General features: G+C 46.9%; 5 protein-coding genes, 1 long non-coding RNA gene and 1 other non-coding gene across 9 annotated transcripts; 4 read left to right on the forward strand and 3 right to left on the reverse strand.

The window, feature by feature from the left end:
* The first annotated feature begins 2,558 nt into the window (after positions 1-2,558).
* Positions 2,559-343,028, forward strand: MSRA (methionine sulfoxide reductase A). 3 transcript variants are annotated; one of them, XM_053578475.1, is made up of 6 exons: positions 2,574-3,013; positions 144,738-144,806; positions 178,818-178,937; positions 231,918-232,022; positions 252,618-252,724; positions 342,810-343,028. In XM_053578475.1, exons 1-6 carry the CDS (start codon positions 2,878-2,880, stop codon positions 342,972-342,974), a joined length of 702 nt encoding a protein of 233 aa, XP_053434450.1. In that variant the 5' UTR covers positions 2,574-2,877; the 3' UTR covers positions 342,975-343,028. The 3 variants fall into 3 exon arrangements, with proteins under 3 accessions (XP_053434451.1, XP_053434450.1, XP_053434452.1); XM_053578477.1 differs by lacking the exon at positions 2,574-3,013 and adding an exon at positions 122,258-122,262 and having other exon boundaries at positions 144,737-144,806; XM_053578476.1 differs by lacking the exon at positions 144,738-144,806 and having other exon boundaries at positions 2,559-3,013.
* On the forward strand, positions 157,019-157,124 carry LOC128576645 (U6 spliceosomal RNA). Its single transcript, XR_008377474.1, has one exon. It is a non-coding gene; the product is annotated as a U6 spliceosomal RNA (small nuclear RNA).
* Positions 343,029-381,437: 38,409 nt separating the features above from the next.
* LOC128576407 (serine protease 55) lies at positions 381,438-392,326 on the forward strand. Its single transcript, XM_053578540.1, has 4 exons — positions 381,438-381,502; positions 385,395-387,118; positions 388,351-388,493; positions 391,993-392,326. Exons 2-4 carry the CDS (start codon positions 386,809-386,811, stop codon positions 392,308-392,310), a joined length of 771 nt encoding a protein of 256 aa, XP_053434515.1. The 5' UTR covers positions 381,438-381,502; positions 385,395-386,808; the 3' UTR covers positions 392,311-392,326.
* Positions 392,327-426,307: 33,981 nt separating this feature from the next.
* Positions 426,308-446,929, reverse strand: RP1L1 (RP1 like 1). The gene is made up of 8 exons (XM_053578362.1): positions 446,321-446,929; positions 444,397-444,538; positions 438,245-443,022; positions 438,004-438,152; positions 428,997-429,095; positions 428,333-428,558; positions 427,660-427,791; positions 426,308-426,754 (listed from the first exon to the last, which is right to left on the reverse strand). The coding sequence occupies exons 1-8, from the start codon at positions 446,927-446,929 to the stop codon at positions 426,308-426,310; spliced, it is 6,582 nt and encodes a 2,193-aa protein (XP_053434337.1).
* A 28,735-nt stretch (positions 446,930-475,664) lies between these two features.
* On the forward strand, positions 475,665-491,015 carry C24H8orf74 (chromosome 24 C8orf74 homolog). Its single transcript, XM_053578816.1, has 4 exons — positions 475,665-475,733; positions 476,908-477,100; positions 488,033-488,436; positions 490,634-491,015. The coding sequence occupies exons 1-4, from the start codon at positions 475,686-475,688 to the stop codon at positions 490,868-490,870; spliced, it is 882 nt and encodes a 293-aa protein (XP_053434791.1). The 5' UTR covers positions 475,665-475,685; the 3' UTR covers positions 490,871-491,015.
* On the reverse strand, positions 479,507-482,805 carry LOC128576569 (uncharacterized). Its single transcript, XR_008377431.1, has 3 exons — positions 482,424-482,805; positions 482,164-482,316; positions 479,507-481,711 (listed from the first exon to the last, which is right to left on the reverse strand). It is a non-coding gene; the product is annotated as an uncharacterized LOC128576569 (long non-coding RNA).
* A 16,505-nt stretch (positions 491,016-507,520) lies between the features above and the next one.
* SOX7 (SRY-box transcription factor 7) lies at positions 507,521-514,505 on the reverse strand. The gene is made up of 2 exons (XM_053578467.1): positions 514,195-514,505; positions 507,521-510,482 (listed from the first exon to the last, which is right to left on the reverse strand). Exons 1-2 carry the CDS (start codon positions 514,430-514,432, stop codon positions 509,560-509,562), a joined length of 1,161 nt encoding a protein of 386 aa, XP_053434442.1. The 5' UTR covers positions 514,433-514,505; the 3' UTR covers positions 507,521-509,559.
* Positions 514,506-524,510: the final 10,005 nt, after the last annotated feature.

Here is a 524,510-nt window from a genome sequence, read left to right on the forward strand (position 1 = left end):
GTTTCCACATTTGCCTTCACAAAATTAAAAAGCCTTAACATTTAATAACAATAACAATGTTTAAGATAAGGACTAGAAACAAAAACCTCATAAAGAATGAATGAAGATAAATACATTCCGAAAAGAAATCAGATTGCTGCAATAAATATTGAGCAATAATAATGCAAAAAAATTAACATGCACATTGTCAGATAAGAGTATGTCTACCATAGAATGCTTTGACTCTGAGGTTCAGTTAACTTCTTCTTATTTTTTTCCCAAAGTCTCAAAAAATAGACAACTAATATTTATAAATAAAAATAAAAGATAATTTCAAAAAACAGATCATGCCAAATCTTATAGACAATAGAAAAAGAAGAAATACTTCAAAATCATTCTACTTCATCTGGATACACCTGATATTAAAATTGGAAAAAATATAAAGGGAAATTACAAACATATTTCACTTATAAATGAGGATGCAATATCCTAAACAACATATTAACAAGTTGAATTAAAAATTAATGTTCAAGTAATATACTTTGGTCAAGATTAAATCCAATTTATGTGAGAACTAGTATTTTCTTTTTTTTGTTTTCCTTTCTCTCACTCCTTCCCTCCTTCTCTCTCTGTCTGCTCTTCCCTTCCCCCATGCCCCACCGTGTCCTTAATTGTTCTTAATTGTCTTCATATCAAAGTTGAATACATAGGATTCATGCTTTTCCATTCCTGTGATGCTTCACTAAGAATAGTGTGTTCCACTTCCATCCAGGTTAATACAAACGTAGCAAAATCTCCATTTTTTAATGGCTGAATAGTATTCCATGGTATACATATACCACAGTTTGCTAACCCATTCCTGGGTTGAGGGGCATTTAGGCTGTTCCACATTTTAGCGATTGCAAATTGAGCTGCGATAAACAGTGTAGTACAATCCCATACATAATGGGGAAGAGAGATGAACAGAACCTTCCATAAAGAAGACAGATGAGGGCATCATCTCTGGCTCAAAGGAGTAGGGTGCCGGTCCCATATGCCGGAGGTGGCAGGTTCAAACCCAGCCCCAGCCAGAAACTGAAAAGAAAAAAAAAAAAAGACAGACTAATGGCTAGCAAACACACGAAAAAATGCTCATCATCCCCAATTATCAGAGAAATGCCCAATTTCTCTGGTTTTAATCCCCAATTAAAACCACCCTGAGATATCATCTAACCCCAGCAAGAATGGCCCATATCACAAAATCTCAAAACTGCAGATGCTGGTACGGATGTGGAGAGCAAGGAACACTTTTACACTGCTGGTGGGACTGCAAACTAATACAACCTTTTTGGAAGGAAGTATGGAGAAACCTTAAAGAACTCAACCTAGACCCCCCGTTTGATCCTGCAATTCCATTACTAGGCATTTATCCAGAAGGAAAAAAAACTTTTATTTTTTTTCTTCCCTTTTTTTTTTTTTTTTTAGCTCTGGCACAGAGATGGTTTTATGAACGAAAATTAACTGATTAAATAACTTGGGACTGAAGTTTCTAAGTTTACAGAAAGCATTCTGTAACTCACTTGGCTAATTTAATCAGTGATGCATACAGTGTACTGTTATCATGGAGATTAGAAATGGAGGCACCTCTTTCTGCTCTCCTCTGCCTTCAGAATCTCCCCATCTATGTGGACGTTTGTAAGCATCCATCCCTAGGTTCATCCCAGGGTGGGAGGAAGGCTGTACACACACGGCCTTCCCTCTCATTCCTTAAGTCATGTCCTTTGCCCTATCTAGTCTCCCTGTAGTGAGGTGGCTGGGGACATTGTGTGGTTAGTAAAGCTAAGATGGGACAAAGAGATGGAGCCTGAAGGAGAAAGAGCAAAAGCTACTTGTTGAAGGCTGATCTCTGCAAAACAAGAGGTAGTAACGGGTGGGTGAGGGAGAAAGGGGCTCAAGCTGATGGAATGTCCGATGCCATCCTGTACACACCTCTGTGATTCCCACTCTGGGGGTTTCAAGGGCCAGCAGAAGTTGGCCAAATGTTTTGGAAACAAGCAGAAAGTGTTTAAATTTCTACTTTGCCAAATAAGGAATACAGGTTATTCCTTCCCTCATCTGAGGCTATCCACCTATTTTGGAACATTCTCGTAAAACCAAAATCTCACATATATAACTTCTAAGTCAGTCGTCTGGCTCACCTCACATTTAGTTGGAAAATTCAGGAACATATGTGATCTCAGAATTTGAGAAACAAGAATGATGGATGGCACCATTAAGCTCACCTGCGCTACATTAATGGTGATGATTAGTGCCTCGCTCCCTCATTTTCCCTCCTGCAAAATGGGTTTAAAATATGCAGTATTTATGTGTTTGTGTGTATGTATACGTATAACGTGAAATTGAACACATCTTCCCCATTCTAGGCTGAGACCTGGGCTTAGTTTCACTTTGGATCAATAGGAAGGAATGCTTTTGATGTTTGTCATTATAAAGGCTCCAATGGAAAGTGACATCCACTTCCTAGCTATGCTCAGAGCAGGTCCTCTGGTGTTTTCCCGGGCGTGCTGAACCACAGCTAAGGAGGTGGCGAAGCGGGACGAACTTTAAGATCAAACCCTGCACCCCAGGCTCGGCACCATGTTTTTGGCCTCTGCCGCTTCACGTATCTGACACGGCAATTAGCGCGCTTGCTCCCGCCGGGGAGAACTTTGTCCGGTGCGGAGAGCCTCAACTCCCCGGGCAGCCACGTTGGTCCGCGCGCCCCACGGGGACAGGACACGCCCTCGGCGACAGCCCGCGGGCCCCAGCCTTGGGCAACCTCGGATCCGGGCGGCCCGGCCCGGACTCTGCAGGCGGCGGCTCCGCTCCCGGCCGCACCTTCCCGCCCCACCCCGGACGCCCCTCGGCCGGCGCCCGCACATGCTCTCGGCCACCAGGAGGGCCCGCCAGCTCCTGCACAGCTTCCTTCCCGTCTCCAGGATGGGAGAGTCGGCCTCAAGGATCGTCAGCCCCGAGGAGGCCCTGCCGGGGCGGGAGGAGCCGATCTCGGTAGTGGGTAAGGACGGGGCGCAGGGGGGGCGCGCGGAGGGCGCGGGCGGCGTCAGTGCGCATGCGCGTCCCCGCTTGCCGGGAAGGGAGCGTCCGGCTGGCCCGGGGCGGGTCGGAGGCCTGGGGTGTGCGCAGGCGCCGGGGGCTGGGTTGGCGGGTGTCCGCGGCCCCGGCGTGGGACGGGTGTCTTTCTTTGTTTAATTTCTCACTTCCTGTATCAAAACTGAGCGTGCTGAAGGAATCTCGCCGGTGGGTGTAGCTCACCCGGTGGCCTGAGTTTTGAGCTGGGAAGGCGGGGTCTGGCTGTCCGTCCTTGGCCGGCCGTGTGTCCCCCTCTCCTGTCGGCCTAGCAACAGCCGCTCGGGCTCCAGCCACCTGCAGCGGTCGTGCCGTGGGGGTGGTTTCAGGAAGTTCCGGAATGAGACCCAACCCGGAAAACCTCAGTTTTGAAATTGCGCCTCAGGCCAGTGTTGTGGCTGCGAGAATCACCCGCGGCCTCCAGCTGTCCTCTGGACTCCCGCTGTCCCCGCCTCGCCAGGGCCGCTGTCTGCGTGGCCAGTCGTGTAGAGGAGCCCTTTAAGAGCAGTGCCTCTCAAACTCCCAAGACGTTTTAGTCTTAGACCGATACTTTGGGAAAATACAATAAAAGTGGGATACTAGAAAAATGGTCACGTGCTTGGATGCCTCTTAATGTTAGACTGTTAACAAGTTTTCAAAAGTTTACTCTCAATTTTTGTCGCGCTCAGCACGGGTCCACCAGTAGAAGAACCATAGGTTTGAGCGTAGCATTCATCTGCCCCACCTCCTAGCACCAGCACCTGGGGATGCCCTCACCCCAGACCTCTGAGTAGGAGACTGGGGGTGGAGCCCAGCAATCCGTCTTTCCTGGTGATTTTGATGTGGGTTATAGTTTTTAAACCCCTTTTTAGAGCTTTTGGACGATTAAGTGTTGTTTAATATTTCACATATGGCTCAATGCCAAAGAAATCCATCATTTTAAAATTTCGTAAGAATTCTATTTTTTTTCCCTTAAACTATTGTATAACGGAGGGTTTGTCATGTCATAGAATACTTGGTATGGGAGTAGAGAAGGTAGAGGTTTTTTGGACTAGAGGTAATTTGAAAACCATGTGACTTGTTTCTTACCTAGTTAACAGTTTCTATCCCCAGTGTTCCCCATGATTCCACCTCCAACTCATCTCCAGCCTTAGAAGTTTATTTTTGACTCAAATTCGGAGATTGAGTTTTGAAAAAAGGTCCAGATTATCTTTGGTTAATTTTTTTTTAAGAGTTATTTATGTATTTTTTGTTGTTATTGCAGTTTGGCCCCAGCGGGTTCAAACCCACCACCCTTGGTATATGGGGCTGGCACCCTACTCACTGAGCCACAGGTGCTGCAGCTTTGAAAATGTGTAATATGGATAGCCGGAGTATAACCAGGTTGTCTAAAGCTATACATTTATCTTAAAAATTCTCTTTCACAGTCTGGTATCTGTAAATGGACATTTAGAAGCAGTGCTTTCTAAATGCTGAACTTCCTTGGCTTGTACTATGTGTAATTCCTTTGCACAAACTACCATGTCTTCTATATGCCCTTCCATACACCAAAAAAACAAAGAATCCCAAAACTCTTGATCATATTTCCAAACTGGTTCAAGATGGAGATTGACTAAAATGTAGTTGGGCTTCAGCGTAAGCAAAAGTCTTCGAACCAGTTTCCCAGGATATAAATGATATTTTTGGTAAAAGATTAACATTTCAGAAATGAACCAACAATTTATTTTTCATATTCACATGATTATTTTAACTGCAAAACCTCAGGACCTGGTTCCTTTCCAGGCTCTTCTGTCTTGTCATAGAGCTGTGTTTTTCATACACCGACACATCTCTGTATTTGGGCCAGTAAACTGCTTTTTTGCTTTGGTGTAGGGCCAAGCCTGCAATACACGTCCTTATTGTTCATCTGTTATAACTTTTTCCACCCAAAGTATTTAAATTTTAGATTGTGGCTGTTCCAGTCTCCACTCCAGGGAGTATTTCTGTCTTGACAGGTTGCTGAAAGTTCAGATTCGCCCCAGAAATGGGCCGTGTTTTCTCTTCTGTGGGTTTTGGTGGCTGTAAACTTGAAACTTACGGTCTTGATATTACTGTTTAATAGCTCTTCAGGTCTCTATATTACCTCTGTCTTTGTTGTTATGATATTTCCACACTGACTCTCGAAAGCTCTGTGACAAAAGTGTCACCTTTTGACTTTAGAAGATAGTGCCTTTTGCTTGACCTGGCATCACGTGTGCATTATTACCAAATACTGTGAGTAATAAGGGTTATCACTTTAGTTTTTCTCCTATTGATTTTGTATTCTTAAGGGATATCTCACACTTTTATAAACTGTGGCCTAGTAATAGACTTTCATTTTGCAAGAAGGGAAGAGTCAAACTTTCAAACTTTTAAAATGCTTAATTTCTCCCAGCCTACCTAAAATTGATCAAAACACCAGTAGGCCTACTTTGGTGATTGGTTAAAAACTGACAGTGCTGTGGACTGCCTCATTTACAGCCTGCTCTGTTGCTGTCGGGGTGGCTTCTGGGTAGTGCTGGCTGGCTGATAGGACACACAGCAGCATATCTGGCCTTGGATGTAGTGTCATTCTGTATCAGTGCCTGACTATGAAGCAATACTCTGAAAACTGGGACTTAGGAAAAGGGAATTCGTATATGTTGAACTGCATTGCAAAACAATTGTTAAGAGATAGACTGGAGGTGGAAGGCTTATAATTAAAACCTCAGAGGGCCTGCTATGTTGTTAATATGTGAGTTCATTATAGTAAGATCTGAAATCTTACTTGCAGTGAATTAATAATTGTAAAAGCCCAGCTTTTACTTTATATGGAACCCTTTTATTTGCATATTGGAAACATTGCTAATCTGTGTTTTGGATTGAATATTTTTACAAAGTTTAAATGGGATCAGGTAGCTTGGGGTTTGGAGATATAAAACAACTTTGACAAGTCTAATTCCATCTCTCTTTTATATCCTTAGATAGTGTTCACTGTATTTTTTTGTTGCAATACTTTTTTGGGGGGTAGAAACAGGCAGAACACCATCTGAAGGTATCTTCTTTTAAGAATTTTAAATATAAATAGAAAAGTAGTAGAACGATGTATTACATGCAACCGAAAAGGTGGCTCTTTATTAAAAAAAAAAAAACTGAACTGCAGCAATAAAATTTATAGATGTTTAGTCAATTCAAGAAAAAAAGGAAAAAGTACAGATACAAAAAATAACTGAGAAGGGGACAGAGACATAAAATTTAAAGAATCGTTGGAGACTACTCAACTTTTTGAAAACAAATTTTAAAGCTTGGGTGAAAATGATAATTTTTAGTAAAATTTAATTTATCCAAACTGACCTCAGAAGAGGTAGAAAATTTAAACAGCTTAGTTTTTCACAGAAGAAATAAAGTTGTCTGAGAGTTACCGCCCCATAAAGCACGTTCAGATGGTTTTACGGAGAACATCTATCAAATATTTAAAGAGCAGATAATTCCAGTGCTATTTAAACTGAGATAAAAATCCAGATTCTTTTTAAGAAGCTACTATCACATTGAAACCAAACCTGAGAGACGTTGCACGATAAAGAAAATTATAGGGCTTAAAACTACGTAGACTTAATAAAAGAACAGTAGAGATTCTACTCGTGTTCAGATTGAGATGAGGATGTGGGCTCAGCCTAGCGCTAATACCAAGTATGCACTGTTAACCGGGTACTTTGAGTGTTACCATCTTTGTTTTTATCCTGCCTTTAGAAGGAAATCCTACCTCTTGGTTTCTTAAGGAAACTTCCACCTCTTTATTGATCGCAACCTAGAAGTTGTTTTATACTTTGTAAGAAGGTACGATTCAAGCCTTTAAACTTTTTTTCATGATATATATATATATTTTAAATTAAATCATAGCTGTGTACATTAAACCTTTAAACTTTTTAACATTTAATTTCTCCCAGGCTACCTAAATTGGATCATAAAATGAATCGGCCTACTTTGAGCGCTTGGTTATTGTTTTACGTTATTTCACATTGTATTGGGAGGTACTAGCCAATGTGGTCAGATGAGATAGGGCAATAAGAAATATAGAAAAGAGGAAAAGCTTTAGAAGTTCATAAATAGGCTGGGCAAGGTGGCTCACGCCTATAATCCTAGCACTTGGGAGGCCAAGATGGGTGGATTGCCTGATCTCATGGGTTTGAGACTAGCCTGAGCCAGAGAGAGACCTGTCTCTGAAAAAATAGCTAGGGATTGTGGCGGGTGCCTGTAGTCCCTGCTACTCAGGAGGCTGAGGCAAGAGAATTGCTTGAGCCCAAGAGTTAGAGGTTGCTGTGAACTATGACACCATGGTACTCTACCAAGGGCAACAAAGTGAAACTCTGTCTCAAAAGAAAAAAGGTCATAAATACATATGGGAATGTAGATATGATAAAGGTGAAATATCAGTGGGGAAAAAGAAGAAATATTCAATAAATTGTGTTGGGACAATGGGGGGGAGCCATGTGGGAGAAAAATGTGGATCTGTACTTCACACCTTAAGCCAGGATAAATTCCAATATTTGAGGGAATAAATTCCAGATATATGATAATACTATTTTACACTTAACTGAGTGTAGTATATGCCAGGTTCTGTAGTGTTTTGCTAACATATATAATCCTCACAATACCCTGATGAGGTGGTTAACTCTTATCATTTCCATTTGTGGATGCGGAAACGGAGGTATTTAGTGTGGCAAAACTCACCATAAGCGAAGTCAAAAGACCAACTAGGATAAATATTTGCAACTCATATCATAGGTGAAGGACTAATCTCCTTAATATATAAGAAATTATATTAATAGAAATTCTAGAAATCAAAACACTCAACATCCATAGGAAAAATAGGCAAAGATTATGAGCAATTTATCAAAAAGGGACTGCATTGGCTTGTAAGCTCAACTTCACTTATGAGGAGAAGGCAAATACCATTTTTCATTTTTCAAACTGGCAAAAATCCAGAACTTTGATTATATACCATGTAGGGAAGTTCTCAAGGAAAAGGGCAATCCTTTTTTTTTTCTTTTATTGTTAAATCATAGCTGTGTACATTAGTGCAATCGAGGGGTACAATGTGCTGGTTTCATATACAATCTGAAATATTCTCATCAAACTGTTCAACGTAGCCTTCATGGCATTTTCTGAGTTAATTGTATGTAGACATTTGTATTCTGCCTTTAGTAAGTTTCGCCTGTACCCATTCTAAGATGCACAGTAGGTGTGGCCCCACCCATTACCCTCCCTCCCCCCTAACCTCCCCCCTCCCTTCCCCTTCCTTGGCCCTTTCCTCATAGTCTTGTGCTATAGTTGGGTTATAGCCTTCATGTGAAAGCTATAATTTAGCTTCATAGTAGGGCTGAGTACATTGGATACTTTTCCTTCCATTCCTGAGATACTTTGCTAAGAAGAATATGTTCCAGCTCCATCCATGTAAACATGAAAGAGGTAAAGTCTCCATCTTTCTTTAAGGCTGCATAATATTCCATGGTATACATGTACCACAATTTACTAGTCCATTCGTGGGTCGATGGGCACTTGGGCTTCTTCCATGACTTAGCAATTGTGAATTGGGCTGCAATAAACATTCTGGTACAGATGCCTTTGTAATATTGTGATTTTTGGTCTTCTGGGTATAAACCTAGTAAAGGAATTATAGGATCAAATGGCAGGTCTATTTTTAGGTCTCTAAGTATTCTCCAAAAATCCTTCCAGAAGGAACGTATTAGTGTGCATTCCCACCAGCAGTGTAGAAGTGTGCCCTTTCCTCCACATCCATGCCAACATCTCTGGTTTTGGGATTTTGTTATGTGGGCTACTCTTACTGGGTTTAGGTGATATCTCAAAGTAGTTTTGATTTGCATTTCTCGGATGATTAAGGATGATGAGCTTTTTTTCATGTGTTTGTAGATCGTGCATCTGTCTTCTTTAGAGAAGTTTCTCTTCAAGTCCCTTGCCCACCCTGAGATGGGGTCACGTGTTCTTTTCATGCTAATACGTTTGAGTTCTCTGTGGATTCTGGTTATTAGATCCTTATCAGAGGTATAACCTGCAAATATTTTCTCCCATTCTGAGGGCTGTCTGCTTGCTTTACTTACTATGTTCTTGGCTGTGCAGAAGCTTTTTAGTTTGATCAGGTCCCAGTAGTGTATTTTTGATGCTGCTTCAATTGTCTGAGGAGTCCTCCTCATAAAATATTCACCCAGGCCGATTCCTTCAAGAGTTCTCCCTGCACTTTCTTCAAGTATTTTTATAGTTTCATGTCTTAAGTTTAAATCCTTTATCCAGTGAGAGTCTATCTTAGTTAATGGTGAAAGGTGTGGGTCCAGTTTCAATCTTCTACAGATCGCCAGCCAGTTCATCCAGCACCATTTGTTAAATAGGGAATCTTTTCCCCACTGAATGTTTTTAATTGGCTTGTCAAAGATCAAATAACGGTAAGTAGCTGGATTCATCTCTTGGTTCTCTATTCTGTTCCAGACATCTACTTCTCTGTTTTTGTGCCAATACCATGCTGTTTTGGTCACTATTGAGTTATAGTATAGTCTCAGGTCTGGTAGCGTGATTCCTCCTGCTTTGTTTTTATTGCTGAGTAATGTTTTGGCTACTTGAGGTTTTTTCTGATTCCATTTAAAACAAAGTATTATTTTTTCAAGATCTTTAAACTATGACAATGGAGTTTTAATAGGAATTGCATTAAAATTATATATTGCTGGGCGGCACCAGTGGCTCAAAGGGGTAGGGCTCTGGTCCCATATGCCAGAGGTGGCGGGTTCAAACCCAGCCCTGGAGGGAAAAAAAAAAAAAAATATATATATATATGTATGTGTATATATATATGTATATATATATGAAAATAAAAAATAAAAATAAATAAAAAAATTATATATTGCTTTGGGTAGTATAGACATTTTGACCATGTTGATTCTTCCCAGCCATGAGCATGGTATGTTTTTCCATTTGTTAACATCTTCAGCTATTTCTTTTCTTAAAGTTTCACAGTTCTCTTTGTAGAGATCTTTCATGTCCTTTGTTAGGTATACTCCCAAATATTTCATCTTCTTTGGCCCTGCTGTGAAAGGAATAGAGTCTTTGACTGTTTTTTCGGCTTGGTTATTGTTGGTATATATAAAGGCTACAGATTTATGGGTGTTGATTTTGTACCCTGAGACATTGCTGTATTCCTTGATCACTTCTAGAAGTTTTGTAGTAGAATCCCTAGTGTTTTCCAGATATATGATCATATCATCTGTGAAGAGTGAAAGTTTGATCTCTTCCGACCATATGTGGATACCCTTGATCGCCTTTTCTTCCCTAATTGCAGTGGCTAAAACTTCCATTACAATGTTAAAGAGCAATGGAGACAATGGGCAACCTTGCCTGGTTCCTGATCTAAGTGGAAAGGATTTCAGTTTAACTCCATTCAATATGATATTGGCTGTGGGTTTGCTGTAGATGGCCTCTATTAGTTTAAGAAATGTCCCTTCTATACCAATTTTATTAAGTGTTCTGTTCATGAAGGGATGCTGGATATTATCAAAAGCTTTTTCTGCATCAATTGAAAGAATCATATGGTCCTTATTTTTTAGTTTGTTTATGTGCTGAATTACATTTATAGATTTACGTATATTGAACCAGCCTTGAGACCCTGGGATAAATCTCACTTGGTCATGGTGTATAATTTTTTTGATGTGTTGCTGGATTTTGTTTGTTAGGATCTTATTGAGTATTTTAGCATCAGTATTCATTAGTGATATTGGTCTATACTTTTCTTTTCTTGTTGGGTCTTTCCCTGGTTTGGGGATCAAGGTGGTGTTTGCTTCGTAGAATGTGTTGGGTAATATTCCTTCTTTTTCTATATTTTGGAAGAGGTGTAGTAATGTAGGTACTAGTTCTTCTTTAAAGGTTTGGTAGAATTCTGACGTAAAGCCATCTGGTCCTGGGCTTTTCTTTTTAGGGAGATTTTGTATAGTTGATGCTGTTTCAGAACTTGATATAGGCCTGTTCAACATTTCCACTTCATTCTGGCTAAGTCTTGGTAGGTGGCATACTTCCAGGTATTGGCCGATTTCTTTCAGATTTTCATATTTCTGAGAGTAGAGTTTCTTGCAGTATTCGTTAAGGATGTTTTGAATTTCTGAGGGGTCTGTTGTTATTTCATCGTTACTATTTCTGATTGATGAAATTAGAGATTTTACTCTTTTTTTCCTGGTTAGGTTGGCCAAAGGTTTATCTATTTTATTGATCTTTTCAAAAAACCAACTTTTGGATTTATTGATCTGTTGTATAACTCTTTTGTTTTCAATTTCATTTAGTTCTGCTCTGATTTTGGTTATTTCTTTTCTTCTGCTGCATTTGGGGTTGGAGTGTTCTTTCTTCTCCAGTTGCTTGAGATGTCCCATTAAGTTATTGACTTCCTCTCTGTTTTCTTGAGGAAGGCTTGCAGTGCTATAAATTTACCTCTTAGGACTGCCTTTGCAGTATCCCAGAGGTTCTGGTAATTCATGTCTTGATTGTTGTTTTGTTCCAAAAATTTGGTGATTTCCTTCTTAATCTCGTCTATAACCCATCTATCGTTCAGCATAAGGTTGTTTAGCTTCCATGTTTTTGTATGGGTATGCAGGTTCCTGTTGTTATTGAGTTCAACTTTTATTCCATGATGGTCTGAGAAGATGCAAGGAATAATTTCTATTTTTTTAAATTTGCTGAGGTTAGATTTGTGGCCTAGGATGTGGTCGATTTTGGAGTATGTTATGTGGGCTGATGAGAAGAATGTGTATTCAGTTTTGTTGGGATGAAATGTTCTGTAGATGTCTGTTAAGTCCAGATGTTGAATGGTTGAGTTTAAATCTAAAATTTCTTTGCTTAGCTTCTTTTTAGAGCATCTATCCAGCACTGCTAAAGGGGTGTTAAAATCTCCAACTACTATGGAATTTGAGGAAATCAAGTTGCTCATGTCTGTAGAATTTCTCTTATAATTTGAGGTGCGTTCTGGTTGGGTGCCTAAATATTAATAATTGAAATCTCATCATATTGAGTATTACACTTAACAAATATGAAGTGTCCATTCTTATCCATCCTTATTTTGGTTGGTTTAAAGCCTATTGCATCTGTGAATAGGATTGCAACACCTGCTTTTTTCTGCTTTCCATTTGCCTGGAGTATAGATGACCATCCCTTCACCTTAAGTCTATATTTGTCTTTTAATGTAAGATGCAATTCTTGTATGCAGCAGATATCTGGCTTGAGTTTTTGTATCCAGTAAGCCAACCTGTGCCTCTTTAGAGGACAATTTAAACCGTTCACATTAATTGAGAATATTGATAAGCCTTTTGAGAGTCCAGTGGACATTTTTAATCCTTTTGCGACTGTGGAAGTTGGAATTTGATCAAAATGTGCTGGGTGGGTTTACTTTTGTGGTGGAGGATTACGCTGGTCTTTATGGAGGATAGGTCTGAGAATATCCTGGAGAGCTGGTTTAGTTATGGCATATTTCTTCAACATGTGAATGTCATTGAAGTATTTAATTTCTCTGTCATAAATGAAACTCAGTTTAGCTGGGTACAGGAAATAACTTTCCTGGGTTGAAAGTTATTTTGTTTTAGGAGATTAAAAGTCGATGACCATCCTCTTTTAGCTTGAAAGGTTGTAGCAGAGAGATCTGCAGTTATTCTAATATTCTTCCCCTTGTAGGTAATGGTTTTCTTTCGTCTGGCAGCTTTCAGAATTTTTTCCTTCATATTAACTTTAGTGAAATTGATTATGATGTGTCTGGGGGATGTCTTATTTGGGTTGAATCCTGCTGGAGTTCTGAAACTGTCTGCTATCTGAATTTCAGAATCTCTTGGCATGTCTGGAAAGTTCTCCTTCATAATCTCATGGAGAAGAGACTTTGTGCCTTGTGAAGCCACTTAGTCGCTTTTGGGGATCCCTATAAGACGAATATTGGTTTTCTTCGAATTATCCCAGAGCTCTCTGAGAGAGTGATCTGTTTTTGCCCTCCATTTCTCTTCCTCTTTGAGAGTTTGGGAGCGTTTGAAAGCTTTGTCTTCAATGTCAGAAATCCTTTCTTCTGCTTGCTCCATTCTGTTACTGAGGGATTGTACTGTGTTTCTCAGATCTTTGAGGGCTGCAACTTTTTGTCTCAATGTGTCAAAGTCTTTGGTCATTTGGTCTTTGAATCCGTTGAATTCTTGAGATATCTTTTGGGTTACTACTTGGAATTCTAATTCGATCTTATTTGCTATCCAGATTCTGAATTCGATTTCTGACATCTCAACTATTTGTTTGTGGATGGGATCTTGTGCTGTGTCTGCCCCACTGATCCTTGGGGGAGTTGATCTACTCTGATTATTCATATTGCCAGAGTTTTTCTGTTGATTTCACCTCATGATTGTTTTTCACCGTTGCGTCCTCAGAGTTGGGGAGGTGTCGCTCCAAGATTAGACCCCAGCGGGATCACTTTATTGTTGCTGGATCTTTGTAGGGAGTGACCCTGTGTAGTTCCTCTGGGGCTGCCCCAGCCAGGGAGTTCTGGTTGTGGAAGCAGCTCCGGAGTGTGACACACCCGGATCCAGCAACAGGGCGGGAGGTGGTGCGCATGGTTCTTGGAGTGCCTGGCACACAGTGACTTTGGCACAGAGAGCCCAAGGCTCCAGCACTCTCTGGCAAGGAGAAGGGCTCTGCACAGAGGTAGGGAGGTCTCCGGAGGGCATTGGCTACCAGTGTCCCTGGCCAGTTGAGCGGGCCGGTGTGGAGGCAGGGAGGTACAGGAGGGAGGGTGCAGGGTTGCGCGGCTCCCGCAGTTCCTGGTCACGGTATGCGGAGGCCTCGCGGGCGCAGCTCTTATGGAGGTGTGGGCGGTGCCAAGCCCAGGAGTTTGAGGTTGCTATGAGCTGTGACACCACGGTACTCTACCCAGGGCAACAGCCCGAGGGTCTAGTGTGCCAAAACCAGTCTCACTCTGCCCCTGAGGTTTAAGGCTGTAAGGCAGCTCAGTTCCCGCCTTTGGGCTGCTCAGTCACTAGGTTACTGGCTTCTGTCTGATCCTTGCTCTGCGACCCTGAGGGTGGAGCTTGCCGGGGCAGTTCTCTCACAATGGCTCCCTGCGGCCCACAGCTGAACACTATTAGCTCCGTCCGGCTCAGTGGCTCAGTCTGCAGCCCTAGACAATGCCCAAAGTTCTCCACACTCCTGCTCAAGCTCTCCCCAAGGCAGTTCAACTGAGTGCCAAGTCCCAAAACACTGAAGCAGTTCCCAGGTAAGGCCTTTACGGTTTGCAGTCTCACTGCTGCTTGTACTTATGGCTGCCGGCAGGAGCAACTACTTGCCAGTTTTCCACTGTTTTTGTCCTCCTGTTGGGGTCCAGAAGTCCCTTGCTAACTGCCTGTATCCTCAACGGGATGATTATAGGCAGATCCCACCAGCCATTGGTGTTTGGAGTCTTATCTCCCCAGCCTAACCATGCCCAGTTGCAGGGAAGCTGTTTCTTGGCTGACATCTTGCTCCACCTTGGAAAAAGGCAGTCTTGTACATTGCAGGCAAGAGTATGAATTGGCTTAACTCTTATGGAAGGCAATTTGGCAATATCTATCAAAAATTTAAATGCATATACCTTTTGACCCAGGAATTCAATTTCTGGGAATTTATCCTAAGGATACACTTGCAAGCTTGCCGGCTGATGACTGTACCAGGTTATTCATTGCAGCTTTATTTGCAATGGCTCAAGATTGGAAACAACCCAAATACCCACGAGTAGGGGCTGGTTAAGTAAATTGTGGTTCATTGTCACAATGGAATAGGCAGCTGTAAAAAATAATGTGGAACATCTGTATGAACAGGTGTAGAGAGCTTGCCAAGATATAATGTTAAGTGAAAAAAAGCAAGGTCAGAATACTATATATAATATGCTAGTTTGTGTATAGATGGGGAGGAAGGTAGTAACATGTATGTATAAAGAAACTTTGAAAGGATAGCTAAGAAACTAATAGTTGGGGAGAAGGCGACACAGCAAGGTGACAGATGGGACACATAGACGTTTTCACTTCATGCTTTTTTTTAAGAACAAATTTTCATTTTTGTGATATGACTGCATTATTGAATTAAATAGCTCCACTCTGAAGATGATCTCTCTCTGCTGTTTTTAGTGTAATTGACCATCTTTTTATCTTTTGTCATACCTATTTCAAGTTTTTTTTTTAATTTTGCTCTTTTTCTTGTCAAGTGCATCTATTTTTTTTCAACTTGCTTTTGTAATCAAAATCTACATTTTGGCATGATTTAAAAATCTAAATTTAGAGGGTGAAATTGGAATAAGCTAATCCAAGTCATTTTACATTTCATAAATATTCATTTTTATTGAAGCATCAATTGTGGTGGCATCATTTATACAAAGAACAGATCTTTGGGGACACATTCCTTTCCACTATTATGAAGAAAGCATTGTGTGTATTTCTTTTATTGCGAATGATGTACATAGATTTTTTTTAAAAGAAAATGATGGAAAACAGTATTCTTTTTAGAAAAATTTTCCCCAGTGTGTGATTAATTTCTAACTTGTGGGACTCAGACTATTGTTTCTCCTTTTTGCACTCTGCCCACAGCTCTTTGATTATTTTACCTGTTTCACAATTTTTGGTGTTTCCCCGAAGTGCCTGGGACAGAGATCTTCCATTTCTCCCGCAATCTGAGCCTTCCCTCCCTTCCTGGCCTCTTCTGCCCCTGTGCCCCTTAGAAATCAGCCTTCTGCCTTCCGTGTTTCACCGTTTCCCCTCTCTGCTTGCTCACGTGTTTATACTCACGTGGATTGTGCACTCTGATCTTTTAATTTATTCGTTCATTTAATGTCTACGAAATGCCTGCATGGGGAAGGTACTGTGCTGTCTGTATAACCTTCCCTTATTCCTTCCTCCAAATTTGCCCTGCTCTGGTTCCATTTCTCCCATAAATCTGTATCTTTTCTCGCCAACTTTAGTCATCCCTTTCTTCTCTACTGGACAGATAACTGTGTGCTCATTGACGAATCCTTGCTGTCTGATCGCCCATTGCTAATGAGAAGTTTTGTTGCCTGCATCCCGCCCAATCTGTCTTCTCTCCCCACATGACGTTGGGCTCCCTGGAGGGCAAGGGCTATGTCTGATGCTTACTTTGTCCTTTGGTCTATAGCGCTTCACCAAGGGTGCTGCCCCCATCAGGCAGTCAGTATGGTTTATGGACATTGGGCAAACTACGATTTAGTTTAATGCTTGAGCATGAAGACCAAAAAGTGGTCTTTTTGTGTGCCCATCATGTGCCCAGTGTAACACAGGGAAGTTCACACAGCTGACCTTGTGTACACACGGGTCATGTTCTCTTGATTATTTTTCCAATATAGCCTTCTCTTATTTCTTCCTCCAATGACAGATTTGTGCTGACCTCTTCAGACTTTGCCTCCGGGTACTCTTGTGACCCGTGGTAAGCTCTTCTTGCCAGAATAAAGGCAGTAGAACCCTCTCATCTTCCACCTCTGGGCACAGACTTGGGAGGCACCTGCGGCAGCGGTGAGGAAAAGGTGCCAGGCTCATGCAATCCACGTGGGGTCTTGGCCTGGGACCCTCAGGCTTGGGAGTCACTTTGCCTCAGACAGAGGAGGATGGAGAATAGGACAGCAGAGGGAAGGAATGTGGTGCCGATTGGGGTAGGAGACCTCAGCTTTGCGAGTGGGCGTGAGGGAGCAAGCAGCAGGCCCTCGGCGTGGACTAGAGCGTGGGCCTCATTGCTGAGCTCGGCCTGGCCCCTGCCTGGGTCCCAGCAGTCTTACGGTGACCTGCCCATCTGCCTTGGCAGACCCCTTCCTATGCGGCAGTCCCTGGCTGGTCTTGCCATCCTGTGCCAGCTAAAATCGCTGAACCTCTGGTGACATATGAAGAACTTAATTCTGTAAGAAATGACTTCAGGGTGTCAATATTGAGAAATGAAAATTGTGGATCTTCTATCTGCTACTCTTTCATCTCTTTGATACCATCAAGTCCAAGCTTGAGCTGGGCACGGTGGCTGACGCCTAATCCCAGCACCGGAGGCTGAGGCAGGTGGATTGCCTGAGCTCATGGGTTCCAGAATAGCCTGAGCTCCAGCGAGACCCTGTCTCTAAAAAAAAAATAGCTGGGCGTTTTGGCAGGCACCCCTAGCCCAGCTACTCAGGAGGCTGAGGCAAGAGGATCACTTGAACCTAAGGCTTCGAGGTTGCTGTGAGCTAAGACGCCATGGCACTCTACCAAGGGTGACCAAGTGAGACTGTCTCAAAAAAAAAAAAAAAATTCTAAGCTTGAAAGAATCACAGCATTCAATGTTTTATGAATATGTGAACTACCCGGGGGCAGGAATTGTCTTACTCTCTGTGCCTGGAACACAGTAGGTTGTTGGTGAATGCTTTTTGACCGACGGTAGCGTGTTACCTCGGGAGTTCTCCCTGCGCAGTAGCGTGCGTAACAGACACGCGCATTACGCACGATGGCACAGAATAGCCCGCACGTGTTGGAATGAGTGACAGAGAGGAGCATAGTGTGCCGAAGAATCCGGGAAGGGTAGGGGTTTGGGGCTCGGGCTTGTCATTGTTTTCTGGTTTCCATGTAATCAGTTTTTCCTGTCGCATCAGGAAACATTATCTGCAGCCAAATGGACGTGTATGTGATAGGAGTGGCCCGCATCACTCTGCCCTGTGACAGGAGAGCTGTCTCTTTTCTTGCCAATTCTCTTCTTCCTGGGATCAGAGAGCTGCCCAGGCTGGGCTGCACAGGGCTGAGTTTTGGCCACACTGCCAAAACTTTAGCTACCTCGAGAGTTCTAGGGAACCGTTGGGTCTCCATCGGATAGCAATCCTATCATTTGAGCTTGTGTCTGTCTCCTTATGTTTTAAGCAAAAACAGAGTAAGTGGTCGGGAGTGTTTGGCACCTGCCGGTTCCCCTGGCCTCCCACAGTCTGATCCTTACCTCCCTGGCTCGCTCGATGGCTGTCGTCTTCCTGCCTTCTTCTGGATGCTTCATTTGTTCTCTCACACCTTCTCCTCTGTGGTTGAGCTCATGAAATCTACATCTCCTCTTGCAAAAGTTCTGCATTCCCATTGCCAAATACATAGGGGATGTACATAGGTCTTGCTGTAACTCAAACTCAGTTTTAAAACCAGCCCTACCCTTTCCCTTTCAAAAAAACTGGCTGCATATGTTAATTACCCCTATTCTGTTGATGGCACTGCTGTCCTCTTGAAGTCCCCACACCTCAGTCCCATCATCTCTGACCTTTGTCTCTGTGTTTAAGATGTCCTTCTCCTGTGAGTCTTGGTAGTTCCTGGCCTGGGGTCTTCATCCCAGTGTTAGACACTTAAAGGTCTCTGCTTCCGTACCTGAGACCGACTCCTGCCTTAGCTCCTTCCTCCCAGGTTGCTGTGGTCTGAATGCTTTATGTCCTCCCACCAAATTTATGTGTTGAAATTCTAACCCCCAAGGTGGTCGTGTTAGGAGGTGGGGCCATTGGGAGGTCATGAGGGTGGAGCCCCCACAAATGGGATTAGTGCCTTTAGAAAAGAGAGCCCATAGAGCTGGCTAGTCCCTTCCACCATGTGAGTACACAGGGAGAAGGCTCTGTCTGTGAACCAGGTATTGGGCCCTCACCAGACACTGAAGCTGCTGCCAGCACTTTGATCTTGGACTTCCAGTCTCTACAACTGTGAGAAAGACATTTCTGTTGTTTGTAAGCCACCTGGGTTATGGCATTTTGTTATGGCAGCCTGGTGGGCTAAGAAAGGGGATTTTCTTTTCTTTTTTTTTTTTTTATTGTTGGGGATTCATTGAGGGTACAATAAGCCAGTTACACTGGTTGCAATTGTTAGGTAAAGTCCCTCTTGCAATCATGTCTTGCCCCCATAAAGTGTGAAGGAAAGGGGATTTTCTTTCTTCCTCAAAGCTGCCTAGGTCATTCTGGGTCTTTCAAGGCTAAAACTCAGCTTCCACTTCCAAACTGCCTCTTGGGACCATTTCAACTTAGATTTCTCTCAGAGTTGGAGGTGGAGCTGGTGTCCTGGGGCCTTGATTTGTGCTTTCCTTCTGATTCTGTCTGGGGAGATAAAGGCATAATCCCTCTCATGTTTTTGGTGCTCAGTGATGGCTGTTTTTTTTTTTTTTCTCTCTTGTGTTTTCTGAACTCTTATCCTGCTGGTGTGACCAGAGTTCTTAGATTTCAGCTGCTAACTTCCTCCTGGGTGTCCTGTCAAATTCTCTGCCCATGTAGTGAGATACTGGGCTACTTTGATTTCTTAACTTTTTCTTGACCAGAATCTCCATATCCTTTGGGTCAGCTGAAACCTTTTCTGTAACCTTGGCCTCTTAAGAAAGGGGACATAAGACTATTGCTCAACATAGTTCCTTATATTTCTGTAGGACTTTTGTATCATTTTGTGTGGTTGCGCCTCTGGTGTTTCTCAGCAGGGTATATTGCAGATCCACAAGGTTGTTGAATAAGTGTATTAAATTTGTGTTATAATTTAGCAAAGAGTGGTAACAGTAAAACAGGAAGAAATGCTCTGGCAATATGTTTTAATGAATATATTTTCATCCCATTAAAAAAAAATGAAGAATAAAACTTAAGAGCATTGAATGTCTTCCCAGAACATGTGTATAAAATGAATTCTTTTGAAAATGTTACCATGGCAAAATAATGTTAGTGTTGAATTTTCCTTCGTAAATTTGTCCTATTTTTACTTTAAAAAAATGTTTTTTTAGTTTACTGTTAGGTAATTTATAGTTTTCTTAGGTCAAATGCAATGCGAAAAATTAAAAAGCGTTGTTCAGATGAGGCCATAAATTATTCTTCAGCCTGATTGAAAAGAACCTGATCTTTTAACAGATAGTACCCAAAAGAGAAGAGTCATGAAAATGAAATACTTTGAGAGAATTCATAGCTTTCCAGCTGGAGAAATGAAGTAAAAGAATCTCAACTATGTTATCATTAGCAGATGAAAAGAAAACCACGTTAGAGTTGAATGAAGACGGCCGGCTGTCAGATAGAGCCTGGTGGAAAACGCTGCACTCCTTATCTCTTCTTTTATTTCAGATTAATATGAGAGCACAAATGATTATACCTGCATGTGTTTGAATGAGTGACAGAGAGGAGCATAGTGTGTTGAAGAATCTGGGAAGGGTAGGGGTTTGGTGCTGCACTCATCTCTTCCTAGAACCAGTTTGTGAAGAGCTATGTCATCTTGCAGCCAGGCCTCTGCAGGAGCTGCTGCTGTCCCTGGAGTGTGCAGCTGACCACTCAGTGTTCCTCAGATGTGTGCCCGGGCCGAAGAAGCCCTGCCCGGGGACTGCAGTGGGCCTGAGGGCAGGGGAGCTCAGGCAGTCTGTCCCTGACAGCCCCACGTGCTTGCTGGGAAACTGTGGAACACCATAGGAACAGGCTTCACCCTGTGGCCAGCCCACTGCAGATAACTTCTTAAAAAAATAGTCTTCTTCTTCTGGATTATGCTCTAAGAAGCTGTATGGATTAATTTCAATATATGTAATAATTATTTTCTGGTGAAGGGTAGGCGTTGAATGAATAGGAATAGGTAGGTCTGTTTCGGGGAAGCACACACCTGATTTAAGGAGGAAGCTATGTCAATATACATTTCCACGTGTGGATGTCAGCCAAAGGATTTCTGTTAATATAATGCTGGAACTCAAGCCCTAACTATTTTCGTTTATTACAAACCAGACGGTTATAAATTTTTTTTTTCAGAATAAAAAGATTTATTACAGAGCTGCAGCTCAGACTTTATTTTATATATGTGGGTTACTATGAAGGTTTTGAGACAGACCATGTTATGGTCCATGATTTCACTTCCAAGAAATACAGCCCGCAGCGTCCCTTCGGATTCACTGGTGCAAGTTTCAACTCACTCAGCTGACCAGTTTCTGTGGATTTTACACTTCTTTTTTTTTGTAGAGACAGAGTCTCACTTTATGGCCCTTGGTAGAGTGCCATGGCATCACACAGCTCACAGCAACCTCCAACTCCTGGGCTTAAGCGATTCTCTTGCCTCAGCCTCCCGAGTAGCTGGGACTACAGGCGCCTGCCACAGCGCCCAGCTATTTTTCGGTTGCAGTTCAGCTGGGGCCGGGTTTGAACCCGCCACCCTCAGTATATGGGACCGGCGCCTTACCAACTGAGCCACAGGCGCCGCCCGATTTTACACTTCTTGGTTTTTGTGTATCCAACAGCTTTTGTAACGACCGGTGTATAAATTTGTTTCAGGACATGTAGCAAATTGATACAGTTTTAGCAATGAGGACTTATTATTGTTTACTCTGTATGGTTACATTAAACTAATTAGGAAGGAAATCAGGTGGTTCCTGCTGTCTCTGGCGCCTCCTCCCTGTGGCTCTGGGAATATCCCCTCCTCCTGCCACGCGGCACCTGCTCCCACCTGGCCTGTGCTGAGATGCACCTTCTTGCCTCGGGACCTTTATTACCAAATCTTCCATTTTGTTTATATTTTTGCCTAAAGTTTGATTTTTAAGTTTTGAATTGTTTTTAATCTTCTCCCCACTTCCCGACTTATGTTCAGAGCCAAGAGATCATTCTTGAAAACCTTTCTCCAAGCTCATCTCCTGGGTGTGGGACACAACAACAGGGACCTTACCTGACAAACACAAATAATGTCACCTAATCATTTGTACCCTCATATTAATCTGAAATAAAAAAACATGCAAAACAAAAACAAGAGAGATTATAGCTATGGAGAAAGTATAATTACCTATAGGGGTCTTATGAAAAGAATTCAGGTATGATAAATACACGGAACAAGTGAATAGGGTCCTTCAATAAGCAGGCTGACGGAAAACTAAGATCTCTACGTTTTATGAGTCGACAATCAGCATTTTTCAAACTGAAATGTTTCAACAAATTCTGTTAATAACATGAACCTTAAGGGAACCTTAATTACTTACCAAACAAAACAAAATGAAATGTTTCTCCACATTCATAAAATCACACCCATGGGCCAGGCGCAGGGTCTCACGCCTGTAATCCTAATACTCTGGGAGGCCGAGGTGGGTGGATTGCCTGAGTTCATGAGTTTGAGACCAGCCTGAGCTAGAGCGAGACCTCGTCTCTAAAAAAATAGCCAGGTGTTGTGGCTGGTGCCTGTAGTCCCAGCTACTCGGAGGCTGAGGCAAGAGGATCACTGGAGCCCAAGATTTGAAGTTGCCATGAGCTGTGACACCACAGCACTCCAGCAAGGACAAAGTGAGACTCTGTCAAAAAAAAAAAAAACCCCAAAAAACCACCCCAAATCTAACGTACACACAAGGATGTTTTTTGTTGGTGTTTTATAAAAATGATCAGATTATATTCTTCTCATCTTGCTGTTCTTAATAGGTGCAGCATGAAAACATCTCCATGGCAGCTGGCATATCTTTAATGTTCTTTTATTTTGGGTTTTTTTGAGGAGTTTTAGGTTCACAGAAAAATTGAGTGCAAAGTACAGGGAGTTGCTATGCAGCCCCACAATCCACGTTTCCCCTGTTACTGACATCTTGTTTTAGTGGGTGCATTTGTTATAGCTGATGAGCCAAAGTGGGTATGTTATAGTAACTTAAAGTCCATAGGTTACATACTTGCTATCATACAGGCTGTGGGTTTTGACAAACGCGTGATGGCATATGTCTACCATTGCAACATCACTCAGAATAGCTTCATGCCATGAAAACCCTCGGTGCTTCATCCGTTTGTCCACCCTCCCCTCCTGAGCATCCCTTGCAGCCACTGAACATTTTTATCATTTCTGCAGTTCTGCCTTTTCCAGAATGTCATATTTTTGGAATTATACGGTATCCAGGAGTTCAGCCTGTGGCCCCATACGGATTATTTGAGGACATTTTTGCTTTTCTTCGGCACTGGATATCATGAAAAACACGCATGGACCTTTGCTTTTGCTCATCAGCTTTCGTTAGTCTTTGTGTATTTAATGTGTGTCCAAGACAACTTTTGTTCTTTTAATGGTAGCAGAGAAGAAAAAAGGGTTGGACACCCCTGTGGTCTTTCAGACTGGTGGCTTCTTTCCCTTAGCAATATGATTTAAGGATCTTCTACATCTTTCCCCGGCGTGGTAGCTGAGTAATACTTGTTACTTCTTTTTGTGGCTAGGCTACAGTTTGTTTATACATTCACCTATTGAATGGATATGAGGATCACTTATAGGGAGGTCTATAATTCTACGTTATTCCTTTGGCAATTATGAATAAGGCTTTTGTTAGTATTTTTGTGCACGTTTTGTGTGGACGTGAGTTTTTAATCCATTTGGGTAAATGCCAAAGAGTGTGATTTTTGGGTCATATGTTATGAGGATGTTTAGTTTTATAAGAACCAAACTGTCTTTTAAAGTAGCCGAGCCATTTCGTATTCCCGCCAGCAATAAAGGGGATGCCTGTTGCTCCACATCCTTACCAGCACTTGGTGTTAATCGGTGCTTTGGATTTTAGCTATTCCATAGAGGTAGCTGATTGTTTTAATTGATGAATTGCTGGCATTACACATACTTTGTGGTGGAAATCTTCTTTCCTGACCCGATTCTCTTACCATTGTTTGCTTTGCTGTGTTTCCGAACGTTCGCATGATGGAATGAGATGGGGCTTAAGTGATCTGCGCAGGATCTAGGGGATGTGATGACTTTAATTTGTAGTTGCATGTTCACATTTTGTTTTCTCTAAGGAAGTTTTAAAGTGTTTAGCTTCAACAAGTTTTTTTTTTTTTTTATTGTTGGGGATTCATTGAGGGTACAATAAGCCAGGTTACACTGATTGCAATTGTTAAGTAAAGTCCCTCTTGCATTCATGTCTTGCCCCCATAAAGTGTGACACACACCAAGGCCCATCCCCCTCCCTCCATCCCTCTTTCTGCTTCCCCCCCCATAACCTTAATTGTCATTAATTGTCCTCATATCAAAATTGAGTACATAGGATTCATGCTTCTCCATTCTTTCGACCAGTTTTTTTACTTTGCTGAAAATTAGCAGGTGGAGAGATAAATAATGACTTGAGTCCTTAGGTTAGGAAATAAGTGAATATGCTCCTTTGATCACTGGAAGGTAAACTATTGTGGTTTTGTGTTTTGATTATTAGTTGGGAGAGATACTACAGTCTGCATCTCTGTGGACATCTTTTATTCCGGAACATGGCTCTTGTTGATATTACCCATCTTTCTTTGCAAACTTCTTACCCATCACTTCCTCCTCCCTTGGCGAGGCCTTCAGACTCTTTCTGCCTTAACCCATTTTGACTGTGCTCCCCTGCGGATTCCTAAGGCTTACTTTCATTACCACTCACTTGGTATGCAGTCGTATTGTTTGAAGACTTCACATATTGCCTTTTTATTGTTTAAGTCCATCATAGTGATTTAACTTTAATGTATGTGTATATTTTTTCTGTAATGGTGTTGTGAGCTAGGTGAGGGCTCACTTACTTATTCAGATCCCCCTCACCTAGGCATGTTTATGTTACACAATAACTATTGGTTAAATGGATGAATGAATGATTGAGCTTATACTCAGTGTAATATTATGTTTGGAAGTTGTCTGTTCAATAAAATCCTTTTAGTATACTGCAGGTCAATAGATATTAATATTAATGAATCTCAATACATGGATGCTATGTTTTTAACTTACCTTCCAGGCGAAACCATCCATCTTTAGCAATTTGATTATGACTGCTGTATATGCCCAGTGGCTGACTTTCCAAATAGTTAGAAGACAGGAGCTGAGTTCTTAGAATCTGCATTACAATCTGTGTTCAATATTTATGGAAGAGAAATCTTTCTACAAATATGTAAGTCTATTGGTGAGTGAAGGAAATGGCTCCCAGTATGACAGAAGAAAATATCTTAAAAAGGTCCACCATTGGCTCAACGCCCATAGTGTAGTGGTTACAGCGTCAGCCACATACACGGAGGGTGGTGGGTTCGAACCTGGCCCAGGCCAGCTAGACAACAATGACAGCTATGACAAAAAATAGCCAGGTGTTGTGGCGGGAGCCTGTAGTCCCAGCTACTTGGACCCTGAGGCAAGAGAATTGCTTAAGCCCAAGGGTTTGAGGTTGCTGTGAGCCGTGATGCCACGGTACTCTACCCAGGGTGACAGCTTGAGACTCTGTCTCAAAAAAAAAAAAAAAAAAAAAATCCACCATTATCTTCAGTTTCTCCCAGGTTGTGTTTACATAAAAAAAAATTTGTTTTATGTTCTAGAATGGGAAGATGATTTTATGATCTAACAAGTTCCATGAAGAACTTCCTTTCCGTTATCAGTCCTGGTATAACCTCTACAGAGATCACATAGCAATAGTCATCTCTGGGTTTATTGAGGTTGCTGTGTTCCTTTAGCATCATTCATATTTTTCTCCCCAGGGTACCACTTTCCTCTCTTTTCTTAATACCAAGATATGGAAACTCATTTATGCCGTGGTGTGCGATGCCAGGAAACGGAGGCTTGTTTATAACCTCTCTCTGCAGGACCTTTCCCGACCACAGGTAGACGTTTGCTGCCTCCGTACAAATAGGCAGCCTTCAGAAGAGCATTCTCTCCAGAAGGAGCAGTTGGTTGGGTGGATTGACACTCAGGTTTGGACAGTGAGTCTGAAGCACACTTTATGTGCTTAACAGCTGCATGACTTTGGATGAATTTGCCTCAGTTTTCTTCATTTGTACAAAACAGACATCAGCTGTTACTTCACATGGGTACTTCTGGGAGTAGATAACACGGGGATGTAGCCTGGAGTGGCATCTGGCTCCTTGCAGTGCGGTGTATTCAGTGGGGACATTTACGGCACAACTTATTGCCATGCGGTTGTCCTGTTTCGTACCAGTAGCTGATGGCCCTGTCCCATCACCTCACTCCCTGGAAGAGCGCAGTGTGGGGCCGGGAGGCAGCCAGACCTTAGTTGCTCACTGACTTTGACCCAACATGAGTTCCAGCCTTCCTTTTGGATGGACTGGCCCTGGATCTACCCCAGAGGCAGGGAGGTTGATTAATACTTAAACCTGTACTCCTCCCATTCTCCCATCTTTTGGGAAAAGAGAGTCTCTCAGACGACTTTTGGTGGCCGACATGTGTGTGCAGGGATGCAGCCTCCACTACCTGCACTTCCTGGAGCTGGGGCCCTTCTTCACTGCCCACGCCAGCTGCTCACATGTGCTTTGCTCTGTGGGCCAGTGAGCTCCCGTCAGTAGAAGAGACCAGGCCACAGCTAGGAGGTTCCCTTCTGCATGGCCAAGGCAGCAATGGTCAGCCCCAAGGCGCCTCGCTTCCCTGGCCCATTTTCCCAGAGTCCACATCTTTCCCAGGGCATCTGCATGTGGCCCCGAGAGGGCGCACAGAAGGCCCAGGGATGGTGTGGGTTCCCAATGTTTAAGACTAGAGTGTGAGGCACCTCTAAGGACATACATGGGAATAGTCTTTAGAAAAGCAAAGGAGTGTTCCAGAAATTGAGAGAGGAGAGAATATCGAGAGGAAAGGGATAGTGAGCCACAACCATTGGGTTTGGCAACAGGGATGGGTGAGGAGGGGGCAGAGCCAGTGGCCGTGGCTGGTGGGGAGCAGTGGGGGGGAAGTGGGGAGGAGCAGCCCGATCCCTCTTCTCTTTCAACAGGTTGGCTGGAAAGGAAAGGAAATAGGGCAACAGTCACTTAAGTTCAAAAGGGATGTAGTTTTTAAAGATGGGAGAGACCGCCTGTGATCCTAGCACTCTGGGGAGGCCAAGCCGGGTGGATTGCTTGAGCTCACAGGTTCGAGAGTAGCCTGAGCAAGAATGAGACCCCATCTCTACTAAAAATAGACAGGGAGAGTTGAGTACATGGAAGATGTCTCTACCGTTTCAAGACTTCATTTTTCGTCCTTCCTCTTTCCCTCCTTCCTTCGCTAGTTTGCTGCAGAGGATAAAAACCGTGTTGGAGGCAAGGCTGGAAGTTGGAATTTGGGAGCTCCCTGGGGACCCCATCCCCAAGCCAGACTGGTCACTGGGAGTCTGCCCTCCACCCCTGCTGACCCCCGTGGGGACCTGGCCCTGCCTGGGCTGTGCCTCCTTCTCGGGGCTGTGTGCTTCAGTGGGGATGGGAGCTACTGTCCGTGACCCTCTGGGCTGGCGGCAGCTGTGGTCTTCACCCTGAGAAGGTCTGAGGCGCCTGCAGAAGGCAGCAGTAGCTGGTCCTGGTTGCCTTCCCAGCTCCCACCTGTCCGCTCCTAAGAGCTGACTTCACTCCTGCCCTTCCTATAGCCCCGTTCTTCTGCATTTTCTGGGATACTTCGATGAAAAACCATGTCTCCGTTTCTCTTTCTCTCTTTTTGGTTAAGCCATTTTAACTTGGATTTTTTTCTCTTGTAGCTAAACTAATATAGGTGCCCTCCTTGTCCTTGACTCAAGGTTTGTCTTGGATGGAAAGTGAACCAGAACCACCAGTTTTAAAGCAGCCGTCCCGAGCCAGCTTGACCGAGAGCAAAGGTCCTGCCGTGCGGCTCCTGCCTGTGCAGCCCGTGGGAAGCCTGGGGTTGGCTTCTCCTTTCGTATCCCTCCCCCCGCCCCCACCAACAGGGGTAGATTTCAGGAACCAGGTGAACGGTAGTACCTGGCTCAGCATATGATTCATGCTTCTGTTTTTTCTAGAAAAATAGACCTTTCCATTAAGGTGTCACCACCATTATTCATTTCCCACTAGAAGCAATAGCATTTTCCTATGTATGAACTAGTTGCTTTGTTGTTAAACTCAACTACTGCTAAGTGTTGCATCATAGAAGTTTTGGTCCCTGTACTCCTGCCCCCAACTTTAAAGAAAACCTTTTTTAGTCTTCCATGTTTGGTGCTTCAGAGCTGATAACCGCAGGATTCTCGGCCCATCCAAAGTCGATAAAGCCACTTAAAGCCTTCCCTTCAGGGCCACACTTGCTCTCCTGCGGCCCTGTGGAATGACCCCTGAGGGCGGACTCAGGAGCTCTGGGTTTTGGTGCTGCTACTAATTTGCTGTGCAGCTTTGAGCAATTTACTTACCTTCTCTGGTCACACAGTCACTTACCTATAAAAAGTGCTTGTGAGCAAAATTCCTGAAGGTTCTTTTTCCATTCCCACCGACCTACAGCGCTTTTAAGTGCTTTGTTTTATACTTAGCACTTCCTCTATTCCCTTCAGAATAAATCTCCTTCCCTCAGAAGTTCATGAATTGCAGCTCTGAGCCCTGCGTCTTTCTTGCATGGTCTCACTTGCTTTTTTCCCCTTTGTCTTTCTTTCTGTTCTTTTTTTTTCCTCTGGAGGCAAAGCCAGAGAAAGGAAGAAAGTGGAGGCTTGTGCCTGGCAGCTAGACCGTTCCTGACAGTCTCTTAATCTGCAGGAAGTTACTTTGGCAACCGTGAACCCATATCCCTGCCTCTGAACTAACTTCATCCTTCCTTATTATTATTTCATTTTGATGGGATGGCTTCTTACAGATTTTTTAAAAACTCTAGTTTTCTTTCTGAAATTTCTTAAAGAGACCAAGCATATTTTCCCCATCTGAATGCTCGAAGCAGACTTCACAGAGGAGGAGGGGCCGAGAGGTAGTGTCCTCAGGGAGCAGCGGTGGGCTGTGCGTGGACCTTGCTCTTGGCCGGAGGTTGGTTGTGTGCCAGCCTGCAGCTGTGTCTTGAGTGTGACGTGGATTAGCAGCTTTCCCTTCCAAAGACTAGTCTCCTTGGTCTCCCAGACTGCAGAAGGCTGTGCAGGGAGGCATAGTCCTGAGACACTGTCGGTTTGACAGAGAGGTAGTGAACAGAAGGCAGAGTCAGGCCAAGTTTGGATGTCAGGACACAGATTGAAGCCAAGGGAAGGGGAGAGCCAAGCAAATCCAGCTGAGGGTAGTCATAGGACGGCATCAGGAAGGGTTCGACCACAGGGGAGTGAGGGCAAAACGGGCTGCTCTGGATGGCTCCCCGTGGAGGCCTGGGCCCCTGTGGGGGTCTGCGCCTGGTATCCTCTAGCTGACTTCGGCCATCTGTTTGTCATTTGGAGCCCCCTGCTCATCGGTTCAAACCCAATTCTTTACTACAAACTCTCCATGAGGTTTCCCTAAACGTGTGTGTGTTCACGTCATCACAGTTGCTTCCACCCCTGCGTTTCTGCGTCCCCGGCTACTGTTGCTTTCACGCTGAATTGATCCCTTTAGCATTTTCTACCAAAACCTCCCCCGTAACACATGAGGATGTCCAGACTTCGCTTAAAATCTGGGCTGTGTTGATGTGACACAGAAAGCGAGGACCTTGTCTGGGCCATCCTGCCCCCCGCGCCTGGGCTTCTCTCTGGCCCTCCACAGTTTGCAGGGCGTAGCCACCCAACCACTCCTCCCAGCCCTCCTTTCTTTCTCCCTCCTTTTAAGAGAATGTAAATCTTTTCTCCCATGAAACTGGTGGAGCATTTCTATTTGCTGTGGGGCCTAGTGAACATCCGTATTCTGAAGGGCTCACCTTCGACTTCAAAATCCTGAGGAGGAACCTTCTCAAACCAAGACAGTGGGCTTTGTACACGTTGACCTTGGGGCTTCAACTGAGCACCAAGTTAGGTAGAAAAGAGCTGGGGGAGGGGATGGTGAGGAGCAACAGGACTTGGGGGGGCCCTTCCTACGGTCACCTGTGAAGGCAAGGACTGTGTCAGCTTCACCATTTGAGCCTGGGAGCACATACCAAAGTGCCTTGAACAGAGTGGAAATTCTGTCAATGTTTACTGAACACAAAGATGTGGTCAGCATGGTGCTAACAGATAATTAAAAAAGTTAATAACTTTTGGGCGGCGCCTGTGGCTCAAGGAGTAGGGTGCTGGTCCCATATGCCGGAGGTGGCGGGTTCAAACCCAGCCCCTGCCAAAAAAAAAAAAAAAAAAGTTAATAACTTTTAATAGTTAACAGCTAATAGTTAACTTTAAAGTTAACTTTAGTAGTTAACAGTTAATAAATCGCTGCTCTTAAGGAGTTTATAATCTAGTCAGGAAGACAAAAATAACGCAGATGAGAATAATTAAGCCTTGAATCTAGTGGTGCTGATGGGGGAAGGGGTGCATTTACCAAGAATTTGGAAGTGCTTAACCATATTTACATTCTTTGTTGTATATTTAGCATTTAAATAAAATCGTGACTCCTATCCAAGTTATCACTTATTTAGATACAGTTTTTTCCATTTTAAAATTAAAAATGTAAAGCCATATTTTCAAGATTTTTAAAGGGCATGGAGGATTATGAATTTCATTGTGGCATTGACAAATGACAATCTCGTTTTAACAAGTTACTTTGAATTTAGTAAAATCTAAAACTTTAGTTTTGTTTTCTGGCTAATATTTTAAAGGAGAGATATTTCCATGGGGGTATTAGGATAAAATACTGTTTTTGGATATGTGACACATTTCCTTGTATTTTTAAAATCTCCTGGGTATTTTAAGGGAAATTTAATCCATCTGATTTTGATCCAAATATAATTTACTCACAATAATGGAGAAATATTTGATATCCAGAGCTATCTATTGATGCTCTTAAAGCTCTTCTCCTGGGAAATAAGAAATCACATTTTTCCAAGAGTGAATCACAAACGTATAATATCTAATTTTTCTGCTTATTTAACAAAGCCTGAGTTAAGTATGAAATTGCACAATTCCAGATCAGTTATTTTTAATTTTTTGAGTCTTTCTTTTAAACCATGCAAAGGAAATTTTCTTCAAAGAGATTTTCTTTTTCTTATCCTGACAATTTTATCTCCTATCCTGTTTTTTTTTTCACCCCAAACAATGATTTTGGATGATTTAAGATAATAACACAATTTTGATGTCTGTGGATTAATGGTGTCGGTATTCAAGAAGTTTCAGACCTGTCAGAAGCTTGGAAATAGCATTTAAATGTGTTGCTTAATTTTAATTTTAAAACACTTTCTCTGAGAATTAGATACCAGTCCTAAGAGAGTATTTTGAGTTTGAAACAGAGGGTTTAGGGCAAGTTACACATTTTTCATTCTTGTAAGACCTGAAATCCATTTACAAATAAAATAGAGGTCTGTATAGCAGTATTAGATTTTGAAAGTGAAATGCCAAGAAGTTTGGCATTGTCACCTTGTAAGAGGTCTTGGGCCAGCTGGGAATGGGGGGGTGGGGCAGGAGTTTGCAGGTTCCCCTTGTAGCCAGGCGGGGGCCCCGCTTGGCTCTGCGGCCCTCTGCTGCCCCCTGCTGCTCGCAGGAACTGGCAGTGACACCCCCACCCCAGGCCCCTCTGGCCCCTCCGGCCCCTCCGGCCCCTCTGTCCCCTCTGTCTCTGGGATCTGATGCTGGAGCATTGCAGAGCCTTCTGTCTATCTACCCTTCCTTTAGTTCCTCAGACAAACTTAGGCAGACAGATCTTCCTAAATATCATTTCCCCTGAGAAACAACTCAGTTGTTGTGGTTGGGTGCACAGACTGCCTGGGTTCAGCCCCCCATTTCTTAACTGTATGACTGTGGTCAACCTAGTTAAGTTCTCTGTGCCTCAGTTTCCTAGCCTGACAATGGGGTTGGTAATTCCCCTAAGAGGTAGGTATTATCATCAGGAAGAGTAAACGAAATAATAAGTGTTGAGAACAGTGTGTGGCAGGCAGCAAGGGCTAAGGAAGCAGTGGTTATTGTTTCATTTATCACCTCCTGGGTTTTAGGATTTGCTATAACCAGCATTTCCTAAAGCAGGACTGACTAATCACCCAAGAGGATGTTAGATGGTTCAAGGGCATGGCTTCAACGACCTCTAAGCCACAGTGAGGAACAATTCCTCTTCTCAGCCTTCTTTTCAGCTCTTCTGACTCCATCAAGGTGAAAGTGTCTATCTGGTACTAGAATGTTTTTTACCTTTCTCCAATACTTGCTAACCTCCTGCCTTTGGGTTTTTTCTCAACGCCCTTCCCGTTCCATAGTGTTGACTGTCATTCCTTGCAAGGCCTCGTTTGAAACTAACATCATCTTATTAACCTGAAAAAAACAAAATAACATCACATGTGAGGCCTCCCCACTCCTCACTCTAGGCGTCTCTCCTTCCCCCAGACTCTCTTGTGTGTATCACCATTTCCATTTATTGGAGTGCCATTTCTTAGTTTATGATATCTATAATTAAAAAAAATTAATGCTAATTATGAATTGGGCTTCAATAAACATTCTGATACATGAAAAAAAAATAAACACTAAAGCAGAAATTCTGAGGACATGTTGGCTGTCACTGGGTGGTCTGGCTAAAACAGAGGCCTGCTGGGAGTGTACAGAAAGGTTCTGTGGCCAGCTGAGGGCCTTTGCTCAGCATTATTATTATTATTATTATTTTTTGCAGTTTTTTTGGCCAGGGCTGGGTTTGAACCTGCCACCTCTGGCACATGGGGCCAGCGCCCTACTCTGTTGAGCCACAGACAGCATTTTTTTAAAATTATTTATTTATTTTTGAGTGCTAGGAAAGTTTTATTTTTTTATTTATTTTTATTTATTTATTTTTTATTAAATCATAGCTGTGTACATTGATATGATCATGGGGCATCATACACTAGTTTCATAGACTGTTTGACACATTATTATCACAATGGTTGACATAGCCTTCCTGGCATTTTCTTAATTATTGTGCTAAGACATTTACATTCCACATTTACTAAGTTCCGCATATACCCTTGTAAGATGCCCCACCAGCATTTTTTTTTTGTAGAGACAGAGTCTCACTTTACCGCCCTTGGTAGAGTGCCATGACGTCACAGGACTCACAGCAACCTCTAACTCTTGGGCTTCCGCGATTCTCCTGCCTCAGCCTCCCGAGCAGCTGGGACTACAGGCGCCCGCCACAACGCCCGGCTATTTTTTGGTTGCAGTTCAGCTGGGGCCGGGTTTGAACCCGCCACCCTCGGTATATGGGGCTGTCACCCTACTCACTGAGCCACAGGCGCCAAAGGTTCATCTGTGTTGTAGAGTTTGTACCTCATTGCTTTTCATTGTTGAGCAATACTCCCTTGTGTGCATAGACTACATTTTATCTATTCATCAGCTGATGGACCTTTGGATTTTTGCCTTTGGCTGTTATAAGCAATACTGCTTGAAACATTTGTGTATAATTTTTTGTGTAGATCTATCTTTTAAGCTGACTTCCCTTAACACAGGGTGTCTGTACAAGTCCACATGCAATTTACAACTTAAAACTATTTTAAATAGCACAAGAGCTTTTTTTTTGAGACAGAGCCTCAAGCTGTCGCCCTGGGTACAGTGCCGTGGCATCACAGCTCACAGCAACCTCCAACCTGCCTTTGGATTAAGCGATTCTCTTGCCTCAGCCTCCCAAGTAGCTGGGACTACAGGCGCCCGCCACAACGCCCGGCTATTTTTTTGGTTGTAGTTGTCATTGTTGTTTGGCAGGCCCGGGCTGGATTCAAACCCGCCAGCCCTGGTGTACGTGGCTGGCGTCTTAGCCACCTGAGCTACAGGTGCCGAGTCAGCACAAGAACTTTTATGGACACCCTGTATAATGTACTCTAGGTTCTTCCACGTCTTTGCAAGTGACATTTCCTTCCTTTTAAATCATATTCCATGTGTATGGATACCATAGTTTCTTTATCCATTTTTCTATTGATCTGTTTCCTTGCTGTTCTTGTCTGTAGTTGTTCTAGCTCTTGCTGAATGAAGGGTTTTGGTCTCCAACTATTATTATTGAGTTTTCTTATCTCTCTCTTTAACTATTTCAGTTTTCACTTGATTTATTTTGGGGCTCTCTTGTTAAACTGACCCTTTTCTCATTATAACATGTCCTTCTTTAGCTCTCGTAACAAGTTTTATCTCAAAGTCTGTTTTGTCTATTATAATAGGGTAACCACTCCAGCTATCTTTTGGTTATTGTTTGCATGACATATTTTCCCCATCCTTTTACTTTGAACCTATTTGTGTCTTTGAATCTAAAATGCAACTCTTATAGATAGTATATAATTGGATCATGTTTTAAAATTTTAATCCATCCTACCCATCTATGTCTTTTAATTGGAGTGTTTAATTCATTTAAGTTTAATGTAATTACTGATGAGATAGGGATTACTTCTTCTATTTTAATATATTCTATATCTCTTTATAATTTTTGTTCTCTGTTATTCCATTACTGCTTCCTTTTGTGCTAAATAGTTTCTGGAGTAACATTTTAATTACCTTGTCTATATATTTTTGAGTTATTTTTCTTAGCAGTTGCCCTGGGGAAGATAGTTAACATCTTAATTTATAGCAGAGTAATTAAGATTAATACATGGGAATGTAAATTAGTACAACCACTATGGAAAATAGTAAGGAGGGTCCTCAGGAATTCAGATTAATTCCTCCTGGCCCGCAGAGGACAGAAAAAAAAAGGGGGGGGGGGAGAAAAGAAACAAATTGATTTCAATAGTATACCAAAACTTTGTTCCTATAGAAATAGTTCTGTTCTGTTTCTCCTTTACCGTCTGTTATTTCTCACATATTACATCTTTATATATTTGTATGCTTATCAACATAGATTTATAAAAACAGCTTTATGCTGTTGTCATTGGAGAAAAACAGCACATTTAAACCACTTCTAATATTCACTTCTGCAGTTACCTTTGTTTGTACTTTGTTCATATAGATTTGACCGACTGTCTAGTGTCTTCTCATTTCAGCCCAGAGGAGAAGTTCCCTCGTTATTTTTTACAGGGCAGGTCTGCTAATGAACTCTGTATGTTTTTTTTTTTTTTTAAGGAGCATTGTAATGTCTCCCTCATTTTCAAAGAACAGTTTTGCTGATGGAGAATTTTTGGGTGGCAGTCCCTTCCCCCTACACTTTGAATATGTTATCCCACTGCCTTCTGGCCTCCATGGTTTTCAGTGAGAAATCAGCTGTTATTCTTCCTGCCTAGTCACTCCTCCCACGCTGTTTTCAAGATCCTCTCTCTGTATCTGGCCATCAATAGGCTGATTGTGAATTACAAATCCCCTGTTATTCTGCGCATATTTCATTGTCCCTATTTGGAAGAATGGCATGGAGCATTCTTGCTAATGCTTTAATTCCACCCTTATGACATCTCTGTAGCATTTCCTATCAACTTTGGGATTTAGTCATATGTGATTTTATTTTTCGTTATCATATTTCTTGGTTTATAGAACTTCAGAGTGGCATTTATGAGATCCATTCTTACTACTCACTCACTCAGTAGATTTGTTGAATACTTGCACATGGAATGGTCTGTGTAAGGCAGGCTTCCCATTTTTTTAGCTAAGTGACACATGGTGCTGTGAGGATGACACTTGTGCTTGGTAGAGCACACATACTCAAAATTAACTACTGTGCAGTTAGGATGAAGGTATGCTTTCTGGATAAACAGTATTTTTGGACAGAGTAGAAATTCACTGATTTTCAGTTTGGTGGATGAGCAACTGAGTATTAGATAGATTAAGCCATTTGAGGGCTTGAGGTTACCCTAAATTAGAAAGTGACAGAACCAAGAACTAGAGCTCACTGTTCTGGGTTCTTTCTGTGAAGCCACGGTGATTCTAGAGTCTTCCTATTTTCTATTTCCAAGCATCATGCAAAAACTGATTTCTTAAGCCACATAAATGTGCGAAGCATAGACTGGCCTTTTTGCTTCCAAATGTGCGCATGCTATAAATTATTTAAAAATAAACACCATTCATTTACGCTTATTAGATGGCACTAGTATGAATTTAGTAAGCAAATGACTATGTTGGACCTGGACGTGTCAAAATATAAAAAGATACTTAATTTTATGAAATTCCCTCTAGATTATTTTTTCCCTCTTTTTATTGATATGTCTCTTATGCAAAGAGCCCTTCCAGTAAAATTTTACATAGGTGAAGCTGATGTTAGAGTCTCCTTAAAAATAACAGTTCCTGATCAATCAGAACCATATTCATTCCCCATAGGAGAAAGCCTGACTTTTTTGGGCATACAGTTTTAATTTTAATCTGCCTGCTTCCTTTCCTCTTCTCCCATGATTCTTTGCAGCAGGACAAGGAAAAGCAAATCTTATAAAAAGAAATACAGTATGTGGTGCTTATTAAAGTTACATACATCTCTTCTCACAGGAGAATTTTGATTCACTGCAGGTTGTGTATATGTTGCATATGGACATTTCTAGGGAGCAGATTCCTTATCGCCGAGCAGTGAATGGCTTGTAGTTCTCCATTACCGCTCCAGGAACACGTTAGTCATGACTGTGAAAGGTAGGATGCCATGAAATCTGTAAGGTGATTTGGCAGAAGTCGATGCTGTTGGTGCCAGGATTTGGGTACCGTACCACAGCTTCCTGTGTTCAAATGTATTAATTGATCCGCAAAGGACATCTTTTGGAGACAAGAATTCAGACAGACTGGCACAGCCTGGACCTCGGCCAAGACTGCTCGGAAGGTTGCCATACTGGGAGCAAAAGAGTGAGAGAGAGAAAGAGGGAGAGAGAGAGAGAGGCAGAGGGAGAGCTGAGGAAAGAAAAAAAAGGCAAGACTTGGCACAGCTCAGTCAAATCAGCTTCTTTTGTCTGCTTTCTCGGCTCGAGCTTCAGGAAAGAAAACCGTCCTGGGGTACAGAAAAACTCAGAACTTTTTGGTTTTCAAACTTAGAAGGCTTTTTAAGTCTCTTGGGCTATTTGAAAGTGTTGGTACATACAATGACGTTTAGTCACCAGTATTAAGGGAAATAAAAGCCTTTTTCAAAATGAAGCTTCCACAGTGTCCATGCATTTGGGAAATACTGTATTTGATTTTTTTATTTTTGTTTTTTTTTTTTTGCATGTATGATTATACCATGAGAGACAGGATTAACATAGAAGATGGCCAAGGCAAATTTCTAAATAGAGTACTAATTTTCTACAAAAATAAAGTTTGTTCATCAGTACAAAACCTGCTTTCAAATCCAATCAGACATCCTTCGGAATGTGTTCAGAACGTAAGTTTTTTAGATTTTATTTTTTTTTGTTCTTTTCCCATTTGTAGACATTCCCTTTTCCAGGAGCCTTTCTAAGATTGTGTGCAGCCCAGCCAGGAAGTCAGAGTCAAAGTTGTTTTATCCATGTGTTTAAGAAAACGTTTTCTCAAAGGCACAGCATTTAGTTCTGCTGCTTCCTGCTGTCCTAACTGCATCCCCCCAGCAATTAGTGACAACACGGAAGACCAGAAAGGCAAGCTGAAGACACCAGACTTCGCTTGAAGGGCAAACAAGAAATGTGAGCTCGGTCATTATTTTTTGTGTGTGTCTTTGCTCTGAACCATTTTTGGGAGGTGGGTGGGGAGGTGTCTGTGTCTAAGAGATGTATCCGATTAGTGAATTCTCATTGTGAGAAGGAAATGATGAAAGGTAATTTTTATGATGTTGGCAGAAATGGCTGGGGATGGTAGAGAATAGAAATTTAAATCTTTTGGATAAGAAGTGGTGAGCTGCGTCTGAAATACTTGTAGAAAGATGCCATTATTTACTTGATTAGATTTTGTAATTAAACGATTACTAGAGATTGGCTCTCTCAAAATGTTTTAAGTAGAAGGGAAATCTAGAAAGTTCACCGATTTTCTTTATAATACTACCAGGTGTTTTACTTAGATAGATACTTCATATCTGATTTCCTAACAATAAATAACTTCCTGTTAGCCCTGGTTATGGTTGGATTGTGACAGTTCTGCTCTTAAAAAAAAAAAAATCAGCATTATTGTAGGAGAGGTTAACTGTAAGGCATGAGTTTTTATGGACCACCCTCATCGTCAGTAAGTGTTCTGTTTCTAAGGAAGAGAGTTTGAGTTGTAGGATTAGGTTTTAACCTAATCATGCCTTTTCCTTTTATTTTATATACTGAAAGAATACAGGAAAATGGTATATATTCGTATAAGTGGTAATCATTTTGGGCAGTATAAAAGACTGCTCCAGGATCTATGCTTTTGTTTTGAGTATGTAATCACTGGTTTTGTTAATCCTTTGACCAAAAAAACAAACAGCCCCCCCACCCCCACTAAACAAAACCCCTGTCTCTTGCTTTCTGTTATTGCGTACCTTAAAGGATCAGTTGTTTAAGATTTTATAAAATTAGAGAGAGACATCAGGATGCCATTTCAGGATGGCATTTAATGTACAAATACGATTTTAAAATGTTAAAAAATCCGATACAGGTGTTTGAATACTTAAGCTTAAGTGGTTTTCTTCCACTTTTTTTTTTTTTTTTTTATTTTTAACTAATCAACGTTTCGATCTTCCATGAAATGAAGTCACTTAGTGTTTATGTGGGTTGCCAACACGACAACCTTTGTTTTACAAGCTCCTTTAGACACTACCTCGCTGATACTCCTAAAATGGACGCCAGGAGATGAAAGGCAAGCTGATGGGCACTGGGGAGGAGATGTTTGCACAACCGCAGCCTTCCTTTTTATATTGATTACAGGATCATTCATGCCTCTACTAAAAACAACAATATATGAAACAAAAAGGAAGTTTGATAAATAAGTTTAAATTAGAGCTCCATTTTAATACCGACCGTCCTTATTACCGATTTGTGTTCACTTCTATTTATGTCTTAAACATTTGATAAAACCTCTTATCACTTAGGTTTGCTATATATATATATATATATATATCTATCTAACTTATTTAGTTTATTTCAGACCACTTTTTTCCTTAAAGTTAAAAGAATTATTGGCTAGTTTATGTTTTAACTTCTTTGCAGCGAACTCACTGAGGACAAACTTTACATTCAGGCTATTGTATGTCCAATTATTTTTTAACGGTGTGATGAAAGGTAGGTGAATTAAACAAATATGCCGGAATATACCTAAAGAAATACTAAATTTTTGATACTGGTAAAACTACATTGTATGGTGTGTATTAGGCTTAAGATTTGCCAAGTATTAGCTGTTCGACTCAATACATTTTCTAATACATTCTCGCCGGCCTACTTGTTACATTTAAAATGAAAAAAGTTCCCCACGAAGATGCTCCTTATTAACTGGGTGTAACAGATACTTGTTTGTGGAACCTTTTTTCAAAGGTAGAATTTTGATTACACTTTCAGAAACAGACATGTGGGTGTAACATAACGTGTGTTTCTTTTATACCTTTTATACCAAACACACATCCACGTTTAGGTTCTTAACTATTTCCGTATTAGTACTAATACCGCAAATCTTATTTTAAAGTGTATAAATACGAGTGGTCTGATTGTAAATGAACTCTACTCAGCACATAGTTATTGTGGTTTGAACTGAATAACATTTCGAAGTAGAATTATTAAGACAGAAATAAGATTTACCTGCTACTTCGTGCCTATTTATGAAGTTCCATATTGATGTATATACCTGAACATACAGAGACCTTCTTTCATAAACTAGCGTGCACCTTTCAGAGAGCCTTAGTTTATGATGATTCCCTCATTCATTCATTTACCCAACAAATGTTTATTGAGAACCCTCTTAAATGTGCTAATATTTTATTGACAGTTATTTTGGGTTCCAGGGAAAGAAAGCACACGTGTGGACGGAAGAGGGAATAGATGTAAAATAAAACGCAGGAGTCCAGGTAGAAAATGGTAGCCCCGTAATGAGATTAATTTCACTAGACTAAAGTCTGTTCGCTTTCATTGCACAGTGTCTGTATTCCAGAGTCAGTACGTATCAACAGTCGGGAGAGTAGTTGTAGTCCATGTAGCTCTGAGAATTCTGTTTCATCACTATTGTGGTCGCTGCATCTTTTTGCCAAAAAGCTTGAGTTGCTCAGGTCTTCTGACATATCTAAGATAAGCAATGCAGATCCAGGGAGGAAGAAAGTAAACAGGGCAGAGTGAACCGCTGCTTGCAGGCTGGACCCACGCAGGTCAGAGCGGGTGTCACTGAGTCTCGGAAGATGTGGTAACATACGTTCACAACGGCGGCCCGTTTCTGAGGAATGTTTTTCTTTCCTTTGTTTTCAGTCTCAAGACACAGGAGGAAGAGGCCAATCCCCCAGTTTAAGCCAGCATGGCCCTTTGAAAGAAAGTTTGCATTCTAAACGGGCCCATCGGCCCACTCTCTGTATTCTCTTGTAGTTTTGTGTGCGCGCGTGTGTGCATGTGTGTTAGTGTATGCCTGAGCGCCTTCCTTTATTCTGTGTGGGTGATCTCTCATATAACAAGGGGGTAGAGGTCCATCTTCTGAGAAAGAGGTAAAAGTCACGTGAGTCAGGGAGATGGGTTTAGAGGCTGCTGGGACAGGCCAGGCCCACGTCCGGCTGGTGGACAATGGGATAGAGAGGAGAAGCTTTCAGATGGAGTGTGCACCCTGCACCTGCAGAAGGGATACCCTTGTACAGGTATTCCTCGAGGGCCTCCTGTGGGCCAGGTGGAGGATGGACTTGCCACCCACAAAGAATCCCCAAGAGTGACCAATGAGCATAGATCTATACTTTTACCCCTTCCCCTGTTTGATCCCAGCACTGTGCCACCGAGTAAGTATTCACTGATGGAGTAAACCAGTTGTGAGCTGGATTATTTTCTTCTTGAGTCGGATATGATTAAGGGAATTTTTGACCACATGTTGAAAAACAAAAATTGCTTGGCTGTGTGTTGCTGGTTATGGCTTCGTAGGGGTAAGGGTGGAGCATAGGGCCGAGTTCTTTGTGCCCATGTTAGACACTCCCCCCCCCCCCCCCAGGTGGCCACAGGAGGTAAGTCTAAAGTGAGGACTTGACCGGTGTGGGTGGCCTGAGCACCCAGTCCCCTCCAGCCACTTTCCATTGTCTTCCACCTTCCCTGTCCTATTTTCCCAGAGGTTCCCATACCGTACTGCAGGTCGGGGCAGTGTGGCAAGGCATGGAGTGGGCCACATGGATTGCCTGGGGAGCTCGAAGTATTTCTTATGACTGAGGGATGAAGGTGAGGGCATTGAGGGAGAGAAGGTGGTGAGGGAAAATCACGGAGATCTGAGGGTTCTGTCCAACCCAGCGTCAGTCCCGCGTGGCAAAGTGAAGGCCAGGCCCCTGGGGGCTGGGGGTGGGGCCTTGGATTAGACTGGACCGTCAGAACGGCCAGTGTCAAGTGAGGATGGGGTGCTACTGGGGGAGAGAAGGGCGCATAAAGGGTTGCTGAGTCTGGTTCATGTTGAACAGCATCTTTCTAGGTCTTTCTCCATGGGTGTTTGAAGGTTTGGGAGAGGGAAGTCCAGAGTCAAGACCATTGTGCACAGCTGTGTGCCCCAGGTGGGTGGGGCTGAGACTCAGCCCCTGCTTTCCAGCACAAGCAGGAAGGTGCCAAGTGGAAGTGGGGATGGCCCTGGAGGTGAATCCAGGCCCTGGACATGGAATGGGAGGAAATGAAGAAGGTCGAAGGCTCTGGGGCAGGAGAGGGCAGCATGTACTGGAAATTGGCCGTGGAGTCTGAGTCTTGGTGGGATAGGAGATGTGGTCGGAATTGTTCTAGGGAATGTGGTGAAGTAGGGAAAGATGAGTGAGTGGAAATATAGGTCAAGTGAAAAAAAAAAGGTTCAGAGAGTCCTCAAGTTAGGAGTTCATTGTGAGACCCAACAGTTTGTGAAAAATAGCACCAACTCTTGGAGGTTCAGCTTAGAAGTCTGGCTGTGGGTTGTGCATGAGTTATTTAGTTTCTCTAAGAGCAAGTGGAAAGGAAAATAGAAAAAGAAAAGAGTCACCCATGTATATTTTATATTCCATATTGTAAGACAGAGGAGATGATCATTTTTTCCATCTTCTAGTTAGGAATCTCTTGAACCTATATGCCATAATTTTAATTAGAGAATACCCCTACTGTTTGGGGGTATTTGTGGAACCTTTTGAAGAATTAGACCCTCTGGCCTGATGCCTTCATTTCCCCCTTCTGTTAATGACATCTTTATCTCTTTTCCCATTCACCCTTTTAAGTTATTGTCCCATACCTGACAAGATCCAATAGTTCTCAGAGACCCATGAGTACTTTACACCAGGTGTCCTTATTGAAAGTTGCCTCTGAAACAAATAGTCCTTTAATGTCACAGGTTAGGGAGAGAGTCCCTCAGAGTCTCGCCTATGTGAGTTTGAGTTATGACTCTATTTTTTAGTTGTAGGGCTTTGGCCAACTTACATACACCCAGTTTCTTCATCTGTAAGACAGGAATCGTGAGCTTCCTCAAAGGTTTTGGGAGGAGACATAAGCTCTTAGCATACTGTCTGATATATGTAATCATAAGTAAATGGTCGATTTTTAAAATTTACCATTCTTTTGATTTTTAAAAATTGTGGTAAAACATTTGTACGGGTAACACAGAATTGACCATTTTAATCACTTTTAAGCCTGTAGTTTGGTGGCATTAAGTGCATTCGCATTGTTGTGCTACTGTCCCTGTCACCTAGCCCCAGAAATCTTTTCGTCTTGCAAAACTGAAGCCCTGTGTGCCTGTAACTCTCCATTCCTCCAGAGGAGCGGCCCCCCCTGGAAACCCTATCCCATTTCCTATCTCTATGTATTTGCCTTCTCTAGGGACCTCATACATAGTGGAATCACACAGTGTTTTGCCCTTTTGTGACTGACTTGTGTGAACACAATATCCTCTGGATTCATCTGTGTTATAGTGCATGGCAGAATTTCCTTACTTTTTTTTTTTTTTTCAGTTTTTATTGGCTGGGGCCAGGCTTGAACCCCCCACCTCCGGCATATGGGGCCAGCGCCCTACTCCTTTGAGTCACAGGTGCTGCCCCGAATTTCTTTACTTTTTAAAGCTGAATAATATTCCATTGTGTATACATACCACATTTTCTTTATCCATTCATCTGCTGATGGACATGTGGGTTGCTTCCACCTTTTGGCTGTTGTGAAAAATGCTGCTATGAACATGAGTGTACAGATACCTCTTTGAGTCCCTGTTTTCTTTTTTTTTTTTTTGTTGAGACAGGGTCCCACCCTATGCCCCTGAGCAGAGTGCAGTGGGCGTGGTAGCTCACCACAACCTCAGACTCGGGCTGTGGGCACCCCGGTGCCTCAGCCTCCGGAAGCCGCTGGGATTACAGGTGCTCGCCGCGGTGCCCAGATGGGTTTTTCCCTTTTTTTAGGAGTTGGGGTCTCACTCTCGCTCAGACGAGTCTTGAACTCCTGAGCTCAAGCAATTCTCCCTCCTCAGCCTCCCACAGTGCTGGGATTGCAGGCGTGAGCCACTGCGCCCGGCTGAGTCCCTGTTTTCAATTCTTCTGGGTATATCCCCAGGAGTGGAATTGCTGGATCAATAGGCAATTGTAGCAGTCATAGCAGGTTACATTTTTAGAAAACTTGTAATCTGAAAAGACGTAAGTTGAATTTGACTTCCTTGCATAGATAATGGTATACTAGGAGGTTATAGATTTAACTGAGAGAGCTCATGATGTCTAGTTTTTTTCTTTTTTTCTTTCTTTCTTTCTTTCATTCATTCATTCTTTTTTTTTTTTTTTTTTGTGGAAATAAGTCCAGTACCACACTGAGTCATCTCTAAATTATTTTATGGTGTAGAGTTTTGCATGGGTGTTAATTAGGGTAATACTCTAATCACATAAACTAGTATTTATTCATTATTCTAGAATATAATAGCCATATTTCATTTCTAATATAAAATATTTCTTATGCATTTTTACCACTTTTAGAGAACTTCCTTTAGCCATTGTTGATTTTCCCTTTCAATTCTGAAGGATATTCTTGTTGGGTATAGAATTCTGGGTCGACAGTTTCTTTCTCCTGTCTTCATGATTTCTGAGGAGGAATCTGCTGTCATTTGAATTCTTTTGCTCTTCTGGGTAAGATGTCATTCTTCTCTCACTATTTTCAAAATCTTTGTCTTTAATTTTTAAGGAGTGCAATTATGATGTGTCTTGTCAGGTAGTTCTTTTTTTCTTTTCATGTTCCAATAAAACTTTATTGAGAAAAACAAGTAGCAGGCCAGATTTGCACTGAGGTCCATAGCTTACCAACCCTTGAATTCGGGTCATCCTTGCAACTTTGTCATGGATTTCTTTAGGTTTCTTCTGTTTAGGGGTTCATTTACTTTCTTGAAAATGTTGGTTTATATGTTTTGCTAAATGTGGGATTTTTCTAGGCTTTTCCCTCTAGGACTCGGAGGACATGAATGTGAAAGCTTTTGTAATCATCCTATGAGTGTAATCATTTTGTTAAAGTCTGTTTTTTCTTTATTATTCGTATTGGGTAATTTCTATTGTTTTTTATCTTTGGATTCACTGATTATGTCCTCTGTCATCTTCATTCTGCTGTCGAGCTTACCTAGTGAGTTTTAATTTCAGTTATTGTGCTATTTTATCTGCTATTTTTTTTTTTTACTGAAACTTCCTGGGTTTTAAAATTTGTTTTATATGTGTTGGTAATTGTTTGTTAAAATATTTTTATGATGGCTTCTTTATAATCCTAGACAGATTGTCTTTTCTCATTTAAGTTGAGATTCTCCTCGTTCTTGGTATGAAAAGTTTTTTTTTTTTTTATTATTATTATATCTAGACATTTTGGGTATTATAAGACTCTGGATTTTGTTTAAGCCTTCTGTTTTAACCTCTGACACTGTGCCATTAGGTGAAGGAGGTACTCTCTTTTTCCTATAAGGTGGGGATAGAAGACTAGTTCCTTAGTGGGTCTTTATCTACCACCCGAGGGTGGGAGGTGCTTTATTACTGCTGGGTAGGGGTGAAATTCGGGCTTCCCTTCAATGGTATTATAATTTTTATTGTTAGTTTTGTACTTGGTGCAATAACCTGGACAATGTCTGAGCTGTGTATTCCTTGGTTTCCTTTATTTAGTTTAGGTTTTTGGCATTATCATAGCTTATTTGATGATAGCTAAAATTCTCAAATTAAGAACCAAGCCCTCTTTAATCACTAGCTTCCTTGAGATTAGTATGTGTTTATCATTAGAACATTGAATAAAAGATTTTAAGAAATGAAATTATAGTTTCTACTTTATTAACTTTGAGGATTTGTTTTTAAAAGGAGAGAAAAGCCTCCTTAGGTAAGATTTCCGTTTCCTTTGTTATTAACATGCTATGTTTTATCAGACTTTTTTTTTTTTTTTGTAGAGACAGAGTCTCACTGTACCACCCTTGGGTAGAGTGCCGTGGCATCACACGGCTCACAGCAACCTCTAACTCTTGGGCTTATGTGATTCTCCTGCCTCAGCCTCCCGAGCAGCTGGGACTACAGGCGCCTGCCACAACTCCCAGCTATTTTTTTGTTGCAGTTTGGCCGGGGCTGGGTTTGAACCCGCCACCCTCGGCATATGGGGCCGGCGCCCTACTCACTGAGCCACAGGCACTGCCCTTATCAGACTTTTTAAACTTATGTTTCAGAGAGGTCAATGTATTAGAAATAGAAGAAATGGATTTTGATTAGAGGCTTTAAAAACTTCGAGATAAAGTGTTCCATTTCATTTGCTAACTTACCCGTGTGGTTTCAGGTTGATGACACAGATCTTAAAGATAGTACAAATGTCTTTGGAATAATAAATTTTCAAGTTCTTCCTTGTCATCTGTGCTGTAGTAATGACAGTATGGGATCCCAGTAACTGAGACCACTTGCTAATTGGGTGATCTTGGGTAAATCTTCAGAACACTAAAGATTGATTTTTCCTATCGGTAAAATGGCTGTCATAATACCTATATCGAAGCATCGTCAAGAATATTAAATGAGGTTCACGCTTGTAATCCTGGCACTCTGGGAGGCTGAAGTGGGTTGATTGCTTGAGCTAAGGAGTTTGAGACCAGCCTGAGCAAGAGGGAGACCCTGTATCTAAAAACAGCCAGTGTTGTGGTGAATGCCTACAGTCCCAGCTATCAGGAGGCTGAGACAAGAGGATTGCTTGAGCCCAAGAGTTTGAGGTTGCCGTGAGCTGTGACTCTATGGCACTCTACCAAGGGTGACAGAATGAGGCTCTGTCTCAAAAACAAACAAAAATAATATTAAATGAGATAATGTGCCCGAACGCACTTTAGCAGATAGATATCACATACGAGAGATAATTGTCTAGTTTAGCTACTCCAAGCACATAATGGTGATGGAGAAAAACAGTGTACCTAATTCTATATGCTTTTTAGCTGTGCCTCCCAATAGGCTATGAGTTATATGTATATATTTTAAAAATGTTTTGAAATATTTAATTATGAAAAACTTTCAAACACATAGCAAAATAGAGTGGAACCTCCAGAGTCAGCCACCTCTGTACACGGATCACCTCCTTAAATTGACCTAATTTTCATAGACCAGACAGGCACCACATGTACATATCAGTACAGTAGGCCCTGTTTGTTACAGTCCTTGGGGTGGTCGACTTACAGAGGTTCTACTGGATTAAATAAAACAGAATGAATACCCATATACCTTTTATCCAGAGTTAGCAAATACCATATTTATTTGCCTCAGATTTTTTTTTTTAATTAAAGAAAATGAAAAATTTATTTAGGGGTGTAACTAAAGCCTTATTCTGTTATCTCTGAAGTTGATATAGAACATTGCCATGTACATTTTGGTGGTGTTACTAAATATATATGTAGCCATAAAAATATAAGTATTATTTTATTTGTTTCAAAACTCACATAAAATGGTTTTGTGCTGTTATATCCTTTTGCAGATGAGATTAGATATCTTTGAGCTTTACCTCTGTTGGAGGTCTCGTGCTGTGACGTATTTACGTCCTGGCTGTTCTTTCTGTGGCTGGACGGTCAGAGTTCTGCCTTGTACTCACCAGGCTATTATGGCCTCCGAGTCCTGCACATTTGTGTGATCTCTAGGAGAGGACCTAGGAAGGGAGCTCTACTCAGTAATGCCAAGTTAGTCTTCCAAGCATTTGGAGCAGTAGACAGTCCTATAGAAGGGTGTCACATCACCACATCTTCACCCACATTTAGACTTAAAAACTTTTGTCAGTCTAATAGGCAAGTAATATTTCACCATTATTTATATTTGCAGACCTGATACTTATCAGGATTGGGCGTCTTTTTATATTGGCAATTTAGATTTCCTTTTTCTGTGTATTCTTTGTTCATACCCTTTGCACAATGTTCCCTTGAGTTGTTTTATTCCTATCAATTTGTAGTACTTTTTTTTGAGATAGAATCTTGCTCTGTTGCCCAGGCTAGAGTGCTATGGCCTTAGCTTCTCTCACAGCCACCTCAAACTCTTGGGCTCAAGTGATCCTCCTGCCCCAGCTTCCTGCGGAGATAGGACTACAAGTGCCTGCCACAATGCCTAGCTAATTTTTCTGTTTTTGGTAGAGACAGGGGTCTCTCTCTTGCTCAAGTTGGTCTCAAACTCCTCAACTCAAGGGAATCCTCCTGCCTTGTCCCCCCAGAGTGCTGGGATTATAGGCATGAGCCACTGTATTCAGCCCAATTTGTAGTACATTTTATATACTAATCCTTTATTATATGCGTTTAAAATATCTTCTCCATCTTTGGGTTGTTACTTTCATTTTCCTAATGGTGACTTTTGAAATAAACTATGATATATGTTAGGAAATTGGAATGCTTTCATTTTCAAAAATGATTTTAGTGATAATACATACTTACAATCCATGCTTCTGAATGTGTCAGGACTAATGGGACTGATTTCTTAGAATGCACCAGGACTTTTCCCTCTTAATAACTAGAGGACAAAGTTTCTTATTTTCTATAGATGTTTTGATCAACTCAAAATCCTGGGCAGGTTCCTAGTTCCCAGGCTCCAATCATTGAATTAAGGACTGTTGAGAAGTTCTGTTATTTGCAGAGGCTTGTACAGCACACCGAGAACACAGGCGAATTCCCATCACATCCACGTCACCAAATAGGAGTTCTCAGGTCGTTAGAAAGAACGTTGTGTTGATCTGATTACAGGATTTCTATACAGTGAATAATCTCGGTGCAGTAAGCACTTTCTCCTTCCCCTAACCAGTAGCCTTGCTAACAAAATAACTTAATTGAGAAATCCACTCTGTTGGGGCAAGTTGTGGCTGAGGCTCCTTGTGTATCTTTTGTTGTGCAATCAAGTAGCACTTATTCCCCAGCTCTGCGCACTCTGTGGCCCAAACAAAACCCACCTAATCTCCCAAATCACTTTGCAAAACAAAACAGCGCACGGAAGGTACTGAAACCAGGAGGACAGGGCAGATGTTGGATGCTTTACACGGCACTTCCTCTCCTTTCCTTGTTAATCACTATTTATATGAAACTAGTAATTATAATTACTATGATTCATATAACATAGAACCTCTGTAAGGTGACCACCCAAGGGACTGTGACTAACTGGTCCACATCCAGAGGTGGTCGACATAAGGAACTTGGCCTACTGTACTGATACGTACACGTGGTGCATGTCCCATCTGTGAAAATTTGGTCAACTTAAGGAGATGGTCCTTGTAGGATGGTGGTCAACTATGGAGGTTCTGCTGTCTGTGTTTTAAAATTCGATTGGGAAAGTATACTATCTTTACTTTCCTGATAGGGACCCTTACTGGTTGTTGAGGACGTTTGGCAACACTTGGTGATGGTTTGCCCTAGCCGTCGATAAAGTTCTACTTAGAAATTAACAATGGGCTTGTGAGCCCAAACCTCTAAGGCAGTGGTTCTCAACCTTCCTAATGCCGCGGCCCTTTAATACAGTTCCTGTGGGTTGCAACCCACAGGTTGAGAACCGCTGCTCTAAGGTGACAGTCCCGAGGTCTGGATCTTTTGCAGACTTGCCATTCTCAAGGGTGGTGGCCATGTGCTTTGCTAGTGCCTGTTGGCCAAGGAGCCAGGGGAGGGGCGTCTCGCTGTCTAACTTTGACATTTCTGTCTTCGTCTACTTAGTGAATTCTTGGCTGGAATCAGTGTTTAGCAACAGTCACCACCTCTGTACCATTCCTCCACTGTTTCAAGTTTTATGGAAAACCTTAATAAAGAATGTATAAATAATGACCATTGTCTATTTAGTTACAAAGCCTGTTTTCTCTGTGCTATCTAAGTTACTGCAACTCTGTGAGATACTCACACACACACTTCAGGTGACAACACTGAGGCCCAGAGAAGTGTCTCCCCTGGCCTCCTTAGTGGCAGCACTGCGGCTCAGATCCAGCTGTCTGCTTCTAGATGCCTTGTCCTTTCCCTTGTTACTCATTTGTTCAGTCTGTGATGAGGTCACCAAGAGGATATCAAGTTGCTATGTCTGTAGCAGTGCCTCCCTACAACCTTGGGACAATGTCCTCAGGTCAGTCTTTCTGTCCTCCACCCATCAGTCCAGTCAGCGCTTCATGCAGGCAACCTCTGAGTCCGTTAGGGCTGAGTGATGAGGCTGTGCTGCGCACAGAACACATGCCACCTGCCTTCCTGGAGCTGACAGCACAGTGGTGCAGAGGGACCCCAAACCAGTAACTGTGACCGAGTGTCATTGGCCTTATGACAGGAGAAGACGGTCCTGGTGTGCAAACCCTGCTTTCCTTCAGCCTCCTTTTCCCCTTCCACTCAGAGGGAGAGTAAAGACCTGTGTATTTTACAGCACATGGATTCTCAGTATGACACTTTCCTGTTTTATTTTTTTTTAATTTAACATTGAGTATAAAGCTAAAAAAAAAAAAATAAAGACTCTGGAATTTTAGGATTTTAGAGGTCATTTAGTTTGCCTCCTGGTAGCCAAACCGGTGAGAATCTCCCCAGAAGCAGGTCCCAGGCTCCTGGGACACACAGTGCCTGGCAGAGGGGTGCCGCACTCTGAGCGCCTTTCACGCTGAACCTTCTCCACGCTTCATCTTCCACCGGATTCCTTTAACGCTTGGGAATAACAGGTCAGTGGAGATGAGTTTTGTTTGGCTATTTTAAAATACAGGTGGTAAACAGCAACAACAACAACAAAAAGAAAACAAAAAAAAAAAAAAAGAAAAGGAAAAAAAAATCACAGAAACCCAATGCGCTGTTTGAATAAAGAAAAATGAGTTTTACTTTCAAGAGAGCTTTTACCATTTCCTTAATGCTTATTCTCCTTCTGAGAGCTCATTACGGAACAGAGGGTGACTGTGGTAAGCGTGTCTCGTCTGGGCCGGGGGATGGATTAAAGCCTTGATAAAGGCCAGAGGAACGGGCCTAAATTGCCCCGGATCGTTGCCAAGCTAGTCTATGTTTTTAAAGACGTCCTGAGACCATCTCTAATCTCCTTTCAGTTTGCCTTCTCAGTGTTTAATAACCTTTGCTGTCAGGAAATTCCTCCTCCTGTTTAACCCGGTTTTCCCCTGCCACAGACCAATCCCATTTCTCTTGTTGTCCTTGGTGGTGACAGAAGAGGGGTCACTATCTTCTTGACACTATCCTTTAGTGATCTTGAAGGGCATCAAGAAGGCTTCCCTCAGGCTGCTCTTCCTCAAGCGAGATAAACATATTCATTTTCTCTCTCCTTTTTGGAAATGTAATCTCTGACATTTTGCGTTGAAGGCCCTGATCCAGATACTCACATCAGGCCTGTCTTGAGTTATTGGCTCCATTTTTACTCAAACAGCAAGATCCTTTCATTGTTCCTCTTCGTTTTGATTCATTCAGTTTAATGGCTGTTTCTGAGCTTTCCTGGGGCGGGGTGTGAGGTGCCATCCTGATAGCTGCAGGGGTGAGGGGAGCAGTGACTGCCTCCAACTTACCCCTTGGGAGAGGAACCCAAATGTCCCTTGCCAGCTATTGCCTTTCTGATAGTCCATAGATTAGAATTGCTGGTTTCTCTTCTCCACAAAACACGTGGTGTTTTCCCCCCCTTATTTACATTTTGATACATTTAGAATTTGCATCAACTTCATCCTCTGAAACTTAGCACTGTCACATAATCTGCGCCCTCCTTACTCTCGACTTATTTCATAAATGCCACGAGGGAAACTCTGCTCTGCAAACAACTGGTCAACCTCTTCGTTTTCCATTAGATTCTGTACGTTCCTCAAGAGGGGTGTGATTGATCTTTGTGTCTCTCCAGCACTTATCAGAAATGCCTGGCACGTTTTAAACAAACTTAATGACTGTTGGTTGGCTGTCAAATGAGTTGTTGGGAAATTTGCTTTCTTTCCCTCCCGAGTTCTCCGTCTCTCCACTCCTTTCACCTCAACATAAAAGCAGCCCAGAGCTTCTGCCGGGCTGCCAGGGTAGGCAGCCCTCCCACCTCGGCTGCCAAGCTTTTAGCAGATGAAATAAAAATCTATTTATAACCGGTCTCTGATGGATTCCCTCCCTACCTGTGGTAGTGCTCCATCGGCAGGTGTACTGAACAGATGGAGAAGGGTTTTAATTTTTTCAGTTCAATTAGATCAACTCTCCAGGTTCAGGCCCATGCCTTCCCGTTCTCTCTCAGTTTCTTCCTCTTGGTATTAAAGTTGTCGAGCAAAGCAAAACACAAATTAAGTCCAGGAGATAAAATGCATATAGCGTCTGCCTTTAAAATAAGCACCTTGGCAAAGGAACTGTATTTGACATCAGTTTTAACCCTTTCCTCTTTTATGTTTAATTTTAATGTGATTTAAATCAATATTAGGAGTCCTAAATTGCTAAAGAGCATAAAGACCTTCTTTTTTCTTACGGTTTATTTTTAGTGATTGAACATATACATTTTGAAACTATATCATACTGTTTTTGGGCAACTTCGTCTCTGATAGTAATTCAGTGTATATGATGAGGAATTTTAATGAGGAGGGAAAGTCATTAATTTCATGAAGTTCATTTGACATCCTTTTTTCATGGACTGTTGAATTATTCAGGATAGTGATCAAATGGTACCATGCCATCCAAAGCCAGTCTGAATGTGGCCGTACCCAGCTCTAGGCTTTAACAGCACTAGTCCATGAAAGATGGGTTGCCATAATTTTTGGCTTCTTGCATATATGAAGATATAATTACAACTTTTGCTCTTGGTAGGGTGTATCTGTTGCTCCCAAGATCGTAGATTTCAGTTAGTCCCTGGCTCTCAGACAGGAGGCCAGGTCTGGTTGCAGCCCCCTGGTTCATGCATCCCATAGACCTTCACTGAGCCCCAGGCTGGTGTTAACACTGTAGCCTTCAATGCAATTCTTTGTTCCCTCTCCTACCTTTAAATTTATTTAGTTAACGTCTTCTTAACACTAGTTTTGAAACAGGAAAGGTGTGGCTTTTTTCGGTGTATTTTTTTATTCAGATTGTAGTAGAAACAAGTATTTATTTTACTCAGTGCTTAATTATTTCTAGATGGTTTTTTCAGAAGTGTAGATAATCCCAACGTGTGGCTTGCCCTCTGGCTTGTCTCCCATTCTATCCCCCGCCCCCGAGATATATATTAGGGGATTCCGGGAGCCCAGAGAGGTTTGACTGAGTCAGTTTCACTGCTGGCTGCAAGTGGGGTGAACAGTTTGGTAGGAGAAAGGGCGCAAATGGGAACCAACACTTTGTGTTCACAGCATCGTCTGGCAAGTGCATTTGGAGATTCTCTGTGGCTGTTTCTTATACTTTTTCACAGACTCTCATATTTGGAGGATAATTTAAATTTTATGTAACAAAATCACCTCTCTGCTCCTCCTGTCTCCTGTGCAGGATCCGTGGTAAGTGGCTGTCTTGATTTACACAATGGAGATCTCACTTTTCCACAGGCTGACTGCCCCGTGCTGTCCCTGGGAAGTTACTCAGTTGAGTTTGTGATGCTGTGATTTTTTTCCCCTGTTCCTTTCATTTGTGGACCCTCCTTTTGGGTTCCTATAGCACAAACTTGAATGCTGACATGTGGCAGCCTTTCACTGTTTACAAAACGACCCTTCTGTGTTCTAGCATTTGCATATGGCCTGGTGCAGTTATCTTTCCTCTACTCCTGCTGCAGTTTAGTTGCCTCTTTATTATATGTGCAAAAGAAGGGAAGGGAACATCTTTATCTGGGTTCAGTCTGACAGATGCCGTACCTTCACTGACCTGGTTAAAGGTGCAGCCAGTCTGAGAACTTCCTGTTTGTTGGATTTGAACTAGGGGAGCATCTTATTCCCCCAGTAGGTTAACAGTTTCTTTTGTGTCCAGGGATAGGATGGATTAACTTTGATCATTTGGACCTGGGTCTGGTCTGGTCTTGGTACCCACATGGCCATGTGTTCACGGTGCACAAGTGGGGGGAGAACGATGTCCAGTGAGGGCTTCGTGACTGGTTTGGGCCTCTGCAGCTTGTACAGCCCCAAACATGAATCATTCCATCCAATCACACCTCAGCCCTCAGCCCTCCCTCACTGTGCCGCACCACGGCTTGTGTCTCTCTCTCGGGGCCACTTCATCTTGTCTTCTTTTTAAGAGCCCAAACCACAGGATGCTAGGTTCTTAGGCGGGTGAAATAGATTCCCAGGTTAACTCCATGTGTGGTTCATCCTTCCCTTCTCCCGTCCACTCCCGCAGCAAGTGGAATCATCTCAGGGAGGGGTCATCAAACAGGGTTGGGGGGGGGGTTTCTTTTTTAGCATTAACATACCATAGCTCATTTCCAAGAGGAGGTTGCGTGATTGGGGTGGAAGCATCTGAGTGTGGGAAAGCTCATTTTGGGAGCAGTATCTGGTACCGCATTGGGAGATACTCAAGAAATGCTTGTTGAATGAATGAATGAGCCAGAAGCTTTTGTTTTACATCGTTGCCACCATTGTTTCCAAAGACATTGTGTTATAAGAGTGGCGGAGTGTCCTTGCCTGGCCTCTGACTAGATCCCTACTGGACAGCTACACTTGGGTAGCTGTGGTGTAAGAGGCTGTCAAATCCCTGTTGATGTGTTAGAGTTCCAAGCTGTCTTAGAGCTTTCTCTTTCTCTCTCTCTCTGGCAAATAGTTGCCTCCTGTAGATTCAGCCATTCTTAATTTTACTTCACACAATATTCACTGAACCGATAGTATTTGAGGATTTCCCATGTTGCAGGTGCGTTGCTAAGGGCTGGGCATAACACAGTCCTCTTTCCTCAGGATAGTGGGTGAATAAACAGTGATCAGATACACACATGTATTGTGTGTGCGCAGAGTATCCCTGGAGATCACTGTGAGAGCTATGAGGGAGCTGCGCCATGTGCCAGGCATTTTGCCAAGTACCAGAATTAGCCCGAACAAGGGTGTTTGGAGGGAGAGAAGTGTGTTTAGATATAGTCTGTCATCAGAGAACTCAAAACTAGTGGCAGAGAAACTAAATAAACAATTATGATGCGATTTGAGAAGGTCAGTGGCGAGCAAAGAGTTACCTAACAGACGCATGTTAGGAGTGGAAATTCTTTTGCTCTGCAATTAAACTGACATCTGAGTTGGATCTTGGGTGGTAAGTAGAGTTGTATCTGGTATAGAAAGTGGAAAGAACCAAGCAGGTCGGAGAAAAATACGAGCAAAGACACAGAGTCTTAAAATGGCCTAGGTATGTGGCTCCAGCACAGATTGGTACAGAGACAGTGCGGGCAGGTGGCGGAAGACTCTGCTGTAGAAGGTTGGCTTCCTTGCTGCCTGGGCAGCTTTAGAAGTAGAGAACACAATGTTATAATTTGGATCTTAGGTTGATGGATTTTCTAAGACAGTGGTTCTCTCAACCTGTGGGTTGCGACATTAGGATGGTTGAGAACCACTGTTCTAAGAAAATAAAAAGTTCCAAAATTGCCTTGAAAATAGGTGGGAGAACACAAATAGATCAAGAATAAGGAAAGAAGTTGAGAAAGCTATTAAAAAAAAACTAGGATCCAAAGCGCCAGTGGGATCATGTGGGTTTAAAAGCAAAATTTATGAGCAGAGAATGCCTAGGTTCTTCCAACTGTTCAGATACGGAGGAAGAATGAAAATGGCCCTGTCCATATTATTAAACTAGTATAGCCTGATAAGGACAATCAAAAGAAAGACGAGAATGTCACAGGATGACCCTGGGACTTATGTGGGGACCGGCTGGGTCTCGCTGAAGGTGTAGCCTCTCATTCCGAACGTTGCATTTTCATGGCCGCTCTCGGTCAGATTTGCTAGACGTCTGTCTTCTTTACTATTCTCCTCAAAGACTCCATTCTTTAACATACAGGGAGTTGAGGACATGTTTGTCTTTGAATGACATCATGTTCTGGGAGTGAATGGGAAGAGGCAGGTTGGAGGTTTGAGCAAAGTAGGTGATGAAATGTGTACTGGTCCTTAAGCAGGAAAAGGGAGAGAGAGAGAAGGTAGTGGGGCACCCAGTTAAAGGTGAAAGACCAAAACTTGACAGTGGCTCCAATCTGTGAGTTTAGGAGATTCTCCTTAGAAGCACTCAGAAGCCCAGGTATATTCATATTTTAAAAAATATACATATATTTTATTTATTGAGATACAGTCCACATACTATACTATACCGTTCTCTGTTTAATACAGTTCAGTGGTTTTTATTTTATTTTATTATCATTGTTTTTTATTGTTCTTGCAGTTTGGCCAGGGCTGGGTTCGAACCCGCCACCTTGAGTATATGGGGCCAGGGCGCTACCCACTGCGCCACAGGCACCGCCCCAAGTTCAGTGGTATTTAGTAGCCATCACCACTATCTAATGAACATTTTCATTATCTTGCCCCAAACTCCATCCCCTTTAGCACACCTTGCTCCTCCTCCCCTCCCCTCAGCCCTTGGCAACCACGAATCCACTTTCTGTAACTCTGGTCTTGTCCGTTCTGGACCTTTCTTATCGACAGAATCATGTCTAGGTGGTCTTTGGTCTCCGGCTTCTTTAGCTTAGCGCGATGCTTTCAGGTTCGTTCATGTTGCAGCGTGTATCAGTATTTCACCTTTTTATGGCTGAATCATATTCCATTTTGTAGATACAGCAATTTCGTGTATTTTGTTCGTTGACTGATGGACATTTGGGTTGTTTCCACGGTTTGGCTATCACGAGTAATGCCGCCATGAATATTTGTGGGTAAGTTTTTGCATGGACATGCGTTTTCCGTTATCTTGAGGCTCTACCTAAGAGTGGAATTGCTGGGCCATAGGAAAACCTATGCGTTCTTTTTTGAAGGAAAGGAAAATTGTTTTCCACAGCGGCCGCCCCATTTTATATCCCCACTAGTAATGTAGGAGGGTTGTAGTTTCTCCGCATCCTTGCCCGTTCCTGTTCCTGTCTGTTTTTTGGATTATGGCCATCCCAGTGGTGTCTCCTTCCACGTGTGTGCATGTTGAAGATGAGCACTTAGATAGATTCGTGGTAGGGATTTTACTAGAAAGTTCCATGACAGAAGAGGAGTCTTACGCCTCGAGGTGGATGGCATGTGAATGGTCAAAGTGATGGGTCAGGGAATGAATTAAGGAAATGTGTAGAACCCATCAGGAAGAAACTGCAAAACTTTACTAAACAGCAAGAAGGAAGCCTTAAATCAACAAAAGACTCCATAATGTCAAAATTCCAATTCTCTGAAAATCTCATACGAAAATGCAATGTAATTCCAGCAGAAATCCCAATGAAAGCTTTTTGAACAATTTGCTAAAATGATTATTAAGTTCAGCTAGAATGATAAATGCATGAGAATGTTTGAAGTATATTTTGGGGAAAAGAAACAATAAAAACGTTAGGGCCTTATTTACCAGGTAGCGAAACATGCTGTAAAGTGAGTGATTAAATAGTATAGTTGTAGCAATGGAATAAGCCAATAGATTGGATGGAATAGAAGAGACTCGCGTTCATTTGAAAATTTATTATAAGGCAAAGATGACATCGCATCATCCGTTTAATCATGTTGGGGCAACTGGCTAATTGTACGGAAAATGCACAGGTATGTCTCCATCTCACATCTGATGGTGAAATGAATTTGAAATGAATTAAGCATTTATGAGGAAACGTATTCATAGAACATTGGCGGGAGACTTGGGCAGTCATATGGGGGTTAGGTTTTATGGAATGGTAGGGAAGTCAAACACGCAGGGACCAGGCCACTGAGAGCAGAGGCAGAGCCTGGAGTGATGCAGCCACCAGCCAGCAATGCCACGGATTGCTGGGGGCCACTTTAGAAATTAGGCCAAGAGTGGTGGCTCACCCCTGTGAGCCTAACACTCTGGGAGGCTGGGAGGAACGCTTGAGACCAGGAGTTTGAGACTAGTCTGAGCAAGAGCAAAACCCCATCTCTACAAGAAATAGAAAAATTAGCCAGGTCAGTTGTGGTGTGTGCCTGTAGTCCCAGCTACTGTGGTACTGAGGCAGGAGGATCACTGGGAGCCCAGGAGTGTGAGTTTGCTGTGAGCTAGGCTGATGCCTCTGTATTCTAGCCTGGGCAGTAGAGTGAGACTGTCTAAAAAAAAAACAAGAACATAAATATGAAAGCCAGGAAGGAGCAAGGAAGCATTCTTCCCTAGAGCCTTCAGAGGGAGCAGGGCCCTGCAGAAACCTTGATTTTGGACTCCTGACCTCTGGAACTGTGAGGGAATCAATTTGTATGGTTAAGCCACCACATTTGTGATGACTTGTTACCACGGCCCTAGGAAGCAAATGCAGTGACTGATGAGATGCAGACTTAATAGAATAGTCGGAAACATTACTGAGCTTCCTAAAAGGCTGATACCAGGGCTGTGTTTATTCAGTTCTTGGGTAGACGAGCGATTTAATTCATGATTAAGGCGGTCCCACGGATCTGCGTGATGACTTTGAGGAATCTGGGCTGACCTCGTGGGGGCAAGGACTTTGTCTTAGTCACTCCCAGAACCAGAACAGTGAGGCAGAACATGGTTCACACTCAGTTACTCTTTAATGACTTAATAAATACACAAGAACGTGAACAGTGTCAGTTTTAAACAATGAGGCATCAACTTTTTATTTTATTTATTTTATTATTTTTTGTTTTTTTGCAGTTTTGGCCGGGGCTGGGTCTGAAGCCGCCACCTCCGGCATATGGGGCCGGCGCCTTACTTCTTTGAGCCACAGGTGCCGCCCGGAGGCATTAACTTTTAAATGAAACCAGGCTCTGGTAGGGCCAGAATAGTTGTTCTCTTCACTCCTGCCTCACTCACTCAGTCCACGGCTGCAGCCACTGCCCTGACTTGGAGCTGCGGACACAGTGACCTGGCCCTCTGCCCTCCTGGTGCACAGCTTCCAGCTGTGTGTCAAAGCAGGGACCAGCCATCCTTGCAACTAACTTCCTAAACCTCAAGCTAAATTATCGTGTTAATGCATCATTAATACTATAGTTCATTAATTTCATTAATAGTCTTTTGGGAATGGAGGAAGATATGGCTATATCTAAATTTAAGTTTCTACCTTTGGGGTACTTGAATGAATCTTTGTTGTTGGGAATCATATCTTTTACTAATTGAATAAAGTATCTTGCATACATGGATAATAATCTTGTGGTACTGGTGTGAAAAAAACAATGCGTGGGTTTGTCCATTCACATATGATCAAGCAAATACTTTTCAGGTTCCCTTTTTGTGATTGCCGTGAATGGTACATGCGAGTATGAAAATATTTTAATTTTCAAAAACTTGGACTCTGTTGGCGCTGATGAACAAGTTGGGAAATGCCGTCAGGGAAAATCTAAATTCACCCTCATTTTCAGTCATGAATGAATGAATCTCTGATTGGAAGAAAAATCCCGGGTCTCTCCTTCCTTCCCTGAATTAATGAAAATATAACATTCCATTTTGATCAGGAGACACCAGAGGTTGAACATAAACAAAAACTTAAGAAGCTCTTCATCACTCTGAGGCGATGTTCCATTTTCATCAGTCAGGAAGATACAGACATAAAATCAAAGGTGTTTACAGGATTGTAGTGTAGTTTTATGTTCATTGGGTTGTAACTGTCCCTGGGGCTAATGTCAGTTGGCAGTGGTGGTGGATCTTGGTCATAAGCTGTGGCTTTTCTGATTCCTCAGTCCTATGCTGGAGGAGGGTTTTCACTTCATTGCCTTGGCAGGTGGAATCAATCACCAGGGTGCGTCCTCGATGGTAGGAAAGACCAGAGTCCTCTTGCTGGTTTCTTGTCCTCCAAAGCCCCTTCTCTCAGCTCAGGCTGGTAGGTTTGTGGTACGCCTGTTCTCCTTTGCTGGAAGCTCTCTTACTTAGCAGGAGGGAGGAGGGGTCCCCAGAGAGTGCTTTTGTGTCCTTGTGGGAGGCGGGTGGCTGCACTGCCACCCTGTCACTTAGCTATCCTCCTGCATTGTCCTGTCCCCCTGTGGTTGTCACAGTCCAACCTTAATAAAGTTTAGTCACTTAAGAGAATGACATTGAGTTGGGTACATATAAGATGGCCGCTTATCCCTAGAACCTGGCAGTGAGGATGGTCTTGACAAAGATGTCTGTTGATGGTAGGCAAGACATTAAGGCTGTACCATTTTATGGTTTCTAGATTTTTCTGGGAGGTAAGAGTGAATAAATAGTGAGATGAGAATGTGAGAGCTCAAGGAGCCTGGAGAAAGTTTCAAACAGATGCCATGAGGTGTGGGAGAGGGAGCAGGGACTGCGGAAGGACTTCTGGGCAGCCCTGCCTGTCTGCCTGAGGCTGGAGATAGATGATGACTTTGTCATGACACCAACCCACACGGCTATGTAACTTCTTCTTGAGGTCCCAGCAGGCTGGTAGAAATGCAAGAATAGATGCTTGGACTGATCCGGGGTTGGGATTTTATAAGGAAAGGTGTGGTGGGACTTTAAAGGGAAAAGAGTTGGTGGTGGGGCAAGAGTGATTTAAAAGTGACTTAAGCCTTTTGGCCAGAATTGCCATCTTCCAGTAATTTGTAAAAATGATGAACACAAAGGGAGAGAGAAGAGGAATCAGGTAATCTAGGCCTTTTAGAAAATGTGGAGTTGTGCCTTGGGCCACCACTCACGTGAATCTACAGAGAGGTGGTACCGTGGACTCCCAGGGAAGGGCACTGTTGAAATGGGAGCACCCCTGTCAGTGGCCATGGCCAAGCTGCAGGAGGCCCCCAGCATGCTGCGCTGGGGGCTGCACCTTTGCAAGCAGACAAGAGAAACATCTTGCCTGGAGAACTCACACGCATATGGAGCATCTTTAGCGTTCTAAGTGCCGAGACAGCCTCTTGAAGCTCGTGAAGGACAATGATCAGAAAAAGAAGGAAGGGCGGTGCCTGTGGCTCAGTTGGTAAGGCGCCGGCCCCATATACCGAGGGTGGCAGGTTCAAACCCGGCCCTGGCCAAACTGCAACCAAAAAATAGCCGGGCGTTGTGGCGGGCGCCTGTAGTCCCAGCTACTTGGGAGGCTGAGGCAAGAGAATCGCTTAAGCCCAGGAGTTGGAGGTTGCTGTGAGCTGTGTGAGGCCATGGCACTCTACCGAGGGCCATAAAGTGAGACTCTGTCTCTACAAAAAAAAAAAAAAAAAGAAAAAGAAGGAAGCCGGAGAGGAAGATAACTGGGCTGGACAGGTCCAGACAAGCACACTCTGTGAGGACGAGGGGAGGAGCCTGCCTGCCTGAGCCCACCCCCTTCCATGTTGTGGCATAATAGTTTTGAGGAAAAAGTAAAAGACATCTGGATTCTTAAAAACAAACGAACAAACATGATTTAAGTGAGAATTGTGCTGAGTAGTGTGCTCAGGATTGTAAGTGGGTCCGGAGAACAGTGGGAATGGAAGTGTTGATGGGGTCAGAGTCGTGGTGAGGAGGTGAAAGTCCTGAGGCCATCGGCCTTGGGATCTCAGGGCTGGAGGGATTTCTGACGTGGGTGTGACTGTGGCTGTGGGTGGTGTAAGCAAAGTGGTGGTAAAGACCGTGGGATCAGGCGACCTTGAGGAACATGGGGGCTTTCAAGGGGTTTCAAGGCCTTCTTTGGGGACATCGAGATCACTCCAGGCAGTGCCAGGATCTGGGATGGGCAGGTGGGTAGAGAGACAAGTGGCCAGGGCATTGCCAAGTGTGGTGGGGCAGGTGAGGGGAACGCTGAGTGGAGCGTGTTGTGATGGTGCCAGCCTCTCGGGGCATCCTCGGAGAGGGGAGTAGTGATTTGCCCCCTTATGATCTCTCGGGGGCAAACCCGATCTCTTTGTCTGTAAGGGCAACATTCATGCTTTAATTGGAAAAGGCGTCTGCTCCCATTTGAAGGGGCACTGCCTGCTACATGTATGAATCCTGTGGAAAATCTAAAAGTAATTTAGGTTCTATAATTGGAGCGAGGACTTACTTCCTACTCCCGTGATTCTACTTTGATATTAAGTAAGTTTTCCTTTATGAGACATCAGTCAGTAAATAGAACAGAATGTATGGTTAAATAGTTAAAATTATTTTCATCATCATTGCAATTATAACATGCCTTGCCATTTCAAACGAAATATCCACTTATCTATCCTGAAATTTTGCAAGAAATCTATTATCCGAGGATGCAGAGATGATTTTTTTTTTTTGGTTCAGTTAAACATTTTTATGGATTAGATGTGAATTCAGTAAAAATAATTGAATTAAATTGGATGACATGAATAATTCATGATACGTAATTTCACATCAGTTGTAGCATAAAAATAAAGCTATTGGTTTATATGCTGGGGAAAAATGTATTTTATTATTGAGAAAGGTAGTCGACATTATTTTGGAAGATAATTCACTTTATGATTAAATAGTGATATTAAATTATAAGATTGAAAGAAAGTATAAAATTGAAACCAGGAGAGTCTGGTGCAATTCACTGCTTTCATCTACTTGATGAAGCGCTAGCTGCTAACGTGTCATTCATTCCAGAAGGTGTCTGGTGGTGGCCTTCCAGGTCTTGATACATCCAGTAATTGGGCCAGAGAGTTCTAGGGAATGTGAAGGGAGCTAGGTGCTTCCTTTGTGGGGCAGAGGACAACGTTCTGGCTAGGTCATTCTTTCAAAAAATATGTACTGTCTGCCTCCTGTGTGTGTAGTTTATACGTGTAGCCCGGGATCCTGCGACATCTGGATGAATGAGGCTTGTGGAGTTTCTCTCAAGGTGGCATGTGGTGCAGACCAGAGTTTTCATAGAAAAGCGAACCTGGGTAGTTAACGGCTTGACATGAGCCCAGAGTGGGTGTTAGCGACACAGAAGGGGAGGAGAGAGAACGGGAGCATCTGGGAATGGGCAGCGCCCGTGAGGTGGTCTTAAGGCCAGAGGGATCAGTTTAGACCCCTGGGCTGTCCCTGGAGGGAGCACAGGTGGTGTGGCGAGGGATGAGGCTGAGAATGTGCAGAGCCAGGCTCATCCAGCAGGCTGAGGATCTTGAACATGGTCCCGAAGGCAAAGGGGGAACCAGCAAGCAGTGCGGAGGGACCCAGACGTTCTCTGCTGGAAAGTCTTGAAGGAAAGTTCTTCCTCTTACACATTTGGTTGTTCACAATATCCCTTGGTCCATGAACGTGTAGCCTAAGAGATGACGCAATACCTTAACCTCTGTTGTCACTTAACAATGACCAGAAGTTCGTTCACAGGACTGGACACCAGTAAGTGTTACTATTGACAACACGCATGGTCTTCTATGAAGTTACTACTTCCTCTTGGTGATTTTATAGTCAGACAAAACCTTCGCTTCTTCAGAAGGCCTTGCCCACAGCTTCTGTGGTCAGAGATTAATCAAAGGCACTGAGGTCAAAGTTCCCCGCAGAACTGAGCCACCTTTTGTAGTAAAGCCCTGCATTTATCTTTAGAAGGAAAGAAAGGAAAGCCCTGGAAATCATGCTGCTTTCATTCTGTTCTTGGGACACTAGAGTTCAAGGTTCTTATAACTAATAAATTATAGTTAATAAATTAATAAATGTTGGCTGGCAAGAGGAGTTGTGTCTCAGGTCAAAGCTGTTGAAGGCACTGGAGGAAGACAACAGGCAAAACCGACTGCTTTCAATCATCTTTTCTTCTTTGAATACTGTTATGGTTTTGCTAAAAGGTACAGTTCTACTATGAATGAAGCCAGATGATATCCTAAGTGCAAAGGAAGTTAAGACTCACTCCAAAAATTCCTTCTCTAAAGCAGGGGTGGGCAACCTATGGCCTCCTGTGTCCTTGAGGGCAGCCTTTTGACTGAATCCAAATTTTACAGAACGGATCCTTTTAATTTAATTAATAGATTTTTGTTTCTTTTATACTTTTATTTTTAAAATGAATTTATTTATTTATTTATTTTTTGAGACAGAGTCTCACCGTGTCACCCTCGGTAGAGTGCCGTGGCATCACAGCTCAGAGCAACCTCACACTCCGGGGCTTACGCGATTCTCTTGCCTCAGCCTCCCAAGTAGCTGGGATCACAGGTGCCCACCACAACGCCCAGCTATTTCTTTGTTGCAGTTGTCATTTTTGTTCAGCAGGCCCAGGCCGAACCTGCCAGCTATGGTATATGTGGCTTGTGCTATAACCACTGAGCTACAGGCGCCGAGCCAAAATGAATGTATTTAAAATACCCAACAAAACAGAACAAAAAAAAGCCACCAAAGGATAAAGTAAGTTTCAATGAAATAATTCTTGCAGACTGACCAGCACAATTAGAGCATTAGCCGTAAGGGCTAAATGGACAGCTGCTACGCTCACGATTCAGTTCTAGCGTCCCCCACCTGCCTGCCACCACTACCGCATGGAACAGGTCGGCGAGAGTTTACGGTGGGGCGAGTACACTGGTCTGTCATCAGCTTTCGACAGCGGTGCACTGTGTTTCTTTCTGAAGTGGAATTTGTGAATAGTTGCACAGTTCAACAGTGTTTTTCATTCTGTCCGCCTAACAGCCCCCCGTGTCAAACAAGACCCAGAGAGCCCTGAAGGAGCAGTTCTGCGCGTTCTTTCAATGCACCCTTCAAGCGATCTTTAAAACATTTCTATTTAAATGCCGGGGATGATAAAACACAAACACATTCAAGATCGTGTGGCATCGCTGGGTTTGGCGTTTTCGATCTTGCCTATCTCTGTGAGGTCTGAATTTCCGCAACTCTTACGTTAATTTGCAGTTCTCATGAAGCATGAAATTTGAGGCTGATGTGGTTCACTTAGCTGGTGGCCCAGCCTAGAGAATAAGGATTTGGCACACACCTTTCAGCTGGGCCGTTGTTTTTGTGCATTGTATGAGGGAAATTCCACCCATGGATGTGGGTGAGAGTCCAGGATGGGCAGGGGATAGTATCTTATCTAGTGCTAAAGACCTGCTGTTCCTTCTGCTGAACTCTTCTTCCTCAACGTTGCCCCTCGTTACCTTGTTACCTCATTCATTCAACAAATATTTAGTATACCAAGGACATGTCATGATGAATCGTCAAAAGCTTGCTATAGTATTTAATTTATTTATTTTTTTTAATTTGGAGGACAGGAGTTTAGAAACACATTTAATCTCCTTGGTTACCTTCCAAATGCCTTTACTGTCAGCCCTGCTTAAGCCTTAACACTGTATAACGTGCAATTTCTCTAAGTCTTAATTTTCTCACCAGTTTGCAAGCCCCTAGAGAGGGGAAGATGGCATCTTAACACTTCTCAGTTCTGTTTTACACAAATAGAGGCTGCTGGTGGCTAATTGATTCCATCAGCCAGAACAACCCATCCTTCTAGCTTCAGGCTGACCGAGGCTGCAGCTTTTAACAGACAATGAGAAATTTGCTGTAGGTGCTTCCTATCCGGGACGCCCCCTGGCATTGTTGTAATTCTCATTATTATTCTCAGTGGTAATGGCTGTGGCAGGTATTGCAGAGGCCAAGGCGCAAAGAGAAGTGAGCACAGGCTTTGGAGTCAAAACGATTGGGTTCCCCTACTTGCAAGATGTACTTGACCTTAGCAATGAGAATCAAAGTACACATCTCTTGGGGATGTTGAGAATTTTAAATAAAATATGTATAAACGGATGAAGTGAAGCAATCGCTTGAAACGAGGATTTTCCTCAGTTTACCCTTGAGAGCGAATCCTGTCCCCTCACCCCATAGCCTTGGGTTCAGGGAAACCCAGGGCACCAAGCAGGATCTTGAGGTACAGAAGGGGAGGGCCCAGCCGAGGGAGGGAAGCGGAGTCTAGCCAGAATCAGCTCAGCGTTCCCTGGTGGGAGGGTGCGGATAAGAAGCATGGCAATGCTGTACATTGCAGAGTCACCTTTTCTCTTTCCGTTTTCCTATCCTTAAGCCACTGGAGGTTCAAAAAAGCAAAGATACCCTTGTTAGAAAAAACAAACACTCTGTGTTTGCAGATGTTTGAGTTGAGTCTGTGTCCAAACCTGCGTGTTACACTGTGAAAGCTCTGTATGTCTGCCTGGCAAACACCAGCTTCATTCCTCCTGTTCCCCCCACCCCTGTATATATGCTGTAACATCACGGTTGGAGAATTAAATGCACAAACTCGTCCTAGAAAAAGCACTATATAGCTCAATGCTGAATATCCCTATGGTCACCTTCAAAGTACTCCCCTTGGCCCATCCTGATATTCAGCAATGAGGAATGTAGTGCTTTTTCTAGGACGAGTTTGTGGATTTAATTGTCCAGCCTCTTATAATATGTAGTAGCAATTTGGATTTGAAAGCGTGCATGTGCGTGTCCCCGTCTGGCCATATACCAGCAGTACCGGCCTCCCTTGGGAGTAACTGGTTAACTGGAAGTGTGTGGGGGGCATGTCTGGCAGCCACCATGGCTGGGGAGTGCTACTGGCATTATCAGGGATGCTGAAGAGTCACAGAGTGTAGGACAGTCTGTGTCCTCCACCAAGAGAGAGTGTCCTGCCCCTGGTGCTGGTAGCATCTCCATTGAGAAACGCTGTATAGTCACGGTGTGGAATATTCCTCCGCAACTTAGTAAATCAGAGACTGTTTATGACGCTGTCAGGAAAGGATAATAATGTTTCAGTGGAAGTTAGAGAGCCTCTCCCCTGACTAATGGCATCACCCGGTGAAAATGTAGGCCGTGTCTTGACCCCACTGTGAGATTCTAGATGTTAAGTTCTAGCGTGTCTGTTAATGTTCCTTCGGGTTTCAGAGCCCCGCTACCATTGTTCTCTTTCTATTTCTGTGGTTGAAGTGAGGGTTGTTGCTGTGTGGATGTTTCTTCCCAGACGGTCTTTCATTGGGAAGCTATTAGATAAAAATTGGGTTAGCTTTGTGGACATTTCGCCAGGAAAAAAAATAATCTTAGCGTCACCACACATGCACACACCCTGAGATCGCACACACACAAAGAAACTTTGGAGGGCTCTTTTGTCATTACACAGGGAAGCCAGCAGGGCCAATAATAGCACGGGGCTGTATCTCTCACGGCGCTTTTGAAGGCATAGAAAGCAAACGACAATTCCAGCGGTAGCTAAGATGTATTTTGCAGGGGCTGGAGAGGCACTGGCATTCTTAGGAGTCCAGCAAATTGTCTTTGAGCCTTTGAAGGCACACAGAAAGCTAATGACACCTCCGAGGAATAGCCTTCTCAGGCTTTAGATGCCACAGATGCTGAAGCCGGGATGTAAAACCTTTCTTCGAGGGCCCGTAAGCATCCTCCGTGTGCGTTTATTAGCAGGCTGAGCGTGTATATGGAAATGTTAATGGTCTGTGGAGCAAGCTCAGCTTGTTTTTGCAAACTCCAGAACTATAAAAGTTATCAGAAAGAACACACACGCTCTTCCTTTGTTTCTTTGTTCCTCATCTATTTCCTTCTCTACAGAATAATAGGGCACCGGTTGTGTGTGCCAGGACCTGTGCCCACAAAAGTGACCCGAGGCAGCTTCTCCCCTCCAGTTCTGTAGCTCTCGCGCCCTCCAGCGTGGGAGGAACGTGTGCGTTCATGTCCACAAGGTGACTGCGATGCAAATAAGGCACAGATTAAAGGGAAATTTAGCTACAGAAGAAATTACTTCTGGCTGATAGGATCAAAGAAAGCTACGCAGAGAGAAGAGTGGAAATGGTATTTAACTGTTTTCAAGAACATGTAGGACTTGGGCAGGTAGCAATTAGCATTGAGGGGAGAAAGATGTATTGTGGGGGAGGGCCCTCCACGTGGGGAATAGCGTCCGCCAAGGTCACCACAGGAGTGGCATAAGCTGGGACAACTGAGGGTAGCGGGCTCCTGGCATGTACTCATGACCTTTCAGAGAAAGAACCTGGATTTACTGATCTTTCCTTAACGGCTCGGAATTATGGTGCTCCTGCCGCTGTCCCTCTCTGCCTGTGGCCAGCGTCCCCCTAGCAGCCAGCCACTGGGCCTCTGTGGCTATGTGCTCCCGAGCTGGGATGTCAGGAACAGGCCGGAAGGAGATGGTGATCACTTTTTTAAGAAGTAAAAAATCCCCAAATCTCCTCTTAAGCCACTACAATAACATCTCATATTTTATTTAATTTCCTTTTAATGGAAAAACCAGTTATACCAAAGAAAAGCAAATGAGTGGTAAAGAAGATCTGAACAATGTTTATAAGCCTTTTATGATGTTTTATTGAATCGCTTGGTCTCCTAATTGATTAATAAAGGGAAGACTGATATGTGTTATCTTCTGTCATGATGCAGACAGAGTGAAATTGCTCCCACCTGGCCAGTGAAATTCTCCAGGTTGATTGCTGTTTTTAATGTACCCAGGCTGTGCTTTTCAATGAGGTGACAGTGGTCCTGATCATTCTGAAACAGGGAATTTCCCCCAAGGAAGTGAAGTCTCTCCCTTCACAAAACACATTCCGACATATTGATGGCTTCCTGGACATGAGCAATGTCAAATCCGGGTTCTGCCAGAGCCCTGCGGAGCTACCTTCTAATACTGTACTCGTTGGATCCTCTGAAGCACCTTTGGTCCTATTTGAACCTCCCATCCCCAGGCCTGGGGTCTGGCTACAGTGGTATCTTGTCAGTTCAGCTACTCTAGCAGAATACCATAGATGGTGTGGCTTAAACAACAGAAATTTATTTTCTTATAATTCTAGAGGCTGGAAAAGTGCAAGGCCGGGACACTGGCAGGTTTGGTGTCTGGTGAGGGCCCACTTCCCGGTTTACAGATGGCCACCTTCTCACTGACAGAGGAGAGAGCAGCAAGCATTTTTCGTACAAGGACACTACTTCCATTTGTGGGGACTCCACCCTCACAACCTGAACCTAGGCCCCACCTCTTGGGACTAGCACACCAGGGATTTAGGCTTCAGCAGATGAATCTGGAGGGATACAAATGTTTAGAGCCTGGAAAGGGTACAACCCGCACACGTACAAAGTGCGTTCCACCAACCAGTGAGTCCCAGAGTTATTTCTGAAACATTAAGGGCTATTTTCCAATAGCTTTACTTAGAAAATGTGGATGTACTTCCTGGCACCTTTAAAAGCCCAACAGCAATACTGTAAGCCATGTAGTAGCAGCAAGGTACCAATTACTGTTTACCAGATGCCTACTGTATGCCAGCAACTGTGCTGGGCTCAGAAAGGTTACAGAATTTACCCAAAGTCATCAGGGAGACAGTTGCAGGTGAGCAAACAAAGATAACTTTTGCCTTTCAGTCTGGCTAGATCCCACACTTGAGGGGAACCGGGCCTGGGCCATTTGTATATCGCCACCTGGGCTGGGAGGTCGGAAGGCTCTACAATAGGCCCGGCCTTGTGGAAATTGCATTGTAAGTTAACAAGCACCATATGGGACAGCACCATATGGGACAAAATCTCAGGGAAGGAGAGCCACGTCAAGGGTGGATTCTTTGGAAAGACGTCTGCGGTCCCTAGATTCGCTGTCAGTGAGATGGACCTTTTGAATCATGTTTTTCCATGGGCTGTGGGCGGTGGTGGTGGGAACTGGAGGGGCACAGGGGACTGCTTTGGTGGAGCGCTGGCCCCGCGGCACTGAGTGCAGTGCCAGTGCGTTCCAGCTCACAGAATCGTCATGGGCACTCATGAGACGCATATTACTGATGTGTCTTAGGAAGAGGATGGTCCGCAGGGCTCCCAGGCTCCCCAGCCAGGAAGGTGTTCCGTCCAGCCCAGGCCCCGCCGGGCTCCCGATTCAGGCACAAATACATCTTATGTCTCTTCCCTCAGGACTGGGTTCAAATTAAGGCTTTGTTGCCCAACAACTGTGAGGTCCCTTAGGTCTGAACCTATTTAAACTCAAGTTTCAGCATCCCTACCAGTGGGAAAAACACCTGCGTGCAGGATTATAGTTAGGCTCATGTGAGAAGTCGGGCGTGAAGTACTACACGTGTAGCCTGGCACATGATAGGCGCTTAAGAAATGGTTCCGACTGTCATAACTGTGATTCTTTGAGGCTGAACCTTAGGATGCATCTCCTGACCCTTCAGTCCACCTCTTTAAATCCTACCTTATGCTTCTCCCATGCCCCCTGGCTTCCCCAGTTCACCCTTCCACTCTCTCTACCTTTCTGCTGTTGCAATAGATGTGAACGCACAGTATTCCACATACAAGCCAGTTGCTCTTACCAGCTAAGAAAACAAGAAGGTTAGCTTTCCACTCTGTGCATTTACCAGTTGGAAACACAACCCGACGCTTAACATTCTCAGGACTGAGAGCGTAGAAACCCGCAGATGGACTGCGGATCAATCCTTCTCTTGCCCCACCAGTTGGAACCAGATAGGAGGTTTAATTTATATCTGTGTGTGTGTTGTTCTCCAGTGTGGAGATGCTATGACACACCCATGCCTACCTGTCACACACACCAAGGCAGAGTCAACATTGGCTCTGGCTTGAGGGATCTTTGGTGGAGATTCATCCTCTCCTGCAGGTTCTGGTCTAAGTTTATCCGTGGCCTGTTGTCATTTTGTGGATAGCAGACCAGGTGTGACCTCACATCTCATGCCAGAGTTCTGAAGCCTGCAGTGACAGAAAATTGCCCAACTGCTTGCAAGAGGTATTAGTACCATGTTTAGGAGGGCGTCTTTGCCTGTGGCAGAACACAGCAACTAGACCAAATGTTCGGTTGAAATGTCTCTGATAACCCCTCACCCCCTTAATTCTTTGTTTTAAAAATGTTGTTATATTTTGTTGTTGCTGTTTCAATGTTGTTTTACAAGCTGTGTTCTGACGGCAGCGAAGGCTTTCTCAGAAATCAGTCCCAGAGAACTCTTGCTTTGGAGTATTCTGTGTCCTTGGTAGGCGAGAAGAGTTAGAGCTGTTGCTGAGGGAACCAACTGAGGAACTTAAATGTATGAATCGCACCACGACATTTAAATTTTGTGGAACATCTGACCTCAGCTTTGCTTTAAGATGAGGAGGAAAATGGAATAAGAATTATGTGAGTCAAAGATTAATGAAATATATATACCCTCGTTTCAGGACTTAACACTTTGCTATCGGTGTTTATACTTTGCTCTTTTTATACCCAGTTCTCCTTTTCTTTTTCAAAAGTCCTGGGTGAGCCATACCTGCATGCCCTTGGTAAAGGCTGTGTCCATCCCGGGGGATGGTTACTTCAGAGAGAGGCCCAGTGAGGAGGGAGAAGACATTGTTCTGTGTTTCAACCATTCAAACCTGAACTTCTAAGGGGACAAAAGAAACTCTGTGGTTTGCTTGGTGTGATAGGGGCCTGCAAGTTCCATTCTTCCTAAAATGCTTTTCCTTCCTCTGTTGTAAATTAGGTGGAAGAAGTACTTGTCCTGTGCCGAAAACAGTAGAATTAAGATTACTGAATGGTCATGTTAATGACTTCAGTTTGTGATACTGGGATCAGACTTATGGCATTGAGTATACATTAAAATTTGTGCCAGGTAACACACTAAAATTTGTGCCAGGTAACACAAAGTATGGTTTATGCTCCCAAGTGTCTAAAATGCAGGGCAACTGGATATAATAAGGTCACAGCAGCGTGCCACCCATTTGTGTGTCCCTATGCTAAATATATTCAGGTTGAACCATAGGCACTTGCCATTTTTGTGAGTAAAGAGATATTGGCAGTTTCAGGTGATTCAACCCAGGTCAGTATATCTGTCAACCGACCTGGCAGGTGTTGTTCTGGGATTTCACTGGGACACCCTGACACAGGCCTGAAGGCACAGGGGACTTTCCACAAAGGCACAACTAACTGTGAGGAAAGAAAATTCTCAAGTGTTTTCTCCAACAATCACAGAACCAGAGAGCCAGAAGGATCCTTAGGGGGGTGGGGTTGGTGGCACTGCCTTGTTTTATAGAAGCAAGGTGGCGGGAGGAGAGGGGACCTACCTATGGTCATGGGGTAAGTCCGCACTGTGTAGGAGGCTGGGACAAAGGCCTGCATGGCTTCCAGAACACCGTATTCCGCTTTTCCCTATCCATCTTGGATTTTAGGCCTTTAAGACCACTAATGCATGTGACGTTTGTAACTTAGAAGCAGCCCAACCCGTGAAGTCCTGCAGGCACACTGGGTGCTGGATTGTAGACAACAGAAAGTTCTGTGGTATAGGGAGGAGCTAGAGTGGAAACAGCCTGAGGCTCCGCCCAGAGGGAGGAGCTGGGGCGTGGAGACAGCCTGAGGCTCCGCCCAGAGGGAGGAGCTGGGACGGAGACAGCCTGAGGCTACACCCAGAGGGAGGAGCTGGGGCGTGGAGACAGCCTGAGGCTCCACCCAGAGGGAGGAGCTGGAGTGGAAACAGCCTGAGGCTCCGCCCAGAGGGAGGAGTTGGGGGTGGAGACAGCCTGAAGCTACACCCAGAGGGAGGAGCTGGGGGTGGAGACAGCCTGAGGCTCCATCCAGAGTGGGGACAGAGGCGTCCTCACCCATCTCCCCTTGCTCCAGTGATTGGGCTGCGGGGAAAATGCCTGGTGTTCAGGGGCTAACGTTTCCTTGCCTCTCAGCAGGGCCCCTGGACTCCTTACATACATGCACCCTTTCAGCTCCTAGTAGCTACTGTCCCTCTGTCTCGCACACAGGAATGAAGTCCACCTCGTTAGCCCACGACATTAAGGTGTGCAGGCAGTAAGTAGCCACGTAGAACTTAGACTGGGGCCGTGGCTTGTGATTTTTATTAAAGTGCTATAAATTTAAAAATGGGGACAAGAATAAACCTGTACATTATAGGAGCATATTTCATTTTACACAGTAGAAACCAGTGCTCACGGCATAGAGAGGCCACACCGTGCTGGGAGTACCCGCAGCCGCAGCATCACAGACGCTCTGAGGCGACCTTTGGGGTTTCACATCGAACCCCTCTTCGGGGGACACACCGGATTACCTTGGGGAGTTTCACCTGTATCTTTTCCTCTCTCCTTTCCCATTCAATGTGTATCTTTCTCAAAAGTAGAAATTGTCTGTTCCTCCCTCTCTCCTTCCCCCACTGAATTTGCACCCCATTGCCTGTCTACTGCAGAAGGGACCACTCTAGTTATCCTCCCATGGGCCTGAAAAGGCTGTTTTTCTTTTCTTCTTCTTTTTTTAATTTCAGTAAATTTAAGGGGCACAAGAGGTGGATTGATTGTATAGTGGTGAAGTCAGGGCTTTCAGTGTATCTGTCACCCGAATGGTGTGCCTTTTACCTAATAGGTGATTTTCCATCCCTCATCCCTCCCCATTTGGAGTCGGCCCTGCATACCCACAGCTGCACTCCCACTTAGAAGTGGGAACATGCAGTATTTGGTTTTCTGTTCCTAAATTACTTCACTTAGGATAATGGCCTGCAGTCCATCCAAGCTGCTGCAAATGACATCATTTCATTCTTTATTATTGCTGAGTCGTAAGTATTCCATGGTATATATCTCACATTTTATTTATCCACTCATTGGTTTATGAGGATAGGTTAATTCCATATCTTTGCAATTGTGAATTGTGCTGCGGTAAGCATAGGAGTGCAGGTGTCTTTTTGATTTAACGATTTATTTTCCTTGGAGTAGATCCCAGTAGTGGGATTGTAGGATGGAAGGACACATCTACATTTACTTCTTTGTGCAATCTCCGTACTGTTTTCCGCAGAGGTTGATCTAATTTATATTCCCACCAACAGAGTGTAAGTGTTCCCTTCTCACTGCATCTGAGCCAAAATTTATTACTATTTTATTTTTAAATCATGGCCACTCAAACTGGTGTAAGATGCTATCTCCTTGTGGTTTTAATTTGCATTTCCCTGATGATTAGTGATGTTGAGTATTTTTTATGTATTCTTGGCCATTTTGTATCTCTTCTTTTGAAAAAATGTCTGTTTTTGTCATCTGCCCACTTTTTAATGGGGTTATTTGTTTTTTTCTTGCCGATTTATTCGCGTATCTGGACATTAGTCCTGTGTTAGATGTATGTTTGCAAATATTTCCTCCCATTCTGTAGGTTGTTACTTCTCTGTTTTTTCTTCTGCTGTGCAGATGCTTTTTAGTTAAGTCCCGTTTATCTCTGCTTGTTTTTGTTGCATTTGCTTTGAAAGACTGTTTGCTCCTTTACTCTATAGATAGATCAAATATATATTCCTGTCAAATTCTGTAGTAACCTGTGACATGTGTTGGCCTGAGACAAACATTTGCTTCCATTTTCCATCTCAAATCTTGGGTTATACTGAAGAGGGCGCACATTTAGCAAAACAAAACTCGGCCTCTTTGCTGGGATTGTGGGATTGCTTTAGCTTGCTCAGTAAATCATCTTTGGTGCTTCTTTCTTTTGATACCAGCTTTCAAAAATAGTGCTTCTGCTTTTATTGCCCAACTTAAAAGTATACTTTTAAAAATCAGTTTTATGCCTTTGTGTAATCGTGTGGAGGAATTATTCTGTGGTTTTGTTTAATTTAGGAACTTTGTGGCACCTGCCACTTTTCACAGCAATTGTGTGAAAGATTCTTTCAACAGTCAGAAGTTACTAACTTCTTTCTTTGAGAGAAAAATGGTCTGCCTCAAACATACACCTGGAATCAGTATTTATTTTATTATTCTATGCATGTTTCATTCTAAGAAGATTGTAGTATAACGGGCAATAAAATAGCGAAAAATCCTTTTATAATAAATGAGCTAACCCATTACAAAGAATTGACCATGAACTTAGTAGGAATCAGCCATGTGATGTTAGAGGTAAAACGGTTAATGATGTGGTTTTCAAACTGTTCTATAGTGGGAGGACCTGTTTCTCAGTGGAAATCTCACTTGGAATCCTATGCATAAAATGGTCGGTGGAAACGAGGAGGTATGAGGAGCCCAGAGTTCGGACGGCACGTCCTGCCTTGTGTGCTCTTTTTTGGGAGGTGGCCTCCTGCACAGAAATCTGGAAAACATTCTGTCAATACGTTAATGGTATGGTTATAGTAATCCCTTAAGTAGACATGAAGTTTCATAATTTTAGAGGTATGTTTTACCTCTAAAACATTATTTCACCCTGAGAAAGAGGGAGCAAGTGTCATCATTGTCCAGGGAAACCAAGGATCAGAGAGGTTAGTAACGTGTCCAAGACCACACAGCTAATAATAGGTAAGGCAGCAGGGCCTGGAATGTAGTTCTTCTAAGTTTAGTAAGATCGTAGGATGGTACATGGATGAAATAAAAGCCTGGGCTTCTTTGAACTGATCTGGCTATTTCTGGAATGTTTTGTTCAGTGGTGGGTGGTAAATTGGAAGGCTTTCAGAGGTGGGTGACTAGAGTATTACCCTGTGCAGTACAGATAGAGGTAAGAGATTTTAAAGTGGAAGTATTTTTGAGAGGTAATTCATGGGCATGTGCTGGCTTTGTACAGGTGCTTTCTAAAGAAGTTCTTGAAGACAGGAAGGCTTGGGAGCTTCAGGAAAGGATGTGATGTCATGGTGAAGGGAGAGGAGACGGAAGGGAGGCTTGGGACAGAAACTCCCTACAACTTCATGATAGCGGTCTGGCCCATGGGACCATGTGCCCTCCCGCCCCCCAATTTTCAAAATATGGCCTTTGTTCCTTTTCCAGAATAAGGAATTAGAAAGCTGCTTTGATGTCTCCGCCACTCACATATGTCACTTTACTTAATGACATTCTTTTATTCAATATAGTGGGAAATCTGAATCGTCAGAACACTCTGCGTTTTCCTATGGGACTAAACTAAGCTATTTGCATTTTGAATGAAATAAAAGGTTCTAAACATATTTCCCCCTTCCTCAGTCATCCTTGGATTCACTATTGATTTATTTCATGATTTTATCTGGGTCAAAGCTGCTTTCAAAAACCTCACATATAATTATGCCAGCATACAACTAACCCCAAAGGGTGGGGAATTCAGCGAGAGAGATTTGGATTCACTTTCAAGATAACAGGAGTCACAACATCAGCACAGCTGGTCACCAGGAGCAGGTGGGCCTAGAGGGTCCCTGACTGCTGGTCCCTAGAAAGGTGCAGGTAGAGGCAGCATCTAGGCCTGGGCCTTGAGGAACAGGTTTCTAAGCTGAGTGACGTGTTAGACCACTCTATCCTTTTGGGATCCAGGATTCTGTTATTTTAAAGGTTTTCATGACTCTAACATTAGAAGAAGTAATTTGAATTCCTTGTAGTTGAGTAGAAAATGCCAATGAATACTTAGGTTTGAATTTCTTATGTTTTGTGTTTTTCTCACTGTTGATATTTCATCAGAAAGAATCTGAGAATGTTGTGATGTTAATCAGGCCAGATTTGCTAATAGACTATTTTAAGAACGTGTAATCTGTGAATAAAAGAACTTATTTGAATATCATGTGATCCAAAAATATTCTTAATTTTTAAAATACTTCTTATTTTAAAAAACGGCATTTTTGAGTCTTGTATGAGACAGGTGTTGATAAATGTATCTCCAGTATAAAAGGTAGAGAGGGGTTGTATTCCCAAACATTGGGTATAAAGAGCCTGTATTTTCCATTTATTTGTGTAGGGGAGAGAAGATTTCTTTTCTCACCTAGGTTCATGGCTGAGGCACCTATAATAAAAGGCAGATTAATAGGAGAAAAGTATACACATGTATTTCATATAAGTTTTCCATGACATGGGAGCCTTCAGAAGAGAAGACTCAAGGAGACAGAGAAGGCTGTGTGTATTTATAATTAAGTTTGATGAAGAGTAGACAGTATAGGGTAGTATGATTGGACAAAGGGGGTGTGATCTCTTGGGGGGACTCAGCAAGTCCTGGTATTCAGATTCTTTTTTTTTCGAGACAGAGTCTCACTCTGTCACCCTGGGTGGAGTGCCGTGGCATCATAGCTCACAGTGACCTCCAACTCTTGGGCTCAAGTGATCCTCTTGCCTCAGTCTCCCGAGTAGCTGAGACTACAGGTACCCACCACAATGCCCGACTATTTTTTAGAGACAGGGTCTCACTCTTGCTCAGACTGGTCTTGAACTCCTAAGCTCAGGTGATCCACCTGTCTCAGCCTCCCAGAGTGCCAGGATTACAGGCGTGAGCCACCGTGCCGGCCTTCAGATTCTTCTCTGTGTTTCTCCCTGTGTGTTCAGAGATGAGAATGTTCCTTTCCTCTGGGCATAGAGAGGAAACCTCTCAAATGAGAGTCTTGTGACCTCATTGTGACCGCTTTAAGGGAGAAGGGTGGGAAAAGGTCAGAGTGACCTTCCTGATTCTGCCGATTTTTTAAATGCTGAGGTGCCATATTTTGGTGTAACATGTCCTGACTCCCATCATTTGCCTCGTTTAAGGTTTTCTGTTTTGTTTTTTTTTTTGATTCATTTTCAGATTTCAGGCATTTCCCCTAAATGCTTAGCATTACCTTGATCTATCTGCTTTAGTATGTGATAACATGTTTCAGTGTTCTAAGGCCCTGATAGTGCAAACAAAACAAATGAACAAACAACTCCTACGTGAAGTGTTTTGCAATACTCATAATGTCCCAATTTTTCTGTTTTCTAATTTGGATTTTTCTGCTGCAGGGATAGAGAGCACCTTTTCTAGCAAAAGTCACCACCAGTGCATAGGAAAAAATGAATCGAGGTCTGCTAAGTAAAAAAAAAAAACCAATTTCTGTTGGAGAAAAATGTATTCTACTTCTTTGCTTTTAAAAATTAGAATAGGGAACCTGAAACTATTTAATAAAGCTAAAAATAGAAATTGAAAGTGGTTGAGGATGAACATAAAGAGGAGGAAAGAGAAAGATCATAGAAACAGACCCACACTTAGACTTAACACGAATAAAGGCAAAAAAGAAAAAAATCATCAAAGACAGAATAAGAGACAGAGACAAAGTGAACCAGACTCCCAAAGATGAATATACAGGGACATGTACAAGGCTGGCCAAGGGAAATCTTTTTGGAGGCCAGGCAGGTAATGATGGGACACAGGAAGGGGAGCTGGGCAAATGCTGTGAATCCTGGAGGGCCTGTCTGTCTGAAGGTACTCGATCCACAATGCTCCCTGGATCAAAGGACATCTATCTGCTGCCCACTGGCCACCTGGCTAGACCCCCGGCTTCCGAGTACCCACAGAAGAGCTGACAGTTACTGAGCACTTCCTGTGTGCCAGGCCTGGTTCTGTGCACGTTACCCTTTAATAACCAATGACCTCAAGAGGCCCAGGCGACTGCTGTTCTCCCATTTCAGAGGTGAGGAAACTGAGACACGGAGAAGTTTCTGTGACTTGTACAATATCACACAACTGGTCAGGGCTGAGCTGAGATTTGAACCCAAGGCACAAAAAGGGAAAATCCACAAAAATGCATGAGACCTAAATGCCATCTCCCCTCGTCCCTGCACCCGACCACAGAGAAGTGCAGGGGTCATTACCTCAGAGACAAAGAAAACATACTTAGGGAACACATGGGAACCTTAGATGGCAGGGGTAGGGTGTCCAGCCTTTCCCTCCCCCCCGCCCTTGGGTGCAGGTTGGAAGAAAAAGAGTTGCCTTGGGCCACCCATTACATATATAAACACTTGATGAAGCTAATTAGCCAAAAGAGGGTCCAGTGCATACTTTTCATGATATCCAACACCACAGATGAACTAAAAAAAAGTCCTCGCAAAATCATTATTTTTTGTGAGGGCCACAGGTTGGACACCCCTGCCTTCGTGCTAAGCTTGCTGTGACTTTCGTTGTGCACGTAATTTGTATCACAATTTTAAAGCAGTGCACACTGTTGTAAACCTCTGAAAAATAGATATACAGATAAATGGGGCCAGAGTGAAGGAATCCACCCTGTGACAAATACCTGGTTTTTAAAAAAAATTTGTTTTCTTCTTTTGGCCTGGAGTAAAGTGCCAAGAAGAATTTGCTGGAGACAACAAAAACTTGGTGGCAGTTTTTTTGCAAGACAGAAACAGTGTTCCAGGATCATCCTGGTTGTGCCGCTCCTAGTAGGCACTCAGTAGGTGTCGAATAATTGAATCACAAGATGTAGCCTTTGTTTAACAGTAAGTACCTTCACAATTTTCAGACCCCTTTTGGGTGCAGCGTTTTACCATTCATCTCAGAAAGCTGGCTAGGCGAGCAAGGTAGGCGTGATGATTCCCATTTCTTAGATAAGGAAACCAAGACCTGGGGGTTAAATGTCTGCACAGAGATTTTATGGCCGGAGACGACACCCGAGAGTTTCTGCCTCTGAATTTAGATTCTTTTCACTTGGCTGCGCTACCCTTCAGGGATCAAAACCGACAGCCATGCCTTCATCTTGAGGGACACGTGCTTTGCAGAGCGGTCGTATTCCTAACAAATGTGAAGCTCTGATTTTTTTCTTTTCCTATCTTGGAAGGAGGAATATTCAATATCTGCAGTGTTTAGTTTCTGTAACCCCTATTCTGATCTTTAGCCCCTCTCAAAGGATACTCAGGACTGTGATTTTTCTGTTTGTTTCTAATGTCTTACTTTATATTCATCTGCAGTGAGAGAGGACATTGAATATGATGGTTAAATGCAGCAGATTTTTCCCTGGACTATTGGATACAATCTATTCTGTAAAAGTTCACCGCTGAAGTCAGTGGGATAATAGCCCTGATAGTTTTAAAGTGATGTTTACCAACGCGGTTTCACTTACTGCCTAGTTTTTGAAATTTCTTTGAGTAAACGTTGGAAAGCCACATTATTTTAGATCCATGTTCATATTTTTTAAAATCCTAATTAAAGGGCGGCGCCTGTGGCTTAAGGAGTAGGGCGCTGGTCCCATATGCCGGAGGTGGCGGGTTCATATCCAGCCCCTGCCAAAAAAAAAAAAAAAAAAAAAAAAAAATCCTAATTAAAAATTAAACATCCTTGGGAACAAAGGAAACGCCTTCCCTTTCCCAGTCCCCACTTTGATCTTTTATTTTGCTCCTTTTTTTTTTTTTAACCCCAAATCCAGAGAACTTTGTTAGCAGGAGTGAGAAATAGAATATTTCACTGGGGCTCACTTAGACTTCCCCAGTTTCCTCGATCAAGGAATTAAGCATGATTTTATCAAAAGAATGATGTGAAAGGAAGGTTCCCTTTACTGTAATTTTGTTTTGTCCCCTTTCAGGGAAAAGAGGAGCTGAAATGTGCTTAATGGTTCGCTGCATTTCCTGGGTGTACATATTTATCCCTCATATTATCTGAGAGCAACTGAAGAGGGAATGGTTAGAAAAGAAGAGAGGAAAGCTAATACCAGTTGAAAGTAAGAAGCTCGAATCTTAATTTTTAGAGAACACAGAAAGCCAAATGCTTTCAGAAGAGGCCCCTTCATGGAGTAATTTGCCTGGTATGGCATCCCAGTTTGTTGTATAATTTCAGCCCTGTTACTATGGCAACCTGCTTTCGTGTAGCCGCGATTGTTAATCAGGGTTTGTCGTTATTCCCCTTTCATCACGAGGCCCTATATCCTTATGGATTAAATCACAGTTCTCATTGACAATGGCATAGATTAAACATTATTGCCAGACATAAAACCCCGGGTCGCTCCCTGCCACTTCCCCCTTATTACCAGAAGCAGCAAATGGAAGCTGAAGTCTAACTTTTACAAGGAAATCAGGACTGCTCCCAGCTCCTCCGAAACCGCCCTCCTGACAGAATCCCAAGCAGGGGAGTAAGAGGGCCACTGTAGTTTAAAAGCACTCTGTGCCCATGGCCCAGGCGAGCTTCATTTCATGCATTTGCAAACCTGGCTCTGCAGATACAAATCCAGGCTAAAAGTTGTTTTAGAATGACCTCTAATTTCTTCTTCAAGGCTTTTTATCTGTGTTTCAAAGCCAGGCGTTTAACTGAATTCTCATGCTTGGAGCGGCCCACTTTTCCTCTCCTTCCCATTGATTTTCTGGACTCCTGTCTGCTGCTTTTCTATGGGAGACTGGGTCAAGCAGTGGGAGTGGGGGATGAGATGCCCTCCCAGTTGCTGAGGCTGTTCCACTGTGAGTCACAGAGAGCCCTGTGAGGTTTGCTCTTCCCAGTTTGCAAATACCTGGGCAGGGAGCTTAACAGCCCTGAAGCAGAGTGGCTGGATTTAGCAGTGCCACATCGCCATCATTTTTAGGAAAATTGCTTAGAGGAACCAGGAACGGTGACGGTCTTGTGACACAGCCCTGTAGGTTAAGGGCCCCTCCCCAGCCGTGGCCTGCCTTTTTTTCAGAAGCTAGAACCTCTCAATCGGGCTGGTCAGCAGCCTCTGGCGCCAGTCCGCCTCGGTTCAAGGTTTGGCTCTGCCACTTTTTAGCTGTGTGACCTTGGCAAAGCTATGAACCCCTCTGAGCTTCAGTATGTAAAACGAGGCTAATAAGAGTACCTACCTCAGAGTCATGAGGATTACATAAGGTGGTATTTGGGAAGTGCTTAGACTGGTGACTAGCACATCGTGAGTGTCGCATAGGTGTTTGTAAATAAATGGAAAAGAAACAACACTGCATGTACGCACGCTCAAAATATATTCAGGATTGAATTATCCAAATACCATGAAGGTGTTGAAAACAGCGTCCCCCTCCCCCACCTCCCTCCCCTCCTCTCCTCTCCTCTGCTTTCTATCCTGGAGCTCTGCAATGTGCCCAACCCCCAAGTATAATTCTGATTGGCTAAATTAATTCTGCAGCATCCTGCTGTGAATAATTATGTTGATCCAGTGTGTATTCTGATGCCTTTTTTCCCCCCTTTGCCTAAATTATAATGTGACAATTGCGGCTCACAGCTGGCTCATCAGAGGTGAGCAGTTTGGGAATTGGCACATCTGAATGTGCTTCTCTGTTAACTCTCTGCCTTGATTGCTTAAGACAAGACATATGTAAACCCCATGATTATTGCCATTTTTTTGGACTTTGCAAAGACTCTGCCTTCAAACATAAAGCTGCTGGGCTTGTTTTGGGGGAGGGGGCATGTAGGAGTCCCCTCGCCCCTCCCCCCGCCGCCTCCCCTCTTTTCCTTTCAGACAATAAATAGCTGTCAGGCTTATGTCAAGGATGAAATTATAGGTGCACATGAGGCCTTGATTACATTGTTTTGGAGAGATTGCGATTAGCATACTGAAATGAAGTCTAATTTTTCACTGACGGAGCTGAGTCAAACTCAAGCGACGAGGCAGGGCATGCAGAGCCACGGGAGGACCGTCAGATCCCAGCACCTGTTCTGTCGGGACCGGCTTTTCCTTATTTAAAACAAACAATAGAAATAAAATAATTCATGCGAAGAATAGCTTCGCATTGGGAAAAAAATACCCAAGTGATAAAAAGGATGGAAAAAGACGTGTAGGTTAGATAAGGCTCTTCGTCAAATTACCGTGTATGATTTTCAAGCATATTTAATCCACTTTGAGGCAGCATCTTCTAGGTTACGGGTGTAGCCTGTGTTTCAGCTGAAGCCTGTACTGTCTGATTTCTTACTTCTCTCCCTGACTGCACGATCCCTTTAACGCTGCCCTGTTGCCCTCGCAGGCATCCTCTGAGGAGGCTGGCTTGCAATCACTCCATCCCCAGGGCAGACAGCCTTCTCCCTGGCCGTTTGTACATTCTGATGCTGCAAACATTTGTCCTGTGGGCTTTCAAAACCCTTCATTACACAAACAAACAAAAAATTCTTTGCATATGGGTTCCCCGAAATGTTTTCAGGAATGGTGCCTCCCATATAATGGCAGATTAAATAATTGTATGTGTCTTATTATTAACAGTCCTTGCTTACTGTGATGGAAATTTAAAAATTATATACCTACACGTACAAACATATGTACACACCTGTGTCTATGTGCAGGTGTGTGCGTGTATGTGTAAAGATCTTGGCATTGTAATAATTTCACTATCGTTATTATTAAGGAAAAAACTGGGGATTTAGTTTGAGAGGAAGGCTGAAGAGTTTTCTCTCTCTCTCTCTCTGTTTTTTTTTTTTTTTTTTTTTTGTTAAACAGGCCCAGCCGTGTTTGAACCCACCACCCCTGGTGTACAGGGCTGGTGCTCTAACCACTGAGCTATGGGTACCCAGCCGTGAAGAGTCCTTTTTTTTTTTTTTTTTTTTTTGCTGAGAAGTGGAATATGTTGCTTTTAAAATTAAGGATAAAAATTTAGTTGTATTTAAAAAGTAATGAGTTCTGGATACTTACTTGATTCTAACTTGCTACATTGAAGAGAGGTAATTAAAGACCAACAGAGAAGCGAGAGCCCAGCAGCCAAAGGACCGGCAGTCCAGTCCACGGTCTGTGTTGGTGGCAAATTACTGCCCACGCAGCTCCCCTCCTGCCTGTCCTCCTGGCCCCAGGTCTCTGTGCTTTTCACAGCAACATTAACACTTGCTCTTTTCCGTTTTTTAGGGAAGGCATAAACTTGGTAGGCATAAATTTGTGGATTAAAATAAAATCTTGAGCTCCCTACTCCCCAGCTGTCTGAATGGACCCCTCTTGATCAAGGGGACCCCTTCCCCCGATAAAAACCCACATAAAGCTGAGTTACCAGCCATGAGAGAAGGAAGGTCAGACACAGTTACGCCCTGTCCCTTTTGGAGTTTTTTGTAACATTAAGATACAAAATCATTAACAAGCCTAAAAGCTCTGTGAGACAAAGCTTAAACCACACATGCAGGTCCTCAGTTTACTTAACAGATCCCTTGAGTCTATGTATATCTCTGGTTTGTGTCCCACAGCTTGTCTGTGATTGTCAGACTTCCCGATCTTAACTTAAAATGTTTCAAGCTATCAGATCAAGCTTCATTTCTTTAACCAATGCAAATTAAAGAGTCTTTAAATCCACCTATATCTTGTAATCCTCTGGTTTGAGATATCCCGCCTTTTCAGGACAGACCAATGGACGCCTTCCACGTATTCATTTATGACTTTACATCCAATTCCTGTTTGCCTAAAATGTATAAAACCAACCCGTAAGCCAGCCATGGCGAGACCACTTGCTCAAGGCATCTCAGGCATGGCTCTTGGGCCTTGGTCACACACATTTGGCTCAGAAGAAACCTCTTTAAATGATTTTACAGAGTTTGAGTTCTTGTCCGTTGAGAGTTTTAATAACACCATGTAGTTTTTCACTGTATTTATGACATGTGATCTTCTGTCTGTGGACAGTGTACTGGTTTTCTGTCTATAGTGGTGGCGGTGTGGGGGTTCTTGTTGGAAAAGAAATGCATATACATTTAAGTAGAATCAATATTGTTAAATGTTCATACTTCCCAAAGTGATTTACAAAGATTCAGTGCAATACCCATCAAAATAGCAATGTCATATTTCATAGATATAAAAAAATTAATCCTGTGTTTTTTTTTGGAACTAGAAAAGAGTCCAAGTAGCCAAAGCAATTCTAAGCAAAAGGAACAAATCTAGAGGCATCATATTATCAGACTTCAAACTATACTACAAGGCTATAGTAACCAAAACAGCATGGTATTGGTACAAAAATACAGACATAGACCAAAGAAACAGAATAGAAAACCCAAATATAAAACCATCCATCCACCTATAGCCAACTGATCTTTGACAAATCAGACACAAGTGCACACTGGGGAAAGGAAGCCCTGTTTAATAAATGGTGCTGGGAAACCTGGATGGCCACATGTAGAATTAAATAGGACTCTTATATCATCAGTCACAAAAATTAATTCAAGATGGATAAGAGACTGAAACATAAGGGATGAAATCCTAAGAATTCTAGAAGGAAATATAGAACAAAGTCTCCAAATAGAAGGCAAAAAATGGCAATCACAGCAACGACAAAAATAAATAAATGGGATTTGATTAAACTAAAAAAGCTCCTAGATAGCCAAGGAAATAGGATTATTGGTCTCTGTTGATACAGAGCAAATAGACAACCTACAGAATGGGAGAAAATATTTGCAAACTATACATTTGATAAAGGACAAAGAACTCAAGCAACTCAACAAGATAAAAAAAAAAACATTCCCATTAAAAAGTGGGCAAAAAACATGAAGAGAAGGTTTTCAAAAGAAAAAAGACAAATGGCCAATAAATATATGAAAAAATGCTCAGTGTCACTATCATCAGGAAAATGCACATTAAACACACAGTGAGATTCACTTTATCCCAGTTAGAATGGCTTTTATTACAAAGTCTAAAAACAACAGATGCTGGCATGGATGCAGATTATATATTGTTGGTGGGACTGCAAATTCATATAACCTCTATGGAAAATAGTATGGCGAGTCCTCGAAGAAATAAAAGTAGACCTACCTTTTTGATTTAGCAATCCCGCTACTGGGTATCTACCCACAGGAAAAAAAAAGTCATTTTATAAAAAATGTAAAAACTACTCTCAAGTGTTTCTTGAAAATCCGGAATTGCAAAGATGTGGAATCAACCCAGGTGTCCGTCAGTTCACGAGTGGATGAACAGGATATGGTGTGTAGATACCGTGGAGGAGTACTACTCAGCCATGGAAAAGGATGACTGGGTGCCGTTAGCAGAAACAATTTTGGTGGAATCAGAGACCATTATCCTAATGAAGTATCTCAAGAATGGAAAACAAACATTGCATGTACTCGCTATTTTTTTTTTTTTTTTGAGACAAGAGTCTTATTATGCCATCTTCAGTAGAGTGCCGTGGCTTTAGCTCACAGCAACCTTCAACTCTTGGGCTTAAGCGAATCTCTTGCCTCAGCCTCCCAAGTAGCTGGGACTACGGGTGCCCACCACAATGCCCCACTATTTTTTGGTTGTGGTTTTCATTGTTGTTTGGCAGGCCCGGGCTGGATTCGAACCCGCCAGCTCCGTTGTATGTGGCCGGCGCCCTAGCCACTGAGCTACAGGCGCTAAGCCTGTACTCCCTATTAAACTGGAGCTAAGCGATGAGCACATGTGTACACAGAGTGTGCAAAACTCTGGAAATCAAGCAAGGGAGGAGCGGGCTGGAGGGGGGCAAAGCCCTACATAATGGGTACAGTGAACGCTACCTGGGTGATAGGCACACTCGTAGCTGTGACTTAAGCATTACCAAAGCAATCCACATAACAAAAAGCACTTGTACCCCTTCAATACTTTGGAATTAAAAACCCCCAAATAAATAAATAAATTTTGAATTTTTTCAATAAAGAATGTTTTCCATGAAAGATACTATGTAATAATAGGGCAGCTGGCAGAAAGCCATGAAGGTGGTCTGGAAATGACTAATATTTGAGAAGCATACTTTATGGCATGTTCATCTAGTCAGCAAATGATGGGGTGCTGTAGGAAACGGTCCTCTGAGCTGTCCGTGGTGCTGGAGTGGGGCTGTCATATCTCAGGTGGGTGGCTACTGGCTGATCTTATTCGTCCTCAGTTTCCACAGCTCAAAATTGAGATGACAACAGATATTCTCTCTCCTTCACAGGAATATCACGAGGCCCAAATGAGATAATGTTTGTGTAGGTCGCATCACTTAAGGCTGCTAACCTGTCCTACCAAATTGGGTTTCCAAACTAAAAAAAAAAATTGGGTTTCTCTATATGCAAGATGACTATTAGAACAACCTATGTTACGTTTCTGTACAATTTTGGAAAATATTAAAAACTACATTTTAGAATAAGAGCCAACAAACTGTATTTTAGTTTTAACTTCTTGCTTGTCATATGATATTATGGACCTCCAGGCCTGACGGCTTTTACATAGACATTAGGAAGGAGTTACAGACACCTCCACCTTTTCTGTGGCTCACTTTGCATTCTGGTCCAAAGTTTTCCCCTTCCCGCCTTTTCTAAGTTTATTAAACTAGGAATTCACTCATGTTTGCTCACTTGTTTTGTTCTGACCTTGTGGGTAAGGTGAGCCCTGGATTCAGCTCTGTGATGGTGTGTTGGGTGTTGATGCCCAGGGAGCAGGCCACGCCTTCCTCTGCTGTGGGTGGCAGCAGGCACTGGAGCCACCACCCCGTGCCCAGATGTGGGAGGTGGAGGCAGAGAGAAGGTCAAGAGTGGAGGGCAGGGGCAGTGTCTTGGGAGCACCTGGGCACCCTCAGGGAGGTCCAGGAGGGGCCTCTTCACCACCATGAGGCCGGGAGCTCGGGGCTACTGTGTTCACCTGTCCTGCCCTGGCTGGGATGTACTGTGAATATTTCTACCACCAGCTGGGAGACAGGGCCCCAGGATGAGGAGGAAGCCTGGGTTTGTAACACGGCAATTTTGGTGATGGACAAATAGGCAGAATTTTAAAAACACAATCTGTAACGTTCCTGTTGATTTCTCATGAGTAAGGGACTTTTTGTTTTTCCTTTTGTTAGGAGAGCAGGTTTAACACACTGAGGTTGTTGCCAGTTTATCTATGAATTTACAAATAGTTTAAGGTCGATGCTGTTTCCACTAGGTTTAGCTAAATCTGATGGCAGGTTTTTCACATCGGGATTGTGAGTGCTCTGTTGGGCTGGGGCAAAAACACCCTAATGATACAGGGACATTTTAATAAAAAGGTTTGGTTGAAACCGCTGGGATGCGGAGCGCAGACTAAGTGAGTAATCTGCAAAGGGAAGAATGGCATGCTGTGTGGCTTTTGGGATGTCCTTTGTCCCTTGGCTTTGAAGGAAGTGGTTGAGACAGAGGTTGCTAATTACATCTATGAGGAAAGTGACACGGTGAACCCTCTCAAAGCTGAGACCAGCACAACTCGAGAGAGAAAATCCGTCTGTCATATTTGTACAAATATGTGCACTTCCATGATAATTACCGTAGTCATTGTTTACTATTGCTACTTTATATTAATTATCTATTCAATGATAATTAAATACATAACTCTAAACAGCATCCCCAAACAAATTACCTTTTATCAATCGAAACAAACCAATTAAAAATTTCAAAACACAACCATGTAATCAACGGCTTAATACATGATAATTATGACCAAAATGCCAATTAATGTGTTAATATATGACCTCGACTCTCCAGAAACACACAAAAAAAGCAGCCTCACATAGCAATTATGGCCTACTGTGATTGACAGATATCTGTGAGTTGTTTCTTTTCCGTTGTTGTCTGACTTGGTAATTTGACTTATATCAAAAAAAAAAAAAAAGATAGCCAGCCCCTGTATACACTCTCTTCCATTCTGAAACCACCGTACAAAAAGTCACAGGGCTTGAAAACACAAGGCTGTTCTTTTCAGCCCCTGCAGTCTCTTCCCCGCACTGCCCTGACTGCTGCCTGCGTCCCTTCCCTGTGTTGTTTCTGCTGTCCTTTGAACCTGTGGGGTTGGGAACACAACAGTGGTCCCTGCTTTCACAGGTGGGTAGGGTGTGGCATGGACAGAGTCCTGTGGCTGCCTGAACACAGCTGGTGGTGGTTGTATGGAGCCCGAGCTAGTGGGTGCGCAAGCGTGTTTAGAGTGGGGTGGGGGGGTAGAAGTGGCTGAGGGAGGGTGAGGGATGACAATAATTAGTAACATACCCTTTGTTCCAGTTGGGAGCCCTGTTGAGGTTAGGGGAGGGAGGAATCGTGCCTGCTTGTGGGGTCATCCAGAAGGATTGAGGAAAGGCTCGAGACAGGACGAGACTGGGAGTGGAGAACATTCTAGCCGAAGAAAGGGATTAGTGTGCTTGGGTTGGGTCAGGGCACAAGTTTGGTTAAAATTTAGAATTGTTGGAGAAAAGCAATGGTGACATGAGGTAGATTGGAAGACAACTCTATCCGTCGTATTTCTGTTCTGCCTGTACCACTTGCGGAGAAGGATGAGTTGTTTAAAAGACGACCCGGCCTCTCGGACTGTCTTGATATGTTTAGCACAATTTTGCAGCCTCGGTGTCCCATTACCCGACCTCTATTTCTTTGATTTTTAATGGCCAATTTGTTGTGCGACTATATTTTTATTCAAAAGGAAACTGGGGGTGTTTCTCAAATAATTCTTCTAATCTGTACACACCTCCACTCTGAAACGTGGCTCACTTAACTGTACTGGCAACTATCTTGCGTGGTTAACTTGTGAGCATCTTTTTTTTGTAGATTGAAGTGGAAAATCCCCTTGAAAATTCAGCAAATTGGATTTGAGCTTGAGAAATAGAATAGAGCTGTGTATATAAGTGTATGTATGTGTGTGTTTCTAAAAAATAGGTATTCAACTGCATCCACATAGGTGTATACATATGTACATATAAATAAAGTAAAATTGGTCTGAGTCATGAAAGTATAAACATGTCCAGTGTAAAATCCACTAGGGAAGGAGTTTGTTTTTATGACTCAGGAGGGAGGTAGAACAAAGTGGTGTTTTGAAGGTCAAGAACTAATGTGTGTCAATTTCTTTTTGCCCAATTCCTCATCTCCTTCACCGGAAGATGAGTCACTGGATGTGAATCATAGGACTGTAAAGAATCCCAGGGCAGACTTATTTTGGGGCTGGATATTTAGAAACATTGCCTAAATCAGTGATTGGTTGTCTAGAAGAACTGGGGAATTGGCAAAACAAATATTTCTCAAGTTTTTAGATTCAGTAGATATCCTGCTCAGTACGTAAATACTTTTCTTTTTTAAAAGAAAAAATTTATATTAAGAAAAAAGGGTTGGGCATTTTGGAAGACCAAGGCTGGAGGATCACTTGAGCGAACTTGAGACCAGCCTGAACAACATAGTGAGACTATGTCTATACCAAAGAATTTTAAAAAGTTGTAGCTGGGTGGTACATGCCTTGAGTCCCCGTTACTCAGTAGGCTGAGGCAGGAGGGTCACTTGAGCCCAGTAGTTCCAGGCTGCAGTGGAGCTATGATCGTGCCACCGCATTCCAGCCTTGGTGACTCTGTCTCGAAAGTAAAACGAAGGAGTTTTGCACATTCTAAAGGAGTTTGTTAAAAATGAGTGAAGCAAATTGGTGTTGGCAGCAGCATTATTTGCAATAGCCAACAGGTGGAGGCAGCCCAAGTGTCCATGGGCAAATGAATGGATAAACAGAATGTGATCTAAACATACAGTGTTACAGTATTCAGCCTTAACAAGGAAGGGAATTCTGACCCATGCTACAACTTGGATGAACCTGGAGGACGTTATAGTGAGTGAAATAAGCCAGTCTAGTCACACAAGGACAAATCCTGTGTCACGCTACTTTAGATGAGGCTCTTGGAGGAGTCAGATTCATGGAAGCAGAAGGCAGACAGGTGATTACCTAGCCCCGGCAAGGAGTGGAGAGGGAGCCGTTGTCTAATGGGGACAAGAGTTTCAGATTTGCAAGATGAAAAAGTGCTGGCGACGGACTCCACGACAGTGTGAAACCACCACTGCACGGTACACAAAATGGTTCAGACTCTGTTTGTGTTTCACCACAATTTAAAAAGTGAAATGAGGGTCCGTGTTCATAGCACAGTGGTTATAGTGCCAGACACATACACCGAGGGTGGCAGGTTCGAATCCAGCCCGGGCCTGCTAAACAATACAAAAACACAACAAAAAATAGCTGGGCTTTGTGGCGGACAAAGTAGTCCCCGCTAGTTGGGAGGCTGAGGAAGAGAATCACTTAAGCCCAAGAGTTTGAGGTTGCTGTGAGCTGTGACATGGTGGCATTCTACAGAGGGTGACATTGTGAGACTCTGTCTCAAAAAAAAAAAAAAGTGAAATGAGTGACACATGTGATTCAGGACATCAGAATGTCCCAGGAAGTTGAGAAGTTGGCATGGCCAGACTGCTGCGTGGTATGATGAGAGGTGAGGGACGAGGGTACTTTCTTCCAATAAAACTGGACTTGGGCCTTCCTCCTTCATTTCCCTACTGAGTGCTCATCCTATCTCTCTCTCTCTCTCTCTCGTGGGCCCCGGATATTTTGTTCACTAGACTATTTTCATTCCCTGACATTTAGGCTTCCTTTACCCCAGGAGAAGGCTGACACCAGCGTGTGTATATATAGATACAGGCACACATGTACATACATACACACACACACACACATGAGGGCTGTCTGGAAAATATCTGGCCATGTACTATGAAAAATAGAGACATACGTGGCCAGACCCTTTCTGACAGCGCTACACATACACAGTGTATGTATAGTAGAAGTTAGGGATATTGATGTCTGTCACTCCCCAGAGCTACAGCAGCCGCAGCCCAGCCAGCCGAGGGTGTTACCCGCCGTCCAGCAGCCCAGAGGCCGGTCAAGGGAACCGGCTGTTCCCCCTGGTTGCTGCTTTCACAGTGAAGACGGTGCTATTATGTTACTAACCGTGCTTCTGGAAGGAGCAAGGGAAACCAAATTCTAGAAATAGAACATGAAATCGGTTTTAAATCTTGTGTTCTCAATTTCAGTCTTTTTATTTAGGATCCAGGTTCTAGGATGTCTCTTTCTGATATCGCTCATTGAAAATTAAACAGATGTTTAACATCATCCAGAAAGAAATATAGCAATGGGGTCTTTGATGCAGTTCAACAGGTTTCTTTGTTTTTGCAGTTTTTGGCCAGGGGTGGGCTTGAAGCCGCCACCTCTGGCATATGGGGCCGGAGCCCCACTCCTTTGAGCCACAGGTGCCGCCCATCAATAGGTTTCTTTTTTTCTTTCTTTTTTTTTTTTTGAGACAGAGCCTCAAGCTATTGCCCTTGGTAGAGTGCTGTGGCATCACAGCTCACAGCAACCTCCAGCTCCTGGGCTTAAGTGATTCTCTTGCTTTAGCCTCCCAAGTAGCTGGGACTACAGGCGCCTGCTACAACGCCTGGCTATTTTTTGGTTGTAGTTGTCATTGTTGTTTGGCAGGCCTGGGCTGGATTCAAAACCGCCAGCTCAGGTGTATGTGGCTGGTGCCTTAGCCACTTGAGTTACAGGCACGGAGCCAGTTCAACAGTTTTCATGTGGATATTCAATGCCTAATAGTCAAAATTTAAATTGAAACCACTGAGTCTTGGGTTAAGGAATCTATAGTTTTATAGATAGTCATGGAGAAGAGGAAATAGTGGTCTGGAATCCTTGTCCATAATGTAGGTTTTGATTGTTTAAAGTAGAATGCAAGGAGGAATAAGGCCTGATCTTGAGGGGTGAGAGAAGGTCAAAAGTACTCCCTAAATCTGCTTGAGTGGGGATAATGCTTGAGAACCTTGCAGAAGAGCAGCCGTCAAAATGCTTATAATTCTCACCAGGATCACAGTTGTAAAGCACTATAGCTAACACGATAGTACCCAGATCTGCTTCTGTGAAATGGGAGCCTCAGGGTGGCATTTGTGGCTCAAAGGAGTGGGGCGCTGGCCCCATATACCGGAGGTGGCCGGTTCAAGCCCAGCCTTGGCCAAAAACTGCAAAAAAATAAAAAAATAAAAAAAATAAGGGAGCCTCAAGGCCATATTCATGCTTTATAGGAAAAATGAAATTCCAGTTTAAATGGAACAATTTTACTTATTTCTTGTGAAATACCATTAATGTATGGTTCAAACATACTGTTTGAAGGTCATTTAAAGCAAATTACTTACGTATTGAAAAAGATTTTAATATTTTTCTTGGAAATAGTCATCTATTGTTTCTATGGAAATAGGAAACAGTCTTTAAATGTTCTCTAATGTTGATTCACAGAAGCTTAACATGATGTGTTTAAATACCACAGGGACTGTAAAATTTAGCATGAAGACTACTGTTTGTAGAGTTTGATTCTCATATATATGCATATATTGGTTTTATCTCGCATTCACATTTTAAGGGCACAAGCTTATTTTATGATCAACAGAATCATTTAATCCTTTTATTGTAAGCTTACCAAAGAGTCCCGTATTTGAAAAATTATACCCATACTGCAGGTAGTCTAATGTCAAAAGTTAAGTATAAAGAAACATTGAACTTATTTTTGGTAAGCTTGTGTTGGTAGGGAGATCATGAGAAAATTCTGAAACTATTTTATGTCCATATAGAGGAAACCAAATGAGCAAATGAGTAAATTGATGTGTTGGAAACTAAAATTTTCAAGGTAGAAAAAGGAAGGACATAAATATGGAAAAGAGGGAGTGTGAGGTAATTGAGTTTCAGTAGAAAGTATCCGTATGAGCTCATGTTAAAGTAACATGCCTGCATCCGTATTCCCTGGGTGTATCAGCTGAAGGAGCCTGGAGGCCACGCCATGGCAGCAGGTGGGGGCATCTCTGATGTCCAGATCTGGGTTTTTAAATTCCATTCTTCACTAAAAGAAACCATGGGAAGAATGGTGCGGCTGAGATATTTTTTGTGCCCAAAGCAATGAAGTGCTGAAAGACTAATGAGGTCACGTCAACAGGTCAGCTAAAAAGGTCTTTCACTAGCAAAACTTGGGACAGTTGGAGCATCAAAAAGAAAACTGATGATTGCAAGCTATAAATAATTTTTTTTTTTTAATTGTTACAGTTTGGCCAGGGTTGGGTTTGAACTCACCACCCTCAGTATATGGGGCCAGCACCCTACTCACTGAGCCACAGGCACCACCCGATTAATAAATTTTTAACACCGTCATGAGTCGGCAGTGCTGAGAGCTGGGCAGTAAGCGGGGGGGAAGGGGAAACTCTACTTTATAGGAAAATGCCAGATAACGAATATAAGAGGATTTAGAGTGTTAAAAAACCGTCCTATTGTAATTGTAATGCAATCAAGTGATTCCAGATGGATATGAAAATTATTGGCTGAAAGGTTGTTCATGTCCACAGAATATTCTCTTGTTCCTAAGGTATCACCTACATACTACTTTAGAGAAAAATGTGCCTTTGCAATGGAGGGCTTGGTCATGACCTTCCCAAGTGGTCAAGCCTGGCCATGATAACGGTGGGAGTTGTGACGGATTGGAGTTGGGGGCACATGGCGTCCACAGGAGAACTGGCCTGGACACCTTAGGGGATTAATGTTGTGAAGTTCAGAGGCAGTGCAGGAACTGTTTCAGATTGGGGGAGACTGAGCAGAAATAACAGCCGATTGCAATGAATGAAACTTGGTCATATTCCAGATCAAAACACACAAGATAGCTATAAACAGCATTTTGAGGCAATTGGAACATGAACTACATGTTGAATGATGCTATTAAATTAATGTTTACTTTTTTAAAAGGTGTGGTTAGATAAGAGAATGTCTTTTTTTCTTGAGAAAGGTGCACGTTGAAGTATTTACAGGGAAATTTCGTGATGTCCTAAGCTCACTTTTGGATAATTTGGTCAAAGGAAAGTATGTAAGAGAGGAAGAGAAAGGTTTGGCAAGATGTTCACCACCCGTGAGTCTAGGTGCCGACTGTATCAGTGTTCAAGTGCTCTATTGTTCCAGCATTTCTGTAGGTTTGGAATTTTTCAAAATAAAAGATAAATGGAAAGCAAGTGAAATAAGAAGTGAATTTCGTCTTTTCATATGGAAACACAGAGGTAGGGTGCTAGGGCAGTCTCTGCAAAATAGCTCCCATGAGACAGGCATATTCTTTCTCCTTACCCCTTGTCATAGAAATGTGAATGATGATTTATTTCTGTTGATCACTGGAGATGGAGTGGAATTTTCCAGCAGTGATGTTGTACTTATTGAGTTCTAGTTTTATCTTCATTCCTTACAAATTCTTTACGTAAGAGATCATATGGATTTTACATGGTAAGAAAAGTAACAAGGAATTAATAGCAAAACCTACCATTGACTGGACACCTACTGTGTTCTTCGCACTGTGCTGTAACTTTTAAATTTGTCCCCATTCTTCCTCATCTCTGATACTCCCAGGATGAGACAGGCTCAGTTTGTTGGATGGCCCTCACAGGGTCACATGGTGAATAAGTTACAGATTTGAGATTGAACCCCAATTTTGTCTGACTCTGGTGTGTTTTACCTACTCATCCTACATCACCAGGCTGCCCGTATCTGAATGTAAACCATTTTAAATACAGTAGAACCTCTGTAAGTTGATCACCCAAGGGATTGTAACAAACCGGTCAACGTATGGAGATAGTCAATGTAAGGAACAAGGTCTCCTGTACTGATACCGTATACGTGGTTCATGCTGCTCTATGAAAATTAGGCCAACTTAAGGAGGTGGTCATTGTAGGGAGAAGGTCAACTACAGTTTCCTGTGTGATCACATTTTTTGAGGACATTCATGATGGTAAAGATCTAGTTATTACTCCTCTGAATATACGATATTTAAGTGTAAAGAGGAGACAATGGCAGTGGAATTGTACTAGGATTCAGGAGTCTGGGGCTCTGGTTCTATTTTCACTGTCTAATGGTGTGATTTGGGGGGCCTTAAGTATAATCTTGGTTGATCAAGTTGGTATCTCAGTTAATCTGAGGAATTACATGATCATATTTACCCTAGATTGATCAAGGATGAAGGATTTCATCGTTTCACCCGCAGGATACTTTCAAAGAATTTTTTAAAAGGTCGTATGGCAAGAACAGATTCTTGAGATGAGTGTGTGTGTGCGGGCTTGGGGACATGGAGGTGGCAGTGAGGGAGGGAGGAGTAGAGTTGTTAGAGATCCGTCAGTGACGTTGTGGAGTTACAACTTAATTATAAGGGCAAAAGAAAGTTCTTATTTTTTCTTTCCTCCAAATACAGTTGAACCTTCATAGTTGGCCACCTCCCTACATGAACCACTTGCAGAGATTGTACTACGTATAATAATAATTCCTTACTAATATCAAATATGAGAGTCAGAGTCAAATTTCCCTCATTTCTACTTTATTCAAATCAAAACCCAAAGAAAGTCCACACATTTGCAACCAATGTCGATAGCTTCTCTCTCTCCTGGCCTCCCCTCTCCTCTTCCTCACTCTCTCTCCATCTCTCCATGTCTCCTTCCTTTTCTCTCTCCATCCCTCTTTCTTTTATGAAACTCTTTTTTTTTTTTTTCTTTTTTCTTTTTTCTAGTTTTTGGCCGGGGCTGGGTTTGAACTTCTGGCATATGGGGCTGGTGCCATACAACTTTGAGCCACAGGCGCCACCCCCCTCTTTCTTTGAATAACAGGTCTATTGAGATATAATTCATGTACCATACAATACACCAATTTAGGGTGTATAATTCAATGATATCTTAGTCCATTTGGCTGTTATAACAAAATACCACGCACTGGGTGGGTTATAAACAGCAGAGATTTGTTTCTTACAGTTGAGGAGGCAGGAAGTCCAAGATTAAGGTACTGGCACATTCCACGTCTGGTGGGGGTTCCCTTCCTGGTTCATAGATGGTGCCTTCTCCCTGGCAGAAGAGTAAGGAGACTCTCTGCAGATTCTTTAACAAGGGCACTAATCCCATTCATTAGGGCCCCACCTTTGACTAACCACCTCCCATCGGCCCCACCTCCTCATGCCATTGCATTGGGGGGTGAGGATTTTAACATAGGAATTTGGGGCAACACATTCAGACTATAGCAAATGCATTTTAGTGTAGTCACACAGTTGTGCAACCATCACCACAGCCCTGTTCCTGGTAGTGGTCACTCCTCATTTCCTCCCAACCCTTCCGCAGCACTGGGCATACTAATCTACTTTCTCTCTCTACGGATTTGTGTAGTTTGGATATTTCATGTAAGTGGAATCAGGTAACATGTGGTCTTTGGCATTTTTGACTAGTGTGAATTTTCAGGGCTTATCCACCTAAAAGCGTGCAGCGGGGCTTCATCCCTTTCTGTTGCTGGATTACATCCCATTGTGTGGATATACTGAACTTTGTTTATCCACTCATCAGATGATGGGCGGTCGGGTTGTTTTGACTGTTTGGCTGTCATCAATCATGCTACAAACTATCATGTGCAAGTTTTTGTGTTTTCACTTCTCTTGGAGTTTATGCCTAGAATTGTTGGATCACACGGTAACTCTACGTTTAACTTTTTGAAGAACTTCCAGACTATTTTGCAAAGTAGGTATGCTATTTTATAATCTTATTAGCTGAGTGCTCCAGTAGCAGAGGGTTTCTTCACATCTTCCCCAATATTTAGTATCTTTTTGATGATAGAGCCATCCTGGTGGATGGGACAGGCTATCTCATTGCAATTTTGCTTTGCATTTCTTCCATAGCCCTTGGATTTTAGAAAGATCACTCTTACTATCTAGAAGTTTAGAGTGGGTGTAGATGTAAAAGTAAGCAACCCTCAGGCAGAAGCTAACTAGAGGGGCTCGTAACCACAGGTAAGAACCGGCTTCCCTTGGCATGTCAGCTTTCTAGGTGACCTTACATTAACTTTGGCTAATTATAATATCATTTACATGGTGGTTTTAAAATTTCTCCACCTTCGAAATCCCCATGACAGTTCTAAGACAACCATACAAAGTATGAAAATAGGAGGGAACCAAATTCTAGGAGTTACTACCCGAATTCTTTGTAAAGCCAACCCCACTTGAATATTCCTCCCCTCAATTAGCAAGACTTCAAAAGACCAAAACCCACTTCCTCATGGTACTGGCTGCTCTTTTTGAGCCTGTAATTCTTCTGCTCTTGAAGCAATGTACTTTCACTTTCAGTCTTGGGAGGAAAAGCTCTTAACTTTGACTTGGGTGATGTGTCCTGTCACTAATACCGCTTCTGTGGCAAGTCCGAGGCGGCACGTCAGTCTGGCATGGGGTCAGGCTGGCCCAGGTGACCTCTGAGACCTCTCCAGGTCTCAAAAGCAACAATTAATTGGTCTGGGTCTCAAAACCCCCTGCCCTGGGGCTGGGGTGGATGGAGGGAGCTTAACTCTTATTTCTGGCATTTTGTAAATTTTTCCCCCTTTTAATAAAATGCATAGAAGTACTATTCTTTCCCAGGATAGAATACAGCTAGAGAACCACATTTCCCTCCATTTATAAAATTTTGTTACAGGATAACATCTCTGTCAAAGCACTTCACAGAGCTTTTTTGATGATAGAGCCATCCTGGCGGATGGGACAGGCTATCTCTAGTGAGTTTTTTGTGTGTCTTGGTGGGTAGAGAGGGGCTGCCTCTTGTAAGGCAGAATTTGATTGGCATTTTCTCTTAAGTCTTCATTTCCAGCAAAAATCTTAACCTGCTGTTTGTATTGAAGTGATGGGTTGAAGAGGTGCATTGATAGGAAACTGCCTCTAAATATCTAACCCATTCAGTGTTTCCTACAAGGTTTTTTAAAAAAATGAGATCCATTTGTAGTTTGTGAACATTAATTCTTACTGGACTTTTGACTGTTAAATATGGAGGCAAATGCTTACAATTGTTTCCTTTGGTTTTTCCTCGGGAAGATGCTTTTATGATTTGAAGTCTTTCGAACCCGTTAGGAGAGTTGTCGGCGTATTCTTAGCAGGGTGTTGAAATCAAGTCCTTTTCTTCTTTTCATTCTTTGTACCTCGTCAATTGAAAATGTGCAAAGAAGTCCATTTGAAATTTTCTTTGGGCCAGTTAATTCAGCTCCATTACAGTGGGAGTGGGTTAAAAATAGTATCATAAAAACCCAACAAGTCGATAGAAATATAGTTTGGATGAATCCACGGCTCATCTTTAAAATGATTTTATTTTTCCATTTCATGAAATTTGCAGGAGCAAAAACTCCAGACAACCTTTTTACTCTAGGGTGACTTAGAAAGGACTGGCAAATAGACTTGTTTTTTTTTTTAAATGTGAATCCAGGGAGTCAATTGAATTCCAAATAAATACATTTATAAATTCACTTATGTTTTAGAATAAATGGAAGTAATTATGACTGCATTAGTGCAGCATTAATTAACATTGCTAATTCTTTGTATGTAATTATGCCAAATAATAACACTAATAAAATGTAAATATCAAATGACGAAGGGCCTCCCCTTCTCTTCTTAAAGCCACCATATTACGGCATCAGATTATAAACACGCAGTATCATCAAGCTTCCAGACACTCACTTTCTAAACACAGGCTGTATGAATTCTAATGAAAACACGAAGTCTGTGGTGTAAATCTCCTTTGCTGCCTGGTTTAATAGGGGCTGCCCAGCAAGCCAATAATTCCATTCCTCAGAGCATTGCTGGGAATATTTATATAATTAAATATCATCTGTTTCCCCGTTTAATTCCTGGTGGCTTCCCCCCCCACCCCCCGGCTGTTCTTGCTATTTCCTTGGGCACGAATTGCCCAATAAAGTTGCCGCAGCTCTGATAGATTATCTTCATTAGGTACCGGGGTGCTGCGTCCCCCAGTAACGCTGAATTTGATTTACCACGTGCAACAGCCAAGCCTTCCGCAGAAACTCTAAGTAGGGCAGGTTTTATGCAGCTTTAAAGTTGTTGGTTTGAAGAAGAGAGAAAAAAAAAAGTTCTTTTAGGAAACAATTTTGGGAAACACTTTGGTCTCCTAGGAGAGCCTCCTTTTACACGATGTTAACACACTGGTGATGTTGAAAGTCTTTGCTAAAGCAGAGGTGTATGGAGAAGGCCCACTGTGTGCTGGACAGAATGCAGGAGGCTGGGCTGCATTTGAACTTCCCGGGTACCAGTGTCCATCTGGGCAGCAAGTGGACTGCATCGTGCTTCTCCCAGGCCCCTTCAGCTTTGGAGAGGACAGACCTGGGTTGCATCTCCTGCCCCCATAGCCCTGGGTACTGGGCAAGTCACCTGATCTCTCTCGGCCTCAGGCACTTTATCTTTAAAAAAAAACGGGAACCCATCCTGTCTTTTCCCCAAATACTTTAAATACATCATCTCATTTAATTCTCACAACTCTTTAGACCAGTGATTTTTCAATTGGTGCACCACAAAAATGTTTAAAGATCATTATTTCCAAAAGTTCAAAGCATGGTAAGTATGTTCTTTTTTTTTGAATCAACATAATAAAAAAACCCATAATGTAAGTGTGCCATAGAAGTTTAACAATAGGTTCAAGTGTGCTGTGAGATAAAAAAAGGTTAAAAAACACTGTTCTAGACACTCCTATCCTTCTCATTTATAGGTAGGGAAACTGAGGCTTAGGGAGATGAAGTGGCTTGCCTGAGGTCACGTAGGACAGACAGGGGAACTGATGGGAGCCCACCTCCTCTCAGCCCCCACAGCATGGTGTGTAACTGCAGTTCACGTGTCATTGTGGTGCCTGCTACCAACTGAATGTGTGTGTGTCACCCTTAAAATTCACAGGTGGGGATTTAGGAGGTGATTGCCTCATGAGGGTGGAGCCCTTGTAAATAGGATTAGTGCCTTTATAAAGGGGACCCAGGCGAGTTTTCTCTTTGCACCACCTAAGGACACAGCAGAAGCTTGTCCACCTGCAGCCATGTTGGCACCCTGTGCTGGGACACGCAGCCCCTGGAACTGTGAGGAAGACTGTTCTGTTGCTCAGAGGCCACCCAGTGTATGGCAGCTTGTTAGAGCAGCCTTGGAATCTGGAGAGGGCGTACTGAGGACCCTGGGCAGGTCCTTCTCTGGGACAGTCGCCTTCCAGCATCCTCTCAGCTTTCTGCCTGTGAACAGTCCTCACCTTACAGGGCTGTGGTGAGAAGGAAGAGAGGCTGGCGTGTCCAGTCCAGCCTCTGCAGCTGTTGGCCGGGTTTCGAGCGATGGCTTTCCTACCTCTGCTTGGGGCGAGGGTGTCATGCCTCATGGACTTGTGGAGAAAAATTCCTATTTTGGTGCCACACGGGAAAAGCAGGTAAAGCCAGCGTGTATCTGGAAATTGGAAGATGAAGAGTGAAATCAGTATAGCGTTGCATAGAAACAATTCTTACATGGTAGCAGTGGCCAAGATCAAGGGACCAGTGTCGTGTCAATGATTGAAACCTAAGAGGTTCGCACTGGATTCAGATAGATGGAGAAAAACCGAGGAGCTGCAGGTAGCTGTGACATGTCCTTTATTCAACTTGTGGCGGCCAGCAAGCCGGCATGGTGACAATCGCCTTTGTCCAGCTTGTGGGGGCAGGAGAATTAGTATAAGCAGCTTTCCCCCCAGAGGAAGCCTGGGAGGTCCACCCTGAGAAGTCCCCACAGGTGCAAAGCCTCAGCCTCACACAGGGGCCAGAACAGGGGCTCCAAACTGAGCACTAATGATGATTATTTAAGGTAACACGGCCTCTGCCAGCTTAGTCCTCGTTATTCAAAATAATCTGGTACCTGCTGGCCTTCAGGTACCAGATTCACTTATCTTCCCCACAACCATCTATTAATTGATAAAGTGAGGCAGGAGGAAGGATAATGTAGGAGCCAGAAATGGGAAGGTGAGTTGGGTGGGGACCTACGGGGGGTGCTATAGACCCTGCATGGGGGAACACTGGACGTCCACCAGATGGCCCATTGGGCACAGACCTTCTGCCATTCACAGTTTGATGGAAGACTGTTCTTGTCCTACCCTACTCATTTCTTGAATAAAATATTCCTGTTAGATCTCCTGTAAATCCTTCCTGGATGCAAAGCCCTCTGTGGGCTGTGCATAGCCAGGCGCTGCTTGTGCATTCCGCCACGAAGCCCCATCCCTGAGTGGCTGGCCAGTTTTCTCTAGGCCAGTGCTGACCAGTGCAGTCAAGAAGTGGCCTCTCATTGGCTTCTGGAGTATTCTTGAAGTTTTGTGCTGGCCTTGACCCCTCCCTTCATCTCTAGGACTCCCCAGCAGGCCAAAGAAAAAATTAAACATTAATAAGCAACCCAGTATCACAAAGAATGGTAAACCTCATGAGATTACCTACTGTGGCCAAATTCTAATAGAAATTTCATTCCTAAAGTCAATAATACAGTATATTTGAAAACAGAGCATTATGCCTGGGATGTAGATGGACTTTAACAAATTTTAGTTTCCCTTCTCTTTACCATAGTCATTCTCAACCTAGGCTGAGAATGACTATAAAAATTGCCCAGGAACTTAAAAAAAAGAAAAAAAGAAAAGTGCTGGGGCTCTGTCCTGTTCCAATTTAATCAGAATCTTAGAGGGTGAGTTCTAGGTGTTAATATTTTTAAAAGGCTCCCCAGGTAATTCTAATGGGCAGCCTAGGCTGAGAAGGCCAACTGGCCTTTATACTTCTCAAGCTGCTGGCTTCTAATTAGATGTAATAGCATTGCAGTATAATGCATTTGTTTTGCATTAAACTTAATGAGCACTAACAGCCCTCTCTCCAACAATATATCCACTTTCTCTGGCTTACACACACTTTTTTTAGAAAAACTGGGTTTCTAATTAAAAACCCAAGCTCACCATAGAACAGAACATTTGAACTGTGTTCAAACAAAATTTCAGGCCATGCATTTCTGATGGTTTCCTGGTGAACCCAGCTGAAGATAGGCAAGGGGCAAGACCAGGGTGGTGGGGCAGGGGACAGCAGAGTTCACACCTGGACCGACTGCCAGGAAATGAGTGGCAGTTTTTGCACAGATGGCTTTGATTTCCTAATGATACTTAACAAAGCTGTTTACGTCTTGGTAGGCTGAGTCTGTGTCCTAACCCCCTTGTCAGGACGCTCAGTTTATAAGTGAGGGAGTATTCATGAGGACGTCGCAGGCAGAGTCTGAACCCCACTTTCCTCACCTGTACATTGCAGGCGTTGAGGAGTCTCCTTCACAGGGACGGTGACATCATTGCTGACAAGCACGAGGTTACTGTGCGCCAAACACCATCCCATGTTTTACAAAATGTATCAAATAGCTCTGTGGGCAGGGACCGTTGCCATCTCTCTTTTACAGAGGAAGAACCCAAAGCGGAGAAGCCAAACAGCCAGCCGGAGGTTCAGGTTGGTCTGTGAATTCCAACCTGCGCAGTGATTCCAGGGTCTGGGCATGTGGGTACAGGACAGGCCCCCAGGCCATGGATGAACCTGGGGCTGATGCAGTCAGATGTGTGTGAGTATAGGTGACCCCGCCTCCACTTGAAATAGCCAGCAGTTAGGTGTATGTGTCAGGGTGGTGGTGGTGACAGGCTTTTCCAGGTTTGGGGGGTTTGGTTACCCAAGTAGCAGGCGAGAATGAACTCAGAAAGGTATTAATCAATGAAACTGTGTAAGGGAGAAATGTTCAGAAGGTGCATTTTGGTGTGATGTGTATCTATGTGCATGCGTGTGTGTGTTTGATATACGCACATGTATGTGTATGCAGCTGTGTGAGTGTGTGTTTGTGTGTTGGAGACCTGCATGGCAGTGACCCTGCTGCATTCTTAAGCTTTGCATCTTCTGGGCTGCGATCTGTGTTTTATCCTCTGGCATTTTGTATTGCCCAAGTCCAATTTTTCACTTGATAGTACTTTCAGGGCAGGGTGGCATTGTCACTGTCTCAGCTGGGCCCTTGGTCATTCCCAGGTGGGGTGAATAGCCCTGCCCATTAGCAGTGTGGCCTGCCTGGCTCTTGTGAGTCAGCAGAGCCTGGGTGTGTCATCCGGAACTGGTGCCCGGGTTGCTTCCACTTTCTCTGCCCTGCCCTGCCCTGCCCTGGAGGCCCACCTGCTACTCCCCTAATTAAATCAGGACCTCTGCTCAGGGGCCAGGACGGACTCCTGTATTCACCCATCCATGAGCGAAGCGCAGGGGACAAGGAGGCCTCCGTCCTGCAGTAGCTGGAGAAATGCGGTGGGGCCGAACACTTGAGCTCTGGGTTAATTGTGCCTTTCCATCCTCCCTCTCCTTCTCCCCCCACATCCTCTTTCAATACTGCCTGTCCCCTCCCACCCTCTACCCCCCTCTCCCACCAGGAATTAAAATGTTTTGTCTGGAAACAAGTGGACTTGACAAACACACGGGGCTCCGCTGTCAGTGATGTGAGCTTAAACATGGAGATTGGTGTCCAGAGGCACCGATATTGCTGTGTCCGTTCCCGTTGTACCGAAAATCACGTGGAAACCAATCACATCGTGATCTCGGCAGTGACATATTCAACGCGCAATGTTATTAACATGTAAAAGACTTATGGGCAAATCACTTTTAAGTATGACAAGCCTTTAAAATGTGTCTGGTTCGAGCATAGGGAGGAAGATTTTGGGGGGTTGTTTATCAGCAGCACCATGAGGGAGGCTTATTTCTTCCCTTTAAATCTGGCTGAATATGCATGTGTGCGCCGCATGATAATAACAGTCAACCAGCCAGGAGATTAGCTGAGCTTTTGCTCCAGTAATTCCAGCATGCAAATTCAGAGGCCCGCGGGGGAGGCGGGGGGAGTGTGTGCCCTACACTCTCACCTCTGTGCTGTGTCTTAGGTACGTGTCAGGGACCACTGAACACGGAATGTCATAAGCTCAGAAGCCTGGGCAGTTGGGGCCTTGGGTAGATGCTGACCCACCTCTTACTGTGAGATGTACAGATAGAAGAGTCCACACAGCCTGATGAGTAATTACAGACACCCATGTAGCTACTCCTGTCCTCAAGGAAAGGAGCATCTCCAGTGCCACCGAAGGGTCTTCTGTGCACCCTGATGTTACTTACGAAACTGGGCATGTGGAGCAGGTACACGCGGCCAGGAGCAGGGAGAGCACTGGTAGGACTTGGACATGGCACTTCATGACCAATCTTGACCTTTATTGGGCAGTAGGGATTCTGGAGCCTGAGAGTTGGCTAAAATCTCATCTTTCTTATAGATTAGCTTTGTGACCTTATGCAAATCCCTAAGCTCCTTATCCCTTAGTGTTCTTATGTCGTAGGGTTGTCAAGATGTAGCAAGGGTGTTAGTACGGGTAAAATGCTTAAAACAGCACCAGGCACACACACGTTAGCTACTACTACTTTTATTATCCACCTGGGTTCTATGTTTGCATTATTTTATGTGTGGAGTTCCCAGTCTGGCAAATAATATCGATACATACAGATTTCTGGTCTTCCACTTTACAAAGGTGACATCATTCCTCACCAGCTCAGGGATGATGGGTGTCACTGGACGGGTCCCCAGCGTGGGAATCATTTCTCCTTCCAATCCCACATGGAAACATTGCCGCATGGCACACACATAATTTTTGAGAGAATTCTAGGGTGTGAACTAGGTTGCTGGAAGGTAGGGAGGAAGGAAGTAGCAGTGATTTAATATCTAAACAGTGTGGGGTTTGGTGTGGTGGCTCACACCTGAACTTTGCCAGGCCCAGGTGGGAGGGCCTCTAAAAAAAAAAAAATTTAAGAAAAAAACAAACAGTACCATTTAACCCTAGGGGAAAACCCTGTATGATAAAGTACTTTTAGTCTCTTTTACAGAACAAGAAAATGAGGTTCAGAGAAGAGAAGCAGCTGGCCCAGGGTCACATAGCTAGTAAGTGGCTCAGCTGGGCCTCGAACACACTTCTGTTTTCAAACTGTTCACTGAACTCGTGCCTACCACTTGAAGCCCTTTAAGCTCACGTAGTCTGGCCTCCCACCTATGCAGGGATCCTCTCTCCCACATTCCCGAAAAGTAATAACTCAGCCTTTGCTTGAATGCTTCATAAATTTGGGAGACCATGACATGCTAAATAGGTATCAATATATCTATTGATAGAATATGCTAAATAGGTATCAATATATCTGATTTGTTGCTTCTGGTTACAAATAATGTTAATTGACTTCAAGGAATGTGTAGATAGTCATGGAAAACTGGCAAAAACCTTAGTGTCCTTACCAATCTGCATTATTACAGGAATAAGCACAACTCTGCCTCAACCAAGGGAAGTTGGCAGAAAGGGTTATTTAGCTATGTGTACGCTCCCATTTCTCCATTTCCCGTGTTATTGCCACTTTATTACTGTTTGCTTATTTTGAACGACTTACCTTGTACCTATATGAAATTAACCTCCTAAGAAGTATAAACATAACCGTAAAACATAAAACCATCAAACTTCCTGAAGAAAACATTGGAGAAAAATCATGACCCTGAGTTAGGCATATCATTCTTGGATAGGTCACAAAACCCAGAAACCATAAGAGGGGAAAAAAAAGAATAGTCTGGACTTCCTAAAAATAAAAAAGTGCTACTCAAAAGGTACTGTGAAGGAAAAGAAAAGGCAAATCTTGAGTGTGGTTCATTCCCAAGCATTTCATTTTGTTTGATGCTATTATAACTTAAAGAACTTAAAAAAATTTATTCATCATTAATACATAAAATTCATTTGATTTTTTTTTATGTTGATCTTCTATCCTGAGACCTATTAAACTCACTTTTTTATTCTAGTCACTCCCCCCAACCCCATTCCTTGATATTTTCTATTTAGATTGAAGGTTTGTCTCCCTTCTTACTTCTAAATGTAGACACCTAACCCCGTGTGATGGTTAGGTGGTTTTGGGAGGTGGTTAGGTCATGAGGGTGAAGCCCTCAGGAATGGTATTAGTGGCCTTATAAAAATACCCCAGAGAGGACCTTGGTTTCCTTCTGTGATGTGACAACACCGAAGACTATTGTCTATGAACCAGGAAGGGGCCCTCACCAGGCGCCGAATCTGCTGGTGCCTTAGTGTTGGACTTCCCAGCCTCCAGAACTGTAAGAAATAAGTTATAATGATCAAGAACCAATCTGCCACAGATCCTGAGGAACAGCTGTAGACCCAGTCTGTGGTCTTTTCTATAAGCCCAAGTGGACTAAGACATAGAGGGTCATGTCTTTTGTGAATGATGATAGTTTTATTCCTTCCTTTGCAATCAAATGAATTTTATTTTTTTCTTACCTTTCTGTGCTAGCTGGGACCAGCGTGATGTGCCGTAGGAACGTTGCGAGTAACGTCCTCTCTTGTTCTTGAGCTGAGGGGAAGAGCTTCCAGTCTTTCCCCGTGAAGAATGGCGCTGGCTGTGGGTTTTTGGGAGTACTGCTGTTCAGTTTTACTTTTGGCACGTGGATGGGAAAGCCAATGCCCACAGCTGACTCTCCCTGTATCATTAACATTTCACTGAAGGGTAGAGTGAGGGGGGCTGGGCCGGATGTAGTCTGGTTAGAGAAAGCTGTTAGTTGGGAGTCAGTTTTAATTCATTTTAGAAATATTTGGTCTTTCTCTCCTATGGGCCATCCTCCTCGTTTGTCCTTGTTCTTTTCTCCCTGAGCTCTCTAGCCCTGGAAAAAGTGTCAGAGCTCACATTTTGAGAGCATTATCCCAATTTCAACCTTACTTTTTAAAAATAGAACTGTAAGAAAATGAATCACTCTTTACGTTTTCCTCCATTTGTCATGGGAGTTCTTATCAAAGTTTTGCCCTTTAGTTTCTATAGGGCCCTATATCTTTGTTGATAAGACATCGAGTAACTGTTCTTAATGAGCAAAACTGTATGGAGAAATATACTTTCTAATTTGTCTGTGTTGCTTTTCCCCCAGTGACCCAGATGCTGCATATTTGATGGCACAGGCGGCCACAGCCCAACTACTGATATGGAATCACCCAGTTAATTACATAAAAATTATATGACTGGAAAAAGCTAAATCATCAACTCAAGCATGTGAAAACACTTTGAAAATCATCTTAAAAATGTCTTTGCAATTTGTTTGGCTGGTAGTGGAATTTGTGCAAAGTTATCAATCATTATAATAGCATTCCCATTCTGTTAGCAGCTACTCAAAATCAGAAAGTATTATATCTATTGTTTAGATTCGCCAAAGCATTTCTTGTATAATGTCATAAGCTTTTATATGTTGCTTATTATAATAGAAGACAGAATGGGCTCAGAGGAGTAGGGTGCCAGCCCCATATGCCAGAGGTGGCGGGTTCAAACCCAGCCCCGGCCAAAAACTGCAAAAAAATAAAAAAAATAATAATAGAAGACAGAAAGTGGTGTCTGAAGTTCAAAGTATCTGAAGTAGGCAGTGGAACCAGAGGAATTGAGGTTATGGGCCATTGGTATACAGGTAACATCCCCTCTAGTATAGTAATGAGAACAACAGTAATAATACTTAAAAACTAACACTCCAAGATTTCCGTGAGGACTAGGAGGACCCTCCACTGGGGCTGGGGTCAGAGGAATGGAAGTGTGCAGAGCTGTGGACACATGTTTCTTCTATGCCAGTGTCTGGAAGGCAGGTGACGGGGCAAAGGCAGTGGATCTGGGCAAGGGCGTGGCCAGCGTGTGTCACCCTGCATGGGAGCTGGTGCCAGGCTGCTGAAGGAGCTTATGAGTTCCAGAACAGCAGAGGAATGCCATTTAGGAGGACCCAGGCAGTGGCGACCGAGCCTGGAAGGGTGGTAGAGCAAGGGCACATGGGGCTGGTCGCAGGCCTGTGCCACTGGGCCGTTGTCTGGTGCTGTCTCTGCAGCCTGAGCAGAGGAGCCCAGCTGAGGTCGGTTGAGGAGCACGGTGGGGGGGGGGGTGGAGGCAGGAAAAGAGGGCGCCGGCTTCTAGCCTCGAGCTGGCCGATGGCAAGGTGTTCACAGAGGGGCCAAGCATAGGGAATGTGCCCTTGCAGAGCCAGTGGTGGAGGGAATATTACCTTTGACATAAAAACAGAAGATGGATTTAAAACTCAGGCTAAGGGGCAAAAGAAACAGCTCTACTTGGTGCTGGGGATGGAAGTTGGGGTGAATTTCCAAGCGAGGACAGGGCCCTATGTCCTCTCACCTGGGAGGGGAAAGAGACCAAGTCCTCAAACAGTATGGGCCCCAGCTGCCTGAGTGTCCGTCCATCTATGGACCACACACGTCAGAGCCCATCTTGTGCCAGGCATGGGTACTGCGTTGCCAAGATGGATGTAAGAGTCTCAAAGAGGTGGCATGTGAAAAGGGTCCACGCTGAACTGGCCATTCTCAACGTGACACCAAGTGGAAAGGACCACAGGGAGATAGGAGCCAAGTGAGCTGGCATTTGAATTGGGTCTCTAAAGAGTTTGGAAGGTGAAGAGGGGAGAGGAGGCTCATTCTAGTTGGAGAGAAAGCTTATGTAACAGCCGGTTAAAATAGCACGCTTCTGGAGGGCTACTTTTTTCTCACAGCAATCTCTGTCTCTTGCAAGCCCTTTTTCTGTTCAAAGTCTTCCCCCAATACAAACTGTTTTATTTAAAATCTCAGTGCCTTTGGTTCAGATATGTGGTTTTTATTAATAGCTTTCAGAGAGAAGGCAGTTAAATGCCGGAGCCCCTGTGGGCTCTCTGTATTTGCAGGCTTTGTTCTCTGCCTTGTGAGAGATTAGAAATGCTATCAGCAATATCACACCCAGTTATTGTGAAATCGAGAAATCACTGTGGTGCGGGATCTGAGGGTATAGACCAGGCGAGTGGAAAGGGCCTAGTCTCATGTTTTCACTTTGTCCAGAAGTTAGAGCAGTCACGTTTCAGCAGTCGGGTCCACCTGGCTTCTATACTCTGCCGAGGCTTCTCTCTCCAACTCCAGAACCTTGAAAGTATCAGGCACCCCACCCCTCACCCCCCGGCTGCTTCCAGGCCTTGCCCACAAATGGGGGCTGCAACTGCGCTCCAGGCGGCTCCCTGACACCTCCAGCATGTGCCGAGTGCGCCTTGGGCCCCCTGCCCAGCCATCTTTCCGCTTGTCTCTTTTCCGGGCTCACAGCCAGGCTCAACTTTTCAAGATGTTGTCTTCCAAATCCTGCCTTGATTAACTCAATCTGCAGCCCCTTCTCTTTGTCACTGTTTTCTTGTCACTCTTTTGGTTTTTCCTACAGTCATCTGTGTTCCTAGTCTGTCCCATCCCAGGCATTTGCATTTGCCCATGCCGACATTTACATTTAACTCACACAGGGGAGCTTCTGTCACCTGGATGCACCTAGATCTGAGGCCCTGGGCGGTCCCAGAGTGCTGCGCTCAGCATTCAGACCAAGGGGATTGGCCTGGGCAGGTTCCTGGGGCAAGACAAGATGGGAGGACTCTCATCCACATGGCTAAGAAAGGTTTTGAGGAAGGGAGTTAGGAGCCGCCTTAGCTTTCTGCACATTCCACTAAGGGAGCCGAGTACTGGCTGGCTGGATTAGTGAGGGTGTGGAGAGGTGGCAGCGGGGAGCCTGTACCCAGCTTTGTGAAGCAGAGTGGATATGAGGGACACAGATGGAAGAGCTGATGGTGGCAACTAGAACGGAGGATGTGGGTGGAGGACATGGCAAGCCAAGGAGTGGCTGGGAGTGGACCCAGGGTGGAGGAAACCCGGAGCTGCCCAGGAGCATGTCTCTGTGTTTGGTGTCACTTTTGTCCCCTGTGCCATAGCTCACTCTTGGACTTGTGGCTCTGTCCAGGTTCTTCTCCTGCCCCGCTGGCTCACCCTTCTGCACCTTCCCTCCCTCAGCTCTGTCCCCTGGAGCTCAGGCCCCAGCTCACTGTCCTGCACCTTCCCTCCCTCAGCTCTGTCCCCTGGTGCCCAGTCTCCCTCTTCGTCTCCGTGACAACAGCCTCCCCGGTCTGCACCTGTAGTCTCGCCTGCTCCTTCAGCTCCTGTCCCTCACTGCCAGCTGGACACGTCTGCTGGCTGTGCACCGTCACCTGCACCCTTTGCACTGTACTCGGACATCCACCCGGACCTGTCCAACAATCTGACCTCTAAGATTGCTGTCCATGCTGAGTTTCTATGGCTAATGTCAGAAACCAAACTCATCCTCTTCACCTGTTTGAATGGCATCTTCCACCTTCTAGTTTCTGTCTGTACAGCTCATCTTGCCGCACCAGCCACCGTCCGCTGTCCTGCTGCTGCTCTGTCGGGCTTACTGTGCCCTTCTTCCTGCCCAGTACCACGCTGAACTCCATTCTTACAACTTCTGACCTCTGGCTCAGCCATCGTCCGTGATCCGCCTTGCATGTGGCACCCTCAGAGGTGGCACCCTTCAGTGCTGCCCACCTTCGTGTGTCTGGTCCCACCCTTCCTGTTTAGCCCTTTCTCTTCAATGTCTCCCCACTCACCTTCCTCTGCTCTGGCCAGGCTGGTCTTTCCCACATCTAAGGAGAGGCCCTGATGGTCACACTCCACTTCTGCCCTGGAACCTTTCCAGCCTGTCTTGGTCATTCTGTTTTTTTCTTTGACTTCTTCCAGAACCGAGGATTTCTACGACACAATTCTTATGTAAACTCAGTGTTCCCTGTTTCAAGACTACTAGTCTTACATTTCTGATTCAAATACTGTTAACAAATCACAGTATGATTGTTATTCTTATGTTTTCCCAGACATCAAGAATGTAACATAGGATTGATGAATGTTGACTAATTGATAACTAGGATTCTGGATTAAAAAAAAAAATTTTAGTCTAATGAACTTAAAACTGATTATGCTGGGTGGAAAGTGCCCTCAGTCTGGGTATGTTTGAAATGACTATCTTGAGTCTTTCATTAAGGGAATAGTGTTGCATTAACATTTATATTACCAGCACCTAGCATGGTGACTGACCCACTGGCTAGTTTGTTGAATGAATACCTAAATAACTTATTTTTAAGCTTTTCACTTTGAAAATGTTTGGTACCATTTAGATCTGGTCCTTCTGCATAGGTAAGCATTGTAACTGATGAGTGAAAGTTCTTCGAAATGCCCGGGAGGCATTTTACTTTCTGCTTTTATCTAGGTAGCCACAACTCTATTTAATATTTTAAATATTTATATTTGGACTTACCGCTCACCCCATCAAGTTTATTTATTTTTGATTCATTCCTTATAATAGATGTAGCAGAATGGGATGAGGCAGCATCGTTTTCGCCCATTCCATTTTATCTTTTATCAGCATTTAGGGCTCATGTGTAGCTTTTCCTGAGTCATCAGTATTGGGCTAATGGACTGGAACTACCCACGTTGAAGGGTAATTACTTACTCTGTTGCTGATAGCCTAGATGAGAATAGGACTTATTAGATCTGTAATAATGGAAATCTGTGTTTAATGCAGATCTTCTAAGCGGTTTGAAACGATCTCAAATTCATCTCTCTTTGCCATATGTTAAAATGTCACAGTATGGTTTTAAAATTCAGGATGAGAACTGAAGTTTCAGGAGAGCCTGCCTGTGGAAAAGTTTTCAGATCTGTCCTTTTAAAAATCAGATGCATTTGTTCATCTCAAATCAGGCCTCCCAGAGGAGGCGGCCCTGTCTGAGGAGCATTCTGTGGGCAGGGTGGTACCAGGAAGAACAGGGTCTCTGGTCACTAGGATCTAGAGGTGGCGCCTGGGTGGTGCTGGGAGGCTTCCCTGAGGCCTGGGTCTTGGACTGAGTGGACGTGTCCAAGTCAAGGGCTCCTGTGTCTGTCTTCAAGGTGGGCTTCAGAAATGAATGCTCAGATATGCATGTCAGGAGCTCATCTCTACACGATGGGAGACTTCAGTTTTTCCAGACATACCGATTTCTTTTTCTCTCTTTTCATGTGGAGAATAAAGATAGAGGAAACCTGACTCAAGAGGCTTCTGCAGAAAGGGCACACTCTTCGTATTCCAGACGCATAGCCTGGGCTGGTGGAGTTAAATGGCTTACAAGAGGTTAATGCTGCAATGGGCATGGGAGGCGGATCTTGTCCCTACCCAGGGGTCTGGCCTTCGCTGTCAGAGTATGTTCCACTGGGGACTTCCGATCAGCTTGCTAGCTGTGTTTTCAAATTATTTTTTATTAATCCGTATCCTCCTCCTTGTCTGCAAAACAGCCCTAAATAATTTAGCTTCCTCCTGGTATAGCGTCTTGTGTGCAGACTGACTAATGGAGGTTCCTGCCGTGCTCGGTTTCCTAATTGAAGCAGGGTCACAGCGGAGCTCTCATTCCTCAGAGGAGACCTCAGGGCAGAGCGCTTGTTCCTCAGTGGAAACTTCAGGGTGGAGTTCTTGTTCCTCAGTGGAGACTTCAGGTGGAGTTCTTGTTCCTCAGTGGAGACTTCAGGTGGAGTTCTTGTTCCTTAGTGGAGACTTCAGGGTGGAGCTCTCGTCCCTCAGTGGAGACTTCAGGTGGAGTTCTTGTTCCTCAGTGGAGACTTCAGGGTGGAGCGCTCGTCCCTCAGTGGAGACTTCAGGTGGAGTTCTTGTTCCTTAGTGGAGACTTCAGGGTGGAGCTCTCGTCCCTCAGTGGAGACTTCAGGTGGAGCTCTTGTTCCTCAGTGGAGACTTCAGGGTGGAGCTCTCGTCCCTCAGTGGAGACTTCAGGTGGAGTTCTTGTTCCTTAGTGGAGACTTCAGGGTGGAGCTCTCGTCCCTCAGTGGAGACTTCAGGTGGAGTTCTTGTTCCTCAGTGGAGACCTCAGGTGGAGCTCTCGTCCCTCAGTGGAGACTTCAGGTGGAGTTCTTGTTCCTTAGTGGAGACTTCAGGGTGGAGCTCTCGTCCCTCAGTGGAAACTTCAGGTGGAGTGCTTGTTCCTCAATGGAGACCTCAGGGTGGAGCGCTTGTCCCTCAGTGGAGACTTCAGGGTGGAGCGCTTGTCCCTCAGTGGAGACCTCAGGGTGGAGCGCTTGTCCCTCAGTGGAGACTTCAGGGTGGAGCGCTTGTCCCTCAGTGGAGACCTCAGGGTGGAGCGCTCGTCCCTCAGTGGAGACTTCAGGGTGGAGCGCTTGTCCCTCAGTGGAGACCTCAGGGTGCAGCACTTGTCCCTCAGTGGAGACCTCAGGGTGGAGCGCTTGTCCCTCAGTGGAGACCTCAGGGTGGAGCGCTTGTCCCTCAGTGGAGACCTCAGGGTGGAGCGCTTGTCCCTCAGTGGAGACCTCAGGGTGGAGCGCTTGTCCCTCAGTGGAGACCTCAGGGTGGAGCGCTTGTCCCTCAGTGGAGATCTCAGGGTGGAGCGCTTGTCCCTCAGTGGAGATCTCAGGGTGGAGCGCTTGTCCCTCAGTGGAGACCTCAGGGTGGAGCGCTTGTCCCTCAGTGGAGATCTCAGGGTGGAGCGCTTGTCCCTCAGTGGAGATCTCAGGGTGGAGCGCTTGTCCCTCAGTGGAGACCTCAGGGTGCAGCACTTGTCCCTCAGTGGAGACCTCAGGGTGCAGCGCTTGTCCCTCAGTGGAGACCTCAGGGTGGAGCGCTTGTCCCTCAGTGGAGACCTCAGGGTGCAGCACTTGTCCCTCAGTGGAGACCTCAGGGTGCAGCGCTTGTCCCTCAGTGGAGACCTCAGGGTGGAGCGCTTGTCCCTCGGTGAAGACCTCAGGGTGGAGCGCTTGTCCCTCGGTGAAGACCTCAGGGTGGAGCGCTTGTCCCTCAGTGGAGACCTCAGGGTGCAGTTCTCATTCCTCAGTGGGGACCTCAGGGTAGAGTGCTCATTTCTCAGTGGAGACCTCAGGGCGGAGCTCTTGTCCCTCAGTGGAGACCTCAGGGTGCAGCGCTCATTCCTCAGTGGCGACCTCAGCGTGACCTCAGGGTGGAGCGCTCATTCCTCAGTGGAGACCTCAGCGTGAGCAGCGCTTCTGCAGATCGTTCCGTTTATCACCTGCTGCTCTTCTCTTTGGCTCAGTAAGTCTCCCATGTCTCCACAAATGGCAGATGTCTTGAGGGGCGACATTATGGTGTTGAAGAACTTGGTCCTGGGGAAATGTACCACGATTGTCCCTCTTGTGGCTTCCCAAAATTCAAGGCAGGTTGATGCTGGTTCATTGATGAGGGATTGGTTTGTATCTCACAACTCTAAATCATTATTCTCTTTACTGATTCAATGAACATAATTGTACCAGCAAGGCACTCTGACCGAAGGGTGGGAGATAAAAACATGCTTCTCTGAATCAAGATGCTTACACTGTATTTGCTTGCCTGTTCCTTTTGTACAAAACTTCTAAGCTTTGATACTTTCTGTTGGTACATTTTCTTCGAGTTCAGTGAGCTTGCTTGGCGGCCTGATGCCTCACCAATGTGTTATGATTGACCCTGACTTGGGGGAGGAAACAGTCACTTTTTTTTTTTTTTTTGTGGTTTTTGGCCGGGGCTGGGTTTGAACCTGCCACCTCCGGCATATGGGACCGGCGCCCTACTCCATGAGCCACAGGCGCCACCCGGAAACAGTCACATTTTGTTACACTAACAGCTGGAGAAATAACTATTTCATGTGCTATCTCAGCATTGACTTAAAAGTTGCATATAGGCATTTACTGTGTGTTTTGGTGCTGTGTGTTAGTGAAATTTAAGATCTGTTTTTATTTTTATTTATTTATTTATTTTTTAGGACACATTAAAATTTGCTTTAATACTTCTTTGGGGGGGAAAAACACACTTGTAGTGAATGAACAAGAAACATTTTTATGCTATTATTTGTATCTACCATGCCATGAATTCATAGGGGAAGAGGTTCCAGCAGCTCAGGGAGGCACCTTGCCATTTAATGTGACAAAGTGTTGATTGACGTTTGAATTCGTGGGAAATAGGTCCCAGCACCTTGTATCACTGTTACATGGGGACTATTGGTTATCCTGTGTGCCTCTGCTGTACACGTATTATGTCATGAGCTCATGGGGAATAAATAGGTTCTTGCTCCTAAAAACATGGGTCTTACTAGTACTCCTGTGTGCTATGTTATATGCTTATTATGCCATGAATTCATAGGGAATGGGTTCCAGGAGCTCAGGCTCCTTTGCGTTAGTTCTCACAAAGTGGGCTTCTCTGGGTGGAGCAGGCTGGCGCTTCAGTTGAACCCAGGTACCTTTCTCTTTGGCTTCCTTCTTTTTCTGATCATTTTCCTTCACACGTTTCAGGAAGCTATCTTGGCTCTTAGAGTGCTTAATATGCTCAATACGAACATTAATCCTCTTCGCGAGGATCTTGCCCTTAACGTGTTTGTTTACAACAATGCCAACAGCATGCTGGGTGACACTGTAGACTCTTCCAGTTTTGCCATGGTAACATTGGTGTGGCATGCCTTTTTGAACAGTACCCATTCCCTTGATGTCTACAATATGACCTTTCTTGTAGATTCGCATATATGTGGCCAAAGGAACAGCTCCATGTTTTCTAAAAGGCCTAGAGAACACGGATTGGGGGCCTCTCCTCTTTCCCTTTGTGTTTGTCATTTTGGTGAATTACTGGAAGATGGCGTCTCCGGACGAAAGGAAGCTAAGATCTTTTTTTTTTTTTAAATAAGTAAGTCCCTAGCTTGTATCTGGTGTTTGTTGATGTTTTAGTTATTAGTGAACATTTTCTAGCAGTAGATCTGGGGACATCCCTGAAATGTCTTAAAAACCAGTCTTAGAGTAAAAGCTGTGAATTCCTGGTTGGAAGTTCATATTACCTGCAAAGTATCTGTTTTATTTAAGGATAAGCCTATCGATAGTGAGGTAGATGAAGATTTTACGAAGTGTGTGTGTGTGTGGTGGCTGACACCTGTAATTCCAGCACTTGGGAGGCCGAGGCAGGTGGATTGCCTGAATTCACAAGTTTGAGACCAACCTGAGCCAGAGCGAGACCCTGCTTCTAAAAATAGCTGGGCATTGTGGTTGGCACCTGTAGTCCCAGCTGCTTGGGAGGCTAAGGCAAGAGAATTGCTTGGACCCAAGAGTTTGAAGTTGCTGTGAGCTGTGACATCACGGCACCCTACCGAGGGTGACAAAGTAAGACTCTGTCTCCAAAAAAAAAAAAGAAAAAAGAAAGTAGTGGGGGCAATCTTCTCAATCCCAAGTGGAGAAAACAGATATAAAGAGGTAAAGTGACTTCTCCAAAATCACTTAAAAGTAGGTCAAGAGCCTGGTCACCTCACCTTTAGACGTGTGTCCTTCCCACCACTTTACCCATTTCTTTTATTCTGGAAACATGAACAAATATTTTACATCGGTCACTTCCTAATGAGTACATCTATTCCCAAGACTGACAAATTTTGTGGTTCTATCAGAGCAAGAAATCTTACTTGTAAAGAGGCTGCCTAATTATCCATGACATTTTAAATGTCTGCATTGTCCTTGAGCGATTGGAAGACCCAGGGGTCCATATTCTTCCTGAGAGATTTTGCTTAGTTCAACATGCTCTGACACAGTAAAAAAGAAATCAAATGAATCTTAGCTTTCCAACAATAATAACATTCCAAGCAGGAAAGTAATTTAAAAAACCTGTTAACTGAAAGAAATATCATTAAGTTTGTGTCCCAGAAACTACCACAAAGTTCTGAGTGTAGAGATGAAGATATGATAGGCATATTTTGCCTAAGAAAAATGAATATTCACCTTCACCAATGAGAAGCAGACATGTACTTTGCATAGACACCAGTGCCAGGAACGAGCATTGCAGTAACTCAGGATTCCTTTCTTCAGCTGAAATTCCAAGTAACTCAGGTTGGTAAGCAGGCCATGATGTCAAAGGATTAGAACAGGCGTCCTCAAACTTTTTTTTTTTTGTAGAGACAGAGTCTCACTTTTTGGCCCTTGGTAGAGTGCCATGGCATCACACAGCTCACAGCAACCTCCAACTCCTGGGCTTAAGCGATTCTCTTGCCTCAGCCTCCCGAGCAGCTGGGACTACAGGCGCCTGCCACAACGCCCGGCTATTTTTTGGTTGCAGTTTGGCCGGGGCCGAGTTTGAACTCGCCACCCTCGGTATATGGGGCTGGCGCCTTACCAACTGAGCCACAAGGAGCCAATTCACTGTCCCTCAGACCGTTGGAGGGCCGGACTATCGTTAAAAAACAAAACAAAACTATGAACAAATTCCTATGCACACTGCACATATCTTATTTTGAAGTAAAAAAACAAAACGGGAACAAATACAAGCACACCACCTCATGTGGCCCGCAGGCTGTAGTTTTGAGGACCCCTGGATTAGAAGCTCTCGGTTTTATCAAGGGTTGTAACTTAGTTGCAATGCTATGGAATGTTTTACTGGATGAAGAGGCAGAGATAGAACCTGTCTGTGACTTGAGAAGAACAGACAGGGTGGCACTGGCATCTGGACTTACTGGGCAGACCTGCTGCTCAATGAAAAACTTCCTTCATTAAGACTTTTCTTGGTTAGTCTCTTGGTAACTTTGTTGTTGTTGTTTTTTTCTTTTTTTGAGACAGAGTTTCACTATGTTGCCCTCGGTAGAGTGTCATGGCCTCACACAGCTCACAGCAACCTCAAACTCCTGGGCTTAAGCCATTCTCTTGCCTCAGCCTCCCGAGTAGCTGGGACTACAGGCGCCCGCCACAATGCCCGGCTATTTTTTGGTTGCAGTTTGGCCAGGGCCGGGTTTGAACCCACCACCCTCGGTATATGAGGCCGGCGCCTTACCGACTGAGCCACAGGTGCCGCCCTATTTTGTTGGCTTTTTAATCTTTACTTGGGGAACGTGACTCTTAAGACTCGTGCCTGGTTGTGAGTTTCTGGATGCCCTGTTGATTTGGGGACATTAGAATTAAAACTCCCCTTTTATCATAATCTCTCCCTTGGAAGTATTAAGTTCACTATGACATCTACAGTGAGTCAGTGCCCTGCCTATGTCATGGCTGCCCTGGAGGTCAGTGTTATCTTTTAATAATTGAATTATTTTTGCCTCTATAGTAATGTGGCGATAAGACAGGATCATAACCTATTTTTAAAAAATATAGCAAGTTTCTTATAGAAACTGTAAACGTTTGAATCTGCATGCTGAATAGATCCCCAGGACAGAAGACAGGGGGTCCATCTTTTCCCTCTAGCAGTGGGACTCTGAGCTCTGAGAGTTGGCCTCTTCGTCTTTCCCAGAACAGGGTGTGACCGAACAGTCTCCATGGTTACCTTCAGCTCTCAGAGCCTGTCATTTATAATTATAATGCATGCTGCATTTGTGTATTTCAGTCATTCTGAAAAGAAAGGTGTCTGTGTTGGCGAGGTTTTGTCTCGGAAGGGCGTGTTTATTTCTGTTGAATGGATGCTTTCTGGCTGACATCTGGCAAGGGCTTGTCTTGCTTTCTTCTGTGTGGGCCATTCCTGGTTTCTGCTCCAGGCCTGAATACACCACCCAGCTGATCGAGCCTATCTGACAGGACCACAGGCTAAGGAGTTGAATAGACTGGGGTTCTAGTCCCGGTTCCAAATCCCAGTTGAGCTAGCGTCATCATGTGTGACGTGGAGACAAGACTGGCTTGGCCCACCTGAGATTTTTAAAGAGATACCAAAGCTGCCAGCACAGGGCCTGCCCATCCTGGTTGGTTCCCTGCAGCCTTCCCACCCTCCAAGTAAAGTTTTCACATGCAGAAAAGTTAGAAGTTCTCTTCTCTTAGAAGTTGTTCTTGGGAAAAACTGTTCCCTCTACACTCATAAAACACGTCTGATACCACATGCCTAGATTTCTCTCTGAGCAGTTCTCCTGTTCTCTGTGAACACCAACCAGATGTCCAGTGATTCAATTCCTGCACTAACTACCCGGAGTTGGCGTCAAAACAACCAGGTTAAGGGGCTCCATCCCACAGGACACCCCACCCTCTTCGTTCTATGCTAGTTGGAAGCCCCAGGTTGTCACCTGTCCTTCTGAGTTGGCTGTCAATCAGGGTTCCCACGACCCCCTCCCCAGGTCTGATAATTTGCTAGAACAGCTCCCAGAACTCAGGAAGACAATTGGCTTATGTTTACTGGCTTGTCATGAAGGAGCAGCCAGAGGGAAGAAATGCGTAGGGCAGGGTGTGAGGAAGGGCAGGGGCACCTCCTCCTAGCACCTTGATGTGTTCACCCCAAACCCATCTTATAGGGTTTTTATGGGGGCTTCATTAGGTGGGCATAACTGATTAAATCACTAGCCTCTTCCTTCCCCAGGGTCTGGAGTGGGGCTGAAAGTTGTGATGCCTTATCACCAAGAGTCAGTCACCTTGTTAGCATAAACCTTGATAAAGTTGGAAGGGGCTCCTTGTGAATAACAAAAGATGTATGTACCTCTTACCCCTGACACTTAGAAATTCCAGGGGTTTTAGGAACTCCTGCCAGGAACCAGGGACAGAGACCAAATATATATTTCTTCTAACGCCATAGTTGTAGATATTTGTTTAGAACCAGACACTGTTGGGAATTGTGTTTCCGTTTCCTTCAGTTGAATGTATTAAAGAGCTGTAAAGGAAACCAGATGTTTCTGGGAGACAGTGGATTAAGATCTGTGTTAAAATGCTCTACCTGCTTCACTACTTTCAAATATTGCAGTTTTGAAACCTACACATCCCTTCTCTTACCTGACTTGTTGGGCTTAGCCTCTTGCCTGTGACCTCTACCTTGATAAATTCCAACTCCTGTCTTCCTCTCTGGGCTTCCCTTTTGAATGCACAGTTACTTGTTGGACACCAGGCACTGCCCTCGGTGCTGGGGGTGGGTGGGTGTCTACACCCCCACTGAGCTTGTGTGTGGTGGGGGAAGGGGACAGGACATTGCCAGTGAGCACAAACATAATTTCAAACAGTGCCAAAAACTGACAAAGCAGACTACAAGCAGGAGAAGGGGCGGGAGGGGATGCCACTGTACCAAGGCCGGCCAGGGAGGCCTCTCTCTGGCACTCGCATTTGAGCAGACACCTGAGTAAAATCAGAACGTGGATCACGCAGATACCTGTGGAAGAATGTTCTAGGCAGTGGGATGCAAGTGCGCAGAACTTGTGGGGTGTAACAATCTTGACATGTTCACAAGGCAACAGGTAGTGTGGCTGGGGTGTGAGGGACTGGGAGAGGGGCTGCAGCTGGAAACCAGTCAGGGACAGATGCCGAGGGCCTTCAGGCCAAGGTCATGGCTGTGGGATGTGCCCTGAGTATGGCAGAGAGCTGCAGGGAACTGGAAGCTGGGGGTGGTAGGGTTGTATTTACATTTAAGACAATTGCTGAGGCTTCTCAGTGTTAATAGGTGGGGACAGAAGGGAGCCCAGAGACAGGGAGAGAGTGGAGTCCAGAAAGGTTTTACTGGTGAGGAAACCAGATGAACTAACTGGGTAGGGATGGAGCTGATGAGGGATGGCTGGAACCCACGGAGGGGATGAAGGGGGAGCTGGTAGGACTTCTTGGTGTCAGGCAGAAGCAGTCTCACAGGAGCACAAGAGCCCTGGGGCCTCCCTTCTGCCCTGTGGATTGTACCCCTTCCTTTAAGCCCCCATGCCTTGGCCTGACTCAGTGACTGGGTGGGGGGTGAGTAGGGTGATTGAGAAAATATTCTGCTCAAAACGTAGACATGCAGGTGAAGTGGCAAGGTTGGGGTGCAGAGAGGAGAGGCCATTCTCTTGGCATGTGACCCCCATCTACAACACCTTTCTTAGCTCAGATCCCCCAACTCTTGAGGCTGGAGAATAGGCAGGTGATGGATGGAGGGGCTTCCGCGACTCCCCTGGTTTGTCCTTTGGGACCTAGAATCTAGGTGGTGGCCGCTGGGTCCCGACCACAATTCCAGATGATTCTTCGTTTGACTTTCAGAATGGCTAAGAACATCCGCAGTGAGGGAAACAGGGATGTAGACAAAGCTGCGTGTATTATAATGCCCCAACTGACAAATCAACACTCAGCACCCTGAAACAACACGTACCCACTGTCTCACAGTCGCTGTGGGTCAGGAATCTGCACACAGCTCAGCTGGGTCCTTGGCTTCAGCATCTCTCAGAAGGCCCCACTCCACATGGCAGCCTTGCTCATCTGCAGGCTCAACCTGGGAAGTGTCTTCCCCCAGGCTCATGCGTGATTGTCGGCAGCATCCAATTTCTCAACAGTGCTGGGCTGAGGGCCTCATTTCCTTGCTTACCTGAAGGCCACCCTCAGTTCTTCACCATAAGGGTCTTTCCAACAGGACAACTTGCTTTAGTGAAGCATGTGAGAGAGTCTACTAGCAAGAAGGAAATCACAGTCTTCTGTGACTTAAACATATAAGTGACCCCTCCTCAATGTTACCATATTCTACTCATTAGAAGCAAGTTAGTCAAGAACGGGTTATCCAAGGCTCTCAATACTGGGAGGTCAGGATGTCTGGGGGCTGTCCCAGAAGCTGCCCACCACAGCTGAGCATCATGGGTTTGTTTATAGAATGTCAGGGCAAAAATGACCTGAGGGATCACCTTGGGCACCCCTATTTTTCACAGATGAGGAACCTGAAACTCAAAGAGGTGGAGTGACTTACCCAAAGCCACAGCCCCTGGGAGGCGGAGCTGGGACTTCTGACTTTTGACCCAGTGGACTATCTCCAGCTTGCCCCAAGCTGGCAGGTTGTGATTTTTAAGTCTGCAGTTTCAGCCAGGAGTTCTGATTATCTGCATGCTTTACACACACTGCCGTTGTGGTAATCCCAGGCCTGGGTGTAAACGGGGTATGAACGTTCCATCTTGGCCTTTGTTTGAGGTTCTGCCTGAGCTTATCCTGTGAAATCTTGTGTTGTCTGGTTTTTAATCCTTTATATCAACATGTGTTTGAAGCAGAGGAAGAAGTCTTTAAAACAACACACTTGGCTTGGCGCCTGTAGCTCAGCAGCTAGGGTGCCAGCCACATACACCTGGGCAGGCGGGTTCGAACCTGGCCCGGGCCTGCCAAACAACAATGACAACTGCAACAAAAAAATAGCTAGGTGTTGTGGCTGACGCCTGTAGTCCCAGCTACTTGGGAGGCTGAGGCAAGAGAATCGCTTGAGCCCAGGAGTTGGAGGTTGCTCTGAGCTGTGACAGCATGGGACTGTAACGAGGGTGACATAGTGAGACTCTGTCTTGGGAAAAAAAAAATTAAAACAACACACTTTGTGAGCCTACCAGCCATCTCGCCTGTCTCTGACATTTTCCTTCCTAGCCGCCTCTCATGCTGTAGACCATCATGCTGATTTTAGAGTTTAGCTTCTCGTGGATCTAGTTGTCTGCTCTTGGCTTTCCAGACTGGACGCTCCCTTTGCTCCGTCAGTCCTGGCCATGGTGTGTCATTTTCAGCTCTTGCACTCTAGGATGTAGGAGGTGAGAAAGATAGTGCCCAGGACCAGCCCTGTGTGAGAACTAACGAGACAGACCGTCAAGTGTCACCTGGTACTTTCCACCTCCGTTTGTCAGGGGCCGAGTGTGATAATGAGTCAGGAGAAGAAAGGCTTACCGTGTGGCTGGGATGCAATCTCGCCTGGGGACCTGCTGTCAGAGCCTGGCAGGCTCCTACAGTGAAGTAGGCGACACAGCAGTGCTTGGGAGGCCATCGCAGCCACCGTCAAGGGCATACCAAGAATCTGGAGGCTTGGAACAGTGGTGGTCAAGATGAAAATGGTTGTGCTGAATGTGAGACTAGTGAGCAGAGAGCAGGAGGCAGGCTGAACTGTAGTTAGGCTATTTGTCCCCAGATTTTTTTTTTTTTTTTTTTTTTTTTGAGACAGAGTCTCATTCTGTTCCCTGGGGTTGAGTGCCATGGTGTCTTCCTAGCTCACAGCAACCACAAACTCTTAGGGATTAAGCAATCCTCATGCCCCAGCCTCCCCACTAGCTGGGACTACAGGTGCCTACCGCAACACAATGCTGGCTAATTTTTCCTATTATTATTATTATTATTATTTTCTTTTTTCAGTAGAAATGGGGTCTTGTTCCTGCTCAGGCTGGTCTCCAACTCCTGAGCTCAAGCAATCTGCTTGTCTTGGCCTCCTGGACAGGTGTGATTCACCGCACCCAGTCTGTCCCTACATTATTTTTTTATTTTTTTCTTCTTTTGCCTGGAAGCCCAGGCAGACACATAGAGGTGTGTGTCCTTTCTGCTAGCTGGAGAGGACAGTGTTGCCTGAGAGGCAGGCTGATCTGGTGGTCTCGGTAGTGGTGGTGACCTTGGCGGTGGAGTTCCGTTCCCTCACTCCTCTCTTACCTAGAAGGCCTCCAAGTCGTTCTCATTCCCGCCCTCTGAGTTCTCCACTGGGTATTTGTAGACTCTAAACCTCTTTCAAAGAGGAAGGAGGAATCAGTTTCCTGTCCCTGGGAGCTGTGAACCTTGACAACTACTTCCCTGTCAACAGAGAAGGCTGTCGATTAGGTTAAGCTCAGTGAAAATAGCAGAAAATCTTTCCCTTTCCAGACTGGGATTAAATGACTTGGTCTATACTGGATTCTAGGGTTATTGTTATTTTTATTTTATTTATTTATTTTTTGCAGTTTTTGGCCGGGGCTGGGTTTGAACCCGCCACCTCCGGCGTATGGGACCGGTGCCCTACTCCTTTGAGCCACAGGCACCACCGTTATTGTTATTTTTTAGATACTTCCCTGACCAGTTATTTTATAAACAGCAAGGCATTTTTAAAGTTGAAAAAACATTTAAAACAGTCCTAAGGATTCCTTAGATGAGTCTGATGCTTTAAACATACCGCGTTTATCTTCCCATTTGTTTTCACCTGATCCATGTAACAACCCTAGAGGCAGGTAGGGCAGCAGGACCCAAATTTGATCGCTGTGGAGACCTAGATTCAGAAAAGGGGGTTGATGTGTGAAAGGACACATAGGCGTAGGTCACGCAAATGAGATCTGTGTACAACCAGGATTCAGACCTCCAAGTCCAGTGCTCAGATTGAACCCAAAGCAGCCTGATTTTATTACCTCGCCTGTGAAAGAAAGAAGGGAAATCAAGGGTGAACAAAGGGAAAGAAAGAAAGAGAGAGAGAGAGAGAGAGAGAGAGAGAGAGAGAGAAAGAAAGAAAAAGGGAAAGAAAGAAAGAAAAGAAAAGAAAGAAAGAAAGAAAGTGAATGATGTTGAATGAAACATGAGAGTGGATAGTTTACATGCAGAGCCTGGCGGTCTTTACTGCAGGGCTGAGACCCCATTCCTCACTCTTCCTCCCTCCGGCCCTGTGCTTATGGGAAATATTCCCAACATCTACCTCGAGAGCCTCCATCTCCGTCCCTCCCGCAGGGCCCATGCTATGTTATCTCCAGAGGTGGCTATACCCCTAGTGCTCGCCAATCCCCCTGTGGACGCCTGGTGATTGAGGGGACAGCTGGCTGCAAGGGGCAGTTCATCAGTATGCACCGTGGCTGGGGCCTGGCAGTCATTAGAATGCATTATAAATTACTGGGAGTCCCAGGAATCTCATTTAGTTCTTACCCAGCAGCTGGAAGATGCAACCAGCTGTGAAGCTAGGGGGTCCCTGAAGATCTTGCCTAAGCACAGGGGCAAATAGGTCAAACGAGCTGATGATGAGTGGGTAGGCTCAGGGAGAGAATCCTTTTCTACCTCCGGATATATTGCTCTGGAGATGCTTTTGGGTTGGAGATCAATTAGGGACGTGGACAGAGTTTGGCCCTGAGTGCCTCTGGTGGGGGGGATTGAGGAACATGCCAGGGTGTGTTCATGAGTCACTGGGAAGGGGGTCAGGGACAGAGAAGGGGAAGAAATAGCTAAAGGGAGAGGAAAGGGAAAGAGAGGTGTGTGAGATCCCTTGTGACATCATGGTCTGGCCTTCATGGCCTTTTTTTTTTTTATTATTTTTTATTATTAAATCAAAGCTGTGTACATTAATGCGATCATGGGGCACCATACACTGGTTTTATAGACCGTTTGACACATTTTCATCACACTGGTCAACATAGCCTTCCTGGCATTTTCTTAGTTATTGCGTTAAGACATTTATATTCTACATTTACTAAGTTTCACATGCACTCTTGTAAGATGCACCGCAGGTGTAATCCCACCAATCACCCTCCCTCCACCCATCCTCCCCCTCCCTCCACTTCCTCCTCCCCTTCCCCCTATTCTTAGGTTATAACTGGGTTATAGCTTTCATGTGAAAGCTATAATTTAGCTTCATAGTAGGGCTGAGTACATTGGATACTTTTTCTTCCATTCTTGAGATACTTTACTAAGAAGAATATGTTCCAGCTCCATCCATGTAAACATGAAAGAGGTAAAGTCTCCATCTTTCTTTAAGGCTGCATAATATTCCATGGTGTACATATACCACAATTTATTAATCCATTCGTGGATCGAAGGGCACTTGGGCTTTTTCCATGACTTAGCAATTATGAATTGGGCTGCAATAAACATTCTGGTACAAATATCTTTGTTATAATGTGTTTTTGGTCTTCTAGGTATATACCTAGTAGAGGAATTATAGGATTAAATGGCAGATCTATTTTTAGGTCTCTAAGTGTTCTCCAAACATCTTTCCAAAAGGAATGTATGAATTTGCATTCCCACCAGCAGTGTAGAAGTGTTCCCTTTTCTCCACATCCATGCCAACATCTCTGGTCTTGAGATTTTGTGATCTGGGCTAATCTTACTGGAGTTAGATGATATCTCAAAGTAGTTTTGATTTGCATTTCTCTGATGATTAAGGATGATGAGCATTTTTTCATATGTCTGTAGGCCGTGCACCTGTCTTCTTCAGAGAAGTTTCTCTTCAAGTCCCTTGCCAGCCTGTGATGGGATCACTTGTTCTTTTCTTGCTAATACGTTTGAGTTCTCTATGGATTCTGGTTATTAAACCTTTGTCGGAGACATAACCTGCAAATATCTTCTCCCATTCTGAGGGCTGTTTGCTTGTTTTACTTACTGTGTTCTTGGCTGTGCAGAAGCTTTTTAGTTTGATCAGGTCCCAGTAGTGTATTTTTGAAGCTGCTTCAATTGCCCGGGGGATCCTCCTCATAAAATACTCGCCCAGACTGATTTCTTCAAGGGTTTTCCCCTCACTCTCTTCTAGTATTTTTATAGTTGCATTCTTAAGTTTAAATCTTTAATCCAGTGAAAGTCTATCTTAGTTAATGGTGAAAGGTGTGGGTCCAGTTTCTGTCTTCTACAGGTTGTCAGCCAGTTCACCCAGCACCATTTGTTAAATAGGGAATCTTTTCCCCACTGAATGTTTTTAATTGGCTTGTCAAAGATCAAATAACGGTAAGTAGCTGGGTTCATGTTTTGGTTCTCTATTCTGTTCCAGACATCTACTTCTCTGTTTTTGTGCCAGTACCATGCTGTTCTGATCACTATCAATTTATTCTGTAGTCTGAGGTCTGGTAGCATGATTCCTCCTGCTTTGTTTTTATTTCTGAGTAATGTCTTGGCTATTCGAGGTTTTTTCTGATTCCATATAAAACGAAGTATTATTTTTTCAAGATCTTTAAAGTATGACAATGGAGCTTTAATAGGGATTGCATTAAAATTATGCTTTGGATAGTATGGACATTTTAACAATGTTGATTCTTCCCAGCCTCATGGCCTTTTTGGCTTTGGCTACTGTGACACCTTTTATGAACCCTAGAAGATGGTCTGAACTGACCATTCACTTTATCCTCTGGACCCTCGAACCCTGAGTTCAAGGCTCAGCCCTAGCAGTAGGACCAAATGCTGCAGGTGACGTCCGCTTACAGTTCTCACCGTGGCTCTGGAAGATGGATATTATTTCTAATCATATTATTCAGAGGAGGAAAGTGAAGCTCTAAGGGGTATGTGACTCATGAAAGGCAAAGTTCTGGTGCGAGTAGAACCCACCAGAGCTGCCTGCTTAGTTCTTTGGCCCCCGATGTTGGCTCTTTCTATCTCACACCAACTGGCAGTTTCCCCGTGTGCCCTCACCCATGATGCATTGCTGTACTGGGCCTGGACACAGTGGCCGGGTCAACCAGGTCTGACCTCCAGCCCTTTGGTCTTTTTTTGTGCAGCCTTGTTCCTGTCGTGTGTTTACCTCTTTCCTCAAGGAGAGGCTTTCCCCCCCACCTGACATTCTCATCCCTGTTCTAGGATGGGGCTGGCAAACATTTTCCATGAAGGGCCAGATGGTAAATATTTTAGGCTTTGTGAGCCATATGGTCCCTGTCACGACTTCTCAGCTCCGCCATTGTAGAGCGAAGGCAGCCACAGACAATGTATAAATGAACGAGTGTGGCTGTGTTCCAATAAAACTTTATTTAATGACACTCAAATTTGAATCTCATAGAATTTGCATGTGCATGAAATATTTTTCTCCTAATTGTTTTTCAGCCATTAAAAACCATGTAAAGCCACTGTTAGCACTTGGGCCATCCATACAAAAACAAGATTTGGCTAGCAGGCCATAGTTTTACCCCTCTTGTATAACTGGTTGGATAGTAATAATGTACCTTTGGGTAAAATTTTCACTGTGTTCCTTCGGCTGGAGGGACATGCAATTTAATCCTTTAACTGCAGGTGAAAGGCTTTGTCACCTCCTAGAGGGATTTGGGCAGCGGAGGCTGTGATGGGTGGGTGAGGAGGGGTCATATCAGGCGGTGGCTGGCTCTGCCTGACATAAGGTCAGTCCTGCTGAGCTATTATTGTCTCTTCAGTGAAAATGTTAGATTTAAATCCTATATGCCATTTGCCTTTGAGCTCTGTATGGAGAAAAAGGTCTTGCTTTGGTTCTTTAAAAAAAATGCAAGGCTTAGATCTTTTTGTGTGAGCTGTCATCGGCCATTCTGATTGTTGATCTTGTAAATTCATGCTTTTCATTGTTGGCAGAGGGATTGCTTTTGTTTCTGAACAATATCAAGAAGTGTTTCTTCAGTTGGGACTTACATTGAGTTTCAACTTTAGCTGTACTATTCATCACAAGTAGATTTTAAAGGCACAGCTACCTGCCGCGATAGTCCAGAGGACTGCTTTCGACGCCGTCCTCAGTGTGAGGGCTTTGGCAGAGTGGGTGGGCAGCCCCAGCTATGGGCCCCGAAGACTGCACATTTGGGCCCCCTTCCACATATGGTCCCCAGTTGATTTGCAGGGACCAGGCATTGCCTGAAACTTGGCTGGTGACCCCTGGAGAATCTCGAAGAGTTTGCTTTTTACCCACTTTGGGCTACATTCTAGAGTAAAACCTTTCATAAAATGTTATGCCTATTTGCAGTGTTTGGAAGGCGGCATAGGAAAGGGAATGGGGACTTAATAAGGAACTCAGTTTTCACTAGTACCCACTATCTTCCATTTCCAAACTCCTGTCACTAAGGTTAGGAACCTTACCAGGAATGCAGTGGCTATGATGTCATGTAGCTGTTTGACTTATAAAGTCACCTTTCCAAAAAGCCATCCCACGGCCTGAAGGAGCATTCCTTTAGTATATTTCTTTGCAAACTAGGGTCTGGTGATCTGAGAATTAAATATTTAGGTAGATTATCCATTGTCATAACAAGATAATAACTTCTTTGTCTATATTTCTTCCCCAAATATTTTGATTATACAAAAGTGTTACTAGTAAGCAGTACCTGCTTTGCTATTATTTTTTTTTTTTTATTTTTTTATTTTTTTTTTTATTGTTGGGGATTCATTGAGGGTACAATAAGCCAGGTTACACTGATTGCAATTGTTAGGTAAAGTCCCTCTTGCAATCATGTCTTGCCCCCATAAAGTGTGACACACACCAAGGCCCCACCCACCTCCCTCCGTCCCTCTTTCTGTTTCCCCCCCATAACCTTAATTGTCATTAATTGTCCTCATATCAAAATTGAGTACATAGGATTCATGCTTCTCCATTCTTGTGATGCTTTACTAAGAATAATATCTTCCACGTCCATCCAGGTTAATACGAAGGATGTAAAGTCTCCATTTTTTTTAATGGCTGAATAGTATTCCATGGTATACATATACCACAGCATGCTTTGCTATTATTGTTTATAAATTAAGCTTACAAGGTCCTTCAACTGTATTAAATATCCACATTACCTGCTGGAATGGATTTATACTCTTTTGTACTAAAGAAATAGAACTATCAATTTCCCAATTCTTTGAAAGGATTTATACACGTAGACTACAAATTCACGGCATTTAATTTAAACGAACAGGTTAGTATGCTGAATCTTTGAAATTTATGTTCTGGGAAGGAAAACCTTAACTGGCTTTATAAGCTTTCAGTATTTGTAAGTTGACATTTCAAAAACTTAGAAAATATTTCTCACAAGATTAAAAAAATGCTTTTTTTGGGGGGGGGGGCAGCGCCTGTGGCTCCAAGGAGTAGGGTGCCAGCCCCATATACTAGAGGTGGCTGGTTCAAACCCGGCCCCGGCCAAAACAAACAAACTTTTTTTTTTTTTCAAATAGTTGAAGACCCATAAGAAGTTGCAAAAAGAGTACAGAGTTCCAATGTGCCTTTATATCAGCCTCCCTCCTTGATAACATCTTGTGTAATCACAGTATGTTGTCAAAGCCAGGACATTCACATTGGAATAATACTCTGAACTCAAATATAGACGTTCTTTGGATTTCATCAGTTAGTGCCTGCACCTTTTTTGAGGGGAGTAGTTCTCTGAAATTGTACCACAAATCTATAGAACTGTTCACCCTTCCAGAGAAACTCCTTCATGTTCTTCTCATAAGGTTGTATTCAGACTGCTTCGTTAGGGCATAAAAATGGCAATAAAAGCAGTAGATTTTGAGAAAGCATTTAGTTTTCAGTTGATTTCTGAAGTTGCACGTTCCAAGCAAATGAGATGGAGAACCACGTTCCGGTTGTGAGCACTTTCACATTTTACATCTACGATCCATTTCAACACCTAACTGTGTTGGGTGTGAAGTAAGAGGTGAGGTTTAGTTTGTCCCATTTAGCTATCAAGTAGTTTCAGCACCATTCATTGAAAAGACTAACCTTTCCTGATTGAATTATCTCAAGCACCTTTGTCAAAGTTAAATTCTGTGCTCTATTCTGTTCTACCTATAGGACTTTCCTTGTGCCAGCACCACAAATTCTTGATTACTATAACCTTACAGTGAGTCTTGAAATAAGGCATCTTATTTCCTCCTATTTATATCAAAATTGTTTTTGCCATCTTAGGTCTTTTGATTTTTCATGTACGCTTTAGAAGCAACTCGTAGATACCTACAAAAAACTTCGGGAGTTTTCATCAGCATCTTGTTGAACAACAAGATTAATTTGTAGAGAATTGACACCTTACAGATACTGAGTCTTCCAATCCATGAACATAGTCTATCTTTCCATTTATTTAGATCTCATTTAATTTCTCTCAATAATATTTTATAGTTTTCAGGGTGCAGTTCTTACGCATATTTTCTTAAAAATCTCCCTGAGTATCTCATTTTTTGTGATGCCACTGTAATTGTACTTCATTTAAAAAGAAATTTAAATTTCATTTATTTGTTGCTACTATGTAGAAATATAGTTTATTTTCATATTTTGGCTTAGTATTCTGAGATCTTGATAAACTTATCAGTACAAAGAGCTTTCATCTTTTGGACTTTTTCTTACCTGATTATGTTGTTTGCATATAAAAGATTTTCTTCTTTTCTTTTTCTATGACTTTCATTTCTTTTTCTTGCCTTTTTTTTTTTTAATTCACTAGAACCTCCACTGCAAGGTCAAATAGAAGTAGAGTGTACACTCTTGCTTTGTGTTTAATTTAAGGCTGAAAACATTCCGTCTAGTATCATTAAGTTTGAGGTTAGCTGTAGGTTTCTTTTGTAGATAATCCTTTATTAGGTTTTCTTCCTAGTTTATCAAGAATTTAAAAAAAATTAATTATGAATAGGTGCTGAATTATATCAAATGCTTTTCTTAAGCATCTGTTGAGATGATCTTTTTTTTTTCTTTTATAGTCTGTGAATATGGCAAATCACATTTATTGAGTTTTTTCTTTTTGGCCGGGGCTGGGTTTGAACCCGCCACCTTCGGCATATGGGACCGGCGCTCTACCCCTTTGAGCCACAGGTGCCGCCCATTATTGAGTTTTTTCAATGTTAAAATAACTTGAATTCCTTGGACGAATCCCACTTGGCCACGACTATTATACTTTTTATCTATTTATGAATTCAATATTATTAAAGGATTTTTATGTCTATGTTCATAAAGGAGATTTGGCTGTGGTTTTATTGTATCTTTAGTTCTGACATCAGGGTAATGTGGAAAAGTTCTCTTTATAAGGAAAAGTTCTCTCTTTTATTTATTTATTTATTTGGTTGCAGCCATCATTGTCGTTTGGCTGGCCCGGGCTGGATTCAAACCCGCCAGTTCAGGTGTATGTGGCTGGCGCCTTAGCCGCTTGAGCCACAGGTACCGAGCCCTCTCCTTTATTTTTTAAAGGAGTTTATGTAGGATTGGTATTATCTCTTCTTTGGATGTATTTGGAATTTCTCAGTGAAAATATGTGAGCCTGAAGTTTTCTATTTCAGATTTCCTATTTTTTTGTGCTAGTAATTTGGTAATTTGTATCTTTTGAGGTGTGTCAGTGATTTGTTGCCTCTCAGCTCCAAATACACCTTTCTGTATAAGCTCTGTGATAAACACAGGAACTTGGTATTTCTCATTTAACATGAGCACAACAGTAAGCATTCTCCATAGAGAACACTGAGGCGGGGGGTGGTGGTGGGGAGCTGGGGGGGGCGTTGCTGGAGGAAGTCTCTGCATCATTTCTGGGTTGAGCCTGCCCCAGCCATAGGCCCAGGATGCAATCACACTGTGACCTCACAGCCTGGTGGTAACTTTTCCTCAACCCTCTCCAGGGAACCAGAACCTCTGGGATGTTTTTGCATATGCTCTGCAGGCCTCCTGCCTCTGTCGGGGCTGGTTTCTGGCCATCTGTGTTCCAGAGGGCAGCTGATGCTCATCCTGTGTCTCCAGCCTGGACAAACCAGCAAACTTTACTGCTTCCCAGTGGCTCCCCCACACTTTCTCAGCAGGTCTGTCTTCTTGAGTACGCTCCTTCAGCCCTGTCATTAATGGTTAGTATTCTTTATATTAGACTTTACCTTTAAACTACCAGGTAGTTTCTGTCTCCTGGTGGGACCCAGAGTATCACACAAGAATTTCTTGTAAGCACTATCTGAGCTGCGACTTTTGTGACCTGTGGTTTTTGTCCTCATTTTCAAGAAGAGTAGGAGACATTGCTGTGTATTCAACAGGTAGTTTTTCTCCTTCCTTCACTACCTTCACTTCACTTTCTCTCACCCTCTTACGTGTTTTTTGCCTGGAGATGTACCCAAAATGAGTACAAAAACCCAGAGAATGGTGAATGATATTTCTGCAAGAAATGAGGTTCAGCCATCAATAAACCACGAAAAGGGTTCCAGCATCACTGAAATGGTCAGTTCTGGCTTTCTTCTCCCAGAGTTTCATGGCATTTAGCTTATTTAGAATTTCTTAAGCTACTGTGATCACAGGATCCTTTTCTTTTGCTGTGTATAATAGAGGTACTATGACTTTAGGCTGCAGCTGAAGTATCTAGGCTGATAAATAACCTAGCTTAATATCAGCAATAATTGTAATTTTTAGATTTTATTTTTATTCTCATAGAAAAGGGAGAAAAACTATATTTTTTACAGGTATCACTGTGAATAGAAATAGCGCAACCACCTTTTTACATACAGCTAGTCAAAGCAAAAAGCCCCCAAACTCAACTAACCAGCCAATGAACCAAACAAAACTTTGCCGAAATACAGATTCTCTCCATTGCAGTTAGGCCTTTGGCATGAATTTAAATTTGGCCTTCCTGGGAATTTTGGGAAAACATTTTTCTTCATTGTTTTTGTAAGCCCTGTGAGGCAGAGATATAACTTCCCCAAACAAAACAGCAGGAAAAGCAGCTAACAATCCCCTGGATAATGCAAATGAATAAGAATTGCCAGAATTATTGCAAAAGTGCTAAAAGCCCTACTTTGATATTTTACATACCATTCCTAGACTTTAGTGGTTCAGAAATTCCTGTTTTAGCAATGCCAGCACACTAGGGAACAAAGTTTGTAGAGAAAGTAAATTACATAGAGTTAGTCTCCAACTTAGAAGTGGGTCATGTTCCAGGGGTTGATTTGTAAATCGGACTGGAAATATATTTTTCCTGTGGAAATTACCTTTATAAAAGGTGGTTTGATTTTCTGGCTTATGTTATCAGTTTTGCTTTGCAAACGAATTCTATTATTTTCTTTTTACTAAACTATATTAGTGTACTAATTTTCTATTGCTTTGTAATTCATTATTCCAAAATTCAGGTTAAGATAATAATCATTTGTTATCCCATAGTTTTCTTGGGTTGGGAATCTGGGCACGGCTCAGCTGGGTGCCCCAGGATTGGGGTCCTTCAGGAGGCTGCAACCCCGGCATTGCATTTTCCGAGGTTCACTCACAAGGCTGTTGGCAGGCCTCTGTGTCTTACCACCTGGGTCTCTTCACAGGGTCACCTCTCAATAGGGTAGCTGGTTTCCCTGAAGAGAGCGACCCAAGAGAGAACAGAGGGCACCCAGTATAGAAGTAACAGTCTCTAATCTACTCTCAGAATTGACCTCCCGTCTGTCCTGTTGTGTTCTGGTCTGTAGAAGTCAATCACTAAGTGAATCACTAAGTCTAGACCACACTCAAGGGGAAAGGAATTAAGTTCCTCATCTTGACAGAAGAGTGTCAGAGGATTTGTGGCTACATATGTAGAACTGGGGGGAGGGTCTGCTCTCAAGTTTATTGAGCCCTGCCAAGATGATGTTAAGAACAGACCCTCCCCCACTGAGCCTTCAGATGAGGCTACAGCCCAGTTACCACCTTGGTTTTAGCATTGTGGGAGACCTAGAACAACTCAGCGCTATTTTCTAATATGAAATTAGACCTCCGAACTTAGAATTTACCTTGCAAGTGGTTATCGTGCAACAAGGGATTTCCTTTTCTCCTTGGGAGGAAAACTGTTTCACAATGATGACTAGTACAAGGTGGAGATTTGCCGTGTGCAGTCAGGCTAGTATCTGGGCCCCTACCCTCAGCCCCCACACCTTGACCGCTGTGAAAAGGTGTGTTGTAGGGTAGAAATCAGAATATATTTTCTCAGTTGAGATTGTATTCCAGAAATAGTGGTTAGAATCTTGGGAAAGAGCTATGTCTGAGACTGATTGTGGCTTGAGTAGGCCTTTGTGGGCCTGTTAATGCCATTAATAATAGCATGTTCGTGGTAAAATGAGTTCTATGTCATTCTGTTGTCTCAGATGTCCACCTCATACACATGCTTGACAAATGTGACCTTTTTTTTTGCATTTTTTGTCCTGGGTTGGGTTTGAACCCTCCACCTCTGGCGTATGGGGCTGGCACCCTACTCCTTTGAGCCATAGGCACCACCCCAAATGTGACTAATTTTTTTTTTGGCCGGGGCTGGGTTTGAACCCACCACCTCCGGCATATGGAACCAGCGCCCTACTCCTTGAGCCACAGGCGCTGCCGAAATGTGACTAATTTTTAAGGTGGGGGCTTCTTATGTAACATTAGGTCCTCCCCCGAAATCTTCTCACTGTGAGCTATCAGCCTTTTGAGAAGAAAAAGTGACAGAGAAAAGAGATTAATGCACTCTTTTTTATTTATTTATTTTTGATTAATTTACTCTTAGCACTAAGAGCCTGGCAGACCTATTAAGACATAATTCTACTCAAAATCAGATTTTCCACAGGGCCTATGCCAAAGTCCCTTTATAGCTGAGGAATGCCGGTTACAGTTGACTCCTTCATTTCTAGAATTCTGTGGTCTTAATCAGGAGCTTCCAAAGACACTCATTTAGATTTAGCACATGAGAAGCCTTTTTGGCCGGCCTTAGACCCACTTCAGCCCACATGGTTACGGAAGCCGATGGCCTTCCTGCCCATGAGAGGTACCATTCAGGCCCCGGGTGGGTTCTGCACAAGGGTGCCTGCCTTCGCTCTCCCAGGAGTGATGTTTTCAGACATGATTCTCATTTTATTCAGTCGTGCTCCTGTCAGTCATTAGGGAATCCATCCAGGAAGCAGCCCGTTGTTTTAATCTCTAAGTATTTGCTTGAGCTTGTATTCAGGAAGATAACAGGACACACTAACACTGCCATCTCTCACCTTTGTCCCTTTGTGAAGTCGGGCATCCAGAAGCGTCACCTCCATCTCCACTGACCTTCCTGAGTCCTGCTGTTCTGTTTGGTATCCCTGTTTCACAGAAAGACGACTATGAAAAACATCCTAAAGTGCCTTTCCATGCCATTTGTAGAACCAGAGTTGAAGATTTTGTTCATTATTTTTAACATGAGGATGTATGGGGTTATCTAACTTCCCTTAATTAGCCGTGAGACCCAGCCTGCTATCTCAGAGTGACAGGTCCTTAGAAGGAATTTTTGGAGCAGCTGATTTACATGTACTGTATCTCTAGTAAGAGCCAAATTAAAAAAAAAAAAAATCCCACCACCGTATTGAAAATCAATTGAAGACTTCATAGTAAAAACATGATTTTTTAAAAAGGGAAATATAAAATTGCTGTTAGAATTAGAAATGGTGAACACCTAAAATAGATTGTAAAATATCCTTAGCTTTTGTTCTGGAAGAACAAGGGGAGAGAAGAAGGAAGGGTGAGAAGCCAGAACAGAAAAAATTCAAATCATACCAGAAAGGCAAAGGCAAAATGCTGATGTTTTAGTCTCAATCTCCTTCTCTTTCTCTCCTCTAAAATAAAAAAAAAAAAAGGGGTAAATCCAGAAACAACTCTTATTTTTGAGTAAATAATCTGTTAAATTCTAAGATTTGGAATAGCTGATCCTCTTAAAATGCTTTCCCTCTTAGAAAGAGAACAGTTAACACCTCACTCTGGGGACAGCAGATCAGTTTGAGAGAGGAAACGGACTCAGATCTCTATCTGGGGGCCTTGTAGGGTATTCTAAATTACTTGGGATTTTAAAGCAGGGTTGCAGTTTAGCTGCCTTATGATGCGAATGGAACCGCTTAGACATTTGCCCTGGGACTGATGGCATTGGAGCACCAGGCTGGTCAGAGCTCATGGCTGCTTGCCCAAGGCCACCTCCTCTCCCGCATGTCAGCGGGGCCTCTGCCCTGGGAAGAGGCTCCTGGGCGTATTCATCTAGGTAGCAATGACTGGGGACGTTTAAAATGTTTTTAAATTTCTGTTTTTGAAAAAGTAATACATCGGGCAGCAAGAGTGACTTTTTAAAACAAATCGTAGAATGTGATGTACATTCTCCTGCAGCCTGATCCCCCACTCCCCATTAACAGTACATCTTGTAGATATTATAGCTCCTTATCTGTAACCACAGAGTTACCTCATTCTTTATAAAGGTGCATATTGTTCCCCAGTGTAGACTGTTTAGTGAAAAACATTGGTGCCGGTCTTTTTATAAACTATCCTCTGATATTTGTACATGAGCAAAACCTACATCGTGGAAGCTAATCCGTGATGAGCCCTGTTAATGTTCCAGGTTCGTGTTCTCCTTATATTTTATTCCCCTGAGATTCTTTTGTCTTCTTCTGAGCCCCAACAACAGACAACAGTTTCATATATTGGAAGGCTGTTTTTTTTTTTTTTTTTTTTTTTTCCAGTTTTTGGCAGGGGCTGGGTTTTTTTTTTTTTTTTTTTGGTAGAGACAGAGTCTCACTTTATGGCCCTCGGTAGAGTGCCGTGGCCTCACCCAGCTCACAGCAACCTCCAACTCCTGGGCCTAAGCGATTCTCTTGCCTCAGCCTCCCGAGTAGCTCGGACTACAGGCGCCCGCTACAACGCCCGGCTATTTTTTGGTTGCAGTTTGGCCGGGGCCGGGTTTGAACCCGCCACCCTCGGTATATGGGGCCGGCGCCTTACCTTATTTTTAATGGTGACCAGCCAGCATGAGCAAAATCAACACCTGCAATGATTCCTCTTTCTTTCTCCTTAAAGTCACATAATTTAGCTATCTCTTTATTTCTAATGTAAAAAGAGAACCCAGACAAGTTTGTCATAAGGTCTCTAACAAGATTGTTCCATGTTCCATTTTTGATTTGGAGTTTCCATGAAGAAATAAAGTCAGAAGTCCTTTTCATGAACAAACAGCAAGAAAGCCAACACACTTGACCTTCCCCTGCTGCAGGCTGGCTTCGTAATGCTGAGCGGCCACTCGGGGGAGAGGCTGGTGTTGGTCTGAGCAGATTGCCAGGAGGTCTGGGGCTGGGCAGGCTCAACTGAGCGTTAGGCCGGATCATTTATCACTGTCTGGGCGTGGGTGTGTGGAGGGAGGGGGCGCTCCCGGTGCACTCCAGCTCAGCTGCTGACTGACAGCTGACAGCACCTCTTGCAACCTCTTGGCAGATAATGTCCCATCAGGGAACAATGTGCTACCTGCTTAAGGCTGCTGACACGTTCACAAGGGAAGAACAAAAGGTCTGCCTTATGCCATGGAGCTTTACTGGAACCAGGTGTCACCTCTTCTCTGGGGCATTGTATAGATCTGCTTGTAAAAGCAGATTTAATGTTTAGAGGTGCACAGATAGGCTCCTGAGTGATGGTAGGAGCTGGAGGAGAAGATACCTGGTGGGCCTCCTGTCTTTATTACACCCAGAGGACCCGGATACTCTTCCCAACACTGATTTATATTTATTTATTTATTTATTTATTTGAGACAGAGCCTCAAGCTGTTGCCCTAGGTAGAGTGCTGTGGCATCCCAGCTCACAGCAACCTCCAACTCCTGGGCTCAAGTGATTCTCCTGCCTCCACCTCCCAAGTAGCTGGGACTACAGGCACCCGCCACAACACCCAGCTATTCTTTGGTTGCAGCTGTCATTGTTGTTTGGTGGGCCCGGGCTGGATTCGAACCCGCCAGCTCAGGTGTATGTGGTTGGCGCCTTAGCTGCTTGAGCCATAGGCGCCGAGCCTTTATTTTTATTTTTTATCGCACTGATTATTTTATCGTGGAAGAACTTCCATGACTAAATGCTGGGGAGAAGGCAAAGGACTTTGCTTCCTCTGTGTGTGGGGAAGTCAGGCCCTGATAGGTCTTTGGAGGGCACCGTTTTTTAGAACAAGAACAAAGAGTATGATTTTGGTGTGGTTCTTATGGGTGTGTTTAACATTCATCTTACAAACCTAAAATTGGTTTTAGAATCAAGAATTACATTCCTTGGGTTTCTTTTTTTAATTTATTTTTTATTGTTAAATTATAGCTGTGTACATTAGTGCAATCAAGGGGTACAATGTGCTGGTTTCATAAACAATCTGAAATATTCTCATCAAACTGTTCAACGTAGCCTTCATGGCATTTTCTTAGTTATTGTATGTAGACATTTGTATTCTGCCTTTAGTAAGTTTCGCCTGTACCCATTCTAAGAAGGAATTACATTCCTTGGTATAAAAGAACCCATTGTGGTTTGCAGCTATCTGTTTTGGTGTACCCATATTTCTTTCTTTCTTTTTTTTTTAGAGACAGAGTCTAACTTTGTCACCCTCGGGAGAGTGCCATGAGGTCACAGCTCACAGCAACCTCCAGCTCTTGGGCTTAGGCGATTCTCTTGCCTCAGCCTCCCAAGTAACTTGGACTATAGGCGCCCGCCACAATGCCTAGCTATTTTTATGTTGCAGTTTGGCTGGAGCTGGGTTCGAACCCACCACCCTTGGTATATGGGGCCAGCACCATTCCCACTGAGCCACAGACGCCACCCCGTGTACCTATATTTCACAATTGTTACTCAAGAGAATGTCCCATGCACCAGGCTGCGATACAGATTTTAATCCTTAAGATAGCCTCGTTTTAATCGTAATTTCTAGTCTCAAGATTATCTAATTTTGGTAGTCATTAGGAATTGCTTGTGTTGAGGGGGGATTTCATTAATTGATGGAAATCGTCCATTAGTTAATATAATATTATATACTTGTTGGAGACACCTAAGTTAGACATAGCTCTTAAATGTGGTAATTAAAAGTATTAAAAAAGTGAAAACAGAATTCTTCTAAAAAGTAAATTAACGATGGTGGAGTGCTTTGGCTGGGGTAATGTATGAACTGGGGCGTCTAATCACGGCAGAGTGCTCTGAGAGCTGTAGGCAGTGCTGGTGACACAGAAGCCTGTGTCCCCATGTCTGCTCAGCAGCTCCAAGCGGTGGGGCGAGCACTGCAGGTTGGGGAAGGCTGAAGAGAGGACAGGTTTTATATTTTCCTTTTTGCGTCACTGACAGTAAGGACAGTGTCTGAGCATGATGTGTTCTGGTCAGGATGTGGCTCCTGGGGCAGAGATGCACCCCAGTCCCCATGTCACCCTTCCTGAGTCCTTCCCTCACACGCACAGCTGCCAATTGTTAAGCTCACTCAGGAGCCTGACCCTGGGCAGGGGCAATGGCATGGCCCTCATCAGAAAGGATTTAATAGACCAGCACATGGCTGGTTCGCGAGTTGCTCTGGAAGTCCCTGGGCAACTCAGCTGCTCATCACTCGGGCAGTTTCTTAGGTAGCAAAAGCTGAGAGAGTTCAAGGTTTTCTTCCTAAGAACCCTGGAAAGAAAAAGGCCCTCTGATGAGCCTTTATGTGACATGGCAGGAAATAAGCGGGTGGTTGGTTATTCCCATTGAAGAGAGGTTGGCTGCTTTCTCTTTTTCTTTCTACTCAAAACCAAAGAATGGTGCTCGGAGGAGCACGCTTAGATCTTTACAGCTTGAAAATAGACCTGACAGGCCAGCTTGCCTCTTCCCAAGGGCTGCTTTTTAGTTTCTTTTTGTCCTTCTTCCTTTTACAGTTTACTTGATAATCAAAGAAATATTTGCTTAAGAAAAACTTGGGAGCACATCAAAGCATAAAGGAAGAAAAATCACCCATAAATCTACATATAGCAGGAGCCATTTTTACACTTTTACCATGTTTCCTTCTTGTCATTTTTCTGTGACTTTGTTCTTTGCTTAATTGACTAGGGTACTTTTTTAGTATCTTGCTTCCTGCCACCCCCCACTCAACTCTATCATTACTATTTCCTGACGATTTTTTCCTGGAAAAAAGTATTTATGGTCATATTTTACAAATGACTATATGATATTCCATTTAGAACTGCACAGCGATTTACTGTTTTCCTTTGGTTGGGCCACTTAGGTTGATTGCCATTTTTCGCTGTTATAAACAATTCAGTTGTAAATGTCTTTGGAGACGTTTATCTCAATTCTGCTGATTTCCAAAAGCAGGTCTTTATCATTGGAGAGACCAGGCGAAAGGGTTGAAATGCTTCTGATGTTCTCGATGCCTGTGACCAGGTCACTTTCCAAACAGACTACGGCTCTTCATGTTCCCAAGCAGCGCATCCTGGTCTCACTGCACCTTCATGTTTTTTTTAAGTTTTGCTATTTGTGTGAATTAAAACCAGTATCTGGTAGGATTCAGCATCGATTTGTATATTTACTTATTTCTATATTTAACTGTTCTTCTGTATAATATCTGTTCTTATGTTTTCTATGGCGATGGAATCTTGGAATCTGTCTTGTATAGGGTCATGGGAGTCTGCAGAGACAATCTCCACACCAGTTTCTAGGGCCTCTGGCTTCCTTCTGCACCAAATGGACATCAGGAAATACCACAGGCAGGACATTAAAAATAAAAATGTGCTGTGTTTGCAGAATGCTTTCTTCTCATCTTCATTTGCTCATGTTTTTGGCTAGAAATCTGTCTTCCCTAGGATTTCTCTGAACAAGTTTTGTTGGTTAAATGAGCATCCTTGAATAGAGGGTCTACAAAATTTATTTGTACCCCCACAACATGAGTACCTGGCATGTACTCAGTGCTGAGAAAATCCTTGCTAGTGAGCACAGAGGTGACACAGCCTCAAGTGTCACTGTGGGCCTCACCGAGATGTGCCACTGTGCAGGCTGGGGTTTCGGCCTGGCCTTGACCTACTTGTCCTGCTTGGTATCTTCTGCACAGAGACGACAGGAGGCATGGGGGCTGCCCGAACAGTCTGAGCAGCACCTTCCCTGGCCAGGAGGCTTGTTGCTCTGGGAGCAGATGGAGGGAGGCGTCTGGTAGCAGTGGACGGAGTTCACTGGAGGGAGGCCAGCAGTCAGAGCGCAAGAAGAAAGTGCTGAATGATACATGAGTTGTTTTCAGTGATGGATCTCACCCTGTTCTCACCTGATCATCCTCTGTTTATCCCTAAAGCCTTTTGTTTTGAGGGCAGCCCCGGCTTGCATGCAATTGCTGGTCATCATGCATGGAGGAGTGGGGGCTGCCTCGCCCTCCTCCTAGAGCTTTGAAAGTGGAGTTTGCCTTCCACATCTGCAGCAGGTGAAAATATTTGTCCCATTCCCACCATGGCCATTGTGGAAGGTTCCCTATCTAGTCTCTCGTTATCACAAACCAGTTCCAGCTGCCTATTGCACTCACTTTGGTAAGGAGCATTGGGACTTCTTGAGACACAGGACTTGGAGGGAGGGAGGTTGACTCCAGGGCTGAGCAGCCCCACCCAGAAACTCACCCACCACCATGTCCATCCCTATTGTCCCCTCTTGAGCATGCTATTGAGGCAAAACCCACCCTTGGTTAACTTTCACTTTGAAACGCCGTGGCGTCAAATTGTAGGAATTGTAAGGGATAAAAACAACATGGACAATGAAGCCTGGTGCCTCTGCCCTCCCCGTGCCCCCATTCCAGATCTGAATGAGTGACAATCAGACCATCTCTAGCTTGCTGAAGAGGTTGCTTTGGGTGGGTTCAGGGTGCTTACTCAGTGTCCCCAAGGGTCCTACTGCTGGACACAGGAGGGGCTGGTCCAAGGCAGGCTGTGGGCCACACAGGGACTCTACTTAGTTCCATCTGACATGTCCTTTGAGACACCATGACTTCGTGACCTTGAGAAAGAACCTCAGAGAAACAGATAATAGGAGCAACAGTGAGACCATATTTTGCTTTGGGGTTGATGAACCTTTATGGCCATATTAGTGAGATCAGTGTGCTTTGCTTCAGCCCCGCTAGGGCCTTGCTCTCCACTGATCGGTGTAGTGATGGCTTGAATGATTAGAGGTGACATACGGTAAGTCAGTCCAGACAGCTCAGTGGTGTGATGTGTGGGTTGGGCTGTCCTAGGATTAATAACACAACTGGGAGGGGTGCACACTTCTTGCGGCCCAGCAGCTCTGTGGGTGTAGTCTGATCCAAGGCTCTTCCAGTCCTGGGTTGATTTCGGTTGGTCAGTGACTGATCAGGACTCTTAGAACAGTAGCTGCTGTTTCTGGAATCTCCAATTAGGTAGTTTCTCCTCAGTCACCCAGTCAGAGGAAACTGGACCTACACCCTTGAATGCTGAGAGTCTGGGGATGCATCTTCCTGTCCCCCCACTTACCTGTCATTTATCACCTGATCCCCTACCTTCTCGCCCTAAAAGATAATGAATTTTAGCTTTCCTAGTCTGAGCACAGGACAGGGAGTTCAGCCCTTGCTGGGAGGAATATTCCCTCGAATTTGAGTTATTGTAGGTTCATTATTATTGAGCAGTTTTATTGCATCTTTTTTAAGGAAGAAAGCAGCCATAAAATTTGAAATGCATTAGACATTTTCAAAATAAAAAGCAATATCAGTATCACCTTCTAGAGCCTTTGAGCATGTCCCCCAGATCCCCTTCAAAATCTCTACAAAAGTTGACTGTGACCCAGTCTAATTAACCTGTGTGCTCCTCAAGCACTTGGCTTTCAAGATAAATGAAAATATATTCCTCGTCCTCATATACCCTTGGCAGAGGACAAGTCATTGCCATCAGCAGAGGTTGTCCTCCTGGGGCATGTGGCTTTGGAACGTGCCCCCATGGAGCAGAGAGAGGAGCAGGCACTTGCGGCCAGCCAGCCAGATTGGAGGTGTCACCCTGCTGTGGCCAGGCAGCAGATGTCCCTGTCAGAGGCCTCCTGTCTCCACTGCACACTCAGCTGGTAATCAGTTGCCTGGACCTCGCCTCTGAATGAGTTTTCTGTTTTGTGAGTTTATTGCTGCAGTAAAATGTTCTGTTAATTTTAAAACAAAAATTAAAAAATGCTGATTTAACTTCCCAGGTTATTCCACTCTTCCCCCCAATTTTATTTAACCCATATAAAGAGTTTAAAAGCTCTCTAGTTCTTTGGCCCCCCAATACTTGCCTTAGCAGAGTTTGAATGGGAAAATGCCTTTAGAAACTTCCCTGTGGTTTCCAGGAAAAGAATGCCATTGCTTGATTTTAAAGAGCATTCTGTTTTCTCATTATGAAATGGAAAGTAGCTCTCATATCCCCCCCACTCCACCCCATTCTCTTTCAAGCTGTTTATAGAGTTTGGAAGATTTTCAGAGGGGTTTTATTGCAATGTATCAAATAGAAATGAGGAAAATGGCTTCTTCCCTTGGGCTGTATTTCTATTTTATTCACTCAGACCAGGAATGGCAAGATGATTTAATCACACATGCTGCCTTCAAGCAGTAAGAAGCTCACTGTGTAGGGTCTTGTGTTGGGAAAGGATTCTGTTGACATTTGGGGATCATGGAAGTGTGCTGTGATTGATTAGTGATGTCTGCCATGGATGTGGAAATGGAGCATATGCAGATATGTGTCATGAAATACTGTGAGAAATGAAGTTCACCCGTAGGTGATAATACTAGTCTAACAAGTACATGGTATTTGCTATGTACTCGACACTATTCTAAATGCTTTTCACATTTATTTAATTCTCAAAACAACACATCAGGTGTGTACAAAGGAAGACATGCAGGAATGAACATGTACAAAGGAAGACATGTCTTCCATGTACAAAGGAAGACAATGAGAAAACAGCAGCATAGAGAGGTTAACTGACTAAACCAAAGTCAAATGACTAGGAAGGGGGAGGGCTGAGAGTCGCAGGCTGGCTGTCTTGTTCCAGAGCCCATGTTCTTAGCCCTGGGTTGTGTGCTGTCTCTTACTGCGAGTGCTGTGTCTGCCGTCCACAGGACTCAGCCGTATGTCAGAAGGAAAGGGCAGAATGAAGTTTACAGAACCTGTTATCCTTGGGCCTCAGGTTCTGCAGTAAAAGACAAGAAAGGGCCCACAGGAACCTCTTCAGTGAGCAGGGAGCAGCTGACAAACTTCATCCATCTTCTCTAGTGCACGGGGCGTTTCTGTTCCGTCTCCCGCAGCACTACCAGCTTCAGATGGGAGTGGGCCAATGGGAAAGGGATGCCGGGTGGACGTTGTAGGAGCAAACCAGAGGGGCTCCTGCTAGCCAGGGCACCTGGCGGGGGAACTATTTCTCAACGGCCATTTTCAATGATTATTTTTATATAAGGGACACATGTACATATTACATAAAAGTGTATTACAGTCATGTGACATACCATGTCTTGGCCAACAGGGGATGGCCTATATGACAGTGGTCTGTAGCCTTCACTAGTGCTGCAGAAGCTGCCAGGGTCCCCATGAGTTTGCGTGGGTGCTTGAGATCTTCTACCACCCGGTCCCAGTCGAAATCCATCCTTAATTACTGTTGCTTCTGAACATAATGCCTCTACTCCACCCAGGCTAGACTGTTGTCGGGCCCAGGAAGATGCCTCTGACCCTCACCCTTGCCTTAGCAGACCCTGCCTGTCCTTGAACACTGCCGAGTGTCAGTTCCTCTGTGTAGCAGGCCCTGACTTCCCACCTTGCCCTCCCTCTGCCAACTCTGCAGGTGCCCCCACTCCCCATTTCAGGACTTAGCATATAATTATGAGGGAGAGAAGGCGCTCTCTTCAAGGGCAGGACCCATGTCATCCTTCCCTAGACCCCGTAAGGCCTGGCTTTAGTGCTGAGGTCACGTTGGGTCAATCCAAATCACAACGTAAGAGCTCAATGCTGCAGTGTGGAAGCCTGTTTGCTATCTTTTTTTGTATGTATTTTCTATGCAAATGTTCATATTCAAAGCTTGGTGAGGATATTATTAAAATACTCACAGGTAGGGCGTACTCGGATGTTCTCTGTCGGTCATAGTTTGGGGGTTATGAGAACAAGCGAATGCTGGAAGATCACAGCCTGGTCACTTACCACTTTCAAGTCCTGGAAGTACAGGAGGGTGGGCAGATAATTGACTGGGAGGACCAGGGGCACAAAGAACAGTACATTTCTGGAATGTCTCTCTGGCCTCTAAGAAGGCAGGTGTCCTTGGCCGCTGGGAACAGAGGTTGGACTGCTGTGAGATGGCGTGTGTTGCTGTCCTCTTTCTTGAAACATTGGTCCCAGGGTTTCTCTCTTTTTAAATACTGATTGCATCTCTGTTTATATTGTTAAGAGTCTTCAGGAAAAAGCCACTCCCAGTTCAGCCTGAAACCAAGAGCTTCCCTTGTTCTCCAGGGGATGGCTTGGCAGGGGGGCTCTGGCCAGGAGTCGGGAGTGTTCAGGCTGGGTTGACCCAGTTGTCACTGACTGTCTGGCTCTATACAAACCCTTGGTACATGCCTTTGTAAAACAACACACTTGACCTTGATGATCTTTAGGCCCTTCTGTTACTGAGATCGAAAACAAAATAATCAAAACTCAGGGGTAAGGTTTGGTGCATTTCTAACTAATAAATGAGAAGTAAATTCATTGACACATTCAATGATATGTGTTAGTATGTGCGTAGAACTTTACACTTAAACTTGCATTTCTTTCTTTCTTTTTCCTTTTTTTTTTTTTTTAGCCAAACATCATGTCAATGGCAACAGAACAGTGGAACCTTTCCCAGAGGGAACGCAGATGGCTGTTTTTGGTAAGATATCAACTCTGAAAGAAAACCCAAATTGCGTGCAAAGACTACTGCCAAATTTCTTAGTTTTAGCAAGTATCCTCAGGGCTTCAAAAATCTGGGCTCTTCTAGATACTTACAAGTTGTTACAGCCAAGAAATCTACCAAGTTCTTCATAATTTCTGTGATCAGAAAAAGCTTATTCTATAGAATTTAGTCTGCTTTCTTTTCTCACTTTGACAACCCAAATATCAAACTCTGAGTATTTGCTATTTCTTATGTCCACACTGTGAATTAACCCTGCTAATTTAGGGTTTGAGTTTCTCTTTAGTAGGAGGTATTTTTTTTCCCCTACATGGATATATAACTTTGTTCAAGGCTGGGATTCAAGTAGTTTTGACTTGTTACTCCACAAAAATCAATCTGACTGAATGATCTCTTTCTTTACCCATCCCAAATTGAGCACATTCTTTAAGAGAAGACATTAATTAGAAATGTTTTCAGCAGAATAAAGTCCAATCCATGAGTGCACACCTACAATATACAGATGTGTGGTTGCACCGAACTTCCCTGTTAAATTCCAGACCATTCGGCAAAGAGGTTTTTAATCCCCGTTTTTTCACCTGTCTATCTACTGTTGACTTCCCTTCCTTTCCAGTGTCTCTGCTCTGGGGCTTTATTTGGCTGTCTTCCTTTCTCTCTCCTTCTCTCTCCCTCCCTTCTCTTCCTTACTTGCCTGCCTTTGTACCTCCAGTGCCACCTTCCCTCCCTGCCCTCCAACGATGCCCTGAGGCCCATCCCCGTGTCAGCTGCTAGGGGGGACCGTGTCCATCCCCCTGCACGTCAGCTTCATATTGAACTGTCTCCCCTGGTTCCTTTCCCTCAGCCCATAGACAGGTTCTTTGATGTCTTCATTCCTAAACTACGTGAGGTTCCCCGACTGTCTGTGCCTCTGGCAGCTTCTGTCCTGCTCCGGTCTTGACCGTCTCCTATGAGGGTACAAAATTGCTTTGAAGCATCGAAGTGTGTTTGAACTGGAAATTAGACTCAGAACAGCCTGGTCTGTAAATGAGCACGTTCGAGATAGAACGTTCCCTTAATCCCAGAGACAGAACCAGAATTAGTAATCAGCGAGGATCAGCAGTTGGAGAATTATGAAACAGGGACCGAATTCTTCCTGACCATTGGTAAGTCTTGCTCTGAGTGGGCTATTCCGTTTTAAAACACACTCATTAATGATTAGAAATTGTGCTCAGAAGTTAATGTGGAGCATTTGATTTTTGTAGAAGAATATAAAGGGCACTCTAAAATGTAGGCTAAAATGTTTGATTTGGGTGGTGTCTGTGGCTCAAAGGAGTAGGGTGCTGGTCCCATATGCCGGAGGTGGTGGGTTCAAACCCAGTCCCAGCCAAAACTGCAGAAAAAAAAAAAGTTTGATTTGCTGACCTTCCCATCCCAGCACTTCCCATCCCAGCATGATGTCAGTTACCATGGGACTGCAAGTGCCTATATAATGTTCACAGGGTCCCTTTGATGATTTTTATTTCAGTCGCTCAGATTTGCCACCCCTACACATATTAGATACTGGGCCCTGCATCATGTATCATATTGGGAAGTCTAAAATGACCTTGACCTGTCTTGGTCTTTCTCCTTTGTGATGATATTGGAGGAAAACTTTTCCGAATGGCAGACCCTGTACCAGACAGGCTGACAACATTGACTATAGCATTAGAAATATCAGGGAATAAGGCTCTGTGGCAATTTTTTTTTTCTGGTCACAGGTTTATAGGGTTTACTAAAAATCCTAACCCAAGGCCTTCATTGTTTGATTTTGAGCAAACAACTCCCCCCGACTTCAAGCCTCAGTTTTGCAGCGAGAGGGCCCATGGGGTCAGCTTTGAGATGCCTTTGCAGCTCTGGGCCTGTAGCTTCTGCCTCCGACGTGTTCAGGACTGAAGGCTCTTCTGGCTGTGGACAGCCCCTGGGAAGTCCACCGTGAACGGCCACGTGTGCTTTTGAAAGAGATGAATCATGTGCATAATTTCTCCCAGCTAACGACATATGAAAGGCAAAATTATACAGATCATAAAATGGAATACGTTTGACATCTAAGAATTCTTACTTTAGAACTTCAGTTTGGCTCTTCCAGATACTGAAATTAAAGCCCTATTTTGGTTAAGTGTATGCAAGCGTATCATATTAATGTCTTCAGAACTGTCCTCTCTCTCTGTCACTTGTCCACCTGGCCTACAGTGCAGAGAGATTTTAGAGGTGCAGGGGTGGGCTTCTGCCATGCTGGGTTGTTTAGCTCTGTGCTCCCAGGGTCAGACCCAGCACAACGCTTGACTCTTGGGGATATATTGGACAGGCCATCATGCCAGCATCATGCATATTTCCAGGATTGTACAATAATCCTCCTTGCAGCGAGCTCTCAGACTCATCCAGAGCACCCTGGCCAGTGAGGTGGCAGGTGGAGCCCAGGTCTAATTGACCCTGAATCTGCGTCTCTTTCAGGGTGTCCCCTGATTCTCTCTGCACTGGTTGACAGTGCCCTGGGAGGGCCTGGTAGATTGATTGAGATGCCTTTCAACTGGACCCACACACAAAAGCATAATCAATTTAGCCAAGCCAATTTAGCAGATTGATTCGTAAACTTCTATGCATTCCCAGAGTGCTCTGAAGGGTTCTTGAGATGCAGCCCTTGCCGGGAAAATGCTGCTTGGGGCGGTATCTCCTACTGTTCTCATTTTTTTTCCCCATTTGATTTTAGTAGCATGTATAAATGAACAGAAGAGCGTCTTCCCTCTACTTGACCGCGAGTTAACCAAAACAATGGTGACACTTTGCAATTGTCCAAACCCATACTTCAGCCTTGCGGGTCTTAATATTTTATGCCAAAATAGTATCACCCATTACAGTTTTGTTAATCATTTGAATGGACCTTGCAGAATGCTGTCTACCTAGGTATTTTGAAATTTATCTCCTCTGCGAGTGACCATTGAACTGCCATTAGGCTTTTAGCTTAGGATAGTGAGAACATGGGATAGCACATTCTAGTGTGAAAAATTATGAACATATTCTATCAAGGGATCAGAGGGCTCCCTAAAAACTGTTCCTGGCACACCGTCTTTACAGGTAAGTTTTGAATCAAGACACCTGTGTTTTCAGAGTTTCTTTTGTGAGTCCATCGGTGAGTGCCTTTCCCAGTCTTGTCTTTTGATCCCCACAGTTCTTAGGCTCCTGTGCGTTCCCTGCCCTTTGCACTTTTGGACAATGACAGTAGGGAAATGGGCTCTGTCCGCCGGGGAGCTGCTTCTGTCTGCGGGTGACTCTCTCTTTCAAGTCAGCGGGAGCCCTTGTCTCTCACAGGCTGGAAAAGTGGCACTAAAGATCTCTCTCTTTCTTTCTCTCTTTGTTCCTGGTGGCTGGGGGTTCCTGATGGCTCCCCCCACGTTCATTCTTGAACGTGAAGTGTGGCCCTGTGAAGTGGGCAGTACCATGCACTTGTGCAGGCCGGTAGACTGAGGCGCTCATAGATCAAAGGGAATGCTTTCTCGGGTAGGAGAACGTCTCTGTTGCCAACATGATGTGCCTGCCTCAGAGAGGTTTTCTCTGGTTTTCAGCATCTTTTTCATTTTTAATTTATTTTTGTTATTTATTTATTAATTTATTTCAGTTTTCAGTGTCTTAGTGAAAGTGGAGCCCTGTTCCTTGGGGCCAATCCATCTACACAGAGGGCCAGGCTCTAGCCTCTGCACAAAGGTGGTTTTGCAGCACAGAGGAGCTTGTAGTAAATAAAAATACTCTATAGTCAGGCTCAGTGCCTGTAGCTTAAGTGGCTAAGCCGCTAGCCACATATACTGGAGCTGACAGGTTCAAATCCAGCCCAGGCCTGCCAAACAACAATGACAACTACAACCAAAAAAATACTCCACAGTCAACAAGATCAGTCATTTCAAAATAAAATAAAAGCTTACTAGTTGAGAAGGGTGGAAGATGATGGAAGGCAGGAGATTCCAGTCTTCATTTGTGGCGATTTTTAGTATAATTTAAAAAATACTTAAAACTTTATAATCCTTGAATTAAATTTGTCACCCAAACTAATTGGTATACACATGGAGGGCTTCAGGCAACAGGGATATAATGTCACCCTATAATGAGATTGTATGTTCTAAAATACTGCACCAAGAATAATAAATACACACTGAGTTAAGTAGAAATTGAAAAATAAGGAACTTACATATGTATAAGGAAGCGAATGAATGAAAAAAATTGCAATGCTGTTGTCTTAGATCACGTATAAGATAGCATCAATCCTAGAAGTTATGTTAATTTTGAAGATTTTACTCAGTAAAGATCCTCGTATTCTTTCTGAGTGACCTCAAGTTAAAAGTTAATTCATATTCATAAAACCTGCTTCCAGAAGAGGAGGGGCATTGATCTGATTACACATTTATAACTTTACATTGTACTAATGCTGTCCAGTGCTGTCGCGTCCTGAGCTCTCCCTCACTTGAGGTATTCAAAACATAGAGGGATCATCCCTTATCAGTTAGGAGGTGGGACACATAGCCTTTAAGATCCTTTTCTCTTCATTAAGGAGAACTACTTTTAGAATGTTAAAATGCTTTTTTAAAAATTACAACTCAAAATTCTTTGGCCCTACCATTTAGAGATGCACATCTAGAATGTTTGGTACAAGATAAGATTCTGCAGTAAGAAACCTTAATGTTCAGAAATCGTTTGGGCTCCTGTGAGTTTTTAGGGTCCCAGTAGCCTGACAGTAACGTCTCTGTGACCTCAAACCACTGCAAAGCATGTTTTCTGCGTCAGATTCTCTTAGGCTCTTCAAACAAAAGTCAGCCCAAGACATCAGGAAAATGTTTTGATGGCTCGTTACACATCTCCGTTGATAGCCAAGGTGCTGAACGTTCGCTGACTTTTTCTTGAACATCTGTGTGGGAAGACTGACCCCAAGGGAGGTGGCTCCCTGAGGTCAGGAGATGGACCCCACTCCGGGGCGGTCACCTTTCATCCCCCAGAGGAGAATGAGATCAATGTCTGTGAGATGAACCAATCACAAGAAATTTTTTTCCCCTTGACTTCAATGGGAGGTGATTTTTGAAACATCCTCAGTTATTTGTCTGCCGGCCAAGAAAACAGCATTGGAAGCAGCAGGCAATATGTCAGCCTTCAAAGGGAAATATATTGGTGTCTCATCGGCCTGTGTCCAACTTGCTGTTGGTAAATAACCGAGTTCTGGTGTATTTCTCCCTGAACCTTGACCGAAAACTACTGAAGCCCATTCTGTGAGCTGTGGTGTGGCAGTCATTCATTCCAGGAAAAAGGCCAGAAAGAATGACTTTGAAATATGTTTATAATTAACTGAACCATCTCGATTTACAAGACGGTGAGAACAGCAGTCTGCTAATGGGCGCAAACTTCTTAAATGGGGCCGCACTCGGGGAAACAAAGTTCTCCTTCCTCAGTTAATCTGAAGCCCCTTCACGGGGTGATAATGGTTCACTGGAGATGTTTTAGGACACATTTTATCTATCTTTTTCCTTGTGCCTGATGATCTCAACTTTCTTTTTTTTTTTCAAACATGGAGAGGTGAGATAATATTTGGAAGGAGAAAGAGCCCTTTGCAAACCTGTGTTGCAAACGTCTTCTGCTTTGTAAGGTGTCACCTGGGATGGTACAGCCACGTTGTCCTGGTGCAGAAAAGAACAAGCACAGAGTCGGAGAAGGTGACAATGACATGTGTAGAGATGCTGTGCTTGGAGGGTGGACCTGAACCCACTGTCGAGAGAAGTCAAGGAAATAAGGCTTAACACAGAAACATGTCACTTGTTTAGAGATCACTTTTCCATCAACCTCAGCCATTCGGGATGTACGTCAGAACCAGAAAGTAAGCCCCACCCCCACCCTGCAAAAAAAATTGTGACATTGTCTATAAGAATTCAGGATGCCCAGAGGTAACTGGAGTTGGGTAAGCCTTGTAGACTCTAGACAAGTTTCTTACCCCTCTAAGCCCTGTTTTTGGTCTGTAAAATGAGGGGAAGACTGTTCGCTTGACAGGGTTGTTGTCAGAGCATCCTGAGATGATACAGCAGGAACTTCACGCAGGCATGATGAGACATGTGCCCCGAAATCACAGGCCTCCGGGGAGGTGCTCCTTGGTGGGCCACCTGTCTCTGCAGTCAGGGCGAGCTGTGGTCGAGGCCCCAGGAGAGTCACCCCAGCATCAGTAGGTTTCCCATCATCTCTCCTTCACACTACGAGGATGAGCCCTATGACTCAGGGAGTTTGAAGGGTAACACACGGCATTAGGTGAGAGCCAGTCTAGTGTTGGTTGAGTACGGAACAGCCCACATGATTTAAACTTCCTTTCGGGCCCTCTTTATGTCTGGTCTGAACGAGACTGTTTGCTTTCTTCTGTCTCAGTACAGAGCTTTCAGAAAATACTAGTATTTCTCTTTTGGTCTTAATTATGAAGTCCATCAATTGTGGCTAATTTTCTCACCATTGACAGAGTCTCACTTTATCACCCATGGTAGACTGCCATGGTGTCATAGCTTACATCAGCCTCAAATCTTGGGCTCAAGTGATCTTCTTGCCTCAGCCTCCCCAGTAGCTGGGATTCGAGCCATGTGATGTTGGTAAATAACCAAATCCCGGTGTGGAAAATTTCTCCCTGAACCTTGACTGAGAACTATTTTTGGCTAGTTTTAGAGACAGAGTCTCACTCTTGCTCGGGCTGGTCTCGAACTCCTGACAGAATAGGCAATCTACCTGCCTCAGCCTCCCAGAGTGCTAGAATTATAGGCATGAGCCACTGCGCCTGGCGATTTTTCCACCATTTTCACTAGTGTACAGGGGCCACCCACTTGACCAACATTTTTTCCCTTAATCTTTGAATATTGGAAACAGATTTATTTAATGTATTTTAGAAATACAGAAGAAATTTCTTAAATTTCTGAAGAGAAAATACACTCAGCAGGGCAGGAGAAACAATTGTATTTCAGTTACTTTCTCTGTTAACTGTTTTCAGGAGAGAGACATTGCTATGAAGAACAACAAAAACTAAAAAAGTTATTCATTATTTGATTCAACCTTACTAGCATTTAAAAGAAAAATACTGAGTAATCATGAATTGAATGTAGATAGTATGGAGTGTATACTCTTTTACTTCTTTTCACTCTCTCCAACCATTTATCTTGGGCCTTGTTATAAAATAGGTTAAAGGAAAATTAGAACATATACAAAGCACAGCAAAATATAACATACATTAAAATTAGGTACCTATTAGGCCAAAGGAAAAAAAGTGAATGAAAGATAAAAAGAGCGTATGTCATACTCTTACTATAAGTTATGGAAATTGGCCACAAATTTGGCTCTGTGATTCCTCGCAGCAGCATGGAGAAAGATCAGTTGGTTGTACGACTGTATGTATTATTTTTTAAAAAATTATGAGAAAATTGGGCAGTGCCTGTGGCTTAGTGGGTAGGGCGCTGACCCCCTATACTGAGGGTGGTGGGTTTGAACCCGGCCCCTGCCAAATGCAACAAAAAAATTGGCCGGGCTTCTGGTGGGCGCCTGTAATCCCAGCTACTCGAGAGACTGAGGTAAGAGAATCGCCTAAGCCCAGGAGTTGGAGGTTGCTGTGAGTTGTGATGCCATGGCGTTTTATCGAGGGCAATAAAGTGAGACTCTGTCTCTTTAAAAAAAAAAAAAAGAGAGAAAATAAGCATAATGTACAATTCACCCTTTTAACCATTTTTAAACATACAGTTCAGTAGTATGAAGCACATTCGTGTTGTTGTATATTAGCCATCACCACTGTTAATGTCCAGGACTTTTTGGTATCTTCCCAAACTGAAAGTCTATACCTATTAGACACTAACGTTCTACTTCCCTCCCCCAGCCCCTAAAAACCCCCTTCTTATGGCTTTGACCACTCCAAGTGCCTCGTAGAGGTGGAATCATTCAATATGAGCAACTGGTTATTTTACTTAAGGTAATGTCTTCAAAGTTCATCCATGTGGTAGTATGTGTTAGAATTTCCTTCTTTTCAAAGGCTAGGTAAAACTTCACTTGTAGATTCTGTTCCACATTTTGTTTATCCATTCATCTGTCCGTGGACTCGTGGGTGCTTCCACCTCTTGGCCGTTATGAAGAATGCCGCCATGGCTGTGACTGAATATACCCAGACGTGAAATGCCAGGGCATGTGATAACTCTGTTTAACTCAAGGAACTGCCAGACCACTTTCCACAATGGCTGTGCTTCTGTGTTCGCACCAGCAAAGCACGAGGCTCCCAGTTTCTCCTTATCCTTGATGGCGTTTCTTTATTTTTTTAAAGATTATAGCAACCCTAATGGGTGTGATGGGGTGATTGGTTTCGGTTTTACTCACCGATCCTGAAAATGTACATGCTTGGGGGAATCCTAAAGATTGCCGATTCTAGAATCAAGAAGAAATGTCTTTCAGGGGGAGATAGGAGGAAGACACCACATACTGCAAGGCCGTTAACCCCCTGCTGACAGTGTCCTTGGAGTGAGGGGGTCCCGTGAGCTGTTGTCACGCTGCTCTTCCCTTTGGGCTCAGGACACGCCCCAGCCCCGGCATGACTGGGCCCATGTATCCTGCAGGTGCTTCTCTGGCTTACTCACAAGTTAGTCGCGTTGTATCTAAACCAATTGAGGAACGAGGTATCTTTTAGGGAATCTTCTGTCACTGTTTCTTTCATTTGAGTTTTAAAAATATTGTTTACTTATGAAAAATTTCAAACATGTAGAAAATCAGAATGAAGCCTCAGTTGCGAGTGCCATAGGGTCCCCGTGACGACATCATGTCCCTCACCCGTGCTCCCAAGCACTCCCTGGCCTCTGCCTCAGGTGGTTATAAGCACCTTTCAGTATCGGCTCATCCTGATACACCTCAACATTTTGGTGTATGTCTCTAAAGATGCCTCTAAAAGCTAAGAATGATTTTTTATTGTACCTAAAAAAATACTTTGTTAGCATCAAATATCCAATGAGTCTCATAAATATTTATTGTGTCATAAATATTTTTTAAAACCATTTGTTTGAATCATGACCCACAGTCCGTGTGTTGCAATTGATTGATCCATTTAGTCTCTTTTAATCTGTAAGCTCACCTCTCTGTCTCTCTTTTCCTTCCTATTTAATTTATCCTATCCTATTTCCTTTGTTCTGGATTGAATGATGACATTTGTTTTTCCACAAATTGGGAGTTAAAGTCCTGATCAGAATCTCTAAGTGGTGGTGTGTAAGTCATTTAATAACTGTTTTGTCCTCTTTTTTCTTTGATTTTTTTTGAGACAGAGTCTCACTGTGTCACCCTTGGTAGAGTGCTGTGGTGTCACAGCAACCTCGAAGTCTTGGGCTCAAGCCATTCTCTTACCTCAGCCTCCCAAGTGGCTGGGACTACAGGCGCCTGCCACAATGCCTGGCTATTTTTGATGTTGTTGGGCAGGCTTGGGCTGGGTTTGAACCCTCCATCCCTGGTGTATGCGGCTGGTGCCCTAACTGCTGAGCTACAGGTGCTGGGCCTGTTTTGTCCTCTTTTGGTGGTGAAGTCAGCAGCCTTTTGCTGATCGTTGCCTCAATTTATTATTTTATCAGAGGTTGCAAGATATCCTAGCATTTTCCTATATGTATGAGCTGGAATCTTTCTATAAAATGAAACTTTCCTTTATGAACAGTTTGGTGATTGTGATCCAGTTTGATCGGGCAGGAAAGATAGACACTGAGTTCTCACGGCTCTCATTTCTCTCCACATATCCAAGTGTTGGCTGGATGTATATTCGTGAGTCAGAAGCATAGTTGCAGATAGTTGTTTAAGTCAAAAGCCATTTAACAAGTGATGGAAACTCCTTTAATTTGACTGAATGACCATTTTCACTTGGGCATTTAACCAAATGATTGAAATGTGTAACCGTTTGGTGGAATACTTGAAAATATAATCACAGCAGACAGATTGCCTCCCCAGACTTGGGAGAAGCAAGAAATGGGCACCAAGTCGGGTGGCAGAAGGTGGTTTCTCAGGCAAAGCTATATCTAAGGAGCAGTGATCTCGCTTGTTCTTGCCCAGATCTTGTGACCAGGGCACATGTTACTGTGCAGGTTTGAGTCTTGGCAGCCCAGGATTAAAAAAACCAACTCTGCAGAGGGGCTGAGGGCTGGCGGAGGTGCTGTTTCTTGATATTCAGTGCTTTAAAAATATTGAAATGGTGGAAATGGATAAGCAGTCAAGAAATTACAAACCCTGCTCCGGAAAGCTGCCCATAGCGGAGATTAACAGCTTGGCCATTTCACCTGGAGGGCTTTTTCATACTTTGGCTTAATATTGTGAATGAGTTTGAGAGTAGCAGAAGTCATATATATCAGAGTGCATTTTCTTTACTTCCAGTTTTCACAGACTAGGTGAAACTATCCACGGTTATCACTACCTAATACTTTTGGATTCAAGAAGGGGAGATATTTACTAACCCACTTACTTTTTAATCTCAGACATACCTCGTGTATGTATTTTTATATGTGGTCTCAAAATCTTTAGGAATGATGCTGGGTATAAATAAATAAACATAAAATAATTCTCACGAATGAAATATCTTAGATCCAGTACAATGCACATTTTATTTGAAGGCAATCAGAATCAAATAGTGCCAGTTCCATTTTCCCAGCATTAACTAGGAGATTTACCACTGAAATCCCAGGAAGTCGGGTGCAGTTGAAATAACAGGTTTGAACCAAATAAGAAATAGACATCTAGCTTGGCATCCCTTAGCCCCAAATAGTGTGAACAACGATCAAAGAACCTGTGAAATTTCCCTAAATTCTTATGTACAGAGGATCAGCAAAAACCCATAATCTGTGTTATATGTCTATAATTACTAGGTGCTATTATGTAAAATAATTTTCATCTTCTGGTGGCATTTGTATCCCCAGACTTGGAAGAAGGATTGTGGTTGGCCCAGGCCATGTTTCTATGTTGAGCCTACTGATGTTGGGAGCAACCACAGTTCTTGCTAGTGGATGTTTTCTGCTGTGGATCCAACGGTGTATCCTCCCAGGTCTCAGCTGGGATTTTAAGATTCATGATACTGAAAGAATCAATGGTATAGGTCATGAGAGGTCTTATCATCAACAAACTCAGAAAGATACTTAAAAAATATGCTTTGCGTAAAGTGAGTGAAAACATCCTCTGATGTGGCCTGCCAGAACCAAGCTTACTCACAGATCAGCACCATTTCTTTAATGGGAAAATAAATTTTATGTTTTTGTCCACATCTCTGGTCTCCCCTAAAAACCCTTAAACAATCTTTTGAGTCTCAAGTCTGATGAGCCTTTTCCAGTTTCCTAATTCCCACCCTGTCTTTCTCTTTTAAGAATTTAAATAGCCCTTTTATATGACACATTAGGTTGGCTTTGATCAAAAAGTGGAGAGATGACAGGTGTTGGTGATGATCGTCACTGCTGGGGGGTGTGCACATTGGTGGTCATTATGGAAAATGGTATGGAGGGTCTTCAAGAAACTAAAAATAGAACTGCATATGATCTAGTAATTCTACTTCTGGGTAATACCCAACAGAAATGAAATCGTCGTCTTTACGTGATACTTGCACTCCCATGTTGATTGCAGCACTGTTTGTGACAGCCAATGTATGGAACCAACCTCAAGTGTCCACCAGTGGATGGGTAGATTTAAAAAATGTGGTATTATATTACACAATGGAATAGTATTAAGACTTGAAAAAGAAGGAAATTCTGTCATTTGTGACAACATAGATGAACCTGGAGGACATTATGTGCTAAATGAAATAAGCCAATTACAAAAGCAAATCCTGCGTGATCTCACTTGTATATGGATCAACAGAGCTGAACTCATGGAAGCAAAGAATAGAATGGTGGTTACCAGAGACTGAGAGGTGCTGGTCAGAGGGTAGAGCATTTCAGTTAGACTCAAAGAGTGAGCTCTGAAGGTCTGTGGTGCAGCATAGTAGTTCATAATAATACACCCTTGAAAATTGCTAAGAGTAGATTTTAAATATTCTCACCACACACACACACAAAATGTATGTGAAGTTATGGGTCTGTTGCTTGCCTTGGTTTAATCATTGTACTATATATATATATAGAGATCACACTGTACACCATAAATACTCAATTTTTACTTGTCAGTCAAAATTTGTAGAACAATGACACAGTGTGCCCACTTTGGTAGCACCTAAACTAAAACTGGAATGATCTAGAGAAGATGAGCATGGCCCCTGCATGAGATGACCCCCCAATCTGCGAAGCGTTCCAGTAAAAAAAAAAGACACAAATGGATACAGATCTTTTGTAGAGTATTTATGTGTTAATGGCTCTACTTTCAAATCAGTATTGTGTGTTTCTATAGAATGGTGAATCAAACCGTTGAGTGGAGAAGCACTTCAGGTAGCACTTCCTCTGTCCCCCAAGTGTGGAATGGGGCACAGGTTGAAGGAATGTTGTGATGTGATTTAAAATATGAGATCAGCCCTCCCAGACCTCCGTAAGAGCTGCGCCACCAGGACCTCCATAAGAGCTGCGCCGCCCAGACATCCATAAAAACTTCCCTGACTGTGATCGGCGCCCACCCAGACCTCCGTAAGAGCTGTGCCACAACCTGTGACCCGCACCTGCCGGGCCTCTGCACGCCCTGACCAGGAACTGTGGGAGCTGTGCAACCCTGCGTCCTCCCTCCTGTACCCTGTCTGCCTCCACACCGGCCGCTCGCCTGGCCAGGGACTTTGGTAGCCGCGTGCCCACTGGAGCCCACCCTGCCTCTGCATGGAGCCCTTCTCCTGGTCAGAGTCTGCTGGAGCCTTGGGCTCTCTGTGCCAAAGTCATTGAGCGCCAGGCACTCCCAGAACTGTGTGCACCACCCCCCGCCCTGTTGCTAGATCTGGGTGTGTCACACTCCGGAGCTGCTTCCACAACCAGAACTCCCTGGCTGGGGCAGCTCCAGAGGAACTACACAGGGTCACTCCCTAAAAAGATCCAGCAACAATAGAGTGATCCCGCTGGGGTCTAATCTTGGAAAGACACCTCCCCAATTCTGAGGATGGCCAGAGGCAACGGTGAAAAACAATCAGGAAGCAAAATCAACAGAAAAACTCTGGCAATATGAATAATCAGAGTAGATCAACTCCCCCAAGGATCAGTGGGGCAGACACAGCACAAGATCCCATGCACAAACAAATAGCTGAGATGTCAGAAATCGAATTCAGAATCTGGATAGCAAATAAGATCAAATTAAGAGTTCCAAGTAGTAACCCAAAAGATGTCTCAAGAATTCAACAAATTCAAAGACCAAATGACCAAAGATTTTGACATATTGAGACAAGAAGTTGCAGCCCTCAAAGATCTGAGAAACACAGTACAATCCCTCAGTAACAGAATGGAGCAAGCAGAAGAAAGGATTTCTGACATTGAAGACAAAGCTTTCAAACGCTCCCAAACTCTCAAAGAGGAAGAGAAATGGAGGGCAAAAACAGATCACTCTCTCAGAGAGCTCTGGGATAATTCGAAGAAAACTAATATTCGTCTTACAGGGATCCCTGAAAGCGACGAAGCGGCTTCACAAGGCACAGAGTCTCTTCTCCATGAGATTATGAAGGACAACTTTTCAGACATGCCAAGATATTCTGAAATCCAGATAGCAGACAGTTTCAGAACTCCAGCAGGACTCAACCCAAATAAGACATCCCCCAGACACATCATAATCAATTTCACTAAAGTTAATATGAAGGAGAAAATTCTGAAAGCACCCAGATGAAAGAAAACCATCACCTACAAGGGCAAGAATATTAGAATAACTGCAGATCTCTCTGCTGAAACTTTTCAAGCTAGAAGAGGATGATCATCAACTTTTAATCTCCTAAAACAAAATAACTTTCAACCCAGGATCCTGTACCCAGCTAAACTGAGTTTCCTTTATGATGGAGAAATTAAATACTTCAATGACATTCACATGTTGAAGAAATTTGCCATAACTAAACCAGCTCTCCAGGATATTCTCAGAACTATCCTCCATAAAGACCAGCTTAATCCTCCACCACAAAAGTAAACCCACCCAGAAAATTTGGATCAAATTCTAATTTCCACAGTTGCAAAAGGATTAAAAATGTCCACTGGACTCTTGAAAGGCTTATCAATATTCTCAATTAATGTGAATGGTTTAAATTCCATTAACACATTCTACAAAGCAAACATCACCTTGATCCCCAAACCAGGGAAAGACCCAACAAGAAAAGAAAATTATAGACCAATATCACTAATGAATATTGATGCAAAAATACTCAATAAGATCCTGATGAACAGAATCCAACAACACATCAAAAAAATTATACACCACGACCAAGTGGGATTTATCCCAGGGTCTCAAGGCTGGTTCAATATACATAAATCTATAAATCTATAAATGTAATTCAGCACATAAACAAACTAAAAAATGAAGACCATACAATTCTCTCAATTGACACAGAAAAAGCTTTTGATAATATCCAGCATCCCTTCATGATCAGAACACTTAAGAAAGTTGGTATAGAAGGGACATTTCTTAAACTAATAGTGGCCATCTATAGCAAACCCACAGCCAATATCGTACTGAATGGAGTTAAATTGAAATCATTTCCACTTAGATCAGGAACCAGGCAAGGTTGCCCATTGTCTCCATTGCTCTTTAACATTGTAATGGAAGTTTTAGCTGTTGCCATTAGAGAAGAAAAGGCGATCGAGGGTATCCACATAGGGTCAGAAGAGATCAAACTTTCACTCTTCGCAGATGATATGATCGTATATCTGGAAAACACTAGGGATTCTACTACAAAACTTTTAGAAGTGATCAAGGAATACAGCAATGTCTCAGGCTACAAAATCAACACCCAGAAATCTGTGGCCTTTATGTATACGAACAATAACCAAGCCGAAAAAATAGTCAAAGACTCTATTCCTTTCACAGCAGTGCCAAAGAAGATGAAATATTTGGGAGTATACCTAACAAAGGACGTGAAAGATCTCTACAAAGAGAACTATGAAACTTTAAGAAAAGAAATAGCTGAAGAGTTAACAAATGGAAAACACCATACCGTGCTCATGGCTGGGAAGAATCAACATTGTTAAAATGTGTATACTACCCAAAGCAATATATAATTTTAATGCAATTCCTATTAAAACTCCATTGTCTTATTTTAAAGATCTTGAAAAAATAATACTTCGTTTTAAATGGAATCAGAAAAAACCTCAAATAGCCAAGACATTACTCAGAAATAAAAACACAGCAGGAGGAATCACGCTACCAGACCTAAGACTGTACTATAAATCAATAGTGATCAAAACAGCATGGTACTGGCACAAAAACAGAGAAGTAGATGTCTGGAACAGAATAGAGAACCAAGAGATGAATGTAGCTACTTACCGTTATTTGATCTTTGACAAGCCAATTAAAACATTCAGTGGGGAAAAGATTCCCTATATAACAAATGGTGCTGGGCGAACTGGCTGGCAACCTGTAGAAGATTGAAACTGGACCCACACCTTTCACCATTAACTAAGATAGACTCTCACTGGATAAAAGCTTTAAACTTAAGACATGAAACTATAAAAATACTTGAAGAAAGTGCAGGGAAAACTCTTGAAGAAATCGGCCTGGGTGAATATTTTATGAGGAGGACTCCCCAGGCAATTGAAGCAGTATCAAAAATACACTACTGGGACCTGATCAAACTAAAAAGCTTCTGCACAGCCAAGAACATAGTAAGTAAAGCAAGCAGACAGCCCTCAGAATGGGAGAAAATATTTGCAGGTTATACTTCTGATAAAGGTCTAATATAACCAGAATCCACAGAGAATTCAAACGTATTAGCAAGAAAAGAACAAGTGATCCCATCTCAGGGTGGGCAAGTAACTTGAAGAGAAGCTTCTCTAAAGAAGACAGACGCATGATCTACAAACACATGAAAAAAAGCTCATCATCCTTAATGATCAGAGAAATGCAAATCAAATCTACTTTGAGATATCACCTAACCCCAGTAAGAGTAGCCCACATAACAAAATCCCCAAACCAGAGATGTTGGCGTGGATGTGGAGGAAAGGGCACACTTCTACACTACTGGTGGGAATGCACACTAAATACGTTCCTTCTGGAAGGATGTTTGGAGAATACTTAGAGACCTAAAAATAGACCTGCCATTCGATCCTATAATTCCTTTTCTAGGTTTATACCCAGAAGACCAAAAATCACAATATTACAAAGGCATCTGTACCAGAATGTTTATTGCAGCCCAATTCACAATTGCTAAGTCATGGAAGAAACCCAAGTGCCCATCAACCCACGTATGGACTAGCAAATTGTGGTACATGTATACCAAGGAATATTATGCAGCCTTAAAGAAAGATGGAGACTTTACCTCTTTCATGTTTACATGGATGGAGCTGGAACATATTCTTCTTAGCAAAGTATCTCAGGAATGGAAGGAAAAGTATCCAATGTACTCAGCCCTACTATGAAGCTAAATTATAGCTTTCACATGAAGGCTATAACCCAACTATAGCACAAGACTATGAGGAAAGGACCAAGGAAGGGGAAGGGAGGGGGGAGGCTATCATGGAGGGAGAGTAATGGGTAGGGCCACACCTATGGTGCATCTTAGAATGGGTACAGGCGAAACTTACTAAATGCAGAATATAAATGTCTACATACAATAACTAAGAAAATGAACAGTTGAGAATATTTCAGATTGTGTATGAAGCCAGCACATTGTACCCCTTGATTGCATGAATGTACACAGCTAAAAATAAAATAAAATGGAAATGAAGGCTATAGTGAAAAAGAAAATAAATAAAATATGAGGTGAGCGCTTCAAATAAGATTAAAATTCATCAGTGAAGTTCATCAGCATTCACATGCATCTTCTGACTCTTCCAACTTCACAAACCATCAGGACAGAAGGTCAGATATTTGTTATCAGCCAAACTAGGGTTTCAGTTGCAACTCAGGGAGTTCTGAAGTTAAATAAGGTTTCTGAACCTCCTGCTGATAGGAATTAGGAATTTTGCCTGTGGACAAAATATTTTAAATATTTTCCGTTGGATGATGGAACTAGAACGCAGCTGAGTACTGCTCTCAGGGCAGAACCTGCAGGGAACCTATTCCTTCGAAGAAGGGAGGAATCTGGTGAGAACCACCTTAGCCAGTTTGTTCCTTCAGGGAACTTCCCATTTCCTGTTGCTTATAAAAAAACAAGAGTGCCAATAGAAAGTGGCTCTAGGCTGAAGAGACAGAGGTTGAACTGCGGGGCTCTTGGAGCAGATGGAAGTCAATGAGAACTTTCTAGAAGGAAGGACAGATAGCCCCCCAAATCTCTGAATAAATCCCCCTGAAATCCGTGGGTGACTCTTTATATCTCTCCATGAAATTCCAAGGAAGCCAGTAGCTACTGAAAGGCTGAGATTCCTGTAGCTACTTGGTTCTGAGAGAGTTCAAGTCCTGGTAAGTTACAAGGACTTGTAAAAACATTAGTCTTTTCTTTGAAACTCTGAGAGGGCCATGCCTTAGGAGTAAGCCCAGCAACATGTGTAAATCTTGTCCTTTCATTGTTTTTTATTTATTTATTTATTTATTTTGCAGTTTTTGGCCGGGGCTGGGTTTGAACCCACCACCTCCGGCATATGGGGTCAGCACTCTACTCCTTGGAGCTACGGGCGCCGCCCCTGTTGTTGTTTTTTAAGTACTACTTCTCACCCAAACTATGTTCTGGAAGGAAGGACATAAACTATGCTTATGGCTTCCTCCCATGATTGTGACCACTTTGCACCTTCCCATAGATTGACCAGAAACTCTGCTTATCCTTCCAGTCTCAGCGACTCTCCGTCTAGTTCTCCTCCCTCCACCCTTCTCTGTGCCTTTGTTCACCAGATTAAGTTGATCATCTTGCATTATGGTCAGATAATGATCTTTTCCCTCTGCCCGCCCTTCAAGCTTTTTGGTGATAGAGACTGGGTCTTATGTTACCAGGGCCTAGTCTCAAATATACACACCCTTAAGCTAAACATTTTATTCAATAAATGAATGGACAGTATTCTTCACATTGGTGACAGACGTGGGAGAAAATTGTTTATATTCAGTTATTTACACCTAGTTGTGCAAGAAATAATTTTAAAAGTTTAGCGTAAGGTAAAGGTGGTTTGAATAGAGGAGAAGGAAGACGTGGGGAGTTTCAGAGGGAGTCCCAAAGGAACTTCTGAGGACTTTAGTGGTTGACGGGCCCATACTCTTTACGGTGACAGCTCTTGTTTGTGGTGTAGGCGTCCCCCCAGCCTAGCTTTCTGGATGCTTGTTGGACGAGTGACATTCAGGGGTTCAGAAAGGAGGGAAGCAGGAAGCAGGTGTGAGAGAAAGGGAAGTAGCATTTATTGACCATCTACTGGATGCCAAGCAATGGTGAAGGAAGGGGATCGCAGGAGAGAGAATGGTTTAGAGGTAAGTAAGTGAAGGGGGAAGTCTCGTATCTATGCCAGAAAGAGGTGAAGTGTAGATGCCTGTGTAGCATAGCATAGGAAAAATGAGATGTCTTCAATTCCTCCGATTCACTGGATGACAGCCTTGACCCTGTGATGCCAGTCAAGTTATCCTATTGCTTCTGGAACCCCAGGAAGACCCTGTGATGCTGGTCAAGTTATCTTGTTGCTTCTGGAACCCCAGGATTCTGCCACGAAGTGGGGTAAGCTGGTGGTAGAGACCCACAGCTTCTGGTGTTTCTTTGTCTTCACCTCTGTTCCTACAGCAAAAAGATGCCTGATCAGATCATCAAGGTCAAGGATTAAGTAGCCAGAAGCATCTCAGTTCAGAAGAACCAACACTAACATCTCAAACCAGCTGTCTCATCTGGCCTCCATCCTGGCAGAGTGTAGGGTTTGGCTTTTCCCTCACAGCATTCCCAGCTCTGTGGCTGCTTCTGCGGGAAAGGGAAGTGACCCAGGCTGACCCACTCACGTTTGACCGATTCTCAAGAAAGCCAAGAAGAGGGTCACACTGAGGCTGCAGCTTGCTTTGGGGACCTTTCAGGAAGATTTCTCCATCGGGGCTTCTTTCCCACATCCATATGTCTTGCATTTTCTTCTAGGATCGAGCTGGAACTGAAATCATTCTACTGTGTTCATCAAAACCCCCTGCAAAAGTCATGGTCGTTTGTTCCTTGAAATTCCATAGATCTCCTACCCATTGAGAAGGGAGAATCAAATTCTGGATGCTTCTTTGGCAAACTAATTCCCCCCCAACCCCACAGGCTTTCTTTTCTTTGCTCTAGGCCAGCCATTGGATGTCTTTGTCTGGTCCTGTTGAAGTTCCACAGCTCACTCTCAGCCTGCCTGCTGTCCAGCCTGGCTCTCATGGCCTCAGGAGGAGTTTGGTTCTTTTGAATTGAGATGCTTCTGGCTACTTAATCCTTAGTTATTGCCTAGTCCGACAGCAGCCTGGAGAACTGTGCTGTGTCCAGTGAGCTGGCTTTGGGAAGCTGGGCCTTTCATATGCAGTGGTGATCCTGTTTGGGGTATCTATGGTTCATCTCTGGGGCAGTCGTGGTTCCACTGTCCTTCAGAGATACACACATGGCATGTTCCCAGGAGGGCACATGGTGAGCTGACCCAAAGCTGTGTTTGAGGAGGAACAGATGAAGGAGCTTATTGCATTCAGCTTAGAGGAGGTCCAGGGAGTGACAGAGTTTTCAAATGTTCAGAAAGTTCAGAATGAGCAGGTTGTTAGGAGGAAGAAGAGCTAAATTTGTTCTTTGTGACCTCAAGGGAGAGGATTACATCAGTGAAGGAGGGAATGTTCCAGGGTTTTTGTTCAATGTGTGAAGGGCTTTCTAGATCTGCAGTGGAGCATGGGAGGTGGGTTGCTTTAAGAGACCGAGCATGATCTGAACTTTGGGTGGCTGTGATGCTAAAGAGGCTTTGACTATTTGCAGGGCATTTAAGCTGGACAAAAAGGAAGGTCCTTTCCAGCCTTGGAATTCTGGCCCATAACCCCTCTGGGTTGGTGCAGGCCTGATGCTCTTTAGAAAATATGCCCAGGGTCAAGGCTGAAATACAGCAACGCGTGTGAGAAGCGTGGGGTTGCGCTGATCTCGGCACAGAGGTGCCGCAGTGCGTGTGTGCTAAGAGCACGCTTTAAATTAGAGGAGAGACTGAAAAGGATAATTAATCGAATTAAAGCAGCATTAGGACCTGATGTGGACAGAAGGTAATTACTTGTCATCGAGTACTGAAAGAATCAATCAGACTCTAATTGCTGTGAGTTTTTTCAGCAGAAGGTATTTTAAAATTTTGTGGTTTTCAAGCAAGAGTGGTGATGAGGACGGTGTTCTGCTGAATTATTTAATGGGTATAGGTTTTTGGAAAACAAAATCTAGTACAGGAGATAAATTGAAGCCTTTACATTTTTGCCCCGTGTTCATCCTCCTTGGGAGCATATCCGAGCATCTTAGAGCTGAGATCCATCTTTAAATCCCCCTCCTCCTGTCCCCTCTGGGCAGCTGACCAGCTGGACTGGCCTGTGGCCCCACAGTTGGGGTCTGGAGTGTGTGTCTGTGGCTCCTTCTCATCTCAGTCACTTGGGACTGTGTGTAGAGTTAAGCTGTGGACATTCTCATCTTTGCCTAGGTTCCCCTTCCTATAAAGGGCTCACATCTGCCTAGCTGCGGCTGAACCTGGATTGCTCAGCATTCTTCTGGTCAGAGCTCTCAGTGCTATGAGGGTGCTCTGTTCCAAATATCCACACGATCTGAGTTTTATTTCTCAGGTGCCACTAAATTCTCTGTAATAAGCTGATACCACAGCACCATCCTTCTGACCCTCACCTGTAGGAGGGGGCGGCTCTTGACGGCAGGTGTCCATAGCTTCCCACAAAGACCCAGATTCTGAAACTGCAGGAGGCACCTTGGAAAGAACATTTTCTTTGAATTCCAGATGCGCGGCGCACTCGGGATCCCGGTCTGCCCTGGTTCTGTGTCTTTGAACAAGTGACCAGACTTATTTGAGTCTCTGTTTTCTCATCCTTAAAGTGGGGCTACTAAAGAGGTCAGGGGGTGCCATGTGTAAGAGACACCAGTGCAATGTGTTCTCATGGCCGGCCTCTGGTAGAAACCCTAACCCTAACCTAACCCTAACCCCTAAACCCTAACCCTAACCCCTAACCCTAACCCTAACCCCTAACCCTAACCCTAACCCCTAACCCTAACCCACCTTTACTCCTTTCCCTTCACTTCCTTTTTCTTCTTGTCATATAAGGAAAAGGATATCAGGTTACTTATGATTTGTAGGAAAACTTTTATTCGCCCACTGATCACAATGATAAAGTCACAGTTAAAGTTGAGAAAAGAGGAAGAGAGATGTCAGTTCTCTTGAAATTCATGCCACAGAGCCATCAGAGCATTCAGTAATCAAGTTGCATGTCAGAAATAATGTAGTTAGAAACAACTTTCCAGCTGACAGATTCAGCCAGTGCTCTTGGTTGGGACTTGTGCTCAGGTTTGCGGTGACAAGACCTGGATGGTGACATTGAGTAGGAGGCAGTGAGAAGGCAGATATGTGAAGAAATGTTTAACTTTCAAAAGGTTATGGGTTCAGAAGCAGTGGTTAGAGAAGGGACTCCTGAGTCAGGTGGTAACCCGAGAGTTCCATGCTCCAGAAACAGAGAAATTGGCTTCGAGAAGCTCTGGAGGCAGAATCCAGAGGGGCTGCAGTGTGGTCTGTGACATCCGAGGGCTGAGAGTTGGCTCTGGGGCTCTGCCAAGGATGCCGAGACATCTGAAACCACCGGGACGTGAGGGCTGGCAGACAGCGGGAGGGCGGAGGGGGAGCGAGCAGGGAGAAGAAGAGAATGGAAGCCGCAGCTTCCCGAGTAACCAAGATACAAAATTCTTTCAATAAATCCGCGAATAACCATCTTTCTCCTTAGTTTTCAGAGGAGGACAGCAAGGTTAAGACAGTATGGGGACTTGCCTGAGGCCACATAGGTAGTAAGTGTTTTAGCACCTAAGTCTGATCAAAATATGCCCTATCCAGTTCTTCTGAATCCAAGTCTACAACAACCCAGGAATTTGGAACAGGAAAGGGAAAGGTGAGATGAGAACTACTTTCCTTTCTGTGTTCCTCTCTACATTTCCTATACAGTCATTGGGTTTCTACCTTGAAACCCTCCAAGGAAGTGTTGAGTTCTCTAGTCACCGGCATTTCAGTTTTCAGAATCCTTTACTATGCACTCCATTACATATATTTGTCATTACATTGATAAAGATGTCCTGGTAAATTTTCAAAGAATTTCATTTCAACTCAACAGATTCCTTCCTCACCTTTACCCCCCACCCTAGAGCCTCGTGTATGTGAGTGCCAGGCCAAGTGACAGAAGGCAGATCAGCATTTATTGGTATTGAATATTTACGTGGTTTCACATTTTTGTCATTGTAAACGCTGTTAGAAACGTTTCTGAAAATCAGCGTTTGCCTATTAAAAAATATTTCCTAGGAGCTGTTTCTTTGACAGAAGGTATTATTACTTTTAAGATTCTTGCTTATTAATTATTGGTGGTTTTAGAGAAGGAAAATGACGTGTCTCAAAGTGCGAGGGTTGGAGACCAACCCGGAAGGAAGAAGAAAGATGGTTACAGCCAGGGAAGCCAGCAGGGAGGAAGAGGAGGCTGCTGCCGTCCACCTGGGAGAGGAAAGGAGAAAGAATTTGAGAGATGAGGAAACTGTTCAGGTTGGGACAAGTAAGGGGGAAGAAGACGCGAGGCGACTCCCAGCTTTCTTATTAAAGGTCTAGGGAAATGGTGGTGCAGTGGTAACAAACGGGGACATCGGAAGAAGATGCTGGCAGGTCGTCAGTTTGGCATTGGCCACATTGAGTCAGGTGTCGGCATTCTGGGGGGACGTCCCCTGCAGGGTGTTGGAAATGCCTGCCTTTCTGAAGTTCTCTTAGGTGAGCGGTCGGGGTTAGGCCTCTTAATTTAATAGTCCCTTTCAGATGGATGATGTGTGGTTTGAACTATACAGAAAAAGGCTGCTTTGAAAGTATAAGAAGGGAAGTGTCAAGTGTGTACTGTACAGCAAGCAAAAATAGATGAAGCCAACCTCAGACTCCCAGCAACCCTGGAGAAAGTGGGAAAAAGTACGCAGCCTCGGAGGGGAAGGCTGGGCCCCTCTGTCTCCGAGGTCTAACTTGGTAGAACCCCAGAGGTGGAGGCAGCCCTGGAGATTGCTGTGAACCGTGTAGTGTTCTGCGTGAACTTCGAAAGTGGGGGAAGAGCTGGAAGAGAGGGAGCATTTGGATGAGACGCTGGAGGGACATGTGGTGACTGCTCATGGTCTGATGGGAGCCCGGCTTCCCTGTTGGTTTCACTCTGAGAGGACAGACCTGCTCTTCCTACCCTACCTGTTGTCTGAGGGTTTGTTGTTCAGTGATACCCTTAGCAGGAAGACTTGGAGAATGGGGAAAGCTAGTTAACGAGGAAATAGGGTCTGCTGGTTAGCAGAGAACTGGCTATACTAGTTAGCAGAACTTGCCCCTACCAATTTTTGTAGGGAACTCATTAGGACATAGCAGATCTGGAAGGCTGCCTTTTGAGAGTGCCAGTGCTGTAGTTGTCACCCTCTCATTTATTTATTTATTTTTTGCAGTTTTTGGCCGGGGCTGGGTTTGAACCCGCCACCTCCGGCATATGGGGCTGGCACCCTACTCCTTTGAGCCACAGGCACCGCCCCCTCTCACTTATTTTTAGAAAATAGCATTTTAATAATCACAGATCTTTATGAGTCAGGTAAAAAATGTTGTGTGTCCGGGTGTTTTGGAAAAGGGCTTTATGAAAATTCAAACTTTGTTTAAAATTCTTTCTGAATATTTCCTATCATAATTCTTAAAGGAAAATAAAATAATTCCCACAAACATTAAAAAATCCCCATAGGCACTGATTTTGGTGAGAGATGACAGATAAAAACTTTGACTAGAAATGCAGGAGCCTAAGGGTAATTCTAAATAAAAAAAAAAAAATCCAGTGGGACTTTTGATAAGTTCTTATCAAGTAATAAGTTTTTAATTGTGCCAAAAATATAAATCTGATAGAGTGACCATTGTAATTTTGATATGTTCTGTAAGTCTCTGAGTGCTTGAATCATGATGTAAGTTTGAACATTTGTTTCCCCATCAATTCAAAACTTTATTCCTACATGATATAGATGATTTTTAGAAGTTCCTGGAGGTGGGTAGGAGGAGTGGTGGTAGTGACAAGTAAATTTATTGCATCTGTGACCTCCAAAGGCTAGTTCCCAGAGCATTGTCAATAGTATCACCATGGGATAAAATATTCAAGTTTCCTAGGGATCACTAATCTGGGGTTGCAGCCACTGCTGCAACAAGTAACCCTTGGAGCTTTGGTTGCCTCCCCGTAGTTTCAACTTGAAAGTACTTTGTGTCTCCTGTCTTCTCCATAAGGTGACACACCCCTGCGTGTGCATTGGCTAAAGATAAACCTGAAAACCCAAATTCCAAAGCATGTGAATAATCTAATACTATGAAAGAAATCAACAATGTCAATAAATGAAATATAAATTTACTCATGGAGTTAATTTTGGGGGACAAACCAAAAAAACACTTTTAAATGTACATGTTTGGGATATTCAAAGAGATAAATGAAGAAAAAACAAGAAAGTATGACAGAAAATAGGCAACAAGAAAGTACCAATTAGAAAACTTGGAATTTCATGAAGAAGACTGCCATGGCAATTGCAACAACAACAAAAATAAACAAATGGGACTTCATTAAACTGAAAAGCTTCTGTACAGCTAAGGAGACAATAACCAAAGCAAAGAGACAACCCACACAATGGGAAAGGATATTTGCATATTTCCAATCAGACAAAAGCTTGATAACCAGGATCTATAGAGAACTCAAATTAATCCACATGAAAAAAGCCAACAATCCCTTATATCAATGGGCAAGAGACATGAATAGAACTTTCTCTAAAGACGACAGACAAATGGCTAACAAACACATGAAAAAATGTTCATCATCTCTATATATTAGAGAAATGCAAATCAAAACATCCCTGAGATATCATCTAACCCCAGTGAGAATGGCCCACATCACAAAATCTCAAAACTACAGATGCTGGCGTGGATGTGGAGAGAAGGGAACACTTTTACACTGCTGGTGGGACTGCAAACTAGTACAACCCTTCTGGAAGGAAGTATGGAGAAACCTCAAAGCACTCAACCTAGACCTCCCATTCGATCCTGCAATCCCATTACTGGGCATCTACCCAGAAGGAAAAAAATCCTTTTATCATAAGGACACTTGTACTAGACTGTTTATTGCAGCTCAATTTACAATTGCCAAAATCTGGAAAGAGCCTAAATGCCCACCAACCCAGGAATGGATTAACAAGCTGTGGTATATGTATACCATGGAATACTATTCAGCCATTAAAAAAAATGGAGACTTTACATCCTTCGTATTAACCTGGATGGAAGTGGAAGACATTATTCTTAGTAAAGCATCACAAGAATGGAGAAGCATGAATCCTATGTACTCAATCTTGATATGAGGACAATTAATGACAATTAAGGTTATTGGGGGGGAGCAGAAAGAGGGATGGAGGGAGGGGGGTGGGTGGGGCCTTGGTGTGTGTCACACTTTATGGGGGCAAGACATGATTGCAAGAGGGACTTTACCTAACAATTGTAATCAGTGTAACTGGCTTATTGTACCCTCAATGAATCCCCAACAATAAAAAAAAAAAAAAAAAAGAAATGTCCAATTTCCAATCAGAAATTTGGGAAAAAAAAAAAAAAAAAAAAGAAAACTTGGAATTTAAGAAATAGCTATTGAGGGCGGCGCCCGTGGCTCAGTCGGTAAGGTGCCGGCCCCATATACCGAGGGTGGCTGGTTCAAACCCAGCCCCGGCCAAACTGCAACCAAAAGAAATAGCTATTGAAATAATTCCATAGGTGGAACTTTTAGATTGAACTCAAATGATGAAGCACTTAGTTAATAGTGCTAGTGAATAGTTCCCTGTGGGAGCAGGGAAAAGAGGAATTAATCATCAGTCAGTTGGCAGTTAATTGGTAGGAGGAATTCCAGAGAAGTAGGATGGAAGAAATGTTGGGAAACAATATTTGAGAATGTAGGAGCTGAGGATTTTCTAGGACTGAAGAAAAACATGAATCATCATATCAAAAGTAAGCCCTAAGTAAGATAAATATAATTCATTGACTCTTAGATATATGTCAGAATTAAACTCCATAATATTAAGAATAATGAAAACAACCTTATAAACTACAGGAAAAGACGATTGCCTAGAAAGGAATAAGTGTTAGACTGACAGCAACTTATCAGTGCCAGTGAATGTGAGAAGACAATGGAGTAATATCTTCAATGTACTGACCATGTCTGGCTGAATTATAGCAAAAAAATAAAGTGCTGATGAAATCTTGAAATTTATACCCAGCTAAACCTTTCACTTGTATGAAGGACGAAATAGAAATATTTCAGACATGAAAAGACTTATGAGATTTCACAACTCACAGACATTTACCAGAAGAATAAAAGACATTTACTAAAAGACTATTTAAAGAAATACTTAAGCAAGGCAGATAATTAATGTAAAGGTAAAACATATGGCATAAGAAACAATAATATAAAAATGATTAAAAATGGTGACCATTGAATCACTTATCAAAAAAATGAAGGATTGTTCTGTGTGAGGGTCCTTGAATTTGGGAGGACGGTAGAAATACTGAGTAATTTCAGACTTGGTTAGGAAAACATGATAGTAAAACATAGTAAAGATAAACCCTTTAAAAGAAAAAAATACCTTTTTTACCTCGAAATTGCCAGTCGGGAGGAGGGTGGGAGAAATCAGGAAACAGAAGAATAACAGAAGATAGGAAATGAGGCGAATAAAATCAAAGCACAAGAGGATGGTAAGTATAAAACACAACATTAGGTTGTGGAAAGAAGTTTAAATGTATAAATAATCATTAAATATGTTAAAATAACTAATGAGTTTTGAGAGATGGTTGAATTGGTCACATACAAAAATTCTGTTTTATGCTGTTTACAAGAAACATACCTAAAACAAACACACATGGAAATAATACACATTAAAAATGAATAATGGGAGAAAATATTCCAGACATATATACAATGGAAGGTAATGTAGGGGATTTTAATATTAGAAAAACAGATTTAAGAACAAAAGGCTTTAATAGCTTCAGAAAGATGAGGTACTAATAAAAGGAACAATACCAACAAGATAAAACAATACATTTGCATATGCTAAGAGCATAGCATAGAACTCTATGGAACAAAACCTAACAGAGCTAAAAGAGAAATCGAAGAAGTCACAATCATTGGCTTGGTGCCCATAGCTCAGTGGTTACTAAGCCAGCCACATGCACTGAGGCTGGTGGGTTCATACCAAGCAGGACCTGCTAAACAACAACGACAACTACAACAACAAAAAAAATAGTCGGGTGTTGTGGCGGGCGCCTGTAGTCCTAGCTATAGGGGAGGTGGAGGCAAGAGAATCGCTTAAGCCCAACAGTTTGAGGTTGCTGTGAGCTGTGATGCCACAGCACTCTACTGAGGGTGACAAAATGAGACTCTGTCTCAAAAAAAAAAAAGTCACAATCATTGAAGGAAATTTTAATTAATTCTTCCTGAATCAACCTTACTTAATGTGCCAGAAAATTAAGATGATTTCAATAATGAACTGAAAAACTTGTGTATAAAGGTCTGTGAAATCCTGTGTGCAAGAAATATAGACAGAAATTTTATACTCAAGTACACATGGAATATTTATAAAAATCAACCATGTTGTAGGTTATAACATAATTCTCAACAAAATTCAAAAGAATAAGGTAAAAATTTTATTTTCTAACATAATATAATAAAATTAGAAATTAAAATGAAAAAACAAATAATAAAATGAAAAAAATCATAATAGGTCAGATGCTTGAAAACAAGACAATTTACCCTTCAATAGTTCATGGGTTAAGAAAGAAGTAAAATGGAAGTTATTAATGTATTAGAAAAGAATAGCAATGAAAGTACTGCATATCTAAATGTGTTGGGTATATCTAAAACAAACCTTAGAGGTAAATGTGTAAACTTAAATGCATGTGTCAGAAAATAACACTGGAGGGCGCCGGTCCCATATGCCAGAGGTGGCGGGTTCAACACTAGCCCCGGCCAAAAACCAAAAAAAAAAAAAAAAAAAAAAAGAAAATAACACTGGAAAATAAATAAGCCAATAATTTATATCTAGAGTGGAAACAGACTAAAAGTAAATCACAAAACAAGATCATAGTGAAAAAAGAGCAGATATAGAAAACAAAAGGATGGGCAGGTGCTATGGCTCATGCCTGTAATCCTGGCATTCTGGGAAGCCAAGAGGGAGGATCTCTTGAGCTCCGGAGTTCAAGACCAGCCTGAGTAAGAGCAAGGCACCATCTTTACGAAAAAAAAAAAATAGGAGAATTATCCTGGCATGGTGGTGCATGCCTGTCATCCCAGCTATTTGGGAGGCTGAGATAGGAGGATCGCTGGAGCCCAGGAGTTTGAGGTTGCAGTGAACTAAAGTGGTCAGGGTGACAGAGCGTAAAAAAAGGAAGAAGCAAAAAGATAATAAAGAGGAACAATGAACCCCCATGTTTGTTCTGCAATGAAAACCCCCCCAAAACAAAAATAGAAATAGAAAAATATAAGTAAATAACAACAAACAAAACCTCCTCTAATTCCTCTCTAAAGATACAAGGTCCAGGAGGCTCAGGAAATTTTCTTGTAACTCGTTGCAATGTTTCAGAGGGGGCAAAAGAAGAAACGTTAGTCAGTCTGTGTTATAAGGCCAACATAACCTTGATACCATTTTTGGACAAGGGCAGTGCCAGAATCTAAGATTCTAACAAATCTTTTTTATGAACACAAACGAGAAACTTTAAAATAAAAGAGCACAAGTAATTCAGTGTTAAAATGAATTATGAGTAAGGTTTATTGAAGGATGGTTCAGAAAAAAATCTATTAATGTAATAGACAATTTTAAGAGATTAAAGGAAGAGACCCTATGATAATCTGAAAAGAATGCAGACGTTGCTAGTATTCAAAACTCATGCATGATAAAAAGCTCTTCAAACTAAGAAGGGAAGGAAACTTCCTTGAGTTTGTAAAGGATATCTTCCAAAACCCCACAGAAACCTGCATACTTATTAGAGCCTTCTCACTAATATTAAGATGAGACAGGGATTCCCACCATCACTCTTATTATTCAGCATTGTATGGAAGGTTCTAGGCCAATGCAATAAAATGAGATAAAGGAGGAAAAATAATATTGGATACAGAGATATAAAACTGTCATTTGTAGGAAATATGGTTTTTTACATAGGAAATGAAAGAGAAGCTGGAGACAAATCATTAGAAATCCTGAGAAAATTTTCTATATTTTCTGGCTGTATTGAAAGCACAATAAAATCAATGGTGTTTTTATACATCAACAGTAAACAATAAAGTATCGATATATTAGAAAAAATAGTATTTATAACAATACCATAAATCTTAGGGTATGTAGAACTATAATAAAAATGTGTGGGATCTTTTTGGAGAAAATTATAATGTGATATTGGAGGATATCCGAGAATACTTGGATAAATGGAGAGCTATGTTGTTTATTGATAAGAGGATTCAATATTGTTAATATGACACAAACGTATCTTCAAATTAATCTGTAAGTTTAATTCTAATTAAAATTTTGAAAAGGTATTTTATGGAATTTGGTAAGCTGATACTAAATTTGGAATAGTAATAGGTCCAGAACAGCAAGGAAAATTCTGAAGAAAAGGTAAGAAGACTTACTAGGTATTATTGACCCATGAAAACTAGAGTTATCACAAGCCCTGGCCTTCTGTAATTATGCTTCATCTACCATGTTCTACACTCAAGCCAGTGGTTTTAGACCTTAATCTTAACCCTCTCTTTCTTTCAAATCTTGCGTCCAATCTGTCAGGAAATTCTTTTGGCTCTGTCCTCAAATACAGTGTGTCCATACAGTTCATGTGCAATTTATAGCTAATTTTAGATCGCACACGAACTTTATGGACGCCCTGTATATCCGGAATGTGATTGCGAGATTCGTAATTTCTCTGCACCGCTTGGTCTACACCACCATTGTTGCTCTCCTGGATCGCAGCTGTGGTTTCCTGACCATTCCCTCCTTCTGCGACTGTTTCACTCTAGTCTGTCCTCAGCTGAGGACAGCCAGAGCGGTCTTGTAAAACTTAAGTTTTGTCTGGTGTGTGCCACACCTTTTGGGGGCAAGACACGATTGCAAGAGGGACTTTGCCTAACAAATGCAATCAGTGTAACCTGGTTTCTTGTACCCTCAATGAATCCCCGACAATAAAAAAATAAATTAACAAAAAAAAAAAAACTTAAGTTTTGTTGTCTTCACTCCTTCTCCAAACTCAACAAACTCAACTTTCGCACAGAGTAAAATCTAACATCCTTCACGATCCTGCAATCCGGCTTAGCCGATTTGGGTCCCCCTGCTTTGTCCTTGATCACTCGAGTTACTCAAATTACACTGCCTCCCTTCCTACCCACTGATGTAGCCGGCACCTTCTTGGGGCCTGTGTGAGTCTGTTGCCTCTGCCCTTTACCCAGATGTCTGAACTCACATATGCGACGGAAGTTGGCTGCAATCCTGAAGGCAGGGACAGATTCATCCCGGGAGTCTGTGACCTTCACTGTGAGAATACTCCACTGGCCCTTTCAGCATGGAAGGGCCCAGTGTTACCCTCAGGCCACCTCGTAGTTGGTTGTTTCCCTCGAGGAGTAGTGCCATGTAAGGCACGTGGTAATGGTCTCCGTTGCTGGCAGGTTGGACATTTGGTGGTGACTGTAGCAAGCTGAGCCTCAGTGAGTGGGAGTCCAGGCTTTTGGGTCCACGTATAACCTTTGTGTTGGTCATACTGGTCACTTTTTTTACTCCGTTCTTCATCCTGGTACTGGGGGGGCCAACGAAAGAGGCGTGCTGACATCCATCTCCCAGCTCCTTCCTCTACTTTGTTGAGGAAGGCCTCTGTCACGGACAATGTCCCCCAGCCACCATGAGCAGGGGGTACGAAGACCTTCATACTGCACACTTGCTCTGTGCACCTGTCTGTCCATGTGCCTCTACCTCAGACTTCCTTGTTCCTGATCTTCTAGTCCTTTTTGCTTTTGACCTCTGACTAGCTGCCCAAGCCTCTTGCTGCCGGCCATATGAGCCCACGTGTGTTCTGCACTTGGGCTGCTGCTTTTACATGAGTGCACAGCCATGTGCTGCCTGAAGGAACTGGCCGGGAGGAGGATTTGCCCTAACCACTATCTTCCCTGGCCACTCCTGAGAGATGCCACAGCATGGCCACTGCACATTTATGGCGTGGATCCACATAATGAACCAACCATCCACAAACCCAAACCTGGCCTTTGCCTTGTCCCCCTGCTTGTACAGAGTCCCCATACAGCCTCAGGGCAGAGTGTGGAGGGTGTGGGGCAGCCCTGGTGGGTGCTGTGGGAGTCTGGCTGCCCATTCACTGGTTTGCTTCTGCCCCATATCCTGCTAGCTGTGATCCTGGAAGTACAACTATTTTATGATGGGTTGGGGGTGCACCCCCCCACCTTGTGATTTGGTGCGTCTGGCAGGACTTGGCTTTTGATGGGAAACTTCACCCATATGGTTGAGCACTCTGCAGTAAGCTTCACTAGTACCAAGGTCAGGTCTTGAGATGCCTTTTCATGTTCAAAAAAGCCAGGACTGTTGGAGAAATGGTTGATTCTGGGCCTGGAGTAGGAAATGTACAAGACGAGCCTGGAGCACACTGTCAAATCGGAGGCCAAATAAGCTCCTGCCTGCCCTTGTGGCCATTTGCATTCAGTGAAGCTGCTCAGCTCACCTCCTCCCTGTCCTCCAGAGAGTGCCTGTCATCAGTCTCTGAACCCAGGGAATGCAACGAAGCAAAAATTAGCAGTGAATCCTTTTGCTAGAGACCTGGGGATACTTAATTTTTATAGATACTAAATATTTATTTATATTCACTAGTAGCAAACAGTTCCCTTGTAAACAGGAAAAATGGTATAGCAGGGTATAACTCAAATGATACATATGCTTATGTCTTTGAAGTTTAAAGCAAAAATTTTACATTTTCAAAGTAATAGGAATCTATTACAGGAAAATTTGAACACTAAAAAAAAAAAAATCCTAAATTCCCACCACTATTAGTACAACCATAGTAATAACATTAGTATATTTCCTTCCAGTCTATTTTGGTGTGAATTTCTTTTATAGTTATAATGTGTATATAGTGTTTTTTCCCCTTTTCCTTTAGCTTTAGATAATCGTGGCGTAATTGTATACATATTTCTATGTTGCATATAACCACAACGGTAATTTTTTTACTGCAGTTTTATTATTTGGCTCTATCTTATTCCTTAAATGTTGATCTATTTTTGTTTAGTAAGTTTCCCTTTGTATTCTAGAAAATAAAATATTTTTGTACAACTTCATTGCTTTGGGGGGTTTTGTTATTGCTTTGAGTTTTTAATGTAGGATATTAACCAGTGTCAAGAAATTCAGTAAACTGATTTTTCTTTTATCTCTGTCCATTGAATCTAGCAAATCTAGTGATTGTAGGGGTCAAAGCCATGTATTAATTTACCAACTGTTGTTCCACCCAAGATCTCAGTTATATGCGCTTTCATAATGCCCATCAAACTCGAGGCAGTAATCTTGCTTATATCTATGGTGGGACTGCAGAAAAGTAGTTGTGCTGGTCAATTTAGAAACTTACAATAGAAAGTGGGGGTTCTTTATTTGGAGCTCAAGGAATTGCAATACAACATTTATGATATGTGTGAGTATGTCCATTCTTGGGAGATGGGCCTTGATTTTTACCATGTATTCAAAGGGATCCAATAACTACTGGTATAAACACAATGACTGCTGGTTGAAGCTACGCTATTTTTGTGAGTTTGATGTTATTCCCTCCTTCCATGTCTCCCCCCCACACGCATCCACTCTCACTCATTGTTTTCAGAAATAGAACTTGGAAAAATATGCTTCTGAGTGAGCAGTGATTTATTACATGCAAGTCTATACTGATTTTAAAAAATTTTTAAAAACTAGGTTAGGTGCGGTAGCTCATAGTAATCCTAGCACTCTGCGAGGCTGAGGTGGGTGGATCCCTTGAGCTCAGGAGTTCAAGACCAGCCTGAGCAAGAGTGAGACCCCATCTCTACTAAAAATAATAGAAAAAACTAGCTGGGCATTATGGGGATTGCCTGTTGTCCCAGCTACTTGGGAGGCTAAGGCAAGAGGATTGCTTAAGCCCAAGAGTTTGAGGTGGCTGTGAGCTGTGATGATGCCATGGCACTCTACGCAGGGCGACAGAGTGAGACTCTGTCTCAAAAAATAAAAACATCTTTTTTAAACCAAATACATATGTGAGATTGTTAATTGGAAATATTGGATCAATCAGTATTGATTTTACAAATTTTCCGATTAAAATCAGTAATTTAGTAATATAATTCTTTGTTAAAATATGTTTTTAAAAAGCATGACCAGAAAGCTGATCATTAAGTAAATTTCTACTAATTTAAGATTTGAGTGTTGAAATTATTCACAAAATACAATTATTCATTTACTATGTTATTGGGAGAGATTTAGATGTACTAACTCCATTAAATTTGAGGCCAAGTTTTTGTGTATTTCTATGCAAATGGCTTACATACAATTATTTACCAATGTTAAAAACTCTCCTTCTTTAAAAGAAAGTCTTAGTCATTTTTGATTATCAAATGACAGAAGAAACTTCTCTTTTCTAGTCGAACAGGTGATGTGCAATGACCATCTTGTTTTGGATAAATGATTAATCACTATCTTTTTTTCCCCCTTAGGAATGGGCTGTTTCTGGGGAGCTGAAAGGAAATTCTGGGTCTTGAAAGGAGTGTATTCAACTCAAGTCGGTTTTGCAGGAGGCTATACTTCCAATCCTACTTATAAAGAAGTCTGCTCAGGTAGGAAGATTTTGCTTTGCCTTGTTAGTAGGAGAAACAAGGGAGTCTTATCCCTGCTGTTGGGGGACAGGCTCTTTAAGATGCAAATACAATTGTTTTATGTTTCCCAAGTCTTTACCATTTCTGTAAATATACTTATTGGCCTCTCACTTTATATTTCTAGAAGATGATAAACTTCCTATGGAAAGTATCATTTAGCTTTGGCTGCAGAACAGCCACCCTAAAACTTAGTGGCTCAAAACAATCATTTTATTAGCTTATGATCCCAGTGAGTTGAAAATTAGGCTGTGCTCAGTTTGACGTTTCTTCTGCTAGTTACCCTGCCTCACTCCTGTGGCTAAGGTCAACTGGGGACTAGCTAGCCCAGGCTGACTTCATTCAGGTGTCTGACAGTTGGTGCTGGCTGCCAGTCAGTGCTGATTCTCACCCGAGACAATGTGATGACAGACCCTATGTCTCCAGCAGCTGGACTGTGGTCATTCACAGGGTGGTGGATGCAGAGAGCCCAGGAGAGGCAAAAGAAGATGAGCCCGTTCTCTGTGTCACATTTACTATTATCCCATTGACCAAAGCAAGCTGATGTGGGATGGGCTCCCCTAGGAGGCAGGGATACAATGAGATAGTGGGGTGTGAAGAGATCCGGGCCTTTACTGCAACAGTCTACACATCAGACAGATACAACATGGACCAGATGTGGTTCCTGGAGGGAAAGTACTAAAAGCCAAGCTGTCACACACGGATCAGCAAACCATGAGCCATAGGCCAAATCCTGCTTGCAGCCTGTCTGTATAAACAAATTTTTGTTGAAACATGGCCATGCCCATCATTATTATTTTTTTCTTACATATTATCTATGAGTGTATTTATGCCACAATGGCAGAATTGAGTGGTTGCAGCAGACTCTATGGTATGCAAAGCCTAAAATATTTATTATCTGGCCTTTTATGGGAAACCATGCATGATATGTGCTCCAGGCTAAAAGGAGAGGCAGATTCTCCTGTGGCAAATCCCAGCTTGATGACCGGATTACCCCTCTGCACTTGTTTCTGTCTCTCAAACGATTTCCTTTTACTTCCCTGCCAGCTCAGGTAGCATTTAAAACAGTGTTTTAAAAGAATATTTTATTCATCATCCTAAGAGTTCTTGACAGGGAGGGTTTATCAAGATCTGTAGTCCACCATATTGACAGAAATGAGATTTTAAAAATAGGCAAACAGTTTTATCTTTTTAAAGTAAAGCCTCGAAGTGGGGTCAGCTCTCTGGTGGGAGGGCTGTGGGATGGGGGCCTGTGAAATGATGAGCGTGTTGATTTGTTTGCTACAATATGAATTCTGATGTCGAAATGAGATTTGAGCTGTACAACAATGAAAATCTTATAAAAATATGCATTTGTTTCTTTTTTCTTACCTCTAGAGAAGAATTGAAATATTCTGATTAGTGTCGAGAATGTAGAATATTGAATACATTTTTTAATGGTTAATCTATTTATTTTTTTGCTTATCTTTCAAAATTAAACAAATGCTTAGGTAGATTTATAAATAGTCAGATGAACACTGGAGATCGCCCAGATGTATCCTCTCAAGTCTAAGGAATGGAAATGAATAGATTCCTTCCTGTAATTCCAGACGTGACTTAATGGCCTAATAGAAAAAGGTTGCTTAAAAAATACCCCCAAATATCTACTGTTATACTTATTATCAATTAGAATATTGTGATTGCTTGTTTGCTAGACTAGACTCTTTCTAGTTCAAGTCTTTAACGGTAGCAAGGTGGTAATTGCCATGTGTCGAATTCCTATGGTAATGTCAGACGTTTTAATAAGCACTTTTTCTATCTTTGCTTTTTTCCAAACAGTTCCATGAAGTGTCTTAGTTTCTGTCTTGTACAGAGGGAGTGTAGAGGCTCCGAGAGGATTAGTAACTTACCCGAGGTCGTGCATGGCAGGAATCCCTACCTCATTAGCTCTCAGCTCAAAGTTTATGCCATTGACTAAGGCGTAATCACCCAGCTGTTCTTATAGCCCATTTATTGTCCATTCATCTGTTTTCACTCCCTCCACCAAGTCACACATTCTCCTTGTCTGTGCCTCTGCTATACTTTTGAATATATTGGTGTGCTTTTTAATAACTGCTATAAGGAAAAAGCCAAGGAATTTTTTTTTTTTTTGTCTTTCTGATATTTAGAAGGGAAAAGGGCAAAACCCTTTTAAGATGCAGTTCATGCAAACAGCTGGTATGTTAGAGGCCCGTAGAAATGGTGAAGTACAGAAACCATAGAGGTTGGTAAAGAACTCTCTATTTAATAGGAACACTACCTGCTAAGTTAGCTATAACATGGGGAAGCATGGTTGTCATGGAAACTTGTTCCTGATTGGAAAGAGAGTTACAGGGTCTTACCCAGACACAGAAGGAGAGATGATTTCTTTCCCTAGGCCTTTTTGTTGTTGTTGTTGTTCTGATCATAAAAGGGAAAAACGAAAAGGCGAAGAGAAGCTATGATAGAAAGGTCCCTTTGGCACAGAAGTGGTAGAGCCTTCAGATCCCTGGGAATAGCAGGGAAGGAGAACAAATAAGGTCCCTAGCTAGAGTAATTATGATAACCAGCTAATTAAAGATTTTTGACCAAGGAGAGGGGTAGGGGAAAGAGAAAGCAGGTTTTACTGGTGGGTCTCCCCTCTGAAGCCTCTGGTGTGCAAAGCCTTGCTGAGCAAGCTTGCCCTGGAGGGGTCTGAGTTGAAAGAAAACAAAACAAAACAAAACAATGCTCTCATAAGATGCGTAGTAATTGCTGCGGTTCAGTGTGGCAGAAATACTAGTCCATACTCGAGTATTTGCATTCATTTCCAAATTGCTTACGCTTGTGTTTGTAATTCATTTTGATCACAACCCATGAATATTTTGTAATGGTTTTAATTTAGTTTTACTTTTTCAAGGACCTGGCCTCACATGGCAGTATTCTTGAATCTAGCTGCACCATTTGGTTTCCTGGGACAGGTGCCGGAAGTGTAGGGAGGGGTTTACCAGAAGCCACAGGGTGAACTTTACCACCACCGCCCTGACTGCGACCTATAGGGTGATGATGCACATCAGAGCAACACGCGTGGTCTTGGCACACTGAGCGACGACCACAGCCCAGCGCCTTGGCCTTGAGTTTGCCGCACCCAGCCGGCTAGTGAGCATGCGCAGCCTCCGCAGGGGCGGAGCGAGCCGGCGCGTGTGGGAGGTGGAGCCGCCATGCGCGTCTGTCCGTCTGTCCGGAGGGGATGTGGGCTTCTGTCTCTGTGGCATCTCCATGTGGAGTTTGATACGTGGTTTCCACTGACTTTGGAACCTGAGCTGGAGTTGAGGTTAGGCATGTGGAAGAGACGCAGCTTGTGATGACAACTGAGAGAGGAGATGTCCTGGCAGAGACCTGCGGCTAGAGGTCTAAGCAAAATGTCCCTGAAAAGGCCTGTTCTGGACAGGCCATCCCCAGCTTTTGGTGTGGCTGGAGCCTGACCCATGGAGAGGATGCGAGGGCACAGCAGCTCCTTAGGAATTAGGAATAAGATTGCCCATTAGGAATGGCAGTATAAAATAAGCCTCTACTCAATCAGGGCAGAGACAGGCAGTCACTTAGAGAGAGCTTGGTTTCCTGATCTGTGGGACTTAAAGAGGAACCTGATGGAATGCTCTGAATACATAAAAGGAATATTTGGGCCTCAGCAAGAGATTGAGCAAGCCCAGGAGGCAGGAGAGGATGGAGGGGGCCGCCTGGTGGCATTCTCTGGAGTGCTGTGGGAAGACCCATGGAGCCTAACACCATGGCACTTTTAAGTAGGGTCACCAACCGCTTCTGATCCATGCTCTGTAGAACCTTCTAATCTCTTGGTCTACTGTGGAGATTACTTAGACAAAGAAAATGCAATAAAGACCAGGTTGGTCAGGCAGACAGTTCTAATTCTCATTTCAACGTAAATAAAATGTCACTGTGAGATGTATATCTCAGTCTATTGTGAGTTTAGTCTGCATAAGTCATTCTCTGCAAATGGAACTAACCTTATGTTGAAGTAAATGGCAAAAGGAATTTTGGCCTTCAAAGAAAGCTGAGAGCTAGACTCCAGACCTCTATGGCTTTCCAGAGGCTGAAGTTGCCTCTTTGTGTCCCCCTGGTGATTCCTATCCTTTGCATGTGTTCCTGATATCATTTAAACCTTGTTTTCAAAGTGAACATCCTCCTGTAATTGTCCCCTCCTCACATTCATCAATTAACCTTAGTGGAAAGGCTGAAAACTTTTCCTCTCCCAGATGTTTTCGGCCGGAATCCATACCCCTGTGAGAGCCACTCACCACCAGCTTCTATACCAGGCCCCCTATCTCTGCTTGGATATGGGGCAGCAGCTCACACGGCCAGCGACCTCTGCTGGGCCACTTCTTATTCTTATCTTCTTTTTCTTTTTTTTTTTTTTTTATTAAATCATAGCTGTGTACATTAATGCAATTATGGGGTGCAATGTGTTGGGCCACTTCTAATGTGCTTCTGATCTGTCTCCAAGGCATACTGAGAAGTAATGGTAAGTCTTGGTGGCCAATGATTTCCGAGGCCTCATCCATTCATTTTTGTTTTTATAAGCTTGATGTCTCTAGCACCCGAGAACCCAGAATCTGGGCTGGAATAGCCACGAGGAGCCTACATTTCATGTAGGTCTTCTCGAATGAATTAAATATGCCATTTATTGGGAACGTACCACATGCAAGATGTCATACCAGGTACAAGGGGAAGGTTGTTTTTGATGTGAAGTCAAATCATCCTGCTCCTCCTCTTCCAGATTTCTTTTCTCTGTAGTCACATGAAAGCTTGATCTTTCACATTTGCTTCAAAGAGTTGGGCTGACACTGGTTTTCTCGTTACACAGGCGCACATGCACCACACTCCCTCAAACAGTTGTTATGCAAACCAGCTGATTAACTGGCATGTTGTTGCTTTACTACATTGATTTTAGAAGTAATTGAGCTATTCAGATGCCTGAATACTCTGATAGAGAATTATTCTTACATTTTATAATAACGACCATACAGATGAAAATATGAAAAGACATTCTGCAATGGATAAGCATTCTGGGTTAATTTCAGTGCATTAGCCTAATATACAAAATACCCCATTTCTGGCAAGAAAACCCAGGATGTTCATTCACTGGGTAATATCTTTTCATATTTTGCTTACAGATGTTCAGAACAATTCCATGTTTATTAGTCTATTCAAAAGCTTGTAGAAATCTGCACAGCCAAGTGGCACAGAAACCAGAGGCATGAAAGGGACGGCACAACTTTTTCTCATGAGGGAATGTGAGGCCCAGACACTTTATTTTTCAACAGAATACCCTGGTGGGTTGTCAGGCAGACTGTTCAACCCAGGTTCCGAGCAGGAGCCTGGGTCGGGAGCAGCAGAGCATGGGAGTCCTCGTGTGACCTTCCAAGGGTCATTTTACTGCCTCAGTTTCCTCTTTCTGCTTTTGGAAGCCAGTTGAGTTGTGGTTGGGTTTTTATTTGAAAATGAAATGGTTTGAAATGGGAAGTATTCTAGAAAGTCTAGTACTTACACTTGTATCACTCTCACTTTGAGGCACATTAAAGGTGAAAGTGATGGGTTATGAATTAGCTGCTTTTCAGGGGCTGGGGTGAGCCTGTGACATGTGCATGGCGCAGCTCGAGGGATTCACTCTCTTCCTCATCTGCGATCTTAGGGGGTCGTATCCACCCCCGCCCAAGCGGATATTGCTATTTCTTTGACGCTTCAGAGCTCTAAGCATCGGATCGTAATTTCCCCACTGATACAGAGCATCTCAGCATACTTATTTTTTAGTTTGACTGACTTTCTGAAGTGTTTGGGTGGAAGTACATCTCTACGTATTTTACATGAGATTAATGATCCCATTCTTCAAAGTCAGGATGAGTTCTGTTATTAGCAGGTTTTATCCAGCAATGTAAAACTCATTCGAAATTCCTCACAGACTGCATTAAAGCTCTCTTCAGCGCCTAGTCGGTCTTATTGTACTTACTTCAATGTCAGTCAAGGTAAATTACTAAGTTATTGACATAGCCCCGAAAATAGAAGAATTCTGGTGTTCAGTTCTTGCCACAAGCAATCTGATCGCTTTTTGTTCCTCTTATTTTAGACATAAAATTGGACTTTGAACTTTCGTAGCAAGCAGGTTAAAATGCTTCTCTCTCCAAAACTCACAGGCACAAAGCAAGCTTCAAGGCAGGGGCCTTTGACTGATTGGTTATAACCCAAATACAGCTGCTCCACACATGGCTGTCTCCCCACCACCCCCTCCATGTTGCTGTTTGAGGCACATTAGTTCAATGAATGGACTCATTGCCTGAATGGAAAAAATATATAGGTAATAGGAAAACTGCTGGTTCTTCTAAACCTCAGTCACCAGAAAGAGCAAGCTTGGTGGCTAGACAAGTGACATTTCTGTGAAGGATGGAAGTCAGAAGCTGAGGCATAGGTCATGGGGAGGTTAAGGCATTTCAGACCGGGAAGGGACTTGAACCATCTTCCATCCTGTGGCTTTCAAACTGCATGACCGTGGGACCCTCGAGCTCCAGGAGAGAGCTCCGGGGGTTCCACAAGTAATGAGGTATTTGAACTAAATTACAAAGAATTTAGGCTGCTTCGAGAGCCCAGACACAGCATTTAACTGTACTATCCATTGGGGTCCTGATGAATATTTCATTTTTTTTTTTGAGACAGAGTCTTACTCTGTCACCCTCGGTAGAGTGCTGTGGCATCACAGCTCACAGCAACCTCCAATTCTTGGGCTTAAGTGATTCCCTTGCCTCAGCCTCCCGAGTAGCTAGGACTACAGGTGCCCGCCACACCTGGCTGTTTTTTGTTGCAGTTGCCACTGCCGTTTTAGCTGGCTGGGGCCCGGTTCGAACCTGCCACCCTCTGTATGTGGGGCCGGCGCCCTACCCACTAAGCCACAGGTGCCGCCCTAAATATTTCATTTCTAAAAGTTTTAAAAAATGTTAGAAAAGTACTGATTCTACTTTTTTTTTTTGTCAGTTAAAGAAACTGAGGCAGAGAAAGAGAGTAAGTGATTTCCCAGAAAGATATGAGTGGAAGGTTTGGAAATTTACTTGTCTTCCCAGACCACAGTGTGGCTAGAATCCTAAAAGGAATTTCAAGTCATCCGTCCGTCCTACCCTCTGAGGGGAGGTTGGCAATGAAGGATTCAGAGTGGGATGGCTTTTGAGTTTGAAATGTTAAGATTCCAAGTGATCAATATTTTTGTCATTTAGTTCCTGCTTATTTCTGTTAGGCTGGATTTTTTCCCCCCTTAATTGAGTACTGGGGTTTTCTCATACAAAGGTCCTGCGTCTCTAGATGCTTTAGGTGCTGGCTGACGAGGATGTGACGTTGCAGAGAGCCTGCAGGAGCCAGGACAGACAGACGGAGAAAGGAAATCACGGAGCGGGGAGTGCTTTCTTTGCTTGCTCACCTCTGTCTTTCAAAGCACATACAACACGCCCACACAAGAGAAAAACTCAATTTAATCCAAGTTGAGGGAAAGGAGGAGAAGGGGGAGGGAGAGGAAGAGGAAGAGGGGGGCCTTGGCACACTCTCGCCTCATGGGCACAGTGTAAGGGTATATGGTACCTCCTGGGTGAGGGGCCCAACTGCAACAGGGTCTTTGCCTAACAAAGGCAAACGTTGTAATCTAATCGTTTGTACCTTCATATTAATCTGAAATAATAAAACAAAAGCAAGGCATAGGCTTCCCAGGCTGGGGAATGGACCCTGAGAGCCTTCAGAGTTAGGGCAAATAGTCTGCAAATTGATTTGTGTACCACACGTGGTCTGCAGGCTTTATACATCATAAGTATCTACTTCAGTTTTCAGTATACAGGGAGATGACATCGTGTTCAGTAAAATAATGCCTTTGCTTGGCATTACTGCATTCAGAGCAGCTTGTTCTCAGGTAGGTTCTTCACCCAGAGATTCTAAAATTAGAGCAACTCTAGGGGGGCTTGGAGAAAATCACACGGTCCCTCATACTCACATAGGTTTGGAACCTGTATGCTCACAGGAAGTTCAAAGTTCTCAAAGTTGAAAGCAAATAGACATGGGCACACTTGCCAGAGATATTTGAATCTCTAGAAAATACTGAAATGTAACATTAGACATCAGAGAGGGTGAAGATTTTTCTGTAGCTTCAAAGACCCCAAGGCTGGCAACTGCCAACCCGGGAGGCATGAAGAGACTGCCGCCCCCTGGTGGTAGACAGGACGGTCAGTGTCTTTCCCTCCTCATCAGGTTCATTGGCCAAAGACTCTAGTTATGTCAGGTTCTGTTCTTTGTCATTTAAGGGTGGGGTGAGCGAATTTTGACAGCTTATAGATTCTCTGAAGACCATTACATGTGTCTGTATGTCCTTCACATGACCTTGATGTTTTCATATTCACTAGCTTACTTGGCTGTTGGATCCACCTTTCTCCTTGAACAGCTTATATCACTGCTGGGGACCAGGTGCAATGGTCAAAGGTCAACAGGCTCCTAGATATTAAGGAGTTCAATCTGTCAATATTTTAGCACGTCTAAATGTGAAATTCGAATGGTGAGATTTGGTGGTGAAATTTGAATCGGCCATGTAAATGAAAAGTAAATTAAAGGGAAAGGAACAATAGTAAACACATGCTTTATACCCATTCCAAACTAAAAATAGGTTATTCTTTCATTGTTTCGGGATTATGTTCTCAAAGATTTAGAAGGGAGATTAAGAGGAATTTGCTATAGCAAGCAGTTTTTACAACATAATTGCAAAAGCAATTGATGAATGTGCCTACACTGATATTTTCAAATCACAGATAATGGAGCCATAATGTAATATGAGAAAATAACCTTAATAACCTTACGGGGGCGTTGAGCTTCTCTAGGAATTTTATGTGATGTGCTGGGTCTTAATTACTTCATAATGACTGACGGTTTTTAGAGCCCTAGAATAAGGTTTCCTTTTTTTTTTTTCCTAAGTAACATTAAAAATAAATATCTGGGTCAATTACTGCCCCATCTGTCAAGTGAAAATTGCAGCAACAGGGACTCATACGAAAACACAGTCTCCTGTCGTGGGAGCGAAGCCCCCCAGACGTGAGCAGAGCAGCTTGGGCAGAGGTCACGGCCGTTGGCTGGGGCTGCACCTCCGACTTGCCTGCACCTCAGCAGCCCGGGAGTCATTTACAAACCACCCGGGTCCCTCAGCTACGAGATGAGCTTTGCTTAATAAATCCTGGTCTCTGGAGCGTGGAACTGTGGAGTCTCTCAGGGAAGGCCAGGGGACAGAAGTGACATCAGCTCCGTGTCCCTGAGGCAGAGGCATTCTGATGAGGGAGCCGCTTCCCACAACCCGGCTGCTGTTTCCTTCTTCCCTCTGTGCCCACATTTCCTCTCCCTTTTCCTTCCCTTTCCTCTTTCTCTCCTTGTTTCCTCTTGTTAAGGATAAGTAGGGTTTTCCACTCTGGCTTGTTACTATAGTGCAGAAAAAAAAAATCACAGGAACTGGTGACTTTGTAGATAGCAGACATGTTGGGCTTAGGAGAACAGTTTATAACATAGTGCTCTCAACAGATGTTACAGTAGCAGTGTATATTAATCCTGAATTTGTAATCTACAAAACATCATTTCCATGATGGCCGAGTGGGGAGGTGAGCCTGCCAGCGTGCCTAATTTGAAGATGGACAAACTGAGGCACAGTGGGATTCTTACCTGCCTAAACTTTTGTAATTAGTAAGCAGCAGAGCTGGAATTTACACACTGACAGTCTTTGTCCAGAATCCTTCATAGGCACAGTGAAAAGAACTCAGTTGTCAGTAAGACGCACAGCAGCCTCCCCAAATGACAAAAGCAAATATTCAACTATTGGGAAGCAGGGTCCCCTGCCTGATAGAGTATATTTTCCTTCAGGGGTAAGGTCCATATGTTTTCATCTCTCTGCTCTCTTAACACCTAGAGTGGGGCCTTGTACCCAGCAGGTGCCCAGTCAATGCTGCTTGCATCATCTATTAAGTGAGGCCAAAGTGCAGGGAAGGCCCTGGGAAAATACCAGGAGAAGAATCTAAAGACCTTACAAGTTCCAACCCTTCTCAGAGGTGGCAACTCTTTCTTGATGGTTAAAGAATAGAGGTTTAGATGACACCAGGCTTTGCCAGTTATCTAAGAAACTTAAAAAAAAAATCCTCTATACATGTTCATCTGTTGCGTTTGACCCTGTCAGGTCTAGTGAGGTTCTCAGTGCCCTGGAAATAAATGGGTTTAGATCTATGGCCTCTTACTGATAAAAATGAGTGAATTGTACAACTTTCAGCATCTGTTGTGCCGTGGCAAGGTGACAGGATCGAGCACAGATCGTTTCTGGAGCGCTCCATAAACTATATAAGTACAGTTTTATAGTTTGCAGAGTACTCCTTCAAACTTGGAGCCTATATAACAGAATCCAGTTACAGGAAGAAGAGTTAATTCACAGACTGGTGAGAGGAATGTTATTCCTAATCAGAGTCAGGTGGTAAAGGGTCGCCTTCACCGTGAGACCAGGTGGTCAGGGGCTCGTCCTCTCCCTTACTGCCTTCCCGTATCTGTTGAGTATTTAGGAGATGAAAAGTGTTCCTCTGGGAATTTGGACAAGTTCAGAAAATAATATATTTCCCATTCTCCTCCAGGAATGCGGGGCAGGAGGCAGGTGGTCTGGGAGGGGAGAGTCAGGGGGTGTCGTTTTCTCCCTTTCCTCGACTCTTACCTTCCACATCCCCAACCACACATGTTGTGACTGCTGCTCTCCTGGGCTTCGGATTTGTAACGTTACTCTGCTGACAGCGCCCCTGACTTGGGCTCTCCCTGCCTCTCCCTGGCCGGTGGGCCCTGTTGTTAGGTGGTTCTGTTTCTCCTGGTCCTGGTCTGGTTCATGCCCTCTCGTACCCCAACACTAAGTGCCAGAGGAGGATTCTGGGCCTTTCTTCTGAGGACACATCACATACAGCTGTTCCAGAAAAGAAAAACAAGCACATTATTTAGGTTTGTTTCCCAATCTGGGCTGGAAATAAACACTACCAAGACGAAATGGATTCCCAATAACCCAAGTGATCTGTCGGCATTGACGGCAAAGAGATGGAAGCTGCGAGCGGCCGTGTCAGGTGAGGCATGTATGAAGAAGGCTCATACACCCTGTGATGTGGACCAGTTGCAGCAGAAGAAAAGATCCACTTCTAGATGAGGGGTCACAGGAGACAAGAAAGACTATTTAATGTGACCACGCCTGGGCCAGTGGTACAGGGCACAGAATTCTGGTTAGTAATGAAAGTGAAGTGAAAAAGCTGCAGTTGCCCAAGATGAATGGAACAGAGAAAGAGCAGATAGAATAAGAGACAGGTGGTGGGGGTGGGGTGGGGACAGGAGAACCTCCCGCACCTCCAGGGTACCCCAGTGAGGCAGAGCCCAGGGTCAGCAAGCACAGACGGGCTGGTCACATAGCCCGGAGTTGGGGCAACAGGTGGACAATTTATTGCATAAATTGGCTGCCCAGGGACCACAAATGCCTGCTACGAAATCCAAGGATGTATCAGGCTGACCTAATGACAGCATCCCCGGGCGGGGGTAGAGACAGGTAGGCAAATAAAATCCAGCAAGGGAATGAAGGACATTTCATTGTGTGTGTGTATTTCTTATGAAATGTCTTTTGTTAAGAGTACTCGTCATCTTTAATCCATCTTTGTAAGACCCGACTTTAAAGATGTTCCTTCTGAATGTTGTAGTATGACGTTCAGAGCACTGAGAGAGGAAGTATCATTTAGATATTTGACAGATATCCAAAGTATACCCGAAATAAATCTGCCTAACACTGAATTTTTACTTTATGTATTAAGTATAAAATCATAACTTTCTTGAAATAGGTAATTATAGAATGTGGTTCAGTTTTCACAAACTAGAGTGTAAAATACAAGATGGAATTGTCATTTAAAAACCACTGTATTAAAGTAAAACAACAATCGTTTTCTCTGGCTATATTTAGGTCATCGTCATAGCGCACATAAAAGCTACCGTCTGCTCTGACGGTATTGGCAACCTTTTTATTTGATGGTAAAGTAGATGAACTGGCCTGTCTTTAAGTTGCTACTTACTCAAAATTTTATATAGATTTAGTATACGTACACATTCCTGTTCTCTTTTGAAAGCCTTTAAAAACGCATCACCTGCTGTTTGACAGTGACTGTCTGGGAGTCACGTGCAGTGGTGAGCAAGGCACACTTGTTTCTGTCTTCCTGAAGGTATATATCTATTGCTTTTTAAAAACATAATAGACTTTATTTTTAGAGCAATTTTAGGGTTATAGGAAAATGAGGCAGGACCTACACAGAGGTCTCCAGTTCCCGCCTCACTCCCTTACATACACATTTCCTGTGTTAGTAACACCTCACGTTAGTGTGGTACGTTTATCTCTGATGAGCCAATATTGATGTATTAACCAACGCCCCCAGTTTACATTAGAGTTCATTCTTGGTGCAGTATGATCCGTGGGTTTTGACAAATGTCTGACACATGTATTTCTCATGTATTTACCATGCTCTGAGCATCACACAGAGCAGTTTCGTGCCCTACACGTCCTCCGTGCTTGGCCTCTTCATCCCTTTATTTTTCCTCTTCCAGCGTGTGACACAGTTGCACGGTTGCGAAGTGTACTTGGATTCATACAGTATGGAGCCCTTTCGGATGGGCATTTTCCCCTTAGCCATAGCACTTAAGGTGGCTGCGTTTTACCACTGAATAGTAATCCACTGTGTAGATGGACCACGGGTCGCGTGCCGTTGATCCCACTTTGGGGGCAAACAAATCTGCTGTAAACATCCACATACACGTTTTTGGTGCACGTTAAGTTTTTAACTAATTTGGATAAATATTTAAGAAAGTAGTTGCTGGATGATATGGTAAGACTATGTTTAACTTTCTAAGAAACTGCCAGCCTGCCTTCTGAAGTGGCTGTACTGTTTTGCCACCGACCGTGAGCGAGAGTTCCTCTTTCCCTCCATCCTGTCCCAGCAGTTGGCGTTTTCAGTGTGTCTTGGTTTGGGGCCGTTCTGACAGGTGTGTAGAGGTGTCTTGTCTCTTGATTGTTTTCATCTGCGTTTCCTCCGCGGCAGATGATGTACCGTGGCTTTCCATGGGCTTATTTGCTATTTGTGTATCTTCTTTGGTGAGATGTCCATTCAGATACCCTGCCCATTTTTTCTTTGGGTGGTTGTTTTCTTGTTGAATTTTCACACCGTTTTGTCCTTTATCAGGTGTGTGACTTGAAGATATGTCTCCTAGACTGTGCCTTGTCTTTCTGTTCTCTGAATAGTTTCATTCACCGCGCATCTGTCATTTGTTTACTGCTGGGGTCAGGCCCAGGGTGGAGCAGAGTGGCTCTGGGAAGGTGAATTGCGGCCTTCCGGGCAGGTTCTGTTAGCCCAGATATTCTCCTAGAGCGTCACTCGGGACTGTCCCACACCTGAATTGTGACACTCACACCTTCCTTGTTCTCTTGCTTCTGTTGACCTTGACACTGAGTTATACCCGTGGTTTCGGCTTCTCATGTTTTGCTTCCTGGTCATTTTGTGCTGGTGACTCTGGCTGTGGACCCCTGGCTTTGTGTGCATCTGGCCACCTGGCTGTGGCCGTCCACCTGCCCGTTGGCTTTGTCAGTGGCAGTTTATCTCCACCCCCACCCTGAGGCCTGCTGCCTAAAAAATTGTTGTATTTTCACGGATAGATTAAAAAACCTGTTTTAAGTTGGGTATTTATCACCTTCCATGGGTACACTCAGACTCTTTATTACTCTTGCCCCCAAATTAAATTCCCTTTATAACTTTCTCATTTCTTTTCTTTTCTTTTCTTTTTTTTTTTTTTGCAGTTTTTGGCCAGGGCTGGGTTCGAACCCGCCACTTCCGGCATTTGGGGCCGGCGCCCTACCCCTTTGAGCCACAGGCACCGCCCTCTTGTTTCTTTTCTTAATGGCCTCACCGTTCTCCCAGTAATCCAGCCTGTCAGTCATGTTGATTTACCATTTGCCTCCATCACATGCAGACGGTCAGTGGCCCTGTTCTCAGACCTGAAGGCTTCACTGCCCACCGTTCGCCCTGTGGAGGGCAGGGGCCCCACCTCGGTGGGCGCCAAAGCCGCGTCCCCCCACCAGCAGGTGTTTACGCAGGTCCCCATGTTCCATTAGTTCTGCGCGCATTTTAATGAACTCCGCATCTCCCTGTATGACAATCTCTGTGAGCCTTTCTGGTGCTAAAATCTGAACGATTCTTTGACTTTTTAAAAAGCAAATCACTGAAACACTTCTCCTGTCTTTTCTCCCTTTTATTCCAGCTGCCACCGGTAGGGAACTGGCTCTGGCCTCGTGCCTGGCTTGTGGGTGTCAGACTGCTGCTTTGAGTCTTTCTGAAGGGCAGCCTTCTGGGGGCAAAAATGGGGAAGGCGACGAAGAGAACCAGAGAACTTTTCAACCCATCTTGGAGTCAGATCTTCACAGCGTGATTTTGTTATTCTACTAGAAATGCATTCTAGAAAAGCTGATGGTTTTAGAAATCAAATATGGATACAAAACACAGAACAACACTAAACTTTAGTCATTTTAAAAGCTTTGTCCTTTGCTATTCATTCCCTAGTTTCCTCCTTTCCACTCAGGAAAATAATGATTTGACCATGTTTTTCTTTCCTTTAAACAATTTCTTTCTCTGCACAAACTTCAGGTCTGTGGGCCTGCGTGAAATGAAAAGTATATTTAATTTTAATAAGCTAATGCTTGATTGCAGTAGAGGAATCAAAACCCTCTAAGTTTATATTATGGGATAACTTCACAAACTTCAAAGCTTTGACTGGAGACTGCTCTTCTAAAACGCAGGGGAATTTGAGATCTCCTTCTTACGCTGTACCTGTGTGTCATTAGTCACTGCTGAAATGGTCTTCCTCTCATTTCCAATTGTTTATGGGAACTCCAGCTGCTAGCACACAGCATTTCACCTCATATAATATCATGCCATTCCCTTAACTGCCCAGGACAATCTTCTCATTAGGTGATGCTATTATAAACTACATGCACATAGTTTAAAACAATTGCAAGATATATTTGATTCTGTGTTTCTTTCAGAAGCTTAGTGTTGAATCTTTTTCAGAGTTTTCTATTCTGTAAGTTTTCTACATGTGTTTCAACTTGCTTGTTGGCCTGTGGCCACCTGCCTAGGCTGGCACTGGTGTCCCCGGGAAAAGCTGTTCCTGGCTAGGCCCAGGTGGGCGCACGAGGGGGCTGGATGTCAGGTGGGGCCTGAGCTGCTTGGGTCGGCAGGATGAGCAGGTGGGGATGAGGAAGAGCACAGCTGGGAGGTCCATGGTGCAAAGGGAAGGGGCAGATGGGCTGGAAGGGCTTCTGGTGTCTGTGATTGTTAAGGTTAGAGACCAGTGAGTGAGGCATCTTTAGTCTTGATGACCAGTCCTGGGTGTCAAACCCAAGGAACTAACCCAGGGGTGCATGCGGAAGCCAGCGCCGAGGGCACTGGAAAGTTGGCCAAGTAGAAAGATGGGGCATGGAGCTGGGTTGTTAAAGAGACTGAGCAAGAACCAAATGGGGGAAGTGGAGACCAGGTTGTCTCATGGCCCTCTATGAGATGGAAGCTTAAAACCCTGAGTACGTATGGCCATGGGAGCTGGAATGTGGGGAAGAGGCCCCTGGAAACAGAGGCAGAGATTGGAATGATGCAGCCACCAGCCAGGAGTGCCAAGGATTGCTGGAGCTACTTGGGAAGTTGGGAAGGGGGCCAAGTATGGTGGCTCACGCCTGTAATCCTATCCTTCTGCGAGGCTGAGGTGGGAGGATCACTTCAGGCCAGGACTTCAAGGCCAGTCTGAGCAAGAGTGAGATCCCATCTCTACCAAAATAGAAATCATTAGCCAGCTGGGTGTCTGTAGTCCTGGCTACTTGGGAGCCTGAGGCAGGAGGATTGCTTAAACCCAGGAGTTGGAGCTACCGTGAGCGAAGATGATGCCACTGCATTCTGGCCCAGGAAACACAGGCGAGACCCTGTCTCAGAAAACTAAAACGTGTGCTCTTATCTATGACAGTTATACCTCAAGAGAACTGTTTCTAAAGAATAAATATCACGAGAAGGCCTGGGTTCTAATCTGGTCTTTGCGGTAGGCCATATGCTGGGCAATGGTGAGCCACATGCCTTGGCGAGCTTCCATTTCTCGCCCTGCCAAGGCGCCTTTCACGCGACTTCCCTGCTTTGAGGTTCATCCTTGGTCTCTCGTTGTATCAATAGTTCATAGTTTGTGTTGCCCAGTACTGTATGGACATCACATCCACTCCCCTGTTGGTAAACATTAGGGTCTTTTTTAGTTTGGGGCTGTTGTAAATGATGCTATCGTAAATAGTCAAGTACGCGTCTTTGTGTGAATACTTCTACTTCTCTTAGAGATGATACGGCTGGAAATGTGCTAGGTGCATATTTGACTTTTTAAGAAATTGCCAGACTGTTTTCCCAAGTGGTTGTGCCATTCTGCGCCCCCTCAGCCGGGTGGGGGAGGCTGGGTCCCCTCGCCTGCTCACTAGCGCCCCCTCAGCCGGGTGGGGGAGGCTGGGTCCCCTCGCCTGCTCACTAGCGCCCCCTCAGCCGGGTGGGGGAGGCTGGGTCCCCTCGCCTGCTCACTAGCGCCCCCTCAGCCGGTTGGGGGAGGCTGGGTCCCCTCGCCTGCTCACTAGCGCCCCCTCAGCCTAGTGGGGGAGGCTGGGTCCCTTCCCTGCTCACTAGCGCCCCCTCAGCCGGGTGGGGGAGGCTGGGTCCCTTCCCTGCTCACTAGCGCCCCCTCAGCCGGGTGGGTGAGGCTGGGTCCCCTCGCCTGCTCACTAGCGCCCCCTCAGCCGGGTGGGGGAGGCTGGGTCCCCTCGCCTGCTCACTAGCGCCCCCTCAGCCGGGTGGGGGAGGCTGGGTCCCCTCGCCTGCTCACTAGCGCCCCCTCAGCCGGGTGGGAGAGGCTGGGTCCCCTCGCCTGCTCACTAGCGCCCCCTCAGCCTGGTGGGGGAGGCTGGGTCCCCTCGCCTGCTCACTAGCGCCCCCTCAGCCGGGTGGGGGAGGCTGGGTCCCCTCACCTGCTCACTAGCGCCCCCTCAGCCGGGTGGGGGAGGCTGGGTCCCCTCACCTGCTCACTAGCGCCCCCTCAGCCGGGTGGGGGAGGCTGGGTCCCCTCGCCTGCTCACTGGCGCCCCCTCAGCCGGGTGGGGGAGGCTGGGTCCCCTCGCCTGCTCACTAGCGCCCCCTCAGCCCAGTGGGGGAGGCTGGGTCCCCTCACCTGCTCACTAGCGCCCCCTCAGCCCGGTGGGGGAGGCTGGGTCCCCTCACCTGCTCACTAGCGCCCCCTCAGCCGGTTGGGGGAGGCTGGGTCCTCACTTGCTCACTAGCACCCCGTGTGGCCGGTCTCCCCGCTCTTGGCGATTCTAGCAAGGTGTCTGCTGGCCTTGCTCTACATTTTCACCTGAATTTCCCCAATGGCTACGTGACCCTGAGTGTTTTCTTCATGTACCTACTTGCCATCTGTAAATCTTCCTCCATAAATTGTTTAAATCTGTTGTTCATTTTTTATTGGGTTGATAATTTTCTTATTCCAGAGTGTTGAGAACTTTTTGGTATTTCCTGGATATAAGTCGTTGATCAGGAATATGATTTGCAGGTATCTTCTTCGAGTCTATAGCTCGTCTCTGCATTCTTTTAAGTGTTTTTCAAGGAGTAGAAGTTTTAACATTTGATGAGATCTGATCTCTCGGTTTATTCTTTGATGGATCATACTTTTGTGTCAAATCTGAGAAATCTTGGTGCAACCCACGTTCACGAAGATTTCGCTCCCATTTTTCCCAGAGGTTTTAGAGTTAAAATGTACATTCGGACCTATTTTGAAATAACTTTTATATAGGGTATAAGACTTTAGATGCACATGCCCTATAGCAAAGGGGGTGTGGCCTCTTTATCCACAGAGATAGGGGTCCTCCACCAACACTATCATATTGAAATGCAAAGGTCAACCATACATTATATATATAGGTGTATCACTCAAAAAACTCACTAAAATACATTGCCCAGTTTCATAATTCACTTAATGAAAGAATAATGTTATTGAGGGCAATCAGTTTGTTACCTTCTTGATTGTCTTCTTGATTATAGTTTGTTGCGTTTCTTGCTGTGAACATGGATGCAGTAAGATGGATGCCTCCCTCTTCAGTGCAGACCAGCATCGTCCAGGACTCCAGTTTAAAGCCTTGTCAACAGCAGTGATTGCGCATTGTTTACCCCCCACCTCCTCCTGGTTGTGGTAATTACGGTACTTTAGATTTCCTGGAGAGGACGCAGAGCTTAATCTTGTAATTATGTCTCTGGCCGGCTGTCCCAGAAAATGCCGGGCACTCGCTCTGCCATTCACGAGAACAGCCCAAAGAGAAGTTTGTTTGGGTTCCTTTTGTGAAGACACAGTGGGAGGGGAGCTGCAGGCTGGAAGAGAGCAGCTTATGGACAGGGAAGGATTTTGGAAAGACCAGATAGGGCAGGGCAGGGATAGCTTTTTTTTTTTTTCCTTTTTCTTTCTGTGCTTGTCCTTGTAATGATTAGAAGAGGAGCTTTAAGCCCCTTCCCCTGACCGTAGTGTGCCGCTGAGGTTCTACACCTGTTATCCAGGATGGGTCAGTGCCCCACCAGAAGGTGTGTGGGTCCCAGCACTCAGCCTTCCAGCGTGTTCTGGCTCCAGAAATGTGTTTGCTTTCCGAGCATCAGTAGCTAATATCAAGGAGCGCTGGCACTGGGGTCAGCACATGGGTGTGTTTGCGTTTTGACTGTCCCTTACACTTGCTGGGGGAGCAGGAATGAGTCACTTAGGTTCTCCCAACGCTAATTTCCTCCTGTGCCAAACAAGGAGAAGAGTGTCTCTGGAGCGTGCTCCCTGTGATCACCGTTTCTCATAATGGGCCCAAGGCCAGGCTTTGGCTCATCATTTTATGCAGAAGAAATGACTTGCACGTGTCCTTCGGGAGGCACTGTGAGAACTGGCTTTGCTCCTTCCCCAGCCCCGGGCTGGTCAGCTTTTCCTGTATCCTCATGTGTCTCCACAGTGATGATTTTCCTTGCTGCCTAAAGTAGGCATTTCTTCAGGTCCCAGGCCTCTAATTTATCTTTACAACCCCAGTGCCATCTAATAAATGTCTGATGAATAAACGGCTAAATAGATAACTAGGGCAGTCCTCTGCTAAAGGGATTTATGGCCAAACCGAGTAGACGGACGCATATGTGAGTAATCACAGCACACCACCCTAGCTATAACAAGCAATTCATTTATTCATTTTTCGGCAAAATGGGAACACTTCATTCTCATCTAATAAAGTTGCTTCTATTGGCACCCCAGACATTTGAGTGGAAAGTATCATAAGTTGCTGAAAACTTATTTCTAAGATGAGTAGAAGAGACGGGGAGAGACTTGACTCCCTGATCCCAGCTGTTGCTCAGCGTAGTCCCCGCTTTTCACCGTCCTGCACCTCTGCTCCCGGGGTGACCGTTGTTCCCTCATCCTGTGTTTTCACAGCACTATCCTTCTTTTTTCTGACACTCTCTCCATCCTCTCTAGAGGAAGTGCCTGCCATATTGTAAGATCTCAGAAATTGCTGCCCGAATGGTTAAGTATTTGATCAAACAAGTCTGTACCAGAAGAATTAAAAAAAAAAAACAAAAAACAACAACTCTGGCTTCAAATACAGTATTTGTCTGTCATGAGTTCTTCTTTTAATGTCATGAGTTCTTCTTTTACCCTCATGGGATTTTAATATGGCTCTGTGGCCATTTAACTATTCCTTTTGAGAAAGACCACAGACAGATTTTCTCAACAGGCCACATTCAGCCATTAAACAGGTCTCTGTCTGCCTAGCAGAGGTAACCTATTGAACAGAGTCATCTCATTCTCCTGGAATTCAGGTATGAATTAACTCCTGGCCATTAAAACACAACTTTATAGCAGTAACCTTTCCCTACCTCTGGGGACCCTTACTTTTAGTTTTCTGGAAAAGATGCAGATTGGAACACAATGAGTACTGACAGATAATGTGCGCCCCACAGACCCGCTCACAGGCTCTCCCTGCGCCTCCTCCCCTGGTCATTTTTCTCTGGGTCTGAATGCTTCTCCAGAGCCTTTATGGGCTGTTGAAAATAGAGTTCTAGCCAACATAGACGCATTGTTACCACCAAATGCAATTTGCTGCCGCACGTCGTGTTCAGATAATGGGCAAAAGTAGAATTCGTCCAAACAATTGTGCTTCCACAATCGCGTTCAAAGAAGCCATACCACAGAGTGAGGCATTCCCGGTTTTCTGAATCATTTAAATGGCTTCATTGTAGGATATCCTTTTGTCGACTGTTCTTCCCTGGGAAAATAAAGGCTTAAAGGAATTTCTTTTCTTAAAGAAATAGAACTTACAGCAGAATCAGAAACTGTCTTGATGTAGACCTATTTGTGGGGGGAAAAAAGCCACCCCGTGTTACCATTGATTACTGGATCACTTTTGTAGGGTTGGGACAACACTATGAGTTCTTTTGAGTTTTCTGGATACATCAGGCATAGACTTGTGCGGAAAACAGTGAAGTGTCACCTACAGGGAGTCAGCAGGGCACAGTGACAAAAATAGATTCAGTGACAGGAAATTTGGGTATCAGCCTTGCCACTGCCGCGTGCTGACCGCGTGCTGACCGCGTGACTGTGGGGATTGTTACCAGTGTCAGAGAAGAGGATGTACCTGAAGGGCAATGTTTGAACAGTGAGGGAAAAACATTTTTTTAATTGCTATTGAATAAATATATTCTTACGTGAACAGAGAAACTTATTCAAGTTTTATATGGGAGATTTGGTCTTTCCTCAGTGCAACATTATCAGAAAAATTTATTTTCTTATGTGTCTGTCTTTGAAAGTTTGACCTCTGTACCAGATCCTATTACCAGTAATAGAAAAGTTCTGCGTCTCCGTAGCTTTGTTTTTTGTTTGTTTCAAGTTAATGCGCAGAGCTGCAGAACTCCATATTAAAGACTTTTGGTTGAGGGCCCCATCTGTGTTCATTTTCCTTAGAAATTATAAGTGTGTTGTCTTTTGAAGAAACATGTAGGAAAAAAAATCTATAACCTACTAGTTGCCTTAATTAAGTAATAGAAAATTTAATCCAAGTTTAATTGAAGAAGAAGTAAAGGGAATTTTGCAGAGTAGAGACTGTGGCAGCTTGCTGCAGGTCATACGTCAGATCCTCGTGTGGACTGTCAGGAGGACAGGGCAGTCACCCGGAGCCAGCATAAGGCCCGTGAAACCATGTCCCAACCTCTGCGGTTCTGCACGTTGACTGGGGATGCTGGGCAGGAGGAACCAGGCATCCTACAGGTAGGTGTACCCGGCTTCTTCTCATCTCTGGGTATTTACACTGGGACAAGTCCAATCATTAGCTCATTCGTGCAGGATCCTATGAAAAATTTAGGAAAGATTGGACTCTGTGATCTTGGGGTTTTTCTTCAAAAGCAGAGAGTTGTCACGCCAGGCTGGAGCATCGCAGTGTGGGATCTGCGTGGCGGGAGAGGGGCCTCCAGACGCCGGCGGGCGGGGGGCGGGCAGGAGCCTCTCCCACAGCTTGGCTTTGCCACTGCAGAAACGCTGAGTTGGCAGGAAGTGCATTTCGGCCCTGGAAGAGAGCTTTATTTTATTTTAAACCCTCAGCTGCCTGGTGCACATTTTTGTTCTGGCATTAAATAACTTTAAGCTCATTTATGCTTTCTCTCCCTCTCTTTTTTAATATTCTGTACAAGAAGAATAAAAGTTTTTATATGGAGAACTCTCAAAACTCAGTAATGAGGACACAAACATCTTTTAAAAAGTGGGCAAAAGATTCGAATGCACATGTCACCAAAGATTTGAGAGGGCGTGTAGCATCCAGTTTACAGGAGATAAAGGAACAGAGAGACACATTACATGCTCTATAGACCGTGCCAGCAAGCAGGTGTCTAGACCAGGGGTCCTCAAATTGCGGCCCGCGGGCCACAAGAGGCGGTGTGATTGTATTTGTTCCCATTTTGTTTTTTTAATTCAAAATAAGATATGTGCAGTGTGCACAGGAATTTGTTCATACTTTTTTTTTTTTTAAACTATAGTCTGGCCCTCCACCGGTCTGAGGGACAGTGAATTGGCCACCTGTTTAAAAGTTTGAGGACGCCTGGTCTAGACTGTCAGATACATTAAAGGCAGCTGACCTGGTTTCTTAAGTGAGTGAGTTGTTAAGAAAACCGGGCAGTGTGGTCTTACACAACATGTAAGGGACATAACACCCAAATGCCATGTGTGGCCCAAGGGATAGCATTGATTGGGAGAAACGAATATTTTTTTTTTTTTTTTCAGTTTTTATGGCTGGGGCTGGGTTTGAACCTGCCACCTTTGGCATATGGGGCTGGCGCCCTACTACTTTGAGCCACAGGCACCACCAGGGGAGAAACTAATTTTAAAATATGTTTTTAGTTTTTGGTACTAGTCAGAGAAATTTGAGTATGGTCTGGGAATTAGAAGGTGCTAAAGAGTAACTGTCACTTTTGTTGGGTGAGATAATGGTTTTACAGTTACATATGAAAATCTCCTGACTTTTTTAGCAGTTATGGGGTAAAATGTTGTAAAATGTTGAGGGGTAAAAAGACGGTGAGAGATTTGCTTTAAAATGCTATTCTACAAAATGAAGGAAAAAGGAAAAAAGGAGAAAAGGGATTGATGAAACACAGATGTTTAAATGTTGGTAATTGTTGCCTCTGGAGGGTGAGTAGGTAAGTGGGGCTTATTTTTCTATTATTTTTGCTTCTATGTATGTTTGAAAACTTTCATGGTAAAAATTCTTTATAACTGTCTCTCTAGGAATTATGCAGACTATAAAATACAAGTAAATAGTCACGTAATTTTATACACAGTTTACTGTGCATTTTTCTAGCAAGAAACACCTGCCCATAAATTCAATTAAAAATGGTTTTATCTCTGTGAAAAATTCAGATTTATCAGACAGTCCATTTGCATTACAAAGGGAACTGTTTCTTTTACAAAATAGTTTACCACTGAATTTCATTAAATGATTTATTTAATTTCCATGAGTTTTTTTTTTCTAAATCCTCCAATTTCACTTCCTGCCACCCTCCCCCCCCTTTAGTCTATTCTGTCCTTAATGAAGTTTGCTGGGTTCTGTTATGTGTCCCAAACCTGATGGAATTATTTCCTTCACTTTGCAAACACTTATTATATTAGTCAGTATTCTTTTGAGAAGCCAAACCAGCAAGATAATATTGATACACACACACACACACACACACACACACAGTGCCAAAAAAATGTATATAGATTTTAAGAAAGGAAAAAACTGTATTTCAATTGTAAAACTAGGGTGGCACCTGTGCCTCAGTGAGTAGGGTGCTAGCCCCATATATGAAGGGTGGTGGGTTCAAACCTGGCCTGACCAAATTGCAACAAGAAATAGCCGGGCGTTGTGGCAGGTGCCTGTGGTCCCAGCGACTCAGGAGGCTGAGGCAAGAGAATCGCCTAAGCCCAGGAGTTGGAGGTTGCTGTGAGCTGTGATGCCACAGCCCTCTACCGAGGGTGACAAAGTGAGACTCTGTCTCTAAAAAAAAAGGAATAAAATTGTAAACCTAAATATATATACTGATAACAGGAGAGGAACACAAGTCATGTCAAGTGCCTCTCGTCATTACAGAAGTCAAACATGACTTGAGTATTACAACTTTAATACAGTTTTTTCCTTTTTAAAAATGTGTATATATATATTTTTGGCACCCTCTCTATATAAGAAAAATTATACACATTTAAATAAGGTAAAAAACTGTATTAAAATTGTGATATTCAATATATCCTGAGGACAAAAGGTGAATACAAGTCACGTCGAGCACCTCTTGCAATTGCAGAGGTCAAGTGTGACATAGGTTTATTATGAGGAACTGGCTCCCGTGACTGTGGAGGGCGCCTCTGAGAGCTAAGCTGGAGAGCAGGGGAGCTGATGGTGCAGCTCGGCCAGCAGCTGCCAGATCCAGGAAGAGCCGAAGTTTTAGATAGAGTTGAAAGGTGGGAAAAAAAAATCAGTGTCCCCACCAAATCCATCAGGTAGGAGTCCCTCTTCTTTGTTCTGTTCAGGCCTTGGACTTTCTGTGTTTTCTTTCTTTTTTTTTTTTTTTGTTGCAGTTTGGTCGGGGCTGGGTTTGAACCCGCCACCCTCGGCATGTGGGGCCGGCGCCCTACTCACTGAGCCACAGGTGCCTCCCAGGCCTTGGATTTTCTAAATAGGGACCACCCACACCAGGGAGGGCCGTATACTTTACTGAGTCCACTGAGTGAAATGCTAACCCACCGACGCACTGAAGGTCGTATTTGACCGACTGGCCCTGACAAGGTGACACACAAAGCTCACCATTTCTCTTATTCCTGCGTTAAGATCAACCTCAAATAGAAATTCTACGGTAAAGCCTCCAAATGTCTACACGCTATAGATTTACATTTCTGTTTTTTATTGTGGGCTGTCAATTTCTTGATGCAGCGGTTTCTGTCTCATTCTCCTTTCAGTGACTGGAGCCTAGACAGGGCCCGGCACTGAACAGGTATCAAACAAATGTTGAGTGAATAAATGAATGGGTGGTGACTGCATTTGCAATAAATTTAGGAGAAACTCTAAAAGTTAGAAAATATCATGTATTAATTTCCCAAATTTAAATATGACCGTAGCAGAGGAGGAATTTCAGGATTGAGGTAAGTCACCATGAAGGATGATGGTCTATTAAAAAGTAGATTCGGATGGGTGTCCATAGCTCAGTGGTTAGGGTGCTGGCCCCATACATCAAGGCAGGAGGGTTTGAACCCAGCCGGGGCCTGCCAAACTACAATGACAACTGCAATGACAATAACAAAAAAATAGCCGGCGGTGTGGTGGGCGCCAGTAGTCCCAGCCACTTGGGAGGCTGAGGCAAGAGAATCGCTTAAGCCCAAGAGTTTGAGGTTACTGTGAGCTGTGATAGCATGGCACTCCACCAAGGGCGACATAGTGAGACTGTCTCAAAAAAAAAAAAAATTAATTCATTAAATAAATAAATAAAAAGTAGACTCCATAAAAGCAAAATAGTTGTCAAGTTCATTCTTAAAAACAATTCATGTGGAAGTTTGAGATTATAGCCATGATCAAGTTAGCACACAATACAATCTGTTTGAACTTTTAGTCTAAGTTGTGGCAAATTAATTATTTTATCAAACTTCCCAGGCACATGTTTAAAAATCACTTAGCGGGCGGCGCCTGTGGCTCAGTTGATAGGGCGCCAGCCCCATATACCGAGGGTGACGGGTTCAAGCCCGGCCGCGGCCAAACTGCAACCAAAAAATAAAAAATAGCCGGGTGTTGTGGCGGGCGCCTGTAGTCCCAGCTACTTGGGAGGCTGAGGCAAGAGAATTGCTTAAGCCCAGGAGTTGGAGGTTGCTGTGAGCTGTGTGAGGCCACGGCACTCTACCCAGGGCCATAAAGTGAGACTCTGTCTCTACAAAAAAAAAATCACTTAGCATTTAACATAAAACACTATTCCTCTTCCTTATTCTATACTACCTTTAAAACGTCTCCTTGGAAGTCTACTTTATTTAATTTGCTTCTTCCATTCTTAACATCCATATCCTGAAACAATACATTTCTACCTCTATTCCTCAGTTTACCCATTTCAGACATTAATGACTCTCACCCCTCAATAGTTGTATACAACATGGGTAAGTTATTTGATTTTGCTCTGCCCAAAGAGCAAAAGATTTTGCATTTAATCTTTTGTAAAATGAGAAAAATAATATTATTCTGTCCCACAATATTCTTGTAAGGAGAGAATGAGTTACTATACGTAAAGTGCCTGGAATTTAATAAAAGTCATGTAAGTTTTATAGTAATAGTTAACATTATGATCCTCAGTGATAGACGTTAGCTTTCTTAGGCCACCTCTCACCATCTGGTCTCCTCTCATCATTCCTGTGTAACGCATCAAAAATTTTCAATAAATCAACGATGTTTATATTATTATGACTAGGTCAGTGTGTTCTCCACTGAAGTAGATACATGTACTGTATCTGTGGGGTTATTTTGCAGATAACACAAGGTATTCAAATTACTTTAAGCAGAACCTGAAAAAACAAATCGGAGGCTTGAGGGATGACCCTGGCGCCCAGAGTGGGTTAGACAGTCCCTTTCCTCCTGTGTTTCCCTCCAGCACCCTCTACTGCCAAATGTTAGCATTGTCATCTAGCGAGGGAAACTTATTTGCAAGGCCCATCTGCATTATCACCGAGCAGGGAAAGAAGGGTAGGCTTGCAGCTCAGAGGCTAGGAATTTAAATTCAAAAGGCTTGTAACATCCTATCATAGTCGAATTCCAGATTCTAGGTCAAAGACTTGGGTATGGATGGTGGGTAAGGGGGAACGTGACAGTTGTTTGCAAATATTTGAAGAACAGCTGCTGGAGGGTTATTCAGAGGGAACAAGGCTGAGGACAGGTATAGGGAGACAGGTGTTGGCAGACCATGAGGAATTTGGATGTGCATTTCCAGATGCTGCCATTATCCTGACACTGAGAGCGACGGAGCAGAGACTCTGGTGATGCTCCGCCAAGTTGTGGGAGTTCACCTGGGCTCTCCCAAGCTAAGCTGGCTGATCCCAGTCCCCTCCAATCTGGAGAAGTTCTGGAGTTTTCAGGCACCCTTCTGTTACCTAGAGTGATGTGTACCTGTATGTCTAAAGGTCAAAGCCTTCATTTATCTGTTCATGTATTATCCATACACCTTTCCATCTGTCTTCCTTCCATCCACCCATCCTTCCATCCATCCATCCATCCTCTTTTGAGTTGCTTTAAAATGCAGCAAAGTTATTTTGTTCAGTTAAAACTTACATTATTTGGACTAGTATTTATTGGTTGGCTTCCAAGGACTATGTATGACATTGATATTGGAATTAATCAAAGATATTACATACAAATGCAGTATCTTTATTAAGTTTAAATATTGGAAATATGAAAATTATTCCAATATTTAAACTTAATAAAGATACTGCCTTTCTGCCTTGTATATTGCAGGCATTGTTTGTTTTTTTTCTAAGACTGTATCATCATATGCTAAACAAGATAGGAGTAATATCAGCAAAGAAACCAAATAAAACCACATTAGACCAAAGCATTAAAATGAGAAAACACAAGACATTGTGCAACTCTGTGTGACTCTAAAGTAATTCCACACCTAGTCAAGCCAGAAGGAGCTGTCCCGCGGGAGAGCTGAGATGAATATCTAGGTCTCTCCCGACTCCCTGTGTTCTGCGTTCTTAGTTCAAGCCTTGTCTGAGGGTTAATGGTGTGGCTTTACTGTTTTCCTGGGTGTGTTTTCTTTTCTGACACATGGAAATTTTATAGAATCGGAGTTCCACCACAGAAATGGAGCTGTGAAAAGCATTTCCTCTGGGGGGCCTCAGTGTTCAGGGGTGAACTGAGTAGTGATCATGGTGCTGGGCACAGTGAGCAGGTCCAGGGCCTGCACTGCTCTGCCCCGGCATCTCCAACAGACCAGAAAATGTAGGAAGTGTGAAGGGATGCTTGGGAAACGTGCGGTTGGTCAACACTGTCACTTCCAGGGGGTGTGACACAAAGCTGGAAACCTTGGTTCAAGAAAGTGGGCTCAGAAGATAACTTGCACGCCCAACATCACACAAAGTGTTACACATCTGCGGTAGAAATTCGTTCTCTTGAGTCGCAGCCTGGAACTTGTTTATTTTTTTAACCTCCTTTTTTTTTGTTGTTGTATAGAAAATCATGAAGATAATTTGTCCTAAAAATAAAAAATATCTCACTGCTACAAAACTATCCTTTGATACCTGGGGTTTAATTCCCCTCTGTTGGTTAAATGCTGACCCGTCTGGGCACAGAGCTGCCTGGTGGTCAGCGCGGCCACCATCCCTGTCAGGGACGACAGGTGGCACTGGTAAGGTGCCCCCCGGGGTGGTGGTTATAGGCTTTTTTTCTCGTGGGTATCCCAGAGCAGTGGTTTCGTGACCACACTTCCTCCAGCAGCTGTTTGGGGCTCAGGGGCCCAGCACACAGTCGAAGAAAGTGTGTGCCGCCCCATCCCGACAGCGAGAGTTGGTTAATCACATATAATCCACCCGACAGTGGGCTGCCTTGTAATTGTTACAGGGCCCTTTCAATTTCTTACATTTTCTTTTGTCTCAGCAGTTTTGGTTGCATCCTGAAAACTGTCAGGCTTCCTTGTTTCTGTAAGGACCTGACAATTCTGGCCTCACAATGCAGCTTAAATTAGACCAGCTGCTGCCTCAATGGAGCAGTCTGCCCATCTCCAAGGCATTAAGCCCAAAATTATTTCGAAAATTGAAGCCTTTGACTTGCTCTGGATTAATGTGATTAAGCAGGGCTTGCTTTAATTTGTAGCCATCTCGTCCTTTATTAATAATGTCTCATCAGTCGGAGCAGCGCCCATATCTGCGAGGCGGCAGAAAGTTACGTTGATTGCAGTTTGTCTGTAAGAGAAGTCTGCAGTGTTTCAGGAGCAACTAATACGAGGCTTTAGTTGTGGGCAGATTGAGCTCTGCTTGTTATTCTTAATTTTTTTATGGAAACCTAATAAGCAAATGAGTTCCCCCTCTTTCTCTGTCCCCACCCCCCTGAGGTCTCTATGTGATTTACAGCTCCCTTTAAGTAATAAAGAAAGGATCTTTATTTAAATCGGCATTCTATCAGCAGGTGAAATCTGGAAGAAATATTCTTCAGAATTAAGAGAGGGAGAATTAAAAGGGATTTGAGTTTTTTCCTCTGTGTAATTGGATGTGTATAACCTTTATGCTGATTATAAATAATCTATTAGCGTTTCTAAATAAGAAAGCATATACCTGATTACTTGAGACCTAGACATTTTTTTAGTAACAGCGGCGGATTATAGCGGAAGAAATTAGGGCAATGTTTTATACATGCCCTGCATAATTTTTGAAACTCAATGAAATTATTCTTATAAAAATTTCCTGGCACATTTCAGACGGTAATAATTCTAATCATTTGTTCTCCTTACTGTCATTTAGCTAATGAAGGTGCGTGTCCAGGTATTTTTCTGAAGTTCAGTCTTGTGTTCCTTCTGTATCAAGAGCCAAGGAGCACAGGTCTGGCGGGCGGCAGACCTGAGGTCTTTCTACTTTATTCACAGCAAAGAGCTGTGTCTTCTCAGAAAGGTTCACTCAACCTCTTTGTGTCTGTTTCCTTATCTCCCAAATTAGGAAATTACAAAGGAAACTTTCTAAAACCCCACTTAGTGCTGTTACTCCGTAGTACCAACGTCCAGGGTCTCTTATCCCATTTAAAAAGCGTGGCTCACTGGTCTGGTTCCAAAGCAGTCGTCTTCCTTTACCCTGCGTGAAGGGGACAGCGACCCTGACAATATTTACTGGTATTTGGGTCAAATCTGCAATTTCTGGAAGTCAAAGAGCCTCAGATAACTCAGTATCATCATAGTTTTAATTGCTCCTCATCTTTCTCAAAAATAAACAGCCCTTTATAAAAGAATTTATAGTTCTTTGGCTAATTATTGGCATTATTTTTTTTTTCATTAAGAGCTCTTTGTAATAAGTGTGGGAGGTAATGCATATACTAATTAGCTTGATTTAGCCATTCCTCAGGTATATATATATATATATATATATATATATTTCAAAACATCCCATTGTAAACCACAAATATATGCAATTTTTATTTGTTGATTAAAATAAAAAGTGCCAGGCATGGTGGCTCAGACATGTATTCCCTCAGGAGGCTGAGGCAGGAGAATTGCTTGACCTCAGGAGTTCGAGGCTGCAGTGAGCTATGATTGTACCACTGACTCCAGCCTGGGTGACAAAGCAAGATCTCATCTTTAAAAAAAAAGAAAAAAGGCATTTTTTTTGGCCAGGGCTGGGTTTGAGCCCACCACCTCCAGTATATGGGGCCGGTGCCCTACTCCTTTGAGCCACAGGTGCCGCCCAAAAAAGCATTCTTTATATAGGCAAACCTTGTTCACTTCACCCTTCCATTTTGCCCCATATTTTGATGTCTTTTATAACTCTGATGTTTACTGTCTTGTTGAATGCTTTTTATCAGTTGAGTCATTCATTTGTTCTTCTTCATTTTATTTTTTGACTTTATTGAGAGGCAGAGTCTCACTCTAACCCCAGTCTGGAGCACAGGGTGGGATCATACCTCACTGCAGCTTGGAGCCCCATGGATCTTGCTCAGCCTCTCAAGGAGCTGGGGTTACAGGCGGGCACTACCACATCTGCCTGGGGTCTTGCCACGTTGCCCAGGCTGGTCTTGAACTCCTGGGCTCAAGCTATCCTCCCACCTCAGCCTTCCAGAGTGCTGGGCACTTACTAATTCTTTAGATCTCATTAATGATTTGCTGTAGTTCTCCTGGACTGGGAAGAGTCTGGGCCTGAGAAGCAGGGGCTGCCGCTTGGTCTGAGTCAGAAGGACTTGGAGTTCCTTTCTGGCTCTGTCTGTGGCAGCTGTTCCATGAATCACTTTCCTGCATGGGGGCAGAGCATCTGCCCTATGCAGATGGGGCTGGACTACCTGCTGTAACAAATAGACCCAACACAAATCTTCTGGCTCAAACAGGATTACTCAAAAAGTAATATGGGTTGACTTCTTCTTCTTGTAACAACCAAATGCTCATTTTCCCAGTCACTGGGCAGCTTTCCTCATCAGGCTGTTCAGGATCAGAGAGCTTCCATTTTGCGGTTCTGTTCTGTCCCATGACCCCACTGACCTCTGTGTCCAGCTTGTCAGATGGATAGGGAGAGGACAGGGTGGGTGTACCTGCCACTTGAAGGCCTTGGCTCAGCAGCGGTGCACAGCACTTCTGCTCACATTCGGGATAGAACTCAATCACCTGTCCTCAGTAACTGCAGGAAACGCGATGACGCTGATCTTCCAAAGATGAGGAAGTAGTTTTGGGGTGAAGAGCCAGTGGAATCTGCTGCAATCTCTAAGTCCTTTTTCCTTTTCAACTCTGCCCACCTGTGATTGTGCGGTAACTCCTCGAAGAAGGTGCCGAAACAGTTATCCCTTGTGAGCGTGGTCCTTTACAGAACTTGGGAGTTCCAGATGGTCCTTTAAAATTAATTTCAAAGGACCTTAGGCATCTCCAAACTCTCTGTACACTTATTCGACTTCTGGTTTGGTCTTTTGAAGTGCCTCGGAGCTGCCAGTTGAATTGGCACTATCTGCCCAATCACGGTAGTCTTGCTGACTATGCTTAACAGCCAGAAGGGGCATTTGCCTTACAGTAGAATTAAAATTGTTTTTTCCTTTGGTGGTTGGGTTATTTTTATAAATGGAATTCAGGTCATTGACTGTATAGGGATCATTCTATGCTGTTGTTTCCTTTTGATTTCCTACCATGATTTTTACCAGGCTCTGCTACCAAATGGCTATGTCATCCTGGGTTCCTGAGCCTGTCTCTTCCTTAGTAAAAGGAAGGATAATAATTCTTACCTTGATTGATGGGGTGATGATGAAAGCATGGATTGCATGTTTTTGTGTAGCTACTCAACGTTAAGTCTGCTAAGGGAATTATTAGTAATTAATATAAAATAGCCGGCTTTCTAGACACATGTGTTGGGTGAGCATAGGGGAAGTGTGAACACCCACTTTAGAAACACACTTCTCAGGGGTTTAGGAAATCTGCAGTATTAAAGCTGATCCTTCTGGTAACTCAACTGAAGCATTTCCTCTTTTGGGTGACCTTTCCTGACCCCACAAGCTTGGGTCCAATGATCACCTGTGAAGAACCCCCGCTTTGTATTTTATAGGGGCTGGAGTTGCATCTCCAACTCTCCCATTAGATCTAATACTTCTTTACTTGATGCATCCTCAGGCCTGGCAAGGGTGAAAGGCACAAGATTGCCATTTTTGTAGTAAAAAAAATGGTTGAGCGTTTCGTAGGGTTTCGTAGGGTTGAACTGAATACCTAGAGGCATGAGATATTTGTTGGCTATTCAGTAACATTTGGTACCCAATTTTGGGATCTATGCCACTCTTCTTTTGAGTCTCACTCTGTTTAACATCTGTTGTGCCATTGTTGACATCATATATGCTGATGCGTGATGTAATCCTGTGTATTGTGCCATTGTTGACATCATATATGCTGATGTGTGATGTAATCCTGAGTGTGTAGTGTGCCATTGTTGACATCATATATGCTGATGTGTGATGTAATCCTGAGTGTGTAGTGTGCCATTGTTGACATCATATATGCTGATGTGTGATGTAATCCTGATGTATTGTGCCGTTGTTGACATCATATATGCTGATGTATGATGTAATCCTGTGTATTGTGCCATTGTTGACATCATATATGCTAATTTGTGATGTAATCCTGAGTGTGTATTGTGCCATTGTTGACATCATATATGCTGATGTGTGATGTAATACTGATGTATTGTACCATTGTTGACATCATATATGCTGATGTGTGATGTAATCCTGAGTGTGTAGTGTGCCATTGTTGACATCATATATACTGATGTGTGATGTAATCCTGATGTATTGTGCCGTTGTTGACATCATATATGCTGATGTGTGATGTAATCCTGTGTATTGTGCCATTGTTGACATCATATATGCTAATTTGTGATGTAATCCTGAGTGTGTATTGTGCCATTGTTGACATCATATATGCTAATGTGTGATGTAATCCTGAGTGTTTTGTGACATTGTTGACATCATATATGCTGATGTGTGATGTCATCTTGAATGTGCTACTGCAGCTATTTCAAGAATCTATGACTCAGATCTTAGATGAACAAATTCTGAAGGACAAGCTGGTATCTGGTCTGTCGTGTGTCTCCCACAAGGCCAAGTAGTTGTGGACAAGTGGTGGGCACTTAGTATTTTCGGATGTGTGTCTTGAATTCTCTTGTTTTAAATTATAGATGAAGACTATGAGTCTCCTAATTGAGAAATGTTAAGTGATTCAACCGTAATCACAGGCTCTTTGACAGAACTAGCACTTGTACTCAGCGGCTAGTCTGTTTTGATGATGGCACGGTTGCCATCGATGTGTTAAGGGTGTCAGTAAGATTTGACAGTTCGTTCTTTTGCTCTGGATTGTGCGTGTATGTCATCGGGTTTCATTGGGAGAAACACCAAATTTAGAATCAGACCCAGTTTCAGATCCAGCTATGCCATTTACAGGCTTGTGACCTTGGCACAGCCATTTAACTTTTTGCTATTTCATTTGCTTCATTTTACAAAAAATTAAAAAGCCAGCTTCACACCACTGATGTGACGATTTAATGAGGTTCAACATGTAGGTTATTTAGAATACTTTTGGCTGCAAGTAACAGAAATCTCAAGCAAAGCTGGCTTAAGAATAGGAACATGTACTTTTTTTTACATAATTAGAAGTCAAGAAGTTTCAGGGTAGTTAATTCAGTAGCTCAAATAAAAAAAATCATCAAGAATTTAGGTTCTTCCTCTCTTTCTGCTCTGCCCTTCCCAGCCCTGGTGTGTCTCCTACTGACCCTGAATGGCTGTTATGTTGAAGGCATCAAGTCTTCAACATTCAGTATCCGTTGTCAAGGAAAGGGGGTTCGTGGTTTATTTTTGTTTCCTTCTTGTAAGAAGGAGAAGAGTTCTGGAAGTCCCCCTGGCAGGCATCCTTATATATCTTAATCTTTCATATGCTGGTGTCCAAACTAATTACTGAAAAAGGGAATAAAAGGCCCTTGAAGAGTTAGAACAGTCACGACGTGCCCTGGTGCATCAGCAGGACCCAGCCTGCCCTGAACTACCAACTGCCTCACTCCTGAACCAAACTCCTGTTCTAGAAACAAGGAAAACATGGAGGGCAGGCTCTTTCTCTCCTGTCTGCTTTTTCTCTGGAGAGGTTGGAGAGAGAGTGGAGAAAGCAGACTGTGAAGATGTCCTCCTCAGAGCTCCCGGTGTGAAGGAGGAAGCCCACTGTGGGAAAAGCGGTTGGGTCATTCTCAGAAGGCCTTGAACTCCCATCTCAAGTTCAACTTTTTAGTTGATCCAGTCGTCCCATGAGGGCATTGCCTATGGTTTATTTTCCTGCTTCATTTTAGAGTTTGCAGCAGAAGGTAGTTACGTTTACCTTTCTGGCAGAGACCTTCCACGAGCCACTGAACAGCATTTAAGTCACATTTTAGACTTTATGTGATTTACAAGACTTCTAAAGGGTCAATTTTAATAAAAGAGAGAGAGTAAAAAAAGGTTTGTTTCATGGCCTCTGTGATGAAAATGATCATTTTCAGTTCTAGACTGGTGTGGTGTAACTTAAACTTTGTAGGCTGGTAATTAACTTGTGTATTTGTATATATAATTACAGTTAAATGCACAGGTGAGGTGTTAGGAATAACTTGCTCTTAAAAGGAAGGATAAGGTTAGTACTCACGGTTTCTTTTGGTGAGAATAGATATAAGACTGATAGTCGAGGGAAATAATAGGTGTTCATTTTTAAAGAAAATTAGATATTTGATTCATGAAAGGGATTATATAAAGTGAATTTAAATTGCAGAACTTTCCTTCTATACCTGAGTTCCGAGGAGAATAAATTAATGGCAAAGTCTAATAAAAATGAACCCGTCACTCAACTTAAGAACCAGAACCTCTGGCCTAATGGTGGGGCGGTGTCCACTCTCTGAATGTGGTATTTACTGTGTCCCTTTGGTTTTCCTTGTAAGTTTGGCCCCAGGTTTGTGTATCCCGAAGCAATGCGTTATTTAATTTTGCCTGTTTGGGTCATTTTGTAAGTGGTGCCATACTGTACATAGTCTCACATACATTGTTTTTCTCACTCAACAGTTTTTCCTGAGAGTCATCTCTATGGATCTATATGAAACGGTTCTTTCCCTCTTTTGTTTTTCTGCTGATGGACTGTTATTAAATTACAGCCAAACTTCAGTTTGTTTTTTGTTGTCCCCTGGGTGGACAGCAAGTCGTTCCCATTTTCTTCTGTTATCAACAATCCTTGCGTATATATCTGGGCACCCATGTGCCAATGTGTTGAGGCTCTGTCTGGGTTTGGGAGTTGTAGGGTATCTCAGCTTTCAGATTTCCAAGGTGGCATGTTCCTGTTTTAGGGTGTAATTTTTTTGCCAATTTTATGACAAGAAAATTTGTATTTTCTTGATTACTGAGACAGAAATAATGTTCATATATTTTCTTGGCCGTTTGTATTTCTCTTCTATGAAATACGTATGGACATCTTTTACTAATCATTTTATTGAGATTTTTGTCCTTCTTGATTTAAAGAGTTCTTTATATATTCTGGATGTTGATCCTATGACAGTTATATGGGTGACAAGTATTGTTCTCATCTTTGGTGAATTTCCTTTTAAAAATTCTTTTGATGACCAGAAGTTCTTAATTTTACTGTGGTTAAATGTATTAATCTTTTTCTTTGTAGTTTGTGTATTTTATATATTGCCCAGAAATATTTCTCTAACCCAGTACCATAAATATAGTCTCTTTTGTTGGTTTCTAAAAGACAAAAGGAGTTTTACTTTTTACATTAAAAATTTTAATATATATAGAATGGATTTTTACTTATTATGTGGAGATCTAATTTTGCTTTTGTCTCTATGAATAATCAGTTTTTCCAAGGGTCTACCATGTAGCCTCTGTCATGTATGTGGGTCATTACAAAAGTTTTGAGATACACAGTAATCAGGAAATGCAGAATCTGCGTGGATGGAAATAAATGAAGCCCTCCTGGTAACGCTGATAAGCTGAGCAACTTTTAGGGCTAAATCAGAAAGGACTTGGTTGACTGTGTTTCTTGAAAGTGAAATAATGGACCATAACAGTCTGTTTCAAAACGTTTGTAGTGACCCACATACTAAATTCTCACTCATGCACAAGCCTCTTTCTGGGCTCCTTGTTTTGTTCCTTAGTTATATTCAACTATCACCATATCCCTGCACTGTCTGACCGGTTCATTATGTACTTGAGAAGACAAATTATTTCAACGAGTTTGTGGGAGAACATTGGCTGTTCTTATAGTCCTTTGCTGGGGTTGTGTATTTTAGAATTAGCTTTTCAACTCCAATGAAAAATTTCTTGTCACGATTTTATTTACATCTGGGGGGATAAACCCAAGCTGCATGAAGTTTTAGCTTTGAAATACATTGAAATGGCGGGGCGGTGTCCACTGTCTTGAATCCATTTACTGCTTTCAGTTTGTGATTAATTTTGGTTTGGAATTTTCAGTTTGCTCTTTTTTTGAGACAAAGTCTCACTTTGTCACCCTTGGTAGAGCGCCCTGGCATCATAGCTCACCACGACCTCAAACTCTTGGGTTCAAGCAATTCTCTTGCCTCAGCCTCCTAAGTAGCTGGGACTACAGGCATCTGACACAACGCCGGCTATTTCTTTCAGAGACGGGGTCTCGCTCTTGCTCAGGCTGGTCTTGAACCGGTGAGCTCAGGCAACCCACCTGCCTCCAGAGTGCTGGGATTACGAGTGTGAACCACTGCACCTGGCTCAATTTACTCTTTAATGAGATTAGCCTGTAATTTTCCCTTTTTGCACTGCTCTTGTCTGATTTTAGTATTAAGTTGTACTGGTCTCATAGAACGTGTTGGGAGTGTAATCCCTTTTTCCTATCATTTTGAAGAGTTTATATAAGATGTGGCTAATTTGTTTCTTGAATGTTCTATAGAATTCACCTTTAAAGCCAATCAGAGCAGACTTTTGGAAAGTGTGTTTCGTTTGTTAAATAGCGATCCAATTTTAAAGTAGTTATTAAAGATAATTCAGGGTGGGCACAGTAGTCTGTAATCCTAGCACTTTGGGAGGAAACAACCTAAGTGTACATGGACTTGTGAATGGGTAAATACGTTTAAAATATAGCATCTACGTGTGATGGAATGAATTACTAATATGTGGTACACCCTGGATGACACTGAAGACCATGTGAAAGGATCCAGTCACAAAAGACCATGTAGCATAAAAGTCTATTCACTTGATGTGCCCAGAATAGGGAAGTCTGTGAAGACAGAAATGAGACAGATTAGTCCCTGCCTTGGGCTGGGAGGTGAAGGGTTAGGGAAGGTAGCTAAAGTATGGAGTTTCTTGTGGACGGATGATAGTGCTTTAAAATCGATTGTGGTGATGGCTGCCCAATCGTGTGCATACACTAAAAACCATCGAATTGTACACAATTGGATGAATTGTATTGAACGTGAATTTTATTTTAGTGAAGCCATTTTTGCCAAATAGAAAGTATTTTCTACTGAAATCACCAGTGATAACAGCTCGGAACTACTTACTTTAAATCTGCATGTGCCGATTCTTATCCTCTCTCCTCCTCCTCCTTCCTCTCTCTGAGACCCCTCCCCACCACCGGAAATGTTGAATCACAAAGTTTACGTATCGAAAACGATTGTGATGGCTGTGTTACTTGGTTCAATGCACGCATCTCACATTGTATATCTAAGCAGTATCCTGCACCCCATAAATGCATCAATGTACACAGTTGTGACTTAATACAAAATAATTAAAAAATTTAAAAAAAAGAAGAAAATGATTGATTTAATGATAATGAATGGGGAAGACTGACATGAACTTAATTTTCCAGTTCCCCTCCTCATAGGGAACCATCTACACACGGCCTGGGATGACGTGACCTTGACGGGGTGGCTGTGCGTACACTGACTAGCACGCGTGGCTTCCGTGGTCGGGTTTTGTGAAAGCAGATTCCTGAAATAATGCAAGTGTGAGGACCACAGGAGCGAGCCCACCTTATCAAACCCACCTTGGAAAAATGCTGCAGTTAAGAATTGGTCTTTAAGAGATGATTTCTGGCACGTGCTGGGGGGGTGGAAATGGTATCAAACCCACACAATGGCGGGGTTCTGTTGAGAGGCTTCTCTGTGGGGAATTTCACTTTATTCTCTGTGCCAGAAACCTTGACCCCACCCTGTCTGTGAAGTAGCAGCCTGCTTTGCAGAGGGCACCAAGCAAGGCGATGGCTATTATGGAGCTGAGATCCCAACATCTGAAGCTCATCACCAAGCACAATAGTGCTGGCTTCTTAGCCACGTTTCTAATTATAGTTTTTCCCTTGCTTTTTAGATTAAGGGACAAAGAAATATGGGACTGACTTTTCAGGTTTTTCAGGCTGCTCTGAAGTGTTCTTTTTGAGGTGGAGGGATATAGTTTTGTACAATAGCGGTGCTGTGAACAGGGTGTGTTCTTCCGGACTTGGTTTCTGCCTATAATAGCACATAGGTGTTAGAGACACCTCAGGAGCCGATGCAATTCATTTGTCTTTTCTAATGAATAGTAACAATTTATAATTCGTCCTAATCAGAAACCTTTCATCCACAAAAACTAACAAGTCTTTACGAGCATTATCCTCTTGCCCATCTCTGCAGCGAGGGGCTGGCAAGTACAATTGTTTGTGATTTGCAAAAAGGTCAAGAGAGGGAACACAGCACAGAAATCTTTACTGATGTATCCGCAGCTTGAAGTTCATATTTTGAAAGTCACTTTGAATATGTTTCCATCAGCTGTTTTGGTCAACAGGAGTATGATGTAGACTGACCTCCACGGTGGATATCTGCCAAGATGAAAATTACAGAATTCGTTTATCCAGATGTTTTGTGGTATCAGCAAACCCAGGGAAGCTTGTATAGACCAGCATCATTGCTATTTGGGGGACAGTGGTCCATCCTCTGCCCCCTTGGTGTCCAGCCCCATTGTCCCCACAGCCCCAGGTAGCAGAAGCAGCCACAGTGTTGCTGTGTTTGATGCAGACCCTTCAGCACCTTCTAGGCCGTCCCCTGGTCAGCGAGTGATGGGGGCGCCCCCTGAGGAGTGCAGATGGTCAGCGTCCCCACCCCAGACTCTTATCACCACCCAAACGCTCCTGTGTGATGCTAAGTTGATCTTGAAATAATATAGCTGTCAATTCACTTTCTTACCACCAGATCTGTACTCTAGATCCGGGAATTCAGGATTCTCCATCAAAACCATGGAAAGACAGGTTGCTTCTGTATCTCTTTCTTTCTTTTTCTTTTTTTTTGCAGTTTTTGGCCAGGGCTGGGTTTGAACCCGCCACCTGTGGCATATGGGACCAGTGCCCTCCTCCTTTGAGCCACAGGCGCCGCCCCAGCTTCTGTGTCTCTTATCAGTTCTCCTTCTATAGTACATTGAAGAAAAGACTCACATGTAACGTAAGTGACCTTCCCTCGCCGCCTCCAAAAAATAAACAACCGACTAGAGACTAGTACTGATTCTTAGAAAATGCACAGGATTGCAGGGTACCTTTGAAGAGAAAAGGGAAGAAAATCTCATTCTTAGCTTTAGGAGCTTCCTTAAACCTGCCCCTTTAACTGCTGTTTTTGCTTCTGTAATAATGCTTGCTTGCCCCCAGAAAAGTTTTGCCCTATAAAAACCAGAGGCACAGACAACCTGGGGCTGCTCTCAGAAACCCCATGTTGGGACACTGAGGCAGTCGTCAGCTGGCTCTTCAATAAAAGGACTCCTCTTTAAATTCAACTTGTCTAGTGGTGTGGTCTTTGAGAGACTCCTGGGCATAACATTAGCAGATCCATCACTTCAGACGTTTATCATTGTTTCTTGCTGGGAACATGCACAATCTGCTTTTCTATGACCTTTACTTGGGAGCCTGAGGTGAGAAGATTGCTGGAGCCTAGGAGTTCGAGGCCAAACTGGGCAACATAGTAAGACCCCACTCAAAAAAAAATAACTCTTCCAGCTATTTGAAAATATAGAGTGAAGTTTTGTTTTGTTAATTATGCCTTTTCTTCGGTGTTTTAGTACTCTAGGACATATTCTTCCCGTCCAGCTCTACTTTTTTATCTGTTAGCCACTTTCTCCCTCTCCCCCAAGCCTTAGCCTCTAGCAGCCACTACTCTACTTCCTACTTGTATAACATCAACTTTTTTTTAGCTCCACCAAAGGGTGGGGTAATTGGCTATCCGTGCCCGGCTTGTTTCTCTTCATGTAATGTCCTCTAAGCTCATCCACGTTGTCATCGTGAGTGACAGAATTTGGTTGTTTTTAAAAACATCATTAAAAATTAATTTTTAATACAGACAGAGCTCTCTTTTTTTCACGTTTATTTCTTCTGTATCTGATATCTAGTTAAATTTTCTACTTATAAGATAAAGTACAGTTGGTCCAAGCAAGTCTGGGAGCAAACGCAGCTACCGTGGGAAGTGGTGGCAGCAGAATTGTGCGGGCGACCAGAGCGAGCTCCTCGACGTGGGTCACCGTGTTTGCTAGAAGGAATGGCGTGGTTTGGTTCCTCGGAGCTATCTGTCCTTTCTGGGGTCTTCTTCCTCTGTGTCCTGGTGCTTGTTGTTTTCAACATCCGAAACGCCCTCACCCCCATCCTTGTGTCTAAATCCCACCCATCGTTCAATAGCTATCGTTAGTTACAACCTTTCTATGAAACTGTCTCTGCTCTCTTCCCTTCCAGACTCCTGAAGCACTTCCCTGTGCCTCTCTTAATGCTTTCTATCTCGCCTTGTCTGTGTTTGAGTGGGTTTCCCGAGAGCAGGCTCTGGAGGTCAGATGTCTTTGGATTTCGTGTTATTGGTTAAGTGCTGTGCATGGAGCTGAGACGCAAGGCTCACTGTTATTGAATTCCTGCCTTGTCAGGCTGGGATAGAGACCATGGGCAGAGAAGCTAAGCGTGCGAGCCCTTCACAGTAAACAGACCTCTGTGTGCGCGCAGGTGTGCACATGGGAACAACGTGATCCTTACAGCGTGCCTTTTTGTCCACTGCTGTGTGGATGAGGAACCTGGGACTCAGAGAAGTTAAGTCATTCATCCACCTCAAATATTCTGACTGCCATGCCACTGCCCTTGGCACAGTTTCCAGCACTTCCTTTTTGGATCCTTTGATGTATTCCTCAGGGCACGGGCTTTGGGCTCTTATGTTAATTACTAGCTGTCATCAAAGACCTGCTAATCAAGGGTAAAAGATTCCCAATATCCATCACATTACAGCAGAATTTGGATCTATGGAAATACATTGGTAGCAACAATTTAATACTTCCCCACAACTCCCATGTATGGGAAGAGAGCATGAGATTATGGAATCAAACCCATTGACTCACCTGAATTAAACAAATAATTTGACCTCATTGAGGCCTGGTTTTCTCATCTGCAAAATGGACGTAAGAGTACATGGAGTTCCCGTGAAGATTTAATAGATGATTAATGCACATAAAAGCATTTTGTGACCCATAAAAGCACCCATCTAAAGTGTTTTCATCAACATCACCCCACATTTTTCACTAATTTCAAGACAGAAAAAGTCCAGGGCCAGAGTTTGGGTTTCCAAGAACAAGGTACTTTAGGTCCAAGCTGGGCCTCTAGTGTTGGGTACTGTGGGAGTCCCTTTGAGACACACGTTGTTCTCATGTGATGAGCTCAGTATCACTGCCCTGGTCTGGAAAATTTTTGCTCAGGGCCTTGTTTCTTTCCTAAGTTATAATAACTATAGGCAGAAGCATGTGGACTGCTTGGATATTCTACCACCGTGAAGTAGCCAAGAATGAGGGGACCCAGGGCTCAGGGGCGGCTGTGGCAGTGCTTGGTGTTAAGAGCAGTGGAGTCACCTTTCCTCTGAGAAGTCCTCCCTGATGCCACAGGCTCTGGGCTCTGGGCTCAGTGGGGAGCACCGCTCCTAAGTGTTCCCACTTGCCTTCCCTCTGCCCTCCTGGACCGGGACATCCATGAGGCCAGGGACTGTCGTACTCATTGCTGTGTTATCCCCAAAGAATGTCAAGAGCTTGTTCCAGGCACTCAGTGAGTCCCTGTTGTGTGACTCTCTCCTGTGGTGGTGATGTTGTATCCCAAGCCCCATACGGAAGAGAACACGAGGCCGGAGTTATGGCTGGTGGTGATGCCAGTTTGACTGTACTAATGTATTAACTGAATCAGGTAGACTAGTGTTCACTTTTAAAAAATTATATCTACCCTGAGATGGCCTTTGTAGACATTTCTAATTGTCTTCCCCTGCTCCTTTCCATTAAATTTAATGCCACAGACAAACTATATATCAGGTATAACACAGATATACTATATACTGTGACCCTTTGGAGGGCCACAGCCATTTAATACGTCAGATAGTTTTGTCTCCCAAGAACCATTTTTTTCCCTCTGTCGGAGTGATATCACCCTCATTGAGGATGCCCAGATGAGACCATATTTGGCTAAATTTGTAGAATCAGCTGATTCGGCCCTGTCCAGATATTCTAAAGAGTTTCTACTTATTATTTACATACTCATAAAATTGTTAAGCCTCTCTTGTTTGACTTGTTGGCATGATTTCAAGATAAGCCTGTTGGATTGATTTTTTTTTTCTGGTATAAAATAGGTGTTTTTGGAAGTAAATAAGGGAAGCCAAGACTTTCCCCAGATCACTAACAGTATTAGTGATCAAAAGTATTTAGACTAAACTTGTACTTACACTTATTGTTAATGAATTTAGACATCTGAATAAGGCATAGTCATGCTTCCCGCATGGTCCTGCTGCATCAGTTCTGTGTGGAGTGTTTATAAATAATATGCCACACGAGTTGGGAGAGAATGCTGCTACCACATAACTCCAAAAAGCAATTGATGTGCGAAAGAATAGGCAGGTTTCTTTATCTTTTTTTTTTTTTGGCCAGGGCTGGGTTCGAACCTGCCACCTCTGGCATATGGAGCCAGCGCCTTACTCCTTTGAGCCCAGTTCTCTTTATCTTTGAGTGGCTTAAAGAAGCTCTTCTGGCAGCAATGTGAAAGCAGCCACAGTATTCGCAATGGTGGGCATCGGGAGGGCTGTCTTTTCCCATCCCCGTTATTAAGAGTTGAGAAAAGTTTTTAAAGAACATGAAAGAATATTGGTTTAAAAAACCCCTTCTGTTACTGTGATCGCAGGGGGCCTCGAGGTATCTTTTAACTCTAATCTGGAACACAGGTACTTTTAGGAAAACCCACCCTTGGCAGCTTACCCAGAGAAACCCACCTTTGTTTGGAGAGTGGTCCGTGTCATTCTGTTTGTATTAACCCAGACCCTTCAATCATATTGAAAATATGACGTGGCTCATCATTGTTAGTATATGGAGATGGGAAGACAAGTAATAATATTATGGATTTAATTACTACCGGTGAGTTCCCAAAGCACTTTCCCTTTGTGTCTGTTCTTGAATATTCTCGGCCATTTGTGGGACAGGTATTAGTATTAGTATCCCCATTTTACAGATGAGCAACTTGAGGCCAAGGGAAGTTCAGTGAGTCATCTGGGAGGTTATGCTCAGGAATGCAGGTCTTCTAACTCCTAAGGCAATGTCCATTTAACTGTGCCAAAAGGCGCCAGGCCATCAGCTCCTTTCAGTGCCATTGTCAAGAGTGAATAGACCTCAGAGGCACTCCCGGGACCAGTGAGCAGAAGGAGGCAGTTTCTGACTCAGTATAAGCAGAGATTTCCAGCAATCGGGACTTTCCAACAGTGGCATGGACTACTTTATAAAGCAGTATATGCCTGCCTCGAGATGGTCACCTGGAGGTTGTAGTAGGGGTAAAACGCAACATGGCAGTTGGCTAGATGACCTTTCGGGTCCCTTCCAATTCTGATACTTTGTTTAAAAAAAATCTTCTGTCTGTTTCTTCTCCCTTGGTAGAGCCACACACATAAATGCCTGAGTTCATGGTTGCCTTCCCCAGCGTTGCATCAGAAGCCCCCACGGAGCTTTGTAAGAATGTATATATACACCCGGGCCTGGCCACAGATCTCCTTGTCAGGATCCCAGTGGGGAGAGGGCATGTTCCAAAAAGTGCCACAAGGAATTATAAGGCATAGGGAATATGAACCTGTCTTCTGTGTAGCCCACGGATAACAAGATGCACACAGGCCTCATCTTAAACTTGGTGTATAATTCAGTAGCATCAAGGAGCCATGGTTTCTCAGTGTTAATTTTTGTCAGGCCATCAAATATAACTGTGTTTGTCATCTTGGCTGCAAGAGGACCACAATCCCTACTGAACAGATTGGTTTTGCTAAGAACTCATAATGCCTCTGTCCTTCAGGGAGGGGTGGGAGGTGGTGCCAGGGTAGGAAGGGCACTAATCAGGCCCACACACATGGGTCTTTTCACAGATTTTGGGAAAACCAGCTCAAGGGTTAGCACTGGGTGTGGGGCCAACCTCAAGCATCAGCAGGTGGCACACAGAATCTAGTGAGCAGCTCACTGCTATCCTAGTTACCTGCTTTTACCCGCAAGTTACCCTTGTAGCAGTAAGAAACGGCTAGGGACATACAGAACTCATGGTTATCCTTGACTGCTTTCTTGAGGTCTTTTCTTGATTAAGTGTTCAACGGTGTTTACAGCACTCCTCTGAGAGCATAATCTCTGAAGGATGTGTCCATGTAAAATACACACCAAAGGATTATAAATTCCCCATCATCCCTCCCCATCAGGAACCTCCGAAACCTCACCAGGGCTCCAACAGTATTTTTTCCTACTTTTCAATCAATAGGATGTTTTTTTAAAGCTTATGTTTCTCGTTGGACACTTTAAGTGACGGATGAGACAAAAGAAAAAGAGCCAAGATAAAATGACAGTATAGACACTCCTCGAATCCTATAATGAACTCCACAGGGCCTCCAATTTTGATGTATTAGGACTTTTTTTTATAATGAGTACATTGTTGGAAATCACATTTTCTAACTGCAGGAGCTGGAGATGAAACTGAGCTGACATCTTACCTCTTTGTAGTTAATTAGCAAGAGAAAAGTAGTGTTTTGAATCTTGTATGGGAAAAGGGGAGGTGTTTTTCACCCACCATCTCCCCTTTTTCCCTTCAAATACCTGGATCTCTTTGTGCACTCTTCGATTTGGTTTAACTGTTTGGATGACTCTGGTTGACAGTGAAAGAATTAGGGGAGTTGAAGAATGGTTATTATTTAATGAAAAAAATCACTGTGGCTCACTTATCCCTCCATCATTCCTGTCAGATAAATAAAATAGACTGTGTCTTTTTAATTTAAACTGTAGTTCCTTACCTGGACTCAGAGTATAGACAATGCCCACTTCTGAAACTTATGACAGGACCAATGTGTGCGGCCTGATTAGTGCCCATCGTACCCTGGCACCGAAACCAAGTTTCATGGCTCAGAACTTGCTTGTTGTCACCATATTAATTAACATTTGTCACCAGGGGGCCCTCAACACTGAGCACAGTGCATGGAACCTAGCAGTCATTCTATAAATATTTTTTAATAAATAAATGTAACACTGTGTTGGCCCGTACAGGAAAGTTTTATAGTTGGGTTAACTGCATCCAGGATCTTTCCTGGGTGGTAGTCATGCCTGATTTAGGAGAAATAGTGAGGTGTATGTAGAACGAGGTCGTCAGGGACAGAGGATTAGAGCAGAATGACGCCATCTAGGGACTGCCCAGTAGGCAGGGGAGTGGTAGGATTCACATGGACACCTGTTGGGATGAAGGCTAAGTGCTGGGAAAACCTACTGTGAGCAATCTTCTGCCCTCTGTGTATTTCTTAAGGTCATATCATGCGCCCAGTACTGGGGACAGCCCAGAAGAGCATTGTCCTGGTTGCTTTTTGTCATGGAGCAAGCTGTTTGTGTGAGAAGCCTGAGCAAGCACTTGTAAACAACAAGCACACTCAAGTTTTGCACTGCAGGGACTGACCCTATGTGGAGAAAGAACCCAGGGGAGGCCAGACCAGTGGAGAGAAACATCATTGTCTGGATCCCCCTGTGTGCCGCTCCTGGACCCTGCTTGCTGACGCTGTTGGGATCCAGGTCAAGGACTGGTTGCTCAAGGAACCCATGGGGGTCTCACTCAGTGGGTTTCAAACTTCCATTACTGTTGAAGTCACCAAGGGAATCTTGTAAAAATGCAGAATCTCAGACTCACAAAATCATGAACAATGATAATATAACAATATTAGGAATGCTCTTATTAATAAAGCTACTATTGGTGAAATTTTATGTGTGTGATGGGCCAGACTCTGCTAACGCCTCCCACAGGTGATTGAACTCATCACAGTAGTCCCCTGAAGGAGGTGCTATTAATATACCCATTTTGCAGATATAGAAGCTAAAGCCTAGAGAGGAAAGAACTTTGTCAAGGCCACAGAGCCAGTAAGTGACCAGGCACCCACCGGACAGAGGTGGCCTTGTGTTCTAAAGCCAGCTCAGGTGACGGTGGGAGCTTCCACTCAGGTTCAGCCCTGGTGCCCCTGTGGTCTCCTGGGTCTCACATAGATACGAGGTAGGAGAAAATGTCAACGTGGCACTTCCTCTCTAGGGAGGCAGGATTCCAGCCTCAGCTTTGCCCCTGGAGCCCTGCTTCAGATGTCTGTTTTTGCCTGGGTAAAACACTTGCTCATTAAACCCAGCTGCTGCTTTCTGATCCCACAGTGGGTGATCACGCTTGAGGAATACAATCATCTCCCTGCCCTTCACTGGAAGAGTGAGAATCTGGCCCTTCCAGGGTGTGGGTGAAGTCCATCAGAGCCTGGGTGTGTCCCCAGGGTCATCCAGGGACCTCCACACCCAGCTCTGCAGTTAGACACACTCCATAGATACTTTTAGAATGGACCTATGAAGGAATGAAGGAACGGAAGCCGAGTTGGACACAGAGATACAATTTAGTTTAATGGGTGGAGGGGCCCTGGTATCCTGTGTGTTCTCCGGGGTCATGTCCTGTGTTTCCATTGTAAGGAAGCACCAAGGGTCCTAACAGTAGAAACCTCCCATTTGTGCACAGAGAGCTGTATTCATTTCAAATGCTTTTCCATATATGACCTTACTTCATCTTTCTTTTATCACAGAAGTTATTTTCATTCCCATCTATAAAAGTAGGACATCCAGGATCACAGTCAAAAAAGTATGAAACCCGGTGGCACCTGTGGCTCAGTGAGTAGGGCGCTGGCCCCATATGCCGAGGGTGGCGGGTTCAAACCTAACCCCAGCCAAACTGCAACAAAAAAATAGCCGGGCTTTGTGGCGGGCGCCTGTCGTCCCAGCTGCTCGGGAGGCTGAGGCAAGAGAATCGCGTAAGCCCAAGAGTTAGAGGTTGCTGTGAGCCGTGTGACACCACGGCACTCTACCCGAGGGCGGTACAGTGAGACTCTGTCTCTACCAAAAAAAAAAAAGTATGAAACCGGGTGTTGGAATGATGGTCCGAGCTACCCGGTGACGTCTCTTCCAGTCTTTCTCCATATCATTACAGCTGACTTGAGAATAATTATAATAATATTTGGAATAACAAGATGTAGAGACTTAGATAGACTTGTGTCCCATATGACAGGTGCCAATCCTCCACTTTGCAGGTGAAGAAACTGAGGCACAGAATTGGTTCGGAAGATTAAGGGCCTCCAAGCATGGCTCCCTCACCAGGGAGCTGTGGTTTGAACCAGCTCTGCTCTCCCTGGTCTTGCCAAGGTCACTCAGCAGGTGGCAGGGCCAGAAGGCCAGCAAACGATACTGTCCCTCTATGCCACCTGCCCAGGGTTTCACTGGAGCTCTGCGGCTGTCTCTTCTGTTCTCATCTCTGGGGAGACCAGCTTCCTGCTCACTCCCCTTCTCACCAGCCTCACAGTAGCAGAATCTAATCACACTAACCTAGAAGAACTGAAGGTATCATTCCCCTCTACCCCCAAGGTATCATTCCCCTCTACCCCCCACCCAGGGATGGGAAGCTGTGCTGCAGGACTGTAAAAACCCACCAATTTGTATTGGGGTTCTCTTTAAAAACACCTGGTTCCATGGATGACTTGGCTTCATAGCTCGATTAGCACAGAATGCCTGTATTTCTTCTCTCAGAACACGCCCATTTATCTTGCCTTGGAAGAAACGGCTGTCCATAATCGACCCCTCTGTGTTCATTTTCTTTCCTCTGGGGCTGCAGGGTAAGGCACCAGAGGGAACCGCTCAGAGAGACCTTCATTCTTTCTACTTCTTCTTTCAAGATATTTTTGCACAGCGGTGTTAAAGCAGCTGTAATGCTGCTGCGAATTGTTAACGAGCGTGTTTGCACATCACATCTATCATGCTATTTGCACGATGTTAAGTGAAGACACAGCTTGAAGTATTTTTAAGATATGGCCTTTTATCTCCGGAAACACAAGAAAGTATTTGCAGCTTGGTCGCTGGAATGAAATTAGCCCAGCACACCGGCTAGTCTCCGTAAAGTGAAGGCATCTCTGCAAGAGGTTCTGAGTCCCTTAATCCTTTTGATCATTTGCACTGTGTATTTTTACATCGCTTCTTTTACTTTGGAGAAATAAAGTAAAGAAACTTAAAAGGTGAGTTTGGCAAGGGCATCTCTGCCCTGTTTGTCAATGCAAATGGGTCTTGCATTTGGATGGTAGTATTTTCTCTTAAACAATCCAGCTTCTTCTCCACAAATGGTATCAGTGCCAGAGTTTGTCTGGAAGAGTGTGCTTGGAGAGTGGGCCCATCTACTCTCATGGAAGAACGGTGTAATCCTGAGCGTCAGTTACCCCACTGCTATTTGTGTGATGTGTCATCTGGGCCACAGTCCGCATGGCATTTGCTGTCCCTTGGTGGCTTCAGGCGTCTCCGTTCACCCTGGCTCAGGCTCAACAGCATGAACTTGAGCTTCACCTCTGATTAAAACCTGGTTGGCTGGGCGGCGCCTGTGGCTCAAGGAGTAGGGCGCCGGTCCCATATGCCGGAGGTGGCAGGTTCAAACCCAGCCCCGGCCAAAAACCACAAAAAACAAAACAAACAAAAAAAAAACCTGGTTGGCTCATAACTGGATCCTGCCACTTCTGACTATGGAATGTTGTTTGTGAAAAACTTGTGCGGAGACTTTGGTTTCCTCATGTGTGAGATGGGGACTATATCTCTCTTGCAAAATTGTTGAGTAATACCTATTTGTATGTCCATGTTTATAGCAGCATTATTCACACTAGCTAGAAGGCAGAGGCAACCCAAGTATCCGTTGCTGGTGAATGGGTAAACAGAAGGTAATACACACACACACAGGAATATCATATCATTCAGCCTTGCCTGTGGCTCAAGGAGTAGGGTGCCAGCCCCATATACTGGAGGTGGTGGGTTCGAGTCCAGCCCCAGCCAAAACTGCAAAAAAAAAAAAAAAAGGAGGGAAATTTGGACACATGCCACCACATGGGTGAACCTTGAGGACATTATGCCAAGTGAAATATGATGGTCACAAAAAAGACAAATACTGTATAATTCCACTTATATGAGATCCCTAGAGTAATCAAATTCATGGAGACCGAAAGTAGAATGTCATTGTTAGGGACTGGAGGTGGGTGGGGAGTGGGAAGTTGGTGAGTGATGGATACAGGGTTTCAGATGATGACAAAGTTCTGGGGATGGATGGTGGTGACGGTTGCACAACAATGTCGATGTACTTGTACCATTGAACTATACACTTTAAAGTGGTTAAGATGGCAAATTTTACGTTATGTACATTTTATCACAATAGAAAAAAAAATCAGAAAAATGGTGAGCCATTCGGGGGCATCAAGGCAGTACAGTGAGTGCATGTTGCTGTCCACTAAATAGTAACAGCTTTCACTCTGGTTGGGACGTGGTATTTTAAGGGCTCCATCATATTTCGTCATGTGGCCGTGCCATAACTTGTTTCTTTTTTGTTTGATGTTTGTATTTCTTCACAGTACTCCACCACTGTAATAGTGACGGAGGGAATGTTTGCATATCTTTTTCTTTATTTGTGGTTAGATTTCCTGTATCACTTAATCAAAGTGAAGGAGCATCTTTGTGCCTCTTAATACATATGCCGTCAGTGTTTCAAACCAAATTTATTTAATAGTAATCTTACTCCCTCACTAGCCAAGTAAGGGCACATTTCACCGCATCCTCCCCAGCACTGGGGCATTTGTAAGCAGTTTTATAAGATGTAATAAGAGGTGGTATGTTAATGTTTTAGCCTGCATTTACTTTCTCTTGTTGACATTTCGAGCGTCTCAACTTAACATTTATTTCTTCCTATGTGAATAGCCTGTTGACATGTTTTGCTTGTATTTCTAGTGTGATTTTAATGCTTTGCATGCCAATTACATATGACATGTATGAAATATTTTTGCTATTTTTATTAGAGAGATTTATTGCTTGGGTAGTTGAATCACTTATTTCCTATTATAAAATAATAAGATGTTAAAGTAGATCAAAGGTGATTTTCAGTAACACGGTTGTAATACTTTATGTTCTTTCCAAACTCTCTACTCTTGTTCTTTTCATATCTGTTTAGATGCTAACTTGAGTGACCATAGTCACTGTGTGGACTAATCAATTAATAATAACAGATAAGCATAATCAATTAATAGCCCAATATAAAAAGGACATGACAAAAAAGAAACAAAGAAGAAATTAAAATTACTAGCAACCATGAAATGTATTTTTTACCTCACTAATGATTTATTGTAAATAAAACAACAGGATACTATCTTACAGCTGTTAATTACTAAGGATTAAAAATACTGGTGACTGAGACTTGCCCCCAAATATGCTGCCAATGGGGAGAGAACATTAGGCCAACTTTACTGAAAAGTTTGGAACTTGCATTGAGAAATTTAAAAGTGTTCATAAGCATTGATTTAGAAATCTCCATTATATAACTATGGCTTGAGGCAGCCTCAGAAGGAAGGAAAAATATTTACATTCATGGATAAAAATATGTTTCCATGTGCTTTTGAAAGGGGATGACTGAGTAAGTAGCTGGACAGCCATCTGATGCAGTGTTATGTGGACATTATAGACGGTGTTTTCTAAAAATTTCGGTGACATACGCACAATATCCTGGTAATTGGGAAAAGCATGCCGTAACGATGATAATGGAACAAATTGTTTGTGTGCGTCTGGAATGCGTCCAGAAAGAGATGTGTAAAAACCATTGATAACGCGTTTGCGGCAGGAGTACAGGTGATTTTCATTTTCTTTTTAATACTTCCTTGCATTTTCTAAGCTTCAGAGTATTTGCAAACTTTTTTCTACCATCAATATAATTTTAAATATTAAAAATTAAAGATAATAATATTAAAAAATAAAAGGTAATATCTATTTTGGACACAGGTTTCAAATGTTCACCTTGCTCTCGTTCTTTTTATGTTTTGGATAGAACCGTGGACAAGATGTCAGAAAGTATTTTCTTTTTTCAGGTTGTGGCCCCCAAATTCACTTGTTTCGTGACCTTGGGCAAATGTAACTTTTTTTTCTGTCTCAGTTTTCTGGTTTTCTGCCTTTTCTGCCTATACTATTGGCCATTTGTGATCATTAAAGTGAGATGACAAATATATGGGAGAAAACTTTTGCAAACTAAGGGGAAAGTTCAGGGGATCCTCAAATTGCCCTTATATTCGTTAGAGGATACTTAACGGGTATGATTATTATAGGGAAAGGGTATTGCTCAAAATCAGCTAAAGAAAGAGATGTATAGACAGGAGTCTGGGCAGGTTCCAAATATTTCTTTTTCCCTATTTCACGAATTTGGAAGTATAAACCTCTTGGCAACTAGAGAAGCTTGCCTGAGCTTCAGTGTCTAGAGCAGCAGTCACGACCCACAGGAACTGTATTAAAGGGTTGCGGCATTAGGAAGGTTGAGAACCACTGGTCTAGAATTTTGCTTGTCTCCATTGTGCAGGCATGAGTCATTGATCGATTGATTGTACCCCATGGTTGAACTCAGACTCCAGGGGACTGACACCAGGTTATCTAGAGCCCCCACCCTGATCCACATGGGTGGCCTTTTTGGTATGCCCAGCCCCCACCCTAATCCACACGGGTGGCACTTTGGGCATGCCCAGCCCCCACCCTAAGACTATTGGGTATGGCCAGCCCTGTCCTATGATCCAGTGTGTCCAGCCCCTCCCCTAAATAAGATATTTCTATTGGACGTGATGTCAATCATCTCTCAGGATCTGAGGACCAAGGCCAGACCTCTCTTTGGTCAAAGCCATATTCTTTACTACACATAAGGTTGCCGAAAAGAGATGGAAAACAAGTTTAAATATAGAGATGATGTTATTAGGAAGGGATCTTTTATTTACCGTGTTCTGAGACTCTAAAATAAGGCATAAATTCCACAGGTGCAAGTGGCACTGCAAATGCCCACTTCCCCATCCACGAAACCTTTGGAACCACCTATGGAAATGGGCCTGCTCACAGCAGGTCCTGCGAAGGGATGTAAGCTGCAGAGTAGTTGTCTACCGTAGAGACGAATTAGGCTGAGAAGACACTGCCTTCCCACTGGGTAGGACCTGACCCTTGCCTCAGTGTTAACAGCACAGCAAATATGTCCCTCTGTTAACCAATTTATCTGACGTGAATGAGTCATCAACCTGTTTTTTTTACCGGGTTCTCTATCTGGCGCCATCTCACTGTAGTACAGCTGAGCTTGCTGCATACAGCATGGGGTGCTGATAAAAATAAATTGGCTCATTCCCCTTTGCTGAGTTTCAAATCTCGATCACTATATCAGGTTGGCCCTATAAGGTTTCCTAAGAGTGAGAGGGAAAAATGAAAACCCATATTTGTTTGTCCGCAAACTTAAAACATGTTAGAACACAATGTAGACATCGTCATGGCAGAAAGCTCACTAAAGAACTGCGGGTTTTTAGGGAAAAAGAGCCCGCGGCAGAGACGTAGGACAAGCCTGGTAGCCAACGTCCAGTCATGCTCACACCCTTCCTTTGGAGGGAAGTGTCGCAGCTTTTGTCTGTTGGCTTTTCAGGAACAGGCAGCTTGCCATAAATTTATATTGTCAGTAAATTTTGGTTGTACGTTCTGTTTCTTTCAAGAAAAAACTGGCCATGCCGAAGTTGTCCGAGTTGTGTACCAGCCAGAACACATCAGCTTTGAGGAACTGCTCAAGGTCTTCTGGGAGAACCACGACCCAACCCAAGGTAGAGTGATGAGCGAGCCAGTATTTAATTATCTTACTAATTACAGCTGGGATAATTAGTGTTTGAGCTGCGTGGAAGAGATGAACCTTGAAATCACACAGGAGCTCAAGAATATGATTGTAGACGTTTATTGACGGAGGAGAGGAGGGGCTGGGGAGGAAGGGGCTCAGAGAATAAAGGCTCAGCCCCTTTCAACGCCTCTGCCCCCCTTACAGCTGTCAGGGGTGGGAAAATTCCCACAGAGGAAGCTGCCAGACAATAGCAATCCGTTCACCTTTGATTATTGCATTATTCCTCCTTAATGCAGTCTTTTGTCTACAAAATTAAAGTGTCTTTCCGCAGCCCCAAAGTTTTCCTGATTTATGGTTCCTTTATTTCTCTGAGTTCAGCCTTTCTCATCTTTCGACGTTATCAGGTTTAATTTTTTTTTTTTAATGTCTGCAGGTGATAAGTAAAAAATGAACACGAAGGTAAAAATGCAGTATTCAGTAGGTCTGCAGTGCTCGAGTTATTTAAATATTTCATTTGTCTTCTTTGGAATTTGTTATGTGGCGATATTAATATATTTGGGCTGTAAACAATGGTGGTCAGAAATTTTATTTGAGCGCGTACACAAGCAAAAACTTCCATGTTGGCAAATATCATTGTAATTTTCAATAAGAGAAGCAATTTCCAGATCTCCTCCTTACAGCCTTACAGGCCCTGCTTTGCCAGTGTGATGATCTGATATTGTGACGCTTATGAACTAAAAAGTCCTGGGTAATAGATGTGATTTTTCACAAACCATGTTCATTTAGCAAAAATATTTTCAAAATATTTTTTTGACAAAAATATTTTCCCTCTGGTGTCAGGTTTTCGTGTAGTGCAGGGTTGGCTATTTCCTGATGAATGGATGTGTTTTTCCAAATGCACATTGACTTTTATGGTAGGATCTTTTCTTTTTTTTATTAAATCATAACTGTATACATTGATATGATTATGGGGCATCATACACTCGCTTCATAAACCATTTGACACATTTTTATCACAGTGGTTAACATAGCTTGATGTTGGTGGGTCCTGAGTGCTGGTACCAGGGTGATCTGCTAGAGGGCAAAGGTCACCAATCAGAAATGATCAATGGAGCCTTGGGGAGCCCAGGCTAGCCTGAAGTCAAGCAGGAGACAGGTTTCCCCAGTCAGGTTTGTGGCTATGAGTCTGGCCAATCAGAATGTCACATCTTGATGGGATCTCCTGAGGCTCGGCCTTGGCAGAATCGCAAAGGGCTGTCATCAACTCTGCTTCCCTCTCTTAAATTCATACCTATGTTGTACCAGCGCACACCTGTTAATTAGGTTGCTGGAACTGGCCTGTGGATCTCAGGGGGATATGACCTTTAAAAGAACCTTAAAAGAGCCTGTTGTTCTCTCCCACCCCAAATATCAAGTTAGTCTCAACTGTGCTGCAGTCTCCCCCACCTCCCCCTTGAAAGTCCTGCCCTACCGTCTGTGTTAATCTGCTGGGGCTGCCATGGCAGAGTACCACGGACTGAAGACATTTGTTACCTCACAGTTCTGGAATGTAAGATCAAGGACTGGAAGTCCAAGGTCAAGGTGTCTAGCGTTGGCTTCTTCTGACACCTCTTTCTGTGGCTGGCAGATGGCCGTCTTCTCCCTGGGTCTTCATGTGCGATCCCTTGGCACTCTGTGTCCAGATTTCCTCCTCTCATGGGGATACAGTCATCTTGGATCAAGGCCCACTTCACTTGAACTCATTTCACCTATTTAAAAGCCCTATCAAAAGACAAATACCATCATCTTCTGTGGTGCTGGGGGTTAGGGCATCAATACATGAATTTGGAGGGGTTACAACTGAGCCCAAGAGACTGTCCAGTAATGTAACTTTGTCTACTCTTCTTCCAGAGGTATTTTGACTCATAGACTAGAAGAGATTTTTAAGATCATCTGGTTAAATGTCACAGACTAGTGTCTTTGTGTCTTTAATGTTAAGCAAAAAGATGAAATTGCTCGTAGTGGGGTTTACAGACAATGGAGTTTGATTGTTGAGTAATACATTTTCCAAGTGATCTGTTAAGCAAATTACACATGTAGAAGGATAGGGTTTTTTTCACCCTTTCATTTATCCATTCCTGTGTAGAATAGTCCTAGATGCAGTACCTACTATTGTAAATATTAAATCACAAGATACATGGTCTTCCCACATTATTATTAGAATTATTCTTTTGGACAGCTCAGTGTCATCTGCTGTGGTAGCTATATATATATATATTTTTTTTTTTTTTTTTGTTAGCTTTGGAAGGTTTTCTGTGACGCTGTTGGAATTGGGCCCTGCCATACTAGCCAAGGGGGTGGGTCCATGAGGCAGGCCTGGCCATCCACAGACTCTTGCCTTGTTGTCATGAGTATTAGACCCACGGATTGGGCGGTTAAACCAAGTAGGACCAATTAGAGTCCTTCCCTGGAACTATTATATGGGAGAAAACTGTCTCCCTTTGCTGGGGCTGCCAAGGCAGAGGTGCTCTGTATGTAGCAAGGGCCTGTCAGGAGAAGCAAGGTAGGAGGGTGACAGAGACAGGAAGAGAGACCCCATGGGGGACGGAGGGTCTTATGACCTCTCAGACCTACAGCTCCTCCTCTAGTCCCCAGAGCTCCCCTTGTAGCTTCCCACACTATGGGACTACTGGGTACTTCCCCCTTTGTTTTTCTTAAGCTAGTCAGCTGAGTTTCTATTCCGTGAAACAACAACAACAAAAATCCTAACTAATCCACACATTTGACCTAAACAATTACTGTGTTCACGACATTCCATAACTTTTAGTTAACCGTGTTCATTTGGCTTTATAAATCTAAGGTCTAAAAAAGTATTTGATTAATAATTTATCATCAACTCAGATGTTGGGTGAAGGATGCTAAAAATGGTTTCTTTGAGACCTGTTGGTGGTTCCCTTGGTAACTGAGAATAAAGAATTGGGGTTTAGGATTTAGGAGATGTGGCCCCCCCAAACATATGCCACTTCCTCTCAATAGCTTTAAAGTCCTGGGAAAGACAGTCATTCATTTGTGATGTTCATCTTGTGTCTTCTCTGTTTGCCGGGCACTCTGCTGGGTGCTACTCAATCACCAAGTGCATATGCAGGGAATATCCAGCCACTTGGTCAATGACATGGAAGATATATTCCTATAGGAAGAAAATAATCAAATGCCAATGGACAGAGATCAAATGCACAGAAGACCACAGACCAGAATATAAACATGAAATCATTAAAACCAGCACGTTGTTACCACTAGAATATTAAAAGCAAAAACTTTAGTTCAGAAGAACTCTGGTACCAACAGATTTAGTATTCCCTGGGAACCCTGAAGTTCCATATTACATAGTGGTATGTAATTCTTCTGAGGTCAGATTTTGAAGCTCATTACCTGCAGGGCGGGGATGTGGCAGGGGAGAACCCAGCTAAAAGTGAATGTGTCCATGGATCACACACCACCTCTGACCCCTCTAGATTCTCTGCTTGAGGTTACGTGGCAACTCTTGTCACATTTCCCAGGGAAAAGTAGCCCCGAAAAGAAAGCTTCCAGCAGAGAAGAGTGAAGTCTCAGAAATGTTCGCTCCTACTTGGAAAACAGATGTTTCGGAAGACAGCAGCATGTTGGATTTGGTGGTGGCTCTGTTCTGTGAAGTGACAGGCCATTCTGGTACCTTTAAAGAATAGAAGACGTAAATACGAAAACTACTTTGAGGATGCTCTTGTCCATGCCACTCACCAATACAAAGATAAAACTTGAGCGAAAGTTGAGAAGGCATCGACCTTTGATGTAAGGATATGCCCAGGAAACGTGATTCTCCACAGAAACATGACTCTCGAGAAAAATGTATATTAATTAGCATGTTGAAAGATTTTGGTACTTTATTTATGAAGTCATTAAGGATTTCAAGGGGCTACGTAAAGTTTTTAGTTATGATTTGCTGCATTTTGTAGTATAAGCAATAGTCTATAGTGATACTTGCAAATGTGGGTATTCTTGCTGATGTCAAGGGTCTTACTGCAGTGGGAACGGAAGAATTTAAACTTAAAGTCCCCTTTTGATTAAGTCAAACGTTCATGGCGTGGACTAAACAGAGAAAATTCGGCATGTCCTTCAGCACTTCAAGGAACTGAAGCTGCTCTCACGGTATCTGCTCTGATGGGAAGGATGAGGCTCCCATACACAGCCTGCCATTTTGAAGGGAGCAAAGCTGGTAAGAGAAAGATAGGAAAATGTGGGGTTCTTGGGGTGTAGGTGGCCCCAGAGACCTGTTATTCCAGAGCCAGTAATCAGGGAGTCCAGGAAGAGCCACCCAGTAGATTAGCTTCAGGCAGAGTAACAGACCCCCTTAGCATCATTATACATTGGGCCAGCGAGTGGAGTACTCTTTTCTCTTAATTTGCCAATTATCACAAAATTTCTACTTTTGTTGAAACATTCAGATACCACTGTTTAAGCTAGCATGTCCTATCACAGCTGTCTGTCTTACTCATGGGACACATACAGTTCCCACAGGCTTCCAGGGACTGACTGGCACGTGCCTGTTCCTGACCCACACGGTCTGCAGACTCCCCCAGTCTCTGGGTGGCATCACAGAGCCTGAGATTTACAAGGCTTGGGCTATGGTCCCAGTTCAGTAATCTTGGCCAAGATAGTTACCCAGTCTGAACCTCCATTTCTCTCATCTGTGAAAAAGGCATAACAATATCTACACTAGACTGCCCAAGAATTAAGTCATGTGAAAATGGCATGAAAATGGTAAGCTCCCCGTGAAAATGCTAGGTATTATTACTAGGTCTTTCTCAATGTGGAATGCCATTTCACTGGATTTTTACATTTATTTTTATATTTGCATTGCCCTTGAGTTCTTTCTGTAGGAAAATATCTGCCCTCCATCTACTAAAGTGTGGGTTTTCTACCTACGAGATTGTTTTGTCTGTCACGCTCACTGGGAAGAGTCTGGCATTGTTTCATTTGTCACTCTGGACACTGCCCATGCTGACAGGGTGGTGAGGCTGGTGGGTCCTCAGTCTGAAGGCTCCTAAAGGTTGCTGCTGACATAGTATCGAGAGAGGCTGATCTGGTCCCAGCCTCTCACTCCTGGCCTGTGTTTAAGAAGCGTGCTTGTGCACAGATAACACAGTTCAGTGTCCAATCCTGGTGTGGGCTGCAGTGCACACAGCATGTGCCTTGGGCCAAGCCGCAAGTGCACAGGCAGAGACCAGTTTTGTCTGACTTCCCCCCATAAATCTGACTCCTTAATTATAGCCCGTTTCACTCTCCTGGATCCTCAGACAAGGGATAGTGACATTTGTTAAGCACCTTTTATGGGCCAGTCTTAGTGATAGACGTTTTATAATGCTAATTGCATTTAATCCCGACCATAACCATATGGGGTAGGGACATTGTCTTCATCTAACGGAAGAGAAGAAACGAGGCTTCGAAAGCCTCACCGTTGTGCTCACTGTGGACGGCAGTGTTTGGACCCAGCTCTGTCTAAAGCTCAAGCCTGTTTTCCTTCCTCTGCACTGGAGAGGTCTGAGCCTCTTGACTAAGAAGACCTCTTCTAAAGGTAAACATTCTTATGGATCCCCCACATGTTTTGCCTTTAAAAGCAAATACATTAAAGTTCTGCTGTGAATTTAATTGTACTTTAAATTGAATGCCCATTTTATTAACCACCACAGCATTAGATACCTCTGGAAGGCTGGCACGCTCGCACATGAGGCACGTTCTGCAGCCTCTCGGCCTGCCTGCTGGACAGTTGGATTCGTGGGCCTCCCTTCTCACGGGACTCTGGCCTGGAAACTACTCCCACATGCTCCTCAGGGAGCAATAGCCTTTCTGCAGAGGCTTCTGGCTGAGATAGCAGGTTGACCCCAAGATCCCCCACTTGGGTAGTATTGGAATTTTAACCAGTATGCAGCCACCAATAAAGACTAGATTCCCTAGACTCCTTAGCACCAAGTATGGCCAGACATCAAAACTCTTAACTACTGAGGCCTAAGTTGATGTGATGGTGTGAAACTTCTGGGTTCCGTGGACTTGAGGGCCGGGGTGTTCTCTTCTGATTCCTCCCTCTTGACGAGTTGGTGTGGGGGTGAAGTGTGAGCCATCTCCTACCATCTCATACAAGTTGGGGTGGGCCTAGGCCCTTGTAATAACAGAGTCACAGGATAGACGGCTCAGTAGTCCCCACCTCAGGCTGGATTCTACAGGCAAGAACTGCTTTGATTACATTACTGTTATTTTGGTTCAATTTAGGTCTTTTTCCCTCCTTTTCTCCAGTAGCTGACCCTATACCCCCCTGTGCATGTCAGGACCTATGCAGAGGAAGCGCCCGGGGACCCATGGCCCTTGTACTCTCCCTGCCTGTGGAAGAGCCACGTCCACCAGCTGCTGTTTCTTTGTCTCCTTCCTTTGTGAATCCCAGCATCTCCCTCTCATTTTGTCTCGGCTCATGTTCTCCTTACCACGATGATTTCCCATCTCTGTCCGTAGCCTTTATCCTCAATCAACTCCTCATCACCCTTTTCCCTCCCATGCCCACCCTCCACCTCTGACGCTAGACTCCCTTTGTCCTCAGAGACTTGTCCCAGCTTGTCCCAGTGGGCTGTGCTGCCTGTGCTGTTTCCCAGGGTCCCAGGACTGCACACCCAGCTGGCTGTCCCAGCTCCCAGATCATTTGTGGGGGATTGTGTGGAACTAGACAACCTCTAAGGACTCCTCTTTATTCCATGCCTTGGACCCCACATGCCCCTCGCCCCCTAACTAGAAATACACACTCAACTCGAAGCATTGCTCCAGGTGGGTTGTTCCCAGGAGGTCCCCAGAGATGAGGGCAGGATTGGTCCCTTCCGTCTTCAACAGGTCTACCGGCCTCTGTCCAGGTGCGTGCTGGAGAAGGGAGCCCTCTGTGCTGTCTGCTGGGAAACATTAATTAGAGGGAGAAAAATCCTAGTTTCCTTCTGTTTCCCGTCAACTTGGCAATTAAGTGCTGGTGTTCATAGATTTGAACTTGCCAAATTAATATCTGAACTTGGTCGCACTGACCCTTTTTAAGTTAGTTAAAAAAAAAAAAAAAAAGAAAAAGTCACCCGTTTTGAAGGACTATCCTTTTTTTAGACCATGTACAAGGAATCTATCATCTGCAAATAATTAGACAGTGGGAATTATATTGTATTGCTAATGAGCAGATGTGCATACTTATAGTGGAGGAACAGCTGCACAAATAGAAAATGCAAAAACGACCCAAACCCAGCATTATGAATTCTGAAAGGGATTTCATTCTTTTAAGAATTTCAGAAACAGGGAGAAATGAAACAAAGAATTTAACTGATATTTTTCTTTATTAATTGTTCTTTCAGTCACACTTTGCCTTGCATAACATTATTCATGTACATGGTATCATTGCTATTTGCAGAAGTGTTATTTGCACTTGCAAACCCCTCTCTTACATAAAGCTTATATTTATAATAACATCTTGCCTTTGCCTTTCTAATGTCGTAAGGGTTTGGTGGCTCTAAACTGAATGAAAAACTCTTACTGGGAGTCTTTTTTGGGCTGAGCACAGTTCTTAGCTGCTTAAGTGTACACAATCCCATTTAATCTTTAAAGTAACCGGTGAACCGGAGACCCTTTTTACAGATAAACAAATAGGTCTAGAGATGTGAAGTGATTTGGCATAAGCCAGTTAGTACATTATGTTACGGAGCTGGAATTTTGACCTAAGGGCTCAATTCTAAGCCTGTGTTTTTCCATCGTGTGGCCCATGACACCACATTGTGACACAATACCATTAGCAGGAAACACAGCCCAGCATGGCTGGAAACAGGAGCACCTTCTCCCGTGATCTTGAACTCCTTGTGATGTTCATTGTACTTGTATAATCCTGTTAAGGATTTGCAAGATGAGGAAGTTGCTTTTGAAAATTTTTAGCCAGGAAGAATTTCACTTATTTTAAGATAGTAATGTCTGGGTCATTTAGAATTTGAATACCTTTCTGAGATGATATAAAATCAATAGAAAGACATGAAGTCAGAAGAATTACTACACTTCACATAAAAGAATACTAAGTTAGACAAGAGGAAAATCAGAGTTGGTAGCACTGGCAGGAGCTGAAGTGTCCAGGATCCAGGAATGGCAGGTGAGGCTGTTCAGATCAACTTTCTCACTGACAGCAACTCAGAATGTTGGATAAAATATTAAAAGGGGTTAAAATCATCATGTGAAGGAGCTGACAAAATTATTAGGAATTGCCAGGTTAAAATGGAAAGGAACACTGGAAACCAGACAAGTAAGCAGAGGCTTAGTAATACCTATGTAATGAGCAAATTTGCAAATCCCATACAATGTGAGTCTTGAAAGCCCGATTAAGGATTTAGAGGGTGAGACCAACACGCTACAGCACTTGACCTGCTGGACATAGGTAACTCTGTCCCCTGCACCTCGGAATGTGCCTCCTCCTCAGTTGCACATTGAATATATACAAGGCCATATCAGGCTCAATGTGTTTCTAAGGTATTAAAATAATAGAGATTGTGTTTTTCTTGCCATAATGCAAGTGTGCCAGAAATAGGTGCAAAAAAGAAATTTAGAAAATTCCCTTATGTTAAAAAATTAAAGAATTTCTAACTATCCTATTTATCAAAGATAAGTCATCATGGAAGTTAGAAAATATTTTGAATCAAATGATAATTAAGATATCACACCTCAGAACTCATAAGACATAGGTAAGTGGTAAAGGGAAACATAGAGCCCTCCATTCACAGATCAGGTGAGGAGAAAGGCCAGGGTTACCATCTGTCTCATGAATTAAGAAAATCAACAACAAAATAAACCCACGCAGTATAGAACAGAGAAATGATAAAGAGCAGAAATAAATGGAAAGCAAACAAGGAGCAGAAAGGATCAGAAAAAAAGCCAACAGTTGGTATTTCAAAATGGCTATAAAAATGATAAAACTTGGGAAGTTGATCAAGGAAAAAGTAAGAAGACACAAAAACCCAATTTCAGGCATACAAAATGGGGCATCACTACAGACGCAGGAGACTCTATAGGTACTAGGGGAGCATTATAAGTAACTTTATGTCAATAAATTTGACAAATTAGATAGAACAGTTCTTTGAAAACATCATTTAGCAAAACTGAAAAGACTATGATCATTAAGGAAATTGAGTCAGTATTTCAAAAGCTTCTCATAAAGAAAGTGCTGTGTTCAGATGGCTTCATCAGTTTAGTTCTACTGATATTTCCCAATCTAATTTTTCTCCCACCTGCCTACTCCCTAGCTCTTATTTATTGTGGCTTGGAAAGAGGTTGGTAAATTATTTGTAATTATCCTGCAGTTTTAAAAGAGAAAAAACATAAATAAGAACTTACCTGATGATTTTATTGTGTATTTTAGATACGTGAAATAATGAAGGCATTTTTGTCTGACATAGGATTGGAAAGGGCGGAAGAAATAATTGAGGTCTTCCATGTTCTCTTTCAGAGATTAGAGAGAAATGCAGTTCATCTTATGATCCTTCAGTAATCTTGATATCAAAACTTGACCATGTAAGAAAAAATTATAGGACAATCCTACTCATGACCACATGTGCAGAAATTAGAATTAGGAAACTGAATTAAATAGTACATAAGAAGATAATACTGTGGGAATGAAATCCTCATGGCCTTGCCAAGAGTGCAGCCAGTTTGGGAGACAGCTGGAGGGAAGGAGCAGGCCAGAAACCAGACTGCATGACCACAGAAGCCCCCTCTCTGCCCTCTGAAATGCTTCAAGGCCGGTGTTCCTAGGAAACAACAGAACAGGTAACTTTTATTCTGGCCCTAGCTGGTAGCCAATAAAAGGAGTAGCTCCTAGATTTGCTCTGAGTGCAAAAATTAGTTTCTCTGCAGAAGAGATGACTGCCTCTGGGAGCCACCACAGTCAACCCTACTAATAACGAAAAATAAAAACCCCTTGAAACTCTAAGCAAAGAAATTTTAGATTTAAACTTAACCATTCAACATCAGGACTTAACAGACATCTGCAGAACATTTCATCCCAACAAAACTGAATACACATTCTTCTCATCAGCCCACGGAACATACTCCAAAATCGACCACATCCTAGGCCACAGATCTAACCTCAGCAAATTAGAAAAAATAGAAATTATTCCTTGCATCTTCTCAGACCATCATGGAATAAAAGTTGAACTCAATAACAAAAGGAACCTGCATACCCATACAAAAACATAGAAGCTAAACAACCTTATGCTGAAGGATAGATGGGTTATAGATGAGATTAAAAAGGAAATCACCAAATTTTTGGAACAAAACAACAATCAAGACATGAATTACCAGAACCTCTGGGATACTGCAAAGGCAGTCCTAAGAGGTAAATTTATAGCACTGCAAGCCTTCCTCAAGAAAACGGAAAGAGAGGAAGTTAATAACTTAATGGGACATCTTAAGCAACTGGAGAAGGAAGAACACTCCAACCCCAAACCCAGCAGAAGAAAAGAAATAACCAAAATCAGAGCAGAATTAAATGAAATTGAAAAAAAAAAGAATTATACAATAAATCCAAAAGTTTGTTTTTTGAAAAGATCAATAAAATAGATAAACCTTTGGCCAACTTAACCAGGAAAAAAAGAGCAAAATCTCTAATTTCATCAATCAGAAATGGTAACGATGAAATAACAACAGACCCCTCAGAAATTCAAAACGTCCTTAATGAATACTACAAGAAACTCTACTCTCAGAAATACGAAAATCTGGAAGAAATCGACCAATACCTAGAAGTATGCCACCTACCAAGACTTAGCCAGAATGAAGTGGAAATGTTGAACAGGCCTATATCAAGTTCTGAAATAGCATCAACTATACAAAATCTCCCTAAAAAGAAAAGCCCAGGACCAGATGGCTTTATGTCAGAATTCTACCAAACCTTTAAAGAAGAACTCGTACCTATATTACTAAATCTCTTCCAAAATATAGAAAAAGAAGGAATATTACCCAACACATTCTACGAAGCAAACATCACCTTGATCCCCAAACCAGGGAAAGACCCAACAAGAAAAGAAAATTATAGACCAATATCACTAATGAATATCGATGCTAAAATAATAAGATCCTAACAAACAGAATCCAACAACACATCAAAAAAATTATACACCATGACCAAGTGGGATTTATCCTAGGCTCTCAAGGCAGGTTCAATATACATAAATCTATAAATGTAATTCAGCACATGAACAAACTAAAAAATAAGGACCATATGATTCTTTCAATTGATGCAGAAAAGCTTTTCATAATATCCAGCATCCCTTCATGATCAGAGCACTTAAGAAAATTGGTATAGAAAGGACATTTCTTAAACTAATAGAGGCCATCTAGAGCAAACCCACAGCCAATATCGTACTGAATGGAGTTAAATTGAAATCATTTCCACTTAGATCAGGAACCAGGCAAGGTTGCCCATTGTCTCCATTGCTCTTTAACATTGTAATGGAAGTTTTAGTCATTGCAATTAGGGAAGAAGAGGCGATCAAGGATATCCATATATGGTCAGAAGAGATCAAACTTTCACTCTTTGCAGATGATATGATCGTATATCTGGAAAACACTAGGGACTCTATTACAAAACTTTTAGAAGTGATCAAGGAGTACAGCAATGTAATACACCCATAAATCTGTAGCCTTTATATATACTAACAATAACCAAGCCGAAAAAACAGCCAAGGACTCTATTCCTTTCACAGTAGTGCCAAAGAAGATGAAATATTTGGGAGTATACCTAACAAAGGATGTGAAAGATCTCTACAAAGAGAACTATGAAACTTTAAGAAAAGAAATAGCTGAAGAGTTAACAAATGGAAAACACCATACCATGCTCATGGCTGGGAAGAATCAACATTGTTAAAATGTGTATACTACCCAAAGCAATATATAATTTTAATGCAATTCCTATTACAGCTCCATTGTCATATTTTAAAGATCTTGCAAAAATAATACTTTGTTTTATATGGAATCAGAAAAAACCTCTACTAGCCAAAACATTACTCAGCAATAAAAACACAGCAGGAGGAATCACGCTACCAGACCTGAGACTGTACTATAAATCGATAGTGATCAAAACAGCATGGTATTGGCACAAAAACAGAAAAGTAGATGTCTGGAACAGAATAGAGAACCAAGAGATGAATCCAGCTACTTACCGTTATTTGATCTTTGACAAGCCAATTAAAAACATGCAGTGGGGAAAAGATTCCCTGTTTAACAAATGGTGCTGGGTGAACTGGCTGGCAACCTGTGGAAGATTGAAACTGGACCCACACCTTTCACCATTAACTAAGATAGACTCTCACTGGATAAAAGATTTAAACTTAAGACATGAAACTATAAAAATACTTGAAGAAAGTGCAGGGAAAACTCTTGAAGGAATCGGCCTGGGTGAATAATTTATGAGGAGGACTCCCCAGGCAATTGAAGCAGTATCAAAAATATACTACTGGGACCTGATCAAGCTAAAAAGCCTCTGTGCAGCCAAGAACATAGTAAGTAAAGCAAGCAGACAGCCCTCAGAATGGGAGAAAATATTTGTAGGTTATACCTCTGATAAAGGTCTAATAACCAGAATCCACAGAGAACTCAAACGTATTAGCAAGAAAAGAACACATGATCTCATCTCAGGGTGGACAAGGGACTTGAAGAGAAACTTCTCTAAAGAAGACAGACTCATGATCTATAAACACGTGAAAAAAAGCTCATCATCCTTAATCATCCGAGAAATGCAAATCAAAACTACTTTGAGATATCACCTAACCCCAATAAGAGTAGCCCACATAACAAAATCCCAAAACCAGAGATGTTGGCGTGGATGTGGAGAAAAGGGAACACTTCTACACTGCTGGGGGGAATGCACACTAAATACGTTCCTTCTGGAAGGATGTTTGGAGAATACTTAGAGACCTAAAAATAGACCTGCCATTTGATCCTATAATTCCTTTACTAGGTTTATACCCAGAAGACCAAAAAAATCACAATATAACAAAGACATCTGTACCAGAATGTTTATTGCAGCCCAATTCACAATTGCTAAGTCATGGAAGAAGCCCAAGTGCCCATCAACCCACGTATGGACTAGCAAATTGTGGTACATGTATACCATGGAATATTATGCAGCCTTAAAGAAAGATGGAGACTTTACCTCTTTCATGTTTACATGGATGGAGCTGGAACATATCCTTTTGAGCAAAGTATCTCAGGAATGGAAGAAAAAATATCCAATGTACTCAGCCCTACTATGAAGCTAAATTATAGCTTTCACTTGAAGCCTATAACCCAACTATAGAACAAGACTATGAGGAAAGGGCCAAGGAAGGGGAAGGGAGTGGGAGGTTAGGGTGGAGGGAGGGTAATGGGTGGGGCCACACCTATGGTGCATCTTAGAATGGGTACAGGTGAAACTTACTAAAGGCAGAATACAAATGTCTACATACAGTAACTCAGAAAATGCCATGAAGGCTACGTTGAACAGTTTGATGAGAATATTTCAGATTGTATACGAAACTAGCACATTGTACCCCTTCATTGCACTAATATACACAGCTATGATTTAACAATAAAAAAAAAATCAGAAAAAAAAAACCTTGAAACTGTGTGAAAGCTGAGTTGACTGCTGGTCAGACTCCACTGTGCTCTTTTTCTGCCTTTTCCATAAAGCATTCCCAATGCTTGGACTGGTCTCCTCTCCTTTTTGTGGACCCTTCCCCCCAACTCTAACCCTGGTCCCCTCAAGTACATCATGACCAATGTAGGTTCCTCTGAAGAATACTTCTTGGTTTAGCAGTTTTAGTATTAACCCAGGTAATTAAGCACTTTACCACATTTTAGGAAAACATATATATGATTGTTGAAATAGATGCAGAAAATGTACTGTATACAATTCAGTATTCATCAATGATAATGGAAGACACACAGAAAAGATGAGTTGGTTAGTGTGATAGTGAGTGCCCCGCTGGGAAGGGTGGGTCATGCCTGTAATCATAGCACTTTCGGAGGCCAAGGCAGGAGGATCCCTTGAGGCCAGGAGTTTGAGACCAGCCTGAGTAAGAACGAAACCTGTCTCTACAAAAAAATAGAAAAATTAGCCAGCCCTGGTGGTGTGTGCCTCTAGTCCCAGCTACTGCAGAGGCTGAGGAGAGAGGATCACTTGAACTCAGGAACTCAAGGCTACAATGAGCTGTGATGAGGCCACTACACCCCAGAGCAAGAACCTGTCTAAAAAAAAAAAAAAAAGAAAAGTACAAAACCCTATAGCAGGCACTATACTTAATAGTAAAACATCGGTGAACTACAACAATGTCATTGTCACGTCTTACCAGAGTTGTGCTGCGGAGTCCTAACTCATGCAGTAAGCCAAGGAAAGAAGCAAGTGTGTAAAGACCGATGCCTTTTCACCTGTCCACAGCTGGACGTTTCCTGTCCTCCCGTGCAGTGGCCACATGACAGAGTGCTGGCCAATGGAATGAGGCAGAAGTGACACATACTGCTTCCCAAACCTGACCCATAAAAACCTCCTCCATGGTCTGTGAACTTCTCTCTTTATGTTTAATCTACCTGCTGAATGTGAACACAGGGGAAACTTTCCAGGCGACCCATGGGGGGTGGTTAAGCTTCTGTCAGCCTGGGCCTCTGAAGAGTTCGTGAAGCAGAACCATTACCAACTCCTTTTTACTAATTGTACTTTGCATGATTAAGAAAGAAACTTCTATTAAGATCCGTCACTAGAATTTAAGGGTTTATTTGTTTACCAAGAATTGATACCTTGAAGTAGAGTGCTACCAAAAAAGAAAAGAAAAGAAAATATCTACAAAACATGGGCATTGGCTTAGTGCTTGGGCAGCTGGAAGATTCAATATCAGTTCTTGTTTATGGTTTGTGAACATGTCAGCTCTCCCCAAATTGTTTTACAGATTCGGTGCAAACCCAAATGAAATTCCAATAATATTTTATCGTTACTCTTGTTCTTTTTGTCGTTTTAAAAGCTAATTGTGACATTTATAAGGAAATGTAAAGTCTAATCGCAGCAAAGACACTCCTGCATAATAACAGGAAGATGGGAGGACTTATTCCTCCAGATATGGAGTCACAGCAAAGATACAGCTCTTAAGACAGGGTGAATTTGATGTAGGCACAGATGGACGGACCAGCGTAATAGAACATGGAATCCAGAAACATACTTATATCTGGATATGACAGGTGATACAGCTGGCCTTTCATGGCACTGGGGAAAGAATGGCTTTTTCATCAGTAGTGATAAGATGATTTTCTTATAGGAAAAAATTTGGTTGGATTTTCCCAAAATCAATTCTAGGGAGATAAAAGACCTGAATGTGAAAGGCAGGCAAGCAAAACTTCAAGTAGATATTATAGTATCATCATGCCTTTGTATTTGGGACGAATTTCTTAAATGAGATTCAAAAATCACTAGCCACAAAGGAAAAATATTTAATAAATTCAGCAATATTAAATTCACAACTTAGGTTCATCAAAAAACATCGTCAAGAAACTGCCAAGAACAGAGAGATTTTGTTTGATAAAGGATTAGCGGTCGGAATATTTCTAAAAGATTTTTAAAAAAAATACAGTAGATTTCTTTTAGAAAAAAAGGCCACTAATAGAAACAGTGAACATAGTACTTGAATAATGGGGAAGAAACATGTGGAATGATAATGTCATTATTAATCCGGCAAATGCAGGTTAAGATCAAGGGAGATTCCATTACCTACCAAGCAGACTGACAAAAAGTGAGAAGTGTCACCTTAGCAGACTTTAATGAATTGGCAAACATTTAGAGCTCCAAGAACTCTTTGAGTAACGTGGGTCTGTAATTTGGTACAACTACTCTGGAGAAATGGTTCAGCATGCATTGAAGTTGGAGACATGCAAACCTGATAAGGCGACAGTTCTATTTCTGGATATGAGCTCCAGGGAGACTCATGCATCTGTCTAACAGAATATGTACATGTCCAGAATGTTCTTTGCATGCATTGAATGTTCTTTGCGGAACATTTTGGGCATGTATTCTGTTGTATTAATGCATGCGTGTATCCTGCTACACATACATGCGTTTGTTTACACATAAGGTGGGAGTGTTCATCAACAGTGGAATATATAAATCCATTGTGGTCTGTCGATGCAATGGGATATTATGAAGCCGTGAAAGTGAAGACAGTGGAAAGAGCTTATCAACATCGAAGTAAACAAAAGATTCAAACCGAAATATAATTTCATTTATATAAGTTCTAAAAGCAGATTAATCTAAACTTTTTTTTTTTTTTTTCCCCTGGATGCATCTATATGCTGAGGAAATGGTCACAAAAACCAGCTAGAGAGAGGGAGGGTCTCGTCCTCAGTGAGGACACAGGGAGGCTGCCGGCAGGCTCCGCTTCTCGGCATCAGTAGGACAGTCGCATAAGTGGTCACTTTATATCAAATAAGTATAATCATATGTAATATGTATAGTATTATCTGTAATAAAGTGGATACTTTAATAACTTTGCATTTATGTTTTACGTCCTTTTGTACATCTGTGTCTTATGTACTTTTCCATAATCAAATCTGGAAACTACAGAGGTATGCTATGTTCCTGCTACTTCTCACGATACGAGCAACATCCACGACGGAGGCCTGGCTCCGTGACTGTGTGTGTGCCTCCGTACGCGTGGTACTGATTCAAATGTAAACATCCTAAATCTCATTCAAATGCCTAATGTTCTCATTGCTGTGGAACTTTGTGAACTGGATTGAAAATGGTGACGTAAACACTTGAAGCTTTTGAAAGTCTCCTTATACTTTCATTGTTTGGCCAAACTTGGGAGTCTGGAACATCAACAGATAGGAGACATATGATAATTAAAAATGTTTCAGAAGACATTCCAGGAGACATATGATAATTAAAAATGTTTCCTTTGGCCACTCACCAATAAAATTTCACTTTTATATAAGCAAAATCCACACTTAGAAAATACTTTACCTTTTAGGAAGAAATCACCACATCTTTTCAAAATAATTTATGGTTATAGAAGTAATATCTTCTCATGACCGAAAATCAAAACCTTTCTTTTTGTTTTTCTATAACTGAGCGAACATTTGGCACCTCTGTTGTATAACCATATTCTTTTATCTCTTGAGATGCATTATATGAAAAAAATACAGAGAACATTGTGAGAATGATGGTGACAACGGAGTATTTCCTTTAGAAGAAAGTCATCTGGTATCTTTCATAGTCCCCTCCCTTCCACTCATTTTTTGCTTCAGTTGTATATTATTTACAAAGTGGATTAATCGCAGTTAAGATCATTGACTTTGGGATTAGATGGTTCCAGATGCATCACGGGCCTTGTCTGAGCCCCTAACCTCTGAGTGTGTGTCTTATTTTCTAGGAAGTGGGTTTGATAATAATACTCTTATGTGTTGCAGAATTGGGTGAGAGACATAACTGAAGCCCAGTTCCCCCAACCCACTGAGAGGGCTCTGGGCTCCTTAGCTATTTTGACGACTCCCCTCCCTCCCTCCCTTCCGTCTTTTGGATGAAAGAAAGACGAGCTGTCCATTTGTTTAAATTTAAAATGGGCCATAGGTTAAAACTGATAGAATTAACTTTTCAGTCGGGTAAAGTAAGATTATTCCATATGAATAAGGTTTATCTCAAACACTTTACATAAAGTCCAGGTTTGGTGGGAAGGCTTACAAGGATATTAAGAAGTGAACACCTGTCAGCCCAAGGGACTCAGGCCTGTGGACCTGTGGGAGGAAGGCAAGCCCCTCTCCAGGGCACTGCACCATCCTCACCTGTGGAGACCCTGTTTTCTACCGGAAGGCAGGAGACCATCCTGAAATAGCACGTAGGCTGGCTTTTGCACTAATGCCATCGTCCGGGGCCACTCCAGCATGTAGGTGGCCTTTTGATGCAGCAGACTGTGGGCTGGGATTTATTTTTTCTTAGCAGCAGTCTATAGAAGGGAAGAACGTGGCATCATCCTGATGGGAGCCGCTCTACATTTGCAACCCACTTGAACAGTCCTGCTAATGACTTTGCTTCTTTGAAGTTCCTTAAGATGGGGTGGTAATTTCAGACTCTTAGGAGTATGAGACAACTTGCCCTGGTGCTCACTATCAGCTGGTGACTGGTGGGACGCCACAAAGCGGAAACCTGGCCCCAACCCATAGCATGAACTTCCTTTTAAAACCCCCAAGTTCCTGTCTCCATCCCTCTTGTTCTTCCTTATAGATCGAGCACTTTCTGTTTTCCAGTAGTGTCTCTAGCGCTGCTGAGAGGCAGCAAAGTCTTGGAGCAGTCTGAGGGTAGTTTGTTCCTTTAAAATCTTCTCTGGAGAAGGTAGATGGAGAAATCTCAAACAGTTGGTAGATGCCACGAGGTCAGCCCTCATCACGGATGCCCCCAAAGCCCAGTCCTCATTAATCAGTTTATGGAGTATTATGGCAGAATTTTAAGCACAAGATGTTGATTCTGAGCCAGGAATTCTCTTTTCACCCACTGCAGCAAGCCCACTGCTTGCTTTCCTGGGACACGCAGTCAGCCAAATAGTGTCAATAATTTATCTTCTTAGTTTTCCCAAAGCCAAGTGGAGGACACAGTGAACTTTGCGATACCTGTTGGGTCTGTGTGAACAGAAGTTCTGGGTCCCTGAAGGTTGTCCTCACCAGGTTCCACTGAGTTCTGTAGCTCTTGGGAATCTGACCTGTCCATGGACCTCTGGTCCCATATGTGACCTGTCAAGATACCCATGTGGCCTCAGGCTCTGGTGACGGACTTCATTTCCCACCAGGCCCCTTGTCGGACCCAGTCCTGTCTATGTGAAGTCCTCAGCTCACACCAAGCTTGTTCTTATTCTGTGCTGTGGGCTGGGGTGCGGCTCTCCCGCCTCATGACCATACCCTGGAGCACCATGTCCCGGCGTCCTTGATTATTTTGCTGTAACTGCTTGTGTATCAGTTTTGAAAGGGGAGAGCTTTGGTGTCAGGGAGATTGAGATTTAAATCATAGGATGCCGTTTACCTTCTATGTGAACTCATTTAATGTCAGGTGGCAAGTCACTTCACATCCTCCATCCGTAACTTTCTTTTTGTCAAGGAGGGTCATGAGTGCCTTCATCACAGGACCAGTGTGAGGACTAAATAAAGATGGTCCAGACCCAGGGCAGTGAAGTACAGAGTCAAGTTCATGCCTGCTCTCTTCCCTCCCTCCCTATCTGGGTTATTTCCGGAGATTGAGAATCATGACCTAATTCTGTGGCCTCCATAGTGTCAAGCACACAGTTGGCACTATGTGAATACTTTTTGCTGGAGAGAACACATTTGCGGAAAGACAGACATGGGGTCATTCTGTCTCTCAATGATATGTTTCTGTCCTTTCTCAAAATATAATTTCGGTTAATTTTGCCCTCTGCAGAACCGCGTCATGAAGGCCACTTAAGTCAATTTAGGATAGTCAGGTACTGTGTGTGTTTTGTGATTCAGCGAGTAGACACAGGGCCCTGGCTGGTACTTACCACGGTGTCCAGGTGTTGGTTTTTTCATCCAGGTTGTCACCTGTGGAGCGTCCAAGCATTTTCCCAGTGACTCATTTTTCTCATCTGGGCTTCCAACATGTGGATGAGGTGCTCATTTCTTGAGAAGTGGGGCCTTGGTCCTTTGATTGCAGATGCCACCCGTATGGCTGCTGCTCTTGCAAGCACGTCCCTGCAGGGCTCATGCTGTCCCTGGATCCCTGCCTTCATTGTGCCTCTAACACCTGCTATTTCACTGGTCTCCGTTTCCCCTTACTGTATTTGGAGCATGACTGGTTTGAGCAATGAAGCTTTGTCTTCATGTCTTATTTCTAAATTCCAGGACCTAGTCCATTTTGACTACAGCACAGTGGTCTGTGTGGTAAATCTGTAACTGCTTCATTCTGGGGATTCTATTGCTAGCTCAGAAAATGACCACCACCTATGCTTCAGCTGCTGGGGCAAGAAGAAAGTGTGCTTTGGCCACGTGAAGTCCCAGACTTTTCTTTAACTAGGTGGATGCCCTTAGTCATAGGCAAAGGGCTCCTATGGGTCCAGCGCAGTGCCAGGTCCTTACACAGACATGGTCCCCTTTCCACATCATCCACATAGGATGTCTCTCTAGGTCCAAGGCAATGATGAGCATGGGAGTGTTACATGTGATAGATGGAGTAGGTTCTTATTTAACAATTTAAATAAAGTACATATTTATAGAGCATTTAGTAACTAGATTCTAGTATGATCCAAGACCTGTGATAAATTTACCTACGTTCCAAGAGATTTGTCATCATTAAAACAGGCGAATCAAAACAGGTACATTCCGTGTTTGTTTAAAGAAGCGATGCCAAGATAAAATTAAACAAGCACTTGGCACATCAGTCCTGGAGACTACATGAAGAAAGTGTTAGAACGCCTCAGTGTTACGCCCAGCTGGACGCTGACGCTGTTACCTGGTGACCCTGTTGCCCAATGACCCTGGTAACCCTCTCTGTTTTCCACTCTCCCAGGCATGCGCCAAGGCAACGACCATGGCACTCGGTACCGCTCAGCCATCTACCCGACCTCGGCCAAGCAAATGGAGGCTGCCGTGCAGTCCCGAGAGGAATATCAGAAGGTAGAGGCCGCCGCGACTCGGGCTGTGTCCCGACTTTGGAGGGGAGCCTGGTTCTTTTCACCTGGAAATGTGTTCTCTTTGCACAACTTTTAGAAATTTCCATCAGCCTCTTGGAGTAGAGCCATTGTGCCTGGTAAACGTGCTAAGTACAAATTTAAGGGTAGAGGCCCCTACGTGTTTCTGTTAAAAGTCAAGTGATCCAGGGGAATTTTTGCTTGTTAAGACACTGAAAATACAGTCTCTCTCTCTCTCTGTGAATCTCTCTCTCTCTGTGAATCTCTCTCTCTCTCCTTTCTTCTTCTCTTTGTGTTCGTTTCCTCAGGCCACCATAGCTAAACACCAAAGGCTGGGCCGCTTCAACAACACACATTTATAATCTCACAGCTCTGAAGGCTGGAAGTCCAAGGTCACGGTGTGGGCGGGGTTGGTTCCTTGTGAGGGCTGAGCAGGAAGGATCTGTTCTCTCTCCTTGGCTGTGCATGGCCATCTGCTGCCTGTTATATTCACATCACCTTCCCTTTATGGATGTCTGTTTCTGTGTCCAAATTTCTCATCTTTCTGTGGACTCCAATTGTATTAGGACTAACTCTGATGACCGCATTTAACTTGACCTCTGTGAAACCCTATTGCCACATAAGGTCACATTCTAAGGGGTTAGGACTCGAACATATCTTATTGTGAAGGATACAATTCAACCATAATTCTCACTCTCTTGGCCAGTAACAGTTAAGTTGAATTATAATAAAAATACTTGTCAGAAATATATTTGTTATATCACAAAATAATTATTTTCACTATGTAATTTATATAATATTTTAAAAATCTCCTCCAATAGAGATTTAGTTCTTTTAAAGCAATTGAAGTTGCTTTACAGTTTTGTGATAATGCTTAACTTTTAATTATCATTATATTTTCTGATATGGATTCACGTTTGACAGGTAAGCTAGAAGCTACTAGAATACTGATCTGTTTTGGAATTATGTAAAAATTCTGGCATACAACAGCCCCCACTCATTCCATGCGGTGGCAGATAGAGTCTAGGATAGGAGAGTGTCCAACAGTGATAAAGTTGCTGGACACATGGGTCATGGTCACCTCAACTCTGAAGAGCCAAGAGGGCTGAGGGAGGTGCTGATGGAACCTGTTCATTCCTTGGCCTGTCTCGTCTCCCTTTGACCTTGTAGGATGCCTGTAGGATGAACCCAGGGGTCTCTATGCATGTGTAATCCCCTCTCCTCGAGTATGGGCTAGATTTAGTGACTCACTTCTAATGAATGACAGAGCGATGGGACGTCCCTCTTGAGAACAAGCCAATAAAAGGTTGTGGCTCCCATTGTGGGAGCTCTCTCGTTCTCTCTCTCTTTCATTCTCACTTTCTCACTTGCTCACTGGGATCATTGCCCTGGGGGAGGCCAGCTTCCATGTCACGAGACATCCCTGTGTCAGGGCTCACGTGGCAAAGAGTGAAGACCTGCCAAGGGCCACGTGGGTGAGCTTGGAAGCCCTTCAACCCTAGTCAAGCTGTCGGATGAGATGCAATCCTGCCTGCCAGTTTGATTGAAGTCTCATGAAAGACTTGGAGCCACAGGCACCCTGCTAAGCTGTGCCACAGAAACTGTGAGATAATAGTGTATGTTGTTTTAGTCTGCTAAATTTTGGAGTAACTTGAATATTCTTGTATTTCTGTTTTGAAAAGTTTTTATCTTTAAATGATCCTTTCTCTTATCCCTCTCATCGTGGCCTTTCTGACAAATGGTGGGCTTCTCTGGGCATTGGTAGTGGTGGATACACACACGTAGCCACTAGCATTAAATTGCCGTCTGTGTAACTTATCGAGCGTCTGACGCTTAGAAAGCCACATGTCTTATTTAACTGAACCAAATCTGTGAGGATGAGGGAGGCCCTCTTATCCCTCTTTTTCACATGCTTAGAATCACAGAGGGACAACCTTAGAAGAACTGGAATTAAAGACAAGTAAGACTGGGCCAGAACTCGGGGCCAGAAATGGTGGAAGCTTTGTCTGGGATGGTATAGGCATAAATAGGGCGAAAGGATATTTAGGAAGTTTAACTAATAGGACTTGGAAGTTCATTGGAGGTGGACAACAATGAGAGGAACGGATCCAGGGTGACTTACAGGTTTCTGGCTGGTGACTTTCTTTACCAAAGTGTAGAAGAGCAAAGGCAGATGTGTGGGGAAGGTAAGTTAAATTTTGGAAATGTGGAGTTTGAGGTCCCCATGTGATGGGCATCCAGGTGGCTGCTAGGAGGAGATGTGAGCTGTTCCGACCTTGTGGGGATTGTTAACTAGGTTCATATGCATGAAGCACATTGTAAGTGCTCAGCAAACAGGGCCCTTGCTATTATTAGGAGTTATTAACTTATATTGAGTAAACAAAATCCCAGTTACTGATGAGATTACCAGGGAGGAGTGATGAGAGGAGAAGGCTTAGTCCTGGAAGAGCACTTACACTTGAGAGATGGTTAGGGGAACACTTCACCAAGCAGGACGCCACACTGGATCCCCCGCCCCCCATTGAGGACCAACCCCAACTAAGAACTTACAAAGAAGTTTGATCTGGTTTCCTCTCACTATATTTAGTCATAAAGGCATTGTTCTTAATTCAAACTAGAAGTCACATATGCTGTCTGTAAATCACCTAATGTCATGATTCACGATCCCCTAGGAGGCTCCGGAAGTGTATAAATTCCCTCTAGAATATCTTGAAGTGAAATGATGCCCTGGTGTTCACAGTGGAAGCTTCAAGTTCAAAAGGCCATTGCCTTCCATGGGATGATGAACAGGCTTAGTCAGACCTCATTTTCCAATTTATGTCCCAATATAGTGTCTACATTTTGCTTTCAAAAGAACCTATGTTGATTTTAGATAACTGATATCCATGGGAAATAAAATTTAGGTACTAATTAAATAATTAATTAGATGCTTTAATCCTTTCTCCATTATTTTTACTATGTAGAATATTTTGACAATGTTTATCTTATATTCTAGAAAGCCATTGCAACCAAATGCTTTTTGGGTGTTCTGTACCCAAGCATATGGGAATTAAAGACATATCTTTAATAGTATATATATAATATGTCATATATATATATATATATACTTTTTTTTTAATAGAGATTGGGGATTCTTATGCCTCAAGTATCCAGATATCCATTGCTGTTCACATTACTACATATCACCAACCACAAAAGCAAATACCATCACATCTCTTCTGTGGTTTCACATAAATAAAACCAACCCTAGATTCCACTGGCAGATGAGCTGTCCCAGCTAACTGACTGCACCCAGAGAGCCATGACTCTGGCACCTTCACCCTCCTCCGCACTGCACAGTGGAGAGCCACTGGGCACGTGTGGCTGTTGAGCACTTGAAATACGTACAAACAAGGAACAGAATGTTTTGTTTTAATAAGTTTAACTTTATATTTAAATAGCCACTTGTGGCTAATGGTTACATATTAGACAGCACAGCAGACCCCCGGGGTGAGTGTGCAGGTGTGTGCTGCACTTTGGGGGCGGGGGTGCACATTGTCCTAGCCTCCTGGCCTTCCTCTCTCACTGTGGCACATCCCAAGGGCACATGAGCACAGTCATGCCCATCAGAGGTGCTGACTAGGGACCGCTCTCTCCTTTTCCTTCTTGAACACCACAGCATAAGGGCCAAGTCATTTTCCTTTCTGAGAACCAAAGTATCTCATCAGGTACCCCATCCCGGTGAGCAGTAGGGCTCACTGGGCTTCTGTGGTTGCCCAGGCAACCAATGGCTTTTATCTTAGCCTGGGCCCACGGAAAGCAGAACCCGAGCTGCAGTCTTGTGTGTGGTGCCTGGGGACAGGTGTAGGGGCAGAGGGAGTGGGAGACGGAAGCAGGAGGACCGTATGAGTTGACCTCTGCTGCCAGGAACAGGGTGTTGGAGCCTTCTGATGGAGCAGTCGTCTCGGGGCAAGACAGGAGGCGTATTTCCCCTGGATGCCGCTACCTGTGGGTTCACTCTGTGCTTCTGGGCTGCGCAAGTGCAGGTTCTGGATCCTGCATGGTGGGCCGGAGGTAAGGGGCCCATGGTGCAAGTGTGAGGTGAGGCGCTGGGGCTGCAGGAGGCTGATGAAGGGAATGTCTGAGAGCCTCACAGAGCTGGGCACCGCGGTGGGGCTGGGAAGAAGAGGCAGGTGAGGCCATGGGGATTTGAAGTGGTGTGGGGGGGTGCCATCATCCCTGAGGTGTCCCTTCTAGCCCCAATCCAGGGAAGGCAGCTGATATCAATGGCTCAAGGATGATTTGCCAGGATCATGTGACTTTCTGCCACCTCTTAGAGCAGAGAAAGAAAAACACAAGTTTAATTTTTAGCAGGGCATCTTGCTACAATCATATAGTGATATAATATATAGTTTCACAGGGTGTCCATAAAGTTCACATGCCATTTGAAATAGTCACCTATTGTGCCCCTGCACTCCAGCCTGGGCAATAGAGTGAGACCCTGTATCCAAAAAAAAAATACGGTTTCTGATAGATTCTACAAAATAAGAGGAGACAGATCTTACCAATTCCTTTAACCACTAATGGAAGGAGAGCAGGGAGCTGATGAGGTGACCCCTGGGATTGGTTCTCTGGGGTTTTCTTTCTAGGGTAACCTTGAACAAATTCCTGAAACAACAGAGGCATTTAATCCAGGGAGAGTCATTTTTTAATACTACAGATTAGGGTCTAGAAGTCTGTAATCTTGTCAAAGACATTTATTTCTGACAGCAGAGATACTTTGCAGATGGCTTGTTCCATCCATTGTGCGTACTGCTTTCCCCGTTAAAGGTCAGAGTTTTTGGCCCTGTCACTCCATTCTGGCAATTTGTCTCATTTGAGCCTTCGTGGGACCCCATGCACTGACTATAACATTGACTAGATTACTAATTTAATAGTCTTTACTAGTTCGCTCCCAGTGACCCCCTAGTAACCAGCTTTTTCAGCAACGTCTTTATATGAGAAGTTTGGAGTGACAGTATTGCTTACCACAGAGCAGCCATTTGAACATAAAATTAGCTGATTTTATCACAGGGACCAATTGTTGAGCTAATTAGTTGTGCAGTACTGCTGAGGAGCCAGAAACCAAAAGTGATTTTCCATCGAAACTGCGGTTTTCTGCAAAGTTGGCTGGGCTGTGGGTGCCAAGTGCACCCCCAACTGCAGGAAGGGAGACTGGCTGGAGAAGTTTGTCACCTTCTACTGGGTACAGGAGGGGCAGGAAGGCCTTGAGGAGGGTCCAGGCTAACAGAGTAAGACTCGCTGAGCTCGCTGACCTCAGGAGTGCTGGGTTCTCATCACAGAGTTTGACAGCTGCTTCACATCTTTGGTGAGCTGAGGATGTTGCATCGAATGTGGGCGTGGTGGTTTGCTTTTCTTTCTTTCTTTTTTTTTTTTTTTTGTAGAGACAGAGTCTCACTTTATGGCCCTCGGTAGAGTGCCATGGCGCCACACAGCTCACAGCAACCTCCAACTCCTGGGCTAACGCGATTCTCCTGCCTCAGCCTCCCGAGCAGCTGGGACTACAGGCGCCCACCACAACGCCCAGCTTTTTTTTTTTTTTTTTTTTTTTGGTTGCAGTTTGGCCGGGGCTGGGTTTGAACCCGCCACCCTCGGTATATGGGGCCGGCGCCCTACTGATGAGCCACAGGCGCCGCCCCCGGTGGTCTTGCTTTTCAAGAAAAAGACTTGAACCTCTTGGTTTAAGGAAAAAAAACAAAAACCCACCTTTCCCCCCAAAGAGTTTCATGGTGGAATTATTTGCTTATATCATCAACAGGAGGAAATAATCGAATGTATTACTAATTATCTTTGGATCATCGTATGTGGACGATTTACCTCCCGAGTGAACCTGCCAGGACAAACATTTTTCTAATATCCTAAAATGAGCCTGGCCGCTGATAGGGGCGTGGGGTATGGTTCACATGTGATTGGAATTAAATTTTTTTATCACTGATAAATTGTGTTTCTTGAAATTTGAAAGGCAGTAATCTAAAGATAGTTCCTTTGGCCACATGACCTAGCTTTGCCTCTAGCTCCTCCCTCAGCTCCTCCCCCAGCTCCACCTCCAGCTCCTCCCCCAGCTCCTCGGCCTTGATGAACAGGGAGCATAAATCTCTGAATATTTTTTTTTCCCTAAAAAGAAGAAAAGCAGTGTTTCCTTTTGCATACATTTTACAATATGTTAATTTCTCATAAGAATAAGACCTTTCTAGAACCAATGCTAAATGACTCAGGATGGTTCAAATAGTGTTTCAAAAATCCGCCTCTATCAGTTTTTATTCATCCATCCATATCTTTAACATGGAGCTCTCATCTTTAAATATTTGCTGTCATTTTATCTTAAATTTCAACAAGCTGGCCTATTATCTATCATCTATGTGCTTTTCTATGCTCAATACAGTGTCATTTTAAAGAAAAATGCCCAAAGTGAAAGATAAAAAACAGTGGGTAATGATTAGGTTGTAGCTAGCAATTTTAGAACAAATGTGCATCTTTGATTTTTTAACTTTCTTCCCACTTTGGTTGCAGCCAGATATTCAGTGATTTCCCTTTTAGTGCTCCCCAGTTAAGCCCTGAACGTTGTGGTTTGATGGCTGTGTGTGTGTGAGAGAGAGACACAGAGAGAGCGTAAATATCTTACTTAGCAGTGCTATCAATTAAGTCTTTGCTTCTTTTCTCTAGCACAGTTTCAAGGCCACCTCTATGGCCATGAGGCTCAAACTTACGGTCCAGAACTACCCTCTGGGCTCCAGATCTCCATATCCAGCCACCTGCTCGTTATTTCCACAACATGTTTCCTAACCAGAAGGTTCCATTTGCAACCCTCTCTCCTCCCATTCACAAGCTCTGCCCATTGACGGCTTTTCCAGCCATTGTGGCTGAACTTGCTTAAGCAGGATCCTCAGATTCATCCCTTTCCCTCACCCCTCACCTCTAATCAGGTTAACCTAGATTCTACCTCCAGAGTATAGCTCCCTGTACCTCTTCTCCCGGGTTCACGTTCACTGTCGCAGTTTAAGCTGCCATTATCTACCTGCTCCTGGCTGCTGCCCTTCTTGCTTCTTCCTGACTGTGACCGCTCATATAGACACGCAGCCAGATTAGCTTCTTATGAATATAATTCAGATTGTTTCTCTTCCCGGTGTCAAGGTTTTCCATGATCTTGCTACCCTATTTGGAATGTTCTACCAGGTCCCACCCAATTATTTCACCATCTTCCCAGAGACACCTGTGACTTCTGATCAACGAACCTATCATAGTATATCTAGGATGTAATATGAATTCTTGCCCAAAGCTCAGAACCTTTGAATAAAGCTAAACCTTCTAGAGAGGTAGTGATGCGGGGTGAGAAGCACGGGTGTTCCAAATGCTCTACTGTAGTGAACATCACAAAGGATGCTTTTTATTTCTTTGTGTTTCACAGTTGATTTCTGTGGGGGCCCACTATTGCCACAGAGACTAAATGCCAAGGCTGTACTGCTGCTTGATTTAGGGTGTGCTGTGTGCTAGGAGGCGCGAACCCTCTTATTAGCCATAGTGCCCTTGACCCCAAAGCCCGTCTCGCAAACTTTCTTGACATAGAAATTGCTAAATATTACAGTCATTCAAAAGTAGTTAGTAAGATTATGTCAGTGGTTGGTACAGGAAGCTGTCTTCCTTTCCCTAATTTGCCTGATGGCAGCTGTAACAAATTACCACAAACCTGGTGACTTAAAACAACAGGAAGTTATTCTTTCATGGTCTCCATGGCCAGAGGCCCAAAATCAGTCTCACTGGATCAAAATCAAGGTGCTGGCTGGGCTGTGCACCCTCCCGAGGCTCTAGGGAGAATCTCTTCGGCCTTCCCAGTGAGGGCTGCCATCTCAGGCTTGCGGCTGCGTCACTCCAGCTGCTGCCTCTGTGGCACATTGCTGTCCCCTCTACTGTGCCTCTGATCCCTTTCTGCCTGTCTTTTATAAGGACAATTGTGATTGCATTTAGAGCCCTCCCCCAAGTGATCCAGAATAGTCTCCCCATCCCAAGATTCTTAATCACATCAATAAAATCTTTTCTATATAAAGGAGCACTCACAGATTTTGAGGATCTGGACATGGCCATTTGAGGGGACCATTATTCTGATGACCTCACAGCCTGGTCTCCAACCTGCTATTGTCACATGACCACCCCAAAATGGAAGGCTGCAATTGGGGGCTTTTCTTCCCTGGGCTGTGTAGGAGAAGTGGCCTTATTCACCCAGACGGAGCCCATCTGGCTGGCCCTGAACCCCAGGGCCACACAGAAACCACTCTCTAGTTTCCCACAGAGGATGGAATTTGATTTTCTCTCTCTTAGGGTCTTTAGTTTTAAAAGAGGTGAAAATTTGCAAAAGTTTATGTCCTTTCAAACATCAATACCTCCAAAAAAAGACCAAATTTTACCCCCAACTACTTCTGAAGGAAAGTGGAATACTAAAAAATAACAATAGGAAAAAAGTCTTAAGATCTAGGAGAATGGGAGAAAAGGAAAACCTGTGTGTGTGTGCGCGAGCAAAATACCTTTTGGATGGTTGACAAGAATGTTCTAATATTCTCTTAGTCACCTACTATCTTTGAGCCTAGACTTACTCTCTCTGATCCTCATTTTTAAATTATCTAAGTATGGACAGCAAATTTCCCAGTAGCTTTATATTAAGAATTAAAAGAGCTATACAAACTTATGCACAAACATAAATATATGTCTGTACTCTGGCATACAGTAGTGACCCAATATTCATTAATTTAAGCTGAGCCCATTCAGTTTTATGATCCAGAAAATAGCTTTAATTTTGCCAGCCCAATTGAGAGAAATTAAGTATACTCAGTAAATATCCAGTCATGTTCTAACCACCATGATAGAACTGAACTTGATAACTCTCTACCAGAAGGTACATACCAATCCTTTATAAGTGTCTATCAGCTGAAAATATCCTCTCCTCTTCTTACTCTCCCCCTAATTTCCTCCGTAAATTAATAAATTAATTACCTTATCAAATGTTAATTCTGTCCCAATTCTTCGTCAGATTTGCATGACAGTCATTTTAAACAAAACTATCTGAGGAAAGATCTTGTTGAAGTTTGTTGTAATAAACTGTCCCACATATAGTCACAAAAGCTCATATGTGCAAGTGCTCTTTTCTGTGTATAATTTCATAGGAACTATTCTGATGTTTTCTGCATTAAGTTTGGAGGAGCTCCCATTCACCTTGGTGTCCCCAGTGCTGGGTATGATGCTTGGTTCCTCGCAGATTGTCAGCAAATACTTTTTGAACCAAACTGAAGAGATGGGTGTGGAAAGAAGCCTGCATTGTGGCCCCTTGTTAGTGGTGATTCGTGTCCCACTTCCCCAAATTCATTGGAGCCACCCCCAGTGTGAGTAAGGCTCCAGCGGGAAGGCTGTCTACAGTGACTTCATGCTGTTTACCACAGGTCCTCAAATGCCCAACCATTGTTCAAATAAAGGATCATAGAATCTTCCTTTCTGTCACGAATTGAAGCGATGTCAGGATTATTTCTGTTTCTTTGTTCCCAGGGACATGGCTAGGTTGCATGCTACAAGTATCCCCTCTCAGGCCAGTGTGTTCTCTCTGCTGCGATGTTTAACGTGTCAGAGCAGCGAAATTCTCCTGTTCCCATCAGCACTGAGAAATCATTTATTTGCATTGGAAGACTGAATAAGCGTGGGTAAATGTCAGTTGATATTTTATGATTCGGGGATTAGATGGCCCTTCTTCATCTTTAAAAAAATTTTTTTTATTTGTGCTATTGTTTAAAGCTTGAAGTTATGATTTAAAATGCCCATGGAAGAACCCTTAATAATTCATTGACTTACCTCAGTCAAAGAGAAAAATCCTCCTTTGTGCGCTGGGTACTAGAGATAAAACTCCTCTCAGACCCAGTAGCTTTGAGGTTATAATTACGGGTATTATTGTGAACTCTAAATAAGAACTTGGGAAATAAATATTTTAAAAGTGCTGATTTCTGGGAGGGAGGCATTTATATTTCTGTGTATGCAACCGTACAGACAGCTAGATCTTTAGCCTTAATGGTTTAGTTGCATCTGGGTGATTATTTTCATTCCCACTTATTACTGTGTGTTAGACTCCCTGTGTATGAGTACAGATTGCCCTTTCTTGCACTGTATTTAGAAATCTCTGTATTACCCTTGGGCATTTGTTCATTAATAGGGGGTGGGGAAAGGAAAAGCTCGTAATAATGGGCTTTACATATTAAACCATGTGCATCCACATTCCGCCCAAATGAAAAATCTGGTTTGTGTTACTGCCCTCTGGTGGTCCTAGGTCTTTGCTGCAGTGACAGGGAGGTGCGTCCCTGGGTGGGGCTGGACCTGCAGTGGCCGGGGCCACAAGCAGTGCAGACCCCACATCAATCTTTTATTCACACGCACTATTTTCCATTCAAGTCCATCAAAAGCACCCTAGGATTCCACGTACTGGCCAGATTGATGAGAGAAGAAAGTGTTCTTGTGAGGAGCAAGGAGACGTTTTCATTAATAGAAGTACACATGAAATAATGCTGGCTGAAACAGTGGCTTCTGAATGAGTGAATTCAAATTTCTGGGCTATGCTCTTGGAACTCTTGTAGTGTGCAAGATGATTTTAAGGTGTATCCAGATGAATCTTTAAAATCTTCATTTGTATATGCTTATTTTAATATGTATTAGGAAAACTACAGCGAGTGAGTAGAGCCCACAGTTCTACAAGCTTCATGGCTTAGGTGAAGACCAGGAAATGGTAGCTACACACAGCTGTCTCCTCTGTGGGGCTGTCTCTTCTGCTAGACTGTAAAGATGTAGCAAAAGCCCCCTGGAGCTGGGTGGAATGCTTGGGCAGCAGTGGCTCTGTAACTGCTTGTTGTGGGACCTTGAATTGTTAACCTCTCTAAGCCTGGGTTTCCTGATTTATTAAATAAGATAATAGTGGCTACTCCTCAGGGAGTCACCGTGTCCAACCCATTGTCTGCGAGCCACATATGGATTACGTGAGGACGTGATGGCAGGAATCACGAAGTTTATACACAAATCTTGGTTATTTTTTTACTCATCAGCTTTCATTAGTGTTTGTGTATTTAACATGGCCTCTTCTCCGATGCGGTCCAGAGAAGCCACGTGGACACCCCATCATGTATGTGTGAAGTGTGTGTCCCAGAGTGAGTGCTCCATCAAGGCCAGGGTCTTCCTTTTCATCTCCCCACACCCAGGCCCCTTCTCAGGGCCCACTCCCTCTGTGTGCTGGTCACACTTGGCTGGCATCCCTCATCTCATGCGACTCCTCATCAGGGTGTGCACGGTTCTTCTCTATGCTGACTGGGACCTTCCCTTGTTTCTTTTTATTTATTTATTTTTTATTTTATTTTGTTGTTGTTGTTGCAGTTTTGGCCAGGGCCAGGTTCGAACCTGCCACCCTCGGCATATGAGACCTACTCCCTGAGCCACAGGTACCACAACACTCCATGCAGTGGGTACTTTGCATGAAGCATGCACCCTGTGAACGTTGGTCAGGTGAATTAAACTCAAGTGCAAAGGAACTGTACTCGGCATCTTCTCACCCTCACACACATCCAGCACCTTTAGTCTATCACGTTAGGACAGGACCTATACATTTGCTCATCTCCCTGATTCATGTGGTCTGATACAGGAACCATCTCCTCTGTTCAGAACTACATGCCTGCCCGCTGGCTGCAAGCAGGGAAGGAAAAGAGGCGAAGTGCCTGGGCGCATACCACCTTTTACTTTACCGACAAATACACAGGGCGTCTCATAGGGTCTCTCTCTAAACATACAGACACATACACACATATATTCGTTAATTTCCATGGACAAGACAGGGAAGGAAGTGGAAACAGTTTAAACGCAGCATTACAGCTAGGATAGGGTCTATTTTGGAGACAAGAAAAGGGCCTTTGTTGTTCAAGCAGGTAAATTTCCAAGCCTTGCCCTGGTTTAGCCTACACAGAATGGCCTTCCGAATGGCAGGATCAGAGAAGCTACAGCGGGGAGGGGATGCAGGAACCCTTTCATTTTAGGGACAGGAGCGGGAGCAGGACTTGTTTCCCGCAGAGGCAACGTCTGCCTTTTAAACGTGGCTCCCCGTCCCTCCTCCCCATCCCTGCGGCGGAGCCTCCCGGCCGCTCCCACCCGGCCCTGGGACACCCGCCCTCGTCCCTGCCGCCACCAAGGCGATGCTCATTTAAGGCTTCCCGAGATCAGAGCTTTCATATCCGCCACAGAAGCCGGGGAGCCTGGAGCACCTCGAGAGCGGAGATGAAAGGACGTTTGTGTTTGTGCATGTGTGTCTAGAGCTAAAAGGACAGGGAGAAGAAAGAAAATAGATGTTAGCGCGCTTTGCACCGACTTCAAAATGAGCCTGACTCCCTCTGGCGGGGCCATTTGCTCGCAGCGCGCCGCCCCTACCCCCGCGGACACCCCCACCCCCACCCCAGTGCAGCCCGGTCGCGTGACGCGCGCTCTGCCCGCCCGGCCGTCTCCCCGTTACCATGGCAGCCGGCGAGCGAGTCGCTCATTGGCTGCGGCGGGGAGGCGGGCGGGGTCGCGATCCTCGGCCTCCAGTGGGAAGCGTGCAAGGGCCGAGCGTGCGGGTAAAGGTGGGCGTGCACGCCCTGGACTTTGAACCCCTCTGAGCTCGCCCAGTGACCCTTTGCACCTGCCCACAGCTGTCAGCAGGGGAGCAGCCCTGATGGGGCCGGCAGGCCCGCGCACCTTGACCGTGCGCTGCCACACCAAAACAAAAAGAGGACGCATCTATGGCAGAATGTACACCGGCACCTGGTTGTTGTGAAAATCATCTTCTCCTTATTGGGGCCCTCTCTGAATTTACCGGGAGATTAGAATCATGGTCGGGCCTCAGAGCTGCAGGTGACTTCTGTACTGACCCCGTGTTCTGGGAAGTCGGTGACCCGGATCTTGCACCTGGCCAGACAGGTGTGGAGAAAGACGACAGCAGAACTACAACTGCCTCCCTCAGGCTCCCCTCCGCTGGGGATCTGGGGTCCTGGCTGTTGAGTGAGAGGGGCGTCTTTGTACCAGACATGCCAGAGCCTCCAGTCCCCGGAGCTGGGGCACCAGTCCGGGTTTGGCCCTGAGCACAGGCAGGCAGAGTTAGGAGTGCATTCTGCTTCTCGCAGTAAACTTGGGGTGCTGTTACTCTCATCTCTGCCCTACGGGGACCAACTGATGCTCCTGAGGACGTAGGACTTGTAAAGGAGGGAGCCCAGGCTGTGCTCACCCCTTCTCTGCTTCTGAGCTTTGTGCCTGCTCTGTCCACTGGGGCACTTGTCGGGCAGCTCCCTCCTGGACCTTTCACACCCTCACTGATTCATAAATGAAGAATGAGCCTGACCATGAAGGTCAGTCCTCCCATTTTCACAGTCTTCTTATCTTGCTAGTTTTACATGTTATAGTAACGTGTCATTAGTGTTTAATTTGTCAAGATCGGGGCTAATGGTTGAGGAATTTTTGTGGTTCCTTCTTGTGGCAGAAACACATTTGCAAATACAAAAACTTTTTACAACATAGCAAGATTTAGTAAGAAAGAAAAATAGTGTGGGGAAACAAAAAGATCTGGTTTGGGGGACATTCTTACGCCAAAGACACTTGGTTGAATTAAACACTAATAATGTTATTTTTACATATATTCACAAGAAGGGTACTGTGTGGTTTCAGGAATGCACAGAGTGTAACATCTTAATTGCTTGTGATAGGAGAATGGTTTTTTTTTTCATACTTTAAAAATTTTCATTTCTATTTGGCTTCTTTGCAAAGTCATCAGTGAAAATTGCTCTATGATTATTTTTCCCCCTTGTATTACAGACCAATCTTAATACCTAATGTAAGACGGAAGAGACACTAGCCAGCTAACAGATAAGCAAAACACTCCTCAAATAATCCACCTGTGTCCCATGGGCCATGGGTTGAACACCCCTGGCTGCAATACATTTGGAAGCAAAATAGAAATTAACATCTTTTTAAAGACAGGATTAGAAATTCTAATCCAGCCAGTTGTTTCCTTTCTCTGGTAGCAGAGCTGAGTCATACCTGGCTGCTAGGCCCCCATTCACAGGTACAGCCAAGGAATAGGGTACAGATGGCCAAAACAAGACCGGTCAGTACCCATGATATAGTTACAGCTTTCACAATGTAAATCACCTACATTCAAGGATAAATTTACAAACTCTTTGTGACATATGTGCACTGTCAACATCGGACCGCTGCCCTTGGTATGCCAGTAGTCCTATGACCCTATGTCACATTTAAGACATGTCTCGAAAGACCGTCTACTTTTAGGCCACAGAGAGCACCATTAAGTCCAGTATATGTCGATTCACATTCAAGTAGATTGCTTTCTGCTTCTGGAAGTTGGTCAACTTTCCTGGTTGTTATAATGAATACTGTGAAGTTTTCCTTGATAGCATCATCTGGTTTGTGATTTTCCATCTTGAGCCTTCTACTCCCCTTCTCCCAGTAGCCGGCTCCTCCCAAGGTCTCCCTCCGCCATCCCGGGGCTCACTGCAGCCTCCATTCAACTCACCCGGGTGCAGCCATCTGCAGGAAAACATTATCAGAGCGTGATTAGTATGCAGCAAGGTGCCCTTCTTTCTGCTAAATCATTTTGTAAAGTGGTCCTCACAAATGCACACGTTCTTTGTTATGACAGCAGGGTTTCATGTGTTTCTGACGCAAGACTAATAAGACTCAGAAGTCGATAGATAAATTTGGTGGCCCAGGAACCCAGGGGTTAGGGGAGTTGATAAAAGATAAGAGAAATGAACCTAAGTGATGATCAAAGAGCAGCCCAAGGAAAAAAAAATATCCTTAGGTAGGAGAACAAGCAGATCAGGCATAAGAAAGCAAATGTGAGCCACTGTGGCACGTTGTGTGTGCAAAGGGGTCTGGGGAGAGGAGAGCAGATGAGAGGTGGTCAAGTGCAATTGTGTTCTTTATGCCAAGTAATCTCACTTACACATGAAATCTAAAGAGGTTAAAGTCATAAACGTGGAGAGTAGAAAGGTGGCTGCCCCCCTCTGCCCTCACCAGAGGCTGGGACAGAGGGGAGCAGAGGAGCAGTTGCTCACAAGGGTACAGAGTTCCAGATAGACAGCAGGGATAGTTTTGAGATCTGTTGCTTAGCAGGGTAACTGCTATCAATAATGTATATCTCAAAATAACTGAGAGTACATTAAAAATGTCTCACTTTGAAGAACAATAAGTAAGTGAGGTGATGGATATGTTAATTAGCTTGATTTAATCATTCCACATTGTATACACGTATCAAAACATCACATTGGATCCCGTAAATGTATACAGTTGTGATTTGTCAACTCAAATAATAATGGAAAAAATTAAAGTAAAAAAAAAAAAAGACTGTGTTTGGGTGGAAAAAAAGAACTGAATATTTTAGAATTGCACAAAGACTGGGAAGGAGTCACACAGACAAACATTCTCCAAGCCTTGTGTGTCAGCTGGGTCTGCTGAATTCACAGCATTAAACATGTCTGGTTAGTAATTGGCTGTGCACAAGCAAAGCGAAAGCACCAATGTTTTTGTTCTTAAGTTCTGTTCTCTTGTGTTAGAGATTTTAGGCTCCCCCTTCCCATCCCCTTACTGGTCTTGAGCAGCAATTCAGACTTTTTGGCTTCAGGATCTCTGTAAACTAAAAAAATTACTGAGGCCCGAGTTTATTAAAACTTCTGTCCATTATTTATCATATCAGAAATTAAACCAGAGAAATTTCTAGATCCAAGAACATATGCATTCCACCAGTCTTCAGAGTTTAGAGGGATGACTCCTCATGCTTCATGGAGCTTCCAGAAAATTCACCTGCACTCGTGAGAAAGTAAGAGTGGCAAGGGAAATATATCTTAGTGTGATTATGAGAATAGCTGTGGACCCTGGAAGATTGTGGGGGGTTCCCAGGGGCCCCTGAGCCACACTGAACTGTTGATCTTGAAGGTATAAGTTATCCCATCATGTTGGTCTGTGTCACCAAGAAATGCAGAATTCAAAGCTGAGGGCATTGAATCACCCACAGCAGATCTGGGAGAGCTTCTTGGGAATGGCCCCTGGGCCCAGCCCAGTTCCTGAACTTGAGCCCTAGAGAAGGGAAGCAGTGTCACTATTACTAAACTCACACAGCCTGGGTGCCAAGCCAAGGTCATAACGCAGCGGTTCTGCCCACTGGGCTCTCCTACATCCCAATTCAGTGTTTCAGGGCTCAGGCTCAAGTGAAAGACAGGTTGGTTCCAATCCTGGCTGTGTTGCTCGGTGACTTTGGGCACATTTCTTAACTTCTCTGGGCTCAACTTTCTTATATATAAAAACACCTGCTTACCAGGCTTGCTGGTAAATTAAATGGGATAATGTGTGGAAAGAGGCGGGCATCTTGCATAAACATTATACACAAACATAACACATACACGTGTGCATGCGCACGTGCACACACACACACACACACACACACACACACACTCTTCTTTTACCTTCACAACTAACTCTTCAAGGAGTACGTTTGTAAAATTGTATCAGTACCTACTCCCAGAAATGACTACTAGCTGCTCTCCATCTCCTAGTCTCAATTGTTCCTTTTCCAACAACCTTCAGACTGTCTCAGCAAGATTGCAGAGCGAGGGGATTCCAGGCTTCGCCGTGAGAACGCTGTTTCTGTCTGCTTTCCCAACAGGCTGAAGGCAGAGCTAAAATCGGGTATAATTAGCTTACATGTCAGACCCAACAGTCCCTGCTGTATGTCATGCAAGAGTGATCAGTGTTTTCAAGGTGGTATGAAACCTCATAATGAGCTAACGAATAGTATTATTACAGTTGAATAAACTGAAGCATGATTTATGATGATTAAAATTTGTTTCTAGCATATGTTTTTCTTTTTCTTTTTTTTTCTTCCCCCAATGTGGAATGTATGCTTCTGTGGCACCATCCATTTGCAAATTGCATTCCCAAACCACTCTCGAATTATCTCCTAATCAGTTCTAAGGAGGGCTTAGTGATGTTAGGTGACCCATTTCTCCTTATTTGACAAATGTAACACTTTGTTCATTGTGGGGGGTCCCTGGTGGCCCTCACAGGAAAGTCAGTAGGTTTCCACTGCAAAATTTTTGATAATGTTACATGAATTTGAAGAGTTTACAAGCAAGCAAGCAAAGAAACAATTAACAACAAAAGACAGAGATTTTTAAAATACTATCCTATAAATAGCTATAGTTTTTTTAATATCCAGCCACATGAGAAAATCTGCACTCTATGGGCTTGGCTATCTCAGATCCTATTTAGACATATGTGGGTATCCATAATGAATGAATAAATTGATTCATCCTCAGTTCTTGCTGAGTGTCTCTCTGGGAGATACTGCTTGTGGCTTGTTTACCCAAAGATCACTTTGAAGATAGAACATTCTATAGTCTCAAATAGCAGCATCTTGCCAGAACCTAAATGCGATCATTGCTGTGTCTCCCTGAGCTACAAGATTGGAGCTTCTTCCTCTTTCCCAGGAGGGAGCATGTGTCACCTGAAAGATACTAGCTTTGGGGGCAAAGGTGTGCGTTCTCAAACTGTCCCTCACACCTACAGCCGTGTGATGGAGGCAGATACCTGCCCCTTGCTGGCCTTTCTTCCCTTCTGTGCTGTGATCTCAGCCACTCACCTCTAATGTTAGTCTGTAGAATGGTGGTTGGTTCACCCCACCTGCAGGCACACAGAGCCAGCCAGCCACGCCTAAGTGCCTGGTAGGAGTGTGCTGTATTAAATGAGTCATTAAGTAGTTGGATGGATGCTGGGGTTTTTGGTGAATCTAGAACTTGACACCAGGTTTGAGTGTCAGGGATATCTCAGGTCATCAACACAGTGTCCGTTAGGCACCGGTCAGGTCTGCTCTTGGGCCTGTGAATAACTGCCGTGGACACATCGGCTTTTCCTTAGCGTCCAGCTGTCCGCTGGAATACAACAAGCTTCCCTAATCATAGTGGCTTGAACAGAAATGATTGTTTCTCATGATTGTGTGGGTGGGCCAGACTGTCCTATTGATTTCACGTGGGCTCATTCATGTGACTGCATTTGGTTGCTGGGTCACCCAAAGGCTGGGTGTGGTTGGGACGTCCAGGTTGTCTGCACCTTTCTCTCCACGTGGTCTTTCTTCCTCGAGGGGGTGAGCCCGGCTTGGGCTGGCTACTGCAATGGCGGCGGCACGCTCATCAGGCCTCTTCCTCCTTTGCCAGTGTCCCTGGGGTAAAGCAAGTCACGTGACCAAGCCCCTTCCCCATGTAGATGCCAGGAGGCGTGTAACTATCCCCCACCTCAGCCTCAGATCCCTGGACAGTTAGGTGGGAACAGATAACTAACTATGCGTGAGGGCCCGCCAGACGTCAAGACACATTCCTGTGTCAGATCTAGTTTTCAGCAAGTGTGTGGCTGTGGGCTTCATTTTCCTCATGGATAGGGGAGAAAGTCTTGGATCACATGATCCAAGGGCCCACCTGTCAACACACCTACCCCCACACATGTACACACACATACACACAGAGCTACATACACATACACCCACACACACATGCACATACATACACAGGTATGTACCCATGTGCACACACACCCCTACACCCACACCTGTACCCACGCACACACATCCGCACACCCCCCCCACATATCCACACACAAAAACCCATGCACACATATACACATACAACCCATATACACCTCCCAATGCCCCTGTTTTTTTTTTTTTTTTTTTTGTAGAGACAGAGTCTCACTGTACCACCCTCGGTAGAGTGCCGTGGCCTCACACAGCTCACAGCAACCTCCAACCCCTGGGCTTAAGCGATTCTCTTGCCTCAGCCTCCCGAGTAGCTGGGACTACAGGCACCCACCACAACGCCCGGCTATTTTTTGGTTGCAGTTTGGCCGGGGCCGGGTTTGAACCTGCCACCCTCGGTATATGGGGCCGGCTCCCTACCGACTGAGCCACAGGCGCCGCCCCCCAATGCCCCTGTTTTTATCTCCCACACAATGTGGAGATCCAAAATGATTGGAAGTATCTTAAAAGTACTAAAGAATTATACAAATGTAATATATTATTATAAATAATATTCATGAAGAATTTCAGTAAACGTATTTTCAAAAAACTTGTGATGAGATTGTAAACCTATCTATTAAAACAGCACACAATTAAAAATAATACCATTATAAAAAGTGTAGTGTTCGGGTGGCACCTGTGGCTCAAAGGAGTAGGGCGCTGGCCCCATATACTGAGGGTGGCAGGTTCAAACCTGGCCCCGGCCAAACTACAACAACAACAACAAAACATAGCCAGGCGTTGTGGCGGGCGCCTGTAGTCCCAGCTACTTGGGAGGCTGAGGCAAGAGAATTGCCAAAGCCCAAGAGCTGGAGGTTGCTGTGAGCTGTGATGCCATAGCACTCTACCAAGGGTGACAAAATGAAAAAAAAAAAAAAAAAGTGCCATACTCAAGGTTCCATTTCTTTTATGGTGTTTCCAGTTCACTCTAAAGAAGTTTAGCAAATCAAGGTGTGTTTGTGTGAAATTAAGCGTAATAAGAGGATGGTCAAAGGTGACGTCTACCACGTGGCCTTCATTTTCAATGACTGTTCGCTGACTCAGTGTTTATTTACTTTAACCATTTGACAGTCTACAGAGTCCTGATTCAACTGTTCTCTGCTGCCTCCCTGGTGTTTTGTTCATTTGCTTGGTTCATTATGTTGTGTTTGTGTCTATGTGTGTGTGAGGGTAGCTCAAAGTGACCTCTTTCTCAGAGTTCCAAAATCACAAATTTCTTAATGGTACCTCAACGTCCCTAGACCCTTTCCCTCCTATGTGGCTTGTGGTCCTGTCCTCAGTAAATGTAGTTTTGTCCACACCTTTCCTTTGCCTATTCTTTGAAAACTAGTCCTGTAAAGGTGAGACTAAAGATGCAGATCAGCCCTGCCCTGTGTGTGGATGACTGTAAACGACGTGGGCCTTCTCATGGCTCGTAAGGCCGTGCCCCTGTGGCTGCTGGTTCTCTGCTCTCTGGCCCTCACCTGTAATGGATTCACAGTGCTCCAGCCTAACGGAATCACAAGCTGTGGGGAAATCACCTAAGACCACCAAATGAAAACAAGCAAAGATTCTTGGTCCAGAACTTGCTGTGGCTAGGGAGTCAGCTACCACTTGCATTTGGCACATACTCAGGGCAGACAGAGTGAGAAAGTGTGACAGTTAAAAAGTGGGAGGGTGGCGCCTATGGCTCAAAGGAGTAAGGCACTGGCCCCATATACTGGAGGTGGCGGGTTCAAACCCATACCCAGCTAAAAAAAAAAGTGGGAAGGCTTCAAGTGTGTCCTGATTGGAGGCTGCTGGCTTGGGGGAGTCGCGGGCGGGCACAGAATGGGACGTCTTATAGGATGGCTTGTGGTGCGAATCTGGCTTTCCTTTGTTAGTCCCAAGTTGGAAGTCAGGGCAAAGATTAGGTAAGCTGTCTGTTGTTAATCAAGTCCTGGCCACGTGGGGCTGAGGGCTGCAGGCTTCCTGGACTGTTTATTGGAGATAGTACCCCTTCCTGGGCCTCCTGCTGCGGGTAGCAGGTCAGAGTTAGGGCCATTGTCCATTTGTTTGTTTGGTTTTTCACCCTTCCCCAATCTGAAGTTACTGCTCTACTGTCCCTTGGTCCCTGTCCTCTGAGACCCCTCTCCAGACTTTCTTATTCTGGTTTAAGGCCCCTGCAGAGTGTGTTTATAGCACCTGCACGTCAATCATAAAACTTGCCACCCTTTATTTTAATCAGTGTTGATTAGTTTCCCCTTTTGCTCCAAAAACTCCTTGAGGGCAGGGATTCTGTCCCGTTCATGGCTGGTCTTTGCCCTCTGTGGGGTCGGCACATGATACATATTTGATGAATGAATGAATAATGCAATTGGTCTCTGCTGCTGGAAGAACTTCCACAGAAGGTGAGTTTATCCTTAGATGCATGTGGGATTGATGAATTCAAACCCACAGTTGAGAGTTTGCTTGTCAATCAAGAGCTATACAGACTGAGCAGCAGAATAATTACGTGTCAGTGTTTACTTAGCCCTTTCTTTTGTAGTTCTAGTAAATTGCCTTGTATTTGAATATGTGCGAGGGTCCTCTTCCCAGGAGATTTTTTCTTTTTTTTTTGAGTCCTGTACCAGTAGCACAACCCAATGCCTATTTCCCAACTTACATCCAAGGATAACTGGCTTCTCTTTAATAGAAGTTCGTAGTACCAAGGCATCTAAAATATTTATTTCCTTACTTGCTAAAACTCTGCAGTCACATGTCCTCTTGGGTAGCGGGGTAGGTTGGCAGCATTGTGGACCAAAATGTAGCTGGGATTTGGGAGGTGTTGTTGGGGAGAAGGCTGGCTGAGGGCAAGGCGCATGGACCTGCAGAACGGTCACAGAGACCAGCCTGGTGGGAGACAAGGAGATGACCACTCATCACTCACACTCTCTGCAGACGCCTGCCAGCTGGATACTTTGGTTCTTGGATTTCTGTGTCTGAAGAGGATAAAACATTCAGAGAATGCCAGCACTGTGTAGAACACCAGCCCAAGTAAACGGAACAAAAAGGGTGCCTGCAAAATCTGAATAATCATATGTAATACAACTATTCATTCTAAAGCGTGATTAGATAATGCAAATTGCACATGATAATCATAAATTAAAACAATTACAAATAAAACAGAATACATTTATTGTTTAAATTGCTGAAGTTTATATTTAGAAATTGCCGTTGGTAGCATCAACATTTATCCCGCCAGCGGATTCACCTTTGCTGTCAGGAGTCACGCAGCAGCCATTTCAAATGGTTTTAATAACAGTATGTGCTTCTCATGCGATGAACTGGTTTTCTGCTCTGCTGTGCTTTTCCCCGTTCTCTGGTTTCATCATGCTAGGCCCTTGTACGTACTGTTCCCTTTGCCCAGAATATCTTTTCCTTTTTTATTCATCCTTCAGGATTTAATTAAAGCCCTGGCTCTTCTGTGAGGCCACTCGGCCCCCTTGGTGTTGCTTCCTCCTCTGCTACCACACAGCTCCCTGTGCACGGCTGATGTGCGTCCGTGACCTTGCAGCACGCCTTGAATCCAGGTCTCTCCCTCCCTTCTGTGGGCCACCCCTGACAACCCTCAAAGACCAGGAGACCCTGCCTGAGTCACTTTGGTGAACTCCCTGCACCCAGTGCCTAGCACAGGGCCTGACTCCACCTGGAAAGTGGAAATGTGATTTAATGAACAAGGATGCCCAGTTTAGTTCTAAGAGAACTGCTGACCCCGTGGCTGCCTGTTGGGTCCCTCTGCCTGGCTGTCTGTAATGTCTGTGACAGGTCACACCTGAGTTCTCTGTGTGAGGCTCGTGGCTGCTAGAATATTAGCACCTCCGGGCGGCGCCTGTGGCTCAACGGGTAGGGCGCCGGTCCCATATGCTGGAGGTGGCGGGTTCAAGCCTCAGCCCCGGCCAAAAATAAAAAAAAATTAAAAAAAAAAAAAAAGAATTAAAAAAAAAAAAAAAAAAAAAAGAATATTAGCACCTCCTGGGACCCAGGGGCCTTTTCCCATAACCCCTCAGGTTCCAGACACACATTCCAGAGACATGAAGGCACCTCAGGAAGGTCACAGGTTCTTTTCCAGCTGCCATTGAAGCTTCCGACTTTGTTAACCCGGGAGAAGGGATGGACTCTGCAGAGTCAGGAGGCCGTGGTTTGTATTTCAATCTTTCTACTCACTACCTGGGCCATTTGGGGCCCTCCCCCACTTCCGTGTAAAATCATTAGCTACAACCCAGTGGCCCATGAGAGCACTTGGGCTACAGTCTTCTTTTCTTCTTTTGAGAGTTTGAGTTTTAATGCCTTTTGAAAGGCATCTGCTTTGCAGTTAGCTCTGGCCCCTGCCCTTCCCCCACAGATACAGCTACAAGATCTCTGAAGACACTGTGGTTTCTCACTCACAGAGCTTCTCAGTCCGGACTGGCCACGTGTCCAGTCTTCCGTAGCCACATGGAGCCAGTGGTTCCAGTGTTGGGCAGCACCATTCTGGATCTTTCTCCCATAGCTTATTTCCGGCCCTTGCTGGCTTCTGAGGGCATTTGGAGCTGAAACCCGTGGATGAGAAGGCCTGACGAAGCCTTTCCTACTCTGACATCCAGTGAGTCTGTTGTTAGATGCATTTCCAAACGAGTCCAGACTCACCATGTTTGAAGCAGAACCAGACAGTGACTCTTCACTGTTCAGAGTCAGGTTTGCTGGACGCTGGGCTGTGTGGGTGTGGAGCTCATTCACCCTTTGTCTCTGGCCTGGACACAGTGGCTTGTAGCCCAGGTAGGAGGCACCTATAGCAGCTGTACCCCTCAGACTCCCCTGAGGCCTCTGCCTCTTCCATTTCTAAGAATCATTCCAGACTGTCATAGCCATTTGCCATCCTTGGCCTGGCGCAGAAGAGATAAACGGTGAGTCTGGAGTAGCCAGAGGCCTTCTCTCTGCCCTGGCCTGCCTGTTGCATCCCTTTAGGTGACAAAGACTGGTCTTTCCTTTTAATTCTCTGCAGCTATTTAGAATTGGCTGGAAAGAGGCCCTCATTTAGCTGCCTAAGCTAGAGAAGGCTCGAGGCAGAAGACATCCTGCCAGAGGTGACTAGACATGCTTCTTTAGAAGCCTGGTCCTCAGAGGTGGGCCCTATCTCCAGGCTTATCTGTTCCAGGGAAAATCCGTTCCATTTTGCCTTGTTTGCGCTCATCTTCACCAAAAGGCATCGTGTAAGGAATGGTGATGTTTTCTTTTTCTAAAAGTGACTTGTATTTGCATAGATGATCTCTAAAGAGTGAACAGTTTCTGTGAAAGTCTGATACTTACAAAACGGCTTTATAGGGAAGGGTGCTGGGTGATTAAACTACCTCCACGTGCTGACAGAGCAGTCGTAGGAGTATTGCAGTCAGGGTTCAGAGGTTGTCACACACAGGGGGATGAACATACAGCAACTTTCACATACACACGAGTCACCTAGGGATCTTGTTAAAATGCAGATTCGGGTTCAGTGGGCCTGGGACGGGGCCTGGGTTGGCGTTCCTAATAAGCTCCCAGGAGAGGCCTAGTTTTCAAGTTGTGAGGAACTTCTCTGGACCCTGGCAACCCAGCAGTCACGTTTAATGAGAAAAGAACCTGCTTGTGTGGTTGTCAACCATGTGGAGAGAGAGTTGAGGACTAAACTGACATATATGGAAAATTCCAGCTTTCATGGTCATGAGCCGAATTGCTAAGATTTCTAAATAAAATAGCAGAAAATGCTGAAGTCTGGAGAAGAAAAATGTGAGCCGTATACGGCAGCTTCCTGCTTCCTGATCCATCTCCAGGGTTTGGTTGGTTTTGTTTGTTGGTGCCTGTGATCTGAAAAACACTAAGCTGAGTAAAGTTCTGTCCTAGTTTGGCAAGGTAGCTCTTGTACATGGAATTTTTTCTACATCCTAACATTGTTGTTATATATGTAAAAACATATGGATAAGAAAACATTAAAATAATATACAGGGTGGCCAGAAAGTTCGTGTGCAACTTAAAATAGTGTGCAGTTTAAAATTGCACACGAACTTTACGGCCACCCTGTATAAATGACTACGTGTTTGCCCTGTGAAACATGCATTTGCTCGTATGGAAAACAGAAAATCTACTGTTTGGAGTGAGTTCTCTGTTGTGCTTTGGGACTGCAAGTTCAGCTTGGGGCAGCCTGGTGGGAGATAGGAGAAGGTTGGAGGGAGCACGGAACAGGGCCATGGCTCCCGTGCAGGTTACAGCGTGCTGCTTTCATGTTGGTGACAGAGGGATCTGAGGAGCTGGCTTCTCAATGTGTGGAAGATTGCAGCTGCAATTTGCTGGTTAGTCTCTGTTCTTTTAACGCTTTCCTGAAGTGCCATTTTGTCTCAGTAAAATGCTCCCTAAAAATACTCAAATATTTTTAGTTGTAGAGTACAAATCAGATCGAGCTGCACATTTCCCTGGTGAGCAAAAGTGATGAGTTTGTGTTCATTAACTCGAGGCCATCTGGTGCAGACACGCTGCCGTCTGTGAATCAAACGTGCATCAAACTCCAGGGATCAGAAACGCGCCAGAGCCAGTGTTTTGGAGAGTCAACAACAACCAGGGGGAGAGAAGGGCCTCGACTACCTTTTTTCTTTTCTTTTTAAAAATTGCCCCTCCTCGCAGTCTATCAGAGCCTCCCGTGCCTCTCAGCGGAGGGGCCACTTGCTCTCTCACCATCGCACATCTAAGCTGTCTTTGGCGTGTGCTGAAGTCGTTTTGCAAATTACCATCTCCGTGGGACTGGGGGACGACGAGGAGAGATCATTTGGGCCCTTTCCCTGCATCTCGGCCTGCGTGTGCGCTCACACTCTGAAGAGACAAAGAGCTGGGTGAAGCCATGCTCAGGCAGCTGACAGGCTGGGGACACGCTCGCTCGGGAGAGCTGCCTGCGGCAGAGAGGAGAGGGTGCTTCTCACAGACCTGCTAATGAGAGGCCACGCTGCCGCAGCTATCCCTCTGTTTAGCGTCTCACCAAAATATACATAAGTAAAATAAATTGCTGGTAGGTTAGCACCAGACCCCTCCGTGGGGTGCAAGGAGAAGCGCCCTGTGAGGATTGGGAGCCTTCTTTAGGCCTCCTCCCACCTCTGATTAGAAACTTGGGTTCGTGTTTTCGTGTTAGTGGTCCGTCTGCTGCAGGGCAGAGTAGCTGACTTTTCTGTGAAGAGATGCATCATTTTAGGCAAGCAGGTCTCCTTAGGGCGCCCATCATGTTTAGCAAAAGAAGAGAGTGTAGGTTGGGCTTCCGGTGGAGGGAACGTGACAATAAGGACACCGTCTATCCGTCTCTGCACCCAACCCTGCTGGGTTCTCAGGTGCCAAGCAGAGGGTAGGGTTCCACTTGGAAAGTTCTTTTGAATCCCATACAGGACAGTAATAGATATAAACAAATGAACAGCTATTTTCCCATTTCTTGAAGCATGTTGTAGGAAACTTTGTATTTCAAGAGATACCAAGAGAAAAGATAAGCAAAAAAATTAAAGATGCTAATGACCTTATTAGGAAAGGAGGGCAGTGCTGTGGAGACAGCTAAGATGAATTCCTTTTCTTTTTTCAGTGGGTTGAGTTTTGAACATGCACGTTATTCAGGGCACTGCGTGGCAGCGTGCCTCGTTACAACCTCCCGCCCGGCTGCCTAGCACGGTTAATGTTTGCTAACATGGTAGTGCTGTCAAACAGCACTTTATTTTGTTTTATAATTTGTGTCTTTGGTTATCACTGTGGTTTACATTTATTGTTTGGTTTTTGTTGTTGTTTTGCTTTTAAAGCCTGAGTGAAGGTTTTCTTTAGTTTGGGCAAGGTCATCTTGCAGAATGCAGAGCAATGAGCCCACAGAGGGTGTTGTTAAGCCATTAGTTGAATTTTACCGCTCTTGGTTTGGACTTTATCTCTAAGTTGGTGGAATCCACATTGTTTGCAAGATCTCTGTAGCACATTGTAAACACTCAGTCTGAGGACTCATAGCCAGAATGAGAGAGAACTACAGGAGATTTTTTTCTTTCTTTTTTTTTTGAGACAGAGCCTCAAGCTGTCACCCTGGGTAGAGTGCCGTGGCATCACAGCTCACAGCAACCTCCAGCTCCTGGGCTCAAGCTATTCTCTTGCCTCAGCCTCCCAAGTAGCTGGGACTACAGGCGCCTGTCACAATGCCCGGCTATTTTTTGGTTGCAGCCATCATTGTTGTTTGGCGGGCCTGGGCTGGATTCGAACCCGCCAGCTCAGGTGTATGTAGCTGGCGCCTTAGCCGCTTGAGCCACAGGCGCTGAGCCACTACAGGAGTTTTTAAGGAGCTTTCTGGAGTAACAGAATTTTGTTTTAATTTTTGATTATGCAACTGATGGATGTTTATTATAGAAAGCACAGATCAGCAAAAAGAGAATAAAAAGTGCCTATACTAGTCACATTTTTAAACATTTTTGTGTTTATATATGCTGCTTTTTCTCTGTGGGCATAAATGTCTAAACAGTAGTATCCTAGTATATATACATTTTGTTTCAATATTTCTGATCAATATTTGGTGAATATCTTTCTATACCTTTAGCTGTAATTTTACTATATTATTTTCATTACTACCTAGGTTTTTATTGAATGGATATACCATAATTTATTTAACTGATCCTGCGTTTTTTGATATTTGACTTGCTTCCACTACTTCCCCATCATAAAGGCTCTGATGATGAATGTATTTGCAGCTGAATCCTTTCCTATATCCACAATCGTTTCCTAGAGTAAGTTCCCAGAACAGTGATGGCTGCATACGTGGACATGCAGACAGACGTCTGTGACTCCTGACGTGTGTGCTGTCACCATGAAGCACTTTGCTCACTGTGGCATTTCGCATGCTGTGTGGTTACTGCTTACAGTATCAGGGCAGGGTATGTGTTCCTTCAAAACCTACAACATCAGCATATCCTCCCAGCCCCTCCAGTGCCCCCTGCCCCTGCCCAGCCTCATTCCTGGCACAAAGCAAATGGCAGCTGCACAGAAGTGCTGGGCACTGATGCACGTTTGCAGAGAGGCAGTGGCCAGGGAGGGATGGCAAGAAGTATGGAGAAAATCACTGTCAGAGACTCTGAAGTTCTGGTATGAGCTTTCTCACAGTGGATGTGGGATCTGCCAACCTGCCATCATGTCTTTGCTTCTCAATTTCCTAACCAGAGCAAATGAGCTCATTAAAAGGATGATCTGTCTGAGGACATTTCTAGATCTGGAGGTTTGTGAGTCAGGTGTAAGGAGCAGAGAAAGCCAGCTGACTGTGGTGGTGGTGTGCTGTGTCAGAGAAAAGGCAGCTACAGTGAGGCTGGAGGAGTGGGCTTACCAAGCAGATGGATTTCTTCAGTCCATCGATGACAAGGGAGGGGCCTGGACTGCTGCAGGACGGTAGCTCTGTGGGAGTCAGGCAGTCAGTGGGGGCTCTTGGATAGAGGCAGCATCTGAATGCCCTGGCTGGCTGGATCCCAGCTTCAGGCACCAGATAGGCACCCACAGAAGGCTGGTGACTGGGGTGAGGGGCTCCAGAGCAGATAGTGGTCAGAGGTCTAGCCAGGCAGAAGGTCTATGTCAGGGATGCCCAGCAGCCAAGAGGCCAGGGTGCAGAGTGGAATCTTGGAGATTTCTCAGAGACTTGGAGATGATAAAGCGTGACCTTGTTTCACAGGGATGGGGTCCTGGAGTCTCAGCAATGGGAAAACTGGTACCCCAGTTATTGGAATTGGGATTTCAGAAAAGAGCTTGTCTACAAGGAGCGCAATAGGAGGCCAGACCCTTTCTAGTACCACAGTTAGGATGGGACCGGCAACCCAGGTGTTGAAGCCATTAACCTGAAGCTTCTTGACTTGCCCGAGGAGCTGGGATCGAGCTGTCCCTGCATGAAGGTTAGAGGTGCGGAGTTGGGGATCCTGGGTGTTCACTGCTACTAACTCTTTAGTTGGTGGCCTTGTTTCTTGGCTTTTGTCTGGAGCTTAGAGTACTAGGGATGACTTTTAAAACTGATTCCTGGGAAAATTTTTAAGAGTTTGTTTTCATCTTTGTATTGTAAAATAAAACAGAGAAAGTAACAGGAGATGCCTAGCTTCGTGATTTGGGGTAAGGCAGACCCCCTGTTGCCACACAACTTTGCCAGTCCCCTTGCGAGCCCCTCCGTGTGCCCCACCCCAATTATAGTCCCTGTCCTTCCGAGGTTTTATGGCAGTCACTTACACACATTTCTTTATGGATTTGTCACCTAAGTGTGTCCTGGGGATCAAATGTTTGTGTCCCTCTCGAATTTATATGTTGACATCCTCAAGGAGGAGGGTGTTTGATAGAAGGTTAGGTCATGAGGGTGGGAACCCTCATGAATAGGATTAGTGCCCTTATAAAGGAGATCTGAACAAGTCCCCTTTCCCCTTCTGCCTTGTGATGACAGGGAGAAAGCACTGTCCAGCACCCAGGCCCTCAGAAGACCCTAAATCTACCTTGATACTGGACTTCCCAGTCTTCAGAACCGTGAGAAATGTGTCTGCTGCATATGAGATACCCAGTCATAGTATTTTGTTATAGAGTCTGAACAGAAGGAAGCATGTGTTCCTCACTGCAATTTTTGAGTCTTGCCCAGTTTTTAAAAAATATGTCTTTGAGCCTCTCTCCGGACCGGCAGCCTCCCTGCCATCTCTTTCCTGTCCTTATAGTTTTTTTTTTTTTTTTTTTGTGGGAGGGCTCAGGTGGTTTTAACCTGTTGATTTCCTGTAGGCCTGCGCACTTCCACTGCCATTCCCCCACCTTTTGTGTCTCCTGCTTACTGGCAGTTCTATCCAGAGGCACGGCCAGACTCAAGTTCAATCTGTCTGGCAAAGGAGTGGTGCTTTTCATCAGGAAGCACATCACGTGAAGTTTTTGCTCCTTTTTCACGTTAACAGCCAGTGATGTTCACTGCCTGGATCCATTACTTCACTGAGGCGTGCTTCACTTCGCTGAAAAATGGTGTAATTCTAACTCTGTAATTTTGCTTTCATTTATTAGCCAGGAATGATTTTTTTCAGAAGCTTCCATCCATTTTCCATCTGATCACTTAGTAATACAGTTCTTACAGGAAAGGCAGAATAAATGTTTATTGCCTCCCTTTTATATACCGACTTTTCAGGATAAGAAATTGGGTTCCTGTCATCCTTAAGATATAACCAATTTGACCTTTGAAATAGTGTTATGAACTCATAGATTTACACAGATTTGGTGGGTTTCAGTCTGCTGCAATTATTGCTTATTGAAACTAATATTTCCCCATCTTTGGCCAATTGGAACCTCTTCAAATTGGCTCCAGGCTCCTTTTGACATGACCTCAGGAGTTTTCGTATCTTCTTTACTGTCCGTGGTGTGAAGATATCCAGGCTCATGTTGTCTGTTCCCTGCCCCAGACCTGGAATCAGCTATTTCTCCAAGAAATCTGTTTTTTTCCTAATTGGAAAAGATATTTCAAGACCACAATCTGGGCACCATGGAGGCATATTGCTCCTGGTTTCTAATACACATATGTAATACATGTGTATGTGTGTGACATTAAATACTTTGAGTTCAAAGTGATATTTCAGACTTAGATTTGGAACTGTATTTTTTTTACTTAACTACTTTTATATTGCATTTGTGTCTCCTTTTTGCCAGGCAAGAGTCCTGGTTTTTAAAGACAGAATTATAATTAGAATAGCATGTAATTATTACAGTAGTCTCAGAATAACAATAACAACAATATTACCGCCACCAGTGCTAATCACTGAAAACAATTAAACATTATTCCCTGCCTCCTCCTAACTTTTATGGTTGTATTATATTCTCATTATCAGATCATATAGCTGATTTATATTATCACTTGTTCCATCCATCTTCATTTCATCTTAGTTCTATGGGTAGCTATATATTGAATACTCACTACCCTTATGGTAATGCCAGTTTAGTCATTTTGGTTGTCTGAAGCTAATTCTCTAATAGATTCTGTAGTAAGTTTCATCCCACAGAAACAATAGTTTCCAAATTCCTGCACATTGACAGTTGTTTATCTGTGTCCTTCATACTTGAAGTCAGTTTTGCTGGGTATAAAACCCTTAGCACACACTTTTTTTTAAGGATCATAAATATGAGTGTCTTGAAGTATAAATATGAGTATAATTTATATACTCATAAATATGAGTATATAAGAAAACAGTCCAGTTTCTTGTAGCATACACAGTCTAACAAGTATGTTTGTGTACGTGCCACTGTGTGCTCATGTTGGCAGCACTGGACAAGCAGCTCAGTAAGGTTTCATAACTTTGGTATATCAGCCTCTCACTGTTGGTCCACGTCAACGTGTAGCGGTGTCTTGCTGAGTGCCAGTCATTATTGTTGTTGCGTGTTTCTGTGTGCTGTCACGAGAATGTCAGAGCTTGAGCGAGAGCAGTGAACAAACATTAAATTTCTTGTTGAACTTGGCAAGAGCGGAAGTGAAATTAGGGAAACATTAGTCCAATTTTATGGGGATAATGCCTTAAAGAAAATGGCAGTGTACAAATGGATTAAATGTTTTTCTGTAGGAAGAGAAAGTGTTGCTGATCAAAGGAGGTCAAGGCAGGAAGAAATGAGCAGACCTGATGAAAACATTGCAAAAATTGGTGGAATTGTGCGTCAGAATTGTCGGCTGACTGTGAAAAGCATAGCAGATCAAGTAAAGATTGATAGAGAAACAGGAAAATCTAAACTGAAGATCTTGGCATGAGAAAGGGGTGTGCAGAAATCGTCCTGAAGGAGCTCACTGATGAACACAAGCGAAGGGGAGTTGAACTTTGCCAAGACCTTTTGGAAAGGCAAGGAGATGGTTAGGGCTAGGTTGGCACTGGTGAAACAAAGCTTCAAAGTGCCTCATAGAAGTCAGCCAATTCTCCATGACCTAAAAAGTTCCATCAGTCCAAATCAAGACTCAAAATAATGTTGCTAAACTTTTTTGGTATCAGAGGGATTATTCATTATAAATAATTTATTCATAAATTAATAAACATTGTCCTGCGTACAGTGGGGACTTGACACAAAACCACCTACCTCTGTTACTGGAGCCCCAGCCCACAGCAGGCACAGATCAGTACTTTTGGCAATGCCTCCTATTCGCAGTTTATTTGGAAAATATTTGTTGGGGTGACAGGGACACCCTGGGTTGGGTTGGGGCGCTGCTACCTGTGCGTGGAGATGACGGGTTGCCAAGGTGGAATTGCCTTGATGTTGAGAGGATTTCCTCGGGATTGGTGGCTGCCTTAGCTGAAGGTTGGGAGTCATGTTAATAATGCCTCGTGTCTGCCACGGCTCAGCGGCTCTGGGGTCTGTCTCTGAAGTTTATTAAACTTTTGTTTCAGAGACTTGTACTTGGGACTTAGGGTTCTAAGTCTCTCCTTTCAGTGATTTAGGCTGTGACTCACTTTTATGTCGTGAGTGCTGTGGGTTAAATGGGGAAGTAGGTAACTTCCCTGTGACTCTCCCATTACTGTGAGACCAACATCGCCGGGGTGGTCGGGGGTACATATTCCCGTCCTTGTGTTCCATCAGGAATCCGGAAGGCCGGAGACTCTGGGTACAAGTAAAAACCACTCCCGGGAGACACATTTGAGATGGTTGAGGACTCCTAGTCTGCCCTGTCTTCTCAGCAACTCTTCTGTCTTCCTCAAAATTAAAAAACAAATAAACAGAAAACAACAAAAATAACTTAATGAGTGAAGGGCTTGTATTTGGCTCTTAGCTTCCATGTACTTGGGAGCCATCTACTTAAAGCTTTTAGGAAAATCACTTTGTTAAAGTAATTATATGACTATTGTGAAAAATGTCTCCCTAATTTATTTGTTTTAAAATTTCCATTTTTAACATAATATTGTCAACCTTCAAGGCAAAGGTGTATTTTTTTTTTCCCTCCCAACGTCTTCCCCCTCATTTCCTGGAAAGAGAAATAGTTTCCTTCGCCTGAGCTCTGTATTTTCTTTTTCCCTTGTCTTTGATCATTGGTTGATTTTGTTTTTATCTTTTGCCTCCAGAGAGCAAAGGAAAAATCCCAGACTTGGGAGTGAGGTAGACCCCCCCACTTTCATTCCATCTTTGCCCTAATTTGCTATGAGATTTTGAAAAGTTAACCAGCCTCTCTGAGCCTGTTTTCTTACCTTAAAATGGATATAAAAATCGCTGTATCACTTTGTTGCAACAGGATCAATATAATAAAATAATGTATTCAAAGTGCTTTGTGCCTGGCACTGGAGTGCTCAAAAATAATTGTCATTAATTGGGGGTGCTCCTGCCAATGAAAACGTGACCTCCTGCCAAAGAGAAATACCTTTCCATGAGTGGAGCGACATGCCTTTCTCCTCCTGCCTCGCTGAGGACGGGTTCCCATATGCAAATGTATCCACAGCCACTAAAATGAACCAGCAATTTCCTACTCAAGAGTCATAAGCAAAAAATCCAAGCCAAAAATGTGGGCCTGGGTCTTTAACAACCTGGGTGATGGACTGGGGAGTCTCTGAGACATCTCTGCTCTGGTCCCCTTGCTGAGGTCTGCATGTCTGTGCTGTGTCCCCTTCAGGTGTGTATCTGAGTGTTTGTAGATGTGACTTCTGGCCAGGCAGCCCTATTGGAACTAGCTCTATAGAGAGACCTCCCCCGTACACACACTGTTTCCCCCCAAGGGGAGGGTGGTCTCAGACGGGGGCCCTTGTGTGAACGGTTGCTGTAGAGACTGCACAGTCAACCTGGTGCTGGCCGGTGCTGGTTTCTCCAGGGCCTCATGCCCCTGCCGTTCCCCTCCTTGTCAGTTTTAAAACACAGTCCCCTCCCCTCCCTTGCACTACTTCTGACTTATCCCCCCACCCCCAACTCTTGTGCTCCTGTTCCTGCCCCGTCCCCCTCTCGAGACACTCAGCTGCTTAAATGTCATTTGTGAAACGGCAGAAGGACGTGCTGTTTCTGCAGCATCTTGGGGAAAATGGTTTTTTTTGATCCATTTGGTGTTCAGAGCACTCAGAAGAAATGTGTTCAGGGACCCTCGCCAGCCCCTTCCATGGGTGTGGGTCACATTCAGTGGCTGCTGATAGAATAAACAAGACATCCCCACCCTTGAAATGCCCATTCTGCTGTCCCTGTTATCTTTCTTCCTTAGAGTCTGGAAGTTTTTCAGCTACTTCCATGTTTGAGGCCCCGCTGGGAGAGCCTCTTCATCCAGCCCCTTCTCTAGCCTTGGAACCAGGTTCTTGGGAAACCTGGGAGGAAACACAGCTATCTGACTTGCTCCTCTGGCCCTTATATCTAACCCCCTCCCTTCCTCATCTGTAGGTTTCCTCCAGGTCCCGTGATCTCTGGAGTGTACTGTGGCTACTTGTGTCCACACTTGATTATCCTCTTAGACTGCAAGTTGTTTTTTAGGTTTTTTTTTTTTTTTTTTCGAGACAGAGTAATCTCACTCAGTGCCCTGGCTAGAGTGCTGTGGCATCACAGTTATCAGCGCTTGGCTGGTTTTTCTATTTTGGTGAGACAGGATCTCACTCTTGCTCAGGCTGGTCGTGCAGTCTTCAGCTCAAGTGATCCACCCACCTCAGCCTCCCAGAATGCTAAGATTACAGGTGTGAGCCAGTGTGCCGGACCAAACCATATGTTCTGTAGGGCAGGATCCGCGTCTGGGTCATCTGCGGCTCCCCCACCCCGACCCTGGGTGTGAGGATGGAACAGAGAGAAGTGGTGACTTTGTCCAGACAGCTTCCTTTCCACGCTCCACTAAGGAAAGAGCACATACACACTTGTATTATTACTTTAAAACCCAGAAACCCTTTGCTCATTACTCAAGGTTCATATAAGCAATTATGCTATGAATTGGAATTTTAATTAGCTTGCTGTTCTGGCTGGAATACCTGATTGTAATATAGTGACTGGATCATCCCCGCCGGTGTGAGTGATTCAGTCATTAGGGTGGCAGCGCTTTGAATTGAGTTAGGTCGTAATACATGAGCACTCCCCAAGTGGGATTTTTTCTGTTTTTCAGAATCACCAGATGAGTTCCTTGGGCCTCAGATATGTCGGATGACCCTAATGCTGGGGTATTTTGGGAGATACTGTCTGAAGATTGTACCCAGCTCATCTCCAGCACTGCCTTTGCCTCCCTGTTCTCTCTTATTGCCCCTAGGAAGGGCATTGGCAGGGCCCTTAGCAGAAACTTCCTTCACTGCCTTCCAGCCATAGAAAGAATTTAAAGGAAAGGAAAAATTGCTCAATTTTCACATGTCAAAAAATACGTATAGAGAGAGAGAGGGAGAGAGATCCTGTTGTAATGAGTTGTTTTGGTGTTTCTTCTTAACAAGAATCTGAGGATTTGAGGTTTTCAGTGGGAGTGACCTTTCAAAGTGTTCTGTATCTTCACTGACTTTGAACAGACCTTAACAGATGGGCCGGACCGAACACCAGGGCGCTGGTCCAAACCCAGGGCGCTATTAACTGCCCTCCAGGTTTGTTTGGGGAAATTTCCCCAATGTGGAAACACCGGAGTCGTCAATTTCACACGCATGACTCCTTCCTCCTTGAAATATGATTAATTGGTCCCGTCTTGAAAACCGCCGGCAGTGAGGCTCCTTGGTTAGCCCTGCTGTTTCAGTTGAGTGTTTGAGATTATCTGCTCTCTCCTCACCTTCGAATTTCTCATGGAGGCTGAGCTTTGCCAGACAGGCAGCTACGAAGCAAAATTAGAAGCTTTCTTTCCCCCGTGCTGACTTCTAAGGACCTTCCTGGTTTTCTAAGAAGCAACCCTGTCCCTGCTCCCCTCCACCCCCCAAAAAAGTCCAGACTGGAAGAAGCAAACTTTCAGCTAATTATCATCTTTTTTCCCCTCTGAGCTCAGAGTACTGTTCTTAATTTCCTGACCAGCTTGCACCCCTCCCCCGCTCCCTTGGAGCATCTGTGGTGGTTTCCAATTGAGCCGCATTCCTGCTGCTCTGAATTTCCAACATACCATACCAGTTGGTTTGCCAAACAGTGAACTGCCAGCCATCTGCCATCCAAAGTCAGAATTTACATTGTTTCATCTTAAAATAACGCCTCCGGAATAGCAAGCCACCCTATGCATCAGGTTTTAAAATTGACAATCAGCCAGAATTAAAAACAAATACCAAATGGGCATTAAAAAAAGAATGTGGTGGTGGTGGGGTGGAGGGTGGGGGGGCTGGCATTTGATGGAGAGTTTATTTTTCAGCATTTTTTACCTGATTTTCCACCAAAATAGCCATGCCATTTAATTTTATCTACAGCACCAGGAGCTACTTATAGACTGAGGATGTTAAATTGTTACTTTCCTAGACCAGGTGGCAGAGGGGTAGGCGCATGAGAGCAATGGTCCTGGTCTCAGAGCGGGGGCCTTGTCATAATCCCCGGCCATGGGGAAGGGCCTCTGCTCGCCTCTACTCAGCGGCCTCTTGGTTGCTCAGGTGAGAAAACTAAGACACATGAAAGTAGGACACCTTGGCCACGGTCACATGTTCACAAAGCCACGCTGTGAACTCAGGGGTCAGGCACATCCTTGTGCACCCTGGTCCCCCCTCCCCTCCTCTCTCCCAGCCTTGACTAGTCATTACGGCTGCAGGAGGCCCTTCTTCCCCCTTTAGACCTTAAAATTGACCTACAGAGACCTTTCCTGGACAGACAGGTGGGAAAGATGGGGGACACCTGGGAACCCGTGGTGTTGGCTTGGTGGCCTAAGGGGAAGAGACCATTGTATCTGGATGGCTTTCTAGAGCAGATGGGCTCGAAGAAGATTTTTTTTGAAAGAGAGAAAGAGAAAGGCTTCGTGTTTCTTTTAGGGAAGCTGCTCCAGGCAAAGACAGCTTGGGGGAAAGTGTGAAGTTATGAGTAGGCAGAGGAAGCCGAGGGCTCTAAATTTATACCAAAGACACCTGCCTGCAGTTTGGAGCTCTTTGCCACAGGCACACCAGTCTGAGCTGGGAAGAAGCAAGAGCCCCAGCTGAGCAGGGCACTGGGTGGCCCCCGGCCAGGCCTGGTGCAACCTCTCTGGGATTCTCAGGGAACTGGCACCGGGGACGTGACAGGCTTTGCCCTGGGTGTATCCAGATGTTCTGGGGTCTGGGCAAGCAGCTTGCTCAGCCGGCTCTTTATGTAATGTCAGCTACAGGAACTGGAGTTGTTTTTTGGTTTGAGTTGGGTTTTGGCCAGATGGTGGCATCTCCTCTTGGAAGCTTTTTCTCATCCCCAGCCCTGGCCCATCTTCTGTGCCCCTGTGGCCCCGCCTCTTGTGCTAATGGCCCCTCCCTACCTGCCGGGCTGTGTTGCTGGGGGCGTCTGTCCTTCCCGTGAGACTCTCAGTGGTCAGCACCATCCTATTCATCTTTTGGGTCCTGAGCACCATATGTGCTCAACTAATGCTCATTTAATGAGTGAATCAATTGCTAAGATGATGCAGGACTTAACTGATGGTGCCGAGCACTAGATCCGGGGCCCAAGGTGTTCCATCAGAGAAAAGCTGCATTTGTCTTCCCTGGAGTCTTCTGATTTGACTGTGCTCCAGCTGGCATGCTGCTCACATCAGTCCCCCCTTACTTGTGGTTTTGCTTTCTATGGTTTCAGCTACCTATGCTCAATTGTGGCCCAAAAATACTGAATGGAAAATTCCAGAAATTAGTAATTCATAAGTTTTAAATTGTGTGTCATACTAAGTAGCGTGATGAAATTGCACACTGTCCCCCTCCCAACCCTCCCAGGACGGGAATCATCCCTATGTCCAGAGCGTCCACACTGCCTACTCCACCTACTTATTAGTCACTCAGGAGCCTTCTTGGGTAACACATTGACAGATCACACAAAGGAGAAGGGTGAGTGCCATATAATAAGACATTTAGAGAGAGATGTCACGTTCACATAACATTTATTACAGTATATCTTTATAATTCTATTTTATTATTACTGTTGTTAATCTCTTACTATGCCTCAATTACAAATTAAACTTTACCATAGGCCTGAATGCATAGGAAGAAAACATCACATATAAAGGACTTGGTGCTATTTCTGCTTTCAGGCATCCATGGGGGTCTTGGAATGTGACCACTGTATTAGGCATCAGTCACAGAGAGTATCCTCAGATGCCGGTCCTTATGTGAGGTGTATGTGTGTTCTTGCCCACTCCAATTTAATTCCTTTTATTACTATTAACCTGGGAAGGGAGGTGCATGCCGCGTGTGAGTAGCAGAGGCAGATCGGGACATAAAGGAGCTCTATTTTGATGATCTGATTATACTGTCTCTAGCTAAAGGCCTCACTGGAATGTGGTGTTCGGACTGGAGACAGTTGGAAGTGTGCTGATACCCGCCATGCAGCTGGGAGAGGGCTACTGAGATGAGGAAGGCCTGGGGAGGAAGCCGTTCTACCTGGCCTGGGGAAACACCGAGGGAGGGACAGAGGCTGCAGTCCAGACTCTTCTGGATGTTTTTGGAAGAGAGAGGGTCTACTCATTCACCCCAGGGCACAGCAGAGGCCTCGTGAACGAAAATGGCAGTGAGTCTGATGCCAGCCTGTCGGGAATGACTTCCAAGTAAATGGAGCTGCCCAGCAGTGGAAATCCCAGCCCCAGAAAGGAGCGGGGGCCCTTCACGAAGAGGAAGGCAATAGCAGATGACCATTTGTCATGAAGCCGTGGCGTGAAAGGATGCCTGGGTTGTGGCACAAGTGTGCTTTCACACGTCCACTCTGACTCCAAATTCTGTTGGTTCCACATTGGATGATAACATTTCTTAAGTTTAAAATAGCCTTAACTTACTTTTATACAGTGAGTTATTTTAAGCTCTCTTCTTGCCCAGCCTTAAAAAATCTGATCAGAAGTATCCAAATTAAAACAAAACAAAAAATTGAAATACACAAACAAGGCAGAATACAACACTATCGCTGATTTGCTAAAGGGTATCTTCCTTTGCAGAATCACAAGATGAAAACATGACTCCTTCCAAACCTCCAGGGACCGTCAGTGTTGATGTGCAGAAGCACGGGGCTGAGGCTGTGGGTCACCCATAGCAGACAGGCTGAAAAGTGTCCACACTCCAGGCCACTGCCTGTGTGTTGCGTCCCTCTCCTGATTGCTTCCAGTGATAGAGTTTAGAACCCTGCAGAGCTGTTGGCCCAAATGCTATTTTCAAGATGTACTGTTCTCTGATCAAAGATAAAAGCTCTTTCATAAAACAGTTGTGAGACAGGGTGTGTTTGATCCTGAGTTAGAAGCACATAGAGAGTGCTTGTGTCTGCATCTCAAGATTCCCCTTGGCAGGAAGGCGGTTTCTCCCTTCAGAAGGAGGAATGTCACTTCTTCCTCGTGAGTTTCATGATGTTCACTGTCCCCACGTGCTTGTGTCTTTCTGTTCCACTTTTCCCTTTGCCTGGAAGATGGGATGGCAGACTCTGAAGGGCTAATCTAACAGCACGAAAATCAAAGAAAATTTACAAAACAAAACCCTCTAGTGGTCGAGAAGAACTTAGCAAGAAAATAGAATTCTTGTGGTTCCAGACACAGTTGTGCCAATGAGGGAGAAGCACCCGCAGGTGCGTTAAAACCACAGGCTTGAAGTCCAAAAGCTTCAAGAGCAAGTATCAGAATCCAAGCTCAGGATTCACAATGAGTTTGAGATGAACTCTGCGTTCAGTTCTTAGGGAAAGATAATTATATTAAGTAGTGACTGAGTATTTAAAGATGAATTATTAAGATAAGTTTCATGAGTATTTAATACTACTTTATGTTGAGAACTAAAAATCAAAGTGGCCTGTTAACATGCTGTTGTATCATGCCTGTATGCATGAAAAGTTCTTTTGGAAAAATGAAAGGAAGAAAAATAGGTTTCTATTTACCTCTCAGCTAAGAAATAATCTTTTTCAGACAGAAGCATATTTGGACCCTGCATGATTGTGACACTACTGCCACCTAATGGGAGAGTGCCTTAATTGCAGACAAAGTACCCAAAGAAATGATAATCACTGATATTTCACAACTAAATATAATTACTACAAACAATATGCTATCTACAGTGACTGATCTTTGTAGTTTACTATCATACCTTCTTGAGAAATTGTCATCTTTTAACCTTTTCTTGCTTTGGACTTGTGGTGCTTCCCGCATTAAAAGTCCAGCAGAGATTAAGTAAAGGCAATATGAAAGAATTACAGAAATTTTTAATACATCAAAATTTGATTTCATGATAAAACTGATGTTAAAAAATTAAGCATAGGTGGTGCCTGTGGCTCAAGGAGTATGGCGCCAGTCGCATATGCCGGAGGTGGCGGGTTCAAACCCAGCCCCGGCCAAAAAAAAAAAAAAAAAAAAAATTAAGCATAGATTAAAATAATATTACATAGGCAATGTTCATCAACAGTCATCCTTTTTGTGCATTTCTGATAGCACAACAGTTTTTTAACTTAATTGGGGACTATTAATCACAAAAATATTTTTAAAATAATCATAGAGGCAAAAAAATATATATGAGAATTATCCATCAGTTTTTCAGGTTTAAAATCAACCTTACGTAACTTATAGCAGATAAAAGAGGGGCTATCATTCATTCATTCTCCTCTGTGGTTATCAGACCATGAGCTCATGACTGAAGCATCCACATAGGCAAGGATCTGGCATCAAATTCTTGATAGATACTTGGCGTGTGTGTTCTGTTCATGTTGAAGAAACTCAACTTTGAGTCCTCAGTAATACGTTCCCCTTTATAAACTTTCTTCCTTATTTTTGCTTTCCGGTTTAATAATGAATAGTTGCTTCATGGCTTGCAGTTGAGAAATGTTTTCCCGTGTTGTTTTCATTCTCCCAACCACTGGATCATTAGTTCCTTTGTTTTATGGACGTGGAAACTATTATATTCGGACAAATAAAATGACCTGCTCATATCAGTGTAACTGGCTTATTGTACCCTCAATGAATCCCCAACAATAAAAAAAAAAAAAAAAAGAGTTCATGAAACAAAAACAAAAAAAAAAAAAAATGACCTGCTCAAGATCACATAACCAGTGAGTGGCACAGGCAGGATGTGAATTGAGGTTTTCTGGCCTTCAATCCCACACTACTTGCACTCCAAGGACACTGCTTCCTGAGGGAAGAATTATTTCTCCATATGGAAATCCTTGTTGTGCATGGTTGCCTAGCCCGAGATTTCTGAGGAAAGAGATTTCATACTTAAATTGTGAAATTGTATTGTAAAGGACATATTGTATTTGTCCTTTAATGAAATATCAGTTGTCATTCATTCATTTAACCATCCAACAATAATTGCTGTGAGAGTAGCCACCATATCCCCAGAACTGTTAGGAAGCAGAGGCCTAGTCCACAGCCTTGAGGGCCCCTGTTTTGATGAATTGTAAAATGCCTAACCCTTTTCCTGGGGTCTTTTCCTGACCCCTGATCCCTTTTCTCTCCTTTCTTCTTCTTGGCTCGGGCCACCTCCAGTCTGAGTTACGTACCTAGAATGTCAGAGGTGTCACAGTGAACAACAAGGAGAGCTTGGTTTGTTACAAACGCCTCCTGCCTCTCACCTGAGCAGTCCTGTTGGTCAGCTTGTGGATCAGCATGTGGATTTGCTCCCTTGCCAGATGAGTCAGCCAGCATGGGAACATTTATCTCAGCAAATACGTGCCAGTGTTGCTATGGAGAAAAAAAGTGCTGGCATTTTGTTCTGGGACGCGCTGTCACACACGCTGGTGGGCTGGTCATGAGAAGATGTGTGTACAGGAGGGTGCAGGTCTCCTCTCCACAGTCCCACCCCACCCTGAGCTAAGGGTGCTCACCCATGGCATGTCCTGATGCCATAAGGACAATCTGAAACCAAGCTTCCTCACTGCACTGCTCTGCAGCCCCCATGAAGGCACAGACCTCTCTATGTCATGATAGGTGGCTGATAAAAACTAAATTCCTCAGTTATTTTTAGGATATATTATTTTGGGACAAAATCGGGGAGGACATAAATACCAGAAGGCATTTGAAAGTCAGGCCGTAATTTGCCACCCAGCCTGTAGAGCTGGTGCAGCTCTTGGAAGCTCATGTTGTGGGAGAAATCCACTTCCTCTGCGTCCGTGAGTCTCCTTCAAGTTGAACATGGAGAGAGTGACCTCGTCTCTAAGCCTCTGCTGACCAGCACCTCATTCTCCAGCTTCCCTGACCCCAAATATGACAAATGCAAGGTTGACACGTGCCTTCTCCAGATGGTCCCTACACTTAGGGAGCAACACAGTTATTTGTCTCTTATTTTCTGTTTTTTGCCAGGGTGGAAGTGAAGGGCAGTGTGCTTATAGCAGCAAAGAGCAATCTTCTTAGCAGTCAGAAGGGGAGGGGAGGAGATTGGTCATCTGGCCAGGGTCTGGGTTCTTTAGCATGGCATGCAAGGCTGTGCCGAGTCTGCCAGGGTCCCTGCCCTCTGCCTACCCTGTTCATGCTCTGACAGCTCTGCGCCTGCCTTCTCTGTGATCCATCGTGTTTGGTTCCTGTCACGAGTGTGTTTCTTGTCTGCCTTCTCCCTCATGCCTAAGGGGAAGGGGCCACGGTGCTTCCACCTTTGTGTCCCCAGACTCTGTGTCCTGCAGGACTTGAGATGAGTCGGTGCTTGGAGAGACTGAGGAAGGTCAGTTCAAGTCCAGTTCTCCACCCCTTTGATTCTGTGGCTTTCCCGGGTTTCGAGTTCTTTTCCCTTCCTCCCACACGTGAGGCTGAATGATACACTCAGGAGGCCCAGGCGGGACTGGCTTGTCCATGCCACACCATCTCAAGCATTTGAAGTGATTGTCATTGCCACCTCGTGACGAATCGAGTCTGGGATGAGGAGGCAATGTTGCCGTGTCAGCTTCTCACTGGGTCTTCCCACCTTTTGCCTGAAACTCTGCTCAAGGCTTCCCTACTGGATGTCATTGGCCCTGCTGGGCAGCTGCTGACATCAGAGCCAGAGGGGTCCAATTGGGAATTAAGAAATAGACCATTACAATCACAGGCCTCATTGAGCTGCAAGTGTTCAGAGTAATTTTCCAAGTGAACTCCACAGAGATTATTTTCACTGTGCTTGCAAATAAGATAAGCAGATTCTTTACATGTGCAGAGTGTTTCGGTTATAATGTGCTTGTGCATAGGCCACTTTTATTTTATTTCCCGATAATAATGTTGCAAGTATATAGGGCAGGTGCTATTTTCCCTACTTGTAGAATTGAACCTCAGAGAATCTGACTTATACGACCACTGTGTTCCTAGTGATAGAAACAACAGTCAAAATGAATCTTCTCCTCTCTCTCTTTCTCGATGTGAACAAAGGGAATAAGCCTATAATTAGACAAAACTAAGATATGAAAAACCGTGGTGAATAACACTGGGTGATGTGGAATAGACTAGAGTTGCTCCAGAATTTGCAGGAGAAGGTGGGTATGGTCGGAGATAATAATTACAATAACAGCTACCATTGTCTGAAGTTTAAAGTTGAGGTAGACAACTAAAACCAGTTTAGAAACTGCAATAAAGCTAAACATAGGATTTGCTGTGTAGGTTTCAACACCAGGCACTGTGCTAAGTGATTGTTTACAAGGACGATCTTCTCCAGCCTGTGAAGTAGGTACCATTATTAACGTCATTTTCCAAAGAGTCTGCCAAGAACCAAAAGACTGGGCACCTTGTCCCCAGGGTCCCAGTTAGCTGGGAGAGGTGGCGGAAACCCAGGCCTTTAGTGCTGCTACTTTCATGGGGGAGGCACACCTGACCCTTGAAGGAGGCCAGGTGTGGCCCTGGTGGGGAGAGGAGGAAGCCAGTGGGACGGCAGGCACAGGGGTAGATGTTGGAGAGGACGTCCGTGTGGCACTCCAGAGATTAAGCAAGAGAAGTGAGAAGGGGCTGGACAGAGGCTGGCAGAGGAGTGAGGGCCAGGTGGGGTGGGCTGTAGGGCTCTTGGAGGGGGCTGGGCAGAGGCAGGTGAGAAGAGAAGTGTTTCTAAAGACCTTTGGAGTAGGGCATGGGCCATGGGGGTCAGTGTTGTGTTTGGGGACTTTCCAAGACTGTGGGCCGCATCTGAGGGCAGATGTGTGACTCACTGGCACATCACCCTCCCCCGGACACCGCACCCCCCATTCCTGGCTTCCATGCAAATACAGGAAACACCAGTGGAGACTTCATTCCCCGCTATGCGTCTGATTGATCGAGAAGTCAGGCCGCCTTCTGTTCAGTGCGCTGAGCTGATGGGCTTCTGTTCTCCAGGCCAAGTTCCTAGGATCCTTTTGGTCCCAGAGCACTTTGCCTGTGGAGTCTGTAAAAAGAAGGTACACAAGTGAACTCACAGAAGGTAATTTGGAGATTATGGGTAGGGGTAATATAGGGGAAGGCAATGACTTTCCTAAATCCAAGGCTTTGCGGTATGAAGTTGGCCACCTCAGTGGGGTAGGAGGACCTCTGTGTGGGTCTCCACACTGTGCTGGAGACGGGACATGAAGACCCATTAATTCAGCACGTCCTGCCCCCAGGTGCTTCGCAGATGGGTCCTGCACGATCTCTGTGAGGAAGGTATCAGGAGTCAAATTTTACAGATCAGCGAATTAAGTCTCAGAAATAAACATTTGCCCAAGGACTTAACAGCTTGGACATGACAAGTAAAGCCACCACGCCAGTCTTTCTGTGTCTTTCCTCTGTGTACTAATGGGGGAGGCAGCCTCAAGGTCTTCAGACTATCCAGAGTCGGCCATGCACTTTGCTTTTCTCCCTGTTTTGCCTTTGGAATCTCTTGCGCATTTGAATAGACAAGAGGCTTTGAAATTAACTTGTACAGACTCATCTCTGCCCCTCCTCTTTCTGTAGTTTCCTCTTTTTCTTGCATCTTCCTCCTCCCCATCACCAATAAATTGAGAGGAAAATAAGGCTTGTGTCTACTCCGTAGCAGTGTGGCTGACTAGGCTTGACCCGGCCAGCAGCCGGGGGCATCATGAACCATGCAGGGACAAATGAGGGGCTCTCTGGCCCTTGAGGTGGATGGAAAACTTTCATGCCAGAGGCACTGCCCCAATCCCACCTGCAGGACAGAATTCACATGCCGTGCTTTGATCCTAATGCCTCCCGTGGAGAGGTGTTTGGTGGAGCATGTGGTTCTGGGGGTGCCTCAGCAAGAGCAGTGACCAAGGACAGCCTACGCATTACCAGCAGCTGAGCACCAACCAGCAAGTCGAGGGTTAATGGGAAAGCTCTTAGGCTGCCCTAAGTCCCTGGGCTTGGGATTTTCCAGAATGGCAATTCATTGGTAAATAAGGCATCAAACTCACTTCTTCCCTTTCACAACAGGTGGCCACATCGCTGATGGGAACAAAGGACAACACAAAAGCGTACCTTGCTGGTATCTGCAGCCCCCGAAAGACCAACAGCTCACTTCTGGGTTCAAAGCCAAGTAGTCAGGACTTGACGCAAGTCATGGTCATTGCTGTTCTCTGTAACTGTGGTTGTGCTGACTTGCCCACTCTGAAGGAGAGAATGTTCCCTCTCTTCTTTCACTGGGAGGAATTGTGCCTTAAGACAATACAATCAACACAACTTTGCAGGTTTCAGACAGAGAGTAGGGAGGGTGGCTCCTAACGCAGGTTCCTGTTCATACTGTGCTCCCCTCCCCCGTCAGGTTAAGGACTTTCTTCCAAAAGGCCTTGGGAAGATGGCATCTCCTTGAAACTTGACTTAACTTTGTTCAGGTTTCTCTTACTGAATTCCCTTTCTGCGTGCAGACTCACATTTCCAACAGTCTAAGCAGCTCGCTGTTGCTCGGGGATAAATAACGTATTCCTTTCACTGAATCATTTGGCCAACATTGGTGCCATCGGTGCCGTGAGGTCACTGGTGTCTCCGCATGTTTCCTGAGGAGCCTCGTACCCTCATACCCAGGAGCAGTAAAAACCACCTGAATCAATTAACTATGACATGTGCCTATATTTTTAATCAAGTGGAGATTAAGAAAATACCTAACTGCATGCAGGATAGTACAGTGTGAAGCCCCTGGGCTCTGCTGTCATATTATCTTGACTCTTACCCTGTGCTCCTGGGCATTCCACGTGGCTTCTGTACCTTGCCTCAGTTTCCCAGTCCATGAAATGACGATAATGACACACCTGCTCACTGGGGTTTGGTGAATAAGTTGTCTCGTGTAAAGCTTATAAAATGCTGCCTGACGCACATTAAGTGCTTGGTAACTATTAGCCTTTAGCGGCTAATTAAGTGCTTCAAATCCCAAGAGAATCCTGTTTTCCTGGTTTTTAACTTTTTTCTTTCAAGAGATAGGAGCTCACTCCATTGCCCAGGCTGGAGCGCAGTGGTGCAGTCATAGCTCATTGTAACCTCCAACTCCTGGGCTCAAGCAATGCACCTGTCTTAGCCTCCCTAGTCACTGAGCCCATAGGTGCACACACCATACTCAGCCAATTTAGAAAAAAAAAAAAAAAAGTTTTTGGTAAAGACAGGATCTTGTTATGTGTTTCAGGCTGGTCTTGAACTCCTGGCCTCAAGCAATCGTCTTGTCCTGGCTTCCCCAAATGTTGGGATTACAGGTGTGATCCACTGTGGTCCACCTGTCTTTTAGCTTTATTGGAGGTTTTAAACCATGTTTAGTGGTCTAATTCAATTCTTACAACTGCAAACATCGAGTGACCACATACAATGAACGGGCGTAAGCTAAATGGTGAATGTATAAAGATAACTAAGCCAAAGTGCTCTTCCTCGAAGAGATCTTTGCCTCGTGACAGCAAGTTTTCCTGGGAGTAGCCACCAATATGCAGGGGTTTTCTTACTATATCATTGTACTGAAGTCAGGCAAAACCCCATCTTGCCTGAATTTGTTTTTAAAAGTATGTAAGGTGGGGAGAGGGCCCGGACGGAGGACCGATCCTTTCATTCGAGTGACCTTGGGTAAGCCAGTGAAGCTTTCTAGAAGGGGCTCCTGTTCCTCGTCTGTAAAATGGGGAGCAGAGTTACGCACTGGCTTGGAATGGTGATTTGCGTCGTGCAGCCGGGTTGCAGGGCCGCGGTGTTCTGTCTTACTGAACGTAATGATCACAAGCGTTCTTTGGAACCATTTGCCTGCTATACAGGTGGACTCAGCCAGAGGGTAAAAACAGGGCCAGTTTGCCCGAATGATTTGACATTAATTACATGTGACATTCTTGGCTGGCAACATCTCAAACCGGAAGGTGGCCTGAATCCCCTTTGAGGAGGTTTCTGCCAGCATCTGTGTGGGACCTCTGACTTGAAGCGCAGTTTGCTTTATTAGAAACCAGATCCTCTGGTATGGCTAGTAGCAATCTCTGTCCATTAGCGGATCGGTGACTGACTCTTCGGAGGTGTAGCTTCTCTTATAGCCACGTCCTTTGGGGGTAGTGAGGGGGTGAGAAAGGGGCTTCTAGGGGTGGTTGAGGTAAGGACTGTAGATATTTCTACCTGGAAATATACTCCCCAATTCCCACTTTTTGTCTTGCCCCTGCCTAGCAAGAGGTAGTCCCAGAACGGCTCATGGGGTGCGGCGGACGCCCGTGAACTGTGGCTGGAGGAGCGAGCAGCCTGTGTCTTTCATAACTCTGGAGCCGCCTGATTTCAGGCTCTGAGATCAGATTAGAAGCTCTGCTGGGTCGCTCTGGGTTGCTTCAATGTGGTGAACCCCTCCTGGCTCTTTCAGGGGAGAGTCACTTATAGCAAAGTTCTGGGTGCAGAAGTGGGTGCATCTCCCGGGCAGCCAGCACCCCTGCTCAGGTCCTGCCCTACCAGGAGGAGGTGTCCTGGCAGAGCCAGCACCTGTGGGCCAGCAGGGGCTCAGTGTGAGCTTGGGGGGTGGCAGCATGCCTGTGACCCTCACACTGGCCACACTGGGCCCCATTACAGACACTTACAATTAGCAGCACCTGCTCCGGACAAACAACCCAGGTGGCCAGGCCAGCAGATGTCTTCTCGGGGGTTGGACTCTGGCAGAGAAGCACTGAATTTCCGAGATCACAGGACAGAGGGGAGAGACAGAGCTGGGTGGGTCAGGAGCCCTGCGTTCCAGTCTCGGCCCTGCCACAGGCCGGCTCCTCCCCTCTGGGCAGTGGCATAAGGAAGCTGGCTGTTGGGTTAGATTACCCGTGGGTCCCTGTGGAGCTAACAGCCTGTGTTCCTTCTGGACTCTGAGGGACCACAGGGAAGAGCGATTGCCCCGTGAGAGAAGCCTGGAGTCAGCAGCTCCCCCAGAGCAGCATCCACTGGGGAGCCCTGTGGCTGGGCATGGCGCACCCAGAAACTGGAAGGGCTGGTGGCCAACTTGCCTGTGATGATTTCCCATCTCCATGAGCCAGGGAGGAGAGTCCTGTCACAGCAGCATCCCCTATGACCTGGCCGAGTTGGTGACTTTGACCATTAACAGGCTGGATGAGATGGGGCTCACCGTGGCCATCAGAACATGAGCTGGCTTCACCTTCTGGCCAGCCGAGAGCCTCTCTGTGTGGCTGCCTGATGTCCTCCACAACTCAGAGCCCGCTCCTTCACAGAACACCCCGTGGTTCTCAGTGTGAGGTCCCAGTGACACCAACATCACCTGGGAACTACTTAAAAAGGCAGATTCTCAGGACCCACCCCAGAATTTCTGACTCAGAAACTCTGGAGGTGGGCCCCAGCAATCTGTGTATAAAAAGCTTTGCAAGTAGTCAGAGGAAATGTGAGCACCACTGTATGGACTCACTGCATTCTCCTTGGCTGTGTGTCTCTCTCATTTAAAACCAAACCTTAGCGATAAAGACTGCTTAGAAATGGCCATTCCCCCCACCCCACCCCCCCACCAAGACACACACACACACACACACACACCCTGTCCCACCGCAGGGCCTGTTTTCGTCTTTCTGGTCGCTCTTCTAGTCTTTGTCCATTTCATTTTTCTTTCTTTTTTTTTTTTTTTTTTTACATAGATGGCTTCATTTTATAAGAGACATTTTCGTGTTGGACTTTTCCCCCTTAACATCATTAGTTTTCTTTTTCCTTGCTTCATAACCTTCATATCTGTAAAGCATTCGCCCAGCTTGACCTAGTCTGTTGTCTGTTTATGTGCATGGCTGCCCTGTCCCTGGGCACTTGGTAACTTGCCACTTTTCCCTATTGGAAAAGTCACCTGCCTGTCCCGAGGGAGGTCAGCTTCTGGGCTTTTCGTCAGCCCGGCATCTGACCTGCCGTGTAAACCCTTGGCATGAGGCTATCTGGAAAAGATTACTCAACCAAGAAAAACAAAGCAAACCAACCCAGAATAGAAGCTGAATCTACAGTGATGCATCATGACTGGACGATCCCCACTCTCCAAGTTTTCTTAACCCAAGTCTCTCCTCATTTCACTCCCAGGTGGTGTCAGCCAAGGGGAGCCTGGGCTGTGGTGGGGCTGGAGGCCTGTGGCCTTGCCTGTGCCAAGCCTGCCGTCTGGTCATTTCCTGAGCATCCTGGTCTCCCAGCGGGAAGGAGGCCCTTCCTCTGCCTCCCTCCCTCTCCTGTCCCCTCCCACTCTGTGTCTTGGTTGTCTCCCCAACTCCACCCACCAGCAGCAGCCCCTTTGTATGGACAAGACTAATGCTTGTTCTTAGGCCATATAAGTAACTGAATATTCTAAAATTATTTCATTAGGTTACAGCCCAGGTGTGGGTTGCTAGGGCTAGGGCAATTCTTTGGGCATCTTTTAGGCCATCGTCTCTTCTGTCCGTGGGCCAGCAGTGTGTCCTTTCAGTGGCTCCTCGTTGCTTCTGGGACAAAATCCAAACTTCATGACATGACAAACTGGGTTCTTCATTATTTGGCTCATGGATCAAAGACTCAGCTCAGACGTCCAGGAGAGGCAGGTGAGGAACAGAAATACTGATTGGGCCCGGCCACAGGAGAGGTGAGCCCATAATGAACCAGAGAGAATACCTGAGTTAAAAGCACTCATGTTCAACCACAGCAAGAAGTTATTTGCTAGGGTGAAAGACAGATGATGGAGGGTGCTAGTCTTCATCTCAATCTGGGTTTGCCTCTCCAGGTTCAGTTTCATCTCCCAAACACCTCCCTGTTCATCACCACTGTACCTGAACGGGCCACACTCCCTCTTGCCTTTCATATGCTGTTTCCTCTGCCTAGAATATTTCTTTCTCCTTGGTCTATCTAGATGATAGACCATACTCCTGGTTTAAGACTCACTTAGAAGATCACCTCTTGTTGGAAGCTTATCAGGACAACTTCTGCTGAGCTAGGAGGAGGCCTGGCCTTGGGGAGGACAACTGGAGAGAACATTACCATGCTATGGGACAGACCATGGGGCCGAGCTTTATTTCCCTTTGTCTCAGTTGCATCATTGCAATTCATTATTGAATTTCTTTCTTTATGGATATCTCAAGGGAACCAGGAGAGATGCTGGTGGTGTGGCCTTCTCTCCTGGCTGTTATCTTGATTTCCCCTTAGTGAACTCGGGACTCTTCTAGCGATCCAGAATAGGAAAATGCAGTTACATTTAATTCTTTCTTATCTAGGCTAAGGGTTATATTTTCTCCATCTTTATGTCTCCAGAACCAGTGATATTTTTGGCACTTAATAGATATTTAATATATATTTTTGATAGGTGGACAGATAGATGAAATGATGGACAGTTGGAGAGATGGATGGATGGATGATAGATGTATAGATGGATGGAGGAAGGGATGGACGGAGAGATGAAAGATGGATGGAGGAATGGCTGGATGGAGAGATGCAAGATGGATGGAGGAATGGCTGGATGGAGAGATGAAAGATGGATGGAGGAATGGATGGATGGAGAGATGAAAGATGGATGGATGGACAGTTGGATGGAGAGATGAAAGATGATGGATGGGCAGTTGGATGGAGAGATGAAAGATGATGGATGGGCAGTTGGATGAATGGAGAGATGAAGGATGGATGGATGGACAGTTGGAGAGATGATGGATGGATGGAGAAATGAAGGATGGATGGAGGAATGGATGGATGGAGAGATGAAGGATGGATGGAGAGATGAAAGATGGATGGAGGAATGGATGGATGGAGAGATGAAGGATGGATGGAGGAATGGATGGATGGAGAGATGAAGGGTGGATGGAGGAATGGATGGATGGAGAGATGAAAGATGGATGGATGGCCAGTTGGATGGACATCCTTTATCTGTCATGTGCCCGCAGAGCCCTGCAGGGGTACCTGGGCAACATCTTCCCCAGGGGCCTATCTCAAGCCTTCCCCTACCGTTCGTGATCCTCAACCCAACACAGCCTGTCCTCCACTGCACACTTTCCTCCCCACTTTCCACTCTCCTGTGCTCCTCTTTTCAGCTTTACCCTGAGGCTATTATTTCTCTCTCTCCGTCCTTTCTCTCTGACAACCCTGTTCCTAATACACATCAGCTCATTCACCACCTCCTCTCACTTGTTTCACCCTGACTAAAGAGCCAGGAGGTTTGTTTGTTCAGGGTTCATTCCCAGGACCTCAAGAAGGGAGGGGCTCAAGCAACATCCCCAGAAGATTTCAGGAGAAGAGCTTGGAGGAAGGAAGCCACAAGGCCTAGATTCTGAGTGGGGTGTGCTCTGTGGGTCGCTCCCCACAGTCTCCATCACCCTTCGCATTGGAGTCAAGTCTCCCTGAAGTCCTGGGGGCCAGGCTTGTGGGGGTGGGCACCACATGCCCCAACCCTTGTGGGTGAGGTTCTAGGTCTTGGCACTCTTTTTGGGGTTGCTAGGTCAACCACAGGGTGGGGCATATCCTTCCAACCCTCATAATATTAGGGCAATAGACTCTTCCATAGTCAGAGCTTCACAACCTGCAGGCCAGACCCTTTCTTTCCTTAGAGATCTAGGACTGTGGCCAGGACCCCTGAAATCACAGCCATCTAGAAGCTGAAAAAATCATCCTGGGTCTGTCTGCAACCTGCCTGACCCTGGGCTCCTGCCACCTTAGGACCCCAGGGGATTAGAGGCATGTCCAGAGCAGACGACCAAGGGGCAGATCATGAGTAGGTGACTGTCGACAGAAGGGATGAATGGTCAGAGAGCAGCAGTGCTAACTCATACACTTTATCCCAGGTGGGGTGGGTCTTCCAGCCCCCAGTGGGTAGGAAAACCCAGGCCTATGTGGTTAAGTGTCTTCCCAGAAGTTGCGCTGACCCCAGTGACATTTGGATGGGGGCCAGGCTGCTGTGCATGGTGTGTGGCTGTGAATGAACTGCAGGCCTTTACTGCCCCACCCTTAGACATCCCCACCCGCACTGTGCTTCTGTCGGGTCTTTAGCAGGAGAGTCCCAGGTGGTGGTCTTTTTCTCCCAACCTACACTGGTTTTGAAAAGATGCCTTTGTCCAGAATGTCCCTTGAACTTCATTTAGTGTAAAGACCCATAGGCAGCAGCTGGCGTTGAGGCCCATCTCGACCTGCGAGGGAGGTATACTTTGCCCTATTTGTGAAATGACCAGAGGCTGTCATTCCACACCTGCCTCTCATTTGGAGACCAGAACGAGAGTCGCACAGGTGGTGCCAGGAAAGGCTTTGCCAAAGCATCTCATGAAAATCTGGTCAACAGGCCTTTGGGGTCCACTCTCTACAGCTTTATGCAGCAAATGTATTGTCCCCACTTTCAGATTCAGCAGGTGACAAAGGACTTGAGTGGATTAACGGTCATTCAAGGGCACTAAGAGCATTTCTGGACTCTCCTCTCCAGGAAGGAGGAACGAGGCTGTACTTGGGAGAAGTCCCACTCTGCTGGTAACGGGCTGTTAGTCTAGACTCTCACCTACCCAGTCTCTGCCTCTGCCACCTCACCCGTCCTGGCTGCCGTTGGTCCTGCCCTCCACCCTCCCCAGCCAGCTCCCTTTCGGGTCTTCAGCTTCCTAAATGGGTCTTCCTCTTTAGGGCTTCCATCTTCTCCTGGGGGGCCAGATAAGAAAAACAGAATCCGTGGACCTTCCCTTTTGAAAAGAGCAGGAAGGAGGGGCTTTCTTAGCGCTCTGGAAAATTCCATGAGAGAATAACTTGTTCACCCACCTGACCTTTAGGGGAGACATCTTAGCCTGGAGATTGCTCAGGGTCACAGAGCCAGGTAGTGACAGAAGTGGGACAATCTCACAAAGAGTGCCGGCCAATTCTGGTTCTGCCTGAAAGCATAGGAAGGAGGGTGGGGTGCAGGCTTCTGTAGGAGCACCTGGGTAAGACATCTGTCCGGCAGAGCGTGGGTGCAAAGTGGGGTGTTTGGGGTCCTATAAGGAGAAGAATTTCCAGTTCACCTTACATGGGTTTAATTTCAAAGTGTGAGTGTGCGTGCGTGCGTGTAAACACATGAAGGAGAAAGGGGGTTGTGGCCTAACTCAAGCAGCTTCTGGGCTCTGGTGAGGTAATTTCAGTTTGGTTCTTGTGGCTTGAAAGGTCACTGGAACACTGCAACAAAATTGTAGCTCCTTAATTTAGCTGCCTGTCAGTTATTTTTTTCCAGGTGGTTTCGAGTTGACAGTGAGTTTGACATTTGTAAAAATGTTTTGGAAGCCACATCAGATTGCTTGAAATAAAAACGCATTTAAAGTACGTTATTCCAGGAAGCACGAGAGAAATTATTCTTCTGGACACCCCAGACTGGATTTCTCCTCGTCTCACAATCCCTATGGACAAAGCCCAGGTTGCAGAACATCTCCCCCTTCCCCTTATAGGATATTTCTGCTTCATTTGAGCACAGCTAAGGGCAGAGCATTTCTGTTTTGTTTATCAGAACATTGAAGGGTGTCAGGGATGGGAAGAACTTTTGGAACCCCTTCATATGCTCACCCTCACTCTTTTCGAGGGGCTTGGAGGGTGGGGGCTGGGACTACATTCACATTACTCTGGCTGCGGAGTTGAGATTCATCCCCAAATCTATGACCTTTGAGCACCTTTGCTCTATGAAAGCACATGCTAAAATGCTATGACATTTACCTGCCAGTTTCAAGCTAGCTATGCACTCTGAGCTTATACCTTAAATTAGAAGGGCCTGACATATAGGGCTGTGCCACCTGGATAGCTTCATGACAATTCCTTCTGTGCCCTTAGAGATGGGAGCAGTAGCAGCCACCTGCCTTGAAATAGGAGCATCTCCCTCGACCCCCACATGCTCACTCTGAGCCTTCAAATCAGTTCAGAGTCATTGCCAGGCACCCAGCCACACAGGATTCAGAGCAGGAGGAGCCAGAACTCTTGCCCTTGGGACAGAGACTGATAGAACAGTACAAAACAAGCCCTAACGTGGTCTGGGCATAGCAGCCTCTCTAGGCAGCCCCGCAGGACAGGGTGCTGGGATGCCGGGATTGCTTTCTCTCTCCAGGTGGGAAAGGGGGAGGATGCCCAGGTCATAGGGGCTTAACCCTGGCTGCTGACTGAGTCACAGTGGAGCTTTATAACTCCCCCGCCTCTGACATTTAACTGGTCTGAAGAGGGACACAAGCACAGGCAGGTGTGTCATCATCCACCAGGTGTGTGTAAAGTAGGTAAGGACAGAACGGCAGCCATTGTGGAGAGAGCAGAAGGGGAGGAGCTTGCAGAGGCGACTAAGAGTGCACAGTGGCAGAGGACAGTGCTGCATCCCATACACAGAAGAGGAAGGAGATGGCACTCCCTCCTTCATCATCACCCAATCATTAGGTCTCTACCTGTGGACATGTCAGGGATGGGGGACGGATGGGCAGCCTCGTGTCAATTCCTCTTAAAATTTCAAAACACAGGGGCCATTCAAATGTCTGTGTATTGTTACCTAGTTGTTAAAGAGAATTACAAATGAATTTTTATCAAGTTGCATTTAATTCCTCATGCAGTTCTGTGAGATAAGTACTGTTGTCCCCAGCTCACAAATGGAAGCTGGAGCTCAGAGCCGAGTAGGAGAGGTGCTGGCATCTAGGTTTGCCTGATCCCTGCCTTTTCTGCCGTTTCAACTCATGTTCACACTAATCTTTTCTGGTCAAACTTTAGGAAGATGCTGAAGGCAGCTAAGGAATGGGGAGGGTGCGGATGAGCAGGTGCACCTGCAGGAGAGAAGGGGAGGTTTGTACAGTGATGTTCATGAGAGCCTTATTGTCATGGCCGTCCAACCACATAGGAATGGGTATTTCTTTAGGATAGGGCCAACTGTTGGGTCCCACCTAGAGTTTCTGACTTGGGAACATCCCAAAATGTGTCTACCAAGTTCCCAGGTGGCACTCAACTTGAAAACGATTGGTCTCATTTAAACAGCACAGGTGATAGGTCCAGTTCCAAAAACTTGTGAAGATGGCAACTGACTTCAGGTTTGTGTGGATCCATCTCCATAGAAAAATGGGCTTAGAACCCTTTAGAGATTCTTCTTCAGAGTTGATTTTTAAAAATGAGTATTTAGGGTCTACAGAAAGATAAGCCCCATTGTCACAGGGGCTGGCTCAGCAGGACCTCCCTGCAGAGCACCCGAGTGCTTCTTAAAATATGGATTCCAGCCCAGGAGGTCTGGGGAAGGCCTGGGCCTCTGCAATTCTGACAAGCTCTGGAGGGTGCTGCTGCTGGTCCATGGCTTTCAGGAGGGGGCTATAGGAGCCTCGAGCCCCTGGTTCATATGACATGTCGCTGAGATTGAACCCCTCTCCACCTCCTGAATAACATTAGAGGTATCCCAAATCTCTATTCGGAAAGCTCTGTAGTAGTCAACAAAGCAGGTATAACAGAGCAAATGTATTCATAGTTGTCATGGCAGGAGTGAAGGGGATCTTTCCCTTCCCTTCTGAAGGTTTGAGTTTGTTGAAATAAAGTGAAAATAGACGAATGGGAGGAAAGGCACGCTCAGCTGCTACCGTGCAGGATGCTCCTGGAGACTCGGGAAGAGACCGATGGCTGAGGCTGAGTTGCCCTTCCCATGGGGTAGCGGGCAGTAGGGGCCAGGAGCAGTTGTGAAATGAGCCCAGAGAATCGATAAGGTCCTGGGACAAATTTCCTCTGAACTCTGGGAAGCTGAGGGTTAGAGGATCACTGTGACTCTCTGAGGATAAAGTCCCCAAGTCCTCACTCAAGGCTCAGAAGCAGAGGTGCAGAGTCTGTCCTAGTATGGTGATGACTTCTAGTCTTTTCTCCAGTAGTTAAGTATTTCCTGTTTATTTGAGCTTTCTACAAAGAGGGTTTTTAAACAATTGCATTTTTTATGTTTGTGTGTATGGAAGAAGTTTTACAGGGTCAAATGAGGGAACTTCCAGAGACAGCGCTTCCCTGCACTAGAAATGAGCAGAGGTTAGGACGTCCCAGGTTCTGAGGCAGCTTCTCAGGCTTTGCCGTTTCCTTTCATTCAAAGCGCTGTATCGTTCTCTGAGCCCCGACATCCTATTAGTGTAGCAGAGGAAAAAGCCTTCTTTCTACCCCCTCCAGGTTCTGTGCTGGGGCCCTTGTAACAAAAGATTAGCAGAAGAAAAGTGGCTTATTAACATGTACATCTCATGTATAAATGAGAGAAACCGGGATGAGTAACTAAAGAGGTGGCCAGAATTTGGGGTTAAAGGCCATCTTTAGCTGAAGCAAAAGAATAAGGGCATGGGAGAGGCCAGTTATGGGGAGGGGATCAGGGAATATGTAAACAGACCTAAGGTGTGTGGCCCAGATTTGCCTCCCTGCCTTCTTCATTGATAAGAGTCTTATGATTTAGAGTCACCCTTCCCTCCCTTGACACAGACTGGGAGATACCATTAGGAATGGAGTTGTCCCTTGTAGATGTAGATTTCCCTTCCACAGGAAAAGAAGTTGTGGAAGTTGTCAGAATCAAAAAGGCCTCACTCATGTTAAGAAAACCCTGACAAACAGGCCTGGGGGAGGGCCTGAGAAGAGGGTTCTGGTGCTTGCATGCCTGAGAACAAAACAAAAAACTCTGTAAAAGCCTCAACTTTCACAAAGCCCATTGCAACCTTACACAAAAACTTTCTGCAAGAAGATCTGCCCGCTGTAATCCTAGTGCTTTGGGAGACTGAGGTGAGAGAATCGCTTGAAATTAGGAGTTTGAGACCAGCCTGAACAGTATAGCAAGACCCCATCTCTAAAAAAAATAGAAAAATTAGCTAGGTATAACAGTGGGCACCTGTAGCTACTTGTAGTCCTTGAAAGATTGAGATTTATCATCAGAAAAATGGGTGATACAGTATCGCCTCTTATCATGAGCGAATTTTTGAGGCACCCAGCTACTTGGGAGGCTGAGGCAGGAGAATCGCTTGAGCCCAGGAGTTTGAGGTTGCCGTGAGCTATGATGATGCCACTACACTCAAGCCTGGATAACAGAGCAAGACTCAAAAAAAAAAACAAAAATACCCCAAAACATCTGTCTAGCAACTGTCCAACTAAGATTGGGTGTCACCCTTGTTATTGATCTTAGCAGCTGTCAAACTAAAAAGAGGAAACTGAGACAAAATTAATATAGAGAGCTTAGGTGGCCAACACTGAGGACTGCAGCCTGGGACACACTCCCTGGTGGCCTTGGGGAGGGCTCCAGAGAAAAAAGAGAGGCTGAAGTTAAAAAAAAAATAATAAAAGACAAATCAGGAGAGGGTGATTACAAAAGCTGTTCATCAAGAACTCTCATTGATTTACATAAGTAACCTTGGTTAGTAGTTGGCTATACCTCGTTGTACTACCAAGCGTGTGGTAGTAGTAACCTTGGTTGGTAGTTGGCTATACCTTGTTGAACCACAGAGCGTGTGGTAGTAGTTAGTAACCTTGGTTGGTAGTTGGCTATACCTTGTTGAACCACAGAGCGTGTGGTAGTAGTCGGTAACCTTGGTTGGTAGTTGGCTATACCTTGTTGAACCACAGAGCGTGTGGTAGTAGTCGGTAACCTTGGTTGGTAGTTGGCTATACCTTGTTGAACCACAGAGTGTGTGGTAGTAGTCGGTAACCTTGGTTGGTAGTTGGCTATACCTTGTTGAACCACAGAGCGTGTGGTATTTATTGTCTGCCTGGCCTCAGTCTAGAGCTGGCATAGCAAGGGTCTCAAGACTGGACTGCTGTTACATTTTAAATGCCTCTCTGGGCCTTGAAAGGGGCTCACATTCCTCAGATAAGAGGAGTCGTTTTTTTTTTCTTTTGCATAACCAAGAGTAATTATTTTGAAACAATTATGTAACACTCCTCATTTTTTCCTTCAAAAACCTTTTCTTCCTTTCCCTCCCTGAATAGGCACACAGTTTACAAGGCCACGTGCATCCCCACTGCAACGCTCTATTCCCAAATAAACGCCGTGTTCTTGCAGAGAGCCTGTCTGCGTTAGTTATTCAGGTTGACAAGGGTAACTTCTCTGTTTTCAGTGCTTCTCCTGGATCTGCAGTTTCTCAAAATAATCGGCTCAAAATAATCCTTATACCAAAGATGCGTATTTCAGGGTGGCCTATTGTAAGCTCCTGCATTAACCTCAAAAACTCGCTCAAGATAGGAGGCGATACTGCATCACCCATTTTTCTGATGATAAATCTGTCTTCCAAGGGCTAAAGAACTTGCTCAGGACTCAAGTTTCCTTACATCAAGCTCTAAGTAATGCACGCAATACAAACCCCTCTTTCAAAGTGGAGCTCATGTCATATTTAATGAGTGCAGACTTTCTCAAAAGCATTTGACACTTGGAGCCAGATAAGCCTGTGTCGGGGGCGTTCAGTGCATGGGAGGCTATTCAGCAGCGTCCCTGGCCCCACCCATGGGATGCTGGAGGCTATGACCTTCCCTCCCACCCCGGTTGTGAAAACTAAAAATGTCCCCCAGCCACAACCAAATGACCAAATGTCATTGGGGAGCTTATGTCCAGATGGGAGCCACCCCGAGGCAGGGTGCTGGTTCCAGTGGTGGTCTCTGTATAGCCACCTGTGGTGCTTAAAAAACCCACCCCTGGCTCCAGCCCAGACAGTCCCGTGTTTCTTGGAGGAATGAGTCCCCAACGTTGGTAGTTTTAAAAGATCTCCCATGTTTTGAAACGTGGAGCCGGGCTTGAGATGCGCTGGAATAGTCTTCCACATTGAGCAGTGATAGATTTCTCCCAGAAATATTTTAGAGGAGATAAGACAGTATAGTTATAGCAGGAGGGTTAAACACAAGGGCGAGCTCCCTTCGTGGTATTTTTTTTTTTTTAAAGTAACTGTTAGGCTCTCAACGCCCTGTGAAATTAATCTGGGGTTATCATTTGCGTTCTCCCATCCCATTGCAACTTTCTTGTTACTACTTCAGTAATGAAATTATTCTTTTTAAAAAATGGGGTGGGGGTGGTTATAAGAGCCACTAGCAGGATTTCCTTCCTGGCGTGTCTTTTGTCGCCCTCCTGTGCCGCCACCAGGGAGCAGGCCCTGCTTCCTGCCCTCGCCCTGGAGGGCCACAGGAGACAGGGTCACCCACTAGGCTCACTTTCCTTCACACCCTGGCATTCCGCTCTTTTCTGGGTTTTGTCCCAGAAGACTTCAGTGGTCCTGTTGCTCAAACGCTGTTGCCTGAAATCCCAGGTCATTCACAGAGCAGCCCATCCCCTGTGCACAGAGTGAGCTGGGGCTGTCAGGTTGGGCTTCTCGTTCCGGCTCTTCTCACTGTGCCTGTCCCCACTTTGGTCACGTCATTGCCTTGCCTTCTGCAGGCCCAGCTCAGTTGCCACCCTCGCTGTACCCCCGGATTAAAGCTGCCCCCGCCTCTCTTGTATTCCTGCTACTCCAGGCCAGGCCACAGTCTTCCTGCCTGCTCTGTGTCCTTGTGTCCAGGTTAGCACAGGGGCCACTGAGAAGGGACAGGGACTCCTTGAGGAGTGGGCAGCCCCCAGAGGAGGGGTCCTTGTTTCCAGGTACAGATTGGGTGGCCTGGCAATTATCCAGTTAACAGACGCGTCAAGTACAGATGGCCACACAACTCTGCGGTCAGCTGTCAGCCCTGGTCAGGCTCCTCTGTGAGGGCTGCTGGCATTTGCCCAGGGGTCTCCCACCTGGCTCCTGTCCCTCTCCCCGCCTGCCACAGCGAGCCAGGGACTCCTGTGAGCACTCACGCTGTTGACAGGAAGAAAACAGAGAACTTCTGGTCAAAGCACATCCTTGTCCAGCTGACCGTCATTGTGTGATGATGTGGGGAACTTTCTGGAGCTTGACCAAAGCTTGGTGGTAATTGCAGTCATCACATGGGGCTTTCCATTTGCTGGTGAATCGTAGCTGTCCTATCACACTTGTGTATATGACCTCCTTTGATGCTCCTGAGAGGTGGAGACTTGCACTAATTCCATTGTTAAAGACATTAAGGATATACAATAATATATTAAAAGCAACACAAGCCATTGTGCTCTGAGATTTTAAGGGTGACTTCAACTCATTCCCCAAAGTAGCTCATGTTCTGGTGCTCCATAAAGGAAAAAGAAGGATGTAGTTCTTGAGCATACTTTTTGGTACTCTGACTCCATGGGAGCAACATTTAATACAAATATTGACCTCCCTTTGCACTGGCTTTTGTGTTTCTACCTTAAACTGTTATCCGTAACATCCCCTGGCAGAACCCAATGAGAAAAGAAGTTTATCTGTCACTGCTGCAGCCGCAGGTCTGGACTCAGCATCTGCTCCAGTGCTGTGCACGCTGCCGCTCTTGGCAACTTAAGTCTGAGTCTCTTCATCTGACAATGAGCAGAACTTTCTTACTGGCCCACAGGGGGAGGGCGGCGTCATAACGTGTCTGAGATATTTGCATCCTGCCTGGGACCTGGCAGACTGTGACAGAATCTGTGGCATTCTCCGTGATTGAACCCAAATCATATCTTTAATTAAAACTCTGTGAAAATATTGTTCATCACTTACTGATAACTGTAGGCATCTTACTGCTAATAAATCAAATTAGTGGGTCCAGGAGGGTCTGCCTGGCAGCTGTGTCCCCACCCCCTCTCCCCCCCGTGCCCAGCTTGCCCTGCGTTTGAGTCCGGGAAGAGCGATCCTTTTTTTCATGACTGCGTTCGTCCCGTGTGACAGGAGGGGGTGGAGCTGGAAGTAAGCAGAGGCACTGTCTTTAAAACCCTGCGTGTCATTTCCTGGGGACAGTTCACCATAGCGATCATCGTGCAGTGAACATTTCCTGACCCATGGAAGAGTCTGGAATATTTCACTACACTTCCAAACACTAGTATTTAAGGCTTAGTTTCCAGACTCTCATATTAGGAAGGACTCCCGGCTCAAAAAACCAGGTGGGAAGGAGTGGTGAACCGTAGCCTCCCCCACTAGCTTCTTAGGGAGGGCTCACCTCTGAGAAGGGAAGGGGACTGGGTGGTGAAGCTGTCTGTGTGGCTCCAGACCCATGAGACCAGCGGACAGGCATGAAGGTGCTCCCTCAGGGCTGGCCAGAGTCAAGGGATGGAATCTGTCTCCTTCTCTCTTCAAGTTCAGCAGCCTAAATGCCAGGCCTCCTGGAGCAAGGGTGATGCTCGTGCCTCTGAGTCAGCCTGGCTAGGAAGGTGAGAAGGAACCGTAGAGGCTGGTCCCTCAGTGTACAGCCCAGGAAGCGGCCGGCCAGGCAGGCAGGTGGCTGCCAGGAGCCCCTGCGGCTGGTCAGTGTCTAGGCTGGTCCTCACCTCCAGCCGCTTTTGGTCCTGAGCGGCCAGGCAGACAAGTGGCTGCCAGGAGCCCCTGCGGCTGGTCAGTGTCTAGGCTGGTCCTCACCTCCAGCTGCTTTTGGTCCTGAGTGGCCCAGGCAGGCAGGTGGCTGCCAGGAGCCCCTGTGGCTGGTCAGTGTCTAGGCTGGTCCTCACCTCCAGCTGCTTTTGGTCCTGAGTGGCCCAGGCAGACAAGTGGCTGCCAGGAGCCCCTGTGGCTGGTTAGTGTCTAGGCTGGTCCTCACCTCCAGCCACTTTTGGTCCTGAGCGGCCAGGCAGGCAGGTGACTGCCAGGAGCCCCTGTGGCTGGTCAGTGTCTAGGCTGGTCCTCACCTCCAGCTGCCTTTGGTCCTGAGCTGCTCTTCAGTTCTGTCTCCTCCTCCCTCTCTCGGGATGTGGCCCAGGATGCTCTTTTGGTTGTCAGGAAATGCTCTCAGTAGCCAAGCATACTCTGTAATTAAAAATTAATCTGGTGGCTGAGTATGTCACTGTGCATACACTTCATCCTTTAATCAGCAGTGTGGCCTGTAGCTATCACTCTGCCCCTCAGCCCTCGGTTTCTTCATCAATGATATCAGGAGGGTCAAATTAGCTGACCTCAGAGGACTGTCCCATACAGAAACAAGTCTTCCAGCAGACCTGAGCCCTGAGTCCCGCAGTGAGGACAGAGCCAGCTCCACTGCCCTCAGCTGCTCTTGGAGCTTGGGGAGAACGTGGAGAGCATTGAATCAGCCCCCCTGCCCAGTGTCTCTGGTCAGTGTGAGAAGAGGCCCAAGGGCCCCTTCCTGTTTCCAATGTGAGCAGGCGCTGGCGTTTGTTTCTTGCTGTTGGTCGGGCACCATCCTTCCATCAAATCTTCCATAATGGAGTTTTCAGACTTGAGTCCTAAGTTATTACAGAACTTTCTGCTGAATTGCTAAGAGGGATGGCTTAGCTTTTAGCAAAAATGGGCCTGTGTTCTTGGCAAGAAGATGCCATCTTGAAGGGAGGCAGTGCAGTGATTCTGCACCTGACTCAGAGTTAGCATGTGATGCAGTGAGTTGCCAGGCACTGTGTCCGGCAACTCACCAGTGCCCAGATATTGGAGTGACCAGCGCCTAGGTACTGGAGCTGGACGGCTCCTTGGCAGTTGGATAGATACAGACTGTGTACTATATGGCTAGTCTGGAAATAATTACAGCATAGGAATAGTAAATGGCTGGGACTGGCGGCATACAGATATCCTGTAGAGTTTATGACCTGTGCATGGGCTGCTTGTTGCCCTTGCTGTGTGGCAAGCCCGCGGGTGTCCCGTAGGCCCAGTGGTGGGGCTGAGAGGCCAGCATGCACTGCATTGGACTGGCCAGTCTTGTGACTAGTGCTGTGCACTGTGTGGGCACACCTGTGCGGTCATATGCAGGTTTCACGCATGTACCCAGACAGGGTTGGCCAGAGGATGTCGTGGGTAGGGTCACGTGGTCAGCAGGCAGCGTGATGTGTAAGGGCCACACGGCCAGCGAGGGTAGCATGAGTCTTCTGTGATCTGTGGCAAAGCAGGCGGCAGTTAGGCGAGACCCTGACACAACGTGACCAGTGTTAGCCTGGGTCTCTAGGAGCCAGCAGGAGCCACTAGCTAGACGGCGTCTGCGTCTTGTATATTTATAATAACATTTAAATATTTCATCAGTCTCTTTATCTGTCTTGTTACGATGAGTTTTTCTCAGTGAGCTTTTCAAAGGGGCCATTCAATATTTTTATTGTAAGGAAACCCAAGTTCACACTACACATCTGTACCTTTGGCCGCCAGAAGCCTGTGGTCCTCAAAGATAAAGATCTGTGTTTACAAAGAAGCTGCCCCAGGGGACCCAGCCCTTTGCCAACACCGAAGGTCAAGCCACGTCTGGAGCTCCCACCCCTCCATCCCATCTTCCCTCTACACCGTCCAGCAAAGGGGATTAACGTTACATTAACAACAAAAATCTGCTTATCATGGTAAAGGCTTTACAAAGTGATGATGTAAGTTTTCTCATCTGACGAGCACATTCTTAGTTCTTAGAGCCCTTCTCTGTATATCGTCTCATTGATGCCCTGAGCAGCTCTGTCAGCTGGACAGAATTCTCACATATGCTTCACAGATGGGAAACCCAAGGCTCAGATGGGCTGTGCAATTTACCTGCATTCCTTACCTGTGGTCACACAGCTGCTCAGAGGGCAGCCCATGGCCATGCTCCGTAACAAGCCCAGCTTCCTGTCTGCGTTCAGCACCAGCAAATCCTGTCACTTACCTTCTGAACACTAGCTAGCAGGATGCCGTGAGACACAGATGGGAGAAGGCTATTTTCCTAAATGGGATCCAGATTTCCTCCAATTTCATCCATACTTACCGATTATAAATCAATGACTTACAAAGATATTTTTAATTCAATTAATCTATACAAGGACTGAGTCTCTACCATGTTTAGGGCACTGCCTTAGGCATTGGGGTGTGTGCAGGGATGTGGGGCAGTATCTATAAAAATGATTGCAACTCAGCCTCTGTACCCTGGCTAACTTACAGTCAAGTGGCAGAAACCAGCACACAGCCATCTGGAACCACGTGGTAAGTGCAGCCATAAAGATGAGCTCAGGATGGCTTTAGAAGCAGGCAGAAAAGAGCACTGGATTCTGACTTGGGGACAGAGGTCAGGAAAGGCTTTGAGGAGCGTGGTCCTTTTGAAGAGCATTCCTTGAAAGATGAGTAGGGTTTTTAACAAGCAGCGGAATTGTGTGAACACACACACGTTTGTTTGCACAGGGCGCGGTGGGTAAGGGAGAGGGGAAACCTGAGCGTGGGCGGCACCATGTTCACTGGGACAGAATCGCAGGATTTGGGTAGAAAGGGTGGGGAATGGAGGGATTGAGGCTGGGAAGTTTGGTTGAGGCCAAAGTATGGAAGACACAGTTAGCTATGTTTTTGAACAACAGAGTGACATGGCCAGGAATCTGGAACTAGAGTTCGAGGCCAGTTTAGAGGCACCTGCAGATGTCCCAGCAGCGTCACAAGCATGTCATCACAGCTTGGAGTGAGAAGGGGGTTTGATGCTGCTCCTCTGGGACACTGAAATGTTGAGAATAACCACACGTCCACTGCCTCTGCGTTCATCCCAGCTACAAGGCAGTACCTTTAAGTACTAGATGATTGGAAAGCCTCCCCGAAGCCCTGTGAAAATGCATCTGCCAACTTCTGAGAGTGTTTTTCAGCTTTCTCGTCCTGCAACCCTGAAAATTGGCGAAGTCCTTGAGGCTGTAGGGGACCCATCTTGGGTTTCAGAGGCCCACGTCTGAAGTTAAAGTATGGAATGGTGCTCCCAAGCACATAGCCCCATGTTTACAAAAGCTGAAATCAGAAATGGTTCATGAGGGTATTTGCACTGCCCTGCAAGTGGGGTCATGCTCAGGCAGGCTGCAGTGCAGTTTCCGTTGCAATCGCCCATCTCTGACGTTGCTCTCTCCCCATCCCCTTGGCAGCTGCTTTGTTCCCAGGCATGCTAGTGCCCGAATCTGGGAGGCCTGTCCCTGCCTCTGCCTTCTTTGCCTTTGTGAGGTTGTTCTTCCCCTGCTCTGCTGTGACTGATGGTCCCTGTCCTCAGTATGGCCCGGGAGGAAGCTGTCCCTGCACTAAGCCAGCACCACCTGCATCCCTGCTTCTGAGAGTCCTCTCCTCTCCCTGGTCCTTTTTTATTTACTCATTAAGTGGCAAGAGCCTTGAAGGAAGAGGTAACATTTCAACAACCTCTCATTTTCCTATAGTTGGAACTTCACAGCGAGAAGAGGCTGGATGTTAAAGGGAAATAGTATTAGGAACACCAGAGAAATGTAGTGAGAATGAGATTAAAAATGGATTTTTGAAGCTTACGCTCTGGGAACTTGCACTGCAATGCCCTGAGACGACTCCTGGCTGTTAAACATCTTGGGAATGGTGCGGGCAGTTTTAGTCTTCCTGAAAGTAAGAAGGAACTTCTGGTGCACGTTGAAGACCATTTCTAGATTAGAACTTGTCAGAAGGATGACACGTTTTCAACTATTGTATGACCTTGTCTTTTTACCCCAGTGCCCTTAGAAATGTACCCACTACCTTCTCTTCTGTTTTTCCTTTCATAAGACGATGCCTTCATTTGGAACCTCGAGCTTCTTAAATGAATGAAATCACCCAAGTCAAGCCGAGCCGAGGGTCTACAGTGTGGCCCTTACACAGAGATGGCAGCAGTGATCAGTGGCTTGGTGACTCTTGGCAGTGTCCCCAAGTTAGATGAGACCTCTTGCACAAAGCCTTCCCTGAGCCTTCCACCCACAATGATTGGGGTTGACCTCTGTGCTCCGAGGCATGATCTCTTGGGGGCCAATGCTGTCAGTCAGCACCCACACAGGATCCACTTAGAGCATCACTGTGCACCAGGCTCTAGGCTTTTGAACTCTGGAAACCTGGATAAGGGCTGTCCTCCGTCCCCTGACAGCTTGGAGACTGTCCTGTTCCCCTGTGCACTCTAATCTGTGCTTGCATTTTAATGACTGTGTAGGACCCTGTGACCTGCAGGAGTTTGTTCTACCCTTGTTTCCCAAATGTGTATTTCTCCTAAAATGTGTATTTCCCTTGGTCCTGTTTTACTTTTTTGCACTGTGTCTGATGCTTGTGGACTAAAGTGAAGGTGTAAACAAACCCATGGGCAAGTGCCTGGAGGCCTTTCCCCTGTGAATCCTACTTTTCAGAGGCCCTAATGTGGACCCTGCTACTTCCTAGTAGCTCAGGGAATGTTGCTTGGACTGAGCTCGTTTCCAATAAAAGCAGCCAGAGAACAAATGTGCAGAGAGTCCGTGGGGCTGGGAAGGGGGCCCTGGCAGGGGAAGTCCGTCCAGCCCAGCATGAACAAAGCTGTAGAGTACAGCCTGGAAGTGTTCACTGGACCAGTCTCGGAGGTCTCTGCAGGCAGGGCCACACCTTTCCTGTGTCTGTGGCCTGGCGCATAACCCATGATCCCTGGGTTTGAATTGGAAGGTTCTCTGCCGGTGGAAACCATCTTGTCTTCTCCCTAATCCATGTTCTCCTGCTTTTAATTTCCACTTAAAAATATTCCACTTTGAATGTAAAGATGCTTTTGTGGTATTGGCTATCTGAATGGAAGGCTTCTTTGAAGAACATTGGGTTTACTTATAGTCTTCAGGACTTTTCTTCCTGCCCTTCTAAATTACAAAAAAAAAAAAAAAAGAAGAAGTAAGGAAAGAAGTCCGTAATTACAGCTTGTTGCAGGGCACACAGGGGTGAGGCCCCGTCCTGTTACGTCTGTTAATGCGAAAAGCTTTGACTTAGGCCCGTAACATCAACATCATAAAAGGTAGTATAGACTCAGCACAGGTAACAAACATTGGTAATTACTCTGGCGCTTTAATCGCAGCAAACTGACAAATTTATAATTTAGTGCAAAAGTGCACTTTGGGGCCTATTTAAACTATCCAGTTGACTGTCAGCAATGATAACATTCATCAACTCTTCACTGGTATCCAAGGGCCTTTCCAACTCTAAGAAGCTAAGTTCTTTTCATGCTGTTTGGGACTCCCCCTTATAAAATTCTCACCTGAGCAGTTCTAGGGCAAGCCATGCTGTAGTCTGTCTGAGACCTCGAATTTGGAGAACGTTCTCCTTCACCCTGGAAGGGCTGAATTCGGCCTCTGTGTGATGCTACTTGTTCATCCTATTCCCAGCTTTGGAGCAAGACAAAGCTCTTCTGTCCTTCGTCTAGAGAGACTTTCTTTGAGGCCAGCGAGGAAATTCTTCTGCAGCCTCCACTTTGCTGGTCTGAGTACCCCTTGTCTCCTGCAGAGGTCCCGCAGAAGACTCTACCACTGTGATGGCCTTTGCCCTGAGATGGTCAGACTGACAGTGCTGGTGTAAAGGCGGAGCGCCCAGACCCGGCCAGGTGTGTCACGCCCCACCGCGGCAGGTGCCCCATACTCTGTGCTGGAGAGAGGCTGCCCACTGCCAGCAGTTCCTCCAGCAGCTGCTCAGCCAAAAATAAGTTCTCAGCTGCTGAGGCCTGATCTTTCCGCTCCTCTTCTTTTCGGAAGCTGAAAAGTCCAGTGTTCTGCCAGCTGGAACTGGGAGATTGGGGATTTTTTTTTTTTTCATTCAACTGAAAGGAAAAACAGTACAAGGTTTTTTGTTTCTTTTTTAACCTTATTATGTTCTAAGGAGTTGTCTTGTTCTTAAGGGCAAAAAATATTACCATTGCTTCTGAATTTGCTTTTAAAATAGCATTGGAAGTGGTCGGGCTGCATCCAGCCTCTGCTGATTTCCTGGCAGAAGCCCCTGTCGAGAGAGGCAGATGCGGCTTCCACTTGAGTGGAGGGATGGCTCTGGGAGAAAGCCTGAGGACCGAGCTCGGCTCAGCAGATCTGTTGCCAACCTTCCGATTGATAAACTGCCTATTTGTGCAGAGGACAGGAGCAGCTGCCTACACGGTGGAATTTTCCAAGGGCTGCAAAACGTTAAAGTCAGAGCTTGAAGTCATCCATTCCTTTATTTAGCAAATAGTCATCGGCACTTGCTGTGTGCCAGGCACTGAACTGGGGCAGCAGAGGTGAAGAGAGGACAGGGCCTGTCCTCAGATCTCTCACTGTCTAGGGGAAGAAACGGACAAGAGAGAAAATGAGTGTGGTCCACTGTGACAGGTATTTGAGAAGCATCCCCATAGCTCAAGGACATCAGAGGGTGCGGTGGGTGGTGGTGGGGATGGTGGTGATGATGATGGTGCTCCTGATTGCCGCTGCTATTCCCAGTAAACTGCAAGGGTACACAACGCCAAGGAAGGAAAACCCAGCTCTGCTTCAGATGGATGGTCTTGGGGGCGATTGAGAACTTGACATCATGGAGGTGATATTTGAGCTTCTTTAAAAGAATAAGGCGGAGCTTGGGAGTGAGGCCTTTCCTGACCAGGATTAGAATAAATATGGGAAACAGCCACAGCCACTCAGAGTCTCTAGAGCTGTGTGTGTGCGGCAGGGTGATATTCCTAGAAGTGGGGAGTCTTTGAAGAACTCTAAGCAGCAGAAACAATGTGAGTTCGCTGTTCCCTGATCACTCTGGAGGAGTTGGGGAGGCTGCCAAGGGGCTGGGGCTGGGCATGGGCGGGAGCCGGTATTAAGGGTGGGAAATGATGAGAGAGCCTGATTTGCATTCGATTTGGTTATGAAGAAACAAAGCAGAGAGAAGGTCAGGAGGACTTTGCAACCTGTGACCTTCTCAGGCTGTGCGTGGCGGGGCGGGGTGGGGTGGTGAGGGGGTGAGGGGGTGAAAGCTGGCATTGAGAAGATCAAGTCCCCCGCACCCCCTGCATGACTGAGGAGAAGGAAAACAGTAGTGGGAACTGCTGGGGGTCGGGGTCCCGGTTGAGTCCAACCGAGGCTCGGCAGTAAACTGAACACAAAAGTGAGTAGAAACTGGAAATAAAACTGGAGCAGCGCAGGCGGTGTGGATGGAGAGCAAAAGTGACCTGCACAAGTTTCAGGGGAACAAAGAGAGATTTTATTTAGGAAGAGCAAAGAGAAAGTTTAGAGCACTTCCAAAGAGAGTTGGAAGGGGGGTCCGTCTCATGAAGGAGAGAAGGCGAAAGAGATGGAACGCAGAGGTCTGCAGCGGCGTGAATACTGTGTGTCCCACCGGGGGCGAGTCTTTCACTGGCTCCTCTGTAGCCGTATTGCCCTTTTCATTGATGGTCTCTTTCTATTGGTCATTAGTGACCGAGGTTACTTCATACCCACTTTCCTATGGGCTTTCCAGACTTCCTGGTTCAGCAGGCCAGGTTTTCCTCCCACTCACCCCTTGAAGGCCCTTTCTTAACGTCCCTTCTCGGGAACAGGCGTTGGAGAAGCGATAAGGACACTTGTTGATCTGTGCCGACCTGGAATGGTGTACCTGCCTTGGAGGCTGCTGTCTAGAGGGAGCAAGAATCCTGTTGAAAGTGTAGGGCCAGAGGCTGTCTGCTCTCCAGGAGCACTCACTGCTGGAGGAGAGAGGTAAGGTGCCCTATTAAAAAGGAAGGGGGGACCCTCTCGGCTGTGTCAGTTGATTTTCAACAAGGGTGCCAAGATCATTCAAAGGGGAGAAGACAATCTTTTCAACAGATGGTGCTGGGACAACTGGATTGCCAGTTTTGTGAGTGAATGTAAGTGCCAAAGCATGAAGCTGGACCCTTACCTCACACCATATACACCAGTGAATGCAAAATGGATCAAAGACCTAAACAAAAGAGCTAAAACTATAAATCTCTTAAAAGAAAGTATGTATAGAAGAAAACCATCATTAGTTTTGCAATGGATTTAATGCAAATCTACATTGGATTTGGCAATGGTTTCTTGGATATGATGCCAAAAGCATAGCCAACACAAGAAAAATAAATTTGACTTTGTCAAAGTTAAAAACCTTTCTGCATCAATGGACACTATCCAGCATATAAAAGGACAACCCATGGAATGGGAGAAAATATTAGCAAAACATGTGTCTAGTAAGGAATTAATATCCAGAATATATGAACTCCTACAACTTAATAACCACACACAGAAAAAGAAACCCACTTCAAAAATGGGCAAAGGACTTGGATAAAAATTTTTGCAAAGAAGGTATATGAACGGCCAATATAGCATATGAAATGATTCTCAGCACCACTGATCACTGGGGGGATGTGAATCAAAGCCACAGTGAAGTACCACTCCAGACCCATGAGGATGGCTTATTACCAAAACAAAACGAAACAGAACAGTAAGTTTTGGCAAGGATGTAGAGGAATTTAGAACCTTCATGCATTGCTGGTGGGACTGTAAAATGGTGCCATGACTGTGGAAAACAGTTGGGCAGTTTCTCAAGTAATTAAACATGGAATGGTTATATCCTACGTGCTGTCCCTGTCCTAGGTATAGATCCCGAACAATGGAAAGCAAGGACTCGACAGACAGTGGTCTGCCCGTGTTCATAGCAGCATTATTCACGACAGCACAGAGGCAGAAGCCACCCCAAGTGTCCATCAGCAGACGGATGAGTAAGCAGAACAAGGCCTGTACAGACAGTGGGATATTGTGCAGCCTGAGAAAAAGGAGAGAAATCCTGACATACGCTATAAATGGGGGAATCGTAAAGACTTGATGTTGAGTGAAATAAGCCAGTCACAAAACAACAAATACCGTTTGATCCCACTCATGTGAGGCACCTAGTATCATCAGATTCTGAGAGACAGAGGTGGAGTAGAGGCTCTGGGAAAGGGGAAGTTACAGCTTACTGGGTATAGAGCTTCTGTTTGGGATGGTGATAAAGTTTGAAATGGATGGTGATGGGGGGAGCACAACACTGTGATTATATTTAATGCACCTAATTCACAGTTAAAAATGCTAAAATGGGGGCGATGCCTGTGGCTCAAAGGAGTAGGGCACTGGCCCCATATGCCAGAGGTGGCGGGTTCAAACCCAGCCCCGGCCAAAAATTGCAAAAAAATCAAAATAAAAAGTCAAAATGGTAAGCATTATGTTATGTAGATTTTTACCATAATAAAAAATAAATGAAGGAAGGGCAGACTCCCAAAACTTGCAAGGCGCTTTACTCAGATCGTTCTCCCATCTGGAGGGCATTTAGACCTTGGACGTGGGTAGTTGCTGTCTACTGCCCATGCGATTTCTGTGGCACAGGCTGTGCTGTGGGTTCCTCACTCCCTTCCTTGAATGTTTGGCTAAGAAGATGTTCTCACACTGGGGAGAAGCTCTAGTGGCAGAATCTTGCTCTGAGAAACCCAGCCTCCTATTCCAGCTGCCCTAGAGCAGGGAAGACAGAGCCCATACTGTCTCTCTGCTGAGGGCAGCCCTAATTATAGTTCTCTCTCTTAGGCTATCATCTACTGTCTGGGCTGGAAGTCTTTCCTCAGGTCTAATCATCTCCCACAGGGGCACCCCAGTCTGTGGTTTGTGCATTTTTGTTCCAAAGGAGCAAGCATCCTGCACCCCAGCCTCACAGCCCAAGATGCTCACCGGGCAGCTGGGAGCCCGGGAAGCCTGTGGCACTCACCTCCAAGGATGGCTGCTAGCTTGGGGTCAGGGATGGAGAGAAAGTAAAGGAATGTCCACAGTGGAAAGAAACGCTGTTCTGCCATAGGCACGGTCACATCTGTGTTGGGAAATACCCTTTTTAAAAAATGTGTAATTGCCCATGGCCAAGCTATTCTCAAAAGGGTAGTGGAGAGATACTTTTGCACAGCATTCGTAGTTACTGTGTTATGCAATATGGAATCAGGAACTTTCCAGACTCAAGGTTTAAACACAACATTGTATTTTCTCTGGACTGAATGGCCCTGGCATGGGGGATGAACCTGGTTCCTTCTGCTCTTGGGAGGAGTTTTATTTCTGAGTAGTGAAGACAGCACTGCACTTACCAAGTCTTTGGGCACTGATCCCATGGCCAAAGTCACTGCTCTATGTAACAGAGTGGTGTCCAGTGTCTGAAAATTGGCAGAGAAGACACTTCCAGGCACCCAGAGATGACTTGCCAAGTTTAGGCACGAAAGCCATTATGTGTGACTCCTGCCATGGCTCTGGTTTTAGACCCTTGTTCAAATAAAGTGCGAGACTCATGTTGACCAGCCCCCAGATTAAAAGAAGCTACAAATTAAAATAAGCTGCTGATTAAAATGTCCAGGGGCTGGCTTAGAGGGGGAAGGCCCTGTGAAGGCACCAGAGAAGTGCCTGGGAACTTGACACCTGAGACAAAAGAAACACCAGCCAACAGAAAAGCTGATGAGAAGATTCCAGGGGAGAAGTGAGACCGACCCAGCCAACAAGGCAAAGTCCCGTGTGCTGTATGGGAGGCAAGCGTGGTGCCTGCGCAGCTCAACAGGCCCGTGGCACAGTGGCTGGGAGCTGGGACGACAGGGTCCCTGCTGCAGTGGAGTTCCCAGGCTGGTGGAAGGGCTGTGCAGCTGCTAGGGTGATTTGGCCCCATGCAATAAGAGAGCCTGGGCAGTTGGGACTCCCGGGGGCTCTGGAAGTACCTGCTGGGGGCAGTGGGCTTCCAGGTGGGCTTTGACACACAAAAGCAAGGCAGTCAGGTGGCTCTGTGGGGCCTGCATTCCGTAGGAGCCTCCAGTGCCTGTGTCTGTGGTCACAGAGGCCTGGCTGCACAGTTGGGGCCTTTATCAAGGTGTGGGGAGACACGGGTGGCGTTAGCAGCAGCCATGCTGAGGCAGACCGGCCAGGCTGAGTCCTGGCTCCACATGCACAGCTGTGTGTGCCTCGCAAGGCTCATCCCCTCCTGAATCCCCCAGGCTTCCAACCTGCACCTGCCACAGAGGGTTGTCTGAGGATCGAAGACCCCATAGTCTTCTATACCTGCAACCTGTGAGCAAATGACAAGTGTGACATACAGACATGGTGGGCAGGACAGGACATAACTCACTTTAGAAAGATTTGTCATTGGCTCGGTGCTTGTAGTTCAGTGGTTAGACCACCGGCCACATACATGGGAGCTGGTGGGTTCGAACCCAGCCTGGGCCTATTAAACAACGACAACTACAACAAAAAAAAAAATTGCCTCAGCCTCCCAAGTCACTGGGGTGATGCCTCAGCCTCCAAGTCACTGGGAGGCTGAGGCAAGAGAATCGCTTAAGCCCAAGAGTTTGAGGTTGCTGTGAGCTATGACTCCACAGCACTCTACCCAGGGTGACAGTGAGACTGTCTCAAAAAAAAAAAGATTTTTCATTAAGTGTCATCATGATCTTAAAGGTTTCATTTTATGTTGATGAAGTAAAACTTCAGAAAATGCTTCAGAGCACCCAGCCTTGGGCCCATGGCCTTCTCAGTGTGTGCCAGTCTGTCACCTCAGCTCCTGGTCCCTTGTTCCCGACAGTACCAGGAAGGTGAGATGTCACGCTTCTTCCTCCATAAGCAGCGAGGCAGGGATTTTTTTTTTTTTTTTTGCAGTTTTTGGCCAGGGCTGGGTTTGAACCCACCACCTCCGGCATATGGGGCTGGTACCCTACTCCTTTGAGCCACAGGCGCTGCCCGAGGCGAGGATTTTTTTTTACAGGGGAGGCTCTGGGCCTGCACCTCTGGGTAGAGTCACCCTGAGCTTTTCTCTTTCCGGTGTGGATCCTGGACTCATTCTGCCTCAGCCCTGTGACAGTGACATTGGGCCTGCTGTCTGTGGGGCAGGAGAGGCAAGTGACGTCCCCCGCCCCCTGTGAGTTGGTGTAGATGCCCAGAATCCTGGGACCCGGGCCTGGGAAGGGCTTGCAGAAGGCTGGCACTCCTGCTCCCATGGGTGTCCTGGGTGGGGCTGCTCCCCCGTCACCTGTCTGCCTGCCACTGTCAGCAGCTGTTAGGACAGGTGCCGCGGCTCTTCACGGCAGATGGTGACCAGAATGCGCTCGCTGGCAGGCTGTACCGTGGCACCGCCCTCCGCACACAGACCAACGTACGCACTTACGGCCGGCGCTTGGCTGCTCTCACGGCACCTGCCTGGGGCTGCAGGTGCAGCCAGAGGGCTCATGGTCGAGGGGCAGGCATGCTCCCTGGGCCACCCACCTCGGTCTGGCACCCTTCAGTGTTTGGCTGGCCACCAGACTGTGAATATGGCCCATCCCTGTTCCCAGGCACAGCTTTCTCCCTTGGTCCCCTGGCTGATGTGTTTGGCGTGCAGCATGGCTGTGTACCTGCATCTCCCCATGGATGACTTTGGGCTGGACCCTGCTGGGGCCCACTAAGACCAGGCCACAGGCTCCAGATGCAGGGGCTAGGCTTCCCCTTCTCCCCTCCCCTCCCATCTGTTTCCCGAGTGTGGTCTTGTGCATGGCGGATGAAGACCCCTGGGTACTGCACCTCTGTTGACAGGATCTAAGATGCACCAGGAGCCTGGTCTCCATTTAGACAGCAGAGCAGGCCTCAGTCTCATTGCCAGAAACTCAGCCTCGCTCTTGGGAGACAGGCAGGAGGCGACAGGCATCTCTGCCCCTTGCAGAGGCTCCTTCACCTGGTACCGACCCTGTACCTAGGCAGAGGGCTGCTCCCACCCCCAAGGCAGCAGGGCATCGCCTGGCCCACCCAGCCCTGCCGCCCACAGCCCACAGGAGCCCCCCTGCACCATATTGGGCTGCTCATTCCAAACAACTAACCAGCCAAGGCAGCCAGATGAGGGGGACATCTGGCATGAGGCGGTCGCCAAGTCACCCCTGTTCCATCACTGGCAGGAAGGAAATGGGCTCTTTGTGCCAGATTCTTAAAGAGAGAGCGAGAATAAAAACGCACGCTCCACGCCCCGCATGTTTTCCTCTTCTTACTCCGACACCTCAGCTGTCACTTCCCTTTCCCAGGAACGTGGTCTCGAGGACCCCATTTCCAGAACTGTTTCTGGAGAACTTTTACCACTTGGCGTTGATTAAAGTGCTGGAGTCGATTGTGTGAGTGGGAGCAGGGTGGTGAGGTTTGCGGGTGAATGCTGCAGGAAGATGTACACGCGTGCTCACACACCCAGACGAGCTCAGGCACTCACAGCCTGTGCACACTCACTCACACTCATGCTCACGTAAACACAAGCTCATGCACACACATGCTCACACCACACACAGGCTCACTTGCACTCATGGTCACACGTACTCACACACAAACCCGTGAACACATGTGCTCACACACAGGCTCATGCACAACACACTCATGCTCACACACTCACCCTCATAAGCACTCACACGTAAGCTCATGTACACACGTGCTCTGTACTCCTGCTCCCCCCACAAGCTTGTACACACACGTGTGATGGATTGGGTGAGAAAGAGGAGCTGTCCTCCGGGGGTAAGGTCTCTGCAGAGCGTCTGTCTGGGAGCTGAATAAGATCGGAACCCAACAGTCGGACTAAGTACCTTATTTCCTGCTCTTTCCCAGTAGGGGCAGAGATGTTAATGTCTGTCGCTGTTGCTGATTCTTTGGAGAGTGACAGATTTCAGCCTGGACAGGGGTCAAGACTCATCTGTGTGTTCTGGGAGGGGTGGAGGGAGGGGTGTGCTCTTGGCCAGAGATGCTGAGAGGAAGTCTCACTTGGCTAGCTGAGAATGGCCTGCAGTGGTCGTGGCTACTTGTTAGCAGGGTGACCTTGGGCAAGAACCTCTGACCTTGTGTGATTCTGGTAATGAAAATATGAGTCTCCTGAACAGGGTTTTTGTAGCTTTTCAACTAATACCTCTACGAGATGGTATTGTCATTTTCATTTCAGAGATGAGCAAATTCAAGTAGAGAAAGATTAAGCGACTTGGCCAGGTGGCCCCCTGCAGGTAGTTAACACACAGGAAGGGAGAGGAGGGGTGGGGGATGCCCGAGGAGGCAGGTCCGAAGCTCCACCAGGCAGGGCAGGTGCTGGCAGTGTGGGGGCCTCGGCCCCTTGGAGCGTGTTGCTTACTTTTTCCTCTTGGCTTAAGGCAGCGGTTCTCAACCTGTGGGTCGCGACCCACAGGAACTGTATGAAAGGGTCGCGGCATTAGGAAGGTTGAGAACCACTGGTGTAAGGCAACCTGGCAACCCACCTTCAAACACAAAAAGGTGTTTTCTTCCCCTCTGCTCCGTGCTTGTTCCTTTGATTTCTTTGGCAGGTGCAGGGTTTATCCTCATCTCTTTGAAGGAGCTTGTCCTGTGCTCTCTTTGCAGCCAGCCGAGCACTCCTTGAAATATGCGCAGCCCAAGGAACCAAGTTGGGGCTCACACTGGGGATGGCCTTGAGTCTTGCCCTGTCAGGTGTGACATTTTCCTGTGTCCTTGCAAAGGTGATGACCACTCTTATTTTGAGTCTTCATGGTGACATGTAAAGAGGAATAGGCCATGCAGACATCCAGATTTGTAAATGAGGGTGACCTCTTCCATCACAGAAATGTGAGTAAGGCTATTGTCACGCGTCTCAGTGGACACGGAATACTGTTTAGTTAAGGAGGCAGCTGTTGTGAGTGGTTGAAAACCTAGGGTCTGGAGCCAGACTGCCTGGGTTCAGATCCCTTCCCCCCCACCCTGTTTTTTTCTGCCAAAAACATTGCCTTCCTTGGGCTGTGATGGGGAGCCTGGGAGATGGCAGCTGTACGGCCTGCACGGCAGAGCCTGTCACAGAAAGGTGTGGGCTTTGTTACACACAATCCCTTGTCTCCCAGAAACATGGGATTTCCACATGGATCTATTAAATATATATCGATTGGCTCGGTGCCTGTGCTCAGTGGTTATGGTGCCAGCCACATGCACTGAAGCAGTTGGGTTTGAACCCAGCCCAGGCCTGCTAAACAATGACAACTGCAACCAAAAAATAGCCCGGTGTTGTGGCGGGCGCCTGTAGTCCCAGCTACTTGGGAGGCTGAGGCCAGAGAATCGCTTGAGCCCAAGAGTTTGAGGTTGCTGTGAGCTGTGACGTCATGGCACTCTCCAGCAGGTGACATAGTGACACTCTGTCTCAAAAATAAATAAATAAATATATATCGGTTGAGATAATTCATCATGGGATAAGTCAGAGGAAGAGATTATCCTGAGGCCTGTGTCCAGGTCCTTCCCAGTGGCAGTGCCAGTCCCACAGATTGATGTGACACGCAGGACTCGTGTGCAGTGGGGGCGCCTGGCCACGTGCCACCACAACTCTAGTGTGGAAAATCCTGTGACAGGCTCTGAATCCAATGCCATGTGAAAACCAGGTCACTCACTGGGGTGAGTGGGTGTACTGGTGGAACCCAGGAATGGGTGGAATAGGATTTAAGATTAGGCTGTAGATGGTCCCACCGTCTCTGGACATAATCCCGGCCACCTCATAACTCCCACCTCTCGGCATTCTGTAGCATCACACAAGAAACTAACACAGTTTGTTAGTGATTTCAGTGCTGCTGAAATGGAATTCATAGAGCGTATTATTTCCAATCCAGGATTTTATCTGTCCCTCAGAATGGCACCAAGAGGTAGGTGTGTTCTCATTTTTTGGAAGAGAAGGCCAGATGTTCAAGGTCATGTGGTTTGGGAGAGCCAGGGCTAGGGCTCACGCCCCTGTTGTCTCCAAACTATAGACAAACATGATTTATTTGAGAACTCTCAGAGACATTAGAAGGAATTTTTGATACTTAGAGATACAAAACGCTACTTTAAGTACAGAGCACTATTGTCATAACTCTAGTTGACATGGATTTTGTCATCTTAACTGGCAAGTGTGCCGGTTCTGTGCAGATTGAAATGGTATAATTAGCTTATGTCCCTGCTATCTTCTTGAGGGAGTTTCACTGGTTCTGAGCCTTGACGAAAATGAAAATTATGCTTTGGCAAAGAATGTGGTCCTGCGGCCTGTGTTGGGTTCTACCCCCAACCCCACCTCTTTCTCTCATCCATCCTGCCTTTCTGCCCACCCACCTTTTGAAAACATCCTGACTGTACTTTAATCTTCTTAGCAATGAAGATTAAACTCCCTGAATGAGACCCCTCCAGCTCATCTCCACTCAGGTTTTATTTTTTCTCTTTGTTATTGTGTTGGAAATTAGGAGACCCAAAGGGGCCAGAGTGCCCCGGTGATGCCTGCTTAGAAGTTGAGATGTCATTGCCTAAAAGTGCTAGAACACCACGCACGCTGATCACCAGCAGCGCCAAGATGTTACGCTGACAGCGTCGCAGGGAGGCAGCCTTTTGTGGGCTGTCCTCCAACTATTCACACTGTCATTTTTAGGGTTCAGAAGAAACTAACAAAAGCTGCTTTTCTCTCTGTCTTTAACGTCACTGCCTATCTCCAAGTACGTGAGGCTGGCATCTAAATCATCGTGGCAAACTGTATCTGAAGTACATTTTCTCACATAGCTCATATTTTTATTTTATAGTCCTGTTTTTAATTTCCTTTGATGATGATAATAAAAAAAAAAAAAGGCAATCGTTTAATTCTCAGCCCTCGCCAATGCAGTGCGAGGTTATACGTAGCGCAGCCCCAGGGAGATTTTCTGCTTGCAAGTCGGCCAGCCTGTTTGCAGTTGACAGATGTGACCTACCTCGGGGTGGAGAAAGTCTCAAGGGGGGTTTTAATTTCTTAATATCGAAATGAGCACAACTTTTATTGTCTTAATCAGTGAATTAAAAAAACAATAAAGTTGCTAAGTCTCATTTTTTAAACTTGGGGTAAGAGGATTTTAAGAAATGGCAATTGCCTTTTAAGTTACTGTTGAAAGTTCATTTTCTCTGTGTTCAGGAAGATTCTGTTTACAGTTCTACAGATAGAGAGTCAGGGGACAGTTAAGTCCCATGACTTAATATTTGTCAGGTTCATTCTATGGTCTGATCAGGGAAAGGCTGTGTGCCGTACACAGAGTGGTTTTAGTTTATTCTCCAACGTGGCTTATACTCTTTTCATAAATGCAGCAGGAATGTAACGCAAACTGCATTCTTGCAGAATGTAGGATTTAGGCGAGGCCTCTATTAGGGAACATTTTTTACCATTAAAAAAAGGAGACTTGGCAAGACATGATTGCAAGAGGGACTTTACCTAACAATTGCAATCAGTGTAACGTGGCTTATTGTACCCTCAATGAATCCCCAACAATAAAAAAAAAAAAAAGGAGACTTAGGGCCGGCGCCTGTGACTCAAAGGAGTAAGGCGCTGGCCCCATATGCCAGAGGTGGCGGGTTCAAACCCAGCCCCGGCCAAAAACTGCACTATAAAAAAAAGAAAAAAGGGGGTGGGGGGCATTTGTTAATGATAACCAGTGGCCTTTATAAAGTCATAATTAAAATGTTTCAATTGTTCATCTGTAAAAATAATTTTACACTAAATAAGCTGATATAGTACATGTAGCCATTCCTACGTATTGCGTAAATTTAAACCACATTTCTAAGACTGAGAGTTCCTCCATTGTGGGGGCTCTTCGCTGGTCAATTCTGGTTCCCTAATACTTTGTACAGTACCCAAATATGGACATAGTAAATGTTGCTTGAACTAGACAGAAACAGTTGCTTTAAGAGCTAAATATGTGTATGGGTGCATATAAAGAGATAGTCTCTACGATATAAAATATAAAACATTGGGTGGCGCCTGTGGCTCAGTGAGTAGGGCGCCGGCCCCATATACCAAGGGTGGCGGGTTCAAACCCAGCCCCGGCTGAACTACAACCAAAAAATAGCCGGGCGTTGTGGCGGGTGCCTGTAGTCCCAGCTGCTCGGGAGGCTGAGGCAGGAGAATTGCGGAAGCCTAAGAACTTAGAGGTTGCTGTGAGTCCTGTGACATCATGGCACTCTACCGAAGGCGGTAAAGTGAGACTCTGTCTCTACCAAAAAAAAAAAAAAAGTAAAACAAGTTAGATGAAAAATTGTAAAAGAAAAATAAAATTAAGAGGATCAGTATAGAAAGTCCAAGACCCACATAAAAGGAGTTCCACAGGGCGGCACCTGTGGCTCACTGAGTAGGGCGCCGGCCCCATATGCCGAGGGTGGCGGGTTCAAACCCAGCCCCGGCTGAACTGCAACAAAAAAATAGCCGGGCGTTGTGGCAGGCGCCTGTAGTCCCAGCTGCTCGGGAGGCCGAGGCAAGAGAATCACATAAGCCCAAGAGCTGGAGGTTGCTGCGAGTCCTGTGACATCATGGCACTCTACCAAAGGCGGTAAAGTGAGACTCTGTCTCTACAAAAAAATATATAAAACATTATGTTACAGGCAGAGAATGAAGATGCTGTGTGGGAGCCTATCAGAGTCTGATTTGAAATCAAAATATAACTTTGGATGGATGTGTTCATCAGTTCGATGTAAGCATTTCACATCATATGTCAAATCAGTACACCGAACCCCATAAACGCATCAGCGAACACAGTTATGATTTAATTTAAAAAATTAAAAATGATAAAATAAAAAAATGTAACTTTGGAACATCCAGGGAACTCTCAAAATTCAACGTGAAAACCAAACAATTAAAATACGGACAAAAGATTTGGACATTTCACCAAATAAGACATACAGAAGGCAATAGCGTGAAAAGCTGCCCAACACCATTGGTCGCGGGGAGGGGGTGGGGGGGGATGGAAACTAAACCCCACACTGAGATACCACAATACGCCAGTGAGAATGGCAAAATTAACAAGACAGCACCGCATGCTTCCCGTGACCCAGAGCACTGGGAAGTCTCAGACATCCCCAGTGGGGTGCAGAAGCGTTTGGTCGTTTCTCAATCAAGTTTAATATACGTTTACCTAAGGTGACCCAGCAATCCCACTCCTAGATTTTTTTATCTAAGAGAAGACAGACTTGTGTTCACATAAAAAAAACTGTTCCTAAATGTTTACATAAGCAAACCAAGGTATGCATGAGGCCAAGGAGGCCCTGACCTCTCACTTGCAGCTGACCTTGAGGTCCTGTGCAGGTAAAGAGAAGGCCAAGTTGAAAACCACTGTGGCATTGAAGGTATCCGCCCTCCAGCACACACACATGTACCTGCATGCACACACATGCACACAGCCCCATAGCAAAGTGTGGGGGACGAATTGCTTCAAGGCCTTTAAAGAAGTATGTGTCGAGTCATTAGTTGATTATCTGCTCACTGAGCAGAGTCTTCAGTGGCCACACCTGAAAGATAATGTGAACTTCACAGTATTAGTCCCACAAAGTCACTAAACAAACAAACAGCAGGGACAGCACCACAGCCCTGGGGGAGGGTGATCTCACGTCCAGGGTTGCCATATTATATTATTTTAAATGTCCAAGTTTCAAGAAAAAAATTGTGAGGTAAACATAAAAATATGACTGACTAGACAAAGAGTTTGAATCAGTGTTATGAATATGCTCAAGGAACTAGGAAACCATGTCGAAAGAATTAAAGGAAAATATGGGAATAGTGCCCCGCCAAATAAAAAATATCAGAGATAGAATTGTATTTTTAAAGAACTAATTAGAAATTACGGAACTAAATAGAGCCAAATAGAAATTCAAAAGTACAATAACTTAAATGAAAAAAAAATCACTAGAAGGACGGAGTTAGCAGAGGAAAGAATGAACAAACTTGAAGATAAACCAATCGAGATTATCTAGTCCGAAGAACAGAAATAAAAATAACGGGGGAAGAAATGATGATGGCTATGTAACTCTGAAAATATGCTAAACCCCACTAAATTGTAAACTTTGAAAGGATAAATTGTATGGTATGTGAACTATATTTCAATATAAAATGCTTAAAGTTGCATGGTTTAGAAAACACTCTGGAAGGCATGGCTCAGAGAGGGACGTTTATAAGGAGGGCATACTCCTGATTTGACATTCCCATTTTATAGTTGAGGAAACTGAGGCCCAGATAGATGAAATAAACTGCCTCATGCTTGTAATGTAATAGACATAAATTTCTTTAACTGTCCTGCAGTTAGGGTGACCACCCATCGACGTAGCTTTAACATAGCAAGTTCTGCATCCTGGCAACCCCCCAGCCCCGGCCTGGCAGACCTGGGCAATGGGCCACCCTGTCTGCAATCCAAATTGAGCCCAATCTTCCTAGCAGCTCCGAGATCCTGAGTTTCTACAAATGAGAAATGGTGGTGTTCAGAAAAGTTCCTTTCCTGACTGAATTCAGTGTTCTAAACTTAAGCAGCTGACATTTTGCTTCAAGTTCTTTTCTATTCAACCTTTGGAAATGAAGGATCTTTCCTTTTAATAAAATCTGCATTTCATCCCCAAGGTGAAACCCCATGTCCTTGGCTTTCTCTGGAAAGTGAAAAGTGGTTTCCTTTGTGTACCAAATGCGAGCCACGTAACAAAAACTGAGGTTGTCCTTCATTGATGGCAGGTATGAAAAAACGGATGCTAAGCCCTCAGAGACAAGGCACAGAGACGAGAGAGCGATCCGTGTGCTTTCCCATGAAAGGGAAAGTCGGATTAAAAACATTGTTTGAATTCCTTTTCAAAACCCGCAGCCCTCAAAGGAAAGATCAAATCAGGAGAAGCCACAGTCCTTGAACGTGTGATTGATGTAAACCATCTTATGGGTGGAGAGTGCCCTGAGCAAACACTTCAGCCACACTGCCCTGAGCTTCATTCTCTCCCGAGGTGTCCCCACCTCAGCCCCCCTCTTTCTTAGGCGGGGGTTGTAGGTGACCCTGCCCCGCCTGGTGGGAGCTGTAGAGAGGAAGGAAGGTCCCAAATCCTCTTGTACCCAGGAAATAAGGCTTGGAATTCGTGAGGAGCAGGAGGTAAAGGGTGAAAAGGGGAAATGGGGAAAGAAACCCCGGCCACATTCTTCCCCCGGGGCCCCGCCTGAGCCCGCTCAGCTTTCTAGTCTTCACTGCCAGCCAGCAGGTGAGCCTCAGAGCCCCCTGCCAACTTTGCCTGAGTCCAGGTGGCTCCTCCAGTCTTGGGAAGGGGCCCCTCTGTGACGGCAGGTGATGGAAGGACAGTGTGTCGCTGGGCCCCCTTAAACAGGAGCCCAGAAATAGGCCGAGAGCTTGACACCTCCAAAGGGCTCTCCCTCTGCTTCTGCTCTGTCCTTTCCTGCTGGCTGTCCCCAGGGTCCTGTCTGCCAGGGAAACTGCTGCTGGCCCTTTTTAGCTTCTGCCTGGTGATGGTCTGTGTCACTTCAAGCAAATCACATAGGCATCTTGCCTATGAGGCAGGTGAGGCATTTGGGGGCCCCTGGCCCAGGCAGCCACACTCACCTGTGACCGCAGCATGTCCCAAATTGGAACATGGACATGGGATTCAGCAGATCTGGGGAGGAGCCCAGACTTTGCATTTCTAGCAAGATCTGACGAGCGAGGGCAGAGCCTCAGAGCTGCAGAGGTCAAGTGACCAGACCAAGCTCCCCGCTTCCTCCCCCTTCTCTGCAGAGACAAGACTCCTGTGTAGCTCTGGTGTTCTGCATGGCAGGCCCAGAGATGCCCCTGAGGGTCAGGAGATGCTGTGATTTACCTCAAGGGTGCAGGGAACAAGGAGGAATAGATTGTGGTGAAAGCTGTTAACTATTTGACAGAACTGCAATCTGGGGCAGGACAAGAGTGAGTGGCTGCTCTGAGAAGCCACCCCGTGCCATCCAGAGGACATCGTTTGCATAAGCAGAGCTTTTAAATGGACCAGTAACTGTGTCACTGCTCTCCCAACTTCCCACCCGGTGAGCTGGCAACTAAGGTGGGTCAGTGCTCCGCTGGGCCTGATATGGTCCCTGCCCCTTCGCCGTCTCCATGACCTCATGCTGCCCTTGGGGGACCTGGTGTTCACCAGGCCTGTCCTGCTTACATAAGCCAGCAGTGAGGGAGGGACTCCCCAGGGCAGCGCCATTGTTCCAGAGCCCTTCCTCTCTCTGGTGGTGTTGAAGGCAGCAGGTGGCCCCCTCCTGTGGACGCACCTCTGAGAGCAGAGTGGGCGCTCGCTCTCTGTGCCCCACTGAACCAGAACACGCGAGCCTCCACCCTGCTCAGAATAGATGGTGTTTTCTTTCTAGTGGTTTTATTTAATATCCACGCTGGTCATTTTGTATTGTTTTTAGAAGTTGTAATTGGTGGTGATCTGGTCAGACAGAAGCTGCCTATGGACAGAAACTGCTGCGGGTGTGTGTGTGGGGGGGGGTACTGGCTGTGTGTGCAGGACAGAAGCATCCACCAAATGGATGGAATCAGACCTGGGAGGAACCACCTCGCTCGGCCTTTCAGTCAGAAGGGCCGGCGGGGACCCTGGAGGAGCTGTGCCTGGTGCCAGCTCCCTGTTGCCGCTAGGGGGCAGCGTGAAGAACAGAACCCCCCTCAGGTCCAGCTCAGGGGTCCTTTTCCCCTCACCCAGCCCTGCTGGCTCTCAGGCGCAGTCACTAGGCATCTTGTCTAAGAGGCCGGTTGGCCTCTTAGAAGTCAAATCACAATCTCCTATAGGCCGAGAGTCATAAATTGAATTTCTGTTCTAGGAAACTAATTTCATACCACTGAAATATTTTACAAAGTGATTATGAAATAAAAAGAAATAACACATCTACATTTTACAAATAGGTGCATAAAAAAACCAACATTCAGATAAGGCTATGTTTTTTTGGAGGCTGGAGGAGATAGGGCCCATCTGAATCAGACTTAATGAGGCTTTCCAAAAGAAACCAAGAGTCTGATGAGGTTCCTCCTTCCCTGTGACTTTCCCTTTGGCAAGCACAGACATTTCTTCTCGCTGCAGGGGCTTTCAGACTGTGATCGGAATCAGGGTCATCTGTCTTGAGCATGTACACTGCTGAGTGGAGATGCCTGCACGTCTCCAGAACTCTGCGAATAGTGACTTTGGACTCAGCAACCCCGTCTGCAGGAGCTCCATCCAAGGCCGGGGTTGGACTCCACAGGGTCACAGGATGCTTTGACATTATAAGCACATACTTGGTCGTGGGTTTGTATGGGGAGTGTGCGTACCATATGTTCATTGGATTCTCGAGGGAATCCCTGACCTCTACGTCCCAGCCAATATGTTAAGAACTGCTGTCACACACTCTGTTTCTTCTTTACAATGACACTTTCTTTATAGTGACAGGTGTTTTAGTTCAATCTAGGTAGGGTGGTGAGTGCGTATGACATGAGGATAAGTGCATCCTCTTGAACACGAGTATGCACATACGTGTGGTGCACACACGTGAGCATGCGCACACCTGCCCCTCCTGTCCCATACACATACCCGTGTCTTTTGGAGCCAGCCCCTCTGTTCTGCTCTGTTGAATTCCAACAAGGTTCTTTTGGGTCACCTCTCCTCTCCCGTGCTGCAGGACAGAGTGGACTCATCTCCCCTACAGTCTCATATTCCAAGGACAGCATGTATATGGGAAGGGGTATGGATACACAGGACCCAGAGCCAGAAAGATCTGGATCCCTGTCTCAGACCCGCCTCTGACGTTCCAGGTGTATGAATCTGCTTTGAGTTTCCTTGTGGGTGAAGTTGGGATAATGACCCCCACCCCTGCAGGACAACTGGCCTGCTCACGTAAGGAGCTAAGAGTGAACGCACTTGTGCCCCACACTGAGGGCCCTGCGCGTCCTCCTCTGACGCCCATTAAAATGTCAGCCCTGGTGCTTCAAATGCAGGCTCTTCTCTCCTGACAGAGTATGTCATCTGTCATCTCTGGGAACTGGGCGGTGCTTGGGAATGTGGAATTCAGTTTTTAGAGGGCATATATCCTTCTGCGGGGGGTTGGGGGGGTACTCCAGCTTTCCTGCCATCAGGCGGCCTTGGCCAAGCTCTCTGTTAACTTCCCCTCTTTACAAAAACTGAGTATGGTGTTCACAGCAGTCTCCTATGTGACTCTTACGAGGAGCTCGGTGTCTAAGGTCAGGCGCTGATAACAGACAGGCCAGGCCGTATCTAGGCGTCTATGGCGGGGTGTGCGCGTCATGTCTAGGATGGATTATTTGACGACTAGAAAACCAAAAGCAGCCCCTGTGTCCATTAACAGATGAGTGCATAAGCTGACAGGGCAGTCCCTCTAGCCAGACACACCCTTCACGACCTGACAACTGTTCCCCTCACCAGCAAGTGGTCCCGTGGGACCTGAGGATGAGCACACAGGCTCCCGGGTGCAGGTGGCTGAGCTCACAAGCCTGGGAGCCCCTTGGGGACTCAGCCCACAGGACATCTTGGTCTCCGGGCCAGAGCGCTGGCCGCCTCAGCTTCCCACTTTGTATCCACCATGGTCCTCCTGTTGGAGGCGGTGCCCACATACTCTCCTGGGTACACCCTCCTCGTCACTCTGCAGTGGAGGTGAGTGGTCCTTTCTGTTGTCATGAATGGCCCTTCCCAGGTACAACAGGAGAGACACCCCAGGCTGTGTACTGCGTACAGCACCCCTCTACTTCCGCCTGCCTGACACTCAGCTTTCCCCACTCCCGTGAGATGGGGATCTGAAGCTTCCACCTGCTCTAACGCACTAAGGAAAAGGAGGTGACTCACAAGCCTTTGTCAGTAACAAGCTAGGTATAGCCCCTCCCCCATCACTGATGGGGCCATCTCCTGTGTGATGATGTTGCAGCAAGAGGGCTCCGAGATGGGCACCCAATAGCACCTGCACAGCTTGGCCACCGGCCCAGAGGGATGGCCTGGAACCCAGAAATTGTGACCTTCCCTTCCCCTCCGGCCCTCCCCCAGGACATCCCCCCAATACACAGGAGTCAATGCCTCTTTCAGCGGCTGTGGACAGTCTCAAGGCCACCCTCGGACACAGCTGCCTCACTGATACCCATGGAACTGGCCAGGGCTGGAACAAGGACAGTGGCTGCTTGAGTTCCCAGGGTGCTTTGGCTTGAGGTAACAACAGGGACCCAGATGGAACCCCACATTTGAAGGAGCTCCAAGGATCCATAGTTGCCATTTTCATCCATTCATTCATTTCACACAGCACACAGGCGGGACCGGGCAGACCAGGCAGTCCAGGGAGGGGACATGGCTTAGACTGCCCAGGAGCATGACGGTGACCCCTCGTCAGCGCTGCTGGGTGTCACGATGGAGCCGGAGCAGAGAAGACAGAGCGGCTCCCACCCTGGAGAATCGGGAAGGGTTTCATAGAGGTGGTGACGTTTGTCTAGTGAGATCCGGAGATGCACGGGAGCCCATGTGGCCGGGAAGGGACAAAGGGACCTTCCATGGAGGACGTGTGGGAGGAATGGAGTGTTCAGGAAGTAGGTGAAGGTGACACAGCCCGAGAGGCTGCTCGGAGAGGAAGGGAAGGTGGGGTGGACGGGCCGGAAGGGCCGGGCACACACTCACACGCTGTGGGACAGCTCCACTCCTTGCTTAGGGAGACCCCGCGCTCCCTGGCTCCGCGCCTCCTGCAGGGCCCGGGGCGAGAGCTCATGCTTTAGTCCCACAGCTTGTGCCAAGCGCACAGAGGGGTTGCCCGGAGAAGGGTGCAATTAAATATCAATGTAGACAAGCCCTAAACACATAGGCAGAGTGGTGGTGGTGGGCGGGAGGTGTCTGAGGGGCGTGACTTGCAGGAGGAAGCGGAGGGCCTGGGCTGTGGGGAAAGGAGGGACAGCAGGCGACTCCGCGCGCCCTTTCCTTTTCCGGTCGCCCTGCGTTCACACCCAGTTTGTTGAATACATTTTCCTCCTTCTGTCCTTTTGGGTGGGGCAGAGAGGACGGGTGAGGCCGAGGCCTGCAGGAGGGCACCATGCTGTCCACAGCCCCGGTGGCCAAGGCCATTGTGTGCCATCCAGCCAGACCTGTCAGGAGGCCCTGGTCTGACCAGCGGCGCAGAAGGACAGCTTGTGGCGCTGTCCCGAGGGTTCGTCGCCGGTCCTTCCAGGCTGTTCAGAGTGGAGTGTCTGCCATCTTGTGGCAGAGGCTGGTACTGTCTGGGCCCCGCTGTCACACCTGCCAGCCGGGCTCCCCATGTGCTGTTCCTGGGTGATCCCGGACCAGGCTGGTGGGCAGCTATGAAGGCAGGACTCCCTTTGAGCTGCTGCTTTGAGCGGCTACAGGAGACAGTGGGTGTGAGCTCCTGGGCAGGAGGCAGGCGTCTTGTCTCTTGGTAGGTGGCGTGGACGGCGGGAGGGAGGGAGCCCTCTGCAGGTGCTCAAATGTGTGCCTTAGTCTGGGCTTTACAAGTGAGAGTGTGAGTTGCTTTCTAAATCTCGGGAGCTAACATTTTAGTCGGTATCTGGATACAGCCGCAAACCATGAGAGGTCATTAAAATTGGCCACAGACTGGTTCTTTTGCTTTGGGCAAGGAATTCGCATCCTGAACTTATAGCCTTTTCTTTCCTACAAGCTGTCGAATGCTTTCCGAAGCAGCTCGCACACCCACAGACCTCAAGCTCCCTGTCTTCACCAGAATATTCCATTTTCACGGTTTCCTGGTACTGAAAGCCTGCCTTTGGGGGGGGGGGTACACGCCAGTGATTGTCTAAGTAACCACATTGCTACAGCTCTCCGTGGGCATGGCCCATCCTCCCTGCCCAGTGAGGTCACCCCTAACTCTGCCTCTAACCACTCTGGTTAATAATTAGCCCCCCACTCTTGTTTTCATTAAGAGTCTGTTTCCTGTAAAACAATCTGAAACTGAATCCCCAGTTGCCAGGGTTCAGTCACAGAAACAGACAGCGCTGAAGGTATTTACAGGAGCGTGAGTCTGAGAAGGGACTTAGGTATTCACAGAAACTTTAACAGGGCTATTGGAGTGAAGAGCAAGGAAAAGCACCATGTGATCGCAGGATACCAAGAAATTATGGTAATTGCCAGAAATCACTGCCAATGACTTTCCTTGCCTGTGGCATGGGGTGGCTGACCCTCAGGAAGCCAGGCCGGCGCCCAGCAGAGACCTATGCCCGTACTCAAAGCTGCACCTTACAGAAACGTACCCTGGCAGATCTTAACGTGAGTTCCTCTCACAGGTGGAATCCCTGGGGCCTTGCTGGTGACAGAACCTGGGCCGTGCATTCTCTAAGCTTTCCATCTGGGCAGCACCAGGGCGAGCTGAGTGTCTGGCACAGACTTGGATGTGGTGGTGTTAATAGGACTTCATTCTGTGGTTGTGGTGAGGCAAAATTTAGCAAGTGTGAAGTCTCTGCAGACGAGTGTGGCATCCAGCAGACCCTCAGTCACTGCTCGTTTACAACACATTGTTGAAACTGTTGTTAGAGAGCCTTCTTGTCCTCATTTCTTTGTTTTTTTTTTTGCAGTTTTTGGCTGGGGCTGGGTTTGAACCCACCACCTCCAGCATATGGGGCCGGTGCCCGCTGTTTCCAAGCTGTGGGGTCCTATACACCTGCTGCTTCTTATCTTCCCAGACCACTGGGCTTTGGGACCCCCTGTGGGCTTTACTGGGAGAAGCTGAGCAAAGTAGGAAGGCTGAGCAAAGATTCAGGAAATAGGTGACATTTTTCAGAAAAAAAAAAAAAAAAAAAACCAAAGCCGGGAATCATGCTGGATATTAATAGGGATTCACTCTGCTTGGCAGACTTGAGGACTTCACCTGAAATGGACCAGCAGACAGAGTCTGGCCAGCACCCACTCTGATTTGCAGGTCTGTCCCAAATGGAGCCAGTGAAACTGGGGTTGAGTCTCTGTGGCCTCATGTCAATGCTCCAGGCAGCCTACAAGGAGAGGAAATTAGGGCACAGCCTAAATCCGAGAGGGAAGAGGGGCAGCTGAAGTCCACAGGGAGCCGTGTCTATTTCCTGAGCCGTCTCCTGCCCCCAATAGCTCTGCTCCCCTCCCTGATTTGTTTACACAGCCTCTGGGGCTGTAAGCCAGGACACAGAGGCCAGGGACACAGACAGGCCTTCAGGCCACATCCTCCCCGTCCTCACTCCCCAGGTGCCCCAGCCTGGAGTTCAGAGGGCAGACCCCAGATAATCCCCTCTGGCCGGCACATTCTGCAGGGTGCCTGCTGTGAGAGCCACAGCGTGTGGGGGACTCTGTCTGTGTGAGGGGGCCAGGGCCTGTGGGCAGAGGGGGTAGTGCTAGGCATGCTGCGGCCCTCCTCACCTCTCCCTGCCCCGTCAGTCCGTCATTCTCTTCACTGCACCCCACCTGAGTCCTCGTTGGGGACACCGGGGAGCCACACTCACCTGCTCTTTCCCCTGGGAGAGCTTTGGGATCAGTTTCAGACAGACCCACGGGGTCCAAACCAGGGCTCCTGGCACACAACTGAGGCAGCGCTAGTGAGGGTGGGTGGAGCATCGTTTAGGGAGTTAAAAGTGGATCCAAGCCCGATTTCAGTTCCCAGTCAACTGAGGCCCAGCCAGGTAAGTGCCCGCCCAGATTCCCCCCACAGAGAATGGGCAGAGCTGCCAGCAAAGGACTCACTGCCATCCCAAACCACAGCTTGCTCCTCTGCGCCACCTCCCAGTCCCCACCCCTGGTGCCCTCTGTCTAGCGTGGGGCCTGATGGCGCCTCTCTCTCCCCACAGGTCCTCTCAGAGCATGGCTTTAGCTCCATCACCACCGACATCCAGGAGGGACAGACCTTCTACTACGCCGAGGACTACCACCAGCAGTATCTGAGCAAGAATCCCGACGGCTACTGCGGCCTGGGGGGCACCGGCGTGTCCTGTCCTCTGGGTCTTAAAAAATAAAATTTCTCCCCACACACACGGGGCCCTGGGGGTTTTGGCAAAAACACTTTCAACTGGGCGATGGTTGGCTTTTTAGAAGTGCACGAATCACAAAAGGCTTTTATAAAAACCAGGCTTATTGGGGTATAATTTACAGGAGATGGATGGCAAACTGATAAAATGGAATTGATTTTCTAGTAAGTTATGGTGGGGGTAGAGCAGCAAAGTTTTCTGGATTATTCAGGATCTAGACGAAGATAACCGATATGCTGTGTTTTCCCTTCTTGGTCCTGGTGCCTGCCCTGGAGGCCAGGGACTGAGCTGGGACATTGCTGGGCAAGATGAAAACATGGGACATTGCTGGGCAGAATGTGAGGAGGAGATTTCACCTTGTGTCCGTGCCCCCCGCCCTCCTGTGCCTTATGATTTGCAAACATTTCTAGTCTCAATGCTCAATCACTCACATGCTTTGCTCCATGGGACCCAGACATGCCTGAGGCGCTTCCTCTCCCTCTGCAGCCCCCTGGTGCCGCAAAAAGGGGTGAGGCAGCTTGATGAATTCTAACGCTTTGCTTCTCACTTCTTTTGTTCTAATAAAAACCTGCAGTTCACTAATACAAACCTCCTGGCCTCTCCTTATTCATTTAGGTCGTATATTTCCAAGTGTTATTGGGTAAACGGAAGGGTCTAGCTTCTTAGTCATTTATCCCCAGATGAAAAACATTATGATGGAAATGTGGGGAGAAGACGCACACCTCTCGCTCCTTGCATCAGAGAGAAAACAGATGCCTTCAGTCCCTGCCCTGAAGAACCTCTATGTTCAAAACATAGCAATGAACATGCAAACACATGACAGGGAAGCTGACCTTGGGTCCTAGTGGATGGTGCAAAGCTAGGGGGAGGTACGGTAATGGGTTGGGGAACTGCCTTCGGGGCTGTCGTGGCCAGGATGGCGAGGGAGGCCAGGGTTAGTTGTAGAGGCCTCTTTGAGGTGGCCGAGCAACTCAAGGATCCACAGAAGGCAGCTTATCAAGATCACACAAGAGGGGATGGTACGATGACGGTTGGCAGTCCCACTCCAAGGGCTTTGGTGCTTGAAGGAAAATCTTTCCAAACAGAAAGATCTGGAAGTATGAAATGCCTAAACCAGGGAGGAAGAAAAGCCAGAGTAGCTTTAGGAAGGCCGTGGAGAGAGAGCTCAGTGAGGTGGGCAGAACCAGGTCCCTGGGAACCTTCTAGGGACGTGGGAATGGGTGTTTTGCTCTATTCTGTTTAATTGGGCAGCCATCGGAGCAGTTTAAACACGTTCTCCCTCATTTGTTTTTTAACCTGAGTACCTGATGGCTGGGGCGTTGTCTGCTTGCTGGAGGTAAGTGAGTGGACCATGCGTTTGTGGCCTCACCAAGTTTGAAATGCTCCTGGGACCACAGCAGAGATGTGGAGTGAGGCTGTTTGCTGCATGGGCCTGGAGCTTAGAAGGAACGTGAGAAGGAGATTTCAGAATCACCAGCATGTGGACAGCATTTGAAGCCAAGCAGCCTGTTAAGACCATTAGGGAGGGAATGGAGGGAGAGAAGAGGCCTGAGTATTGGACTCGGGTGCTCCGACACCCAGAGGTCTGGTAAAGGAGGCAAGCACATGAAGGAAGCGTGTTCTTCCCAGGAAAACTGGGCACGAGTTGCATCATGAGCCTGGGGCAAAGCTCAGGCCAGCGACTGTGTTCAGAGCACAGCAACACAGATACTGGCCCAGAGGCCAGGTCCTCTGGGGGAGGGACCTTGCCATGTGTCAAGTGGCACAGTCCTTGAATCTCACCCTAAGTTTTCCCCCAGAAGGAACCAGAGTCTTGTACCAAGCAGAATGCATGGACCTGGGATTAACCCAGGCCTTCCCAGAGTTAACACAGACTGGCCCTAAACTGATGCTAATCCCTGGAGACGGAAATGTCACCGAAGTCTGCTGGGCCGAGTGGGCCTTTGTGAAGGCCGGGTGACAGGTCTTGCTCCAAGTCTGTTCTCTCAGCAGGTCCAGTGGGTCTGAAGGACAAGCTTGGAGTTATTTACACACCACAAAATGCATGGGGTGGTGGGAGGCCAGATGAAGTGAGTCACTTTTCTAGAATTGTATATAACTAGGCTCATGCAATGCTCATCCATTCTTTGGTTTCCTACACTCGGCGTCAAGTGTTTTGAGATCCATCCATGTTGTGTGTCATTGAGATGTTCCTCTTCATTGCTAAGTAGCATTCCACTGTACGGCTATAGAGCAATAGGTTTATCCATTCAGCCGGCCACTCAGTCAATGACTGTAACCCATAAAACTGCTGTGGAATTCATGTACCAGTATTCATATGGACATACGATTTCATTGCTCTTAGGTAAATATTCACGTGTCAAATAGCTAGGTCACATGATAGGTGCACCTTTAACTATCTAAGAAGCTGTCAGACGCCTTTCCAAAGCAGTTGGAACATTTTATGTTATTGCCAACAGTGTGTGAAATTTCCAGTTCTGTTGCGTTCTCACCCACGCTTGATGTGGTCCATCTTTTTGAGTTTAGGCATTTCCATAGGTGTGTTGTGATATCTCACTACGATTTCAATTTGCATTTCCCTAATAATGATTTTGAACATCTCATGGGCTTATTTGCCATCTGGCTATGCTCTGGCATGTCTGTTCAAATCTTTTGCCCAGGTGGGGACTTTCATTATATTATTGAGTTTTGAGAGTCTACGTACAAGTCTTTAATTAGATATCTTTCCTAGCAGTGCCTTTCAAGGAACAGAAGTTCTCAATTTTGACAAAATTCAATTTATCAAGTTTATCCTCTACAGATTGTGTTTTTGATATTGTATGTAACACAAGCCTAAGATGAGAAGTTTTCTAGTTTAGGGTTTGACTTTTAGGCCTGTCGTCCACTGTGAGTTGATTTTTGTAGGTGGTGTAAAGTTTGTCCAAAAGTGTTCATTGCAGGAAGATGTCCAGTTGTTCCCGCACCATCTGTTGACAGACTATTGCCATGGCCTGGAAGTTTGTGTTCTCCCCGAATTCATACACTGACATCCTAGCACCCAAGGTGAAGTATAAGGAGGTCAGACACAGCCCTCGTGAAGGAGATTAGTACACTTACAAATCAGGCCCACACTAGCCCTGATGCCTCTTCTTCAGTAGGAGGCCCCCTGAGAAGGCATCATCTATGAACCAGGAAACAGACCCTCACCAGATGTGGAATCTGCCAGGGACTTGAACTCCCCAGCCTCCAGAACTGTGAGAAATAAATCTGTTTTTTATAAACCACCCATTTTATGGTGTTTCATTATAGCAACCTGAATAAGACATCCATCCTTTCTCATCTGAATTGATTTTGCACAGCTGCCGAAAATCAGTCACCCAAATATGTATGGATCTGTTTCTAGACTATTCTGTTTCATTGCTCAGTTTGTCCACCTTTATGCCAGTGCTACATTGTCTGGTTACTATATAATTCTTAAAGTCAGGTAGTGTAAACAGTGAAAACCACCAAGAGTTCAGAAGTTCAAATCCTACTCTAGTTTTGAGTAAGGATCATTGAATCCTAATGGTTCTCTTTCATCCATCAGCACAAATGTCCCCTCCATTTCTTTAAACTTTGATTTTGTTCTTTATTTCAAGAAAAAAAAGTGTTACGAAGTTTGAAACTGGGAAGTTCACATGAAACCATCGCACAGGAAACTGGACAGATTAGAAATAGGTTGTCAATTTCTAATTTAATTTCATTGTCCCGAAACGTTGTACATTTTGAATGCTGCTAAATTCATTAAGACTTCTTCGATAAGCCCAAATATGGTCTATTGTGGTAAATGTTTCTCATGCATGGGAGAAGAATGTGTATGTTTTGCTGTAGTTGGTGAAGTGTCCTGTATCAGTGAAGTCACACTGGTGTATGTTTTGCTGTCCTTCTACTGTGAGGGAAGGTTGGACATAGACACACAGAGAGGAGAGTGGGATGTAAGCACAGGACACACCCAAGAGAAACTTTGTGATGATGGAGGTAGAGATTGGAACACCAAGGATTGCTGGTAACCACCACAGTCTATGAAGAGGCAAAAGAGGATCCCCCACCCCCAAAAGTCTTCAGAGAACACATGGTCCCAGTGACATCCAGATTTCAGACTTTTGGCCTCCAGAACTATGAGGAAATTGACTTCTTTATGCCACTGGCAGTTTGTGATAGTTTGCCATGGCAGCACAAGGAATGAACACAATGGTCATGGGGCCTGCTGTAGTATTCTTTATTCTGGAATTCATTGAGCTTCTTGAATCTGTAGGTTTATCCTTTTCATCAAGCTTGGATACTTTCTTCCATTAATTCTTCAAATATTTTCCAGCCCTCCCTTGTTCCTTTGAGGAAACGAATGTAATGTCCCACTAAAACTCTGATCTTTTTTTTAAATTTCAGATTGATATGAGGGTAAAAATGTTTAGGTTACATTGCTTTTGTTTCTAAAGTAAAGTTCAAATTGTAGTTGACCCTTCACCCGGGGACGTGCTATATACCCTTGCATTGTGCATATTAGGTGAGAACTTCCCAATCTCCTTCCCTTCTCGGGGACCTTCCCATCCCCCTCACTAGAATATACTTGTGTTTTTCTTTTGTGTGGACATGCAGTTGTTTACATATTGGTTTCATAGTAGTATTGAGTGCACTGGATACTTTTAGCTTTTCTTAAATCTCCAACTTTTATTTTGGATAGTTCCAGTTATCCTATTGCGATGTTTTCAAGTTCATCAAGCTTTTATTTTGCCATGTTTAATTTGCTGTTTATCCTATCACGTGTATTTTTCATCTCAGACATTGTGGTTTCCATTTCTTGTTTTTTAACTGGAGGCAGTTGAATGCATCTTCCGTGTCTCTGCAAACATGCTCAATCTTTCTTCCAGCTTCTTGAACCTACTTAATACATTTATAACAACTGTTAAAATGTCCTTATCTATTCATTCTATTGTCTGTGTCATTTCTGGGTCTCTTTGGTTATTCTCATTATGTGTCTTATTTTATCACTTCTTTGTATGCCTGGGTAAGTTTTGATGGATGCCAGAGACATTGTGAATTTTACCTTTCAAATGCTGGATATTTTTGTATTTCTGTAAGTACTCCTGAGCTTTAGTCTGTGACACAGTTAAGTTACTTGTAAACCTTTTGAACCTTTCAGAACTTGCTTTGAAGCCTTCCAAAATAGGACCAGAGTGGCATTTAATCCAGGACTAATCCTTAAGCCACTTAGGAGCACTCTACCCCATTTCCTGTGAATGTGAAGATTTCCTTCCGCTCTGGTTGGTGGAAATAGAAACATTCCTAGCCCTCTGTGAGCTCTCAGGCTTGTTCCCTCTCACCCTTTTGAATGACTGTTGCCCCAGTCTCAGGATCTGGAAGACCATGTAGGCAAGTCCTATTTGCCCATCAGAGTAGGCATAGGGCCTGTGAAAATGCTTTAATTTTTTTTATGATTAGAAGGAAAAAAAAGTCAAAGAAAATGTTTTAATATATGCCAATATATTCATCTGTATAGCAATGCAGTTTTAAAATATGTAGAGGAAGGGATACAGATAGCTAAAGTGTCTGGGGCCCACAGAACCATAGCACAGCCTTGCCGTGGGCGGAGGGAGTGTCTTGGCTAAGAGCTGAGGGTGAGAATCCCCCCTCCCCAGGCAGTAATGGAAACTATAATTGGGTGAGCTCTCAAGTGGAGCTGGTTTCCTGGGAAACAAGCCCAGAGCAAAACCTGAGCCCTGGGTCTGGCCCACAGTGGATTGGAAAGAGAGGGAAAAATGGGGTGGCCTGAGGACAGTCAGCAAGGCCATGTGGGTGAGGGGCAAAGGGAGGCATGTAGGTCAGCACAGCCAGGACAAGCTCCCTTGCATTTCTCAGCCCAGTTTCCCTGTCTCCGAGAAGGAGTGAGTGCTAACTGCCTTGCACTTGGGCTGCGAGGATTCATGGAGAGAAACATGTGCCCTCTGCAAGTGTTGGTTGTTAGAGAAATGAGGAGGCTCTACCTAGTGGAAACCAAGACAACAGAGCAGGGCTGAGTTAGAGTCACAGGACGACAGGAATGGCAGGGACCCCTGGGGCCACTTAATCCAGCACTTTCAGAAAAAAACATTAAGGTGTCAAAGCCATCAGACACCCTGAAGTGAAGAGACCATGACAGGGACACTCACCCACCACCCACGTTGCTGGAGAGAGTCTGGGAAATAACATTTCCGAGATTTCAGCCACTATATCCTGGGAGAGGTGGAGAGGGCCAGGCGGTGCTGAGTGGCACCACTGGTGCTTGGCACACAGCGTTAAATGTGCGTGACAGTAAGTCTCCCCATCTGGTTGTTAGCAACAGCACTGTGATGTCCTTAGCGCAGGGCGCTGCATGTGGTGAGCCCTCTGTCAGAATGTCTGAGCCTCGGTCTCATTTCTAGCCCCTGTGAGGGAACTGGCTGATTTGGTTCCACTTGTTTGGGCCTTATCAGAATGCTTGTCCTTATTATCCGGGCCCAGGACTGTCACTCTCCTTTATTCCAGCTCACAGGGTGAATGAAGAGTCAAAATTCCATCAAGGTCCTCAGCAAATAAAAAAGGTGAATTAAGGGAGCAAGCTCATGGTGGAGACCAGATCTAGCATAGTCAGAGGCTTCAGTCTCTCCCTCTAAGCAGAATCAGTCAGAGCCTAATCAGTTCCCAGACGAAGGCACAAGTCCAGGATCTGCCTTTACACCCCTCTGTCCCAAATGGAATTAATGAGACTGGAGTTGATCTTTGTCATCTGGTGCTCAAATACTCTAACAGGCTTGCAACAAGACAGAATTAGGGCAGAGCTCAAGTACAGAAGTGGAAACAGAAACAGGCTAAAACCCAGGGGGAAAACTTCCTATTTCCTAATCCGTCTCCTGTCCCAAATAGCTCGGCTCTCCTCCCCCAGGTCGTGTTTACGTGTTAAGTTTCTCTCTCTTGGAGCAGATGCCACCAGACTGACAGTCCCTAAACCAGGTCAGAGAGTGGTGACAAATTGGTGCAGTCCCTCCGGCTGTGTTGTCTCGTGTCCTCAGTCCCCTCACCCCCTCCACTGCGTTCCCTGGCATCTTAGGGTGGTCCCAATCCCCACAACTGCAAAGGCCCAGGGAGTCTTCTGTCTGGCACCAAGATTCTCAACTTGCAGGCGATCAGCCCCTGGCAGGTGGGAGGAGAGAGGAAGGGGGACTTGACTGTCCCCAGTCCTGAGTGCTCTCATTTCCATTCCACTGTAGCACTGAAGAAATAATTTAAGAAAACGATTATATATTTGTCACAGCAGCCAAAAGAAGCCCACAGTCCTCTCCTAGAACCTCCATCACACTGGGGCCTGTTTTAGACAGGCAGGGTCCAAGTCAGGGCCCCCTGGTGTGCACCTGGGACAGCCTTGCTATAGTAAATAGAAAACAGGTTTTCAGGTCAAACATGCCTTTTTCAAATTCCAGTGTACAGAGACCACGAGAAATACCTGGCTTTCCCCCCGTGACAGTTTGGGCACAGTTCAGTGTCCAAAAAAAAAAAACCCCTTATCATTCTTATTCCAATGCACACTGGAGCCCACCTTTTGATATTTCATTTAATGCTCACACTATCCCTCAAGTATCTCTCTCTTCCTTGATGTCCTCTGTTAAGAATCTAGGTCCAAACTTTTTCTTTTCCTCAATATGTTCTTTAAGAGACTAGATATAAGGTGGTGCCTGTGGCTCAAAGGAGTAGGGCGCTGGCCCCATATACTGGAGGTGTTGGGTTCAAACCTGGCCCCGGCCAAAAACTGCAAAAAAAAAAAAAGAGAGAGAGAGAGACTAGATAAAGCATACTTAGGGCTAACATGTGAGAGTAAATTGCCATCAGGAGCACTGAAGCAAGAATCTCAATGGACAAAGGGAAGGGCAGGTGGTTTTCTTTTCCAGGTGATATTTTCTAAAATATTATCTCAATTATCACTTCCTGGTAGGATGCTGTAAGTTATGGGGAACCAGTATCAACAGAAAACGCTGGATCAATTTTTTTTTTAAATCACAGCAATGGGGACTAAATGAACTGAAAGTTCAGAGAATCAGCACTGTTAGGAAATGAGCTGACGTCACCAATAGGTTTTTGTCCCTTCTCTCCCAAGGGGACATTTTCCAATCTTGTCTCCATAGCAGATTAGACACAGCAGAACATAGAATTCATTAACTGGAAGACAGACCAAGAGCCAGCAGACAAAAAGAGAAAACATGCACCACATAAGAGGTAAATTAGTTTAGATACATTCAGAATATCTACCATATAGGGGTGGCACCTGTGGCACAGTGGGTAGGGTGCCAGCCCCATATACCAAGGATGGTGGATTCAAACCCAGCCCCGGCCCTGAACTGCAATAAAAAATAGCCGGGCATGTGGTGGGCACCTGAAGTCCCAGCTACTCGGGAGGCTGAGGCAGGAGAATCGCCTAAGCCCAGGAGTTGGAAGTTGCTGTGAGCTGTGATGCCACAGCACTCTACCAAGGGTGATAAAATAAGACTCTGTCTCTAAAAGAAAAAAAAAATCTACCATATAATATATAAACATAGTTTCAGAAAGAGAGGAGAAAGAGAAAATCAATATTTAAAAAAGTATTGAATGAGCATTTTTCAAAACTATAAAAGCTCATTCAAAAGCTCAGAGAACCTTAAGCAAGAGAAATGCAAACAAAACCACAGCAAGGGAAATCATAGTAAAACGGCTAAAAACCAAACTCAGAGAAAATCTCAAAAGCAGCTGGAAGGAAATAAAGACAGACACGTTGCCTTCAAGGGAACAACGGTAAAAATGACAGCTGACTTCCCAACAGAAATGATGAAAGCTAGAAGTTAATATAATCACATCTTTAAAGTGGTGAAAGGAAATAAGAGACAATCTAGAATCCGAGCCCGGTAAAATATCCTTCAAAAATGATGCGGAATAAAAGCATTTTGAAGCAAATGGAAACAGAGCATTTGTTGCCATCAGGATTGCATTAGAAGAATAAAAGGAAATTTTTCTGGTAGGAAAAAAATGATTCTGGATGGAAATAAAAAATGCAAATGCAAAGGTAAATATTATTGAATATTTATTGTGCAAAGCAATAACTGTTTTGTAGAATTTAAAATATATATAGAACTAACATGCATAATAACAATAACACAAAAAGTGAGGGTTGGTAAATTCAAAGATTCTCAATTTCTGCCACTATCAAGGAAGCAAAAAGGTAAAGCATTTTATTAGACTGAAATAAGTCAATAATACTTGTTCTCATCTATAAAAAAATCATGAGCTAAGCTACAACTTACAAGTTAATAGATGGAAAATATGGATTAATATAAATTATTGTTCTTAGTAATTACTCCAAAAGAAAACAAGAAGGAAAAAAAAGAAACAAAAAGTATGAGTCAAATAGAAAAGCAATAGTAAATTTATATATCTAAGCCACAGTATATTAATAATTACTAATATAAATAGACAATTATCAGATTGATTAAAAAGGAAATTCAAATTTATTCTTTTCACAAGAGTCATAATTAAAATATAGAAACAGGGCTCAGCGCCTTTAGCTCAAAGGCTAGAGGCTACAACGGAACTGGCGGGTTCAAATCCAGCTCGGGCCTGCCAAACAACAATGACAACTACAACCAAAAAATAGCCGGGTGTTGTGGCAGGCACCTGTAGTCCCAGCTGCTTGGGAGGCTGAGGCAAGAGAATTGCTTAAACCCAAGAGTTTGAGGTTGCTGTGAGCTGTGACACCACAGCACTCTACCAAGGGTGACAGTGTGAGACTCTGTCTCAAAAATAAATAAAATAAAATAAAATATAGAAACATGAAAAGGCTGAAAGGATTAAAATACATATATACCATGTGAACACTAATAGTAAAAAGCTGATATAGATATGACGATATTAGACAAAGAATCCTGTAAGTCAAGAAGCATTACTGGAAATAAGAGTCTATTTCATGATAATAAAGGGGCTAACTGAAAAATATCACAATAGTAAATCTGTCTGCTCTTAATAGCATCTCTTTAAATTACACAAATAATTTCAGAACCAAAAGATAGACAATTGTGCTGTCACAGTGGCAGGCTGTGATACGCCTCTCTGAGTAGCTGGTAGAATAACATTAAAAGGCTCAGTGGCCAAGTAGAAAGTCTGAGCAATTCAATTAATAAACTTGATGTAATTGGCATATTTCAAACAAAGACACAGAAACACACCTCTCTTGTCTGAAAATTTAACAATGCAGTTCTGTGTAATTCGAAGGTCAAAGATGAAAAAAAAAAAACCCTAGAAACTAGAGATTGTATCAATTGAATAAATTTGTTAACACACATCAAAACTTATAGAGGCAAAGCAGAGGGAAATTTATACCTTTGAATGCACATATTTGAATCAATTTCCATCTCAACAAGCTAGAGCAAAATTTAATATAAAGAAAGTAGAAAAAAGAAAATAATAAAAGCAGGAATGAATTAAATCCTAGAATAAAGTAAATCAAAAGAATCAAAGTTTGTTCTTTGAAAAAAAAATAAAGTAATTTGCTGCAATTAAGATCAATCATGATCTTTGAGAGAATAGAAAATTACCGATAATAGGAATGGAAAGAATGACAGAGCTATAAATCCTACAGAGGCCAAAATATAGGAGGATTTTATGGTCAAGTTTATTACACTAAATTTGACAATCTGGAAAAATAGACAAATATCACAAATATAATTTACCAAACTGACAGAGGACAAAATGGAAAGCCTGGATTGTCCTATGGGTGTTATATAAATTGATTCTTAGTATAAAATAGAACATTCCCCCAAAACAACCCCTGTCATCAGAGGGTTTCATTGGTGAGTCGTCCTCAACACCTAAGGAAGAAAGAACCATCTTGTGCAAATCCTTTCAAGAAATAGAAAAACAGGAAACATTTCTTCAATATTATGAAGCCAACATAATCTCGATTTCAAAATATAACAAGTATATTGCAAGAATGAAAAACAATGGCTGGACACGTACCCAGTTTCAAAGTCTCAGTAATCAAGTGAGTGTAGTCTTGGCACAAGGATAGGATATGGATTGACGGAACAGGATTGAGATTTGTGACATTTACGTCAATTGATTTTTGACAAATATGCTAACATAATTCAGTAGGGCAAAAGATAGTCTTTTAAAGAAATGGTTTTGGGAAAATCAGTATCCATGTGCAACAACAAAAACAGAAAGTAAACTTAGACCCTCACTCAGGGTGATGATTGATACAGTCGGATTACATTTTCCATTTTGTCATTTGTTGTCTACACATGTCCTTTCAATTCCTCTGTTTCTCCTTTATTGATTCTTTTATGTTACATAAATATTCTTTGTGTACCTTTTAAAAATCATCTTTTTTTTTTTTTTTTGAGACAGAGTCTCACTCTGTGGCCCTCGTTAGAGTACGTGGCGTCACTCACAGCAACCTCCAACTCCTGGGCTTAGGCGATTCTCTTGCCTCAGCCTCCCAAGCAGCTGGGACTGCAGGTGCCCGCCACAATGCCCAGCTATTTTTTTGTTGCAGTTTGGCCGGGGCCAGGTTCAAACTCACCACCCTCAGTATATGGGGCCGGCGCCCTACTCACTGAGCCACAGGCACCACCCATCTGTTATTTTTTTTTTCGCTATATAATTTAAAGTTATTTTCTTAGTGTCTGCCTAGGGTTACAATACACATCTTAACAAATCACAGTCTGCTTCATCTTAATAGTTAAGTTCTTGTAAAAGGTAGAAGCATTGTTCCTGTGTAGCTCCATTCCCCGCTGCTTTGTGCCATGAGTGCCATAAGGATATGTTATTCACACAATGATATAATGTTACAATTATTGCTTTATATAATCACAGTAAGTAAAGCAAGCAAACAGCCCTCAGAATGGGAGAAGATATTTGCAGGTTATGTCTCCGACAAAGGTTTAATAACCAGAATCCACAGAGAACTCAAACATATAAGCAAGAAAAGAACAAGTGATCCCATCTTAGGCTGGGCAAGGGACTTGAAGAGACACTTCTCTGAAGACGACAGGCACACGGCCTACAGACATATGAAAAAATGCTCATCATCCTTAATCATCAGAGAAATGCAAATCAAAACTACTTTGAGATATCATGTAACTCCAGTAAGATTAGCCCTTATCATAAAATCTCAAGACCAGAGATGTTGGCGCGGATGTGGAGAAAAGGGAACACTTCTACACTGCTGGTGGGAATGCAAATTAATACATTCCTTTTGGAAAGATGTTTGGAGAACACTTAGAGATCTAAAAATAGATCTGCCATTCAATCCTATAATTCCTCTACTAGGTATCTACCCAGAAGACCAAAAATCACATCATAACAAAGATATTTGTACCAGAATGTTTATTGCAGCCCGATTCATAATTGCTAAGTCATGGAAAAAGCCCAAGTGCCCATCGATCCATGAATGGATTAATAAATTGTGGTATATGTACACCATGGAATACTATGCAGCCTTAAAGAAAGATGGGAGACTTTACCTCTTTCATGTTTACATGGATGGAGCTGGAACATATTCTCCTTAGTAAAGTATCTCAAGAATGGAAGAAAAAGTATCCAATGTACTCAGCCCTACTATGAAACTCATTTATGGCTTTCACATGAAAGCTGTAACCCAGTTATAACCTAAGAATAGGGGGAAGGGGCAAAGGGAGGGGAGGAGGGAGGGGGATTGGTGGGATCACACCTGCCGTGCATCTTACAAGGGTCCATGTGAAACTTAGTAAATGTGGAATGTAAATGTCTTAACACAATAACTAAGAAAATGCCAGGAAGGCTATGTTAACCAGTGTGATGAAAATGTGTCAAACGGTCTATAAAACCAGTGTATGGTGCCCCATGATCACATTAATGTACACAGCTATGATTTAATAAAAAAAAAGGCAATTCACAAGAAAAACTATAGAGTGCTTTATAGTAACTCACATACTTAAGTATTTTGGTACTTTTCATTTCTTTCTTTTTTTTAATCTGAAGAATATCTTTTAATATTTTTTTTTTTTTTTGTGGTTTTTGGCCGGGGCTGGGTTTGAACCCGCCACCTCTGGCATATGGGACCGGCGCCCTACTCCTTGAGCCACAGGTGCCGCCTTTTAATATTTTTTATAAGACTCAATTACTAGCAGCACATTTGTTCAGTCTTTGTCTAGAAATGTCCGCATTTTGCTTTCATGGTTTTTGTTTTGCTCTTTGCTCTCTCTGCTTTTTTACTTCTTTTTCCTCTCTTTGGTGGGTTACTTGAATGTTTTATAGATACCCGTAGTCTTTTGGAGTATATTTCTTGATACGTTTTTTAAAGTGATTGCTGTAGGTATCATATTACACATACATAATTCATCATAGTCTACTGGTACTGACGTTTTGCCAGTTCAAGCAAAGCACAGAAACGGTACGACTTTTGAGATTCTTTACCCTCTCCATTTATGTAATAGTAAGAGTATCATAAATATTTTCTCTGTATACACCGAAAGCATCAGTTAATATTATAATTTTATCTTCAATCATCCAGACATAATTTAGAAAAATACAAAGGGGGAAGAAAGTTGTATTTACTCTTAATTTAACTCTTCCCATTGTTCTTCCCTGATGTTACAAGATTCTTCATTTTTATTATTTTTTTATTTTTATTTATTTATTTATTTTTGAGACAGTCTTACTATGTCACCCTCGGTAGAGTGCCGTGGAGTCACAGCTCACAGCAACCGCCAACTCTTGGGCTTAAGCGATTCTCTTGCCTCGGCCTCCCAAGTAGCCAAGACTACAGGTGCCTGCCACGACGCCCGGCTAATTTTTTTTTTTTGTTGTTGCAGTTGTCGTTGTTTAGCTGGCCTGGGCCAGCCTCAGTGTATGTGACTGGCACCGTAACCACTGTGCTACGGGCAAGATTCTTTTTTTTTTTAGGATTCCTTACTGTTTTCCTTTAGTTGTTCTCTTTGGGTAGGTCTGCTGACAATAGACATTTTTAGTTTTTCTTTGAACATTTCTTGGTTTTCCTTTTGTTCCTCATGGATATTTTAACTGGTACATGTGGAATTCTGTGTTGACGGTTCTTTCATCATGTGAGAACGTGCCACTTCATGAGAAATCCTCAGCATACCAATCCTTCTTGTCCAGAACCAGAGGCCATGTTGCCTCATCTCGGAAGGGTGGATACTGGCTCTTCCTCTGCTCGCCACCCAAGCACTTTCTCACCCAAAGGCTTTCGAGATTTCAGGTGGGGTACAGGCTGTCTTGTTCCGAGAGAGCCAGCGAAGGCCGGGCTAGAGGAACTGTCTTATCATCCTCTCTTTTCTTCCTTCTCAAAATGTATATGCACAAAAATTCATGTTTTTTCCTTTTTATTTTTATTTAGTTATTTAATTTATGCACAGCTCAAAAAATTCCACTGAAGGCAAACTCATAAAAATACTCAGATATTTAAAAAAAATACTCCACAATTTTTTCCCTTTCTCTTCAAAAATATGTTGAGTTGTCCAACATTTTTTTTTTCCTTGAGACAGAGTCTCACGCTGTCGCCCTCAGTAGAGTACCGTGGCATCACAGCTCACAGCAACCTCCAACTCTTGGGCTTCAGCAATTCTCTTGCCTCAGCCTCCCATTTTGAAGGTTTCAAAAAACAAACACATGAGTTTTCCAGCACGTGATATTTAACAAACAAACAAATCAGCAAATAAAAAATATGCCAAGTTGCCTCAGAAAAGAATACCACTTATTATGACTTACCCGATTGGAAAGATCATGGTCATGGTTAAGTTCATGAATGGGGTGGACAATCCACCCATTCCCCCAGATGGTCAGAAATGTACCACTAGCTTCCACCAAACTTCACAAACAGACGTTCACTGAAGCAGCGCCCAAGGTCTATGATTCTGCCCATCTCTATGACCTTTCTTGCTGCAGGTTGAGTTTCTGATGCTCATAAGCAAAGGTGTCTTGGCCACAACCCATTGGCTGTGGGTTCTTTCCCTCCTCACCTCTAGGACTTTGCTGTGTCCATGGTTTCTTGATCCTGAATCTTAGCATTCCTGCTCATCATCCCTGAGTGCCCAAAGCAACCTTTACTGGGGCTCAGGACCACAGATGCCAAGCAAGGAGAAGGACATGGATCTTTCTGGAAACCAACTTTGTAGGTCTCAGAGATGAGCTATAAGTCAAGGCTGGGAGAGGAGTTAACGTGGTTTCCTGATTCATGAGCTATCCCTCTCTTTGGAGGATGGAAGCCACTGTGGGAGCTTGCCTGTTGGTTTGCAAGAGAAGAATGAGCTTTCTGCTTCTGAGGTCCAAGGCATGTTCCTCCCTGTGGAAATGTGCTCCCTCCAAACTCTTGGAGGGGACTCAGGCTGAAATGGGCCACCTACTTCCAAGTTCTCGGTGACCCATGGGCTGTGGGTGGGTCTCAGGCATCTTTTAAGGACTCCTGTAGGTCTGTGATTGGTTCAGGCATAGTGGATCACCTAAGAATCACTCCTTGCAACCTGGACCTGCCCACTCCTTTAGCACACAAATGGAAAAGAATACTGGCTTTTAAAACAATACAGTATTTAATCATAAAGAAAATAGAAATATCACAAAATACAGTAATGAGATGGCCCAGGGTGAGAGAAACACACTGGTCTCAGAGTCTCTCTCATAGACATAAGGCTTCCCTGCCAGCCTTGTCTCCTTGCTAATCCAAAGGAGATAATTAGCCACCTTCGTGTACACTCCAGGCAAGTTCTTCTGGCCACAGCCCAGTCCCCAGCTGATAATGCCCACCTGGTACCATATGTCTGTCTTCTTCTTTTTTTGGCAAACCAGAGGCCCCCCACTGTCACCCTAGGAGAGAAAAGTTATTTAGGAGTGGAAGGGACAGTGGCAATTTACTCCTGTAAGCCTGCTGAGGTGTCGGCAGCTGGCACAAGGCAACAAGCCCTCGTGGGGTCTTTGGACAAGCAGCCTTTAGTTCTGTGGGCTCTGTGACTGTCAGGAAAAGAAGCAAACACTTTGGTCAAACGCAATGTGCCGCATGACAGTTTGGTCCCAAGGGACATCTCCATCATCATCATCTGGTCCTGGGCATTCGTTTTGATGTACCAACCAATCCCTTTTGCCTCTAAGCACTTCGTTGTTTTTCAGAACTCTTCCGAACTTCCTCCTGCCTTTTCCTCCCCAGTGTAGTCTCAGCCAGCCCGTGTTTCTCTGCCTGGGTTGTTCACAGGAGCCAAAAGTAAAAAAGCAAACCAAAAAACCCAAATCTATTATTCGTCATAATAGGCCACTGAGCGAATTCAGCAGGTCTACCAATTGACTCGTGTGCAAAAAGTTATAAATGTCATGTCAGAATGTTATATTGCAAATGAAGATGTTAAATTTTAAACAACGTGCAGATTTTCAAACATCGTGATAAAGATCGCCAAGTTAGCACGAGCTAGCAGAACAGACGTAACTGATGTGAAGATGGGGGAACATGGTAACTTTCGTGCCCCCAAACCTTTTGGACCTTCATAAAAAAAATCTATTAAAGAGTAAAGTATAATCATAAAAAAATTGGAAAACTCCAATATGGAAAAAGAACATAAAGAATACTCATCACTGGCGGCGCCTGTGGCTCAGTGAGTAGGGTACTGATCCCATACGCTAAGGATGGTGGGTTCAAACCCAGCCCCGGCCAAAACTGCAACAAAAAATAGCCGGGCATTGTGGCGGGCGCCTGTAGTCCCAGCTGCTCAGGAGGCTGAGGCAAGAGAATCGCCTGAGCCCAGGAGCTGGAGGTTGCTGTGAGCTGTGTGACGCCACGGCACTCTACCCAGGGTGATAAAGTGAGACTCTGTCTCTCTAAAAAAAATAATAAAATAGAATACTCATAACCAATAGATAAGTACATCTATATATAAACACACACGTACATGACTGTGTAGGAAAAGTATTCAGGGAAGGGCAGCGCCTGTGGCTCAAAGGAGTAGGGCGCCAGCCCCATATACTGGAGGTGGTGGGTTCAAACCCAGCCCCGGCCAATAGAAAACTGGAAAGAAAAGTATTCAGGGCACGTAACGGTGGTTTATCTTTGGCAAGTAAACTGAGAATGAATTAAGAGGGGAATGCCCTCTCGATTGTACAACCAATCTCTTCTACTTATACTTTCTTTACCGTGTTTTCAAACGAATAAATAAAATCAAGAACACTTCTAGTTTCACCCAGGCCGAGGCAGCGCCCACTGACATCTTCAGCTGTAGCTCTCCGCACGCTTCTGTGTGAGCGTGCGTACGTCATCGTTATTGTACCGAAACAGGATCTGAATTACAAAGCTTTCTTCTTGAAAACGTGAAGTGACACAAAATCAGCTGGAAAAAAGCACCACCCAGGACGGCGTCTGTGGCTCAAAGGAGCAGGACGCCAGCCCCATATACCGGAGGCGGTGGGTTCAAACCCGGCCCCGGCCAAAAACTGCAAAAAAATTTTTTTAAAAAAGTTATTTAAGAAGCACCACCCATGATGTGTTAAAAATTCAAATACGGGGGCAGGCACGGTGGCTCATGCCTATAACCAGGCAGAGGATCACTTGAGGCCAGGAGTTTGAGACCAACCTGGGTGACAGAGTGAAACCCTGACTCCACAAAAAAGAAAAAAAGTGGCGGGTGCTGGATGTGGTTGTATGTGCCTGTAGTCCTAGCTGTCAGCTACCTGGGAGGCTGAGGCAGGAGGACTGCTCGAGCCCAGGAGTTCGAGACCAATCTGGACAACATAGTGAGACCCCATCTCCGAACAATTTTTTTTAATCCGCTGGGCATCATGGTGTGTGCCTGTAGTCTCAGCTCCTTGGGAGACTGAGGCAGGAGGACTGCTTGAGCCCGGGAGTTTGAGACTGCAGTGAGCTGTGATGCCACCACCGCACTCCAGCCAGACCTTGTCTCTAAAACAAAACAAAACAAAAAAAAAAAAACAGGATATAGGATATGGGATTATTTGTTTTTGTTTTTGAGCCAGATGATCATATTGTCATTGTGAAAGATGTCAGGTAGAGCAACAGCACAGTTGGGATCTTACATTTCTGGAGCCAAACAGACCTTGGTTCAAACCTCAGTGTGAATACTTAGCTGAGTGAATTTGAGCAGTTTCTTAGGTGGTTTAAGACTCAGTTGTGATTTGAGTGAAAAGAACCCTCCCTCTCTTGCAGCGGGCTGCATGCGTGGACTGAGGCAGTCCCAGTCCTGACCCATGGCACACGTTTACTGAACAGTAGCTCCAGCTGTCTTTGTGGTTGTTGGAGCAGGTGCATGTGGGCGTGGCTGATTTAAGTTTCTGTTGGAACCCCAGAGGTCAGAAACCTCTGTTAGAATTCTGGGCCTGTGATTTCTCCTGCTGGTGTGTTCTCGGCAAGCCTTTCAGTCTCTCTGACCCTCAGTTTCCCCACCTGAAATAGGTCTGTCTCATCAAGCTCATTCCTATACTTTGGTGTATTGGTGGAGGCAGTGTGTACGCTACTGGGGATCAGACAGTTAGGAAAGACAGTGATGTATTTAACATTTCCTGTTACCTTACTCAGGGCATTGTGTTTGTTAACTCAATCTCACAACAGCCCAAAAAGGTAGGGACTCTTAGTATTCCCATTTTAAAGACAAGATCGGAAAAGGCCAGGTGTGTGGGATATCTGCCCGGGCCAGTAAGTAGACAGGAAGCTGAGCAGCCGGGAGGGAAACTGAGTCATCTGACTTCAGAGCCTGCACCCCTAACCACTCCTCCTCACTACCTCCCTCTGGCTGGGGAGCATCTGTTCTCGTGAGATCTTACAGAGCACCTGCACTGGGTTCAGTAGCGCCCTCCCCAAATTCACATCCACCCAGAACCTCCCAATGACCTGATTTGGAAATAGGGTCTTTGTATATGGAATGAGTTAAATTAAGATGAAGTTAAACTGGGTTTCAGTGAACCCTAATTCATGGACTGGTGTCCTTAAAACTGAGGTGGCTCCCACACAGGAGGAAGGCCTTGGGGAGACTGAGACAGAGACTAGACTGAGGCTTCTATAAGCCAAGGAAGACCACCCATCGCTGGTGACCACCAGCAGCTAGGAGAGGCCAAGAAGGGTCCCCCCAGAGCCTTCAGAGGAAGTATGACCACGCAGACACCTTATCAGACTTTCAGCCTCTAGAACTTTGAGAGAGTCATTTTGGTTGTGGTCATTTATCGCGACTTGCCGCCGCATCCTCACACGGCATGGTCCCCACGGTCCCGGCTTGTTGGCTGCCCCGTTACCTGGCAGGAGTCCTTCCGGCCTCGCATGTTCCCAGCACACAGCATGTTCCTGGTGATCAGGGGCATCGTATTGGAGCACTTGTTCTGTTGCATCAGCTTGACATTGACTTTCTGAAGGGTTGGAGACAAACTTGGCTTAGCGTTTGCATCTGAAGAGAAGCAGATGGAGAGAAAGCCCTGAGGGGTCCCTCTGGGTGGAGGCCAAATACCTCCCATGTCATGTCTTTTTACCTCAGTGACAAGGGAACTTCCTGATAGGCCAGAGAGCAATCCAAATGGGGACAAGTGAGGACCCTGGCTCAGTCCCAGCCAGAGAGCATCAACTTCCCACCCTGCAGAAGCCAATAGGTTCCAGCTAGGATTCGGGACAGGTGTTTTGTCCAAATCTGCAAGAGTATTAGGCAAACCCAAGATGGTGCCTTATGGGGCCCATGTCAGCTAAAGACAGGCTCAAATCCTATCAGGGCCCTCCAGGTGTTCACTGCCTCAGGAGGAGGAGAACCCAACATCTACAACGTTCCTTTCCCACAAACATTTCCTTCTTTGCATCACTGAGTCCCCAGTCCCTGAAACATGGCAGAGGTTTGAAGACTGTGTGGGAACTGAGACATGGGGACTATAACCAGGAAGGCGGCCTTTCCTCGAAGTTCACAAAACATTTCTAAGGGTGATTTCCAACAAACTCTGAGCTTTGGGATAGCGCTGGAGTAAGTGCATCGCCATCTGGCTGCCTATTGGGAAGCGCAGCACTGACTAAAATGTGTTATTTCTGCGGACAACGGGGCAAGGCACATGGCCCAAGAACAAAAACGACAGTGATAACTTAGGGGTCTGGCTGAGAAGAGGCAGGGGAGTGCGTTATAGGCTAATGACACAGGGAAAAATTCATTAAAGATATGCCGTTTATCTCATCTCCTGGGCCTGGATCTATGGTTTTCAAATATTTTAACCACAGAGGACTTTGTCACAGGACAGCAAAGCTCACACCGTTGATTGAGTCGGGGCTGCTCTGGCCGGTATTGACCGGTGGGAATTTCCTGAAGCCCAGTTCACACTGCTATCCTTTTGCCCACCAATATGTCCCTTAAAATTCCAAGACACTCCTGGAGCTCTGGAAACTTCCACTTGGGTTATCCCTGAGGCCCTGTTGTAGGGGTTGTGCTCCACCATATGGGCACATGAGGAGCCCAGGAAGGGTGGCGCCCATGTGAGCTGCAGATAAGGCCATGATGAGGCCTTCCCCGAGAACACAGAGTCCTGGATGCATGGGGCTGACTTCCCGGGACCAGCAGGGCTTCCAGAGTTTACTCCCTGATCCCAGCGTCCGCCAGGAGCCCGCCCGCCCCTGTGCTAACTCACTGGTAGCACTGGTAACGCCCCATCCGGTCACCCAGCAGTTGGTCCATTTCCAGAGGTTGGTGACCTCTGAAAGGCAGATGGGTGAATTCTTGACACCCAGGGGTAATGGGGATTCGAGCAAGAGCAAAGCTATGTCATTGTCCAAGATCCAGCTGTCAAAATAAGGGTGAGTGATTAGCTTGTCCACTCTCACTGCTGCGGAGTTCGTGATACTGGAGTTGCTGGCACTGTGTGTGATCATCAGGTTGTAACTTTTAAAATGAAAGAAGAAGAAACGAGGTCAGTGGTGGAAGGAGAAGAGGTGATTCTTAAGAGAAAATAATTCTACTACCCTGAGGCTGTGACCTAAGGAGCAGGGGCTGAAGGCACCTGCCAGGGTGTGGAGGCCCACAGCTGAGAAGAGGCCCCCCTGGGCCGGGAACCGGTTCTACAACCAGTCCTGCCCCACTGCTGACCAGCTGGATGGTTTCTTACTTGGGCAAACTAACTCACACACTTCATCCACAAATTAACTGAAGAACTTGACCTTGATCTGCAAGAAAGCTGTGCTGAAAGAAAGCTTCTTAAAAATCCTGGTTTGTGGGCACAAATCCTGGTTTGTGGGAGCTTCTGATATGCAGTGAGTCCCAGAGCCCTGCCCTCAGGTCCTAATTCCTTCAAAAGCTCTCTGAGCCTATGGTCACTGTCAGCCGACTGTCTCTCAAAGGGAGAGCAAATGCTTAAGGGAAGCACTTTCCAGAGGTTTAGATCAGGACCACATGTGCTTAGCAAGATGCAAAGAAGTCCAGGGGATGTTTGCTCTGTGATTTGGGACATAGTCAAGCCTATGTAGAACATCGTAGAGGGAGAGCCACCGCTCGCCCCTATAAAGATTTCAGCCACACAGGCTGACAAGGTGCGGCTTGTCCCCTGTATTTAGCCACCTGACATTTTCCCCACCTATGGCTGAGAAACCCTGGGAAATAATTAACACCTAGGGGCAAATATTCTGCCACCTTGGTTTAAAAAATTCTGTACTTACTCAGTTATTCTGTAGAAGCAGTGGGCTGCAGTTAGAACCCACCACTTACTGAGCACAGATCCTCCACAAAGGTGGCTGTGATTGTGCAGAATTCTCACCTGCCATGGAAATTCTCTAATGTCGGCAGTTTCCCCACCTAGGATTCCAGAACTGTCTTGCTTTCTGGGTTTCACACTTATTCTTTGGCCACATGAAGCTAAAGGAAGGAAGGAGGGAGACAGAGAAAACAGCCAGGGCCCGAAAGTCAAGGTGGGTTGATGTAGAAGAGGCTTAAGCTCAAGTTCTGCTTGCCCTGGACGCACACAGACAGCAGGGGCTTAGCCAGGTTAAACCCAGGTGGGCGAGGCGAGCCAGTCAGTATGATCCCCGAACGCCTGGCAAGGGCACCACATGCAGAAGGTGTGATTTGGGAGGAAGCACAGCTGCCTTTGTCAAAGCTCGGCTTCTTGGAAGGGCTGTCCCTGTGAGAGCCTTGGAGGGGACAGACTCACAACCCGAGCTCTGAGGCCAGGTCTTGCTGTTGCACCCACAGAAGGAAGCCGAGGTGAATTTCAAAGTCACTTATTGGAAATTATGCCTCACTGTCCTCTGAAAAACAGGGCTGTGGTTGGGGTCTTAGCATGATTCACAGGTGAGCCACTAGCAGGCTGGAAACCTGGGTCTCCAAAGGAACATCATACAAGGGAAGAACACGGGGACAGGCCTTCAGACACCTGCAGGATTTCCTTCAAGATGAGGGTAAGGTTTTTCCAAAGCCATCTCAGTGTGCAAGCTGCAGGTGACCATGAAGAATCTTATATGACAATTCTGCCCTATTGCCATATTCCATGTGGGTGGGAATTATGCAAAACTGGGGCTGATTTGGACAATCTGAGCTCTGTGCCTGTGAAATTGAGGGGAGTCTCTGGGAGCGGAAGAAATGTGTGTGTGCATTAATGTCTACCTCGACATTGGGGACTTGCAACCTCCCTATGGTGGAACAGGTTACCTCTAGCGTCTTTGGTTTTCTCACCCATAAACTGAGGAGATCTGATAAAATCATCTTTAAGGTTCTTTCCAGTTCTTCTCAGACTCTTTTGCTGAATTCTCATCCTCTTCCGAAACCTAAGGGTCAATCCTTCTCTCCCTTTGGCTACCGGAGCTTGTCCCAGCTGTGGCTTCAAATATCCCTTTTATATAGATGATTCTCACGCTTATGCCTCTCAGACCCTTCTACTAAGGTCCCCTCATTTAGCCTGAGGGGCTTCTTAGGAATGCAGCTGCCTGAATCCCACCCTCCTGGGAACTGACTTTTGGAACAAGCTCTCCGGGTGATTCTCCTGTCCCCAGGTGTGGAGGGCCCTGGTGAGATACATGCACAAGGACCCACAGAGACCTACGTTTCTGGAAGCCAAATGCCCAGGGCAGCAGCAGGGCCACCTGTAGCAGGAGTACTGCTCCCCTGTCCCCACACCTTGTCATCATTCCCGGCCTGCACGTCACCAGAGGCTTCCCGTGAGGCCCGGGGACTCAGAGTGGAGTTACACAGTCCACGCATGCTAGCTCATAGCTGGCCCAACCACTGAGGTCACAATAGGGCCCCGGGTGGAGCTGCCACACTCCAAAGAGCCAGGTGGTCTTCGGAGCCCTCTGGAATGTGGGAGGTTAGGGGAGAAGTGGAAGCGAGAGGCCTGGAGTGTCCACATCGCAGATTCATGGTAGGACAAAATAGCTGAAGGTGTCTGGGGAATAGACTCAGTTAAGGAGAAGGGATCTGAGGCTGATGATACAAACAGGTCAGGTGACGCAGCAGACAGAGCACCAACTTGGACTCCTACAGAAGAGAGTTCCTGACACCCGAGGGACCTCAGAGGAATCACTTAACTTTGACCCTCCGATTACTCCTCTGTTACCAGTCTGAGAAGAACCGTGGGGGGAATCTGGGTGGGCACTTACCTGGCTGGGCCTCAGTTGACCGCGAACTAAAATAGGGCTCAGATCAGCATTTCGCTCTATTAAACGATGCACCACCCACCCCCACCAGCGCTGCCTCAGTTGTGTGCCAGGAGCCCTGGTTTGGATCCCGTGGGTCTGTCTGAAACTGACTCCAAAGCTCTCCCAGGGAAAAGAGCAGGTGAGTGTGGCTCCCGGTGTCCCCAGCGAGGACTCGGGTGGGGTGCAGTGAAGAGACTGACAGGGACTGACGGGGCAGGGAGAGGTGAGGAGGGCCGCAGCACTGCCTGGCACTACCCCCTCTGCCCACAGTTCCCGGGCCCTCAGGCAGACAGAGTCCCCCACAGGCTGCGGATCTCAGAGCAGGCACCCTGCAGAACATGCCGGCCAGAGGGGATTATCTGGGGTCTGCCCTCTGAACTCCAGGCTGGGGCACCTGGGGACGGAGGATGGGGAGGATGTGGCCTGAGGGCCTGTCTGTGTCCCTGGCCTCTGTGTCCTAGTTTACAGCCCGGCGGCATTTCCTGCCGAGAAGAAGCTGTGTAAACAAATCAGGGAGGGGAGCAGAGCTATTTGGGGCAGGAGACGGCTCAGGAAATAGACACGGCTCCCTGTGGACTTCAGCTGCTCCTCTTCCCTCTTGGATTTCAGCTGTGCCCTAATTCTTCCCAGCGCAAGGCCAGTTGGATCGTGGCCTGTGATGCAGCAGGGATCCAGCTCCAGACTTAGCGATTCCACATGGTCAGGTGTGCAAAGTGGGGCCTGGACCCCTAGCCCCACAAGGGAACTGCCTGTGGTCAGGTGTGTGAGGTGGGACCTGGACCCCCATCCCCACAAGGAAACTGCTTGTGTGCTGATGGCTGTCGGCCTCTCAAAGTCCTGGCATCTTCGAGTTCAGGATTCTCCCTCTGTTCCTTCTGACTTGCTTTCTCCCAAGCCCTGGTCTGGTTTCCTAAATGCCCATCCAGCCCTCTTGGGCACAAGTGAGGAGGTGTGTGGCTCTGAAACCAACAGGCATGGGGTGATGAGGATGATGACCCCAAAGCATTCCAGCAGGAAATAGGACTCCGCTGTGAATGTTCAAATGCCGACGCTTTAATAAAAAGTCGTGGGGATCATAAAGGTATTCAACCAAAGAGAATAATGGGTCCAGAGACAAGCAACAGCAGTAAGCCACGGGGACAAGGACAGAATATATTGCTGCTGGAGCCAGTGAGCACTGCAGGTGTGGAAGGAGGGCCACAAATGAGCCTTGAGAAGGGCCCGGGCACCAGCAGCACAATGGGCTGAATGGGAAAGGGACAGGGAAGAAGATCCCAACCCTCCCGCCTCCTGCCATGGAGCCTTTGTTGGTTCCTGCTGAGGGCAAGCCAAGGGCTATTTGGGGTCTCTATACCTAAGAACCAGCCCACCCAGACCCGTAGGAGGTCAGAGAATTCACCTGAGGTGGGGAGAGGAGGGCAGATGGAAAACAAAGGATCGTGTCATCTTGCATTTTCTCACAGAGGACAGAGTTGACAGTTGACAGTCATTCTGATTTTGGGGCTGATTCAGACAGCAGGCTCCCCTTATCATGCACAATACACTATGCCAGGACTTTGTCTTATCTCACTTTTATTTATTGTTTTTTGCAATAGAATTTTCTGGGCTATAATCCCCACAGCACCATGGGAAGGAGTCTTCATTTATAGGTCAATATGCCAGATATTGTGTGTTGAGGTTAAGCACTGGCCTTGCCCTTTCTAAACACTCCCAGGCATTGCAGAAGCTGAGATCTTCAAAGCTGTGTTTCCCAGAATCCCAGGAGGCTTCCGATTCAGATTCTCAGCCAAGTTTTGGGGGGACACAGAGAAGGGAGAAGCCATGATTTTATCCTATCTGTTGTGCTCAGGCCCGCAGCTCTCAGCAGATGGGAGTCACAGCGTTCTGGCACTCATGTTGGGTCTACCTCTGAAAATCTAACTCTGGTGCTGGAGACAATAATAAGCTCGTGAGTAGTGGGTTCCGATGATTCCTGAGGTTGTGTGCCAGGAGCCCTGGTTTGGACCCCATGGGTCTGTCTGCAACTGACTCCAAAGCTCTCCCAGGGAAAAGAGCAGGTGAGTGTGGCAATTGTTCTGCTTTGCTGACCTTTGCACTCAAGCCCTTCACCCCTCTCTATCAGCACCATTGTTGGGTATTAATCCACTCTCTGCTTGAGATGCACAGAGCGTTTTCCATTTCCTGACAGCATCCTGACCAATACAATATTTGGTACTGAAAATGGTTCCAGGAAATACAACTGCAAAGATGGAAATCTAAGATATGTTGTGAGGCCTGATTTGATTTGAAGGTTATAATGACCTCATCACTAGTGGAAAATGGGATTCTGGTAGCCCATGGCATCCAATGTCAAAATAGTTACTTGAGTTATTACCTGTCATTCTTGGAATCAATTGCCTATTAGAAAGAGACCAAGTGGTTTTTGTAATAGAATTTTCTGGGCTATAATTACTAAACACAATGGGAAGTTTACAGAAAAACAAACAAAAACACCCAGAATAACCACCTCAAACTCAGGGCTTTCAATTCTCATCTCAAAGGCATCATGCAAAAGCCAGAGAAGCTTCTACAACTTCCCCTAAAAGAATCTCCTTCAACCGTAATGAAAACCAGACCCATGGTTGTTTCTGCAGGTGGCAGAGTTATAACAAAACTTGAATTTACAGCCTCTTTAGATGCTTACATGAAAGGCAATTAATCAGGAAAGAAGTTTGATCAAGAGAATTGCAATGGGACGTTTGGGTGGATTAAGGTGAATCAACGTAATTCAACGTAAGGTTAAATCCCACTGAACTTCCCTTCCTATCAGAATTAGCTTCTCCCTCACAGCAGTCAGTAGTCATCTCAATAGACTGCATAGGGGATTGGTTCACATCTGACCAAAGAGAAGACAGTATACACACTGACCATTCTGCTAACTAATGGGTGTTTGCAGAAACCTGACAATGGATTCTAAGGGAGTTAGGTGAAGGATTAAGTAAAATGTGCCCCACATTTATCAATCTAGGTCAGCCGTTCTCAACGACCCACAGGAACTGTATTAAAGGGTTGCGGCATTAGGAAGGTTGAGAACCACTGATCCAGGTGCACTTATGAGAAATTCTGGATTCGGTTTAGCTGGAGCAGCTAGAAGTTCTCTTTGGCGGAAGGACTAAAACCCTGGGCAAAAAAGAATGGTGTACCTTGAATGGACTTCCTTTGTAGAATGTAAAAGAAGGACTCCGAAGTCCTAGACAGAAATGTCAAAAGTGTGACCTGCTGACCTATCCTCTAAGTCTAGTCCTTATGAGGTTCCTGAGGACATTTTGTTAAATTAGGCATCGGAAAATGCATTTCCAAAGAGAACACCAGCATCTCTTCAAAGCCCTGCCATGGCCGTCTTCCCTAGATGGCGAACCACGTAGCAAACAACCCATGTGAAAGGAAACTGACTATGGTTGACCCCTTCCCTCTTGGGGAAGACAGCAATTTCTCCTCATTCTCCAAATGGATGTGACTTCCCGGCCCACAGTGCCTTTGCTGCCCACCACAAGTAACTCACGAAATGCCTGGTTCCAGGCGGCATCACTCTGACGACCTGGCTATAATGCAACAGAAGTGAAGCCATGCACTGAGTCCCCTGGGCTTCCCCGACCTGGAGCAGCCTGCCTGGTGGAACAGTGGGGTGGCCCAGTGAAGACTGTGGTGCTCTAACGGCTTGTGAGGTTGGGGAGCTCTCTTACCAAGGACAGTGTCTGTTAACAGTAATTGAGTGTAAGGTACTGATTCTTGTATGGTCAGAAAACATGGGTTTGGGACTCCGAGGATAAAGGGGATTGGCTCCATGTACTGTTTTACCTAATCTCTCTCTTTCTCGTGTTTGCATGATGAAACCATAATGAAATAAAACTATATACGTAGTTTATATATTTATATATGTATAAACACAATGAAACTCCCTATAGACACACATGTATTCATTTGGCTCTTCCTATCTGTGGGCTCTACATTCATATGAGGTACTATAATCTAGAGATGACTTCAGCTATATGTGAGGATGTGCGTAGGTTATATGCAAATACTACACCACATTATACACCACCTTGATCATGTGTATATTTTCATATCGAAGGAGGGTCTTAGAACCAATTCCCCATGGATACTGAGGGACAACTGCATATAATTACTAATTACTAGGGGACACTGAGGAGAAGCACACATGTGTATGTGAAAAACACATTTGAATGACCTATATCATCCATTTACGTTCCTCAGTGTTCACAAAGTATCTGAATGAATGAATGAACATCTTCCCTCCCATAGGGTCACATGTGACTGTCTCTTGCAGCTGTGTAAGGTGGGATGAACCAAGAAGGAACATAGAAAAGACTCTATCTGTAGCCCCTGATGACACTTCATAGCACTAAGCTTTCAATATGGCCTCACAGTTTGGGTGTTTTGAGACTGAGTCTCACTCAGTGACCCCGGGTAGAGTGCCATGGTGTCATAAGTCACAGCAACCTCCAACTCGGGTTCAAGCGATCCTGTTGCCCGAGTTTTTTTTTTCTTTTTTTTTTAGTAGAGACAAGGTATCACTTTTTCTCAGGCTGGTCTCAAGTTCATGAGCTCAAGCTATCTACCTGTCTCGGCCTCCCAGAGTGCTGGGATTACAGGTATGAGCCACCGTGCCTGGCTACAGTTTTCTAAAAATAAATTTTTATCTTGTGTATTTTGGTCTGGCCACACAAGCTCTTCTGTTTCCTCTCAGTGGAAGGACCTGCTTGTTTTCCCGTCCTTGAATTTTTCCCTTCTCCCTGGATGGGTGATGACTTTGTCCCCTTGGCTGTGGGCCGCATCCAGTCATCGCTGGCTGTGTGGATGTGGACCCAAGCCACCACATTGTCCTGACAAAGGGGTGGTCTCCAAATACTAAGTCCTAATCTCCCTCTTTCACATCCAAACTGGACAAAAGACTCTTGATTCTGATCATCCCCTTGACTTTCTGTCCTGAGTGGCCCAGGAGACTGAAGCATTTCTACCTCACATGGGGAGCTCCCTGTGTTGGGGTCTCAGAATCAAACATGTATACCCCCTAAATATTTTTTTTAAAATTTTAAAAAGAGGGGCGGCGCCTGTGGCTCAGCGAGTAGGGCGCCGGCCCCATATGCCGAGGGTGGCGGGTTCAAACCCAGCCAAACTGCAACCAAAAAATAGCCAGGCGTTGTGGCGGGTGCCTGTAGTCCCAGCTGCTCGGGAGGCTGAGGCAAGAGAATCGCGTAAGCCCAAGAGTTAGAGGTTGCTGTGAGCCGTGTGACGCTACGGCACTCTACCCGAGGGTGGTACAGTGAGACTCTGTCTCTAAAAAAAAAAAAAAAAAAAATTTTAAAAAGAATTAAAGCTGGACACTAGTTAGCTTATAGGAAATAAGTTATTAAGCATTACAGAGTGTTGGCATGAGGAAAGACCAAGTTCATCTGTTGGAATCACCTTTTTCACAGGAAACCGAGGCACAGAAATGTAAACCGATTTCCAGCGGGGTCCTGAAGCCTGCCTCCTCGCAGGATTGCCAGTGTCTCTTCCTCTGGGATGCCTCAAGCACTGGATTCTTCATGCACCTGTTTTTAGCATTGTGTTCGATATCCCTTTATTAGACTGTGTAGTCTGAGAGAATTGAATCCACGTCTAAATTTTGGGGTTTGGCATAGAGGCTACCCCACACTAGATGTTCTATAGATGCTTGTGGAGGGACAGGAGGGAAGAAGGGAGAGACAAAAGGCTGGATCCAAAGCTTAGCGATCTGACTGGAACATGGCTGTAAGTATCAGCGGAAACCCCAAACCTAGCAATAAGGGGTACTGTGGACCACAAGGTGCGAAGCTTCTTGGGGCTCCTAAGGTGGTGTAGGTGAAGGCCTTTCCCTCCTTTCTTGTCTCCTCCTTGATCCATGGAATAAATCGAGCCACAGACACAAACATTCCAGGCCTCCCCCTGGAGCCAGATCTTATGCCCCAACTGAAGACGCCCACTTGGAAGAGTCTCTGGGTTCCATAGACAGCACAGACCATGGGTGCCCCGCTGTCCCCCTGGGAAGGAGAAAGGAATAAGGACCAATCTGCAAGCAGTCGGCTGCCTCTGGCAAGATGATATGGCAGCTGTGGGGTAGGGAGTCCTAGTGGTGTGGGCTTGGGGCCTCCCACCTGGCCCTCTCCTGGGAAGCTTGAAGGCAGTGGGGTGTGAAAGGGGAGGCCTGGGCAGGCGGGTACCTTGCCTTGGCCATTCGTGCCTTGTTCCTGCCAGGCACAGAGCATGTTCCTGGAGAGCTCGTCTACCCTGCCAGCGCATGTCTTCCAGCTGATCTGCACCACTCTCAGCTTCTCCAGGTGTGTGTTTAAGCCATCGCGTTGGCCTGACAGAGCAAAGAAACCGGTGTGAGAACAAGCACTGTACCAGCCACCCACACTGGCCTACAGGCGACCAGCATGGAGGCCTGGAGGGCCACGGACATCCAGCAAATCACAGATGCATGGGGTAGGGCAGCCAACACAAGGCCCCCCTCAAATCTCCTCCCCAGCAGCCCCAACAAGTGGTGCCTATGCTGAATTTGTCTCCCTATGGAAAGCTCACTCACTCCGGCACGAGAGCCCCAGCCTCTGCCAGGGGGACCCAGAGTGAGCTTCCTCCATGGCCCTGCCACTCCTGACAGCCATGCTTTGTCTCTGCAGAGAGGGAACAGCTCAACCTCTGAGTCAATGGTGTCCTGCAGCATCCCCAAGCCAGATAGAGGAGCCAGGAAGAGGACACACCTGGACGTGACTTTCTGTAGGAAGGAAGGAACTGACTGTGATGCTAGAAGAGCCCTTGGCCTTCTCCGCACCCAACTCCCACCTTTCCAGAGTCCCTTCTTGGCCAGCCTGGTGCCTGCAGGGAGAGGCATTCAGCCATAGGTGACCGAGCCCTGCTGGAGAACCACTGGCTGTGAGGCATCCTGGGATGGTGTCCCACAGCTGCAGAAATGGCCACTGTAAAATAGCCCCAAAGGCAAGATCCAAACTGGAGCACCATGCTTTTGGCTCCATAACAATAATCACCACTCTCATGTTTTGAGATTGTTCTATATCCCAGGCTGGGGACCTTGCATGTACAATCTCATTTAATTTAGTCCCCATAACTTCTTTGAGGGAGACAGAGCTGGCATTCTACAGGTGAGAAAAGGTGAGGGTGAGAAGGGAAGGAGCTCAAGAGCAGTAAATCCAGAATGTACCTTCCTGCATCCAAAGCATCACACTGTCTAGCCCAGGGCACCCTCAATGTGGGTCTTTCAGGGTGCCTCAGGAGTGTGCCTACCCTTCCCAGAAGTCGTTATCCACTCTGCCATCCAGCACCGGTCCCACTCCATCTCCTCCTCCTGCAGACAGACTGGCCTTTTGAAGTCAGAGAACTCCACCGGGGTGGCGAGCAGCAGCAGGGAGAGGTCGCTGTCGAGCTTGGGTGGTCTGTAGTCTTTGTGGATAATGATCTTCTGCACCTGCTTTCTCTCCAGGTGGACATCCCTGAATGTTTTAGCTCCCATGGCCACAGTGACATTGACCGCTGCCATTTCTAATCTAAATGAATATGAGAACACCAGTGCTAATGATAGTTACGGTGCATTGCACATCTGTAGACACATGTGTAAACAACAGAGTTGACAACTGGAGAGTGAGACACGAGAAGAATGGATGGGCTGCAGAAGCCTAGAGTGTGGCTGGGGTCAGACAGGGAAGAGTCAGGGTCACAACACAGGCAAATCTCTGAGCCGGTGAGTGGTCAGTCCAGGGAACTCCCATCTGATGTACAAGGATGTGAACTCCTTGAGCACAGGGAGCGTGGCTATCTGGTCAAGTGCTCCATTCACACACTGAGGACAACGCACGGTGCTCAATGAGCATCGATGCAATCATGAGTCTAATGTGCTGTCTGTGTATACAGGTGGCAGGCAGAAGAGAGACCCTTGTGCTGATTTTTCAATACTGGTGCACGGCTGCTAGTTGCACTAAATAAAGAGGAGAGAGTGGTTGTGGTGCAGAGCCCTTTGGGTACAAAGCCCGTTGGAACATGGTGGGGATATAGATCCTGGCTTCATGAGCCATGAACATCAACTCACTAAGATACCCAGCCCAGATTAAATTAAGATCTTGCCTCAGAGACTTACAGTGTTCTTGGGAAGCAATGTGCTGCTGTCAGAACCCACCACCGATGTATGATTGAGCCTCCACAGAGGTGTTTCCCAGACATCTGGATACTCACTTGCCATGGGAACTCGCCTTTCTGGACTTGAAGCAGTTCACGAAATGGTAGCCAGGATGAGTTTGGAAAGGCGGGTCTGTAGCCACATTGAACTTTATCTGAAAGGGAAAGGAAAGAGCCATTTGTACATGAGAAGCACAGAGAGACCTGGCCCCATCTCCCCAGCATCTTCCCAGCTGAGACTGGCATCAAAACCAAGTGAAGTAGCATGAGCAGAGCCAGAGGGGATAGGTCTCAGCAAACACCAGCCAGCAGCAGTACAGGATGTCTATCCCCTCTGCTAGTGCCACCAGCAAGGAGACCAGAAGATCCCTCTGTCGCCATTTGGGATAACGGACCCTTCCGTGAGCAGGGGCCTTATACATGCCTGTGCTTTGGGTAGGAGTTTAATGGTCCGCACCCTGGGAGTTAAGGGTGTGCCAGAAGTAAACCAGGCTGCAAGCTCACTTGTGGGACAGTGAATGCAAATTTTATCTATGTAAGAGCCACTAAGATACCAGGCAGTAAAGGTCACATGGTTCAGAAGCTTCACCTACATGGCATATGACAGCTTGAGCGTCATGGATGTGATGGGCAGAGGGGGCAACAAACAATTTTTTCTTTTAGTGAATGTATTAACTGTTAACACAATTACATGGATAATAGCTAACAGAGACAATCATATCTCCAGTGTAGCTTATAGAATTGTTTTTAGTAAAAAATAAAATTTTTAAAGGGGATTGGTGGGATTACACCAGCGGTGCATCTTATAAGGGTATATGTGAAACTTGGTAAACGGTCTGTGAAGCTAGTGAATGATGCCCCATGAATATATCAATGTACGCAGCTATGATTTAATAAAAAAAATAAAAAATAAATAAAATTTTATCTATCTTTAAAAAGTCAAGAAAGAAAAGAAATAGGAAACAAGAAGATGCTAGATTCACACTCAAATACACTAGCAATAAATTAAGCTAACTTAAATGGATTTAAAAATAAAACCATATGCTTGCTTTCTTATAAGGATGTAGAAAATTGAAAAGTCTGTCAATGGATAAAACATATCAATAAAATGCACCCACTGTATCGGCCATCCTAGCCGGCTAATGCAATACATAAAATATGTAAGAATAAGAAAATCTGCCATTATTCACAGATGACATGATTATGAATACAGGAAATCCAAAGGAATGTATTGTGAACTATTACAATTAACAGATGAGTCTAGCAAGGTTGCTGGATAAAAGGTTAATATAAAACATCTATGTAACAATATCAAATGAATAGGAAACAAAAGGTAAAAATCATATTATTTATATTAGTTCCAAAATCATAAAGTATCTGACAAAGGTAAACAATTGTGTGCAAAACTCCAAAAAAAAAGCTTAATTGTATACCTTATTGAAAGAAATATGGGAGGGTATACCATGTCCATGGATCAGAAGGCTTAATATTGTAAAGATACCAATTTCTCGCAGGTTGCTATATGGATTGAAGGCAGTCACAATCAAAATCCCACCAGTTTTATTTGTGGAACTTGACAACCTTATTCTTTTTTTTTGCTGGGGCCAGGTTTGAACCTGCCTCCTCTGGTATTTGGGGCCGGTGTCTTACTCCTTGAGCCACAGGCACCGCCTGACAACCTTATTCTGAAGCTAGAAGTGCAATTGGCCAAGATTAGCCCACACAATATTGAAAAACAGCACCACAAGGACTTACGCTGTCACATTTTGTGACTCGTCATCAAACTGTGTGCATTAAGACTATGTCGTGATGCACAAAGATCAACAAAAATATGCCAGTGAAATAAGAAGAGTCTAGAAACATCAGGACATCTATGAGACTTGATTTTTGACAAAGGTGGCAATCAGGGATGAAGGCTATTTCAATAGATGAAGTTGGGTCAGTTGATAGCGTTGTGAAAAAAAATGAACTGTGGTTCTTATATTGTACACAAAAATCGATACCAAATGGATTGTAAATCGAAATGTAAAAGATGAAAAAATATAAAACTTCTGGAAAATAACACGTGAAAATATCTTAACTACCTCACCATGAAGAAAAATCTAAGTTTCAGAAATGAAATCATAAAAATTTAGAAATCTTTAAGAAGCGAAAAAATATTGAGTATTTACTAAGTGTCAGGCACTATTCTCAGAGCTTTTTGCATATCTGATTCTCACAACAACCCTAATATGGCCATTTCACAGACGGAAAAACTGAAATACAGAAATATTAAGTAGTTCATTTTAAGGCCACAGAGCAAGTAGAGGGGGGACTGTAATTAGAACTCAGGCAGTGTCACCTCACAGCCCACCCGATGCTACCTTTCCACATACCTGTGTTTATAATCTTTTTTTTTTTTTTTTTGTAGAGACAGAGTCTCACTTTACTGCCCTTCGTAGAGTGCCGTGGCGTCACACGGCTCACGGCAACCTCCAGCTCTTGGGCTTACGCGATTCTCCTGCCTCAGCCTCCCGAGCAGCTGGGACTACAGGTGCCCACCACAACGCCCGGCTATTTTTTTGTTGTAGTTCGGCTGGGGCTGGGTTTGAATCCACCACCCTCGGTATATGGGGCCGGCACCCTACTCACTGAGCCACAGGCGCTGCCCTGTGTTTATAATCTTGAGATGAAAATGCTCACCCAATACATTTAATGAAAGCCAAGAACCTTAAGTAAAAATATTGATGAATTTTTAACATAAATTTTAAGTTCCTGTTTGGTCCAAAATAAAGTTGCAAGAGAACTGAAGAATTAGCAGAAAAGATTTTGCAGAGCACGTGTAAGAGGAAAAGAGCCGATATCATTAACATTCAAAAAGCTCCTGCAAATCCGCTTTAAAAACTCACCTGGATAAGCAAAATGAGAAAAATATAGGAACAGGTAATTTTTAGAATAAATGTTACAAATCAGGTTTGGGGTGGGAGCAAGGAGAGGTTTTATGGTCAGATGCATCTCAGAAATACCAGATTAAAGTTAAAGCACGTTCTTTACTGTAAGGTGTATCAGAACCTTGAATATATGGATATCCACTGTCATACTATGGAAAAAGTATTGAATAAGACATTTCCAAATCTTGTCTAACTATAGAACTTTTCCCTGTGGAATTTTCTTCTTCTTCTTTTTTGAGTATTTTTTAATTTTTTTCAAATTAATATGAGGGTACAATTTTTAGGTTACATTGTTGTCACTTCCAGGGTAAAGTTCCATTTGTGGAAGAGCCCCTCACCCCTCTGGAGTTTTTGTAGGACTGATGCTCTATAGAGCAAACTGCATTAACTCACTTATTCTTCTCAATAGCCCTATAATATCCCCCATTTTATGAGATTACATAATCTAACAGTGATGTTCAAAATTAAATAAAGCCTTATTCTACCACGACTCTGCTGCCTCTCCCAGGGTGTTGGACCCAGAAGGATTCTTAATGTTCTTACAAAGACGGGAGTGGAGACAGAAGCAAAGCCAGTTGCTAAATTGTTGTGCAGAGTCCCCTGTACTTCCAGAATGCTGGGTCTGGACCCTGGGGGATCATTTTGATGGCATCTTCACTTTGATTCATCAATGCTAATCTCCTGAGTTCCTGAGCCATGTGCTCTAATTCGACATCTCTTGGGCCTCTCTCTCTGGGGAGTGAGAGATGGCAGCCCCTTTCCCCAGCTCTGCTCCTGGCAAGCCTCCTACAGACCTGGATCTTCCCGGGCGTGTCCCTTGAGTGCCATGAGCAGTGGGATTAGAAGCTGGAGCATTGTCTTGTGGTTTCTGCCCAGAACTGCCCAATCTTTCTTTGCCTCCAGCCAAAGCTGATGAAATGCCAGCTGCGGCTGCTTCAGGTGGGGGCTCACATCACTCTGTGAGCCTGGTGACATCACAGAGAGCAAGGCAGGGCCAAAGGACACAGGTCAGTCAGGCCTTCCTTGCCCAGCACTCCTTCTGCAGTGGTGGCTGACGGGACGCCCTTGGAGGGCTGTGCCAGGCTGATGTTTGCACACTCCCCTGTGTCTCTTTGATTAAAGAGCTCTGGGTCTTTGGCTCGTTTTTCTTCTATTCTCTTGGGACCAGGTTGCAAAAACTGAAATGCCTTGTTAGGACATTTTTTCCTTACTTTGAGGTTAATTAGGGAAGAAGGGATTTAATGAGTCAGGTGGTAACACGTGCATAAGAAGATGACTTTTGGTGTAACACAGAGGTTACTTTAGAGAAGAGGAAAGTGGGAAAGATATTCAATACTACGGAGCAGCCTTGAGGGTGGCCTGGAGGAGGAACTAGAAGGCGCAGAGAAGGAAAGTAGCAGAGAGGTGACATCTCGCAGCATTGAGCCCGTGTGATCATCCAAACAGAGCCCAGGTGCGTCCTCCCAGAGGCACTGACTTTCCTCCTTGCTGGATATCGGTGAGGCCCTCATGCCTGTGACAATGACCACAAGTCTTATCTGATCCCTGGGTAATGGCCGCCCAAACTGCTGGGTTAGAAGAGAGTCCAGGGCCAACTCCTGGCTCAGTTATGATCAACTGGCCACATCTGTCACGAGAGCCGGGGTGGGGTGGGCAGAGCACGGCACGCGTCCCAGATGCCTGCCTCTCAGAAACAGGTCACTTACTTCCACCTGCACACGTGCCTCTCAGCAGACCGCCCTAAGGGAGATGCATGGAGCTTCAGCCAGAGGTTGCCCGGTAGCAACAAAAGAAACCCCTGTGGCTGAGGCCTGAGGAATGCAGCCACCCGACTGCAGCTGGAACAGGAGCCGCATGCGGACGGCGACCGAGGCAGCGTTACTGTCAGCCGCCTGTCAGAGGGAACGATGAGTTCTGTCCTTACAATAAAGCTGGAGCTGTACTCAGGGATTTTCTGATTCTTTTGAGGCAATAGTCTTACAGCCCCTTGAGTCCAAACCCAGGGACAGTTTGTGTGGTGGCAGCGTGTCCAAGCCCTTAGCATGCTCTGGATGCTGGATCTGAGTCTGCTCCGTCTCTTTCCCTGCCAGGTCCAGTTAGGAGCACAGGCTAACCAGGCCTTTGCTCCTCTCTGGCACTGGTCACCCTTCCCTGCCATGGGGAAGTCCAGGGGAGGACTCAGGTCAAGGTGAACCTACGCATCATGTTGGCTTACCGTTCTCTGGGCCTGGCAGATACTTAAGGCTGCCTCTGAGGGTGGTATTTTAACAGGCTCTCTGGTGGTTTCCTGCCGGGCTCTCTCCCCTGTAGTCTCCAGAGCAGCCAGGGCTATGCCTCTGCCCAGGTCTTCCTGCTCTTCCTCAGCCCCTGACTACCTCAGCCCCTGACATCCCAGCTTCTTTCTTTTGGGGTCTCCTTGGCTTCTTCCAGAAGCCCCATGGGATGAGTTCCAAGACCACCCCTGGGCGTCTTTGTCCTTGTGTAGCCTACACTGGATCCAGCCGCCTGTCAGAGGGAATGATGAGGGATCTCCAGAGTCTGGGGGTTTATGGTGGTCCCCACTGGTCCCCACCAAACGTGTCCCTTCTAGGACCATACAGATTTCCCAGGAGTGAGCCATGCCCCAGTGACCTCGGCAAAGCTCTCGGCACCAGCCTGGACAGATGATTACCAAAGTGGCCTGGAGGTGATCTGTGCTATAGTCATCTGGAAGAAGCTGTGCTATGAATAGTGCTTAGAGCTGCTCCCCTCCTCCCCCACCAGCCCATCCCAATCCACTGGATCTGATCTAAGGACCTAAACCTGGAAATTGGTGCCAGGATAAAATGTAGGATATGAGTTATCTTTGAATTTCAAATTCACAGGTTTTTTTTTTTTTATTGGAAGTATATTCCAGGCGCTGCATGGAGTATGCTTACATTAAAAATATTTGTTGTTTATTTGAAATGCCAATTTAACAGGGCGCCCCGTATTTTTATTTGCAAAATCTGGCAACCCTAATCTGCACTAAACAAGTTCCCCAGACTGTATGCCAAGGTCAGTGCTGTGGTTTGAATGTGTCCCTTCCAAAATTCATGTGTTGGAAACTCAATGCCTAATGCAATGGTGTTGGGAGGTGGGGCCTTTTGAGAGGTGCTCAAGTCATGAGGGCTTTCCTGTCATGAGTACATGAATGCTGTATAAAAAGGGCTGTGGGAGGGGGTTCACTCACTCTCTTCCATTCTGCCACATGGGGACACAATATTCCTGTTTTCCTCTTCTCCAGAGGATGCAGCAGTGAGGCGTCATCTTGGAAAGAGATTGAACCTGCGGACGGCTGGATCTTGGATTTCCCAGCCACCAGAACTGTGAGTGAATAAATTTCTGTTCTTTATCCATCTCCCAGTTTAAGGCATTCTATTAGAGCAGCACAAACAAACTAGGACTATCAGAAAATCATTGGCCAAGCCTTTGGTAAAGTCCCCCAGGCAATGGCCCCCTGGAGGCCTCCGGAACCAAGTGACAGTCCCTGAGCAACCCACATCATCAGGTATCTTCTTTCCTCTTTGAATTTCTACAGCTTTCTTCTAGGACACTGAAATTGCTCTCCCCCGCCAGGTTTGCCCAGTTGAAGGGGGAGCCTTTCCCACGCTCATCTACTGGGACGGCGCCCTCTGGGGTGTGAGGGTGCAGCAGAGTGTCTGCCTTCACCCCTCTCCACACATTGGTGTGTGCTCCAGTTCATGTCACTGTGAGGATTTGCAAAGCAGTGCCAGACAGTAAGTGAATATTTCACAAGAAACACAACTTCAGTCGAGTTCATGGGCAGGATATAGACCCCGCAGGGTGGTCTTCTAAAGGAAATGGATCTTTCTAGAGGTGGGCGGGGATTTCAAGCAACAGTTTACAGTGGGTTTTATCTTTCTCCCTGTCTCCCCATCTGTGAGATTAGTCACCATCCTCCATCCCCTAATCAGCCCTGGAGACAGGGACCCTCCTCCCCTCTCTCCACACCCCCGAGGCCAACAGACACTGAGCAAAGGAGAAAGCCGTCAGGGGGTGGGTGGGTGGCGGGTCCAGGGCAAGGAAAGGAGTGAACCTGAAGGAGGAACAGTGGGAATCTAGGGAGCTCCCAGCACGGCCACCCAAGGGCCAAGGAGTGAGACAAAGGGATGAGACCAGGATCAGGTGACGGGGGCATTTTGGACCCTTTACCTAAGGAAAGATCGGGCCCTTCACCAGGACCAGAACATCTTGGTGAGGTGTCGTTCAGGCCAGGTGGGGATTGCACCACCCCATGGCCACTGCACAGGCCTTGCCCCAGCCCTCAGGGGGACACCTGGGGTGAGGAGCCACCCTGGGGGAAGAGAGGGGAAAATGCCCGGAACTGCTGCTCCAGAAAGTGGCCAGAGCCATGCCCTCTGTGTGGTGAAGAGGGGTCACTGCCCCAGTGACATGCCCTCATTCTGAGCCTCACACTAGTCTCTATCCACTGAGCCACATCTCCTTTTGCTACAGATGAGAAAACAGGGGGCACAAGATGGGCAGATGTACCAGCTGTCACTTGGGGAACAGCACAATTCAATTCCCCCAATTAAGTGTGGCCAGTGGCCAGTGGCCAGGAGAGCAGTGCCCAGGATGCCTCAGTAAGTCCACTCAGGGCGGGACACAAAGTGGTGTAAAATTTTAAAAAGTACATACAGAGTCCAAATCCCGTGACTGGGTCACTGATCTCAGGAGAGGCTGTGGGCTGGGCACGTCTGTCTGAGTCTGACCTTTCCACCTTAAAGAATAGACAGGGGCCCAGCTGGAGATTTGGGGACCACATGGAATAAATCCAGGAATTGCCACCCCCTGGGCTGGGCGAGAGGGGAGGTCAGGACCTCTGAACCTGGCATGGGAGATCCACTTCTGGGGCCCCAGCTCAGAGCCCGGGCAGCACTCCCCACAGGGTGCTGGTGTGGGGAGAAGCCTCAGGCCCCGCCGGCTCCTCCCCAGTCTCCAGGGTCCAGGCTGGAGGCCCCTCCCACCAGCCCTGCCTCCATAGTGGCAGAGAAGCCGTGACTCACAGGGCTTTGTGCAAGAGGAGGCCTGGCAGCCTCAGGAAATGTGTAAGTGTGAATCGGAGTAACAGCGAGGTGCCCACCAGGGCTTGGGGAAGGTGGGTGGTGGCATAAGAAAGCTTTAAGGACAAGGTCCCTTTATGCAGCCCTCTTAGAAGAAAGAAAATGGCAGGGAAGAAGTCAGCATGAGCTCAGTCGAGTTCTTAGCCCATTGTGACATCACCAGCTGAGGTCTAGCCCTGCAGGCCTCATTCCCTGTCAGCCCTGGCCTCTGTCACCTCCCAGGCCTACAGTGCAGCCCAGGGCCATGTTTCTGCTGTCAGTGTTACTGCTGATGTCCCGAGCCTCCAGAGTATACCTCGGTACGTGGCCTCCCCTCCCAGTGGCCAGAGCGGCTCTCCCAGACCGGGCCAGGCAGGACCACCACCAGTGGTGAGCGCAGGGGCAGAGAGGAGCTGGGCAGCGGGCTCAGCTGTCAGGGCACAGGCCAGCGCTTCATGCGTCCCAGCATCCATTCCTCAAAACCCTTCTTGTTCTTTTCCTGTCTTTGCCAGTCCTCAATTTGACCTGTCTGACCTTGAGTTTTGGTTTTGAAACCTGAAACTTCCCTCTCTAAGGGAGTAATAGACCATCCGGACACAGAAGCCCAGAATGAGCTGAGTGTTCCTCCTCGACTCAAAGGGTGACAGGTTTGCAGCAGTACGCTGCTGGGAACCACAGATGCGTATCAGATGTGTCTGATGCTTAGCGTGGTCAAGTTTGGTCAAATTTGCTCCTGTTCTTGCAGTCAGTTTCCCACTTGTGGGTTATACTTCTTTCCAAGGAGACAGCCGAGGCTGGAAAGAAGCTCGGTCATGGTCAGCAATCGCCCATGTTTAACACCACACCACCACAGGGGGGTTTCTGCTCCTTGCCCACATGTGGCTGAGGAACTCAGATCCTCTCAGAGATGGAGCATTTGCCCAAAGTTGCATCGCAGGGAGGTGGGGGCTCCTGTGTGTTTGACTCACACCAGGCCACTGCTGTACGGGGCGGCCCTCCTGCACACCGCCTCTTGCCTAGAGCACAGCAGATCCACCAGGCGTCCTTCCATCAGGCCTGGGGTCACCACGTTCTGTATGTACAGGGACATGGGGACATGGGGGGAGACTACTGGCAGAACTTGCCCCCTGGTGTCCCTTTGTGATGGGCCAAACCCCTGTCAGGCTTGGTGCTCTTGCACGGATCTGAAAGTCCCTATGATCCTGCGATGATGCTATAGGTGGTTCTTGGGGCCAAAAAATTGGAAAATGAGCCCTAGCTTCTGGGGACTTTCAAAGTCCCAGCACTGTGTCAGGTGCTTCCTTCCGTAACCATCATCTTGTTTGATCCCGACATCAGTCTTTCAGGGTTGGTGTTACCTTCGCCCATTTTGGGAATAGAGAAATGGTGGATAGCAAGGGTAGATAGCTGCCCCCAAATCATTTAGCCATTAAGTGACAGCCAGGATTCAGACTCTTCTGATGCTCCAATCCACAGTACAAAACCCTCAAGTCCTCTCCTGAGCTGTCAGTTGGAAAACCGGTGTCAAGAAAGAGACAAGAAGGGGGTGTTGGGCACTTTAGAGTCAAGTTCTCTCCTTGTTCTGGAACACAAGATGGACATCAAGGCAGGAAATATTAACGGAGCATCTCCACTTCCCGAGGGTGAACTTCTCTCACCATCATGGGCAGCGCTGACCTCTGCCCTTGGCCTCCCAGTGCAGGAGCTGCTTTGCCCGGACCAGCCCATGACAGCCGGGGCTTTCCACTTGCTGTACCCTCAGTAGGCTCCCACATGTATTAGTCGCTGTGACAAATTACCACAGACGTAGTAGCGTAAACAACTCTGATTTCTCATCTTCCCGTTCTGGGGGATGGAATCCAACATGGGCCTCCCAGGACACACTCAGGGTGCCCGGTCTGCGCTCTCGCTGGGTGGTCTGGAGGAGGCTCGTTTGCCTTTGCTTTTCTAGCTTCTGGAAGCTTCTCTGGGCCCCTGCCTCTGTCTTCAAAGCCGGCATCTTGCTGCTTCTCTACAGTCACATCTTCCTCCACTGATTTTTCCCTGTAGCACTTTTAAGACCCTGGTGGTGGTCACCCTGGGCCCTCTCAGAATATCCAGGACGATCTCCCCGTTAAGAGGCCAGATGACTAGCAGGCTCATTCCATCTCCAAAGTCCCTTTTTCCTTTTAAGGTAAAATATTCGCTGGTTCTGGGGGGCATGGCCCATTAGAACTTGGATATATCTGGGAGGCCTCTGTGCTGCCTGCCACACCAGGGTTGGCTTTGGACAGTATTTCCCTCCGGTTTCTCCTGCACGAGAGCAGAAACGAACAGGTGGAGTGACAGTCTGTCCTGAGATTGCAGTGCTGGACGGAGTCAGGGCCCACGCTTCTGACCTATATCCTGGGCTCTGCGCTGTCACGCATGTCCCTGGGGGTGCCTCAGAGGGCAACTTCCGGGTCCTCATCTCTGGAATGAGGATGAGGACTCAGCCAACCAGCCTCCTGCCGGCCCAGCACCTGCCTGCGCTGTGTGCTGCCTAAATACGGCGTCTTTTCCCTTCTGCTGTCTGTCATTCCACTAGGGTGCGGTGAGAGACCCGTTTTCGAGGGGAAAAGTCGGTATTCCCGAATCATAGAGGGGCTGGAGGCTGAGGCTGGTGAGTTTCCGTGGCAGGTGAGTATTCAGGCGAGAAATGAACACTTCTGTGGTGGCGCAATTCTCGACAAGTGGTGGATCCTCACGGCTGCGCACTGCTTGGCCCCGGAGTACATCTCGTAAGTACCAGGAGCCCCTCCCTACTGCACCTGCGGTCCCCCCAGGGCACCCTCTCCCTCTCAGCCATGCCTGATCTCTTACAGATGAGCCCCCACTGCCCCTGCCAGCCCTGGACACACAGAGACAGTCAGCCCGAGGCTATGCCATCCCTCCCGCCTCCCCTTGTCCCTGCCAGGGCCAAGGACATGGCTTCCCTGAAGCTACACTCTGTCCTCTCCAGAAATTTCTGTGGCTTAATGGAGCCAACGGCTTGGTCCAATGCCTGTTCTAGATTGGGGTCCTTCCGGTTCTGGAAGTCTGCTTTTCCGGGCCACCTGAGCCCTCTCTCCTCCCTGTAAAGTTTTCTGCCTGCCAGCACATTGGTGGTTTCAGCATTTACTGATAACTATGTGCCAGCGATCCTGCTAAGCAACGTCACCTGAATTGACTCATTTAATTGTACAAGGCCCCTCTGAGGCAGAGAATGAATCACCCCAATTTATGGATAAGGAAACTGAGGTTCAGTACACTGAGGTTACTCAGCCGGGGTGCACACCTCGTAGAGAGAGGCAGGATTTAAATTCTAGGTCCACCGCTCACGCTTTCCGCTATACCAGCTCAAGCAGGCGTGAAGATACACAGAAAGGCTGCCTTTAAAGGGTTAATCCAAAACTTGGGGAAAGTTTTGTCATGGCCTCACCAAGGAACTTTGTGGCACCTGTTGTCATGGGGCACTTAGGGGTCAGAAAGTGCTTGGCCATTCCCGCCTGGGGGAGGGGGCTCCTGGATGTTGGCTCATTACAGAAGATCTTTTCTGCTTAGTCACTGGCAGGTCTAAACTCACTTCTGTTCCTGGGTCTCCGATGATATAGAATAGAGGAAATAAAACCTATCTGGAGGCGAGTCTGATCTGAGCCAAGCAGTCTTCTGGGGGCTTTCCGTGAGCTTCCAAGGGAGGGTTAGGCAGGAGCACCTCACACCTCTGATCTCGAACCCCTGGCCTCAAGGCATCCTGCCAGCTCAGCTTCCCAAAAAGTCGGGGTTACAGGCCTGAGCCCTGGTGCCTGGCTGTGTTCCCTTCACTGGGGCCCCTGATGGAGGAGGCATAGCTGTGTTCTTCTCAGGGGCCTTTCTGACTCTACCTTCTCCAAACTCTCAGACCCTCGGAGCAATAGCCCTAGGATGACCTGAAGGGGCTCCGAGCTGTGTGGGGTCTAGAGTTCCCGGGGACAATCAATTCTATGCACACTGATGGTTTCCCTTCCCTTCCCTTTCCCCCTCTCCGGTTCTATGTCACCAGACCTGCAGAGCTGAATGTCGTGCTGGGGACCAACGACTTAACCAGCTCACATGTGGAAACAAAGTCAGTGGGCAGCATAATTATTCACAAGGACTTTAAGAAGGCCAACATGGACAACGACATTGCCTTGCTCCTGCTGGCCACGCCTATCACATTCAGCGGCCTGAAGGTGCCCATCTGCCTGCCCACGGAGCACAGCCCCCCGATGTGGCATGAGTGCTGGGTGGCAGGATGGGGCCAGACTGAGGCTGGTACGAGAGCTGCGGGGGCCAGAGCTGCAGGATCTGAGGGAGAGGCGAGGAGGGTGACAGGAGAGAGGGACGGGCAAGGGTGACGAGGACAGGACCTGCGTGAGAGCGAATCCCCACACAACGAGGCCCCCACAGGCCCCATCTCGGCTTCTTCTGAGCATCGAAGCTGCAAGCTAAGATGCCGGGTCTGAGCTGGTCACCGGGTTTGGTGTCACCTCACCAGCACGGAGCAGTTGTGTTTGTGTGTTTAATCGAACACAGTCTCCAGTTAGTGGGTGCCCCTCTCCCCTTTATTTCCAGCATGTCCCTTGATTCACATATTGATGTTTCCACCTGGTCCCCGCAGGCAGCTCAGATACCTTCTCTGAATGAGACTTCGATGGTCCTGGAGTGTTGCCCAACCATTCTTAGACATGAATCGGTTGTCACTTATTGTTATGCTGTCCCTTGACCAAAATAGAAGAAAGCATACCAGGGCAGAAAGGTCTCTTGAAAGCCTCACTGGACTGTCCCCAAAGAAAACCCCACAAAACCTGAAGCAAACAGGCAGGGGAGTGATGGGACCAGCACAGCCTTGCCACTGGCCTGAGCAAGACTCCAACTCATAGAGGTGTTTTGCAGCAATCCAGGGCCCTGAGGACCGTAGGCGTTTCTGGAGCTGAGCCTCTTGAGGGGAAGCTCTGGGCCCTGGGTACTTCTGGGAAGATAGGCACAAAGCGGGAGGCTAAAATTCCTCCATAACGGGAAGAAATATGAGATCTCTGCGGGGTTGAAATTGAGTCTCCACCTCTGCAGATTCCCCCCAGTCCCCTGTAAAGGCTCTTGGACAAACTCCTCTTTGCTGAAGGACCAAAGTTTTCTCACTGGGGTTACAAACCCACTTCTCATGTGAGGGAAGCGCTGTGTCCCTGGAATGGAAAGTGGCAGCAGACACCTGTGTGGGCGGGGCAGGTGGTGCCCGGGGAATGGTCACAGCCAGTTACAATCGGTCGTCAGGCTGGGTGGCATTAACCTGAAGGTCTAAGAAGTAGGAGTGTGGTTTTGAGTGAAAGGAATCATTCCGGGAGGTGGAGAGTAGTCTGCAAATTCTTGGGGTGGGGTTACCTGAGGGAAGTGAGAGGTTGGGAGGAGGGCGGAGGCACGGGGAGGGGCCGGGGGCTGGGGACACAGGCTGGGTGGGACAGTTCAGAGCACAGACCTTGGCTTTGCTAATGTGTTTCTCTCTGGGCCAGATAACAAAAACTCCAAGACCGTGGAGCTGCTGAAAGTGCCGATGATCATCACAGACTGGGACATGTGTCTAAAGGAGTTTCCAAAACTTACCAAAAACATGCTGTGTGCTGGATACAAGAATGAGAGTTATGATGCCTGCCAGGTAACTCAGGGCCCCTGCCTCACCCACCAGGACCCACCACCTGGGGGCGCCAAAACACGGCATTCTCTCTGCGGGGAATAGACAATTAAACTGAGAAATGTGTGGGTACCAAGGCTGGGCGGGGGACACGGCTGGCTGAGTCCCAGATACTCTCCCTTGGAGCCATCGGCACACGCCTGAGAATTGGCGTGCCTCACCCCAACTCAAAAAATGTCTGACCTCCTTTGGGTATGCTAGGTAAATAAGGCTTCTGGGAATTTGTAAAAAAGCCAAGAGGCTAAGGAGGATTTGAGATGTATACAAGGAGCCATTTAAATTCATTAATTTAGCAGCTTTTTTTTTTGAGCATTCTTAGCCCTGGGGACCCATGAATGGAACACAATTCCTCACCAAAGGAAGCCCCCCTGATCTGCTGGGTGGGCAGGCCATAAACGACCGACCAAAATTTACTGGGTGATTCAAATGGGTTTCATTGAACCAAAGTCTGGTCTCCTTGATTGTCTTTATAAGGTTTAAACAGAAAGAAATTTTTATTGATGACTAGAAAAATGGGAAAAAATTCATGGATTCGTTTCTTCTGGCTCTAAGGACAAATGATGAGCTTGGGGTCTAAAGCTCACAGACACTCTCCTTGTCCTGGGAGTGGCCCTCTTGCTGGGCTGGCTCCATCCCCACTGAATGACAGGTGTTTGCTCACTAACCAGCCAGGGGACTGGCCATTGGCATAAAACTACAAGCAGATGATAAATACTCTGAACAGCGACAAACAGGCTGCCTCATGGAAGAGGAGGGTATTTATCTCAAATGACCCATTATGGTTGAGTGCAAGGAAATTGGTAATTTTCCCTGGTAGAGTATGAGCCAGGGCCTTGGGAGGGGGTCACTCAGGGAGGGGTCAGAGGCGGGAAGGGAGGGGACAAAGAAGAATGTACTCAAAGGTGAGGTGCAGAGGAGTGCAGGGCCCCAGGCCTCGTAACCCTCCTGTGATGAGTCCTGTGAGGACCAAAAGGAGGCTGAATACGTGTCCATGACCCTTACGATTTCTTCACATCCTGGGCAATTTAAAACACAATGCCCCCACTCCCCCACCCCCCACCCCCACACAAAACACAGGATTGAGACTTCTGTGTTTATAAGATGTGTTTCACAGACACATTTCTCCTGGCCCCTCCCATTAAGTGCAACTAAAGCATCTGACATAAAATGAAAAGAAAAAGGTTCTGAAAGGTGCAGAGAAGACAGTGGCCTGGAAGCTACGTCACCTGCCTCTCCCCAGATGGGACAGGAGTAATCATGTGGTGACATTGACCTCAGAGCAGTAAGCACAGGAGACTCTTGGGGTCAAGGTGTTTCTCACCAGATATATCTCTGGCTGCAAACCTTGGCCCTTGAAAGTAAGTCCCTCTTAGTGACTGTTATCAGTGCCAGCACCTTGCTGACTGAGGCCGGACTTTCCCTTTGGGGAAGTCCTTGCTTGCTTTTTAAGAAGAAGAGAAAAAGCATAAATACATAAAAACATAAAAGGACAGGTATTCACAGATGTCCCTCTAAGACCCAGCGGTTCATAAAGGAGTCTCTGCTTCCTGAATATACAAGTGATGTTTGTAATACCCAATGGCAAAATAATAAGACCAACACATTTCTGGAACATTTTTTTAATACATAGGCCCTGTGCCCAGTGATTTCTGATGTTGTTCATTTCATCTGCTACCAATCTTAAGAAGTTGCTATTAGCTCCATCTTAATGATGTGGAAACTGAGGTTTAGAAAAGTTATTCATTTGCCCAAAGACAATTCTTTCCCAGTTATGAAAGGAAATTAATAATTACAGCAACAACTTAATAAGATTTTAATAACATTTATGCCTTCAGAAAATAAAGAATATTATAACAACAGCATTCCTGGAAAGAGCTATTTGAGTAGAAATACCACTGACTTGAAACAGAATTAGCGCAAAAAATGCCACAAGTCCTCACAAGAACCAGACAGGTGTTCCAGGCTACATTCTGAAATGCGACTTAGTGTGGCCCTTTTCTGGGTATCTCCAAGCAGCCTCTGGCCCAACCTCTCTGCTGATTTGTAATGAAGGTCTGCATGTCTCTCTGCTTGGGGACATGTTCCACAGTCAAACAAAATCCTGCTTGGACACAGCTTAGTCATTAACTTTCCCTGTGCTGTGTCCCCATGAGCCACAGCCTGGGTCCTTAGGAATTGTCCTTGCCGTGTGTGTCCATGTTCACCTGTAACTAGTTCCGCCTCCAGGTCATGGTGGTGTCCAGCCATGTCCTTCTATATCCCTCCTCCTGCTCTTTGTGCCCTGGCTCAGGCCCTCCTATTTCTTACCTCCTCTTAAGTAGTCCTGTCCTCTACCACCTCCCTCCCCCCATACTCACTACCTGTCAAATTCCCTGATAGGCCGGTCCCTCCCTGCCTCTCCAGAACCCATCCCCTGCCAGGCTGCTTCGCTGCCCTGCTCACACTTCCCCTGTCCCAGCAGGCAGGTCAGTCCTGTCCGGTTACAATTTTAACTCCTCTGTTCGGCCACATGGCCCTGTATACCAAATGCTAGTCAGTGAGCTTTGTCTCAAAGAAGATTTGTTAAATGAGAGTGATGGAACCGCTGCCGGACCTCTGTTTCCTGGTTACAAAATGGGACTTGTGACACCAGTCTTGCAGATCTAGGTCGAGGAGGGGAAAGGCCAGGAGCTAACGCTATGCCTTGGGCCTGGTGGCCAAGACATGCTCATCGTCCTTCCCTCCCCATCACCGTGTCCTCACTGGACAGAGACTGCTGTAGTTCTCGGCTCCTTGGGTGGCATTGCAAAGGCGGACAGAGCATGGGCTTTGGCAGCACAAAGTGCGGGGTCCCCACCCTAGCCAGGTGACCAGACAGCCTCCAGCGAGCCCTTCATTCCCCCCAGAGCTTGTGTGCCTCACCTCAAGATGGGTAGGAGAAGCCATGTGTGTCTGGGGTAACTGGGTGAGTCACAGCCCTGGGCCATCCCGTCCTGAAGGGCCACCCATCCCAAAAAGCTTAGCTCGCTTGCTCTTAGCAAATGCCCACACCAAAGAACTGAACAGAAACTACCCGCCGCACCGCTTCAGGAAGAGCATCGGGGAGACCCAGTTCCCACCCCTGACCTCATTCTCCCCCGACATTTTCTCTCCTGCCCTTTTTAGGGCTTCTGATTTGACAAGCCCTGCAGCACTCATCCCCTCGCCACCCTGTTCTCTGGACCCTGTCTCTCTGTGCTTCAGATGGAGTGACCTTTTCTCCATCCACTCTCTGGAGTGGCTGTGCCCAAGGCCCCCCACTCCACTCTACCCCCCACATCTTCCAGAGCTTGCCCCACAGCTGCACACCCCTCAAAGTGTGGTGAGATGCCTTTTGGGAGCTCAGGAGAGGCCGGGGCATCCTCCTCCACGGATGAACTGTGTCCTGCCCTAAATGGGCCGTCTGGAGTGGGGCTCCCTGCTGACTGGTGATCTCTGCCTGCAGGGTGACAGTGGGGGGCCTCTGGTCTGCACCCCAGAGCCCGGTGGGACGTGGTACCAGGTCGGCATTATCAGCTGGGGCAGGAGCTGTGGCCGGAAGAACACCTCAGGTATATACACGGCACTGGCCAACTATGACCACTGGATCATGAAGGTGACTCAGGTGGAGGGCAGGCCCTTCCACCCCGAGGAGATGAGGACCTCCTCCAAGCTGAAACAAGCTGGCTCCCAGGCCTCGGGACCCCCAGAGCCCGGCAGCCCCCAACTCTGGTTCCTTCTCTGCCTTTTGTCCTACATGTTCTTCAGAGCTATTTTCTACTGATAATAAAACAGACGCTATTTTTTCACCCGAGGCAGGTGTGTGAGAATGCGCCTCCCATGGGTCCCTGGCTGCAGAGCACAGGTGGGCTAGAAACGGAGGCACAGAACTGAAGGACCTGAAAGTCAGGCAGGGGTCCTGGTTTGGGGACTGGGCTTTGAGTCTGTGTATTAGTACAGGTGACATTTATCTAACTCAAACTGGCTTTAAGTCAGGAAGAGATGTTTATAGACATACATAACAGGAGAAAAAACTCAAAAATTCAGGGATGATACGATGACTGCAGCCATGGCCGAATCTAGGGGCTAAAAAGAGGCTGACAGGAACTGTTATCTGTGGAGGTCGCCTCTGAGAAGGGCTCCCAAGAGGTGTGATGAGCACCTGTACGTCCAGCTTGCATCCCACCAGCTTAGACCTCTAGGGGTCGTCTGTGGTCTTGCTCTCACCACCAACACTGCCCACAGCGCATGGCCGCTCCAAGTTCTGTGGCCGAAGTGATTCCTAGGCCAGGCTTGGAAGGCCCATGCAATGGGCCAGCCATCCAGCTATGTGGCCTGAGAGTGGGTGAAAGGGGTGGCCTCCAAACAGAAATCAGGTACCATGAATAGAAAAGGGAGCTGGACTCTGGAGATGTCCTTAGGTGGTGAATAGCCTGGCTGACCTCCCCTGGGCCTGCCTGGCTAATGTCGACAAGGCGACTTATGAAAATACAACTTCTAGAGTTGGCAGCTGCCAGGGTGTGAGAGGATTAGAGGGGGGAAAAGGAGCACGAGGAAGCTTTTTATTTTTTCTCACCATCTCTTTCTGGAGAAGAGCTGGCCAGGCTGCAAGATGCGAGGGAAAGCCTGAGCTTCCATTTAAAGCGGTGCATTTCCTGAACTGCCATTCGAAGTGGGCTTTTTGCAAACAGTGGCACAGCCACACTCAGCCCCCAGGCCTAGGAGTCCTGCCTGGTGCAGAGGGGCCACATCACGGGCCAGTGGGACAGAGCAGGTGCCTCAGGGGCAGAGCCGAGGGCAGAGATCAACGGAAAGGAGAAGTGAGCCTTCCTGAGCACAAAGTGAGCATCCGGACATGGCTCAGGATATAGAAGAGAGAATAAGTGCTGAGTTAGGCTCTGAGGACAGGGGAGCAGGTCTGTCCACTCCAGAGAGAGGGCCCTAGATATAGGGAATGGGGAAAAAATGATTTTAAATAATGGGGTCCCGAGGAAAAATTAAGGTTGCTCCAGAGAAGAGTGAAAATAAGTTACTGTCCTTAAGGGAAGAGTAACTGTGAGCATTATTAGTTCTGATACAAAATATCATGCAGAGGATACAGAAAGTATGATGGTTAATTTTAGGTATCAATTTGAGGGGTTTCTTTAAATGAAGTTAACATTTAAATCAATGAACTTCAAATAAGCGGATTGACCTCCACATGTGGGTGGGCCTCATATAATCAGTGGAAGGCTTGAAGAGAATAAAAAGATCAGCCTCCCCACGCAAGAGGGAATTTCTCCAGCAGACTGCCTTTGAACTTCACCTGCACCATTGATTTTCCTGGGTGTCGAGCCTGCCAGCCTCTACTGTAACCGTGGACTCACCAGGCTTCATGATCAGATAAGCCAAGTCTTTATAACAAATTTATTTATTTGGGTGCCAAAAAGATGTATACGCATTTTAAGAAAGGAAAAAAAGTATTAAAATTGTACTAAATAATATATCAATAACATTTATCTTATATATTGTTTCTTATATCTTTTGTAATTGCAAAAGTCAAATACATACCCAGAGTAGAACCTCCATAGTTGATCACCTCCTTACATTGATCACCTCCTTAAGTTGACCTCAGTTGCAGAGACTGGACATGCATCACCTGTACAGATTAGTACAGAAGGTCTAGTTCCTTATGTTGGCCACATCCATATGTTGACAAAGTTCATTACAGCCCCTTGGGTGGTCAATTTACAGAAGTTCCATTATACTTGAAAAATGAAGTACAAAATAAGCATATAAAATGCAAGCAATTTGCAGACCAGCAAAGGTCCACACTGTACATTTGGAGAAGCATTTCCCCATAAGACCCAAACTTTAATTATGAAGAAATAGTGGCTACCTGGCCACCAAACCCAAGCTTCCAAGTACAGGAGGGTCACATCAGAATATGGGGATTAGAATGAAGCCCTCAGTGTGATTCATGAGTCATCCAAACTGAGACCAAATAGACTCATGTATTATTCATTGTCTTGAGCAATAAACTCTCCCAAAGCCTCTCAGTGCCCCAGGCCTGGCATAGCTTCACTGGGCAGTGTCGCTCTGCAATGCAAAGTGCCTGTTTAATTCTGAGCCCTTGCATTTGTACGTCAGCACCAGCCCAATATTGGCATTTTCTATCTTTAGTTCCTGGCTTATGGCTCTTTCCTTGTGAGTGTGGATGAGTTGCCCCTCCCTACAGAGCATCCTGTCAGATTGCTGTCCCCAGATCACCCAGGCCTCAGACGCTATATGGGCAGCTGCTGGGCACAGATTGGAAGAGGAAGGGTAGCCCCCTGCTGGAGTCTAAGAGCAGAGCCAGGCCTCTGGGCAAGGCTGGGCTCCCCCGTCCTGAGTCTCCCTGGAGAGCTGCGCAGTTAGCTGTCATGAGTGACAGGGTCAGGTCAGGAATCACGCTGGCTGTGGATAAGGCTTAGTCCCAAGCACATGAGCCTCTAAGTCCCAGGCCCCTCACCTGTAAGGTGAAGAGCTTCAGGGCATGGATGGCACCAAGGCGGGGCGTGGAGTAGACACTCAGGAGAACTAAACGCCCCCAGGTAAAGCTGAGCCCCAAGACATGTGCGTTGGGAAGGATCCTCAGGACCCTTGAGGTTATCAATTCTCTGTTCCACCCCCAAAGCCCTTCCTGGATTGGGACTGAATCCTCTTGAAGCTGTCTACATAAACCCTAGCAACTAGTTGTCCACCTTGAATGCCACAAGTGATAGGGAACTCACCACCTACAGGCAGCCCAGCTTTGACCAAGAGAACCAAATCCTGCACTGAGCTACATCCCTTCATCCACCTCGCTGGAGTCTCGCACATCCTCCCCAGGTGCTGCTCCCAGGCCACCCTTACTGTGGTGTGCAGGCTTGAAGACCACGCTCTGACGTTAGGGAGCCATGACATCTCAAGCTGCATATCCTAGTTCCTGCAATCACCTCTCCTATTTTCAGCTTCACAATCCCAGAACACATCCCAGCATGAAATAGCTTCCTGGAGTGGCCATCTGGGAGGCTAGCTGGTGGTCCAGGCATGCCAGGTCTCTGAGCTCTGGGACAGCCCCATCACTCCTCTCCTAAAGACTGGCCCCCTGAAATCTATGTCCTCCTCTCCCCAGGTGATGGCGCCTCTGCGTTTCCTACAAGCCAGAAGCCGACCTTGTTCTGCAGAGGTGCTCAGGCCCCACCCTTTGCTGCTCTCGCGAGTTTCTTGTGGACCTCAGAGGTGGAGCCCACACTGATCTTTCTGAACTCTGGAATGTGCCAGACTCCCAGAATCCCCAGCTGCCTGATTTTCCTCTTCCTGACACCACGGCTGCCTCACCTGAGCCCTGGACCTCCTCGGGCGCTAGCGTTCCCATGGACTCCACAGGGGCAGGCACTGTCCACACTTAGGGGCACACACAGGAGCGCCTGCAGCCACCCCCTCCCCTCCCACCCCCTTCCCTCCTCTCCCTCATTCATCACGGAGTGGTGTGTATTTGGTGTTGCTCATTCATTCATCAGACGTTTGCTGAGTCTTTCACATGCCGGTGCTGTTCTAGCTGGGGAAGTGCAGGGACAAAGCGGCATACCCTCGGAAAGCCAGCTCTAGTGGGGGACATGCCCGGTGGAGACAGTGCTATGGAGGAAGGAAAGAAGGCTGGTGCCGGGAGGAGGACAGACTCCTTTAGGGCAGATATTAGGGAAGACCTGGCTGAGAGTGGAGACCCGAGGAAGCGAAGGGGCAGGACCCAGCCAGTTGTGGAAATAGGGCATCCCAGATAGCATCAGGTGTCCTTGCTAAACAGAGCTGCTCAGAGCTCTTTGGGTGGCAGGAGGACTTTGGAGGGGTGGAGTGGGGCCAGGTCATCAAGTGCTCAGGTGTGGCTGGTGGGGTAGGGCTGCAATCCTCAAGGCTGCCTCCAGGTGGCAGACTGACTCAAGACAGCGGGCCTTGTTCCTCCAGGGAGGACTGAGGGAGAGGACTAGAGACCCCGGCACCCTGGGCACTGACAGCCCTGTCAAGTGGTATGGAAACACAGCCATGCTCATTCACTGGCCTATTGACTTTGGATACTTTTGTGCTATAAAGGCAGAGCTAAGGCATTGCAAGGAAGCCTGGATGGCCCACAAGGCCTGAAGTCTTTACCAGCTGGCCCTTTCCAGAAAATGTTTGCTGGCCCCTGGCCTTGAGGGGGAGATGAGGAAGTAAACAGATGGTCCTGTCACCATAGTCAATGCTGTGATGGAGCTGGACCCTGTCCTTTAGGGCGCCGCAAGGCCTCGGCAGCAGCCAGGGGAGTTGCTGAAGGGGCTTCAGGAGGAGTGACCTGACCATGCCCCAGAGATTACAGAGGAGAGAGTGGGTGGGTGGGGAGGGAGGGAATGACGACAGTAGAGCCAGGACCCGAGGCCCAGGCAAAGGTCAGTCACCACAGGAGGGAGAAGGGCCCTCTGGGACTAGCCTGTGGGGATGGGGAAGGGGGTGATGCTGGCAGGATTACAGACTACAGATGATGGCGTTTTAGAGTGTGTGTGTGGGGGGGGGGGCGGTCAGAGCTGAGCCTCCATTCAGCCTGTGTCCCAGCATCCCCAGGGTCCCCCATTCACCGTGCACCCAACATCTGCCTCTCTTCTGAGTCAAGATTGCTTAGCAGCGGTTCTCAACCTTCCTCATGCCGCGACCCTTTCACACAGGTCCTCATGTTGTGGTGACCCCCAACCATAATGTTATTTTCATTGCTACTTCATAACTGTAATTTTGCCACTGTTATGAATCGTAATATAAATATCTGATATGCAGGATATATTTTCATTGTTGCAAAGGGGTCGAGACCCACGGGTTGAGAAGTGCTGGCTTACCGTTGCCCCACCCAGCCCTCTCCCCTCCTCTCTGCCAATCCCCATGAGAAAGTCGGCTGACAACTGTGTCGTATCCAAATTCCTGTTAGCTTGGGATAGTTGCCTGGGTTTTTAACTTCTCTCAAAGAAGCAGGTTTCTATTTGATAGCTGTGTGAGCCACACGACCTATTTGCAAAGGACATGGTGTGCGTGAACACATTTGTCCCAGTGCAGAGAGAGCTTGAGGGAGGAGTGTGTGCCCACTTGTCCAGGCTACTTTCACATTCAGATGACTATAGGTCAAGTATTCCCACTGAGACTTTTGTCTGCCTCAGCCCTCCTCCAGGGTCACGGTCAAGTTCCCTGCCGCTCAGGCTCCTTGCTGTCTTCTTACTCAGATCATCCTTACAAGGCCTTGCAAGGGGTGGCCTTTGCGGCCATCCAGTCCCCCTCCTTCTGGGGCAGCTCAGGAGGATATCCTCTAAAGCTGTCTATGCTCAACAAGCAATAGAGGTCATGCTTCAGAGTGAAGGTCAAAAGGCATAGGAAGCAATCAGAACACAGGCCTTCTTACTGATGTCCTTCCCGTTTGCCTTCTTTCCTTTAAGACAATGACCTTGTGAGGTAGAAACACCCTTGGCTGGGAAATGAACTCATTCATTCGTTCATTGTTATTGAATCACAACAGGCTGCTGCCTTAGGGGAGCTCAACCTCGGGTGGGGCAGGAGAGCGGTCACCGTAACCAACAGCAGTGCAGCTGATGGATGCCCCACGGTCGGAGTGGAACTGAGGCCACACGCCAGCAGATGGAGAACAAGCTTCCCGGTGACTGTTTGCCTGGATCGTCTTGTACCAGGTAGGGGAACCCCCCAGAGGGGCTTCGCTTCCTCACCCTGGCAATGCTGATCAACACACCAGTGAGAGGGCCGGAAGGGAACAGCTGAGAACAACCTACCAGGGACTCTTCTTCCTGTATTGGCCCCAAGGGCTCTTAGTGACCACCAAGAAGTCCCCATCCCATCCTTTTAGAGAGCAAAGAATCGCACTATTTTTGCATAGGACCATGTGCCAAGTCCCACATTGTCCTCACTCTATGGCATTTCCAGAGTCTTTCCACGTGTCTATTTGATGGGAACAAACAAATCCTTTCAGAAGCAGAATCTGCACAATATCTCTGCCTTCAAATGTTCCTGCCCAAAGGGCAGTGAAGATTGCTGGTTTGGGTAACAGCAACGCAGAGCAGCTGGGAGGTGGGAAGTGCCACAGACCTTGCAGGAGATGACTGGCAGAAAGGGTTTATCTGCCTGCACATGAAGGGGAATGTCTGCATGCTCAGAGGAAAGAGTATTGGAAGCCACTGATTAGGAAGAAGCTTCTGGGGACTAAAGAATAGTCCCCAGCCTTTATTCTTTCTCTTAGAATAAAGGCTGGGGACTATTCGATTTAAACCAGAGAGCCCATTTTGTTAACTTACTGATGCCCTCAAGTTGGAACTTTTGAGAAATCCCTTTCTTTGAGAGAGTAAAATCCTGGAAGTGTTAATAGTGACAAATCTGAGGATGGCTGGAGCTTCTGAGGAGCCTCCAAGGAGCATCTTCGTCCTTTAATCTACTGAGCAAAGCTTGGCAATGACCCCAAAAGGCAACATGAACAGAACAAATGGGACTGCATTAAACTAAAAAGCTGCACTGCCAAGGAAACAATCGAATGAGTGGAGAGACAACCTTCAGGATGGGAGAAAATATTTGTGAACCATGCGCTTTTAAGGGGCTAATATCCAAAGTATAGAAGGAACCCAAGCAACTCAATAGCAAGAAAACAAATGACCCAATGGGCAAAGGACCCAAATGGACATTTCCCAAAAGGAGGCAAGTAAACGGCCAAGAGGTCAATAAAAAACTGCCCAGCTTCACTGATCACCAGGGAAATGTAAATTAAAACCACAAGGATATATCACCTTACACCTGTTAGGATGGCTAAGTGTTGGCCAGAATATGGATAAAAGGGAACCCTTGCACACTGTTCATGGGAATGTGTGAATTATTAAAGTGCTGCTATTACAGAAAACAGTATGGAGGTTCCTCAAAAACTTAAAAATAGAACTACCATGTGATCTAGCCATCTTACTTTGGGGCATATATCCAAAGGAAATGAAATCAGTATATTGAAAATAGATCTGCACTCTCATTTTCATATAATTCGAAATAACCAACAGATAGAAATGACCTCAGTACCATCCATCAGCAGATGAATGGAGAAAGAAAATGAGAAACACACACCCACGGCGCACACACACACATACACACACACAGACACACAGACACACAGACACACACACAGACACAGACACACACACACACACACAGACACAGACACACAGACACACACACAGACACACACACACAGACACACACAGAGACACAAGAGACACACACAGAGAGACACAGACACACACACACAGACACACACACATAAACACACACAGAGACACACACAGACACACACACAGACACACACACGCAGATACACAATGGGGTACTATTTGGCCTTAAGAAAGGGGGGCCTGTCATTTGAAACAACATGGATGAATCTAGAAGACATTACGCTAAATGAAATAAGCCAGGTACAGAGAGATAAAAACTGCACGATCCCACTTCCGTGTGGAATCTAAATAAGTCACATTCATAGAAGCAGAGAGAGGAAGGGTGGTTTCAGGAGACGGGGAGGTGGGAAGATACTGGTGCGAGGCTGCCAAGTTTCAGTGGGACAGGAGGAATATGTCTTGGAGATCTACTGTGCAGAGTGATAACTATAGTCAATACAGTAATAATATAGTGTATTTGTAAAAATTGCTAAGAGAGCAGATCTTAAATATTCACACTACATCAAAAAAAGGCAATAACTATGTGAGGTGTTGGCTATGGTAACTAACTCAAGCGCGGTAACACCTCACAGTGTACACATACAGCGAAGCAGCACACGGCCTATCAGAAATACACATAATTTGTGTTTGTCAGTTGTAGCTCACTGCCGGACTTTCCCTGGGGAGGGAGCGCCCTCTGCCCACCATGGTCAGTGCAGCCTCTGGGGCAGGCTCTCTGAACTGGGGAAACACACACGCCCCTGCTCACCCTCACTTTCCGGTCATGGCGTTGGCTGAACACCTGACACTGAACTGATAAGGTTGATGAGATTGACAATAATTTATGTCACACGACTCACAGCCCCAGGGAGAGGGACACAGCATACCGCACATAGCCGCACAGGGCCACGTGGCACTCGGGAACAGAGTGGACGACCAAAGGCTGTGGGAGGCAAGGGTTCGTAGTAGCAAGGGGGTGGGGTGACCCTGACTCCCACAGGAAGATGCGATTGGCTTGTCTGAGTAACTCTGCTGACTGGCGGGGGCCTGGAGCTAAGCAGTCCCTGTGCCTGGTCTCTGCAACAAGGAGGGTTGTCTGGGTAGGTGGCTGGGGGACTCCTCTGCAGGAGCGGAGTGAGGAGAGAAACTGAGGTCAGGCCATTCAGTGTTTTCCTGATTTTGTCAGCTGTCCAAACAGCCCATAACACTGAGCCTTAATTTTAAGCCTTACATCCCTCCAGACCCAATCACTAAAGAGTCCTACCACCTTCCTAACACTGCCCAATTGTTCATACAGAGAGTTGTAGAACCAAGAACCACTACCTATACACCTCCTGATTCTAGATTCCCTGGGGACACCCATCCTTAAGAATCTTAAGAATCCTCTTACCCCAAAAACAGGGTCCCAGAGACCAGAGGGCACCCTAGGACCCAGGACCTGCCCCCTTATGGATCGTGGGACAAGGAGCAGAGCCCCGAGAGCATATTCCCCCTCTCCTAGTCTAGCGACTACGTTCCCAGCGGATCCCAGACCCTGCAGAGGAACCTGGCATGCAGCCTGGTGAGGCCAGTCGTCATGGGAAGAGCCCTGTGGAAGAACCAACATGAGAAGGTCCAGCTGGTCTTCCAATCCCAGTACTCCAGCTGCCAGTCCAGGTCCAGACCTCTCAGCTCTGGGAGTCTTCCAGCGCCTGATTGAAGTATTTTCTGCACCTGGCTTGACCTGAAGTCCCCTTCAGGAAGTGAAGCTTGAGGGCCAGGCAGAGCCATTCTGCAGGGACTCGTAAGGCCCCTGTCCTCTCCTGGGCCCTATCTATCCCCAATGACAGGGGAGCATTGCACTGGGCTGCCGAGGCCAGTGCCAACTGTGGGCTCAGTTTCCCCTGGGCAGGCCTGATCCTAGAGCTGGACTCCTGCTGGTCCTCCCCCTGTCAGATGTACGGGGACCTGAGTAGTAGCAGATCAGAAGTGCTCTGGTGGGTGCTTATGTTAAACCACAGGGACTCTGCAGAGTTGAGAGCAGATCCATTGTCATGTTGCACTTTTCCCCGCCACTAGGTGGCAAATCTCATTGTTTACCATGACAGCTTGAAGTGATTACTTGTTACTGGGAGGGAGGGTTCTGGTGCAGACTGAGAAGTGGGGTTGGGCCTCACTCTGCCCAGGCTATGACTATGGAAAGAGTTAGGAAGCTCCTGCCACCCGCAGGCCTGCCCCTCTCTCACCAGGCTCTTTGTGCCCCGCAGGTGAGATGTCCACCCTCCTCTTCTGCTTCTCCTGAGTTGGCCTTTGTTCCCAGCTGGGTTGTCCCCAGGTCCCCTAGAATCCAGAGAGAAACAGCTGCCTCTTCCTCCAGACTAGACAGAATGTCTTTCTCTTACTTTCAGTTTACTCCTCATCCCAAGGCCTACAAAAAATCCCCCAGGGCACTCTCCTTCCTCCCCTGCCTTCACTGGGCTGCCTGACCCTGTCTGCTCTTGGCATGAGCCTGGCCTCTCCGGGGGAGCAGGGTCAGCTGTCTCTTTCCCAGCAAATCTTGTCATTGGCATCAAGCAACATTTCCCAAAGAGTGTCCCACGGGTCCCACGAACTGCTCCATGTTCATGGATGTTTGAGAACCTCCCCTTGATGAACCTGTACCTTGAGGATTCTCTGTGTTGGCACAGCAAAGTTTCTGGAAAGTTCTGAAGAAAAGGCTACTGTTCCACTTGGTGAACCTGGCCTTCCCCAAAGCTTCATGCCCTAGAAGCCCTTCTTCCACTTAACATTTGTGAACATCCCATGATGACAGTGACAGGTGCAGCCAGGTGACAGAGGCGTGCGGGAAGCATCACCCCAGCCAACCACTGAGGATTTGGCTCCTGGCACAAGCACCGGTTCTGAGAAAAGACTCTGTTTCCTGCCTCTTCACAGAGCCTCGTTGCTGCCCTCAGTTACTTCCTTGTATCACATGCAAACCCTGATAACTAATAGCAAACATCCAGGGCTTTGGAAGGCCCAGAGCTCAAGCCTGAACGTGCATTTCCAAGAGGGAAGTGGCCACTTCGGGTAAGCAGTGCCAAGCGATGCTGAGACATGCTTCAAGTGTTTGCAGAATTGGTGAATGAACAAATGGATTAGCTGACGGAATGAGAATGCTAATGGACCAGTGTCCTCGCCGCCATTCTAATTTATTTCCCTGTGTAGGTGGAAACCATGATACTCTCTTCTTAGGTGTGTGAATGTGCAGAAGACTTTCTCATTCTGAGGGAGCTACTGTTCTAGAAGGTGCTAGACCCAGCACACAGCTGTGGCAGGTTGAGCAGGTGTGCTGTTTCCATGCTTTTTCATTTCTCCTGCTCAAATCCAGGAGGAAGCCTCACTGTGTTCATTGAATGTGGTTTTTACATGTCCCGAGCCCTCCTGTGTAGCAGGAGTCTGGGCCCCAGCTTGTGATAGCAGGTGCTTGAGTGGCCAGGGAGCAAGCCCATGCCCTGCACCCAGTGAGTCCCTTTTATGGCTGGCCACGCCTGCTCTTTTACAGGTGAGGGACCCAGGCCCCATAGGGTCCGGGATGGCCTGAGGGCCAGCTGCTGGCAGAATCAGATGCAAATCTGACTCCTCAATGCTGAGCTCCAGGTGCTTCTGCCCCTTGGCTTCCCAGCACAGTTACTGAGGAGGCTTTAAGAAATACCCACACCGGGCCCCCTCCCAGAGAGCGAGAGGGAAGTGACTCTGCCATGGCACCCCGCAAGCTGGCAGGACCCACACAGGCATGTTGAGGCAGGGCTTGTCGGGTCTCGGCAAGACAGCCTGTGGCTCCCCCAGCTTGAGACGGGGTAATAACCTGAGTGGAAATGGTGGGAAATGAAGACGAGGGACACAAAGGACGTGAAATACACAAGAGGCAAAAGAGGGGAGAGGTCGGAAGAGCCGCCTGCAGCCGGCCAGCCAGCCCCGAGCTGGGGAAGCAGCTTTCTTTATAAAGGATCTTTAACAAGGTAAATCTTAACATGTGGGGTGAGGATTAACGTGAAGGAGGAAAAGCTGTGTCCTTGCCAATAATAAGGAAAGCATGGAGAGGCTACGTGACTTCTGGTGGGTGAAAAGAATGTTGTCAAAGGAGGAGGCGTGGGCTCCGTGCCCACAGCACGGTTGTTACAACGCCAGCCACATACACTGAGGGTGGCAGGTTGGAACCTGGCCCGGGCCAGCTGAACAACGGTGACATCTGCAACAAAAAATGGCCAGGCGCTGTGGCGGGCACCTGCAGTCCCAGTTACTTGGGAGGCTGAGGCAGGAGAATTGCTTAAGCCCAGGAGTTGGAGGTTGATGTGAGCCGTTACACCACAGCACTATACCAAGGGGGACATAGTAAGATTCTGTATCAAAAAATAAAAATAAATAAAAAAAGAGAAGTGGCTGGGGGTCGCTCCCTGAGCATTTCCCACGCTGTGGGGGACACTGCCACCTTACAGCCCGTTCCCCACAGAGGGGAGCCTTGAGGAGCTGTGGGGGACCATCTCCTATCCCTCCCTGTCTCCCAGAGGCTGAGGAAGCATGGGGTCTCCCCCAACCCCACTCAGGGCAGAGATGCAGAGGAGAAACCACTTAGCTCTCGTCCAGCACCAGCCGTCCGGCTCCCTGTGTCTCGTACTGTCCTGGTCAGCATTCTGGTGTGTGGGGCAGGGCATTTGGGGAGCTGGTGACAGTAGCTCGCTGGCTTAGGCCTTGGCCTTGCCTCATGGGTGCGGGTGACAAGAATCTGACTCCATGGTAGGCAGGGACAAAGCCTAAAATGTTTGGTTTGGGGTTTTGTTTTTACTTTTTATTTTGAAATCATTCTAGATTGATAGAAAGTTGCAAAATAATGTACAAGTGGTCTTGTGGGTCCCTCTCCGCTTCCTCCAATGATAACATCGTGTGTAACCACAGTGATCACGACCATGAAGGTGACATTGGCATGATCTAAAGAGTTTCTTGGGCGGTGCCTGTGGCCTAGTGAGTAGGGCGCTGGCCCCACATACTGAGGGTGGCGGGTTCAAACCCGACCCCGGCCAAAAGGCAACAAAAATATAACTGGGCGTTGTGGCGGGTGCCTGTAGTCCCAGCTACTTGGGAGGCTGAGGCAAGAGAATCGCCTAAGCCCAGGAGTTGGAGGTTGCTGTGAGCCACAGCATTCTACTGTAGGTGATAAAGTGAGACTCTGTCTCTAAGAATAAAAAAAGAGTTTCTTCATGTGCTCGTGGGGATGTGTAGTTCTGTGCCATTTTATCTCCCCTGTGGACCTGTGCGTCCATTCTAAGACGCAACATTCAGAACTGTCCCATCAACCTACGGTTCCCTGAGTGACCCTGAGCCTCACCCACCACCCCGTTCCTAAACCTGGCAGCCACGTACCTGTTCCCTAGCTCTATAACTTTGATATTTCAAGCATATTATCTATCTTTTGAGATTGGCGTCTTTCACTCAGCACACTTCTGGTAAGTTGTTGCTTGTGTCAACAATTCATGGTTTTGTCACTGAGTCATATTCCATGGGGCGGACGTACCACGGTTCAACTGTTCCCTCGTTAAAGGACCTGTGGGTTGTCTCCAGTTTGGGGCTTTTCTTTTTTCTTTTTTTTTTACATTTTTTGGCCGGTGGCGAGGTTTGAACCTGCCACGTCTGGTATATGGGGCACCTCCACCTGCCCTGCAGATGGGCACCCACACGTGTCACCAGTGTCACACTCTTTCGGGGTCTCTGATGCGCTGCCCAGATGACAGCACACAAGTCAGAGGCCAGGTCCAGCCAGCAGTGAAACGTCTGGTGCTCTTCTTACCTCCAAAAGCCCCCAACTCATTTCCTCCCAGAAGAGTTGTGAGATTTCCCCCAATCCCATCACCGCCTCCCTGCCAGGCCGTCCCCTCCAGACTCCTACAACCCCAGCCTGGGGATAGCCAAAGGCCAAACAAAAACAAAACAAAAAAGGGGAAACAAAAGCAAACAAAAGAATTCCCCTGACCTCCCCCCAAGCACACACAAAAGAGCAGGCTTGTGGGAAGAGGGAAGCTAAACCAGGGGACTGGGGGGGGGGGCACCTCATTGTTCTCCCCAGGCCTGGTGCTGTGATGACAATCCCAGCCCAGCCCGCAGGTTGCAGCCCCTGCCCTGCCACCCGCATCCCCTCCTTTCCCACCTTGGGCCCCTGAGAAAGATGCCCCAGGCATGTGTGTGCCGAGAGGTTCCCACAGGAGGAGGAAGTGAGCTCTCACAAAAGGCTGGCTTTTCCCTGAGGAAGCGCGGTGGCTTCCAGGGACAGGCTACTGCAAAGGATGAGGGACCGCGATGGGCCCAGGGGACAGGGCCTGGAGAGGAGCTGCCCCTCCGGAGGAAAGAGGGCATTGTGATCCCTTGTTTACTGCTGGCGGGGCCCTGACCTCGCTGCTTGTCAACAGGCGGGATGCCCCCCCCCCACTCATTGTTGTGGCGCTGGCCATTCAGGACTTGATTTGGGGGGGCTACTTTCTGGTTTCCAGCCCTCCCGCCACTGGCTCACTTTCAGCATTGTAACCCAGATAAAAAGGAGAGAGCTCCTTCCCCTTTCCCTGAGTGGCTTCCTACCCTGGCCTTGCACCCCCCTCCCCTAACTCTGTTAACCCTTGGAAGAGCAGGAGAGGGAACAGGTCTCCTCTTCCGAAACAGGTACAGCCTGTGGCAAAGAGAGCCCGAGACCCTGGTCATGTCCTCCCCGTGTGTGCTAGGGACAGAGATGGGGGCTCCAGGAAGGGTCTGTGCAAGAAGCGGCTAGGGGTCACCTATTTAGGTGCTGAAGGGTGAGGTCGATGGCACGTGGGAGAGGTTGGGGCCGCTGCCACAGGAATACTTGGCTGAAGCTCGCAAGTCTTCGAGGGAAGTTGGCCAACCAGATGGGGGGTGAGGGTGCTGCCCTGAGGATCGGTCCAGAAGTTATGCTGAAAATAGAGCTGTTGAGTGGTCTTGCGAGGCCTGGCCTGGATAAGACCCTGACCTCTCAGGCTCTGTCACAGGTAACTCAAGGGCAAAACTAGTTCGTGTCAATCACGGATGCTCCCTCCCATGGGGGGACAGATGTATAGCCCCAGGGAAGCCCCAGGAAGCTCTGTCACTAGAAACAAGGCCGTGACACGAGGCATGGGAACCACGGGGTACCCAGGGACGATGGGAACGAGTGTCATGGGGCCAGGACGTTGAGGCTCACCCTGGGACCAGCTCAGGCCTCCCCAGACAGCTCCAGGCAGTGCCAGGGCTGGAACCTGGAAGTCCTCTCCGTGGGCGGGGTGCAACCAGAGGCTGCAGCCCTACCAGGGAGCCCCCCAGGCCAGCCTGCAGAGGGCTTGAGGCCAGGGGAACTAGTGCCCTTTCGGCCTGAGGCCCGGGCTTTCATGGCTGCTGAGTGCCCAGCTCCGCTCCTCTCCCTGGTGTCCTGCACATTTAGAGCCACTTCCTCCCTAACTGCCCCTGGCATCTTCTGCCTTCCCTTCTCACACCCCTGGCTCCAGCTCAAAAAGCCCAGAGGCTGCCCAGGGCTCCCAGTCACCCTGTTCCTTTGGAACCGCTTCCTTTTTCCTGGAGGTTTCCATCGCCTACACCCCAGACCCCTAAGCCCATCTGGCTAACTTTTTCACAGCCCACTTGGCCCAAGGAAACTTCTCTGATTCTGCTGAAGGCTCTGGAGCGCTCTTGCCTCTGTTCTCAGCAGCACCCACTGCCCTCACGGTGCCCCGTAGACACTCTGCGTCCTGCCATCTCTGTGCGGTTCCTGACTGGGAGGTTTCTACTCCGCAGTGGAGGGCCAGTTTGCAGAAGACCGAGCTTCAGTCACACCCATGCACTCTGGGGCTGTGACGGTGCCCTCATGCAGGAGCTCTGATTCTATGCAACAGAGTGATGCCTCGAAGCGATGAGCAGTGGGACCTGAAACCGAAGAGTGGGGTGAGGACGAGGAGAGCCTCATGACTCCCCTTGGTGGTCTCTTCAGTGTACAACCTGTTGGCATCTTGGGAGCCCTGAAGCCCATCCATGGCCATCTGTAGCTTTTGGTCAAGGTCTCAATCAGGCCTATGTCCAAGGACAGTGAGATTTGTGACACTGACAGAAACCAGCTGAGGGGAGGGAGGATCCCTTCTGGGAGATGGATGGTGCAAGGGGAGGACCAGCCCGTCTGGGTGGGGGAGAGAGGACGGTCTTAGGGTGCTGACCCCAACCACAGAGGCCTCATAAGGGTAGACAAGAGCCTTCTTAGGAAACAGGTATGGAGCCAGCACTGACCGCAAACTCCCTTGCTGTGTGTACAGGAGTGTGCACACATGTGCATGTACTCATGCAGGTGCCCATGCATATGTACGCATGCGTATGCCTATGCACATGCGTGTACACGTCTGCATGGTGTGTGTGTGTGCAGGAGTGCACATATTTGTATGTGTATGTGTATGTGCATCTGTGCGTGTGTGTACATGAGTGTATGCACCTGTGTACAGGCATGCGTGTGTGTGCATGTGCGCGTATATGAGTGTGCATGTGTGCATGAGTGTACAAATGTGTGTGTATGAGTGTGTGGGTGTATGTATAAGTGTACGCATGTGTGTACAGGTGTGCATGTGGGTGCATGTGTGCGTGAGTGTACAAATGTGTGTGGGTGTTTGTGAGTGTACGCAGGTGCATACAGGTGTGCATGTGTCTGCATGTATGCGTGAGTGTACAAATGTGTGTGGGTGTTTGTATAAGTGTATGCATGTGTGTACAGGGTGCATGTGGGTGCACGTGCGTGAGTGTAAAATGTGTGTACAGGTGTGCATGTGTGCATGAGTGTACAGATGTGTGTGGGTGTGTGTATAAGTGTATGCACGTGTGTACAGGGTGCATGTGTGCATGAGTGTACAAACGTGTGTGGGTGTGTATAAGGGTACGCACGTGTGTACAGGGTGCATGTGTGCGTGAGTGTACAAATGTGTGCGTGTGTGTGTGAGTGTACACACGTGTGTACATGTGGGTGATGTGTGCCTGAGTGTTACACATGTGTGCGTGTGCATGTAGATGTGTGTGAGGACGTGTGCACGTGTGTGTACATGCCATGTGTGTGCATGTGCTTCTTCTGCTTCCCAGCCCTGTGGCTCATTGTTGGTTTGCTTTTCTTAAGAAAGCCCCGTGGTTTGTAGTGACAGGGACTGTCTGGAGTTGAGGGAATGGGAATCTTCCAACCAGAAATGACCTGGGTCACCCCAGGAAGCCCTTGCACACAATGTCACTGAGGCAAAGTGGACAGTGTTCCAGTTTTGCAGTTTGGCTGGGGGGCTACTGCTGGGATCCTGGACCAGCCGCTTTGCAATTGTGTGACTTAGGGCAAACTTGACCTCTCTGCTCCCCAAAGTCCTGAGATGTGAAATGTTAACACGTCAACACCCATGGAAGGGTGTTTGTGGCAGTTGATGAGGCAGAGGAGATGACCACGCAGCATGCCTCACAGCAGGTGTGTCAGTCCCTGCAGAGGGCGAGCAACAGCCCAGGGCCACAGGGAGCACAGCTGGGGTGTGCACTTGGAGTACAAGGTCTCCCCCTCCCTCCGCCTGTCTACAGAGACCTCTTTGCTCAGCTGTCTCACCCCAAGCCAGCGCTAATCCAAAAACCGGACTCTAGAACTAAGAGCAAGTTAGGGTTACCAGCAGATTTTATTTTCTGTTTTTCACTTCCAGCAATACCCCCCAAACTAGCAAAATCCCAGATCAGAACTAAGAAGCCTATAGGGGGCCAGGGTCCTGCCACTTTGCAGAGTGTCACCACACGGGATGTGGATGGCCCCACCCTGCTTCTCTCCTCCTCTCCCTGTGTGTTCAACCCTCGGTCACTTGCTCACCAGCCCTGTCCCTCCAGAGTGAATAGTCTGTATGGCCCCTCCCCTCAGCTATAAGCAACTGAGAAGGAAGGAGAAAAAGATGCCAGCTTGCCAGTGGCCACCGCACAGGGTGCTGCCAGGCGTCTGGACTGGGGGAGGCGCTCAGGGGAGCCCTGGAAGCCTGGGCTGTCCCCATCACTTCCAAAGCGCTGTCCTTGACCAAATGCCAGACAGCCTCCTCGGAGCCCTTTTCTCCACATGGCCTTCTCTTCAGGTTTCCATGTCTATCCTTGGTGGTTTCAGTTTTACTGGGGATCCCCCCGCCCTCACTGCCTCATCTTTAATAGCTGACCAAATTCCTCCTTGCCCACCAACCCCCTGCCCCTGCATGCTCTGGACACCTTGGCTGCCTTCAGCAAAAATCCTGTAAGGTCAGTTTAGCCAGAACCTTCCTCTCCTGACAATTCCTCTTGGTCATTTTCCACCTCCCACCTCCCCAGCCCTTTGGCACCTGCTCGGCATTGAGCCCCACCTCTCTTCACTATTGAGTCATTGGGACAGCCCTCGGTTAGTTCTGAGCAAAGTCTTCCTTTACAAGCATCAGAATAATTTTCCTTGAACAGGGAAGACTAAGAGCATATGAGCAGGTGACTGTGCGCTCCGTCAGGTGTGCATTGAATACAGTGTCCACATGTGCGTTTTGCCAGCTGCTGAGCTGCCCGTGTGACTCAAGAACCGATTGTGAGGCTCGGTAGCAACACAGGGCCATGGTCAAATGGGAGATGGAACCTGTGAGAGCCCATGCCTCAGAGCTGACCCCAGCAGAGGTGGAGCCTTGACAGCTGGTGGCTCCCAACGCCAGATGCCTCTGTACTGAGGGTCTGCCCGGAAATGGAACTTAAGCACACAGCTTCTCGCAGCCCCCCAGTCTCCTGCGACTGTGGGGTGCCAGCCAAGGTGGTCTCTTTTGGAGCCTGTAATTTGAAGAATGCAGGGCTGACCCTAGCAGGGAGAGGAATGACCCCAGGATTTTTCTCTTCAGTATGCGTCATGTGTATTCATAGCTGTGGGAGCTGACACAGACACTGGGGACCTGGCCCGCTCCCTCATCTGACCATGGGGAACCAAAGTATTGGGTCAAATCCCTCACCTGGTGCCAACCAGCGACCACATGGGTACAGCCAGGACTGAAAACTGGGCCTGAAGCTGCGGCATCCCCTCGCCAGTTCACAGGAGCCCACAGGACTGTCTGTGAAGGGCATCAGAAAGGGACTTCACAGTTACTTTTCACCCTCACAGTTGGGGCAAACCACCCTCTTAAGTTTTCTTTGTGGGAGGAGGAAAAAATAAGAACCCGCAGCTCAGCAGGGAATACAATCTTAAAAATAATTCTCAGGGCCAATGTGTTTAATGCCTGCCCCGCGGGCTCCTGGGCCCATAACTCAGGAGTACAATGGCCTTTCTTGTTATGAATGAGTGTGAGGTGCCAGCAGAGGAAATAGGAAGCCCCCAATATAGTCTGAATGGACCTGTGAACAGGGATAATAAAAGTTGTCCTGGATTTCCGTCACCACCAGGTGTTTCCGCCAGGACTTCCATTCATTCAGGCTGGGGATGGCCACTGCTACCAACCCCCACCCCACCCGGCCCTCTGCTCTGCACCCCTGACCTCCCAGTGGCCACCAGAGCTCCCGGGGCCCTGTGATGGGAGTGCTGTGATTTCGTAGCCCACCCTCTGGGAGTTGTGATGGAGCAAAGGGGATGCCAAGGGGTGGGAGAAGAAGGTCACATGCTCCCCAGAAGGCCTGCTGTCCCCCTTGTCCATAGGGGAGCTCAGCAGAGGGACCCAGGTGCACAGGGCCATAGGTGGTCATAAGATAGGAATGGCAGGGGTACTGGAGTCAGGAGGCCTTCAGCAGCAGGCAGGCCAGGGTTAGAAGCTGTGGAGGACAGCCATCTGTTAGTGAGGGCCGAGACACGTCCATGCCAAGCGTGCGTCCCAACAGCCAGCGCAGGAGCCAGGAGGCTGCCTCCAACTTGCTCCTGACTTTGAACTTGTCACTTGCCTCTGGGCTGCTGTCCCTTAGTCCCCTTCGATGGGATGGGCTGCTCCATCCAGAGCTCCCTTCATGATCCCAAACCAGACTGTGACATAGGACGACTCTGACCAAAAGGGTTAGGGAGGCGTTCCCTGTATGAACCAGGCAGGACACGCAGGTGAGTGAAGTCTGCCCCCACCACCACCCCGTGCAAGACCACAGAGGGCAGGTGGACTGCAGGGCTGGGGCACACCGCCCCATGGTCAGCTGTGCACGGTCAGTGTGTCACAACACGACACAGGCAGCAGAACACACGCCTGCCTGCTGCCCAGCCATAGCTTGCTAAGGCCACCTTCCTGATGTTGGACACCTGGGAAGCTGCTGCCTTGTCATTCTGAAATGTGTGTGTGGGGGGTCTCTAGAGGGAGAACATGTATCATGAATGACATGGCTCTTGGCTTACCGCACTTACCCGCTGAATGCAGGAGAGATCCCAGACCAGCCACAGCCCCGACCTGCTCAGGTGATTGCCCCTCCTCACCCATCCCCCGTGAACTCACCTCCCTCCAGACCCACGAGCCTGTCTTTTCTGCCTGCCTGCGGGACACTCTACCGTGTGTGTGGAGGGTTGACCCTGTAGTCCAAGGAACACATTACTTGGGACCCGCCTGCTGTCACAGCATCATGAGGGCAAGAAGACCCTCCAGCCATGAATTCTGGATCCTCCCACTCTGCGCTCAGCCTCTGTTGTTTCTACCTTTGCTGGTGAGCGATTGCTGTTCATAGAACCTGCTGGGACCAGAGCAGTCCTCTCCCAAAATTGCTCCAACTGCAAGTTCCAACCTTGGACAGTCCAGGTGTCTGAATCCACATCTTTACGAGTTCTCTGAGGCACTTGGCGATTACTCATTAGGATTGTGCATACCAAGATCTGAGAAACTGTACATCTTCAGCTCCCCGAGGGCCACGGTGGTGGTGGTGGTGATGACGTGTGGACAAACAGAATACAGAGCAGTGCAATTTTCATAGTACTAATTTATTTTTGTTCTAGCAACTAAGTGATGTGGGAGGGGCACAGATCATCGTACAGGTAAGAACGCCGAGGCTCACCAAAGCATGTGGGTCGGCAGAAGTCACATAACTTCCGTGAGTAGAAGAGACGGTCTTTTGTCTTCTCAGCCAGGAAAGTCGGGTCTACAGAATACTGTCTACTGCAGCAGCAGCACCCGAAGAGGCCAAGCCACTGGGTATTGTCACCCACACGGTGGAAACTTGCTGGGCTTTGCAACACCCCTGGGGCTGGATGGCTTTAGTTCCTCTTACAACAAAAATGAAAACCTGATTCTCCTCCCGCTCTCCGGGGAGCCAAGTGGGCTGCACTTGACTTTGCAGGATGGCAACGAGCTGCCTCCCCTTCACCCCTCACTCTGCACGTGTGCTCAGGGCTGCCGGGCACAAAGTTGATGAGAGGTGAGGTAGAGGAAAACACCACGCCAGATGCTAAAAATCTGGGTCAAATCCTAAGGCAGCCACTTACGAGCTGAATGATCCTAGTTAAGTGGGAATCTTTCCTTTCTGGTCCTCGGTCTCCTCATCTGTGAAGTGAGGGAGTTAGATTAGGTAAGATGGTCTTTAGTGAACTATCCAGTTTTGTAATGAGTGATTCTAAAATGGCCCAGGGCTCTTTCCAGGCCACTTGCATGCTCCAGAAGCCCGCCCAGCGGGGGCTGCTATGATGCCATCCCCTTATCTGGAAGAAAAGAAAACAAAGTGGAAGGCAAGTGCTGCCTCTGGGAGACAGTTTTCCTTGTGTGCTACCTGCCCAAGTCCCAGCCGTCCCCCTGCTGCAGCCTAGCCTGGCCTGCCCCGGCACCCCTGCTGGCTCCAGCTCACCACCTCCAGGGCAGCACCTCCCACCATCTCCACTGCCAAACCACATCACTCCCACTTTTGCAATCTCCAAACTGAGCTCAGACTCTCACTTTCCACAAAGCTCCACAGGTGCAAATCAGAACAGCCCCACCCTCTGTCCCTGTGCCTGGAATTTACACCATACTTGGGTCCTGCTGGTCTTCCCTCTGATCCTCAGCTTCTGGGATGGGATGGGAGGTGACCGTGTGGCCACAGGTGGGTGCAGGTGTTGTGATTTTGCACCTGGGTTTCTGCCTTGGCTTGTGGGGCTTCCAGGGGTGTGAGATGCCTAGAGCTGAAAATTCTGTCCCCTGCAGTAGACGGAGAACGAGGGTATTACTAACAGCAAGACCACTGTGCGTTTGGGGCAGGGAAGGGGCTCATGGCCAGAAGAAACACAGGATGGAGATTTCACGCCCAGGTAGAGGAAGACATAAGCATCTCCCCACATAGGTACAGTCCAGAAAGTTCTGTCCTGGCTCCCCCACAGGCAGTGGGGGTGGGGGGTAAGGAACAGAGTCAGTAGGGACAGACTCACACCATCCCCTGCCTCCCCCACCCCCTTCCTGCCAAACCTGTTCATATCCAGAACAGTTCTCAGGTTACCACGACCCGAAAGCTTCTCATTTATTATTCATCTGCAGTTTCACCTTCTGCTTTCTCTCACCAGGAAGAAACTTCCATGAGAGCAGGTTGTGGCTTCCCTTGCCCACGGCTGTGCCCACAGCCCAGAAGGATGCCAACTCCATAAACAAGTTGGGGAATGAAGAAACAAGCCTTTGTTGTATCACCCTGAGATAGAGTTAAAGGAAAGGGAGGCTCAGAGAGGTTCAGTTACCTGCCCAGGACACACAGCTTATGACAGAGGCAGGATCCTGCCCCAGGTCTTGGCCTGAAGTCTGTGACTCCTCTGAGCATCCTGTGTGACTTACCTCATCACCCTTAAAGCAGTGACAAGCTCCTCAGGGGGTCTTCTGGGTCTCTGTCCTCTTGTGAGTGTGCCCTGTGCCCACTCCCACCTGCCTTCTTTCCCCCACTCAGTTAAACGATGGAAACCAGCTCAGGCCAGCCTGATAGGGGCAGCCCAGGCCCTCGGGAGGGCCTCCAGCTCAGACCTCATCCGTGGGGGCAGAGTGGCCCAGAGGCTCTGAGGAGTTCTCAGATCTGGGCTCTCATCTGAACTTTGCCCCATACAGGGCCCAGTGGCTGAAATTCTTTGAGCCCCAATCTTGCTAACTGTCCTGTGGGAATAACCACCCACCCCTTGAGGGGCTAAAGTGTGGGGAAATGCCAGCTCAGGGGGGCTTTCTAAGCAGTCTCCCTCTGAAAACAGGAATAAGACTTAACGTGGAGATGGGGGAAGATTAAACGGGAGGATGCGTGTAGTGGCTGCAGAGTGCTCTGTCCACAGCTGGTCTCCGTAGTGGCAGCTGTTGTCATCGATTGATACCGAGGTCTTTATCAACGGGACTACCTGGACACCCAGCGTGCCTGGCCCTGTCCTCGGGGGCAGAAAGCCCCTCCTCCACGCAGGCAGAAAGAGGAACTTGGAAGGCCCTGGCGTCTGGTGCTCCGGGTGCGAGGCCATCCTCATTTTCTCCCGGGGAGGGGGATGTGGTAGAAAAGTCCTCAGTTTTGGAATCTAACAGGCTCCTTACAGATCAAATAAATCTGCACTTCCCAAGCACTAGCTGTGTCATCTTGGGCAAGTTACTGAATCCCACTGGTCCCCAGATTCCTCCTTAGCAAAATAGGAAAAGAGGAAAATTTCTCCAAGAAGCCACCATGTGAATTGGGCTTGGAGGGAGATTTGGAGGAACAGAGAGAGGGGAGAGGCCGTGATGGAGTAAGCTGCAGGGCATGGGACAGGGGAGCAAACACAGAAGGCCCGGGCCCAGGAGGCCACCTGCACTGGGGCTTTGTCCTGGGGTGACCTCACAGTGTTTCGGGTCATGTGCTGGAGTCTGGGAGGCCCAGGATCCCACCGCAGCACCAGCAGCAGCAGAGCGCGTGAGCAGCCGAGGGCATGGCAAGTCCTTTCACGCCCTTCTGCAGGTATGTGTGGCTTAGATGTGAACTTGGCCAATTAGGATATTGTTCTCATCTTCTCACCACATTGTCCATGCCAAGGAAAGCAGGGAAAGGCAGATAAAGTCACTGACGAGTTCTGCTTCTGAGAGTGGGCAAGGAACAGGCGTGAGGCGTGAACAAATGGTATCTCTTTAGGCAAGGTGGAAATACGGGGTCTGGCCTTTTACAGAGGTGGGGACCCAAGGCCAGCGGGGCAGGAGAGGGCCGTGCCAGGTGTCTGGCTGAGCTGGAAGGGCTGGAGCTTATTTGGCTAGAGATCAGAAGAGGACCAGCCTCAGCAGAAGACTGGGCATCGGGTGATGTTTAGTGCTGGAAAGAGCACCAGATCTGGAAGCAAAAATTTCGAGTCCACCTTCCCTCCCATGACTGGTTAGCTGTGCAGCCAGCGTGCAGTGTCCACCTTTGTGAGCTTCGTTTGTTACACTGGGCTCATCATGTGGTCTCAGACCACAGGGAGCAGCCTGGGAGACTGTGGACTGGCCCATGAGAGGTACTGGATCCGTGTGAGCCAGACCTGAGCACCATAGGAACACACAAAGCCACCCGGGGACACCAGAGTTCAAGGTCTGCAATGGGCAAGAGCGAGGAGGACGGTGCAGCATCAGGGTCCAGCCCTCCTGTAAGGGAGGAAAAAGTAGGTCCTCATGGTCTGACTTCTTACAGGCTCCTCTGCCTGTTGGTTTAGGCCACGTCTTTATGATTCTGTTACACAAATAAAGGTAAACACCACATGGTCTCACTCCTACATGGAAGTTAAAAATAGTTGATCTCATAGAAGTAAAAAGCTGCAGAAAATACTGGAGGCTGGAAGAGCAGAAAATACTGGACTGGGAGAGATCGGCTAAAGAGCACAGAGTCACAACTGGATGGGAGGACCTGGTCCTGTGTCCCACAGCACTGCAGGACAACAATATATCATCTCGTTCCAGAAAGCTAGAAGGTTATTCCATGTCCCCGACACAAATTAATTTGAAATGATGGATATGCTAATTGCCCTGATCTGATCACTACACACCATATGTATTGAAACATTACCATGTACCCCATAAAGAAGTACAATTATTACATGTCAATGAAAACAAATAAAAAAGGTATAAAATATTTTTTTAAAACTCTCAGGTCCTATGCTTAAAGTTCTAGTTTAATTATTTTGGGATAGGGCCTGGGCACCACTGTTTTTTTTTTTTTTTCTTCTAGAAAACTCTCTAGACTTTTTATTGAGATTAAAATGCATCTATAAATTCATTTGGAGAGTACTAACACTCAAGTACCATCAATAGGTTATATCCTTTCATTTATATAGAGTTGTTGGGGTTTCACTGAGGTATAATTGATATATAATAAAAACTGAATGTATTTAATATACAAACAAACTTGGACCAGGACACACAGTCCTAGGGCAGAAGTCAGATGCTCTATCTGCCCAGCTGCATAGCTGACTGTGGTCAAAAGAAGCCAGAGTCCAGAAGATACCCTGTTTCCAGCGGGAGCTGGATGGGCAGGGGCTCCTCTGCCTGTTGGTTTAGGCCACAATTTTATGATTCTATGTATAGAATTGAAAGCAGCTGAATTCTCCATCAGGAGAGGGATAGACCCCAGTAGGCCTTGCCACATTCTCCTGTTTGAGAATCAGAATGGCAGAGATTCTTTTTTTCCTTTCAAGAACTTTTAGATTAAAAGGACCACAGATTTCAGTCTGAACCTGCAGCAGATGAACAATGGTATTCCATCCAAGTTTGAATGTTACCGGTTATTAGCAAAGCAAACGCTCCTCTCTCCTGCCATTGACTTCTGCTTGGCGGTTAAGCAGGGCTTATGGAGCTGAGGTTTAGGGATATTGGGTGTAGTGAGCTCTGGGCTCAAAGTCAAGGGCCTTCCTGAAATCCTGCCTGCAGAGCTTGCCAGGTACATGGTTTCAGGTAAGTTACTGAGCCCTGGATATATCAGTGTGCTTGTTTATAAAATGGGATAAAGGGATACTGTGAACATAGGGAAGTTGTTGGGGTTGTGTGAATCTGAAAGTGCTTTACATACTGAAAAGTGACGTTATATGTTATAGAAATGGGAAGTGTTACCATCTGTGAATTCTAGGACTGATTTTCTCAGCCTGAGTATCTCTTGCCCCAAGTTGTCCTTGGCTGGTCTTCATTGTTGTCTCCCCCACTCTCGTGGGTGGCAGGGAAGATGGAGCTTCCAGGAATGACGTGCAGTGGGAGGTCACCGGCTTCTCCTGGCCCAGGTGAAGTCGTTCTTGGGCAGGGATCGAAAGAAGCGTCCAGTGAGCCTGGCTCCCTCCTGCCCACTGAGAGGCTGCTGCAGGAGACCAAGGACTCTGGGCTGGTGTTGTGAGCCCCCCCAGACACTCCTCCTAGAAGGCAGGGAGAGCCAGAGAGCAGGAGAATGTGAATGCAGAGACTCCCAGAGCAAGGCCCCGGTTCAGGCCACTCTCTGGGGTTGAGAAGCTGGGAAGCTCACGGAGAGTCTGCTGCTGTCTCAGCCCTGTGGGTGCAAGCGATGGAGCTGTGGTGGGGAGAAGGTGAGACCCAGAGAGCCAGGGCTTCCCACCTCAGCCCTGCTGTCCACTTGTGCTATGAATGTCACACCAAATCATGCCTCCCTCAGAGCCTCAGTGTTTAGTCTAGAATAATCCTAAAGTCCATGCTGTCTCTGAAAAGCAAATCTTTGCCCCCTGAAAACTCAGAACGTGTTACAACCCCTTTTCTTCTATGTTTCAGAATTTAATGCTATCGGTAAGCGCAAATTATTGCTCAGTTTCTGTTCTCCCCTGGTCCCACAGACCCCAGGCTTAGCCTTTTTTGTCCCTCGTGATTCTGGAATGTACCACTCAAACCCTCTGACCACCCAGGCCTCGCCTGACACCTGTTCTCTCTTCCCAAACAAGACGATTTCAGCCCCGGAGACCCTGTATCTCCCTGATGAGCATCTGTCCACTCTAACAGGGCTTTCTTTGCCACTGCGTCCCGAGTCACAACCCTCCAACTTCTAGTGTAATCAAAAGAGTCCAATGCCAGGCACTTGATTCAGACAGATTTTGGCTGCTACGTGAAAGGGTTGTAAGACCTTTTAGGGCCATCCAGGCCAGAACACATGGGCAATCTGCCACGCCACCTAATTAGAATAATGGAGTCATTCTCAGTGTTAAGTTGATCCCCAAGGCAGGTTAACTGGCTGGACATGGGTTGAGTAAGAGCTGACAGGGGACCAAGGTCCTCTCGGTGCCACACAGAGTGGCTTGGAGGACAGAGGCTGGGTCTCACCTTCTGCGCTCACTCTTGCAATTGCAGAAAAGGCCAAGCTCGGTGTTCAGAGCTTGGTAAAATCAAGCTGTTTCTGCTACCTGCTGTTCTGTAGTCAAAAGTACCCACCACCCTCTGTGCAGCCTCAGAGGAAACAGTGGGCAGAGGAGCCGTAAGCATGGCCACATGCCCCTTCTGCAGATGGGGAAACCAAGAACGGGATTCGAGGCCTGTCCTGGCCAAGTGCACCCCTGCGAGTGACAGGACTTAGAGTCCCGTCTCCAATATCGGCGCTGGCAAGGACAGGACACCTGTCCCAGGACAGTGTCCCAGAGAGCCAGACGCATGGCTCCTGGCAAGTGAGATATAAATAGCATCAGGCCCTGAGCTAGCACACTCCCGCCACCACGGTGCGCAGGGCAGTGCACAAGCCCAGGGCACAGTGAATGGGGATTGTTCGCCAGGAGATGCCTTGTATGCATGTGAATTGCTTGGGTCCGTGCCAGCCCCTTTCCCCGAGCAATGCCATTTCAGCTATTGTACCGATTATGGCTGATGATTATCTTGGTTGTTTATCCAGTTGCTGCATAGATTGACTTTCTGAATGTCAGGGTTTGACTGTTTCCATAACAGGAAGCGGCTTGCTGTCTTGCTGTATGGACCAACTCCAGCCTACACAATAGAATCCCAACAAAAACCTCAACACTCCCTTCACTGGGGGAACCTCATTGAATCCACTCTTATTGTTTCTTTTATAAGCCGAATCCTGTATTTACAGTCAGAGGTGTGTGTGTGCGTGTGGTTTTGTGCACGTGTGCGTATGGGTCTAACAGGATATGGAGCCTGGCTCGTCACTTTCCAAGTCTCTCCACATGAACCTCAGCAAAGATTAGGATGCTGGGAGACCCCAGTCATAGACCTACTGAAGTTGGAAGGGATGGGGACGAGCAGAACTCTGTCCCTGAGAAGTTCTTGGTTCTAAGGTTGCCTTGCAGTCAACTGGAGTTTTTGCTTTCATACCAAGAACCCGGCCAAACAGGAGAAAAAACCCTCAAGTCTGTGTTGAACTCAAGTGCCAAGACCCCTATGGAGGAAATGGAAGATCAAAGGGGAGAACTTTAGCTCTAGTTTCTGTCTATCCTGAGTATCTGTTGTCTTCGGTGTGGTTCCCATGCCCAGGAGAGTTTCAAAGAAGCTCTCTAGGCACGTGGGTAGATATTATGGGTTCCTTTTCCATTTTATAAGTCTCTTCCCACCCATTACCAGCTGTGGAGAAAGTGAATGGTACTCAACGGAAGACTCTGATCTCATGGAGACCTGCTCTTTCAGAGCAGAGGGCTGGCATGCTGGAGAGCCAGGTGGTCAGGGCCAGCTGGGAGCTCCCAAGGGCACAGCCTCTTAACCCAGAACCTGGTACAGGAGGCGCCCAACACACCTGCTAGCCTGCATGCTTAAGGATGAGCGTGCAGTCCCTCAGGAAGCCAGTTTAGATGGAAAAATCAGGCTGGATCCCTTGAGGTATGGTCTCTCAGCTCCATTTAAACCTTGAAAACATAAGCACAGTTGAGTTTAGGCATTTTTGCCATTTGTAACTAATTACAGCAGTGACACCACTCTTCAAACCATCCATCATGTTAACTATGTACCCCAGAGTGTGGAGGGTACTCCTTACTATAAGTAGGGAGTAGAGATTTACTCTGTTCCAATGTTAACATTCAGATTGCAGAGAGAACAGGGGCTTCCCCCAGCTTGCAGAGGCTGCCCGGTGTGGATATCCACTGCTGGGATGCCTTTTTCCCGTTTCCTAAGGCAAGTGGTCTACCTTGAAGGAGGCTTGCGAGACCATGGGTTTTTGGACCTTCCAAGAAGCTGGCAAATGCTGTGGACATCATCCAGTTCTATCTATTTCATCACTTTTCAGGAGAGGAGAGGAGTGAGAGGGACCAAGTGAAGCCAAGTGCCCTTCAGCCTGCAGAAGGGGCTAAGGGGGTGGGGGAATGTGGGAGTGGACATGGGTATATGGCTCAAGTGACCAAGCCCTGGTTATCTTATGTTACCAAGTGCATTGTAGCTTCCAAACAGATTTAGAAGACAAATTATGTTTCCTGGGGAGACACTTTGACTTACATAAAGCATGAGAGTCAGTGAGCTTCACTTCTCTCTTAATTATAAAATGGAGGTCCCAGAGGGACAGGTGTACTTAACTCTTGATTCTCAGAATACACTCTGGATTGACAGAGGCTTCCATTCTGGCTGCAAAGACCTGACATGGCGGAGTCTACCTGCCAACCAATCCACTATATCTGAACAGGCACAAAAGTGTTTTCTTTTGTTTATAATTATCTGACTAAATTTGCGTGTTCTCCTATCTTGATGCTGATAGAGTTCAAAAGGCCTTGTAGTCAAGGCTCAATCCAATGCTTGACCCTAATATGATGCCAAGACAGAAACCTTCTGTTTTGGTTGAAGGTTAGTGGTATTTGGGGGATCAAACCGTCATTTTCACCTGTTCCACTTCCCTTTGAGGGTTCCCTGTGGACAGACACCCCCCCACCCCCACACACACTCCCTGTGGGAAAGCTGGGCTGCCCTTGGAGGTGTCATGCTACCTGTTTGGCAGTAGAGGGCGATGTTTACCTAAAATCCAAGCACGAACCTGGGCCAAGAGGAAGTTCTGCAGCTGCCTCTCACATCCCCTCCAAACCAAGTCCAAACCAGCGGGATGGATGGATGGATGAGAAGGCTATAAGTTCACAAAGACCTCCCCTGCCTTCCTCGGGAGCGCAGGTCTGTGCAGCTATCCTGCAGTTCTCTCTGTTGAGAAACCCTGAAACCCACCGGCACCCATTGTCTTACATTTCCTCTTGTTCATGTTCCACTGACTTTGAACCTTGGAGTTCACATCGCAGCAGATCAAATTACTTCCCCAAGATGCCTTCCCTCTATTATTCTTGGTTACTGGGCATTCGCTGCTACTACCAGGTTAATGTCCCCAGGGTGGAGGACAGGGTAGAGTTGGGACAGAACAAATTGGGCCAAATTTGAACATTTGTAGATTCAATGTAATGTTTGATAGTTCAGGATAAACCTAGATCTTATCAATGATAAATGAAAAGCATTTGATTATGTATTGGGCTTACAAGTAAGAAGCCATAAAACACACGCAAAAATCAGAATCACTGTTATTGAGCTATGCTTCTTGAAAAACTGTCTCCCAAGGGGTGGCACCTGTGGCTCAAGGAGTACGGCCCTGGCCCCAGATACCCGAGGTGGTGGGTTCAAACCTGGCCCCGGCCAAAAACTGCAAAAAACAAAACAAAACACTGTCCCCCAAATACTTGAAACCCTGAGCATGCTTTAAATATTAGCCAAACTTTTGTGGATGATGTTAACATCCTACGTGTTGTGGTTTGGCCTTAGCGTGTGTGCAGTGTGGGAGGTTTACAGTGATGCTAACAAAGATTAATCCTGGGGCCCCTTACCCTGGCATTGTGTTCACACATCCATTTGTCTCCATAAGTTTGCAAAAGTAACATTTTTCTTTTTTTTGAGACAGAATCTCACTATATCGCCCTTGGTAGATTGCCATGGCAGCTTAAGCAATTCTCTTGCCTCAGCCTCCCAAGTAGCTGGGACTACAGGCGCCCACCACAACGCCTGGCTATTTTTTTTATTGTAGTTGTCGTTGTTGTTTGGCAGGCCCGGGATGGGTTCGAACCTGCCAGCTCCGTTGTATGTGGCTGGCACCCTAGCCACTAAGCCGCAGGCGCTGAGCCAAAAGTAAGCTATTTTATTCACAAATTAGTTAAGATGGTAGTTTTTCTTTCTTTCTTTTTTTTTTTTTGTAGAGACAGAGTCTCACTTTATGGCCCTCGGTAGAGTGCCGTGGCCTCACACAGCTCACAGCAACCTCCAACTCCTGGGCTTAAGCGATTCTCTTGCCTCAGCCTCCCGAGTAGCTGGGACTACAGGCGCCCGCCACAACGCCCAGCTATTTTTTGGTTGCAGTTCAGCCGGGGCCGGGTTTGAACCCGCCACCCTCGGTATATGGGGCCGGCGCCCTACCGACTGAGCCACAGGCGCCGCCCAAGGTGGTCGTTTTTCACCCCTCTGATTTCCCCTCCATGGTACCACTCTTATGGAGAGGTGGCCTTGGAATGGCCTAGAACATTTTGGGGATTTGGTTAAAGGGGTGTTGAATTGAAGAATTATTTAACCAGGTTGAATGAGCTCTGTCCGTCTGTCTGTATATATGTTACTTCTGTGGCATGGTAAAATTTACTAACTGTCCGTCCTGGTATAGACATGGCTTCTAGGCACGCCTCAGTGCCAAGGGACAAAGGTGGAAGGCCCGACTTGGGACCTCAGTGGGAGTGTGTCTGAGGGCACCAGCATGTACCGAATAGAAAGGAAACAAAATCTGAAACTCGTAAGGATGATTTTTCTGGTTTTGTGATATTCATGGAGATACTCATTTCACTAACTGTGGAGATAGTGAAAATATCAGTGGTTGCCAGGGATGGGGGAGGGAGAAATGAACAGGCAGAGCTCAGCGGAGTTTTAGGGCAATAGAAGTATTCTGTGTGATGCTGTTAAGGGCAGGTGCATGTCACTACATGGGTGTCCAAACCCACCGAGTGCACAACACCTCATGCAAACTCTGGGCTCTGGTGATAATGGCAGCATACAGTCACTCTGGTGGGGGATGGAGAGGATGTGCAAATGTGGGGGTGGGGAACTCTCTGGACCTTCTACTGTGAACCTAAAACTGCTCTAAAAAAATAAAATCTATTTTAAAATACCCTATCTGTTGTGATTTATTTCCTCCTCCCCAATAAATGCTAACTTTTGAGCCCAATTATGCATTCACAATCTTGTTTCCCGGGTCTGTGATCTTTATTCTGTTTGTGAAAGAAATGAGTTTTCTTGGCAGCAAAGACTTAGGAAGGTGAAGGTTTCTTCAAAGTTCTCCACATTGTGGAGAAGATCGTTCTGCCGCTCCAAAACCTGCCCTGCTTGCACAGCGCATCCTTGTGGTTGTAGCAGCTCGCACAGCTGTGCCATCTTCCCATTCAGATGATAAATTTCTTGATGGTGAAAAAGTGTCTACTATTTCCTGGACTTGGGGTATGAAAGAACACAGTTCACCCACTGTGGCTCACACACCTCTCTCCTCACCCTGCACCGGGTTATTGGCAGGGATGCTGATTCGGCTCATTGAGCAGAACTTAGAGAATTTTGTCATGAGTTACTGGTCACTTGGAGTTGTCTTCAGCTGAAGCGTCTGATTATCCAATGGCAGGGGTGGCAGGGAGCAAACGTGAAATCCCAGTGACTGGCGGCACCCCTGGCTCAGTGGGTAGGGGGCCAGCTACATACACCCAAGTTGGCGGGTTTGAACCCAGCCAGGGCCACCTAAACAACGATGACAACTGCAAAAAAAAAAAAAAAAAAATAGCAGGGCCTTGTCGTGGGCGCCTGTAGTCCCAGCTACTTGGGAGTCTGAGGCAAGAGAATCACTTAAGCCTAAGAATTTGAGGTTGCTGTGAGCTGTGATGCCATGGCACTCTGCCCAGGGTGACATAATGAGACTCTGTCTCAAAAAAAAAAAAAAAAAGAAAGAAAGAAAGAAACCCCAGTGGCTTTGACATCGCATTCACGGTACAGTAAACCAGATAATGACATTCTGCCCCGTCAACCTGGGTTGAAAGGAGCTGGGAGGTCCCTCAGGACAGTCATCTAAGCCTGGGTCTTCCACCCTGTTAATGATTGAGAGACATTACTTCACAGACCATCATGTACTTTTTCTTTTGAGTATTTTGTATACCCTTTTTAGTTTCTAAAGTTTCCAAGCTCACCCTTTTCTGGAACACAAAATTAATGGACTCTATCTTTTATTTTCTATGAGTTTCTGCTTGGCTAGAGTGAAAGAAATAAGTTTTCTTAACAAAGAAGATTCATGAGGTTGAAATTTTTTTCACAGAAAAGTCACAATTTAGACCAGCAGTTTTCAACCTGTGGGTCGCGACCCACAGGAGCTGTATTAAAAGGCCACGGCATTAGGAAGGTTGAGAACCACTGATTTAGACTGCCCTTGAACAGGTAAAGAGTTGACTACAAACCCTAAAGGTGGCTTATCTGATGAGTCTTATCTCCCTCCCAAGCACAAACCCTGTCATATCAGCATTTGCCAGCAGAGGGCGAACCGTAGCCACCTGTAGGGACAGTGCTGGTGCTGGCTCCAGGGTTTCCTTGGACCAGCCTAGTTGAGGCCAGCCAGCCAGACTTTCCCTAGTGTACCCACAACTCCTGAACCCCCGAAGATGTGGCCCCACCTGAGGAGGCAGGAAAGAGCCCTGGCCGCAAATGTCTGACCTAGGCTGCTTTGATGGCCTCATACTTGGAGGAGCCCCTGTACCTTGGAGAGCCAGCCTGACTGCCTGTCTCCCCTAGGAAACTCTGGAAAAGATACTCCAGAGAAACTCTAGGGAATGAGATAGATCCAGGGAGACACCCCCACCCAGCTCCATCCTGTCCCAACATCCTAAAGACCTCCCTGCCTCCCTCCCTATACCAACGTCTTATGGTGGAGTTGTCCAAGGAAATATAGGATGCCCAATTAAATTTGGATTTCAGATAAAGAATTCTTTTAGCACATCTGCACCAAATATAGCATAATTATATTTCAAAAAGAATTTTTTGTTTATTTGAAAATTCAAATGTAACTAGGTGTCTTTTATTTTTTCTTTTTTTCTTTTTTTTTTTGTAGAGACAGAGTCTCACTTTATGGCCCTCGGTAGAGTGCCGTGGCCTCACACAGCTCACAGCAACCTCCAACTCCTGGGCTTAAGCGATTCTCTTGCCTCAGCCTCCCGAGCAGCTGGGACTACAGGCACTAGCCACAATGCCCGGCTATTTTTTGGTTGCAGTTTGGCCGGGGCCGGGTTTGAACCCGCCACCCTCGGTATATGGGGCCGGCACCTTACCTACTGAGCCACAGGCGCCGCCCCTATTTTTTCTTTACCACGTCTGTACCACCCATTCTCCTTGGAGCTTCTAGAATATTGAGCCCAGGGCTTCTTCTCCTTTCCCCCAGCCCCTTCTCCCCAAATGCTGGGTAGGGGCTACCACATTGGGCCTGCTTCAATCTGAACCCCCTCCCTTTAGAAAAGGCGGGAAATCCTGGCTGCTCAGGACCTCTGCCACCCACCAGCCCTGACACTCTCCCTTTTATCTCGAAGGACAGTCCACAAGGCACTTTCCTTTCCTCACACTTCTCTGGTCTTCTCAATAAATCAGGCAGACCTGTGCTCAGCAGAGAAGGGCTCAGACATGGAGATTCCAACTGGTGCACGGCCCCAACCTTAAGGACAGACTCCAAGGCTCTGTATGTGCCTCCCATGTCACAGCTGGAAAGTGGGGGGCCTGGGCCCACAGTCTCCTGCCCCTACCCAAGTGCTGAGACCAGGATACTCCCCGCTCCCCCAAGACCACTGCCATCTGCCGGGTTCTCCACCACCCCAGTGAAGCAGGCAGCTGGGAAGGACGCTGGGACAGGACCGCGGGCTGACTGTGTGGCAGCCCCCCCCAGCAGGACACCTGGGCCGGCCAGTGCAGCCTGGGCGACAGCCTCGCCTTCCTGTGCAGCCGCTGCAGCATGTAGGATGCTGATAACGGGAACAATGCGGCAGGGGAAAAGTGGCAGGAGAGGGACAATGAGCTGGTGGTGGGGACTCTCCCAGGCTGGCGGGGGCGAGGAAGGATTTGCAGGTCCCAGGGGCCGGGCTGGAGACTGTGCTCCTAACCCCTCCTCGGGCAGCCTCCTCTGTGCTAGTGGGGCGGGTGCAGCCAGGGAATTGTACACCCACGAAGGGCCCTTCCAGCCTTCCGTGCACTGGAGGGCAAGGGTTACATGTCAGATCAAGGAGCCAGCAGCTCCAACGCAGCCATAGCTCTGACCCCAAGGGCCTGGGGACCTTTAACTGTGCTTCCCTCCGGTCCTCTCAATGCTCAGAAGGAGGGCTCATCACCCTCGCCTGTGTCCACAGTGGACACTCAGAGGAATGTGCCAGTCACTCAAGTAGGCTTGTGGTTAGGGACAACAGGGGGAAAAGTACCTCAGGTATGGCCCAACACTAAATAAAGTTGTCCCAAGGGCTGAGTACCCTGCAGGTGCCTCTGAAGTGACCCCCAAGAGAAGCCACTTCTGCTCCAGCTGAACTAGGGGCTCAGATGGCAAAGTGCTGAACCATGTTCTCCACAGCTCGAGGCCCGCAGGAAGGGTGGAAGAAATGCGTGCGGAGTCTGCGGTGCCATCCTCCCAGGCAAGGGTGGGAGACCACAGAGGGAAGAGTTGCCTCTCTGCTGTCCGACATCCAGATCGCTGGTGCTGAGACTGCGTCTATGGATGGATTTCCTGGCCCCACCCTCCTCCTTATGCTAAAAAAGACTGAGAGCAACCTACAAGATGCAAGCAGTACAATGGGACTAAATGAAACATAACAAGGAGCAAAGATGAGGGGGAAAGAAGATAAGGAGGGAAGGAGAAACGGAGCCCGGAGGGGGGACCGGCCCCCAGAAGGCAGACCATGACGTTCAGCGCAGGCTGGGGAGCTCCAGAGGCAGTAGGCAGTGGGAAAGGAAAACACGATCTGTCACTGTGTGTGTTTGAGCCGAGAAAAAGACACACACAACAAAACAAAGTGTCGTTTCTGATACTAACACCAAGAGAAATTCTCCACGGTGCTCATGGAGAGCACGTGGTATCAGGCCGAGGACACCCTCCCCGGGCAGGCTCACTGTGGCCACAGCCTGCTGCTCCCAGGGCCGCTGCTGGGAGCTTCTCTCAAAGGTAGCCAGCGGCTGGCTGGTCAGGAATAGCCCAAGGAGGAGGCCACTGAGAGACAGTCCCTGCGCCGGGCTCTCTGCGGTCTAGAGGGGCAGATTAGAAGTGTCTAGAGAGGTGGAGGCTTTGGACAGCCTCAGGCAATGCTCAGCACCCCCTGTTCACTCAGTGGATGCTTGCTAAGTGTCAGGGAGCACAGCGAGGTGGTGTCCCTCCGGCTGCAGCCAGCCAGGCCCACATGAGAGTCCCTGGTTTGCAGGCCTCTCTTCTGAGCTATGTGCCACCATAGGGCTGCCACCCTCATGTGAAAGAGGAAATATCTCTCCACCCTTGGGGGCCAGGGAGGCCAAGGCCAGCCTAACGTCAGGTGTACCTGGTCCTGAGGCTGGTTACCTGTACCCTGTGAGCACAGCCGCCACACCTCCCCTGGCCAACACCTCAGTCTATACTCATGGATGAGACTCATCTGACCTTAAATGAATCGACTGTGAAGGGAAATGACCCTGTTTTGCCAGCAGGAGCCAGGGTCCCCAATGGCTTGTCCTCAGGGTGTCAAGATCTGTCCCTGTGTCAGTTGAGAGGGACCCTATCTAGCACATTCTCCAGTGTGGATCAGGATACCTTTACCTTTGCTGCCTGGTCTGACTGGACTGGCTGCCACCCGCTCAGTGACCCCCCAGTCCCCAGGGGCCTAGCCGGGTCAGCTCCCAGCAGCCCCTCCCCCACACAATCAGGGACAGTGCAGAGCTCCCTGTTAGGGCCTGTTTTGTCAGCACTTGGCATGCGATCAACAGAGGTGACACCAATTACCTGTGTCACAGCTTTGAGAAGACGGAGATGTATGGAATCCAGCCTGGGGACATCCATCAAGACCTGAGAGGGGGCTGAGGGTCCATCACAGTGATGAGGAGTGGAGGGAAGCCGGAGTCTCTCTGGACGGCTGGGTGGCAGAGCGTTTTATATCATCAGAATTGATGCCTCGGTGGGGCTCGTGGCCCCCACGCCTGGGCATGCCGGTCAGCTGGGTCCTTGCTGTCTCCCAGACCCGTGTGCATCAGACAGTTCTGTTCCCCACCCCAGAATCTCCCCCACCCCAGCTCCTAACTCCCCCTTTTCAAAACCTTGCTGCTTATTCCAGGTGTCAATCACACCCCTTTGTGGCACCAAAATCCTCCACCCAGTCTGAACGTGCCTTCTCGCCACCCCCCACATTGCTGAATTCAGGCAGTTGTTTGTACCTCTTAAGCGTGATTTTTAATCAGTCACAATAACTAACTAATTACATATTTACCACAACAGGTATCCAGTGAATTCCCGGAACCAGCTAGGTGGGAGGCCAATGGGTAAACTGTGGCACGGGGACATTGGCAACTTGCTCCAGACTGCACGGCTGGTGAGAAGAGTGTAGCAAAGGAGAGTGTGAGGGGGCACTAGCTGGGCCTTGATGAATATGGATCTGCTGTTGGGGTCCCTGGGCCAGATCGAGACTCCCTGCAGGAATTGGGGTGTCTGCATGACTAGTCCTAGAAGTTCCACCAGCCTCAAAAGGATTACTGAGCTTCTTGCCAGGGGAGAGAGACGCGCTTAGAACCGGCCCCTCCCGTCTCTGCTGTTGGCTCTCCGGACACTCGGTTCTCCCTCTACCTAGAGGATTCCTCCATTCCTCCTTCCATCCTTCCACGTCTGTCCCCTCGTGCATAAAATGGGTACAGCAGGCCTGCCTATCTCTTCACTGGATCTCTCTGAGGGCCCTGGGAGACCAGGCTGGGCACTGTGGATGTGCAAGCCCCTCACACGTGACGTGCTGCCTGTGACTTGTCTCCATGGAGTCAGGGGATAGGGAGGGGAGCAGAGCCCTGTGCATGGAGAGGCAAATGTCTCACCCCAGGCTGGAAAAGGCTGAGGCTGCTCAGGAGCCCTCACAGGCCCCAGTAGGTGGCTCCGGTTCTACTCCTGCGAGTGCAGTGGGAAGTTCAGGGGCAGCTCAGAGCTGGAAGGGACCTTAGGAATGTCATAGATGAGAGAACAGGCCCAGAGCAGTGAAGGAGCTGGCTCAAGGTCATCCAGCTTATTACAAAAGAGCTGACACAGGGACCCACCTCGCCAGGAGGCCAGGAGAGGGTGTTCCCAGAAGGCAGGAATCAGCGAGTACAGAATTCTGATTCTGGCTGCGACGACATCCCTCATCCAAGAACTGCAAAGGACGGTGTCTGCTCTGCAGCTGAGGAAGTTAAGGTCGAGTGGGTGTGATTCAGTCAAAGTCTTACCACCTGCACTGGAGAGCAGACCCCGCCCCCCCCACGCACCCCCTGGTTTTCTTCTTGCGTTGTCACCGTATCTCCACGCTGACCCTGGTCACAGGCCAAGTCCCCCGCACACGGTATGCTGGCCAGCCTGCACCACTGTCCTAAGCGCTCCCCGGAGGCTCTCACCTCTTCTTCCAGCTCTTAATTCACTTCACAATGCAGGTTCCCCTCAGTGCTAAAACTCATCCAGGGCACCCAAACTGGGGAGCTGGGACCCCGAGCTCCTGCTGTCCCTTGACTGAGGGCAGGCATGGCAGGAACTGGCAAATGCAGCAATCAGCACGGATGTGGTTTAATGTGACCTGTTGCATTAATTAATTAAAACTCTTTGGTCATGGAGAGAGACCACAGAGTTATTCCTCCTTAGAGCCAGGGGTGAGGGGGAGACAGTTGTCACCTCCATCCCATCCGCTGGAAGGAAAAGTGGAAGCAGAGCCCTGAGTTCCAAGAACCACCCTGACGGCACCCCCAAGGGCTGCGTCCCAGTGCTCCCCAGCTCAGCAGGGTCAGGAGGGGGGCCTCAAAGCTGCTGCGGAACACTCTGAACACACTGGGGGGGGGAGGAGAAGGGCTAGAAAATGGTAAGCAGCTCAGGGAGCAGCATAATGGGAAGATTTCAGTGTGATGTATGGTGCCGGGGACGTTATTAATGATTCGCTGATTTTTACCTTTAAAACCTCTGGGCAGATTATTTATTATGTCCTTGTCGTGCCTATGATCTATGAAGGGGGCACAAATCTCCGAGCATGGCCCCCCGTGTCCCTGCTCCTCGACAGCATCTAATTAGGCCAGGACGCTGCCCTCCCTGCCTGGGCCCTGTGCCATCCCCGTGGGGGGAGGCGCTGGGGCCTGAGGCTTGAGCACTGAGCCGTGGGTCCTGTGTATCAGGGAACCTAGTTCCCTGCCCTGGCTCTGCATGCAAAGCTGTGCGACCTTGGGCAGGGGCAAGCCCTCTCTGGGCCCCTGTTCTCTTTCTTATCTCTCAAATGAAGGGACTGGACTACATAAGCTCCAATGACACAGAATTAAAACAGGGCAGAGCTAAAATGTAGCAGGTATGTGGCCCTCTGGGTGCCAAAATCCATGCTTCTGTACCACAGGGAATCGGGAGACAGCAGCAGGGACACCGGTGGCTCACTGTCACCACCCTAGACGCTGAGTGGCTGAGTGCTTCTCATTCCTCTGTTGTGGCTGCTAAGCACAGGGTGGGCCTCATGACTTCCCTCCCCCAGAGCTGACAGTGGGTGGCCAAGTCCTCCCAGGACATGGGTAACCTGGGTCGTTCTGCTAGAGGAGAAGCCAGAGGAGGTCAAGTGGGTGTGATTCAGTCAAAGTCTTAGGGATAGTCCAGGGATAGTGAGGAAGGCCGGCTTAGCTGGCAGGGTGCAAAGCTAGAAACAGCTGGAAGAGAGAAGACCACACGCCTTGTTGTGGCCTGGACTCCCTTCCCTAGGAACCCAGGGGTCCTGATAGTCCTGGACTCCCTTCCCTAGGAACCCAGGGGTCCTGATAGTCCTGGGCTCTCTTCCCCAAAGGACCACTTCTACAAGAAGCAAGCCCAGCCCAACAGCACTAAGCCCTCTCTCAGGTTCTCAGCCACCCCTCTCTGGGTCTGTGTTTTGGGGACCCTGGTCTTCGAGCCAGGGACAAGCCTTGAGCTGTTGCTGGGCTGGCTGAAGCCCCATCTTCCCTGAGGACACAGAGAGGACCCTCACAGGCCTGACCACCTTGTCGGCCGGAGAGATCTTACTTTCCAAAGAAAGCATCTCTTGGGTCTCCAGCCTGGGAGCGTCCAAACCTCCTCCTCAATTAGGCAACACCTCTGTAACCCTCAGCTCTCCACTGACCCATCCATCCCCCCAGGCACACACGCACACGCAGACATGCGCACACATGCACACACATATGCAGAGATGCACACACTTACATGCACATACACACACATGCAGACATGCACACAGATGCACACACATACCTACACACACACACCCACGTGCACACACACATACATGTGCACACATGCACACACACATATGCAGAGACACACACTTACATGCACATACACACACATGCAGACATGCGGACATGCACACAGATGCACACACATACGTGCACACACGCACCTGTGCACACATACGCAGGTGCACATGCACGCATACATTTGTGCCGTTTGACCTGTCTGCAGTTTCCTTTGACTGGGATCACCCTCTGACAGGGAGCACCCCCATCCTACAGCCTCCTTACCTCAGCCTCAGGAGTTGACCCCTCCTGGCTCCAGCACTCATCTCAGCCTCTCAAAGGCCCAGTGAGGCAGGTGCTATCAGTGTCCTGTGTCCAGGGGAAGGAGGCAGAGGAAACAGCAGTGAATAGTGCAGGCAAGTTGGGAACCCTCTCCCCTGAGCTCACTGAACTCTGCCACTGCCCAGGTGCTGCCTTCAGGAGAGTCTCAGCTAGGACCTGCTGGGGGCATAATGGCCTCATCCCAAAGCTTCAGCAAAATATTTTAGTTTATTTATTTATTTATTTTTTTTTTTTGTAGAGGCAGAGTCTCACTTTATGGCCCTCCGTAGAGTGCCGTGGCATCACACAGCTCACAGCAACCTCCAACTCCTGGGCGTAAGCAATTCTCCTGCTTCAGCCTCCCGAGCAGCTGGGACTACAGGCGCCCACCACAACGCCCAGCTATTTGTTGGTTGCAGTTCAGCCGGGGCCGGGTTTGAACCCGCCACCCTCGGTATATGGGGCCGGGTTTGAACCCACCACCCTCTGTATATGGGGCCGGCGCCTTACCGACTGAGCCACAGGCGCCGCCCAAAATATTTTAGTTTAAGTGTCAGATTTTTCTAAGTAATGTGTAGGGCCATGTGAGCAATGGCAGCAGAGGCAGTGGTGGCCTGGCCCCCGGGACAGTGGAGTGAGCCCAGGAGTGTAGGGCATTCTGCAGAGCCAAGGCCTTGTAGCCCTGGCATCCGGCACTGGGGCTGGGATCCTGGGATGGAGAGCTGGACATAGCCAGGGCATAGAGAAGGAGGGCCAGAGAAAGAGGGGAGGAGGAGGGAAGGGGGTAAGGGAGTGAGCAGAACCAGGGCTGGGAGCTGCTGAAGAGCCCTTCACCCCCTATAAGCAGATTGGGGTTTAGCTTTTCCATAGGGGTGCACGGGGCAAGTAGGGGTGGTGAGTCCAGGACCCCCAGGCCTGGGGCACTGTGAGCAGCTTCGAGGGAGGGAGCTACCAGTGCTGGGGTCTGGGTCCAAGTGTAGGGGCAGGAGCTGGCAAGAACAGAGGTGGGGCTGCTGAGGTGTGCTGCTCCTGGGGTGACAGTGTCAGGAGCTCAGGGATCCACAGACCTAGGAGCAGGCGTGGCAAGAGTGGAGATGCCATCCTTGGGGAGTGACGCAGGAACTGGCACAGGATGGAAGACAGGGGACACTACTATTTCCCCTTCAGGGAGCCAGAGCTGGGCTGGGCAGGGCAGGAGGGGGACATGCTTCCAGAACCACCACCATCAGGGCAGGTGAAGACCAAAATGTCCCAGAATTTGGGAAATAGGATCATAGCAAGTGACTTCAGGGCTCAAGGGGAGTGAGAGGAGTGAAGGGGGGAGATGGGGGTGAGAAAGAGATGCCAGTGGGGGGGGCAGCTGCCACTGGGAGGGTGCGTGTGCTCCTCCCCTGGGGCTGAACCTCCAGGCCAGGTGTTGAAATCTGATTCACCGGATGGCACAGCTGGGGCTGGGTAGACCACTCAGGGATGAGGGCACATGTGGGCTCTGTAAGCCTCTTGGGGTGAGGGTGGAGGCTTGGGCTGCAGAAGGAACCTTGTGAGGTGGTCACTCTGTCCCTGGATACGGAGGCTCAGCTCAGACCTGGAGCCCGGGTGGCATGCTCTGGTGGAGGACATCAAAAACAAGTCTGGCTCACTCACTGGCTGAGCTTTGTAGTCCAAGTCTGTGTCCGTCCCAGATGAGTCCCCTTTCCCTGGAGGGGGGCCTAGGTAGCCAGCTGTGCTCTAGATGTTGGGGGATGGGAGGACAAGGAGAGAGGACACTCTTTGTCCATCCTAATTGCCTCTCAGGAGAAGGAGGCGGAGAGAGGGGTTGACTGGAGTTGACCCGTTGTCCCTTGGGGCAACTGCATAATGACAGGGAGTCTAGAAATCACCATCTGTGTGCACTTGTGTGCACATATGTGTGCATGTGCGTGTTGGGTGGGGTCAGGGCTGGCAAGAAGGATCCAGCTTCTCAGAAGAACCCAGTCCTGGTGGGAGGATGGGCTACTACAGAATGGTGGCACAGGGAGTGGGGGTGGTATGGCCCTTGCTGAAATGCGAGTCCCTGGGCCCTAACTCAGACACACAGGATTGGAATTCCCTGGGAGTGAGGATGTCCATTTGCATTTTGATGGAACTCTCTAGGTGGTCTTTGTGCTCATGAAAGTGAAGGACAAAACCATTGGTTTGTTTGGAAGCCTCTCAGGAGGCTTCCCTGCTCCAGGCAGCACAGAAGTTAAGGGCTTCCTCAGACCCTGGACAGGCCACCTGCTCCCCTGGCCACCTTAGACTCAGGAATAGGGAGCTGGGTGAAGGGAAAGGGGAGCTGGTGAAGGGAAATGCTCTGGATGCAAGGCACAGATTCACTGCCTGTGGCCTCTCTCTGCAGCACCTCTCAGCCCTGGAATGGGGACTGAGTGAGATGTGGAAAAGGCCTGGTATCTGGCCTCAGCCCACTCACTTGCAAAGCTGTGGGATTTAGACAATTCACTTTCTCAAGACAGATCTCAGGCTGAAGGGCTTCGGACTTGATATATCAGTGACCCACCAGCTCCACTGAACATTACATGCACCAGGAGTGCCTAACCCAAACCAAGGACACCAGAGTCTCTGGACACAGAGCTTTGGTTCTCAGCTGCTAAAAGGTGGTCCTCTTGAGCTGGGGTCTCTGATCCCCTCCATTCAGTCATCAGGGATAGGAGAGAAGGGCTTGGCTCCTTTTCCCCGCCATTCTAGGAGAAAGCCCGCCGGGTTTTGTGTTTGGGAAGCTTTCCCAGTGCCTGATGGCTCAGTCTGGACCTGGCAGCCGGCAGGGCCACAGGAGGGCCAGCACTGGAGAGATGCCCCTGACTGCTGTGGAGAAAAAAGTGGTGTGGAGGCAAAGAATCCCCACCTTAGCTGATGGCCCTGAAAGGCTTCATCTCCAAGTCAAAAGAAAACAGAGTTGTCCATTAACACAACACTTTTTTTCAATATGAAGAGCAAAAATGTTTGGGGGCTTAACACAGGAGAATCCCATGGACAGATTGCTTTTCAGTTGCACACTCGGCTTTACAATGCCAGTTTATCTCGGGGCCCTGATACCTCTACAGAAGTGGAACATTCCTCAGACAGAATGGAGTCAATTGAGCAAAAAAATCTCATCTAAGTCACTTTCTTAAGTCTTGACTCTTTTGTAGTAAATTCATTCCACAAGGTATTAACCACCTTTACCTAAGGTATGTTTTATAGGACCCGAATCAAAATGAAAAAAAAAAAAAAAAACTGGGCGGCACCTGTGGCTCAGTCGGTAAGGCGCCGGCCCCACATACGGAGGGTGGCGGGTTCAAACCCGGCCCGGGCTGAACTGCAACCAAAAAATAGCCGGGCGTTGTGGCGGGCGCCTGTAGTCCCAGCTACTCGGGAGGCTGAGGCAGGAGAATCGCTTAAGCCCAGGAGCTGGAGGTTGCTGTGAGCTGTGTGAGGCCACGGCACTCTACCGAGGGCCATAAAGTGAGACTCTGTCTCTACAAAAAAAAATTAAAAGAAAACAAAAAACAAACTGATACAGTAGAAGAGGATGTAGACTTCAGAGTCTGAAATATCTGTGTTTAAATTCTGGCTTTGCCTGATTAGTAGTGTGAGCCTGGGTGCGTTTCTTTCTCTTTCAAGCCTCAGTTTCTTTTTTTGTGGAGGTGGCGATGGCTGCTTGCTTACTTCACAGATGAGGTGGGAACACAACACGAGGTGACTTTTCATAAGAGTCTGGTATGCTACCTGATTGATTGCAGACATTGAATACACAGGAGTTATGATTAAAATATCAATACATCCCTAGCATATGTGTAATGAAGTTCCATGTTATCTCTCAGTGAGGAAAACATCACTTCACCCATTTCACGGATATTGAAACCAAGGTGCTCTCCCTGGGACTTGAGCCCAGGTCCTCCAACTCCAGGTAGCATGCTCTTTCCATGGCAAGCTCTTGACTGGAGACGCATTATGGCGTTGTAATGAGGTGTCAGCTCAGCAAGTAGCAGGGCATTTGGGGAGGTAGCAGGGAGTGAAACAAAGGGGTTGGGAACATCTCTTAGGGGTGACTGGGGATCTGGAATCACAGAAGAGTTGCCCCGGGGATGATTAGTCCCAACCAGTGGGACAATTGCTGTTCAACCCTGCACATCACCATATCTAGGCAAGCCCACAGTGCAGTCTGTGCCCTGGAGCTCGTGGCTAAGATGCTGGATCTTCACTTTGTCTGAGAGGGGACCCATGAGTGTATAGCCCTCACCACCCCTTCAGGCAATTCCAGCAACACCTGACGCCCCTAAATACACATAAGTTTATATATGTGTGTGTGTGTGTATTTATGCTTTTATCATAAAAACTTTGAAGATTCACCTCCACAGACATTCTAAAAACATGTCAAATTTTATTAAGAATATCTCCTCCCTTGGTAAAATTGATGCCTGCAGACACTAGATATAGCATGCTGTACCCTTTGCTTAGACGGCCAGTGAACAAGACTTCTCTGGCAGCACAGACTTCCATGGTAACAAGTCTGGACACCACAAAATGCCCCTTAATGAGCAGGAAAGTCTGTGAGAACCAAAGAAATTCTGCCCCACCCAGGAACCCCCTACCTGGACAGGGCCCAGTCCAAGTACTGTTGTAGAACAAGCCAGAGAGAGGACATTTAAAAAATCTCACACATGGTACATAAGATTTTTTTTAATTACAAAGGGCACATGTAAATTAATTCATTAAAAAAAGAAAAAGCTGGAACCTGAGTAGAAAAATGGATAAAAGGCATACACACAGTAATTCATATGTAAATATTTTTAAAGCCCTAGACAAAATTTTAATCTCATTAATAATCAGATAGATCTAAAATAGTACCACATTAAAATAAGGGACTACTTTTTGCCCACAGAATTAGTAAATGATGTCTCATTTTGAATGACAATACCAATGACCAGGTGGTGGGTCAGTGATGTAAATCAGTACAGACCTTTAGAAAAACAATTTGAATGTCAAGAACCTTAAAGCTGCCCAGATCCTTTAACCCAGTAATTCCATGCCTGGGAATCTATCCTAAGGAAATAATCAGAAATTCAAGAAAAGAAAAGTTTTAAGAGAAAAGTAATGGAAACCATGTAAAATGGTCAACAATCAGAAAATGGTAAAATACCGTATATTCTCATAACGGGAGATATTCAGATATTAAAGATAGTCTTTCATTGTTTGGTTTTTAAAAATATGTAAGTGTGTATGTAAAGAATAAACTCAACTATAAAATGGTTAGAGAATGATGGGAGAGAAACACACCAAACTCTGACCAACGTTATCTCTGAGTGACGGGATTCTGAATGGCTACTTTTCCTCCTTGCTGTGTTTTTTACATTTTCCAATTTTTCCATTACAGAATAAAATTTGTTTTTAAAAGAACACTTGGACTTTGGAGCTGAGAGCAAACTTCATCAAACGACCCTGAATTTATCTGCTTTCCCCAAGTATTCACATCTGCAGAGTCACCAAATATATTCAGGACTGAAAAAAAAATCTCAAAATCAAAGGGGGTGAGTACCAAGACAGACCAAGGAGAAAAACAGCAGGAGATCAGTAAGGGAAAGAGGAGAGACACACTTGCTAGCAGAAAACAAATACAAACAAAACTCTCCTGGAACCTTCCCCATCAGTTCCATCCTCTTGAGCACTGAAGACCAACGCAGGGGAGCCCCTGACCTCTGATAACAGGTCAGCTCTGTGAAGCTCTCCTTCACCCTGTGTGTGGGACAGGCCCTGGGGCTCTCTGAAGCTTCTGAATTTAGAACCAGGGACAGCATGGTGTGGGCCGTGCCCTTGGCAAGTCTTTTGCCATGTGCTTTGCACATCTGCAGTGGACACGGACTGCGTGGGCTGGCTCACAGCCTGATCTCATCTAGAAATCTAAGTCATCTTGGCCAAAGCCATCCTCCCTGCCTGCCTCCCCAGGGAAGAGTGGCCTTGTAGCTGACTCCTCATCCTGTAGGTCAGAACCCTCGCTGGCCCTCTGCTCTGGGGTCCTTGGGCAGGAAGGGGCCCCTTCTTGCTCAGAAGTAGAACTTTCAGGATACATCCTGATGACTTTTCTCTCTGCATGAGAGATCTCCTGGGACTCAGCCTCAGTGTTTCTTATGTCCCCACTTGTACCGTCTTCTGAGCCTTTCTGAGAGCAGCTGCCCAGGCAGGATGGCCTGGAGGAGGAAGGGCCTGGGTTCTGTCGGGGTGTGTCTCCCCCTGGGGTAGGGGGTGGTATGGACCTGCCCTCTTGGTCCAAGCTGCTGTTTTGAGAAGCCTCCTCTGACTGGTCCTGCTCTGGGCTAACCCGGGGGCTCCCTCCTCTGTCACCTTGAGTTTCCCCTGCTGACCCAGGCCGACCTTCCCCTTCACCTTCTGCACCATCTCTTTGTCCTACTAGAATCTGGTCAGCTCCAGCGGGGGCTTCATCCTCTAAACTACCCTTGTCCCCAGGGCCCTGGTTTCTATCTTGTTCCCTCTCTGCTGCCCCCAGGCTGTTCCCTTCTCCCCTCTGAGCAGCGGCATCTTCACCACCTTCCTTGAGGCCAGCCCCCTCTGTCCCCTCTGGCTCTGGACAGTCATCTCTGCCGCATCGCTGGCTGTCCTCCCCCTGCACCCCAGGTCCCAGCTCCAGCCCCAGCCCATCATCAGCTCCCTGAGAGGGCTGGGGGCTCGAGGGGTCCTCCTGAAGCGGCTCTGTCCCTGTCTTCTCAGGGGTCACTTCAGCTGCATCCCCACTGGAATGCCCGCCTCTCTTCTGCAGGATTTGCTGCAGGTCAAAGGCCTCTTTGATGGGTGCTCTGGTTATGCCCACCAGACCCTTTGAGGACACAGGGCTCACTTTCTTCTTCATGCAGGCCTCACAGGGACAGAACTCCTCCCCCTCAGCCTCCCTGCCCAGTCGGGTCCCTAGGGCTGCACCGAGGGCCGGCCTGTCCTCCAAGGAGAGGGTGCCCAGGCCTTGGGTCCGCTGGGAGAAGACCGAGAAGTTGTGTAGGTCCCGGAAGCAGCGCCTGCGCTGCTCCGTCTGCAGGGACAGCTCTCCCCTGAGGGCCTCTCTCGGGGGCCCTGGAGCCCCCCTCCCAGCCCGGCTCTGGATCTTCCGGAGCTCCCTCTGGGTGCTGCCTTGGAGTCTCCGGCCCATGTCCTGCTGCAGCTCGGCCGCCATCTGGTCCAGCAGAGGGTGGTCCTGCAGGCTCCAGCGGGCCCGGAGCTCAGCCACAGCGCTGGTGAGGTGGGCCAGGAAGGCCTTCTCCATCTTCTTCAGCATTGCGGACACCCAGATGCGGTCAGGATCCAGCGATGCTCTGCCGGCCATGAGGGTGCTCCTTTCTCTGGCCCCCAGGGGCAGCAAGGCCTGGGTTTGCTCCTGGCCTGTTCTGGCTGCTCCAGGCAGCTTTTCCAAAATGGGTGCAAATCTAGGGCCACTCTGACCTGCAGTGACATCTGGGTCCCTCTCACTGAGCTGACCAGGGGGCTCTGTGAGCTCCCCTCTCCCCACAACGGGGGCATCTTCCTCCTCTTTGGCCCCCTCCTCCCCTGGGGAGCCTTCCCTGCCTGGGCAGCTGGCCCCTGCCCAGCCCTGGCTGCCCGCCCTGCCCTCTCCAGGAAGCCCTTCCTCTTTGGTGCCTTCTTCTTGTCTTTCTATTTCTCCTCCAATCTTCTCTAAATGTGCCCCTTCCTGCTGTGTGGCGTTTCCAACTGCCTGCCCTGGGTCACTGCCCAGCCCTGGCTCTCTGCCATCTCTCTCGACCCGACCCTCGCTGGGGGCAGGCGAGTTAGGGGAGGCTGGGGAGCAGCTCTTCTGTGGGTGTCCCAGACACTCTGCTTCCTCCGAGGCTCTGGAATCAGGCCTTTGGTGGAAGGTTTCCTGTGGTAGCTTTCCCCTCTCGGGGCCCAGGGTACAGTCCATGGCACAGGGGACGCTGCCTTCCCCTGAGCCCCCTGAGCCGCTGCTGAGGTCCACGCCAGAGGAGGATGTTGGTGTGAGGTTCTCAGTCCCGGCATGGGATCCAAGGCCCTGCAGAGCCTGGCTCCATGTGAGCTCCTGGAGGCCCAAGTCTGCCTGGTCTTGGCCAAGGTTGCACCCTGGCCACAGAGTCCGGGAGATGCTGAGCAGCTCCTGGTACTGAGGAGAGTCCGTGAACTTCACTTTGCCAGTAGGAGATCCAAGATCTTCATCAAGGAAGTGGAGCCTGGCCAGACAGGTGACAAGGGCCCCAGCCGAGTGGCTGAGCCTCCTGGCCACTGGGCTGGACACTTCGGGCAGGCTGCTGGGCCGGCCCTGCTTGAAGCCCATCAGCACCTTCAGGATCTGTGTGGAGGCTGACACCCTGGCAGGAAGCCTCCGCTGGCCCTCCTGAGAGCCCACCACCACCCCTCCACCCTCTCTGGCCTCCACGGGGGCTTTGGGATCTCTGCCCAGAGCTGCCCCTTGGGGAGGACATTCTCCTGATGAGAGACCAGCACTACCAGCCCCCAGGAGGGCCCCAGCTGCCTCTAGGTTCTCACCAGCATCCCCTTCAGGGGACTGGGGCCTGATCTGAGCTAGCACCCCTGGGCCTTCTGGAGAACGGCCATCCCCAGGGTCCTCCCTGGGACTCCCTGGGCCATCCCTGGCCACACGTGCAGCCTCATCTGCCATCTCATAGTTCATGAGAACAGGCTCCTCCGGGATGTTGTCCAGCCATTCTCGGACCATGGCATCTGGTGAGGCTTGGGGCAGAGCACCCGGAGTCACCCCACCACAGTCCTCCCGCTCCTCTGGGCCTCCTCCACCCATGGCAGTCTTCTCCTGGGATGGCCCCCTGGGGCCGGGCGTCAGGGTGCACCCCACTGCAGGTGACTCCTCCCTCTGCTGGCTCCCAGCTGGCCCCCGGACAGCACTGTGGAAGCTGCCACTACTACAGCTGGGAGGCCGCTTCTCCCTAGGTGGGGTGGGGCAGTATCTGCTGCCCGCCCAGTGGGCCTCAGGGGAGGGGGCCCACAGTGCCCGTGTGTTACCGCTGGGGGCCCCTTGGACTGGGGGTGCCCCAAACTGTGAGCAGCAATGACCCTGTTCTCCTCGCTCAGGCCATCCGACCTGTAAGGCCAAGGTCGTGGAAGGTTCAGGGGTGTCCTCTGCCTCTTCCCGCTGGCCGCCAGCCCTGGCCTGAGAGCAGGACTGGGGTGTGTGGGGAGGAGATGGCGGCAGTGAGCCTGCCCTGGACCCTGCTTCCCCTGTCCCCCCAGCAGAAGGAGCATCACAGTGGCAGGAACCAGAAGTGTAGTCTGACTTGCTTGCAGGAGACACAGTGGCACTGCTGGCCCCGGGGAAGTCCCGGTAGTGCAGAGAGCCTGAGCAGAGGGCTCGCAGGTCCCTGGAGGCCTGTGTCTGGGTGCTCGAGGAGCTTTCAGAAACTTGTGGCTCTGGCCGTTCTGGGCAGGACCTTCCTTGGTTGGGAGGCCTTGGCGTTGGCTGAGCTGCAGGTGAGTCTAGCAGGCAGTGGTGACATTGCCTGGTATGGCCTCTCTGAGCCACTCGGCCAAGGCCAGGAGTGTGGAGGAGGGACTGAGCTTGTGTCCTCTGGTTTCTTGTCCCCTGCTGGGCTGAGGCAAAGGTGGGAGGTGTGGGAGAGCTTCCTTCCGTGTCCCAGGAACCAGAATGGCCTGGAGCCAGGGGCAGCCTTGTCACAGACTCCCACCTGGCATTGCAGCACCCAGTGCCCTGCCCACATGTCTCTGCCTGTAGGTCCTCATTCTTTAAAGATGAGGGACTCAGGGTTGGAGGACCTGGGCCACTTCCCTGGGTGAACTTCCTCTGGGATGTCACAGCCCCTGCCTCGCCTGAGTGGCCCTGGTGCTGCCCGCAGCACTTGCTGCCCCCTTGGAGAGACCTAGCCCCAGCCAATGAGTCAGGAAGAGCTCCTTTGGCACCCCAGCTGCCCAGCCCTGCTGCCTCTGGGCATGGGTCAGCTTCCCTCCTGGCCCCGCTCTGGGCAGAGAGACCACTGCTGCCCACTCCACCCTCTGGGGTCCTGGGACAGCAAGAGGAATCTGGCTCTGAGCCCTCAGAGGGGCCGGAGCTAGAGGGAGAGCTGATGCTATCCTGGGGTCTCTCCCTGATGGTGGCCCCTTGACTTGAGGGGCCTCTGCAGCCAGGGTGCTGGGTCAGCCCCAACTTCCTCCGAGAAGCCAGCCCCTTTCCCTGGGCTGTGTGCAAGGGGTTCGTCCAGATCTCATATCTGGGCCGTGATGGCCCGCTTTGGCCACAGACTTCCTCGCACCCCGCCCCACAGGGCCCCGGCCCCCACACCCCAGGCACTGAGCAGCCCACAGGGTGGCCCTCCCACACGCAGCAGAGGGGGTCTGCCTCCCCCAGGTCGGGGCCCTCCCCGCTGGCCTTCCCTGCCCTCCGGGACCACAGGAGCGTGTCCTGGCCACAGAGGTGGAAGCGGACTTTCATCTCCACGGACAGGCTGCCATCCTCGTTCATACGGACCTTCTTCTTCATGCCATCGCTGGCCACCAAGGGGCTGGCCTGGGTGGGCATGTCCTGAGGGCGCCTATTGGGAACAGGGCCCACCCAGGCTTGATTCAGGGATGCCGGGGGGTCACTGAGCCTGGACTGCTCTGACAGCAAGGAAGACCGCCGCGGCCTGCTGCCCGACCTGGACCTGGACCTGGCGTGGATCACGCTCCGTTTGGCCTTTGGCCCCCAGCTCCCTGGCATGCAGTGAAGAGTGAGAAAAAAGAGGGGAAGACGGTGAGGGCAGAAAACAAAGGCCGCGAGCCTTCCACCACCTGGATAGCCCCGCTACATCCTAACTGGGGGGCCCGGGCAGAGCTGTCCAGAGCAACTGCGAACTGCACAGCAGGATGAACTTGAGTCTGAATTCCCTCTTGACTCTGCCACTTGCCAGCCACATAGCTTTGGGCAGAGCCTGTTTTCCAACTGTAAAATCAGTGTAAACACACCAATTGGTAGGTCAGAACTGACACATGGCCATGCCTGTCAAACCTCCTGAATAGTGGCCGGCACTTTTGCTGGTGGAGCAGCAGTGTCCGGGGCTCACTCCTGGCCCTTCTTGTGGCCTACGAACCTGACGGCAAACTATACCAGGCCGGGCCATTATCAGTGGTGATGTATCACCCTGATGCTCATCACGCTCTTGAAGTGATAAATGATTGCAAGGAAAGAGCAGGAGCACAGAATCAGGTCTGCTAGTCACACAGCCTATCCCCAGCCACGAAGATGAGAAGAAGAGGCTGCTGGGAATAGAAAGAAGGGGTCTTGAGTACATTCACCCTTCATCTCCTGGACTAATGCAGGCAAGAGGGCAGGGCTGGTGCAGGCTGAGCCCTCGGCCAGCAGAAGAGCAGAGCCGGACAGCACATCTGGGCAGAAGGTGGCTTTGCCGCATCCTTCCTCTTCACAAGCATCCAGTGAGGCTCCTCCAGGATGGGGGCTCGGGCTAACCCGTCTCTGTATGTCCAGTACTTGGCATACAGCAGTCTCAGGACGATTGCTGCTGATGTTTTCTTAGCTTTTCACAAGGGGGAGTACTTCATTTGCTCACCAGATTTGCCAATTGTCATTCCAATAATTTTTGCTTGAACTTTTATGCTTTTGTAGTGAAAAAAAAAAAATAGCATAGCTTGGACTGTGGGTCAGCGTCACAGTTACTGTGAATGCAGTTGTTCCGTGGCCACGGTTCTCAACCTTTGACCTGTCTGCAGGCCACCACTGTTGCCTAAGATAATCGTACCCTCAAAAGAGTCAGGTGCCACCCAGGCATGGCCCACTGCCCACTCTCCTTCTTAATAAAAGTCAGTTTAGATCCCAGAAACTTCCAGTTCAAGATCTCCTGATCCCTGTTCCCTTTTAAATGCCAAACTCTGCTCTCTCCCATCCAGTTAAGATTGATGGTGATTGGAAGAATGAGGGAAAAATAAGAGATATCCCCAAATGATCGGATTACCTGAAAACTGGGACCAAAGGTAGGTTTCCGAAACACTCTGGATGGGATATGTGTGCTCAGCCCCACTGAACCACCACCCAGTGCAAATCAGATTGGGGAAAACCAAAAACCAACTCACCATTTTTGTTCTTTGCAGTCAGCCCAGCTAAAGTTTCAGTCCCATTCTTTCTGGCATCTTCCACAGCCAGCGGTCTGAAGGCCTCATTACTGGCACACACCAGCACGGAAGTGCTGCGAGGCAGAGTCTGCATGGAGTCCACCTGTGGCAGTAGGCACGGAGTCAGGCCCCGCTGAAGAAGGCCCTCTGCCCAGAGGGTCCAGTGTCTCCAACTGCCTCTCAATTTCTATACACCTCACCCCAGGTTTCTGATCTGAGGATTCCACCCCCTCCCCATAACTGGGAGCTGAGGTCCTCCCACCACAATCTCCCTCTCTATCCTCACCCCTCCCTGCACCAGGATCCTCGGGCAGAAATACTTTAGAGCCACATATCCACTCTCCGTGACACGTGTTTCCTAAGGCAACAGAAGCAGAAGGCCTTCCAGCTCCCATGTGGGGACCCAATTCACATCCGACCTATTTCCCAAATAGAGGGTCCTCTCTGGAATCTGCTCTGTGTTTTCCAGTATGATCTGGCCCCCTCACCTCTGCCTCACCCAAGCAGGGTGGAAAGGGGCCAGGCACTGCTCCCTCTACAGGGATCTCTTCCCTTCCAGAATCCTACAATATCTCTAGGTTCCCGGCCCCCTCCATGGGCCCGCCAGCAGCAAGGCTTCTGCCCATACTGGTCCCTCTGGATTCCATTTCAGCAAACAGGTCTCTGCTTCTGGACAATCTCACCTGGCCCCAGAGGTCCCTGCATATCTGAAGACTTGAACTATTGGTAGCATTGCTGTAATTAGAAATACCAGGGGATGCATTTCTATTTTTAAAGGGTAGCATATAGAATTTTTCAATTTCTCAAATTAAAAGGGTATGTTCATTAACAAGAAAAAAGAGAGAAAGAGAGAGAACTCTTGTATCTTCTCCCTGAAAAATGACATATAAATTTCCTGTACACCCAAATCTTTTAGCTCAGTTAGTTAGAAGTTTGTTTTAAACTACTGCTGAACTCCTAAACCAGATACTTTAGTTTAAATCTCTAGTCCATCCAGAAAAGACCACTGTGACCCAAGCCTATCCGTGTACGATGTAGCTATGCCTCTGGGGAATCAGACCTTTCAGGGAAGAAGGGAGCATTGAACTAAATGGCACTCCCACCCCTTAAGGAGAGGTGGACGTGTAGGATCCACAGGAAAAAGAGTGTCTGTCCAGTAGAGGACCCACAAGTTCATAATAACAACGCAGTCCCTCCTGGGGAACAGCAAGGTCATTCTGTTTACAGAAACTCTAATAACTCTGCGGTACGTCTAGGTGAAAATATCCTGATATCTTCAGGATAATTCATCTTGTGCCTGCTCTGTCCCCCTCCGCACACTCACTCTCCTGGGCGCTAACCAAAGCTAGGACCTAGTCTTATCTTTCTGCCTACTTCATGTAGGATATGCTACTATGTATTAAATGCATAATAATTCAAAAGCATCTTTTTGCACTATGGCACTGAAATTATGAATGCTGGCTCTATCATTGGCCAGCCAGGCAACTATGAGCCAATAGGCTTAGACTCCCAGCCTCCGTTTTCCCCCCTATCCCTAGGGGATAATACTATCAGCTACCTTGTGAGTTTTACTTTCTGCTTGAGGTACCTGGAGGAGTTTCTGTTTCCCACACTGAACACTCAAGACTGAGTAAGAAGATGATGAGAAGGTCTTGCCTTGCACAGAAGCACCTGCTAAGTGCTCACTGCATGGTAGCTAAAAATGTCAGTAACAATTGTGTGTTGACTAATTGATGTGACTAAATGTTTCCACCCCACTCAGCTTTAAGTAGTAGCAGCTCAATCAAGTGCCTCTTTTTAAGGAATAACCTCCCCATTCCATCTAAGTCTTTTGATCGGAGGTCCAAAGAACTTTTCCAAGGAGCCCCCGGGCCTGACAGCCTACCTGCCTTCCGCTCATTGTGTAAATCTGCTTCACGGGAAAGTGCAGAAGATCTGAGGCTTTGCTGAGAAAGGCCGCCAGGGTCCTGGTATCTCTCTGACTGAGAGTCACCATCTGCTGGACTCTAGGATCCCTGTTCTTAACCAGAAGTATCTTCCTTGGGGCCTTGGGACCCTTCCAGGAAGAGGATGTTCCTGGTGCCTCACGCTGGCCTTCAAAATCCCAAGACTGCTGGACAGAGGGGCTTCTTCCCTGCGGCTGGCCTGGCCCACTGGGGGTCTTGGGAGCCTTTTTATCAGAGCAGAGGTAGCAGCCACCATCTTCCAGCTGCTCCAGGGCACTGAGGCCATGCAGGCCCCGGGGTGTGGTGACAGAGCGCACCCCAAAGGAGAGGGGCACGCGCTGGGAGAGCTCGTCCATCAGGGCGCTGAAGGTCTTGAAGGCGCGCTGGTGAACAGCCAGGCGAACCCCGGCAAACTGGGGGTCCCCTCGCTTGAGGAAGGTGATCTTCTTGGCTGGCGTGACCTGGGTGACAGAGGGGGTGCGAGCCACAGAGGGCAGGAGGCACTCGCGGTGGCCTGGGGCCTGGGCTTCCGTTGGTGCACTGTTCATGGTGTAGCGGCCTGGGTGGTTGTCACAGGTCAGAGGACGGAAAGAGTCAGAGCAGCTTACGGGCTTTGCATTTCCTGTGGCTCCTCTTCTTTGCAGAGGAGCCTCCTTTTCACCCCAAATTTGTTCCGTCCCACTATGCAGAGGCAGGTTGATCCATTTGGATGGACTAGGATGAAAGGTAAAGGGTTGGCATCAGACAGATCTGAGTTCAAATCCTGATGTCATCACAGACTACCGGTGTGGCCCCACAGGTGAATGATGTCATCTGGGTGTTGGTGGCCACATCTGTCAGACGTGGCTACAAGCCCCGTGGGTCATAGCAGTGGAAGGAGCTTCACACAGAGAGCTGCTGACATAGAACAAACACCAACAGGTCTTTATCCCCTTCCCTCCTCCCGCTGTCCCTCCTACCCTCTTTCACCACCCTCGGCTCCTCTGAATAGTGGTTTCCCTCCTCGGGAGGTGGGTAAACGCAGAAGTGAGATGTGGGGCAGGGCCCAGGAGGGCTGGAAGCATCGCTCTCTCCTGAGGTCTTTCCGTGCAACCCCCAGGGCTCCCACCTCTCTGGATTTCAGGTGACAGGGCCAGAATGTAAGGCATAGGCCTTTAAGCCCTCGGGGACAGGGCACAGACAAGGAGACTCTGAGCTTTTTGTCTGCGACCTGCCACCACTGATGCTATGTGTTTCCTCTATTTTATATTGATGTTTGCTTAAAAAAAAAAAAAAGTGATGCTGCTTCTCACACTACCCCCAAAGACTTTGCAAGGTGCATGATGACAGTTGCCTATCCCAGCTCATTGCCACCAGCTTGGGAGATGGGGCACAGACCCACATGGTTGGTCAAGGCCATTTGCTCCCCCACACCCCACTGCCTTCCTCTATTCCCACGGAGCCTGTGGCCTCACTCAGGACTCTGCACAAGCCTCCCTGTGTTCCTCCTGGCTTCTCTATGACCAGGTGGTGGCCACACCCTATTCTGTGTACCTATGGCCTGGTTGTCCTGAAACCAGGCTTTCACCCAGACATCTCCTGTGCTCGAAAACCTTCCAGAGTTTCCCCCAGTGGATGCAGAAAAGCCCAGGTGCTTTGTCCTACAACTCACGGGCTTTACCCACTAGTCCCAGCCGCCCCCTTGAGCCTTACCTCCTGCTTCTGTCCACATAAAAATTCCTCCACCCTTGGTTCAGAGCCTGTAGCTCAAGCGGCTAAGGCGCCAGCCACATACACCACAGCTGGAGGGTTCGAATCCAACCCGGGCCTGCCAAACAACGACAACTACAACCAAAAAAAAAAGCCAGGTGTTGTGGCGGGCACCTATAGTCCCACCTACTTGGGACACTGAGGCAAGAGAATTGCTTAAGCCCAGGAGTTTGAGGTTGCCATGAGCTGTGATGGCACAGCACTCTACCCAGGGCTCTGCCTCAAAAAAAAAAAAAAAGAAAAAAAGAAAATCCCTCTGCCAATTGGCTGCGTGGTCCCAAGGTCCTGCCTGCAAGGTGACCCTTGTCCTACAGCCCCTGCCTTGGCTTTCATCCTTTGCAGACCCCTCCCTGGGCCTGGGCCAACCCCCATTCTCAGTGAAGCTCCCCCACCAGGTCCGGCATCCTGGCCTGCTCCACCCAGTCTGGGAGGCAGAACCCACCCTCCCCAGGGCCCCAGCCTGGAGCAGGGATACTGACACTTCACAGAGCCTTGTGCCAGGGCCAGGCCTGTAAAAGCTGGGCACTGAGAAATGATATCAGGTGAGGCATCGTCCCCTGAGAAATGACATCAGGTGAGTTGTCATCCCGGCTCACAGGGATTTCAGAACCATAATGGACCCTCATTAACCTGCGCCCACAGGTAACAGCATCTTCCCTGGTGCTGCCCTCATGGCCACGTGTGGGTTCACCTCTCCTTTTCCTTCCTTCCTTTCCTTTTCATTTGTCCAAAGGGAAAGAACACGTCTCTCATTTTCTTTCTTTTTTTTTTTTTTAAAGGAGTGTTTATTTATTTATTTATTGTAGTTTTGGCCGGCACCGGGCTTGAACCCGCTACTCCCAGTATATGGGGCTGGCACCCTACTCCTTGAGCCACAGGCACCGCCCCACGTCACTCATTTTCAAAACCACGCTGCACAAAAAGACCTTGTAATCCTCTTCCATCTCTGGTGCGAGTTATATAATTAGCTGTTCAACCTTCTCCCTCCCCGCTAATCCCTTGCAGCTTCTCTTCCTTGACCTCAGCTGACACCCTGCAGGGCCACCTCCAGTCAGTGGCCCCATCAGTGCCCTGGGGGACTAGCCTTTCTCCCAACTCAGCTTTCATTTTCACTTTCTACTGTAAGTGAAACTATAAGACCATCCATGTGGCCCTCACTGAGGGACTAAGAAGGAAGGAAGTGCCCCCTTGTCCCAGGTGTCACTGTGTCCCCACCATGACCATGTCCCTGGCAACTCCACGTCCCCAATATCACCATGCCCCATCGTCACCATTTTCCAAGCATCACTGTGCCCTCCAGCAAACCCACTGCCCCCCAGGGCTTCTGCTCCTTGCAGCCCCTCCTATGTGGGGGAGGAGGACGGGGCGTCCCTCTCAGATGCCCCTGGATGGCAGCTCTGAAGGGCATTGCAGGGGGCATGGGGGCTGCCTGGTAAGAAGGCGGAGCCCCTCTGTGCTCTCAGGCCCCGGGTGAAGCAGAACACCGCGTTGCAGCACTCCCTCCGCTGGCTGCTAGCCTTCTTTTCCTGGAATGCTTCTAGACTATTATCTGCCTGAGCTGGAATTCATCTCCAACTGGACTTTTTAAATAAAAGGGGATGTGACCCAAGGAACCCTCAGTCCCAAAGCCCAGGCTGATACTGGGTGCTCCATGACCTGGCACACAGCCCCAGGGGAGCCAGTGTAACCTTGGTCATCCCTCCAGCAATTGTGCTGGAGTTCACGTGGCTAACAGCAGATAGTATTGGGGGCTCACGCTCGCAAACACAGGCTGGAAGGAATTCAGGTCTAGGAGGAGGGGCTGAGGGATGACACAGCCCTGTGACGTGGAGGGGAGAACATACCGGGACAAATACCACACTGCTCTTCACAGGCAGAGGAGGCCATGGCTCTCCAGCCTCGTGGGCACAAACAGAGACGGGGGAGGCGGCAGTGCTGTGGACAGGCGCCAGTAAGCTCAGGGAAGGCAGATGCAAACAGGAATGGCTTTCTTCTTGGAAGAGGCTTAAACTTCTAGTCTTTCCCCCTTCAAAATCACCCAGCCCCATCAGGTCATTCATTCATTCACCCATTCATTCACTTATTCATGTAGCCAGCAAAGATTTCTGAGCATCAGTCACGTGCCAGGCTCCAGCTGGGGTCTGAGGAATACAAAGATTCCTAAGACTTAACACCATCTTCAGAAACGTCACATCCTAGTGTGACAAACAGAATCGCTAATACATACCATAACCAATGTTCTAATGTGTATACGTGTGTGTGTCTATAATATACACAAGGTATGACATTAAACAGAGAGAGGACTGGCTGGTCAGGGAAGACTTCTTGGAGGAGGTGACATGAAGACTCCTGAGCTGGAGCCTTTTTAAAAGACAATTTAGGATAAACTCAAGAAGGAAGAAGTTAGGAGGGTCACAGCACAGATACGGCTGTGGTGCCAACTCTGCTCAGGGGGTGGGTTTAGAGGGATGGGGGAGAAGGTTTGAGACATCCCATGTGCTGCTATTAGTTGTCACAGAGTCAGGGTGGAGAAAGGCCACTCTGGGTGCTGGACACTTGCTGTTGCTGCACTGGGGTGTTCAAAACCCCAAGTGGAAAATTGGAATTTTCAGCTCCATGAGCCAGCTCCTAACCTCACCGGGCCTGAGCTTGAGTGTCTGTCGTGAGGACTGGGAAGAGCCTAAGAGGTGGCCCTGGGAACAGTGCAAGCGAGTGCCACCTTCACTGCTTTCTGAGTCAGGAGGGCTCTGGGTGGGGTGGAGCTGAGGCCAGTTCTCCTCGCCTTGCCCAGTGGCTGGTAGGCGACATCTGGGACACCTGCCCCATTCCTGCACAACAGACAGGCCTCAGAGATTGCACAAAGGAGGAATACTCGGTGGCGCATAGAGTTACAATGTCATTTTCCCCTCTATTTTCCTCCTTTAAAAATCAAACAGGAATAGAAGATTAGACCTATTTAATAAGATAAGCAAGGTAGGGGGTGCCCAGGCCTGGCCCAAAGAGAGGACCCCGGACCCCCGAGCTCCCTGAGCACATCGTGGGCAGAAGCTCCCTCACTGTAGGGAGAGGACAGGGCCTGCCCACTGCCCACCTGGTCAGCAGGAAAGGTACAAGAAGGTGGAAGAGGCTGACCCCTGTGTGCAAGGGCCTGTTGGGAAGAGGCCAAGAGAAGAAGGGAGCAGAACTACAGGGCTCCTGGCCAGGGTCTGGTCCCCAGCTGTCCACCCACCCCCAGCTGGGACATAAGGAGACCTTCCAGGGACAGAGGGCCTTTGCTCAGCCAAGCCCCGTGTCTGAGCTCCGGAGCAGCCCCCAACCTGCCTCCCACTCAGGGCAGGGCCTGGCAGGCAGAAGAGGTGGGGGAGGCCCTGGGGTCCGGCTGGGAAGCGGTGCTGGGTGCTGTGTGAGCACAGAGGCTGGGGACCCACCACTGGTGCCGAATGGGTCCCTGCAAGCACAGCAAACCCTGGGGCCCACAGCAGAGCCAGGAAGGCTGAGTCCACAGGCAGGGCGGTGGCAAAGGAGGGAGGCGAGTGTGCAGGGGATTTCGGGAGGAAGCCCGGAAAGAAAGCGGAGGTGGCCTTCCAGCGAGTGGGGGGGCCTGAGAGCAGAGAAAATGAATTAAGGGGCAGAGGGAGGAAAAAATAGAACTCACAGGAAATGCTGGAAAAAGGTGACAGCCCCAGTGGTAGAGGAATTGGGCAGGGAGGGCCTTTGGGGAGGAAACAGTTTTGTCACAGTCCTGGAAGTGGGCAGGCCCAGCCGAGTCAGGGCAGGGGATTCAGGAAGAAGGAGTGGGCTGAGGGAGAGGCAATGCTACCAAAGGCAGACCTCAAAAGGTTGAATGGGGCCAGGCTGGCCTGTGTTACCAGTGCACAGCTGAAAGTGGCCACCTGGGGACAGGGGACAGGCCCCAGAGAGAACAAGAGCTGGTGGGGGGATGGGCAGCCACTTTCGTTTTGGACACCCCCTCCAGCGACTGAGTTTGCTCTGGGGTATAAGAGCACCAATATTTTATGAAGCAGTAAGAAGGAAAAGAACAGTGATAAACTACAACAAAGACACGCCATTAATTCCAAGATGCATCTTGATGCCAAAGATATTAGAACATTAGGGAAAAACCCGACCTGTGCGTGTTAAAGTCAGGGAAGACAGGATGACAAAAAGCCTGGCACACCCAGCGCGCATATTCATGATGATGCTGTGGCACTTTATCAAGTGTGACTGTCATTGATTTCGGAAGCTGACAGCACAGCACCGGGGACAGAGTGCTCTGACCTGACAGGTCAGGCCAGGCAGGTGGGTGAGTGTGACGGGGGTGGGTGCCACTTCACACCCACTCGAATGGCTGCTATAAAAATCAAGAAGAGAAAACTCGTGTGGGCGTGGCTGAGCAGAGACCGGAGCCTTGCTGGCAGGAACGTAAAATGAAGCAGCCACTATGGAAAATGAGATGGTGGGTCCTCAAAAAGTTAGCCACGGAATTGCCACAGGATCCCAGCAAGCTTCCTTCTTGGTCTCTCTCCAAAAGAGTTGCAAGCCGGGGCTCAAGGGGCCATCTGTGCACCCACGTCCATAGCAGCATTATTCACAGTAGCCAAAGGGTGGAAACAAGCTGTGGATGAATGGATGGGCGACACATAATCAATACACACGGTGGAGTGTTAGTCTGTCCTAAAAAGGAAGGACATTCTGACGCACGCTCCAACATGGGTGAACCTTGCAGACATTATCCTCCACAAAAAAAAAGCTGGTCACAAAAGAAATGCTGCTTGATTCCATTTACACGAGGCATCTGGAGTAGTCAAATTTAGAGGCAGAAAGGTGGGGCTGGGGCTGGGGAGATGGTGTTTAATGGGTGCAGATTTTCACCTTGGGGAGGCAAAAACATTCTGGAGACCGATGGTCATGTAACAATATGGATGTACGCCAGGCCACAGAGCTGTGCATTTAATACTGGTTAAGATGGTAAATGTTACGTGTATTTCACTAAAATAAAAAAAAACTATTAAAAAATTAAAAGACGGGGGTGCAGTAAATTGCCTTTCAAGAAAGGCGATTTGGTGGAGGAAGGCTTCCCAAAGCCACTTACTAAATGGATGAGGGTTTAGGGAACGTCACACTGTTCCCTTCCGTAGTGCTCTCTGGAGCTCAGGGCTCTGACTGGTGGAATCAGGTAGACGCCAGCGGGATGAGCAGGGAGAGAGGGTTTAAGGAGAGGGATACTTTTGGTTCACAGGCATAAGCAATCTAGCAGTGAACAGCCATCACCTGCCATGGGACAGGCTCACGCCTCACAGAATTTATAATCCACGAAAGAAACAGAACCTCACACCCAGTCCTCGCCCTTCATTACACAAGAGCCCCAGCTGGGACTGGAGGGCTCCAGACTCATGGGCCCACCTTAACTTTCCAGTAACTAGCTGGTGACTTTCAGCGAGCTGCTTGGCCTCTCCGAGCTTGGCTACCCTGGGGCTGCCCAGTTACACTGGGAGTTTGTAGGAAAAGGTAGCACACGAGGCTGCCCTACAAACATTACTCTGGAGTCCAGGAGACCTCTTGAGAAATTATCAAAAGCAGCCATTCTTCGAATGTTCCAATACTCCTCTTCCCTTCGGAAGGATGGTGAAAATCACAAACCAATGCTCCTCCTGAAACATGAGCACATGTCCACACGTACAAAATACTCCTCGTGATTTCTGGGACACAAGCCTGTGTGGCTCATCCGCAGAGCACCCCCACCCCCAGAGATCCACAAAGCCCAGGTTAAGAATCTTTAATCTAATTCTTGGAGATGAGGAAGCTGAAGAGAGAACAACGGCAGCACTCTGGGTTGGCTGCGGAAGAAGAAAAGAGATCGTGTTTGCAACTACGGACTCTCGTCCATCCTGTAGTCACGGGCAAAAGTTTCCCCAACAACAGTTCCTGTTCTGTGTGGTAATGAAGGAAGGACACATCTGTGACAGGTCAGGAAAAGAGACTCAGGACTGGGACAAATCTGATACTGACACAGGAAGTAGAATCCTTGGAAACTGTCAAAAAGCAAAACAAGAGCCAGGGCCGGCCACCTTCCTGCCCCTCCCCCAGCACACACACTTGCTAGAATTCTTTAGACAGCTTATCAACACGGGAAGTAGGTTAATGAGATGGCCTGGATTTACAGGGTTTACCCTGCAGACCGGAATGTGCAGCCTTGTCCGAGCACCCTGAAGGCAGGAAGTGGGTCTGGTTCGTCTCAGTCCCTTGTGCTTGGCACATCGAATGTGCTTGGCAAATGCTTGCAGAATAAACGATACTTGGGGAAACATGCCATGGTGAGAATGGGGTGAGAAGTACAGTCAGCAAAGAACAGGATAATAATAAAACAGGACAAAGGCAAAGGTCTCTGGACCAACCGCAGGCCAAGTGCACAGAGGAAGCTGATGAACAGTGAGGAACCGAGGGGCTGGGAAGTGTAGGGACAGGGCACTGACTGCCTGTGGCCCTGAGAAGCTGAGAAGGCTACTAAGGGAGCTTGGAGTCCAACAAACAGGCAAGCTCAGGTGGATGGAGCCAAGAGGGTCCCAAAGAGCAAGGGAGAAGCTGGAGAGGAGAAAGACTAGATTTCTTTGGAGCAGCTCTGGAGGCCAAACTGGGAGTTAGGAATGGCCAGGACTTGCCTGGGACACTGAGGCAGATCTCAGCTCAACTTGGAAAACTTTTAAACAACTGGAGTTGTTCCGAGGTGTCTTGGGCTGTTATATCATAAATTGAACCCAGTTGTTGGCAATAGAGACCCTTCTTACACTAAGTAGAGGGCTATTTTCCTCTCACATAGAAGAAGTCTAGAGACAGATGATCTCGCACTGGTGTGGAGTCTCCCTGGTGCCACCTGTGACCCAGTCTCCCTCAGTCTCTTCACCCTGTGTACTTTCTGCTCAGTCCTCCCACAAACTCCTCATAGTTACAAGATGGCTGCTGTGGGTCCTGCAGTTGGACTGGGATCCAGCTCAGCTTGGCATGAGTGGGTCTCTGTGCTCCCTAAGAGAAACTGCTCACCATTCCTGTGTGGTCCTATCCACACAGCATGGGCACTGAGGTGGCTCAGGACAGACAAATGTCAGAGCCTTCCCCAACCCATTCTGTCCTAACAGGTTGATGAGGTCACACCCTAAGTGGGAGGCGGGCTGGTTGAGGGGGTTTTCTTTAGAGCTTAATCATGGGCTTGGCTGGGCAAAAGCCCCTGTCTTTGAGAGTCTCTCGCTTATCTAAATGTTCCCCCAACTTTCCCTGGTGTCCCCAGCTGGGAGTGGAGCGGAGCTGGCTCCCCAGCCCTGTACCTTTCTTCTCTCTACCACATTTCAGGTAGGGGGAACAGGAGGGGCAAAGGCTGACCACGTCGGCCCCCTTTGAAGTCAACCCTCTAACAACTCCTGTCTCTACCCCACTGCAGACCTTAGTTCTGAGACTGCCGTACCTGCACAGGGACTGGGAGGGGAGGGAAAGCAGGGTGGCCCCTTTTGGCCATTATTGGCATTCAAATAGAGAGAAGAGAAACTGGGGTAACGTTTGACAGCTATAAAGGACAGATTCAGAGATTAGGAGAAGACATAGAGGTCAATTCTGGAGAATGGAGGGTTTTGCTTTCCTGTTCTGTTTCCTGGCAGAAGACAGCCAGGTCTGCGGGGAAACAGGGATTAGCTCTGCCTTGCTGATGCAGGCAAAGCACTCTCCACTTCTGGGCCTCAGGTTCCTGTCAGCAAAATGACCTCAAAGTTCACCTCCTGGAAAAAAAACTTTCTCAAGTAATTTTTTAGCATTTCAATTTTTGTTTTCATTTTCTTTTTTTTTTTTAAAAAAGCTCCCCAGTAATTCTCAGCCAGTGTGGAAACCCACTGGCTGGGTTGGATGGCGACTGCGTGGGCCCAGGTGACGTGAAGCCTCTGTGCACAGACGCTCGTAAACGAGTAGGAAACCCTGGATGCAATTTCCCTGTGGGGCGTGTGGGGGCACGGGGTACGTGTAAGTGGGGCCTTGTCGAGCAGAGAAAGTGCCTGACTCTCCCGAGTGATGGCGTCGCCAGGCTGTGTAAAGCAGATGCCACAGTTGTGAGCCACAGTCATCAGTGTCGTGAAAGTGACAGGGCCTGTGGGGAGGAACACCCAGGCCAGATGTTGTCATGGCAACAGTACACACACACAGGGGAGGGGCCAATTCTTTACAGTACACAGCAACATGTGCAAAGCTCTTCCCCCCACACAAAGTGATTATGCACACACATAAATATTATCTCTCCACCAGCCTCACAATTACCTAGAGGAGGGGGCTGGAAACACCACCGAACAAAGGAGCAATCCGGGCTTGGCACCACTCCGCGGGCTGTCCCTGCCTCCACTTCCTACATGACTCGCCCAGCACAGCCTCAGAGCCTGCACGGGGCGGGCGGGGGAGCAGGAGAGAAGCATCCCGGTCCGATGGGAGGAGAGCCAGGGGCGATGGACCCTTAGAGGTTCTGCCCCATGCAGGACACCCTGCCGGGACAAGGGCCATACTCGAAAACAGGAAAGGGGGAGCAGGCCCGGCACGGATCTGGGACGGTTCCAGGGGAGCAGAGTGAGGAACTCAGCGACCCCGCTTTCTCTGACACGGTGGCCCTAGGAGCAGAGCTCTGGGAGCAGAGCCACGCATTTCCTTGAGAATGTTTTTGTCATTTGCTCATCAGCTTCACGCAGTGGGCGGTGGGGAGGGGCACCAGAGGATGGATCCTGTTGAGGAAGGAAGTCACGCAGGCAGGGGGTGACCCAAGCCCCCAGCCCCCAGCCCAGGGTGGAGAGGGATGTCATGTTCTCACAATCCTGTCTCTGGTCCTAAAATATGTCGTCATCATAAGGCAACCTGGAGTTACCGCCAGGTGCAATAACCATGGGCGAGCCCGAGTTTCCCTGCTTAGATTTAGTTACAACCAAGTAACCTTCACCGAGTGGAGAAAGTCTTGTAGGAGAGTCCACTTCAGCCTTTCCTTCTCCAGAAAACGGCTGGGAGCAGTTTGCCTGAGATGATGGTCTGAAGCAACCTTCACACCGCAGGGCAGCAGCAAAGATGGAGCTCACGGGTCAACTCAGCTCCTCCTGCACGATCCACTTTCCTGAGTTCTGCCATTTGGACCTCCTGATTTCCTCTCCCACTCTGCTCACCTGCAGCACGTTACCGCCACTTCCTCGTTCTCATGCTGACATGCAGCCCGTGTAGTTGTTGAGTGTGTACACAGCTTATTTCTCCTATCGGACTGGGAGACAGTTAAGGATGAGGACTGGCCACCCATTTGGGGCATAGCACGGGGCACCTTGTAGGTGCTCAGGAAATGTTTGTTGAGTGACTGAACGAGCCAATGGGCGAACATTCCCACCGGACACAATGGTTATGTGATTCTCAATCTGAGGTCGGCCTGACAGAGGGTGGACGAGGGCAGTGTAAGGAGTGTAAACCCTCTGGGGACACCTCGACGGCTCTGACATTATTTGAAGCCAAGGATGATCTCCCCCTCTGAGACTGCTCAGCCTATCAACCAGTTTCTACTTATCCCTTCCTGGGCTGGACCCCCAGAACCTTCAGGCACCTCAGTGCCTTGGGAGCCCCTGTGAAAGGGAAAGCCAGCATCACAGAAATAACTTTAGAGAGTTGACGGACATCACACGGGCAACCCTGTGTCCAACATTCTGTGTCTAACAAGCAGCCAGCAAGGGCAGTGATGTGCCAGGAGATGCAAGGTGTAAAGCTATCACCACATCTGCACCTGGAGGGGAGAAGCAACTCTGTTCAGGGGGAGCCAGGGCTATGGAGCAGCTACCCAGTGACTTTGAGCAGAGGAAGGCTGACACTGCCACAGCTGTGGCCTGGCTGGGGACAGGGAAGCAAAGATGCCAACCCACTCTCCTCCTGCCCTCAGATCTCCTACTGGTGGCTCCACTGGCTAAGCCCAAGCAGAAACCAGAGGGCAAGTGTGCTGGGGCAGCCCACAGAGGTCAAACTCCTCAATCAAAAGACAAAGAACACATCTGGAGGGGCAGGTGGAGACTGAACAAGCCACATGCCCCAGATCACATCAGTCCTCACCAGAGGAAGCCCTGGGAGGACACGGGTGACATCCCCAAAGACCTGCATGCACTTCCTCTGCACAACCCCCTCCTTGACCCTGCGAGGTGCTGGGCACCAGGAGGCCCTGGGGGATCCCGATTCTGCTCAGAGGAGCACACCGGCCTAGGTGACAGGCCAAAGAGCAGGTGGTCCACAGACATTTTCTTGACTCTGAGTTAAACTCAGGGTGCCAGAGAGGCTCCAGACCTCCAGGGTGTGACCAAGTTACTCTTGGGTGGGAATGTTCCTGGACCTACTTTAAGACCATGTGAACGTCAGTAACCACTACTTCATGGTGGGGGGCTGCTTATGAGGCATTTTCATGTTATTGTATCTAAACCCACATGGTCCCTTGAGGGTGCAAGGATCACACCCCTTTCCATCCTCCTTGAATATTTTCAGATGAGAAAAGCTATTGACTAATGTGAGGGAAGCCCAGGCTTCATGGCTCTAGAGACCCTGTCCCCTCTCTCTTTGCCTGTGGATAAGGGTCTGACCCGGTGTTCACCCTGCTCCCCAGCTGCTGAACAGGGCGCAGAGGGTCAGGCTGGACTACATCACAGTTGCCAGAGCAGGCAAAGAAGTGACAGGCCACCAGATGGATGGAGGACTCTTGCCACACAGCACCTGCCGGTGGGAGAAGAGTCCCCTGTCACCCCACTCTCTCACATGGGCTCAGCCACACGTCCACCACTTTCTTCTGCAAACTGTTCAACATACATGCTCTCCCAGGATCCAAGAAGGAGCAGCCACCAGGGCTGCAGAACAGAGCTCTAGCACAGAGATGACAGGCTGGGTTGCGCCCAAGGATAGTGTGTCTTCATCAGCACCGTCCTGCTTCCCGGGGAGCTGCTGCCATGTGACAAGTTGGGAAGATCAACACAGAATACAAATGGCCAGAGCCTGAGGCTGGAAGAACTTAGTTCTCAAGACCATCCAGGGCTGTTCCCAGGGTTACTGGCCTTGCTGGGGCACCGCTGGCAGGAGCTACAGGAGGCTCTGGGCTTGGCGGGCAGCTGGCAGGAAAGAGCCAATTCTTTAGGCTCTTGCTAGATAGGAGGTCATCCAAAGTGTGGAGGACACCCCGACTGGAACGGAGTCTCAGGCACAGTGGCAGCTGCTGCAGTTGCTACTGGGCTATCGTCACTGAAGCTGCCACGCAGAACCCCCTAGGCCAGGGGACCCCAGTGCACCTGTGTGCAGAGGAAACCCACCACAGGCATTGTGGCTGTTGCACGCCCACTCCCAACTGCAGTATACTCTCCTCTAGGGTCAGCAAGAGTCGTGGCCTCTCCAGTGTTCATGAGACTCTCTTCAGCAGGGCTTAGAGTCCCCTCTCCCCTAGAAACACATCCACCAAGACTCTATGAGCCCACCGAGCCTGCTTCGTCCCTTTGCCCTGAAGTGTGACTGGAGTGTCTTGTCCCCTCTCTGCTGCACTGACATGTGCTGACAGTAATCAATGCACAGGGCAATGGACTGGGGGCAAAACAAGCAAAGGCTCTGAAGACCGAGCCTTCCTTACATCCTGCCACCAGCCAATGCATGTCCTTGAGGAAGTCACTTCACCTCCCTGGGACCAGGTTCCCATCTAAAAAGTGGGGGAGGAAATGGAAGCTCAGATGTTCTCTGAGTGACCCGTCAGCCTCAATGGCCCCAGATTGTTACCTCCTCCAAAAGGGGACATACTCCAAGTGTTTTGGTGTGGATGAGTTGCTTTGCCTCTCTGGACCTCAGGTTCCTCATCTGTAAAACAAGTTACTTCGATTCAGCAATGCTTAGGAGTCCTGTGTAGCTCACACTTCCTTGCCATGTCTGGAACAAGGGCTCTGGGGTACCCCAGGTCTCTGTCTGGAGAAAGGGTGCTAGGGGCACCTGAGGCAGGTGAGCCTTGCCCTGTCCAACATAAAGATGTCAACCTGAGACTCGAAGCAGGTCTGGACTCAGCCAGGCCCCCTCTACACCCTCATGGCAGCAATGTGACCTTAGAGAAATGAATCTACCTAAGCCTGGTTACCATCCTCTGTAGGATGAAAACATCACACCTGCTCACAGGACTGCAGTGCGATCCGCTGAGTCCTCCCGTGTAGGCAATGCCCTTCCTCCTTCCTGACCCCTGAATGGCGTCTCGGAGCAGCACAGAGGGGCCTGCCTCTCCACAGCCTCCTTGGATGAAAGGCTTGGGGCCACAGGAAGGGCCGCTGTTGTAACTGCTCTCAGCTTCCTCCCTTTGTCTCGGGCATTATAAACAGGGCTATTCCCCAAAGCCACATCTGATAATCCAGCTGCAGGGGTCAGCGGTCAGGCAATCAGACATACTCTGAGCTGGGATTGGGTAATTCCCAGCCGAGCCTCGTGCCCACAGCAGGTTGGGGGAGCACTACCCTCCTGGCCAGCACCAGAGCTGCCCTGGCTCCGTGGCCCCCGGGAACCTGCCAGTCACCTGGTGGAGCTGCAACAGCTAGACAGAGGCTCAGCCCATCCACACGGCTGCCTGGGACAGCTCTCGGGTCTGTCCCAGCCCTTGAACTTTCACTAACCTGAGGTCATGACAGTAGGGCCCTGTGTGGGGACACAGTCTTTGGCATACAGAGCACCCTCCCCCGCGGGACCCTGGGGAGGAACGGAGACAGGAGAGCGTTCAGAGACCAGAGCAGAGCAAAATAGGCTGCTGGGTCACACTGGGTGCTCCCTGGCCCTGGAGCAGAGCATGTGACCTCCTCAGCATCTACCCCACGCACCAAAATGAAGCCAATCGGGCAAAAAATGTAATGAGCATCCACTGTGTGGGATATTATTACCTAGAGGACAGAAAACTACTCTCAGCCTTTTCCAGCATTAAACGAAAGAATAAACATAGCAATAAAAATTATGGTTAAAAGATGGTGCAGACCTGATGGTCCCAGCTACTTGGAAGACTGGGGAGGGAGGATTTCTTGAGCCCAGGAGGGCAACATAGAAAGACAGTCTTCTAGCAAAGAAATAAATAAATAAACAAATACAATTAAAAAAATACACATATATGGCTAAAAGAACTCCCCATTTGTAGTCACACAATCTACTTGATATATTCTGGACGTTCTGGGTTAATGATAGCTCAGCTAAGCTTTCCTGCAAAGAAAGAGTTAACGCAGCTGTTATTTGTGGTCACTTATCTCCCACATAGGAGTTTATTTCCCTAGGTTGGTTGAGACTGGGTAGGGGTGGGGGGTGGGGGGAAATAGAGGGGGGAAGTAGGAAGAAAGAGAGGAAAAATGGATTAGTTTCAAGATCAAAAGATGCTCAGAGATCCAAAAGGAAACAGAAACTGCGGGGGTGGGGGGACTCTCAGGGCTCTGCATCCTCCTGATAAGGAGCTAGTTCTTGGGATGGCCCTACCCTCCTGCCTACACCCCCAGGGCTGGGTCCCCTTCTTTGCAAGAAGATTAGGCGGGGGCACGCCGCAGGAGCTGGTGTCCTGGGTAGCCAGGGCAGCTGGGAGGTACAGCTCCGATCCGGGGAAGTACATCCAAGTTCATGGCAGGAAAGAGCAACTGGCCAACACCTGCTCTGGTGAGACCTTGTCAGGCTGATTACAGTATTTTGTTGGTTTTGGGTATTGCTTATGTGGATTATGCATGTAAACACAGAAATATTGGCTCAGCTTACCCACGGAAATCAAGACACCCATTCCAACACATGTCTGTGTGGCCACAGGCACGTGGGACTGCCACTGAGGTCTAATCAAAGAGTAAAACAGTTTGGTTGCCCTTGATGATAAAAGTACCCACAGAAGCACCAATTTGCCACTTTCCATGGTTGCTTGGGACTCATGCAGGAATTTTGACAGTTTTGTTAGGGGTGAGAATTGAAGGAAGGATTGTAAGAATTCATTCCTAGATTTTTTTTCCTCACAAAATTAAATAAAAATATCTACTCATATTGTTTGAGGGTTAGAGTTGGTGGGACCAGGACTAAGTCCAAACAGGGGGACTTAGTCAGACATAAGGACACTGACAGAGCCTATGAGGGAAGGCAGCTGAGTCACACTCGGTGCTCAGCCCAGCAAATTAACAGAGAAGCTGCAGCGCGCGGTGCGGCCCTGGCGTACTTGCCTCTGCCCTCTGATAGAGAAAGACCACATTGACTCTACTGTGAACTTGCCTCAGTTCTGTGCTCACAATCCTACCATAGGCAGGAAGAGTTCATGCATCAGAGAGAGAAGGGCGGGAGACACAGGTGGTGTCTGACCCAGGACAATGTATATCTATCCTAAGTGTGTTAACCTGTCCCACTTCGTACCTTTGAATCTTGCTGCTGGTTTAGGTTTGTTGCATAACCGTGCTATTGATGCATCTTACTGTGAGCATTTCTGTTTCGTGACCTCAGAGAAAGTTTGACCCAACTGTACACAGACCACCTCTGCTTCACAGTAGCCCTAGCCAAGCCAAAACACTAAAGCAGCTTGGGCCCTGGCGTTACCACCTGCAGGACAGCAGCTGCTGGGGCAGCCTGGACAGACAGCAATCTTGTATCAAAGAGAAACAACTTTGCAGGACTAAGGCACTCAAGACTTGGGGGTCATTTGTCGTTGCAGCATAACCTGGCCTATCTACACTAATGCACCACAAACTTGAGAAAAAGAAGAATGAAAACACACATTAAACAAAGACGAGAGGGAGAAACACTCTAGAATTTTTATATTGCTTTTTTTAGATGGTACCAATTTAAAAAAATAGCTTTCAGCTTTTTGCCTGCTTTCGATATTACCGTAATGTAATATTGACCATATAACTGAGCAATTGCATTTTATTCCCAGAGGAATAAAACTAGGCTCACACAGGCACGTGTATACAAGTGCTGAGACCAGAAACGCCTGTGTATCCTTTGAAGGATGAACGGTTAAACAAACCATGGTATATTCATACCACAGGACCTCGCTCAGCAGTGAAATGGAATGATCTATCAATGCACATAGCAATTTGGACCCCAAGTATTACATACTGTATTATTCTACTTATATGACATTCTGGAAATGACAAAATTTCAGAAGTGAGACTAGATTAATGGTTTCCAGGGTTTACACAGTGGGTGTGTGTGTGTGAGGGATATGGGTGTGCTGTAAAGGGCAGTAGCAGGTGTCCCTGTGGTGACAGGATGTTCTGTGTCTCCACTATATCAGTGCCAGGATTTGGGTTATGATGTACAGCTTTATGCAATGATGTTACCATTGTGGGAGACTAGCCACCTTATATACACCTGCATATAAATCTATAATTAATTATCTAAAAATAAAAGGTTTAATTTTTGAAAGAGTTTTTTTAAAGTTCAAAGACTGACGGAGGCACAAAGTATCACCATGTTTAGTAAAGACTGCTCATATCTATTCCCTCTTTTCTCTTCCTCACTGAGGCCCTACATGTTCAGGGCTTCAATATATCCAGTGAATGAGTTAATGAAACTGCATTTCCCCAATTCCCTTTCAGATGGGGATGGCCAGTGAGCTTTAGGCAGAAGTCATTTGGAAGAGCTTCTAGGAAATCTCCTTAAAGGTTGCTAAAGCCCTCCTGCCTTGCTCCTTTCTCCTTCCAGATGACTAGAACATGTATGCAATGGCTGGAGCTACAGACACCGTTTTGTCATCACAGTGAAATCCAGTAGGAAAGATAAAAGATGGGAGGAGCTCATATGCCAATGACCATGAAGACATCATACTAGCTCTGGATTGCCTCTGAGTTGCTCAACTGAGGCATAGAAATTTGTTTTTCCATTACATGTTGTTAAGCTTACTCCTAAGTAGTACACCATGTAATTCACCATATTTCTCTCTGCTCCTTTTCCAAGCCCATGCATTTTCACCTACAAAGGAAAGATAATTTGCTGGCCTGGGTTTTAGTTGTGCATAAAGGGTAATAAGTCTACAGAAATGAAAGAGCTGAGACTGTCTGGATTTATTTCTATTAGAAAGCTCTGGAGAAACTTAAAAATAATTGGAAAGTTGAAAATGAAGGAAGAGAGGAGAGAATAATAAACAGTACTGGCTAAGATTATAAGAAAATAAAATTTAGGCACTTTTAGAAAAATTGAGGGGAGAATATAGATGAAGGTCTGTTGGATGTTTTGGAGTGGAATCATGCAATTCCATTTCCCTCGTTATAAGACATGTGATACAATCCTGGCCAATGAGAAGGCTCTGAGAAAGTTTTCCATTCATTCAAAGAGATACAAGTCAGGGAGTCATCTCCTCCTGGGTTTGGATATAATGGCTGGTGATGCTGCAGCCACCATGTGACCAGGAGGAGAGCCCCAAGAGACTTCAAGTCTTTCCTTGTCCAGCCAGTGAATGAATCACCCCCAAAACTACTCTGCCTCTGGACCTCTCGGTTATATAGGGCAGCAAACCACATATTTTTAAAGCCACTTTAAGCTAAGTATTTTGTTTCTTGCAACCAGAAGCCTCCTAACTGGATTACTGAATGATGCCAAATGCAGCTTTGACCAAAAGGGCTGACAAGACACAGTGCAGCAGCAGCCAGGGCATTGAATATAAACATGCATCATCCACATCTATAAAAAGGGCTGCCACTCAGTCGGGGCTGGCACATGGGACAGACTCATTGGCTGCCCTGTCATATTGCAGATGAGGAAATTGAGGGTTAGGGCAATTATGAGAACAGATTCCACAGTGCTTTGTATTTCAGGGTGTTTTTATGTAGATCCTTTCTCTTAATCTTTTAAAAATTACTATTATTACCCCCATTTTATAGGTTAGTTAAAGCTGAAGGGGAACAATAAGCTATTAATAGCTAGACTGGTTTTATGGTTTACAAAGTGCTATCAAATAATTAGTTTAGTGGTTATCTTTAGATCTAGTCTATAAGGTAAACACTGATCAATAAGGAGGCAGTCTGAAAGGGCCTCCTAACTTGGCTGAGCATCTTGAAGCCCCACGGCTGCTCTTCCTGTGTCGGTGATCCTCCCTGTGTGGGCCTCTGCCCTGCTGCCTCAGTGTCACCTGGGAACTTTCTGGAAATTAAAGTTATCAGCTCCTCCAATCCCTAGACTCACTAAATCAGAAACTCTAGGGTGGAGCCCAGCAACCTGTGTTTTGCTAACCTTCCCAGGTGACTCTGATGCACGCTCAGGTGTGGGAAGCTCTTTAATGCACCCTTGCTGTCATCTCTGTCACTTGTCTAAAATCACCTGGCCAGGTAAACCCCAAGTCTTGGTGAAGGACCAAGTGCTCTTTCTAGTATAGCAAATTGAGTCTAAACTGAAAAAATATGAACCCCAACCACAAAGATAAAAGCAATGTTCATCGCTGTTGATCTAACACTGTAAAATCAGAAGACAAACCACATCACCTGTCAGCGATGGACCACATACGTGATAGTGGTTATGTAAGAGTATCATGGAGGAGCTGCCTACACGCCTGCACCATGTTTTATCTTTTATGCTGTGTCTTTACTGCACCTGTTCTACGTTTACAGACACGAATCCTTACCATGGAGTTACAGTTGCCTATGGTATTCAGCACAGTCACGTGCTGTAGAGGTGTGTAGCTTGGGAGTGACAGGCTGCACCATACAGGCTAGGTGTGGAGACGTCTGTCCCATTCAGATCTGGGTAAGAGCACTTCATGTTGTTCATATGATGACGCACTGCTCAGAACGTGTCGCCATCACTAAGCCACATGTGACTATTATAAATAAAAGACCATCCTTCAAGGTTGCAGGAAATCATTTTAGGATCAGTAAGCATGGACAGTCACATTGCACATATCACATAGCAGATGCATAGACCTTGGAACCCCAACTAATGATACAGCTGATGACACTTGTGTCTGTCTGGAAGAGACAAGGACCTCTTCAGATGCTGACCCATAACGACACGTGGAAAGAGAGACTATACACGTGGATCACCTGCTACGCACCAGACATTTGACAAATGTGATGTCATCTAAGTTTAATCCTTTCTGCTGGGTACAGCCAACCCCACATTATTGTAAAGAATCCAGGCTCAGAAAGATGAAATGATGCAGCCAAGGTCCATGTACTTAATGAGCGGCAAAATCATTCTTCAAATAAAGGTCCGGTTTTCTCCAAATTGTTAATTTTTTTTTTTTTTTTTTTTGAGACAGAGCCTCACGCTGTCACCCCGGGTAGAGTGCTGTGGCATTACAGCTCACAGCAACCTCCAACTCCTGGGCTCAAGTGATTATCCTGCCTCTGCCTCCCAAGTAGCTGGGACTACAGGCACCTGCCACAACACCTGGCTATTTTTTGGTTGCAGCCATCATCATTGTTGTTTGACGGGCCCAGGCTGGATTCGAACCTGCCAGCTCGAGTGTATGTGGGTGGTGCCTTAGCCGCTTGAGCCACAGGCGCTGAGCCTGTGAGTTTTTTTAACTACTTCACTTTATGATTGATTCTGCTGTCTTGGGCTGGGGCGGGGGGACTTTTTAAAGCAGCCTGCATCTTAAACACCCAGATACCATCTGCACAGCCTTAACAGTGGCCAGATCCCCACTCAGGACCCACTTACCCCTGCCCCTCAATGCCAGAAGCCCCCCATTCTCCTCAGGCTCCTGCTGTCACTGTGCAGGTTGGGAATGGCATCATGCTTATTTTATTTTATTTTTTTGCAGTTTTTGGCCAGGGCTGGGTTTGAACCCGCCACCTCCGGCATATGGGGCTGGCGCCCTACTCCTTTGAGCCACAGATGCCGCCCCATGCTCATTTTTCTAACCCTCACGGTCTAGTGGACATAGCAGGTGCCCAGTTAGTATCTACTTAAAGCATTTTCAGACATCTGTGTTAGGGAAGGCCCCAGGCTCTTGGGATTAGTAGCATTAAAAGGAACAGCATCCTCCCAGTAGGTCCCTCAGGCCACTGCTGGACAAATGAACTCTTGGTCCAAGGTGGAGTGAAAACTCTTTTTGTTCCTGTGTGGTTGGACTGTATCAGCCCAGCACCTCCAGCAAGCCGCAGAGTGGTTGCTCAACAGATATTTTTGACAGACTGATTTACTGACTAATTTATATGACATACTTATCCAGTGACACAGGTCTCTTGGAGGGAGTTCAGAGGAAAGTAACCAAGATGATTAAAGGATTGGAAAATGTGTTTTACAGGAGAAGGTTGTAGGGATGGGGATTATTTAACTTGGAGCTGAGAAAGCTGGTGGATACAGCATGCGCAGGCTGTTGGGTGGGAAAGAATCGGAGGCTTGTGCAGCCCAACCCCCTCAATTCCCACCTGGGAAAGTAGGGCCCGGGAGCCGGGGGCCACACAGCCAGCAGGTCTGTGGTTTGTGACTGCGGGCCCAGGGGTCTCACTGATGCACGCATGCACAAGCATACACACACACCCAGATGCCCACGCACACACGCACACCTGTACGTATCACCCTTGTACACCCCCGTTTAAGTGTTAAGCTGCAGAAAAGAGTAATCAGCTCCTCGGCTTCCCCTTGAGTTAGGAGAGAGTCTGAGTCACTGTAGTTTGTAAGAGGATTTCTAGAAGATGTTTATAGAACTAGGAGGGTAAATACAGAACCTCCCTGGGGGATGCTCTCGCCGGGAGGCATATTTCTGGGCTGTGCACCTTCCTGCTGCCTCCCAGGGCCTCCCCTGCAGGTACACTGTAGGTGGTGGCTCTGCCCTCTTCCCTGTCACTGAGGAGTGTGGATAAAGCTGGGGTGGGGGCGAGGTGTGGTCCCTATGGGAAAGTACAGAGCCGAGGCATGGGGACAGTAGCTGCAGCCATGTAGACCTGGTCTGAGGGACCCAGACTTGGCCGTGGACCTACATTCAGTGGCTATGGGGCCTTCTGAGAACCACATGTCTCCCCCCAAGCCTAGTGTCTTCATCAGTAAACCTGGGACAAGAGACTGACACTTGCCCAGCCCACCGAGGGAAGGTCATGGCCATAAAAAGAGCAGACCAACTTGATTTTGTGGCCCTTCCATAACTTAATCTCTCTGTGCCTTAGTTTCTTCTGTAGAAATGGGCACGGGATACTGACCTGAAAGCTGGGTGGAGAAAATTCATCAAAGTCATTATCACTTATAGGACCCCAGCCCTTGCCATTCCCTGTATTTGCCTTGACTCTTCAGAGATTTCCTCTTGCAGTCTGGGTCCTTTGAGAAACAAACTGAGCCCCCTCTCCAGCTGTCCTCGCCCTGCGGAAGTCACCCTTCCCACCACACCAGCACCCAGGCAGGGTCCTCTGGAGGGATGACCCCCTCTCCGGCTCTAGAGACTGCATTGTTCTCCTTCCAGGTCCAGGGGGGAGAATCAGACAGGCTGTGATATTAACATCCTGTAAACCAACGAGCAGGAACCTGAACTCCACAGCACCGTGTCTGAACATGACCTGCTCCCAAACGGCCCGCCAGGCTTCGGGGAGGCAACCCAGTCTTGCATCACCCGCTGTCCTGCTCAAGGCCTCCCTCCCAGACTCAGGCTGAAAAGCCTCCCGGTCTGCTGTGACTTCCCAGAGTAAGACTCTCTGCCCCTCAGGTGACTCACCCCACAGGACACAGGCAGCTACTGACTCGCCGTGCTCCAGGGAACACAAAGGCATGGCTCAGCTCCTCTGAGCCCCTGGGCCACAGGGCATCCCGTGGAGGAAAGTCAGGCCAACGTGGACACCGTCTCTCTTCTGGTGGCTGGTACAGCCCACACTGGGCTGCAGGGGTGGCCACCCTCCTCTAGCCTGTCCTTGGGGCTGCTTTTCTTGGCTTGAAAGCCCAAAGCCCCAGTCTGGTAGGTAGGAGCTGTGTCTTCTGAGCTCAAGCAGATGGCCCATTTGCACTGAGACCCACCACCCTGGCAGCTCTGCTCAGAAGAGGGCTGGATTAGGACCAACCCAAGAGGATTAGGGGGAGGCCATCTGCAGAGAGGATAATTGGTTTAGTGGGGTTACACACATTGTTCCTGGCCCTCTGCCCAAGGGTACACTCATCAAGACTGTCAAACATGGCCCGGGGGCTGCAGGGGACCCTATTCCAGCTGTCTGGGGGGGCCTATAACCAGTCTGGCTGGTGGGAGCCCCATTCCCTGAGTGAGGGCACCAGGGACGTGGTGTCTGCCTGCTGGCCATCTCCCTGAAGAAAGCAGAAAAGGAAACACGATGACAAGGCATCAGACAGGAATTAAATATGCAGAGGACTGAAAGAACCAGCCGACAAGTTGATCTGTCCCTCGGCTGTTGTCTCAACCAAAGCTGAGTAACCTCTCCCCAGGGAAGGATCTTCTTACCCATTTCAGACTGAATTGATCTTTTTTGGTTTTGGGAACAGCTATTGGGAACTATTGGGCTGGGAGTTATCAAATCCACTCTCTGAGGAGTGAAACTTTTTTTCCTTAGAATATCTGTGTTTTGGTGCAGGGCTGCTGTGAGGCAGGGCGTGAATGCTGCTCTCTTGCCTGGTGTTTTCATCACTGGAAGTAATGGATCAGCCAAAAGAACCCCTGGGCGAAATGACTAGGACTGAGGGTGCGCTGCCATAAACTGACTCGGCAAACACGAGTATCCCAGCCTGCTTCTGACGGGCAGATATGGCAGGTCAGTCCGAACAGTCACACGTGTGTGGGTGTGGGCCATAGAGTGGGGTCACGCTGCAGGTGAAAGCTGGGTTTGCCTGAGGGATTTTAGGAAGTTAGAATAGGCATTGTCAAGCCCCATAGTCATCAGCTGAAGTCTAGATTCTTCACGCAGAGCTCAGAACCTGGGTAGCACAAAGACAGTGCAGAGGGCCTGGGTTTGGATCCCATGGACTGAGTGCACTTTATACCTATAACGTATGTGACACTCACTGGTATTCCCTACCAGCTGGTCCCCCTGGATACGGGAATAAGCACACAAGAGCAATAAAAACACTCCCTGGCTCCCTGCCCTGCAACCCCAGGAGAGTGTCGGGAAGCATTGCAAATAAAGCGAAAATATAATTTGCTCAGTGTCCACACTTATGAACTAAGGGGAATGGACTCAGCAGCCTCTAAGTGGAGTGACCACATATATTATCAGTCTAACCAAGTCACTTCGGGGAGGAAAGCAGGACATTGCCAGTTGCAATGGGGCTGCCCCACCCCCACCCCCCAAGTATGGCCAGGTGTAAATACCTAGGACCCCATGGATTTCATGGTCGAGTAGCCTTTGTCTTGTAGCGAACCTACTTTAATTATTCAAAGCTGTAAAAGGGTAACCAGAACTTTTCAACCTGAGCCTCGGAGGCCTTCTTCTCAATCATTAAGAGACACGTGAGTCAATGTTTCCAGAACACCTGCCATATGCCAACTGCTGCCTTAGCCCGTATTAAAGATGCAGAGAGATCTCAGACAAGTTGACATCTTATAGATAAGAGATAAGCCAGTTAATGTTAAATATCAATCCTAGAGTTTCACAAGACTTCTGAGTGGCCAGAAGCAGAACGTGCCACGTGGCTATTATTGACATGAGTGCTGTGTGCGTTCTGAAGCTGCAAATATATCAGAAGGACCCATTTCTGAAGGTAGGAAGGAGGGGACACTTAGACCAGAGGAAGCAGCATATTTATACACAAGTGTATACCTTCTACTCCAAGTTCATAGCCATGAAAATAAAATAAAGGAAAACAAACAAAAAACCAAAGATACAGCCGAGCTTGACCCCACGCCCCTGAAAAGAAAAACATCTCAATTGCCCAAAACTAGAAGAAAAAACACGAGCAGAGCTGAAACCAAAGCTGGCTGGATTCCTCCACTGCTCCCCAACACGGAGGCTGTATTAAAGGTGACACTGATCCCTGCATAAGAGCATGGCTTTATGACAGCAGACCTCCACTGGCAGGCCAGGGGGTGCCCCTCAGGGACTTGTGACAATGGTTGGTAGGTTAGTTTAGGTAGCTACCAATTGAAGGTGGGGTGCTGCTTGGATTCAGTGTGCAAAGGCCAGGGAATCTTCAAAACATCGTACGACGCACAGGACAGCCTCCTCCATGCCAAGGAATTATCTAGCCCCAAATGTCAATAGGACTGAGGCCAAGAAAGAAGCCCAGTTTGTGAGAAGCCATTGGCCTGATAGGGGCAAGGGAAGAGGCTGTGAAGATTCATCCACAAGGCTGGTGACTGGGTCTGGAATATCCCCAATTTCTTTGCAGAGCAAGAACTCTAAAAACGGCACGAGGAGATTCCGTTCTGTCTAGAGACCCAGGGAACCGCATCGGCAACCGCAGGACTACTGGCCAGGGCGGGTAGCAGGGTGTGGGGAGAGAAAACAAAACAAAAACAACCCTCCTCTCCAGGTGAGCCTTAGAACCAAAGTTTAAAGACACAGGACAAATGCAATGTGAAGAAAGAGTCAACAAAATCAGCAGGGAGAGCATCACGCCAGGTGAAATTAACCACGCCTCTGTGTCTCAACCTCCTCCCACTTCCCCACGTCAGGGGCAGAGAGGTCCGGAGCGTGCCCATGGCCCACCTCTAGGACCCGCCTGCTCTTTGCCTATCCTTGGTGCCCAGGTAGTCTGGCTGTCTCCACCACAGTCTCCCTCTCCAGAAAGGCCTGTCTGGGTCAGGGCCCTGCCGCCTCCCTGCAGCCCCAGCTGGTGAGTGGTTGGCTCCTGTCCTGCACTGGAGGCCTCTCGAGGTCCAGGCCTGGGTTCTGCAGGGAGGGTGGTTACCACACCAGACACTGCTCCAGGCGTGGGTCCCAGCAGGAAGGAGGCCAATCCCTGTTCTCCTGGAAATCACCTCTCTCAGGGGAGACAAACATAGTAAGTACAGCTGGGGGTGTGAGGATGGAGCTGGGGAGGAGGCTGAAACAGGGAGGTAGAACCTCAGAGGAGGAGGCTGCTGTTTCAGGGCCACGGATGGGGGCCCCGCTGAACGGAGCTTGAGTGCAGTGATCTAGCCATATCAACACTGGCAGAAAAGCCTTCCAGACAGAAGAAAAGGCAAAAAAGCCGCAGGAGGGAGCTGCACTGGGGCGCAGAAAGTCCAGCAGTGGAGCAAGACAAAGCAGAACAAGTGAGAGGGGACGTCGGGGCCGTGGCACACAAGCCCTTACGGGCCGTCCCTGTGTAGCAGCTCCCAGCAGTGTGGCTGCTTCTAGGGGCTCAATGAGCATTCACTGAGTGAACGAATGAATGCTTTGAAACATGCTAAAAATGGCCTTTCTGGACTGTTTTTCCTGTTTCGATTATTGTAGCCTGGGAGTATGGCCTGAATTCTTAAGGGTTCTCTCCCAGGGAAACTAAGGCTGCCACCACGGATGACAGGCTATAGGCTCACAAAGCTGAAGTTTACGTTCTGAGAAGTGTCCACCGTGGGGTAGACTCCTGCTCCATCAGGATGATCTGTCCTTGATGGAGTTGCCTTTATGTTAATGAGCAGACTTCCTGGCCTCCCCAAGTCTCCCCACCCTCCCCTAGTCCTGGAAAAGTCTCCCAAGATGACCAAGGGACTATCCCTTTCTCAGGGCCCTGACAGGAAGTGGGACATCAGCTCACAAGGGGATGAGGAGAGATATCCTGAGGCCTCAGCTCCCTCACTTCCTGGTTCTGGCAAATCGCTTTGCTTCAGAGAACAAGAGCTCCTTGCTGCCTGGGCCACCTCATGACCTCATTTGACCCAATTTCTTGGGCGTCAGAAATCCAAGTCTAGAGGACCAGGGGATTGTGTGTAGCTATTGGAACTCTGAACTCAAGCAACAGTAGCTTAAACCAGATATGGGTGTTTCCTTCCCTCACGCCACAGAGCCCTCAGAGGTTGGTAGTCAGAGGCAGGTGCAGCAGATCTCGGCTATTGCCAGAAACCCCAGAACAAGATCTCATTCGTATGCTCACAATGTGACTGCTGGTGCTCCAGCAATCATCTCTGCATCCCAGACTGGAAGAAAGAAAGGCATAAAAGGCAAATGGACTTTCCAAAGCTCGGAAATACTATCCACATTTTTTGTCACATGACTAGTACAACCTGTAAGGGAGGCATCAAAAAGTCACTTTTAAAAAACTGTGGGGCACTGTTACCTCCAACAGCGTCAGTTCTATTAGTAAGGAGTAGGAAAGAATAGTAGACAGACCACAAACAACGTCTACCACAGTCTACCTCTTGAGCTACCCTTCAGCCATAATCACTCTTTCACACTCACATATACTTGGCCCTTCCACTAGGGTCACAAGATCTCTGGGTGTGCCCTCCTACCAAGTCTAGATGTCATTATGGCCCAGAGCTCTAAAAACAAAAAGGGGAAGGTTCTGGCTCGGCACCTGTAGCACAGTGGTTACAGCGCCAGCCACATATACCGAGGCCGCCAGGTTCGAACCCAGCCCAGGCCAGCTGAACAACAATGACAACTGCAACAGAAAATATCCGGGCATGTGGCAGGCGCCTGTAGTCCCAGCTACTCCAGAGGCTGAGGCAAGAGAATCGCCTAAGCCCAACAGCTGGAGGTTGCTGTGAGTTGTGATGCCATAGCACTCTACCGAGGGCGACAAACTGAGATGAGACTCTGTCTCTAAAAAAAAAAAAAAAAGAAAGGTTCTGCCCCCGACACACCCTACATGCAATGGTAGCAAAGGAAGAGAACTATGATAGAAACTTTCATCAAGAAAAGAGAATAATAGGAGACGTCAGAGTCGTTGGGCCCTGACAGTTATTGAATGTTATTGACCAGAAGCAGTGAGGTGCTCCGCCTGGGCAGGGCAGGGCCTTCCTTGGTGAAAACCAGCCTGGCTGATTCTGCCTCACCCTCTGGGGGAAACCTGGAGCACTGGCCTCATTGCTCTCCCTCTGGAAGGCCCTTCCTGGCCCACTAATCTCCCGTTTCATCTCAGCGGGTGTTGGGGGGATGGCCTTCCTTAGAAAGCCCACCTCCTCTGACTCTGGGGCTGACACTCAGGAATGGTTTTAGGAAGTTGAGAGTCCCGGGATGTTGTGGCCACAGCTTTCTCTGGTAACGTGGTTCTGTTGAGACTGAGTTCACTTTGGCTGTAGTTGCTTCCAGTTGATTCCATGCAGGTAACACATGGGACCAACGATCATATCTAGACATAATTTTTTAGGCTGAAGCTGCTTGTTTTTTCCTTATTGGCCACTGCGTACTCCCCAACCCTGCAGCACCGCCTGAGCCACTGGGCCCTGCCTGGCTCTGTGCAGGCACCTAGGCAGTTCAGGATGTGGGACTAGCCAGGCTGAGTTTCTGACAGGTGCAAAAACAGAATTGTGGCTGCTAGTTAACTCTGAGGAGAAAATGGACAGGGACAGGAAAGGCTCCAGGCTGGTGATCCCCGAGCCCAGCTGCATCTTGGAGGGGCCTGGGGTAGCAGACACTGGCAGAATTCAAGGTGAGCAAGGGCTCACCTGTAGGCCTGGCGTATCCACCCTGGGCACATCCAGAGCAGCTCTCTGCCAGGCTAGCCTGGATGCCAGGACTCCCTTGGACCACTGCTTGAGGACTCCTGCCAGTGTTATACCCCAAAACTCATAAGCCCCCAGGATACCATGCAGGCAGGGCAGTGCCTCAGGGCACCCACTCCTTGAGGCTGCAGCACCCAGCACACCCCACCAGGCACAGGGAAGAATGGCACCTCCACCATGCCGATGCAGGAGTTGTTTGCAATCGATGGACCACGGGACTGGATAAAGTCTCTATAGTATGTGTGGGCAAGAGCAGCGAGGGCCTGAGAGATTGTCACCAGGAAGGACAGAGAGGGGCCAGGGAGTGAGCCTTGGTGGGGTCGTGCAGCTGGGGCAGGACTGTGGTTCAGGGTCTCAGGTGGCACAGCTGGGGCCTCTTCTGACCCTGCCCTGGGGGGAGCACTATGACCTGGGGAACTGGAGCCTGGGCAGCCATCCACCAAGCCAGTGTGCCCAGCTTTCCTCACTGGGGCTCCAGCAGTGAGCAGGGCAGAGAAGGACTCCCCCAAGATGATAGAGAGGGCCAGGGGCTCTTAGGACAGAGAGAGGGATCCCTCTGACTGTGGCATGTGGGGGCTCAGGCACTGTATTTGGGAGACACCCCTGCGGAGCTGTTTTCTGCACCCAAAGTCAAAGTCACAATGCCAGAAACATGGAAGCATGGCTGCCGCTAGCCAGTGATGAAGTGGGGTGCAGGCTGGATCCTAATGGGGTGAGGCAATGGGGACAGGACGTGTAGGATGAGGGGGCAGTGTGCATGCAAGTGTGTGTGTGTCTGTGTGCGTGTATGTGTGCTTGTGTGTACGGGGGTGCTTGTGTATCTGGGGAAGCCCAGGAGTGAAGACAGGTTTGGAGGGAAAAATAGTGGGTGGCAGTCCCCAGGCAGTGGCAGGCGGTGAGGCCCAGAGAGGAGAGGTGGGAAGGAAAGAAGCCCGGGAAAGGGGAAGCAGGCCTGGGGAAGCAGGCCCGGTGACCTAACAAAGCTGGCCCAGCCACCTCCAGGGTTCCGGAAAGTCTGAGTCAGTCCTCGCTGGGTCTCCTGGCAACCGGATGTGGGGGCCATGGCACTCTTAACACCCCAGGGAATGAAAGAAGTCTTCCAATTTCAGGTGAAAAAAGAAAAAACATGGCTTTAAAAGGAAGTTGGCGTGGGTTGGTCCCGCAGGAGAGGTGTGCTGGAAGGGGCTGAGGTAGCCCTTCTTTGGGGGGACCTTTCTGTGGCCACTGCGTCCTGACACACCAACGCTGAGGTGCAACAGGGTGTGAGGGCCCGAGCTCCAGGCCAGGGGGGACCAGCCCATGACATGTGCCGGCTATTTCTCAAACCCACAGTGGAGGCCCAGAGGCAGTAGGGCCTGCCTAGAGAGACAGAGGGGCTGTGCTTGCCTCTTGTGGGGTCCTGGGAGCCTCCAGGTGAAGGGCATGGCCATGTGGGGAGTGGGGGCTTCTGTTGCTTTGAGAAGGGTACTGCAGGGAAGGGCTGCCTGCGTCTGGCAGCAGAATAGCAGCAGTAGAAGGGGAGGGAGTCCCTCAGGCTGAGGACAGAGCTCTGCCTCCGTCTGTCAACAAGTTCCCCAAGGTCCCCCAGGCTCCCACCAACCAGAGCCTCCCCTCACCCTGGGAGAGCAACACGCCTGTGTGCAGTGAGTCTCCACATTATTCACATCTTTTCTTACCCCTTCCTTTAAGTAGCACTTTCTTTTCCTACATCTGTTGGTGACCTAAAAGGACCTTTCTAGAAGGGCCGGTTGAACTCTCATATAAAATGGCTTCTTACCTCTAAGTAGGGAAGAAAGGCACCCTGAACAGCTTTTTCCTTCTGGCCTCCAGTGGGCCTGAATTGTTACCAAGCACAACTTTACCTTCTGCTAAAGCATTGCCTCTCCAAGCCTCTTCTCTGTCAGTCATGGACACTTTAGTATAAATTTCGTTTTCACAACAAGACCTCTGGGACAGCTAGCTGAGAGTAGCCTTGGAGGGAATTCAAATTACATTTTAGGGAAGGGGGTAGGGGAACCCTATTTGAGAACCTGCGGCCTGCTGAGGGTGTACACACCTGAGGCTGCTGTGACCCACAGAGAAACAACAGTGCTAGAAAGGCCCCAAAGTTGCCAGGGAGGGGGGAAGGAAGGCTGCCTGGAAATCAAAGCGTGATTTCTCCCTGGTGTACCCACATTCCTGCTTATTCCTCAGGGCCCTGGAGTGCTGCGTGGGGCTCCCAGTGGTGTTTTTGCCCCGTAAGCATTGCATTTGACCCCTCAACCTTCCCTCCACCCCCCACAGAAACCGAAAGGTCGGGAGCACCTGCGGAAACTCCTCAACTGGGAAGAGTTTGATGAACTGCGAGACTCCCGCCAGAGCATCCTGCTGGACACTCTGTATGACAGCGTCATCTTCGCTGTGGGCAAAGGCTTTCCATGGTCACAGGTGGCCCAAGTGGTCAAGTTCACAGAAGAGTTGCTGAGAGAGACCAAAGGTATGGGGTGACCCAGGCAGGAGGAGAGGGGCAGAGACGGGGTGCACAGGCCTCCCCTGCAGCCCAGCTCCAGAGCCCTCGGGGTAGCCAGGGTCCCTTCCTGCCTTTCCTGGCATGGCACCTCTTTATATGCTGGGAAATATGGTCCCTTTCTAGGCCCTCCCAGCAACCTCCCTGGGGCTGCCGGGGGATGCCTGGCACTCAGCAGCTGGGGTGTTTGGATGCACAGCACACAGCAGCTGGGTTTTTGTTTTTGTTTTTGCTTAACATAAATCAAACGTGTCACTGCCCTACTTGAAACCCCTCGTGGGCCCCTGGGAGACTGTGAATTGCTCCCAGGCGTGGCCCTGCTGCCCATCCTGGGGAGGGCTTTTCAGGTGTGAGTTTGCTGGTGTGGGGACAGGGGGTGCAGTCAGTTCTGTGGAGGCAGCATGTCTCTCAGGGGAAAGTAGCCCTGTGGCACGAGGGGATGTGGACTGCAGATTCACTTGCTAGGCAAATACATGGAGCAGCCGCTCTGTGGCTGACATCACAGCAATATTAGCTCAGCCGCAAGTCATCTCCTGGTGTAAAACTATCGGGAGAGAAATGAGATGCCTACGGCTTTCTAAGAACCTTCCCCACGACACCCTTACTGGTGACAACCAGGAAAGGAGAAGCTGACAGACACCTCCTCAATCAAACGGTCCATGTGGACTTGTCAGTAAGAGGCTACGCTGAGAATCACCTGCCACCCGGTAGAAGCGAGCATCCTTCTGTGATGGCTGCCAGTAACGACGTGCAACCAGAATCTAATCAAGAGAAAACATCAGATCAGGAGCATCACTCGGAGTCACTCTCCTAGAAGCTTTGAACACCCGAAGGCCACGAGAGCCAAAGACAGACTGAGGAACATTTCCAAACTGGAAGAGGCTAAGGAGACGTGACCACCTATCATGGCATGTGGCCTACTGGGGTCTTTTGCTATGGAAAAGGTCATTGGGAGAACTACTGAAGCCGGAGTGAGGTCTGGGGCCAGACAGCAGTGGCGTGTCAAGGGTGAGCGCCCGGATCTCAGGGCCAAGGTTACGTGTGTCTGTGCTTTTGGGGGTACACAGGGAAGGTCCTGGGCTAAGGGGTAGGGGTCTTATGTGGACCACTTATTCTAAATAGACTGGGAAAACATTTTTTCTACTACTTTTGCAAGTGTTCTGTATTTATTTAAAAATTATTTCCACCGAATGTATAAGATTTTTGAAAATGTGTGGCACATTGGAGGGCTTTCTGGTCACAATCTCAACAGCTGCCAAGCACACAGGCTGCATTGGCCCCTGTCCCAGCGCAGCCTGGGTTTACCATCCAGTCCCAGCAGCGACACCCACGTCCCCTCCCTAATCTCACGGTTTCTAACCACCTCGCGGCCAGCACTATTTCTACTTCCGTCTTTTGGTTTACCCACTGCTTTCTAATCTCGCTTCCCACAGCCTGTTTGCCCAGCTGCAGGGGGATGTTTCAGACACTCGGGAAACCCCAGTATACTTCTGCCAGCAGCTGCCTGGGACCCCCCGACCTGGGCACCGTAGTCAGCCTCTTCAATCTCTTCCGCGGCCCGTGTTCCCTTCTATTCTCTCTTCCAGGACACCGTCCCCATCCAGTGGGGAGATAGTTAAAGGCTTGAGCAAGACATGGCATTGCTCATGGGCTGGACTCAAATCCTAGGGACGTGACCCCTGCCCCCAGCCCACTGACTGGAGCACTCCTGGCATCCCTCTTGGTCCCATATCCCTGCCACTCCCAAGCACAGGCGGTACCAGAATTCGACGCCATCGTTTGAGCTCAGCAGGGGCTCGTGGCCAGAACAAACAAGCAGAGAGAAGGACGTCAGCCTGGGAACTCGGGCTCTTTCAAGTCTCCCTCAGAGCCTTCTGCAGTCCGAACCCTTGAACAGCAGTCAAGGGTGATGCAAACCCAACTCAGCAGCTCAGCCTGACCAGGTAGCCACAGGGTCAGCTTTTCTGGCTGGAATGTCCTTTGCCAACATGTGCCCCGGACTTCCCAAACCTGAGAGTTACAAGGTGGAGACTTGGTGTTCAGGAAATGTCTTTTCCGACTGCAGGGAACCCCTTCCAGGCAACAAGGCTCATCCAGCGGCCGCTGACACCCTCCAGGGACAGGGAGCTCTCTCCTCAGGTCACTCCTTTATGTGACCTGTCTCATCATTGCCAAGTCGTTCTCTCTATCTAGCCTATGCCTGCCTTGTGCACCCATCCAAAGTCTGCCTTCCAGAGGGGGTGTGCAGGCCCGGAACAGCAGCATTCAGCGTTTTCAACACTGCGTCCTTTCCACAGCTGCTCCTCCCCTACCCCCTACCTCAGCCCTCCTTCTCGCCACTGTCCTGCAGGCGGACTAGAGTCTCTGCACCCTGCCCCCCTGTGATGGGAACGCTGAGCAGAGACGCAGGACTTGCCAGGCACCCCGCTAATGCTGTCTTGTTTGTATTGGCTCTGTCTTTCCGCCTCAAATCTTTTCCATCTTGATTTTGGCCCATCTAGCTCACGAGTCCCCCCTCTCACCTTTGTATTACTTGAAAACGCGTGAAACGTAGTTGATACAAACATGGGATAGCAACACGCTCTTGGGGGAGAAGAGGTTCCCTATACCCGAAATTCAACTGGCAGTAAGCAGAACCTAGGGCCGGCTTGGGGCCGGAAGGAAAACTCAAATCCCATCTTGGCCCTTCACTGGATGTGTTGTGGGCAAGTCACATCGCCTCCGGGCTTCTGTTTACACATCTAGAAAATTCAGGAAACAAGATTACCCTCTCTCTAGAAGTCTTATAAGGACTGAACAAGGATGTGGAGTAAAGATCAGGGCACAGTCTATGATGTCTGGTGAGTGCCCAGGGAGTGGTCACCTGTATTTTTAGGTGCAACAAAGACTCAGAGACTCAGGAAAGTGCGATGCGATTCAGAAACTTGGCCTAGTCAGGTGTGACCCATTTCACATCAGCTCCTGCAAGATCGAGGCCAGGGGGCTGTAGACACGGTACCAGGCACGAAGTCTGCCCCAGTTGACCCTGCACTGCTGAGGGCAGGCAGGGCCACAGGCTGGGAGCAGAGGACCCGGTGCTTCAGCAAGAGGCAGGTACCCAGATACACAGCAAGTTGCAGACTTTCCCTACAAGTTGGGGTGAGAAAGGAGGCAAGAGAGACTGCCCCAGCTCAGCTCCCAGGTGACTGATCCATGGTGAGTGCTGATTCCTGTGAGCACTTGCCAGGTCAGTGAGAATTGGAGGGGGCAGGAAGCCGGACATGGATACAGAGCCCCACATCCTCCCTTGATCCACACAACGCCGTTCAGGATAACACCTACTGCTTCTGCAGATGGGAGGCCAGCCCGGGGGGCATCCTGATCAGCAGCCAGGTCATTGGCTGGCATGAACACTTGTAAGAGCTCAAAGAAGTCCAGCACTCCTCAGGGGTACAGAGGAGAATCATGGCTGACACCTTCTTCCTTGTGGACAGTTATCCCCCAAACTTGGACAACTCTTTCTCTGCAGGCAACTCCAGGCTTCGGCTGAGCCTTGGATGTTCTGTTATTTTCTAGCTGTGTGATCTTGGCAATTCCCTCAACCTCTCTGTGCTGTGGGTCACTCATCTGCAAAGTGAGGACAGGAAGGCCCCCCCTTCCCAGGTGCTTATCTCCACTTAGGGGGAGCACTGGAACAGGGAGGACGTGCTGGGACTGTGCAGAGGACTTGCCCATTATGATACCTGCTCCTGGGGCTCAGAGGCTCTCGTGGGCTCAGCCGCCCGCTCAGAACCTTAGGTCCCCTTCTGACCCAGATGGGTGGCTGTAGACCTTTAGCGCTGGGCATGGACACTGCCAGGCCTTGCTGCCCTTGGCTCTGCTCAGTTGCTTCTGCCCAACACCAGCCCCAGTCTTGTTCTTGCCTTTTTTCCCCCTCTGCTGGTATCTGAGAAGCACTACCTAAGTTTGGACCATTGTCTCCAAGGCTGTCTGCCCCTGTCTACCCTCTCTCCCTTCCTGTGCCCACCAGACCTGAATAAACGCCCCCAACCAGGCCTCTCCCAGTTTCTGGGCTCTACCCCACAAAGCTGGTCTCGGCCTCAGCAGTGCAGGCCGTGTAGGGTCAGCTCTCCCCGGGCCACGGCCATGCCCCTTGGCCCTGGCACCTCTCACCTGGTCCGTGCTGGGCCTTGGGCCTCCTTCCTGTGATGCCGGCTTTGTTCTCCCTTCTGCTATGTTTCCATCCTTCCCTCTCTGCTCAGACTAAATGCCTCCCCAAGTCTCACACCAGGACAGTGGGAAGGTTGGGCATGGACAGGCTTGAGCTCCAGCCAGGGGACCTGTGCTCTGTGCTTCTCTGTCCCCTGGTGCCAGGCACATGGCACATTGTGGGTGTCCGATGAACAAGCTGACACATCAGTGAGATTCTCGATGCACGTGGAGGCAGAGGAGGTGAGGGCTCACCTTGCCCACGTTGCTCCTTCGACACTGGCCTGCACGGCTGGCGTCCAAGGCAGCGTGCTGAGTGAGGAGCTCTCCGTTCAGATCCCGCCCGCACACTAGCAAGCATCTGTTGACCTCTCTGTCCGTCCACTGCCTCATCTGTAAAATGAGAGCGATGACAGGTCTCACTCACCTGTTGGGAGGATTGAAGGAAAATGGACACTCAAAACATGGCAGGTAGCCTGCACACAGAAAGTGCTCCATGATGTTCTCCGGCTGTGACAACATGGGACGGGATGGACAGCAGATGCCCACAAGGAGCTGGACACTGGCTCTCAGGAGGCAACAGAAAGGAGACACAGCAACCTCTACCTAGCAACCTCTACCCAGGTTCCCCACACCCATGAGCCATCCTGCACACAGGGGAACAGGCCTCAAAGCCCACTGGTGGGAGAGAGAAGCAAACTGCTCACTGCCCTGGTGAGGGACCCCTGTAGTAAGAAGCAGGGAGAGCTGGAAAAGACGGCAAGGCGGGTTCCCCCTCCAGCCCTGCACCAGCCTCCCCATCTCACAGCCCTCCCTGCTCTCCTCTGAGACACTGTCCCACTTACCAGGGGGCTGGGCCCAGGATATAGACAGCCATGAACATACCACTCAAGTTTCTGTTTCTTCTGAAATCCACACTGGACTGTCACTCTTGTTGTAAGGTAGCTTTTCCAGGGATACTTTTTGTTGTTACTAAGCCGGGGCTAAGGATGGCTGAGCTGTGTTTGGGTACAAGATAATAAAGTTGGCAGCCGGCATGCAAGGAGGGTCAGGTTTGCACAGTGGTGATTCATGCTCTGCCTGAACAGCCACCAACTCCGCTCACCTCCTGGCCCAATCAGGCCTCGGTGCAGGGAGGAAAAGGGTGGCCCTTTATTCAAAAGCAGAGGCTGATTCTGTCCTGGCAAACAGCTCACCAGGATGTGCGGGTCTCAACTGCAGGCCAAAAGAAAGATTGCTTTCCTTGGTGCCTGCTGGGCCAGCCTCCAGGGAGCCCAGGGAAGATCACAGCCAGCCAGCCACCTTAGGCCAAGGGCAAAGTCAGCAGCCGCAGCACAGAGCTGCAGAAGTCTTCCCGCCTGGGACGTCCTGGTGGGAGGAAATCGCAGGAAGGGGGCAAAATTTGCCTACCTTGCCTAGGCTCAGGAGGCTGAGGAGAGGAGAGAGACTTCAGGTGTCCAGGAGAAGTTGCATGGGAGGGGAGGAGAGGACAGCCTCCCCTGCCCTGGGCTTCCCTGGGGGATGTGGCCCCTGGCCCTTGCTGCCCATCTGCCGTGTTCGACCACTGTGCAGCTGACCGGTCACCGTCATCGTGTCTGGCAGGCACCAGTGTCTCCCAGGTGCCCCACCTGGACAGCTGGCTGGGGAGAGTCCCTTTCCTTCTGGCCTGGCCCCCAAATCCCAGGGCCAGAGAAAGTGGGCCTTGATCACCCTCGGCAGAGGCACAAGGCAGCCCAGAGAGTCGAGGGCCAGGATAAGTCATAGTCCTGGCATCTGCAGTTCCACCCACGGCCACTCCTGATCCTTCAGGAAATACCACCCAGGCAGTGTGGGAGGGGAAGGCAGCTGCCTGGCCACCTCCCGCCACACAGGGCTGGCAGGAAGCAATGACGCTCCTCAGCCCCCCTGTGAGACTGTCCGTCCTGAGCTATGCATGATCATGACCAGCAGCCCCGGGTACCCCACCCTCACACTGGGGGCCTGCAGCATCTCAGGACCAGCCCGTGCAGATAGCAGGTGCCACCTCCCAGGACCCTCCTTCCCAGAAGGATCCTGGCACCCCCCTGGATGAGCCCTGGAGGCGCCTTTGGATGAGAATTCCTGTTGATGGACATGGACATTCCCACAGAGACCACAGACAGAGATCTTGGGACAGATGGGCAACTGCCATCTCAGAGACTTCTCCGTGGGTTTCTAGTTTCCTAGAACCACTGTCACAAAGTGCCACAGGCAGCCTGGCTTCAGCAATAGATATTTACTTTCTCGTAGTTGTGGAGGCCGAAGTTTGCAACAAGGCGTCAGCACGGCTGGTTTCTCCTGAGACCTCTCTCCTGGGCTTACAGACGGCCACCCTCTCCCTGGGTCCTCCCGGGGACATTCCTCTGCCTGTCCACGTGTCCTCTTCTGATGACACAACTCATATTGCTGGTTTAGGACGCACCCTCATGAGCTGATTTAACCCGAATTACCTCATTAAAGACCTCGTCTTCAAATGCAGTCAGTTTCTGAGGTCCTGGGGGTTCGGACATCTGTATATAACTAGGGTGTTTGCACAATTTAGCCATCAAAGAGTGAGGCCACAGCTCACCAGGTGACAGTGTGAACATGCGGGCCAGAAATCAAGACTGCCACAGGAAGCTTTCCCTACCTTCTCCAAGAGCTGTCCACCCTGCAGAGGCCCCTCACGCTGCCACCTTGCAGCTGTTATTTCAAAGGTGAAGCCACTGAGGTCTGGAGAGGTTAAGTCACTTGCCCAAGGCTGCACCTTGAGGAAGTGGTGGCAGGATTTGAACCCAGGTCTGTCTGACAGCAGAGCACACACCTGCCAGGCAATCTTTCATCCTGACCTGGGGAGGGGGGGGGCATGAAAATCCATGAACCAGGAAGCCCAGGAGGGCCAACTTCACCCCAGGCTGGCCCTGACTTTGGGGCAAGTCCTGCTTTTCTCTCTGGGCCTCAGTTTCCTCACCTGCAGATCAAAAGGACTAGACTAGCTTACTATTTCCCAAAATGTGTTCCTTTGTCCAGAAAGATTATTTTCCCCAAGCAGATTTGAGAAACATTGCTATGCCCAATGCTTCCTGGTGATCTGCTGAGTCCATTAGCATATGAAGGCTCCGTTTAATTTCACTGGCTGCAATATTTCTTAAAGATCCCTGGCTGTGGACCATTCATTTTGACGACAGTTGACCTTTGAGTAACGTGGGAGTTAGAGGTGGTGATCCCCTGTGCCGTCAAAAGCCCCCACGTAACTTTTGACTCTCCCCAAACTGAACTACTTAGCAGCCTAGTGTTGACCCGAAGCCTTACCAATAACAAGTGATGATGAACACATACGTAGTGTGTTACATATATTGTATACTGTATTCCTACAATAAAGTCAGCTAGAGGGAAGAAAATGTTATTCAGAAAATTTTAAGGAAGAGAAAAATATCTTTACTGTTCACTAAGTGGAAGTGAATCTTCACAAAGGTCTTCATCGCGTCTTCACAGTGAGTAGGCCGAGGAGGAGGAGGGAAAGGCCGTCTTGTAGTCTCAGAGGTGGCATAGGAGGAACAGAGTCCACACCTAAGTGGACCATGCAGCTCCAACCTATGCTGGTCAAGGTCAGCTGATGTATCTATTGCAGAACATCCTTTGGAAAACCAAGACCAGCAGGGCTGGATGCCCCTCCCAGCACCACCCTCAAGGGTTGATAAAAAAAAGCTTAAAGCTGCTTAGAGCTGGATGGTAGGGGTTTGAATTCTGGCTCTGCCACTTAGCAGCTGTGTGCCCCTAGGAATTCCCTCGGCCTATCTGGGACTCAGTTTCCCTCTCCAGTAAAGAGGAGTTGGGGCCTATACCAGCCTCACTGAGATGGCAGGGGCTGGAAGGCTACGTGACCCAGCGTGCGTGTGGCACAGTGTGGCGGGAGCACCCTGACCAAGAGGACACCTGAGTGGTCACAGTCTATGGCACTCTGGGTGACAGAGCTCAGCTGGCCTCTCAAGAGCAGAAAGGGGGTGGGGGCGAGGTTGGGGGCCCCAGGATGAGGCTGAGTGGCAGTGGCAGGCCCTGCATTTTTACGTGCTTCCCACCACACCAGGCCACTCTGGTGGATGCTGAGGTGCTGGGAAAAGTAATTCCTCCCCTAGGAGCCAAGACTGGGGCAATCTAACTGGTTTGTCGGGGGTACATGGGTCCTCCCGTTTAGGCCTACCTGGAAGGGGCATCCCTTCTTCACCATTTCCTTTGGGGACAAGGCGCGGCTTCCTGCCTCTCACCCAACCTGGATCTGAGTTTGGGCCACGGAAGGCACCCAGATCTCCCCTGTCCTAGCCAGCGCCTCTGCCCCGGTTCTGGGGAGCCTGGCGCCGTCATCTGCTGCCTCCCCCGCTCTTCCCCTCTCCTCTCCTCTCCTCCTCTATCCCGCCCGCCAGTCCCCTCTGCAGGTGCTGCCCTCCAGGGCCTTCAGACCATCTTCAGGAAGTTCCCAGAGGCCAATGCAAATGAGGCCACTCCCTGTTATTGAAGAGCAACTTGCAGGCACAGATCTGTCCTCTGGCAGACAGAGGCTTCTCCCCCAGACTTAATCCCTCTGCTCTCTGAGTCACCAGGAACTTCTCAACCTGGGGCCCGTGGAGCATGGTCTGATGCCAAGAAAGTACGTCCCATGAGCCAGCCTTGGATGAGCTTCATTGAAACCCAGAACTGGCTGAAAGAGCATCTCGGGGCTGAAAGTTAGAATTCAGCCCAGGGTGCCTTCCTTGTTGACCTAGGACAAGGTCTGCACTTGGGTTTTATTACCTCTTAGGCTATGGCCACAGCCTACGCCCTCGGTAGGACATCGGTCAGGGTGACAAGCCTCCTGGAACGGGTGTGCACATCTACTGACACGGACTCCTGGGTTCAGAGCTGGGTGCTCTGCACAGCTGCAGGACTGAGCAGGGAAGCCCAAGGGCCGGCCTTGGCAAAGGAGGCCAGCACAGCCACCCACATCCGCAGGGCTCTGGCAATCCTGCCCCAGGCACCACCAGGCCAGGCTGGGCAGGAGGAGGAGCAGGGCACCTTCTGGCAAGTTTAGCAACGAGGAGCCCAGAGAAGGTGTGATGAGTCACCTGGAGAAGTTCACAGCAGTCACCTCCACACAGACCTAAGTCCGGCTTTGACTATCAGGAACGCTGATCTCATGTCCACCCACCCTGTGGCCACCCTTTACTGGCTGCCCTGCCATCCTCCTCTGGGCACCGTCTCCCCTCTGGGCAGCCCCCACCGCTCACATCCTGCCTTAGCACCTCCCTGCTGTGGCTCTTGACTTTGAGGAATTTGATGATTCTCTCTCCACACACTCAACCCAGGAAAAAAAACCCAAAACAAACAGACAAAAAAAACCATGCAGGCAAGATCCCAGACACAATCCCTGTGGGGGAACATCCCATCCTGAAGCCTGTCTTGGGAAGCCCTGAGGCTCTGGGATGAAGTCTGCTCTTCACATGGCACACGGGGCCTTTGTGAGCGTCCCGGTCCAGACGGAGACCGCAGCCCTGTCCTCGGAACTCAGACACTCGGCTCTGGGTGTGGTTTGTGCAGCCAGACGCGCTGTACTCTGCTGGCCTCCAGCCTTCACCCCTGCTGTCCCTCCGCCTCTCATGGCCTTTCCCAGGCCTCTGGACCCCAGGCTAGTGTCCCCCGAGGGTGGGGACGCGTGTGGCTCCTCTGTTTCTCAGAGCCTCACCCTCTCTCACCGACTATGAGCAGGCCTGTGGTAGAGACGTCCCGCCACCTTGATGCCCAGCTCTGAGTGGCGAACAGGAGGGAAAGGACTCCGTGGCCCTGAAGCAGGTAGTCTTCACCGTCTAGTCAGTGAGGATGGGCCAGTCCTGCTCTGGGCTGACCCTGCCCAGGCCTGGGCCCTTCTCCAACCTGGCAGCTTGGTGTATACCAGCCTGAGCTCTTTTCCTGCAGAGGGGGTACACTGAGTCGGGAGACAGGAGAGTCTCACTACTTTCCCAGTGCAGGGCCCCTGGCTTGCCAGCTCTCTTTCTTATATCTGCTCCCCAGAATAGGCACATAACTCAGCCAAGACCCTTCACAAACCATCTCCCTGTCAAGTTCTAGTCACGTAGTGGGGAGAGCCCCCCTCTGACCACAGCACTGGTCAGGGAGCTTTGAGAGGAAGAGTGAGTGAGAGGCCAGGAGAGCAGTGGAGGGATGGGAGGCAATAGGTCCCCCTCTGAGGGGATTCACCCAACTGCCACTCTCAGAGCTGATGATATGAATGGAATCAACAACATTTGCCCAACCCTGTGATATAAGACACAAGCCTAGACATCCCTCTAATCACCTCCTGCTCCACTCATATCAGAATCCCCTTTTTATATCCATATTTCCTCCTTAAAGGGTGGAGACCATGTAATGCACAGCTAAGGTAAGTCTTTAAAATAGGAGTTAAAAGATAAAACACAGGTAAGGAGTGGGATATTCATATGGAAAAAATACTCAGAAAAAAAGAGATACATATAAGATAATTCATGAAATTGGCTCTGAGCTTCCTGGAAGCCATGGTAAAAAGGGAAATAGGATACTCTCTGAAGTTTGCAAGAGCTAATGAATGGTCACATAGAATCATGGTTAGGACATGGACTCCGGGGTCAGAGTGTCTAGGTTCAGAGCCTCTACTTATTGGCCATCTGTGCAGCTCTGTCCTGTTCACACTCTGTACCCCTGTGCCCACAGGCTGCTCCATTACTGGGGCTGTGACGATCTTGGCGAACAAGCTCAGGGATTACCAGAGGCAGTTCAACACCTCCCACCTGCTGGCCCTCTGCGACTACTTCCACAACACCTTCATCCGCCATTACAAGCTCTTCCAGTATGTCCTGGGTCAGAAGCAGGAAGTCAACCTTACGGTCACCCACCTGGAGGTGTGTGCACCGCCCCAGCCTCTCCCACTGGCCGAGGGCAAAGACAGGGATGTCTGGAGGCATGAGCAGCAGGTGGCCGAACTCGAGATGGCCGAGGCACAGAAGCGCAGCAGCCAGCTGCTGCTGCAGGAGACACTGAGGCTGGAACAGGAGCGTCTGCTGAGGAAGGCCTTCCAGGTGTTGACCCGGAGGCCCAGCCGTGGCCTGGTCAGGCAGGTAAGACCTACCGAGACAAAGGCCACAGTCATGGCAGACAGGGCCTCATTGTCAGCGTGCAGGAGAGGAGGTGAAAGGTCCCCATGAGATAGAAATCTATGTCCCCATTTTAGTGATGAAACAACCTGAGGCTCAGAGAACTCAAGCAATTCGCTCAAGGTCACCAAGCTGGCCCATGGTAGGTCTTACGTTGGACTGAGGCTGGGCTGGCCCTGAAGTCCAAGCTCTTTCCACTGCATCATGAGTGGTGAGATTCCAACACAAGGAGCTAGAGGCGACGTCAGGCTCCAGACAGCTGCAGTTTCCCTGTGCCTTTCATCTGCCCACAGAGCCACATCCCTCGGGGCCTGAGGGAAGAGGGTGAAGGAGGCAGGAACACAAGGCCAGCTCAGGGAAGGAGATGTGGCCAGGTGGGCGAAGGTGGAGCTGGTGGCCCAGTGGGGACCTACAAGAATCTGATGTGTGGCTCTAAGCAGTTGGGCTGCCCTCTTGATGGTCTATGGACTAGGGCCCCCGCTGTCAGGGGCTCCCACATCCAGCTCTTAGTGGCACCAGGGCAGCCACTCCTTGAGAGCCTGGCTGAGTCCAAATGACCGTCTTTGCTATACATGGGCACTGAAGGCATCATTGTTGCGTCATCTTTGAACACAGAGACACGTGTGTAGCATGTATGTGCACGTTTCTGTGTGTGTGGGGGAGAGGGGCGGTGCAGGGGCTGTGTGTCCCCAAAGGGCTTTGGTTTCTGAATCATCAGCCAAAGAGCAAATGATCACAGCGAGTGAGTACTCCTTTAAAGCTATGCACATGTATACACGCACACATGCACACACGCACACACACATGTACATACGCACACGTGTGCCAGAATAGACGATGCCCATCTGAAGTTAAGTCTCCAGATAAATTGCCCATAAGGAGGCCATGTAGTCTTGGTGCATTAGGACACCCAGTGGGGACCCAACAAAACCCAGCCCCCTCAGGGGACCTTGCTCCAGCTTCCATGGGCTTGGCCACAGGAGGGGTTCATGTCACCCTGTCACCCCACACATGCTGCTGCTGTCTCTGTTTCCTCCTCCTGAGTCCTCTCTACGCCCCAGAATGGTGCTGCCACCTGTGCATCCTCCTGGCAGAGCCCAGGGGCCCAGGAGCCCCCCACTAGGTGCCCCGGCAGTGTATCTGAGTTGGGGGTGCTAAACACCTTGGCAGGAACCCAGTGCATCTTCTTGGAGCACAATCTTCCCACAGACTTAAGGGAAGAACATCATTTTTATATAAAAATAGCCAAAGAGATATTCTGGGGCAAATGTATAATTTTGCATGGATTTTAAGTTAAAATATGTGATCTCAAAGGAATGTATGACAGGTCCATGTATGAACCCCCCACAGAAACTCCCCTCTGCTGTTGGCTGCTTGAGCAAAGGGACCTGCCCAGAGGCCCGGTCACCTGTTCATGTTTCCAGGCTCTGCATCACAACTCTGGAGTGGTCACTTAGAGGGTCTCCTGTTTTACGTGGTAGACAGTGGCTGAGTTTGCGTTCTTGCCACCACCAGCTGGTTGGCTTGACATGCCTACTCTCTGAAGCAGGTTCTCCTGTCCTCCCCATGAAGCTGGCCAATAGAACTTGGAGATGTGAGGGTGAAGGTGGTATGTGGTATCTAGATGGGGCTTGCATTGACCAGAAAGTAGAGTCCAAAGGAAATAGAGGATCAAAGTTAGGAATAAATGACACAAACAGGGTGACTGTCACCCGAAGCCTAAAGAGAAAAGGAGAAGTGGGTGGCGCCTGTGGCTCAGGGAGTAGGGCGTCAGTCCCATATGCCAGAGGTGGCAGGTTCAAACCCAGCCCCGGCCAAAAAACCACAAAAAAAAAAAAAAAAGGAGAAGTGACCAGTGGAACCCCAAAAAGAGCAGCATCTATAGGAGAGGGCTGGGGACAGGAAGTATGAGGAACACAGCTGTGGCTCTTGCTGAGAGCTCCTGTTGGCTGAACTCAGCTGGGACCCAGAGGTCAAGGGAGTCTGGGGATGCAGCCCTTCCCTAGCGGCCCCCCAGGACTTTCCAGGGAGGGACCGAGGGGCTGGAGAGTGGGTATGTCTTTGCACCGAGAGCAAGGACCCAGGTGAGAACCAGGTGGGGGAGGGCTCTGCCTGCAGACCTCCCGGGCCCTGGCCCCCAGCCCTGTCCCATTCCCTCCAGGACCTGGAGAACCTCATCGGTAAGGCCATTCACATCCAGATCGAGTGCCTGAAGGAGCTGCTGCAGCACGAGATTCAGGTCACCTTCGACATCTTGGACCTGAAGCTTCAGAAGAAGACTTTAAACCTCAACGCGTCTATCCCCTTCCCTCCCTCCATCATGGACCACCCAGCCCAGGAGGAATCCCTTAAGCCTCACAAAGCAAACAAAGGAAAGAAAGTGAAGGCAAAGAAATAGATGTCCCCATAGAAAGCAAGGCAAGAAGTAGATATCCCCATGACTGTCACCTGAAGACCAGCCGGGGATGTGGCGGCAGCAACTGTGAGCAGTATATGATATAATGAGCCCAGGGCTCAATAGATAGAGAATTCTATCCATTAAAAGAAACAAACCAATACCCACCCCCCATCTCTGTCTTAGAAACCACTTTCTACCACCTGAAAACTCAATCCAAATGGATTTCCCCTAAGTGACGGGAGGTGGCTGTGCCCTTCTGCTAAGCTCAGAGCCTTGTGGTGGTGGCGGAGAGGAGGGGTCAGGCTTTATTTGCTAAGGAGCCTGAGCTCTGCTGAAGACAGAACCACTGGCCGGTGTACTCAGGTAAGAGTGAAGGCGCCCCAGACACCTGCAAGGCCCTCCAGCTCCGACAGTGTTTCTGTGACAAGGACGTGTCCTGACATTTTACCCGGACTTGGTGCATGCAGCCTGCTGGTCTCCCTGCTAGGGGACCCACAGCCACATGACCTCCAGAAATCTCCTTTCATGAGAATCTACACTGTCTAGACTGAGGCAGGGAACAAGCACGTCCCCGAGGTGGGAGGGCAGGCTTCGAGCCCAGCTCTGCCACTGATTAGCTGTGCAACTATGCCCGTGTCTCTGACACCAGTTCTCTCTCCTGTCAGGTGGTGGCTAAGGTCCCTTTCTCACTTTAACACCCCAGGAGAGACACGAGACTATTCCTGTGTGTTAAGAGTTTCAAGGTTCAAGGAGGTCCAGTTCAAAGTCACACAGAAGGGGAGCAAAAGAACTACAACTCAGGCCCTGAGACTCTCACTTCTGTGCCCTTCACAGGGGGCACTGTGCTTCTCATGCAAACAGCGGCATAGATCGTGTGGCTGTTGGTTAAACCAGTGACGGTGGCCTCCCAAATCAGAGCACTAGAGAGGTTACCACATGCTGCCTCTTTCCAAGCCAGCAACCTGCTCCGCCTCCCTCTGCACCTGCCTTGCTCCCCTGGGGCAGGTCACCCTGCACTGAGCTCACTACACCCACCTCTCCTTTGCCAGAGCTGCTTTCTAGGTCATTCCACCCCAGGTGTACCTAAGTCTGTGTTCCCAGGGGGGCCCCGCTGGAGTCAGAGACAGGGGGCCCAGCTCCGTGTGACAGCAGCTCTCTGCAGCCCTTGCAGAGACTCCCAGGAGACAAGAGACCCCCAGCTGAGGAGGGAGCCTGTCTGGGCTGGGTGCTGTGACCCCACACTTTCCCCCCTGCCTTACCTTGATGCTGCACCCAGCTGTGTTTATACTTGAGAAGTCTGATAAACTTCATGGTACCTTTGGGACCGAGGAAGGAGGTTCCACGTTCTTAAAATTTTTCCTTCATTTCCTTTTCTTTCCTTCCTTCCTTTGCTCCCTCCCACCTTCCTTTTCCCCTCGTTTTTGTTAACATCCACATCTTCTGTGTAGGTGAAACCACTATGGCTCAGAGGGAGGTGTGGGAACATCCATCCTCTGCTGTCCAGGGCCTGACCAGGATCCCAAATACCCTCAAAGTCAGTGTAGGCGTGTGTGTGTGCGCTTGGAGGTTGGTGGAAGGGGCAGGCAAGTAAGTCCAGTGCCTGCCCAGGCCAGGCCAGGGGCTGGAAGCCCCCACATCAGAACAGGAGACAGTCAGGCATCCCGGCCAGCCCTGGGGACAATCGGCTGAAGTCCCTCCCTCCTGGGCAAAGGGTGAGCAAGTTCCCAAGTGAACCAATCAGAGTGCTCATTGCCCTGGCCCTCAGTGGTTGGACCAGACACGGGCACATGGCCCAAACTGGACCAATCAAAGTAACCAATTCTCCCTTCAACACCACCCCCCACCCCAGCCACAGAGGCAAACCTGGGATTTTTCCTACCGGGAGCTCCCAGGTTGTGAGACTCTGAGGATCCCAGGAGGTCAGAGCTGCCTGTGGCTGTGAAGCCAGCCCGAGAGAAGCAGGCCAGGGAGGAGAGACTGGGTGAACCTGAAACCATTCTCCCCTGGGGGCAGCTCCACCATGCTCTCTAGTGGTTTGGTTGTACGGATGTGCACACACCCATTATTTGACTGAGGTCAGTGGCACAGGCAGGGCTAGGAATGCTTCAATCATGACAGATAAGGAAACTGAGGATCAAACAGGTGGCATGATTGCTCAAAGTCACTTGACTCATAGGAGGCGAAGCCAGAACAGAAGGGCGCAAACCTCCTCCCTCCCAGATGAAGCTCCAGTCCCAGCCACTGCCACAGAGGACATGCCCCATGTCCCAGCCTCTGCCGCAAAGGACATGTCCCCCTGTAGCTAGACCACATGCTTGCTGCTAGGGTGTGTGGTAGCCCCTGGGGATAAGCCACCCTTCTGTTATGGATTCTGAGAGAGACCACAGCCTCTACTCTTAGAAACTGTCAGGCCCAAGGGTAGAACCTGTCCCCTACTAACTTGCACACACAAAGCCAAATGAGTGCATTGAGCAAAATAGAACAGAATTTACCCATTGTCACAGCGCTGTCTTCAGAAAATGTCTACCCCAACGGTAATGTCATCTCCTACTCACTGAGTGGGCCATCGATCCTAACATGCATTGAATCCAAACTTCCATCAGCCATCAATGTTTCATCACCGGAGAGCCTCTCCGTGTTATGGGTGGAACATCCTCCAAAGAACCCAAAGGGCCTTCGCATGTTTTCTGTAAAATTCTTTTTATACCTACTCACAAGGTTGTGAGAACAGGGGTCATTCCCAGGCCCACATCTTTGAATCGAGGCATAAGGTAGCCCTGTGTCCTTTCTAAGGACCCTTCCTACTCCAACATTCTAGGAACATGGCTCTCAGCCAAGGTTTCAAGGCACCTGGGAACTGGGACATAGGTTTTCTAAACCAGATGCAGGATTCTGATACAATGAGACTATGATCCAAGTGCCATCGTTCCAGCGAGCTGCTGGCACACCCCTCCTGTTTCTCAGGAGGCTGGCCTTCCTGTGGGTTTCAGATTTCTGGCAGAATCTGGAAATGCCATCTTCATTGACCCTCCAAGCAGAGGAAGTGGCACAGCTTGAAATTGCCCAGAACCTCTCATGCAAACCAGCGTTAGTGCTTTTTTCCCCCTAAGAACCCCAATGTTTTTGTCAATGGGTTTAGGAAAGACAGGCAGATAAATGTGGAACTTTTCTAGAAATAGGATAGAGCTGTGGGTAAAAGGTGGGCCGCCACTGCTCAAGGCTTTTGCAAAAAGCACTAACTCAGGCCAGCAGCTACTGTCTCAAGGACACTTGGACATCTTAGGTGTCTTGAAGAGACTGAATTTCAAACTCTGAATGAGGAGATTGCTGGTGGGGGGTATTCAAGCCCAAAGGAAGCCTTGCCCTCAGGCACAGCCAGTTATAGCTGGCAGCTTCATGGAATAGCTACTACCCATGTGCTGGGAGGGGTACGAGACTGCAAGCTCCTCAAACGTCCATGTCATCCTGGACACGTACTGTGGGCCACCTCCTATTCTGTTGGCCCTACCTCTGATTTCAGCCAAGGCTACAGAAAACTGTTCCTTGTGTTTGCCAATTGTCTCTGCTTCCTATCATGGCACTTTGATCTTACAGCATAGGGCAACTCCAGGAGCCAGTGTGGCCACCACATACGGACAACCAGGAGGTGGAGTGAGCTTAATAAGCCATGGAACAACCTGGCCAATGGGAAGTGGGAGCCCATGGGCGATCGTGTCTCCCTGTCCTTCCTCCAGTGGACATTTCCGAGACATAGCTTTCTGGCTTCTCAAAGGCTCCCAGGGAGATCTAGGACCAGTCCCCACAGTCACAGATGTCACAGAGGTCACAGATGTGACCACTGAGGGACACATCTCACATCATCTCTTCCTCCTTCTGTCTCTCTCTGGTCTTCATGTCTGCTATCTGGGATCCCTTCCCACAGAAACTGTGCTATAAGAAAGCCTTTATCTTGGCTTCTGTTTTCAAGGCAAAACCTAGGCTAAGACGTGATTCCATCTTTGTGTTCCCCTGTGCCACACTAGCCCTGTCTGTTTTGGTTATCTATGGCTGCATTACAAACTACCCCCAAACTCAATGGTTTAAAGCAGCAACAACCATGATTTTGTACTTTGGGCAGGATTCCTGTAGACCGTTCATTTCTCCTCCATAAGGCACTAGCTGGGGAGGCTCAAATGGGACAGAAGGATCCACTTCCCAGACAGTTGGTCTCTGTGGCTGGCATGTTGGGGCTGGTCGTTGACAGAGACTTCACCAGGAGCCTTAATTCTCCTCCACATGGTCTTTGCCACGTGGCTGCTTGAGCTTTCTCACAACATGGTGACTGACAGTTCTCTTTAAATGGTAGGGACAGGCAGATCACCACTTCCAAGGTATTCTTCTCATTAAAGTGGTGTCACATTTGGCCCAGAATCAAAACTGTGGGAGAACAGACACACCTCTCAGTGTGGGGAGTAAAAGAGCATCACCAACTTTCCCTTTGCTCTGCCACACTAACATAGAACATGAGATAAATGAAGTCCAATACATAAGTAAGCAAATCAATTAATGAATGCTACTGGCAATGACTCAGTGGTAACCTCCCCACCCACCCACACAGCCTCTACCACAAACTTGTATTTTTAAAGTATTAATTTGATAATTTATTTGAGAAAGTTTTTGACCTCAGAGTCATAAAATATTAGAGCTGATGGGCTCCAAGAGGTAGTCTATTTCTGCCACCTCATAGGACAGCTGAGGAAAAGGAACAGAGAAAGGAAGAGATTGTCCACTGCCATGGTCATCAGTAGGGCAGGCCCCACCCCGTGGCCCAGATCCCTAGTGCAGGTTCTCTGCACTACAGTGTGAAGCTGGTTGCCTTTCCCACAGGAAACCCCACCTTCAGGGCCCTTGTGAATCTTTACCCTCAGAAACTCATGCTCCAAATTCTTGGTGGTGGTAAGTGAAAACTGGGATGTGCAAGGCCCCGAGGAGGATGAAAAAAGAATATCATCTGTAACTCAGTCACGTGCTAGCCTCTTTCTTTCAGTATCTTTATCTCATGCATAAAGAAACAGGTTCAGAGGGCTTGGGTAAATTCCCTGTTGTCCCCCAGCTGAGAAGTAACCTGCCAGGATTTAAATCCAGGCCTATCTGCCTCTTTCCCTAAATCAGCCATCACGTGATGCAGTGTCCTTTGCCTCTGGGAGATTTGATATAGATGCTCAATCCATGAGTTCCAGACAGGCAGAGACAGGATCCATCACAGAAGATGCAGGATTCGGGCACGAGAGAGACCACGGAACCCAGGAGGGGATGGGAGGGTGAGAGGGGCCGCAAGCTAAACTAACTGGGGAGGGCAGTGTGTGGACGGCAGGGTTGTTCAGTGGTCAGAGACCAGGCTGCCTGGGGGATCCAGAATTTCTGTGTAGTAGGGGTTGGGGGCTCCAGGACTACAAGTTCAAAGCTTGGATCTTGGGACCTGTCTTGCAACTGCACTTGCATCATGAGCCACCTTTAGCTGAGCCTGTCTTCGTGCAGACGAGGATTGGGAGGGGGACAAGGCTGAGGGCCCTGGCCAGGCTGAGACTCTGTGCTGTGGTCCAGTTGGTGGGAAGCTGGCTCCTTCACGGGTGGAGAGAGCGTGAGGCGGGAGGGGAAGCAGCCATTGCGGAGCTCCTGCTTTACTTGTTGGGTGGAGTCCAATGCACCTTTCCACCCAGCCAGGGGGCCTCCAGTCTCTCACAGAGCATGTCCTTCCAGGTGAGGAAACTGAGGCTCAGGGAAATGAAGTCGCTCACACTGGGTCTCAGCCTGCAGGTGGAGGAGCTGTGAGGCAGGCCCACGCTCTGTGCCGAGCTTCCTCCCCTCTTCAGTGGTGAGCGGGAAGGGGCTGCATCTGGGGAGATGCAGGAGCCAGGAAGGTCCTGTCCTGCACAGTTACTGTGCATCTGGACAGAGGACACACACTGAGGAAAATATCCCCAAATCTTCCCTGTGCAGCTTCGAGCAAAGGGAGGTATCTCCAGACCCGGGCACCCCTGGGTGCCTTTGCCCCCCCTTCCCAGGAAGACAGGTTTCCGCCCTGAGCAAGACAGTACACATCAGAGGCCGGGGCCTGGAAGCCCTGGGCCCAGGGCTGATTCCCAGCACTTGGGGCAGCCAGGGCCAAGCTGCTGACTCACCCTGTAACCTTCAGACAAGTCATTTCCCTCCCGGCACCCAGCATGGAGTTGAAAGTGGGGATTCTTGTGTCCTGGATGTCCAGAGAGGCCTTTCCAAGAAGGGCCCACTAGCTGAGTGGGGACGGAGCCAGATGATTACAGGGGAGTGGGAGATATGTCTGAAAACTGATAGTCAATGGAATAACAGAACTCACATTTAGAAAGTAAGGAGAACTCCCGCTCATTCTCCTGACCCACGCCACTGACCAGGAAGCTCCACAAAGCTCTTGGGTTATGGAAACACGCCCAAGAAGGGGTGATGCACAGCTTCAGGAGAGGGGGGAGGCCAGGAAACCCCGAAAGGGTCAGGGCTGCCTCCTCGGTTCCTCAGGCAGGGTCAGCAGGTACAATGCTGTCTAGTGTCAGAGGTGGGTCTCATTTAGAGCACCTCAGACTTCTTCAGCAGACTAGAGAACATCCGTGGGGTCTGGTCACACAGAAGCCCCCTGCGCTGGGTGCACGTTCAGAGCAAAGGAATCCCGACATTCATTCTAAAAGCAATTTAAGATGCTCATGTGAGCACACACATGGATCTAGGGAAAAAAGTACTGAAGGAATACGGTGAACTGTCATAGAAGGTATCCTTAGACAGTGAGGTTATGGGTACCCCATAACTGCCTTCGTTGTTGAGTTAAACTTTACTTCCAAGTTTCCTGTACGTGTCCACACAGCATGCTCAGTAAACAGTAAGCAGCTTTGTAAAGTAGCTCCCCAGAGGGCTAAGTTTAACACTCTCGTCACTATGGACTCAGCAGCCCACAGGGATCCAGCCTATTACTGCCCATCAGTATCAGTCCCTATCAGTTGACAAAAGAGCCCAGTTCTGGGACATGTGTGTATGTGTGAGTCTACATGTTCTCTTCCTTATCACGCTCCAGTGAGGACAATATTACAAATAGTTTCATTCTTGAGTGGTGGCCAAGGGCAGGGTGGGGACACAGCTTGGGGATGGCAGAGACCCAGGAGATCAATGTGGAATTAAATCTTTCCAGGGATCACGAAAAGGTGATTGTGTTAGGAATTTAGATCCCACCACCGAGCTTCTCCTGGGCCATTGTTTCTGCCTCTCACTGGGATCTGGAAACTCTTGACATAGACCAGCCACTGCTCTGAGACCAAACATTGAGCAGAGCGCTGATTGGTCAGTGTCAGAGCCCCAAGTTCAACCATCCAACAAGCACTGGCTGGACACCCAGCATGTGCCTGTCATGGAGCGGCCCCATGAAGTCACAGGTACACGAGATGCCTTTCCCAGATAAATCTGTTCCCAGACTCGTGGGAGGAGAGACGCTCAGGAACAGAGTGCTTACATCACTGGGCTCTAAGTGTGTGAGAGGATTGCGAGAACATGCAGAAAATGCGGCCACAAAAGACTGGGAACGGACTGGTGTGAGTGGGTGGAGGGCATGTTGAAAATCCCGTCTGAGAGGGGAACCTTGCACCGGGTCATGAAACGTGAGTAGGGGTCCACCGCGGGAAGGGGTGGGGAAGGTCTTCCAGCCAGAGGGACAGCCTGCTCAGAGGCACCGGGATACAAGAAAACATCCTATTTGGAAATTTGCGGTGCCCAGAACACAGGGAGTGCTGTGAAGATGAGTCAGGTGATGAGGGGTTGGCCAGGTGAGGTGGAACTGGTCATCAAGGGCTCTGAATGTCCCTTCGAGAAGTTTGAGCTTCACCACGTTGGCAGTATCAGGCAGGCAAAAGGTTTTGAACAAAAACGTTACTTTGTCAGATCTTAGGGAGCCATCATCTATCTTTCTAGGTGAATGGGAGGAAAAGAGACTCAGGGTGTTGGGCAGTGAGTGGACAGTCCCTGAGGCGTGGAGGCCCCACCTTCCCTGGGAAGCAGCCACAGCCCTCGCACTAGGCCCTGCTGGCAGGGAGAGTGCTCCTGGGTGCCAGGGTTACGTGAGGACCTGCAAGGCTCGGCTCAGACGACTGCAGCCTCTTGCCTCATCCCGTCCAGCCCAACACCCCACACGGAGAGGTGGAGGGATCAGGTGATGTGGGCAAGGCAGGCAGCATTCCCGGAGGTGGGGCTGGGGCTAGTTATGCCAGGCCAGGAGTCTGGGGGCCTCATGCTGCAGGTGGTGACAGAAGGCTGGCCAGGGGCCCAGCGCAGGTGAGGCAGGAGGGGATGATGTGCTGGGCGGTATCTGGGGCCTCGATGCAGCAGCCGCAGCTCTGGCTCAGCTGCATGCTGCTCCTGGGACTCACCCGCTGTGGCTCTGCACCGTGGGGACAGCCCCCAGCCACACCTCCCTAGGGACCACCCCTCAAGCTGAGGCCAGGAGCAAAGAGGAGGGGAACTCATTTCTTTTCCTTGTTCTTTTTTCACCAGCTACGAGAACTGAGATACTTAGTGTTGGAAACTGTGGCGTCCCTGTTCTGTTACTGAGGCCCAGAGAGGGGAAGAGACTTGCCCAAGGCTACACAGAACCACACGTCCTGCTCCCAGCCCCACAGAGCATCAGGGGAAAAGGACTAGACCCCAATTTTTCTTTCCCCAACTCTCCAGCAGCACGGTGGCTTTGGGTGGCTGCAGGCTGCCTTGCTGCCCGGGGAGTCCCCACCTTCCTCTCATCACTGTTTCAGAGCCAGAGCCTCAGCCAGGCAGCAGGCTCAGACAGCAGCTCCTTCTGGGCAGGAACTTAGAGGGGACCAAGGGTCAGGTCTCCTAGCCCCGGCCATGAAGACCCCAGGGGCAGGATGAGTGTGTGCCCCGCTCCACAGCTGGGGTCCCTGTCCATCTAGCAATGTGACCTCCCTCAGCCCTTCACCTCCCGTGGAAGCAAACGGTCGTGCCTATGTCAGGAGCACCATGACGGTCACACAAAATATGGAGTGTGACCCCTCACCTCGCAAGTACGAAGTGCAGAGTCACATAGCTTCTGTGGACATGTGTGCAAATACTGTCTCCAAGCCAAGTGTGTGCTCACCTGTCTGGATAGGGAGCAGCCTTTTGTGAACATTTTACTACCAGGAGCTGACTCCCCCGGGAAGGGGCTGCACAAGTGACTGTATTACTGGGCTAGAGAAGCAGGTTCTGGTGTGGGAAGGTGATTCCTCTTCAGGTAGAGGGTGAGTAAGCCGTGGCGGGAGGCTTGTCTGAGGGCTGAGCCGTGGTCCTGCTGGGGCCCACATCTGTGTCACCGCACGGGCCCTCTCCCATGTGTTATGTGTGGAACTGAGGAGTAAGGACTGTGGAACTGGACCTCAGTTCTTATTTCACAGTGAGGACATCAACAGTGCTGCCCGAGATGCCCCCCGCCAGCTGCAGAGCCCAGCTGACCTGCCTTCCCTCCTCCATACCACCCGCTCCCAAGCCTGGAACCACGTGTCCCGCTCCCCAGGAGGGGAGCATGAACTGGACTCAGCCCAAGATGACATTGCAAAGCAGGTACTGTCCCTCTGACCACCCCACCCTCCTTCTCAGAGGGGCCCAGCGCTGCTCGGGGAAGGCCGCGCTTCCTGACGCTCCTGTGGGGAGGAGGACCCTTAACTCCCATTTGGCTCATTGGTCAAGTAACAGAGAGGGGGCCAAGCTCAGAGAGGGGCCGGAGCTCTCTGGGTCACATGGTTCATCAGGGCAGGGGTGGGATTGGGGGCCTGGTGCCAGCCTGCCTCCAAACTCTCGGCCCTCAGCTCAGAGAACGTGCCGTGAGGTGGCCACAGAGAGAGCAGCTGACCAGCTGGGAGGAGGTTTGGCTGTGGACTGACCGTGAGTGAAGTCACCAAATTTCTGAGCCCAACTCCAAGTCTGGACTCTGACAAAGACACACAGGACGCAGTCACTGCCACGCCTGAAAGCAGGGTTGACTTTGGAGCAAGAAGGCATCGGCTCCTGGGGGACCTGGGCAGTGGAGCCGGCGCTCTGAGGCAGTGCTGGGCCCTTGCCAGCTTCCTGTGGCCACTGCGGGACAGGGCAGGGGAGGAAGGCCGGGCCTGAGCAACTAATCTGGAGAAGTGATTTTCCTCCTCAGCCAGCCCTTCCCTGCCTGGGCAGGGCTCTCAGCAGGCGAAGGCAGCCCCGGCCAGGGCTCTGCAGGGAGGGGCCAGCTTATCAGGCAGGAAACACTGGGCTCCAGCCACATCCTCCTGCTCCTGGTCACAGCAGCTCCCATGGGCAGGAAAACACTCAGTGGTGACTGCTCCTCCTCGGCCCTCTCTGGCCCTTCCCGCAACGTCCCTCCTCACAGATGAGAGTACATGCTCTGTGGTCTCTGCCCACCCTGCTGGGCGCCCTGGCCTCCCCGGGGCCTGGTACTCACCAGGACCGAAGCCTGGTCCCTGGGCCGCCCCCGGCAGGGCTGGGCACACAGGGATGGCAGAAACATGACAAAGGGTCTCTGACTGTTGGGGAGGTAAGGGAAGGCTCCTCTGGCCAGCCGGTCTGTGTCAGCCTGGCCATCAGACCACTGCCTGTTCCCGAAGGCCCTGCCTCTTGGGGTGTGCCTACAGATAGATACATATGGGATACGCCCCCATTCAGGACCTTCTGTCCCAGCCATGCCTTCCCGGGCCAGCACCCACTGACAAGAGCTAGGATCCAAGAACTCAAGAAGGAAATTCCTGGGAGTCTCTTGGAGACTTCTAACCACTGGGCCTCCTGCTCTTCCTGCTGCATTCCCAGGCCTCTCTTCCCTTCACCAGGCCCTGCATCTGGGCCCCCTTTGGCCCCCTGCCGAACCCCAGGTGCAGCTGAGCCCTCCTGCCCTGGCTCTGAGTGGCCCACCCCAGATCTCCCCCTGGAGACCAGACTCGTCTTGGCTTCTGCTCTCAGCTGCTGGCCCTCAGTGGGTACCGTTACCTCTCTGGGCCTCCATTTCCTTTTCATAGAATCTGAGGTCAGCAATGACAGTGACTACTGCCATCTCCAATATACAGTGATCTTTTTCCCAAGGTTACAGAGCTGGGATAAAAATCTAGTTCCAAGTCTCATGATCTTTCCAGTAAAAATGCAACTGCTCTGTCTGCCTCAGGAGGCCCCGAATGCCCTGATCCATCATCCAATGGATCCCTCGTCTTCTACTCTCTCCTGCAGATCGTACGATGGGACACACTTTCCTGGACTTTTAAAGCACCCTGAGATATGGAAGCTGGTGCTGCTGTTTTTGAGGGAATGAAATAGAGAAAAAGAAAGTTCTGGGACCCTTAGGATGGGATGGAGGAGCTAGGACACTCTTCCTCTTCTTCTGATAAGGAAGAAGGTTTCAGGCCCACCTTCCTTGCCCTCTTCACCCAGCCCTGGAAGTCACAGGTTTACAGCACAGGTGTCATCACTGGGACCCCTGAGACACCACTCCCAGCCTCTCTGAGGCCCCTGCAGGCTGCAGAGACCTTTCATTCACCAGAAGCCAGCATCTTTCCAGGTGGTATATTTCTCCTGTTTTGTTATCCTCCCCATTGTCCCAGACCCACGGCACCCCATAGCACTCTGCACAGACAGAAGATGAGTGACCAGATGAAAGGACATGGGCGGGCTGGGGAACCCGCCATCTGGTGCAGTAGAGTAAGCCGCTAAGAAACAACAATATCCTACACGCACAGAAGCACCCAGAGAGTCCCTCTCCCACTCCTGGGAGGCCCCCTCTCCCCATTTGTATAAGGAGCCGCCTCCACCCTCCTCCTCCCACATCTGCATAGTACTCAGTGTTCCTACCCCAGGACGCGCAGACCTGAGGACGCATCTGAAGGAAACCGCAGCCCCACCTGAGCCTCACACATGGTCCCATAAATGGACAAAAGAGCGACCCATAGCCTTGCAGGGTCAGGGATTCCCTGGCCAAGATGGGAAAGACTTGCTTTAGGATCCACAGGTGATGTCAGGTGGACGTGGATCAGACGGGGGCAGGAGGGTTTGGGTGAGGTGGAAGGAAGAACTCTGGGGTGATGGAGCTGGCTGGACCGGCTTGCAAGAGCAAAACCACTCCCTTTTCAGAGGATTCTCAAATCAAATAGAAACCCATGTTCCAAGAATGGGAAGAGGCCATGCTCACTACGGGAAGGAGAGACTGAGCAAGGGCCCCAACAGTCCTTTTCAATCCCACCTCGGTGCCCAAAGACAGAAACTGACGAGTTCTTCTGTGACGCCTCTCTTAGCTTCACTGCAGGATACTTCTGCCCCTTTCCCCATACAATCAATCCCAATATGACGATCGCGGAACACAGGGCTCCAGATTTCACAAAGTAATACCAGCTTTCTGTCTAAAAATAACCTAAACTGTCTAAAGAAATCCCAAATAGGCAATAGTTGTCCTGTACATGTGTGTGAAGCTTTGCAATTTCTAAATGCCTAAAAAGTTCACTATCAACTTCTCTCCTAGGGCAGAGAAGCGGTTCAGGGGCTTATGGAAATCCCAGTAAAATTCCAGTGGTGGTTGAAGCCAGACCCCCGTCCCCAGTCCCAGCTCTCTCTGGATGCCCCACAGGTGCACTAGCAGCTCCTGTGTGCACCTGGGGAACTCTAGAGAACAAATCAGGTCGCCTTGGTAAGTGAAAGGAGTATCCTTTCCCCTATATAGGAAGTTGATGCCAACACTCAAGATGAAAATGACATTCACGCATCTCAGGCTGAGAGCAGTCGTATAGGCCAGAAGCCAAGAAACAGAGTGTCATCCAGCACAATGTCTGGGGAAAGGAACACTCTTGATTTGCCAGTGGAAGCCAGCAAATCAAGTCAAATTCAAGGCGGTATTAAATAGTCCTCAGTGATTTCAATTTTACAAGAAAGAGTTCATGTTGGGAATCAAATGGGTCATTTTGTGCCTCAATTGAGACTCAGGGACATTTTGTAAGAAATGCTATAAATGGGGTGGCGCCTATGGCTCAGTGAGTAGGGCACTGGCCCCATATGCCGAAGGTGGTGGGTTCAAACCCAGCCCCGGCCAAACTGCAACAAAAACAAAAAAATAGCCGGGCGCTGTGGCGGGCGCCTGTAGTCCCAGCTGCTCGGGAGGCTGAGGCAAGAGAATCACGTAAGCCCAAGAGTTAGAGGTTGCTGTGAGCCGTGTGACGCCACGGCACTCTACCCGAGAGCAGTACAGTGAGACTCTGTCTCTACAAAAAAAAGAAAAAAAAGAAATGCTATAAATGTGTCCATGCGCTTAGACCCAGGGACACCTCCGAGGAATCCAGCTAAGGACACAAATCAATTAATGCCCACTGCAGGGTCATTTATAATGGTGAAAAGAGGAACAATTGAGTTATCTAAGAGGAAGGGGATGACCAAGTACATTAAGCTACACTAAAAACGTGAAGATAGATGTCCTGTGCTAAAATGCCTGTAACAGGTAACAGGATGCTGAAGGGGTAAAACCAAACACACATCTGTCTGTACCTCTACACTACCATCACACCATGTGCAACGGTGTGTGCACAAATATGAGACTAGGGGGTCCAGGATACAAAAATGAGTACAGCAAAAATAGTTACACCCATCGCAGAGGCTAAGCAGGGTTGGGCCTGGTTAGTGCTTGGATGGGAAAATAGTTACATTGAGGTCATGGAGTGGGTGGTTTTCTTTTCTTTTTTCTAAAATTTTTTCATAGTGACTTTCAACTAAGAAGAAAACACCTTTTGCAAACAAATATAATTTATGATATAGGAAAATGTTCATTTAATACTGATGAATAAAAATGTTATAAGACATACATATTTTGTACTGTATCTGGACTACAAAAAGGACTAGATAGATATATGCCAAAAAATTATCACCCGTGTTTCTAAGTTATGAGCAATATCTGGATTATTTTTCCTTTATGATTTGTTGTTTTTTTTCCTAAGCATCTTGCAAACACTATGTGTCTCTTTTGAGAATTCAAGCATCAGTGGATGGATGGATATATAGATAGATGGATAGACAGATAGATAGATGGATGGATGGATAGATGGATAGATACATAGATAGATAGATAGATAGATAGATAGATAGATAGATAGATAGATAGATAGATAGATAGATAGATAGATGGATGGATAGATAGATGGATGAGTGGGTAGATGGATGGATGATGGGTGAGCGAGGTGGGTGGGGAAGTGAATGGAAGGGTGGCTGGATTTGTGAATGTATATGTGGGTAGGTGGATGGTTAGATGGATGGATGGATAGAAAAAGAAAGAAGGAAAGAAAAAGAAAGAGAGGGAAAGAAAGAAAGCAGCGTAGGTGGACGGACAGGTAGATGTGCGAGGATGAATGAATAGATGGATACAAAGAAAGAGAGATAGAAACCTAGGGAGGTGGATGGTTGGCTGAAACAGGCAGGCAAACGACAGACTGAAATAGATGTCGTCCTTTTCTTCTCTCCCTCTCTTCCTTCCTTCCTTTCCAACCCCCTTTCACTAGGATGGAACCAGGGGTGCAGCCTCCCCCCGAGGAAAGGTGGGCAGAGTTAGAATTCATGGTCTTCTGCTCCCTTCTGCTACTGCAAGATGGGAGTGGAGCTCCCCCCTTGGGTCCTTGTGCCCACCTCTGGCCTGTTTCCTCCAGGCCACACTCGGGCAGGTACAGGAGTTTAGCTATGGCCACCTTAGACCCAGCTCAGAGCCCTGAGGAAGGACACACACAAAGGCCCCATGGTCTTGGTTTCCAGCGAGATGAGAGATAAAATTAGGGACCCAGAAGGGTTCAGGTCTTTACCACCACGATGAACCAGGATACCTACAGGATATCTTAGATGGTTTTCTGTTCATTCATTTATTTGCTGAGAAGCCTCTGTGGGTCAGCACTGCTGGGTAGTTCAATGCCCGACAGTAATGTGGTAACTAGGACCCACCAAAGTCCAGGAGCTCAGGAAGGACAGTGGCCACCTCCCTGCTAGAAAGGGTTGGGCATGTCTGACTGAGCTGGGCAGGAAGTGGGGTGGCCGCAGCCAGGTGAAGGGAGTGAGCATCTCCCAGATTGGAGACACAGAAGCAGGGGAAAGGAGGGTATTTTCAAAGAGCCAGGCTTTCCTTGTGGTGGGGTCAGGGGCCCTGTGTGAGAGGCTTCTAGAAAAAGAAGGGGCAGCCACATGGGGACTGAGCCAGGGGTTATGAGGCCTGAGGCTTGTACATTTGCCTGAGGGAAGGGAAGTTCCTAAAGGAAAAAATACAAAAATTTATCTTCCATTTTGCAAATTTATAAAGACAAATGGCCACGTGAACACATGCTGAGGCCCCTCCCATGACCTTGCACAAGTGAGGGGCCTGGGGCAGGAGCAGGAACTTGCCTCCATGCCACCTGGGTGTGCCCAGACCGGGCAGCTCAACCTCAAGGCCTGCTGGCTTCTGGGCAGGACAGTCCCACTCCCAGCTGAGCACAGGGAAAGATGGCCCTGCACCTGCCTGCTCCTTGCCCTCCAGAGGCAGCCCCCCTTCCCCAACCTGTGAGCTGAATGAGACATGCCCACTTGGCATGGTCAAGGGACCATGTCCTGGACAGACACTGCCAGACAATCACTCGGGCAGCCGAGGACACTGCAGATGGACCCTGCTGGCTGGTTGCAGTGACAGGGCCTCAACATTGAGATCTTCAGTGACATCAAACTCTGGTCCTGTTATTTCCTCTTCGTTCTTTCCTGGGCTGTAATAGGTATGAAGCAGACCGCACATAACTAACTCCATACAATGATGAAGAAAGGCACTTGACCTCTAGCTGTGAGACAGTTTGGCTGACGCTCCCACATGGGATCTGATGATGTGCTAAAACTCAGCTTCCCCCAGCTAGGTGGGGTGAGCTGCCCTCTGCCACCTCCCACCTGGGTCTCAGTGTCCCCATCTATGCATTGGGGTGGGGAGATGACAGGCCCCACCTGATGCTGTGGATGAGAAGTAACCTATAGAACCTTCTGTAAGGCTCCATACACCTATAAAGCACTATTAAAGTAGGGACTATAGATTATGATAGGAGTTGAAGGATGGACGTGTGCCCATTTAGGGCCTCCCAAGGCCCACTCCTTGGCCTAGAGGGCCTGGGAAAACATAGGCTTACCTTGATGTGAACAAATTACGATGACTCCTCTGTGGACAGAAGCCAGACAGAGGTGACCTGCACAAGCACCGAGTAATCAATTTTTTTCCAGATGCTTTTTGGCTGGAATTTTAATACTAAACCTGGCAAGATGTTGCATCCTTTAGTTATTCCTCCTTGTACCCTTCTGCCTTCCAACCTTCCCACAAATTCCCACAATGGACTGTGACACCACATTATAAATACCCAGAAAAGGGAGCAAATTAGGCATTTTTCAACCTTACCTTAAAAAGAAGAAAAAAGTGTAGTAGCTTTAAGTAAGCAAATAACTGGACAAAACTTACTTTCAGGCCTCGGACAGCCTGACGACCGGCCACCTCACTGTACTCTGCTGTGCAGTCAGCTCAAGCAGAAAACTGCTCTTCATGTACGCTGTGAGTCGGTATTGTCTTTCAATATCAATGATCACACGGATTCCAGTGTGTAAAATTTGGATTTATCTCTTTACTGTAACTCATAAAATAAAATAAACCACCCCTACAAGATAACAACATTTTAAGATAAAAAAAGCTGATGCAGAAAACATTTTGACCAGTACTACAGACAGCACCGAATAGGATGCCTCGCTGGGACACTTTCTCTTGTTGCAAAACTGTATTTCAAAGGATAGAGGTGTCATGGTACAAAAAATGTTTATTTAAATTAAATATTTTCAACAAATCAATATGTACAACCGTTCCAAAAAGCACGTGTAATTCTTACAAAAAAAAAAATGGAACAGTTTAGCTTAATGTCTGTGATACTGTTTTACAAGATTATTAATACACATTCTGGGCTCTGAACCAGTCCATTATATCATCAACAATCTACTATGTATTACCAAATAGCATATACAGTAATAGCATAAAGATTAATCATATCTTATAAGTGATTTTACAATAAGACTTCTTGGAAGGAAAAAAAAAGATCTGTCAACAATACAAAATATAAGGTGAAAATAATAGAATACATAAAACACAGCTTTCATACAGGCAACAATATGCTGAAATTAAAAGACAAACAACAGTCTCTGAGCTCACTGTTAGGTATGTTCCTTCAAAGGAGAGTTGGGAAACATGGAAATGTGGCCAGGGTCAGAAACATTTTTGGAATCACAGTGAGTTTCTGATCTGGGGAACTTATCGTAAAAATATTGCAGGAAGGACCAGCCAGCTCGTGAGAGAAACAAATTCCCATCACAGCAGAGGAATTGTGCTTGGGATTTTAAGTCCGGGTTTCTTTGAGTTAGAGACCAATTCAGGAAAGGAAGAAGAGCAAAGAAGAGAAAAAGAAGTCCTGGCGAGGAAGAGAGAGAAGTGGAGGGCCTGGGGAAGGAAACCCTTTTTCCATCTACACAGGGGAGAACGTGCTGCGGTTTTGCTCAAGAAACCAGCATGTCCAGATTTAAAGACAGCGATGCTGCTTTTTAAGATATCCTTTCAGGGCCCCTGGCTGTGCGGGTCCTTAGGAAAAGGGAGTTGGCCAGAAGTTGCCATTGTTAATGAGCGTGTCCCTGATTGAGGCTGCACGCACACGCGCGTGCATGAAGAGTGAGGTGTCTCTCATCATTGCGTATTTCCAGACTGTGAATTCCCTTGAAGCGTGTGTACAATAAGAAAGAAATTATATTAAACACATTAAATCCTTTCTGTATTTAAGAAAACAGTTTGAATGCAATCTTATTTTTAGTGAAGTAGTTAACCATACAGGTTAATTCCCCAAATCGGGATGAGTGCTTTTTCTCAAATTGGAAGAGTCCTTTCAGAATTCTATGGTCATTTTGGAGGGAGTGCAGAAAGTGCAGAGAGCATTGTGTCTCTGGGCTGTGCACACAAAAATCATCACCAGGTTGCATGTTAATGAGCTCATTAATGAGTCACATTTTCCCATTTTCCTTTAGTTTAGCCTTGAAAGAATCCTAACTTAGAAAACCATGGGGCAGAAGGCAATCCTGGCAACCAGTCTGTCCCTCGCTTCACGGATGAGGGAATGGGCTGGATGGGGAGAGGTGGTGTGTCCACATTTCTCCAGTGTCCATGGTGAAACTGAACTGAATCCCAGACCTCCAGGATCCCCGCCTGGGGCTCTTCTCACTTGGAGGATCCAAAGACCATGTGCAGTTGGCCAAAACCAGGAGAGGTTCAAAGGCTGCTGGGCTTTGCACCATGTGTCTCAACCATAGGGACAAGAAAAAGAGGTCAGTGAACACTCAGCTGGGAGACAGCATCTCTCAACCACTTGGTGGCCTTATTCCCAGCATGCAGCCAGTGACAGCTCATTTGAAGGAATATACTCAAAATGCATGCTGCAGGGAGCAGACGGTGAAAGGGGACAGAGGGGTCTCAGATCAGCAGAGCCTACCTGGCGTTAGGCTGAAGGCTCTGGACAGGCATTCCGGCCTCCCTGGCTGAGGGCAGGACAGCTGTGAGGGCTCTCTGCTCCTCCCAGGGAATGAAACAAGAGGGTGTAAGGGCTGGGCTGGACGTGGTGCCTCTGGCTCTATGACACACTGTAGCTGTTGTAGTATGTGGCTGTGGCATCAGCGAGGGCTGAGATGAGGCTGGTCTCTGTGGGGCCCACTGGTGTCACCTGGGAGACTGGGGCATGCTCACTGAGGGCCATGGTACTGGCGGCAGAGTCTGGGTGGCCAGGAGTGTTCAAATACTGATCAAATTCATTGCGATCCATGTCTCCCAGGAGTTCCACCTGGCTCAGCTGATCCAGGGCATCGAAGCCAGGGTGTTCCGGAGGCGGAGAGAGTTGGCCCAGGTGGGTATGGAGGTTGGACTGGAGAGGGTGGTAGGTGGTAGGGGAGTAATAGGCAGGGGATGGCGGGCAGCCGGGTACGGTGGACATCATAGAGACACTGATGGACTGGCCAAGGGCCAGTGAGCCCAGGGGGCGGCCGCAGTGCAGGGGGGTGGGGGCATACTCTGGTGAGTACGGGGCCCCCGGCAGGTGGGAGATGTGGTGGGGATGGGCCGGCTCGTCCTGGCAGGGGGAGGAGAAGAAGGTCTGCTCCGGCTCCAGCACGTCCAGCGGAGACATCTCTGGGGGCGTGGGCAGCCCGTATGGATATGTGTCCACACTGCCTGGGGTGCCGCCGCCACCAGCTGGTCCCTTGTGGTAGCAGCCCCGCAGGCTGGGCAGGGCGGTGATGGAGGAGTACTCACCCCTGTCCTCCTTCTCCCCCGGCACCCCCCGGCTGCTGCTCCTCTTCTCAGGCAGGGATTCCTGGTCCCGGGACAGAGAGCTCAGGAGGAAGCCGGGGTCCACGCGCTTGCAGAGGCGCTTGGCCTGCTTCTTCCTGCGGGGTCGGTACTTGTAGTTGGGGTAGTCCTGCATGTGCTGCAGGCGTAGCCGCTCCGCCTCGTCCACGTAGGGCCTCTTCTGGGACAGCGTCAGTGCCTTCCACGACTTTCCTGCTCACACAGGCAGACGAGACGACACTAAAAATCTGTGCTGCTGCGCACGCACCTGGCACAGATGTGTGCCTGTGAGCACACGCACACACACATGTACAAATGCAGGTACACACATGCAGGCAGACACACACACATGCCTTCCACCTTCCTCCACTCTACCTCCCCGCTGCTCCCTGCTCACGGCCACAGTGCACATGGGCATGCCTCGAACCTTCTTCCCAGCCCAGGTCCTGCGGGCACAGTGAGGCCAAACTACTCCTCCCGCCCGCATCCTACAAAGCCACCTCGCACATCATCTCTCATATGAAAACCACCGAATAAGCCACCACTGCTGCAAGCAAGTTGGGGTTCACAGGGAAGGGCCCACCTGACGCATGTCAGCAACAGGAAACAAATACCTAGCGACCGTGACATTGACTGGGGCTGTTTTTACTTGTCAAGGGTCTATTCTAATCACATGGGCACTTCTTGCCTTAACTAATTATTGTTGCTCTTTAGGAAATGATACTATAATATTTACGTGTGGCCTAAAATCTCACAGCCCTTTCTGTGAGTGAACCCAGGCCCTGACGATAGTTTCACAGACATGAGTAAATTGGAGGGTTTCACTTAGGTTAACAAATGTTTATTCCAGGTGTCCTCAAACTTTTTAAACAGGGGGCCAATTCACTGTCTCTCAGACCATTGGAGGGCTGGACTATAGTTTAAAAAAAAAAAAACTATGAAGAAAAGCCTATGCACACTGCACATATCTTATTTTGAAGTAAAAAACAAAAAGGGAACAGATATAATCACACCGCTTCATGTAGCCCGTGGGCTGCAGTTTGAGGACCCCTGGCCTACTCCTTACCTCTGAAGGTCAAATAGGACTGCTGGATGACTGTGGCCAGAATGCCAGTATCTGCCTACAACACTCGTAAACACACACACACACACACACACACACACGCTTCTGCTGCCAACCACCTACTTAGGACCCTTTGATTGTGAAGACACCTGCTTTCTGATCTCCATACAGAAGTAAATCCCCTCACTTCTCTGGGTCTCTACTTTCCTCAATATAAAGTAAAGATGCCGTGACCCTCCTCAATCCAAAACTCTCTCTGAGAAGCGTCCCACGAGTGAAACCCACTGGGTCTAAGTTCTGGCTGCACTTGAACTTCCATTCATCATTGCTGGCTTGTCTGCTTATAAGTCACTCCCTTTCACCTCTCAGGACACTGCACCTTCCTCTTGCTGCAGTGTTTGCTGAGGGTCACTTCTAGTCCCTGTGGATTATCACCTCATCAGTGGGCACAGGGTTCTCCAACTCTAGCATGCTCCCCCCTAACACTAGTGTAGCCTAAGTTGGAGACTCACTAGCCCAGAGGTGCAGGTTGAAGAGGTCTCCATCTCCCACTCAACACACTCAGTGCAATGCCAAGGGCAGGCACAGCGATCCTCTGCCCCACACCGGCTGGCTCCATGGGCCAGGTTGTCAATGGGGACAGAGGGCTTTGAAGGGCGATTGTTAAAGGTGCTCTACCACTTGGGTAAAAGCTTGTAACTATTCTATGGAGTCATCAATTAACAACACTAGCTATCAATTAAAAGAGTGACTTGAAAAGTGTTAGGAAATAAGGATTCAGGGCTAGCTATCAGTTCCTTGTCTGGAGCTGAAGCCACAAAACTGTCCCAAGAGGTACAAAATCTAGTGCACCTCAAACCCTGTCCGTGGTCTGAACGTAAAATGTGACTCTAGTGTCTAAATGTTCCTGGATATAGTAGTGGTAATAAAATACAGGTTCGTTTTTAAACGCTACCAAATGTCTAATTGTCTTTTATTCACTTTCTCATTTATAAAATACTGAAAACACTACTGAGTCTAGGTGAAATTTGTAATGTTGAAGTTTGGAAAGCTTATAGAGGAAAAAGTTGGGGCTCTCACATCCAGCCCTTTCAGAGTCAGAGGAGGAGGGCTGAGAAGGAAGTACCCTGGACAACGGAGAGGATCCTACTGCCCCCCTGCTAACAGGTATACAGAGCCCATAGTTCTAAAAGCGCTTTGGTTTCCCTTGCCCAGTGCCAGGATCTTTGAGGCTAAGTAAGTGAGAAGGAATCAGTATTTTTCTGCAAAATGAACCATAAGGCTGAAACCTTGGTGCAGGTGGCCACAGGGACCTGCTCGCAGAGGTATTTGTACCCTTTCTGTCTGCCCTTCTCCTGGGGGCAGCAGTCTCAGCTCTGCAGGGGAAGGCTCCCTGAACTCCCTCTTCTGCCGTCCCTAACCTGGGCCTGCAACCAAATCCTGCTCTATCCTGGTCACCACCAAGTTTCCAGTCCCTGGCTGGTCTGGCCAACAGGCACGGTGGCTGGGTCCCACAGGGGGGAAAAAAAAAAACTTTCAGAGATCCACAAAAAAAACATGTTATTGTTTCTTTTAAAATCCAAATAAAAATATGAACTTTGAGATCAAGGAAAATGTTCTATTATAATGTATATATTAATATATTTGTCCTTATGCCAACATAGTAAAAAATATAAATTTTATTATTATTTTTTAATGGGGGAAGGGGCTCAGGAAGGCTCTGGCCCACTAATTTGCCCTTAGCAGAGCTGGCCCACAGAGGCTGGGCTCTGGGCAAGTGGGCCTGTGAAACCAGCCCTTGCCAGCTTCTTTGCAACACTCTACAGAGGTCTACACCGCAGGAGGCTCAGGTCCTTGCTGTAGGGCTGGTCCCTGCTGGTATGGGGCTTTGGTCAGAAGAGAGAGAAGAACCACAACCTTCCTTCCAGGGTTCCGCCCAGGGAAGAGGCCCTGGGTTCCCACAGAAAAGGAAAGGCTCTGGGCTCCGCTCTGGGCCGGGTGGAATTAGAGAAGGCAGGTCGCTTCTCACAGAGCCTGTGGGCTCTGAAAGGATTTCACTGGTTAAAATGAATAAAAACCGTCTGGAAGGACAAAGAGTTCAGAGGTAAGCCCAGGCTGTAAAGCGCTGAGCCCCGGACATCTGACATCCGACATCTGACATCCAAGAGAAAAACCCGACCAGCACTCGGGTCCTAACATCCTCACTCCGGGCTCCCTCGGCCTGGGGGTCCCTGTCCCCAAGGCCCTACCAGGTCAGCGCAGGAAGAGTCTCACTGGCCGCCCTAAACATCTGAATCAAGTTATCTACACCCCTGAGATTGAAAAGATTCAGAACTAGATTAGAGAATCGTCTTTTTACGGTTAACGATTGATTTAAAGCAGGAATTCGTTCCCGAAATGTCTTTCTTCACAAACATTCGTTAACTTCCATCGGTGACAACCCCTCTCTGTGACTGTCCCAGTTGCAAAGTGCAGGGAATGACGGGTTTTCCTGCTTCGGGATTCCTAGCAAGCGCGGGTCCCACCCAGCCTCGACGTTTCCGTCCGGCAGCGTCCGTGCGCGCGGGTCCGGTTCCCCCTCGCCAGGCGTCCGAGCCCGGCTGCTGCCCGGTCCCGCCTGCCCCTTGGGACCCGGACTTGGGCTCCCGTTGCAGCGCGGAGACCTCCCAGGCAGCCCGGGCTGGGGCTGGTTTCACTTCGGGCCTCACCAAGTTATCCCTGCCCTGAATCCCGGACGCCGCGCGCAAAGTCCCGCTCCGGGGATGCGCAGCCGCCCGGACACCGCCAGCCCCGCGTCCCCCGCGCTGGTCGCCCAGAGCCGCCTCCAGCCGCCAGACCCCGCCCGGCCGCCCGCTCGCTCACCCAGCATCTTGCTGAGCTCGGCGTTGTGCAGGTCCGGGTTCTGCACCGCCAGCCGTTTCCTCTCGTCCTTGGCCCACACCATGAAGGCGTTCATGGGCCGCCGGATACGGCTCTCCGAACCCTTGTCCCCCGGAGGGCGGGGGGCCGCCGACGGCGACAGCCCGTCCGACAGCTCGGCCTCCAGGGCCGGGCACTCCAGCCCCTCGGGCCACGGGTAGGCTCCCAGCAGCGAGGCCATCGCCGCACGCGGGTTGCCTCGCTTCACCTCGCGGGGCCAGCGCCGACCTGGCCCTCGCACGCGTCGGGGCGTCCAACTTGGCCGGCAGCCGCGACGGGTCCCTTATTTATCAGCTTCGGACGGCCGGGTCCTCCTACGACTCTTAACGGCTGCGAGGCCCCTCCCTCGGTCTCCGCGCGGCTCCCTCCCTGCGCCTCCGGCGGTCGCAGGTCCCAGCTCTGACCTGCCGAGAGGGGCCGGGAGAGGGAAGGGAGGGGTGGGGGAGGAGGGAGGAGGAGGGCAGAGGGAGGGCCTCCTGCCGCGCCCGCCCCCGCCCGCTCGGACCCGCGCCCCGCCCGCTCGCGGCTCGCAGGTGCAGCAGAGCCCGCGCGGGGTCCGCCTGCCGCCCCCTGCCCCGGACCAGACGGCACCTACGGCCCCGGCGCGTGGAACGGCGGAGACCCCGGGCCAACAGGTTTCTCTGGGAACGCGTGTGCCCGACAGACGTTGACCGTGGGTTCCCCAGAGCAGCCAGGGCGCCGTTCTTAAGAGAGCTCACCCACTGCTTCCCGACCAGGCCGGGCTTCGGCCGCCCCGCAGGCTGGTGAGGACCGGGGCAGGGGCTGGGGCTGCATCCGCGCATCCCGCGCCCGGCTCGGCGCCGCGCCCGCCCGGGGCCCCTGGACGCCCCGCCGCACCCCGGCTTTCGGGAGTCGTAGCTGCCGCCCGGGTTCGGGTCCGATTTCTCCCTTCTTGCCTCCCCCAGCCCCTCCCTGTCCCGGGGTCGAGTCTCCAGCTCTGTCGCCTCCAGCTAGACCTCGCGTTTTGTTTCCTCCTCCGATTGGCGGCCCCACCGCTCCGAGGGAAATCGCTCTCGCTTCGGTTCACCCGGAAGCTCCCTCAGTTTCCTGAGAGCCCCGGGAGCCCCGGAGTAGACCCAGCTGCGGGCAGCTCGGCAGCCTGCGGGCTGGGAGCCGAGGACAGTCCCTTGCCGGCGTCACCTGCCGGCTGTGCCCGCGCTCTGCCCTCGGTGTGGCGCGCAGTGGACTCGCAAGAACCTCGGAATAAGTGAATGAAAGAGTAAATACAGCTCAGACGCACTCCACCGTATAAATTACAGCAGGCTTGACTGGATCCTGGAATTCAATTCACAAATATTTACGGAGCGCCGCCCCTGTGCCCTGCAGAGGTGACCCTGGAAGTAGGTGGCGTGGTGGTGGCGTGAGTCTGAGCCTTATCGGGTGGTTAATTAATGCGTCCCTCTGGGAATGTCTGTATCTCTCTACACCCCCTTTCCTAATCCTACAATGGGATGGTGATAAGACTGACCTTACAGGGCTGTTGTGAAGCCCCCACCCCTCCTGAGAGTAATCCAACTCTAGACACGAACCCTAGGTCCAGATGTCACTGTTCCAGACCACAGCGAGTGACCAATACCTTATAGAGAACGTTCAATGGGGCTCACGGCAAGTGGGGCAAGAGAATTGCCCCAATTCTCACGGCGCAGAGAATTGCAACTTCTCCATGTTCATATCCTAACTTAACCTCTAGGCCGGGCACGGTGGCTCACGCCTGTAATCCCGGCACTCTGGGAGGCTGAGGCGGTGGATCGCTTGAGCGCACAACTTCAAGACCAGCCAGTGCAAGGGTCTCTACTAAAAAAAAAAAATGAAAACAAAACAAAACAAAACCGAGGCAAGAGGATCGCTTGAGCCCAAGAGTTTGAGGTTGCTCTGAGCTATGAGGCCACAGCACTCTACTGAGGGGGACAAAGTGAAACTTTGCCTAAAAACAAAACAAAACAAAAGAGATCCTAATTTTAACCTCTAGAGACTGGGATAATTTTGATACAAGAACGCGCTTCCCGCATGGAATAGATGGACGGGCTTTGCCCTCTGCTCCAGTCCAGCTCCCCAGGCCCGTGCACCCCGCCCGCTGCCCTCAGGTGCCCTGGCGACCAGAGCGGACCAGGACGGGGTGCGGGCGCGGGGAGGCAGGGTGCCTGGCCCAGGGGACAATCGGGGGCGGTTTGCAGAGAGCTTCTGCCATCTAGGCGGACTTCCCCACCCCGCAAGGCCTAGGCCATTTCCAGGGGCGGGCCACTCCCAGAAATCCCAACAGGAGAAGCTCTAGGCCGCAGTGTTCTGCGCTGGGATCGAGGGCCGCACCTTTCGGGAAGGAGAGACATGGTGGTCCCATAGCGGGACTAAGGCGGACCCGGGACAGGAACTCGGTTTCGACCCTTTCTGGCCCTGCCGCAGCTCTAGGGCGGGGACGATGCTCCGCGGGCGCAGGGGCCTGGACCGCCGGGCGTCTCCGCTCCTGCCCCAGCCGCAGGCTCCCTGCCACCTGGCCCCTGAGCTGAGCGCGCACCCACGGGGCGGCGTCAGGCACCGGGCGAAGAACCCAGGAGTGTGGAGCGGTGACGCACAGCAAATTGAGAAAACAGTGGGGGCGGGGACGAGCGATTGGTGCAGTGATAGTTGTCTCCGTATATTGAATGCCTCGCTTTTTGTCTGGGGAGCTGGCCAGCCTGTGCTGTCCGGGAGTTGAGCATCAATCACCCGGTCGCGGGCGCAGCACGCCCCAACCTCCAAGGCTCGCCCGCCCGCTCCACTCCGGTTTCCTTCATTCACTTGCGTCGATTCAATGGTTCACCCGGGCAGCTGTGTGTGAGCGTGACTCCGCCCGCCTCTCTGGTCACCGTGAACTTCATTCTTCCCAGAGCTCCGCTCGTACCCCAAGGAGCCCCAAAGACGGGCGGGGAGGGCCGAACTAGGCAGCCAGGGCCTCGCGACACCTGCTGTAGCCAGCGCTGGGCCTGGGGCCGCGGCCAGCTGTGGGTCCAGCGGCTCATCTGTCGAGGCCGGGGCAGTGAATCGCGAAGCGCGGCCCCCGGGTGACCAAGACCCAAAGGGACTCCGACCCCGACGGGGCGAGAACGGCAGGCGCTGGGGGCGGAGTCGGGGGTCCCCGAGGGACCAGGCGGGGCAACGCCGCGCGAGGGCCTCGCAGCCGACCTGTCCGCAGCTGGGGGGTGCTCTTCCGCTGTGTATTATGTCAATTGTGCGCTCTCCTCACCTCTTAAATGTCTTTTACTTCCTTTTTCCTTTTCCTTCCCTCGCTCCGTCTCTCCTGCCCTCCCCCGCTCCTTCTCCAGCCTTTCAGCTTTGCAGCTCTGCCAACAGTGGTTTCCAGGAACGTGGGACCTGCAGCGAGAACCCCCTGAAGTACTTGTAGTGTGGCAGTTCTTTTACCCGATCTCAGCCTCAGCTTCTTCACCTGTAAAATGGGGACAAAACAGGGTTGCGGGCAGTGTTTGCAAAAGCTCCTCATAATTTAATAAACTGTGAGATGTAAAATCCTAAGTGGGTGAAAATTTTTATAATAAAATTAAAAGGGTCGTGCCTCCCAAACTTTCCCCTCCAGGAGCTTTTTTCATTCTATCCAAACGGGGGTGGGGAGGGATTCCGGCAGCTCTGCGGGGAAGGGGAGCGGGAGGGGACCTGGCACGGACCGCAGCAGAGGCCCACGACCCCACCAGCACTGCGGATTTGACGCAAGTGTTTTGTTGCTGCTTTTTGCTTTCACTGCAGGCAAGAGGTGGAAGTCAGTATCGGCAGGTTGGGTCACATGGATTAGTCCATCCCCGAATGACAGTCTTTGCAAAGCAGGTTCCCCCCCACCGCGGGCTCCTCCCGTCTCCACACGTCTCTGGGAAGGAGGCTGCTCATTTCCCAGCCTCGCAGGTGAGCTGTGGCTGCAAGTGGCAGAGCAGAGGCCCCAACCGTAGCTCTCGCCCTCAGGCCTTTGTTGCCAGTCCCCCAGGGCCAGGGCTCCCAGCTGGCCCTCCCCAGCCCCAGGCCCAAGGGAAGGGCTCTAACCGGCCACTGGGGCACCTGGTGCTGGTGTGCCCTCTCCAGTCTGATCTGGCCAAGTTCCAAAGGGTACCTGAAGTTCAAGGCATGTCCTGAACAAGGTAACATGAACAGCAAGTGGGTAAACCCTGTCGGCCACGGGTGATGTGCCTCTTTCAGAGCAGGACCTGGCCAGGCCAGGGCCGGCCAGCCAGCCCCCACCCTGCGGCAGTCCAGCCATCAGCAGCCCAAGTTCCTTTACAAGGCGCTGTGCTCTAGTTCTTCCTTTTCAATCACAGAATTCTCTCCATAATCCTTGAGGAGAAATCCACCAAGGTCCCTAATTTAGAGTAACCTGGGATTAAAAACAAATAGGGATTAAAGATGTACCTGCAGGCTTCACTGAAGCAGAGTGAACACAAGAACAGCTGTGCAGTTTCAGGCTCTTAAGTTTGATAGCTTTTCTTCTTCTTCTTTTTTTTTTTTTTTCAGTTTTTTGGCCAGGGCTGGGTTTGAACCCGCCAGCTCCGGCATTTGGGACCGGCGCCCTACTATGTAACCAGGGGGAAAGGAGTTTTCAGACTAGATTGCTCTAAACGTGGACAGTGTATACCCTTTGTAACATGAAATACTGGGATACAGAAACCCAAGTTTTCTTAAGGTTCCCCAGACGAGACGTGACTAGTTACTACGGAAGCCCTCCCACCCCTACCCCAACACACATCATGCCTGTGCACAGTCCTGTCTCTGACTAATCACATCTCCTGGGGGTGCCTGGAGACTCCTCAGAGGGAAGAACAGCTGGAGCCAGAGCCATAAGCCCAGTTCACTCTGTCACTCCTGGCTGCTCAGACTTTAGCAAGCCACTTACCTGGTTGACTCACAATGTCCAGAGCCACACAGCGGCACTGTGAGATGGGCGTGCTTCATTCTGTGCACTTAATTCTGTTTTTGTTGGATCTGATAAATTTTTTTTTTTTTTTGGTTTTTGGCTGGGGCTGGGTTTGAACCCGCCACCTCTGGCATATGGGACCGGCGCCCTATTCCTTGAGCCACAGGCACCGCCCAGGATCTGATAAATTTTGGTATGTTCTGCTTTTGTTTTTGTCTCAAGATATTTTATAATTTTCCTTGTCAGTTTTTCTTCTTTGACCCATGATTGAGATGTTTAATTTCCTCATATTTGTGATTTTTCCAGATTTCCTTTTGATCCTATTATGATCAGAAAAGATACTTTGTGTGATTTAAACCTTGTAAAGTTTATTAAGGTTTGTTATGTGGCCTTAATACAATGTACATGTGTACCTGAGAAACATTTATATTCGGCTGTAAGGCAGACTGATTTGTATTTGTCTGTTAGGTCTAACTGGTTAGTAGTGTTGTCCAAGTCATCGGTTTCCTCATAGCTCTCCTGTATGATTGTTCTGTACCTTACTGAAACTGGGTACTGAAATATCCTATTATTGTAGACTGTCCATTTCTCCCTTCAAGTCTGTAAGTCTGTCAAAGTTTGCTTCATATATATTTGAGCTCTTATATTTGCTACATGTTTATATGTATCAATTCTTGATGAACTGATCCTTTTATGTCCTTTTTTGTCTTTTGTAATATAGTTTTTGACTTAAAAGTCTGTTGTATTTGGTATCATCATAGCCACCTCTCCCCTCTTCTAGGTACTATTTACATGGAATATATTTTTCTATCCTTTCACTTTCAATCTTTATCATTAGAACTGAAACGTGCTTTTTCTAAACAACATATGGTTGGGTACTGTTGTTTTGGGTTTTTAAAAAATCCATTTGCCATTCTACGTCTTTTGATTGGAGAATTTAATCTGTTTACATTTAAAGCAATTAGTGATAGGGAAGCACTTACTTTTGCATTTTACTTTTTTTCTGTATATATTATAGCTTTTTGGTTTTGTTCCTTATTTCTTTTCTTTCTTTTTTTTTTTTTTTTATGCAGTTTTTGGCCGGGGCTGGGTTTGAACCTGCCACTTCTGGCATATGGGGCTGGCGCCCTACTCCTTTGAGCCATAGGCGCCACCGTTCCTCATTTCTTCCATTACTGCTTTTATTTGTGTTTAGTTGGCTTTTTGTAGTGGCATGTATTGATTCTCTTCTCATTTCCTTTTGTGTTGATTCTACAAACCTTTTCTTTTATCTTATAGGATGCCCTTCCACTTTATTGTAGGGCAGGTTTAGTGGTAATAAACTCCCTCAGCTTTTGTCTGGAAATATCTTAATTTCATCCTCATTTTTGAAAGATATGGAATTCTTAGTTGACAGGATATTTTTTCTCTGCCATAACTTTACCATCCCACTGCCTTTTGGCTTGTGAAGTTTTTCTAAGAAATCTATTGTGGTGTGGTGGTTCCTGCCTGTAATCCTAGCACTCTGGGAGGCGGGTGGATTACTTGAGCTCACGGGTTCCTGACAGCCTGAGCAAAAAGTGAGACCTTGTCTCTACTAAAAATAGAAAAACTGAGCCAAGAGGATCACTTGAGCCCAAGGGTTGGAGGTTGCTGTGAGCTATGATGCCATGGCACTCTACCCAGGGCAACAGCTTGAGACTCTGTCTCAAAAACAAAAGAAATCCACTGATATTCTTATTGACGATTTCTTGTACATTATGGGTTGTTTTCAACAGTCTTTGTCTTTAACTTTTAACAGTTTGATTATAATACATTCGGGTGAGTCTCTTTGGGTTTACACTGCTTGGAGATCTCTGAGCTTCTTGGATTTGCATATCATGTGTCTCCTGAAAACTAGGATGTTTTCAGCCATCACTTCTTCAAATAAATTTTCTACCTCTTTCTCTTCTCCTTTTGAACACTCATAATGTGTATATTAGTCTACTTGTTCACGTCAAATAAGTCCCCTGGGCCCTGTTAATTTTTGTGTCCTTCTTTTTTGCTCTTCAGACATGATAATTTCAAATGACTGGTCTTTAAGTTCACTGCTCCTTGTTTTCTTCCTCTCTTAGGCTACAGTTAAACCCCTGTAGTGAATTTTTAAATTCATTTAATGTCTTCTTCAGCTCTGGAATTTGTTTGGTTTTCTCTCTCTCTATATATATACACACACACATATATGCATGTGGCAGGTATGTGTGTATATATATGTACACATACACATATACATATATATTCATGACTTTTATTGTTTATAAATTATACTTTGAGACAGAGTCTCATTTTGTCACCCTGGGTACTTCAACAAATCTGATTTTGTAAATGTAATCTGGGGCAGGAATCAGATTTCTTTGGGGTACAGGTGGCCACTTACCATTCTGAAAGGTCCCACTGTCCAGAAAGACAGAGAAATGTGGAAATAAGAGGAAATCATTTCACTTTCTTAATAATTCTATCATTTATTCACTAAAGAATATTTCTTAAACATGTATTAGGGGTTAGACAGCGCTCGGTGTTGGGGACGCAGCCGAGGAAAGCTTCTTCTTTGAAAAGTTTAGGAAAAGGCATTCACTCAGCACAAAAAGGGTACAGAAGAGACACCCATCCCAGACGAGAGTGACTGGGAAGCAGGTGGCTGATGAGCTACCTTGAAAGCTACAGCCTGCTTTTTCCCCAAACATGTTTACGCAATGACGGTAGCGAATAGCTGGGCATTTCTGTCACAGAGAAGAAACAGTAGGGGCTTTGGAGTCAGGCACATGTAAGCTTCAGTCCTGGCCTGGCCACTTGCTAGCTGTGTGACCTTAAGGAAATGTGAATTAAGCAGAGTCTCTTTTGTTCCAGAAACAGAGTAATCATAATTACCAATAAGTTGCTCTGAGAATAAGTTAGAAAATACTTACAAGGACACATACATATCAGCCAGCCTCCCTGATTATCATAACCTCTTTCTACCATTCTGGTTAAACATAGCAATGAAGGGAACAGGAACTGGGCTGCCCCAAACTCAAGGCTTACACAGTGTCACAACCAGCAGAACTGTGGCCGGGCGCTCTTTGTTCCCTGGCATCCCTCAGGAAGCAGCCAGAGGCCCCAGCCCTGGAAGGGGTCATGGGACACCATGCAGCGCCCTTCCTTTTGCCCGGAGGAGTTCTGTATCAAATCGCTGTCCTGACTTGTACTTCTCTGGTGAAATTTCTAAGGGTCCTTCCAATTCTAAAAGCAAAACTCAAAACTCAAAAGCCTAGCTCCAGCAAAGGGGCACTAGGTCATCACTCCTGAACTTCCCTCTGAAGAGTTAAAAGTTCCCTGGCACAAGCTCCTTCTAACTCTGGACCTTCACACCAATGCGCCGAACACTCCAAATGAGCATTCCTTGGCTTGCAAAGTCTTCTAAAGTTGACAACTTCCTTCTGAATTTGGATTAATTGTGAATATCCAAAGGAAGCATATAGCTTTGTTTTTCCAACTTTTGTGCATAGTTAACTAAATGGTGAGTTCCTGAGGACTGGGGCCATGTTATTGTCATAGCTGTGTTCCCAGCCCCTGTCACAGAGCCTTAACCACTTAAGGTTTGTGAAATGAAAGACCAAATGGACATATCTGAGGGTACTGCTAGCATTTTGTATATCTCTCCTCTTGTGAATTAAATTATAGTCAGTATGAAGGCACCTTACATCCCTAAATGGACTAAATCATATTATTATATGAATTATTATTATTATTAAAAAATTATTAAATAATTATTAAAGAACAAATTATTAAAAATAACAATTGAACACAGTATCCATATTAAACTCTTCAGGACAAAAAAGGGGTCAGAGCTTGGAGAGGTGGCCTGGTGTGATAGATATTCCCCCCTGCCATTTTATGAATTGGCAACATTGGTCAAAGTACTTAGCAAAATGAGGAACGTAAGGATATGGCTTTTATGGAGCGAACAGGGTTTCTTGTCTTAGGGATCCTCCAATTCTGGCTTATGTGTCCAGAATACCACTCCCCCTTCCAGCTCAGTTAACACCATTTGTTTATCTCATTGGCAGTGCTTTGCCCCATCAAGGCAGGATTTTGTAATCCCTGAAGGCTGAATTGCAACAGCTTGCCCGGTGTGAGGCTGCCTAGGAGTCCAGGCAAGAGCAGGATCCTGAAGCCTGTCACCTGAGAAGTCTGAGTCACTGTAACCCCGCCCCACCCCAGGGCCTGTGCACGGGTCACCACCTCCACTGGTGAGCCCTGCACCTTCGTGGGACTCGGCTGCTTGCAGGATGACCTGACCACACCCTCTCATGTCTCGCCTGGGAGCTGGTCAGTCCTGAGTGGCAGTGGCAGAAGCAGTGCCTTGGGAGCCCCGGTGAAGGCTCCGCAGAGTCCCGGGACCCACACCCCTCATCTGAGAGAGGACAAGCAGCTGTGCAGAGTGATTTACATTTTCATAAAAGACTGTATTTTCTTAAAGTTGTTTTAGGTTTGCAGTAAAATGAAAAGGTACAAAGACTTCCCATCTCCCTCCTATCCCCACACATGCGCCCCCCACTACCAACAGTCCTGTCATAGCATCGTGGAGAGTAGTCTCACGGTCCTGAAAACCCTCTGCACCTGCTTCGTTTTCTCCTCTCATGGGCGTGAGGGGCGAGGAGAGTGCATTGAGCATTGAGCACTGCTTGGGGTATTCTGCCCTGTCCCTGTTCACTTACTCCTAGAGCTGCCTCTGGAAGGGGTCATCTGAATCCCAGAGGCCAGAGGGCAGTACAAGGAAGCCCTAGGGGAGAAGTGTGGAGGAATTTATAATCAAGCTCTTAGGAAAACTGGGCTGAGGCCTCACAGGTAATGGATACAGGGCTGGGATTCCGGGGAACCCAGAGGGACTGTGGCCAGGACTGTGCTTCCCTGCTCAGACACCCTTGTCCTGGGACATACCTAAGGCCTTCAGAGTATGGGCTCTTGTGTAAGTGCAGCCTGCTCATTTTTATTCCTTTAAGACCTGTGTGCAAGGCATTGCCCTGGTGATACAAAGACACACATCGCCTTCTGAGGCCCCAGAGCTGGTGGCAGAAAGTGATATATCCAAAACCTAATACAAGTAGATTCTGATGAGGCAGAGAGCTCTATGAAAACTCAAAGGGAGAGATTGCTTCTGGTGGCTGGGGCAAGGCAGGCTGGAGAAGTTGTTGTTGGCATTTGGGGCAGGCCTTGAAGCCAGTGGGTGGAGAAAGGAAGCTGGCAGGAGCCACAGTGATGGACTAGGGGGAGAGGCTGCAGCCCAGGGAGGGCACACAGAGGGCAGGGTCCCAGGAAGCAGTATCAGAGGTGATGAACAGGACGTGGCGAG

This window comes from Nycticebus coucang, chromosome 24 (genome assembly GCF_027406575.1).
Source record: "Nycticebus coucang isolate mNycCou1 chromosome 24, mNycCou1.pri, whole genome shotgun sequence".
Taxonomy (NCBI): Eukaryota; Metazoa; Chordata; class Mammalia; order Primates; family Lorisidae; genus Nycticebus; species Nycticebus coucang.

What these genes read in the sequence shown, in the direction of transcription:
- MSRA (XM_053578475.1), top strand. Translation starts at nt 2,878, where the DNA reads ATGCTCTCGGCCACCAGGAGGGCCCGCCAGCTCCTGCACAGCTTCCTT. An exon ending in AACGCAGATGGCTGTTTTTG is followed by an intron (nt 144,807 to 178,817) that starts GTAAGATATCAA and finishes TTTCCCCCTTAG; the next exon opens with GAATGGGCTGTTTCTGGGGA. An exon ending in CCCGAGAGGAATATCAGAAG is followed by an intron (nt 252,725 to 342,809) that starts GTAGAGGCCGCC and finishes CTCTCCCCACAG; the next exon opens with GTCCTCTCAGAGCATGGCTT.
- LOC128576407 (XM_053578540.1), top strand. Translation starts at nt 386,809, where the DNA reads ATGCACACTGATGGTTTCCCTTCCCTTCCCTTTCCCCCTCTCCGGTTC. An exon ending in ATGGGGCCAGACTGAGGCTG is followed by an intron (nt 387,119 to 388,350) that starts GTACGAGAGCTG and finishes TCTCTGGGCCAG; the next exon opens with ATAACAAAAACTCCAAGACC. An exon ending in AGAGTTATGATGCCTGCCAG is followed by an intron (nt 388,494 to 391,992) that starts GTAACTCAGGGC and finishes CTCTGCCTGCAG; the next exon opens with GGTGACAGTGGGGGGCCTCT.
- RP1L1 (XM_053578362.1), bottom strand. Translation starts at nt 446,929, where the DNA reads ATGAACAGTGCACCAACGGAAGCCCAGGCCCCAGGCCACCGCGAGTGC. An exon ending in TTCACTGGATACCTGTTGTG is followed by an intron (nt 428,559 to 428,996) that starts GTAAATATGTAA and finishes GGATGTCCCCAG; the next exon opens with GCTGGATTCCATACATCTCC. An exon ending in AGCAGCAGGCTGTGGCCACA is followed by an intron (nt 426,755 to 427,659) that starts GTGAGCCTGCCC and finishes CTTGCCCTCCAG; the next exon opens with TGCACGGAAGGCTGGAAGGG.
- C24H8orf74 (XM_053578816.1), top strand. Translation starts at nt 475,686, where the DNA reads ATGGCACTCTTAACACCCCAGGGAATGAAAGAAGTCTTCCAATTTCAG. An exon ending in AAGAAGTCTTCCAATTTCAG is followed by an intron (nt 475,734 to 476,907) that starts GTGAAAAAAGAA and finishes CACCCCCCACAG; the next exon opens with AAACCGAAAGGTCGGGAGCA. An exon ending in GTTGCTGAGAGAGACCAAAG is followed by an intron (nt 477,101 to 488,032) that starts GTATGGGGTGAC and finishes CTGTGCCCACAG; the next exon opens with GCTGCTCCATTACTGGGGCT.
- SOX7 (XM_053578467.1), bottom strand. Translation starts at nt 514,432, where the DNA reads ATGGCCTCGCTGCTGGGAGCCTACCCGTGGCCCGAGGGGCTGGAGTGC. An exon ending in CGAGCTCAGCAAGATGCTGG is followed by an intron (nt 510,483 to 514,194) that starts GTGAGCGAGCGG and finishes CTGTGTGAGCAG; the next exon opens with GAAAGTCGTGGAAGGCACTG.